Source organism: Hirundo rustica, chromosome 7 (genome assembly GCF_015227805.2).
Source record: "Hirundo rustica isolate bHirRus1 chromosome 7, bHirRus1.pri.v3, whole genome shotgun sequence".
NCBI classification, from domain to species: domain Eukaryota; kingdom Metazoa; phylum Chordata; class Aves; order Passeriformes; family Hirundinidae; genus Hirundo; species Hirundo rustica.
Genome location: NC_053456.1, coordinates 10,664,529 through 11,199,926, shown reverse-complemented (window position 1 = coordinate 11,199,926; position 535,398 = coordinate 10,664,529). Strand labels below are relative to the sequence as shown.

The following is a 535,398-nucleotide window of genomic DNA, read 5'->3' as shown; positions in this document are numbered from 1 at the left end:
AATTTGTAAAACAAACTGACTGCTAAAAGATTAGAACCCATCCCTGCCTTTGTACTTTCCATTTGACTCCCTCCTGGTGACGAAACAACAGCTACTCGCAGGTGAATAACTGAGGGCCCCAAGAGAGAAACTTGTTAAAACTTTAATAATGTGTTGCCCATATTTATTAATTCTGTAGAGCTGAGCTGAGTGAGCCAAAGAATCCACCATGTTAAATCAGAGCCTTTGATCCAAATCTGTGGAAAGAGTACATGCTCATGCTGCACAAATCGCCCTAAACTCAACAAAAATATGTGTGAGATTGTGTGTGCTGTACAGGAGAACAATTGCTGCCAGATAATTTCAGCTGCTCTTCAGTGGGAGCAGCTCTGTGATGGGAGGCTGACAAACAGCCAGTGTCCATGGGATGTGTGTGAAGGCAATCATGGACTGATCTGATGCTTCCTGGGATTTTGAGAGCAACACCCAGGCAGGCGCATTTATTGCTGGAAATGCTGAGGCTACAAACTGCTCCCTGCTGTGTGGTAGCTGTGAGTCTCTTGGGTCTTATCAGCAGCTCACACCACACAGAGACCTCCTGCCTGATAGAGATGCTCAGCTGCAAGAAGCTGCATCACAGCTGTGCTTTCTTCACCTTGTGCTTCTTTGACAAGAAGGATGGGCTGTACAGATGGTAAATTTGTTTTCCAAACGAAATGAAAACTGTAATTTCAAGCTTGCTTGCCTTGGCACTTCTTAACAGCTTTCCAGTTTACAGGGATAGTATTTCCCTCAGGGAGGGAAATAGTTTGGTCATCCCACAATAAGGTGAGGTGACTGTTCCAGGTAGTGCAGTGGCTCAGCAGCAGGGATCCTCACTGCTGGACTCTGCTCAGGTGACAGAACCACACAATTTAACCCCCAATCAGCTTGTTGTGCTACTACAGTGTTCCTGGACTGCCACAAGCGCAGTTCCAGTGAAATCAGACCACTTGGCCTCACTTGGCTTCTTTTCCACCATGCTAACATGAGCTTCCCTTCTCCCTGCTCAAGCAAGAGAGTATTTATACCACAAGTCTCTCACTTTACCTTTCATGTAGCTATTCAATATTGTTCAAGTTGATGCAAGAGTATTTGACATCATTGCTCTGTCTCTGCTGACAAAGGAATGAGGCCCAGCCTTCCTTAAAACGTGCCAGTATCGAAGCATAAAGACCATCTTAGAAGGGAGACAAGCCCTGGGAACCACAGCAGGTAGCCCTTTTCCCTCTGGGTCTGAATTAGTCACACATCCAAGCTCACAATCCTGTCAGGACATAACCCACCCAGCTGCATGGTCTCTCAGCCTCCAGCACTACTGTCCATGAGGAAAGAAAAATCATAAAGTGTAAATGTTTGAGTCACAAACAAAGGGTGGGTGAGTAGGATTAGGTGAGGCTGTGCTGACTAACCCACCCCAGCAACAGGCAAGTATTGCTCCCAATTTGTTCTGAAGGAAATGGATCTGGCTCAAGGTGGTATTGAAAGGTGCAGAAACAATTCTGATCCTGGGCCACCCTGCCAAAATGATATCCCAGGCTTGGATCTGTCTAGATTTAGACAAAGACATCACAAAATCAGTGATAAAATGCAAACCAGGAATATATCACTGTTGCTGTTGCATTTGACAGTCAAATCCCTTGAGGCAGAAACAATTTATGTGTGGCCCAAAATGACTCATTAGGAGCTGTTTCAAACAATTGGTGTCTTCGTATTGAAAAGGCAAGTCCTGATGAAACTGGCAAGGACAAAATTTCAGATTACTTTATACTCTGCTTTGTAAAGCTGTATGCAGGGTTAATGACAGTTTAGTACTAATTGTGTATCTCAGGCAATTTGCAGAGAGACATTTGTCTGACTAAAACCTTGTTCCCGCTTTTAACATTTCTAGTTCTTGAACAACAAAACATCTGGAAATTAGAGCACTGCTTTCTCAAGACTTTATCTGGGCTTTCAGGGTATGATACAATTAAGTATTTAATTGTGAGGCCGTGTATGGACAGTGTAAAATGCATGTATCCCCAATCACGTTGTAGCCTCCCCAAGACTAGAGTGTGATGGCTGTTTGCTAGCAACCAGCAGTGCCAAAATAACTCCTCGGAGTAGCAGGCTGACACGGGGCCGGGAGGAAATGAGATGGTCAGGGCACCTTTAGCAGTAAAGCAGCTTACCTGTTCAGTCACGCTAACAAACAGATGCAGAAATACAAAACTGTAGCTTCTTATCACGAGCAACACGTGTGAGTGGGGTCTGAGACCTGGCGGCTTTGAATTTCCAGGAATTAGCTGGTAATGCATTAGCTGTGTTAAGATAAACTCCTGTGTTGGCAAGGCCTGCTGTTAATTCTGCTTTGTGTGTGCATGTGTGTGCTGAGATACAGATAACTCTGAAGAAAGAGCATTTGGTGCTGGAGGTTCTGGTCTCAGCTTCAGCAAGATAAAGACAACTCTTATGCAGCAGTTGTTCAGTGAAGGCCACTTGTTCAGTGCCAGGAAGAAATGGTTGATAAATTGCATTTTTCATTTACAATGACTTTCAATGCCCTTGAGTAGGAACATGGATTTTAAATTCTGACTATTATTTAAATTATTTGTAAAATTCCAACTGACTTCCATCTGATTAAAATGACAGCTTGAATTTACAAATATCCTAGTGGCTTTCTTCAGGGCAGGGAAAAGTAATTTCCAGGAGAATTCAATAAATGCACAATGACATCAGCAGTCCCTGTTCTCTGCTTATTTTTAATGACTGGTGTGTTTTGGTCCTTCTGCATTTCACTCTTCTACTGATTACCAGCAGGACCATTCATCCCTATGCACAGTTGGACTGTCAGTGGGAAGAGAGTAAAGACCCTGGGAGCATGCCTTCTCCTGGAGGTTTTGGTGCCCAGACATGGGTTGAGCTAGAGCTACTCCTCAGATTTTAATTTCTTTTTTTTTTTAATTAGCAATTAGAGGACACCCAGTTGGTAAATGTGCTTGTATTTCATATGCTTGTAGGTTTCCAAAAGCCTTAACTTGGCATGCTGAATAGTTCAACCTATTTGACCAGACTGACCCCAACTTTTGTTCGTACCCTCTCTGGAAAAACCTTCGCTTAAACTTCAGTTCTTCCAGATACAGAGTTTTCCAGGAGCTTGTATTTTCCCAAAGAGGTATAGTCAATACCGGTGACATGCATTTATAACTTTCCTTAAAACTGGTGTTTCAGCATATGGCACTGGGGGAGCAGTTTGTGGCATTTGTGTGCAAGACAAGAGATGGTGTTGTGTTTGGGAATAGTTTGACTCTCTGGAATCGTAGTTTGCAAGGAAATCTGAAGCTATCTGGCTTGGGGCCTCTTCCCACAATTTTCTCAAATCTGTTATTTTTACATGCTGCATGCTTTTCTTTTTGTGCAGCCACAGCTTGCCAAGGAAGGCAGACTGTTTTTCCACAGCCTCAGACTGAGAGTGGACAGAACCTCCGGGGTTTGGGATGGGAAGCAACCCCATGAGAGCTGGTACTGGTATTGATTAGAACTCAGAGAGTTCAGAGGGTTTCCTGCAGTTAGTCCATGGAGCAGTCCAGAGCAAGACCTTTTACTAATGGATTTCTTAATGATTTCCTGGGTGCCACCAGATCCTCTAACCAAGACACTGAGAACTGGGCACCTAGAAGAGGACTGCTAGCAGTGACAGAAAAAAGAAAGACAAATAAGAGTGGAGGTTTTGGAAGCATGTTTTCCCTGGGGGAACTCTGGCAACAGTTGTACACTCAGACGGCAGCTGCATCTGAGTGGTGGGCTCGATTCCCTGCCAGGTTACATGATGTAAGCTTTGCTACCCTGCTTCTCCCCAATTCCTACTCAAGGACCTTCCCCTGCCTTGCTTCTCCAGTGGGGATAACAAGCCTTGGCACGCAGGGCCAGGCGCCAGACTCGGGAATTGCCCAAAGTTTTGTTGTATTTGAAGAATGCCATATTTGGGATCTCCAACTCCTTTTTTAAAAGCACTCTTGATGTTTCAGTTCATCTTGTGGTATTGTTTGACGCTGCTGAAAAATTAGACCTTGCTGTTGATTTACACATGTATGTCTACATATGGGTGAGATAAGAGTAAATCCTGAAGGGAACTATTTCCTTGCTCAGTTCCACCAGAGATTGCCATGGGTCCCAAGGACCGCCTTTCCAACAGAAGCCTTGAAAGAAAAACATCTTCAAAAGAAACAGACATGTAAAAACCCTTAACTTAAGACTGGAGAGAAAGAGGCTTCCGGGGGACCTTTCTGCTCTCTGCAAACAACCTGAAGGGAGGTTGTAACCAGGTGGAGGTTGGTTTCTTCTCTCAAGTAAGAAGTGACAGGACGAGAAGAAATCGCCCTGTGTTGTGCCGGGGGAGGTTGAGGTTGGATACTGGGGACAATTTCTTCACTGAAAGGGTGGTCAGGCATTGGAACAGGCTGCTCAGGAAAGTGGTGAAATCACCATCCCTGGAAGTGTTCAAAAGGCGCATGAATGTGGCATTTTGGGATGTGATTCAGTGGTGCCGGTTTAACAGCTGCACTTGGTGACCTTAGAAGTCTTTTCCAACCTCAATAGTTCTATGATTTTACTCTGCATTTTTGTTGCTTTTAAGAGGAAAATTTCTCCTGCAATTCCCAAGATCTGCTGCAAGCACCTCCAAAGTCACCCTCACAGAACTCCTGACACAGCCTGAGAGCACCAGGTAGGCATTGAAGCTGTTTTGCAGTGGCTCAGCAGCCGTTTAAAGATTTGAAGGTAGCGAGGACTGATCAGAGCGGCAGGAAAAGTGCTGAGAGCCCGGCCCAGAGCAAAGATAAACACGCTCCTGGCCGCAGGTCCTGGCACCCGCGGGGGCCCTGGGCTGCTCCCTGCCGGTGCTCCAAAACGTCGGCAGCAGATGTCCGGGTCTCCTGAGCCCTCTGCTAAACCCTGCCCGCTGCAGGCTGCCCTGACAAACCCTGATGTTTCTCTGCCGGGATGACCCCATTCACTCCCGTTCCCGAGCCCCGTGTTCCCGTGGCAGGGGAGCCCTGCTCTGGACGTTCCCGTCCCCCGGAGGCAGGGGACAGGCCGGGGACAGGCCGGGGACAGGGCGGGTTTCCCCTGTGCCGTAGCTCCGTGCCCCGCAGGTGCGGCGGCAGGCCGGCCATCACCGAGGGCCCGGCGCCATCTCCTGGGCACGGCTGAGGGGGCACAGCCCGGCTGGGAAACACCCGCATCGCACTGCCGAGGGCACGGCCGAGGGCAGCCGGTGGTCGAAGAACAACCAGATTGCCTCAGCCTGGGAGCCTCGCCGGCCTGCCAGCAGCTTGGAGGAAAGGCGGGCACTCAGAAAAGCCCTCAGTGTTGTTCTGCGTTTTATATTTGTGCTCCCTTCCCCTTCCTCACTTGGTAATGTGGGCTTTTTTCCCTTCCAGACTGGTGTTTCTCAAGCCGCTCAGCTCGGGGCAGAGAGCCAGCGTGTCCCAGGTGCTTTGCCAGCTACGGAAGAAGGCGCTGAGGGCTGAGCGCCGGCTCTGGCGTGGGAGGGCTGCGCACGGGGCAGCGTGTGCCATGCAGGCCTCGTGGCCTCGGCAGTCCTTGGACTTGTTCTGCCCAGCAGAATGCTAACTACGAGAACACGGGAAAGAAGATGTAGCAATCTCATAGGTGTCGGGAAGCCGCGGGAAGGGCGCTTTTCCTGGGCGAAGGCGGAGGGATGTGCTGTCCCGTCAGACACGCGTTCTGCGGGATGGGTAAGTTCCCGGAGCCTGCCCCGAGCGGGAGCCGGAGCAGGCGGTGCTGCGCTCCCCCTGCTCCCTGTTTGCAGGCAGGATTGGGCTTGCGCCAGGCAGGTCACAGCTTGGGACTGGTGGGACCTGCGCCTGGGTGTGCAGTCATGCCCACAGAGGCTGTGGAGGTGCTCAGTAGGGATATCCTTATTTGCACTTAAGAGCCTTCCGAATTCAGTGGCTCTCAAGGAGGAGGGCGTAACGCTCAGTCATTGCTAAGCATTGACTGAAGGTGGGGTTCAGGGGACCGGGATTTAGCAATCATGCTGCGATTTCACAGGGCTGTAGGAGTTATGAAGAGGCACGGGGCACTGCATCCTTATTCCCTCTGTTTAGTCAGGGTCAGCCTCAAGAGGTTTTCATGGTTGTTATCTGATGGATGAAAAGGAAACTTCATCAGTGCGTTCTTGCCCTGATAACTGCTACTCTGCATGGAAGGAGACGGTCTTCAATGAGTGAGGCAAGCAAATAACCAGTGAGAAATGGGAGATTTACACAAGTGAATTGCATTTCTTGGCTAATATACATTGGCAAAGAAAGTTGGGCCTAGATATGCTTTGGGTATGCTACTGTGGGAATGCATGATGGAGTCGCTGCCTCTGTGCCTTTGGAAGGGACCAGCACTTCCCATCCCACCCCTCTGCTCCAATGCCTGTCTCTCACTAGGTGTGGGGATGACATCTTGCACAATGCAGTTGTTGTATCTGATGCTTTTAGGCACCAGAGAGCATTTCTGCTGGTGGCCATTCCTTGCAGGAACCCCTGTGGTGGTGCCTCTGTTGAAAAACAGGAAACTGTAGAAATAAATCTCTTCCTCTCTGGGGTGTTTTGTGGTTTAAGCAGAGTTGCAATGCAAGGGACCACTTTTGCCTTGCCATTGGCTTGGTGTGACTGTAGGCAAGTAATTTCTTCTCTCTGGAGTAACTTTACGTCTCTGAAAGTCTCAGAGGCTTGGTTCTGTAGTGAAAAATTGTGTGTGCTACTTGTGTAGCAGTAAAGGAGTGTTTTGTTCTTGTTCAATTGTCTTTTATTATTTACCACATCAAATAATAAAGTGGTGGAGGTGATTAGCATAGGGGAATATGCCTTTTGAGGAATATGAATTCACAGAAAAATACAGTTTTGCAGAATAAAATTATTTGTGAATCTGGGTTGAGTTCAGTGAATTGTTTTGGGCAAAAATGAAGACAGAGAACTTTTTCAAGGAAGGGTTTTTCTGACAGCCTCAGAGTAAAATAACACATTTCGTGGAAAGTGATGTTTGTTTAAATCACTACAATTTCTGGGAAGGAAAATGGGACTTATAGTGTGGCCTGGTAGAGGGAAGGGCTCAGAGTTGACTGAAAAAGCCTGAAAAAAAGCCTTGAACTGTCTGAGGTCAGACTAATTTATGAGTTATGATAATTTCTTTCCTCAGCCATCATTCAAAGCTCCATGTCCTCATCCTGATAAACCTGGACTGATGAAAGGACTCCCTGACACTTTTCATATCTTAGAGTTACAGTTTGCTGCTGCTCCCACCTGCAGGAAGAATTTGGCTTGCGCCTCAGTGAAGAACACAGTGGAGTGATCGCAATTTCCAGAGAACAATTTGAAACTGATGAGTGTATCCTGCAGATGGGCTTTAGGATATGGAGCGAGCCCCCAGAATGGGCTGCCTTCCTTTCCTCGTTGAGGAGGGGGTGCTCAGCATCATCCTCTACATACCTCTGACACACAGCTTCCTGTAACTCCAGGACACTGGGAGGGAGCCCTGCTTGCTGAGATGAACAGTGCCAGACTCAAGCTGTTTTCTGTTGTGTTGTGTCCCTGCTGTGTTCTAATCTGTTTGAACTGCAGATAGATTGTCTTATGGGAAAAAGCTCCTAACAGACAAACCCTATCTATCTGTTAGTTTGGTAACGAGCCCTAAAGCCCTGGGGGACGAGTCAGAAAAAGCTGCAGCTATGCCCCAAGTTTTGGTGGTGACTGTGAGGTCTTTATGTTGGGAAGCACTGGTTTTGTGTGGGCTTTTGGTTTGGGTTTTTGTTGTTTTGGTTTTTTTTCCCCTTGAAACCGAGGTTCTGGACTTGGTGACTATAGATGTTTATGTTTCAATGTGCTGATGGGGAAATTGAGGAGTCCTTCTGTAAGGACTTGATTAGTAAGGGTCAGGAGCGATAAAGTATCTGCAAGACATGTATAACATCATCATCTTAAAAGCCTGGCTTATCCATCAAATGTGGATGTCAATGAAAAGGCATTCTCTCGAACGTGCTGGATGGCATCCCGTGTGTCCCTGATGCAGCAGTGACTCGGGATGAGCCCTGCAAGTAGGACACCCGTGAGTGACACCGCTGCTGCAGCGGGCGGGCGCGGGGCACACGCCAGTCCCCGGGCTGGCCAGGCAGCGGCACTGAAAGCAAAGCAAAGCTACAGCCCAGCCCTCAGCCCCGGCAAGGTGTGCGCTGGTGCTCGGGAGGTGCAGAGCAGGCTCTCCCGTGCCGGGAGGGTGGAGCGGGGCTATGGACGGAGCGGCAGCTGCAGTGTGCCCGGCACACGAAACGTTCTCCGTCCCTTGCCGTTTGGCAGTTTGCTCCGTTAGCCCGAGTGGTCGCGGTGTGCTCCTGCACTCCCAGCTGGTTTCCTGGGGCTGTGGTTCACCGGGGCTGTCACCAGAGGAAAGCGAAGGTCTTTGGTGCTTGCTCAGTTTGCCCTGCAGAATGACAGAGACCTCAGCTTTCACTTCTGCAAGAGAGGTGTATTTTCAGCCTTCTTTTTATTCTGCTACATCTGTCCCATGAATGAGATGCTGACTTGGCTCTTGAGTGTATCTGCAGAGTGCCTGGGTGCAAAGAGAAGCCGGAGGCAGAAGTGTTAAAAGCACATGAAAAGAAGGGAGTGTCTGCATGGCAAAGGTTCTTACTGTAGCTAGTGACAAAGCAAAGATTTCCCATTGATTTTCTAAATTGCAGAGTAGGCACAATGCAATACATGGTTTTGAGCTGTTGTACTTGAAATGGCTGAAAATATTTTGATGAAATAATTTTGTTCAGAAAATACTTCTCAAAAGGGGGTGGTTTTGATTAAATTCTACTTGGATCAAAGCGATAGAGACAAATGATTGCATGTTCTATTGCAGTGCAGAGCATGGGAGTTAACAGGACAGCAGGAGCTGAGTGTGAATGCTGAATGTTAGTTTGGATGAATGTATCCCAACTTTGTGTACCAAGCTGGGTTTTTTGGGTCAAGTTTTTATCAATTCATCAATTGAAACAGTTCCACTTTGTAGAAGAGAAATATTCACTAGCCCTGAGGAAGCTGGGTTCAAGTCAGTTTGGTTAAAGTAGTGATGTTTATGCAGTGTGAAGAAGCTCCAGCAGCAAAGATGGTGGCATGCCCAGTAGCCTGCTTGAAGGATACCTGCTGAAAAATCAACCTGGACTTGAAGAGTCTCACCCTCTCCCAGCTGATAGGCCCTCACCACTGGGGTACACATGTATTTCCTTCAGAAAGGATTTGAGAGTCTTTGTTTTTATTTTAAAATGGGATTTTTTGAAGGTGCAAAAATCACTTTGGTAACCCATTTTCTACCCAATACTTGTTTCAGCAGAGCAGCCACAGAAGTGAAATGCAGGATTTACTGTGCAGTGTGTTCATATTCTAAATTAGGAACATTGCCCAGAAGGCCTGCTAGAAATCTTTGAAATCTTCCTTTCAAACTGTATTAGGTATTATCAGTGATATAACCAGATGAGCACAGAGCCAGCTGAACCCCTGACCTCCTCAAATTAAAAAGTCTCTCTGGGTGAATCTGAGTTAAGATAACCCCACCGGATGGGCAGGCTCCCTTTCTGCTTTGGCTTTGCAGATCAAACACAATGAAAACAAACAATCTCTCCAATCTTTGTGCCCTGTTTCAAAGCACCATCTGCCTTGTTCTTGTACAATATCTCTCTCCCTGGTATTACAGCTATCCCCCTCCCATGTATAGGGACAGAAAGGGTGATGGGCCAGTGCAGATGTACTGTGGGTTGCCAGCTGACTCCACTGGTAGATCACTTATTCCCCCACACTGTCTGAATGCATGTGCAGTGTTGTTCAGGTTGTTCTCACTGCAATGTGGGATTACCCATCTGCTCGCCCACCTTTGGTTGTCTTAAAGTTCTGTTCTTACCTCAAGGTGTCTTTAAGGAGTGCAGTTACTGCAACTTGACTTCCTTTGTATTTCCAATCTCTGAACAAGAAATCGATTTTACCTGTTGTGTTTGGCCTGTAAATGAGCAGAGGAGTCACAGGGGTTTCAGTTAGCAGTGGTCTGCACTCTGCATCTACCACGTCTGCAGCAGTGAGGGACTGTGGTGTACAAACAGACCTCAAAGAAGCCTCTTCTTTGGCCTGTGAGGTCCTGTGGCTTTCTGTAAGCAGCATGTAGAAAGCCCCTGAGACAGGAAGGGATGTAACCAAAGGGACTCCGTCTGTCCTAAAATACAAGGCAAACCTGCTTGCGATGTGGAATGCAATTTTTCTTTCACTGCTAGCTCCACATCTCTTGTGGGGGGGAAGGTTCAGGCAAAAACCTCAGCTCCTGGCAGTCCCAGCCTGGCTGCCTGTGCCTTACATCAGCATTCCCCTCACCTAACAGGTATATTGCTTTCCTTCTCTGCCGTCTGTCTCTGATTGATGCTGTCATTTGTGTATTGAGACAACCAGAGCTTATAAATCCTCCCAAATACCCTCTTATTAAAAAGGGATCTCACCTTCAGCTTCAGGGTGGTGAGAAGGGCTTATTATGCTTTTGTTTGTTGGCAGTGCTTGTGCAGGCAGTGTCTCTTGAAGCTGGAGATAGTGCTTGGGTGTGTGGTGTAACGCAGTCAGCGAGTAGTTGCGTGTGTCAAAAGGCACCTCGAGGGCAGGCAGAGGTTTCAAAGGCAGCAGCCTTCAGAAATTGAGATACTTGCACCTGTACTGTCAGGGCTGGCAGTGTGGAGACAGGCATTTGTGACTTCTGAGTGACTGCTCATTCCAGAGCAGTTCAGAGTGATGGCACCAGCCCAAGGTTCCTTTGTTGTTGTTCCTCTCCTGTGGCTGAGGGTGAAGATGGGTGCAAAACCAGATGTCCAACTTAGCAAGTGCTGAGTCTGCCTCACAGAGCCTGTTTGCAGGGCCAGAAACAGCCAGGATGAGCAAGGCAGGTGCTGTTATGAACCACTGAGAAGCTCCTCATCCTGCTCCCTCCTGTGTCCTACGGGCTCTGCTTCCTTAGGGGAGGGCAGGTGTGGACCAGCCATACACCAAACCTCATTTACAGGCTGGAACACAAAGATATTTATGAGAGGAATCATCAACGTACACATTTTAGCAGTATCGACTGTCTACTTCATGTCACCTCCAAAAAACCCATAAAGCTGAAGCAGATGTCTATCTCTGTGCCCAGGTGGATTGAGTTTTCCTGCATTCTGAAGGTTTCTTCCCCATTTTTTATTATTTTGCCTCAGGCAGAAGGGTCTGTTTTAGGGCCAGTGCAATAGCTGTCATAACTTTCTCAGGCTGACACATCAGTATGGTGCCAATCATGGTTATAGAGACCCTGGGACCACTTCATCACAGCAGCTTCACTCCAAGGCTCCTTTTAATCTTTACTAATAAAATTTAAATGACAGTAGCTGTTCCAGTCATGAACCAAGAAAAATCTCTTGTATTATTTCCTCCTCCTTTTTTTTTTTTTTTTTTTCCCCTAGTGTTGGGTTCTCTGTTTTATAGTGAGTTATTTCTATGAGAGCTAGTATCTTCCAGAGATGGCTATGTGAGTCTGAAACAAGTGACATGTCTTTTTAGTGACTCTCTTCTCAAGGAATTTTCCAGAAAAATGTGGAAAATTGTATACTTGGGCCTTTGCCATCTTCATCATAATCCAGGCTGAGGTTCCTGAGGCTTATGGGTGGTTTTGACCAGGAGCTGTTATTAAGCTTGGATAGATATATGCTGCAGGTTTTTCTAATCAGCCATGAGAGATCCGACCCACTGGTGATGCTGAGGTACCTGTTAGTCCCACATTAAATGAGGTGAGCCAATTCTCATGTGCTTCCACTTTTCTCCTCTCTCAGGTGGAAGATGGTAGGATAAGTTTAACAAAACTGCACAACCTTTTCTTTTTAAGCATGAGTGCAATTACATGGCCTGCCCCACTGGGAAATGGGCCTGGCACTTGGAAGGAGAGGTAGAGTGTTTTTTAGCAGATTTTTGGATCCTGCAGGCTGTACAGTCTGCAGACTTGGACCAGTCCCTGAGAGAAAAAAAAAAAAAGGCACTAAAAGTCAAGCCACAGAAGACAGTCTCAGCCTTCCTAAAGTGCAAGGGGTCAGGGAACTGTTTGGAAATCCTGTGGCTTGAACCTCTGTTTGAGTTGTTTCTAGCACTGAACACAGCGGGATTGGAGCAATAATTTGGATTATGCTCATGTCTTTTGCTTATTTTTCATTTAACCTGCTGGTGGCCTGTCTCTTGTATTGCTTTTCAGATCCATTGAGAGTAACTGCTCACGACTGCATTAGTGGGAAGGGATGTTTATGACTGATCCCTTGGTGGTTGCAAAACCCATCATGCTTCATCAAAACATAACACTCGATGTGGTTCAAGTAAGTGCTTTTTTTCTGGTCTGTTCCTCAATCTGTTTCTAGCAGAAAGCTGGAGAATGAGCAGAATCACTGAAGATCTCAGAGTCTTGGTGGGAAGGATGCTGATGTGTGTGGGGTCGTCGGTCTGGTGGGGTGGATGCTGCCCCAGTCCAAACACCACCCCATGAGTGATGAGCTCATGTGCTGGGGTTGTGTGCTCTGGGAGGGGAAGTGCAGGGTTGCTGGGCCAGGTTCCAAGCATTGCTGTGTTCCCTCCGTGTCATTCATGGGTCATGAAGCTGGAGGGGAGGCAGGAGACTGCACTGGTAATGTGAAATCTGAGTGCTGTGACAAAGAGGTGGGAGATGGGAACTGATGTCACTACTCATTTCTCTTAACCTCTTATCCAGTGAATTTTCACTGGTCTAGTATGAGAAAGACCTGCTCCGGGTCCTGCACCACCACAGACCTCCTCTTTGACATCAAGAGTTTTTCTTCCTTTCTTAGCAGTTGGCCTAGTCTCACATGTAAAGAAAATGTCAGTGAATTTAATCAAGGTATCTTCCATCTCCTTTCTGTGTGCACATCACAGGGAAGGTGACATCTGGTGCCTTATTAATACTGCAGCGATGCAATGTCACTGACTCTGTGGCACAAGCAGGCCTTGATTTACTTGAGTATAATAGAGATCAGACTTGGATCCTCACACTGGGATCCTCAGTGTCAAAGGCCTGCAGAATTGGATTACAGTTTCCTTCCTGGTGATGGAAATGAATTCCTGGGGGGAATGAGTTGTTTGGTCTCATCTGAATTCTTTCTGAAGTAGTGTTGACTTCAGAAACTCTAACTGGCAGCCAATGCCTCTCTCCTTGGCAGACTTAGCGGGAAAAACAAGGAATTAGTGATCTGGGAACAACATTTTTTGGCATTTCTCAGCCATCCGTGTTATCTCATTTAGCTACAAGAGGGATTGCTACCAGGAACATCTGCAGTGTCTGGGTGGAGGATGAGCGCGCTTAGGAGACACACTGTGTATCCCAGCCTCTGTCACCTTCTGGAGTCAATCCTCAACAGACTGTCTTTGAAGGAGATGATATTTTTTGTTTGTTTGCTATATTTTCTCAATATCCATGTCCTTCCACCAGCTTACACCTTCCTGCTTGACTGTTTGGCCCATACCCACTGGCGTCACTGTCCTCTTGCCAGCACGCCTTGCTTGAGATCTGGCCCTTTAGCAACGCTGCGTGTTCTGGCAGACTTGACCTTCAAAGCCTTCTGGCCAAACTGTATCTGTCTCAAGAGCTTGGATGTTACAAGGCATCATCAGCTCTTTTTCTCCTAAGTTTCTTCCAGTTGGCTCATTCAGAAAATGCTGCCTATACTGGTATTCGCTTTTCTGACTGTTTTCAGTACTGAGTGCTTCTCAAGTTTCAGAAGTTGTGGGGGAAAGTGAACCAAGCTCATATATCTAAGGGATCCTAACGTGAAGGTAGGTATCCTGATCCTTTGGCCTGTAGAGATTGTTTTTGTAGTAAGATGGGGGTTCTGCCTGCTACTTTTGCAGGAGGTGACTGTAAAGACCATGTACATGGGTGGCTGGACAGGCCTTGGCTGCTTGTTCCCTTGTATGTGGTTCTCACCTATTTCTTATGACAATGGTGTTCCTGGGTACTGTTTATCATCCCTTCCCTTCTGTAAGATTTTTTTTTGTTTTAAATTACAGCAGAAACTAAGAAATTATGGGAAAGTTGGCATAGTTTCTATTTTTCCTCCTTTGGTTATATGTTCTCCAATGGCATATGTACCTGCCCCATTCTAAACTGAAAATACTCCCCAAAGGGTTGTCTCTCCAGGGACCACCTTGTTCCCATTGAGGCAGAACCAAAGTCACACATGTCGTATGGATTCTGGCAGCAGCCTGAGTAGTTCAGGGGCTATTTTCAGGGTAGATGGGGACCTTGCTTCTCGTTTTCAAGAGACCAAGTCCTTTTGAGCTGAGTCTAACCCATATAAAGATTTTACAAGATGTCTTGAGTTTGCTACAGACTAAAGTCATGCAGAGACACTTTCTTGAGTCTATTGCTTTTGGTGGGTCTTTAAAGAATATCATAAATGGTCAGTTTTGGAGCCTAACAGACCCCTAGGGGGTAACTGAGGCTCAAAGAGATACAATAACTCAGGCAACACCTTTTAAACCCCCCCTTTTTTTTCTCTTCCATTTTAAATCTTGTACCCCTGTCCTTTTTTTTTTTTTTTTTTTATACCATGTGCAGTTTCTAGCAGAGAGCACACACAATTCTGTTTATAGGGGACTTGGGTGTAAGTTATTATCTGTGAAGCTTGCAGTCAAGGTAGTGGGTTATAATACTAATTAAGGCAAATGTCACAGCAAGAGCATGCTGACGTTGTCAGAATTAATGGTCCAGAGCATTACTACTTAGCACACCTTTTGAAGTTAATGGAATTGTATTAATTGGGATCTTGGAGGGACTGAGGGACACAGAGTACATCACTCCTGAGCAGCACCTCTGTTATTACATTACAGCTGAAATAACATCCAAGTTCCTCCTGCCTTTTGGGCCCCTTTTGCACAACCATCTCACAAGTGGGTGGCTCTGATAAGGCTCAGGGGAAGGTTGTTTGGTTCTAGGGTAAGAGGTAAAAAAGTCTGTTCTTGCTGTGGTTGCAGAGAATCGCTCTGCCTCCAGAAACCAGTGCTGAGGACTGCCAAAATGCCTCTGGCACAATTCTGAAGGGACAGGGAGATGTGTTCAAAAATACTGTGTAAATACTGTGTACCCTTGTCCCTGAGTCTGATTCTGCAAATTCATCTCCCCTCCACAGTGCTTGTTCCAATGAACATAACCCAGGATAGTGGTGCAAGACACAGTGTCAGAGTGTTACAACAAAAGTGTCTGTCAGCAACTCTGAGTTCTTTTGGATATTAGCCAGCTGTGGTAGCACTGAGACCAGCTCAAGGCATGATTAGACCTAATGCCAACCAAATTCTAGTTTTGAAATAGAAATCAGCAAATCATGAAGGGCATTTGCTTTCTTTGGGGGAGGAAAAAAAAAAAACAAAACCCACACCTGAGGAGCTGATACTTACAGAAAACCAAAACGCAAAACTTTTAATGCAGTGCTGTGAGCAGATGAGGAAAAGGTTGGGGCAGGAAGGAGTTTTCTACTGAGGATTTTGATTCTAAAGCAGAATGTTCTCATTTTCATCCAAGTTTTCCACATGGGGGAAATAATTTTTAAACATCTCTCATATGAAGTAATTAACCATAGATGAGAAATGGATGATTTCAGAAGAAAAGGAACACATGCTATCTTTAGATAATGGTATTAAATCCATTGTGCACTGGAATGGAAGTTTTTATGATACTGTAGATTTTCTGTGCTATTTTATCCTTCTTGAGTTTAGATTTTAAAGAAATTACTTTAAAGCTATGATAAAACCTTTTCCTGTATTAACAGGAGTACAATTATTAATTGTCCTTTGCAATGTTACTGGTATGTAGGTTTGTGATTACTATTGACTAAATTTGCAGGGTCTCACATTCTCTCTTGGGTTAGCATAGGGGAAACATTCATATTTGCTAGAAACGGTAATGATTTGATGTCAGCTCAGTCACCCACTGCGTGGAGGTAGAAACAACAGCATGGTTGAGCCAGTGCTGCCCAGATGGGAAGATCCCTCTCAGCTCCAACCTTGGAGGCTTTACTGCAATATCTGTCCAGAGCTCATCCCATAAGGTGCTGGTCAGCTGAGCAGGAGCTGGAGTATGTGAGCCCTAAATCTGCTGCAGGCTTCCCGCAGGATGTTGGACACACCTCAGCCTCGCTGCTGGATCGGCTGTGCAGCCTGTAACTGGCTGTAAGGGAGGGGAGGCTTTGCCAGCAAAAGCTCTTCTGCTTAGGGCAGTTCCTCTCAGGGCTTGTTACCCTGACCTGAGGCTGCAGAGCTGCTTTGCTCCCAAGCAGGCACAAAGCACTCCTGGCTGTTTAAATCTGTCGCAGTTCTGTTTGAACTGAAAGATTCCTCTGTTCCTCAGCGGAGTGTGTTGTAAAACAGTGACATTTGTTAAATGGAGAACACGCAGGGCAAGGACTCCATCAGCTCTGAGGAGACAGTGAGTAATGATCTCTTAATTTCTGAGAGCTTTAAAGCTGCTATAATATTCTTCAAAGTCAGGGTAGTGTGGTGAGGCCCCACACAGCTATCCTGTGTTCAGGGGCAGGTCGCCTCTGAGCAGACAGCCAGACACTGTTCTTCAGCATCATCTCTGCAGAGGGAAGAGATGTGCTGTGCAATGTGCATCACAGCCCAGACAGATTTATTATTTACTTGTGAGCGTTCCTGTAGCACCCATCACTCAGCTGGTTACCTGCGCCCGCCAGACACTGCTTTGCACTTGGAGTGGTGTCTGCTCTGCCCTTTTCCTGACACAAATCAATGTGCTAAGCCTCAGTGCATTTGGGAAGGAGGCAAAAGTTGCACAGCTGTCACCACAAAAGGAGGAATGGAGGGGAAGGTCATGTCTGTGATCGAATAGGAGCCTGTGGTACAGTTGGACATGGGTCTTGATGTTTTGGATCCCTCGGACTTGTGATGCCAGTGCTGTCTATCTGGTGCCATGGCTTTGTCTTACCCCTTGGACAAGGTCCTGGCTCTGCAGAGCTCAGAAGAAACGACAGGGCAATAACTTCATTTAGGCTGTCTCTTCCCCTCTTGTGTCGATCTCTTGAGCTGTCCTGGGCACATGCAGAGCTTGCAAAGGCTCCCTTTCAGCCACCATGACCTCTGCTGCCGCACACAGCACAAGGCTGAACGAATCCTCGTCTGTCACTTGAAGATGCACATTTGTGCTATTTGAAACTTGGCCAAATAACAACTAACTGGTAATGAACTGTGTGGTTTTGGCTTCAGAGTCTCTGGGACAGAGGGATGGAAGCAGAGAGACGATTTATATCCTCAAGCCTGTTATTTACAAGCAGTCATGCTCCTCATCTTTCTGTAGACAAATGGAAGGAGTTCTAAATTTGCCATATACAGTCCCTTGAGCTAATACTTATGGGAAATATAATTTGAAACATTCATTTGTCCTGGAAAACTGAGCCTGAACAGCACTGCCCTGGGAATAGGTACAATGCCCAGAAATAGGTGGAAGCACTCCATACCATCCTTAGTATAAAGAATTTCCTATCCATACAGACACAACAGAAGAAGCAGGAGGGAAATTAGTTCTCCTGAGTGGCAATTCACCTTATTAATCACTGTAACAGGTGACTAGTTAAGAACTAATTAAGGGCTAACTGTAGGTCGGGAGAAGTGAAGCAGCTACCAAATAGGCATGAAGCATTGGGCATTCATTCTTTAACAGATCACATAAACCTGAAAGTGTACTCCCTACTTTTAGTAAGCATGGGACTACTCACATTTTACAATTAATCTGAAAAACAGTTATGCCTTGTTTCTAAGGAAAAATTTTGTGTGTATGTCTGGGAATACAAACGTTATGTGAGATAACTACAAAGTGTGTGTGTCAGGATCAGGCCTTAGAATTTTTGCACTTCTTCCTTTCTGGACACTTTTATGAGGACAGTGTTTTGTAGAATTCACCTCACACAGAAGCATTTGTTACAGCAGGGGTGGTGAGTTTGTTTGCAAATAGTCTGGTGTTTTAATATCATCACTCTCCCATGCCTGTGCTTACCACCCCCATCAGGAGTTTAAGGAAGAGGTGAAATACAGCTATTTTGTGTACTTTGTTGTTCTTGCAAATCTTCTTTCCATCTGAAATGGGGTTTTTGAGGACTAACGTAAAAGTCAATAGATCCAGTTAAATGGATTGGATTCCCTTTTAATTCTAGTAATTTTACTGGCTTGACTGGAGTTGTTACTGATTTATAAGGAATTGCCATTTGTGCCATGAACTTCTCCTGTGAAGGCAGAAGCCAAGCCCCTGTAATACTTTATGTCTCAGTTTTTCCTCTTCCACCTTCACAGTCTTGTTCCTTGCTGTGAGTGGAAAGAACCAAGTATGGTGAATGCCTAGTGTCTGCTCTGGCTCATGGGCAGAGCTAGTGGCTAGTGGTCCTCAGAGTCCCAGCTAAAGGCTATGGCAGGAGCCTTCTGGCTGTCCTGCTTAAGGCTTCCACTCATATCTGAAGCACATAATTTTTTTCCTACCTGAATATTACAACAAAGTATGGGGAGAAGACTTTTCCTATTTATCTGGGACTACATCAAAGTAATGTTACAAGCAGATTGCCAAATTCCTTTGTGCTCTGGATCTGCCATTCTTCCAGTGTGTACATGAATCAGCCATGCCTTGGAGCTCTGCAGGACAGGATGAGGTGTGGCTTCACAGGGTATCTGCAGCAGACCCATAGTCCTGGGATGTCAGGGTTCTGCTGGCCTGCTGGTTCCCCTGGTCCTGCTTGGGTATCTCTGTGCTGTGCCAATACACTGTGTTCCTTCCCTAGCACTATTACCTTCCTTAGATCTGATGCTCTCTGGATGTTATCTCCATTTCCTGCACAGCCGTTAAGTGCATTTTCTCTTTTAACTGTGTGTTTCATGTATCTGGCAATGGTGAATGCCCTATATTTTCCAGCACCACTTTTGTGGCTTATTTGTTTCTCTCCCTCCTAGATATATTGTTTCTGTCATGGTATTGGGTCCTCCGTCACTGTAAAGAGACAGAAAGAAAAAAAAAATCACTTCATAAATTCCCCCATTTCATCACCTGCTGACTCCAGTTCACCCCTAACATTTTTACTGGAGTAATCCTCTTGTTCACTCTCTGTCTGATACAGGCTTGTCCACAGTGCATTATGCTTCCTGGGAGCCTCTCTGTAAGTCTGGTACTCAATATCTCTTTCTGGTTCCTTAATAATCCTCCTAACTCACTTTGCCTTGTTTTTATAGGTCTTCTAGTCCCCTTGCAGGTAGTTCATATCTTTAATACAATTCTCTTTATTGCTTGTACTCCTCTTTACCTTCTGGCCTAAAAACATTGGCCTCTAATGCCTTGGGTTTTGCTCCTAGTCTAGACTCCTGTAATTAGCACTGAGCTCAGAAAAGGTGAAATAGTAATTTCACAGAGCTGCTCATGAACCTGTGCATGTCAGAGAGCATCCAGGGGCAGAGCCTGGGTTTCTGTGCTACCCAAGCTCTCTGCCCTCCAAACTGTCTGCCCTGGATACTCCAAAGGCCCTGCTGTTCTTTTCCTTTTCTGTGGTCTATTGTTATTTCAAGTACTAACTTTGACTCTTATTAGACCTGTTTGGCATTTACCACAGTGGAGCTTGGCCTGTAGGTGTCTCCTGCTTGCTGATAAGAAAGATGCTGCTCTGGTAGTACTGGGAGGCTGTTATCTCTCATTTTTAGGCTTATATCTGCAGAAAGTTCAGTGCCAGGTCAGTGGATGCAGAGGCATGGATTTGACTGGGTGCTCTAAGGCATGTGGAAATTAACATTGGTCTCTCTACCTACATGGACCATTTTCAAAACTTAAGTGTCTAAGTTAGAAAAAAGTCTAAGGTTATTCCAGTATTGCCCTAAAGCTGGGAAGAACTCAGGAAATTCATGACTGAAGGAAATGGATACCAGGGTGTTCTGTCGATCAGGGTCTCTCAAAGCAAGCATAATCCTCCTGTTAGTTTGTTCTGCTTTCACGGGTCCCTTTTATATTTGATGTCATTATGTGTGCAATTTCAGATGGACTTGGGACTGCTAACAGAAAGGGAACATCTCTACAGGCACCATGTTAACCATGTGAAAATAAAATCCTTTCTCCTTCACGTTGCCAAGACAAAATGGAGTTCTCTCCATGTCCCTGACCTGTCACCCAAATTCCCATCTTGCTTTTTTGTCTGTGGCAGTTACAATGATGAGTGACCCAGCAGGATGACTTTCCATTGAAGGAAGGGCCTGATAGCTGAAATTCTGTGAGGTTATTCAGAGCAGCAAAGATCCTGAGGAACAATTACATCTTTTCCTTAATGGCAAAAAATCTCTGTCAGTATGACCTCATCTTCCCGGTGTGCAAAAGCTACAGATGTGCTTTTAAGGCCCTACAGGAGCTGGCATCTGCATAGCATGTCCTGTGCATAGTATTGCTCTGCTTTGGCACTGGAACTTTGAAACACAAAAGCTTGCATTAAAGTGAGGGAGACCACAACCAAATAATACATAAGTGCAGTACAGTGGAGTATGTATGATTCTGGCATAACAAGAGGCAGGGAGACTCTTAAGAGGAGAATGGTGCTGAAATCTCTGGGTTTCTTTTGTTCACAGAACCAAAGTATGCCATGGAAACATGTTTGCCTTTTTCCCTGGGTACCATTACAAAAATTGACATAGGTAAGAACACAGTGTGTCAAATAAAGTATTAGAGACACTGTTTCCTAAGAAGTTCCAAGCAAAATTAATTTCAGTTATCTGAGAAGGTAATGATACCCCAAGGCTACAGGGATGCATTTTGGATGGTTAGAATATGAAATGCATGCTCCTGTCTCAGAGAGGGTGTATGTGTGTGATTTTCTATTCTTGATTATTAATGTGTATCTTTTTTTGCCTTGCTGGAAGAGACAAAAACAGAAATGAGGAGTGTTCTGAGTTGTTCCCCATGCCTGTATTTGTGCAGGACTTAGCACGTAGTCTCCTGAATCCTCAGGGGCAGAGGTTCTTTCCTCTCCCTGCAAATCATCTAATGATAGGCTGAGAAGAATTCATCTCTTCCCAAGGAAGGGGTTGGAGATGAGCAGGTAAATTGCCTGCCAGAAGAGTTAGTCTCCCTCCAGTGATTAGAAGAACTGTCTCCGTGAGAGTGGATCTCATTGGGTCAGACTAAAGTTGTCACTTTTGTTTAGCTACAGGTGTATGAGAGGTGTCCCACACCTGTGGTCACACTTGCAGAGATATGTAGTGGGAGTTACCTGACTGCCTCTATGCTTAAAGACTCTGTGAATTCTTTTATTCTGTGGAAAACAACATAGTACTTAAGGAAAAAAAGTACTTCCCAGCCTGAGCAGTTGAGGAATTAAGTGATAAGATAAAATCCCATCGTTCTGATCTCCCTGTTAGCTTCCATCTTCTGACATCAAGCATGTTCTGACATTAGTCATGAGAACAACTGTCTGTGGAGTTATTGCTGTGCTATGCCTTGGAGCAGGGCACAGTGCCCTTTCTGTGCTGTCTTTGTTTTGAGGATTCATAGGAATCTTGGACCTGAGATGCAGTCTGGGAGTAAAAGCAAGACAGGCATCACAAGGAGATTATCCTTTTGAAGGGATTTTTTTTTTTAAAATTTTTTTTTTTTTTGTTCTCATTTTCAAAATAATCCATATTGTCTTCCATTCCCAATTCCTGATCAGTTTCAGAACATTTAATTAAAAAGTCACATCCATCTATGCCTGGTGCCCTAGATAGCTTCTTCCTCCACTTTTAAGAGAAGCTAAATTTCCCTAGTGAGGATAAATGGGGAAAATATTCGGCCAAAGTGGGTAGATACCATTTGTATGGAACACGTGGAGAAGGAAAGCATATGTAGAAATCACATCTCCTGACAAGACTGCTCAGGCAAGACATTAGTCACAGGCTGGGAGTCAAATGGCTTCCTGAGTAACACCAGGAAACAGCAGTTTTCATCAAATGATGCATCGCAATATGATAGTTTGGGGCAAATTGCTTAATGCATATGCATTTCAGCTTAACTCACTGTGAAATAAGGACAACACAGTGTTCACTCATCCCAAAAAGTAAATATGTAGGGTAATAAGTTTGCCAGATAGTCATGTCATGGAATGATTCATCAGAGTGTACTTGCACTGAAGCTTATGCACTGCTGCTTGATCTTGACAAACATATCATTTCATATGGAGATATCTGGAAACATCTACTTAATCATCCTGGATTGGACAGGTTTCACCAGTGTCCTGAGTGGGAGGTTCCATCCTGTTCATGAGGAGTGCTCCTGCCCTCTGATGCATGACAATGAAATTTCCGTACTTGAACACTCCAAAAACCAGATGCATGTTTTTGATGTGTGCCCTTGTGCCCATACATGGGGAAGACAAAAGAGGCTCCATTCTTGTACCCCTTAAGCAGGAGGTTATTAAAGTGTGAAGTCCACAGTTAAAGCTGTAAAGCCAGTTTCAAAACTCATGTAGTAATGTTCCCTCTCTTTAATAAGGCTATTCGATGATCTGCAGCAGCAGATGATACTTTTGGAGCATTTAAGTAATACTTCCACTTGGCTTCCAGTTTATGAAGCAGTCTAGTATTTCCCTGGGCTCACTAGTGCTGACTGTACACAACTTCTGGTGTTGGGCATTTAGTCAGCATAGAAGCTTGAATAGAGTTATTGCTATTTTGTGCACAATATGGAAGCGTTTGCTTTTAGATATTTCCCCTTTGCCCAGCTACATCCAATACCATTGGAGCATATCCAATTCTAACAAACAAATCCAAAAGGAATGGATTAATCCAAGTGAGTTACATAGGCAGCCAGCATCAGGAACACCTGGCCTAAAGAGGACATGGTGTTAGATTTCTAATGCTGGCCTGACCTGGTCACTATCTCTACAAAAGCACCAAAGGACCTGGTGTCTCCCCTGGATAATGGGGTGAATTTGAACAGAAGAATCAGTTGCCTTAAAGAAAACTGTTTCAGAAGGATCCATTGAACAAGAACCGGTGGTATTTTTGCTTAGTCTAAAATGAATTGAAGACTTTTTTTTATGATCCTAAAGTTGTTTTGGTTTTCTTTTTAGGTCAGCTCATGTAATGAGAGCTATTGCTCCCATATACAAACCTCTCATCTGTGGCGTTTGACCATGGCCATCAGGATGGTCACAACTGGAGTCCGCTGTGGACAGCCAAAGTTCCCTGACCCCATCCACTTGCTATTATCATTGTTAAAAATCTGCCAGCACTCTCCAGCTGATTCCATGAGACAAAAATACCCTGCTTGTAATAGTCCTTTTCCCAAATAGATCCTTCTTCAGCTAAAAGCCCACTCTAGCCTGCATTATTTCAAAATATTTCAGAACATGTTTTTTCTAGGATATTTCAGAACATTTTTGAGGCATTTCCTTTAGGTGGCAGCAGGAGTACAAGAATATTCAGCCTTCACGGTACCCTGCTCTACTGCGATGGCATGGCTTTGTGCTGAAGAACGTAAACCCGGTTTTACCACCCTTTCATAGCCTAACACACACAAAAGTTTATTATTTTTATTATTAGAGCAACTTGCTGATGAGCTGAAATCATGAGTCAAGACCCTGTCACCTGTCTGGGCAGTTCTTTGGTCTCTGCATGTAACTGGACACTTAACAATAAGGAAATGATGCAGGCCCTGCTTACGAGATCTATCTGGACTTGGTATTGCCTACACATAACATTGTGATGGAGTGTGAAAGGCAAGGAGATGGGGAGGAGAATGCTCAAGGTTGTGTTGCATGTTTCACCTGTTTTAGGAGTTGAAGCAAAACTGTCAATATAAACACAGTTGCTGTAGAGCTGCTAAAGTGCAGAATTCCCCATTTCTGGGATAGCCCTACTTTTGGCTTATCTGCTGGTAGGCCAAAAGATATTTCTCTATACTGCCCCTCATTTTCAGACTCTTTTCCTTCATGTTTGCTTTGGAAGGAAATTCCCAGCTGATGTGTCCACTACATTTCCTGGGAAATGCTTTGAAGTTTATAGTCTGCTTGTGAGACAAGCAAACCTGCAACATCATTTTTCTTTGAACACCAGTATGCTATGGGGTCCCTCGTGATGGAAAACTGGGATCTGTCAACTGTGAACTCCATAGACTGTCATTCAGGCATTTCCATCCAGCTGGAAATGAGCCAGTAACACTCAGCTCTGAGTGGGCCCTGTCTCAGGCCAGTCCAGCTTTGGGCTCACAGGGAACGAGGCAGAGGCTGAGCTTTGGCTGTTGTCTCTCCCACACCTGAAGTGACTGGTGTGGGATCTAGCTGGACATTCATGGCTGAGGGCCTCAAGCGATTGCTTGCATGCTGCTGTGTAAGAGCCTGCTCTGGTTCAGACCCTTGTACCTTCTGAATGTTTTAGCCTCAGATCTCATTTCTCAGTGCTGCTCCAGAGGAGAAATTATGTTTCTCCTGTACATTGGTCCCCTGCCTTCTCATGAGGGCCTTGAAGTAGCCTCACCTTTTTCAGGAACAAGCAGTTACCCCTGTTGCAGTGACTTGTGAAAGCTGTTGGTATAGTTCCCACTATCCTGATGTTCTCTGTCACGCTCAAACCTCCTTCCATTCATCTGTCGATGAACAACTGCTGTTGCCTCACGCCCTCCTGGAGCCTGGCCATTTATCTGGCTTTTATAGTGAGTAAATAATATGCTCAGTTATATGTCTGGAAATAGTGTTCTGTACAAATTCCTGGGGCAATCAATATACAGAGTCATTTTATGTTAGAAATAGCTTGTTCCAAATGGCCATATATATCTTTATTATACTGTAAATTCTCACACTGTCACTGGAAGCCACATATGCCTTATTGCACAGCTTTGGTTGCAGAGCAAGCTCCTTCCCTCCTTCCATTTCCAAGCCTCTTTTCCCTCCCATCCACCTGGATCAAGGCTTAGGAATTGACTGAACTCTCCAATGCACCCCCAAATCTCCTTCTCTTTCTAATGCAAATATCCTATTATGAATTTTTTCTCCCCATGAAGGCTCCACTGAAAGTCTCTTCCAAAAAAACCAAAACCAGATCAGTCTTTGAATGTCCATGCCCTATAGCCTTACTGTTTTGGCCATGTTCCTTCTTGTCAAAATTAATTCTATGGCAAAAGCCTTGAGACCTCCAAGCCAGCATTGAATCCTGCTCTCCCAGGTGCTGTACACAGAGCACAACATAGAGTTGTGCTTGAGTCATCTTGAACCAACAAATCTACCAGAGGGAATCTGCATCCTCTGGTTATGGTCTCGCCATATCTGAAAGGTCTAGTCTGAAAGGCTTGTGAAAGATAAAAAGGTGGGAGCTGGGCAGTCAGATACAGTGAGGACAGTTCCGCCACATCATGGAATATAAAATGCGTTCACACTATGGGCAGGGATTAGGAGATTGGTGCTTACTGCCCCTCAGCAGCTGGGGGGCTGCTTCACAAACATGTCTATTAGCTAGAAAATATCTGGCAGTGGTATAAGAGGGGATTTTGGTAACTGTGAGTCTTCTCTGTAGGAAAAATGTAAAAAAATCATGTGAGAGGCAGAATGTGGTGATACAGATAGGGAATGAGTGTCTTCACACACAGGCACAGATGTTGTTCCCCTAGAAGCACTCTCATTCTCCTTCCTGTGATGGGGAAATGAAAGTTATTTGCAGGGTTAAAATTATGGGCATTGGAGACAGCAAAATAAACAATAATGGCTTGGAGAGAAGACAGGAAGATGAAGCATGGCTGTGCCCTGGGGACAGTCACTGCTTGCACAGCATGTCTTGCTGCTGTACACCATCTCAGAGTGAGTCCCACCTTCTGAATTTGAATTACTTTAGGGGAGATATTTCTTTTTTTACAGTTTTTAGCCCTGTTGTGCCCAGAGAGAGTGAGCAGGGCTTGTCCTGCTCTGGCACAGCTGTAGCAAAGCTAAATGAGAGCCAGAAACCACCATAAAACAGAGGAATGATACTCATGGGGCTGAGAAACATGGGCTGTAGTTTACTGTGGGTCTCAGCTAAGCTCAGAAGAAGTAAGTTTCTTTGCAAGTCTAGCAGATTTGAGCAAGTTCTGAGGAGGCACTAAAATGTCTTGCTGGGAAACAGTTTTTGATTTTCAGAATGAGTGTGGATCAGGTACATCCACTTTGCAGGGCTGGGCCTGGGTGGAGGGGCTGAATCATGGCCCACAGATCTGGGGCTGAGAAGTTTCTTTCCAACCAGTAAGAAGTCCCCTTAGAGTAAGGGTATTTCTGTATGCCAGGAGCTGGTGCTCCGCTTTGCTCAGAGGCACCACATCTTCAGCTGTGGAGATAGTAGTTGTGACTGAGTCATGACCTTGCAGTGCTGCTCTCAGGGAAGATGTGCAGCCATCTCCATGGCCTGACAGAGAGGGGACCAGTGAAACTCCTCAGCATGGTTTTGTGACATGTTTGGGAAGGCTGTCTGTAAAGCCCCCTCCCCTGGGACACGGTCCACATCTCTGTGAGAGTCACCTCCCTAACCTGGACAAGGTGTGAAACACCACCACAGCTCCCTGAAGGCCAGCGCTGCTTGTGTGGGGAGGCAGAGCTTTGCTGGAAAAGCCAATGTAATCCTGCAACATGAAGTCACAGCTGGAGGCAACAGGCACATCCTTTGCTAGTGTAAATTACTGTGACCTGATTGATTTCAGGGCCAGCCTTGGTATTGAAGATGTTGCAAAAAGTTCTTTCCAAGGAGTCTTTAGAGAAATGTTTCCCCCTTGGTCTTCTGTTAACTTGCTTGTGATAATACATCTGCAGTTGCTATCACTCTAGAGCTTGCTCAGAAGAAGAAGAAAGAAAAAGAAAGAAGAAGAGAGGCTGCTGTTCATCTTATTGACTGCTTATTCACTTCTTTAAAAGTAATTAGGAGTTTAATCAGAGTTTCTATGGATTTTTTGGGGGAATCTGTAATTAAAATCTGCACAGTCAACTTGCATTATATACTTAACTTTCCTCCAGAGCTGCTCAAATATCTTTAATATTCTCACGTCCACTAATGGAAACTGTCAAGTACCTCAACATAAAAACGAGCAGCAAATCCCTTGCAACAGGCTGCCAAACTGCAGCCCCCAACAGTTTTTGTTGTTGTTGTCAGGGAAGGTCTGCTCTGTGATCATAGTCCAGGCTGTAGGCTAACAGGCCTGATCGAGTCCAAGCTGAATTTTCTCTAATGAATAGAGATGTTTCTTTTCATCAGCATATAGTACAGTGTATGGAGAGGGGGAAGGGAAACAGAAGATAAAAAAAAAAAGCTGTCTGACTGTGTAGGGATGGAGCCAGTCTCTTGATAAGCTTTCAATTAAGAGCAGATTAAAATTAGGTTTATCTTCTCCTGAAAATGGCAATGACGTTAATATAATAATACAATGTAATAACTTAATAACCCAGTTGGAGGTGACTCATCCACATTGGAAAGATCACATTTTTGCTACCTAGTTCTGGGAAGGTTAAGTGTGTCCATCCCTCATTCCTGCAGGTGTGCAGGCACCCATGGGGAGAAGGAAAGCTGGACAGTAATTCACAGCCTGGGAGGTTTGGTGTGACTGACAAGGGAGATTTATGGTGCAGCAGCGTATGATGGGTTCATTTGCAGAAACAAGTGTTGAGGCTCAGCAGAGTCCTCCACTGCCTGGTTCTCACTGCTTGTGCACTCCCATTGCTCCACCAGGGACAGGACAAAGACCCAGAGGTTTGAGGTGTAGCAGCTGGTGTCTGGCATTGCTAGGAAAAGATCCAGAATCAAACACCCCCAGCTGACTGTTCCTTACTTCTCAGTCCAGCCCATGGCAGGTATTAAGGACTATGAAATCTGCTGGCCATAGTGGGGGTTTATTCCTTCTGTTAGGGTAAAGGAAATAAATTTCCTCTGCCACAGAAGACTGTGTGTGTAAGCTGCCTTGTGCAGTGTTTGCTGCCCCGAGCTCAGGTGTTGACCCCTGAAATTAACCCAGCTTTTCACCTGAGAAGAGCCTGACTGAGCCTGTGTCAGGGGAGAGTGCAGCCGCTCATTCTGCTCAGGTTGGATGATCTCAGATGTGCTGCAAGGCCAAAGCTGGTCAATCCATTCCTGCAATCAGGAGATCTGGTTTGGCTGAGGGTGGTTTGCTCATCTTGTTTCATGGGACAATCCACACTGGCCTGTAACTTGTGTCTGTGCCCTGTGAGGTGTTTTATGGAGGAGGGTATAAAACACTTCTACTCTGTTGTCATCATTATCTTGGTCCAGAGCCTGAGCTTTACCCAGAGAAGTGATCAGATTAAATCAGTTGTGTTACTAGAGCGCTCAAGTCCTCTAAATAATAAAGTGTAATGATATAGTTATTTTCAGCTGACAATGTCTAAGCACTTAAATTAGTTATTGTGATTTTGTGTGCTGGCGATTTCTTGCACTTCAGCATGTCCATGGCTTGCTTGTGTTCTGTAGTTTATTTAGCTGATAACAATGAATTAAATCAGCTTCCCAATAAGACAAACACTTACCTGTGTCTAAATACAAAACCCTCTGGGCTGTATTTACTCATTCCTGACCTCCAATGTGGGTTTAACCATTTACCTTTTGAATTTGTGGTTGACTGCAGGGACAGGTCTGCTCAGTCTAGTCCAGGTGCAGGGCAGGCAAGTTCATTGGTAAAGAAAGTGAAAAACAGTGGAAAGCAACTGAAGTAACAAGGAAATGCCTGGAGAAAGAAGACTAGATTTCTTTCCCTTGGCATTATGGCCTGGGATTTTTTTCATCAATGAAATGCAGTGCGTAGAAGTCTTTGGTGTTGAAAGTCTAGCTTTAATTCAGAAATGTCTCTAATGTACTGAAAAGTCATCCCATGGAGAGTGACAGCCAACAGTAATGTGGCCATGACTCACCCACTTCCTTGTGGTCTTTTCCCTTTCCCACTTCTGACCATGCATCTGGGGATGTTAGAGTGAGAAAAGAAAATTTTGCAGCCTGTCCAGTACTGCCTGAATGCTCCTCTTCCTCAATTATTTGAGGATAATGAAGGTAGAAGTTTCTTCTTTGGATTTATGCTGCTTTAGAATGTTAAGCCTTGGGCTGCTTTTGGGTACTTCTGTGTCCCATCAGCCATGTCCCATGTCCATGTAGGACAACTGCATAAATTTTTTAACACTGTCAAGGGAAAATTAAAAACATGGAGTATTTTGCTATACAAGTCTAATTTTTATTGTAGCAATGACATACGCTATTTTCTTGGGCCTGTATTATTTTTGCCTGAATTTGAAGCAGTTTTTTTTTAATAGTTTTCCATTGACTGACACAGGAGGCTACTTGTAAAATTATAATAGAGAAATTCAAATGTCACACTTTATAGAAAAATAAGACATTCATGCTGAATATCATAAATATGGAAATTTAGCCTTTGACAGCAAGAACAAGCTCAGCTGATTGTGGATGTTTCTGAGGATGCTTTTTAGCTTTGTACCCTTTCAACAGCATAGTCAGGACTGGACCTCCTACTTGTGTGTGTGAAATCTCCTTGTCTTTATTCCTGAGCAGCCAAGGCTACCCAACATTGATAACTGTATTCAGTATTCAATAAATAGTGTTTATTGTTGTTGGGAAAAAGTAATTCCCCTTCTGGCAGTGAAGAAGGTGTGACTTGTAAATAGAGGTCTGGGAGCAGTGCTGTGCCTGCAGATACAGCAAAGGTTTGACAAAAAGGCAGCAGAGCTGGATTAGGCACATGTCGGTGTGCAGGAGCAGAACAAGCCCATCAAAATGCAGGCTCTGCTTGCTGGAGCCACTGCCCTGGATGAGACCCTGCAGAAAGGAGGTACTGTGCAAAGGGACTCAAGTGCCAGATTTCCCAGCCAGGCTTACTAAGAGGGAATTCCCCAAATTATATGGGATGGGAAAAGCATGCTGTCTAAAGCTTTGATATAGTTTCAAATGTGAAATGTCTTTAAGAAAAATGTTGTACGCTGGCTGTGTTGTAGAGACTGAGATGCCCACTAAGGCTTGTCACACAGGTCACAGCTGTTTTCCTTTGAAAATTGCTTGTACTCAGAGATCAGTGTTCTTCCCAAGCATCACCACCCACCTGGCACACTTTTGCAGGTTCTCAGCTCTCGGTAGACTTTGCTCTCATCTCCCACCTGGGGTTCTCTTCGTCATTAATTTCCTCTGGAACAGAAGCACCTGAGCTGCAAACTCAGAAGCTGGAAGAGCTGGAGGAATGTTTGGGATTGTGGTATTTGCCATGTTGCTGCATTTTTCCCTCAGCATCTTTGGCTACAATTGGAGGCAGGCTGTTGATCAAAGTAAGACAATGTTTATCCTGGTAATGCTGGGGTATTTTTTAGTTATTCTTGTTTTTCTAACCCACCACTTTACTACCTGCTCTTTGTGCTGAGAAGCTGATTGAGGACATATCTTGGTCTCTTCCCTAATTTGAACTTGGCAGTGCCTACAGGCAGGGTGTGGAGAGGGCAAGTGAGCATTTCAGGTCCTGGTCCTTGGCTGCCAGTTTATGCAGCAACTCCACTGGAGAAGCCTCCATTTCTTAAATATAGGATTCTCACAGTAACTGCAGATACTGTGGATATTTCCTTGTAGCATTTATCTCCTTGATGTGTGCAGCCAGCTCCCTGCCTGAAGCCTGGCAGGCCCACTACTTAGTTGGGATATAGATGTTTAGTCTGTTTTAATCTGATCCTCACAAATCAGTCTCAGAAGCCATTTCTGCTGCCTTCCTCCCAGTGTCGTGCAGTTTGTCAATACTCTGCCTGCTGCTGGGAATTTAAAAAACATATATGTGTATTTTTAACCAAGCAGTCTCTGCTCTGAGGTCTTGGAGAGCAGAAACTGAAGGCTGTGTACAGGGAGGTGAAGCTGGAAAAGGGAGGAATATCCACCAGGATGCTTGCTGTCTCTGACTGACCCCATTGAGGACCTGCTCAGAGCCCCTGCCTTGTTTGGAGCCCATCACCTCAGTCATTGGGGAGCTGCTGGAACAGGCTGAGAACAGGCTGTGCTAGTGCCAATGGCGCTACACAAAAAGGCATTCACAAATAACGAAGCTCTGAAACACCCTGAAAATAAGTGTCAGCAGCTTGAATTGGGGTCAGCTGTGCTGTGCTGAGAAACAGGCTGGGCTGGGGAGCAGGGAAAAATCTCCCCTTCTTCTGCCTGCCTGGGAGAAGGGCCTTCCAAGGCAATGGGGAACACACCTGTTCCTGCTGACTGTCCCTGGGAAAGCCAGGCACTGACAGGGTCCTTAACCCTGCTGCAGATCAGGGTCTGGTCATCCTGATATTCCTCAGACCTCATGCAGATACCCAAAAAAGCATTCTCCCATCTGTGGAGTTTCGTTTCCTGAGGCTGTGGCAGGCAAACAGATGCTGCCCACAGACCAGCAGTTCATGTAGCCTCCTGACTGTCTGCAGTGCCCTGAACAGCCATGGACAAGTTACCACCTTGCTCTCTGCCTCAGTTTCCCTTTTTTATATCAGGATAATAACACCGCAGGGAGAGAGGAGGTGATAAGGGGTTTTGTGTCATTACGGCCATCACTGCTGAGGGGCTGCTGCTGCCAGAGAGAAGGGAGGTTGGTTTTGAGATTAAGGCAGAAGGATATTTACTTTTGCCATTCAACTAATGGTTGTCTCTGGCCATGTGACAATGCCTCTTAATGCTGTTCCCTTAAAACAGGAAGAAGGATCCCCACGAGGTCCAAACGGCACCGGGGCTCTTTAAGCTTACCTCTGTACCAGCCGGTCTTTGGTCCCCCTTGGAAGATGTCATGTCTCTGGCTAAAGGACATTCTTCAAGTCGAGCCCTAAGGACCCACCACAGCAGGCTATGTAAAACATTGGCTTTCCACAGACTACACTTGCTGCATGAGTCAACTTTGAGGAAAGTAGATTAGATTTTTAATACTGAACTGAGTGGGAGCAAAGCTTGCTCCTGTCTCCCAGGTATTGAATAGCAATTCAGCTGCTAAAGGACTTTGCCAGCAAAATTGCTCTGAAGTGCTGTGTGTAGGGTTGAGCCACCAGTGCTATCGGCTATAAGACATGAGGTGCAGACTGGAGAACATATGGGATGCAGTGTTGCTGTTCCCCACACTGGAGTGGTTAGTAAGTGTGCAGATACCAGCTGGACAAGTGTTCAGGATTCTTACAAGTGTCATCACCAAATGCTGTCTCCTGAAACCCTGGGGCTGCTTGGCAGCAAATAAAAGAGAGCAGATGCCCGTATGTTATTTCACTGGTCAAAGTGGGGAGAACAAATTAAAGTGCTTATTTTAGCACACTGAGACAGCTGTGCTCTTCTCAAGCCAGTTCCTGAGGACTCACCTATCCATGCATGATGGAAGGGAAAGAATCTGGTGTAGCAACAGCCAGTTAGCCAGAAGTGGAGGAGCTGGCAAAGGCTTCCTGCTGTGGAAGTCTTTGGATGACACCCTGGCAAAGACCCAGGCACAGATGGGAGCCCCAAACACTTCCTCCTAAGCAGTGTCAGTTGCCTTTCATGGGACTGTCAAGTGCCAAATGAGACGGGCTGCGACCTACACAATGGGGCATTTTAGGGCTCAGCTGCAGTGGGTGTCAAGTGCTGAGTAGGAGTTGTTCGCTGTTGTTTACGACTCTGAGTTACCATCAGCAGAGTGAACCTGGCTGCAAGAACAATCTTCAGCTGCTTCCCTGCAAAGGTAGTCAGTTACTTAGCCTGTAGAGGTTTTTAAACAGTACAGATGCATTAAGTATATCATGTTACTGTTAAGCCTTGGTGCACTCTGGAAATGTCTGGCATTGTTATTCTTCTGTTAGCAAAATGAGGCTTAGGAAGTTTAAGTGACCAGAATCCCAATAGATTCTGGAATGAAGAGAAAGTGGAAAGGTAGAGGTGTTGTCATGCTGTACCACAGGCATTAGAAGTGATGGTAGGATGTTCTTAACTGTGCTGCTTTATTTCTATCATAGCTCTCGTAATAGAAAGGAATTTGGAAACTGGAGAAAATGACACTTCAGCCTTAATAGATTCCAATAACCAAACTGATCAGAGGATGCAATCCCTCCCCTATATCTACATAGATGCTGAGCATATTTCCCTGTTTCAGCATCCAAAATACTGTATAGTGATTCTCAGTGTTTTCTTTTACCCCTTGCCTAGAGTAGTTTATATTTCACAGGCCATTACTTAATTAAATTAAACCACACCAAATCTAAGCTGAAGTTTCCCTTATTTGATGTTCAGGAGCTTACACTGGAATAAATTCAGCCTGTGATATGTGTTTTTGGGTGCTCCTGCACTTATTCCTCTGTGTTCCAGAGCTGGGAAAAGTCAGTCTATTAATGGATTTTAGTTTCCCAAGCAGTGTGTAACCATCTCCTGAAAAAGTTCTTATGGATCCACGGTCAATAAAAGGTTGCATGTGATTTTTACAAAGTGCTGACTGCTTTAAGACAAAAGAATAATTTCTTTTCTTCTCCAGGTGAAAACAGGTCCCACAGATGAAGTCCTTTGCTAACGGTCTCTCAGAAAATGTAAAGCAGACTCAGGAGATGAGCCCAAGTCACCTGACATCCCACCTTTGCCAAATTGCCTGCTTGCATTATGGGAAGGTTGGCAAGAAATAAGGGTAATGAAGCTGCCCAGCTGCCTGGAAGAATATCTCTGCTGCCATACAACAGGTAATCCTTTAGATTTAAGAAATGGCTTAACTTTTAAGGAGGAAATTTACAAAATATGTCATCTGAAGACATTGCCATGTTTAATGCATTTGCTGCCAGTGATTTTCTTTCCCTTGCTATACTGTTTACAGAGCAGCTGGTGCAGAGCTGTTGAGCTTGCTATTGAAGATGAAAGGCTGGTTGTTTTTCAAAGTCTTTGTGCCTGTTTGCTCCTAACTGGAGCTGTCAGTGTAGACGTTTTTTTATTTCCTTTATCACTGTAGGTCTGAAGTCCCTTCTTTAAAGGATTTCCTCAATCCAAAGAAAGATTTCTTTTGCTCTAAGTCCCAAAAGACCAGAAGGGTCTTTGCTCTTTTGTTTGGGCTGAAGACTCCACAGGCAATGCCAGTGCCTTCAAAGGGTTGCTGAAAACCTTTAACCTGCAGACAGCCAATGTCCCAGCTGAAGTCCTTTGATGAAGGCATGAGGAATTCAGTCTCATTTCTGTGGCCTGGGAATGAAAATGCCCCTCTTGAACTATATAGATGCAATGGAAAACTTCCAGTGACTATTAATTAGTGGTGTTTTCAATAGTACATAAAGATGGAGCTTTTCCCCTCAAAACAGCTACAAAGAGCATGTGTTAGGTACTGTACAAACCCTCACAGAGATGCTCCCTCAAGTTACTTAGAAGCCAAGTAATCAAGGCTACAGAATCTTCCCCATTCCAAAACCGAGGCACTAAAATTATGGGAGGTCAAGTCATTTGCCCAAGATCATGACAGGAAGATGAGACAAAGCTGAGAACCAAGATTCCTTAACAGCCTGATTTTCCTTTTGTGTGCCACCTCTCATGCACTGAAATGGGCTGACTTACAGGATTTTCTCTTACGTATAGTCTATCTGCCTGTAGTTCTGTTACTTTGTTGAGGGAGTTATCTTAGAAATCTTTCTCATCAGTCATTGAGTCCTCATGATTTCACTTTTTTGAAATGCTTTAGTCAATGAGTTTGTCTCAGAGAAGATCTGGTCTACAATGGCAGACTTAAAGGCAGTCCCTGTGATGCTCAGTTCAAGCATTCAGCCTTCCCACCCAGCCTGCACCACCAGGGTTATCAGTCACTCAAACAAATGCTTCTACCCAGCAACATCACCCAACTGGAAAGCAAGTCTACCCAGATCTCGTAATGAAGCTGTACTGAAAAGAACTGGATCCTGAGGGCTCTCCAAATGTTCCTCATCTGTGTACTCAAGTGACTTTCTCACTGATGAAATGTTCTTCAGCTAAATGTGCTTTTCATTTTTAAATGTGTTCTCTGTAAATGATCCACAAAAGTGGTTCCAACTGGTATTTTTCATGTTGCCCTCTAGTCCCACTGCCAACTCCCTCTCCTTGCTGACCAGAGTTTAGCCCTGGGGAGGAGCTGCAGCTGAGCTGATTGTGAGCTGTGTAGGGCTGAAAAGCCCATCGTCCAGCCGCTCTGATTTTAGCTGAATGAGAAACAGTCGCACAGGCACAGTGCTCACACTGGCCAGAGCAGATCTTGCTGTTCCTGTAGGGCAGTTGAAACACTGAGCCAGGACTGAATCGATACTGTGTGTGCTGAAACCAAAGGAAGACTAGCTCTAGGTGCATTTCCAGTGTTAATGGTCTCCACTTAGCAGAAATTGATGGCACCTGGCTACTAGGAGATCCAAGCAACTCTCTGCTTGCTCATATAAAATATTTTCTTCCTGGGTTATTTCTTAGGATAGTGTACACAGCAAAGCCCATGCATAATGCACACAAACTTCTTCCTTCTTTGCTGTTTGTGATTCACTAGAGAATTGAGATTAGGCATGCATGAATGTGAGGAGGGTGACATTGCTGCCAAAGAAAATTTGTGTTCTACATCTCGAGTTTCAGGTCACCAGAGAGCTGTGTAAAGAGTAACCAAAATGCATATAGTTATCACTGAAGGTGACTGACTCTTAGTAGGGCATGTAGTTCATGCACTCACTGTTATATTTAGAAAAATTGCACAATATCAGTGCAAAAAACATTCACCAAACCCAAAAGATAGCTGCAGTCACATGGTAAGTCTGTTCAGAACTGGAAAGTTAATGTGAATCTTACATTCTAGAGCACTGCCCTCACTTGGCTTTGTCAAACAGCCTGATCTAAGAATGGCATGAATTCTATATCTGATTCTGTTACCAGCTTTGCTGATTTCTATTCTAAAAAAAGGTTGTTGAATTTTATTTTGTAAATTTTAGCTTCTTCAAAAAATATCCCATGTGCACTAAATATATCATCTTTTGCCACAGAACCCTTTTTGGATTGATAATTAAGAGATTGATCACCCCCAGCAACAGACATAAACATTTAAACAGTACATAACTGTTCTCTGTACTAACGCAATAAAAGTGGGTTTACTTTTACAGTGGTAATTTTAGCAGGAGTCTAAATCAACATCCTGTTGATAATCAGACAAATCTTCCTTTAAAGAGAAATGCAGTGCAAGTGAGCTTGTTAGTATTATGGGCACATTATTGTCTCCACTTTCCTCAATCAGCTTTTATTCATGCTTTTACAATAGGTGTAAATTTTTATATTTCCTTAGGCAAGCAGAAGGATGAACTGAACATCTAGAAGATTACTTAAAATAGGTTATGGTGATAAGAAATAGTCAATCCTGTACAGTGTTGAAAAGGTCAGTGGATTAGAGTGCTGATTTCTGCAAATGAGCAGCCCTGCTCTGCTGTGGCTGGCAGGCCGCTGAAAAAGAAAAAAAAATTACAGGGCGGGGGTGGTGTGTTCAAAAACTGGTGGGGTGTTTTCTGTATGGACATGCTAGGGAATTTGGGAAGGAGAATGGTGGGGAAACATTTCTGCAGTATGGGGCACAACCAGTGGGTGAATGGGGTCTGAAAGAGGAATTGTGTTGTGTGAGGTTGAGGACTTGCTCCTGTGTCAGACCCAGGCTCCCTCAGCCATGCCTTGTCTTCATCCCTCAGCCCTGTTCTGCCTTGTAGCTATAGGAGAAGTAAGGAAACCCAGGGAATGGGTTTGTACCTTGGTGTGTGATACAGTAACAAAAGCTGCTCTGGGTCGGATGCTATCAAGCAGCACCAAAAATGTAGGACAGCCAGTTTTATTTTTCCATTCTCTTGACATTGTGCTTTAAAAAGTTGAAAGAAATCAGTCACATATTTCTGGGCTAAAATTTCATGAGTGCTCCTGTCAAGGACATGCTTGTTGCTCCACATGACTATTTCCAAGCTGCACTGGCTTGTAACATGGTGGCTACTCTCATTTGCATTGCTTCCAAGGTGGAGCTTTTGTTTTTCCTGTTTTCTAAGTCCAGCTAAAGGAGTGTGGATCAGCCACATGATGCCCGTCAAGCCTCTCTGTAGAAACTCTAGATGGATTTGTCCTTGTGGTTGATGTGAGAATCATCCCTTTCCTTATTTAATGACTGTAATTCCTGTTGGTGCCAGGGAGCCAATCTATTCACTTGACTATCTAGACAGACTTGTTAATTATGATCCTTTCTGCTCTTTTAAAATAGTACCTTGCTATCCTCTTCTGAACCAAGACACTCCTAACTCAGTTTGGATGCTCCATGCAATGTGTTGGTCATGCCTGACTGTTCTGTGTGAATGGCTGCACAGCAGAAAATGCTGTGGTCCTGAGGGTGGCCCATCTCAGACAGGAGTCACTGCCCTGTATTTTCCTTTCAAGCCACCCTGCCATCTGACTGCTGTTTTTGTAAACTCATGAAATTTGGTTGCAAAGTGCTATCATTCCAATTTTCAAGCAAAAGGAGAGAAATGGTGGCGCCAGATCCAGCGCAACATTAACCAAAGGTGATGACGTGCATTACCTTATTGTTGGCCTTTTTATCTCTGGTCCTTTTTTTTTTTTTTTTATGACTGGCAAGATGACAATAAGTCAGCTAAGGTTGACTGCTCCTTGCCTGAAGGGCCGTGAGAGTGTTTCAAGAGATGGCTTTGCAATGGCTTCTCTTTTAACATTTTAAATGCTAAGCCTTGTATATTTGCCAGAATGCAAGATTCCTCATAAATCAGTTCTTAACAGAGCAAGTTCAGATCCTATGGTAGAAACAGCCTCCTTTTCAACCAACAGAGATGGATTCAGCCATGATCTGGCTTCTCAGGCCTGATAAAACTTGCAGGAATACCTGTTCCTTGAGCAGAGCCTGCACCTTCTTTATTTGTTTGGTCAAATGGTTCTCCTAGCAATGATGGAATGGGTATAGCAGCCTGGTTTGCTTTGTCCTGGAGAGCTGTGTCTTCAGACACTCTTACCTCATATTTTCTGCACTCAATGACAGATGGGCGTGGCTTTGGTATCTGCTTGCTTTTTTCTTGGGAAGTCAAATGGAATCAATAGCTCATTTTAGGTGGGCTGCTGGATTGCTGCTGAAATGCGGTGCAACTGTACTTTGTTATGAGCGCAGAAATGCAGGGCTGATTAGCTTACCCATTAGGGCTAGAATGAGCATGGAGACTTCCACAGCTTTCAGGGAGGAAAAAGACCAGGGAAGAAGAATCTGTGGATCAGTGGCCTTTCACATACTGAAGAACAGAGAGGCAAATCTGTCTCAGCTGATAGCCCATCACCATGGTCTTGGAGTGACTAGTAGGACAAGCACTCTCCAGCTACATGCTGGGAGCAAAAGCTTCATTGAGCTTCTGTTGTGTGCCCTGAAGCCAAAGAATATTTATTTCATGGAGAACTCAGTGCTAGGAATGACCTTTCGTATCATATCCTTTGGGGCAGGTGCTTGGCTCTGGTGCTTTGTGTAAGCCCATCCTTTGTCTTGGTTTTGGCTTTCTTCCTGTTTCTGGCTCACCTTGGTTCATCACATGTCAAATTACTTTCATCCTTGCTGCCTGCCAGGGTGGGGCAGGGGCCAAAAATACAGTAGAGCAGAAGGAGCTGCACACACAGCTTTTACTGACAGATAGAGCTGTGCAGTCCAAGGGAGCCTGGTGCCTTCAATGACTCCTGCCTAAGAAAGCCCTTTGTGACTTGTCCTACAGAAAGGTGTTAAGTGATGCAGCCTTGCCTCTCTCCAGGCCATCCATCCAGCCTCAGATGGAGAAGTGAAGCTGCTTACTGTGCCATTTAAGCTATATTTGGCCATCCTGCCAATTGGGCAAACCTGCTTCCCCTCTCTGGCTTGCACGTGAAAAACAACTGCCTCAGGCACTCACCCAATGCATCTGCCACAGCTTTCACTGGCATGGGCAGAGTCATCTGTTCTGCATGAATGGGGCTGACCAGCATCTGGCAAATCTCTGCACCACTAGGATCTGTTGTAAAGGGCAAGTGACCAAGTACTCCAACTGCACAGCTATAGAGCGGAATTTAGTAAGCAATGGCTCTGCCCTGGCATGGTTACTTTTGAGCTTTCAGCTCGAATGAGTTGGGCTCCTTCCCCATTTAAAACCACCTGAATCCACAGTGTCCAGCAGAGTCACGGTATCTGTCACACAGGCAGGTTTTTGGGTGCCTGTGGCTTCAGATTCAGTGGCTCTGGCAGCCAGCACACAGCTGAGGTATCTGAGAGTCTGCTCCAGTGAGGCAGGGCTGGATGGGGTGCACAGGTGGGGCAGATTTGGCCTATGCAGGTAGCAAACAGCCACTCTTTTTGCCCTGCCCTTCCTTAAAGCAAACATAACTCTAGAGCTTGACCTTGGCTGACTGGAAAATGAACTGTGTTCACTGAAGAGGCAGCTGAGGCAGTGTAAAACGGTGTTGTCACTCACTGCATGCGGTTTGTCTGGGCCAGCCCTCCATTAGTGAGATGCAGAAGTGGAAGGAGTGTACACTGGCAATGCAGTTGTCTGTCTCTAGAAGATCTGGAAATTTAACAGTCTCTGAGCCTTAAAGATGCTCATTTTCACCTCACCAGAATGTCTGAGATTTAGAAGATCTTCCTATCCTGAGGCAGAACAAACTGCCTGTGTTTTGAGAAGAATGAAAACATGAAAAATATAGCTTTAGTCAGTCAAAATGTTTTTGACATGTTTTGTTTCAATTGTAAGCTTTTATGATGTGTTTGCAGATTTTTTTTATCTGCAACAACTAAAATCTTTGAAATGACGTATTTGATTGATGCTGAAATTTCATTCTCTCTCTGATTTCATATATAAAGATAATCTTCTCAATTCCTTTCCCTACAAACCCATATTTTTCACAGGTTTAAGTGAATGCCTACTTCCTGCTTAAAAAAAAATCAGTTGGTGTAATGTAAATCTGCTTAATTCAATTAGAAAGAGCTTGTGAGGAGCAAAGTCAGGGAATTTTATCTCCTGTATGATAAATGGTGTCAAAGGGGTTACCACTGGATATAAAGTTAACCCGGGAACTAGTTTTTCCTGCCTTCTAGCTCTGTTTTAAAAGCTGGTAATTCTATCTTTGGTTAGAGTCAGGAAATCACTGTAAGAAGCCTCACAAAGCGCTTAGAGATCATTCGATCGTGAGGCAGCAAGCAGACATGAACATCCCAAGGTTTTACAGTCCTAACTGCAAGCAAAGACATTAGCTTCTCATCCAGTGGCAGTTGATTCCAAATCCCTCTAAAGGGCTGCAAGAAAATGTAGGTTATTGAGCTTTATCCTCAGCTAAGTCTCTCCTCATACTAGGTATTGTAGCTACTTGACTACAGCATCATCGTGGTGCACAACCTGCTGCTGGGCAGGACAATCCCTGCTCTGCTGCTGGCACATTAAACTGTCTGGATGTACACATATCCATGTGCATTTTGATGGTATGTGACACCTGTAATCGTTTGAACAGTTCACCCTGAGGAGGGTTGAACTGAGGTGCAAGGGAAGCAACCCTGCCTGGCCAAGATGCAGCAGAGGAAATCTCTGCTGTAACCAAGAGTAACAAACCACAGCAATTACCCAATTAAAGCTAAGCCCCTCTTTAATCAAGACAGTCAAGTTAAGAGGCCCTTGGGATTTTTGTAAGAAGGAGGAAGTCCTAATCATTGCAAAGGGAATTGCTTCGTTTTCTACCAGGTTTGAAGTTGCCTCTGAACTTGTAGATGCTAATGTAGAAAAAGAGAATCATTAGTTTTTAATGAAGAATTTGCTCCTTGGGAGGTGTGGGGATGGACTGAAAGCATTCCGCTGTACAGTTTAGAGTTCATTAGTGCACCCATCAGGGAAAATGTGCGAGAAAAGTGAAATCAGATGAATATTCCTTATTTAACCTCCAAACCAGTAATTTGGGAAAAAAAAAAAAAAGGCAGTTTCTTCTAAATCTGAGTTCCAGGTGACTGCTTTTTATCTGAGCTCCATTCAATTATTCCCCTGCTAAATTTTCATGAAATAGGCTTTTTGCTCCAGCAGACACTGACTCCCTGAGATCATTTCAAAAGCAAAACATTCTGGTTTTATTAGTAATGATCCATCTTCCACCCTGGTGCTATGAGAGGCTTGAGGAAGGTGTTTGTGACTAGGTGTCAATTTTCTGCACTGAATCCCTGTTTTTTCACTGGTACGGGGGTGGGCAGGATGAACTGGTTCCTGCTTGTCTCCATGGCTGTGGTTACAACAGGGTACAACAGAAAGTCATGAGAGCAGTGATTCTGCCTCCAGACAGGTCAGGAGGCAGTGTCCCTGGCCTCACACTCACTGCTCAGGCTTCTAGCTGGATTCCTCTCACCCTCATTCCCACTGCAGAGAGGAAACTCTCTTTGGGCTCAGTTATGGTAATTTCTTCCTTCCTTGGTTGTCCCATGTGATTCATTCCCAGCTTTTATTTCTATGTGGCAACCACCAGACACAATTTTTCTACAGGCTCCTGTTTATTCTGGACTTACACATGGCAAGTTTCCTGCACAACTCTTTTTAAAAACACAGATTTATTTGCTTTTACTGACTGGCTAAAACAGCTATTCTGAAAACCCATAGGGATAGAGCATTAGGGGCAGACAAATGTGATGAGCTGGAGCTGCTCCACATACCAAGTGCAGCTGGTTGAAAATAGCCTTGACCTTTTTATAAACTGGAGTGTTGTTCGGCCCTGTTTTCACTGACCTGACTTATTAATGTGCTGAGGGGACTGGGCAGAACTGCCTCAAACATTTCCCAGGTGACTTTTCTTGGGGCATGTTTGCCTTGACAGATTTCTTCCTGTGCATGAACTCCGAGGCAGAAGGAATCTTTTACAAAGATTTTGTATTACTGTCTATGATTTTCATGAAAAATTGAGCCCCCTTCATGTTACTTTGCTTCCCTTTTTTCCTCTCCTGGGTGACCTCACAGCCATTAGTGCCTGAGTTCCAGCCTTTATGTACCTTATTTCCTCTCTCTGCTGTCTCTGGGGAAGGCTCTGTATCCCTGAGCCAGCCACAAGAGGTTGGGATGCTTGTACTGCAGTCTGAAGGGCTGTTCACATGGCATCATCTGACTGGGACCTATCTAGGTCTGTAGAAGACCCCAGAAATCTGGGATTCCCTGCCAGAAGCAGCAATGGAAACAGCAAGCTTGTTTTGGGACTTCCAGGCTTCCCAGCACAGAGGCAGGAGCCTGGAAGCCCGCAGGAGCCTGGAAGCCCGCAGGAGCCTGGAAGCCCCCATAATCCAAGGATTTGCAGGGTACTCACTGTGGGAATGAGTTGGGTTCCCTAGGCAGCCAGAGGCTACTGAGGTCTGTGACCCAGATATCCTAACTCCAGTGCAGTCCTGCCAACATCCAAGGAGGAAATTCTTCCTATCAAGCCATTTTAATACAGGTTTGGCTTCACAGGCAATGCAGAGAGGAGAATCAGGCCTTTAATTTCAAGGGATGCAATGGCATTTTATCATGTCCTCTGAATTATTCTGCCACAAGCATCTTGAATGTCTGGTTTATCTCCTCTAAAATGATCCATGCACTGCTCATCAATCATCCTTATTTCACAACTAACATGCCACAGGTGGTTCAGCAACCTGAGCATTTGGATGAAATGACAGTATTTTCTGGAGCTCTGTGCCTGAACCAGGGAGAAGCTGCTAGTGCATTTGAGATGTTTGGGTGCTGTGGAGATGGAGCATGGAGTGCTTGGGTCGATGGCCGGTCAGCCACCTAAGTCAGGCTCTGTCCTTCTGCATGCCAGCTCTCAGGAGCAGCAAATTTCAGCTTTGCAGTAGATTATGAAGGCAAGACTGAAGCAAGTGAAAACTTGCTTTCCTTCTCAGTTAAAACAACTCAAGGTTACTTTGCCTTAGGAACACAGGTCTACCTGCCTGGCTTGCTCCTATTTCACTGCAACCTGGACTTGAACAGCAAAGTGATCCTTGCATGAGTAGAAACTGGGGGTGCCTGAGAAATGTTCACCACTCACAGGAGGACTGGCTTTTTTGAGAAATTGCTTGCCAATCACCAAAGCCTAAATCTAATTTTAGGCATGAGGCTGAATATGAACTCTTGGAAAACATATGGCATCAATTCTGCTTACTGATCAGTTTTGATAAGTTGGCTTGATATAGTCAAATCATTTGAATTGCTTTCCATTTCCCAACAGGGAATGTGAAAAAAGGAGGAAACTCCAGGGCTGAGAGACCAGGTCTGGCCAAGCTAGGTCCAATGTACCTGTTTTAGCTGTCTATCCTCCCTGTATGACCAGCTGTTTATTCTGGAGCCCTGCTCTGGAACACGTGCAAGTTGGGAAGGGACCTCACCAATAACTCTGCACTTACAAAGCTGCTGAGTGGTACAGAAAATAGAAAAGACTATGCTGAAATAGATGAATTGATGAAGTAAAGAGTTAATGAATCCTCAAGAAGCTTTAAGTTTGTATAGAGAAATCAGAGAGGGGAGGTTCACCAGTACATTTCTCTGGCCAAGCCCACAGATGAAGATTAACTGGAAGCCTCCAGGGACAACAAACAGAACAATGTTCTTGTGAGGCCAAGAGTTTGTTTTGCCATTTGTTCTCTGTACGTTACTATGGAATACAAGTGCTGCTGTGGGTACAAGAAGAAATAACCTCACACCCTGCATTTATCTCGGACACATCCTGGAGTTTAAACAGGTCATAGTGCTCTTCTTTTGCACTGGAGAATTTCACTGCTTTCTCCATGGAAATCCCTCCATCTGGGGACTCTCTGCCGACACCTTTGTTTGAGACTCTGCACAGAGATTTCCGTAAGTAACGTGCTTGGATTGTGCTCCTGTTCTTTCCGTGTTCCCTGGCTGGGAGTGCTCGAGCAGACAGACATCGCATGCTGAACGTTGGTGGGAGTGGGCTTTTTGGAGGCAATTGTCCAAAATATCCATGCAAGAGCTTCAGAATGAGAGTTGTGCAAATCTGCACTGCGAACCTGTTTCTAAGATGTATACTCATCCAGGTGGAAATCTGGGAAGCATACAGTGTAACCTACGTGTCCTGTTGTGCCTGTATTGCAGGTCACTAATGCTGTTAAGTACCTGACATGGTTTGCAGAAACTACTTGACAAATTGTTCTGAAAAACATATAAGCCTAAGGAAAAAAAATGCCTCTATTCATAGGGGGGAAATGAGCAAGGTGCTATTAATTTTTATGAATTAATCACCCATCTTCAGATCTGACAAAATACTCAGAGGAAGTTGGAGTCTCTTTTTGCTCTATTTTCAGCTGGTGCTTGAAGCAAAAGTGTCAGAAATCTCTCTGCAAAGCCTGTTCTAATGAGATTTCCAGCCAGTTTCATGAATGAAGTTGGTTTGGATTAACTGTGAATAAGTTCTTGTGCAGAGAACTAGCAAAGCATGGGTTCATTGATCACAGACACTTCTGTGTATGGTGTCTGACCCAACACTCAATAAAGGCAATGAGAAACCCACTGAGGCAGCTTATCCAATACCTGTGGAGCCTCTTTGCAGTTCCAAAGCAGCTGGAGTCAGCTATTCCTAGACACTGGAAACTGGATGGGAGGGAAATTTGCTTATGGTCTATTCACCTGATTTATGTGGGTTTGCATCAGGCCCAAGGAAAAGTTCTCTACACCATACACTGCTCATTTACAAAATTGATATAGCAGATGAGACCCAGTAAGAGTCAAGCTCTCATCTTTTCCTCCTCCTGCTCTGATGCCTTATTTCCCATCAGTAATTTACAGGAATGGATGCCTACTCCTTCTGGGATTGTTTAACTGTGGGGACAGTTCCAGGGCTGTCCCCTGGGCTTGTCTCCACAAGTAACAGGTTTTTAAGTTATGCCTCTCTATTGATCCCCCGTCTGAACAATTAGCAGTGGTGCTGACTCTGAGTCCAAAGGCGTCTGCAATCAACCCCACAATGATATTCAAGGAGAGCACTGTTTTAGAAGGCTGCCTCTCCCGAAGTGTGCTGTTTGTTTTAAATGTGACAGGCTACATGACAGGACCTGAAACAGAGACATTTGAGGAACTTTGGGAATTTCTGATTCTTGAGCCTGAGGCAAAGCCATACTTCCAGACTTTTTGGCTTGGGAGTCTCTGATTCAAACACACCATTTTCACCTCCTATCCATAGCTTTATCATTCCTGCAGAATAATCACAGTTTTTAAGATGCCTGCCTTGATATAACAATGCAATTCTCTGCATGACAAAACCTTAAAAATCTGGTGGCTGTTAAGTAAAAATTATTGAGAAGGTTTGTTTCATTTGAGGTATCATTAACTTCCGCGGTGCTGTAAGAAGAACAGCTCAGCTTCCCTAAAATTTGCAAAGGAATTTTTTTTTTTTTTGTTATGAAGCTCACTTTGCCTGCTCTGCAAACTCCAGCTAAGGCTCCTGGGAGGTCATATTTTCCGGAAGTGAAAATCCAATACTGACTGTCTGATGGGGCATCAGGGCTACCAATTCTGCTTGTGAGGCTGTGTGAGAAGCTAAAATGTGCATTGAGAAGTAAAAGCACTGACTGAATGATCTTTCAGGAGCACTGGACTCTGTTCTTGTTCCTGTGTAAGAATTCAATGTGTTCTGTGTGTTTTCTGCACAGCCTTGAGGTGGTTGCTCTTCTCCTTGTCCTCACATTGGGCTCGGTTGCTAGACCACTCTTGCCTAGGTGGAAGAGAGTAGGAGAGGTCAGGCCTCCCACTGCTTCTTCAAGCAGCCTGGACAGCCCCAGGGCTGGCAGGACTTCTGCCTGGAGTGATGGGGGTCAGCAAAGAGCCAAGGCAGCAGGGCACTGTGATCTTTATCTCCACGCGTGCTGTCACTGCGCCCCCATGAAGCTGTACCACCAAACTGCCCGTGGAGCCAAATGCCAACAGGATGTGGGACCTACAGGGAGCATCCTTCAGGCACTGGTTTTCTGTCAGAGCTTTTCTTTTAGAAAGTGGATAGTCCTCTGTCATTTCTCAGCCTAGTGGCAAAGTTACTGGGGCTGGCAGCCCTCAAATTGGGGGCCGATGCAGGAAGACAGGTTGGAGTGATTAGGGTCAGATGGTATTGCCATAGGGGCAGTTAATTGAGGGGGTATCAATAGACAGCAGGCCACCTCTCTAATTTTCCTTCCCTGCCTGTTGTTTAACAAAATTATTGAGAGAAAGGCTCTATTAACTATACTTTTGTCTTTAATTCTGCAATGGCAGTAAAAGCCAGTTTAGGAGAACCCTTGAATACAGGACAGAATTGGTTCTGTAATAATAATAATAACTTGCTTTCCCTCTTTGAAAATAAATATGGTTCTTCGTAGAGAGATTTACCTCTTTCTGACAGTCAATCAGGCAGGAAAATTTGGGCTCTGAGTACTTGATTAGAGTAACTTTAAGGAAAATTGCCTTCCTGAATCAAGTAAAGATCCATTAACCTGATGAAACAGGGTTTGCTTATCTGAGAGGTAAAGACTCATAACACAGCTTGGACTGCATTAGATGAGGCCTCTTTTAGAACAGAAAGTAATAAAAACACCATCTGTCATGTCTAGTCAATCAGACCTAGTATAAGAGAGGAATTATTCCTCTGACTTTACCATTATAAGATCATCTGTTTGTTAACAATGGAAAGTGTCAGGAATGCTGAAAACTGGTTTTATGCCTTCAAATTATTTCTATCTGCCTTTATCTTGGAGGGAATTAATATTAATCTGAAAGAAATATTTCTAGATGAATAGAATGCCAAGCCATTCCATGTTGAGTCTCTTCTGATTTATTATTAGAGGTAAAACTGACTGCGAGATAGAAGAAAAAGTGCCATGTACACTTTTCTTCTGAAAGTGATTATTTCTATAAACAAATTGCTTGCAAGTTGCTGAGCACTCAAAGGTTCTTTGAAGCCAATTGAATGTATTCAATTCACTCAAGTGGCTGTCTGCATCTTAAAGGACTGGCATGGCTAGATCTCATGTAGCATAGGTGTAGCTGGAGGTTGTGGAAGAGGTGTGGATTTTTTGGTGTGGATTTATCCAAGTTATTAAATGTTGTCACTAATGGATTTCTCTGACAGTGTGGTCTCCTCTGTTTACTAAGGAGCACTTGGAGACATGAAAAGGCTGAATGCCAGACAGCAAAGACAGCTGTGGGCACCGGAGGTGGAAAGTGTGGTGGAAAGCCCGTACCAGTGTATCCCCAGCACCACTGTGCACCAGCTGGGGTGGAAACACAATCCCCACTTGTGATACAGCACAGATAACACTGAGTGGATGTATTAATATACACAATTGCCTTCTGCTTGGGTATATGCCTTGCTGCTGCCCAGGGCATTCAGCACTGCTCTATGGCTTCTGGGTGGCCACAAGCTGGGGAACACCAGAGTGGGTTTTGTGTGCCCAAGGTAAAAACCATTTCTTTGTTCAGGGTTGTTGTTTGCATGAGAGAAACACACAGAGTTTTTGCAGGTATGTGATGCAGAACTCAGCTGTTGTGTGGTGGGCACAACCCCATGCAAAAGGAAGGAGACAGGCTGGGGATAGAGGAGGATTAAAGCAAATGCCTCATTCAGTTATCAATCACAGCCAGAAGATGTGCTCCAGTTAAGGTAATGAGACTGGAGATCTTGGGGGAAAGTTGGCTGAGCCGAAGGAAGATAACATGTGCTCTGGGGTGACATCAAGGGAAGGCTGAGCACTCCTCATCCCACTGATATCAGGTGGATCAGTGGTGCCACTCATCTCCTAGGATAAAAGGACCTTTTTTTGGGAGTTAGCATAAGGATGAAGAGTCACAGATGAATTCTTCCTCCTGTGAGAGTATAACCCTTATCCCTGCCAAACTCTGAGGGGCTTTGTCATGAATGCCAGTGGAGAACAGACTGCCCTGGGCACAGGATGGCCAGAACAAAAAGAATTATGCTACAAAGTGTTAGGGTCCCTGGAGACCCAAACTCTGTATGGTTTGATCAACATTAAAAAAAGCAAAAATTTCTCTAATTGTGTGCCAGTTCCTCTGAGACCTGATGCAGGGAAAACCCACATGACTGCACTTCCCCCTGGAGCTGGTGAGAGCTGCCCCCACTCACTGTGTTAGCAAATTGATCCCCATGGTCACCGCAGGGGGAGGCTGAAAAGAATGGATGGCACTGCAAGCTCGTTATGAAAGTGCAGGGAACCAGAGTTAATGAATCTTGGACGAGCCTCTAATCTGCCTGGCCCTTGGTGTGGTGGTAGAGGAAGCTGGGTGGGGAGGATCTGATTAACATCTCAGTGGAAATGACAGACCGTAGAATGCAGAAGGTCGTATCATATCTGTCGGTGCTTGCATCTGGGAGGCGCCACTGTCAGAGAGCTGAGATCTCTGTGGATTAGATCTGGAAGGTTTTTTTCATCAGAGCAGAGGTATTTTTGGGATTTACATGTTCTTTGTCCCTGGCAGCTTGCCTTGATGAAATACTGATTACACAATTGCAATCTGACTTAAACCATAGTCAAAGAATCAGCTGTGTGCTGGGTTATGGTGAGCACACCCTCTCTGTGATGGCAAAGATGTGAAATTGTTCAGTGCATTATGTCTCCTGATGCAGGAAAACTTGCAGAGAACAACAAACAGGCTGTTTACTGTGGTCGTATGGAAAAAAAGAAAAAAGTTGGAAAAACTGTAAATCATACCTTCTTAGATTTTCTTAGTCCAGCAGCCAGATTAACGAATTAAACCACTTGCTCCAGATGTACAGGAGATTATGCTGCTTGGTGCTTTTTTTATGGGTAGTGCAGTTAAGGTTGGGGAACTTGAAATAAGTGCTCAAGGGCCTGACAAGCAACGTAGTCAGAACCAAATCCCAGGGTCCTGCTGTCACATCCTGTAGCCCCTCCTTCACTGCCCAACAGACCCCCCCGCCCATGTTCCAGGCATCGCTGTGAGCTGGCTGTGGGGAATACAGCAGCTGTAGGATTTCTGGTTTTTCAGTACCAACTGCCTCACTGAAGCCAGTTAAAACAGCATTTTACTCAGGAGCAGGGTGGGAGAGGGAATAGGACACACCACCAGAAGAGAGCTACTGGTCAGCTGAGACATCAGTACAGAAAGAGAAATTTCCAAGGCAGCATCTGTCCCAGAGGCTGGAAGTGAGCACGGAGAGTAGGGCAATGCACCCACGGGGTGGCTGAGACACTGCTGACATGCAGACAGCAGCAGACTGTGATGTCTTCAGTGGCTGAGCTGTCCCTCAGAGCCTGTGGCACAAGAGATCAGTAGCTGTTTCTCACTTGCTCTGATAATACTGCAGGGGGGCAGCTTAACGGAGAGTGCTGGGCTGGCATGCAAGAGGTTTCAGCGGAGTCTACCTTCATCAAGATGTTTCTTCCTTCTTTTGCTGCTTTTCGAAATGGAGGTGCTGATACCTGCTCAGCGAGATGCCCTGAGACCTGCTGCTGAAAGGCACTATGTGAGATCCTGCTTCTGAAACCACCAGGGAGAAAATGTTCTTGGGACGCCAGATGGTCCTCAAGTGTTTTTCCAAAGTTCTGCCTCACCACATACACCTTTCTTCCAGCTGTAGGGAAGCACCTCCCACCTTCTCACACCAGGAAGGGGATGACCCAGCCTCAGCTCCAGGCAAGTGGACTGGGTAAATGTTTAGACTTTTCTGTTTCCAGGCTCTCTCTGATAGTCAGAAGTCTTGAACAGAGAGCTTGAGTTGAGCCTGAGCCAGACAGGTATCTCAGTACCAACAGGTACCTGAGGGACAAACACACCTTGTGACAGGCAGAATTGGTTGCTTACACCTGAGAGAGACAAACAGCACTGAGTTAGAAACTGAGCTCACATGCACTCGCACACCTATCTTGGCTCTCCTTTTCTACATTTGTTTTTTTTTTCAAAACAGTCTCTCTGTTGCTGACTTCGCATACCTGTGTGACAGGTAAAAATAGCTATTGTTTCAACTAGGAACTGTCTCTAAGCAGTGAGCAGCATTCCTCAAATGCCTTAAATAAAGGGGGAACAAAGGACTATAATGTAGGGCAGAACATAGAAACATCCCTGGAACTGGACATGTTCCCATTGCCTGGAGCACCTCTATGTACATTCTCTATGTCTTGAACTTAATGAAACCAGTGCTACCAGTCAGTACACGGTGCCTTGTACCATAGCAACAAGTACATCTTAGAAGTGGAGGGGAAAGTAGCTAGAAAATAATTCAAGAGGTCCCTTAGCCCATCTCCTGAACAGTTAAATTATTCCTATTTTCTGTGCAATATATAGCTTTCCTTGGTATTCACTTGCTGTTAATCAGTGGTCTGTCCTGAAAGATCACAAGTTTTATTCTAGGACCAGCTTCCATTTTTTTTTTTTTCCCAGTGGTTTTGTGATACTCTCATCTTGAGAGCCTAGAATGTAATTTAAATTCATGGTTGTGTCTTGTTTGTGCTGCGTTTTCTTCATTTCCTGCCTCAGCTCTCTCATGCCCTGTGTTTTGCTTGAACATTCCCTTCAATGAAGAGAAAAATCCTAATTTTTCCTTGCTATGATGGCCTCTTAAATAATTGTTGAGAAAGAAAAGCCTTTCCTCTTGTGTTCTCCCTCTCTCCCTGCTCCAATCTTCTAATATAAGTCACAAGCATTACCAAGTGAAGCTTTTTATTTTTCCCAACCACTATTCTCCCTCCAGCTTTTCTTCTCTGTTGCATTGTCTGGCCTGTAGTGCTCATATGTCTTTTCTGCTTGTTTTTCACAGTGCTTGCCCAGATTCTCACGCTGCTGGCTTTGCCATGCTGTGCTTTGTACTTATCTATGCTATATCTTATAATATGAATAACACTGCCTGGATCCTAGCCATACTTCCTACATTATAGATTTAAATTCTTCTTACCATCTATCTTTTCTTTAATATCTCTTCTGTGCACAGCCTGCTCTTTTGTAGCCATTATTAAAGTTTTGCTTCAATCCTCCTTTCACAAGCCCTTCACGATTTGCCATCGTCTTTTTATGAGTTGTTCATGCTATTCTTTGTCTTTCACCTCAGGTTTTGCATTCCTTGTTGCTCTATCAAATGAATCATCATATGTAGGAATTTAATCCTCATTTCATTTTGGAGTTTGATTGTGATCAGCTTAGGCTTCTCACTCCTGCACATTGTGGCTATTGTTGTATGCTTCTGTTCAGTCTTAAATTCAGCCTAGTGCATCTTTCTCATCCTCCTGCCCAATTCCACTGGATCATCCTATGTCCAGCTAATAGCAGAGTTTGTCAGGAACTGACTGCCTGTTTGTAACCTTGACTTTATCTTGAGGTGATGATGGGGCATTGAAGCAGGTAGGACTTGAGTGCAATAAAAAGGTGAAGGGTGCAGATGGCTTCAGGGCCATGATGTTGGATGATGGAGACCCCATTTTACTTTACTTTACTCGAAACTATTTCTGTGACTGCAGAAAATATTTTGCGTTTTCCTCTGCAGAAGGGTTTCCCTAAAGCCTTTCTGAAAGAAAGCCACAGCCGTCATGGGGGAAAGCAGAAAGGAGTCAACAGTGGATGTGCAGTAGAAGAATTTCAGATTCTCCTTCAGGCAGTTCATGCCTTGAAGGTAAAAAAGGGTCTGGTGGAACAACTTGGCAATGTCATATCTGCTTTCCCGTGTGATATGTGAAGAAATGGGAGCTGAAGCCAGTCTGTCAAAGATTGGTGAAACCCTGTGTCTTCTCCCAACCTTAAACACAAGGTGCCCTATTCCTGTAAAACATTCACAGTCAGGTTTGACAGGGCTCTGAGCAACCTGATCTAGTTGAAGATGTCCCAGTTTATTGCAGAGGAGTTGGAATGGATGGACTTTGAGGGTCCCCTCCAGCCCAAACTGTTCTGTGATTCTATCATAATGAAATACATGTATAGTTAGGACCAGCTCTGTAGCTGGTATACAGTGTCAAGAGTTTGGATTTATGGCCAGCTGCAGATCCTGTCTACTCACAGTGCAAGTCCCTATCTTCAACCAGAAGTAGTAATTTTATTGAAAGATAATGCAGCTGCAGTGTGAAGTGATTGATCGTGAACATCCATGAAAGGTTGCCATGCAGCCTCGTATTCAAGAGAGGCAGATTCCCTACAACATTTGAGAGCTGAGTAGAGATGACTTCACATCAGAAATAAATGGAAGTTTAACTATTTTGTTGGTGGCCAAAGGACTGCTGTTGAGAAGTGAAACATTAACAGCAGGGTGAAAGAGAGCTGGGATTGCTCAACGAGGTTCATCTTCAGGCACAACAGAGCTGGGGTCGTCCAAGGCACGGGAAGCAGCCAGAATGGCAGAGGGGGACAGCGCACCACAGCCTGCTAAGGAAGCCCAAGCTGGTGAGGAAGTTTTTAAAGATTTCTTCTTGCTGATAGCAGGAGAAACTGAAGGTAAAAAGGCATGAGGAGGGATGAGAAGTTTCTCTGATTGTTACAGGTTGACTTGAGGTGAGATGACAGGCTCTTAAATACAGATTAGGTATTTGATATTATTAGTGGTATTAATCTAAATACTTTCACAATTTTGGGTCTGTAATGGCTGGTGAATAGAGGAGAGCTGTGGGTTTGAAGGCTTCTGGCATATTTTCCCGGCTGTTCAAATGATTTGATACATCATTTTCTTAAATTACTTTGAAGTTTGGGAGAAGTCTGCAGGCAATGGAAACCACTCTTGATCTGTATAAATCAGTTAAGCCCTGCTCTTTCTTGTGATCAAAGAATTGGAGAAAATAAGCCAGAAGAGACCTCCAGAGGTTATCATGTCCTTCCAGAGTCTGGTCATTAAGCCCAAAGTGGTGCTGCCACACATTCATCTAGTTTCTTAAAAACTTATCTCAGAAACAGAGAAAGAGGAGAGAAATACATATAAGGTAAAAGGACTATAAAACTATGGCCAGTGTATATGAATTAAAAATAAAGCTCGTTATTAAAAGACAAGCGTGGCTGAACTGAAAATTAGGAAGAGATTGTACCACAAGATGAATGCAGGTAAACATGAAGAGATTAGTTGGTTATAAACAGATTAAGGTGCACAGTGCTGCAGCATGGTGTGGTGAGAATGTAAGGATTGTAAAATCAACATGAAAATGCAGATTCTCTTTCTGAGGATTTGGGAACCAGAAAAAAAATGAAGTTATGAACTGAAAGTCATATCAAAATGTATTCACAGGGACTTCTGGCTATACAAGGCATCTGGTAGCTGAATATAACATTTAGACATGAATCATCCTACAGACTCCCCAGTTGCATAAAAGATAATTAAGAAAAGAGGAAATCTTACAGAAAGCTGTCCTTGCTTTCATGCTTACCAAGTGAAGTTGTCTGGCACAAGATTTTCACAGAAACTCAGGAGGGCACCTCATCCATATGCCTGCTCTGGGACAGGACCTGATATTTATGTAGTCCCTAATGCATTCTTATATAACAGACATCATGTGTTGTCTGAACCCTGCAGGCTGAGCCACACCATCTCTGTTCCAGTGCTCATCTGTCCTCACTGAAAGGGAAATTGGAAAAAGGAGCCCCAAATATTCTTTACTGAGAAAAGTCAGTTATTTCTCTCATCCTATCCTCAAGAAAAATGGATTATGTTTCATCTCTCTCTGGCTGTTTTTCCTGTCAATGCAAAGGAGTTGCGTTTGGTATTCTTTTCCAGATTTCATCATTTTTATTCCAGAATCGTAAAATGGTTTCTCCCATTTTGCAATACCATTTTGGATTCATACCCAGTTGTCCCCGAGGCTTCTTCACCCTGGTTTTGAGCAAACAAACAAGAGCAACATGCTGGCTGTGCTGAAGTTTTCTTTGCTCATGGAAAAGCTGAGGAGCTGCATGTTCCATGCTTTCCTAATCTGATGAAAAATCATTGATACTCTTAGAGGGATTTCCCAGTTCTCCACTATTATGGGCATTTCATGTGGTCCCTGTTTCCTTGTGAAAGATCAGAGATACTCAAGTTAGGATATATCACATACAGAACTGCTCTAGCTGTTACTCCACTTATCAAAGAATAAAACAGTCTGGTTTGAGAGCATTTTTTCCAATCTGAAATGGCTGGTTTGTAATCCTTATTCTCCTTTTAGTGCTTAGAAGGAATTATCTGATCAAGTATCTCACTATGGAGGAACACTCCTGGAGGAACAATCTGCTTTTTTAAAGGCAGTGGTGATGCTTGTTCTACTTTTGCCCTTCACAAGGGAAGTGGCTCAATACGGTATTCAGCACTTGAAGGTGAATTTCATCAAGCTCTGATGATCTGAGCATATTTGAGATATCCAAATATTATTTAAGCAGTTTTTGTCTCATTTCACATACTCCTGCTGGTTCATTTCAAAGGTGTTGCATACCTTGTCGCAATTTATTTTTTTAGGGAAAATAACAAAAAGGACACAAGTTTCCTGGCTTCTCTGGATGAGCTTTTGTTTGCTTGTTTTCTGGTTTAAATAACAGCTTTTCATTTTCCTTTCTCTTTCTCCAATATTGACAGCATTTGTAACACCTTCTCTTATTGCCTTTTATGTCCCCTTGCTAGCTGTAGTTCATTTTGTGCCTTAGCTTTGCAGGCACAGCTCTACTGCTCTGTGTTTGATCTCTTTGCCTATACTTGCCTTCAGAAATGCCACCTTATTTCCATTTGTGGTACAATTGCTTCCTGATTACCAGTCCAGTCACACCAGTCTCCTTCTATCAAGTATTATTCTGTATCTTTATCTGAGGTGCTTGCAAATTTATTCTCTTAAACTTGTTTTTGCTCTTTGCTACAAGTTACCATATATTGCCAGACATTTGAATTCCTTTTCTTCCTTTTTGTCTGAGAAGACCTTCTGGCAGCTAATGGCCTAAACAGCTCTGTAGTGTATTAGACAAATAGTATGTTAATCCTACTGACTGATAGGGTTTTTCATGCTAGTATTAAAAAAAAAATAATCATTTAGCTTATGTGACACCTGGGGCTGTATACACACAGAGGAAATATAGCTGCAGGAGGCTAAAAATATTAAGGCATTACACTGCAGCTGCTTGGGAATGCTGTGCAAGGGATGGTGAAACCTTTCCTGTCTTCCTTTTGTAGTATTCCTTTAATAACTCTGCTGCTGTGTTTGCTCTGCCTGTGTGTGTTAGAATACAGCAGGTTTCTACTGGGAGCTGTATAGAAATACCTGGGGCATGAGATGCCAGCAGAGGGCTCAGAAATATTTCTGCTGCCTCTTGCACTGGGTCAGACTTGCAGAACACGAGTACGTGGCAGCCTGGTGTGTAGGGACAGGAGCCACGTGCACAAGACCTGTTCTGCCCCCAGCACTGGGTCTGCTTTTGAGCACTCGTGCCCATGAAAAGGGCTTGATGAACCTGAGCTCCCTGGAGCCTGCACCCAGGTGAAAAGCAAGGCTGTGCGTGTGTGCAGGTCACTGGGAGGGCAGAAGACAAGGAGCTGGTTTGTGGCAGTAGAGAGGAGGTACCAAACTGTTGTTTTACCACTGCTGTAGAAGAAAAAAGGAACAAGGAGGGGGTAGAACTTTCTGGCACTATCTAAAATTTGTCCTGCAAGTCATCTGCCCAACTGATCCCATGTTTTGCTGCCCAGTTATCAGGAGTGGAACAGAATCTCTTGCGATTTTCAGAGGATGCAATACCAGAGCACATTATGGAATGTGGATATTAATTATATTTCCTCTGTGCAGTCCATCACATTGGTTCCATCGTATAAGTGTTCTCCAAGTCTTGTTAGAAATAACTGAAACCCAGGAATGAACCCTGGGTCACTTCACTCCTGCAGTAGCAAAGAAATGATTTAACACAGTGCAGGCATCTGTGACATCCAGTGTCCAAGGGTTTGGTGTGATAAACATTTTAGTAGTTATGTCTTGGAATGTGTGGCTTTCCAGTGAAATGTGATCCCTGCAGAGTAAACCTGTCATTACCACACTGGGAGGGAGATGCCCACTCTGCTCCTAAATCAGCAGGCTGTAGGTGTATTGAGACCTGGGATTTTTATTCAGCTCACATCTGTGCAGCATCCAGCACCGTGCTGGGCTGGTGCACGTACAATACCTGGGGGCATGCCAAACAACAGGGAGGTCTGTGCCACGAAGTGCTGACAGCCACAACCTGTGACTGATTTAGGCTGTGTTCTCTGACTCCTCTTGAACTCTGGAGGTGTCTTTCCTGGTAGCATCTCCCTCCCCTTTCTGTCCTGGCTGCACAAATATGCTCAATTAGGGTTAACTCAAACTGAATCAAACTTCGTGCCTGAGGTTGGAAATCTTCCCAGTCAACTCACCACAGCCACATAGCATGGTGGGAGACAAGGCGAGAGGGGAGATGAACGCTTTTCAGAGAAACGAATCCAAGGAAACTTTGTTCACTTTTATTTCTGCAGGAGATGATCCCCCCAAAGGAGATTTCCCTCTTCAGAAAAAATCCCCGGTAAGTGTTACTGCTGCTTTCCTTTGCTTTGCTTTCTGCTCAGCTTGTTTTAAACATTGCAAGATCTCTCTGTTCTCTCCTCTGTTGTGCTCTGACTAGAGACAAACACCCTTTCTTGCAGAGGGTTGTAATAAGCCTTAACAACTCAAGGCAAAAATCCCTCCACTAACCTGATTAAGTTAAGAAAGTGCAGCTTAAAGGGAAAACACAAACTGTCTGAACGTTTGGGTGAAAGGGTGAGAGTTTTTACTGCCTTTTTCCCTGCTCACTACTTTCCTTGTGGGAAAGAACTTAGATCTCTGAAGTGGATGGGGTTGTTGTGCATAGGAGCGGGGGGAGCTGAACTCTGTTTAGTTTGATGAAACCCACCAGGGAAGGGTACCCAGATGCTGAAAAGCAGAAGGAAGGACAGGGACTGGGGACAGGCCACTGGTGAGTGTTACAGAGCCCAATTGTAGTGCCAGAGCTTTGGGTTTACATCTTTGGCTCTGATTTAAAGCCTGATTCAGGTGAATGTGTTGCTGCCTTGCAGCTTTGATGTTTGTGCAGGTTTTCAGGCTAATTCTTGTTGAGTGCTTGACCCCTAAAAACGGTTCACTGCATAGGATTCAGGGAGAATTTGGCTTACATTGCAGCTGCTTTGACTTGCAGGATAATATGTAATAGTTGGTCTTAAAACTCACAGTCATGTCATTAGCAAACCAACTATTTAACCCAATTTTAATTACAGTGCAGACATTAACTATTGGATATCCAGAGCTCCTGCAAAATATTAATCTTTATCCCATTTTGCCATTAGTCAGCAAGGAGAGCAAAATGGTTTGCTGAAAACAAACGTCTCCTGTAATGGGTACTTTAAATGAACTTTATATTTTCCAAAAACACAGTCTATCAACTTCCACAGTATCTTTAAGAGATCCATAATCCCACAGATCCCAGGCTTGCTGTGGTAGCTAAGCACTGCAAGACTGTCTGTGTATTCATGAATCCAGGCTTAACCTCTTTGCTTTTGCTGGGGCTCTCTGCTGAGCACAGTCCTCCTCCGCGAAAGCGAGCAAACGGCATCTGGCTCTCCGCATGGATGAAAGCTTCCCACTTTTGGATGTGCAGGCAGGCCACAGGCAGGTCAGTGATACAGTGGAGAGGATACATGAGGGTTTCTGCATGTGCTGATGCCATCTCATGACACACAAGCCAGATGGAAGTACCCTTGCTTGTAAGTCGTTGCTCTGTGTTTGTAAGCACTTACTCAGGGTCGTGGCTCAGGCACTTGGAAAGGTTTAGCTGGGAAGTCACTGCCCCCTGCTCTCCTCTCCCTCCCTGCCCCTGCTCATCTGTAGGAGGTGCCCATTCCAGAGCAGGAGTGGCTGAAATGAGTCACTGCACCTTAAACTGGTGATAAATCCATGGGGACTTGTGCACTGGGTGTGGAGGGAGCAGTGCTCCCTGATTTGGACAGTCACTCTCTGCACCTCCACCAAAGGTTAATAAATGCCATGAGTAGTGTGAGGTCTGGGAAGGAGAAGAAGGAAAAAAAATCGCTTTTGTACAGTTTTACTTCCAATTTAATAAAATACCTCCCAGCACCCACACAAAACATAATCTGCTTCTTATGAATTTTCTTATTTTATTATGAAAAATTTGTTGCAGAAAAATATTGTGTGTGTGCATATGGTTATGTGTTTGTACATTTACAGCTTATACGTGCCACCACTTTTAGGCTAGTCTAAAAGCAGGAGGCCCCAGTGCAGTTTCCAAGGGAGCTCACTCTTTCTTACAAACCGTATTGCTGAGCTTACATTTCAGAGTAAATCATAAATAAAATGTATAATTATGTATTTACTCTAGTAAAGCAAAAAGGTCAAGGGTTTCTTATAAAAAGGCAGCCCATAAATAGTGAGAAAAATATATACATATGTATTATATGTAAAATGGACAAAAAATATTTGTCTTTAGAGGATTAAGTAATGGAAAGTAGGGGGGAGGTGGGAGTTGTGGAGTTTTGATTTTTTACAATCTGTCTGTTTTGTTGCTCTTTCATAATGTTGAGGAAGACAGCGTCATTAAGCTAGACTCTTCTAAACTTGATGCCATTGCTTTGGGAATCCAAATAAGCTTAGGTCTCTTGGTGGTGAAATAAACCTGAATAAACACATCTATTTTGGTACTGTATTTGCATTTGGGACTCTGGGAAGAAATACAGAAATTCATTATTTCTGACATGAAGCACAGAAATGCATGTTCTGCGCAGAGTTCATCTCACTTACTGGCCCATACCTGTTTAAATCTGTAAGTATAGTTTTATCTGTTAATATCACGCTCCCCCCAAATTCCTCACCAAATCCATGGCCAGCCCCTTTCCTGCTAATTGGCAGAGGCTGGGCAGTGCTGTGAAAACCTGCTTTCCTGCTGTGAGGCACTGGAGCTACTAAGCAGCTGGAAGCTGAAAGCTGCTTTGCTCACACCACGGTGGGGTAGCAAGAGGGATGGAGGCCCACACAAGGTCATGCCAAGCCTCATCTGTTTAATGCCTTGTATTTCACTTGGGAACTGCTGATGTTAGCTGGAGTAAAGTCAGGCTCAGAGAGAGTGGCCACACTTAGCTGGGTTTGACAGTCCCATCCCTGGGAGTTTTTTTAAGTTCTGATTAATAAATTGAATTATCCATAGCTATGCCAGCAATCTTGGAATATGAAATGGGTGCCATGCCTGAGGGAGTGCTGGACAGAGGGCTGATGCACTGCTTCAGTGGGTGGTGGCACAGCTCAGCACAAGCGAGGAGCAGAGATTGAGAGAGGTAACACTTCACACACAGAAGCAGACAGCAGATCCCTGGGGTCTCCCAGTTTCTGAGGCAAGGTCTGGTACTAGAAGAGGGGCAGTTTTGGGGCAGGGTGGTAGCTTTATATGAGGTGCAGAAGCAAAGGCACCCAAAGGTGGTTTTTTGGTCTCAGTGACTTTTTAGCATTGCAGTTGAGAGTTGGTAGCACCCTTCCAGTGGAGTTCCTGGAGCTACAGCATGGTGGGCTGCTGACAGGAGCCCAGTAAGTCCCCATGGCAATCCTTACTGGACCCATGTCAGCCAGGCTGATTCACTGGGGAGCCTTCATCAAAGCAAGAGTAGTGGGAAGTCTCCTTTGAGTCCAGCTCACAGGCCAGTCAAGCAGCTGTGGGCACTTGGTTTTTGGACTGGACTCCTCTCCACCACCCAGACACTGTGGGAATATGTTGCTGGAGTGAAGGGTTTGATAGTTGATATGTTCTTGTCTGTCTCCCACAGAAACTCTGTGGCTCCAACTACCCCCTGAGCATTGCCTTCATTGTGGTGAATGAGTTCTGCGAGCGCTTCTCCTACTATGGCATGCGAGGTATGTGGCCCATGTCTAGGGATTGACTTTCCTGTCCTGGGGTCTTTACACAAACTGGATTGGTATTTCTGAGCTGTGCTCTGTGTAGTATCAGCTGTCTTTTGAAGTTAATTGATATTTTAGAATGCATATATGAACGGTGTACCCTAACATGGTTGCTATATCTACGATGAGAAGAAGGTGGGACTAGAGGGCTCCAAATGCACCTTCCAGTCTAAATTATTATACAATTTTCTATATCAAACCTGGGTTTCTACTGTGTGATGTCTTTCATAGTTGATGTGCAATCAGCATGTTTGGGAATTGAATCTAACAGGCACCTAATCTGCAAATAGAAAATGTGCATAAACAGAGCTACAGGTTAGGGTAAGATAAGCTAGAAAATACATATTTCAGCTAAACATAAATGTTTATGAGCAAAGGATGTCAGATACTCATATATCTCATTTTAGCTTCTCTTGTGTGAGAGATTATGAGAAGCAGGTCTGGAAGCACAAATCTCTACTCAGCACTGCTCAGTTCCTAGACGGATCAGTAGTTTTCTTGCCCCCATGATTCTGCTTATCTGAAAATATACACATTAATTATCTGATATGATTTTTTTTTGTTTCCTTTTAGCTGTCCTGACACTGTATTTCTTAAGCTTCTTTCACTGGGACGAGAATCTCTCCACTGCTGTGTACCATGCCTTCTCTGCGTTGTGTTACTTCACACCTGTCATTGGAGCCATCATGGCAGACTCATGGCTGGGGAAATACAAGTAAGTGAAGACATCTCTCTAATTCAGTCAGCATGCATTGACACTATGCAGCCTGTGCAAGGACAGTGCCGTGTGTGCTCCCAGTTTTGAGCTAGCGCAGAGTGCAGCAAAGACACGCTTGTGAAGGTCAGCTCCTCTCTGTTAACAGAGCTGATCTGTTTGTTCATGCTGTTCTGTGCTCATCTAACACCCAAAGGCCAATAGGCAACAAAGTTAGGACAAATTAAATGTTACAATAACGCTTTTCCTCCACTGTCCTTCCCTACCTGCCTTCAGGAAGCTGAGGTGTAGGGCAGTTAACCGTCAGTTTGCTAAGGTCTGCTTCTGAGAAGAATTCAAAGATAGTGAGGAAGCAATGTCATCATGTAAATCTCACAGATTCAGATGAAATATCACTAACTGTAACACACTTACTTACACTTCTCCCAGCATAGGTAATGGGTCAACACACCCACTTTTATGCCTGACAAACCTGTGTTTTCTCAAATCATCTCCAGCAGCACATAACCAGGTAAAGTCTTCCTGAGTAAGAGTCCTTAGGCAGTGTTCCCTTCTGATGATAAGTTGTGGAGAAAACATCTGCCCCAGAGTGGTGATGAACAGCTGGATATAGGAATTTATTTACTTGGCACTGTTTTTTACTGTCTGAGGAGTCTTGGCTGTGACATGAAGTGCAGCTGAACTCTTCTTTCTAGGACTAAGCCTATCTGGCAGAAGAGTCTCAGTAGGAAATAAACAGCTGCTATATGCCTATCCAGAAGAAAGTTCTTAAAGAGCTGTCAGTGTCCTTTTTTCTCTGTGCTCAGTTTTAGTCATTTTCTGGTCCCTTTGAATAAAAAATAACAGCGAGGCTTTATTAAATTCATTATTTAAGGTCACCTACCCATCTTTATTGGTATTTGAGGAAGTCTATCTTGCAGCATGATGTTGTGAGAAGATAAATTCTTATACAGATGCTTGTGTAGAGAGACTTTCCTTAGAGTAATCCTTATAATTTATTGGGAAGTGGCTTTTTGCTGTAGTAACTGGACCTTGGCCAATATAACAGATTAGACGGGCTTTTAGGAATGATCTGATGTGGTGCTAAATTAGCTGTTGCAACCAGGGTTTGAATGCATCAGGAACCTCTTCATGCTCAAAGCTCATAGGACTTCAAGTGTTTCTGTCCTTACAATTCCTTTGATTCCCTCTGTACATGTCTTCAGTACATGAATACATAGATTTCTCCTAATCTAGAAGGTGGTGAAGGAATACACTCAAGAGTCTCATCATCCTGCTCGTATTTCTTCTTCTCCCTCACCAATGCATGGGAGGCAGATAGATGAGCTCAATCTTTCAGAGATACTTGGGACCCAAACCAGACTCACAATGAGGAAACCACACTCCTGGTTCAGGTTTGTTGGTTAGGTGGGTTGAATGTGGGCAACAGTCTCTAGACATCCCTTCCAGTCAAGGGGTTCACTTATGCGCATCCTACAAAATGTCAGTTATTAGTAATGTGGAAACTGAGTTGGACCTGAACAGTGCTCTTCTCTTTGCAGTCTTCCATGCATGACAAGACTGGAACACTTTTCATTTATTCTGCTCAGTAGTGTCTACAAATAAAGCAGGGGAAATCCCTCCTTAATCGGAACCCATTTGCATATCTATTCCTTCCTTCAACTCAGTGTTGACACAAAGGAATTATAGCTGCCCACTGTACCACTGGTGGAACAAACCAATTCCTTGTGTGTCTGCCAAGTAGAGCTGCCACATCAGGGCGTATGGGCACACTCTGTTTTCACACTGTACATCACCCAGCACCTTCAGTCACTGCTATTTGCTTTCCTCACAGGACGATCATCTACCTCTCCATTGTGTATGTTGTTGGCCATCTGATAAAGTCAGTCGGTGCCATTCCATCCCTAGGCAACCAGGCAGTTCATGTGTAAGTAGCCCTTGAAGCCACCGTGCTGTAGCAGGTTGTGATGATAGTTTACCCAAGTCTGTAATTTGTTTCATCTCCATCAGGCCAGCATTTTGGGGGCTGTGCAAGCATTACTTTTATCAGGGAAGGGTTAGAAATGTCTGAGTAAGAGCAGAAGGGTGGATCTAGTGTGTGAATGTTCCAGATGGAGTTGGAAATGACCACACAGACTCTAACCCCTTTAACACAGGCACCAGAGATCACCCCTCTCTGCTATACCATGCTACTGGTTTGGTCTCCTCCATCCAGCTGCCTGCACCAGCCTCCTTCCTCCCTCATTTCATCAGCACAGCTGCCCAGCTCAGCAAGGTTCCCCCATGTGCATGGGAACACAAAACTTTTCTGTTGACAGGGGAAATGAAAATCATTTTCTGATGACAGGGGAAGGGTCTGTCTCTTCCACAGGATGCAACCTTCTAGATTCTGAACTGATCGACTTGTCAGAGTAGTGTCTCTGAAACCTCCAAGCTGGTTTTGTCTGTGTGGTCACAGCTCAAGAAATATGCACATGCAGCCTGGAGTGCACGTTGCTTACAGAAAGTTTTCTTTTGTGTCAAACCTGGCCAGTTCTGATATTCTTGTTCCCTAGAAACATAATCTGTAAGGCCAACAATGGTATTTTGAAAACCACTGGGAAGTAGAAAGCATACAGGAATGAGCCTAATTCGAACGGTTTGTCTGCTTACACCCAGGCTACAAGGCTGCAAAAAGTACACACCTTAGTTTTTTTTTTTTCTTTTTCTCAATTGATCTCTGACAGCTTTTGTTGTCATATGAGTAAAAAGAATTCCACAGATCTTTGATATCCATATGTCCATTGGTCCTCAGAACAACAAGAAACTGACAAAACCAGTTTGGTTGACTGACTGGTATGGAATGCAGAAATTAGGATAATTAATTAGTTTTTCAAATTATTAGGATATTTAATTTGTTTATTTATCTGGCTCATCATCATTATTCATGTGCAAAAGACAACATTATCAGAGGAATCATGGTTGGATGACACTAAAATGCTCTCTGGAAAGGTTTTGCAATGGTGATATCTTTGTTCTTGCATGAAGGGTCCTGTCTATGGTTGGTCTGTTTTTGATCGCCCTTGGAACAGGAGGTATCAAGCCCTGTGTCTCTGCATTTGGTGGGGACCAGTTTGAAGAGGAACATGTAAGACTTCTTTTCTTTACTAATATCTGCAGTGTCTGCTTATTTTGTGAGGATGCTTATGTGATCAAAAATCCTGTTGTACTAGAATAAGGGGCAGTTTGCTGGAAAAGACCTAGTAAGACATGAGGTGGAATGTTTTGCATAAGACTTGAGAAAATCTAGAGGCTTCAGGAAGGCAAAATAACAGCAGAACAGGATTGATACTGGAAAGGATAGGTCATAACTGCATCAAATCATCTAAATATTAATTGGACATCAAAGTAGTTGAAAAATCCTGTCTTGCATATCATGGAACTGTCTGTATCGTGGATCAGCTTTACAGGGGTGATTATAATGCACTGCAGTGGAATATGGCAAATGAAAGAAAAGACTCTATTACTAACCTATGCTTCTGTGGGATTCTTTCCTCAGATCAGTCATAGTCTGTGTCTCAGATGTTGTTCACAGAGAACTACACGAAATTCTAGTCTTTAACAAGTAATGCCAGAATGTTTTCTGGATATTCCAGAATGAAAAGTTCTGAAGAGTTGAGAAAATGTTTCTGTTTAGCTGTGTTTGTGCTGTGTATCCTGTGAATTGTAGTCCAGGTGTTTTGTGTCCTCATTCTCTGTCAGGAGTGCTTAGCTCCTCATCTGCACTAATCTCAAACTCCCATTATTCAGCACAGGGGCTCAACCAGGGATAAGGCAGTGCTTAAGGAAGCAAAGCAGGTCAGGAAGTGCTAATCCTTAGGCAAAATGCTAAATTTTTCAATTGACTTCAAATTAAATAGATTTATGTTGACCTAACACACAAATAAAAAATTCTGTTTTCTTAATGACAAATATTCTAATCAAGTTGCAAAGCAAGTTGTGTGCATGACGTAAGTCCTCAAACATGTAGAAAGCCACCGCTACAAAAAAGAAAATAAGTGTTGGGGTCTGTGGTGAGTAGGCATAAGCTCAGGGAGGATTATTTAGGACTGACAGTGTGAAATTTTTTTCCAGAAATAGGTCTAGAGAAATACTGGAAAATACTAGGGCCTTTGGGAGATGGAAATCCCCATCAATGGAGGCATTAAAGAAGGACATTAGACTAACAGTGTGTCAGGAAAAGCATTGGTAAAGTTGGATAAGACTTGGCCCCTTGAACAAGGAGCCCAATAGGGCAGTTTTCATCTTTTGCAGTGCCCCAGTATGAAGTCAACATGTAATGAAATAATATAGACTAAATTTAAAATTTTGGGAAGAATTGTGCTTTCTGCACATGAATTGAGCGATGCTGAAGTGATGAAGCTTATGATTACTACGAAGTAACAAAATATGGGATGTTCTGTGGTGACTTGTCCAAAGCAAATCCTCCTGCAGGCGTGTCTACATGCTGTCAACTGTACCTGGTGCTTTAGGGGATGCTGCAGAAGGGGGATCAGCAATGCTCTGGCAGTCATCAGCCTCCCCAGCTGGCACAACTCTGACCAAAAGCAGGCTGGCAGCACAGCACACGTGCTCTGGGATAGCTGCATGCATCCCAGTGCATAGGCATCCTGGCTTGCTGCACCAATAGTTGACCTAAAAGAACTCTAAGAGGTCCAACAGCAGCATTTACACAAGTGCTACTTCTATGAATATTAATGATTAATAGTGTTTATCCAGCATCTTTCAATTACTACCTAATTACAGTATGATAATATGTAACACTTATCTTCAGAGTGTTTTATAGACTTCAGCTAATGAATCTCGGCACCCCTCTCAGGCACATACATATTATTATTCCAAAATTACGACTACAGCTTTGTTACGGAGAGAAAACCTGAACTGCCTGTGGTTGTGTGGGCCTGTGACCATTCTCCAGCATTCAGACTACATCTCTCCAACAAATTTATCAGATACAAAGGCTCAAACATTCACCTGTGTGCTACCTTCAAGAAAAACTAATTTAGAGAAAGAAAACTGTAAAAAGCATTCTGATAAGAACGTGTTCCGCTCTATTCGTTCTTTTTCAAACATTCTTTTCAAAATAGAAAGTTTTCTATTTTACCATTTTGAAATGACTTGGCCTTTCAGAAGAAACAAATGCTATGTGATAGGAAGTTTAAGTCATCAGAATTGGAAGGAGAAGTTTTGATTTTGTAAGGAATGAAAGGTTGGAGGCCAGCCAGAATATTTCATTCCTCTGGAGTGGTGTTTGAGGGGCCGTATGTTTTATTTTCTTCCACTCCAGGTTGGCTGAAATAAGTTTCGAAAATTCCCTATGAAATGAAGCTTTTGATTCCCCCTTAATTTTCAGGACACGGATAAACTTCATCTGAGTCCTTAAGAGCACAGGCTTAATTGTTTCATCTGAAAACTTGGGATGAGGTAGTTCTGTGTATAAACACCTAAATTGCTCCTGCTATTCCTAGAGACAAGTTTTTGTTTTGAGGTAAGTATACAGCATCAATCTGATCCTCTTTTAAGTACTTCAGGAGCATAACAGTCTTGGATCTGCCATTCTGAGAATGGTACTACTACAGACAGTGATGGGGACTGATTTGGCAAGAGGGAAATAGGGAGAATAGGGAAAACAGATTTATCTGCAGGAGATTTCCAAATGCCTTTGTCTATGGGATTAGAAGTCCAAGTTAAAAATGCCGGAACAAAATGATGTTTATGATATGTTACATGAATGTGAAGCTGCTGCACATATTAATTAGGGACCAAAGCTGCTTTCAAACAGTGCACTATGGTGTTTAAGGTGCTAAAGAGCTTTCCTTTGTTTCTTTATTTTCTGGTTGCCAAGGAGATCAGGATTATCATGTACAGTACCTTTTCTCAAATTAGCTAATCCAAATCATGTTGTTAATGTATGTCTACTCTAAAGATTAAGACAATAGGGAGGAAATTCTTTATTCCAATCATTGTGATTCACAAGCTGCTGGGTCATTATTTTTGTAGTTATTTCAGCTTTTCTCTGACTGTTCTTCTTTCCATCACTAAAATCTGAAAATGTGTGAAATAAGATGCACCAAATTTTTTATGCACCACTATCCTCTTCTTTTACCACCACATTCTTTTTGGTAATTGTTGCTCTAGACTTTGTCATGTCAAGAGCTGCATTCTTGAGTTTGTCACAGCTCTCAGAAATTCTGATTTGCTCAGGTGTGAAGGGTTAGAGACATGCCATGACAATTTGGCTAGAAGAGGGCAGGACTGTGAGGGCTCTACTGCACCACCCTTGACAGGTCATGGGAGGGCTATCCAGGAATGGGGAATACTGCTGAGGCTGCTCATTTCTCTAGTTTTCTCTAAGATGACAAATAACTAATCACAAAGGTAGAATGAAAAAGAAAATATAATTTTACCAGTTTAGCAGTACAAAGTTCCGGGTTATCAAATCCACCAGCAAGGAATGGAATATAACAGATAGTAAGACCCACTGCTGTTTTCTATTAACCATGAGAACATGTCATTGAGATGATTTTTATAAGGCTTTCAAATCCTTTAGTCCAGGAGAAATAATTTATGAGGAATGTATGGGTCAGCCTTGAACACTCTAGGAAATAAAATTGTGTAAAAGCCAAAAGCTCAAGTTGATGGGGTCTTCCTAACTGTGCTGGGTCAAGGCAGAAAGCCCTTAATCCAAGTAAGCAGACCCCCAGACTCCTTGGTGGGTGGCAGTGGGAGATGATGGGGCTCTCACCCTCACCTTCTCAGTACCCACTTTACAAGGGGCCATAAAGAGAAGCCGTTCCATACTTACCCACCTCCCCCTCTTCCCAGCAGTAATCCCCTGTGATAAGAGGCTTCTTGCCATTCGAAGTAGCAATATTTCCTGTTGGCTGCACCGTCAGTTACAGGAAGTTTTGTTACATTTCTGGAGCTCAGGATTCATTACTCTGCAGCTGTCCTATTTTAGCTGCCTGCAATTCTTCACATTTTCTCCAGTTTTCCAGCCTTGTGAATATTGTTGTCTCAGGGAGCAGACGGAAGCAGGACACATTAGAAGGAAAGGAGACAGAACGACAATCCCCGAGGAGTTTTCTAGCACTCAGCTAAGTTAAAGCTTTGCATTCAAATGATGCTCAGGTCATAGAGAGGAGGCTCAAGGTGCCCTAAGAAGCTCTCTGCCAGTCACTGGCCATGTCTGACGCAATTTTCTCCACTATCTTTATCAGCTCAGGTGTCCCAGAGCTGCTGATACACAGGAACAGGGCTGGGTCAGGTAGCCTTGCTTTTGTTTCCCCTCTCTGCTGGCCCACCCAGGCACAGGGAGGAGGTTAACACTGTATACAGCACACGTGTGACTGTGCATGCATGTCCCTCCTACAAGCAAGGAGAGACTGCACACACACATTACCCCAGCACAAAGGACCAAATTCTTGATTCCTTCCAAATTAGGAATTATGCGGGAAGAAAGATGGGCAGGAATCCTTTGACTCTCTAAACTACAATATGTTACAGCTTAGGTTAAATTCAGAACTCTTTCTCTTAGAGTTCATCCCTCTACCAGGCTCTTGAATTTGCTCCCCTAGATTTGATTTACCCTACTAGTTTGAGGTTGATTGCCTCACCTTGGTGGTATCCTCTTTGATGGATACTTCTCACTTGCTGGCTCTCTTTAATCTATACTGTGATTACTAGTTTCTTAAAATATACAAGTTTCTTTTTCTATTTCTACACAGGAAAGGAGGGAAAAAAAAAAAAAAAAGAGCTCAGACGTAGAAAGAAATTATGAGCTTGTCAAACCATGCCAAATTGGATTGAATTAGGTGACAAAGGATCTGAATCATGCTACTTGTTCTGAATAAGTAAATGCTTTCCCCTCCTTCCAATCTCACAATGCTCAGAGCAGCAGCTTTTCCTCTGAAATGCCAAAAAGCCCCAAAGCACTTCTCGAGTAACATGAGCTGATTTGTGTGAGCATTTACCATCACCTGAAGACAAGCTTGTTTGCTTAACATTTTATGCACTTTTGTCAATATTTACCCAGCCTTTCTAATGAGAGAATTGATAGTGTTCAATTTGCAAGCCCAATGCTGTGCATTAGCCATGACATTGACACTGTCTTCTCTTGTTTTAGACCTCGGAGAGAAGCAAGTTTTTTTCCATCTTCTATTTATCCATTAATGCTGGAAGTTTGATCTCCACGTTTGTAACTCCTGTATTAAGAGGTCAGTGTGGATTTAGAATAAAACAATAAATTAGCTGCCCTCTAACTACTCTGCTGTGCATAGTTAGACTCATGACAACAGAATGGCAGAAATTATATTATCTGTGGAGTGGTCCGAGTATTGCATTTACACCTTATTAATCCCGCAGTAGCAGCATAACAGATTTATAATACAGGCAGACAACTCACAGAAATTACATTCCTGGTTGTATTTCAAAGCCAGCCTGAACTGCAGAATTAAAACATGAAAGGTGGAAGGACCTGTATGGTCATTTAATCCTCACTGCTAGTGAAGGACTTGCCTTCAGGTAAACTATGGATGGGAAATGAGCTCTGCTGTCCTGTGCAGTATCAGGGCTAAAAATCTTAGGGCTGGTTTTAAAGTCCTATCTTCTCCCTCCCACGGGGTGCTGCTGGCTTCTGGATGGCTCTGTCCTGGCACTCAGGCTTGTCTGCGTGGGTCTGCTTGCAAGATTGCTGCCCTGAGCAACTAGCCTTGAAGACAAAGCACAGGCCTATGCCCCATTTAAGAACTACTTTATATTCTAGCCTGCTTGCAAAACCCTTTTTAGTCCCGGAGCCTTGCTGCACTTACTTCATTGTATCGCACCGCTTCGAAGCCAAAGGGATTGGCACACTCTAAATACAGGCACAGAGGCAGAGCAGCAGGCCATAGGTGATGGGACAGGGACAAGGTAGTCTTCACATTTAGTTGCCATTTTTTTCATTCCATTCCAGGCTTCCAGAAAGCTCTGTTTGTTTGGAGTGTCACTTTAACAGGCTCTTGTCTCATGTTTATGCCATGCACAGGGACAAAGACAAATGCTGTATCTCTTACTTGTTCATTCTTTTGGGTCTCCGGGTCAGCATTCAGTTGGGAAGGGCTTTTGCTTAAAGTAGTCATGGGCAGATGAAAATCCCGTCCCTTGGAGCATCAAAACATGTGCCAGTGTAAACTAGTTGCAACATGGAACTGAACTGGAGAGGATGGGGAAAGAGTAATATTTTTGCCAAGTGTGAAGTCTTTTCTTGGAAGAGTAGGAAATGCAGTTTGCAGACATTTGGTACAAATATGAAAGATATAGTTTTAGGTAGAGAAGTCCAACTCATTTAGCATGTTAAAAAAAAGTTCAGCATGCCCAGAGACCCCATGCTCTCAGCTTTGTTGGATTTTAGCTAATTTGCTGAAAACAAGTAAATAAATGCCATGCATGCACACAGCTGTGCAGCTGTGACTGTCCAGCTACAACAAACAGGAGCAGCTGAGGGCTTAATGGATTGGTCTCCTGTTAACTCTGTTGGCTTACTTTAGCCATTTTGTCATTATCCATGTAAGAATGCAGTAATGTCTAGCCTGTGGCATTCAAACACAGAGCCCACTGCTGGCTTGCTGCTTGCTGCTGGAGCACGGTGCAAGAGCTGACTTGGTCCAAGAGGCACCAGGATTTCAGTGACAGCTCGGATTGATGCAACCCATGCTGTAACACACCTGGATTCCTAACGGGTTGCTGCAAGACCTGCCATTTGGATCATGCTGCCCCTAGTGAGAATTGTGGTGGTGAGAAAGGGAACTGGACTTCTAGGGTTTATACTGGGCTCCCACTTACACAGTGCAGGCATTGGCTTCTACTTTGTCCACTGCACGTCGCTATGAAATCAGATTCAAGTTTTTCACTCAAGACTGATGCAGCACAATACTGGTTATTTAGATCTAGTCAAATACAGAATGGTTTCAGGTTATTTTAAATGTTGTACTTTTTTCTTTCCCAATTACAGTTCCTAGTACTTCTTTATACCTATTTGTCTGCCCCCTCCCTTCTGCTATTTGCATCAATATCCCATTATCAGCTGCTTTTGCTGGCAGACACTAGCCCTGCTTCCAAATTGTGTTCATCAAGGGAGGACAACTGTTTCAAGGAGATTCAATTCACAGTGTCAAGCGCCAGCAAAGATTTAAAACCAGGCGAAGTGACTGATTTAGAGAATCAAATAAAAAACCCCAGTAACATAAGTCTAGATGTAATGAGCTGCTTTTATTTCTGACTTCTTTTTCAGGGGATGTGAAATGTTTTGGAGAGGATTGTTATGCACTGGCTTTTGGCGTCCCGGCAGCATTGATGGTGTTGGCGCTCGGTGAGTGGAAACAGTGATGCCTGAACTGGAGTTAGCATTTATGAGTCCATGGATAGATGGGGAAATGCACAAATTCACTAATTCTGGATGGATACTGTGATAGGAGATGAAAGGGATCAAGGTCACCTAACAGTTCCCTAGTTCAGAACAGCAATAAATATCAGCAGCTCATTGATGGTGGGCAGACCATGGTTTTACTGCAATCTTTTATTGTGATACTGCTAAGGTGTGGTCTAATGGATGTTTCACTTCTAAGGCAGAGGAAGGCACCAAAATAATACTCCTGATGGCTTGCAGCTTTGCCTATGAGTAGGCATGGCCTTTGAACTGCAATCTGAGCACTCCTCAGAGACCCTCATCTTACAGAAGAGAAGCTTAACATGCCACTTCTAACCTTTCCACAGGCTTCTTGCAGCTCAGAGCCGTCTTTAATGGCTCAGACTGCTGCTGCTGAATCTGTGCTGCAGAAGGAGCTAAATGAGATGTTAGTTTGTTCTGAGCTGTCTTACTTTGCTTGGCCGAAGTAATTCTCACAATTACAGCGACAACTTATTATTATGTTGCAGTAAAAAATCCTTATTAACTAAGTGTCAGGAGACAGCCACAATCCCCATGCTTCTTAGTGCTTGCATCTTAGCCCCATTAATGTTCTTGTAAAGATTTCTTCTGCAACCTTTACAAAACATTCAGCAATCTCCCTGTTTTTACTCCATGGCATGTTACTCCTTGGTTGTCAGTACAGAGGACACCCCAGTAGCTTTAGTTTCACAGCTGCAAACTGCTGAGAAGAGCAGTCCCCTTGTTACACTGGATGTGTGAGCTTTTGACACAGCGTGGGGTGACTTCTCATTCAGCTTGTTACCTTTGCTGAGAGACCAAGCAGTTGTGTGATTTCACTGCAGCATCTGGGATTTGAAAAGTTTGTCCTCCAGGAATTTGAATGTTGCTGTCTCTGCTCAAATTTCCATCAGGGAGAAGAATCAGGAAACTGAAGAAATGTCATCAGGCCACAGCTAAGGTGGCAGGAATTATTTTCGAAAAAGTGCATGGTCACAGGCCTGAGAAGATTCTATTTTCCCCTGTGGCCTGTTCTCATCAGCTTAGGGCCACACAGGCTGCTCCTCTGTGCACCATGCTGTGATGAATGTTCCTAGCAGAGCAGTAGTTGCCCAGGGGAAAATGAACGTGTAAATATTGCAGTTTCAGTGAGGGCATCAGTGGAAATGTGTTTTTAGCTAGTGTCCTGCTGCCAGATTCCAAGTCCTGCCTGGCAAAGCAGCTCTCTTTTCTTTTGTAACATGCTAAAATGCTCTGGGAAGTGATCTATTTGACTGTGTGAGCAGTGTGCAGGACTGGAGAAAATACCCTTTCAGCCCTGACTGGCCCTTTCCCTGTGTTGATGGAAAGCCAGGATAGATTTAGAGGCAGATTCAGAGTGGGATTTTCTAGGCTGCTATGGTTCCTGAAGGACAGGGTAGATTAACACCATTTAATTCCAAATGCTAAACCTAATGCACCTCCCAAAGGAGTCAATGGCATTGACTCAGCAAACCTGATGGATCATGTTTTTAAAAGCACCAACATCTTCACAGGGAGTTGCTAAAAACTAGCTAGTGCAGCTACCCACTCTGGGTGACTTTGCACAAATACAAAGTGCTACTCACCTAAACTGACTTCAGAGCTCTCTCAAGTTCTGCAAGTAGAACCTGGATGCTAAAGGTCTTCACAGTCAGATAAGAGCAAAGGTGAGTTCCCTGCAGTGTCTCAGGTCTTCTGTGTTAGGACAGAAGTACCTGCTATTCTCCACTGCCTGTGGACTGACCCAGACAACTGGGTTAGTTTTAAAAGTTCAGGTTAGTTTATAATAGAGTTTTCATTCTCAGTTTTAAGGTGCTTCTCCCTACTGATCTATTTGGAATGCCAGTGTTCAAAGACTCTCATAGAGCAGGATAAATGATACACAATCAGATAACTCCATCTCTGACAGGATTTTGGAGTCTCACTCTGATATTCTTTGTGCTTTGAGGGAGAAAATCAAGATAAAACAATATCTTAAATTATATATCCCTTTGTGGAAACCATAAATGGAGATAATTTCTGTTAAGATCTCTGTGTGATGGAGGGATCTTTGGGCAGTTTCCGTTAAAATGTGTGTGAGATGCAAATGCACAGAGCTTGTGTGGTATCTGGATTAATCCTCACAGGTTTCCAGTGGGTGAGGTTTGATTTCCAACATCAGGTGCAGCGATTCAATGTGGATTGTACTTTAAGTTTAGTATACAAAAAGCATAGACAAAGTAAATTTTCAAAGTTTTGGTTCCCAGCATGAATCAGATGTGGTGGTGCCTGTTATGCCAGAGCAGCTATTAAGACAATGGTGACTTTCTAGGGGTCACACTGCCTCTTGTAGGATATTGCATTTTCTGCCATCTGTAGGCATTAAAGGACTCCTGTGTATTTATTTAGTTAGAAGTGCAATCCTGTGTGCCCGAGGGCAGAGCATTTCTGTTGAATACAGGGGTGGAGGATCCTTCCCAGATGCCAGTGCAGGATTGAGGTTCAGCCATGTGAATCCCCATTTGGATTATAATATTTTTTCAGTTGTGTTCATTGCTGGAAGTGGACTGTACAGAAAAACACCACCACAAGGAAACGTCTTGCTGGAAGTGTGCAAATGCATCGGTGTAAGTGTGTGTAATTTTCTTCTTCATGCCTGACTCTGAGGTTGCAGGACAAAATGGTGCAGAGGGAAAGGGGAGGTGACTTTTGGAGTTCTTCTCTATGCTGCTTCGGGACGTTTTGCTGATGAGCTGTAAGGAATAAGAAACACATTCAGGTCCTAGTTTATTCTTTCAGCATTTCAGTTGTTTTCCCTTAACTCCATGAACTATTCCGTTGATGTCAGTAGAATCACAAGTGGCAGATGCTGGTGGAAACGGAACAGAAAGGAAAATTCAGAAACTCAGAGAGTTTCAGGTATATGACTATTTTTTTCAGTTGAATAATTTTTCTGAACTTTATCAGTTCAATAGACAGTAATAGCACACATTCATATTACGGACATTCAGCATGTTCACGTAAATGCAAGAGACACTTGCTGAAGTTGCATTAGAGCCTTATAAATTGTTTTTCATGGTGTGTGAGCTGAATTCAGTATGTGAAAAAAACCCTCTCTTATTATTAGGTGGATAATGATGTTTCTATTTCAGGAAGCTGTTGCTAACAGCAGATGTTTTCTTTTTATCTAGGTCAATCCTAGTGCCATATTTACCTTGGGTAAACAGGCGGGATCTTAAAGACAGGATTTCTAAGTGAGGTCTGCCACTTTTTTTGCCAGTGTGGCTCAGTGTGCTCAGTGACTGGAGCACACAGCATAAACAGACCAGGAGCTGGACTTCAATGCCCTTGTGGGCCCCTTCCAGCTCAGTACATTCTAAGATTCAATAATTCTATGATTCATTCCCTCATCATACCTTTAATCAACCAGTGTCATAGAAACTTCCCCACAGACAATTCATCATAAAGCATCTAATCTGAGATTTTAGAGGTATCCAGCAACCCACCCCCCTCCATGTTCTGGCACTACTTACGTCTGGAGATGGGGAAGGTAGCCTTGAGTTGGGAATGTGACAAGGGCAGGTATGGCATGAGTGAGTTACTCACCTGTTTTTCTCCCTAGTTTGCTATTAAAAACCGGCTGAAAAACCGCTCCCGTGAGATTCCAAAGAGAGATCACTGGTTGGACTGGGCATCAGAAAAATACTCAGTAAGTGATGCTCTACCTGCTAGGTTTGGAGTGGGAGGGGGCAGACAGGCAGGGGAGAGAGTAAGACTGGCCTGGCCACACCATTCCTCACACGCATTTTCCTGTCCCTTCCCACGTCTGTACTCTCCTGACCCTTAATGGACGGTTTAGGTGCTACACTGAAATGGAGAAATGCAAGCATATTCAATGTCACAAGAAGGTGCAAATAAAGAACTACCATGAAGAAAGAAATAGGAGTTATGCTTTGTGGTTTGAATCACCTGTTGGCTTTACACCCCTACCTTACCTTTTTGCCTGTTTTCTTTTAGAAACAGCTGATTGGGGAGGTTAAAATGGTGACTCGTGTTCTCTTCCTCTTCATACCACTGCCAATGTTCTGGGCCCTGTTTGATCAGCAGGTACAGTACAGTGTGTACAGCTCTGCGGGCCACCTCTGTCCTTTTGGGGTAATGCCAAAGCATCCTGGGGACACAGCGGGCCACACTCCTACCAAGTGTCCAGGGCCTTCCACCATCACTGCTGGTCAGCCCTTCAGAGTCCTGCCAGGTGTCTGGCACAGGAGAGGGGAGAATGTGCCCTGCCTAATGACAGGTGTTCCAGGGAAGGGAAATAAGGCCTCCATCATTACCATCTTCTCTGTCCCCATGTTTTCTAGCCCCAGAGAACATCTTGAAGGCTTCACAGCTGTCTGTTTTCTCCTTAGGGATCCAGGTGGACTTTGCAAGCCACAAAAATGAATGCTGATTTTGTAAGTACTTAATGTCACCAGGGCTGGTAAGACTAGTAGTAACATCCCTGCTCTTGCTTATTAACCGGAGTCTTGCAGTACTAAGAGCGTCTGCTTGGTGAATCTGGGTGAGTTTCACTTTTGGTGATTAGAAGCCAGAGGCTCTGTTCATGCAGCCATGTTCAGTTCATCACAGCTCATCTCATCTGGAAGTGAGGGCTGGGGAGCCATCAGCAGCCTGCAAGGTCAGGGGTGCTGACCTCCTGGCAGCCAGTGGCCCTGTGACCTAGAGCAGGTAGGAGTTTCAGCCTGCTGCCTCTGTGGAAGGCAGACAAGTCACTCAGCCCTTTTAAGGTGTGACTAGAACTGTTGTAGTTGTACATTTTTGCACTGCAGCACTTGGCGATACATTAACCAGCCTCTTAAAAGCAGCAGGAATCTTGTGTAGAGGGTAAAGATGTGATAGGGATTAATTAGCTAGTTTCCATAAAGTTCTTCAAAGGTGTGAATGGTAAATGGTGCAGGCTGCAGTAGCAGATAAATGTAGATCAGCTGTCTGCCCGAAGATGTCCCCATGCAGGGCTGTTTTTCAGTCATATATGTTTTAACAGGCCATCTAGATCTTGCCTGCAAATGCTCATATCAAAATACGGGATTGTAAGTGTCCATTTTCCAGTTTAAAATTGACTTAAAGCCACAAATTTGAGACCTTCTGTGTCACTCCTATTAAAAATTGGTCTCCCAATATGTGATACTCATTAGGCTTAATTAGTTCAAATGAGGCCTGAAGAAGACTACACCTTGGGTAATACTTATCCACCTCAGAAAGACAGAACAAAGTCCATGCAGTCTATGTGATGTATATCTAAAACATTTGTTTTCTGGTGTTTCACTTGCATGCACTTAGTGATCCATTAGCAGGAGAGCTAAGTATCACCAGGTGTCACTACTGGACTCTCCCAGGTGAGGAAAGTTAGACTCAAGGGTTTGGTTTTTTTTTTTTGCCACACCAACTTGAATAGCTCCTTGGCTTTTGTTTCAGTCTCCTCTGCTGTCCCCTTGTGAGGTGAAAATTTACTGCAACATCAGAGTGATCCCACCCTTAGGCTTGCTGGAGTTCCTGTTTGCAATACTCTGTGACTTTCTGTTCAGCGGACAAGGGCTCAGCTGGGAAGTCTGGAGTCAAACAGGGAACGATTTAGTGTCAGATGAAATATTTGCAGGCTCATTTCCTAATGGCACATTTCTATAGTGTGTGCAAAGTAGCAAGAGGGGGGATTTGCCTGGTATTTTTCCACTCTCCCAGAAGGCAGCTGTGGGCAGAGACAGGCAGCCAGTTTAGACTCAGCTCAGGACAGGACTGGCTGACAGGAGACAAGCCCCCACAGCATTTTCTTGGAAATAATTATTTCCTTCCTAATTTCTTCCCTCCTGCACCCTTCCTTACCCCTTGACCTTTCCCCCCTCTGCCCCCTTCATCTAAATTTCAAATTAAAAACATTTCATGGAGTTCAGAAAACCAGCAGTCCCTCCCTGGAGACAGGTCCATGGTTCTTTTTGGAGTCTGGGATCCCTCCATCCATCCATTCCTGTTGACCTTGCCCATTTGTGGGGCTGGGATATTGACGTGAGTGTGAGATCCCTCTTATAACCCTGAGGACTCTTGGTTCAAACTGAGCGCCTGCAGTTGTCCAAAGCCTGTTAGATACAGATGCAGGGAGGAAAGAGGTGTTTGTGCAGCACACTGGCTCAAGGATGGTCTTCTATTATCCTCTTGGGAGCTTGGGAGAAACAACAACAGAGCTCACAGGGTCCTGAGGCTTGGGAATGCTCACTTGTAGGATTGGGGCTTTTCACATTCTAGAAGCAGGGAGGGAAGGAGCTGTAAGCTCTCCTCCCAGCTTGGACACTAACACCCCCATTCTTCTCCACTCACCTAGTTCATGGCTCAGCCAGCCTGAAAGATGGGCCTCAGTACCTGTCATGAGCTGCGTCACAGCTGCCAAACATCAAAGGATTGAGTGCAGCTTCCTTCTGCAAAATGATCTTATTAAACACTGTCCTTAGACAGTAAGTGTCAAGAGCACAATATCAGCAGCTAAAGCCAACATAAAGCATTTGAGGAAACCACCTTGGCTGCAAAAGCCTCTCTGGGACCGATTACTTATTTGCCATATGCACTGATATGTTATAGTGTTTATGAATCACTTGAAATACCTTTTTTTTCCAGGGAATATATGTCCTTCAGCCTGACCAAATGCAGGTAAAAGCTATTACAGGGTAGGAAATAAGCCTTAGAATGAATCTTCTTTTCTCTCATTTATATTTTCCTCATGGGACCAGGGGCCATTCTCTGCTTCTTTTCAAGGTAATAGCAGTGCTCCTGCTGGTTGCTGTGGTGTGGCCTCTGCCTTATTGTTCACAGGCTGTTTTGCAGGCTTAGGGTTCAGAAGACCCTGAGGATGTCCTAATGCAGAAATTGACTCCCATGGAGCAGTGCAGAGGTGTGGGGTAACATACCACCATAATAGTTCTTGAACTAGTGCTGGCATGTGGAGAATACAACATGAATCTCCTTTAGCAGGCCCCAGTCCTGGGATGGATATTGTTCTTGAAACATGTTTGGTTCCTCCCTTTCTGCAGGGTAGATGAAAACATGGAAGTTCCTAGATGGTGCTGTGTTGTCACAGTTGATTACAATTCTTACAGTGAACAGCTCTGGAGAAATTCAAAGCTGTTCTGTTCCCTGAAATCTTCCTTTGGAACTGAAACAACATTTCTCTCTGCTTGTTCATCACTCTCTATTTTCTTGCTCTGCCACTGCTGGCTGGCAGACAAGCTGTGCCCCTCTCAGGAGAAATTTTTTTCCTGGGGAATTACTCGGTTGTGTTGAAGTGCAAGAAATTGCCAGTCTCACAGAATAGTGCCTGTTCCTCTGGGATTTTGCTGGAGTCTCAAGATGTTTCCATTTTTGCTGATTTGTTGTAAGGTCCCACCACAGCACCAAAGGTCAGCTGTCTCTATTGTCAGTGGGGTTTGTACTCTTTAAAAACATCATGTTTCAGTTCTCTCTCCAGGGAAACTGGGCCAGTGATGCTTGCTTGACTTGGAGGGGAGGATATGAACAAAATGTATTCATGCCTGTGAAAACTAAATAGCAGAAGCTGTTAAGTACAGACTATGATTATATTTTAAAAGGAGGTTATAAGTGTTTATCCATATCCCTTCTGTAATGGAATTATTTCTGGAGGACAGTGCTTTATAGTTTTAATTACTGAAAGTTGCTTTCTAGCCACTGAACTCCCATTCTTTTGTATTGCAGTTCTTAAATCCACTTCTTATTCTTGTCTTCATCCCAATTTTTGACCTTGGGCTCTACCCCCTGATAAACATGTGCAAACTGAATTTCACGTAAGTACTTGGGGACAATGCAGATGCATCTGTGCTCTTCTTTTGCCCTAAGTGTGCCCAATAGCTTTTAGGGAAGAGAAACACAAATTTCTATTCAACTTTCCCAGTACTTGAGTATACTTCAGTCCAAAGAGGCAGCATCACCCTCTTCCACAGACCATGGAAATGCCAGAGGGTAACTCAGTGATGTTGGATGCTGCTCTGTACAGATTTTTCCAAAAGCAGATATGAATAGTCTCACTTTGAATTTGATCAACATGTTTTCCACCTTGTTTCCCATATCATGCCTAAATAATTCTCTCTCTGGAAAGTCCCTGTGGGACCAAATTCTGGTTCTGGTTAGGATCTGAACCAGTGAGTGCATGAGGGGATTTCCATATGAGCCAAGCATTTTATCTTTAGTCTATGTTAGCAAGAAGTGCAGTGTAATAGGAGCAGACCTCAGGTTGTTTATGAGACACACTTTATGCATTTTGTGTGAATTAACTTCAGAATATCTGTATTCTGCCTCTGTGGACTGATGCCCTGGAGCAGTGGAAGTACATTATGTGCACTCTTGGAGTGCTTTTGTTAGTGGAATTTCAACTGAAAGGAGCCAAGTTTCTATGCTCCAGCACCACTTCTGCATGTAAACCATGGCTTGGGAAAGGGTAATTAGTGGGTGATTGGCTTAAAAAGCATGTTTCTGATCCAAACTAAAATGCTGGATGGACAAAACCACATAAAAAGGCGGTGGCAGGTGCCTAAGAAGCTGTCCCCTTCACCCTGCTGGTCCTCTCCCACCGTGCTGAATTACTTGCACCTGAAGTCATATCAAAAACATTGTCCAGCCCTGCAATGGTGCCCCTCTTGGAGGATACACATCTGAGGCTGTTCTTCTCCCTGATACCATCGTGAGTCCATGGCCTGGACTGTGCCTTGACTTGGCAGAAAAATTCCTGCCTGATGACCAGCTCACAGAGTAGTTCACCCAGCAGCACAAACTCAAGCACCAAGCAGGACTGAATGCCAGGACTAGAGACCATTACAAGGAGTGGAGATCACTAAATCCAGAACCAGATTTGTCTCAAATCTCAACAACTCAATACTCAGTTTGAATCTGCTGTTCTGGACATGTATTATTGTGACTTATATCAGATTTTCTCATGTAACTCTGGTAAAGTTGTGCTAACTTTGCCTTGAGTTTAGAAGCAAGCTCTTTATTTTCTAGAAATGTAAATGTATTGGCATGGGAAATAACCCAGAATGATGCCCCAGATGGTCAGAAACATTGATGACACAAACTACACATTTTTCTGTTCCTCATTCCCACTGCTAAATAGAATGTTAGTTTTCTTTTGCCTTTCTCAAAAGGGACTTGAAGATACATCATTTCTGCTGTTCCTTCCAACATCATGGATTAACATAATGTAATGAACTATTCCCACCAGAAGAGCTGGGAAGAAGATAATATGAAACTTGCAAGGAAAGAACTTCTTTTCACAGCATATCAGTTTTAATTTGCCTCAGTGCTGGCCTCATATAGAATAATAGAATAGTTTTAAGTTAAGAGATCAGCAGTTTAAACAGCCTGTCATCCTGAGTGCCACCTGTTGGACAGTTTATTACACGGTTTTGACACATCTTTGGCTCTGAGGAATGGTATTCTATAGTTTAAATTACTTTTTTCCCTTAACGGCACCTCTTTCATTTGCTCCACAGACCTATTAGGAAAATGGCAACAGGTATGATCCTTGCAGGGCTGGCATTTGGACTTGCAGCTGTAATAGAAGTCAAAATAAATGTAAGTAAAACACAAGGTGTTCCTCAGAAATACTTTCTTTCTGTGGGGTGTTTTTATTGATGTCTGGTAGATAATCCTTTAAGCCATTGTGCTCCTTGATCAAAATTTGCAATGTTTTCTTTACAACTGAGCATACTGATCCAGTTGCTAATGATCTTTCTTACCTTGCCTACTTTTCCCTCTCTTTGTCTCTATGTCTTTCTTTCTAGTCTTTGCAGTTTTGCTGTGCTGGTCATCTGTATTGGTCTATATTCTAGATTTCCATCGTCAAAGTGCTTGACAGACATCTAGTTAATGCTAGTGATTAATTTCCAAAAGGTAGTCTGTTCTCTCTCCTATTTCTTGCTGTAGCTTGCCTATACTTTTCTGTTTGGGGTCTTTTGTGTGTGTGTGGTGGTTTCGGGGGTTTTTAAAATTTAATTGCTTTAAACGTTTTAAATTTAATTACTTTCCTGCTTTAGGGTGGGAATGGCTTCTTTTTACAAGCCAAATTGTTTCTCTGGGGAGGCAGGTGAATGCTGTCACAGGCATCAGAAACTGCCAGGCATCCCCAGAGAGGATGGCAGCACATCTCTTATAAATTCCATGTTAGCTGCTGCAGATTTGTACTGCTTGTTTCTGGCTCATGACCAGCATTGTGTAGACTTTGGCTGACCTTTGTCTCACAAAAGTTACTATAGGATTAATTTTTAAAGCTTCTATGTATACTTAAAACATTCTGTTGGAGTGGCTGGCTCACAGCCCTGCATTAACATCTGCTGGTTCCTCAGGTGAATCCCCTAACAAGCCTCCCACTGAAATGAGACTGTGTGGGTTCTGGTCTTTTTTCTGATCTCTTTATGTGAGCAAAGAAATGCTCTCATTGCCACCACCAGAATCTCTGGCCAAGCACCAAAGTTTGCTCTGGCTTGAGGGACTCCTCTGGGCAGAGGCAAGGTGAGTTAGAGGTTCCCTCCTGACTGCATGAAAATTTTACCCTAAAGGCCATTTTAAGATGTAGCAAAGAGGAGGTCCACCTTCACTTGACTATGGGTAACAGATGTGAAAAGCTACAGTAAAGGAATTTTTGGGATAATATTAGCAGGCCTGTTGGTCCAGAGCAGCACATGGATACAGGGAAATCAGCTCATTCTGTCTTCTGTAGCAGTGTGTCTCCCCACTAAGTTAGGTTCAAAATGCCCTGCTTGCAATAGCCAAATTACCAGACAAGATAGAAGAAAAACAAATAGCTCTGCAGTATTGCTGGCAGCTACTTGAAAATAAAATGAGAGAAAAAAAAAAGAGAAGTTAAAAAAAAATTAGCTCTGCAGGTAGTACAAGGCTGACATTGATTGATGTACTCTTTCTAGGAAATGTTCCTGACAGAAGGAGATACCTCAATGCTGGAGGCATCAGCTTACCTCTCCCAGAAAACAAGGAATAATATCTATAGTGGGCTGTATAGATACCAAGGTGTCCAGTAATACAAAAGCACTGATTACAGACATGAAGCTGTACTGGGATTTTCAAGACTACTTAACTTCTGGTCTGATTCTTTTCCTAGTCACTGACTGCAGTGGGAAATAATTATTCTGCTCACTGCTTTTGAAAGCTAAGCACAAATTTTTCCATTCTGATGTGGCAGTTGGTTAAATCCAGGCACAAGGGAGCTTTGTAGTGAAAGCTGTGACATTGTTCTACCTCCTCAGTAGCTGTGGAGTCTGTACACTTAGTGGTGTGAAGAGCAATTTTTGGGAGGAATGATGGGTTGGCCATTGAGCTACTATGAGGAAACCTCCCTAAAAAAGATTTATGTTCAGTTTTCTCTGAGTGCAACTTCTGTTGAGGAAGGGATGGAAAACTGTCATTACAGAGAGGAAGACCATTATGGCTAAAAATGGAGATATTAAAGTGCTAATAAAGCATACAGATGGCACTTAAAGCCTTTTACTTTAATTAGGAAACCGATATGCCTCGACTTGTCCCAAAAGAAAGTTTAATTCGAGTCCTGAATTTGGCAAAGAACCCTGTTCAAGTGACAATCCAAGACAAGGACCTATTTCAGCAGCCTGTGGAGTCTTTTCAGGTAAGCATATACTTGGGACTGAAAGGTCTGACTTGCTTGTCATTGAAGAAATGATGGGCTTTTTTTCCCAGGCATTTTCTAATAAAGCCCACAAATGCAAAACTTGTTCTGCTCCATTGCCTTAGAAGTGCAAGGGAATAGCATTACAAATGAAGCATAATATCTCTGTTATATGAAACAGAAATTGAACATTTGGAGAAAAATTTCCCCTGCAAAGGATACACCTTACATTCACCTGTAATTAGGAATAAAGGATAACAGGATTACAGTCTCCCTTAAAGAGGGGATACAGTTGCACTTGGTAGGAAAAGACAGATCCTTTCTTATCTGAGGAAAGTGTAACCAAGTTTATTTCCTTCCACAGAACCCAGCTGATTACTCAAAATTAATATTGAATGGAGAGCAACAGAGCCTTCACTTCATGCTGCAACATCAAGGATTGACTCTTGCTTTTAACAACACCGTGAAGGAAAAATCAGTATACAGCTTAATTGTTTTTGAGGCAGAAGGAAGCCTATCAAGCCACTTAGTGAGTGTGGGAGTGAAGTGTAAATACAGTATTAATTCAATGGCTGTGATGTTACAATGGGGTAATAGGCTCATTAATTCGTTTGCTCAGTTGCAATGTCTGTCTGATTGCTCTCAGATGCTCTAAACCTCACTTCTTAGCTAGAGGCACTGGATCTGTGTACATTTCTGCTGGTTGATTAATAGAGGCATTGTGGCATCTGAGAGTTTCTGGGCACACTTTAATCCACTGAATGCTGCAGTGGGAGAGCAGAGTCGTGCCTGCTAGGCAGCAGAGCTGGGGAAACAGAGCCAGAGATTTTCCCCCAAAGATGGTTCTATAAAGCAAAGATGTTAAAGAGGCTCTAGGGCTGGCCATGGAATAAAAGCATCAGAGGAATGATTCTGGGATTAGTTATTGCAAGTGTTTAGTGAAAAAGCACAGAAGGCCCATTTGTTTTGCTGAACAGAATAAATGATTAAGCTCATTTCAGGCTCTGCAGCAGAGCTGGCTGTGTTTGGACTTCTGTATATTTCTGCAGCAATCACAGAGGGACATATAGAGTATGTAGGGCAGATTCTGATATCTTTTATGCATAACTGTATCTGAAGAAGCTCTCTTGAAATTCATGGTGTTACTGTACACTGTGGTAGGTGTGTAAATGCCATCAGAATCTGTCCTTCTAAAATATCCATTCTCTTTGCAGTTCCTGAGCCTTCTGACTTGCAGGGTAGCCACACCAAGCATTCAATATAATATAGCAGAAATCATATAACTGTTTTCTGAAATTAACTTAAAGATTTTATTTTGTCATAGCATCAAGGTTTTTTGCTGATGATCAAACTTTATGGTTTGGATTCAGGCTCAGTACCACACACGGTTAAGTTTCCTTGTGACCCTGAAAGCTGTGTGCTGTTTCCTTAAGAAATGGATGCTTGTGATTTTCATACAGTCCTTAAGAAGAAAAAGCCTGCAACAGGCTTGGAGCATAACAATCTCAGAGCTCCAGCACATCTATGCTGCCCCAGCTGTCTAGACTGTGCTTAAATTTAATGCCCACCCTGGCACAGGCAGGCTCTCCTGTGCTGGGAAACAGCTGTGCTGTTGGGTGATGCTATTGACCTGTCATTCACAGCTGTAGATAAGGAAGATGTGGAAGGCAGTGTGGCAGAAGATACTCTTCCAGCATTACAACACAAGGAAAGCAATGCCATCATCACTGCTGTGTTGCAGGGCTCACCCTCGAGTAACCTCCCTCACTGCTGGGTTTGGCCCACTCACTCAGGTGGGAGTGCTTTCCTGGAAGGATCCTATCTGAAATGAGTTTCTTCTCCTCTGTGGGCTGTTGAGTAGGCAGGAAATGAATTTGAGAGCTCTGGGGATCCTCAGTGAAAAAGAGCAGTAATTTGGCTGGTCTGTCTGCAACGAACTAGAGTATTCGTCCCCATGTGTCTCCCATGGGAAAAAAAAAATTACGTTGACCATTTATTATTTATTGCCCTGATATTTATTATTCACTACGGCTTTTTATTATTTAGGGCATATATTATTTGTGGGTAGCATATTACTCTGAAGTACAATAGACATTTTATAGATATAATGAAATTCTGGATCCTTGGTCCTAGAAACTCAGGGTTTTGCATCAGGAATAAAAGTGTGGAGAAAGGGCCAGAAAAATTTGAGAGAGAGCCAGTTTATGAAAGTCCCTTTTGGCTTGCCTGGGTTCTATCTGTGGGCAGTGCAAATTGAAATTGCCCTGCCATCTTCAGTGGACATGGCACAGCTCTGGATTTCTACCAGCCAAGAGCTTTACTTTGTGTTCTTTTATTTGTGACATACAACCTCCAGGGCAGGGCTGTGTCTTAACTGTGTTTTTTCAGCTTTGTACACCACATAGGTTTCTCCAAATGAATGTTAATTAACTATCTAGCTGCTGCTCTAGCTGTGGTCTCCAGGAGAGACAGACTCTCACTCTCCAGTGTGCCCATCCAGATGGCCATTTCAGGGATCTGTCTGCAGGTATCTGTGAGCACAAACAAGCTCAGTGCACCATGGTTTCTCCTGCTCTCTGCCTTCAGATTACAACAGTTTAATCTCTTGAGTATCAAGAATCAGGGAAAGCTTGAGTGATGCATGATGATCAGTATAGTACCCCAGCAGTTCCTCTCAGCTTTAGACTTCTGTGAAGTCTATGAATATAACAAGAATCAGGGTCTGAAAGTTAGGCATTTGCAGATTTTTTAGGACTAAGGCACTCAAGTTTAATTGTAACTTCTCACTGAAAGATGCTAATGTGGATAATGCTCTCTTGCTATCTCAAGATCAAGAAAAATACTTTCTTTGGAGGGTGTTACATGCCTCAGTAGAAGGGTGACTGGCTGAAACTCAGTAGTCGTTGTTACAGAAGAGATGAGGAGAAAAGATATGATCTCATCTTAAGCCCTTGGAGGAGATGAAATTTTGCCATTGGCTTCATTGTACCAGGGCTCCCCAGCTGTGGCCTGATGTAAAGCTTATGTGAGAGTCCAGTTGATTTCCACAGGCTTTGCAGCACATGTGTAACTCTACAGACACCACTGTTGTCTGCCACATGTTGTAAGGCAGCATTAATAAACATGTTTGATTTTTTTTTTTTTCCTTCTCCTCTTTAGATTACAGACTTGGAAGCAAAGCCAGAAAATGGTTTGGCAGCTGTTAGGTAGGAATGGCTTTTTTTTAGGATTTGGCAGTGGTTGGGTGAGGGAAAGTGCTTTTGTGTAATGCATCTGTATGTAACATAGCCCAGATGTTCTTGGGTTGGAATCTACTCCACACTTCTCATGGAAGACCTGGGTGTCAGCTGTGAAGGCTTGACAGAGTGTCACCTCCCACAGATGCCATGCAGAACTGAGAATTGTTGCTGCTCGCTGCCTAGGATAGTCTGGGCTGAGATGGCAACATAAAAGAGCTCCTTCCTTGGAAAAGTGGCAAATTCATCTCAATGATGAAAGGGAAACAGCAATTTGGATATGAGCTGTTGCTATGTCCTTTGCAACTTGGCCAACCCATGATGTTCACCCAAACACATGCACGATTGTCTACTGAATTGGATACAGCAACAATTTTACATCCTCATAAACAATTCAGCTGGGCTCCTCTTAGTCCACTCTTCCTAATTTGCAGACTCCATTTAGTCCATGAACACTCCTGTGCTGGTTTGTGCTGGCTGCTGAGGTGCAGAAGATGCAAATTGTGCTGGATGCTGAGGTGTAAAAGATTGCAAAAAAACCCAAACCAAAATAAAAAACACCAGCAAAAAAATCAACACAACCAAAACCAAACAACCCCCACTCCCCCCCAAAAAAATTAAAAAAAAAAAACAAACACCCCCCCCCAAAAAAAAAAAAAAAAAAAAAAAAAAAAAAACCCAAACAAAAAAACCCCACTCAACAAAAAAGGATTCCAGCTGGACTTTCTAGAGGATTTGGGCAAGGGTGAAATTAAAAAAAACCCGACATAACAACAACAACAACAAATCCAAAAAGAACCCCCAAAAAACAAGAAAATGAACCCACCACAAAAGCAAAACCAAAAAAACAGCCAAACTAAACAAACCTTAAAAACAATGTTCAACCCCTTTATCTGAAAGCCTTTATAGACAAAGTAGGAGAGCGTTATCTCTTCGTAGCCCTGTGTTTGTGAGGGTTTCTACTGACTAAACACCTTGAAAACTTGATTCAGTCAGATTTTTTTAATATTTCCTTGTGGAGATTTTTGACAAAATCCCCAGACCTTCCCTTTAACAATTTGTTAAGAAATTTCACTAGGAAGAAATTTTTTTTTTCACTAAAAATTTACTTCTGTTAAGCAATTGACTAACTTCAGGGATTTCGCCCACATTTAAAAGAACTGAAAACCAAAATATCTTAAAGCATAGATCAAATGAAAAGCGTTTGGTTTTACTAACAAATTTGTTGTACCAACACTCCTGCCATGGACAGGGGCGCCTCCCACTAGACCAGGTTCCTCAAAGCCCGATCCAACCTGGCCTTGAACATTCCCAGGGATGAGGCATCCACAACTTGGTTAGGCAACCTGTTCCAGTGTCTTGCCACCTTCATAATGAAGAGATTCTTCCTAAAATCTAATGTAATCTAACCCTATCCTCTTCCAGTTTAAAGCCATTGCCCCTTGTCCTATAACACCATACCCTTGTAAGAAGATCCCTCTCCAGCTCCCTTGTAGGACCTCTTCAGTTATTGGAAGGTGCTCTAAAACCTCCCCGGAGCTTTCTCTTCTCCAGGCTAAACAGCCCCAACTCTCTCACCTCACAGGAGAGGTGCCCCAGCCCTCTGATCATCTTCGTGGCCTCCTCAAAATTTGCTGCAATCTTTGCTGGTCTCTGAGAATGGATTGCCTGGAGGTTCTAGACCACAAAAAAGTGAGGGTCTCTTTTCATAGAAAAGAGAGTAAAGAGGGTTAAATTATGCAACAGGAAAACTTATCTTGTATTGAAAATTAGGTAATGAATCAGACAAATATTTTGGTAACTTGCAGAAGAGACTATCAAAACCTTATGGAACTACAGAATGCTTTGGGAGAGTATGAAGACTTCTAAAGCATCTGCTATTATGCTTCTTCTGCCCTGTCTCACAGGTCAATGAACTATGGTTTCTTTGCAGATTCATTAATGGTTTGAGCCAAGATGTCAACCTCACCATCGACAGCAAAAGATTCATTGCTGTTCAGAGAAACTACAGTGCTTCTGAGTACTCAGTGCTGGAGAGGGACGTGTAAGTCTCCCTTCCTAAGCTGAAGGTCATTGCTGAGGCATTTCCTTGGGTACAAAGAGACTTTTCTCAGCCTAATAGCAAAACCTGCATTGCTATTGTCTTGGCATGTGGTTGTGGGGGCAGATGTTTGTAAAAAGCGGAATTACCAGCTCAGTGCAGAGCAGGTGCTCCAGGCCACTCGTGTGTGTGCAGAAGTTTTTATTCACATTATGTGGGGGCCTGGAGGGAAGAGACTGGCCATTCCTGTGCATCTGTCAGTGGAGTAAGGTGGGACATGGTAAAGTCTCCTCTGCCATTTAGTGCCTGCTTTGTTTTGTTATTCTCTCAGGCCCAATGCCTGGTGTTAGGATGCTCTCAGGGAAAGGCCAGTTCATATTCCATGCTACAAAGTGTTAGAATGTGGGTGGGTTGGTAACATCAAGTAGCATTATGTGGCTTTGCAGGCTGGGCTTGTTAGACAGGGGCTCCATATGGCCTTGGTTTGGCAGCATTGGAGTTGGCTCTTGTAGGGTATTTCTAGCATTTCCAATGTTTCAAAACAAGCTTTGTGGCTTTTCTCTGCATCAGCTCCATCCAAAATATTTATTGCTGCAATTTAGTAGGACGCGGCAGCCATTGTGGCAATGCTGCTGAGCCTCTGTGCCATCTCACATATCCAAAATCAGAAGAACAAATAGGAAGGCTAATTTGCTCTACTGAAAGGAAACAAAGCTGCTTCTGGGTCCACATCTCTGAGTTCCTGTTGATTACTTGTCTGGCCTACATTTCCTGAAGAAATGCAGCAAAATTTGGGAGGAAAATAAACCTGAGGGGGGAAAAAATTACATCAGCACTAAGAAGAAGCAGAAACCATGTTAGCAATGGCCTGTGTCATTAGGAGAATTCCAGTCAGTGTCTAAGTGCTTCTGGAAGGATACGATAGCAAGAACTCCAGTGACTGTCAGATGTAAACGCTGCTGCATCTTTACATCTTGCATCTTCCCTGCTCCATTTCAGGGGCATGTTTGATAGCTCTGCTCCATGTTCTTTGCTTGTGGAACTAACTGGGAAATACTGTCCTTCATCCTTTTATCTAGATATAATGATGGAAAATGCATAACTGAAACAGGAGAGTTCCCCCTGGAGCTGGGGCTGCTTGACTTTGGCGCCTCATACACCGTTGTGATCACTAATGTAAGTGTTCCTGTGATGGTAACACACTCCTGTTCTACTCTCTGGTAATGCTTTTGTTCCTGTTTTGGTGGCTCTCAGTTGCTGTGTCCACTGTCTGATCCCTGCCATCTGAAGGCAGTCCCTTATGAAAGGGATAGTAAAATGTTTTGATACCTACATAAGCAAGGTGGGTGTGTATTTGTTCCACCTTACACTGTGATCATGTCAGATTGCATGGGTTAAAAAGAAGTTAAATCTTTTCCTTGATAGAAATCCTCCACAGAAAATCACGTGATCTGTGGTTTGTGCTGGTCTCATGCCATCCTTGAGCAGTTAACATTGACCCAGAGCACTGCAAAGAGTTATTACCACCTGCCAAGAGCCAGCTCTGCTTGTGGTATTTAAACTACTGTCCCTGATGGTGCCTCACACCCAAAAACCCACAGAAACAGTCTGCTCTATCCTCCCATTTAGCTTACTGATCTTCCAAGGTTTTGTAGATTATGCACAGGAGGAAGAGGGACAAAGTCTTGAGGGAGGGCGTTGGTGAGGTTGTACATCTGTTTCCTCCTCTCACGGTCTGCACAGCTAATTTGGAGCCTAGTGTAAAGTCAAGGCATGGTTTTCTGAACAGCCTAGCCCTGATGGGGTCTGAGCACTGCTGAGAGAGTGGATTCCTTTCCTTGCCTGCCAACCTCTCAGGCACTGCTTCAACCCTGGTCCAGCTGGCTGGAGCCATGGAGATGAACGTGATCAGCTTAGTTCCCATTTTAACCTTTCCACCACAAAGGCACACAGACAAACTGGGTCTGACAGGACACACTGCTAAGCTGTCCTCTGAGACTTTGGCTGCTGTGTTGTGATGAGCAGAGCAAAGTGTTGTCAGCTACTCCCTGGCAGTAGCATCTCCCTGTTGGGCAATTAATGGGAGCTGTTCATGTCTGCAGAGTCCAAATACGTTGGGGGAAAAATATTGCCGTGAAGCACCTGGCGTGTTTTTTTTTTCAAATTCCAGTAGCTGAAGTGGGATGTACAGCCCTGGAGGGAACAAGCAGATGCTGCCATCTGTGAGTGCAGAGATTTATGTACATAAAACACACACACTTGAAGTGATGTTGGCCAGACCTTCCATGGCTGCAAGCCTCTTTCACCGGATGAGAAACCAGATAGAGAAGTTGCATTAAAAAATATAATGCTAAGAAAATTGCCCCAGAGCCTCTGGTAACAGGGCCAGCTGAGTAGATGTGTCCCATGTCATTGTGCCAAGGATTCCAGTTTGTGGTGCCATCTGCATAAGTCCCTGCTATAGCCCTGGCTGCTCAGGATGGCTCTGTGCCTCAGCCCTTCTGAACCCTGTGCTAGTACTTTAATATTTTTCACCCTCTGTTTTTCCATATCTCTCTCTGTGGTTTCTGCCTTCTGTAGAGAGTTAGTTTGCTTGAGGCCAAGATCACTTTTAATTATTGCAGTGATTTGTACTGAGCCCTGCTCCTCTGCCAGGAGTGCCATATAGAAGAACCAAGAATACAATATATTATTCTGCTAATGTAGCTGAACTATGAAACTTAAATCATGGGGATGTTGCCTTCTACCCAGCCTTCCTCAGTGTGCAGTTACAGCATGGTGCTTGTGACATTTCTTTATGGGCTAAAGAGCAATGCACAGCTCTCCTCTCACCCCTTTTAGCCTGCTGAAATACAGTCCCTTGATTTGCCTCCCTGGCAATGATTGGTGATTAAGAACATATCGTAAATATCCCTTGTATTTTCCCAAGTACTCTCCTTAAACACAGGGCTTTCTGCCTGAAGTCATTTCAATCTAGTGTTCTCCTGGCTTCTAGTCAAACCTCTCTTAGCCTCTGAGGCTCTGTGCATCACAGACAATATTAATTACACCTGGGAAAAGAAACAAAAATAATTATGAATACAGCTACCAGAACTATCTGAATAGATCTAGTATGGAGCAGTCTTTTCTACTCTTGGTATTCTTGAGCTGAATTTGTTTGGGTGTCAGTGGTATCATAGGGAAGTTGTACAGTGCTGATAAAATGGGAGCAGTGACCACATGGGTGCAATGAGCACTTACCCTTTTATCCCTTTTTGACCTCGGGGACAGCAGCAAGTCACAGGCTCTGCACTGGAACCTCACAGGCTTTTCCCAGCCCCACTATAGAAGACAACTTGTTGGTTTGCAGTAATTTAGGGAAGTCCTGTGGTACCTGATTGAGCTGGAATGCTTTCATCCTGCTCTCTCTGCCCTGTGCTGCAGGGGTCACACTATTCCCAACAGGCTTGGAAATGGCAGGGTTGAGAGCCATAGTTTGCTTCAAAGGCAGAGCTTTTTTCCACCTTTGCTTAAATGGTTGTTTTGGTAAATTTGCTGCTATTGTCCAGGCTAAGAAAGACATGATCTTTCAGTATCTAATCATTGTGCCTTTTTTCCTGCTAGATTTCTGGAGATGCTGTTGAGACATGGAAGTCAGAAGACATCAAAGCCAATAATGTGCATATGGCCTGGCAGTTACCACAATATTTATTGATATCTGCTGGGGAGGTGATGTTCTCCATTACGGGTCTGGCCTTCTCCTATTCTCAGGTACTCCACTTAAAAGATAAGGGCCTTACAATTAGACTTTAAGATTTATTTCTGCATCTGTCATTGACTTGTCATAACTTGGGTGACATGACACTAACAATGTTATCTATCCTTCAGCTGAAAGTGAGATTGTAACACAGCTTCCTGGGTGCCCTCAAGCTAAATTAATTCATATTCTGAAGGTACCTGTTCTCAGTGATACTTGGAAATATCCTTTTCTGGTAAAACTGGAAGCACAGAAGAGAACTGGATAGTTAACGGGAAAAACAAATATTTTAATATTGGGGTTTTCTCCTAGGGAAATATTTTGTTCTATGTATTTTTCAGTGATATAAAGGGGCTACAGGGTGGCATGAGGGCTTGGCACCTGCTTTAAACTGAAAGACTGAAGAAGTCTAAACTTGCAAGGTTGTAGCAGGGGAGCAAGGGGTAATGAATGGGCAAGGGATGATTTGATTGTTGTCTGGGGAGGTTGATGAGAAGAGAGGACTGAGACATTACATGGTCAAACAGCTACTGAAGCTAGTCAAATTTATCCCTGGAGTAAGGTGCAGATGTTTATTAATGAGGATAATTAATACAGTGGGATGATCTGTAATGGGATGTGAAAAATTTGTCCTCAGCAGGAAATTTAACATCAAGATCCAGTTTCTTTTCCAAAGGTGTACAGCCACATGGCACCAGACTCCGAGCTGCAGGGCTTGTGTGGCTCCTTGGACGTCCTGATCATACCATTTCAGATGATGCAGGTTGGGGATGACCCGGATTCAGCTCTGCAACAGCAGCATCTCCTGCCTCTACATGTTTTGAAAGCTCCTTGTATGCAGCTGTTGAGATTAACCACAGATTAGCCACTCCACACAGAGGAATTTCCACCATCTCCTCCTGGGGCGAGCCCAGTGACACCTCCGCTGGGCAGGACTCCAGAGGGTGCAGCAGGCCGAAGGGCACAGCATGATTCCCACTGATCAGGCCCTTCTCCTCTTTTCAGTCTCCAGCCAGCATGAAGTCGGTGCTGCAGGCAGGCTGGCTGCTCACGGTGGCCGTGGGGAATACCTTTGTGCTCATTGTTGCCGAGGCTGCACCAATGGCACAGGTACGGTGTGGCTCTTCAAACAGAGGTCGTGCTTTACAACAGGCTTCCGGATGGCCATGTCCTGGTGCACAGCTTCTCTGCTCAGCCCCAGGCTCCTGCACCTGAGTGACAGCAGCCCACTCTGAGCTGTTCCCCAGCCCCTGCTCTGTGGGGCTCTCGGTGATGCTCCCCTGGGGAGCACTGGCCCTCCCTGACCCTCCCAGTGGCAGCAAGTAACTGACCTGCACTGGGAATGCTGCTGGAGCTCAGCTCTAGGCAAGCTGGCTGTGTCTGGGCCTGGAGCCTGGGCTCGGTGGCAGCCACACGTTGAGTTACTGACCAGAAATGAGACCAGAGGGCACTCAGCTCTTCCTCAAGGGTCTCACCTGGGGAGTTCTGCCAGGCCAGCTGCCTGTGGCATCCCTGAGATGTCAGGCTTACAGGGGGAGGTCATGGTGCAGAGGTAGTTTAATTCAGGCTGTGAAACCTTAAAGGTGTGAATTGGGGCTTATTTCTGGCCAGCATGAATCTGCCTCTCCCAAAAGGATCTTGTAGGCAAAAAGCCCAGGTAGATACGTTCCGGTCAAATTTATAAGAAAAGCTTTAATGAAACCAACTCAATCTAACTGTTTTGTTTCAAGAGGTATCACACATTGTAATGACATTATGTGAACAAGCATTTACCAGAAAACACGATGAGAAAGTTTCTGTCTTGTGAGCCATTTTGGAAACAAAAAAGTAATTTTCACCCAGCTCTTTAAAAAGCACTTGAAAGTTCAGAGATATCCTCCGGACTGAGAGTCTGGGGTCCCCTGACCTGCTCTTATTTTTTCTTTCCTAGTGGGCTGAATTTGTCTTGTTCACTGTTCTCCTCTTTGCTGTGTGCATTATTTTCTCCATCATGGGATATTTCTATGTCAGTGTGGATCCAGAGGACCTAGAAGAAAAGGAAGAGAAGAGAGAGACCTCAAGCAGAGGAAACATGATTGGTCTTGTTACTCAGAAAACAAAGCTCTAACACATCATGGGTTGGGATTTTGGTTTTTTTAAACTTAGTTTTGAGAAGGTAAAAGAAGGGTGGGGACTGTGTTATTTTATTTTAGAGCACTGCAGTCTCTATTACTCAAAATGTAGCCACCTTATAAATGGGACCAAATAGCCCTCTATAAAAACAATGGGGGTCCTGAAATCAGAGCAAAACTCCCTGGGAAAGCTCCTCAGGTATTAAAAACCCTTATTAGTAATTACGGTGTAATTTACAACCTGCCCATCTTCTTAAGCATGGAATCCTTTCCTATGATTTTGCCTTAAACATATATTTAGGGCAGCAGGAAGGGAGGGTGGAAGTTATGCCATATGACACAAAAATCTGGAGATGTTACGAGACAAGAAAGAGGGAAAACTAGTATAGGAATGAGGGAAGAATAGATGTTAGTGACAGAAGGATTTTTATTGCTGTCATCAAGGACTGTAAGGGTTACACACAGTCCCAAAGGATTTCATCATGTAACTCTCCTTATGAGTATTTCATCCCATTATTGCATGTTATGAATGGTTCTGATTTATGATTTTCACCTTCAGATTCAGAAGTAATAACAGGGAATTAAATTCTGTAGGCTAAAATATTCCCAAAACACTGCTGACGAAGACAAGCATGCTACCACTTCTCTGATACGCATTTTTTTTCCCCCTAGAAGTTTTTAGCAACTGATGGTGTTCTTTGATTAGACATGATTAGAGAATTGGTTTATGCTTTCTTATTTCAGAATTCCAGACAGTTATTAGCCATCTTCCTATACATTAAGCCTTTATTGGGCATTTTCTTTTACAGCACCTGTCACTGCAAGTTAGGATATGGCTGATTTCTTATCTCATGCCTCAGTTATTCCCCACTGGGAGACAAGTTGCAGTAGTTTCTATAAAATTCCAGGCATCCTGCAGTGAGTTATTTACAAGGATGCACTTTATAATTTTTTCAGTCTACAAGAGGAGACCATGGCATATGAGATTTTCCTCCTTGTTTTTCTATCTCTACCAAACTTTGGATATAGCAATTTTATTGGAATTGTGATGTAATTGTCTGATTTTCCTCAACTGTGTGAAGCTGTGATTTCATGTTCTGCATAGGAGTAATTCAACCACTGCTGATCTAGTAAAACTCCTGAGACCCTGCCTTTCTCTGTCACTTCAAGGCCACAGCTGTAACAGGTATGGCCTAATTTAAAACATGGCTGTCAATAGGATCTTCAGGTTCACAGAGAAGAGATTTTAAATTACGCTTTCCTCTTCCATCTTGACATTGGCCATAGGTAGTTGCTGATTCTTGCAGATCAGAAAATACATGTTTAATTTAATTCCTGTTCGGGCCAGTGCTAGGAAATACACTTAGTTTGACACCTCAGTTCCTTTGTGGTGCTGCCAGTGTGTGTGTATTTTCTTGAGTAACACTAGAAAAACACAGCTTTTTGGTTTCTAACTCACAGCCTAAGACTGCTCCCTCTGCTTCCTGTCCTAAATGGGCATGGACTTCCACCACTAGTTCTGCATGAGCTCCTGCCTGCTGTGAAGTAGCATCTGGGGTTGTGCCAGAGGGGGACCATGGTCTCATCAGATAAATGAGAAGAAGCTGCAGATGTGCACGCAGGAACACTTGGGGTGGTTCAGTCCATGCAGAGACATTTATTAAGCTGTGGTGGCTGGATCGGGGCAGCTGAACCCTGCAACTCCATGGGGAATGAAGGGCATTGAAAGCCACCTATTAGGTCATCCAACCTGCTTCTCAGAAGCCAAGTGAGGATTATTCCCCTCTGTTCTTTGTGGTATTGTTCTCCTGCTGTGATTCTTTGTGTGGGTTCTTTCTCCTCCAAGCATTGTTGTTTTCCTAATCCCATTTTATGACACACTGTGAATCGTCTCAGAGGCTGCTGAATCACTCTGCTCTGATGCTGTTTGACCAGCTTCCAGCTTGAAGCACTAATAGAAATCATTTCTTCCTCCGCCCACTGCAACCAAAACAAAAATCCCCAAACTGAAGGAATGGCCAGGCTCCAGTAACACTGAACAAACACAATTTAGAATTATTGGAGCATTTAATTTTTTATAAGCCTTGAATTTAGAAGTATGTTGGGATTCGAGGGCATATGTGGTGAAGAGACAAATGAAAATTATTGAAGCACTTTCCTTGGGAAGCACTTGGTAAGCAGTTCAAAGCAGATGAGAGAAAGCAAGGTATCCAGATCTCTAAGACTACATCTGCTTGAGAACCTCTTGATTATTTTTTGTTTTGTTTTATTTCCTCATTGGCGACACTACCAGAAGCTGTCACAGACTCTGAGCTTAATTTAAAGGAATTGTTCCAAACTCATAAAAGATACATTTCGGATGTCATCTGTATCTGCTTTTAGATTCCCGATGCCAAATTGCCCCTTTCCAAACATCTCCGTGTTCCAAACATCTCCATGTTCCAAACCATCACCATAATGCTGGGTGAAGGAATATTTGCAATTCAAGTTGGGAAGATTATGAATGGGAAGGCAATGCTATAAATAAAGTGCTAACATGAGGCTGGGGGCTTCTCCTGCAGCCCCTCCCATGAATTGCTCAGGGGACTGTAGGGCTCTGTTCACATTTCTCTCAGAGATGAACTGGTTACTTCTTTCCACCTGCTCATCATCACCTATTGAAAGCTTTTTCCTTCTCTGATCTGCCTGCTTGGTTGCTGGTATGATCTCCTTCCCCACTGCTTCAGCTGCTGTCCTAGCTTTGCTAAATTGGACCCATTTATTTGGAATGCACCAGCAGTTTGGAGGGATTTTCACTGGCATGCTCACAACCAGCCGGGAGCGGGCTGGGGGGTATAGCAATGAGCTGCCCTTTTTGTAGCTGGAGAAGGTGGAAAAATAGCAGAGTCAGCATAGCACATCTCCAATTTTAGAGCCACAACTCCATCCTTGGAAGCCTTGTATTGCTTTCAAATGGACTCAAGACTGGATCAAAGATTTGGGACTTAATTCCATGGAGTAATGAGGTCTCTGGGTTTTTCTTCCATATGGTCATCTCAGAGATGGGGCCATGCTCAGCTCTTAATACCCAATTTTAGAAAAAATATTCTTTGTTCCTCACAATTCTTTGCTTTAGGATCACAGGAAGGATCCAAAGTAGTATGTGTAAAGCTGTATGGACCTCTATAGGGAAACAGCAGTCTGCTGCCTGTCCATCTTCACCTGTCACTGAAGACTCTCAGCAGGTGGTGGAGCTTTCCCTGGCACAGATTAGGAAAAGCTCACACCAACTGACCTACAGGAATTATCCTCTCCAGCTGATGGACGGGGAAGAGGTGCTGGGGAATTGTAGATGTGTTGCTGCACAAACCTTCATGGAGATTGCAGGGGTTTGGCTTTACTCTGCAAGTATGTGTGTTTATCTGTTTCTCTGAATGCTGCTTTCTGAGAAAGATTATTTTTGTGCAGAAAATTTCCCTTCGTTTGCACTGGCTGTCGGCATTTTCCCCCTTAGCAGGTTGTAAGTGTGACCAGTGTTATTTCCAGTTTTGCATGAGATAAGCATAAAAATGAGATTTCAAACTCAGCAAAACAGCACCTTGGCTGTTGGTTCCTTAAACTTACCTCTTCTTTCTGAGGCAGTCAGCTCAAGGGGCTTGCACCTCTCTTTTCTTCCATCTTCCTTTCACCACAATCCCAGAATTCCAGAAGATGAGGCCTGGGAGGGCTGCATGGGACTGGCTTGGTTGCAGCTGGTGTGTGCTGTCACCACCGACTGGGAAACAGGAGCCTGGCCAGGTCAGGAGCTGGTTCCTCTCTGGATACCCAAATGGGGCCTGGAAAAGTAGGCTGAGACAGGGTTGTCCCTGGTGGAAGTTGTGGTTTACTGAGCAGTGACACGGATATGAGTTTTATTGTGAAAGTGAAATGTAAGTGAGTGAAAGGAAAAGTTTTCACTTTACTTGGCTTTGGCTGAGGCCTCAGGCAAAGAAAACTGCAGACTGATGGGCAGGGAAGAAACAAAGGGCTGTTTGGTCAAGGTCTTCCCAATTCCTCCACGAGCAGCTGAAATTACATTGAATTAATTGCAGAGAATATGAGATGAGAGAAGAGGAAAGCTCAGATGATTAAACAGAGGATGACTTCAGGTCTTTCAGTAGAGCACTCTCTTAGCTGGTGGTGAAGGGCCGTTGGGGGACATGGTCGCCTGTGGTTTGAAAATGGGTTTGGCATTCCAGACAACTGCAAAAACCAGCAGGAAGACCAGCACTGGTGGGTCTGCACTGACCAGAGGAGGAGGTGGCTGTACCCCAGCAATGTCCCCACCATCCATGGGAGCCACCGCTTTGGCTTAACCGTTGGGACAGAACACCTGGATGGCATTACAGATGTGATTAGCACAGGAGGGAGAGCTACACTTAGGGGTGGTTAACAAGTTTTAGCCAGGGTCATACACAGAAGGATAATCTCCTTTTTTCTCTGCACTGAATTTCTTCGCTGAGCTACAAGAACCAATTTCTAACACAAGCTGCTTAAACTTGGGAGATCAGCACCACAGCAGATACCACAGCTGCGGAATTTTGGATGGTACCACACTCTGCATTTCATTATCAATACATTTGTTATTGTGATACAATTTTAAAACAGCATTTAAGAGATGCGTCTGGTCTCAGATGTTGACAGATCTGGCAAGGGTTTTGCATGTTGATTGCTGGATTCACTAGCTGTTGATAGCTAGTCTTTCATGTTAATGCGTGTGATAAACTCCTCATGTACAAGTAGATGTGGGGCCTTTAGAATTCTCCAGCAATTTCAACAAAAAGCCCCAAAGTTCCACATGAAGCTGGCTAAACATGAACTGTGGCATTGCTTCCTCGAGGGAGCTTCCCATGTGCTTTGTAAAGCAGGGACCCTCATTCATCTCCTGCAAAGTGCTCCCCGGAGAGACAAAAATGGAGGACACAAACATTTTGCCTTGAGAAGGGCTCATGTTGCCTAATAGAAACTGCATGAAAGAAAATAATTACTTTGCTTAAAATCCCTCCTTCCTCACCATCTCAGGTGGACAACAAGGAAGGAAACTCTTACTGAGCTTTGTATCAAGGAGCTGCTGCATCTTCTCAAAGTCTTTTCATGCTGTGTTTTGCCAGCAGATCAGCATTAACCTGGCTCTAGCACCTGTAGATCAGAAGACTGTCAGGATGCAGAGCAGCCACACAGCAGGTTCCCACAGTCAGCTGATCAACTCTGATCTCTTCATTTTTAATGAATAGTTGTAGCAGTTATCCTGCAGGGCTTAGTCAGTCAGAATTGCTCTAAATTTAGGTCACAACTAAGGACCTGAGAGAACTGTAATCAACAAGATAAATAGCTAAAGTCTCAAAAACCTGCTAAAACACTGACTTAGTGTTTAATTAAAATTTTAATGTGCTTACAGAAAGTAAAAATGTAAACCTGAATTTAGCAATTCAGTCAGAGCAATGAAAAGCTGTAGCTGGAATCCACCAATGTGACAACTGGCAACCAAGATGAAGATACACAAATCGAGCAAACATCTCTTTAGATTATTTGCATACATTGCATACATTGTTCAGTCTGCTTGGCCTGTCCTGTTCGATCTATCCATGTGTGTAAGGAAAAGAAGCTGAATTGACTTGCCACATACCCTTTCCAAGCTGCAGCTTGGTTCTCCTCTTGTTGCAGACTTCCAGGTTAGCTCCAAATGACTCCCAGTCAGCCCCCTCAGTGCCACGTGCTGATCTTCCCTCCCCACAAGTCACTTCTCACTGATGCCTTTGCCAGCCCTCAGTGCCTTGCTTATTCCTCCACTCATGCAGCCTCTTTGCTGGCAGCAAGAGCGTGTTTGCTTGGGAGCTGTTCTGGGTAATGCTGCCCACTTCCCTGCATCCAGAAAAGCTACTGCCCCACTGGAGAACTGGGTCTGGGCAGAGAGCACACAGAGCCAAATGTCTGCCTGGTAACAGCATCTGCCCTGGCTGCTTTGGCTCTGGCTTTTTGTCACAGCTTCGGATGCCCTGACACAGCTTCTGCAGGCAAATCAGCTCAGAGCCCAGGGGTTATCCAGCACCTCCCTCCCACCTCTCCTGTGCCTGGTTAGCTGCCCACAGTCAGCCCTTGTGTTGTGCCAAGTCAAGCCACAGGGACTTCTGGACCGACACACTGCTGCCACCAGTCCTGGAGCATCCGTTGGTGCTGCCTGTGGCCCCAGCCTATCTACACATTATTTATGGCCCTGCCATGCCAGCCAGTTTGAGAGTCTCTCTCTTGCTCACAAGTGAGAGAAAGCCTCACAGGCTGTGTCCATCTCAGCAGTAGTGTCCATCTCCACCAGCATGGAGACAGCAGCTGGTGGAAAGGGGCAGCTCCTCTGTCACCAGTGCCAGCTGGTGTCAGTGGGCTGGCTCTGTGGCCATTCCAGGCTTGGCCTTTTAAAAGTCAGTGTCAGTGTTCTGCTGAGAACCTTGTATTATCACCATGTGTTGCCAGGCTTCAGCTTCTGAATCTTGTGGTTGAGGAGCAACAAGCTGCATCCTGGCAGGGCACTTTCTGCTCCTTCTTGGTCTGCTTGTCCATTCCTAATGACCAGGTCTTGGGAAATAACTGGCATCTCCCAGACTGGCCAGCCCATCTGTGTGCCAGTCATGGGCTGTCAGTGCCAGCTTTGCTTCCTGACATTGATACAGCCCAAATCTGCGGGGCAAAGAGAAGACAGTTCCCTCTTTCCATAGAGTGTATTCAATTTGTGTGTTCCTGCTCCTTTCTCACCACAGCCAGTGTCATCACCTGCCCTGTTATTTCAGGGGTGGCCAAGGAGCTGTGCAGTCAGTCCCCCATCTCCCCTTGGAGCAAGGGGAGGTTTGGGTTTTCTCACCCTGCCCACCCACAAGCACCTTCCTGGAGCTTCTCCTCAAATTCATGTCCTCCAACTCTCCAAAGAGCACCTCCCTCATGAGACCAAGGACTTGACATGTTTTTAACCAGTCAGTCCTTTTGTGGGGATTGGCCAGCCTGGGTAATGTTTGCAGTTTACTCTTTGCTGTCTGCTGGTTGTGGATTTACTTTTGGAGGTAGTAACACTATTTTTCTTTATATTTTCTTCCCAAAGGTTGTCCTGAACCACATGCACTCTCTGTAGAAAATAAATAAATGGCCTTGACTGTTTGCAGGCAGAGGTTTTATCCATCTTTCACCAAAACTTTGATTGTGCCATGAAGAATCCCTCTGCACTAATGGTGCCAGCACAGTCCTTTACATCCCTACTGGAGGATTTCTTTGTTCCTCCTTTGCACCATTCTTTTGAATGTGCCGCTTGTAATCAAAGGGCTTGTTCTCCATTTCCCACAGCCCACAGCACTCCTCAGGCTTCTGTAATGCAGGCTCTGAGTTCCTTCTTCCATTTGAGCTGAAAACTATTAAAGGCCATTGAGAGCTTCAGAACGAGCTGGGTTTTGTCTAGTAAAGTTCTTTTTTTTTTTTTTTTTTTTTTTTGTTTTGTTTTGTTTTGTTTTGTTTTGTTTTGTTTTGTTTTTTGTTTTTTCCCCACTGTGTTCACATCCATCACTTACAGCTTGGGAGTGAAACACTGCTCCAGTCTTCTCCTATCAGCTCTCTCAGGAGAAGGCTGGGCTTTTAGCTTTTCCATTAAACCCTTATCTGTGTTGCCTTTGGTCCTAATGTTCATTGTTCAGCATCCCTTGAATCCAGAGATTTTGATTCCTTTCTTTGGGTTTTTGCTTCAGTCTGCTCAGCATTTTTTAGCTGCTGTCACTGTATTACACCTCCTGGGGTCCACTGACCTGTTGGGCTGAAAATGAGCAGAGAAGTCATTCCAGTGGTTTTAAAAGATGCACCTAGACAGAACCTGCTCAGCTCTGAAAGTTTTGAGCTTCTTTTCGACTTGTTAGGGAAGAGCAGACACTTTTCCATGCAAAGGTGTGTTTTTCATGGCTACTGCATCCTGCTCCATCTGGGAGGGGATGCTGCCAGGTCAGAGCGGCTCCACCATCCACAACAATTTGTGTTTGCTTTCCTCTGGCTCTGCATTTCCTGGCTTGGATTTCTCTGCTCTTGGCCTCTCCTTGGTGGGTCTCTCACAGCTGTGATATTCACTCAGAGGTAGATATTGCCTCCAGCAATTTGTTTAACCAGTTTCATGTTGTTACTTGTGGTGACACCAATCATGGGATTTATTTTGCCTTTCCAGTCTCCACTGTTTTTCCAGGTTTTTGCTGAGATTTCTCTTGATTCAGACTGTCAAGTTCTTTCCAATTTTGTCTTCCTCCTCATGGCTTCCTGTTATCAATGCTGTACTTGGAGTCCAAGTGCCCTTCATGCCCCAAAGCTGCAAGATAAGTAAACTTAGAAAATCATTAGGGTGGACTTTGACCGCTTCTGTCTCCATCAAAGACTAGGATTGAATTAAGTCCCTTTGATAAACTGAGCTGATAGGCCAATTTGGAGTGCACATGTGGTATTATGAGCCTCGTGGGACTTATGATTAAAAGACATGAGTGAACACAATTATTTAGAGAGCTACCAAGAGATTGCTTGAGCTCACTAGTCACTTCTTCATCAGAACAAAATAAGATTCTCCAGGGCGACAGGCAGCTCTGGAAAGTGTCCGTGAGTCTCTAATTGCTGCGGGAGGCGGGGCTCCTGCTTTGATGTGTGTTACAACACTGCAGGAGGGTGCTGGGGAGAAAGCACTCCAACCATTTCTGTCCCCACAGCACTTGGTCCAGGAGTGAAACCTTCCACACAGGTGCCTTCTTTATCTCCTTTTACAGTTGCTTGTTTTTTTCTTTTTTTTTTTTCTTTTTTTATTTTTTTTTTTTTTTTTTTTTTCCCCCACCATAAACTGCAGTTGCTTTTGCAGCAAGATAGAGCTCAGCTGGGTTTCATTTCATTCCTGGACTGTGATCGAATCCTGGCTGGCACTGGGAGCTCAGTGCAACTACGGCTGACTCCCTGCATCAGATCTTCAAGGCTGGGCTGGATCCTGACCCAGCAGGAGAAGTCATGTTAGCTTAGGCTCTGCAGCAAGCCCTGGAGATGAGAAATGTCTGACTGGACACAAATACAATTTTGCCTGTTCTTTTATTTTCTTGGGGTCAGGATATTGAGTCAGGGCTGGATGGCATATGTAATTGTCACAAGGCTATTTTTCTCTTGGCGTTTTTTTTTTTTTTTTTTTTTGTTTTTTTTTTTTTTTTAAGGAGCACTCATGCTGCATTTTAATGACAACATTTAGAACGTGTCCAAATAGCCTGAGCTCAAATTGATCTTGTTTTTCAGCCAGGAAGCTTGTTTTTCATCTATTATTGTAATAAATGTGCTATTGATAATAGTTTAGGTGCAATACAGCAAAGCTTTGTGTTATGCATCAGCTCTGGAGGCTCAAAATTTTCTTATTATCCATTACTGACATGACAGTTTACAAATATTTAACAAACAAAGTACCAGGTTTTCCTTGTTCCCTCTTAGTTTGCAGTCTCAGTCCTTTTGACAGCTGAATTCAGGATTAATGATGATCTTGTTTAAGACGATTGTTTGCTAGCAAACAGGTTTATTCTCTAAACCTACAAGTGCAGTAGGAGAACTAACACTGACACTTCGAATTAAATCTCATCCTCAAAGCAAATTTTTTAGCTTTATTCCATCCAGTTCTCCTAAGAAGAAATTGGATTTGCCTGCCTTAGACCTCTTAATAATTTTTTAGTTTATGTAGTCATTTTAAATATAGACACTTAACATGAAGGGCTGGCAAAAGGAGTATTTTTTTTCTGCCAGCCCTGAGCTTGCTGGGTCTATTCAGGCTGTAAATGTTTTAAAGTCCTTTCTGAGCACAACCAGGGGAGCAAAGAGACCACCTTGACCCTCCATGGGAAAGAGAGATCCAGAAGGACAAGCTGGATTTGGTTCTCTGCAAAGCCCTGGAGGCTGCACCAGGAAACATTCAGCCCAGGTCCTGGGAGTGGTAAAACACATCCACGCTTTGCAGCGGCTTCTTCTCCACCTGCTCCACGTCTGAGCACGAGGTGAAGGGCATGGGAAGGGCTGATGGCCAACATCTGCCTGGAAGGTTGTTTCTGCTGTAGGTGGCTGCAGGTGAAGCAAGGAAGGCACTACATCCCCCTGGGAAAGCCTGATGCATCCCCAGGGGAATCCAGGGCATCTTCTGGGAGAAAACAGCACCGGAATAGAGACTGAGAGAATGTGTGAAGCACCCCCTTCAGAGCATGTCCTGGGCACTGGGCCATCCCTGCCCTGTGCTTTCTGATCTTGGGCTTTGCATGCACAATACAGGAATTCACTGGTGTGTGGCCCTGGCTTTGGAGATGAGAAGTGAGTTTGTTCTCAAGGAAAATCACTCTTTGTTGGCAGAAAATCTGTGAGTTGGGTTCCCCAAGGGCATAGTGTTTGAGAATCACAGATGATTAAAAGATAACACATTTGAGGGTTAGTTTTGTTTCGTGTTGGGGTTTTTGGGGTTTTTTTTGTGTGTGTTTTGCTGGTTTTTTTCCTCTTGTCTTTTTTTTTTTTTTTTTTTTTTTTTTTCTTCTTAGTTGTTGTTGTGTTCATTTGTTTTGGTTTGTTCTTGTGGTAGGTGTTTGTTTGTTTGTTTGCCTTTTGGGTATGACAAACTCAATGCCACACATTAATTTCTCCACAACTGACCTGGCCACAATTTTTTTTTTGTTTGTTTTAATGCAAGAAAATCTGAGACTCTCCTTAAAAGAGGAGGCCTCCTACCTGAGTTCTGAAATACCAAATGTCACACTAAAAATGACTAAAGTTGGCAAGCTCGAGTGTAGTTTATCACATCAATCTTAAACAAAGATAAGCCAAATTAAATCAGACTTGATGAAATGGAATAAAAACATGCTTGGCTTGAAATAATGTGTTAATAGAGAGTATTTCTTATTATATTTTATTTGATAAGCAACAAAACCACAGACTCACAGTGCATACGGTCGTTTGCAATGCAAGCACTCATTAGTGACTTCCCATGGAACCAGTGTGGCCAGCATGGAGCAGCAGGGAGCAGCAGGGACAGGGGCACAGCTGAGGATATCAGCATCTCTGCACATGTGTTTTCAACCCTGGAATAATCCCATAATATGGACGTCTTAGCCATTTAAGCCTTCCTCTGACTTCTTTTTAAGGCTTGCTTAACACTTTTCCAGTTGATTGATACAGCATCAATCACAGTAATATGCCAGCTATGATGTTCCTGTTAATAACTCCTAAGGAGATGGGTGGCTCAAGGCCCTGAGCTGAGCACAGGCGTTTTCCTTGTAAATCTCAGGGAAAATTCACTGACAACAGCAGCTTGCAAAATGTGTGCGGCAGCACGAGGAAACTGCCCATCATTCCACCCCAAGCACATCCCAGTTTGGGAATATGCTTGTCACTGGGGTTACATCTGCAGCCTTTTTCTGCCCAGGGGTTAAGTCTTTGAGGAAAGTTTGTGAAGTGCAGCTACCAGCTGGACACCCCAAGGGTAAACAACCTCCAATTACCTGCTCTGCTTAGGCCGATTGCTATGTGTTACAAATCACAAGGAACCAAACTATTAAGCTGCTTTCTCATGACTATTAATTATAAAAAATACCATCACTCATGTTTGTAAAGTATGAACTGTCCTGTGGTAGCTGATTTACTTTTTTTCAGTTCAGTGAATTGTGATGGTGAGGCTGCAAACAGTGTTGGCAAGTGATTCCCACAGGGATCTGCTCCTGCAGGTCACTGTGCTGGTGAAACCCCCCCAAAGCCAGCACAGTGAGCTCACAGGTACAGATTTACACACTCCCATCCCCCTGGCCACCCTGCAGTCTCTGGGAAAAGCTCAATCCTGCAGGAGAAGGTCAGGTAAATAGTTGATACCCTGACAGCCAATTTAAGGAGAAGCTTTCAGGCCAAAAGGATGTCATCCTAAAGACTTTCTCTGGCATGCTGAGCATCCCAAAACTTTGCTAGGATCCATCACTGTGGGTACCGATTTATCTTCTGCTTTGCCATCTCTAATGTGTTTAGGTTCGGAGTGGCAGCACAGTGAGAGGGACCCTCCCAGGGCAAAGGAAACAGTTCTGGGGAAACTCCATGTTTTTTCAGCCCTTTCCTGATTCATTCTGCTGGTTTTCAGCCTTCCTTACACACCTCTGCCCTTTCCTGCTGCTGGGTAGGGCAGCCAAATGGGTAAGAAGAGGAAAAGCCCTTCAAAGCTGCTCATCCCCCCAGGGCCACTTGCTGTCCAGGTTAGTCATGGTCTGAGAACTGAGCTTCCAGAAGGATGTGCCACCACAGCCCCTGGGACAGCCCTGCACTGTTTCCAGCCACTGCTGCTTTCTGGACAGATGTGTCCCAGCTGCTCGGTCTCCTCAGATGTGCACGAGTCCGTGCGTGTGATGGGATCACTGGTCCATGCTCCACAGCCATCTGGATCCAGGGAAGAAGTGACAAATCTCCCCAACCCCCCCCCAACAGCCATACCTTCCATGAGATTTTGATGAATGAGATCTTTATTGGCTGCTGGGCTAATTAAATAGAAGTTGCATCAGCTTCTAGCTGACAGGATTTAATTGCTCCTGAGCAGGTTTTGAGAGGACCAGATGAATACAAAAATAAGAGGAAAGACTGTGGATTGGATCCAAGGATGTCTCTGACTGCATTGTGTTTCAGCTGGAAGTTTGTTCCACCTTTCCCCGAGGAACTGGAAAGGGACAGGGGACTCCAGTGAGAGCACTGTCAGAAAAGCAAAAATTAACATAGATAACAAAAAGGAGAAAATAGTATCCTGGTTTTAGATAAGAATTTCCAAAGTCTTATCTTTACCCCAGTCTCCAGCTTTGGCCTTGAGCAGCAGGTACCCATCCACTCTGAGCTCCTGTTCCCATTTGTCACGTGGGACTAACAACACCTGCCGAGGGCTGAACTGCCTGGGCTGCTCTGACACTGTATGCATTCCTGGGACTGCTTTTCTCTTTCTATTTTTTCCCCCTCCTGTTTCTTTGAAGTCCAAACACTGCAAAAGGTGAGCCAGGCATCCATCAGCCAGTTCCAGCTGTGGAGTTCTGCTGAGAGCTCAGGAGAAGGATGCTCCCCTCCAGCACCAAGGACTTTGAGCCTGGCCATCCACTGGCACAGGTCCTTTGAATACAGGAGGTGCTGTGTGTGTGCCACAGCGTGTGCTGGCTGCCAGGCAGGGCTGTACAGCCCTCTCAGCCCCTTGCTGCATTTCCCCGTGCAGGAGCAGGCTAGGGGGCTGACTGGCATCTCCTCCAAGTGGAGTATGTGCATGGCTCAATGGGAGAGCCACTGACAGGGAGGGTTTCTGGGTACCCAAGGTTCAGATTGGTGCAGGACACAGACAGTTCTGGTACACAGTAGATTAAAAAGTTAACTGAAATTAATGACCAAGCCCTCAATGTCTTCAGTGGTGTCATGCTTTCCCCGTGGACTCTGCAGTCTATATCTGGGCACACCCAGCCTAAGAGGCTTGTTCCATGTTTAATTTATGGCATGATGGATGAGTTCTTAGCATACAATGCACTTAATTCCATTTTGGGCTGATTTATGGTGTGATGTGAAGTGCACGTGAAGTTTTAATTCAGTAGGTGGTGACTCTGATCCAGTATATGGAGTGTGACGGAAGAGATGATAAATTTGATTCCGAGGGTGATGCATCAATTTCAGTGTGAGGAGCATCAAATTTATCGCATGGCACATTGGTTTCAGTGCATGACACCCCAGCAATGGCTGTGCCAGGACAATTGAGTGGGATGCATTAACCTCATCACCAGTGGTCCCCCACATCCACCTCCTCCTCAACAGAAAATGGCCCTTGCTGTTTTTCTTTCATTTGATCTTGCAGGACTTGAAGAAAACCAGAAAAATGGCCCATTAGGTGCTGGTCAAAATATTTGTCTTCAGTTTAATACATGCGCCAGGTAAAGGCTTTTCATATCCTACCTAATTTCAGATCTCAGGAAGATGCTGCTGCTCCTGGGGGACCTCAGTACCAGCTAGCAAACTGGCTTAGTTTTAAGTTAATTTCATGACTCAGTATCTTTGGTTTTAACTCAACATCTGGCTGATCCACTGCTGAATGGGGATGTGGAGTTTGAGTCCTCTCCAGGAGATTGGGCTCTTCGACATCTGTAGCCTCTGAAAGGTGTTTTAAAACACCACCCCTGGAGAAAATCCCTCCTCCTCTCCCTCACTCCTCACTGGGGATGCTTTTGGGATAAGACTTCCAGGCTGAAATAAACCCACACCTTGATTAGGAGCTGCTAATGGCATTCAAACACCATTGGTTTGGGATTTGGTGCCCACAAACAGGACACAAACAGGGTGTGCTGGGCACTGAGGGGCTCCCAGTACCTGTGGTACCCAACTCCTTCCCCGCCCTCACACTTCTTTCCACCAGCCAGGCACTGCAGAGCATGGCAAATCACTGAGGCAGCCAAGAAAGACATGAGAGGGCTGATGAGAGGATTTGGTGACAAGCTGAGCAAGAAGTAATTACTTTTCTTCTTCTCCTTTTGCTGCCACAGCCTCTGTGGCAGTGAGGATAAATGCAGTGTATTTGCAGCAGTGAGTGGCAGATTCACTGGGCTGCAATTTATAACACTGTCCTCTCCAAAACCCCACTGGAGGGCATTATGAAATTAGCTAAACAAAGGGGGATAAAATTATGAGAGGGTCACTGTGGAAAAGTGCTTGGAAACCCTCAGAAGAGAGGCTGTTTTCTTCTCTCCGACTGTCTTGTTGGGCTCTGAGGGAGGGTAAGTGCTCATACACCAGATATTAAATTCAATCCAGTGGGAAGGAGCAGATGCTGATGTGCCAAGCCTGTCTGCCACCACGACTAATGCACAAGGACGGCTGAAAAATCTTCCATCAAAATGTTTTGATGTTTCTTGAAGCGAAAATAAACTTCTGCTGGAAAAAAAACCAAAAACTAACAACAACAAACCTTCAGGGCAGAAAACTTCTGGCTGAGAAAACTTTGTCTTCAGACCATTGATAAAGGGTTGCTGCTGTCAGAGGGGATAAAGAGGAGGATGTTTTTCATCAGTCATGTTAATCTGATCTATCCCTGCATGCAGGCTTGTGCAGACAGATAAAATAAAACAGATCCTGATACGCTGATGAGCCAAACTCTATCAGTTTCCAAGGGACTCTGAGCTGTCTGGATGGAGAAGCAGGGGATGGATTTGCTTTGAACTTACCCTCTGGTGAGGGGTGTTAAGCGCTGGGAAAGGCACTCAGGCTAATGTGCATCTGCTCTGCGTGGAGGGAGCTGCTTGCAGGCTTGGCCCGTGCTCTGTGCTCCCAACACCTCCCTAGCAAACAGGTCGTGCTGCTCCTGCTGCTCACAGCCCAGTCCCTGCAGGAAGGGGAAGCTTTTAGCTCAGTCTTCCACTCTGCAAAAGGGTTAAAAAACCCACACAAACATTTGGTTTAAACGGTTTAAAGAGTACAAGGGAGGGGAAATGCTAAAATTCACTCCTTTCAATAGCAAAAAATGCTCATGAATCTGAACCCCTATTTCAGCACTACCTTGCAAACAGCTTTGTTCATGACCAGGGCAGGAAATACTGGATTTGGGAGGCTGCTGTGCCTGCACCCTCCTGAGGGGAAGCTTGTGCCCCACTGAATCCTGGCTGAGGGGACCAGACAAGCTCAGGGCTGTTCCTGCTGCTGCTGTCCACAGAGAATCTCACTGGGCCTGGCTGGAGCTGGCACCAGGAGAAGGGCAGCAAGGAGCATCCCAGCTGAATGGCATGGATCCTGCTCCTACATCCCAGCCCACTCAGCCCCTGGCATATGAGCTCCTGCAGCACTGTAGAGGAGCCTCCTAGCTGCAGAACGTGTTTAAGCTGTGGAGATAATTTATTTCTTCATTTATTTGCTTTGCATGGGATACAAGGCTGCTGGTTTATAGTGTGGAAGAGTAATTTTAACTGACTGAAGTCAGTCCTATAAATCAATTGCCCTCTCCAGAGCATTAACCAGACCCAGGAATCAGCAGTTTTATGATACCTTTCCATGTTACTCTGGGTGAATTCTGGGCCAGAATCTCAGCTGCTGTAATTTGGTGTCACTCTCCAAATCTAGGTGATTTACATTGTCTAATGCTGCTATGAGCTTCTACAAGTCTGACAATCTCAGGTGCCCTGGTTTTTACTGAAGAGTTCATATGTTGTTTCAAGGTGTTTTAAAATACATTTGACTGAGAGAGAGCGCACAGGTCAAACTCTACATCCCAAACAAATGAGTTTGTCACTTCAAAATTAGTCCAGGCCGAAGCACTGGAAGAAAGGAGGTCCCTGTCCAGTAGTATGTACTCCAAAGGCTACTGGTCCCAGATAGCCAGGTCTCCTGGAGGCTCAATTCCCTCCTCTTTGCATGGCTGAGGCTCTCAGCAGATTTGATGGTTTTCCTCCAAACCCTTTGACTATCATCAATGAGGCTGCTGGCACTGCTGGCTGATAGGATGGCTCCTGCCTCCTCCTTGGTTCACTCCTCACTATTTCAATGCATGCATGCATCCATCCATCCATCCTTCCATCCATCCTTCCATCCATCCATCCATCCATCCATCCTTCCATCCATCCATGCATCCTTCCTTCCATCCATCTATCCATGCATCCTTCCATCCATCCATCCATCCATCCATCCATCCATCCATCCATCCATCCATCCATCCATCATCTTCTGTTTAGAGTTCAAGATCCTGGGACAGGGAGTGTCTTTCCTTTTTCTCTTTTATCCCATTCCTTGAGTGGCAGCTTTTTATTGACTCACAAATACACACAAAGGGAATTTGTGCCCATGATCAAAAGGATACGGTTGAGTTAATCTTTTTCCAAGCTGCTTAAGGGTGAGGCCTCACTTCTGATTTAAACTGCAGTCTTTAATTTCTGATGGCTAAAATGAGGGGTTTGTGCCTTGCGAGCCACACTGGGCACCCACGTGGCATCTCCACAAGAGGGTGGCCATCACCACTGGGGAATCTCTTTATCCTCCTGCAAGCAGGATCCCTCACATCTCTCTCGATCAGATGGTCACTCTGTGCTGTTGGATTTCCTGGAGGTGTTCAAGACCTGCGTGATTTGCACCATTTTTTCTCTCTCCATTTCCTCACATTGCTCTGATGTTAATTTTTTTACATAGAGAAGAGGAAAAGAAGATCTGAGGACTCTGAGGGATACTCATCCTCTGCAAACAGAGTGCAATGCACACTCAGATGGACCTGGGGCTGTCCTGGCTTTTGTCATGTTTTCTGTGCAGGTAGAGCTAAGCTTAGCTTCATCTATATAATTCACATGAGAGGTTGTTTCAGTTAACTTATAGTCCATGATGATGAGTTTTCTGTGAGCCTTAGGTCCCAGGAAGTTTGGGGAGAGTGTCTGTCTCTCCCTTTGACATGGGGCATATGGGAATGGCTGAGTTCCAGGCTTTTTTCTGTACCTCAGCTTTAAAAGAGTAGATGTTATAAAATTCGGGCAGTTCCTTATTTCTTTTGAATCAGCTTTCCCCAATTTCCACCACCAGCCTCTGGCTCTGGCACATTATTAATGTACAGCTTCAGCTTGCACACAGAATTGAAATTTTCAGCCACACGGTGCAAGTTTTGTAAGTGGTAATTGCATCAACTTAGGATCAATGGAGCAGAATAATATCTGCCCACTATTAATGGCTTAATAAAATTAATAGTGCTGGCTCTGCCATGAATTACTTTAAAACAGAGATTGTAGGATAGTAATGTAAACAATCATTGATTTTTCTTGGGAGAATACTGTGAATTAGGTATGACTCTCTTCAGTGTGTTGTTGATACCAGACAATGCAGGAAGTGGATCTGAGTTTAAGGTGGGTGGAGAGGGAAAAAGTGAAAGGGCCCCATGGCACTGGGGAGGAGATTAGATAAATGAAACTCGCCCAGACCAGGAGATGAAAGCTCAGAGCCTCCTGGCACTCGATATTGCTGCCATCCAACCCGACCCAATTAATAACACATTAGCGTAGGACAGATCTGTTCAATGGTTCAGGTCTGTTAATTGAAATAGTGTGATTAATGGCATTGGAGGGGACGAGGAATACTTAGAAAAATGACAGGAGTCTGCAACCCTGCAATGGAGCTGATGCATTACTCGAGGGTGAGGGAGGTGGGAGGTGGCTTTTATTCCCACTGAGATCCTGCCAGCACCCCGGCACTGAGCTCAGTGTCAGAGCCAGAGCTGGACAGCTGCAGCTGGAAGGGCCAAATCCACCCTCAGCCTTGCCCACGGGCAGAGGGAGCTCTGTGGGCTCAGTGGCACCCATGCCTGTGGGGTTTCCGTGCTGGTGTCCGGCTCCATCCAGATCTGGGGCAAAGGCACTCGGAGCGAAGCCTGGGCTGGGCATGGAGTCACCCATCTCATGGGGGACAGCACCCACTGCCACCCTGCCGGGGGACACGGGCCCTGGCAGCAGCATGGCTCTGTTCCCACTGCCCACACACAGCCAGCAGCCGTGTTTCTCCTCCCAGGGGCCGACTTTCCTGTCGATTCCAATTAACCCCAGCACTGACATCTCAAGGACAGCTCTCGAGGCGGCTTTGCGGAGGAGCAGCAATTTGAAAATGTGTCGAGGGGCGGAGATGGCACTTTAGAGCCCAGCCTTAATTACAGCAAATGGCCAGAAAGAGCTGTGCAGTGGTTTGAGCTATTGCCATTGGCAGAATGATTCAGTCCCGCTCTTGTCCTGATGCCTTTCCTTTACATCAGTGCCTGTGCTTGAACTCTGGGCTCAGCACAGGGGCAGGTGCGTGTGATGCACACCCTGGGTGTTTTCCTGGCAAAAACAAGCCTTCCCTTTCTTCTCCCTGTTAAATATGCACCCTGCAGCTGGTGCATGAGTGTGTGAGGGATGGGGTCAGTGAGCTTTTCTTCCAGGGAGGCAGGGCAAGCTAGCAGCTCATCCCAAACAATTGCCCCCGGCTATAAGGAATGAAGCATCATTTCTTCAAGATTTGCTCTGCTCTGGTGCTTTCTGCTGTTTCCATCAACCCCACAAAAGCTGGGGCAGAGCTCTCCCTCAATGTTTGGGTCAGCCATGCTCCCACACCTCCCTCCTGGTGCATGTGTAGCCCTGAGAATTCACACCCTGTTTGAAATACCCAAATCCACAAGTTTTTGAAGGACAGTGTGGCTGATGGGGACAGTTTGGGCACCTTCATTCCTGGCAGAGGCTGCAAGAGTAGCAGACACGCTTTGTTTGCTTTCCAGTCCTCGGAGGCAAAGGGACAGAACTTCAAGAGCAGCAGAAACACCAGGGAGAAGCAGGTTCAGAAGGACAAGCCAAAGCACAGCTTTTAACATGGGGAATAATAAATTAATAGAAAGAACCACAGCGCCACAATAAAACATCCCTTAAATCCTTTGTTTTCATTTTGGATGATAAAGGAAAATCATTAGGGCTCAGTTAGTCATGAGAGACAGGGGTCCTTCTGCACTGTACCGGCTTGAGAAGAGCACAGCCTCCCCATGCAGCGAGGGATCTTTAAATATCAAACACTTTCTCGGGGCCATTTGCATTGCTTAGCGTGCCCTTGTGCGGGATGGAGCCTCGGCGGCGATGATTGATGTCCGTGGTTTAAAGGCGCACGGATCCCTCGAAACAGGCAGGGAGATGAAGGAGGAGCTCTAAGCGGTGGCTGCTGCTTCTGCTTCAGCAGCACAGCAGGATAAAAGAGAAAAGGAAAAGGGGGGGGAGTGAGGGGTGAGTTTAGGTGACCCTGACACGAGGACATGAGGGTTTGGGTACGTTGTCCTTCACTTGGGGGTGGAGAGGAGGGGACCAGGTGGGTGACAGCCACTGCTGGACATGATGAGACACAGCTGTGCCACTGGTCCCAGTTTGTCACTGGGGTGAACTGGTGCCTCCTCCCTGCCGTGCTGGGGGGAAACTTTGCTGCAGCAGGGCATGCACATGAGCACGAGGCCTTTAGATATTTATGGTGCAACAGATGATGTCGAGATGCTGGGCAAGAGACTGAGAAGGTTCCCAAAGCCCTCTGCACTCTGGCCCCGCTGCAAACTCTCATTTAGTGGCTGCTGGAACTCTTGGCAATGTCAGCAGGGGGCTATGGCTTGCACCGAGCAGACAGAGGACACCCCAAGAGGAAATAAAGTAAATAGTCCATTAAAAAATCCTCCACATCAGAACAATCTCCCCCAGCCCCTCTCTCTTCCCAGCAGTGACCGTGCTGCACAGAGACCGTGATTTGTTGTTGCCACCATGGGAAATGTAAAGCACGGCAGCGGAGCATCACTTGCTGCTTTGTTACCCTTCCTGCTCCCTTCTTTTCTTTGCCGAGACTGCAAATAAAAGAGCAGACAAGTGGTGGCTGTGCCGCTCTCCTCGTGCTCAAAAGCAGCGTGGGCAGAGATGGCCAGAGAGGCAGAGATGGCCAGAGAGGCAGAGCCCCAGGATGTCCCGGCAGAGAGGAGCTGCTGCCAGCCCAGGGCACAGCGTGGGGACGAGCACAGAGCGCTGTGCCTTGTTTTGGCACACGAGAGCCTGTGATGGGCAGAGAGCAGCTCCAAGCAGCCACCTCAGGGACAGGTCACACACCGGGGACAGGCGCGGGCACAGGCTCACAGCAGGAGCAGCTCGGGCTGCCCTGGGGTCAGGCACTTGAAGGAAGATGCTTGTGCTGACACAGGCACATGGACAGCTCTGGAAGGAAAAGCCCGACTGAACCAGCCCAGCCTAAAGCAGGGGGGACCTGCTGTGGCTCTGGGACTCGGGGATTTAATTTTTTCCTCTCTGTGCAATTTTTTCCTCCCTGCAAGCAGAGACTGCAGCAGGCTAAACAAATAAGGGGCTCTAATGTAATCTTAGACATATGCTCTTGAATTCACATTTAGAGTGCAAACCATAATATTTTGGTTTATTATTTAATTACAGAGCTTGTAAATGAAAATGGATTTAGACCCTTAATCTAAGGAAACTCTAATTACCTTCCACTGCTTGTTTAATATTCAGGTGGAGAACTTCCACGTCTGGCTGCAGCATGTTTGGGGTGTGCAACAGAGCTGGGTGTTTTTTCACCACTCAGTCTTCTCATTTGTAGGAACTGGGCCAAATTATGTTTTACTGTAAAGTGTCTAAAATTAATTAAGTGTCAGAGTATAAGGAGTTGGTTTCAGTCCTTCTTTCCCCAGCAGCACTTTGCAAACTGTGATAACCTCTCCCTGGTGGAAACCAGGAGGAAATTGAGCCCCACACCCACTGATTTTTCTTTCGCACCTGAAAAGAAAAAGCCTGTATTTCTGGAAATGTTCCCTTATTAGGAATGGTTTGCCTAATATTAATTGTGCCAGACAAACCCCTGATGGTACAAGGCCTCCCCAGTTTGAAATGTGAGCTCTGTTCCTGCTCAGTACTGGGAGCGTGAGTCTCATTTTGAAATTCGTCAAGAGGCTTGAGCACGTGTGTGGGACAGGTGCTGGAGTGTGCCAAAGAACTGCTCCTATTCGAGGCGACTGAGGCTTCAAACCACCCAAACCTGAGTGGAAACTGCTTTTGAGACCTCGAGTCTGAGCCCCCTGCTCTTGGGGCAGGGGTCACCCCCAGAGCAGGAGGGCAGCGCCCACATGGCGAGCCCAGGGTCCTGAGCCGCGTGTCCCTGGCATTGCCTCCTGGCCGTGCCACCAGCCAGCGGGAATGGTGACCAGGGGAGCTGATTCCTTGCTCAAGCCAGGTGCCAGCAGGAGCACTGCCACCTGGGAATGAAGTGGTTACTTAGAAAACTCCATCGCTGGGTGTGTGGGGTGTGTGCATCCCCCTCCCTGCTGAGCTGTTCAGGTCGCGTATCACAAAGCCCCTGCTGTGCAGGCTCTTGCCCCAGGAGGCACAGCGTTGCTGTGAGGTTTGGGATGTGCTCCTGGAGGTCCTTCCCTGCTGCCTCCCTGGTGAGCCCCTGGTGTCCCCACGGTGGGACCAAGGCAGGTTTAGGGGTGCTTTGAAGGGGCCTGAAAGCAATGTGCATCCTTTCCTGCTATGACCAGAGGGAAAAAGTCATTAATTTTATCTTTTTGGAACTGTACTTAACTGAGGCTGCTCATCCCGTGCAATTCCCATCTCCTCAGGCTGCCTCCCGGCATCGGTGATGTGTGCAGCAGCTGGTCAGAGCTGTGAGTGGCTCCACAGAGACTCTGCACACGCACACAGCTAAACCTCTCATTTACTGGGCAGGCAGACCCCAGCCACGGCCGGGGAGGGCGGCTGCAATCCCACCCGCCCCTCATCAGGCGTGTGCCCACTCCCTGCTGGCTTTTGGGCAGCAAGGTATGGGTACTGTAACCTCCAGGTCAGCTCTTGTAGACAAAACTCCTGCTTGTTCCATGCTGAGTAAATAATTTCTCCCTGAGAAGAGTCTGTGGAGAGCCATGCCAGGATCGGTAACATATTCTCTGGATGTACACTAAGGAATGTGTGTAGCTTTTCTTCTCCCTCCTGGACATCATGTTTTAGCCAAGGCTGGTGGTGGGTTGTTTGGGGTTTTTTTGCTTTGTAATGTCATTTTAAACTGCTGCATTCAAGCAGATGTACATTTGGCACCTGGATAGACAAGACAACATAAAGTAACGATCATCTAATTCCTTTCCATCTGGATTCACCATATAAATAACCAGAGCAAAGCACCTGGAGAAGGGAGATGAGGGGGCTGAGCCCATCAGCAACAGCGTGCAATAAACAGCATAAGAAGATGTCAGACGCACATCATAGGTCACTCTTGATCCCTCACTGCAATTCAGTAACATAAAACTACCCCCATTTGAGTCTGGGCTGTTTACACAGCTGGAGCATAAATATTTAGATTTGCAAGAGAAACGCTTGCTCAGCCGAAATCGCTGCGAGATCTCCGGAGTCAGCAGCGGGGGGTGTAGAGAGGCCCGGCATTTCCTTGGAAGAAAGAAAATCGATAATAATTAAAGCAGGGAGCTCTGTTTCCACAGAGAACCCAGCACTTATGTAAAACTAACTGGGCTCACGTTCTTCGGGGCATGTGGGAATCTCCCCCCAGGGTGGGTGAATGCTGTGACAAAGCTGCACAAGGGCCACACGTGGGGACCTCATGGACACAGGGGCTTGGTACGTGGGGGGTGGTGATGGTGAGCATCCAGATGTCTCTCTGAGGACTGGAGGTGCCAGGGGAGCCACAGGCACCTCCCTGGGACAAGTCCAGCCTGTGGGACAGCAAGGAGTTTGTGCACTTTCTGCCTGTCAGGTGCTCTGTGAGCGAGGTGCCTGCCGCTGCCCAGGCCAGGAGCCATTGTATTGCTGTGAATTGCTTTCTTCCCCTTGCATTTTGCTGTCATAAAGTTGGCTGTGGACCCAAGTTCATCTTTTGCCACTCTTGCCAGGGGAAAGGCTTTCACTGCTCCTCAGTATTACAGAGAGAGGTGGAGCATCCCCCACCCCAGGGAGGGGATGGAGAACCAAGGTGGCCCGTTCCCACTGGAGGACGACAGCCTCCTTTCTAGAAAAAAAATTGTTTAAGTGGATTTTTCATCAGGTAAACCTTCACTTTAGAAAAACCATAAGGTATAGCAGTTATTAAAAAGATGATTTCTACTAATGCATCTGCTGTGTCTTCATTATGTCAGGGCACCTCCACGAAGAGATTTGCAGAGGAATCCAGCCATTCGTTTCCACACATAATTCCTCAATAGCCCATTTGCTTCAAAGACTTTTATAGACTTTTACTACTACATGAATCCTCAGATACTTATTTTTTAGGCTCCAGGGGATCCATTGAAAAGAAATTTGTTTTCTGAAGTTTTATGACAAAGGTTTCACTCTGGATAAAACCTTCCCATTATTTCCAACTTCTTTTCTCCACAAAGATGACTCTGGGAGATCTGTTTCTGTGGCTGCCACAGGGTGTGAGGCATAGGTAGAATTTTAGGTCCCAGAAATAAATAATGTATTTCTATCGGAAAAGGGTCCTTCCTTACCCTCACCGCTTTCAGTAGTGTGGACATTTTTCTGCAGACATACAAATGCACGTGAACACCTGGGAATGGGAACCTTGCTTGTTTCCGTGTTTTTCCCATCACCACCATCAACCTCATCATCTGACCCATCTGGGCAGAGGCCAGCCGCAGCAGGGTTGGCCAAAAATGCTCTTAGAGATCCCACTTGTGCCCCCAGTCCTGCTTGAGCAGTGGTGCTGGGGAAACAGCAGTGAGCAGTGGCTGGTGGAAAAGCCCAGCTGGATCCCACCTGGACAGAGAGGCCATGGAGATGGTGAAACTTAATAAGGAACAAGCAAAACTAGTAATAATAAAAACCTCTCTCCACATTTCCATGATCCTAGTGCAACTTTTAAGCCACACAAGGGCAAGGCAAACTCACAGCACTCAAGGAACATTTCATACATGGAGTGCTTTTCTTGGGAAGGAGCCAAGTCTCTTCTCATTTTGCTTTCCTAAGGATTGTGAATTTCCAAAAGAAAATCATACACCTTGAAAAATAGGCTAATGTGAATGTGGGGATGTCACACATCCACCAGCAAAACAGACAGTCAAAGGAGCCCAGCAATCCAGGTGTTCCTGGCTTGTGTAGCTCCAGGATAATGGTGATCTGTGTAAGCTGGAGCAGTCAATGTGCCTTGTTTAATAAAGATATAAACTGTTTGGTGCAATCCTGCTCCTGCTGAAGTCCGTCAAGATGACATTTCACTGCCCCAGTCTTCAATGAGACACTGAGTGAAGCGGGTGATGGAGATGAGGCCAACAGAGGGTGAGAGGGGAGGATTAGAGGAGAGCAAACATGGCCACACTAGGCAGGCTCCAGAGGAAAGACAGATGGTTACACTGCAGCAGCATTGACACAGCTGAAGGAAATATTTAGCTGGACTCATTTGCCACGAGGTGTCACTGGAATTAAGAACTAACATGTCTATCAAAGACAGGGGCGCAGCCAGCACTGGGGTTCATGGGGGACATAAGGCACCACACTGCAGGGAGCAAGCCAGCCTCGTTGGAAGGAGGGGAGGAGGGAAGATGCTGTGGGCAGACAGGCATTTCTGGTTTTCTCCAAGGAAAATGTGCTGGCAGAAGCCACGGCTGGGTTTGGTGTTAGTCTGCCCGTGCAGTGCCATGGCAATGCACCAAGGATCACCGCTGGCAACTGTCTCCTTATGGAGCTTCTGCATCAAACCAAGCTTCTTCCTCCATCCTGCTGGTCTGGTCTGTCAGGGCCGTGTCCCTGTCCCTTTCCCTGCCCTGCCCCAAGCATCCTGGCAGGAGTGGGGAGCAGCAGTGGGACCACAGTGAGTCCATGGAAAACCGGGCAGCCGTCTCACCGTCCCTGCGCCCATCCAAAGGACATCTCCAGACCTTCACAGCCCGATAGCTCTGCCTCAGAAATTGCAACTGCCAGCAAAACAGGGCAATTAGCCCTAATCACCCTGAATTATCACAAGTCCTCCTCCATCCTGGCTTTTCTGCCTCTCCCCCCCACAGAACTTTGCTCTCTCATTAATTGAAACAGAACCTTTCTGTCACCACTGATTGCATCGTCCAACATCAGCTGCCTGGAAGGATAAAAATTAAAGATGGGAAGTGTGTGCTTTTGGAACAAATAAATAGGTGCCAGAGAAGGTAATTTGATTATGCAGTGATTGAATTAGGTGGAAGAAACTGCATTATGCCCACAAAATATCTGCCCTGATGATTGATTTGAGGCATGGTCTCTGTTTGGCCAAGTGATAGTTGGGAGGGCTTGGAGCAGCTCCCATCCCAGCTGTCTGGAGCAGCATGCCGTTGGGACTGTTGTGGATGTCTCACCCACCTTCTTGGCAAATTTGGCTGCTGGCAGAGTGAGGGTGGCATTAAAATGCTCTTGTTGTTCACTACGGATTTTCTGTGCGAGGAAAAACCACTTTAGAGCGGCTGAGCCTGGTGACCGGGCTGTGTACCTCCATTACTGCTCCTTCCGTGGAATTAAATGGAACAAAATAGGGAAATTAATGGACAAAGAGGAAAAGCTTGCCATGGACGTGTGTTACTGAAAAGTAAAAGCTATGAGGAGTTTATATGGGAAGGAAAAAATGGATTTATAGCCAATAAAGGGTTTCAGGGAGGTCCCAGAGCCCAGTGCCCTCATGATGTGCCACAGCCCCGCACACCTCTAATTAGGATGAATTTCCCCTCTGCTGTAGTTAATGCATTATGTATTGAAACCATTTGTGTTCATTTGTAGCAAATAATTACTTTAAAATGTTATCATTCATTTGGATTATTTGACTTCTCTATTAATTCTATAAATAATTGTTTGAAAGATTGTGTTGAGGTTGGTGGAAAGCATTCCCGTCGTGTTGTTGATGTGGTGGAGCAGCTCCCTGTGGTAGGACCAGCTGGTGGATGATGTGTTGGCACCAGCAGAGACCCAGCCTGAGCCCTCCATCCCCAACAGCTTCCCAGTGCCTCTTGGTGACAAGGAACACACGCCAGATCAGTGCTGGAGATCACCACAGGCCTCTAACTTGGTGCCTCTCTCTTTAATTGTTAGGAAATGCTCTGATTTCCATGCAAAGCTGCACCCCTGTCCTTGCTTCCCCTTGCTGTAAATTTCCTGTCCCATGACACCTAAAAGCAAAAGCAATCTTCTTAATCACCACACTTCTGACCACAAACAGAGGCACAAGGTAAGAGGCGCAGGGCAATGAGCTCCTCTGTTGGGTGCCCTTCAATCTGGCTTGATAAATGGAGATTTTGCTGGGAGATTTTTCATGCATGAGCATTAAAAGGGGAGCAAGGCTATTTTCTCTCCTTGCAAGACGAGACAAAAGAGCTGTGCTTTCCAACTCAGCAGCATTAGTCTGTATTTCAATGGGGGAAATTAAATAAATGAATCTGAAAGCGAGAAGGAGGGAAAAGCCTTCAGAACAGGATTTAAAAGAATTATTTCTGGGCTTCTTCACGTCCTCTTGCTGTTTCAGGCAAGTCCATAAAGCACTAGGGAAACACATGGACCCTGTAGGCATCCCACCAGCAGCCCCTGGCTGGGCACTCAATGTTCCAACCCAGCAAGCTGCCAACATTTTTTTAAAAGTAACCTGTCAATTAGCAGATTCTCTCTGAAGAATTTAGTCTGGGTAACTTAAAACTTAAGTGAACATAAAAGCTCACTCTGTTTAATTTGATCAAGGCTTTAATAACCTCTGGCTGGATTAGAATGTGGGTACTCCTGTGCTCCCAGCAGCGGGGCTGGAACTGGCCTCCCAGCACCCAAGGTTGCTGTGCTTGAGTCATTTCCCCACCAAGCTGGTGTGTTTGCACTTTAAGAGGATGTGGTGTGGTTTCTGGGGCTCCTTGGGGAGCTGGGGGTCCTGGCAGCACCAATCACCCCCCACGGGAGCTGAGAGTGCGAGGGAGGTGCAGAGGCCAATCCTGACAGAACCCCGTCCTGGCCTGGGGCAGGAGGGGCTCTGTGGGGTGGCTGGGGGTCAGGGGGTGAAAGGGCAGGGGATGGGGGCTCAGCCCCTCTTGTACCTTGTGCCATCACGTTGTATTTCTGTGGTGGGGCTTCTCCTGGGAAGGCATCACACACCTTGCACCAGAGAAGGATTTCGCCTGCTTTTAAATCATGGGAAGATGATTTAAGGAACTGAAAGCTTCAAGCCAGGGCTCCTAACTGAAAAGACACATTGATTTTCTGTAGCTGATGGAATAGAAGAATTACTGTGGCACAAAAAAAAAAAAAAAAAAAAAAAAAAAAAAAAAAAAAAAAAAAAAAAAAAAAAGAGAGAAAAAAAAGGGCAAACTTTGTTCAAAAAGCCACCTTGGCACGTGCTGTGCATCAGTGGGGCTGTTGCTCCTGGGACAGGATCCTTCTGCAGCCCCAACCTGCACAGACACCCTGGCACGGTTTTGGGTGTCCTGTGGGGGGAGCAGGCAGGCCCCAATGCCCAGAGGAAAGCAGGGCAGTGATGGGGAACCCAAAAGGGCTCCTCCTTTTGGGAGTCTCTACCCCACTCTGGGGTTGGGGGACCAAACTGCATCCCTTAAAAAGGGGTTACAAAGGACTGAGGGTGGGGAACCAGTGAGCAGGGTTCTCTCTTGCTCCTGGGCCTGTCCAGCTGCTGGCAGGAGGGTGCTGGAAGGCTCTGCTCTTCCTGCCATGGAATGCCCTGCTCTCCCTGCCATGGAATGCCATGCTCTCCCTGCCATGGAATGCCCTGCTCTCTATGCCGCGGAAGGCCCTGCTGTCCCGTGGAAGGCCCTGCTCTCCCTGCCGTGGAAGGCTCTGCTTTCCCTGCCATGGAAGGCCGTGCTCTCCCTGCCATGGAATGCCCTGCTCTCTATGCCGTGGAAGGCCCTGCTCTCACATGGAAGGCCCTGCTCTCCCTGCCATGGAAAGGTTTGTTCTCCCTGCCGTGGTATTCTCTGCTCTCCCTGCCGTGGAATGCCCTGCTTTCCCTGCCATGGAAGGCCCTGCTCTCCCATGGAAGGCCCTGCTCTCCCTGAGTGTGAATAATTGCTCTCCCCTCGCCGTGCCCCGCTCTCCCCCTCACGGAGTCAATCGCTCCCTTCCCCGCTCGCTTTTCCCGATGAATATTTCATCCCTCCCACGGCACGGCTGAGCCTCCCGGGCTTTGGGGAAGCGCCAGTCCTCCTGTCCGGGGGACAGGGTGGGAAAGGGCAGCGTGACGCACAAAAATGCCCTAAAATATGTCCCCAGCGATCCCGATTCAGGGGCTGCATCTTCCAGAAGATTCTGGAAAGGCAGGAGCCTGTGGGAAAGGCAAAGGGGGGCTGCTCTGGGATCCGCAGGCACCGGATGGATTGGGATGATCCCTGCGGGAGCAGCTGCCCACAGCTCCTCACCCCGACATCCCCTGCCTGGTCCTCAGCCCTCCCACCAGCTCCCAGGAAAGCCTCGAGCAGCATCCTCCGGGATCATTCCCTCGGCCCTCCGCAAAAGCGCTTGTTAATTCTCCACTCTCCCTTAATTACACGAAAGCAATCACCGTTCTATCATCGCTTCACAACGCTTCACTTTAAACCCACTATTAAGGTAGGAGTGTTGTGGCTCAGACACTTTAATTAACATGAATGATCTCACCTTTGTCCACAGCATCTTTTTACGTGTTATTATATCAGGTAATTGTTAGACTATTCACTGGTTTGGAGAGGTCTATGCTTTCATTAAAATACCTTGCTTTTTCTGACCCGGCAGATTACCCACATTTTTTTTTACACTTTGAATTTTCAGGTGATTTGAGTTAAATCAATCTGCAAGGAACCAGATGAATTATTTAAAGCACCAGTGGTCTCACACTAGGAAATGGGATTTGGTCAATGCTTCTCCAAATTTTAGAAGTTTCAAGGTGCTCCCAGAGCTGGCTGGGAAATCAACTCCCTATTGACCAAAGCTATCAAAAGAATGAGCAAAATAGTTTAAATTCATTTGAAAACTCCCCACACTTGTGGGAAAAAAAGGCATTCATTAATTTTTAACGTCCCTTTTCTTGTTTCCTCTCTCACCAGAAAAAAAAAGGCTGGGAGAGAAACCAAGGGGCTCTTACCTCAGGAAACAAAAGCCCTTCCAACTTTTTTGAGCTTTTCAGAAATGCTGCTCATGGGGGTTTTTTTAAGTGAAATTACTTTGAAAATGTGGAACGATTAAATAAAACCCAGCCCAAACCCCCAGCTGATTAAGTCCTTTCAGGCCACACTTTGACGTGGATTAAACTTGCTTCTGACCAATTCTGACCACTTGAAAATCTCTGTTCTCTAAAATCAGAGAAAATTGAACTAATTTTTGTGCAAACAATCAGGACTGGCTAAAGTATCTTGCTTGCACCCTGTGTCAGCCCTGAAGGTGGGCAGTGATGATGCTTCTCTGCTAAAACATGGCCCAGGGGGCTGAAGGAGGCTTGGTCCTTCCCAAGAGCATCTCCACTTCCCGCTTCCAGAGTTTGGAGAATGATCAGGTGAGAGCAAGACTGGGATGCAGGCACAGGATGAGACTTTTGCCTCAACTCTTCAAGGACCAAAGCACTGGGTAAACCCTGAAATTTGGTCTGAACATCTGAACCTTCATTTCCTCCTCTTCCTCACCCTGAGTTGCTCCTTACAAACAGCAGAAAGCTGAGTTAGGGCAGCCAGGGGAGAAAATCCCATTGCCACTGGCCTTTCCCCTTGGCAGCAGGAGCATCACCTGTCCCCAGGCCATGGCAAGCACGGATATCACAGGAGCAGGAGCACCTGTGGGCCCTCATGGCCTTGCCCAGGCTCAGCTGGGACACACACCTGCCCATGGGCACTGGAGCCTCTTGCAGCTCAACCCAGCCACCAGTCCTGGCTTCAGCCTTTCTTCAGTAGGGTCCTTGCATTTTATCATCCCATTTCTGCAGCCTGGAATCCATCTGTTCCCATCTGCTGGACTGTGGTGCACCCTGGATCGTGTTGGTGTCTCTGTGTGCGTGGATGGACGCTGGTCCCAGCCCTGCAGGACTGCTCCCCGTGGGTGAGGATCACCCTGGCTCCCAGCTGCTCCTGCTGCTCCCCAACAGTGAGTTGTTGTGCTGTGGATGGTGGTGGAGGCAGAGCTGTGTGCGAGCCACATCCTTACACTGCATCAACCTGGGACAAAGGGCGGGAGGGCACCCTGCATTAAGGGACTGGTTCAATTTTGCCACGTGTTCGGCCACCGTGGGTGTGTGCCTTTCCCAGGGCTGGGGCAGGGTCACCCATCAATTTGGAGAGGTGCATCTGAATCCTGGAAACCATGTTGGGTGCCAGGGCTCCTGTGCTGCCCTGCCTCTGAGGAGAACCTCTGGCACGTCTGTGGCTCCCAAAGCCACCCCCGAGGAGAGAATGGGGAGGGGCTCTGCCCCTCAGGCCTTGGATGTGGCTGGGGACAGGGCAGGGAGGCTCCTCCAAGGGCAAGGGCAGCTTGGTGTGGCTGTGAGGAGAGTCATGGCTAACTGGGTTAATTATATTCGTGTTGCTAGGATCACGGTGAATTATGTTAATGGCAGCATCTGGGGAAATTACATCTTCATTAATTGGTCCTGATTGCTGTTTGGCAGATGGGAGATGTTTCTGACTTTAACATGCAGGACAAAATTTATTGTAATCAGTGCATGCAGTAGCTGCACAAATACTGTTACCATGCCTTGCTAATTGACTCTCTGAAGAGGAAGGGATGGCAAAAACCTGCAGGGCCATCTCATCCTTGCTGTCCTGCCCCAGCCAGGACAGGCTTGTCTTCTACTGATTCCTGCTCTAGTGCTTCCTCTCAGAGGGCTCTGAACACAGTTTTGAGTTAATATTGGTAATAATACGGTTGACAGGCACTGGAGAGCAGTCATGGGGCTGAGGATGCTTCTGTTGATGTGCTGTACCTCGAGCTGGCCTTGCTCTGCCCACAAGGCTCCTCCTCATGGATGTAACCTGGGGGCAGTCAGGTCAATTCACATGCTTGGAGTCAAACACCTCGGTGATTTGGAGACCTGTGACCCCATCAGGAAGGAGCAGGCTCACCCAGGCAAGGCTGTCCTCAGGGCACCACCCCTGGGTGGGAGATGGGGCTGCTGGTGTCTGAAGATTCCAGTCATGGCCAAAGCAGGGGTGAGCTATGTGCAGTCTGTGGCATCGATCCGTGCAGCTTTCAGCCGAGGGAGCAGCAGCAAAAAAGGAATAAACCACATTGCAGGGAGCTATCACTGGCAGAAAGTTCCATTCTTAACCGTGGCAGAGATCCTAATCCCCTTGGATAAAGCTGCAAAGCTCCAAGCAGGTAATACATTGCTCCCCTGGGGAAGCACGGGCTGAAACGCAGGCGGCGCCGAGTCCCTCCTAAGTTACGAGGCTCGTCTGGGGACAGCAATAAATTGTGTTATGGCCTTGCCTGCTCTGCCTTCTTTTTACACAACACCATCTTTCATTTTAATAGTGGGTTTTCAGCCAGCTTTGTTAGGGTTGCTGCTAATTGGGCTGGATTCATGTGTCCCACCAGGGCACAGGACAAGCCTGGCACTGCTCAGAAGGAAAGGGTTTTACTGCCTGGTGCTTTCAACGGGCATAACCCAGGCTTTGGGGAGCAGGAGGAGGGGACATGACAGGGGTGAGAGAGGAATTTGGGAACAATTTGGACTCTTTACCTGCCCTTGAAGCTCATATACCTTCCCTGGGGCAGTGATGGGACAGAGTGACTATGTGATTCAAATATCTCCCAGGGAGATGAAAACCTGTTTCACAATCAACCTTTCTGATCTGGAAAGATGTGGGACGACCTCTTTCGCTGGGAAATTGGATTTAAAAATTCTTCACTGCTGAAAGTATGAGATTCAGACCTTTACAAAGTAGTTCTCCTAGGTCATCACAAGGAATGAGAAGTCATTGCTGGGACAATTCCACCAGAGATTTGGAAGGAGCAAAATCTGCACCCTCAAAACCTAGAGCTAGATTTTCACTAAGAATCTGTAACAGGTGCTGAAGCAAGGCCATGTCTTTTCCACAACATTGCTCCTGTAAATAAATGCAAGGACCAGGAGAGATGTCATGCATGTGAGATTTGGCTGTGAAGCAATGCTTCTGGCTTGTGAGACACTTTTACCAGCTCCAGGGCTCCCTAGGTCCCTCAGCACAGGGGCACTGGGAGGTCAGAGAGCTCCAGGGTTTCTGGTTGTGTTCTCTGAGCCTCTGGGAGACTCACAAAAATCCTCTCTCCACCACTGTTGCAGAGCACTTGCCACCTCTGTCCCCACTGTCCTACTGTCCTCCCTGGAGCCCTAGGTGCTGTAGTCCTGCCAAAGTGGCTGTTCCAAGGTGACCAGAACCTCCAGCTCCCAGTCACCCTACTAAAATGGACAAACTCCACTAATTAGATGGAGAAATGAATGTTTAGTGGGAGCACCCACTTGGGATGTCTCCAGAAACACAGCTCTGAAATGTGTGGCTCTTTAATCAGAGACACCTTCATCCCACTGCCCCTTCAGCCAGCGTGGCAAAGTGTGTCCCCATCTTGCTGTGGGTCACACCTCTTGTCTGCAGGACAGAAGATTATATTGCAGGAGATTTAGGATCCTTTTCCTCCTGTACCTGGATGAACCAGATGGTAAAACCAGGCCACTTGTTTGCAGAGGTCTTTCCCCATCAGCCATATTGGAAATGTCGGGAAACTCCCGCGAGTGGAAGCCTGCTCATACCAAACACCAAAACAGTTCACAATTGTGGCCGAGAAACACAGCAAGGAGCTTACTAGTTGGCAAATAAACTGAGTTGTAGCACTACTCTTACTTTAAAGGGCAACTAGCACTGTGGAAGGATTCCCTCTGCCTCTTCAATATGCCATGGTTGTTAGTTCAAAGCTCAATTTATGGTTAATGTTATATGATAACGTATATCACAGCTCTGCAGTTGAGCTGCTCCATGGCATCAAGAAGACCGTGCCACAGCAGAAGTTTTGAGAGAGGCAAATGGGGGCAATAGCACTGTGAAACCCACAGAAATTTAGTGGGGAGGTTTTCCAGGGGAGACTGAAACTCTAGAAGATGTTACTATTTGGGGGGTTCCCTTCCTGCTCACTTGAGAGCCGAGAGTGTCAGACCTGGATGTGTTTTTTGCAGATCCCTTTTAGCGAGGCGGTGCTTAGGGCCAGCAAGTAGCAATGTCAGACAGCCCAGGAGGGACAATGCAGGTTGGCCCATGAGCCACTCTGTGAACCTGGTATTGGGGCAGGGAATACACGAGGTCTCCAGCAGCCGAGCAGAGCAGCCTGGATGTGTGTGGGGAGATGAATGCATTGGATGCCCGGGTCCATCCTGCTGCTTGGACTGGCCTGGGCTGGAGCAAAGCTTTAACTTCAATACCAGGCACTGCAGCATCCATCTCTTACTGTCACTCAGCTAAAGCAGAGATGACAAGCATGTCACCACTATGACCACCCTAGTGATGGCTCCAGGCTACGATCTCAACTCCTGCCATGCCCACTGCTGAAAGAGAGTGGGAAATACTCTTTCTTGGGGGAGAAAGTTTCTATTAGCAGTTGCAGAGGGCAAGTGCTAGATTCCTGCTCTTCTTGGAGACAGGCTGTCACCAGAGAGATCAGAAATCATTTATTTTTAAGGCTATGAATATGTAGAAACTTGTCTGAGCTTCCGCACGCAGTGGCCATGAATTTAGAAACGGCGTCAGGAATCGTGGCATTCGGCATCCTGCGAATCGGGTCAGAGCTATAAATTTCTCTTACTGGTGCACAAGCCATTTGCCATACGTGACTTGCTGAATTTGTGGTCATTTCTCTCTCTGCCCCTGTGTGCAGAGTGTATGACTGAGATTTTATATTGCACCTCTGAGACACAAAGTCCTTCTGGTGCTTTTGCCTTGCATCCTAAACAGCCTCACTCGCTCTTCTCCCCGTCCCCTTGGCTTAATGGCTTCTGGCCACAGCCTGGCCCTTAAATCATGGGCTGCACCTGGACAGGCATAACCTGTCACTGTCCCCAGACAGAGAGGGTTTGATTGGAGTGGTGAGGGATGTGGCTCTGAACACAGCTCAGCCTTGGAAGAATGCTGCTCCGACACTGAGCCCGAGGGGGGTCCTCTGGCACAGGCACCAAAGGTGACCAGGGCAGGTCCTACAGAGACCCCTGACATGTTCAGGGAGCCTTTCCAAGGACAGTCATTTGGAATGAAGAGGGATGAAAAGTTCAGTGTGGATTTTGTGGGGGTATGTTAAGATGATCTGTGCATTGGGAGGGAAGCTTAAGCTAAGCGAGTTCACACTGCGGGGTCTGGAAGATGCTGCTGCCATCCTCCTCCCCCACCTCTATCTGTTCTACACATAAAAGCTTTTTTATTGCAAGATTGTTTTTGCTCAGTGAATTAAAATGAAGCATTTGCAACCCCTCCTTCTCAGTGCAACTGCTCCCAGCAGCAGTGCTCTCTAGTTAGTCCCAGCCCCCCTGGTCAGCCTGGGAAAGGCAAGCCCAGCAGCAGGACATGAGCAGGGTCTTGCTAAACCCAGCTCTGCTGCGATGTGCCTGTGCCCCAAAATGGGTCTGCCCTATTCCAAAGAGTGCTCTATGAGCCTGGTGAATCACTAAAGGCAGCACAGGTGACAAAGATGTTTCCTAACTGAATCCCTTTGTTACAGCAGTGTCTTCACACAAAAAGGAACTGTATCAACAGGATTGTTTATTAAATTCTGGTCTGGTTGCACGGGTGCAGCCCCACTGACACTCTTTGGCATAAAGACATGAAACAAGAACAGTGGATTTTCTCATGTTGCTGAGAATTGTATCTCGCCTGCAGGTTGCTCTTGAGGATCATACACAGGTGCTATCAGGGTCTGAGCCCAAATACCAGGGCAGAGCAGGACACTGGAAACCGCACATTTGTGGGTCAGAGACAGAGCTCGTGTGGCCTCTGCTACTAACTCACAGCCACTCTTCAAAGCCAGGGTCTCCAGCAAACTACATACACAGCTCTGTTTCCATCAGGGTAAGGCTTCTGTGCTTGTTAAATGTGAACCTTTGAACCTTCTTAACTTAATCTTTTTCCAAGTGTATTAGGTTTTTGGGGAGATTTTCGAAATGGCAAGGTTTCCTGAGTTTCTGATCTATTGGTGCATATCTAAAGCCCTTACCATAATTCACCAGGGCCCTGCCAACATGCAATCTGAATGAAAGCAGAGAGAAAGCACTTTTGCTATCAGGGTTTTTCAACTATAAATTAGTGGAAGGTGATCTTTGTGAAAACAGCACTAACTTTATGTATTTGGCAGGGAACACACACCAAGCAAAGGAAATATCAGCTGGAGGGCTGGTGGTGCAAGGTGATGAATATGGGAACAGGCTGTTGATAGAAAATGGTTCCTTGGTCTCTAGCAGACACAAGCAAAGAGACATTTTAAAAGCAAAGGTTTCACAGGAGCTGTTCCTGAAGCTGTCTCTTGAAACTGCAGTTAGGGAAAATGCCTCTGTCACCACCACAAACAGAAATCAGAGGAGGATGGATGATGCCAGCAGTTTTCTTCCCAGGGTTTGTTCAAGCCTCCAATGTATAGCTTCAGAGTTAACAAACCTTCTTGCCTATATTTCGTGTTCCCTAACTTTTCAAAGAACAACCTAGCCTTCAAAAACAAATCCAAGGGCTACTACCCTTTGAAGAAAGGATGATCTTGTACAGCAACCATTTACAACCAAAGGAAAAAAAAGAATGCATTTTGATTGTTATGGTAAAGGGAAGGACAGAGGTAAAAAGTCACAGCTGTTTTACTTTGTTTCTTAGACATACGGGACTGTGCACATCTGGTTTTAAATACATAATAGCAGGAACTTCCCAACAGCCCTTAATCTCCCAGCTTCAAGAGCTTCTGAACCAGCTAAAGGTTACTTTCTTGTTAAGGGCTTCTGTCTCACTCCAACCTAGAGCTTTGTGACAAAACTGAAGTTATTTTGTGGAAGGGAGGAAGTAGATGCATTAGTGAGTGCATTGTCTCTTAGCTGAGGTTTACGTTTACCTGAATTTATTATTTCTAACGTAATCAACTGATTGTTTATTGACCATTGTACTTTAAATGTGTTCAAGGACTGCAGTCTACAGTCAGTCAATCTATCAGTCTCCCACCCTTGGTCCCCCTCTGCTATGTGACCATGTCCCAGCACTCCCTCTGTCATCTATCACCAAGCCACACTTGTTTTCCAGCTCAGAGCTGTAGAACACTGTGAAGATCCCACCTGCACACAGGTGGGAGTGTGACTGTGCGTGCTCTCTCTTGTTCATAGCATCGAGCAGCTCCCTGACTAAACACACCTTTCTCTTCCCAGCCATCACTAACCAGCTATTCTTCTTTCAGCTCAACTACAACCCGCACTTAACCATTAACTGTGTCTATCTGCACATAAAAATTATTTGAAATGGAACATTCAATTATTACAGAGCTTAAACATGCAGAACAAGGCTGCTGCTGTTTGATTTCTGTTTCAGAAATGATAAAGCATCACACTCTCATTCTCTCCAACAGCAGCTGAGCCACTAAACTGATGACACGAGGGTTAACCAGACAGTCTAACAAGTCATTGGTAGAAAGGGCTGTTTGTGAGGTGCATGGACTGCACTCTGAATCCATTTGATGTGCAGCTGTCTCACAGTCATTACTCATTAGCAATCTCTTCCTCTTGCAGTGTAACTTTCCAAAATGTTCTCCTTCATTTTCATGGAGAAGATCTCCACCACCTCTTTCAACTGCACCCATCACACTTGTTGGGTGAGACTGTGGTAAAACCTGTATAAGATGAGGCCCAAAAGGGATTTTCTGCAGCTCTTCTGCTCTGGGAGTTGGAAAGTCACATTCCTGGGTTAGTAATGTGCAGCTCTCTGCTTCACAGCTAACTTCCCTTCTCTTGCTCTCGCATGAGGCGTTTGTCCTCGGCTGCGCAGCCGTGCTGCTGGAGCGTGCCTGTCCTGACACACTTGTCTCCTGACACTGGAGGTATGCAGACACTGCTTTATTCAGGTACTGAAGATTGATCTCATGGGATGTTGCCTCAACCTAAGAAAACACCCCAAATACACTCAGTTAAAAGGAGACATGTTTCAATTCAGCCTTGCATGATTATCTTCTATGAATTACTTTTGCTACATGAAGGGATGGAACTTAAAATTCTTTTTCTCAAAGCAGCATAAAGACTCAGGGGGAGCTAAGCAAAATGTCAGTAATTCTTTGTTATTGCTGCTATAATGGGAGTAGTAGAGAGCTTACCTCTGTGGGATTTAACCAGAGATCTCCATCACTGGGATTTTCTGCTGATTTTATGGCACATACCAGCATTCGAGTTATTGCCTCTTCTACACGGGCTTCATGATCTGCATCCTGCCTCAAGAGAACAGAAGGTTTTGGGAGATAGATTAGCTCATGGGTCTCTGCAGAAAGCTGAAGGATCTTAGGAAAAGCATTGATGGCCTTAGTTTGAAAGCCACACTCATGTATGTGAAGTCAGTGGGAGGTTTCAGACTCTCTTCCTGTGTACAGCCCCCAAACAGGTGACAGCACAGGCTTTGGTGTGACTGCTCACCTGAATAAGGATTTGCAAAAAATAGTATGTGTACATAATCTTTTCCCTTATTAGCGTTTTGTTAATTGAATCTGGTGCTTGAAATTGCAATGCAATATTAGCATTTAATCAATTAATGCATTTAAACAGCTCTTTAGGACTAGAATAGCCATAGAAGTACAGAGCACATTTTTACATCTACATATTATGTCTAATTTAAGCAATTAAAACACAGGATGTTATAGCAAGGCAGCAGTTATCTAGGGGCTACACAAGCAGAAAAGTGAATCTTAAGGAAATTTAGGAAATATTTTATCATGTAACAGCAGCTTACAAACTGCAGCACTTTTGAACATCACCAGAAGGAAAAGTATGTTTGCTCTGAAATCTCTCCTGCAAAACTAAAACCAAACTTACTAACTTAATAACAGGCTCTGTTTCAGGCCTTCCCTTCCTGCATCATCCCCCTTGGACAGCTGGGATACCAGCTAGGTTAGGATAGCAGAACAAAAGTTCATAGTCTCTTAGCTTTCTTTCCCATTTGAGTTTCTTGTATCTGGAAGGAATGGTAGACTGTCCAAACAGGATGCTGGTTTGAGTATCTCAGTGGCAAATACCTAGAAGTGGATGGATAAATTTGCTTTAATTGGGATGCTTAGATGTATTAGTTTTGGAGGGAAGATGCAACATGGTCAACCCACATCCCTGATCAGTCTTAACTGTGGTTCCAGGGAACCTGTCAAGCAAACCACACATCTGGCTGTATGAGTGCTGAAGGCAGCAGTTTGTCCTGGAAACCTAAGCAGAATTTGGGATAGAAGCAGGAGGAAGTGCTCTTGGTATTTCAAGGGTTTGGATGCTTGGCTTTCTACTGGCCCTGTATAAAAACCCACCAAAATACAGAGTTTGGTATCTACATGGGGAAATTATTTAAGGTGTTGCATTCTTGGTATTCATCCTAGCCTGCTGAATAACAGGGCTGTACTGATTGCATGACAGTATGCTAGAAAGCAAGGAATACTTGTGGGTAGCTCACATCCAGCTGAAAACAAATTAAATTTCTATTCTAAACTCCTGCCAATATAATTAATAGTTTCACTGGGACTGTAATTGTTGGTGTGATTCACATCTGTCAATATGAAAGCAGCTGGTAACAGCTGCAAGCAAGAACTGCTTGGCTTGGTAATGCAAATATTCTCAGAATTGTCTTTTAGAATCCATGTCAGAATTTGTTTTATAGATGGATTGCACAACACCTAACAAACAATGCTGCATCATCATCTGCAGGGATGATTTCTGTCAGGAACTTTCACTTGGGCTGCAATAGCCCATTTGCTCTTGGCAGATACTGATATTTGGGGAGGGTGTGTGTCGTTTATTAGCAAACACTCCTCTGCTCATGATGCCACACAACCACTGACTCTTGCTGTCACCAAACAGGATCTTGGTGACTTCTGCAACACCTTTATGACAGCAAAGGACATAAAACTTAGCTCCACTTTTTTTTTTTTTTTTCTTTTTTTTTTTTTTTTTCCCTGCAACACATAACAGTTAGAAATGCTCAGGCCACACCCCGGCACCTGGGAGCTACCAGCCAAGCTGATCCCATCAGCTCCTCCAGAGGGGGACAACTTGTGAGGCCCAGCTTAGGGCACAAGTGTGTGTGGTGACATCAGGGCCTTCCCAAGCCCAGGGCACACAGCCAGTCCCTCTGAATCACCTCAAAGGCTCAAATTCAAGGCAGGCTTAAGTGGCTGCTCCACAATATATAATTGGTGCATTCTCTGGCACTGGAAACAGCCTGACTGCACTTGGGGCTATGTAAGAGCCTGGTCTGGGCTGTGGGCTGCTGTCCTTGCTAAATACACAAGTTTCATCTCGAAAATTTCTCCATGAGGGAAATACCCAAGTGAGTTCCTCTGCTCTGCTTGGTTTGACGTTGGTACGAGAAATGCATCGTGTGGTCTTGGAACAGCAGCTGAACACATGTGTTCTTTTCCCTGCAGATTTCCAGTCTAATATGGGTTTTAGAAGTAGGAAAAAAGAAAAAGGAGTGAGTATTTTAGTGAGGCAGTTTTCACAGGCCATTTCAAAAGGTCTTTTTTTAATATTAACCTAGGACTAATAATAATGTCAATCAGAAAACCTTCTGGAGTATTGAGATGATCTAGTGGAAGATGTCCCTGCTCCTTGCAGAGTGATTGGACAAGACAACCTTTAAAGGTCCCTTCCAACCCAAACTATTCCATGATTCTATGATATTCCTGGAACCATCCCATATACACTGGTTAACATGAGCAAGAAAAATCAAAGCCCAGGGAAAAGAAAATTAATTAAATACATGAGGAAATCCAACTTCAGACAAATCAAAACTATCACAAAGGAATGAAAATTTAAAAATCCTCTTCCCCTCCTTTCCTATTCATATTAATCTGATTTAAATTCTAATTTGACTTTGCACATAAGCTTGTCCTTGAGGTGAAGTTGCTGGTTTTTTGTTCTCTATTCAGCAAAATGCTGGCTGGCCCTTAAGAAACGAGGCATGAAAATTTAGCTTGTCTTTAATTGTTTATCTGATTGAAGTAAACTTGAAAGGGGATTTCTGCTGAACTGGGTCTTCTGATGTGGAAGCTTGAAAGGTTCTTCCAGAAATAAATGGATCCATAAGGGTTCTTCCCTCCCCAGCCTCTGAATACAACACACCCAACAGGACTGAACCTGGCAGGCAAGGGACAGAAATCCCTTGGAAGTGCTACATCCCCAGGACATCAAAAGGAAAATACCAGTTCAATCCAAGAGTTTATGCTGACAGTGACAGGATCAATGGATTCCACATAGTGCCACCAATGCCTTGGAACAAGCAGGACCTGGAATTGGAGACATTACATTAGGGTACAAGCAGAAGCCTGAAGAACGACACTAAAACATTAAAGTGTTTTAATTTAGGTGATGTGGCATGTAGAGACAATTGAGAGGTGATATTTATTTCTCTCTTTCAGAGTCTTTTCTCAAGACTTAAATGCCCACTCTATCAATACCATCATGTAAGAAATGGACACGATCCAGAACACCATCCAAACTCCTTCCCATATAGTGGCAAGTAGGACTAAAACCTTTAATTGCTGTAGGTAAGCAAAGACCAGCAGTACAAAGGGGGTGCATCAGGGCTTCAGAGAGAGTCTCATCCAAGCAAGAATTCTTTTGTGGACTCTCCAACTGAGCAGACTTCTCAGTTTCTTTAGGACTGCCAGCTGGTTTCCCCAAAAAGCAGGCATCCCTGTGCTCATCTGGGTGACTAGGTGAGAAAACGTAGCTTTAATTCTGGTAAACAATCACCAGTATTAAATTTGTCACTCTTAGTAGATAGGCTTTTAAAAGAAAATGTCATGATTTCTGGAACAATCTAGTTTAGATCAGAGCTTTACAACAATATCAGGATGATAGCTGTAACATAAAATTGATTCCAGCCCATGGCTTTTATGATACTACACACTGATGTTGTTTTGATGATAGAGGACAAGCTTTGCAGATTACTGAACATTAGATTAACATGGAGCTATCAAGGAAAGCATAAAAGATATTTTTTGACAAGTTATAAAAATGGTCAGAGACATATAAAAATATACACTTCACAATGGGGAAAGTGAAGCAATGATCTGTATCTGAATTGCAGACAATTCTTTCTCTGGGTAGACACAAATTACTTAGAAGAATGTTCTGCTACCCAGATAGCCCTGTGCTTCATTATATCAAAACACAGCTAATGAGAAAATGTCCGTGGAGGAAACAATGGCACCAGCCCTGCAAACACTTACAGGACTCTTGGAACACTCTCATTTTGGGATGACAAAATGTTCTCCACAGGCTTCAATTTAAGTCAAACAAAAAAAAAAAGCACTGGCTCTCCAAAGGTCAAAAACATTTGGAAATTATTCTTTAATCCGGTACAGCATACAGAACAGAAAAGGAAGTCAGTGGAGGGTCATTATTTTAAAAATATCACTAGTTAGCCCTGACATATAAGTGTATGAAACCCTACAGACTGCAGCCAAAACATGTTTTCTACCCTGAACAAGTTTCAGAGTTCTGTTTTTATCAAGGAAACATCCACTTTAAATGGACAGTGCAGTTGCATTAGCAGCAATGGGTTTATCTGTAAGGAAGTGTTTGCCAGTTTCACTGACTGCAAAATCATACACCAGCCCTCCTCCCGCCCGCAAACGCTCATCTGCCCTATGGAGATCTTACACTGAACTCTGCTAAAGAATCTGGATGTCCTCCAAGTGGCCAGGGGTAAAGATGAACCCTGGAAAACTTTGTTTTCCAGCAGAAGAAAGCAGAGCTCCCGTAAGCGGCCGTTTGCAACCACGGCATCCTTCCTGTGAGACTTGGGTGGGAACAGCGAGCTTCCAGCATGCTGGAGAAGTGGATGAAGACACTGGGGGATTGGTGCAGAGGGACTGTGTAGCAAGTGAACGTGACAAAAATTAAGGGAAGTGTATAAATGTTTCAGTAAGAGATGCTGCCTGGAAAACCAAGAAGGAAATTGGGCATGGAACGTGCTGGCTCCACATGACTCACGTGCAAAATGGAGACAGAATTGCTTTGGAGAGAGGGGGTACAGCCAGAAGGAAAATACAATTCCCCCGACTTGTCCTGTGTTTTCAAACCAAAGAGGAGGAACTCGGTCCTTTAGAGACCAATCAGATTTCCCTTGCCAGCAGGTTAAGGGTAATAACTGCAAACTTGTGTCTTTCTGCAGCTGGCACTGTTTGCTGGTGCAGTTTATAGAAGAGCTGCAGAACTGGGACTCAAACAGGCAAAAGAGGGTCCATAAAGACACTTGCTCCCCCTCTTTTATTGTTGAACAAGCTTATGCTTGTTAAAAATAAGGATTTATAGCGACGAGAAAATTGAAATTATCAAAAAGCAAAAGGACTAAAATTTAAGGGAAGATGAAGAAATGGAAAAAGGTACTTAAAACCAAAACATACCGCTGGCAGGCGAGCAGAACTAAGAAGACGAAAAAAAATAAAACCAAAAATCAAAAAACACAACAACCTTGAAAAGAAAGAGGGAGGATTCTTCTACATTTAGAAACTAGTATTATTCTAGGTTTTCAAATTAGAAGCAAATACACGCACAACAAAATGAAAACAAATAAAAAACCCACCACTGCTGTCTCTAACAATCAATTCCACGATAGAATAAAGCAGATTCTTATGTTTATGAATATGGGACACAGATTTAGCTACATTCCTATAGGAAATGTGAAAGTAAGCCACAGTGAAACAACACACAAATGCAGCAAACATTTACAGGGAAAATGGAAAGTGCAATAGCAAGAGAGAACTATTCCAAGCTAAGAGATAATCTTGTGCTAGCCTGCTTTCTACAGAACTTATCTAACTTTATTAGTGCTGGGAAGATACTGATCTAAACAGTAACCAATCAGATAATTTTAATATTTAGGCTAGTGACAGCCAAATATAGCAAATGAAGTTAAAGTAGGACAGAAATCCCAGAAAAGATAAAATGAGATGCTGTAATGGGAGGAAAGAAACCAAAGGAACAGTTGGGAGAGCAAGTGGAGCAATGCTGAAGACTTGTACAGCACAGAGAACAGAGCAGGTTTGAATTCTCAGTGGACATGATTAACTTGATAAAGTGCAAAGGTAAGGCAAAGGTGGAATTGCTTCAAAAAGAGAGCATACCCTGAAGTGAAATATTATACCAAGAAATTTCTGCTCATTAGAAAAAGATATTTAGGTAAATGCACACAAAAAAGGAAGCCATTGTGATGGGAAGATAAAGACATCGAGCCCCTGGGGGACCCAAGGAAAATCCAGAAGTGTTTGTAACCGTGGCAATGAAAAATAAAATGAAGTAAGTGCAGGCATAGTCAATTCTATGGGAACACCACCTGAGGACTCTGTGAGTGCTGCTGCCCCAGCCTATGCCTCATCCCAGCTGGTGCCTGGCTGTCCTGGTGCTTGGAAGGTGCTTCTCATCCCTCCTCCCTCCTGGGGTCTTCCCATCCACTGAAACGGAGCTCCAAGGGCGACTGGAGTCAGGAACACAGGCACTGCCATGGGGAAAGGCACAGTGGAGAGGGAGAGAGTGGGGCTGCATCAGGCCATGTCCATAGTGACCCAGGCGAGAAATGAGGGAAACTCAGGGAAGAGGTGGAGAAGTAGAGTCAGGAAGTTGCAGTTTTGACCTTTGGTTAGCCAGGCTTTTGAGACATTCATGGGGTTCTCCACATGTGTTGCAAGTTGAGCAGTGTTTTTAATCACCAATCCTAGCATAAATTCAGCTCTTGGATTCTTCTGCTGCTTCTGTGATGGAGATGACAGTTCTGGTGTCTTGAGGTTGGGTTGCGTTGTCTGCCTTCTCTATAGGGTGACTTGCGGCTAGCCCTGCAGTCTCTCATGTGAAAACTCTTTATTCCTTCCCCAGAACAGAATTATCAGCCATCTACTATGCATAATGCTGTGGCCAACTCTGAGTTCTCTTTTAGTAAAATCACTTGAATTTATCTCCAACAAAAGTAGGTTTTTTTACAGTAACCCCTTTTAAAAAGTCTTTTGTATACTTTGAGCTGGAACATTACACTGACTTTGAATTACTGCATTTCTTGACTTACTAAAACAATTTTCTTTGGTATCAATTCTATTTTCCTTGGCTATCTGGACTGTGTGTTCCGCTGTTCCACACTTTACGTCCAATCTGACGTTACACCCTTTCCTTAAAGGCAGCACACAGGGAAATCCCTGCCTGACTTCATGAAGATTTCTTGCTCAGGGTGAGTTAGAAGTCAGAGGTTTGCCTGTGCTGTTGGGAGCTCTGCTGCTGAGCAGGATCCCATGGTGTGTTAGATTCTGCAGCAGAAGCACAGAAAATCCAGCAGCTAAACACAGGAACTGAGTGACAACTGTATTTGTGGCCACACAAATGTGTTTCTTTAGACTTTGAGAAAGCAGGTAAGCAGAAGCAGGGGAGGGGAGCTTCTGAGCAGCAAACCATGGTGAGAACCAGCAAGCAGTAATGTTCATCTTTTTCTGAAATCGTTTTTTCCCATCTGCTGACAATATTTTTCAAGGCCAGAGGGAGAGCATCCTTCTCAGCCTCAATGTGCCTTCGTAGACTACCTCAGTTAGGCTTTTCCTTGCACTTCTGCACTGCAGCTCCTCTGGCTCCAGGCTGCACTGGGGCACAGGGCCAGGCCACAGGGTGGGCAAGCACTGCCTCTAACAGCTACCCCAACCTGTCTGGGGTAGCAAGAGGGGGAATGGGATTGCTCATGGGAGCCAGAGTGGCTGCTGCTTGCTCTCCATACCTTCAGATAAACTCAGATGCACTCGGTAGTCTCTCTACCATTGTCTACTTATGTGGATATGGATTAACAAGGAGATGGATTAAGAGCAATTACATTAGTGAGCAGGAAGGAAGCCAGAATTCAGTAAGAAGTGGGGCAGAGGAAAGAATGATCAATGATTTTATCCTTGTACAGCATCTCAGTTTTTGTAGCCTTTTTAGGTGTTATTCATCTCTCCTATTTTTAATCATCAAAAAAGTTAAGCATCTATATGCGTAGGCTCCTTCTATGGCCTGTGCTGAAGGACAAGGTGGGAAGAATGTTCCTGCAGGACTGTAATTGTGTAAGACAGGAAGGATGAACCACCTTACTGAGGTGCCAGGTGCCACTGATGGCAGATAGGACACCTGTCCTGAACAGGATTTAAGCTGAGGGTGACAGATCCCTAAATCTCTTAACACTTGTCCCAGAGCATGGGTAGAAGGTACTAGAACAGATATGTTTTGTCCCATTTCTGGTCTTTTACAGAGTGTTTGTATATTTGAGAAAAGAATCAAGGTGTTACTAGAAATGCTGCTCCATACTTAGTTCTCAGCTTTGCAACCATCACGTAGGTGGTCAGGTCCAAACATTTATGAAGAACCCCTACATTTGTGTGACACAACTTGTGCTTGTAAGTTCGTGGATATAGTGGATATAGTCATGTACTGCTGCAAGCCCTTCAGCTACTCAGCTGCCTATTTGAGTAAGCTTGACATCTAAATGTTTTCATAATTTGTTTCAGAACAAATGTATAATGTATAATAACTAAGGTATAACCAGAAGTTATGTCTGTTGAAATGCAGCTGCCAGCCAGTGGTCAGGTACAGGACGAAACCTTATAAAACCTTAAGTCTCAGTCAGCTACCAAAATTCACAACAGAGGTTCACCTCTGAACAATACAGTGGAAGGGCACAAATTATCTAACTGAAGTACACTCTGTTCACTTGTTACACAAGGAACAATGTTACATGAAGGAATTCTGCTTTGAGGCAGAAAGGGTGTAGAAAAATGGCTAGTAGCAAACATTGACCAGAAGGTGGCATTAGACACATTAAGTTTTTGATATTCAAAACTGCACTCACCCTACATGCAGCCGCTCTCCTGAATACCTAAGTACACCTTTGTCTTCATTTTTCCAGCCTTTTATTGTTACAGTAATCCAAAATGTTCTTCATACCTTCTGGGAATGAGTGGAGATACTACATATTATCTCAAAATAAAGATGCCTACAAATTCTGCAGTAATTGGGCTAATTCTATGTGAAAACTACTGTTAAGCACATATCAAGACATTATTTAGAAATCCTCTCCCTGGTTAATAAAGGAGTTCTTCTAGGTCATTCCTTTCCTCTCCATCAAATGGCAGCAGTTCCCAGCCACCTGCCCCAAAAGCTTCTGGATGAAATGCTGGCAGGCACCGCACAGAAGGCACTGATAAAAATGGATGAAGGCAATACCTCACTGCTCCATCATTGCTTCTACATTACCTTCCCCCCCAAAAAAATCTAAACAGTATCTTGTTCATGGCAATGCAGACAAATTGTATTACTGAGCTGGCTCGAGATCTTTATTCCTAGCAAGATTAATTTGTAATTGCTTTAAGCCTAATTAAAATTAAGATCATATTAAAAGGTTCACTAGTACACTTGATCATTGCAAAGGAGATTATAAATTCAAATAGTATTGGGGATCAGGGATAACACAGTGCTGAATGGATGTGGCATTTTTATCAATAGTAAAAATTTGTTCTTTGTGCCTTAAATTACTGACTCCTGCAACCTTACAAAGTGCTGAATGTGAAACTAATGATTTGCTTTAGGAGTATGAGCATGATCTAATGTAGTGCAAACAGTAAAGGCTGATCATAGATTCCCCATTAGCATCTGTACCAACTGCAGAGCATACACTTCCAGTTGATGAGTATAATCCTTTTGTTGGAAGCTGCTATTCTTCCCCACTCTGCCTCCTCATAATTAACTTAATCAGCAAAAATCCATTCTTTAAATGTTGAAGGCAGCTGGTTTTGCCAGTTAGGGACAGAGGAACGCTCATACAAGTTGTTGAGCTGGTAGGTCAAAAGAGGTGACAATATCTGGTAGGAGAATGGTGAAAGGGCTCCAGAAACAGCAACTCCACTGTCTGAGCAATGACCATTGCAAAATTCCTTTGGAAGGGCCTGACAGTTTGAGACGCGCAGCAGTGCGTTACAAGGACATGCACGGCTGAACAAATGAAAAAGCGTAATTCACACTCCAAATACAGACCTTGTTGATTAAATAAAGACGGACACTATTTACAGCAGGAGACTGGGAATCAAGAGTCCTGAGCCCTACTCTCACACTGCTGCCTGCCTGTGTGACTGTAAGGCAGGCACTTACAGCTGAACCTCAGTAAAGCAGGATTAAAAACATCCTCACAGCCCTGTAAAGCACCATGAAACTGGTGTTCTCTCTAAATGCAAGTGTCATCATTGAAGTATTTATTAAAGCTATTGAAGGCTATTCACTACCAAAATATGAGTTACTTTGCTAGCTCTATACACTCATTAACCTGATGCATTTTATGGAGCATACTGCTGTCAGAGTAGGCAGGTCAGAGCTCAAGAAAGTTCTGAAGCAGACAGATCTGAGGTGCTTGCAAGAAAGGTGGTTGTATGGAATCAGGCAGCTGATTGAACCAGCTCTCCAAATGTCTGTAGTTTTTGTACAAAACAGTCTAGGCAAGTAACTGTCAGCAAAGAAAGTTCCTGTGCTGAGAGAAATCTATAAAGTCTGAATGCGAAGTGAAGGAAGAGGGAAGTCCCACAGTCAGTTTATTAAGATTTCCTAGCCCTTAATTAGCCAGTTAAATAGAATATTAAGTAATGTAAAGCTCATTTGAAGTGGTACCTGTCCTGGACTGAGTGTAACAACGTGGGCTGTTGAGTTCCTAAACTTGGGAAAGCGTTTCAGATCAGGGTTGGCAATGTTGACTTTGCTGAATATGCTGGATTCCTCATAAGGGATCCTGGTAGGATAAAGGAAACTCGTGTCACCAGGTGGGAAGAGGTGCCATCTCTTCCTGAAAATAGAGAGAAGATAAAAATGTATTCAGTGCATGTCACTTGCAGCAAAGAACTAAAGGCAGTAGCAAGGTTTTCAATAAAACATAAATCTGCCTCGCTGTGTGAATCTCCTACGCAGTGAGAACACAGCCAGTGCTTACAGGCTGTCTCCTGAAAGTGTTTTTAAAATATTCCACTTTTTAATTTTTTAACTGAAAAGATTTACAGCTTCTCACCAATCATTTTTACAGGCAGATAAAACAAAATTTAAAAAACCTCTCCCATCTGGTTTCTTCTTCCTTCTTTTTACATGCAGCATTTACAGATGCTCAGAGCATTAAAAATTGCTCTATAAACTAGAGGAAATAGTTTTGTTACAGACAATGTATTTTTGTTCACTGAATGAAAAGCTCTCAAAATCTGTATTTGTTTTGAAAGGAGGGCATTGTGTGTTTAGGATGCCTACAGTAAAAGGATATAGACATTATCCTCTGTTTCCTGCAGTTCTTACATGGCTGTTAGTCATGAACCCCCGTTAGTAAAAATCACCTTGATGTTCCCATGCCAAAGTGGCGTAAATAAAAAACAGATACATCCATAGACATAACCACCCTTAAACATCTGCATTTTTTTTGTGTTATCAGTACCACATGATGAAAATGTGGCTGGTTGTGCATTTAAGAACTTATTGGTGTGACTGAATGCCAGATGGAGCAGGACAGGGTTGTTCTGCTCATGAGGGCACTTGTGCCACACTGCTCTCTACATGCCCAAAGAAGAACATGAGTGCACCGCAGTGCAAGGCCAAGCAGAGCTGAGACCACCCTTTGTCTTCAGGAGCTAAAGTCCCTATTTCACTTACACAGACCAGATCAAAGAGAAAAAAAGAGTATACCAGAACTGGTGGTGCCAGTTTTATGGGTATTATAAATGAAATATCTTAGTGGGTACATGCGGTATTTAGAAATAGAAGTTTTATATGGCAGTACTTTAGGTGATAGAAATAACCAGGAGGAATACACAAAGAGAGGAATACCCATTTATTACATTTAAGAGGTGCCAGACAAACAGTGGAACATGACCAATGCACTAAGCAATGGAAAAGTAAAGGCAGCACTTTACAGCACAGCTGGAGAGCTTGTGTAGCTCTTTTCTTTGTTTTGGACTCCAGCAAGGGCTTTTCTTTGTGTCCTTTCCCTTGGCACTCACTTCTTGAATTTTATCTACTGCTTTTGATTGTCAGTTCTAAGTCACAGATCTGAAAATGGGAGCAAAGCAACCAAACGGCACAAAACCAGAAGGGACAGGAACAGAAGAGATAGGAATAGCAGGATAGTCAGAACTACAGAAACCAGAATAGATGCAAGTGCCATAGGCTGCTGATATTTCTTGGTAATTACTAAAGCAACTGCTGGATGCAAGCATAAAACTACTTCTCCTGAAACTCAAGCCTTATTGCAACTTTATTTTGCCCTCCAAGCTAGATGATCCTCTGAGGGGGCAGAGAAGGACTAGGTTAGGAGGCTCAGGGTTAATCCTGCAGGCTCACGACAAAGCAATATCATAAAGCAAAAAATTAAGAAGCCTGAGGGATGCAAGGAGGAAATTCAAGATAGCAACAAAGGGCTAAGGAGTTGTCCCTGGCTTTCCTGCAAAGGCAAATCTATTTAAGTTTAGCATAAGCTTATATTCTGTTACAAAGCCTGTCTTGTTTGTGAGTCTCAAAAGGGAATCTTTCTGCTCTGAAGAAGCACAGGATTCACAAGCTTATGGAAGTTTGCAATCTATTTAAAGACTTTGTTCTGAAGAGGAAAACAACTTTGTCTTTTCAAGCTGTGCAAAGGCTTTGGATTTCTTTCCCTGAGAGGAACAAGGATTTTGGTCTGCTTGAGAGGAAGGAAGTGCCTTGGGAAGGTGGACAAAATTGCTCCATGACGCTGGAACTCTGGCTCGAGTTCAGCATCTGAAGGTAGAGATAAAAGAGGCCTGGCAGGTATTGTGTCTGCTACATCACTGTACTTATTTAGTACACCCACTATTTAAGTGGATCTTACAAGATTATGGAATTTAAGTCATGGTTTTCATGATATTTCTGGCTCCTGAATACACTGAAGTGTCTGGACTTCAACAGACAGTGCTTACTGATGTGATCTGAAGTCTACAGGACTGGCTGCAGCTCAGCAGTGCTTGAGGGAGACTTCTTGAGTGTCTCTGCTGCACATCCACCCAAGGACCTCAAGGATATTTACAAACATGAATGAAAACCCTACACAGTTACCCTTCTTAGGGATAAGATAATGGCAAATACATTTACCTCAGGCCTTAAAGACAATCACTGGCACTGCCCAGCTAGTAGGCAACGTGCCTGACTTCCAATCCTGCACCTTAATCACACCACCACCACCACCGTGATCTTACTGTTCTATAAAATGGCAGATTAATTAGTCCCATTGAAAACCCCCGAGCAAATTACCTTGAAAACCTAAAAAGCGTGTGCAACTTGTTCTGTTTCTCTAGCACTACTCTAGCAATAATAGATAACAACCCAAAACCAAAAAAACCCCAACAAGAACAACAAAAAAACCCCCCACCAACCCTGAGGCCAATATGCAAGGAAAGGAGGAAAAAAAAAAAATAAATAAAGACAGCATGCAAACAGGCAGAAAGATACAGCAACAGCCACATGCTCCCAAATGAGTTTGGAGCCTCAAATGTCCCTTTCAACTTTGCTCACAGCTGGCTGCTCCCATCCTGATGGTCCCCTTTTAAATTAATTCTAGCAGGCTATTAGAGGCTCTTGCACAGACAATATTGTAAAAGTCTAAAGTAGTTTATTTCTATTTTGTTTGGAGGCTTTTTATTTTTAACTCTTTTATCTCCTAATTCCAAATTCCTGAATTTATAACTACTAGGAAGATTAAAGATTTGTAACTGGACCATATGACACACAGACTAGAAAATAAAATTGTGCTAACTCCACGATCCAGTCAAAAGAATGCCCTGAAGTTATGCCATTTCCTGTAGAACAGTTAGGGTGCTCTTCAATCATCGAGAACTCAGAAAACTAAAACAATCAGGACCTAGAATCAATACTAAAGGAGTCCAAAACTATGCACAGTATAATTCTCTCCTATATTTGCTGTATGTATGTGCACTTTTTACCTTCCTTGTACTTGCAACACTAAATTGCAGCCATAGGAGTCCAAATGGCAGGGGGTGTTTGCTCCTTCAGAACCAATCCACAGCGTGCTCTCTTTTCCACTTCTTCCAGGAAAACCAAAGTCAGACCACCTTACATCCTACAGCAACAAAAAGTTTATTTATGTAAGATGTTGAACTGATTCACACCGTAGACTTAGTTCTGAGAGTCTCCTGTCTCCTCCTTCCACTGCTCATCACCCTTTATCCACTGCAGCTGTTTTTCCATGGTTGGGTTCTGGAGCACACATAGTCTGTTCCCCTTGCTCCAAAATTCTCACCTCCTCCTTTCATATCACTCAAGTTACTCCTTTGTTCTACAGAAGGTCTGCCCAAATTCTCACGGCTACATGGGGCTTCTTTGCCTTTTCAAACACTCTTTTTTATCCTTCTCCACCCTTAACCATCCAAGCTCAAGATTGCTTTTAGAAAAATTCTTATTTATGGAATTTAAAAAGATAATGAAAGGAAAGAAAGCAAGCAAAATCCCTATTCCCTTTTCAAACAATTGACAATGTATGTGGCATTTTTGCTCTCTCTTTGCTCCTATTTCAGCTTTCTCCATGTCTGGGAACACAGACTTTACCCCATCTGTGATCCAGTGTTATGCCAGGTTAAGTTTCTTGTTATTTAATGGACACATTTGCAATTGCTGAGGCAGTGAACTCAAACCAACTTGGTGACAGGGTGGGAAAGGGCAGAACAGGGGGGTGTGTGTGTGTGTGTATCATGGACACAGTCCTGGATCTTTCCATTCCGTTGATCCTCCCACAAGCAATCCCTTGGGGCTGACAGCTGGAAAGAGGCACAGTGAGGAATTTTTCAGATAATCCAAGAGTTTTGCAAAATGGTTCTGTGTAGCTTGGATAAAGCTTTCCCATGTATCTACAGCTCTCCCTGCCACCTGCAGGGCCTGATGATTTGTTTATTGGAAAGCACTTAAGGAATACTGGCCAGAGAAACTGGCACCTTTTGGCTGGAGCCCCAGACTGAGCCTTAGGAAACAGAGATTAAATTTCTGGCTTCCTGATATTCTTGGGCAAATTGCTTCATCTCTGAGTTTTATTTTTCCCATCTTGAAAAGGAAGATAACAGTATTTGCTCCATTTCAGTAAAGCACTTTGGGGTCATTCACATCACCTGACTTTAGGAAGCAAATTTAAGCTTGGCTCCTGCTCTAGTCAAAGCACTCTCAATCAAACCTTGGAAAAGCCTCTCTTATTTCTGCTGCCTATAAAGAGAAAATAGGAATCTAAGAGTCCTAATTTAAGTATGTAAGCTTGCTGCTTGCAGACAGGTGGATGACTATCCTTTTTTAAGATCTATGGACGAGGAAAACTACAGCTAGACATTATAAGGATGACTTCACCGTGACTCTGTATCAGGAAACCCTCAAAATGAGCAATAGCCTTCCCAAAAATTAGGTGTTGCTAAAGATTCTGAATTTCAGAGTTATCGATTTTAAAGACATCATTTGAAAAAAATGCAGAAGTGTAATATAAACATTTGTCAAAGACAGCAAAAGATCAAAAAAAAAAAAGTTGCTCCCATAGATTTCAGCAGACATAAAATTTGAAATTCAATACAACTATTTCAGTGAAAAAGTTAAGCGTAACACCATTTCTACACTTTAATCTCACACCTAAATAGTTTTTATATTTTGTTACAATTTAAGTGAAAAGAAAGCACACATAATCAATAATAGATTTAAAAGAACTTTTTGAAAATGCTGCTGCTGTAGTAAATAGTTGAAGCGATTATGGGTAAAATAGTTTTTAACCAATGAACTGAAAAGGAACTGGTAGTATTACTGAAATCCTGTCACACTGGGTTCCTTTTCTACAATAAAAAGCCACAGTAAGAAGAAATGCACTAAAAGGTGTTCCAACCATAACAGATGGCACATTACTTGTGATATATATTTATTTAATTTGCTGCTTATAATGAAGTTAATCTGTACCCGTATGTCACTTTAAAAGGTCTCATTTCTATTTAAACTTCATGCATGTATCTTGCTCCTGATTTATATCTCAAATTCTGTAATGAAGTATCAACTGAACAAAAAATGTAAGATGCTAGATATTGCTCATAGATTAGAATAATGGAATCATTACCTTAGCCCACACAACTGTAAATGATAAACAGTGCAATCTAAATTTCAAACAACTTCTAAATGGCCCTATTAATCACTATAAATAACAGTGCAGTTGGCCTTCTTTTCCCCTTCAAATAACCTTACGTAAATCTAAATAAAATCAAGAAAGAAAAAAAGGAGTTATCATCAAATTCACACAAGAATGGAAGAGAATTTCTACAAAGAACTCTTCTGGCTGGTATAAATCGTGTAGCAGTGTTTCAAAAGCCATGTGAGTGTGGAACTGATGGCTGCATTTCTCTCCCATGCCTGTGAAAATGGCAGATGACACACACCATATTTGCTTGCATAACACCACCAATTTTTTCCTTCCCAGATTCTGCTTTTCAAAAAAATCCATGGCATAACCACTACGAGTGTCTATTCTAAAACTGCAGTACAATCTGTTGTGTGTTAGGTCAGGTGATCAGGCTGTGGCATGACACCTGCACAGAAACGCAACTCCTGCAGCCTCAACTTTGTTCTTGAATGGGGGCAAGGGAAAGAAAGAAGTAGAAAAATGGTTGTTTCCTTCAAGTGTGAAGGAAGCAGCAGAATTTTCAGGGCTTCTGAGCTGCTATTAGCTTGTGCTGGAAGACACATGGAAATGCTGCCTGTGGAGGCAGAAAAAGAGAAGACCAACTCAGGACCACAGACAGAGAAAGTTACGCAAAGATTTGGGGAAGCCTGAAACATCCTTGGCACACCCAATTTAGTTCAGACAACACGAACCAGCCCAAGGTTATGTGATCCTGGTTACGTTTCAGTGTGCTCAGGAAGGAAAGGGAAAGAAAGGTAAGATGCTCTCTGTGTCCAATCCTTACCTTACGACCCAACGGAAAGTCTGAAAAGTCTGAAAGTCTGAAAAAAGACTCATTACTGAAAACCACCAATTTTACTGTCACAAAAGAATAAAATACATATAAGGAGCATGGGAAATGCTTTCTGAGGAAATAATTAATTTGAGGGGGCTTATCAGTTCATACTCATCATCCCAGTGATACAGTGATTTTACAGGGAATTATGATTCCATTTTCACCTTTCAAAGTATAGAAATGAGTAAGGCTTTACTTAATCTTTCTTTAAATCTTTTGAAGAACTACACCTTTTGTATAGCTATCCTTAATTTCGCCTTCTTACAATTTTCAAGGAGAAGTAGCAGGAATGTAGATGAAGCAAGACATTTAAATAGGAGATAGGCACAGAGAAAAAAAAAAAAAAAAAAGGAAATACCTTGGGTAGTTGTCCTACTACGTATGGTTATCACCAGAGATTATGTACTTCCACGGGCAGGTTACTTCCTGTATTTTACTGTCTCCACAGAACCTCTTCACAAACAGTTAATCCAATCATATTAAGGGAAGGAGCTAAGCTACTTAAGAAAATGAGCCACAAGGCAAAACATGGACCAAAGCCATGTTACAGCCTTGTTACTACAAGGAAATACATGCCATCAATCTTCCCTCCTGAGTTAATTTGGGCACCATTTGGGTGCAAGGTGGATCTGGCCTAAATGGGAAAGGAGAGTGATGCCAACCTGGTAGTTCTTTTTTTGTCACTTGGGGTGGTGTTTCTACATTTATAAGGAGACCCAGAATTTTGATGGCTGCCACTTGGCAGATTTCAATTAGCCTGAGAGTCAATAGCTTTTATTTCAGAATTTTAAAATAAGTGGCTGAAGGAGCAGAGAGGGATAGCAGTAGAGGTTTCAGAAGCTACATTAGATAATTTGCAATGGTTCAGCTAGGAAGAGATAATATGTTTTACCTGGAAAATTTCTGGCTTGTCTTCAAATATTCTGGCAATATACTTGTAGTCAGCGTAAGCCCAGTATTTGGAGTAATCGTAACAACTGAATGGTCCAGAGAGACAAGAAGGCTGCCCACAACTCCAAGCCAAAAACTCTTTAAGTGTAGCTTCCACATAGCTACAACTGGTTTCAAACTGGGGAACTAGAGCAACAAAAGAAAAATCAAATATTACATGAGCACAGAACCAGTAAAAATAACACACAGTTTCTCTCAGCTCTGGTTAAACGCAACATGAGATACAAATCTGACTAGGCAGCTTGACTCCGGTCAATAAAATGGTTCTCATGACCTAACGCATAAGTAAAGTCTGAGACTATTGCTTTTTCATTAAGGTTTAATTGAATGGCTATTACCTTGAACTTGCATGAGACAAAAGCAGACCAATAGTTAGTGTTGTTCTTCAGCACAGTAACTCAGTAACACAACCAAGTTGGCTAAACAACTTCGCTTCATCTCCCTTCCTATGCGTGAGCTGCAAATGTGCACAGCAAGTATTTCTGTATCCTTTGTCTCCACAGATTTATGCAGATGGACATTGCATCTTAGTCTTTCCCTAACGCAATAACCAAACCAGTGTGGTCATGCATAGAAAGTGGGGTATGTAACCACATTCATGCTGCCAATGATCCATCTAAAATGCTGTGTGCCCTTATTTTTCATTTGGGACTGACAAAAACATATTGCAGGGTTCCTTGGCAGACACAAAAAGTGTTTACCAGCAGGGTTTTGCTCCCAGCATGCTTTGGTCAGGCTGACTGATACAGCCTTTCAGCTCAAGGTCAGCTCACTCGGAAGGTCTGTAAGATAACCTGCATCACATTATACTTTAATTGCAGTTAATCAGAGATCTTCATTTCCCGCTGCCACTAATTGTGCCATGTTCAAAGAGACTTATCCAGTGTTAAAGAAAATATTACTTTACTGTAACTACTACTGGGGAAAAATTACTGCAGCCTGCATGAATGACAATGACAGAGCTGCAATTTAATCTTGTGTAACTTGCACAGAGCTGCACAGAAATGGGATCCTTTCACTGTTGTGCAGCAGCAGCTCTTCGTTCTTTACCACTTTCATTTTGTTACTGCAGCAATTCTCCCAGAGTCTCATACAGCTTTTACAAAACTTTATCACTATTATTTTTCTATTTTCCATTGTAGTAGCATAGGTAGTGGTTTCCTTCCCACTACTATCAAATCATTAACTAAAAATGTCAGATAAGCCTTGTTATTCAGCAGTCTGTAACCTGGGTCTGTGCAGTGGATGGGCTCCCTACCTAAGGACTGCATACAAGACATATAAATCACTTGCAATTCACAAAATCACAACCAAAACCCTCTGTATTGGATCCCATATCTGTGTTGCAGTCCCTCTCCTGATACCCAGTTTTTAATGCAATGTATATCATTTTACTAAAAGGTGATCTGACAGAAAAATTAGACAAAAGATACAGGCACTACTGAGGGTGCCTCAGTATCTCTATTACTTTCATGACAACAAAGAGTGCTTAGGACACTGCCTATTTTCCAAGATAACTCAGTAGCAAATGTTTTAAAGACAAGAAATATGCTTTCTACCTCTCAGCATATTCACTCTGAATTTCATTTAAAAGAAATCCAACTATGAAAGGCAAGACTATCTTGTAGAATACAATCTCCTCAGGGCAGGGTTCCTGGTTTGATTTATACCTTGTTCAGTACCAAGGTGTGGATGCCTATGGAAAAATAAATAGTAATAAAAAACATATTTGGGCAATCCAGACAGTTTGCTTGGATGAGTTTGTAGGCTGCAACAAGGGAGAAAATGTTAGCAATGAGGAACTGAAAACAAGAACATTATAAAACAGTTTGCTAATACTTAATGACTTAAAGCTGAGGGTGTTTTGTAATTGACAAATTGCAGATTAAGCCATGCAAGTCTAAAGTAGGCTGCCAGTTCTATCTGATGACATGGTACCTCAAGGTGTAACAGTCCTCCTCTTTCCCCTAATACCACAGATTGAAATTGGAGGGAAGGAGAGAGGGAAAAAGTGGGTTTTGGAGAAGCAGCTCTCCTCCTTAGTTGAGGTCTGGTTCTGACAGTTGCCAAAATCTGTGCTTCTCAGAATGTTTATAATGTGTACTAAGGAAAATGTAGAAAAAAAGGGGTAATAGCCTTAGAAAATCCCTAAAGCTCCATTAAGAATGCAAGTGAAATGTCTTCTCCATTTCTTTTAAGAAAACCAAACCCCTATTCACAGCTGTTGGGGAATTAAACAAATAATAATCCAAGCAAGGAATAGCCATTTCATACTATAGCAATCACAGGCATTCTCACAAACAAAAAAAAAACCGGCCATGCACATCCAACTCCAATAACCATTTCAGATCTCAGTTTTATGCAACATTTAATCACTGTACACTATTTGTACTGTATTTTCAGCCTCCTATTCAGCCACTGACTCTACAGCCACCTTTGCAGTTTCCCTCCATATCAAACCTCAGAGTTCTGAATTCTTTTGCCATCCTTAGTGGTAAAACCTCCTGGCAAGATGGTCAAGTTACAGCCCTTTCCAACCCAACTGTGCATTCTGAGAGCATCAGCTCTATCCAGCATCAGTAAGAGAAACATCCTCCAGAGATCTTGTGACTCAGAAACTGATCAGCATAACAGCTTCTTGTTCTCTCCAGCTTCTTCACAGTAAACTCACTGTTGATTCATTTCACTATGCAACCACAAAAAATGGTCAAAACAAGAAATGGCCGCATACAGAAGTCAGTTCTGTGTAAGTGCTTCTTACTTTGTGCTGGTGTGTTCCAGGTAGCCATCTGAAGGAGTGGCTATAATGCTGCATTTCCTCTGTTAGAAACAAGACTTTTGTAGCTTTAGCCTATCCTTTATCCTACTAAATCCCCTTTATTTATTATCAGAAAAATAAATATTTTAGTGTGGCTGGGACCAGATGGGTAGGATTTCCTAATTAATAGCACCTTCACTGTTCCTGTAATGAATTCTGGTACCCTCTTTGAAGGTATCTTTTGTCAATGATTGTATTTTTTCCCCCTTCTTATGGACACAAACTATTTTAACTTGTGTAATCAGACAGAATACTATCAGACAGAATACTATCAAACACACACTTAGGTATAAATAATATACAGAAATAGTACGGCTAGATCTCATATTTTTCCATGTTTCAAATGTGCCATCCACATCGATAAGCCTCAGGAAGTTACAAACTAGTAAGAAAAGCAAATACAAAATTCATGCAACTCCCATCAAGTTGCTCTATCTGCAATTCTCACTTTGGTACATTAAGGAATCTTCAGCTTGGGAAACCCATCCAGGCTGCAGATGTGGCACTGAAGAAAAATGAGGAGGTGCTGTAGTAAGAGGTCTCCATTCATTTTGAGTCTTCCAGCTGAACCTCACGGCTTAAATAACCTCAGAAACTCCGAAGCTGCCATTTCAGAATGTCACCAAAATGTGCCTTTAAGCAGGAGAGTGGATTTTTTCTTCTACATTTCAAGCTCCATAGCAGGAGTGGTCCCACCTAGTCTTAAGGCAATAAACCTCTTGTGAACATGGAAGGAATATTCAGAGAGAGATCAGTGCAATTCTAGTTGTATTCTAACATACAAATTCTGTTCTCACTCTAACCACATGACTGGCTCCATTTCACCTAGGAAAGTTAGCAGGAACAATAAGAAAGGGAGGCTCTCATTAAAAGTAGTTTTAAGCATGCAAGAATGAGATCAACCACCTCCCAAATGACAGTGGCACATGGAATGTATTACATTATTTCAGACTCTGAAGTGACTTGGATAGTGGTTTCACTAATATATTCTTACAATGAAATTTTTTAATGGCATCACAGGTCTCATTCAGTTACAATACGACCCCTGAAGGCTGTACCCTTCTCCTTGAAGACAATTTGAACCAACATTACCACATAATGGAGGTTCCTGGAGACAAACTGATTGCTGCACAGGGATAAATGCCTTTAGGAAAAAGCAAAATGCAGATAGATGCTTCAAGATATAAATTCCAATTTAAATCCACTCTGTATTTCTAGTGACTACAAGTTATTGTTAAGTGATGACTCTTAGCTACTCAGTTGGTAGCATCAATCTGTGACTTAGCTACATAACACTCCATCAGTCCTATCAGAAACTCTGCTAGCTGGAGCATCCATCTGGCTCCCAAAAAGTGCCTACTAATTAATGGAGAGTAGGACCAAAACTACTTTTTTACCTAGTAGGCTTTGTGTGTTACAATTCAGATATATTAACAAGGTATGAAGGAAAGTGTCATATATATATATATATACATATATATAAAAATGTATACTCTACACCTTCTCTATTGGCAATGGGATGCATTTCACACTTACTGCAAGATTTAGGCAGTACCTCACTGAACTACAGAGACATTTCTATGAAGATGTGTACCAAGGTTTTAATTCTACACCTCAGTTTTCCCACCTGTAGATAGTGAGTAAATAATATTTGTTCCCCTGAGGAATGGCATAGGAATCATTGCTGGTAAAATGTTTTGAAATCCTAACACTCCAAGCATTTTCCCTCTAACACTTCTTCTTCATCACTTCTCCTTCATCACTTCTCCTGCAAAAATTGAGCATGAAATAACATGGTCATGATGCCATGAAAAAAGCAAATTTCACAGTGTTAAGTAAGATAGTATGATGTAATCCTACCACTTTCACTGGAACTGGCAGGCCCTCATCTGGAGTCTTTGTGCAGACTCTACGTTCCAAGAAACAGGAAGTCCAACTGAAAAAGGTAAGAAGACTACAGAAAGAATAGTTGGGTGGGGTCTAAAAGACCATGACATATTTCAAAGTGGATTTTTCTGGCCTAAGGGTTAAAAAAAATCTTAAAGGTGGTCAAGATACTTTACAGGCAAAAGAGAGAAAGTGCATGGCAAAATGTATTTTGGTATGTCACTGGGAGGACAAACGATGTAAAGGGCAGGAATAAAGCAGTGCATAACCTTTCAATTGGATAGCGGATTGCCACCTTGGAACATGTTTCTTCTATGTTCCCTCCATGGTATGAAACTCAGTCTGTTCACAGATACATCAATGTGTGGCTACAGACAGAGATGAAGTTGTAGTATTTAAAATCAAGTTGGAAAACTGTCTTTCTCCCATGGCATGTTCCAAGGTGTATGAGTGAATCGGGAGGGTGAACAGTGAAATTATTGCACTGGTGTCAAATGATTTACTTAATGCTTTATACTTCCATCATGTCTTTCATCACAGGACCTTAAAGTACTGAAAATCACCTAAGTCTTAAAAACCTCTGGAGGAAGGTGAGACTTAACCGTTACAGATAAAAACCCCAAGTCAGGCTAATTATTTAGCTGATTTCTTAACGCAGTCAGGCTTATAGATATGGAAGCTCAGCTCACGTGAACAATCTACTCATGTAACACCAGGACCAAACACACACACACTACAAAGCAAAGAAGGGAAACTGAGAGGTTTGGTTCTTAAATGCTGGTGTTACCCACCAGAGCTCCTACTAAGAATAAACACATGAGAAAGAGAAGGGCGAGTTCCATTGGTGGACAAATGCCATTCCTAAAAACAAAGCCTGCAAGGAAAAGCAATACATTAGAGAAAGAACAGTAATAATGCAAAAGCAGATAAGCAGGACCTAAAAAAGAGACTTGTGACATTAATGCCTGTACACCTCATTCTCACCTAAATCCACCGTCTTCAGGCCTAGCCTAAACTGGATTGTCTTTCCCTCCAACACGGCAGAAAGGTATTTCACATTCCAGCGCAGGGCTGGCCAGTCGCCAACCATGTTACAGAAGACTGCAGGTTGCTGCAGAGACATCACAATTTCCTTGGTTTTCTCAGGAGTAAATGGTTTGACATTTTCACCTAGGTAAAGAAAAAAAAACCAGATGATTTATCATAGATGAAGTGTTACCTACCATCTTCCATGGGACAGAAAACATTAAGAACTAAGACCCTTTTGTTTATGACTGATTGTTTTATTACATTTGTAGATTTTTTAAAAAATCAAAGTTGTACTGCAAACACTGGAAGAACTAAAAGTTTAAAGCAGTGTATTAGCACATAAAATGTAAAGCAAAAACTAAAAATATGCATATGCTTAGAATTTTCACTTGTATCTTAGGCAATAAAGCGCTGTAGCCAAACTGCTTAGAAATAGGCTAAGAATAAAATAAACTTGCAAATAACATCCAGGTTAGAGAACATAAATATCATGAGTAAGCCTTTCCACATGGGATTTTGGAAACAAAATTGTAGTGTATTGTCAGAGATAGCAAACCAGATAGCTCCCCATGCATTCACTTTAAACAAAGGAACAGTGGCATAATCAACCAGCAGGTATTTTTAAGGTGTTTTAAAGTTTCATCAACAGAATTTTAGAAAAAGGAAATTGTGTCGATACAAGAACTAAACTAAGCCAAGATTTCAATTTATTTGCTGTTTAGAGATTTATTTGTCCCACTAAAACTGTCAAGCTGAAATGCTGGCAATCTTGAATTAACACTTTCAGAACAATTTTTCTTTAGGGAGATATTCAGAAGAAAAATCTGGGGTGTTTGTAAAAGAAATAACATCTTCATAGAGCTGAAGAGGTGGACTACAGCTTCAGATCATAAAAAAATCCAGTCATTATTTTAACCTCTACTGAAGTTAACTCATGCAGAATTTGTATCTGTATAATGGCTAAGATTTAACATACTGAATTGATACACGATTCCCTGTGACTTCCAACAGTTTATTTTAAACAAACCAATTCAATTCAATCACTTATTTAGGGGTCAAATGATGGTCTGGCATGCATGATGAATTAAATAAATAAGGACCAAGAAAATTTCCTTCACTGCTCCCCATGTGTAGGAGATAGCAGAGAACCACCCAGTCGCACATGGGGCAACCCTGGAGCCAGCTGGGGGAAACACAGAATATGACCCACTGGGAGCAGTGTCACTGAGAAAAGTTCTTCAGGATTAATTCAAATGCAACAAACATCCAAAATAAACCTATGCATGCTGAAGTGAGAATGGCAGGAGTAAGAGGTGTCCTGTGCTTGGTGTGTGCTGTATCATGTTGGTAACTTTTGTGAGTGCCTCCTCTTTTGACAGGGTTTATACTCCCACATAGCTGTGCTTTTTGGTTTCTAAATTAAGCTGCTATCTTCACACAAACTCAGTAGGAGGTATTGGGTTTCCTAGAGTCAGTGGGTCTCTTATTCCACAGACTTCCAGGGAAACTGGATCTCTCACTTTTCACTCATGAAAACTCCATTGTGAAGCTTTAAAACTAAAGACCTCTGGTATTATATCTTCATGGAACATAAAGTTTTTAAATGGCTTCTCTTTCCTAAGGCGGATGACAGGAGGGAGCTCGGATTTTGGTTTGTTTTCCACATTCCCTCTCATACGCAGAGCAACACTTGACAGGATGGTGTTGCTGTGACACAGAGATGTCTCTGACACTTGGCCTTCAGTCTCACACTCCAGCAACTTACCCAACCAGGACATAAGGAGGCCTCACGGGGACCGTATGTCTCACCATATGGTCTTCCCTACCCCTGGGAGGAGGCTCTGGGGCTTTCCAAGGACTAGGTTAGCATACCTACAGGGAGCGGGGCCAGAGAAGGCAGAAAGGCCATCTGCAGACGCAAGGCCATGTGCTGGTGCAGCTACCAGGAGCTGCCTGGAGGCACGCCAAGAGGTTAAAGCTCAGCACATTTTTTCACAGTGACTCTGTTCGAGAGCTAACGCAAGACTTGGTCCAGATATGAACACTCCCAGGGGGTTTATAAAACTTCTGTCTTTCACCAGTGCAATTATAATATTGTACAGAGGTGGCTTTCACCATGTGGGAGCTGGCAGGCCTGACCTACCTTTCAGATTTTCCAGCTCATAAAAATGAAATTACTTCTGCTTAGGCCATGTTTATCACTGCATGGCTGTCTTTTTGACTACTCAGGAGTTTTTTCACTTTTAAGGCCACTACATTTAAGTATTTTAGAGGATGTAAACCCAAACAAATGCAAGAAACCGGTGACACTTTTTTGGAGGATTTTGTAAAGCTGACTTTTATTGCAAAAGCTTCAGATTTATCCTGTAACTTCAGTCAGCAGTTGGGATGTGTTAAAAAAGCAGAAATTTTACCGGAAGAGACAGGAAGGTTCTTTGAAGCCAACTGTTGATTCCTTGTGGCTTCCTAATGTGATTTCCACATGCACATCATGCTTTTGCAAGGTGTGGTTTTAACCACAGTGCATACACACACAGTGGGAAGCTCAGAGCTGAAGCTACTGGGAGAGTCGGCCACTGCCAAACAAAAAACCACAATTAGGCTAAATAGCCTCTCCTCTGCCGAATGACTGTCATGTCACCATGTTCAGCTATAAACATATTTCCCTATAAAATTAAGAAAAAATGAAAGAAGACAGTCTATCTTACTAAGATGCTAATAATTCCTATCTTCAAACAGTACTAAAATCCTTGTTAAGTAAGTATATATCTTCTCCTGATAATCACATACAATATATATAATGCACAATGATATTTGAAACGTTTTAGAAAATTTAAAGACTTAGATAAATATACTTTAGGGATTTTTGCAAAGACAAATGTAGATTCTTGCTAGATCTGTGTGAAGAATCTGTGTCTTGATTTGCCTTTATGTATTCCTTGGTGAGAATGGAGTCAGCTAAACTTCTTTCCCTATAACACTTGTCATGCATATCTAAGTGCCTGCTAGAGAAAAGACACATGATAAAAGGTAAATATCATATACTGCAGCAAATAGACATTATGATAATTTGGAGATCTCTCCCTGAGACCAACAGAGATTTCTGATGAAACCATATGTAGGAGTGTGAAAAAGTAATTAAAAGAGATATCTGAAGATAGAAGACCTGAAGAGAGATTAGCAGGATTATAGTTTAAAATAATCTTTTCCTCAGTTATTGTTGTCATAGCTTCACAAAGATCTTATAAACTGGGCTGTTGCTTCTTGGTATTTTACAGCCTGAGGTCGATGGCAATTGAATCCATGGCAAAACCTGAGGTTGTGTAGCATATATAAGCACATACAGTTTGGATACAGATGTGCACAAGTAAAAGGTGAATAAATAAAATGTGTAGCAAAGAAGAAAAATATCCATTGCACATCTTAGGCATTAAATATCAAATTCCTAGGGGAGATTGGGTAGCAGGAGAGAATAGAAATGCTTATTCCCTTCAAAAAGAAAAGCTCTGTGGGAGTCTTCATTTTCTCAGTTGGACTCTGATCCACAAGAGAAAAGAAATACTTCAGCTTAGTTCTTTCTCTCAGGCTCAACAAATGGTGCGACTTCACAGTACAAAAGGAAGCAGGAATAATTTGTCTCATGTTTTGACTTTACCTAAGGCAGGTACAGAATCCAACCAGGAACTGAAGAAGTGAACCAAGTTTTAGCTCAAGCTTTGTAACTGTGGCAGCCTATACAATTGGCAAAAAACATAGGTGTTGTTTAGAAAGGCAACACCTTGCAAAACAGAGATCTCCCAGTTAAAAAAAGAAAGCCCTCCAGTTGTCTTTACACAAAGTACTGTCAAACATTAAGCCTCATCCAGACTTAGCACTGAGAGCAGGTAAAAGAAAAGTAATGAATTGGCCAAGTACTCTCCAGCAGACTTCATGCTTCTGAAAGAGAAAATAATTTAATGTTTCTGATTAACATTTTTTCTGAATAACTGAGTGGGGTTTGGGAATTAAGAGTTTAGCACAGCAGGCAGTCTTACTAAAAGTGGACTTGATCAAAGTTGTTCAGAAGTTAAATGTACTGTCATTAAAAAGCTAAATGTACTGTCATTCATTTAAAATAATTTAGCAAATTATAAGAGTTCATTAGTGCGTGGCAGTTGGCTTCTGCCAAAACACCCTGCTGCTTAAATATGAGGTTTAATTGAGAGGTATTAAAATTATTTTCTAAAATAGGGAGTACAAGGAAATCCTGGTAATGTATTTGGTACATGCATCATCAAATTGTTTTCTTGCAAATCTGTAATGCTCCCTTTTCCTTACTTATTTTATTAAAAATATATATATTAAAAAAAAAGAAAAAGAAAAAAAAAATTTGAATACATAAATACAGAGCAGCCAGGTGAGTCAAGAAATCACCTGACCTCCAGAATCTTAACTATTCAACAACCAGGAGTGGGAAAAGAAAAGGTAAGGGGGAGGATGAGCAAACTCCCCAAACCAAATGTATGTGACTTGGTTTGGAGGTCAGACTTAATGGTTTTACAGTACATTAACTCAGTAAATTTAAAAAAAAAAAAACCAAAAAAACCCAACAAAACCTTTAAATAATCTGCATGTGATTACAAGACTATGCACTACAGTCAGCCTCCTCTGGGCAAACAGAACGCCTCTAAATGCACCAACATCTAGGTGTTATATCCTAGCCAGCTATTGGTGGTGCTATTCGTTTTGACTCTGGGAATGTTAATACTGTAAACACACCTAGCCAGCAGGCAGCTACCCTAGATTTGCAGATGTTTTGGTTACTGAAGGAGAGGTGCATGGAGACTCTCAGGACAGACCAGTCTGCACACACATGACCTGCAGCTCACCCTGGCAGTCTGCAGCTAACACACCCTTCTTTTCTCTCCACATCTGTTACTGCAAAAGGAGGGCAGCCAAAGAAACAAAAGAAAGAGGCTAAAAGAGGAATTTGGACTCACTTTCCAGTGCTCCTGTGGCAGGGCTGAGCATCTTATGGTTTTTCTTACAGGAAGCTGAAGAAACTTCAGACATGGAAGACGACAGGAGTGGGGGACATGCCCAAACCTCATCCTGTCCATCTGATAAAGCCAAGGGAATTGCTGCAAGACCCCTAAGGGGGGAGTAAGGGCTGAGCCCAGAACACAGCTCCAGGAAGGACTTCCCGCTGCTGCTCTAAATGACAGTGCATCATCTCAAGCATATGTTTAGGAAATTCTTCACCCAAAATCCCCTAAGGCTCCTCCTCAAAAGCTTTTCCTGAACCTCTGGCCAGCTTCTGCCTGGATGTCTCTCCTCCATCCTGCAGTGCAGGTTTAGAATGCAGTCATGCCAGTTTCCAGCAAGTGAACTCAATGTCAAATGACCTCAGCTCCTCTGGTCTCCTCCAGTAGAAAAAATGCTTGAAGGAAAAGACTATGGTCTTTGACCAAAACCTTCCACCATGATATCAAAAGATAGACTATTCTTCCTGAAGCTAGGCTGCCAGAATTCCACCTTTCTGTTAGTCTATGGTGTGTAAATTCTACACACCTGCTACTGAGTACATTCAGTAACCAAACCATGTCTTCCCAGTAGCCCACCAGCACTGATACGCATTTCTGACATTTCCAAATACACACGAAATTTAATACAAAATTCAATACTAATATAACATTATAATTGAAGGAAGGGAACTGGCATGTCAGGAAGTTAATGTGTGTATTCCAAGAAAAAAAAAATCATATTATAAGCAAAGTTTATTTGTATTTCTTTTTCTATCCCTTGTCAGTAGCAAGTATGAAAGCACTACTCTTAAACAGATGAATACACCATATAAAATTCTCTGTCAGAAACTGTAACCAATTGTGACTTTATTGTTGTTCAGTTCTGCAAACTTGACTGACAAGAACTTCAAAATGGCAACAACAAAAGAAACCAAATTTTCTCATTTACAGTATTTTCCCATAAGCTTTTGTAGTAAATAGTCAATAGTATTCTCAAAATACATGTTTTTTCTACAAGTCATTGTAATAAATAGTAATTAATACAATGGAGCCTTTTGAATTTGCTCCACAAAGTGGTTATGATGGTAGTATACATGACCTTGTTCACTATTATACTGCACAGGATACAAATTACGATTAATGACTGAGTCAATTAGAGGCATAATTAATTGTCAGAATGAAAATATACTTTCAAAGAGTAAAAGAAGTTTTTGAATTACATAAATTATCAAATTGAAAGAGACCCACCATGTGAACCTCAAGAACCATTTCTGAAATGCACAATAAGGGTATTAGATTCAGGAATTGCCATTATTATAGGAATACTAAAGAAAAAGTATGGCTATTATGCCATTGTTTATAATTCCATTTCTTTCAGCATGGGTAAAACAACCAAAAGTGCCTTTAATCTTTGCTTCAAATTGCTGTTTCTGTTTATAAAGGTTCTCATGCCGCAACATGAATTTTGTTGGTGAAAAACTGTTTACAGTTTTTCACCAACAAAACAGTGTGTTTTGAATCCTGGGGTTCATACAGACTGTAAAAATATTGCTTTGATATTATGTCAGGATTATACTTGACCAAAACAGCCTTCAAAACTGTGAACTACCAAGGTTTTCTAATTTAATTTTCAATTTTAACATCTAGTTCATGTTAGTTCTGTTTTTTAATATAACTATTAAACATAAAATAAACTCTTCTTTAGCTGAAAAAGCCCAGCCTTTTTACATAGAAGCTCATATTTCACAACTTTGTAATACAACAAACTGCTGCTAGTGTTGTCAACATACCTTTAGCATTTTCCCTCCAGAGATCCCTTTCTCTTTTCTTTTTCAAATTACAACTGCCTGAGAAGTTTCTTTCTTTCTTTCAAGACTAAATATCAGAGAAGATCAAGGAGTACAGGCCCAAGTTTCTACTCAGACCTCCATGAACTCCTGTTATAATCAGCTGCACCTGCATTTCTGGAGACTGAAGGAGACCTTTAATTATACAACAAACTATGACAGTGCTGTCGCTTTGAATTTGCAAAATCAACCAAAACTCAGTATTTTTCAACCTATCAGTAAATATGGAAAAGTCCTTTCGGTAGAAGAGTTTCAATATTTTTAGATTCTTTTTAAACATTAACATCACTCTACTATATCTGTCTGATATAATACTAGTATTAGAAGGAATGATGTCTTTTATGTCCAGACTTCAAAAGCACATAATACACAGAATTTTAAGATAACTCTCTGAACATTAGCAAAATAATAGAACTGCAAAAGATTAAAGTCGCACTTTTATACCATGACATCCAAACTACCTTACCGTTGCTCTTTTAAAAAATATTCTTACAAAACCCAAAATCTCATGCTACTCTATCTACTCCCAAGAATTTCATTGTATCTGTGATCACAAACCCTAGAATAGTTTAAACTTTATTCATATATGTCCCTGTTGACACAAAGAGACAAAGAAATAATAGATTCAGCCTCTTCCTTCTATATGGAATTACATGATAAGGTCACATTCTCAAAGAGACAACCAACATTTTGTGAGCTTTATGTCCTTCAATATGGATTTGATGCCAAACACCGACCCAGAAAATCAGGTCTTCAGACGACTCATTTGCAAAGCTCACAGCCTACCTACTGTATGACAGCAAAACGTGACCAGATCAACAAACTCCCTAATGTCTACATTGTTAATTATAGCAAAGAGGTAATTAAGTTACCCCTTGCTGCTTCGATGTAAGACAACAGGAGAACAATGGCACAGTCTGATAAGAAATGAGAAACACATGCACTAGAGACACAATGGACAAACCAGTACCAGAGCACCATGACTATCTCTCCTTGCTGGCATCAGCGGCAACAAGAGCTGCACTGAGGCAGTCCTAGCACAAGGAGACAGTGGAGATTTTCACCCTGTATTTCTCAATTCAAGCCTAACATCCTCCACCATCCCCATGACTCAGTTCATTTGTATAATTCTCAGGTTTTCAGGAAGAAAGGAAACCATCAGTCTTTGAAACTGAATTTCCTTAACATAACTTTGGGGTATAAAATACTCCATTGATGTCGTTTGCGGTCACTGCATATGGTAGCCCTGAATAAAATGAGACATCATAGGGGCAGTAGTCTCCTGAAGCTGGAGATCCAACATAAACTCTGTAAAACGTCTAAGACATGGAGCCTGAAGGCTAAGTGAGGTAGGGAAGTAGCCAACACAATTACCTTGATGAAAAGACATCATGTAGCTTCTACCTCCCCCTCAAAGAAGATACAACCATTACTTACATGTTCATCATTAAGTAGGTGATGAATGGCAGAACAAACAGAAATGGAGCACAAAATGATTTAAATGTGCTCAAAGCCCAAGTCAGATGTGTCTTTTGCATATTCCTCTTTAGAGGTGCAGTAAAGAACCTACAGTGTGGTGTACAGGGAATCGAGTGACATGTCTGTCATTAGCCAGCCACAAAGGTAGACTCCACAAGAGAAAGGAGCTATGCCACCTCTCCCGAGAGAATCTTACAAAGGGCTCACCATAAACCTGGAATCATCTACGCTACAATGGTCACTTCCCAGTGGGAATATACACACCCCGCAAGCAAAAGGCCTAAACAAATTTCCCACTGGAAAACACTGAAGTTTGAATTTAAGAATTGTTCAGCTTTCATAAGCTGAAAATGTGTCTGGTCTGTATTTTTGCCTCTTGTTGGTACTAGAAGGAAGGAAACACTGTAAAACCTGAAGGACAAAGAAATCATTCTATGACATCAGAGCTGGAGTTTACAGACTTCTCGATGAAAAAGAAAGGCAAGAAAATATGCTGGAAGTTACTGAATACACCGATTGGAAGGTGCCCAAACCAAGCCCAAAACAGAGCAGATTTCAACCAACCTGTTCCTGAGCAACTAGAAGAAAAAGGATGTCAAAACTCGAGGAAGGAGGAATGGGATTTGCTCACACCTCACAGGCTCCCCTTCAGAGGTGTTTTTCAAGATGGGGTGTAAAGAACACACCCATTACAGCTCCCGGCTACACCAGTGTTGTTTATGGCAGCTCTGAAACTGCACTGTCACAATTCCAGCTGAAGTCTGGAAATTGAGGGAAATCCCTGGTAAAGAGAACTTTTTTTAGATGCTGGAAGGAATTTTCAGAATCTGCCAAATATCACTTTTCAATCTTTGAATTAATTTCGGGTTCTGCCCATGTTGTGCCAAAATGCTTCTAACTTTTACAAGGTCTGCAATCACTTTCTGCTTGTCACATTGCAAGGCAGGAGTTGACCCAAGAAAGGACAAGATTGTATATATGACATTAGGAGCTGTTGGGAGAGAGGCCTAAGAACCGAGGGGATTCCTGAAGTTCTTTGAATCTCTCCGAAGAATGCCACATGGAGAGCAAACCTGTCAAAACCGTGGTGACACGAAAGAGCAAAAGGCACTTCCTAATGTGCTAGGAACTGGGGGTTGCCCCTTGGGGGGATGCTCTCCCAGGCTGCTGAGCACAACCATTATATGACAGATGTGTTTTAGCTGAACTAGACTCTCCAGATACCTCAAGGTTGTAACAGACTCATCAAAGCCTCAGTTTATATTAATAAGCCAATCTTAAATCGGCACACTGCAGGTGCCAACTTGTAAGCAGATCCACTAGGCCTGCCTCAGGGATGGCAAGAGCACTTGGAAGCAAAACCAGCCTCAGCCATGTAATTTTTGTCTGTCACTAGTGTTTCAGAGCTCCAGACAACCAACTCCTCCTAAGATGAATTCCAGTATGTTTTAGGTCAGACACGGGCAGACAGGCATGAATACGGTCACACAAACACCTCAGTTGGACACACTATTGTGCTTAGGCAATTAGTACCTGCATGGGCATCTGTATCACAGTTTTGGATCTAGGTGTCATTCTGTCCCTGCAAGACCTGCTATAGACATGAAAGTTATGGGCCAGGAGAGAAAATAACCTTTCTTCTTGCCTGAATGTATGCACATTTCTTCTGATAATATTCAAAACTCTTTAGCTAGATTATTATGAGGTTAAAGCAAGAAAAATTTCCCCACCTCAAATATTACAAATGTCAGTAATGAGAACAGTAAAAATGTCACCACACGGAGGAAAGAGTGAAATTAGCATTTTCAGAGGAGTATTACACCCATGAGTGAAATAATGCAATCAGCTAGCTGCAAGATAAAGCTAATTTGGTTTCCAACAGTTTATCAACAATACACTGCTCCTTTACATTAACAAATTTAAGCGATACCATATCCTGCAAACAAGAATAATTCACACAGAATATTACACTGTGTTAATTAAATAGCTGGAACAGAAAAGGTCAGGCCGTGACTGGAAGATGCGCATATGGGTTGTGAAGCTATGAAAAGATGGAGCGATTTCAAATCAAGAAATTAAAATAAACTATTTAAATCATCATTAAATCAATAATAGATACACTCAGATATTTCTGAGCCTATTTCAACAGCCCCTTTAGTCTGTTGCTGTTTCTCAGAATTTTCTTTCTCACTGACCCATGAAAGAGTCAAAATATCGTGAAACCCGTAAGGATGAAGTGTCTTGGATAAATTATCAAAAAGCTATCCTGCTTATATTCAAGTTTTCATCTGACCATGCAGATAATACGAGGCATGAGGCAAGTTTTGCAGTTAAAAGGACATCACAAGGCCCCACTTGCCTTATTTTTGCATGGGTTTCCTGCCGCTAGAACCATGAAACCTCCACAATTACTACAGTTAATTGAAAAATGTTCAAAGAGAGAAGTACTTTTTCACATTGTTTACTTCTGCAAATAGCAGCACTTTGTCTTTGGATGAATGCCAGCAATTCACTTAAATTATAGTAGTAACATACCCTTTTTAAATTGAAAGAACATTTTGGCATGGACTAAACTATGCTGAGGTGGTAATCTATGAAAAAGACTTAGTAAAATGGGGAATTAATCTTATTTGGAGCCCCAAAACACTACCAGAATATACATCAGTCACAAGCAAGTCTGAATCTCACCCTATGTTTATACTGTACTTTTGTCATTACAGCTGTACACAGCAGCCTCAGATTTGAGTTTGCTCTATGTCCCCCTATTATTTGTATGTGAATTTTATTTTTCCTGACCTTTTGTAGACAAAATATAATTTTCTTTTGCTCATAGTTCTGCTGATCATAGTTCTGCTGATTTCCTTTTTGCACTTCAGTCTAGGAAACTGAGCTGTGTGGACTAAACAAAATGCGATGTCTGTTATGTTCTGAGAAGAACTTCATGGGAGTCTGTAGTTTTGGCTGCAAAATTGTGGGATGAGGGCCACATATGAAATTCAGCTGTGCACTGCCCAGCACATCAACAGTCATGACACTGACACTGGACCTAAAACCAGTCTGTGTGGCTCCCACTGTTCAGCTCTCCCCACTTAATTACATCGGCATTTATTGAGCCAACTTCCAATCTGTGACAGAATGCCTAATCAAACCACACTGAAATACCCAATTTTTTAGGGAAGATGAAGCACTGTGCAGCATACGAGCCATTCATTTTATGACAAGTGCAGATGGTCGATATACAGATAAATTCTCACATAGCCTAATCTAATGAATATGTACTTCAATCTATTTAAATGATAATACTAATGAGCATAGTGTTCCCCACATGATGGTATATTCACCCGAATTATTTTTAAAATGTATTTCAGTGCATGTTGTATCTGAACCCTGCTCTTTTTTTCCTCCTAATTCGGACCGCGGTTGATTTGTATCCACGAAAGCAAAGCCATTTCCTTCTCCCTTTAGAAGGATCGATACCCGAGGGATGCCCTGCTGCAGCACCTCCCTGCGCGAAGGTACCACCACACTGCGGCCAGGGCCCCGCGGCCGAGAGGGACGTGTCAAAGGAGGAGCTGATGGAGAGGCTCGGCGGGCCCGGTCACAGCCCCGCTTCAGCCGCCGCTTCGCCCTCCCATGTCCGCCCTCGGCCCGGGCCCGGAGCCGCGCTGGGGACCGGGGCGGGCCGGGGCGAGGGGCACCTACCCGGTGCGGGAGAACGGCAGCTCAGCGCCCCGGCCATGCTCCGGCGGCTCGGCTCGGCTCGGGCGGGCCTCGTTCGGCACCGCCTTCGGCAGCGGAAGGGGCAGCGCGGCCCGGGAGCCGCGGCGGGGCGGAGCCGGTGGCAGCGTGAGGGCCGGAGCGCCCCGGCCCTGCCGGTGACACCCGGGCGGCTCCGCCTGCGGGCCGCCGCGTTCCTGTCCCAGGCTCCTCCGCCCCGCTCCCCGCGGGGCGGCGGCCCGGAGCCTTCCCCGTCCCGCCCGGCCCCGCTGCCGGCCGGTGCGGCTCCCTCCCCGCGGGCGGCGGGCCCGGCTCCGCTCCGCAGCGCTGGTTCCCTCCTCCCCTCGCCGGCGGAGGAAGGAGGCGGCCGCCGGCCCTCCCCGACCGCGCATGCGGCAGTGCCGGGCCGGGGCAGCGCTGCCGCGCTCGGGGGCTGAAGTGTGGGTGTCCCTTCCCCCGGCCCCGTTCCCTCCTCCCCTGCGGACCCCGGGCAGCGCCCCCGCAGATGGGCTTGGGCTGGAGCAGCGCGGAGGAGCGGCGGCCCCTCCTGCCGCCGCCACCGCAGCAGCCGCGGCCGCAGCCGCGGGGACCGGCGGGGGGCCCGGCGGGGCGGCTGCCGCCGCTGTCGGGTCGTGTGTACGGTCGGCGATGGCTGGTGCTGCTGCTGTTCTCGCTGCTGGGCTTCGCGCAGGGCCTGGTGTGGAACACTTGGGGTCCTATCCAGAACTCGGCCCGCCTGGCCTTCGGCTTCAGCGGCTGGGACATCGCCCTACTCGTCTTCTGGGGGCCCATCGGCTTCGCGCCCTGCTTCTTCTTCATGTGGCTCATGGACAAGAAGGGTGAGCGGGGCCGGGGGCGGCGGGGCCGGGGGTTCGGGACTCCCCGACCCGCTCCTGTGTCTTCCCCCGGGCCAGGCGGGGACGCCGTGGCCGTGTCCCCCGACGCCGCTGTCCCGTGGCCAGACCGGGGACACTCCAGCCCAGTGGCCTTGGCCTTAAAAAGGGTTGGCTCATACTTAAAAGGCATCATGACTGCTGTTTTCGGTACTCTGCCCAAACGAAGGCACATCAGAGTCCATACACGAGGAAGATACTTAAGCTAAGCGGAATTAGGGCATCTGACGTCGCAGGTGAGGTGTGGGTCTGTAGGAGTGTGCTCCAGTCCGGCATTGCCATCCGGCTGTTTGACCTGGAGATGGTGATTTCTGGTTACCAGCTGTTAGACAAACACGCATTGATGTTTGGACCAAGTAATGTTATTGCTCAGGCTGGCCATTGCACCTTGAAACAGGTTCTTCATTTTTAAAAGCAGGCTGGACATGATTTCTTTTCATTGTACTATGGAGATAAAAAGACAGGGAACACCTAGAAGTTGCACTTTGGTGTTTCAAAGAGGAGTACCAGGGAGCGTTTCCTAATTTGTGTTCAGGCTGTTGCATCTCGCTACCAAACTTATGAAAATGGTGTTTGTCTCTGGAGAACTTCTCCAGGGTCTGCATGGTTCCTCTGTGGTCACCCAGGGGACCACTCCAGTGAGGTCAAGTACCTACGTTTGTGAATTTCGGCTTTTGGGCCTAAATCCACTGAACTGATTTCTTTTAACTCCTGTTTAAACAGATTTCTAAACAGGAGATTGGCGCCAGTGGACCCTTGTGGCTCCTGATCCTAAGTGCTACTTATTCCATTTATTTAGGAATTAATAGCTCATTTGTGGGAAGGGGAGGGGAGGAGGAAGGGAAAGTGAAAACAGGCAGGGAGAGAAGTTGTATTTGAGAAGGCCTATCTCAAAATTGGAGTTGCTTTTCCTAAAACTGAAGAAGCACTGGGGGAATAAAATTTACTGGGCTGAAAGTACATTCTCAAAATGGGTCCATGGTGGCTGTACATCCAGTCTTCTCTCAAGCAATTTAGACTTAAGTTGGCAATATCTGTCTCAAATGATATATAATAGTGTTGTTAATTATCTTAAATTTAAAGTAAGTTATTTTGGTTTGTACAGTGAAGACTGACTGCTCATGGCATGAAGGAAATAAAGGTAAATGTGAACCTGTGCTTGGAGAGCTGAGTCTGTATTTTTATTTCTACATTTTCTATGAAGTTGATCCTGAGCAATGCAAAATAATACTAGAAAAGTTTTGAAGTGACTCATGGGAAAAGAAACTTTAGTATTTTGTTCTTTTATAATGTGATTAGTAGTGTAGTTGTGGGATTTCTTGGTTTCACGTATAGGTTGTTTTGATGAGAGTATGTATACAGGTATTTTCTTTAACTGATTGCTTTGGAGGGTTTTGTTTGTTTGTTTGTTTGAATTCCCATGTTCATTGGAGGTGCAGACATGAACAACGCCTTTGCTCTTGGTTTGTTGCTTTCCTTATTGAGAGACTGTTGGTAGGTAACCTGAACAGAGCACCTCAGCTCACTTGGCTGTGTGTGTAAGGAGTACGTATGGGCACTGGAGCAAGTTGTTTCCTGATCAGCGGATTTTGTGAGGGCCCTGATTGTTTTCTGATGTTTGTTTCATGCTGTTTTCTGAGTCTGGGTGATTCCCACAGAGAATGTGGTGCTGTTCACTTTGGAAGTGACGGTGGAGTCCTGCTATTTGGTTCATCGTGGAGCAGAGAGGAAAGCTGCTGAGCCCCGAGTCGGCCATGGGGCACACTTCCACTGGAGGCATGCTGTGGGGAGTTACCCTGCTCTTTGGAGTACATGTGGTCCAGGAGGATCTTGACTCTACTGCTTTGAAGCTGTAAAGTTGTTTGAAACTTGATCTTGCAAGGGCAGTATTTCACTTGCTTGCTGTTACACCAGATTTACTCTGGAGAAGCTGCACCATTTACTCTTTGATTTCAATCATCTGTCACTGGAGTTGGCTAGTAAAAGAGCTGTCAGGGAAAAAATGTATTTGTGAAGTGTCAACATGTAAAACCTGGCAAGTATCAGAAGTATGACACTGTAGATGAGGCATGTCAGAATCTGAGAGGAGATTGTGCTGTTACATAGTCCTGTACTTCACAGTCAGAGGTAAATCTAACTGATAAGTAGCTTCCTGCTGTCACTTAAGTCTGATTTTCTATTACGATGTTTCAGAAGAAGTTCAGAAGTATTGGTCTTCTTGGTTTTTCCTTGTTGATAGCAGCACATAGTTCACAGCATTAATCTGTATCCATACCAGACTACTGCTGTGCATTTTGTGCACCTGCTCCTTGTTTCAGTGCTGGTTGTAAAAGTTTGGTCACTTTTTTCTTCTTTTTTCCTGCTTCTTAGCTAATTGGAAGTTGAAATGAATAGGCATGTTAATAGTTACAAGAAGCATTTCTTGGATTCTGTGATCCAGTTCCATTATAGCTTCTCAGAGAAGTGTAGGGTCCTGAGAAGAGATGACAGCAGTGTTTGTTTTTAGTGAAAGGTGTGCTAAATAAGCTCTGTTCTTCAGTTCTGTACAGAAGGAGAAGAGGAACTCCTCCCTCTTGGGAGGGAGAAATTACAGTTCTTTTTGGTTGTCTAACCTCAAAAAGTTTCTTGGCCTTGGTGACCTTTTTCCTTCTGGCCTGCTGAGGTTATCTCCTCTATTGCTTCTGAAGGCCTGGTTGCAGCCAACCCAAGCAAGGCAATTGGGGAATGGCAGGAAATGCATGAACAGGGAAAGGTGCATAGATGATGTCACTTCTCGCTCTCCAGGAATACTGCTGGCAACTGTACACCTCCCTAGAGGGTGACCCAGAAGGGGTCTTGGTGCCAGAAGCAGCATGACAAAAAGTCTTGGTTGACTTAAGCCCATGTTTCTGTGGATCTACAGGGATCATGATTTTATGAAGTCGAGGATGATTTTTCATCAGGAAGGTAGTGATGGTCTTCACGAGCCATCACAAAGAATATCTTACTTGAAGATCTGAACAGGCTCAGAGAAGACATTTTTTGAAGGGTGTTCAACCCTATTTTAAAGGGCCTTTGCGGCACTGGAGGAAGCCTGGATTTAGCCCTTATCTGTAAGCTGTGTAAATTGAAAGCTACTTTGTGGTGTTGCTGAGCTCTTGTCCTTCTCAAAAATACATTCATTTTCAGATGCATAGTGAGGTTCACATATCACAGCTGAAAGTTCTTTGGGGAATGAGCTCCGTTCCTCTTCCTGCCTCCCAACTTCCTCTGGCTGATGGAGACTTGTGCCAGCCCTCGGGCACCCTTGGGGGTGTCCATGCACCTTGGCTGGGTGCTGTGTAAGGACAGTGGTGGCATCTGTCATATTTCTTAGTCCTGCTCTGGGATGGGTGCATGTTGAAAATCAGGAATTATACTTGCATATGTCACTTTTGAGTGTGTGCCATTTTGGGTGGGTTTGAAAACTCTTTTCTATGTGTAGGATTAGAGGTGTTGGTTGGTTTCTCAGTTAAGAAAGGGAAAAAGATAGTGTGCCATGGAGCCACACCTGTCTTATTTGGTGCATTTTCTTTAGCAATAGGATTAGAGAGTCCTTGTTTAAATTGCAATTATGTATAGAGATTTAATAAGAGTGAAATTAAATGGGAAATTACTTCAGTGTGCTATTGGACCCTTGTTGTTTACATGATTAAAATTAGCTACAATTCATCACATGATGCTTGAGTGTTTATGTACATTTTGTGCCTTGAGTGTTTCATTTCCTGAGAACTGTAAATACAAGCACACAGGACTGTTAGGATGTTTATATATCTAACTTGAAATCAAAAGCTTACATAATTCCCTGCATCTGGTTCACCAAGGGGGTTTTCTTAAGCTCCTAGCTACAAGTTGAGACCTAGAAGCAATATATGTCAGTCTTCATTATGTTCCCATATAAGCAAGAAGAGGCAATGAAGAGTGAAATATTTTACAATAGTTTACATTAAACAAATTGAGTAGAATGGTGATATTTTTCATTAATTTTTGGAATACAGTAAATGGTTTTATATTGAATTTGAAGATGAGACTTACTACTTGTAAAAGTGTAATGTAATCTCTTTCTTGGTAATTTTTTATAAAATTATATGCTTATGTGGGTTGCATAGACAATCTTAGAAACTTTATTTTGCTGAAATTAAATTTACACAGCAATGTTATTCTAGTGATTGCATTATGAAGTAGAGAGAAAACTTCAATAATCAGATTCTGGTTTTAATCAAGATTGGCTTTTCCGTTGACACCATGAAAGTTTTTATTTGTAAGAGTAGTTATTCCTTTCCTGAATACCAAACTCTTTATTTTATTGCCGTCTTCTAAATCATGCATCTTGGTTTCCTTCTCTGAGACATTTGATAGTTCTTTCTCTTCCACCTGGGAATTTTGAGATTAAATCCTTTAATGCAGTCTGACAAAATTGTCATGAATATTGAGTACAAGTACTAAATTGGACCTTGCTAATATAAAAATGTCTTAATAACTGTTCTCCATAAAAAATCAACTATACATCATGTATAAACAGAATCGTGCATGGCAGCTTTCATGTTTGGAGTTCCTGGATTGTCACTTGGTACTGTGTGCATACGCTGGTTTTACTTTCAGGGGACCTTTGGATGCCTCTAGCTCACGTAGAAGGTCACTGGGACAGAAGGGACGTGACTCCAAGTGAACTTGTTTTCTCCTGAGATTTTCGTGTAGGAGGTGTTTGTGAAATGCCTTTGGGTTTATTTTGAGAGATGTAGAAGTGGGTACAGAGAGGAAGCAGGTTGTTCTAGAAGTTGGTAAAAACATGAATGGCCGAGTGAATCCAACAGGTGGAGAAGATTTTCTTCAGTGTTTCCATTGTACTTGGCATTTCAGAGTCCTTCTCTGTCATTCAGGCTTTTGGACAATATAAGTATAAATTGGAGCATGTTACTAATAACTTAGAAGAATTGCTGCAAGTGTAGTTGCTGATAGGTTCCATTGTTGATATAGATGGATCATGTGAAGTACTTTCCATGGTGGCACTCAGAAGAAAGTGCAAGTTTTGGATGGAAGTATTCATAGTTCTGTCATGTCACAGATGCTTAACAGAAGGACAAAAGAAGTGACTTGTGAACATTGAAAGTCTGAAAATTTTCACCTTTGGCAAAGAAATGCATTTTCGTCTCCTTTTTGTCGTGATCTTGAAACAGACTTTTGTTACCTCAGATTCTGCAAGACTGCAAGATGAATGCCCAATATTTCAAAATGATCAACTTGATAATTCACGTGCTAAGTTCAAGCATGAGTCTTAGCTGAAAACATCTAGGATACGACTTGGCGTAAGGCTGTAAGACTAACTCAGTGGCATCAAGCCAGAAGGATTTACACACTTCAACAGTAGAAGAAGTTTTTAGGCATTCTGACTTCGGTAGGTTAGTACAGCTTACAAGAAATACCCATGGGAAAACGTAGAGATTCAAAAAAGTGAGTAGAATGGGAGTAAGAAAGAAAGTGTGATGCAGAGATTAGGGAGTAGCCTCAGAATAAACAACTGATTCTACTTAGTATTTACGTTGTTAGGATCCAGTAATTATGATTATTAGAGAGATGCCTCTGCCCAAATTAAGGTGCAAACAAGACCATATGTCTAATCTGTAGTGCAGATTTTATTTAACAGTAAATGTGAGGTAGAGAGAGATAGAAATAAGAAAAAGAGAGGGAGAAAGGGAGTGGCAGATTTAAGTAGAAAGGTATCACCACCCACAGATCCAGACAGCATCCCCTTGGTCCTCTTCTTGTCTTCTCAGTGGTGGGGGTCCTGAGGTCACTCCAGACTTTCACCATTTATACATTTTAGCAAACAGAATCAGTGCTCATTTGGCTACACAGTTCCTTCATTCTATTGGTTAAATGAGTCTCTCTCTTCCAAAGCTAATTAGCCCCTTGCTCACTCTTTCTCTTCTTTTGAATTGGTGGGCTTCCCATCTTAAATGGGTGGGCTGTGACCTCCTCCTGCTGGACCCAGTCAGAACTGATTTTCAGCCCAGTGGCTGTGTTGGCTTTCAGTGTGCATTCTTTGTGTTTATTACCAGTACTCCCCCAGCTTGTTTTTTTTCTTCCTAGTCTGAGATAGTTGGAAAATAGTACCACCTTTATCTTATCTCAAGTTCCCATCAGGTTGCATAACTAATCACGGAATTGTATCCAAGGGGGAGGGGCAGGATGGGGAGATTGGTGGTCACAGATGAGCAGTTGCTTCTTTATACGGTTTGCCATAGGGGGCAAAGTCCTTTGGTGATCTTAAAAGTTTTTCAGGCTATTGTGACCTTAATGTCCCTTACAGAGGGTAAAGGTTTTAACTCCAACAAGAGCAGCAAGAAGCTCTTTCAGATTGAATGAAAGTTAAATGTGAACTTAGGGCTTCAGCTAAGAAAGGAGCAGGGGGGGGAATGGCTTGACTCCTGAGAAGTTAAAGGTGCATGTATTTGGTGAAAACGCAAGTGGTTGGTGCATTTGAACCAAATACAAAAGAAGTTTGAAGGAAAATACGCTTTACTATAGTCTGCCTCTCTCATCTTGTAGACATCTACTGCGTGGTATTAATGAGGTGTATTTCATTATCTTGTAAGTGATACTGATCCACACCTATCAAATCCTGTGAAAGGGATTAATTTTCCTAAGCTAACAAATCTTGGAAGAAATGAGATGAAGTGTTGCTTTTCATGTAGAGAGATGAAAGAAGCAATTAGAGAGCTGAATATAGGTAAATCCTACTAGAGCAGGTATTTGATCAGCTTGGTTTTACAAAATTTATTTTGATGAGTGCTGGTGTACATATTTGTATAGACATACTTTTCTTCTATATCATCAAAAGTTTTTTCTTTGAAAAGGAAGACTGATCCAAACTTGGCTTTTGTTGTTTAATTTTATATACTGTGGCTACATGAATGTTTGCAGAGTGTTTGTGCATGTGCTTCCAGAAGTGCAGGCTCATTAGGGAATTGATTGGCCCACCGTCCTTGGAGTCAGGCATGCTGCAGAAGTCCACTTGAAACACAGTGATTAGCAACACAGAGAGCTTTAATTACCAGCTGATGAGTTGTATTAACTTGATGCTGCTATGGTTCATCATAGTAATGCTAGCTTGATTCTTAGTAGTGCTTCCTATATCTCCTGCTGGGCCAGTTTGAGTTGAAGAGCATCGATTGTGGCTGCAGATAGATGTCCTCCGCTGGAGCTAGGTCTTTCTGTTGGGTGGGATTCCACCCCAGCTCTGATTGCTGCCATGTTTCCATGTGTTCTCTTTATGCTGCCCTCCTACACAGCTGCTGTGCCCTTTGCACTCTTCACACAGGTCTTTGCAGCTGTTTAAACACCACATAGTGAAGCATATCAGGAAGCTGAATGCTTGATTTGAAAGAACTTTTCCATGGTGGGAAGTAAAGTAATTGTATTGGCATGTAGCTCATGTGACAATGGCAATGGCCATGTTATCTGGGGATAATGCTTTTAGGCTTTGGTGCGCTGCACATACAAGCACAGTGAGCATGGGGTGATAGTCATAAGCTAAAAAACAAGAATTTCCGCCTCAACATGAGGAAGAACTTCATTTGTGGGTGGCAGAGCACTGGAACATGCTCCCCCAGGGAGGTTGTGGAGTCATGTCTCACTGGAGACATTCAGAATTCGTCTGGATGCGTTCCTGTGTAACCTGCTCTGGGTGACCCTCAGCCTTGGCAGAGGGGTTGGACTAGAGGATCTCCTGAGGCCCCTTCCAACTCCAGCAATTCTGTGATTCTGTATGTAACTTGATAGACCTTGACGTTGGGAAATTGACAAATAGGGAAATAATTTACCAGTGTAAAATACGATCCTTTGATTTCCTTATGCAGCTGCTAATACAAGCAGAGTTAAAGCACTGAAGCATCCCTGAACTGGGTCAGGACACAGGTCCAGATAGGAAGATATATTGTCAATAGTAGCTTCTAGAAGTTGACTACAGTGTACTGATACCTCCCTTGTTGTATGCTCACATGTTTTTACTGCTCCTCATAACTCTTTCTTGACCCAAGTTCTGACTGCTTCTTCTCAACTTCCTCCCTCACCTGTCTTGTGGTATGCCCATCTTGTCCTCCTGTTTTCCTCTGTTCTTCCCTCCTCTTGGTTGTTGAGGAGTAGGAGAGGTTGGATGCAGGAAGCTCAAAGGAGTGAGAAAAGCCTGTGGATAGATGAGAGAGAGAAGAGGAGAGTGTGGAGCAAGGTGGTGGGTGAAGTATGGGAGGCACAGGTGCAGAAATAAGATCTGGAGCCAGAGCGCAAGAAGTGCCGGGAATGGGAAAGGTGGAGGAACGAGTTGAGTAGGAGGCACGGGGAAATGGATATTGAGAGGGGCAGTAGGAAATGGGACTGAAGTAGCCAGCAGCAAACAGGGAGGGGGCAGATACCTGCACAGCAGTGGAGGTCAGCAGCATGGCTTTTGTGAACTGTCTTGAGAGGCACTTTTAAAACCGGGAGCTGGGAATCTCTTGGGACACAATTGACCTTCTTGCCTCTTCACAGCCAGACCTCTGAACTCTGCCTGGCACTGTCTGTTGTAGCCAGAGCGTGAATGGGCCCTTCCATCAGCCCTGCCTCCCCTGAGGTGTGGTGGGCCACAGCCGCCTGCTCCCTGCGGCTCTGGGGCGCTGCTGACGCAGAGCGGCGCGGCTGTTCCTTCTTGTGTGGCTTTCGTGGTGACGGATGTCTGGCCTCGTGATGGAGGCACCAGTGGCATGCAGAAGAGGATGTGGCCCCTCTGGCTGGTATCTCTCCCCTTCTGGAAAGCTTTGTGGAATGGGGCAAAAAGGACTAAACTACTGTTTTGTTTTGCACTGCTTTGCTGCATTTTAAAAACGTTGACATTTTGCTAGTCTTCTTTCTTCTGGGAGTTTTTAATAGTGTGGCAACCATGCTGCATAAAGGTAGCTGGTACGAACTTTTATAATGTGAATGACAACAATAATTTCTCTATTATCAAAGTCCCCTGGGCTTTCTCATAGATTTTTATTATGGATGTAGTAAAGTATTTAGGAAGGTTGTATTGCATTAATTTTGTAGCTGTATGTTTATACTGTATTTATAATTCCAAGCTATTAGTTTAGAATTCTGTTAAAGAGAAAAAGAGTAGATCAGTTGTTGTTCTGCAAAAGCTGAATCTATTTCCTTTAAAGAAAACTAAGGGTTTTCTTCAAAGAATTAACGTATTTATTTTTCCTATCGTAAGGAACTAAGTATGAACAAAGAAAGACTGTTTTCACTTGGTAATGCTGAACTAACCCCACTTTACTGATTTCTGAATCCTAGTAAAAGCATTACACAACTGCATAAACAAAATCAGTTTTATTCATTATTTTCAGCAGATGTTGTTTTCAGGAGTTAGTTTCATGTTACGTTTTAGGAGTGAAAAACAAGTCTGAAGCAAACACAAAAATGAGGTTCATTACTTGTTAATAAAGTTTGGATATTTTCTTTGTTGCTGATTTTTCACCTGTGCTTTTTTTTCTTTTCTTCTGGTAAGAAATGCCTTGCTTGTGGGAAAGGAGCCATGTAAAACAGGGGTATTTGCTTGCCTTTTCAGACTGACATAACAGTGCGTAACACACGTCCTGAAATAATTTTCCCTGTTGTGAAAATTTGTAATCTGGCATTGTCAGATAAAAATACTTGGTTTATATAAAATATTTGGTTAAAAACACCCAAATCCCCAAACCCATCGTCAGTGCTGAGAAGAGGAGAAATAAATTGAAAGGATATGATGTTTTGGCAGTTGTTTCATTATTTTAGAAATTTTCTTGGAGAGTATTTGAATTCTTCCAGCGTGGTGTGGCCTTAACTGAGATGACCAAAGACTTGAAAAAAAAAAACCTTTAAGAAGTTTTATAGTTACAATTATATTATTGTATATTATAAATAGTATACTCCCAGTGCTAGGGAAATTGTGGCTTGCCCTGCCTTTCTCCTGGTGGTGACATTCAGAGCTCTTCCATCACTTCCTGCCGTTATTTTGGTTTTTTAATGCATCTCGTGTGCATGTGCTATTGTAGCTCTGTAGCTGTGCTGTAGCTGTAATTGTGCTGCAGGAGCTTGTGATCAATGCTCCAACTTCCTCAAAAGCTGTAAATTAAGCTTTCTCATGCAGATTTTTAGTAGAGAGGGTTTTTTAGATTTTTCCTGGTTTTGGAGCTGGAGATCTGTGACTCAGCCAGAGGGAGTGACGTGTTTTGAAAGTGAGAGGTCTTCTGCTTTCTGCAAAGAATGCTGGTGTTTTTCTGGAATATAGGGCATCAAATATAGCCACTACTAGAAACTTTTTTGGTTTACTTATTGATTTGTTGATGCGAACCATCCCTTTTAAATACTTGAGAAAGGTGGTGGTGTTATAATTTTAATTAGTCACATGAACCTAAAGAATTGATCAGAACCCTTAAAAAATATAATGGGTTTAGGACTCATTAGAGTGCTGCAAAATAAGTCTTTTAGAATGAACTGTGTACCCTAAATAGTGCGTGATGCATTTTAATGTTAAAGTAACACTGAAACTGTTCACACAGAAAAAATTTGAAAGCTCACTCTAGTGACCTTTCATATAAGTCACAAGACCTGCATGGATATTACATCAGTGGAGTTCTTGCAGCTCTTTATTTCCCCCACTCTCAGCAGGGATAATAAAAAGGAGAAACCTTGCACTTAGTGTCCTGCTTAGTGGATGCACTAGGCAGTATTTAATGTAGCTGCCAATCCTTGCTGCACGGTTGCTTCTTGATACTCTGTTAAGGCAAAGCAAAATGCCTCTGTACTTCTTAAAAAGAAGCATTTCATGCACCACTGAGTGGTGTGAGCAAGTACTATCAAGGTAACAGAACTCCTTCCCTGGTAGATGTGTGTAAGAGGGGTTGGTTTTGCTCTCTGTTGCACAGGTAAGGCTCTGTAGTTAGTGGTGTGGTAATTGAGCCTGCTGTGCAATTGGGAGTCTTTGAAAGGAGTGGAAAGAGAAAAGAAAGTGCTTCCCTCCCCTTGTGTGGTGCTGTAAGTGTTTGAGTTGTTGGTGTTCATTCAGGAGAGCTAGAGTGAAGGCTTCTTGTGTACTTTCTGTTTACTTGTTAGTGACATCTTTTCTTTAGCTTCAGAATTAGTGAGGAGGCTTAGCCCCCAGCTGCATTACTGGGCATATTTGTCAATTGCTCTGCATCTCTCTTTATGTACACACTAGCACATGCCATTATGTAGATTTAATTTTATCAAATGGTAAAGATGGATTCAATGACTCACCTGAATTTTCATGTTTTATTAGATACTGGTGTTGAGAATAGAAAGCAGCTACCTGTGGTGAAAGAAGAAAGAACACTTGATACAAGTGTTGGTTAATGTCACAGATTTAGGAAGTACTTAAATAGCTGTTTTTTGTTGTATCTGCACCTCAGGTGAAGATTTAACAGACTTCAGTGCTAATGGTGAGACTGGCTCCTGTTTCCCTATGTTCATAGCCTGAATAAACAAGGCAGAGGGCAGGGGAAAAAGAAAGGGGAAGCAGAAGAGAAGTGGCCTGCCCAGTTTCATAAGGCATGTTGAGAGATGCAGGTCCTGCTGCCCCAGGCCAGTGCTCTCTTCTCTCAGAGATGCTCTGCAAGCATTAAGAGAGCTTCATTGCACTTGGATTAGTTGCAGATAAAATGGATGCTTTCTGCAGTAAAATGTATAATAACAGTATTTGGCTAAAATAATTGGTCTCCTTTGAAACCAAGAAACATGTTATTAAAGAATAGGAGATATTCTAGTGAAGAGTCTAAAACTGATTCTAAAATCATCATTTTGATCTTCAGGCAAATACCATTCAGCTCAGCACTTTGTTTATCTGTTCAGGCAAAATGTCAATTTCTGGATTGCTGAATAGAATTTACAACACTTGTATAAACTTGCAATGCAGATTTCTGATTTACATATTTTTCCATTTTTCCCCATTGTTGATGTTGAACTGTTGTGATGCTTCAAAATCCTTCACTGCCATGTGGAAGGAGGCTTCATTACTTGTAAGCTACCTTTTTGTATATCTGAAAGCTTAGATTATGCCTGTTCAATTCTTAGAAACAGGACTATATGATTTACAGTACCAGACTTTTAAATTGCTGCACAAACTCTGAAATACTTGCTTTGTATTTACAAGTGTCGTGGGTCACCAACCATGATTAAATCTGTGGTAGTGGAGCCAACTCTATAGAGTTTGGGTCATGAAGTTTGTAATAACTAAGTGTAGAGGAGTAGAGAGCAGGAGAATAAAGTGATACTTTCCTTGACTTATTTTTAGAGATTGATTATGTGCTTTCATATTATATCACAGTAATATTAAAAGAATTTTATATAAAATAACATTAAAAACAGTAATGAGATAAAAGCACCCTACAGCCTCTTGACGTGGTTGTTTTAGCTTGTTCTTTCTAACAGGTGCAGTCAAGTTCTTGTTATCTATAGTAAACAGGAAAATAAGGACTTTAATATGCTTTAATGAATGTTGGGGAGGGTTGTGTGTGGAGAAAAATAAAAATAACTTAAAAGCAGGAACAGTATTTACAATACAAACCAGAAGCAAGCCATACAATTAGAGTGTGTAGTTAAGTGTCTTTGTTTCCTTACAGTTGGGGTGCACGTAAGAAAAGATGCAGCAGCTCAGGAGTGGCAGAGTGGTTGTGCAATTGTCATAAGAACTCTCAGTTGCATTCTGTTTAGTTTTGTTTCTCACGATTATGTTCTGTCAGCTTCCATATCTGTTTTAGTGGTTATATGTGTTCAGTTATTTCCCTCAAGATGAGTGTCTTTGTGAAACACTTGACTGCCTAAATTTTGTGCTTTGAGTCTCTGAGTTATGTTGTGTTTTTTTACAATAGTCTTAACTAACCTCAGAATTTGGGAGGAATATTCTGCTTACAAGGATGCATGTGATGATATTTTTGCAGAGTGCGTGTTCTTCATCTGAGAGATACACTGGAAATAGGAAACATGTATTGGCCCTCATGCTTTCAGTTTGCACACAGCCTTGCTATGTCTGTCCAACAAGTGCTAGCAACAGAGATGACTTTCTCTTTGGGTCAGATCTGGTTGTTGGCACCCCACTGTCTTCCTGATTTGACAGGGACTCCTTGTGGGTTCCCCCTGTCAGTAGTTGGCTCTACTGAAATTCTGCCCCCGATGAGAAAGTTTGTCCAAATCACAGGAACTATTTTACTTCAGCTTGTGCTTGTATACATTTTTCTTCCTCAAATCTAAATTTTGCAAGTAAATCAATTTATATAGAAATGTCAAACTCCTGCTGATAGCCTTGCTGTTAACTGGGCAGCAATTGCTGACAGGTTCTGTTGCAAAAGCTGTAAGATACTGTAAAGAGTAATTGTCCCTCTGAAGATCATTACTTCCGATGTCTACATTTCAAGAAGTTTCTAGTACATATTTCATCTGGGCATCTCAGTCTGTCAACTGTTTATGTCAGACTGAAATTGGAGCAGTGTTAGGTGGAATCTGCCCTGCAGCCCTCCACTGAAAGGTGGAACTGGACTGTGTAGTGGATTAGTACAGGAAAAGATCTTGTGCCCTAGACAAGACTGAGGGTTGAAATGTAGCTCTGGGTTTAATTTGTTTTAGACAGGTTCTGTATGATAGAGCTTGGTTCTTACATTTTGATGCGTGAAGGATGCTGTCACCTGTCTTGCAGGATGTTGAAATTGAGTTAGCTTCATTTTCAATCAGAAAGAAAAGATACTCAGGTCCTAAATCTTTCCAGTTGAAATTGGAATGCTGTCTTGGCAGTGCCACATAGAGCCAGGGGAATGAATGGAAACACTTGGCTTCAGCTTATTTTAAAACCAGAGGTTTGAAATGGGGCAATAGCAGAAGCATCAGCATCAAGTACCCAGGGAGAAAGGGAGGTCCAGGTTGTGCCTAATAGCACCCAATGATAGAAGCAGCAATTAATACCACCAATGATATCTTGGCCATCAAACTAGGATTAGAGCGTGGTGTTACTGGTGCTGATAACACCATGGTGCTGGGCTCAATCACTGTATGGGCCATTCACTGAAGAGCTGAACTCAATCCTTGTGGATCCCTTCCACCTCAGAATTAAATGTGAATTTGTAATTTTGGATGAGTTACGTATGACCTGGTAGTTGTTCGCGCTTGCATACAGTGCTTGTATTTGGTTCCCAGTTTTTATTGATGCTTTTCTTGAGAATGTATTTATTTTCCATTGAGTTTCCAGACAGAATTTATGCTATTCTGCAATCAAGTGTCTTTGTGGAATCCAAGGCAGGCCCAATATACTGACTTCTCAAGTTTATTCCATGTGTTAGCAGAAAGACTGAGACCACATCTCAGCTATGAAGTCTATTTACATCAATGAAAAGGTTCTTTACTTTGGAAAATTGTATTGCTTGATGCAAGGATGCCTTTTCTGAAAGAGGATTGCCACTTATCCTTCTTAATGACTGTCATCAATTTGGCAGAGAGCAGGCACAATGCAAGTTTAGTAGAAAGCAAAAAAATTTTAATTTTTTTTTTTTAATCATGGCAAAGATAATTGATATTATGAGAGTAAATGTTGCAACCATTAGTATAATTTTGCTAGAATTACATTAAAAATACGAAGATTTCTAGAGGATGGTGTGTGTGTGCAGTGCTTTCAGGATTCCCTGATAAAGGGAGCTATTTAATTAAGCCTTTATAAAATTATAACTAAATGTATAAGCATATATTAGGAAGGGAGAACGAAACAGAGAATTGGTATCCAGTAAAGAAACCCATTTAAAAAATAATGCTTGAGCAATAAAGAGGTCATTTTAATAAGACATAAAAACAGTTCCATATCCAAAGAAGAAATGTAGAAGACTTAGGGCTCAATACTTTACTTACTGAACCTAACTGTAAAAGTTTTTAATAGGTAAATTTCATAGAAGGAAACATGCAGGAACTGTGATTTGTTTTGTCAAGAAGGGCAAAACAAGAACTTCTTCGAACTTGCTTTAAGTTGGGAGGAAAAGCACAATTTAACAGTGAATTGTTAAAACAGCTGTTGTAATTGGTGGGTTTTTAATTCCTGGTGTGTGTGGACCAAGACCAACTTTTATGTTCTATTTTCTCTTAGCTAGATATGTTTTAGTCAAAGTCATAGGGAAGTTAAGCAAATGCTCTCAGTTGAGCGTCAGAAGGGACCACTCGTGGTTTCAGCCTGGTCTTTCAAAACTATGAAAAAGTGCAGGAGGCTGATGTCACTTGGCTCTACTCAGAGCCTTGTTGCACTTGGTATTGGTGAGAACTGATTTTAGTATCTGCAGGGGAAGTTAGGAAATCCCTCAAGTGTTACTGCATCTAAGAGCAGGGCGTGTGAGCTGCATGAGGGAAATCACTGCTGCTGTGCCAGGGGAAGGGCTGAAACCAGCAGCCTTTCCTCTGGCCAAACTTCTGTTAAAGAAAAAGGAGAAAGGTGAAAACATGTGTGTTCTGCTCATCCAGCTGGGATTTCCCCTAGGATGAATGCTTCATTGGAAGGGGGAAACCAAACTCAACCAACCTCTGCTGTGTGTGTGATGCTCTGAGCTAGAAGAGGCTGCTTGCGGGTCTCTGTAGCAGTGTGGGGAACCAAGGGAGCTGCTGTGCTGGGCTCAGGTGGGGGATGCACAGGAATGAGTTAATCACATTCTCTTTGTGAATGACAATCTCTAATACATAAATTGCTGGAATGCGGACAACAACGTCTTTTGTTAAGTTTATTAAGAAACCGAGCATTGTAATTCACTCATTGGGTTACACACCAGTAATGTGGGGGGTGGGGGAATGCATTTTCTTTTCATATACTTTGTAAAGCATCTCAAAAGTAAGGCATGCTGGAGCTGTGAGGGATCAGCACCCACATCCTGGATGTTGCTGTGAGGGAGTTGAGCAACTGAGTGCCGCTGGCAGCTGCTTCCCCCATGTTCCAGCATTGTGGGGTTCTGCTTGTGCTTTCTGCTGGGCTGTGGATGGTGGGGGATTGTGGCTTGAGAGTGTGTTATATCTGTAGTAGTGGCCAGAGTTTGGAGACAGTTGTTTTAAAAAGAAATACGAAACAGCAAATGCAGCATTGACTGCTGAAATCATAAAGCAGATGGTGTTATGAGCCACAGGAGGGTTAAACAGTTGAACAGTATTGACTGTTACACTCATAAATGATAATTAATATGTCTTTTTTATTGCTGACTCAATTTCTGCTGCTTGCTTGGACTTTGCTGTTGCTGTCAATGAGGTTTGGCTGTTCTGAAGGAGGCCACAGTTTGCTCATGAGCCACTGTCACCTGTGGGGCCCAGAAACCTCCTGCAAGGGCAGGACGGGAAGGAGCAGCTAAGGTGTAAACAACACAAAACTTAACCACTGACAAAAAATCTTGTTTAAAGGAATTTCTTCCCCTTCCAGCCATGTGTCAGAAACCTCCGACAGAAAGGGATAGAAACTGAATGATGGATTTTGAGAAGCTGTACCCTCCTCCCTCCATCCAATTACTGCTTGCATTTACAGGGTAGAATTAATGAAGTTAATTACATCTACACAAAATCTCTTGGTTGAGTGAATTACTCAGATCTTTTAAAGTAGAGACATAATTTTCTGCAAGGTTCACAGGCTGTTTTTCAAGCTTGGTTGGTTACTTTGGATTATAGTCCCCATGATGCATGGTTGCTATCTTAACCACTCTGGGGTGCACCTTTTAGAGCAATACAAGATGTCAAATTCAGTGTAACAACATTTGCAGCATTCAAAACAAAATTACTGAAATAAATAAAAAAAGTGGCTTCCAACAAAGATTAAAAAGAGTTAAAATGTAAAGTAAAATAATAGGGTGAGGGGCTTAGGCAGGAAAACTATATTGTGTAATGAGCAAAGAAAATGTCTGCTATGAGACTGTCTTGTCTGACAGTCTTTTGTTCACTTTGGTGTCATCATTTTCAACATGCAGCATTAACAAAGGAATTTTCAGGGCTGTGTTTATGTGTTATGGTGGACACAGAAAAAAAGGACAAAAAATAATCTGGGCAATCAAAACATTTTAAAGGGATACCTTCCAGTAAATAGTATTCAAGTTTAGGACTTCAAAGAATGGAGAGATCAGGCATACACAATTGTGAAGCTCTAACAGAAAATTTTACTTTAAAATTATCTGACATGTGAGGTTAACATTAAAGATAAGCCTGAATTTGGCTGGAGGCAAACTTCAGCATCTAATTAATTTTTCACCAAATTGCATCTTGGGGTTTTTTTTTTTAAGGAAATTTTTGTGCAGATTTAATTTAAAACTTTCTTGGTTGGTATATATTTTGGCTTAGGGATTTTCTTAAAAATTAGAAATCAAATAGGAGTTTTTAATATGGAAACTCACTTTGTGTATTGTGGTGATTTGAAGTTAAATTTCTGTTTCTCATGTACAGCTGTGTTCTGGGCTTGCCCCTGGCTTACACTTCAAGCAGGCCCCATGATCAGCACCTTCCTTGTGTCTCTTGAAAGGCAAAATGTACTGTGTTTCGTTAAATGTAGTTCAAAAAGAGCCTAGTTTGCATGGAAAATAAGGTGGTGTGTACATTACTAGAGCTTTCCTGAAAAATTTTGATAGCATTTCCTAATGGAAAGCTTCAGGTTTTTCAGATAAAAGAACTGTATTTCAATTTTCCATCTACTGCATACAAATTTTCATTGTACACAAAAGCAGTGCTAACAAAGATTAATTTCCAAAAAGAAAAGGCAAAAGCATCATGTATGCAATCCAAATATGCATAATTGCCCCCAGCACAGCACAGGCAGTATGGTGATGTGGAGTTAAATGTCGCATGAAGACTCATGGTGGCCCTGCAAACAAAGGAACGTGGTTTTGAACAGCCGTATTAAATGGGCGTTCATTTAGGGCTCTCTGTACCCACTTGAAAAACCAGTTTAACAGCAACATTTGCTGGTTGAGCACAGAGTCAAGGAGCTAAGCTGGGAGAGCCATTGGGAAGTCCTACCAGGAAAGAAATATTTTGGCTGATGATATTTCTCCAGGGCGTTAGGGATGTGAGGTGTCCTTCAGAGTCACGTCACTGCAGCCGGCACTCCTTGTGTCAGTGGCTTAAAGCCAAAGGAAGTCTCACTTCCATTTCAGAAAACCTGTGACTTAACTTACTTATTTTTGTTTGGGTTGTCTTGGGCTACGCTGACTGGTAAGAGAAACGTGTCTTTGGTTTGGTTTGTGCAGTGTCCAGCACCAGGAGTTGCATAGCCATGAATGCAGTTCACTTAGAGCTCTCAAAATATGAGCAAAATGATGTCTCACCCAGAAAATCACGTTTTAGTATAATAATACGTGGAGACAAAATATTTAGAGCAACTATTGCTTGAATTGTACTGATTACAGGAGTCACTAAGAGAGGGAGCACTCCTCTGAAAATAGGCAGCTTTAGAAAGAATCAAAGTTGTTTGATAGATGACTTATCATAGGACAGGTTCTTTTACCACCTGTATTTTGGGTAATTACTAGTTTTACCTAAATGTTAGAGGTATTACACGTTTGTTAGCATTAATAGTTTTTATTATATTCTGCTAAGAACATGGAAGCCCTTTATTTTCCTATTTGTTGCTGTGAAATTGTTTCAAAATTTACAGCTTCACAGATGCAGATTCTCCCTGTGGTTTTTAATTGCCAGTATTTATGATTGTGATATTTTGCAAGATTCTGGAGCTTAAAGCCCTCAGCCGTCACTATTCTCTGCTGCTGATGGAAACACCTTAACAGCAGCAAACAAACTGCTGGCAAAAGGAATTGCAGCACAAAGATAAGGTTGTTTCTAATCTAAGCGCTTCTCAGTTGAAAATTGAATGAGGAAAAAACACATTCAAGGAATCAGTCAATTGTGGCTTTTTTCTAATGTACAATATTTACAGCCTCTGACAATTTGAGCTGAGAGCAACAAAAATCTCCCCTAATTGCAAGGACTGCAAAAAAATACTCTCACTTTTTTTCCCCCCTGAATAAATGGTTGTTTCTTTGGGATGAAATGCATATCTGCATTATGAAAGAAAACAATAACAGTGCTGTGCTCATTAAGTGGTTGGAGAAGAATGAACAAGTCCAGATTTTTCTTTGCATTTGCTTAGATTTCAGATAACACAGTAGGGCGTGTTCGCCGATGCCTTTAGTTCTGGAGGGAATATTGTACATTTTGATGATACTTCTATTACCACTTTTCACTTTCAAGAATGTCTGTAAAGATTTTAGGTACGCTCCTGTGCGTTACGATGCCAAGAGTAAGCCTTTGTAATTCTGGAGTGTAAGTGTAGAAAATAACTCAGGATTTCATAATGTATCGGGAATTTATATCAGCACCAAAGTGCTTATGATTTGAAAGAAATATGTGTTATTTCTGTGAGACTGCTTGCAAATGCACATATATATGTATATATATTTAAGCGATGTTTCTTTTGCAACATTACTGATTTAACTTGTAAAATACTGTTGTTTTTTCATCTTAGGTCTGAGGGTAACAGTGCTACTAACATCATCCCTCATGGTATTGGGAGCTGGCCTGAGGTGTGTTCCAGTTTCAGACGTAGAAATTAGGAAGAAGTAAGTGAATTAATTAATTTTAATATACATATTTTTTTCTTTCTGCTAATATAATTTTTGCTGCTGCTACTACAACAAAGAAATGTTGGTACAAATTTTCTGTATGAAGTTGATAAACCAAATGTTTGTTGTGTGGCCGTGGGTTTACATGCTTCTTTGCTTCTTAAATGGATTTTTCTTGTCTTTCTTCTGTATTGTATCTGAAGATCAGAAAGCCCTTTACAAGCTCAAGTTAATTTAATCTCACCTCATCCTGCATAATTAATATTAATCTGCTTTGCAAATAAGGAACCAGAGATTTAGCGAGGTTCAGAAACTGGCCTAAGATCACACAAGGAGCTATGCCTTAACCCCCCCCAAATAAGTAATTTGTATGCAAATGTTCAATAATTAGTTCATTTTCTCATTTTGAATGTACGTGATCATGCCGTGAGACAGATGAATTTGTGCAAAATGCCTTTTTTCATGTAGTCTCTTCCAGTCCATGTTTCAAAGTAGCCTTGTACCTTTTCTGCAGTTAGATGATTGTCTGCTGTATACATGCACTTTATGAATATGTGATAGAAACAGATTCCTTCTTAAAAATCCCACAAACCAGACAATTCAATTATTCCATCAGCATATCCTGAATCTGGGAATCCTCATTAAGTACAGGAGCAGTGTTGGTTTTGTACAGCTAGGGAATATGGATCACTTGTTCACTTAACTTTCTTTTGCCTCTTAGTGTGAAGGAGGTGGGAGTATGCAGGCATTACTACTCTTTCGTGCTACTTTAAAAAAGCAGTAGCACTGGTTCTTTGCTAGTTATGCTTGCATAATATGTAAACAATAAGAAAAGATCTTACCAAAGAAATATTTTTTGCGGATTGGGTTTTTCCACCCTTGAATTCTACCACACAGTCCTGGTATTACTTCAGCAAGTTTTTGTGTTTTTTTTTTTTTTTTTTTTTAAATTAGGAGGGGGTGTTTGTTTTGGGGGGGGGGGGGGGGAGGATTTTTTGGGGGTTTTTTTGGTTTGGTTTGGTTTGGTTTTGGTTTTGTTTTTTGGTTTTTTTTTTGTTCCCCCCCCCTAAGTATTGCTTAACCTGAAAATCAGCTTGGGAACATTTTAAGCTGAGAAGGAAAACGTTTGGTGTGATGTTAAAAGCTGATGGCTGGGTACTGTGGATAAAACAATGAAAGATGTTCAGATGTTCAGAGAGAGAACTGAGTATGTAAAAAACACATGAATTGCAAAAAGTGTCAGGTGATGGGGCGGTGCAATTTCAGTTCTTAGATGCTTGGTGAGCATATAAGAACCGAAGCACTCAAGGTGCTCCTGATGTTGGTTGCCCAGTGTTGCCCATTTTGACAGCGTGTTCAAGGGCTCTGTGAGCAGGGCAGGCTGAACTAACCATGTTGTGCTACCCTTCACAGGACCCTTTTGAGGAAAATGCACTGTTTGGGTGGCCAGAAAGAGCTGTCCTCATTTTACCCTTGATTTACATTTTCTTCAAATGTCAAGAGGTGTTTGACTTTCAGTTTGTTCATTCTCATCAGTCTTGGGTTAAATATCAATATCTTTGAAAGGGGACAGATGGCTTGAATGCAATGAAATGTGATGTTTCATGTAGCTTTTCATTTATGATGTGTGCCAGTAGATATGTGCTACCTTAGGCAAAACAAGGGTGAAGACTGTAAATACCTGAGAAGATGAAAATTCCCAAGTGAGATTTAGATGTGAGGTATCACTTGGGGAGCGGGAAGGAGAGTTTCCACAAATTCTTATCACCTTTAAACAAGGTTTTCCAATGTAGCTGCAGAAAGCAGGCCTAGGAAAACAATGAAATATATTGGAGAATACGTTCTCCTAACTAAGGAGAAACATTTAAGGAAAAAAGAAGGGCTAGAGTCTGATGAGTGAGATGTATAAAACATGATGTTAAAATTTAATGAAAACTATATAGGGGGAAAAAAAGAGTAGAGCAGAATACTGATGGAAAAGGTTAATAATTTCATATATTCATGCTGTGAAAACATATATCATCTCCAGCTGAAACTGATAAATTTGCCTACTTATCCTACTCCCAAAAAAGAAATTTTCAAGAATTGTATCTCTACATGAGGAAGTAACTTGATCTTTTACACAGTTTGATTATAAAAATCTACCAAGAATTAATTATGACAAACTGTGTGAAGCAGAAGAATGGTTTTCAGTGAAGTTTCTTGAGACTTTGTAAATAATTGTACAGACTGTGTAACTTGCATTGTTTTGTGGTTAAGGCTCAGGGCCAGTTTTCATCCATTATTTGAAGTGTGATACCAAATAAAAGAATATTTTTGAGATGAGTATTATTGCTTAATGCATTAGCCACAACTAGCTGAGCACCAAATTATGCACTTATTCTCAATGTGTATTTGCATTAATACAACAATTTGAATGTTACAGAGTCTGTCAGAGGGACAAGATCACACACAAGCTAATTGGAAGCATTTCAGAAGCCAGTGTAACTGGAATTTCTTTAAATGCTTTTGCGTGTTTTCTAGTGTGTTCCTTCAGTCTGTGAGTAATCTGTGGGAATATGCTGAAATTTCCATGGGACAATTCTGTCAGAGTTAATATACATAAAATTATAAGAATGTTCATGAGGTTTGTAAGGCTTAGATTGGAAATTTTGTACTTAGTAGCAGTCTCTGCTCCCTAAGCTCTGGTGATTAACATTAAGGAGAGCTACTAAAGCCCACCACCTATCAGAGCAGTCATAGACATAAGGAAATCACTGTTAAGACTGACATTTAATCCTGGCTGCTTTATGCTCCTTATCTCAAGCAGACCTGTAATATCCAGGTGTATTCTTAAGCCCCTTTCTAGTCTATAATTATTCTTTTGGTTGTAGTGTGTAATATTGGACTAAGACCATCTCCAGTCCTCCGAGTCATGTTTTAAACAGGGACCTTAACTTCTCCTTTCAGTACATTTGATAGGAGAGAAAACTCAAGTTGCACATATAACTGTGTCTCTTGAAGCAGCTGTGAATTTTCTATGGTGAATTTTTGTTGTCTGCCAGTGCGTGACCTAAAACTGTACTGGAGATCCATGCCAGAACTGCATAAATTCAGTGCAGGCTGAAGTGGGAGTACATGGTGAAGTGTGAATTTGTGTGTCAGGTGGAGAATCCATCCTTTACATGGACTAATGAAGCCCCTCTCATGTACACATATGCTTTTACCTGTTTTCCTCCCCAGCTCAGTAACCTATGAGGTTAATGAGTCTATCATACAGACAAGGATGTTAAAAAGAATTTTCCTTATGTACTGTGTGCTTCTGGGTTTGTCATATGTGCCAGGTATGTGACGGTAAATTTTACTTCTAAAAATAAACCACGAAAATATTATTCATTTCTAAATGTTACGAAAACTTCATTTGCCACACCTATTTTTTTAGTTCACAGTTAATGTACATTATATGGAACAAAAAAGAAAAAAAGATGTTATCAAATTTTCTTGAATCTACTTCCCTTCCTGGAGGTTACAAGAACATCACTAATGCTTTTTTGCCTGCATTTTGCCCAGTCCTTTCCTTTCTGACACCTGCTTGTTACTGAGCAAATATTTTCATTGGACTCTTTTAAGGACTTGATTATTTAATCCTAAGGATTAATGTTCCTGGGATGCCATTTTTTTACACACTAAATCAGAATAGTGTTTTTCCCTCCTCATAGCACTTCATATTTATCTCGTATTCTGTGTTTAGGAATAGATTTACTTACATCTTAGGTCTTAAATCTAGACAAAAAGCTGAAATATATAAAAAAGAAGGAAATAAAATTATAAAATCAGTCCACAGCCATAAATCTTTGGCTTTTAAGACTGATTGTGTGATGTAAGACTTCTTAAAATGTTTTGAAAGACAGGATAATTAAGGACATAGAAGTAAAGGATGTAACATAATTTGTCATTTGTATTGAACACATTAATTAAGCAATTTATTAGAACTTGTTATGCTGTGGGCTGGTAGTGTTTGTCCTTCACATAACATTTCACAACAGAGAAGCAGTTACTGAGGACCTTGAATCATGGCAGTGAGAGGATGCTCCTTGGCAGTAAGTACCATTAAAATGTTTGTTGGGAACCCAGCAAAATAGCTCAGAGGATTACAGTGGAAACAGAGTGGTTGTTTACACAGTCGTTTATAGGAGACACGCCAAGAGCTGGCATGGGTCTTTTTGTTAATATTACCAGTTCTTAGGATTTTGAATAGTTCTCTTACTCTTAGATAAATTGTTGTGACCTCTTTACTGTATTTGAAGAGTCACTCTTAGCATTTCTTTGGTACATTTTGGTTCTATTAGCTAGTTGCAACCTAGTTGGTATTTTACTCTTGTTAGACTTACCCTTTAATAATTCCACACTTTCCCCTTTTCTGTCCCTGAAAGCCTAAACAATTAATAGGATCATCTCATTATTTGTCTTTTCTGATCCTAAGACTGGCATAAGTCACCATTCTTATGCATTAAAAATGCAAAGGAGCACCTCGAAAGTGGTTATTTCAGTAAAGGAATGACATACTAAGATTCCCATATTCCCTGGTAATACCGAACACACTCTTGTGCTCAAAAAACCCCAAACAAGCCAAACTGGCGCATCTGTGGAGAAGAGAAATTAAAGTGTTCTAGGGAATGAGAAGAGCCTGTTAGGAGAGGATGGTAGACAAATCAGCCTGTAAGAAATAAAGACAGAGTGTGCTGAGTGTTTTGTGCTCCCTGCCTCACTGGGGAAGAGAAATGAAAAAAGGATTTAATCTTAAGTGATGGTCTGGGAGTAGAAAGATGAATAAACATACCTGTTGGTGTGCTGTAGCTCAGCAAGCAGAGGGGGAAAATGTAATTGAGCACTTGCCTCGTGCTGATGGTGCTGGTATGTGCTGCAGTGCTGGGGGAAGGCTGAGCTGGGTTAATCCATGGCATCAGAAGAATAGGAGAGTGGGGGAAAAAAGGAAACAGGTAATTCACAAGTAGGTTCACGGAGGGAATACTTATTTTTTTGCCCCCGTAATTCAGTAGTTTATCTTGATTTTATTACTTCCACCAGCTTCATCTTGTACACAGGGTTTATTTTTTAACCTCTGCTCCAAAGCATTTGTTTTAGATGAGAGGTCCTGTGAGTTGTTCTTAAGTGGTTATGATTTTTTTTAGCTTTCCTTATTTGTTGGTGGTAGCAGGGGGTGATTTAGTGTCCCTCTGGCTGCCCAGTGGTCCTGCCTGCCACTGCTTGAGTCATTGTGTCCTGTGATGCACCAGCAGCTCCTGATCAGCGCTGCCCCTCGGGGAGCAGCCAAATTGGCTTCTCCTTCAGCTGGATCAGCCTTAGTGGAAAAATGAGATGACTTGACAGTTCTAGTCACAAATGCTCTTTTCCTTTTGCTCCTGTCCTGGACTTTGGCCATGGCACTGTGGGTGTCATCCACCTGCAATCAGCATAGCTGCTGAATTAGCAGTTTACAGACTCTGTGTAAATTCTTGGAGTACATTAAAAGAAACTCAAAAAGGGCTTGGCATTGCAGCAGTATTTAGTGGGCAGCACTTCTGCAAGGCCTCAGTTAGTGTGAGCCTGTTCTGGAAGGGAAAAGAATTTATATATTCTCTGTGGGATATTTAGCTTCATCTCATATAATGGCAGGTGGTATCCTTAACTGTAGAACACTTATAATTTTTTAATCATACTGAGCTCTTTGCCTTAGATTGTGACTCATATTATGGTGGCTAATTTCTGTCCTTAAAGAATTCTTATTAATCAAATTTATATTGAAGTTGCTGCATCATAATCAAAACACCCTCTTGCTCTTTCACTCGCTTAAGAAAAACTATTTGGGAATACTTAAATAGGTTTTGTTTATCCCATTCCTTAATTTGCTGCATCTCCTGTACACTCCTACTCTTTTACTAAAAAATCCTACTTTGTACCTCTTTTGTACTAAGTAATCTTAATCAGCTTTCTCCCACAACAGCCCAAATAGCAGCCAGTCCTGGTGCACTTCCCTGATAATTTTTTTCAGTATGTTTTGCCTCATTAGCCCTTAATGTAATTGCCTACTTCGTGTTTACAATGTTGTGTACTTTGGGTCTGTTCATATTTGATGAGCATGTCCTCTATTAGTGTTGCTTTAAATATTTCTTCTTTTAGTAATGGGTTTGTGGAGTTGGTTAGTTTTAAAAGAAAAACAAGAAAACAGAACTTTTAATAACTGCCCCCCCTGCCCCCCAGCTTTGACTTTATGTGCCCTTATCTTTCAAACTTGCATAAAGTGAAGAACCCCACACACACAGCTGTGTGACAGGTGTGATGCCTGCGCAATAACACAGAGTGAGGATGCAAGGGAATTTGCCACCACAGTGCCAGGGGGTCTCACTGTACACCCACCTCATCCCTCTCCTCTGTCAGGGTGTCTGATGGACACCTCAGGCTCTTGGCCTGAGATTGCTTCTTCCTTTCCTTGCAAATATTTGTCTCTTTCAGCAGGCTCTCAGTAATAAGTTTTGGAGTAACTCTAGTTTTCCAGTCCTTTAAATTTAATCCCAAAACTCACTAACTTTTAGACCATTGTAAATGTGTTTGCTGTTTACTTTAAGTGTGGGACAAGAGGCAGGAGGCTGGAATGCCTGGGATGGAGATGCTGTGGTCCTTTCCAAGTCTACCCCCGTAATGGTCTGGCTGACTTTGCTGAGGCCATGGTTCATAAAGGGGTAAAACACAATCCTAATTCCTAATGAATATGGCTAAATATGCATTTCTAAGTTTTTCTCTTTTCTTTTTCATTCTGTTTCTGGAGATAATGTACCAAACAGTGACTCAGGCTTTCTGCTTTCTGTAATAATATTTCTTACTGATGGCGGAAAAGCCAGCTTTAAATTATTCCACATATCAGTGGTCGCATGCATCAAAAACAAGCTAAAAAATGCTAATGGCCTCAATCCATGAATATCCAGAAGGCAGAAATCTTTTGTAGTATAAATATATAATTTAATGAAAATATTGAAAGGAAGTGCATTTCCATGAAATTCATCTATCAGAATGTTATTTTTAATAGATGAATTCATTGCTTTACCCAGGGGTATTTTTTTCCCAGTCTTTTTCCAGACGTAGAGCCTTACTGTGCTCTCTTTAAGGTATAAACAAAACATCATTTGCATTGGTTCTCCCCATACTCTGTAGCAGTGAATTGCAGTAAAGCACGAATTTGACCTCCCTAATTCTCTTTGCCTTAAAAGTGCCTGAAAAAGTTCCACTTACTCGGAGGCTCTTTTGTTGTATTTATTTTTGTGAGTTTAAGAGAAAAGCTCTATCCGCTCCTAGTAGTTTGATTGTCAAAAAGTGGTTCTTGACAAAACCAATGTTGGTTCCCTCTGTGGTATAATCAGTCTCCTAATATATAATGTGGGTAAGTCCATGGCTTTTCACGTGCCTTTTTCTGGGCAAGCAGTTTGCATCACACATCAGTGTAGATGCTCTAGAGTAGGAGGTATTTGCTTGCTTTGTTGCCATGGAGTGACATTAAATTCAATAGCACTTCAAAAGTTCTCTGAAGTCCTCCAGTGGAAGGGTCTCTTTCACTTGCTTCCAGGAGTTCCCACAATGAGCTAATCACTACATAAACCTGTTTGTCTTCCAAATTAGCAGGAGTTGAACAATCTACTTGTTTCAGTGAATGGAATTGTCAGGCATGTGGAAGAAACAGCCATCCATTTCTGTAAAACATCAACTTCTTTATCCAGAATTGCTTTTTGCTTTGTTAGGATCAGCAGTTCCTGTAGTGAATTTTTCTGTAGTAAGTGGCACACTGTAGTGCTGTCTTCTGCAGAATAAGCACTCTGAGTGGCTTCGTTGCTCCTCACACTTTGCCCAACACTGGCAAAACTGAATTGCAGTTTATTTTTTGTTGTGTTTGCATAGCAGTTTGAAAAGTGATTAAGTGGTCAATTCTCACGGCAGCGAGTGGGAAAAGCATGGTAGAAGTTTCACAAAAAACCTGCACCAGAATTTACGTCTTCTCAAGGCTCTTGAAATGAGCACTCCTTCCTCCTAGGATGCAAAGGAATTGAATTTTCCAGTCAGGTGGGTCATTGTGTTTAGAGAGTCAGAGCAACACCCTGGGGTTGACACCCCTGCTCTTCACTGCCAAAGAAAAGGTGAAAATGCTTTTTCCACACTATGAATCAGTTTAAATACTGATCCAACTGCTCTAGTCTTAGCCTTTCAAAAAAAGTTCACTTAACAGTTAGAACTGAGCTTTGGATACATATTTTAGTGTGGGTTTTAAATCCATTGTATCAAAAGTAATTTTTTGAGTAAGTAGTTCTCTCTCCAGTGTTGCCTTTTTTCTCTCATCTGAATACAGAAACTAATGAGATTTTCTTTCTTTTTAAATTCTCGTAAGTCCAGGCATTAGACACACAGTGGTAGGAGCACTAAATGTCTGGATTTTTTACGTAGAAAAAGCACTTATGTAACACACAGCTTTTAAATAGCTTAACAAATCCAGTACCTGATGTGACTGTGACCATGCATGCAAAATTTCAACTTGTACAAGGAGAAAAAGTAAAATAAAGCCGACTGTAAATGGAAGCGTTTTCCCATCTTAACTGTATGGTATTATCATTAGTCACTAGAACCTTCTTCCTGTGTAATCTCACTTTTTTTTCATACCCAGTTTGCTCAGTGATATTGTAATTCCAGCATTTATAGCCTTACATGGTTTTCTTTGTTGCTGCCTGTTAGGATATTGCCACAGAGACTGTAAGAAGTGAATAAGGCAGGTATAACCAGGTCAGTGCCTGATATAGTATCAAGTCTTCTCAGGGAAGTGATGAAAGCTGCATAATTGAAGTTATTTATAGCACGACTTGATAAAAAAATTGGGAAAGAGGTTACAGTATAGTACAATAAGAGTTTTTCTTCTCTAATTTCTATTGCTGTATTTAAACTGTCCCTTGTAGTTCAGAAGCTAGTTTAGGAACAAAAGTAATCTTTGTTTTGTGCAGGTGTATGTGTGTACCTATGTGTGTTTTCTTACATCGATAGATACATAATGTAAATGTCTAAGTTACACATTATTGTGATGCTCTGGCATGTGCTATTTCACACTACCATTTTCTATCAGTCCTCAAATATTTTTTTTTTTATTTCTTTAAAAGGGCTTATAAAGGGCTTTATTTAATTGCAAGTTACAAGTTTGGCAGAGCACATTAATTCATTAGCAGGGAGGTCAGGTGTGCAAAACCCTTGGCTTATCAAAATGAGTCCTGACCTCCTAACTGAGACAATTAGAAACAAAATATTTTAGATAGGTGTTTACTTCCCCAATTTTGCTTTAAGCTACAGTCATCAATTATTTTGTAAGTTGAGAATGAATTTCTCATATAACTTTTTCCCAATTTTCTCTTTCATGATTGTGATTAAAAGCCTTCTGCCCGTGTTATTTTCTGTCATTTGACCTCAATAGCTTTCTACTTTTGCTACATGAAAATAATTAAATGATGATTGGATAAATAACGTATCTGAAAATGGCACTGGGTAAATAACAGATGAACATTACACTTGATAGTGTAATGAGACTGAAAAATGTTTTTCCATCTGGGCAAGATCCATCATCCCTTTCCTCAGGAAAGAGAAAAGTTGTTGTGCAGAATGAAATTGGAATAGTGATGGGGAAAATATAGTTCCTCTTTGCACCTTTTCAGTAACAGGAACAAGAACAAAATCAGGGGATAGCAGAAACAAACCTCTCTTGGTCTTGGAGCAATTTTTAGCACTGATGGTGTATGAGAGGACACTCATGGGCTGTGAGACCAAAATCTAGTGCAGTGCTGATAAGATGTTGTAACAAACAGCAAAAAGCCACCAATACTGTTGTGTTCATATTTCTCTGTCAGGTGGAGCAGCTGCTGCATACATCTCCCAGAGCAGCAGCTTAGTAAATGCTCTGAATTGCATTTTGAATCTCTCGTCCCTGCTTCTCTGGGGAAATGAGTTAAGGATGCGCAGAAGAACCATGCAAATAATCTTTTTCTCAGGAAAAAGCAGCTTAATTCAAGCCAGTATCGAAAAAGATAAAATAGGGTTTAAGCTGTTATCATATGCAGAGATATTTGAGATAGTAGTCTGTATGTTGATGGCAATTTAGTATGTAAATGGTATTTATTAACTCAAATATGTTGGACTTGAGAAATTAAACAATATGCAGATAAGAGATTCTCTACCCTGGATGAAAATGTCAGGCTTGGTAAATGCCAGAAATGCAAATCTGTGTGAACAGATCATACCAGCCAGGAAAACATCAACCAAAGACACCTTGAGAGAGGCAAAATTGGCTCACCCTTTGGAAAAAAAACCAAACCAGCAAACCCAAAACAACAAAGACAAAAAGCTAATATAGAATTAAAATTCTGGAGTAAGTTGCTATTGTCTCCCTTAGGATCTGCAAAGTAAAATTAACATTTGTTGCTCCCTTTGAGTATACAGATTGGATATGGAACTTTATTCAGATGATGGAGTTTGATAGACATAATCTAAATGTGAAGTACATGATAAGAATATGTGTGTATAATTTTCACAGTATATAAATTGGGGGCTTTTGTTTGATGGTTTGTTTAAGGGTTTTTTTTACAAAACTTTTCTTCTTCTATCAGACGAAGTGCCTACATGACCACAGATTCTGCAGAAATATTGTACTTTTTTCTGATTTTACTGAGTTTTATTTCCCTTTAGGATGATTACAGAGGAGGCATATTTGAATTAAAACAATAATACCAGAGTGGTGTCAGTGAACAGAAGTGGTAGTATGGCACCCAAAGATCCAAAGGTTATTTTGTGGTGACACAGTTTTCCAAACATACAGTAACAAGAATACAATTTAAACGTTAAATTCACTTTGGAGCAGGAGGAAATACTAAAATAAAATTGTTATATGTTGCAGTAGTTACTTCACTTGCTACTGAAATGCAGTTGTTTCTGGGGATGTGCTGTAGCTCTGCAAATTTCCTGGAACATTTTAGAAGTTTGAGAATAACTTACTGTAGTGAGATAAGTAGAATGAACATACCAAAGTGCACAAGGATACCTTGGTTTGTCCTGAGTACACTGGAGAGTAACCATAGGAGATTGATGCAGTGTGTCCTCCAGAAAAATACCAGAGCATTATTTATATAGTACTTTTTCTTTAGTTAAAATGATTTCATTTTTGGTTTAGCTTGTGTGATGGTTTAACAAGCACTGACAAGGCCTGACCATGCCTTGGTTATGTCCATCTGAAGCACATCATCGACACCAGTAATGAAATCTGTCATTTCTGTGTGAGAATAAAAGGAAACCTCCAAAAACATTGAATTGCTTATAAATAAGAGTGGATATTATTTCTGTCCAAGCTCAGAAAGAGTTTCCTTCAGATGCTATATAATAGCGCTTCTTTTTCTGTATATTTTTCATAAATTTTGTTTAAAAATTTAATTCCCAATCCACTGAGAATCAGTAGTATCTATTTCTTTCTATTGCAATCTATCTTGTTAATTTGATAGAGTCTGTAGGCATTTCTTTTGCATATTGTGTTCCTTTGTGTGCTTTAAAAAACTCCTGCTACACTATACATTATTCAGCCATTTGTGGCTTGAAACGCTGCCTAAATGCTGGCTTATGTTTCCCCATTTTCAGGCCGTAGCTTTTTATGTCTCACAACTCAAGTCTTGCAACAATAACACTGAGTTCCTGCTATGGTTAGAAAAACACCACCCATTTGAAAATATCATCTGCCACCACTTTATTGCACAATGAGTAGATTTGCTTTGGAGGGTTGCAATTTCTTATGTGACTCCCTAGCTGTTTTTTAGATATGAAGTTTTTATATAAATTCCAAAACAGTTTTGCCTTCCATGGCTGGTTACGTTTTGGAAAAGTCATAGGGCACTGACTGAATTCCACATATAGGAGAGCCTTAAAAAAGTCTTTCTGTATTTTTTCATTGTACTAATATTAAGCCAAACTTTGCAGAGACTTCACTGCTTGGAAGTACTGTCTCTGTTCTGTCACCAGCCTTATCTGTTAAATCCCAATGAGTGTGAAAAACGAGAAAAATCTGGGTTTACTTGGCTGTTTCAGCAGTATGTTGAGAATGGCCAGATTGCTGGAGAAGACGACTCTCTTGGAAACCCTAACAGCCCGGCCTTCTCATCTGTAGGCACATAGAGCTCATCTGAGTGTGTAAATAAAAATAAAGAATGCTGTGAAAAAATATGCAGAGTATTTTGCTGAAGTGTTTCAATTTTGGATCTGCCATAACTAATTTAAATCTTCGGTTGGGATTTATACAGGCAGGAGAGTTAGGTTTACAATGTTTGTAATTTTAAGCTTTTCTGCTACTACACCTTTTCTACTTTTATATCCTGTCATGATACCTTTTTGCTGCAAAGAAAGTGCCTTTTATTCCCTTTTCCTTTTCTGCTTTGAAGCGAACATTTGCTTCTCCATTTATATGAGGTAATGAGATCAGAGTAGCTCCGGATTCTTTAAATCAATCTAATTTGGCTTCTTTTAGCATATAGAATATCCTTCTTTCGCACGGGACTTTCATTTCGCTGTGCAGCAGCTCCGTCTCCAGCACTCGGTACCCCACGTACCTTTTTAATTGAAACAACCCAGCAGGCAATTGCCATCCATCGGGCCGTGCTCTGTTCTCTCTTTCAGGCTGATTCACGGAGGGCAGCTGTTGAACGGCTTGGCGGGGCCCACGGTGATGAACGCGGCTCCCTTCCTTTCCACGACGTGGTTTTCTCCGGACGAGCGCGCCACGGCCACGGCCATCGCCGCGCTGCTCAACTCCCTGGGCTCTGCTGCCGCCTTCCTGGTGGGACCGCTGGTGGTGCCCCCTCCCAACGGCACGGCTCACCTGGTGTCACACAGCAACACCCAGCACATCAAGGACCGCATCGAGGCCATGCTCTACGCAGGTGTGCGCCAACCACCGCGCCGAGAAACGTCGAAAACGTTCCCGCTTTCGTGTGTGCTTGGTGCTTGAGAACCACTACCCTCTAGTGGTTTGTTTGCACAGGATCGAGTCTCTGGCTGGAGGGGAAATAATGGAGTCACGAGGCTTACTTTTTTTTCCTTTTGTGTAGGAAAGGTTTTAAAATAGCTCTTTGTACAGACTGACTCGAAAAGAAGTGATTCAGTTGTTTGTATTGGCTGATCTTGGGAGAAGTGTGTTCTTAGAGTTTCCCTGAGCTTCGGAACTGGTTTTTGCTTATTGAATTTTCATTAAAAATGACGAGTTGGGCTTCTTCTGCTGTTTCTGGAAGGATGGAAATTCAATAGTCTTTTAGCATTAAATTGTTTTTTGCATTAAATGAGCCGTAATTTATTACCTGCACGTGCCTTTCAAGTGTGATTAGATTATTAGTATTTCAGGATCTACAGAATTAGAAACGTTGACATTAAACCACGGTAGATTTTCTTCTTAGCTAATTCCACGGAATTCTTACTGGTGAGCAATTTCAATGAAGTGACAACAGTTTAGTGGAAAAAATTACTAGATTTAAAATTCACCTGATAAAACTTGGATTTTATGACCTTGCTCTTTTTATTGCAATGGCTTCTATGCCTCTTCCTGTCACTTAGAAAAATTAGCAGCAAACTTTAAGGAAACAGAATTGCTTAAGTGGTTTAAGTGTCTACATTATGATTTTTAGTGGTTATAAATTGGTGCAGCATTAAGAGTTGCACATCTGATAGGGGCTTTCCCCTCTTATAATTGCATCCTCTGAAATTCAGCCAGGAGTTAGTTCTAAGTGTTTCAGAAGTCCTAACGTATGTATACTGTGTAGTTTATATGGAGATTTAGGGGATTGAGTTGGCTGGTTGTGATCATTTATTCCTGGCCGTTACTCTTATGGAAATTTGTCAAGTTAATATTCCTGTTGGGTGAGGGCCACTTTAATGTTTGTTTTAAAGAAAGTGTAATAGAATTTGGATCATGACTTCAGCAAGTATTTTTGAGTGACCTACTTTTTACTGGACTCAGATGGAACAACAAGGAAGTTCAGGTTTGGCTAAGCCTTTTTCACAAGTAAATATGGTGTTAGGCTCTGAAAATCTCATGGCAAATGAAAATGGCTAGTATGAAAGATGGAAAAATGAAAGTAGATCAGGTTTTGTCCTGAGGAGCAGTAGATGAGGGGAGGGAAACCCTAGGAATCAGAGAAGTGATTTAGCTCTCCCTCTGCAGATTTTCTGTGGAGAAGGAGGAATTCTTCTGCCTAAGGAAATACCATGTTGTGCTTGAAAGCACGGTTTTGAGTCTGGTAGCACTAGAAATGTTGCCTTCAGCAGTGCATTAGATTCACATTCTCTTCTGTTCTCTTTTGGGAGGTTTTTCTAAGCATTTTCCTCAGAAACAGGGATGGGTATTGCCACCAAGGTTCAGGTCTTGCCTGCCTCACATCTCAGCATGGCTCTTCCTACCTTTCTGAGCTGGCAAGGGTGTGGGAACACCTTGTAGACCTGTTTGGGATCACTGGTCCCAGCAAGCAATCATCCTACAGCAGCTCTTCAGCTTCCTAGGAATTGTGTTTTGTGGGGCATCTGCGTTTCTCACTTAGTATTTGAAAGGGCTTTGAGCAGAGATGGACTCTTTGTGCTGGTGTTTGTGTCCTATGGGATGTGTATTTTCAGGAGCTGCAAACCCTGTGGCTGCTCAGACAATGACAGAGAGCTGCCTTGTGGGCTTTGCTGGCCTGCAGTGAATCACAGTAATGATGGAAAACCTCCATGTGGTTTAAAATTGCAAAGAATTGTCGAGGAGGAGTTTGCTTTGGATCCCTCATGGGATATTTGTTCTGTCTCAGCTTAGCCCTGTTTCCCTGAAGAGCTGAAGGCACAAGGTTCCTGCTGACTGCTTCCCAGTGCTCTCTTGTGCCCCAAGGGCTCCAGAGGTGGAAGGACAGCTGCTTCATGGTGGGTGATAGGGAACAGACAGCTCTGTTCACTTGTGGGACAAAAAATACCTGGTAGGTGTGCAGGGTGCTATTTGTCCCCTTAAGCAGCTGTGCAGAAAACTAGGCTCAAACTAGCTTCACAGATAAGTAGTAAAGGTTTTGCAGAATGTAGAAGAATGAGAAGCTGAACCCAAATGTCCTACTTCCCCACTTCTTCAGTGAGTGTGGGCAGGTTTGGTATGAGTTGTCCTTTCAGATACTACGGGAAAGCCAGTTTCACAGGGTAAGCACTCTGCATTTCTAATGAGCTTGTTGTTTTTTGGGAGCTAGCTTTAAATAAGCAGCCTCCAAAAGTTAGATGATGTCTTTTAAAAGACAGTAATGATGTGACTTGTTAACTTGGGATCAGTAGTGCGCCAAGAGTTTTTTCCAAGGACTTAAGCTCAAATATGATTACAAAGCAATTGCTTACAAAACCATTCTGAAATTGCTCTGTTAACTCCGGTCTCTTCTGTATTTTAATAAATTGCTGTTCCTTTATCTCAAACACAGACTAAGAGCTCAGCTGAATTGCCACAGCCTCTTTCTGTGTCATCTGTGTCGCTGCACATTCTGGTTCACAGCTCTAGTAGTACAGATGTAACAAATCAGGATTGAATTGTATTACCTGAGTTGCATAAGGAAGGAAGCATGAATGATTCTGGACTGCAGCCAGAGCTTTTAGCCTTGTGCTTTCCTAAATATCAATGTAAAATCATTATTTGTTTAAAAAAAGTGTGTGTGTGTGTGTGTGTGTAAGGGACCCTCATGCCCCCTGGAATGTTCTTACAGAACAAGGTGGGGAGGAGGGTTTCTGGGGTTGAGCAGGTTTTTTGCTATGAGTAACCTGTCTGAAGGAAAAATACTTTGTTATCAAGGAGGCTTCTGGCTCTGTAAACAATTTTTTTCCTCCCCTTTTTTTTTTTTTTTTCCTTTTCTTTTCTTTTCTTTCCTTTTTTTTTTTTTTTTTTTTTTTTTTTTTTTTTTTTTTTTTTTTTTTTTTTTTTTTTTTTTTGTCTCTTTGGGGTTTACACAAGCATCGGGGTGCCTGCTTCCTAGGCTGATGCAGGCATCTCTCAGGTCACAAGTCACTTTGGTATGGTGCCCAGCTCTTGTGAAGCATTCCAGTTTCACTCCTCAACAAGTACACAGATCGGTATATGTCTGTATCTCTGCACACCAATTTACAAGTTGCCCCATTCCATGTGCTTTGCTCTGTTTGAGAGCATCCATTGTACATTTGGGAAACTGGCAGCTTCTAAAGAAGAGCCTCTCTCTTGTGACTGCAGCTCCCTTGCTCTCAGCATTGACCTATTTCTTAACTTCTCGATTTTACTTACTTTTACTCACTGCTTACCTGCCCAGGAAAAGTTTTCAATTCTATTCCTCTTCCTCTAGTCTGCTAACATAAACCATGGAGTAAAGGGTGTGGCTTTCCTACTGAGGAAGGATTTCAATATGAAAGAAATCAGATGTATTTGGCACTACCTGGACTTTTGATAGAGGTGTTAGTATTGTATACAAAGCTAAGATGGCACTAAAAACCCATATTCTTCAACAGAGGGAGATGCTTTTGTTTCCACAGTGAATTTGTCCCTTTTCATTTGTGCATGAGAGCAGAGCTATCTAGGCAAATTAGTTAGCCTGCAAAGTATAACACTGGGAAACATTAGAGAGTTGCAAGAAAGTACTACAAAGACAGCATGCTGAACTTAGTAATTAAAAGAAAAAAAAAAAAAAATAAAAGAGGGTTACTCTACTGCTCCTGCTAGAGCAGTTTGACTGGTAGAAATCTTGAGGCAGTGCACAGATTAGGCCCCATATGGGCACCTGTTATGAAATATTTCTATCACTTAAAAAAATGATCAATGTGGTTTACATTCTTCAGAAAGAAACCTGGCCTTTCCCCTTACAGCGCTGCAGTATAACAAAGTTAAATAATGAGTACCTTGGACAAAATTTACGGGATTGTGTGATCACATTCTTGATTGCCTATACCTGTCTGCTATCTTAAATCTTCCTTTAATATGTAATTAAAATGTGTGTAAGCAAGTGCATTTGTATGCCTGTAAGCCTATATGTAGACTAGAGACAGGAGGGGGGATAAACAGCTTTTACTAATGAGCTGCATAGAATCATCCTGTAGTGATAGAGCATCTCGTCCCTTTCTTAGGTCTGGGGTGATCAGTTACAGCCAGTTCTTTATTCACTGCTCATGTTCTCCAAAACAATGTGCACAAAGATAGAAATTAATCTATTTTCTGAAGGGCAGAGGAGTGAGAAGGTCTAGTTAAAGTGCCCTTGGCCCTCGAAACATGTAGTTACACCACAGCAGGAAAAGAGGCACCACGTAATTCAAAATGAGTCCTTTAGTATTTGATCATGAAAAATGGCATTGTCACACTCCCCATATGCCTTTTTTCCCATATGCCGAATAGAGGCATTCATTTCCCTTCTCCATCTCCAGCTGATCCATTTAGACTCTGAGTGTTATTTACTTTTCAGTTTCCTGAATTTATTTTCTTCTACTTTAGCAGAAGACCTGGCAAAGTGCCACATTCATATTGATTTATTAAAAAAGAGAAGAAAAAAAAAAAGAAAATTAAGGCAATTGAGTATCCAGCTCTGCTGGAATTTATTTGTGGTGTCAGTGAACACTTTGTTATAAGATCACAAGTTCTTTTAAGATAACCCACTTCAGCTATACATTTTTCTCTCTATCAGTAAAGAATCTTGTTTTCAAAGGGGATAGAAGAAATAACCGGGATTGAGGACTGTGGAGAACACGATATACTTTGTAAAAGGCCTGTAAAACAAATTAATTAGACTGACTCAGGGTAGAGTTGTTCCTCTTCAGAATGTCTGCTCATGGGACTTACTGTTTTCTGTGAAGTGCTTATCACTTTTCAAGCTCAGGTCCAAACTTCTGCTATGAAATTTTTCAAAGGTTTGGAATACCTGCTGCTAAACAAGCAGAGCATCCACAAACAGCTGTATTCTTTCTTTTTTCCCCCCTTACCTGTACTTTTCATGAGCCATGGCTGCTTCTGCACTTGCGCTTCATATTCTGTTGCCATGTTGTACTGTTTGTGTCAGAGCTGTTGCCTTGCTTGACCTTTTGTTTGCCTTCATCATCTTGTGCAATGAATAATTGTTATTCCATGCCCTGGGGCTTCCCTAGTCCCATCTGTTTAAAGTCTCTAGCATGCTGTTACCTGCACTCAGTTACTTCCATCTCAAGGAAACGTGGCCAAGTCTTCATATTGCAGTTCTCTCTGAAGAGAAACAGCGAAAGCTTTCCTTTTGCTTCGCTGCGTTCCCTGTGTGTGAGCCTGGTTCTCTGCAGCACCTATCACTGGAATGGACTTCCAGTCTCATTGATTCTCCATCTCAATTTGAAATCTTGTTTGAAGAAGGAGAAAGAAATTTCTCCTCCAAGTTAGGGAATTCTGTTGTCAGGAGCAGTCAAGCACTTGTGGTGGGATTTATGTCTCAGAGGCTGGCTGATAACAGCCCTGCAGTGAAATAAGTCTTTCAATGCTAACATCTGTTCTTGGTTTTGTTTTTCTTTGCCCTCTTGTTTAGAATTTGGAATGGTTTCCCTGATATTTTCTGCAGCGTTGGCCTACTTCCCCTCGCGCCCTCCATTCCCCCCCAGCGTGGCTGCAGCGAGCCAGCGGCTCAGCTACAGGAGAAGTTTTTGCAGACTCTTAAGGTAGGACCTCATTGGGTTTCCACTTCAAAGCAGATCAGTGCCTAAGTAAATAAAAACAAGTGTGCTTTAATCTTCTCATTGAACAAACAAGTTGGTTCGTAGTGCTTTTAACCAAAATAAAATTAAATATTAATGTCAAGACATAAAAGGATGCTAACTGCTAAAGAGCAGACATTAAATTTTAAACCACTGTGTATATCTCCAGTCTTCATGTCAGTCCTTCAGCACCAGCAGTGCTTTAGTCATCTGTTAGCATGGCTTTTCTTACGCAGTGCTGCTGTTACATCAAGTTATACAAGATTGTTAAAAGTGAGCAGTGAGAAGACAGTGAACAATGCTGGGCAAAACTAACTTCTAAGTTGGTTTCTTCTATGCTTATTATATTGGAATGAATTTCGGGTTTGCTTGCCTTTTGAAGGATTATTCAGCTGCTTTCATTCAGCTGTGGAAGCAAGGAATGAACTATTATATGATCTATTAAATCTCAAATTAATTGTACAGATTAATTGTACGTTAAAATACGAAGTGAGAATAGGAAAAATGTCTCTAGATGTGTTTCTGGATAGGCTCCAAGGTGAGCTAGCTCCCTTTTAATTTTCAGGTTTAAAAAAAAGAGAGGTTGTAAAGAAAGTGACAGTATTGCAGCTTCTCCTTCTTGGGTTGTTTTGGCAAGACACAAAGATCTTATCCCCCCAATGTTTGTACAGTGTCTTTTGTAATGGAAATATGATCTCAGAGGAGCAGCTAAAGCAACTGTAATATTAATGGTGAATAATTGTGAAGGCCCATGCCCTGTAGATGATGCTGCACAGAGGAACTTTCTGTGGCAAAAAAGAGCTGCTCCCCTGGTACGGAATATGACTGGCTTCACTGGGAAGCTTCCAACTCTTGCTGTAATTGTTGAGTGATGTAGGCGTTGGATCTGCATATAAAGGGCTGCTTGAAGCTTGATAATTGTGCAGCATTAGACATTTAGTTACTACAGACCTACTGTGGGCTGTTTCAATAATTGTATTTAGAGGCAGGAAAAACAACTCATCCCTTGTCACTGGGTTTTCTTTTCTTCTGTTTTTTGAGGCTTTTTTTGTTGTTGTTTGGAGGAGTAAGTAGTTGGCAAGATGCTTAATCCTGTGTGTTCATCCTGGAGCAGGCTGGCACTCAGGAGGTGTGAGTACAGCTGGGTGGTTAGTCTGCAAAGTGACCTATGCAGGGTATTAAAAAATAGCAGTTCCCTTAAGGACACTTGACATACACAGTACCGCTGTGCTGCACCCAAGCTGATGTGCCGTTAGACCCTGCCTGGGGGCTGTGTCGTAAAAATGTTGCTGTTGAGCAGAAATCCAAACAGCAACTGGCTCCGCAGGTGAAATATAAAATTTCAGTTGACAGTGCTCCATTTGGGAGTTTTGTAACAATTAGATTCTGTGTTCAAACTGTTGTAAACAGTGGGCCTGAGATACTGGTAAGGTCAGGATGTACAGCAAAGCTGGCTTACTGTTACCAATAACCAGTGAGACTTAAGAAAACAAACTGGACTCTTAAATAATGAGAATTCTTTAGTGTCTCTAAGAACCAAGAGGGCTTTTTGAAAAGTGGACAGGTAGATAATTATATCTCTTTTCCCTCTGGTCTTGCATTCTTCCATGCTACCCTTTTATCAAAGGCTTCTTCATTCCTCTGCACATGAAACAATCAACAGTTCATCATTAAACTCACTTATCTTGGAGAGCTGTTCAGTAACAATCTGTCATGCAAGGGAGTTTTATAAAAGAAAATGGTATCTGCCATGCTCCAAGAGAAATCTATCATCTAGTTCATTAGGCTACTAAGCTCTGTTGCCTGCCTAATCTAGACTTCATCTTGGCTCAGGGAGCCTTTCTTTAGTCTTGGTAGTGTAGACTGAAGGTAACCAGCAGGTGGGTACCGGGAAATCATTACTTCCTTTTATTGTAGACTTACCCTTTTGTGTAAGAACTGTGTGTAAGGCAGTTAGGATATGTGTGAGCTGGTGGGCTGACCCAGCTATGGAGCACATAGACTCATGAGAACTGAGGTGTTCATCATTTCCCTGTCTTCTCCTCTGCCAGGCTGTAGTTTTATTACTTCAAAATAAAACAACATAGCATAACTTTAACATTGAAGTCACTGACCTTTTTTCCTTGGACACCAAGGAGATCTATTACATCCTTGCAAGTCCCACACTCCTTTGTGTCTTCAGGTCCTTGGGCAGTCATCTACATGAGCTGCTTCTTGCAGAGTAATTACACCATCAACAAAAGTCAGCCATCCCCTGGGGGCCCTTTTTGGGGGGCTTCCTTAGGAACTTGATTCTTCCTTCTGATTTGGAGGGTTCCTCCGTCTGACAGATTGTAACAATTAGTTGGTGTCTGATTATCTCCGAATACCAACTCTCTCAGCCTGCAGTGGGAGACAACAGATTGGTCATGGTTTGGGAGCTAAGCCCAAATCTTTTAACAGTCTATCACACACTGTGAGAAGTGTAGTTTGAATTTCTGTTAGAAAATGTGCGGGGCCCTTTCTTGGGTGAAGCAAATATGACTTGTTTTTATTTTCCCAGTTCAGGATATTCCACAAACCTCAATGGAAAAAAAGTCCTAATACAAGTAAACAGTTGATAAGTCTTAAAACCTGTATTAAAAAACACGTTGTGACTTTTGTTTTGAAGCAGTAAGATACTTTTAACCAGTTACATGGCTTTTATATTTTCTAGGGACTAAGTAAGCAATTTTGAAATTTTGTATCAGGGGTTTTATGCATCATTATGGCTTTAATGACACTTTCATCAACGTCACCATCCAGTAATGGAAGTTGCTCAGAATGTGCCTGATGTTAATAGGCACTGTCAAAGTTACTTTGAAAATGACGACTGACTTTGATGGGGCTCCCCTCTGAACCAGCCTGTCTTACAGATTCTAGTGGTGTTAGGTTTCTGAAAAAAACCCAAGAAAATGGTTTAACAGAGAGGCTAATGCTGATATCCTGTCATTGCTGATAGGATGGAAAACAGTGTGGGTTCAACAGCTGATGGTGTGACAGACAGCACATTTTTCTACTTTCAGTAGAGCAATTGCAAAATTGCAAAAGCTGGGACTGGAGCCATGAAAAGTGGAGCTGCTGCTGAAGGTGTGTGTTTCGAATGGCTTTAGCCAGTACGAGGTATTGCTGGGCAATGACACCTGGGGAGCAGTGTCTCTGTCACTGCCAGGGTCCCTTTCTCCTGGTCACCTTCCCTGTGGATACTAGGCAGGGGAGCAGGCTCTCTCCCTGGAGAGCTGTTACTGGGATTGGTACTAGAGGCTGGATGTGGCACAGAGCAGCTATCCTATTACAGTCTGTCTTGTTGCTTGAGTTACAGAAAACAAATACACCACAGAAAATGCTGATCAAGTAAAGGATAAGGTTCTTCCTCAAAAGTACCTCTTTATTGAAGTTGAGGTCCAGGTAGCCAAAGATTTTGAATATTCAGCAAATGTTATTTCAGAACACTGCATTCAGACTTGTTTCCTCTTAGCAATCTACAATGTGGCTCTATAACGTCCATGGAAAATTCCCTTTTATTTTATTCTACAGATGTTGCAGTGGCATTCACATGGATAGTATTAAATAGCATCAAATGCCAAGGTGATGCAAGATAGACCAGGATAAGACTATGGCATTCTCAAAAAAGAAAAGAAAGTTGTTGGGAAGACAGTAGCATTCAGAGAAATACAACTAGTCATAGAAGAGCTTGAGAGTTGTTTTTCTTTGCATTAAAAGATAAACCTGACACGAATGATATTGAAAGTGGAGGATATGTTCATGGGATGAACAGATATCTTCGCTTACTCAAGAAGAGGATGTGTGAAAAAGAACAGTGCAAAAAGCACTGGCTGCTGTGTTGTGTGTGGAGCATCTAGGGGAGTAAAAGAGCACAAGCTGCAAACTTAGGAATGTTTTGGAGAGTAATTGAATCTCTTTCTCCCTCTTGGCTTTTGTAACTGTGTGCTATCAAATTCCCACTGCTTGCCAAGGAACTGGTACTGATCAGGATCAATTTTAAGTAAATTGTTTGGGAATGGAGGGAGCCACGTTTGGGGTAACACAGATATCCCATGGGATAACTGACCTTGGAATCGCCGTAAAATCCCTTCAGTTTAAAATATCGCTGTTTCAGATTCCAAAGTATATTTTCTTTGCCATTTGAAACATTTTTGAGGAAAACTTGGATGTCTCTTAGCAAGGATTTAACATTTGCTTTCAGTTATGGTGAGTGCGGGAAATTGTTGGTTAAATTCCCATTTAGCTCTATACATTGTAGATGGTGGTACGACTTTGACTGTTTCACCTTCACTGAATCCTAAAGGTTGAATAACTGGGGGGAAAATCAAGCATGTTGATTATTTAGAGTATTATATCTGTCTCTGTTTTTTTCTCTGTTCAAATTGCCAAAATTTCCCATTCTTGCAACTGTGTCTGCCTCATTTCCAGAGCTTTCCTTGCCTTTCACCAAAATAAGGAGAATTGAAACAGGTTTGGTTTTTTTTTTTTTTTTTAATTTTTTTAAGCACAGTTCAAGAGGGATGAAGCTCTGATTTTATTTTTGAAATTAGCTTTTAATCTTTTAAATTAGTGCTTATTTTTCCTAACATACACTTAGGCTAAGTAGGTTGCCCATGCCAATGCATGGAAGAATGGCTTGCAGAAATAAGAAACATATGAGCCCAGCATGTTGCAGAAATCTTTGAACTATGTAGAGAGACTGGCTTTTTCTATTATCACAGTGCCAAGGTAGTAACATATCAGCCACTAGAAATTCATACCTTTCTTGTTTGCCCTGGCTCACTCCTCCTCCAGACCTTTGCTGTTTTTCTTGATGGGCGGAATATAGATTCTAGGGTGTGATTTACTCTCCTGGCTAATCTTGGTGCAGCTTTTAATATAAGCTGAGGCTAATGGCAATGTTTTATCTTCACAGCAATTTCCGATTCTTGATGATTGCTTTAGCCTATGCGATACCACTGGGTGTTTTCTCTGGCTGGTCTGGTGTTCTGGATTTGATATTAACACCCATTCATGTAAGCCAGGTAAGTATCTCCTGACTGATCAGCAGCAGCTATTTTGTCAGTGGGATGTTTTTATTTTGCACTAGCATGCGGTTTTATTAGGTTTTTATGTTTGACATGCTATTGATACAAATGGACCACTTTACTCCCTGAAATTTTAAACAAAATGAACTGTGGCTTTGGCATCCCGAACTGTCACAATTCTCCCTGCTGAGTTTCCATCAGTGGTGAATGTTTTCAGAACTGTACACACCTTTTGACAAGGAGGAAGTAGGTAAACAAATGGGAGTATTGTTGGCTGCTGCATCTCTAGTGCAAGAAAATAATGTATGCCTGATGGAAAAGATGAAGTGGGGAGAAGATGATTTCTAAGCTTTTGATAGAGTATTATAAAAAAACAGAGGACATTACTCAGATTCCATAAAGAGAGGTCACATTTAGGGCATAGACTACTTAGTCATACTTTCTTGTGGTGAATTTATTTCCTTTCCTAGAAAAAGACTTGCACTTCAGATTATTGTAGAGAGCTGTTGCTAGCAGTTTGGAGTTCCTGCACATTTGTTTTGAAAGTAACATCAACTTATTTTCTCAGCTTTAACATATTTTTCTGTGTTTTGTTTTGTTTGTTTTTCCCTGCCAGGTGGATGCAGGCTGGATTGGATTTTGGTCTATAGTTGGAGGTTGTGTTGTTGGCATAGCAATGGCAAGGTAAGAATAATTACAGGTCCTTCTCCATTTCTTCAACTGTGATTGCCATTTAGTTTATCCTCTTAAGAACAGAACTTGTTTTCTCTCATCTTCCAGAAACTAGAAATGGAAAATTCCTTTTTGGGTTATAATGTGTTTCTAGTAAAGCAGTAATTTATACCATGTTAGTGGTTGCTGGGGATTGAGAACTCCACATGCATATACCTGGATTTGGAAATCAGATTCTTGTTCCTGACAACCGTTTCCCATATCCTGCTTTTAAAGACATCTCTGGTGATTTCAGTTGCCTGTTATGAGGGAGAACCTCATTGTAGCACATTTGGAAAGCACTGAAGAAGTTACTGTCTGTCTCCTTCCATTAACACTTTTGCGCATATTGATTCCCAGAGGGATATAGGGAATGTAGCACAGGCAGCCTACGCACAATAACATTGTGTTCCTCCACAGAGAAATGAGTCTGGGCCCATTTTGGGCAGGTTGCTGGGTTCCTGCATAGCCTAACTATTTTCTGCAGTATTCTATGGGCTACAGTATGGGTGTATGTATGCTGTTTATAAATCCAGACACAGCTCTCTCTGTCCATCGTGAGTGCTGATGACACAGGGATTGGAACAGCAAGAAATGGACTGCCCTTCCAAAAGGCGGCTGCTGCTTCTTCATTGAGGTCCTCTTTAGGGAAAGGGATGGTGAGAAGTCCTTTAGGAGGTACCTGAGCAGTGAGTTTATTATGTGATTGAAACCAGTCACACGTTCCCCTTGCTTTGGGATATCTGAGCATTGCCCTGGCTTCTCTGTGTCCACTCTTTTGACTCCAGTTCTGCAGTGAGTTTAGCACATATGCAGATATCTGCAATCATTGCAGTGTCATGGTGTTGAGGATGGAGAGAGTGATCTTTTTAGGACTCTCTTTTTTTTCTTTTTGAAACTCTCTTTTTTTCACTTGCTGTGCTTCATCAGAGTACACGATGCATAAAGAAGTGGTGAGGTTTCACATCCTGACATTTTGCAGGCTGCCTAGCAACTGCAACAGGGAGAGGAAAAAACTCCTGACCTAGGGAGAAGAAACAAGAGCTTCTCTCCCATCAACTCCAGATGCAGGCCAGAGGACTTCATCTAGCCAAACAAAGTTCATGCCCTGATTTCCTCTAAAAAGAGTTGCTTTTCATTAGCCAAGCTCAGATACAATGTTTTCTCTGTAAGAGAGTAGAGGTTTAAGAGCAATTGCTGTAAATGACACAGATGCCATAGGTTGCATGTTGAAGCAGGTAGAGTGCCAGTTTAATCTTTTTCATTATGAATTAATATCTAGTATATTTGCAACTTTTCAATAGTAGAGCTTAGAAGCTCGCTTTATTAGGAGAGAATCTGCAGACTCTATGCCAACATGCAAATCTCAGTCTTTATGGTAGATTAATTTATTTAATATATTGCCTGGGTTAAGTTTCAGGAAATGCTGGCAGTGCCTTTAACTGCTTCAAAATTGATTTCAAACCTTGCTGAATACCTGTATTTTGTAGCATTTAGTAAATTTAAGAAATACCAACAGTCTGTCTCCAAATACGTTTTTCTAACTTAGGTGATGCACAGTTCAGATGGGAGGGTTTGCATACAGAAAGGGAGGGAGGAGGTGATTTGTCACTTCTGATGGATGACTCTCCCTCCTAGGCCTATTCAGCATTTATCTGTGTAGGGTTGAATCAATGATGAGTCTGACTGTAATCTGCTGAAAGTTGTAATTAGGAAAATTAAGTAATGATTCTTGTCAAAGCTGACAAGTTGATATATTTCAGTGTCAGAACTGTGATTTGCCAAGCAAGCAGCTCTCTCCCTTAACCACCTCTCAAGAAGCTGTTAGTTTTGGGGTGGGTTTTTTTTTCCTTTTTTTTCTTCTGCTGATTTGTCAAAGCAAAATCGGTGCATTTTAGGAATTTGCTCCTTTCATTTTTGTCAATGCAGATTCTATAATTTAGAATTTTTAAAAACCTGAGCCTTGCCATACAGCATTAGGTCCTGTACATCACAGTAGGTGTTAAATCATCTATTTAAAGTATTGCCCATCATGTATTTAAAGTAATGCACAGTTTGGAAGTTTGTTTATCTATCTCATTTTCAAAATGGTGCAAGTTTTCCTCAGCATTATACGTAAATCCTTCTGCTCTCCACCCACTGCTGTCCTGATAGCCATAAACTTACATGTTTAGCTAATGTGTTTGATGCATTTTTATGATTGAAAAGCCTGTCCTATTTTGGGCAGCTGGTAGGTGCTGTACCCTTTGCTGGCAGCTTTCAAATGCTACTAGCTTGAAGAAAAGCAGTGTCAAAGAGCAGCATTCATATAATTGCATGGAAACATAAATCTACTACATTTTCTCAGATTTTTAAAATTTTTTGTTTCCTCACATTTGCCAAGGTTCATAGATATTTCTGAGGTTTTGTCCTCTGCGGCTCAGTTTCAGTTCCTGCTTCTAACCTGCAGTGTAGTCAAAATGCTGAAACTTCATGGCATGGTGATAATTTCCTTAGCAACAGACAGTGTTGTCAGCAGTGCAGGTTTGTGATTTTAACTGTAGGATACAGCCCAGGGCTGCATCTGCTGGGAGGCTGGAGACTGTTGCCAGCAGTAGGCTCAGAGGTCTGTGTCTGGCAGAGTACACACCTTCTCTCCTGTTGTGCTTTTTTAGCAGCTGCAGGCAATCCCTTACATGCTAGATGATGAAAAAGGATTTATAGAGAATGAAGGTTTGAAATCAGGTACAGGGTCTGAGGATAAAAGTAATTTCTCAGATTTTTTGATGGAAGAAAGTATTATGAAGAGTAGACTAGATTTACAGTCTGCTCTATTCTCGTGTAACCGGACAAGAAACAAAAATCCTTCAATTACCAAGTTTAGGCTAGGTTATTATGTAGGTTTTTTTCTATTATTTCTATTGCTGGCTGAATCCAGTAGTTGAATGAACCTTTACTTTGGGGTACATTTGACTCTTTTGGAGCTCTGTGACATCTGAGAGCTCTTTGGAGCACACTGCTACCCAAACTGGGATCTTTGTGTCAGGAAGAGTTGCAGCTGCTTGGTAAAGGTAGATATTTTCACCACTTAGCTGTTATGAATGGATTAGATGTATATCAACCTCCCATCCCCACATATCCCTGGTGGTGGGATAGAGACCAAGGATCCCCTAGAGATCACCCCCAGTCCTGTTGTCTATGAATGTTCCTCCCACAAGGCTGATATTTCTCACATAGTTTCATTAGACAGGATCTGTGTCACTGCCCTTGCCTGTAAGGACAGTGATGTTGTCTGCCAGCAGGCAAAGTGGTAGTCTCCGTGGAATAAGCTGGAAGTTTACACCTTGAGATGGTTCTGCAAAGTTTTTGAAATTGCTGATTTTGACCCTAGTGATCCCAAAGAATAATTAAAGAAACTGGCAAACCAGTGAGGTGATCCTGACTCCTCGATTGGATGGTCAGAAAAAAATCCACCAGTAGCAGCCGACCTCTGGCTATTGGAGATGAATGCATAAGCCACTTGAACACTGCAGTCATAAACTTCTCAGATGATATGCAGCATTGATCTCCCGCTACTGCTTATTGAATTACTCACTGCTAAATTCAGTGTGGAATTCAAGAATGGGGAGAATCAAAATAACAAGGAAGGAAGTTGGTTTGGGGGAGCAGAGAGTGTTTGACTGCATTAGTTCTACATCTTTTATGGCATATTTGGAAGTTCTCAAAATGTTGGTAGCATTGCCTGTTTTATCAAGTAAACTATAAGGTATTTGCTTAGAGAGTGATCTTTGTCAGGGCAGAGAAGGCAGTTAGCTGATGGACAGACAAATTTCATCATGGACCAAAATAGGTGCATTATGCTGCCATTAGCCTAATCAAGGTAGGAGCTTGTAGAGGTAGAAGATATGCTTTAGAAATACATGCCTAACCTGTCCATCCCAAAATCACATCTCCTAAGCAGGATATTATAGAAAATTACTCATGAATAAATGACATTGCCTTTTCCAATATATCTTCCCCAGTACTTAGGTTGACATCCCTTTTGAAAAGAGCAGTTGCACCGATAATTACGCCATATGAGTACTGCTCAAAAGCATTCTGTCTCCTTGAGAGAAAAAGGAAAAAAAAAAGATGAAAAAACAATGTACCATCAGGTGGTATAAAGGTCATAATTCCCTCCATGTAAGAGCCAGACTGCCCAAGGACTTGTGGGGCTGTCCTCCCCAGTCTGTCAGCAGGATCTGTGTAGAAGAGCAGTAGCACCAAGCTTGTGGTTTCTGGAACTTTTCAACCCAAAACAGCCACTGGCAGAGTGACCCCCTATGTAAAGAGTTCCTTCCTTGCCTAAGCCACCATGAGCTTCATCACCAGTGCATGCAACAGTTCAGAAGCTGTTCCTTGTCATCTCCAACTAGGGATTCTTCAGAATTTTTTGGAGTTTTTCCATTTCCCACAGGAATGAATCTTGACACTTAACTATGTCTTGAATGAAATGCGGCAGCCTCCTCATATGCTAATGGAGCTCTGTGTCTGCCAGGGGAGACTGGCAAATGCTGACAAAACAGCAATGGAAGTAGTGGTGAGATACTGTGTCCAACAAATGCAGAAGGGAAAAAAACCCTTTCCTCCAGTGTTTTCATTTGATGCCTTGAGAATTGCTTGAGAATTGTTCTGGTTTGGTTGTTACTTCGTGACAGCTAAAAAATCCATGGCTCTTCAGCTTGACAGCTAGAAATATCACCATTCTATAAAAATAACTTTTTTCTATTTCTGAAAATGAGAAATGACTTTAAAATTGTTTTTATAGTCTCCAAAATGTTTAATGAGAATATACTGAATTAATTGTCAAGCATCGCATTTAAATAATACGAAAATCGGCATTTATATTGCTCTGATGTGTGCTTTTGTTTTAGATTTGCAGATTTTATCAGGGGCATGCTGAAGTTCATACTGCTGCTGCTTTTGTCTGGAGCAACATTAGCATCAACCTGGTTCACTCTCACCTGTCTAACTACTGTCACTCATCTGCCTTTAACCACAGGTATCGACAACGATTTTAATTCCTATTTGTTATAATTGATATTGCAGGCAAGTATTTGCAGTCTTCGCTATGTTATAACCTGGTTTGATATCTTTAGTAATACAGTAGTTTGAGTAAGACAAAATAAAATGTTTAGAAAGTCTTTTGACCCTGAAATATCTTCACTGGCTTTGAATAACTTCATAAAAAGATAAAAAATTTAACCCAAAGCAAGAACATTGAATACACATTCAAATTTGATTCAGAGACAAAGTGTTTTCCTATTTTGAGTCCTTTGCAATAACCAAAGTGAGAAATCAAGAAAAATCAGGTGAATGAGAGTAGTGTTGCCTCTAAGAAACAGTGACATGTCTGGGAATTTAGGGGGTTCGAAACTTGCATTAGTTATTGGAAACACATGGTGCATTTCAAACCAAGGTGACCCATAGTGTTTTCAGCCATCTAAATCTGTCCCTGCACAGTGCTGTCCTCTTTTTCTGCACCTGCACGCAGGTTCAGGGAACTCTTCCAGCCCAAAATTAACTCAGCCTGTGCCTCAAAAAGACAGGAAAAAAGCTGTTGGCAGGAGCAGGGGAAAAGCTCAGAGGTCTGGTCAGGCTGCAAGAGAGCTGTACCAGTAGTTGAAAGCTAGCACTGCTTAGTTTTTAAAAATCTGCACCAATGGACTGATCCACCTGTGATTCCATGACCTTCAACAGAGTAGCAAGTTACGGTAAAACCTAAGCCATCAAGATTCAAAATTATATTTATTTAGTAAAGAATTCTATAAATCTGTTTTAAATAAAGTGCCATCTTTGTTACAAGCAATTTGTGCATTCTAGGGAAATGAAAACTTTTTTTGCCCTTATTTAATAAAAGAGTTTGGTGGGGAGAGTAGTATATAAAGTAATGTTTTACTCAAATTAAGTTTGGGTTTCAGTAAGTGTCCTTGGTGCCGTGCAAATGTCACAACTATAAACTAAAGTGGGTACAGCAAATTGAAATACATGATCAATTCAGGAGCAGCACCATCTGGATGGATAGGTCAAATTTGTGCTTTATCTTGAAATTTCAATGCTTTCAAAAATTCTGCTTAAATGAAACATAATTTAATCAATAAACAAAACAAATTTCATGATGGCTGTGGTCATACTAAATGACTTCCACCCTTTTCCATCAAATCTAAAATAAAAGCAATAAAAGCTTTTTTCTCGTGCTTGCCTGCTTCACTTCATCACTACAAGCCTGCAGTAATGTAAATTTTTACAGTAACTCTATCCTCTGAATTGATGCAACAAGCCAAACACATAAATGACCCTTCAAGTCTATGCATAAGAATGAAGCAAAGACGTTTCAAGAGGGGAAAGTCATTACGTACTCGCCAGTGTTCCAAAACAAAACTGATGGAGCTCTCTCTGATTTTATTTTATTGGGTTTTTTTGTAAAGAATTCGGCATGCAACATAGGTTCTGTAAGAATTCTTATTTGTTTATAGAATGTAGGTGCATTGCGCTGCTTTTTTTGGAAAGGCAATCCACTGTCCCGACATAAAAGTAGGTAGGGTATTTGAGGTTTGATAAATAGTATCCTAAACTGTCATCCCTTGATTCAAGTACAGGGATTGGGTTGTACTTCTCATGCAATTACCATTTCTCTTAAAATGGATGATTCCTTAGGTTAAGTTGTAATTATATATGAGAGTTTTCTGTCAGTGCTTTTCTTATATATGTCGCTGTAAGTACTGAACCTTTTTCTTTAAAACACAAGCTTGTTTTGAATGGAAGTGCCAGGAATGTGGTGCATTCCTCAAAAAAAAAAAAAAAAAAAAAAGGCAATCTAAAGCATCAGAGTCTAATGTGCAGCCAGAAAATAAGATCTCTTTCTTCTTCTGTTTAAATGTCATAGATATGTGGTGGGGGAAGGTTCGGATCAGGCTTTTCTCATTAAAGTTCTTATAGAATAGATGTAATGTGCCTGTTCAATTTAGTTCCTTGTACACAGAAAAGCAGCGCTGTATCTTTATGAAATATGCTGTTATGGATGAAAACACACAAGCTAGTTAAGCTAATTTATAGGACTTCATGCTAGATTATTCCTCAAAGTAATGATGCAACATGATGATGACCTCTGCATTCACAGTAATTGGGAGAAACGGTACATTTGAATTGATTTGGATGAACTTCTTTTTTTTTTCTTCTCCTTTTAATTAAAAGTTTGAGATGTAGAGTGTATCAGAGTACAAATCTAGGAGGTCAAATGCAGGCTGTGGCGTGGCAGCTTTTGGAAGTGATTAGTGGTAGCTAAAGGTAAAAGTGGAAGTCACTCTGCATATCAGTGGACAGGTGTTGAGAGTGGACTGCCAAGTAGTTATTCTCTGTGTGTGTTTTGTAGAGCTGGAAGATGTGCAAAACAAAAGCAGACATCATTGTGGGGCTTTTCCCTCATTCAGTGGTTTGGTTTTTTTTTAATTTTTGGTTTCTTTCCTTTTTTTTTTTTTTTTCTCTTTTCCCAGAAAAGGTCCATAAAATACTTTGTATTCCAGAGCCACTTTGCAGGCAGCGCTGGACACCTGCTGCAAAGTGCAAAGCAGGGATTGGCGTGTTACTGAAGGCAGATTTTGATGTTGCCAGAAGGTTCATAGGCTCCTCCACTTCCTCCTGCCCTGTGGCAAAGAACACAAGTGTGGGGCTTGGCAGTGCTACAGAGCCAGTGATGGATCTCGGTCCACACTTTCAGCCTTATTCAGGTGCTGAGGCGGAGCAAGCAGGGTTCAAAACTGACATGGAAATTTGTGGGGGTGTGCATTTGATCTTCCAAAGAGGTTTTCCCTTCCAACTGTGTAGTTCCCATTTTGGGAGGGACTTCCCCCTCCTCTCTTGGCCTGCCTCCAGTGTTGTTCTCTTGAACAAGTCAGGCTTTGCCCTACAGAGCCACAGGTGTTGCATCATCAGCAATACCAGGGAACTGCTGAAATATCCACATGGTCTGAAGGATTGCTGGTACAGTTGAAGGCAGCTCTTCCACAGGACAGGAAGCTCATTCTGGGGAGGAGACAAGACACCTTTGTACTGGCCCAGGTGTTAAGGCAGGCTTCACAGAGATGAAGGCTGGTTAGATGACACCACCATCATCAGCTGCTGTATCTCACCTGACAGCTGCTTGATCCATGGATGAAGTTTGCATCTGTAGGAGACCCTGATAGTGGTTTCCCCAGGCCCAAACCCAGTCTTTTCCTTCAGTGTGTGGATACTGGGTGACAAAAGCTCATCCCTCTCTTCTGAAAACCCTCTGCCTGTCTCCCACCTGGGCTCAGAGCAAGCAGTAGGTGGATGTGTTTTTATGGAGGCATAAAAAAGATGAGAGAGTTTGGCCAGTTATTCACCCTAAAAGAAAAGGAAAAAAAAATCTCTAAATATTTGTTAATAAAATAGTAGCAGATCAGCCTCCTATTTTAATTGGAGTTCTTTGCAGTAGTTTTAGTAATGTCTGGTTTATGTCTGGTTTAAATCTTGGGGGAGGGAAGGGTTTTGAAAAAATGGTCACAGCAAAATATATTTTCCTCACCTTGTTTGTATAATATTCTCCTAATTCCTTTTAAATAGGCACAACATCATTTAAAGATATTTCCTACAAAATGTAATTACTTAGAATGGAGACCTTTAATGCAAATATTAAAAATCAGTAACTGCATTTGTGGTTTTAAATCATACCATTTAACATTGTTTGTGTTGAGTAATGCCTTGCTTTGTATTTGCATAATACACTCCATTTTCCCTCCTCCCATGGAAGAAGACAGGTTTTGTGTCATTTGCTGACTTCTTAATGAAACTCTAAGAGACTTTATAACAAGTGTGTTCGAAAGTTGTATATATGAACTATAACAGCCGGTCTGGGGAAAAAAGAAAGCAAGGCAATAAAGATACAGTACCAGCTACTATATGATCTGTCTAAAACACCTCTCATCAGCTAATCATAGGTTTCCAAAAACCTTGATTCTGGAACTGGTTTATATTTTAAGCAAGCCTGATTTTTATTTTAAGAAATTTTAATTTTAATGTATATTATTTGCATTTCAGTTTCAAAGACAATTTTATGTACACATTGAACATTAAAATAGTTTTCTCCATTGAATTCCCAGTGCAGCTGCTGATCTGTTTCTCTTTGCCAAGTTCATTGTTAGTTTGCTTTGTACTGAACTTCATTATGTGAATTTATGTACAATGGGATACTTCGACCCAAAATAATTACGTAAGGCATTGTATTGCCAGTTTCAGTATCTTGCCACTTTGTATTGCTGGTAGGATTTCTGGATACAAATACTAGCATTTTCCAAAAATTGATATGCAACACTAGTTGCTCTCAGCTCTGATTGAGTGTTTTCAGTGTAGCATATCAAGAATATTCTAATATTTATGAGCACATTCAGCGGAAGTTTGCTTTACAAAATCTTTTCTAGTGCTGCATGGCAGACAGTGAATACAGTGGCAACTCCATAAGTTGATGACTATATTTAGGTTAAGCAGTCCACCCTTTTATTTTCAGGTTCAACACATTGAACATTATAAACACATCTGTCTCTCTGTCCTCATCTACAAAGCACAGAAAAAGAGAGGTATTAATAATATAATACGGATTCATTTATTATTTCCGTTTAATTTCTTTACTATAAACAAGATGTGCTGGGTAAGTGTGAGGCAGAGGATAAAATAGTGGCCTGAAAACATTGACCTGCTTAGGGCTGTGGACAAATCATTACCCTGACTCCTGCTGTGCTTTTCCACTCATAAGATGGGAATAATGACCTTTGTTTTGCTGACATCTTCTTTAACTTCACAGATAGAAGTGTGTTTAAAGAAGAACTAAATTAGGGGGTTCTTCTCTTTTAAAAAACAGTGCCTGAAATCTGGGAAGAGCATTTCAGGGATAAGTATCTATGAATCTGGGCACTTTAAATATCCACTGATAGCAAACATCAAATATTGTGGAATTTCTAGCCTTCTCCTCTTTCAGTTCTTGAGGCTTACGCAGTAATTTTTTCACTTCTTAGTTCTCCAGACTGAATGCTCTGCTTTCAAAGCAAGTTCCACTTGCTTTTCTCATGAGAAGAATGTAGAACAAATCAAATTTGATCAGATTTTTGGTTACTTTCAAAACTATATCATGAGATAACAATTTGATCAGTGCGTGCTGGAATGGAAATCCAGGCAATGAAACATTGATGATATAAATGTGCACTACAGAGACATTTTCTTCCATTGTGTTGTTTCATTCCCATAAGTGAATTACAGTAAAATTTACTGTCTTACCTTAAGGGAGTCTCATTTCTCATGGAAAAACTAAGGGTTACTTCTTCCATGACTTTTCTTACCATGGCCAGTAGCAAGACTCTAGATTATAGGGAGGTTTCATTCTACTTAAATAGACTTTAGATTTTGGCAGGAAATAACTTGAATTGTTCAAATTGGTCATGGGGATACTGAAGCACTAAAGTCAACAAAGCCTGCATCCACATGAGGCATTATCCTTTCACTTTGATGTTTGGGATGCACTTGTAATGGGCAGTAACAAAGTGCCCTAGATCCTACTTTAAATTGTGTGCTGCTCCCAAGAGAATATATTCTATTGTATTTACTCTCCTGCTTATCTGTATAAAAATTGTGTGAGTTTTGGCTGAGTGTGTCTCAGGAGAGAACTGTTACAAAGTGTACAGAGTTCAAGAGATTTTGGCAGAGGAGTTTGGAAGGAGAAACTGTACCACTTGCTTGCACTCGATACAGCATTTCCTGTGTAAATTTATCTGAAAACTAGGGGTTTTTTTTAAAATAAATGGTAATATTTCATATTCTTTGTTAAAAATCAGCCAAGATACATGTGCCAGTGGTTGATAAGAAGTAGTCACATCAGTGTAGGTCCTTCCATCAATTTCATTTGGGTTTGGATTGGGCTCTGTAGTTATGCATTTAGTGATGGTATAATTTAAAAGTAAATTGCTAAACATGTTGCAGAACGTCCTGGAAAATTCTGGGAACTTGTTTATATGTCAGAGATATTGAGTCTCCTTCTGCTGCATTGCCAGCTCATCTGAGGACATCAAGTGAAGGCTGTCACTTAAATCACTTCACTGTTTGAATTCCTAACTTTTGCCTGCCCCCCCAACCCCCCACCCCTTTTTTTTTTTTTTTTAATTGGTAGAAAGCTTTTGCCACAGCTTATGGCCAGGAGAAGAGAGTCTTTTTCTGGCATATGGGCATGTATTTGCCATCCAGTAGCTGAAGGCCTGTAGGAGATAAGCCAGTCAGGAACCTTCCTTCTTGGCATTTTTTCTCCTCTTTCTGCTAAGCCACTGTATCACCATCAGTCCCAAATCATCTAACTGGTAACATCTCTAGTGATATTATCAAGGCATGTTTTATTCCTTGCTCCCTTCCTGGCCAGCAGAATGAGTGCTGAGGGAATAGCCAGGGTTACCTCATACCTCAAGCATGAACACAACATGATGAAACATGGCTTGAGCCTCCTGCTGCAGCAGCTCCTGGCCAGTTCTCTGAAACAGCTGTGCTTTGGATGGGTTTTTTTTGCCTTTCTTTGCTGATCTTTTTGCAGTGGTCGACCTGAGAAATAGCTGCTCAATGCACACAAACATCTTTTAAGCTATTTCAATTTAATGTCATGTTTTAAGAAACCTAGCCCAGTTCCATTGTTGATGTTCATAGCTGCCATTTTCTTGGATACACAACTTTGCACATAACTTCATAGGCGATTAATTAATTCCTTTTCCTAAGAAAAAGTGATTTTTTTTTTTATCGCTGTAGCATGACACACTTCTCCAGCGTATGCCTATCCAAGTTAGTTGCTATTCTTTAGGACATAATGTTAGCTTCTTGGTGAATCATCTCTTTTTTTCTTTTTGTCAGTGCTTTCAGATCCTTATATTCATTTCCAATGACTGTCATTAAGATTGTCTTAATTGAAAGAACATTTGCTGTAACTTCAGCAGCTGTTCTTCTACAGTATAAAATCATGGTAATTGTTTGTGTTCGTTCAGCACAAGGTCTCTGTGATGGAAAGCAAATGGTCCCTGTTAATAGGTGGTATCTCCCTGCTATCCTGTCACCCACGAGCTGGAATATGAGATATGTTATTTAGTGTGTGAAATGAAAAACAAAAACCACTACTGAACTCTGATTTTACTTGTTTCTGTGGCTTATTTTTCTAAAACTGCATATCTTATCTTCGAGTTCCTGTCTAGTTGACTGGTTGGGTTTGTGGCTCTGTTGCCAAGTCACTGGAATAAGGTTATTTGTATAGCACTCAGGATAACCCTGGGTGATTTACAGATGCATGAAATAAAAAGCGGTTTCCCATCACTACAATATGTACCATTTAAAGAAGGCTTCCAGACGTGCACATCTCCCTCATTTTCAGAGCTTCTTTTTGTGGTTTCCCAATTAAAGGCTATAATTTCCATTAGAGGTTAGAACTTAAATTGGCATCTACTGGATGCTATATTCTGTCTGTCCTTTTGCTGTGCCATTTCTGCTTATTAATTCCAAAGATGTGTGTACCTGTACCTCTACACAGAGCTTGTTTTATCAGTTCTGCCTGTGATCTCAGCTGAGGTGCTGTCACTGGTGTTCAGCTGGCAGTTCTGGGTGTGCACACACAAGACAAGCAATACTTTGGGGCAGCCAAAGGAGGATGCTAAAGCTGCTTTGCTCCTCTCAGTGTGGAAGTGTGAGGTGTGTGCCAGTGGGGATGTGTGTGTGTCAGTGTCGCGACAATGATGTAATTCAACGGCAAAATAGCAAATCTAGTTTTGAAGGCTTCTGCTCATTTTATGGAAACCCTGGCACCTACTGTATTAAACAAAATCTGAAGTCTTTAAATGGCTGCTAATTTTTGCCTTCATTGCAGTGACTCTAAGTTGCTGGAAATCATATGTCTGGACATTGTCTCTGTTCAGAGGCATGATTTCCCTTTCCTGGCTGTTGCTCCTTATGGAATATGTTTCAGCCCTCTTGCAGAGGTGTTGCTTCTCCCATTCTGTTCACTGCTCCGCTTTCAGTGGTGCTGTTGTGGCTTTCAGCAGCTTCTCAGCTATTTCTACTGTTTGAGTTCTGATACAGAATTACAGCAGGGTGCCACCTTCTCTTCTCTGGGGAACGTTCTGAAATGTTCTCTAGAAGTTACAAGTTTATCTGTAGATGTCTTCAACTGAATGTAATAAAGGACAAATGTTCATTTGTCTTATAATATTCTTCTATTTCATTTATGTGTTGGTCTCTCAAGCCAATACAAAATACCAATGCACTGAGTGTGATTGGATATTCTGGCTGCACCCCAGAGCAGTTAGAGAGAGTTAGAGCAATATGCAGCAGAGTTTGAGGTAAATGGGAGTTCAAAGAGTGGCTCATGAAACTTTAAATACTGGTGAGGACTTGCAGCAAAAATCTATGGATCTTTTAACTAGGAAATCAGATCTTCAGTGTTAGCTAGAGGAGCGCATTAGGAAGAACATCCTAATACTGTATGGGGTTTTTTCTTTCCTCTCTGAAAACTCCTGGACATACCTTGCATCAATTTCTTTGATTTATTCTGCAGTTTGTGACAGCAGAATTCAAGAGTAGGAAAAGCTACCGTGGTTTTTTTGAGGGGATTGGTTTTGTTTGTTTTTGTGTGTATTTGTTTTTCCTAACAGCTCAGAGTATTGTGGTATATTCAAAAAAGCAGGGCCAGCTCTCCTTCCTTTTTCCTGTCCAGACAAGTCCTCTGTTGCCTTTATTTCTTTTCCATGAATTTTTATATTTTAAAAAGCTGATTTTTATTTTTTGTTTAAGCTGAAGTTTCTCAGTTGAAAGCTTGAGCAGTGCTTAACAAAAGGTGACGCAGAGCTGTTTCCCCCCTTTCTAAGACAAAAGGGTGTAAATTAAACTGAAATACGTACACATACATATATTTATATGAAAAAAATCTTCTAAGAATTTTGTACCATATAATCCTTTCACTGCAGCAAAAAGACACTATAAATAATTCACCTGTGACTTCATAACACTTTTGTATCTGAATTTTTTTTCTTTAGGTTTTCTTAGTATTTTGGTGGGAACCTCAGAAATTACTCCAGAGTCTTCTGGTTATTTAAAGCCTTTTGATAATTTCCTTCTTCTTTTCACTTGGTTAGTAACCTTGAGTTATTGAGGTTGCAAGTCAGGAAATTTTCTCTGTCCAAGACAGCACTAAGAAAAAACTTACCTAAATTTCTAAATAGATACTAAATTTTTGTGGTTGGTTTTTTTTTTGTTTTTTTTTTTCTTTGTTTTGGTGTGTTGTTGGTTTTTTGTTTGTTTTTGTTTGCTTGTTTGTTTGGTTTTTGTTTGTTTTTTGTTTGTTTTGTTTTTGGGGTTTTTTTGGTTTGGTTTGGTTTGGTTTTTTGGTGTTTTTTTTTTTTTGGTTTTTTTGTTTTTTTTTTTAATTTATTTTTTTATATTATTTTTTTGGTTTTTTTTCCAGAAAGAGCTATAATATATTTATTAAACGATAATATAGGTATGTTAAGCTTCTGTATTAAGTACTGTGAAATATTTGGCAGAAATTGTAGAACAAAGGAGCTGAGGCTGCTGAAGAAATGTCACATTCTTCTATTGGTTTGTCCAAGAAAAACAATTTGTTGTACAGCAGCAAATAATCTGCGTTATCAAATCTGTCCCGTTCCTGTCAGGAGCTGGGTGCCCTTCATTTCCTTTTGAAGCCAGAAGGGATTCAACATGTTGCAGCTCAGGCTGTGCTGAATACTAATGTCTTGATAGCTGCTAGATCATTAGTATTTATTTGTAAAATGGAAGCAAAATTAGTTTTGACCTTTAGAGCTAAGTCAAAAGGTTAATCCATGTCCATTTCCAATTTGGTGCATTAATTGCTCCCTGTCCTAATTGTGTGTAGGACAATATTTTTTGTTTGTTTCAGAGGTAAGTCAAACTGTAGGCAATGCTTTGCATTCATAATTTCGTTGTTTGTTTACTTACAAGCGAAGTCCAAATCACTGAATGTATCTTCATGGATTCTGTTTAAATAAATAGATAAATAAATCAATCAGTATTTCTGATATTTTTTCACAAATCAATGCATTTATTCTTCCTAAAGCTAGTGAGATGTGATATCCTTTTTGATACAGAGGATAAAAATAAGATTATGCATTTTTCGGTTGTTCAGATATCAGTATTCTTGGCAGCTCTGAATATGGGGGAAATACACCAGCATGAAATTAATAACTGTTTTTGTTTCTGTCCTAGCTACACTGTACACATCCTGCATTTTGCTGGGTATTTTCCTCAACAGCAGTGTACCAATATTCTTTGAGCTCTTTGTGGAGACAGTCTATCCTGTTCCAGAAGGAATAAGCTGTGGAGTCGTCACCTTTTTGAGTAATGTGTTCATGGGAGTCCTTTTGTTTTTCCTGACATTTTACCATACAGGTAAGAAATATAAGCCATTTGGAAAATGTAATTCTCCTTAAGGACATGCCTTTGTCAGTAAAAGGAAGGGTTTGCACATACAATTTAATAGTCAAATGTTCTAATCTAAGCAAGGGCAGCAAGGAAGGAGAATTTTAATTATTCTTTTCTATATGCATGCTTACAAAAATGAAATTACTTAGATGCAAGATAATTCTTCTTGAATTTGCTGTAGCCAGAAACCACCAAGGTACACACTGTCCTCGTATTTTATAAAGGCGTGGGTAACGTGACCGTTAATGATGTTTGTACCTGTGGGTGTTCAGAGCCACAGCAAAGTTCACCCAATCTCCTGCTCTTGGGTAGAACTGTATTGCCCAGGAGGGGCAGAGCAGAGGTGCCCCAGATAACGTTCAGTGGGTCAGAGGTGCCACTGCTCGAGGACAGAACAGGCATTCCTCTGGGTAATCCCGTGGCTCAACAGGATTTCACTTCGTGCTTTTGTCAATCTCTTCAGACTTTCTTGTCTCTCAAGTATTATTTGCTTCCTCCTAATTCATAATCATAACTTACAACTTGTTGTTTAGCAGACTCTAATACATAGTATTACTCTAAGCTGTAAAATAAGAACCCAGCTTGCTTTCAAAGGGGAGTGGTCTTTATTAATGGTTTTCAAAGAAGCAGATTTTTTCTTTGTATTCTGTCATTGGGTTAAACATTTGCTTCGTGGTGTAGCATTTGTAAATCATTAGAAAATGTGAACTTTTGTGTATTATTACTTCTTAAGATGTTGTATTTTATAACTAAGAGGAGAGTGACAAATTTCAGATTGAATTCTGCTAGAAATTACCAAGGTTTCAACCTGGGGTGATTTTTCAGCCTGGTTTGTCTTTCTGCCAGGAAATTGTAAGCAAGATGACAGCCCTGTTCCGAACTGTGGTCTGTGAACACAAACGGAGAAAAATGATTTCATTTTTTTAGTACTGATGCTAAACTGTATCATTGTAACACCTGAATGCCATCTGGGCTAGCTTTGGGTGGTGTGAGAGCTAGTCTTTACATTTTAGGGTACACTTTTGCTGTTAATTGGTGTGAACTCTGTTCACACATACTATTGTTTCTGACATCTGTACCTGAGCTGGAAAGATGACACAGAATATTCGGAGAATTTTTTCAGTGTTTGGCATTACATAATAAATGAGGATGGGGATATGGTGTCTCACTTCTGATGAAAGAATTATAATAAAGAGGACTCATTCCCCCATAAATAGGGTATTTGGAACCATTTTTTGTCTCTCATGTTTCTTTCCCTATCAGTAAATGCAGGTTAGGATAAACCTGAAATTGGTATACCCATACACTTTAAATATTTTCCCTATTTCTTCAAAAGGAAAGAAAATTAAGTAATTGTGCTTAGGAAAATCCATTCTTTAATAGAAAGTATGAGAGAGTGTGTGGTCACTGGAGGGGATCAGTGCCAGGGGTGCTATTGGCTCCTCTGATTAAAAAAATCTCTTAGAAGGTAGATAAAGATCTTAATCATTTGCTTTCATTTGATTCAAATACATCCTCTAATGGCATTTAAGAAGCTTACAGATAAATCAGAACTCAGTCAAATTCATCTTGTTCCCTTGGTCTTTCCTTTTAGACCAAATAGTCTTTCAGTAGTTTTCATTCCAATTTCTCTTTTTCTCCTTGTACTGATATTGCAAATGCTGTGAAGGAGCCAAACCCTGGAAGCTTTCCAGTGCACTGAAGATTTTGGTTCAGCAGACAGAGTGGGGATGTAAACCTTCCTAAAGCTCAGCCTTTCTGCTAGTGCTCTGTCCCAAAGCTGCAGCCTCTGGATGAGGTTTCCTTTGCTTTTTCTGCTGGGACTTCCACGGGAAAAACAAAAAGAAGCTGACCTTTGGCTTCACACGATTGATGCATTCCCTGCATCACCTGTGCTGTCACAGATTCTGGATCAAAAAAGACATGAAGGATTCCCAAGTTAAATTTTGTCTTTTAGGATATTTGAGTTAAAGTCTGTTTAATCCAATTAAGGAAGAATGTTATAAGGAAAATAATAGCGAAGCATTTGCCTGTTGACTTCTGGTATCGTGTAACAGCCTTCTCCAAGCCTAGGAAAATTTTACTGTGGTTTTAGTAATATTACAACCTAAAAAAATCCATTAGGGGTTTTGGTGGATCAGGGAGAGTGTTGTTGAAAGTCACTGGTTTTGGAAGGTTGATTTTTCAGGCTTTCTGACTGTTTTCCTTCCTGTTGTTTAAAATAAATCATGCTTTTTCTTTCAGCAATATAAATAACAGATTTAAGAAAGTAGCAGTGATGAAGCCTTGATTTCTATTAACTCAGACCTGGAGGGAGAGTCTAGATTCTGTAAAATTAAATAAATAAGATAACTAATAATAATAATAGTAATAATGGAAAAATAAAAAAATAAGTACAACACTATCCAGTGAAATGAATGTTTCTTTTGTACATTGACACATTTTAAAAGTGTTGTACTTGTTTGAAAAAAAACATGCATCAAACTGCTAATTATTAGTCAAATATCAGATGATAGGATTTCTTGAGTACAGAACACAGGCTTTTAAGAGCAGTATGTTACGTTGAACAGCTGAAAAGAGGCTTCTGGGGACTTGTTTTTGGAATGACTTAAATTGAATTGATCATATTATGCACTAGTTACTTCTGAGGAATTGGTTTTTCCTCCTTATACGATGTAGCAGGTTTGATTCAAAATCAGAGCCAGTTTCTTCCTATGCTTTTAATTTTAGTTCTCAATCCATAGAAATCAAGGGACTAATGAGCAGAGTCTTTGGAATTGGTTTATTCTCCATTAGCAATAATAGATTTTATTTTTTCCCCCCCGTTCTCTTCATTGGCAGGTTGAATAAGGAGGATTTCCATTAGCTGGAGGCATTGGTTATAAATACATCTAACTTCAGGTGTCCATGGAGAGGGCTCACAGACCACGCTAACCATCGATCGATGGGGAGCTGTCAGGATTTTGTCAGAACACAGCGATTTCCTTCAGACCTGCCATCAGTGCAAGTTTTGGTCCCTTTAAACACAGGACATGTTTGATAACCGAGGCTGGGTCTCTGTTCTGCTTTACAGAGTTTTCCTGGTTCAACTGGTGCCTGCCGGGGTCGTGTCTGCTCAGCCTGCTCCTCATCCTGTGCTTCCGCGAGTCCTACGACAGACTCTATCTCGACGTCGTCGTCTCCGTGTGATGACAGCGGACTGGTGAGGGCATGGAAGAGACTGGAAGTCGGCTTTGCAGTCTGCACATCTGCCTGGATTTGCACAGCTGAACAGCAGAAAAACAAAGAAATTTCAAGACTTAATCATGGCTTTATTTAGAGAGGGTGAGGGCCGGGTCGTTCTTGCGTTCAGGACCATCTTGATTTGCCATAAATATGGAACTGGAGCGGTGACGGTGACGCTGAAATGCACAAAGAGAATCTCTCTGCTGTCCAGGTCCCTGTGCCAGGGCTGGGGCTCTCTGTTGAAGAGGCTGTTGATGTAGCAGTGAGGTGTATGTTGTGTGTGTGCGTGTGTGCTGACTCACGGTTAGACACACCAGGGTACCAGTAATCTTCAGAGTCTTCTATCAGAATAAAGATAGGGAATAATCTTAACAAAAGGAAAAAAATAAGAAAAGAAAAATCTTTTCTTCAAGATCTCTTTAAAATCGCTAGTCATTTATATATTGAATGTTCATTAAACAGTTAAGCTAAAATGATTTGGTGCTTCTACACTACATTTACATTCTAATAAAGTGAGTTCTGATATAAGACACTGGTACCAGGGTTTTTAGCCATACTAAATATCCCAAATAATCCTTGCAGTGTTATTAGAGGTGTTTGTTACCACCCTGGAGCACAAGTAAACAATAGCTTTAGGTACCACTGAATCCCAGCCTGCACCCACAGTCATCTCTGAAATGCCACTGTGGTTCCATATGGTTCTGAATATGGAGCATCTGTGGTGTACTGGAGTGTCACTCTAGGTAAATGTTGCTGTTCGAAAGGCCACCACTGTGTCACCTTTCCATCCTCCATCTCCAGTACTGCTTTTTTTACTGTTTGTGCCACTGAATACTGTGGGTGTGGATGTCTGAGTCCTGCTAGTTCTCTCCTGATACTCTAAGGTGTGTTTGGTTTTTAGGATTAGTTTATGACTGAGGGTGCCTAAACAATATTGCTTGTAACCCAAGTCTTGAGAAATCACTGTTTCCTAAAAAAGAACCTTTCTAGTATAGGAGGTGCATTGATGGCAAAATGACAACGAGTTTGACAATGGGGAGTAACTCACGAGTTCTGGCATAATATGGGAAATTAATGCCAGCTCTTTTTATCAGTACTAATCTGTGGTCATTCTGGCCCTTACTTGAACATAAGTATTAAAGACACTTTGAATAGTTTTTTAACTCAATTTTTAAACCTGCTAATGATTTCTTAATTACATTCTTAGATTTCAGTTCAGCATCATTTAAAATACTTCTCTGTGTGTGTGTGTGTTCTGTGCTTTGTGTTATGGGGGTGTGTTTGTGTGTATGGGGTGCATATTTATATCAATGTATACACAAATAAAACTTATATATATAAAAGATACATCTATATATATAAGTTGTGCAAGGGTATGTGTTTCCCTAGGTTTTCTCCAGGTGATCCTGTCTGGGGAAGGTGATGTGCCCTTGTTTGTAACCAAGCAGTCACTGCCGTGAGTGGGAACGCGTCGTGCGGTTTGCCACAGGGATTCTTTTCAGGGCCTGAATGATTCCCTGTCATGGCAGTTCTGTGGCAGGGGGTGGGGGCACGTGTGGGAGGAGGCTCTGCATCTCTACAAGTTGAATCAAGCACCCTCTGCTCCTGTGTGGGGCTCTTCTTTGCCTCTGGGGTGACACCAGCATGGTAAGCTCACTCAAATAAACCCAGAACTACCTTTGAGACACAGATCTGTTCCTTCTGCTTGCTCTCCTTTTGCAGAGAGAATACAACTCTAAGACTTAACTCAGGAGTGTGTCTGTGCAGTAAAATCAAACAACCTGTTCTCTGCTTTTATGTTTCCAGAGCAATTGATGTACTTACTGTAGTAACTGAAAATGGATTTAGCTCATTGCCTGTATCAGCTCTAAATGATCTTTCCTGTCTTGAAACAGGCTCTTTGTGGAAGTGGAGCTAACCTGCACAGGGAAAACAAAATCAGTCCAAACACAAGCACATTCTGATCCACTGGCATCATCCCTTACTTTTCAGATGACTGGTGTTAACTGTCCAACTTCTTTTTACTATGTTTAGGGCCTGGATTAGTTTCAATATCCAGTAGCTGCTGCTACCTATTGTCTTCTGAAAGCAAGGATCGCTTGCCAGGAGTCTGGAGTTGCATTGTCATGGCAGAACTGTAAGCTCAGATGGCTCTTCAGAGCTCTGTTTCTGCAATTTACTGTAGCTATATAAAGATTAAAATTGCTCAGCTCGGGCACTGTCCTGAGTGACAGAGATTTCTAATCCTTTCACTGTCCTGACTATTTTAAGATGGAGAAGCATTTTACATATAACCTATTCTTCCTCTGTTCCAGAAGGCATCAAACAATTCAAAATATTTGTCAGTGCTTCCAGATGCTGGCTCTCTGTAGTCAGGGGAGAAGAGCGAACCTCTTGTTTTAAACCCTGTTGATTGTTTTTCTGAGTCAGTGTGAATGGCTCACTGTGGCTCTGATGCTTTGGTAGCTGTTTCTCTGCGTGGTGGGTTGACTGTGGGTGGACACCACGTGCCCACCGAAGCTGCTGTGCCATTGCCCTCCTCAGCTGGGCAGGGTAGAGAAAATAAAATGGAAAGCTCATGAGCTGGGATAAGAACAGGGAGAGATCACTCACCAGTTACCATCCTGGGCAGGACAGACTCAACCTGGGGGAAGCTAGTTTAATTTACTAGCAATCATATCACAGTAAGATAATGAGAAATAAAACCTTACCTTGAAAACACCTTCCCCCCATCCCTCCCTTCTTTCCAGGCTTAACTTTACTTGTGGTTGTCTCTCCCTCCTCCCCTCAGCAGCACAAGGGGACAGGGAATGGGGACTGTGGTCAGACTATCACACATCTCATCCTCAGGATTCCCTCACATTCTTCCCCTGCTCCAGCATGGGGCCCCTCCCAGGGGAGACAATCCTCCAGGAATTTCACCAGTGTGAGCACAGACCTTCGGGAACAATGCTGCCAGCAAAGCTGCTCCAGCCTGGGCTCCTCTCCATTGTGCCACAGGTCCTGCCAGGAGTCTGCTCCAGCAGGTTCCACACAGCCCCATGGCCTCCTTTGGGCGTCCAGCTGTGCAGCACGGGGCTCTCCACAGGCTGCAGGGAATCTCTGCTCCCCACGGGCTGCAGGGACACAGCTGCCTCAGCATGGTCTGCATCACAGCCTGCAGGGAATCTCTGCTCCCCACGGGCTGCAGGGACACAGCTGCCTCACCATGGTCTGCATCACGGGCTGCAGGGAATCTCTGCTCGGGTGCCTGGAGCAGCTCCTGCCCCTCCCTCCGCACTGACCTGGGTACCTGCAGAGCTTCTCTTCTCCAGGTGCACTGGCTGCTGTGCAGTAACTTCCTTTCCCTTTTTAATCTGTTATCCCAGAGGTGTTATCACCGTGGCTGATGGGTTCAGCCTCGGCCAGTGCCAGTGCTCCGTTTGGAGCTGCTGTTGGCTCTGTCACTCGTGGGGAAGCTCCCAGCTGCTTCCCACGGACACCACCCCTGCAGCCCCTTGCTGCCGAAGCCTGGCACTGCAGCGTGGTCAGAATTGCAGCCATCAGTGCCTCTGCACCAAAGCAGGGACCTTCTCCAGGGCTGGGCAGCGCAGCCGGGCCCCGCTGGAAACCTGCGCCGGGTTCACAGGCGCCGCTCCGCAGTCAGGGCTCAGCTCCCAGCAACTCCAGTGGGAATCTGCCCAAGTGAAAGGCAAAGGATTGCTCCCAAAGTGCTTGAAGTTGTGCAGGACATGGCTGCATTCTACACACACGGTGTTCAAATTTAGGATTTTATTAGATTAGCAAATCTGGCTCAGAATGGAGGGGAGGATTTTAAATGTGCTTGCTGAGATCTCTGAAAAATATTTTATCCCCATCTCTGCCCCACAGCAGCGTCCTTCTGTGGAGGATCAGTCCATTTCATGTCAGTAACATAACCCATAGAAATATTTTTTGGATAAGCATTGTCGCTTGGTCCTCCCTTGTTTGGATTTAGCAAGAGTCCAAGCTGCCAGGCTTCCTGCACTTGGTTGGAAGTTTGAGTTTGAAGCGCTGGGAGAGCCCTTAGCAGTGCAGATGCAGTTAGCAGTAGTGCAGAATAAGCTCAAAACAGTTAATGTTTTTCTGTATAACGAAAGCTCGAAGTCTCTCCAACTTGAACCAGTCACAGCACTGGCCGCTGCGTGGCCTGTGACTCGCCAGCAGAGGAAGGCGCCCGGAATTTCCTTCTCTCTGTGTCCTGTAAGTTCACAGCCCTGAAGATCCTCTTCCCCAGCAGTGCTCAGCCCCTTACACAGGTAATTGTGTTGTGGGTTGTATTGGGAATGCTGGGAAGGATGCTCCATAGTGACCCCTCTCTCCTAGTGGTTCATTTTAAACACTCCTCAGGTTTGTTTGGCTCAGTGACGCCCTCGGTTCAGCTTCCAGTGCTGCTGGCTCTCCTTCTCCCGAGCTCTGCAAGCTCCCTTGCTGCTCATGGGGAGGCTCAGGGCTAGAAAATGCAGGCTCCACTTACAGCACACTGCTGTTACCCATTAACTTCCTCTGCAATCCTTTGTCCCTGCCTGCTCCCCTGAGCTGGAGGTGTGGAGAAGAGCTTCCTTGCTTCCGGAGCAATTTCACAGGGAAGGCTTGGCTGACCATGTACTTAATGTACATAAAAATAGAGACTTGTTAGAAAATCATGCCAGTTGGAAGAAAGTGCAGACCGAAAGGATTCTGCACATGTTGTGAGCAGATAATCTGTTAGCAGCAGACTGTAATTTACCTGAAACCTATGATTTTAGCTGCCACACCTAGAGAGGCCTAGCAGATGGGCACTGTGTGTGTCAGGTATTCAGGCTCACAGCATCACAGTTATTCCCAACCACCTGACAGAGCTGAAAGGAGTGGGAATGGGACGACTTGAATCTTGGAGGAGGTTGGAAAACCCTGGACTGTTGTGTTTGTAGTGGTAACTTGGGGAGGGAAACAGGCTGGACTGAGTAACAAGAAGTACCCAGCTCCAGGGGGCATTTCAGTGCCAAGATACAGCATTGGACTGATCAAGTGCATATAACATTTGAAATTTTGTGGTGATGCTGGGCTTGTTCTACAGTAAACTGAGCAAGTGACTGTGTGGCCTTTCACTGCAACATAAACAAGCTGCATTGATTGATGTGCATGTACTGGCTGTTACAAGAAAGGGAAATGTGATTTAGTTGTCAGGAGTGACTGAAATATGGATGGGAATCACAGTTTGCACAGTGGATATAACTGCTCCGTAATGGTGTGACAGCAGGGCTCTAATTGTTTATTTCTTCTGTTGGGTCACTTTAAAATTATAAAGTATCTCTGACAAAGGCATTTTTATGTTTCATTAGTTCTGAGGAGGTTCCTTTTATACTAAGTACGGACATTACAATAACTTGGCAAGACAACTGCTACAGTGGTGTGGAAACCTACACCAATTCTGGGTACTGATTTGGTGTTTGATATTGGTGCTGCCATTCTCAGGGCTCTTAAAGCACCACACGGGCAGAGCAGGGATGTGGGGTGTTCAAGGAGGTTGCTGTGTGTGTGAATGCATGGTTGTGCAAGGGCGGATGACAACCCTACAAAACACACAAGAGCTTTGTCACCTTCTGAGAGTCCCAGCATTCCAGCTGTGGGGAGGGAAGAGGGAAATGCTGCCTTGCTGCTGCCTCCTTTCCAACAGAGAGGCAGCCAGGCAGCCTCCAGGCTTGCTGTTTCACAGGAGGGGATCATAACCATCAAAGCAGACTCCATTCACTTCCCTGCAGCCGTGACTGCTGCGAGGTGGGTTGTGAGTGGCACAGGAATAGCTGCCTTGCTTCCCCCAGGAGGCAGAGCCTTGCCCCAGAACAGGCACAGCCCCACTGAAATCAGAGGAAGATGTCAATCTGCTTACAATTTTTGCCGTTTGTGTTTCAAGACAGATGAAGCTAATAAATAAAGGAAGAAATGTAACTCTGTCCAAAGTTTTGACAAGCAAAAGCAAATGTTTGCACAGATGTGCTGGCTCCTGCCAATTACTTGGGACTGCAATGTTTTTGGATCAATTCGTGCCCCTCTCAGCCCCAGCACTGTCTCTTCACTGCTCAGGCGCAGCAGCACCCTGGGAAGCTCCAAGCCCTGGCAGAGGGCAGGGACTGCAGCACAGAGGGAGAAGGGGAGCGCTCAGCCAGGACGCCCAGGAGGGGGGATGTTGGGCACATGGGTTATTTGCACAGGAGGGGTGTCTGCTTCAGCCCAGTTGTTTCAGAGCCTAATTTTTTCCTTCCTCAAGGATGGGGTTTTGACCTTAATTTTCTGTTTGTGATGGGGTTTGTGCCACAGGGAGAGGCACAGCTATCCCTGCTATGGTGGTGGCACACGATGTAGAGGTGCTGGTTTTCCAAGGTGCAGCAGAGAAGGCAGGTGGGACTTGCTCTCTGCAGTAACAGCTTTTCTCTGCACAGTCTCTCTCCCCAGGGGCTTCTTCCCTGTGATTTATCCTCTTGTTGCATCTGGATGGACTCATTGCACTCATTTCGTGTTGCTACATGAAGACAGTACCACCAGCAAAACCTTTTTTCTTTATGGGAAGATCTTTCCTCCAGGCTGAGGCCACTTCTCCAACCTTAGTCCATGTGTTTGTCAAAGCCACAACAACCCCAAGCCCATGTTTTCCTTCACAGGGTGAAGGGATGTGCTGGTTTGTGTGGGGCAAGTCAAGGGCCTTGGGTAAGGGCTGCTTGGGGTGCCCACCCATGCTGGGGGAGGAGGGTGCTCCATGTCCCTCCCCAGCAGGGACACCCTGAACGTGCAATATGAGCTAGAGTTGTGTTCCCTGCCCACAGCTCTCCTGTGTGCTCTGTCCTTTCTGCCATCACCTGGGCTGAGCCAGCCCAGCAGAGCTGCAGGGTGTCCCCATGGGCAGCCTGGATCAGCTCCTGCTCCCGTGGGACAATGATGTGTTTTCCAGACGTATTTCTTTTCTCTGCCTATGATACTTGTTAGATTAAAATCTCTTTTTCCCCTACCATGTTTAATGTCTTACTGTGCATTTTAGAACAAAGCACTTGTTAAGGTCATAAAAACAGCGTTTAATTATGGGACACACCTAACAGTTGGGGTTTTTTGAACTGCATGAACATATGGAGAAAGAAGAGGGTTTTATGTGTTGGAGAACATCTTTGTAAACTATCCTTGACTTGTAAGACTGCTCAGTTTTACTGGAGTTTGTATGCGTTTTACTTTTGTAATTTTTTAAGTGATTTGATAGTATTTTAGGGCGAGGTCTACATTTTCTATGCGATATTCCGACGTGGTGTATTTTTATTTTTGAGAAAATAATGTTGAAACAACTAAATACTTGTCAATGTAACATATCCACTGTGTAATTTCTATTTAAAACTGGACTCTGACCATGAAGTGCGTGTTATTTTACGTACTGGTTGTTGCACATTAAAGAGGTTACTCAGTTTGCTGCCATCACTGTTCATCACTTCCAAGAATGCACAAGGGAGTAGTTTATTTCTGCCATAATGCTGCCAAAACCCGCTGCAGATACTGCTATGAGATGGGAGTTGTTTGGTCTAAATGAATGTAGCCTCATCCAGTCTCCCAACCCAGCCAATGAAAGATTTCCATGGCTCTTAGTGAGGTTTTGGGGTGAGGGTCTGCTGGTGTGCCCCTCGGTCTCCTCCAGCAGGGAGGGAGGGGAAGGGCCTGGCAGTGGTGGCAGCCTCTGCAGCCCCACCTCATCCTCCCAGCTCTGATTCACACCCTGATTTCTCCAGGCTGGTTGGTTTTGCCGGCTCCCACCATCACTGTCTCTGCTGGGGCTTTTAGAACAGAGACACTTTGTCATAACCTCCCTCGTGTTTATCCTGCACTCGGCTGTAGTGCACCCTACCCGGCATCTCTTGATCCGTGTTTATTTTCTAGGACCAGCCTCTTCAAGAATGCCCTGACTACTTACCAGGGCAAGTTTAAAATAGCCTCACGTCCTATTAGTGCTGGGAAGAAATCTGTCAACCCTCATGTCGTGGAATATCTGGGCCCCACTATTCTTAGCAACAGTCTCTTTCCAGGCTATATATGGGAGCTGAAAGTGCCTCTAATGATACAGTTCCCAGTTGTATTTATCTTTGCAGTGTTACAGAAATCTCCATCTTCAGGGGGATGAGAACTGAGGGTCTGTCTCAGAGCCCTGATGTAGTTTTGTGTGATGGTGAAGCCCCTGTGTTCTTTCTCAGGTCTTTTTCCCTGTTTTCTGTTTTATCTTTGCTGTTGTTGAAGTCTGCTGTTTTCCTGGCACATAAATGGCATTTATTCTGTCTTTCCTGAGAGAGTGCTGGGTGCTGGCATCTCCCTCTTCAGCTGTGCTGCAGTTGCACATGGGGGAGCAGCTGGGCTGGGGCCAGCTGGTTGAAAGCTCTTGATGCTGTGCCCAGATGTGCCCAGATGAGGGTGAGCTCTCACAGATACCTCATGGTCCCGGCCATGGGACCAACAGAGGCTGGGGAAAAGGTTGGGGCCACTTGTAAATGCTGGGTCTGTGTGTTTTGGCCTCTTTGGGCTGCAGCCCAGCATCAAGGATGCTGATGCTGGGAAATATGAGCAGGAGCCCCCCCAAGGCAGGTGGAGCTGCCTTCACACTCCAGCTGTGGGTCAGGAGAGCTGGGCAGCTGCAGGGCTTTACCTGCTCCAGAAGCATCATCTTGGCTCCTTGGCTCACATCAGGGCCTTGGGACCCAAAGCATTCACCTTGACCTGGCACAAGCCACTGATGTTACCACCGCGTGAACACAAATTTCCAACCAGGGATTTTTTTTTTTTATTATTATTATTTTTTTTTTTGCCACGACTTGTGTTTGCACCAAGAGAGGGGAAGGTCCCGAGTGTGCACCATGCCAGGACTCCTCACTCCAGCTGCCAGGAGCAGCACACTCTCCCAGGGCAGGCCAGCCACCCACTGAAGTCATCCTTGGCTAAGGGTGCAAAATCCACCTTAACTCTTCAGGAGTCAAACGGGAGCAGGGCCCCAGAGCCCTGGGAGGCTTTGCAGGTCCCGTGGCCACAGCGAGGTTTCTCTTTGGGAGCTTTCTTTGCTCTGTATCTGCAGCAGGTCCCAGGGCTGGGGAAGCTCTGCCAGTGGCACCAGGATGGGCTGGACCCCATCCATCCATCCCTCTGTCCATCCTGCCCAGGCACTAGAGGAGTGGGCAGGGGACACAGCCTGGGCATGGGCAGCACAGGGGGATGGGGCCGGGTGAGCATGGGCAGAGGAAATCCAGCAGCTGAGGAACTGACCCTGCTCTGAACCTGAAAGTCCTCCTGGGGCTCCCCTAGACCTGCCTTTGGCTGCAGGGCTGAGGGTCAGGATCGTGGCTGTAGCTTTATGGCTGAGTTTTGGTGCTGGAAGAGCAAAGGGTGATGGTGGGCAAGGAAAACCTCTGAAGGGTTTGTGGTGAGTGGGTGAGCAGCAGGAGTGTGAACTAGATCAGCACAGCTCACACAGAAATGCCTTCTGATGTGCAGAGAAAACGTTTGGAGAGAGGTTTTCAGCACAGGCCTGAGCCCATGGCAAGCACTGCAGCCCATCCCTTGTACTCAGTGTATTAGAGATGATTTTACCTTGGCTGGCTGGGATGTAGGGCTCAGGCCTGGTGTGCAGGAGTGATGCTCAGAGTGATGCTCAGAGTACAGGTTTGTACCTGCTCACTCCAGACCTTCCCTGGCTCCAGCAGCTCCTGGCACAGTGGGGCCTGCCAGGGACTGAGCTGCTCCCCAGGACAGGCAGCTCTGCCAGGCAGGGAGTTTCACCTCCTCCAGAGCCAAAGGAGTGATGGATCAGCAGAGACAGCAGCAATTGCCAGGAGGCTTTCAGGCAGAAAGCACGGCTCTCGCTCGAGGACAGGCTGATGTAAGTGAGCACGTAAATTGGGGACAACATAAAAATAATTCCAGCCAAGCTCATAGGAAGAAACCTACGAACAAAAAAATGTTGTAGCTAAGAAATGTGAAAACAGAAAACAATAATGTGGCTCCTGGCAGGGTAATAAAAGTGTATCAGCGTTGTGCCTGCTCTCTGGTACAGATCGCTTGCTCGTGACAGTAAATTAAGTACTGCCAAAATGGGAACAGTTTTCTCTGTGGCCATTGATGCTTCACATCATGGAAATATCAAATGTTTCTGATAGCTGTTCATTACCCTGTTCTTGAGAGGGGAGCAATCCTTTGCTGGCTCCATTATTTCCATGACAGCAGGGAAATGACTATGGGAGGTTTAAAAATGAAGGAGTACAGCAAGGTTAGACGGATGGAACCTCAACAGCCTGTTGCTGTTCACTGTGGTCAATGCTAACTCTGAGTCTTGAAGACACCTCACTGTGTCCAGAGTGATGGAAAGCCAGGACTACTTTTTGCTTCCAGCTAATTGCCAGTTCACAAACTGTGAAGTTTGACTTTGAAAATCTCCAGGGATGTTATTTTGAAGGGTGACAATGCTGCAGCACAACTGCTCAGCCAGAAAACATTTTCCACAGCTCCCCCACAGCCAGGAGGAGCTTTTGGTGGTTGCTGGATTCCAGATGTGCCTCAGCTGGTGTGAGGACCCAAAAAGTTGCACCTTCCATATTCTGTACAGATCCACACCATGGAGATGACAGATGGGTGTGGCTGGTGTGCAGCACAACAACATTCCCTTGTCATCTCAGTAGTTTTAAAATGAAAACCAGCTGACCTTACACACGATTCAGTTGCTGTGAGGTGTCAACATAAGGCCAGTCAGAACAAAAAAAGAGTGATAAAACTCGGGGTCACAAAATAAACCTGGGCTGTGATCACATGGGGGCAAGCAGGAAAAGGTGAGTCTGCCCAGCTGCCAAGAGCCAGCTTCACATTTCTGTCACAACACCAAAATCACCTTCAGCCGGTTCAGTCCTTACCCCAGAGGACAATGGTTTGGTTTGGAGATACCATCAGCAGAAGGGCTGAAATCCCACCAAAGACAGGGGATGTGTCCATGTGGTTGGGTTTTTTCCTTTGGGCACAGCTGAACTCTGTCACCTTCTAGATTAATTTGAACCTCAGGTTTTTTAAGCAGAAAGTGCAATGACAACTCTGTCAGGTTTGTTTACAAATGAACAAAACAAACCAGGTCAAAATGCATTTCGACTGTTAGCAAAACCCTTTGTAATGAGTCTCCAAAGCTTTTGGTGGCTGAGTGGGTGGTCCCTCGGCTGTACCCTCGAGGGGGAAGCTCACATGAGGTACCATGGGGAGCAGAGCTCTTGAAGTTGAAGGTTGACTCTGGCACACACTGAGGAGGTGCTTGCTCTGTGCTGATCTCAGGATGGCTGCATTGGGCTGATTTAGGCCAGCACGGGGAGTGTTGCTGAGCTTGGGGACTGTCCCACAGCAGCACGAGCACCTGGGCTCTCACAGAGGAGTGAAATGGCTGCGTGGGCAGAGGGAAATTCAGGAGTCACAGCCAGGCTGTGTGATCACGTTGTGGTGGAGGACTGGGGGCACTGCTGGGGAGCTGGGCACCTGTAACAGTGCTGGCCGTGGCAGTGCGGATTCACCTGAGGCTTTTTAATTGCTGCAGCCTGATTGCTTTCCAAGGAGTGTCTGCACAGTGCTCTGCCTGGCCACTGCTCCTGGCAGCACGAGGCTCGTGTATGAGAGAGTCAACAGCCTTGCTAAAGTCAGGCTGCAGGATATTTCTCATTTCCATGCTATCTGCAGATGTGGTGCACGTTCAGAGGAGGAAATTAGCTCGCTCCGACATGACTGGCTCTGGATAACGCCCGGGTGCCCAAACACATCTGCTCAGCTGCTCTGTGGTGGTTACAACTCGTTCATCTGAGTCCCCGCTCCAGCGTTTTCGTGAGCACCTGGGCTGGGCTGCAGCTCTCTGCCCCTCCTCACCTCCACAGCACCGAGTGCTGGCAGTGCCCCACCAACCATGGGTATTTCCATCCCTTAACAGAGAAGAAAACACCAGCAAATGGGCTTCCTATGGAGGGACAGGGCTGGGCCAGGTTTGTCGCTGCAGGTCTGTCATCCGGGCCAGCATGTCCCCAAAGCCCCTCTTGCAGGGATCTGGGAGGAGACCAGACACGAGTCATGAGGAAACTTCTGCTTTTTCCTTTTCCTGCATTTTTTATCCTGAACCTCAGAGCACTACCAAAGGCAGCTTGGAGGGGCCTGTGGGGCTGCAGCTGCTGCTGTGGATCCCCCAGACAGCTCCACAGCCTGGCCTGGGTCCCTGCTTTGCCCATGCTGCTGGGGATGCTCCCACACCTCATGGGGAACCCACAAGATAATGAAACTTTCTCCGTTTTCCGTACAATTAAAAATTTAAGAGAGAAAAGGGTACGGTTGGGATGCACAGTGTGAAGGTGAGAGAACCAAATTTACTGAGGCTAAAAGTGAAACTGCTATGTTAATGAATCAAATTAGCAACTAGAAAAAAAATGTGGTGGTAGACATTTAAGGGAAATTGGAAATTGGTTCCAATGTAATACTTCGCTCTAATTGCATGCAGAGGTGTCTTGATGCAAAACAAAACTGTTCAAAAATGACCTCCCTGTGTTACCGTGCAAACTAACTGGGGAAAAAAAAATCTATCTTATTCACAGCAAGTTTGTTTTTACTGATCTTGTGCCTCTCAATTACTTTTTAATGGCCTGCATTGAAAAGAAATTCCTGTATGCACACTTGAGAATATGAAAACACCCAAATGATAGCTTATGATTTAGTAGGATTAAAGTATTATGTATGCAGGTGTAGCACGTTTCAGGTTATTAGCAACCCAATCTATTTTTTACGACATTATGTTGTAATTTTCTGTATGGAACTTCAATATAAGTCTTGAGCTGTATCGGAACATAAACTAAAATGTTCCTGACTCTGTCACTTTTCATGGTCTTTACTTTGATTAATAAATGCAACAAGAGCTATAACGTTCTTCAATACGAGGCTACGATCACCCTTCAATCAAAATGTGTCCCTCAGCTTTTTGTAACTTTTTGCATCAATATGTAGGGCTTGAGCAGCAGCAGCAGCAGTGGCAGGATTTCATCGCAGCTGAGCACATACAGCTGAAAGGCTCTGCAGAGGATGAATGTCTTTTTGCTGGCTTGGCACAGAGAGCAGCTGTGCCCTTGGGGGCTCGGTGTCACCTGCAGAGAGCTGAGGAGAAACTGCAGATCTGGATTTGGCACCCTGAATTTCATATCCGTTCTTACCTCAGTGGGCACCTCACTCAGAAGTGCCTTTTTTTGAAAGGCACCCCATGTTTGGTGTGGAGCTTGTGATGGGGGGAAGGGAGCCTTACATTCAGTAACACAATTTGGTGTCCACAGAGACTACAACTCATGATAAATATAATCCAGACCGGGGCCTCAGGATGCAGCCAAAGTGCAGACAGGGAGGAAGGATGGATGCTGCAATTCCCCATCCCCATTCAGGCAGCTGAATGGATTTTGCATGGCCATTGGTCACCAAGGTCAGGAGGAAGCTGCTCCTCATTCCTGCTGGCCCACCCTGCCAGCGCTGTCAGGAGCCCCAGCCCCGCCACGCTGGCCACAGGAGAAACGACTCACAGGCTTGTCAGGTTGGTCTGTTTTATTTCTGAATTATTCTTTACATTGTACAATATATAAAAATACAGAGTACCCAAAAAAAATTCACAGTGTCTAAAGGCAGTGATTATAGTCTAGGTCACCTTTATGCTAAAGTACCATCAAGTTCGATTGCATAGGAAAGGTGATGTGCCTTCACAACAGAGTCCAATAATACTCTCCAGGTTTGGTTGTTTTGGGGCAAGCATTCTGTGTTCACATAATTGTTTCCCATGTATCCAAGATCCAATATTGCATCTGTCACTCTCCCACCTCAACCACAAGATAAATCCTGTCATTTCCATCTCACGTACCACGCATCCTCCCTAAGGCTTCCTCTGTGGGAATGCTCCCCATTAAGCACATGGCTTTTAGGTATGGGCAGGTCTGGACGCTGTCTAAGGAGGGGTGTGGAAAGAAAGCACACTGCTGTGCAGCTGGCTGCCTTTTACATTGTTTGACATTTTGGTACTAATAGCAGTTTTGCTCCGGTTATTAATGGCCCATCCACACCGACCTCTGCTTGACTCCGTGGCCTGAGAATCAGCAGCCTCCTGCCAATGGAGGCGTCACAACCAGAGTGCAGAGTTAATACTTTTCATGATCAGATTTGTTTAAAATCAAATCGTGGCTGGGGCCTGCAGAAAGCCAAATGCTGCTCTTATAGCACTGACTCCTCTTGAATAGCAGGGGTGAGTTTGCAGCTGAGGCTGGAGGCAGAATGGAAAAAGGAACAGGTTCAAGACCCAAACTGACACTGAATGCTATTGAGCACTTACATTTGTGCCTATGTAAATAGCGCGTTGCTGGTTTTGCTCCTCCAGCCAGGATTAATGCAGACATTAATTTTTCCCAAAGGTTCTAAAGAAGGAATTTCCAGGCAGAACAGCTGGGACTGAGTAAGTCCCACAAGGACGCAGCTCCAGAGGGGTTTCTGTCCAGTTTTGAAGGCTCTGGCAACCAGACAAAACAAAGTTGGACAGAAATCTCTCTCACCTACCCCCAAACTGCTCTTGAAGCCACCTGAAACTTCCCGCTAAAAAAGCTTAAGGGAAAGATTCATCTGTTGGGAGTTCAGGCCTTGGCCATCAGGGCATTTAAGTGATTTGTTGGAGAAGAATGAATCCTTCAGGCCTGATTTACTGGGTATTTCTCTGCCGTGCCAGACCCCTTGGAGGGTGCTGTGCCCTGCCCTGTGTCAGGGCTGGCTCACAGGGGTGGCGGGGTGACACGTGGGGGCACAGCCTTGTCTCTGACACGGAAAGCTCCAGAGACACCCATGGCACCAGCTGCCTCCATGGCCTGGTGGGATTTTTTTGGACCCTTCTGAAAAACAAAAGCCACGGGTTCACAGGGCTTCTTTTCCTACATTTCAGATAAAATCTCCCGGTGTGACTGTAAGGCAAGGCTTGTAAAGCTGATCAATAACTCAGAAGGCAGTTACTGACTTCTTCAGCACGGAAGATGACATTTTCCCTGCTCTAACAGATGATGTCTCTTGCTCTAATGGTACAAGACTTGTTACTCCTACTTGCTATTTTAATTTTCTTTGCACAATTACTCCCTACTTATAATTAAAAAAACAATAGAGTGATACACATGAGAAGTTTAGGAGGCTTATTATGAAAATATAAACAGTATCAAGAATCTCTTTCTTAATAACTCTTAACCAGAATGATTCAGGGGAGAATCAGCACTTCTAACTAGAAAAATCAATTTATTTTTCAATTAAAAAATTATATTTATTTACCCCAAAAGTGGGGTTTTAAACCTAATGGAAGGGGTTTTTATAGGGTTTTTTTCTTCAGTTTGTCCCTGTGGAATTTGAATACCAGCACTGCCTTTCTTATTCTAAGTTTCCTCTGCAGGCATTTTGCTAAATATATATATTGCGTGTGTATATATTATAAATATATACTGTATCTATCCACTGATAGATGTATACACTGTTAGAAAAAGAAGAGTAAGTTGTTAGAGAAACTTTAAATTTACATTTTTATATATATATATTTTTTATATATATATATATGTCTATATATAACTCTCCCCTACTATTTGGTACAAAGAATAAATCAATCTCAATGGACAGCAGTTTTCTCTCCAGGTGGGCTGAACAGCAGATTATCACCGGAGGCATCAAATTGTCTGCATCAGACACAGGCTCCATTCCTGCTCTCTGCTGATTTCAAAGCCAACACTTCATTTTCTGAACATAAGGCAGTAGGAACGGTGGTGGTTAGACAATAAATGTTATTCTCCTATAGTATCTGTACAGGTCATACATTTAAGAGCAGCCCTGGCTCATATGCTGAACATTCAAGTGCACCTTTAGAGCAACAGTACCTCTTATAGGAGGGTTTGATCCTCAAGTGGTTTGTCTGTCAGTGAGCTGTGAGTTACTGGCAACCGCTCAAGGAAAACCCATGAGCAATGGCACAACATCCCTGGGTAACAGAACCAGGCACACCCCCTCGGCTGGGAGAAAGGCTTCCATGGAAAAAGAGAGAATGGCTAATTACAGATGTTTCCACTACATACTTGGCTGTAAGATTTCCATCATATTTCACGTCCTGTACACCTGAATCCTATCCAAAGGATTTGCAGAGACACAGTGTCTCCAGACCTACAGAGGAACCACCCAGGGTTCCTCTTCTCTGTCTTAGAAGGGGGAAAAAAAAAAATTATATATTTTTATATATATATATACACACACACCATAATGAACTTTCTGGAAAGCAATGCTCCCAAAGGACATGCATTTCCACTCCAGTTTAAGATGGTGTTAGGAACAGGAAATTTTAGCAAGTTTAACATCCAGCTACAGGAGCAACTCAAACTTCAAACAAAACAGATATTACAGACCTGATGCTCAAGGTGCCAAATTACCTGGACTGCAGGAATGTCCCTGCACATGATGTCGTTAACCTGCCACACATTAGACAGCTCATAAAAAATGCAACTCTCTCACCGCAATAACATCATCCTTAAAGAACTGCACTCTCCTGCAGACATTAATTGAGTAATACAGTGTTCTGATTTCTTTTTTTCACTCTCTCCTGGATTCTGCTTTCTGCACGAATGGAGGCTACAGCCCCTTGCTGTGATTACCAATTATATAAAAAAGGGCCAAATCCATTTGGATGGCTGATAAGAAGGAATGTCTTGATGAAACTATAACGACATGCACCACCCTCAAAGCATCTACCCTCCAATAGCCTACAAAATATCCACCTCCAGAGCACAATGGCTGTAATCATCCGTCCTGGTGACTTGAACATTTAAATAATTTCATATGGTACTCTGGGAAAAAGAAATCAGTTTACATAATTTTATTCTGTGAAGCTAAAAATGGGGGGAAAAAATAAAGGGGGAGAGGGGAAAAGAGAAAGGAAAAATAGAAAATTGGGATAATTGCAAGGTTTGACTTGCTTGCATCCCCTCAAACTCCAGCTGCAATCTTGCCACATGCACGGTAATTGCTGTGTGTTACTACAGGAAATCTTCTGACGGGGAAGCTCAGAGATCGCTTTGATTTTACAATGGCTGGAATGATCTTGGGAGCCAGTGTTTTCTCCTGGTTCACATAAATTAAAGCTGGGAAATCCCATCCTGATAGTCTAATGTAACAATTTCCAACCCTTGGGCTACATACTTGTTGGAACTACTTTAAGTCAGGATTTTAAATATTGCTGAGGGGCATGTGGAAATTCAGTGACACAGGGTGAACTCGTTATGGCACAAAGTCATCACTCTTCAAATGGGATTTAGCAGCCTGGGAAGAGCCTCCCTGAAGGCCACCTGCCACCAGTGCTATCCTGCCTCCCTGCTGATCCTGCTCTGCTCCAGCTGCTCTTGCCTGGCTGAGCTGCTGGCGGTTCAGGGCTGCTGAACCACTCTGCCAACTTGGAGAGCTGTAGCAGGTGTTTCAGACAGTCTTCTAGGCCTGCATCAACTCCTGACTCCACTGCTTAAAATCCATTTAAGGGCATCCCTCTCTCTCCCTCTGCCCCGTCTATTTCACCTGGTGAGACCAGAGCAGAAGCAGGATGAGCTGCTAAATAGGGAAAGCAGCTGCTGAAAATGATGGGCACTGCTGAGCCTAAGGTGTCCTCGTGGCAGTGCTAATAACCCCACTTTATTACAAACATCCCTACAGCTTTCAATCACTGCAAACTGAAGTCAAACAAAGTAATTTAAAAATGGGAGGCTATTTTATACTCGCCCTCTGGTCAAACTGCCGTAACACACAGGCTTGCAGAGTCACGTTGGCTCTTCCTCGCAGGAAAAGCAATATACTTGTCACAAGCAACACAGGCTTTCTTCATTTCCTACCAGCTGCCTACGTGAAAGAGCTGAGTACACGGCCCAAGGTGGGCTTCCAAATGAGCAACTGCAAAGGAACAGCACTGAGAAGCAACCAATGTGGGCTCACAGCGGAATCCGAGACCAAGCGGGGACAGACAGGACTGCTGGGAACAGACCGAGCCCCGGGGGCCGGGCGCTGCTCGGGGAAGGTGCAGACAACAAAGCCAAGCTCAGGACCACGTGGAGCTCATGCGTATTTCGGGGTGTACTTTTATCTCATGCTCAGTACTGCGACATTCTAAAATACTTAGCATCAGGAGTTCATCATAAATATTTAGAAACACTGAATGATAACAGCGGTGGACTTGTTCACGTTGCTAACACACTGGATGTAGTTGTACATTAAGCACCAGCAATAAGTTTCCTTTTTGCCAAACAATTATGTCAGACAAACATCTGGTTGTAGACAACATGGCTTCTGCATCAGACTAATACAGTTCTTATAGACACAGTCACACACATACACAAAATTACATTTCAAGGCTGGATATACTGTTTAATAATGCTACCGCTCCAATTTACTTCAATAGCTGCAGCAGCATTTGTTTGTTGGGTTGTTTTTCCTCAAAAAAATTAAAGAAATATTGGCAAACAGTGCACATTACTCAGTTGTGTCACTATTTCTTAGAGTACTGACTGCAAGATGCTGTAAGAATGTGCAGCAGACTTTCTGGGTCATGTCAGACTATGGAAACATTCCTTAAAAAAATACTTTCCCTCTCCAAAGTCAGAATCACTCATTTTTTGAAAGTATATGAACTAAAACCCAATAATAAAACAAGAGGAAATATTAGCTCAAAGCATGGTGATTTCCCTCAAGAAGAGCATGGCCTCTAAAGTTGCCTCTCCTGGCAGACACAATCAGGATCAAAGCTAGAACAAAAAGAGTTAACACTTTCTTGGAAAAAAAGAAAAAGGAAGAAAGAAAAAAAGCCCATGGCTCTTGTGCGGCAATCATCACATCTCTTTTTCCAGTGATATAAACATCTTTGTTTGTTAGGCACTCCAAGTTCATGTCTCCAATGTTACTCCAACATTTACTTTTCTCAGTGTTTCACTGCCTGTGTAATTTTCTTTTAATTAAGACTGAAAACATTCTGGAAAGCTTCTTTGGACAATGCACTTCGTTTAAGTGTAGTTTCTCATCAGCTGAACTGCATATTACCAAAGAAGGCTGCAGAGAGTATTTCCTGTAATATGAAAAGATTCTATTGAAGTTACAGGGAACACTGCCCTAGAAAGTTACTACTTTTTTTTTTTTTTCCTCAGAAACATAAAAAATCAAAATAAAAATTGAAAAAAAAATAAAAGAAGGAAAAAGAAAATGTTCTTCAAGTTGTAGGCATGATGGAGTCCTGTTCGGCCTGTCCCATGAGCTGTGTGTCATCCAGCGCACCATCGTTGTCCTGGCTCAGGAAGGATGCATCCAGTCCTGCTCCAGAAGGCCACCTCTTGCTGTGCTTGGAGTGCTCCCATGTGTTGTGTGTGGCCCCTCGATGGTCACCAAGCCCAGCACACAGCCTCCTCCTCGAAAACCTCAGCCTTGGACAGCACGCTGACCTTCCAGCCATAAACAGTTGCAGTAGAAGAGCCATCTCCAGACAAATATCCACAAAAGCTCCGCAGAATGGTCCATTTGAATTTTTGTCCTTGTAAGGAGATGTGCCGTTTACAAGAAATGCAATTAACCAAAGGGAAAAACAAAAACAAAAAGATCCTACTGTACAATATTTACATCTAGAAGCTGGGTCGGTATTTGGTCCATAAAATCAATTTAAAAAAATCATAAGAAGTTATCCAGTCTCATAGGATCTGTCCATCATCAGCTGTTGGTAAAGGTCCTTCCAGGGGAGGCCTCGGGCCTGTAATCATATTTATTCAGTGTACTGGGATAATAGGTTGTTGTGTACACATTGGTTTGCTGCAGCGGGTAGAAGTTGGTCCTGTCATCTGGTATCAAGTTGTTCTTGTTAAGTGTCTGTAAAAGAGAAGAGGAGATGACAGGCACGGCCACAGCGCCACACGATTACTCTTTTCTACCTGCAGGCACCTCCCTCTCGCCTGCCTTCTCCAGCACGGACTCTGCTGCGGCCACCACCACCTTCCCCCCGGCTGGGAGAGCAAGCGGGCACCTCGCGCTCGCTACGGGGCCGGGCTCGGGGCCCACAGCTCCTGCCAGGCCTCCCTCAGCGGCCCTGAGCGCAGCTACTGCTGGGGATGGACCCCGAGCCTTCTCCAGGGACACGGAGTCTCCCGGTGGACGGCGTGCTGTCGGAACACCGTCGTCACACAAAGCCATGCTGGGCCTACACCAAGGCTGGCCATTAATGGCAGCGCTCGGTTCTAACCTCGTCCAAAATGCTCCTGGAACAGCCTGTGGCTCCCTCTCAAACCAGGTGCCAAGCGGCGGCTTTTCCTCTTTGGAAGAGCAGGTGTGCATTTACCTGATCTCCATCTCCATTGGTAGATATCCAGGTTTGGACCCCCCGATATTAAGTGTGTCACTTCTGTAAGCTACAGTATAAGTAACAAATCATGGTCACTTTTGGAAAATCTAAAATTACGTAAAAAATTTAACAACCACGTAACAATTGTCGGAAACAATAACACAAAAAATGAGAACAACAAACGCCCGTTTCACCAGAAAAAATTAGAAATGATTTTTTTCTCCCTCCCCTCTTCCCACTGACAAGCAGATGTCCCCCTCTCCCCAGATTAAAGCCCATTGCTATGCCAGCTGTTACCTATGTACAAGGATAAAATCACACTTTGCGTGTATGTGTGCAATAATTCTACGGAACTTTCTCCTACCTCACAGTCATCCGATTTCTGTGGATTTATCTGAGATACTTCTATCAGTTTTTTCACCTAACCCCTGGCTTTAATTTCTTATGCCTGTCTCTGGTCTCTGTCAGTCCAAAGTGCACCTTTAATGGCTGTTGTGCAGGGAACTCACTCCTTAGATCTGGGAGTCAACACCAGGCGTGCTGCTACAGCACCCTTATCTTCAGGGAACATTTAATTAACTGCACATTTAAAGAGAGTATGAGCATCTCTCCTGTCAGGAGCAGAGATGGAGAGGTCTAATGAGCCAGCTAGCCCTGAGCCCTAATGGCTGTTCTGGGCCCTAATGGGTGTTCTGGCGTGATCTGATGCTTCTTTACTGGTGAACCGCTTCACCTCAGTTCCCCCTTGAGACAAACACCTCATGCCTGACCCAGCTCAGGGCAAGATGAGAACTAATTAACTAATGCTCAAGTACATGCACTACCCAGCTCCCTCAGCTTTACTCGACCCATTGAACTTCAGGAGAAGTGTCTCTGCCAGCAAGGTGAGAAATCTCTGTTCTGCCCCAGGGCAGGTGGAGATGGAAATTTCTGGGGAAGGCTCTGTCCCCCCCAGCCCCAGCAGCAGTGGGGTGACCTGACAGCAGCGGACTCCCTACAGATGGGGAGCACGGTCTCACCCTGTGCATGTGCCCGCTGCACAGTCAGGGTTTATCCACATCCCAGCTGTGACCACGGAAAGGATCAGCTACCCTGGGCTCAAAGACCACAGGCAGAACATTCATCTACCTGTTTCTTTGTAATCAAAGCATTTTACTGCATGGGGAGGGGGAGAGGAGGAGGAAGAAAAGAAAATGTTTTCTTCTAATCAGCAGACTGACAGCTACAGCTACGCTGGGAGCTTACAACTCCCGATTTCATAGAAGACATTAGGAGGAAAAGCTTTCCTGTGACAAAGCTACCCTGGCAAAGAAATTTCCTGATTGCTGAACCACCGAATAAGTTTTTCAGAAACGAGCACTGCTTGAACCGTGTCATACATGAAAACTGGGGGAGACCCAGCCCCCTCCTGGTCTGACTGTGATCTCCCTCTGCCTGGAGTCCCTAAATTGATCCCACAGCATAACACTTGTAGGAACCAAGGAGAGAATTTGTATAGGCATGCTCTAAGTGACAAATATTTTCAAGAAATGAGAACTTTTGCCCTTCAATATGAAAGTAAAGAAGGAAATGTCATGCTCTGCTCCCAGTCACCCAAAGAAATATTAAAGTACCGTGGCCAACAGTCTGCTGCTTTGTGCTGGAGGCTGGGAAACAAGGAAGCAGCTTCAGTCCTCCAGTGCTTGCTATTTTTCCTTGGGAAATCCAATTAACTGCTCTGCACTTCCATGTTTTCTGACCCAGCTTGAGAAAAACAAAGTTTGAGGTCCCCTGTAAAAAGGCTCTTTACTGAGTACTACCACTGAGTATTTGGGGGGGTTGCTGTCTGGTGTTCACACTGGCTGTACACGATGGCTGCTGTTTCCTACTGGTGTTCCTAGCCCAGGATACCCACTGCCAGCACCGTAACTCCATGGCCACGGCAGGAAGGAAGATGGAGAGGCTGAGCCCCACTGCCAAAGTTTCTCTGGACTCTCCTGAAGCTGATCCAGCCTCCAGGCCTTGTCTGGGTTGGTTAAAATTCACGACATGACAGGATTGCCATCTCTGAAACTTAGTGAGATGAAAATCCTGACCTGCAATAGCTCAGGACCATTTTGATCAGAGGACAAAGACCTCAGGACTCAAGTTCTTTGGATGTGAGGCGGAAAATCTGTATGAGTTTTAACGTGTTCCATGCTATTTAAAACTCTCCCAATTACAACAGATTTAGCAATTAATTAACATGATTTGCATTTTTCCTTCTCTCTCTTCTTATGTTCATATAATACTTAGGAAAAACTCCACAACTGGTTATTTGCTCATTTTGGTTTTCTTTTTGATGGCGGGCTTATATCTTAGGGAAATACCTCATAAAATGGTTTAGTGGAATTTATAATGCAATTAGCTGCAAAGAATTTGTATCTGGAAATGCTGTGATGGCAGTACTGTCCTAAATCAGCATGATCAATGTGCACTGCCTCAACATCCCCCCCCAAACTTATTGTCTGTCTCACTTTCTCACTTTAATAAACAGATGATTAGGTTCCTTGGCACTAGAGATTGGTTGATATGTTGTAGAAGTGAAATTAGGCAGCAGTGAAATTTAGAGATGTACACAGACACACTCATGCATTCACTGCAGGAGAAGAGGTTGCAGTTAAATCTCTCTGGGTCTGTTCCTGTGCTCCTTTACTCAGAGTTTTAACCCCTGCTCTCATCCCACAGCTCTTCACAGTGACAGTACAGAGATGGCCAACAACTTTCCTTTCGGAAAGCATTTCCCCACAGCTGTGTGGGTTATGCCATCTAGGTCAGAGCCTCCTGACAGCCTGAACTCCCTGGAGCTCCTGTGGCATGGGATCAGCCTGCTGCACCCATGGATGACCCCAGCAATACTGATCGGTCCCAACAGGAAAGGTGAGAGTTGTCACCAAAGCACAAGCACAGCCTGTCACAAAAACCAACACAGATCAGACCCTGGCTCCCAGCCCAACTCATGCCAGTGCCTCATCCCCTCAGCCCCCCTGAGCCAGGCCCCCAGTATTTCCAGGGCAAAGAAGTGCTTCCTGAAGACAAAGCCCAGCAAGTCCTCTTAGAAGGGACGGTCCTTTGGTGCTTTTGCAGGGACTCGGCAGTGGCTGCAGCAGCTAAGCTGAATGAAGCAGCCCAGCCAGCACTAGAGCTCAGGCTGCCCTCACCAGAGGTTTCAGGGAACGAAAGGACACTTGCCTTTGCAACATGAGCCCTTCTGCACCACTGTCCTGCACTCTCCAGATGTGTCAGTCATCTGAGCACCTCCAGACTCTACTGATGATACTGTGTCTTCCTCTTACTGTCTGCTTCCTCCCATATCAAACACTACTGACTGCCCTTGCCAGCAACTACAACCTTTTACAACTGTCTGCTCAATGAGCAGAAAGAACCAAAAGCCTGATCAATGCTTGCTGCTGCAAATTACTTGTGGCAAAATCCCCATGCCATATACACGAGGTATTCCAAACACCAAGGAAAATGCATTTCAGGCCCTCATTTTGATCCTACACTGCCTTGAGAAGAATGAAGCTTCTGGTATTTGTGCAAGCATAACATTCCACATAAAAAGTGAGGCCAGACTGAGCTAATATGAAAACCTGTGGAATGGGCTTAGGAAAATACTCCGTTCAACTAACAATTGGTTCTTTTACCTGCTTCCTCCCTTACAGTATGAGCCATGCCATCCTGGCACAGCTGATATAATTTGTTTCTTTTGGTCTGCTCACCACTAACCTCAATTCAAGGGCCTGTAAGCAGGAGGAAAGCCACCAGCACACTCTAACCCAGTCAAGTGGATCACTCAAAAGCTGGCCCAACTTTGACTGCTTTCTTTAAATGGCACTTTACTAGGCTGCATTGGCATATGACTAATATAACTTAAAGAATCTCTGCCCCAGGAACTCTGCTTTGTCAAGCAGGGATGTTTTCAGATGGACTAAGATGGTTATGGCTTTAACAGACTGTAAAAGAGTGGCAGCTTGCTCCATTATATGTGATCTGTCAACTAACCAAGAGGTCCAGTTTTGTTGTTGATGAATTGCGTGTCCACGCCAAGCACAAGAGAATCCTGAGTATTTCAATATTTATGGAATTCTATGAACAATCTATCACTCATGCTGGTGTGTTTGCAGTTAGAAGTGGAGGAGTCTGAGGGATGGGTCACAGATCCCTCCTTTGTGCAGAGCTCTGCCCCCGAGCTCACAGCAGAGGCAGAGCACTCACAAGCACTCACAGGCTGCTTCTCCCAGTTACAGTCGAGTGCTGGGTGTGTTAAACATAACTTTATCGTACCATATGCGTGCATTTAACTTTGTTCAGCTTTCTCTATTGATATTTTTAGCCTAAGTCATCATTCAGATTTTCCATTTGTTCCTTTTTCTCCAGTAAGGCCTTGCCACTACTTCCCCAAATTCTGCCTCTGCTCCAAATCATTAAGTCATTATCCACTGACCTACTTGCTTACATTCTCCCAGATGTATCAAAACATCTTTACACGTAGCAGTACGGGACTTCCAGTACTACTCCCAGCTCCCATCCTAGAGCTGCAAGTATAAGCTGTGTAAACATTCCTTACACACATAAACAGATCAAATGTTTCCATTTCCAATCTACAGTCATGAAAATTTCAAAACTTGATTGAAAAAGGAGATGGGCATCTCCCCACTCCCAATTAAAAGGTGTTCCATATATTTTTCAGACGCTAAAATGAAAATGATACTTATAAAAGCATCTGATACTTGTACAACTAATACCAAAATTAGGGCCATAATGTAGTTCCCACAGGGTAACATATGATGGCAAGATTTCCTTAATCTGCTCATGTAGAAAGCACTCAGCTTTTCAGAGCTCGGCACTCTCGCTGAGCTCCAGATCTTCTTTTCTATTTTGGGGGTAGTGGAGGAAGAGTCAGCAAGTTTCCCAGGAGTTTTGTAGGTTAATCCTCACCAGCTATGCAGCACCACAATCCCAGTGAAGTCAGTGAGCAAGGACAATTTCCCCCAACCCCACACTTTCTCCACTATTTCTCTGTGAACAGGTATCATTTCACTTCTTCTACCTCTCACCCATGACACTTTCCTCTTTAAAAGGGTAAAAAAGAAAAAAAGTTGGGTGACCTTCCCTGGGCAGCTTCAAACCATTTTTTTCAGTGTTTTTTGTTACCACCACTTCAGCCTCTGAAGAGGCAGAACAATGCAGAGCCCACCTTTCCATGGCTCATCAGAGCTGTGCTGCATGTGCCAGGGCTGCACAGGTTTAAGTTTCCACCTTGGAAGTTTTTTGTAATGTTGAACATCCCAGCGTACTACAGAGAAAAACTTCCACTTTCCTTCACCACAGGGTGAGTGCAGGCATGAAGGAGCCAGGGGCAACAACTCCAATCACTGCTGACCCTGGAGAAGGTCTAAAATCAGAGTCCAGGGAGCAGACAGCGACTTTGTAGCCAACCTGTTCCTCTTAGAAAATCCAAATGAAGCCCATGTGCATCCGTCATCCTTCCGCTGCAGAAATCAAGGACAACACTCCTGCTGAACTCAGTCACACAATTATCCCTAAAAGAATTGAGGCAGTCTTTCCAACTTTCCTTGCAACAGCATCCAACAGACCTCCTGTAGCAACAGTGGGATGGCCATTACGCCCCCTCATTCCCCAGGAAAACGGAGGGATAAGGGAATTGTGCAATGATGTAATGAAACCGAGATCCAACATTTCGTTTCTTTTGTGCTCTTTTCAAGCTGTTTGCTTCTTGCAGTGAAATCAGATGTCTTTTTGATGCAGATCAGCTGTTTCACTGAGCTAGCCATGCCTTCTTGTTAAAAGATGTTACTTTTTGCATTGTAGGAACATTACCCAAATGACTCAGGGTTGTGGAAATATATTAATATTATGAAACATTTCCCAAAGCTTGTACATCTCTGGAAGTACCAGGGCAGAGATCTTGGAATTATAATTAACCACTAAATTTGGGAATAATTAGCATAATAATTACATTTCAACAAAATAAACCATACAACTAAAATAACTTCTTTTGGCAATAAGGTTATTGCTGACTGACACCAAGAAAATACATGACGTCTGGCCCACCCACATGGTCCCTTTCTTCTGATCCACTGGATGCCACAACACTGCTGTGCCTCTCGAGCTAAGAATTACAAATAACCCTGGAAAGATGGAAAGTTGCCAGAAAGACCTTACGAGACCCATGTATTTACTCCAAGCTAACAGTGATTTTTAAGATTTGAATGATTTCTCTTTCTGACTTTTCTTTAAAATTTGCTTAGTGTCTTACGCCAAGCATACTATCTCACCTGATGCTTTTACAAAACCTCTTAAGCTCTGCCTACATGAAGTCAAAGGAAGCAGTGGCCAGGGTTTATGTATTGAGTTTTTTCCTGATGAATTCAATAAGGCTGTTTGCAGGATTTACAGTGAAGTGTAGATGTACAGATGAGGAACTTATTTTCTATATAAGAAGGTTATTCATCTCAAAAAAAATCCCACTGGGACTACTAAACTTATGATTGCGTGTTCTTTTTGGATGGAAGCTTACCATATTTTTAGACTGGAGATTCTTTGTTCACTGTTATTGGTAAATAAATTAAACAACCCCCAAATGACGGCAGCATCTGTAGATGTGCTCAGATTGACAATAGATCTAACATCCAATTATCAGAAAATGAATAGCTAAACTTATCTATAGCTGTTTGAAAATAGCTATTTTATCCTTGCACTTAGGAGGGAGTGAAATTATATTACTGCCATTGTAAACCTATAAAACCCTTTGGAGCTGGCAACATAAAGGACCATTGTCAGAAGGATGCTTTGGCACATCTCTGACTTCAAGCACATGACTAAGATGGCAAAACAAACTGCATGTAATAGTAAGGCAAACTGAAGTATTTTTCACAACTGGAAACCGAAGTCTGAGGAGGTCATGGAAATCTTCCCGCTGGCAAGTCCAGGTGTCTAGCCTAAAGCTTGCAATTTAGCCCTGGCTTGCCTATGATTTGCTGGTGGCAACACCCATGACGTGGTGTCCAGACACAAAAGAGGAATTCAAGGCTGCCCCAACTGCTTCCCAATATAGCTGGTGCACAGGATATAGCAGACATGATCTCAGCTGTGTGGGAAGGTGTAAACTGTCTCCTCACTGCACTCCTGTGTCTTGGTGAATGCCCTTCCTGGGTGTCCCACGCACACAAGAGTGTTACTAGAGAGGCTCAGCACCTCAGCTACAGCACCTGCCCCTGCACACGCTCCAGTGCTCAGACAAATCCACCAGAGGCACAATCATGGCCCCTTAGGACTGACATTAATGGTCACCCTGGATGGTTTGGAGCACTGGGCTCTGCTGGGCTTCATCTGCTGGTAACCAGTCTGATGGTAACCACTGCCTCGCTGCACCCATACTGGAGCAAGCAGCCTCGAGGTTTGCTGCTTGTTCTGGTGAATTTCCAGCAGAAGTTGTTCAGCCTGGTGCCAGCCCACGGTGCTGCATTTAGACTGAGAATTGCAAAGGTGTAACTGCAGTGGTGAAAAAAGAAGTAGTAAAAATAAAAATAAAAACTGGGCCCAATTTGCCATCTGTTAGCTCCATTCAGTCTCTTATAGTCTTACTGCTTTCCAAATTCTCCCACCCTCTAAATAGCTGCTTTTTGATTATTTTCCTCAGGACTGCTTTGTTTTCTCCCCATGTTGCCTCTCACCTTGTTATTTCCTCTCTACATTTGTAACCTCCTCAGGTCATTTTCCATTATTTCTATACCAGTGGCTGTTTTTTTGACACACCTCCCAGTTTAATATCTTCTGCTCATTTAATTAACACACTGACTGCACTCTCTCCAAGCTCGTTAATGAAGATATTAAATAAAGCCAAACCTTGCATTACTGCTTGCAGTGCCCCAAACAACTCCTCCCCATAGCCCTGCTTGTTCCCATCAACAACTGCCCAATGTTCACAGTCCATTAGCCAGCTTTCAATCTCTACAGCAGCCTTCCTGCCCAAGCCAATTTCTATTTACACATCACAAGATTATTTAAGACACCAATATCACCCTCTTTTCTTTAGATGCATGGACAAGTAAAGCTGCATTTTTAACCAGATGAGAATCTGCAGCTCAAACTCTGTGTAAAAAGTGATTATGTTTGATTTCTCCCTGCTCAGCATTAGGTCTTGGCTCAGCTGTCAGCTCAGCTGAACCACCTTTCATTTCATCAGGGTATGTGATATGTTGCCTCTCAAATATTAATTCAGATCTTCCTGCATATTAATACTGACACAGATTTGTTTCAATGAGTTTCCACTGCTGTAACTGAAAGCACAGTCGAGTCAATCCCATTTGTTTCTCCTGGTTTCACTCTCTAGTATGGCCCTGACTGCCAAATTTTACAGAGGGGGTGGGATTTAACACCCCATTGATGCGCTTGGTGAATGGGGAAGGTCCAGGCGTTCTCTAGCGATTGTGGGCTGCATGCTCACAGATGTTTTGTCTTATGCCCAAATCCAACTGACGTTTCCCACACAGACTTACTGGAGCTCCTTGTGTGACTTTAGTGCATTGGACTTCTGTAGCTTAACAGTGACTCAATTAGCAGGGCAGAAATTGGCCTGCTTTCTCACTAACACTTTTGTATTACCTTTGCAATTCATGGCACTGGGGGTTTGCCTAAGGTCCATGATACTTATAAAGGTAATTGGAGTTGTTCATTAGCTGATTCTCAGAGACTCTGGGATAGAGTCCATCTAGATTCCTCCATCCACAGAATTTCAGTTCTTTCCTTTATTCACATGCTTTGTGCCAAATCTCAGGACAATATTAGAGCTAGCTTAATGAGGATTCCCCCAGCTGTATGGGAGTGCAGGCAGAGTTACTCCTTCTTCCCCTGTGCCAAACCTCTCCTGTATAGATAAATGATGCAGCACGGAAAGTGGCAGTAGCTGTAGTGTTGTCCCAGCCGGTGCAACCAACGCTCTGGCAGCAGCCAGGGCATCCTGAGCAGCCCTGAGCTCTCAATGACTCTTTAGGGCTGGCCAGTCATCATCCAGAAAAAAAAAAAAAGGCTCAGGTATTTCATCTGTCCTCACTCAGAGCTGCCAAACACTCTGGAAACCGAGTTCTAGTCCTGAATACTGACCCAGCTATTTTTATTTTGTAGGCACGTAGCTCATTTTCTTTATAACTCTACTTAAGAATCCATCACTTGCAAGTGGAACTGTTCAAGAAGCATAGCAAGACAGCTCGTCTCCCAGTGTAGCACAAGGATTATATGTTTTCTAGTATTTATTGTTTGTCTAATATTTCCCTCTCTCTTTACATTAGCTCCCTTGCCTTTTTCATGGCTCCCTTTAAAGTCTTCTGCAAACACATAACTAATTCCTCCTGCACATCTTGGTGGCGCTGAGGATTTCCTGGTTCAGCTCATACACATAACACTTCTAGCCAGAGCTTCAAGGTGACAAAGAGAGAATCACCCCAAGCACCTGGACCAAGGGACAACCATCAACTTCTAGCAAAGGAAGAGAGGGTATATTTGAAATATCCCTCTGCTGACCAGTAGAGGGAAGTCATGTAAGCAAGCAGCAGCAAGTCTTTGTTATGCCCATTCCTGTAGTTCTTCAATTAATTATTCTTCCAGCACAGCTGGGTGGGTGCAGGCATGTACATGTCAACCTCAGAGAAATTAGGAAAGGGGAAAATTGCAAGAAAAAGGTAATATCAGTCATTAGATCAATGAGTGTAGCTGGAAAAATCAGATAAGCTTTAGAACACATCTGTCTGTCTTCAGTTCTGCAACAGCAGCTCACGTGTTCAAAAACCTGCCAGATTTTCCAGCTACACTCATTGATCTAATTAAAAACAACCCAAAACTTGTCTCCCTACAAACAGATTGTCACAGCTGCAGTAATACAACTCCAAAGAAAGGCTCAGGTGAGCATCCATGATGATCTAGCCTGTGAGAAGGCAGTGCACGGACCATATCCCTAACCTGGCTGTAGAGGAGGTGTGCCTGCTTGTAAAGAGGGAGCAGAGACAGCTGAGTCAGTTAATAAAGAGAAAAACGTGACAGGATTACTGTGAAGCATCTAACCACATCGTCAAAGCTTCTTAGCATGCCTTAAAACAAAAAGTCATCCCAAAAGCCAGACTCTCTTAAAAATGGTGGGGAAAAGGGAACAGTGAGGATTCCCACCCTATAGGGAGCAGCAACAGCCCTGTGGAACAGCAAGGGTTTGCATGAAAAGCAGATGGAGCGGAGACTCAATTCCCATCGGGGGACTGCTGTGAGCAGCTGCTTAGTATCCCAGAGGGAGCAGGAGCAAGGTAACACTCAGATCTGAATTGGCAGTCTCCCCTGCTCTTAAATACTTTATCTGTGTGAGTGCATATCTGTGACTCACACACAGCAACCCACTGAGCAACCCTGCTGCCATGGGGTGGGGACAGCTCCAGGAGAGACACATCCCTCTCTGGGCACAATCATCCCAGGACAGCCACACCTCCAGGCATGCTTGACTGCTCAATTTGACTCGAGCCAATGATATAAAGGGAGAATAGACACTAACAGACTTTGACTGAGATGCACCACTTAATCCTTTTTTCCCCATCAGTAAGCTCTCTTGCTTTCCCTTCATAGTAGGCATTATGCAAATCAAGAGTCCCCTGAAGTGATATTTGCGACTGCAGGATCATACAAAAAAGGGCACAATGCTTCTTTGCCAATTCAACCCCCTGCCCCTACTATTCTATTTCAAATAATACTATACTCATGGTAAGTACTAAAAATACGTACTCTCCCATTCAAGCACTTAATGTTCTTAAATGCCACTTTGTTCAAGGGAAATAGCCTTTGTTAAACATGAAATTCACTGGCAACAGAATTTATATTTCAATCTCATTTACTATATACATACATACATACATACATACATATATATATATATACACACATACACACACACACACACACACACATCTCTTTCCCCCCCAGCTGATTACATCAGCTAAGGCCATGCACCTAAAGCAAATACTTCAGGGAGACTGTTGATAACTTCTTGATAACGTTGGGTATCATCAACTACTGCTTTATATGTGAACTTTACAGCCACTTCCTGGGGCTTGAATGATGCACAGTGAAAGGGTCACTGGGAAGAAAAAAAGCTTATATCACAGCGCTATCAATGTATGTGCTGTGATCACCAAAAATAAATCGGTTAGCCAATTTTAGTTAAAGTAGCAACACATCAAATTAAGTGGCAGGATACTGAAACACAAAGTTTTCCAGGGAGAAGCAAACATCCTCAGAGACCAGGGCTGACTTTGACAAACATTCCTCTAGGGCAATTGACAGCAGTTTAAATAGCTTTAACTTAAACCACTGGCTGCCTCCTCTCTATAAAAAAGGTGTGATTTTCAGCAGCAATGAAAATGACCATCACCGAGAGAGAGACATTTAAAATCCATACAAAGATTCACTTTCCTGTATCCTAAGCTCTAGTTCTTTTTCACAGAATAAAATCACAGAATATTCTGAACTGGAAGGGACCCACAAGGATCAGCCAGGCCATCTCTCAAGAGAATGGCCCATACAGAATAACCTTGGCATTAAGCACCATGCTCCAACCAACTGAACTAATCTTCTTTTTGCTAATTTTTGCAAGGTTGAAAGCCACACCAAACACCCAGCTTGGAGTTTTATTCAGAAGGATTCATCTTCCAAAGACAGAATTGGTTTCTTTGTCTCAGCTCTCCATGTTAGTATTTTATTGCCATGAATTATCTGGGATTAGTAACGAAGTGTGGATCACAGGGCCCAGAGTCCTACTCAGGGGGTGTCTGCTCTGCACTCCGTCATTTGTTTCCCAACAGCATTGTTCTCACTTCATCAGAAAATATTCATTGCAGATTCTAATTTATTCAGAGTCCAAGTGATCTACTGATTATTCCCCCCCATTTTCTGGTAACTGCATCTATATTTGCTGTATAATTTTGGGCAAGTGCAGGACTCAGAGTTCTACTGAAGTTAATGTGTATTGTTCTAATGTCCTAGAAAATTCAGAAATCAAATGATACATCAAACACTCAGTTTCCCTCTTTGATTGCCATATCCTGCAATCTCACTCAGTTCTCACCTTATCTTTTCCCACAGTAAATTTAACCCTTGACATAAATGACTGTTTTGCTCCAGTGTTTGGCCCTTAGTTCCTACAACAGCAGTGCTGATGCCAGAGAAGATGCAATGCTCAGGTGCTTCCTCAGCTTATTTGAGGCATCAGTACAGAGAGTTTTACTGCGTGACTCACAACTAAAGCTGTGTTGAAGGAAGGAAGGACAGAGGGAGGTCTGTCCAGCACAATCGCAAGGAAAATCTGCAGAATCATCATCAAAACCATCCTGCAAACTTACATTTCTCACTGATCCCATCTGGCCTGATCCAAAGGCTATTGGATTTTGGATTTGGACCAACATGCAGACGCCTTTGTCCAAATCCCGCGTAGAATAAAATGTTGGCTCTCTTTATTGGCAGAGGATTTAGCAATAGGAAGAAGTTCAGTCCAAAGCCTTTCTTCATGTGTGGCTGTTCCAAGAGATCCTAATTCACAAGGGCTCAATCTTGACCCTACATCCTCCTGCTTCTACTGCAGGATCATTTGGCTTTCTATCAGCACAGCTCTGGTAAGTAACTCACACAAGGCATGGAGCAGCTGAAGCGAGATGTTAAAAAGAAAATCTCCTCGCTGCTTTGATAGTCAGTTATTATCTAATCGGCGTGGCACTACTGGGAAGGTTGTAAGTGGCTCTGTAACCCATCATGCCAAAACGTGAAGAGCAGATAATTTTTATTTCATTATGCTTTTGTTCTGCACAGTCTTCAATATTGTCAGAGTGTTGTTTGAACTTCAACCAATTAATGAAACATAAACTGCTTATTAGGTGACCCAAAAGGTCTCTCCCCTGCAATCTGTGAATACCAAATCAAAATCAACGTGTTGCTGGTAGATGCATATGCATGAAATCTTTCAAGACATCATGGCTAAAATAGCTAACAATAAATGCCACATCATTATTGAGAAAGCAGAACAGGAAGGGAAAAGGAGCCAAAAAAAATAAAACACGCTTCTGCAAAACACTGCCTATGCAAGTTAGCATCAGCTACATGATCAATAGGTCACCGTTATGTATGTATGGTATTTACATCTGATCTGCATTACTGCACTGCTGTGCTGAAATGGCCAACGAGGCTCATATCAGCTAGCACTTGCTTCATTAAAATCTGCCTTCATATAAAATTTACCTTGGTTTATGAGTTTGCATTCAGTGCTGTACATTTGAATGTAACACTGCCGAACTTTCTACAGTGTTCACCTGCTGGTTGTAGAGCAGAGATATTTCAAGATGAAAACAAACTAAAGATGGTTGCAGAAGGCTTATTATTATCAAAGAATAGAAAATAATAGACTTGTGCATATGGCCAGCCTTCTGCTACCATCAAGTCACTGTGCATTATCATTTTCTGTTACTGAAAAGTAGTCTACACACCCTCTCTTTCCTTAATCCTGGATTTATTAACTCTTTTACACAGACACACATACATACAAACCTACAATTATTCTTTTGGTTTCATTAAAAATTGTTGAGGGTGGTTTTCGTGGTATCTGCTGAGTAGAAACTTTTTTGGGTTTAGAATCTGGAATCTCAGGTGTTTCCACTTTCTTTCACACGTACACATTTTGAATTCAGCTAGGCCCATATCCAAATTCAGCCCAACCCTCCTTTTCAGGTAGGTGAATTTTAGTTTCTCCATCATTTTCATATTTATTTTGTGGCATCACAATAAAATCACACATGTTCCTTGAAGGCATGAAAAACTCCCTCCTGACCCTTAAAAAATTCTGTCAGTTATTCCTAAATATAAACCTGGCTAATAACAAGCTCCATAAGTAATTACACAGCACAGAGCACGCAGAGCCTTTCCTTTTACTTCATTAATGCTATATGCTTCAAGGGAACACTGAGGAGTGGCAGATTTGTAATATGAAATGAGAAATTTTCAGCCAAGAGCTTAGGAAAGGAGGGGCAATAGAGAAGGTGAGCAGAAGGAAATACTCAACAGGAATGGAGAAAAGGAGGCTTCACTTGACAAACAGATTTTACCCTATCTGTAAATCTCTGCCTCATTCACCACTCTGAAGTGTATGACTTTGAGCTCTTCTCAGCAAGTAGCCCCTTGCTCCTAAACATTTAGCTTTGGTCTGTCCAATGACTGCAGATTTATGCACTTGAACTCTTTCACTTCCTAACATTCTGTAAATAAGCCCCATCTGGTCTATCTCTCCTTGTGTCCAAGTCCCTTCTCCCCCCAGCGTAAGTCATACAGCCTCAGTTAGCTAATGCCTTCCTTTAAATAAACCAGACTTTTCAAAACTTGATCTAATGCCTAAGTTCTTTATGTCCCTCGAAAGAAGACTCTAACAGCTGCTCACTGTTACTATACACTAGATCAAGTATTCAGAGATGGATCTATCAAAGAGGTCAACTCCCTCCTGACACTACATTAACTAATCTGCTGCTATTTTAAACTTTGCTTAGCTTTGTTATTACTTCTACTTCACTGCACCACTTGACATAGACATCGTGCATTTCATAACCCATTTACCCAATTGATCAAGATCATTCTGTGAACAACCTTATCCTTCTAAATTTTAACCATTCTGCCTATTTTAGCATCATCCGCTAACACACGATAGCCCAGTATAAATCATGAAGAAAATGTTAACACAAATCCAACCCTCTAACTACCTGCTTTTGGCCACAAAAATACATTTGTCTTTTTTCTTTATAGTTTGCTATATAAGAAACAAGGGAATACTCTTGCTCACTTCTTTTATTCTTGAAAGCCTTTTTAATCTGGGTCTTCCTACTGACTTTGCCACAGCGGCTCTCATAACTGAAAGGATTACTTGGAAGTTTGATGCTTCAAGTCCCTGCTCTTTACTTGTCTTAATAATTTATTGCTGAACCTGTATATGCAGAGTGTGTAGAATAATACATCCCATGAAACTTTGCTAAAAGTCTCTGAAAATCCCAATATGTCTGCTGCATTCCTCCTATCTAGATCAATATTTATTCAATTTTAAAAAGAAATCCAATTTGCTTGACATGATTTGCTTTCCACAAATCTATGCTGACTTGCATTATGATGCTGGACTCTTATTAAACTCTGTGCAACTGTAGTCTTAAGCTTGCTAGCAAATGTGTTTTTGAGACTGCATTTATAGGCAGCAGGATCTTCTGAGAGGCTGCAGTGCCCAGTAAGGATTTCACTACATTATTATTACACTGGTCAGTTATTTTCCAGCTCAATCAGTTTCCCTTTAAAACAGCAAAACAACATTGACCCTTCTCAAATTATTAGATGCAAGCTCTTATTTCTGATGTGCATTCACACTGCAAATCCTAGCCATGTATCAGGAGTTGTCCTGTGCCCAGCATTACGCAATTCCTACGTAGAAACAGTCCTCGACACCCAAGGAGTTTAGACTGTGGCAACGGTCCCATCACTGATCTTATTTCTGGGTCTCAGTGAGAAGCTGGGCCAGACCAGCAAAGGCAGACAATCAAAATGTCAACAGCACATAGCTGTATGGAGGAACAAGCAGCTGCAGGGCTTCCTTCTGGCTTGTGTTCATGTCCCAAATAATGTTCCACACTGTTCAAGTGACCCTAGGCAGGCTGCTCCTCCTGTGGTGACGTGAAGCCTCTCCACCCATGCCACTGCCCATCATCAGACTGATGCTCAAATCCAATGAAGTGCTGCTGTCTCAGGGTATTGTCTGCAACACCCTGGGTGCTGTCTGCTCTGATAATGGGCACTGCTCACTTTAGCAAGCCAACATGCCAACAACACATGCCACTTCAGCACTCATCTCCTAAGGCTTCAGCTCCCTACTCTGCTACTGTCACTGAATTCAGCACAGCTGCCCGGGGTAAGTTCTGTCCAGTACTGATAGAGGGGGGAAGAACCCTCTCTCTGCTTTCTCATTCTCTCCAGTTTGGCAGTTACCAAAGAATTTCCAAAATCTCATCCTACCAATGCACATTTTCCCAGCTATTTGTGCAACGAAGTTTCCATTTTTATTCTTCCTCCCCTCCATTTCCTCTTACCACGCACTAACAATGCGCTGAGCTGAGCTCTTACTGATTTTTTTAGAGGACAATTTGTATACATTCAATAGTCAGAATGGGCTGGAGTATCTTGGTATGTACTTGCCAGACTGGCATTCATCAGGACTGTGAAACAGAACAAAGTCCTACTGCAGTAATGAGGCTTTTTAACCCCTTTGTGACAGCACAGCTAAATGCCCTTTCAACCCCGTGCACAATGCCATCAGCTGGGCACAGAAACACAGACCTACCCAGTTCCAACCATGACATGAATACAGAATTTATTTAGGCAGTATCGAGCTGTTTGTGGTATTTCTCTTCAAGTACCCTACCTTGAACTCCATAGGGGTGTACTTCTCATTCTTGGGGGTCGTGTTGCCCTTATAATGGAGATGGTTGGGAGTGGTTGGGTGGATAACAGTGGACTCCTGGGACTGCCTCTGGCAGCGCTGGCAGTACACGTAAATCACAAACGTTAACAGGCTGGAGCCGAAGAAACACGAGACCCCAGTGGCAATCAGGTGGATGAGACTAAAACCTGTGAGGGAAATGACAAGAGATGCTATTTTTAAAGAAAAGCCCCTTTCCCTCCCCTGACAAGACCACAGGTGCAAATCAGAGCAGTGACATCTCGGGATCAACATTAATAAGCTGCTGAAGCCAGAGTCTTACGTTCTAACATAAACTGACATAATCTCCCAGCAAATCGCTCTCCCCACTGCAGCTCTGCCTTGTGCAGTTTAACAGGTTCATGCATTGTTTTCTCAAAGCTCCCTCCCTGTCTCTCCTCTCTCCCCTCTATTGATATTGAAACTAAACATTATGTTAAGCTGACAGCTAAAGAAATGAGCCATACAAACAATGCACATTAATGGATTCCAAAGCATGCGCATGTCATGGAAATAAGGGGATAAAAATGCTCAGCGTTTCTCTGAAGGGGAAGGAAGGGAGGGAAAAGCCCTTTCTGTTGGCTGCCCAAAATGCCTATGGGTCTGTGCGTGGGGTGGGGGAGACACACATTCGTCCCCCTTGTAATCCAAGTGCGCTCAGCATTCTTGCTTATTCATGGCATGGCATTGCTTTGGTGGTGGCTGCACTACGTCTGAGGTGTATTTGTACTGCTAACAGTGAGCTAGGGGTCCTCTGGAGAGCGGGAAAGATAAAGTGGACAAAGGAAAGGGGGGCAGTGCTTGACAAACACCTCTTTGTTGGCTTTCTCCGCAAATTGCAGAGATAGGAAGTCAGTAGCAGGCAGGTGCTGGCAGGTTAGCTACAGAGCAAATACTTCAAACAGAAAAGCTGTTGGACTATAAAAGCCTCCTGCAGAGATCTCTCCAACGTGGGATCGCCACAGCACCCTTCAAGGCTGGCACTGACCCCTGGAAGGAGCTGTAGCTGGGCACCCCACACACTGGGAAGTACCTAACTCACAGCAGGTGAGGGAAGACAAAGCCAAATCGCGCGCCTCATTCCTCCCTCACCTCACTGAGTCTCACACCCATGGCAAAACCCACCACCACCAGATCTCCACTGACAACAGAACCAACAGTAGGGACCATTAGAGCCACCAAGTTATCAAAGCAACCAGAGGCATTATGGGATGGCAAAACTTTATGACCCTGTCGTATTTTGCTATGTGCAGGGGGGACTACACAGAAAAGAATCGGCTATTTGACTCCAAATCTCCTGCCTTTCCTCTGCCTTTGTTCTGTCATCTTTCAAACAGGAATGGCAGAGGCCCTAGAGCCCGAGGGGACCCCCCGACTGCTGGCCCCCGGACAGCTGTCCCAGGGGTCAGTCACATCGCCTCAGCGGCGACTGCAGCGGTAAATTTCCTGTAATACTTAAAAAGCCAATTCATTTGGACAGACTGCTGCGTTGACTTGACTGTGTGCAGAGAAATGGGGCTACTCAGACAGTGGTTTTAAAGGAGGCTCATTCTTAGTCAGATCACGGTGTGCAGTTTTTTGGTGCCATCTTACATTTTAAGTGATATGCTTTTCAAATAGCAGGTTCTGCCCATCAGTCAATGGCACTCGTCTAATCTTTAGCTAAAAAATATCCTCCTGGTTTTAAAAAGAACAAAACCAATAGAGTTCTACAGGAGAGTAATGCACTTCAATCATAATTACTGTACGGAACATACAGAATTTATTAGATCGATGAGCTACATTTATTTTTCAAACCACATTATAAAATTCCATTGCAAGATTACAAATTTCTATTGTTTTGGATCATGGTCCAAAAAAAAAAACCCAGCGGTAATATTATAATTTCCTACTAAATGTTGCAAGACTTTTTCAAAAATAAATTTCCTTTCTAAAAACCTCTGCCTGTTTTGCATCACTCATGAGACCTAAAACATAGAATATGCAACTGTGTTCAGTAAAGCCACGACACACTGCCACATTCTCTTCCTGCCCAGCTTTGCTTATATTGTAGTGAATGTTTCATTTCACTGCCACATTTGCAAGTCACAACATAAAGCTCTCTTCTCTTTCACTCTCACCTTTGAAACACCCATCTGATTTTTCAAATGAGCTTTGGCTGTATCTTAGGGGGGAAAAAATAATATTATTTTGTTTGCAGCATGTGAGTCCCTAGGGGGGAAGCTTTCTGGTTCACCACTTTGAAAATATAGATTTTCTGAAATGCATCAACAGAATTTCTATTGATTGGCTTCCTTGCCAAATATTGTAAAATACTAGATTAATAAATAATATTAGCTATGGCAAAATGTAGATAGCAACAGCAAATACAGTGGTGGTGGAAAAAGAAGGAAATGTGGGTACAGTGGATGACAGTAGAGTGCAAGGGGTCCTGGAATCAAAGCAGAACCACTGCACCCTCTGAGGGAGAAGCAGTGACGCAGGAAGCCAAATGTTACATTGCAGGGGCTGAAATCTGAATTCCACTGATTGCCCTCAGTTGCAAACTGAGAATCCACATTTCCCTGCCACAGGTGGCGTGCTGGTTTTTGCCATGATCTCTACAGGGAGAAGAGATTTTGGCAGCCTGGAGATCATCTAGATTTCAGGAAAGCAGGGATGTGACGCTAGCAGGAATTGGCACGGCCATTAGTGTGAAACTAGCATTTTAAAACGTTAAAGGAGCCTGCTATTTTCTTCAGTCTGCATTTTTACCATAGGGGCTCCCAGGGCAGGGCAAAAGTGACACTAATGACCGGATCTTTCCAAGTTACATGCAGAAAGGAGACACAGTTTCTGTGAGAGGTAGGAACTTGAATGAAAGGAAATGCTTGGAGGACAAGTATAAACCTCTAATCCTATATTAGCAAAGGATCTGTCTGAGAGCCCCTGTTCCCTGAAATCTTTATAGGTTGTTTAAAAACACCTGCCTCCAAACAGCTGGAGGCTTACAGTGGTGAATGGGGAATAACCCTTTCTTCCACCTAAACCATTCACCCTGGAGGTAGAGAGACACAAGCAATTGCTCTCTGGTAATTAATGACCCTCAGTGGCCAACCCAAACTTCCAAATAAATAAGAATCTTGGAACTGACAAGTGGACATGCGATACATTCCTCCAGTCTGACTCAGACAGCAAGACTCCAGTGGAATTAAGGCTATCAGTAGGATATGAGCTGTATAGATTAATGGTTTGGTTGATACTGCACAGGGAGAAAAGAAGTCAGGTTAAGATAAAAATAAGATAGTTAGTGGTAACCTACCTCCACAGTTCGTGCTCTCATCGATGCTGGAGGCTGGCAGGATCACTAAACAAAAACAGAAGATTGGAGAAAGCGGTCATTTTGCCATCCTTTTACTTCTTCAAGTAATTAAACCCTCTGTGCTACAGACACGAGAAGGTGCTTATATGCTCTGTAGCAAGCTGAGAGTCTCTCCAAATTGAATTATAAGCTCATGGTTTGAAACACATGCAACGAAACATCTCCAAAGATCTTATAATTCCAGTACTGTTACCTGATCACTCTTTAGCTTCTTCAATTTAGGGAAAGGATTGTAGCTGAGAAAACCATGAAAAAGAATACCACTGCCTAGAGATCTCAGATTTTTAAGTCAGTGCACTGTAATCCGAAAAAAGAATATGTGGAAAGGCATTATTCAGTCTAGACCCATATCAGATATTTGCCTGGGAGATTCAATTTCCAGAAAGCACAGGGTGGAATATGCTGATGACCATCTGTCCATCAACAGTGCTGCTCTCTTAGACCCCAGATTAATCTCCACCTTCACACCCCAATTTTCTGCACCTGCCTCAACTTAATTCTTTGCTCTTTTGGGATGCTTTTTGGATACCTGAAAACAACAACCTTCTGTTGCCCGTATGCATACTAAGAACAGAGACATTTTTTATAACCCAGCCTAAGACAAACTATACAAGCTTAAAAGCTTCAATTCAGGTGAAGCAATACGAGTTATTTGTTATGGATCAAGGTAATTCTGTTTAAAAGAAACGTTAAGCTGCTTAAGGGAAAGCCATTTACCCTGTGCCTGCCACAAGGGAATTTATAATGTGTGTCTATTTCCATGTTCTTCTAGAAGCATCCAAGCCCAATTTATAATAAAGGAAATCTCTGCCTAGTTTGACAGTCCAAGCACAAGCTGCTCTCCCGAACCGGCCCACCCTGTGTTCCTGGATGACGAGGTACATACCAGGAATTTCATTGTACAGGCAATCCTGGTACTGAGTGCTGTTTCCAACGCACTGGGAGGAGTCCGGGCTGTGCACCTCGCAGTAGCGGCTGCGGTACTGGATGCCCTCTTCATTGCACAGGCTCCACTCTGACCACTCTGACCAGCCACCTGAAATCCGGGGTCAGGAAAACACACACAGGGTTACCAAGGAGGAAAAGGGTGCTTTGTAGATATCAGACTTCTCCCAAGCTGAAGAATCCTGGATCCTGGCCTGGGCCTCTCTCACACAGCTGTTCCATGGTCCTCAATGGATTTAATTTTCTCAGTGCAAGCATTACACCCTACTTGTCAGGTTGTAGTTTTCTTAATATGGACTAAACCAGCCCTTGGTGGAGCACTGCACAGAACAAAGTCCTCTTAAAAGCTTCTATATCAGCTCTCTGGTTAAAGACATGCAAGGAGCGGGGTGGAGCAACATTGCACCAGGACCTCCAAGCTTTTGACATGGCCTCCCAGGGATGCCTCAGCCAGCACAAATTAGAGCACTCAAAGAGTTTTGCTGAGGTTCCTAAGGGCAGGAGTCAGCCTGCACTGGATCAGAAATACACAAAGGTAGTTCAAAACCGCAAAAAAACCCCCACAGGGTTTACATCTAAACCCTATCCTCTGAGATGTAGCACATGCTGGTCTGTTGTCTGTGAAACAAAAAGTAAGGACTGTCCCTTCAGCAACTATACAGATTGCTGCCTCATGACTCCTTTTGTTTGTCAGGTCAACTGCTACACTGAAGAACCAAGCTCCCACTTTTTCAGTTACTTTTTCAGTTACTTTTTCAGTTACTTGAAAGGGATCAACCATTAGCAAAACTTCGCTTGACCGGCGCCAGACTGCCAGAGCAAGGGCCAGTGAACAGGCAAAGAGAAAGGGGCTGCACTGCAGTTAAGGCTGGGATGTCTCCTTATCCCCTGGTTCAACAGACAGTGAATAAATGACCAAAAGACTCGTAACTGGTGGTGTTTCTGATTTGTTTCTTAAACATTCTGCAGCTGTGCCTTGCTCCCAGCAGCACAGAAGCCAGCTGGAGCAGGGAGGAGGAGCGGCTACCTTGGCAGGGGTGCGTGTTGCAGAGGGCCTCCTCGGTGTGCAGCCCGATGCAGATGTCCTCCCCGCTGGACGGAGCTGGGTTGGTGCAGGTCCGCGTGCGCTGGTAGTGCCCGCCCCCACAGGTGGCTGAGCAGTGAGACCAGGGAGTCCAGCAAGACCACGAGCCTTTCACTGGAGGACATTGAAAAGCAAGCACAGACAGGTAGAGGCCGTTGGTTACTCCCCTCACTGTGACAAAGCCGGTGTCTCGCCTTGCACATCCACCCTGCCCACACTAGCAAGCAGTTTCCTGCACCCCAGGACATTTGGGCCTGACAACAAGAACTTCAAGACAGGGTACAAATCCACTTCACTCTGTGGATGCAGAATGAAATCTATTCAGAAAAAGACTCTGCATCGTAAAGTGCCAAAACCAGAAAATATTCTTTGTTGCAGTCATTAATATTCACTGAAATATTCTGCTCCATTCTATTCCTTTCCTTTTTACGAAACAGCATTGCTGCTATTATTATTAATATTATTATTATTACTACTACTACCACTACAACAACGACTACTGTGTTGTCTCCTGGAATTTCATAGCAACAGCAGATTTACTTGGGAAAAAAGCGCTGTAGCACCAAAGTGGAGCTTATATGGCACCTTTCTGTGGGAGGCCCAAGTCCTCTAGTTCCAGCCTTCAGGAAACAGAAACTCAGAGGCTTTATTTATTGACCCTGCTCATTGCAGGGGCATTGGACTAGGTGACCTTTAAAGCTCCCTTCCAACCCAAACCACTCTATGATCTAAGCATAATAATAAAACTAGGGAGGGACTTAAGATCCCTGAATCCCCCAACCCCCACCCACTAAACTGCCTGGTTTGCAGGTCCACATGCCATTAATTCAGAAGGTAATAACCTGATGACTTAGAGCAAAATAAACCCAGGATTCGTGTATACACATTGAGTGAGGCAGGGAAGGAGGGAGACACAGAGAAATAGTAATCATGCACTCAGAACAGATTGTAAAACATCAGAGTGTCCGAGGGAAGAAAACAGCACAAAAAAAGGGCACAGACATTAGTGAAAAGCCACTGAGAGCTTCCAAAATAGTACTAATAGCTGCCTTATAGTGCTAGAGTTATTTCCTTTTTATAGGCCATAGAGTGCAATATTTGACACTCCTGCTATGCTCTCGCTGCACATCTGATCATATCTGCATGTGAATTTTATCTTTGTATTGAATTTTAGAATCATAATAGTACTGCTATAATAGAGCATTTTCAAGTGTAGGCCACAAACTGTATTACTAGAGGTAGATAATTGCTGGAACTGCAAGGAGGCAAGGTAATTTGTGTAAGATCACTTAAATTTACTTTAGACAGTTATTACAGAGCAAGGAGAAGGATAAGTGAGAGAGAATACAGTAGTCATTGGTCTATTACTACTATTCTGGACCAGGAGTGCAACATAAACATGAGGACAAACTCGAAAACCAGGAAACCAGGCAAGAATACTCCCTGCTGGCTGTGCAGGAAATGGTAACTGATGTCAAGAGTAGATGCCCATCGCAAGAACAATACGTAAGCAGGAGAGGGGGAAGAAACAAGTGTTCACAAGAAGAACCACCACATCAAGCATCTCTATACAGTATTAAGCCACATTTATTAAGCCTGCCTCCTCATCACGGAGCAGATGCATTGTGATGCCCTCCAGTGGATGGAGCATCAAACCTTCCTGAAGCAAAGGATTGCTACAAGCCACCATTCTACTTCCTCTAGAGGATGTGGCCAGGGATGTTACCCTCTGAGCCGAGGTGAAACCTAAGTCAGCACTAAAGATAACATACGTGGGTCATTACAATAGCTTTAAAAAAAATAAGGAAAAAGCCCCCAAATTAAAAAAAAAAAAAAAAAAAAAAAAGCAGCTTAAGAATACTGATTTTTGTGGTTGTTGTTGTTGCTGCTCTACCATTAAGATTTGGGAAAATGCCTCTGAATTTCATGCAGGAAGATGATCATGGTTACCTGGGCAGGGGTGAGGATTGCAGTCTTGGTACTCCGTCGCTGATCCCACACAGGGCAAGCCACCATTTTTAGGTTCAGGGTTTGTGCATGTTCTCTTCCTGATCCTAAAGCCCAGCTCACAGTCCCTGGAGCAGGAAGACCAGGCCCCCCAAAAGGACCAGCCCCCATTGATAATCCGTGCAGAGGTCTTACCAGTCTTGAGGAGGTCATCAACAAGAGCTTCAAGGAAAACAAACAAGACACCATAAAATCACAAATTAATCATTTGTTAGGGTTTTTAAAACAGGGGTTCAGCTTACGAATAAAATCAGGATCTATGTACCCTGCAGAATAGTTTCTGTTGAAAGCCTTTGGCAAGAGCTTTTTTTCCCCAGAGCTACAGCTAAGCTGTACAGCTAAGCTAGACAGAAAAATAAATTTGTACCCATACAAATTGTGTCTGTCGGTAACCTTGATAAATGACCTCCCTGGGCAGCAAATTGTGGCAGTCCAGGCTGTGCCCTCAAGATGCTGCCTTGCATCACAGCAGTCCTGTAGGGAACAACCTGGGAGACAGCGCACAAGGAGAGCTCCACGGAGAAAGACAAGACACCGTCCTGAGAATAGCTCTTCTCTTCTTTACACCCTCATTACTCGCCTGCTGTCTTTCGGGCAGCCCAGCAGGAGCAAGAACAAACCTATACGCTGCCACAAGCACCGAGCTCATGACCGCGTATCTGCGCCACAGGGCTCTCCCCATCCCTGCCACTCTGCAGTGATGCCAGCTGCACATCGACCCTGCTGCAGGCACAGTCAGGGCTCGTCCCTAGAGCATCCCCCTTCCACCACCACAGCCAGGCCTGCCCCGGGCCCCTGAGAGCTGGCAGCACGTACAGTCAGTGTCACACACTGCGGAGCCGTCGTTGGGGCAGAAGCGACTCTCGGTTTTCTTCCTCCCGAACTGCAGCTCGTGGGGGTCCGACAGCTGCGCCCGGCACGTGTAGCGGAAGCGTTGCTCCTGCCGGGCGCCGTTCTGGGTGATGTTGACAGGCATCCACGGTGTCCAGGGCGTGTTCCTGCGCACCTCCGGGCAGCTCTCCGGGTTGCAGGTCTTATATTCCTGCCAAGAAGGAAAACCACTCCCTCCTTACTTATTAAACAGCAGCAGCCTAACTGGCAGAGGCTTCTTCAGAAATTAAGGGGGTACTCTCTGGATCTCAAACAATCCCCATCCACCTTATCGGACCTCAGCGGAACACTTCAGTGCTGGGCACGGCACAAAATGTGGTGACTATGGAGGCAGTGGTGCATAGGTGGACCTCAAGGGCAAGCTGCGCTTTCTATTTTTATGTCTCCCTCAGATTTGTGTTTCTTTGCTGACTCAAAGTCCTATGGGGCTTCGACAGCTTGGTTCATTATGGGCAGAAGAATAATTCAGGCAATAGATAGTGATAACAGCAAACAGGTTTTCTGGTCTGACCCTGAGATGCTGTTTTCAGGTCAGCCTAGAGAAGCCTCAAGAGGACGAAATGTCAGTAAGGTTTATTCCTTGAAAGTTTATTATTTTATTTTTAATATGGGCTTAGAGTAGATCTTTTTACAGCTATTTTTGTTTGGTTGGCTTTTCAAACTCTCTAGTGGAGGTTATGAACCATTTGTCATCCCTGGTCTAGAGCGGCAATTGAGCACAGACAATATTCTTACTGGCTGAGAATGAGGGGATTTGAGGGTTCTACAATTCTTATCACTAATAAGATGACTTCCAGTGACAAACACTTGTATCCTTAATTCAAAATAACTAAATAAACAACTCTTTTCTGGCAGAGGGGAAGAAATGTATTGCTTCAGGACTTCATGATTCTAGTGTAAATGCTAAGCAGCTTGTGAAGAAGAAATGGGAGGTTCCAGATAAAGTCTGCTTACACTGAAATGAAACCCCACAAAACCAATTAAAATGGCTGCATAAAACAGCTGTCAGAACAGGAAAGGGAAAGTAAAGAGAGCACATGGGGTATTGGATCTCTTGTTCACTCAAGGATGAGAGCACAATTCATTTCTGATGTGTGTATGACCTCCCTGACTCAACAGGATCATCCTTGGGAGTGGGACAGAAGAAAAGAAGATGTATAGAGCTTTCAGGTAAAGGACTTGATATGGGCCTACGGGAGCCTAACGAAGAACTCTGAAAACCAGTCTGTCCCTCAATCTGCCACCCCTCTGTTTCCAAGTTCATTTCAGCATCCTCTGCAGCAAAAACTGAGGACACCAATAAAACCACAATGGAGGGAGAAGTTAAATACCCCATTCCTCAATGCTAGTGTCAATAGGTGTCCCTCAGGTAATGTCAGGAAATAATACATACCACAGCACAGCCTGGGCATGTGTTTCCATTTTCACAGGACCTCTGCCTTGAATGAATCCCTCCACCACAATTCACGCTACATTTATTCCAAGGTCCCCATGAAGACCAAAAAATTGGTAATGGACATGGACTGTTTTCATTACAGAACCTGAAAGAAGAAAGTGCATTGCTCAAACAGCTCCACGTCAGCACATCCGAGGGACAAAACTGTGCGGGACGCGAGACTGCACACTGCATTTGGGTGCAACTGATGCATGCACAGAGAGCCAGCGGAGGCTGACACAACATCAGATTAGCAATATTCCTGTCCATGGAGAGAAATTTACCAAATGGGAGTGGTTAATCAGGCTGAGCTCAGTGAGGGTGACATGGTTGTGGTAAATGGTGGAGATCAGGCTTTCTGAAGTGCTTTCTCAAAACTTTTCCACAAACACTGAGTCCACAAAAGAGGTCATAAACAGAAACCAAAGTGTCACAAAAAGATAGTGGATAGTAAATATTCTAAATGGGATAACTGGTTGGAGGACAACTCAACAGTGATCTATCACTAATGGCAGGTGCTAAACACCTGACAGTCTTCTCTTCACACAGTCCTGCTTTTACTGCTGCCTTGACCCTAAAAAGCTAGAGTTTGCAACTGGATCCTGTATGCAACTAAAAGCAGGCCCTAAGTGAATGCTATTTCATGTTCTCTGTCAAAAGCAACTGTAATTTTGTTCAGCTTTTTAATCAATATTGCTCTCAAATTTAATCACACAGAACTGCAACTGACTCAGAGGTAGTCCTTAAACCCAACAAGGACCGTTGTAAATGGACACAAGTCAAACCAAACATTAAAATGTCTTGAAACATGGAAGTTAAATGAATTGCTCTTTTTATTCTGACAAACGCAGAGACATATGTCTTAGTGACCACTCAAGGGACAAGCCGATTGCCATGTAGAGGTGGCCTTTAAAGAAATGTCAGGCCTGGAAAGAAGTTGGAATGCCTTGAAGCAGGCATTTCATGAGGGGCCAAGCTTGTAGAAGCGTTCTAGTGCAGATGGCTCTGTTGGTTCAGAAAGTATTGGGGTTTAGTAATTTTGTGCGAAATTTTCACAGTTTAGAGGGGGAAAAAGATGTTTTTCTGATACCATGCCCTGCAAAAACTCAAGCCTGAATCTGTGAGTTAAGCTGTATTTTGCCTTGAACTACTTTTGGAGCATCAGCACAAGTAATAGAGACTTGGGAATGGTGCAACTGGCAGTGAAAGCTGCTCACACTCAGCTGCTACCCCAGGGACAGATCAGAATGGAGTGACTGTCTATAAACTCTACAGTGCCAACAGCAGGCACAGCTTCTCCCTTCGGGGAGGAGGCCAGCCCTCTGTGTGGGACAGGAATTCTTGAGAAGGTCTGAAGGGTCCTGCTTGGGAGTGAGGACAGCTCTGAAGTGTCTGGTGTTCACAGGCTCACTGAAAGAGAGTGTCCATGCACATGAACAGCCGCATCCCTCCTGGGCTCTGGGACTGCCTGCGCTCTGTGCGTTGAGCCCAACAGCCTCCATCCATCTGCCTTCCCAGCCACCAACGTTACAACCACAGAAATGAACGCACACCATCGTGGACAAGCTTTACCTTTCCTCCCTGCTCTGTCCAACGCAGACCCTGCCCCCATAGCGTGGAGCGGGATTGCTGCAGGACCGCTGCCGGACCTGGAAGCCGATCCCACAGGAGGTGCTGCATGGGGCCCAGGAGGACCACGGAGTCCAAGCGCCATTTCTAGCAAAAAGGGTGAGACAGAACAGAGTATGGGAGAAGTGTTGAACTCGTGGGAGAATAGATTATTCATTTCAACCACACTTTGTATCAGGGGAGTTTTTTAAAAGGGAGTTTCAAAAGGGCTTAGCAGTGGCCTAACTTTCCTCCCTTTGAAGTCTCTAAGAATTGGAAAGGAAGACAACTAAGCCAACGCTGAATGATTTTGAAAATGTCTCCTAGGATTTACTGAGTAAGAGTGCGGTTAGTGTAATTTTCATTGACTATTCCCCCATCCTCTTCCCCACATATCATAACCCTGCTCTTCTGACCCAATGGCTGTTCCCAAAGTTGTATGTCCTGAACTCTTCTGCACAAAGACTTTGGGTTCTGAGGATCATGAATGCCAGTTGTACTGAAGGATGTAAAAACCCTACCCTCTGCTAATTCAGTAGGTACTGGTGCTTTAAATCTTTTACAGCTATACCACTGCCAGCTCCCATGTTTTTATCACAAACCTCATAATATTTTGTGTTTTCCTAAAGCCTTCAGCATTGAATCCTATTAAGTGGAAATCTCAAATTTCATTAAAAATAACAATAATCGCTTCTAGCTTTCATGGCCGCCTGCAGACGTCACTGTAGTGTGACCTTAAATCTGTAGCAACCAGAGGCAATTAAGAGCTCAGAGGCAGCACCGAGTTTCACGGTTTAATGAGTGATCACATCTCTGCTGAACAAGTGGTAACACAGCCTGAAGGCAGTGTGATGTAAAACCCCCTAGTTCACACCTCAGCGCTGGAGACATTGGCAAAGCTCCTACGAGAGGCTGAGCACGTGCAGGTGCCTCAAACGTGTGCTTACACAGAAGCCAACATTTTCATCTTTAAAATCTTGCATTTATTAAAGCTCACCTTCCTCTGATTTGGCAGCACTGGGCCTTGAAGCAGGAGAGGAGGAACCATATCTCATCTATTCTGTGCTGCAGGTTTCATTTCATATGGAGCCAGTGGTAATGCTCTGTCTTATAAAACTCCCTAATCTTGACACTTCAGTGCCTTAAGCCAAAAAATATCTTTTCTGGGGTGTGTTTTTTTATAAAGAAAAACCTTTCTAAAAAGTCTAGTCAAAAAACAACTCAGGTGCTCTCTGACTCCTGAAAGCTAAGCTTGAAAACAGATGTTAATTTTCAAAGCATTTACTGAACTAATAACACTGCTGGCAAGAAATATTTTCTGGCATAGCACCAATCAGGGCAGAGGATGAAAGTTAAAACCCACATTGCCCTTCACAGTTTTTGTATTTTTTATCAACTCTTGCCTGTTCTTGGCAGCTTTATTTCAGACCCTGTTGGATCTTTCCCCCTCCTCTTGTTCTCTCATCCCTCTTCCTCTCTCCCTTCCCCTCTCACACCCCAAACAAGGCCAAAGAACAAGAAATCCACTCATATAAAAATCCTACTGTTCCATGTTATTCTGCTATGTTTTAAACCACCTATTACCTCGCCATTCTTTAATCCAAAAGAATGATTATATGTAAAATCATGAAAAGAAAAAAAAACAAATGGAAGGTTGCTGTTACTGCTGCAAAAACGGCAAGTAATTTCTACTAAAGAAATTACTCAAAATTTCTCAAAACCCCAGCAATTCTCAGCATCTATTTGTGTTTCAGGATTTTTAATAGAAATAAAAACACCTTCCACTTTCAGATCTCCAGATTTTTAATAGAACTCATCTTTAAACATCCTACTCCCTCTTTGCAGAAAGAAATCTCAATGCCATATGAAGTCAATTAAAGGAAATTTGAGGGCTGAAGCGGATGTAGGATGACCAGATGTCCCTATTTTTCAAACCATGCTGTTTTCGTATGTCTTAAGATTGAATAATCTGTTTTTCATCCCCTTCTAAGAAGCTGTTCCTGTCTCTTTTGCCATCAGAGCAGTGCTGAGAAATCCATCCCACTGGCATGTTTTCCATTTGCCACTGATGGAAAAAGCCTGCCTGGAGAAGGCTTCACTCAGCCCGCAGTGGCAACACAGGGGCAGGAATGACTGCACACCTTTAGGGCAACACAGCCCACAACTAGGAGGAGAGATGCCAATTAAAACATGAGTATTGCTGAATTTTTGGTGCCAAGACCAGCACTGATCTCCAGGGATGAGTCAAGAGGCAGCTGTCCTTAATGGAACGAATGTTTATGGAGAAGATAAAGTAGATAAAAACCAAATTGACCCAGTATTTACCAAAATCCTGGCTGCCCCCACCCTGATTAAACAGTGCTTACACTACTGCATCGTCTTCCCTTGAGTCATGACATGACATGATGTAGTCTGAGGGTGGTGGGGTACCAGGGACACAAACATGGCTATGTTTGGGCACCGTGCAGGAGGACATTTAGCTTCCATGCTGCCAAAGCTGGGCTTCAGGCTCCCATGGGCAGGCAGCGCTTGGGCACAAGCTGAGCTGCCTGTGCTGTTCCAGCGCCCGCTGGCTGCCAGAGGGCGACGTGCTGCTCTCACCTGCCCAGCAGACAGGCTGTGCTGCAGACAGGTCACAGACTGGCAGAACAAGGCAAACAAGCCTTGCCTGGAGCTAGGCTCAGCCCTGCCCTTACAAGCGTTGCTCTGAAGGAGCTCTGCTTGGTTTTGGCGATGTGGCCCTGGAACCCAAACTCTGAAAAATTATGAGCTTATTGAGTTTTTTAGTCTGCTGTTTGGCTGGCTGACAACTACCTCTGCCTTACTCACCTCCCCTGATGGGTCACTACTCACTGTACAGTTGAGGGAAACCAAGGCCCAGGGTAGTGTACAGTAATTTGGGGTGCTTGTCTTCCAAGAGCCTTGGCTGAGGGCCCTTCGCTCAGAGCCCTTGGGTTTCTTCATTTCACACTGACTTCAAGCTGGACCTCACACCCCTCACTTTGGCTGAGATACAATGACACGGTCACAAGGAAGGAGCTAAGCTGTGGACAGACACAACTCTTGTTCTCTTAAGAAGCACAAAGATGTGAGGTACCTTGAACAATTTGCGACCTCAATCCTGGCGCCTTCACAGCTGCGACCTCCACAGCGAGGACGAGGGCTGTCACATGAACGTGACCTACACATACAGGAGCCTGTGCTGTCCCCATCTGAATGCTCACACAGTTGCCATGGGGACCAAGGCCCCAGTCTTCCATTTGTTGTCAGGTTTTTCACCTAATTTTAAGAGAGGAAAAAAAAAAGTCATTAATAGCAAGTTTACATTTCTGGAGACAGGCCCACAATGGAAATGCCAAACAGAGCTGCCAGGGGGATTAGGATGCATCCTAGATGGGAGCTGTCTGTGCTTGTGAGCAGGATTCAAAACAGAGGGTTGTTTTCAGACAATGCCACATCAATATTTACCCTCCAAATTCCATCCTGCATACCTAACATGTGCACACAGGCACTGAGCCGACCCAGCCAGCATCACACCAGGAGCAAGCATCCATCTGCCACACCACACCACCACCACGCTCCCTGCTCCACACTGCACAGCTTCAGCCTTTCACGAACACCATGGCCAGTACTGACTGACCCCACTCCATCATATTCCAGCCTCTGCAGGGCCTCCTGCAGAGGGCTTTCCAAGTTAGTGTTCATACAACCACAGTGACCAGCTGAGGCTGTGGCTTTACTGAGTTTGGCCCTGTCCAAACCTGCAGCAAGAACTGTCCCCCTTTCTAAACTGAGCTGTAGCCTAAATGGCCGCATGGATGAAGAACAAGAAGTGAAGGAGATGATGGTGACTAGCATTAATGCTGAGGATCACATAGTCACCTAAAGGGCAAGAATTCATCTCAAGACAATTTATAGACCAGACCATGCTGCTTTCTGTTCCCTCTGCCCTTTGTTTCATGCCTGCACAGCCCTGAACAGGCTGGGACTTGACAGCTTCCTGCACACTGCAATGAAGGAAAAATACAGTAGTACTGGCAGACCAAGAACATGAGAAACAGAACTATTTCAGGACTGGTGACAACCCCCCAGTAGACAGGGTGTCAGAACTTGCTCTCCTGTGCCCTGTTTCAACCAGTGCTTCTAGGGGAGCCCTAAGCTGAGGGCTGGGGGACCAGATTGCTGAGGCCCTTGCCCCCAAGGCTCTCTGGAGAGGATGTGTACTACCTGCTTCTCCTGGAATCACTCCTGGCCACTACTGCTTTCTTGTGCCCACTCCACCACTACTGCAAAATCCTGCAGCCCAAGACCATGTCTTGAAAGCTGCCCTGAACATCCCTGTCCTGGCATCCCCTCTGCTACTGACTCGAGAAACACGATGCAGAAAGGGATCGGTGCTGGCCCTGCCTGCGTACAGCTGCTCCCTTGTAACAGCACATGGTGCACATGATGCACTTCTGCCCTGGTGGCTCCCTCCATGCTCCCCACCTCATGCCCCGTCCCTAAGTGCCAGGCCTTGCAGGCAGATGGTGGCTGCCCATGCCTGTGGGGTGACCCACGTGGTGGTGGGGTGCTCAGCAGCTTTGGTAAAGCCGCTGGCAAAGGCAGCACTGGATTTGGCCTCGGTGTTGCACACAATGAAGGGTGAAGGAAGGAAGAGGCTGGGCCCCTGGCAAGCAGCCCTGGCCCCAAATCTGAGCCAGCTACCCTGACAATTCTCACTGTGCCATGTTCACTGAGCTCTGCTGCCAGCAAGATCAGTCCCCTGGGCTGCCCCAAAGGGGAAATGATTGTCCCTGCTTTACAAGTAAACCGAGGCACGAGTGGCTGTGAGCCCGCTCAGGAGTCATGCAGGGAGCCAACCACAGCCATGGGAAGTGTGCCTTCCAGCACTCATCCTCCAAAACATGCTGCTCTGTGCTTGTTCTCCAAGACTGGCACAACGTTAAACACTGAGATTGTACCTCTGGTGAGTTATCATCTTCCCCTCTCACCCATCTACAGCAGCATCAAAAAGATGCAGCAGTGGCATGGAAGCAATTTAGATCTGATACTGCACTCATCAGGCTGCAGCTGGGGGTTTCAGGCATCTGCTGTAAGCCTTTGTTTGCAATAGATTATCATGTAGTTGTAAAAATTTGCTCTGGGCTGCAGGTTACAAGGCAAGATGCCCACAGAGGAGATCACTGAGTTTTGTTGTTGTTGAATTTGCTCTTTTAAACGTTGTTTAAAAATCAATACAGTTGGGTTTCTAGAAGTTGGAGGGGGAGAGTCAAAATAAGTACTTCGAGATATTTAATACTAGATTTTTATCTCCTTTTTCCTCCTGCCTTACAAAAGTCATAATCCAAGTTGGATCATTTCTATTCATTTTTGAGCCAGAAAGCCTTGCTGATTCCAGCAGGGAGTTCTGTTCAGAAATCAATGGTATGATATGGCCCGTGGCATCAATTAAAAAAAAAAAAAAAAAAAAAGCTAACAAATAATTATTGGCTCATAAGTGATACTGGGAAACAACCCAAAATTAAACAAATAAGCAACCATAACCAAAATGCTGAGATTTATAAACATGTCACACTGTGAGTGTGGGAAGTTTTTATGCTTAAGAAATTACATATGGATTATTATTCCATCTTTAAATTCACAAAAATATCTTCAAAAGAGCAAACTTGGAAAGTGGGATAAAACCCCATATGCACTGATCTTTTTCAGGAATACCTTTACAAGACAAATCCTTTGAAGCCTACACAGTGCCCATCAGACAGAGAGGACATCTTTAAAAACACATCTGATCAGATGCCCTTCTCTCAGCTGACAATATTGCCAATTCTGGAATTCTTGTCTTTTATAAACTACCATACTCACAATAAAGACCTCATCTTTTTCTTTCTTCCTTGTAGAATCTACAAGCTCAAGCGCAGTATCTAAAAATTCAGACTGACCACTCCTAATCCCTGCTACAAGGATATTTTCCATGTTTGTTCTGATATTACAGGTAAAACTGGAAACATTCCTTGTTCTTTCAATTCACTTATTCTTTATCTTAGGATTCTGATATAAATTGCTTATAATTTTGCCAAGCTTTAATTACTTAATCTGGAAATTTCCATGCTAGCTGTTTAATGAAAGCTGAAAACTCCTGCAAAGTTTTAGTCAAACTACTTAAAACCATTTATAAAATCAAATCTAGAGGAAAAGACTGTCCATAAGTAGCAGTATTTTCCTTGAAACAAACTAGTGTTCAGAACAAAGAACTGAACTTTATGTCCTTGTAACACCTTTTTGCAATTCCCATGAAAAGCCATTCAAAACTATCCAGGGTATAAAATCCTTGGGACATGGGAAAAATTTCTGTTTCCAGCAATTCACAGATTTAAATCCCAGCACCCAAAGACTCTTCTTTGCACTGGAGATGCTTCAGTGTGAGCAGGATCACCCTGGGCACTGCAGCTCTGAGCAGCTGAGTCCACATGAATTGACAGCAGGGTACAGACACCCAAAAACAGAGAGGGGAAACTGCCACTGATTAGCAAGAATATGAGGTAGCATGGAACAGATGCAATATGACTAAGATAGGGGTTTGCTGGAAACACAGGGAGAGACTGGGATGAAAACCTGGAAGGAAAATTGTTTGGCTCAGGATAAGGAGGACAGCACACTTTACTGGGAATACTCAATTCCTGACTTGCCAAACACCCTCAACAGTGACACCATGAGTTTTGCTAGTAGTTTATTAGTTCAAGTTCCTTTCCTGCTGGTGGCTCATGTTGGCATCAGTATGATATCACAAAACAGGATTTGTGTCTGTTTTTCTGAAATCAAAGTGCGCCTCCCTCCCTTCTCCCAAGCCTTACACTCCCTTCTCCCAGGAAAGCTCTTACAATCCTGTATCAGGACTCCCTGATAAAGCATGGGCATATGGAAGAGCAGTCCAGTTTGTGGAACTTGTGTGCTACCCTTTCTTAATGTTAAAATGGTTGAGATTGCAGCCTCTAGTAATGAACCCTCAGGAGACTCTGGATGTTATCTAGTAATAACATACAGTAACCATTACCCAGTGTATTATGTTAACACTGCACAATTAATCCTCTGTCTAAAGTCCCCTTAATATTAAAGCTGGAGAGTGGGAATCTGTGGCACAGTGTAGTGCTGTGCACAGATGTTCAGGCTAGCTCTGAACAAGCCTGTTTGCTCAAGAGAAGCAGTCAAGTTGTGCTAGTGTTGCGGTTGACTCATACAAATGCCTGGCCCATGTAGGATATAATTCAATAATATGCCAGTTCTGGCTTTAAAAGATGCTGAATGCCAGTCTCTCAGCTGTGCCAGGACATCTGTTTGTGGGCTAGGCTGCAGAAGAACTCACTGACATTAGCTGGGTTAGGAAGAGTTTATTTGGGAGGGGTTCTTTTAATCTACACCATTTCACACTTGACTGTGATCTCACATACAGCTGTACCAGCACAGCTGAGTGCCTGGTGCTCAGCCCAGGAAAGTAGGGTGGGAAAAGCCAGGACTTCTTATGGTAGTAACTCATCCAACTAAACTCACAGACAGGTCTTTTGCAGGAATGAAATTTGGCATTCGGTCATTACATTTCCCCTCCTTTCCAGCGCTCATCTGCACACGCTGTCCTAGACCCTTGCTTCTGTTGACCATGACCTTTGTCCTGCACTGAATACAAGGAAATACTTGGATATTGCTGATGCAGGTGCTTAAATGAGCCATCCCCCTCCACGACAGTGTGGATTTGTTCCAGCGAGTGTCAGGGGTTAAAGAAAAAGAAGGCACTTGCATGTGGATTTTAAACAGCTTGGCAGCCTGTCAGTCAAAGAGCACAAGGTTGACACATGTAACAGAATAGGAGCATCTACACAGAAAATAATCTACAATGGAATGTTAAAACAAATGTAAAACTAGCACCCCAAGAACAGCCAAAGCTCCTGAATATTCTGCGCTGGATTTTTATGACCTTGAAACAATGATCTGGAGTAGTTTATTCCCCAGTGTGCACCACAGCAGACATGTTCAAACTAGAGGATTAACACCTCACACACCTATCAACAGACACAGGCATTAAGCAGGACAAGATAACAGCATGGGCAATCAAGAAGCACTGCATCCCAGTTCAACACAGGAGGGTTATAAACACACAAGCCTCTGAATCCAGCAGTGAAAAACTTAAGCCTGCCAAGCTGAGGATGGATTGAAGTAATGACTAATATTTCCTGGGAAAATATCTGAGGAGTAAGGAAGATAAGGGGAATAAACATCCCAGCACCTCCAGACAGAAACTGAAGATATAACCCATCCAGTCCTCTCTCCCTATCTACTGGACTTAGCAGTATTAACACGCTAATTGACGTTAGATAATAGCCATGAACATTATTAAAATTTCTCCTCCACCCTCAATTTATTTAACAAGACTGGTTTTTCGTCCCCAGCCATCTTGGAGGTACAGTTCAAGCAGCAGGGATTATACTCTGTCAAACAGCTTCTGGGGATCACAGCCAGGCACTGGATATTGTCATCAGAGAAGGGTGGGTGGCTGGGAAGGGAGATGGAGAGTCAACTCCAGCTGATTCAAGAAGACACACTTCTTTTCTATACATGCATCTCTTGGAGACCAGGGCCAGGGAAAAAGGCCATCACTTTGCAATATCACATAGATTTGGTCTCAGGTCTGCTGGAGTCAGATTAGAACAGTCAGACCTCTTCAGGCTGCCACACACTCACCTTCCTTTCTCCCTTCTACACATACACACATCAGTATATATAAAATATTTCCACTCTCTCCACTTACTGGGCACTCAGTAATATTTTGGGTCCAGAGGCTCATGTCGGAGCTGTCCTCAATGGTGGTGCATCGCTTCTGCTTGTTATCCCAGCCACAATAAGGGTCTCTGGCTCCCAGGCATTCCCTGCATGTGCAAAGACAAAAAAATTAAAGCCCTTTAAGACTGTCTAGCTCTAAAGACATCTATTCAAGTATAGTCCCTGTACATGACAGCTGTCAAGCGCACCAAGGCCAATCAGAAGAAACAATTTCTTTAAACAGAGGTTTACCTGCTTGGAAAGAGGAAAAATAAATAGAAAGGCGATAGGACACAAAGCAAATATCACCTCATAGAAGCTGTAGATTAAAAATCAGTTCATTCCTCTCCAAGGCCTAGGGAAAGAAAATGACTTTACAAATTTTAGTCAAAGAACACTTGTCATTGAGATATCTTTGTGCCCCCATGTAATCACACAGCAGGCCAAATCTCACACAAAGCAACCTCTGTGACTATGTTTTCTGACACTGTGTCCATCCAAAGGGGTTAGACAAGCAGAATTAGCCAATGGACCAGTAATAAAGGCTTTCTATTAGTCTTGGCCTTTGCTGGAACAATGGTTTCATTTATAATCCCAACATCAATATGTCAGTTTGGAAAAGTCACAGCAGAACATTATTTCTAAGCTTTTGGCTGCTTTGAACACTGCCGTATTCATTTTCCTCCTGAATCCATATTTACAGGCTAAGTGTGTGTTCCCAACATGTGAGCTGCTGAAGAAAAATATCTAGGGCTATTACTGCCACTGAACAGAGAAGATCAGTCACAGAAGTAGTCTGCACCAATAAAATTCAGCTGTATTGGTCGTTCCCATGAGTTGCTTCCAAATTGTTAATTTTCATTAAGAAAACATAAAGGTAGAAGCCACATGATGCATGTATTAGTGAAAGACAAGGAGAGGACTAAACCTAAAAAAATCCACAACACTATTTTTAATCCCTATGATCCATTTTCTTCTATCACATAAAAGGCTGATAACATCTTTTTAAAAATCCCAAATGACTTGAAAACTGCCAATTAGACAGGAGCAAGGGAGTGAGGGGAAGATTCGGTTCAAGAATCTAAACAGGAGAGTAATAAAATGTATTCTAAGGCAAGGTATCAGTATGATTAACGGAACATAAAAAAAAAAAAACAAAAAACCCAAAAAAACCCAAAAAACCTCAAATGCAATGAAATGTTATTAACTGTACCCTCCCAGAAATCTTTGAAATCCTATTAGCCTGTAATCAGCTGCAAATGAAAAAGCAAGTCCCTCAAGCTGAGGGACACAAGTGAGAACACTCTATTAGTCTGTACTGACTCCACTGTGATTTGTCCCAAAGCAAACCCCAGATTGTTTTGATGTCTGGTACCCATTGCTTTATATATATCTATACACACACACATTTATATTTTAATTACGAGTTTCCAGTTTGCTCCACTCCTACATTTCCACCGCTAAAGATTTCACACACAGAGTTGTAAGGAACATAACTTCTTTTCCATGCTTTGGGAAGTTACAATGACTATCTCTACCGCATTTTTGCTTCAGCTGCTTCAGCACGCCCAAGGAAAAAGGCAAAGATGATTTTACTCCAGCCTCAGGCAACAGAACATCAAATATTGACCTAGAAAATGACTTGGGGATCCTCAGTCCAAGGATACAGAAGGGACATGTGCTGCTTTGCTGTTACTCTGGCTAAAGACCCCTGTCCTGCTGTTCTGTCAACCCACACCACCCTCACCCACAAAGTGGGGCTGCTGGCACACCCAGAGCTGCCTTTGCTGTCCAGCACTCCCCAGCAAGGGCAGCACCCAGTTCAGTACAGAGCAGACCCGGGGGCATCTGCTCACACTCTCAACAACTTGGCACCTCGGGAGGAAACTGGGCAGTTTCTAAAATGCAGAGAAAGTGAAGCAGTGGAGGGGTGAGGAGAGGGGGAAAGGCCCTGTTTTTTGTCAGAGAGCCTTTTGGTCAGGCTTTCAGACCCTGATACCACATACACTATTGTTTCCAATTGCATGAAGCCATTTCACTGGGCACACGGCGAGTTGAGAGAGGTCATTGTAATTCATAACAGGGAAGGCTGCTGCGAGCATCACCCTATTATGATACACATTTTCTCTGAATTTAATTTATAGGAAAACATGTGCTGCATAAATTCAGGAAATAATCTCCATATGTTCCACGCTGCAGCCCTCAGCCACTCCGTAGGCTGCAGCACACCCCAGTTAGGCAGTGACCACGTTGCTGGCACTACCAGAATGGATGTCATGGAGCTAATGTGCCACTCCTGGCCGGGAGAGGCGGCTCCAGATCCCTAACAGAGCACTCACTGAACCACAGCCGGCGCTCCCCTGCCACTGCCGGGACCCCCAGCTGCCAGACCATCAGGAACCGAGCTGCATAGCCCGTGGGCTCTGGGAAACGCCTGGCACAGCCAGCCCTGGTGATGGGCTCTGGGAACGCCTGGAACAGCCAGCCCTGGTGATGGGCTCTGGGAAACGCCTGGCACAGCCAGCCCTGGTGATGGGCTCTGGGAATGCCTGGCACAGCCAGCCCTGGTGATGGGCTCTGGGAACGCCTGGCACAGCCAGCCCTGGTGATGGGCTCTGGGAAACGCCTGGCACAGCCAGCCCTGGTGATGGGCTCTGGGAAACGCCTGGCACAGCCAGCCCTGGTGATGGGCTCTGGGAAACGCCTGGCACAGCCAGCCCTGGTGATGGGCTCTGGGAAACGCCTGGCACAGCCAGCCCTGGTGATGGGCTCTGGGAAACGCCTGGCACAGCCAGCCCTGGTGATGGGCTCTGGGAAACGCCTGGAACAGCCAGCCCTGGTGATGGGCTCTGGGAAACGCCTGGCACAGCCAGCCCTGGTGATGGGCTCTGGGAAACGCCTGGCACAGCCAGCATTGGTGATGGGCTCTGGGAAACGCCTGGCACAGCCAGCCCTGGTGATGGGCTCTGGGAATGCCTGGCACAGCCAGCCCTGGTGATGGGCTCTGGGAATGCCTGGTACAGCCAGCCCTGGTGATGGGCTCTGGGAACGCCTGGCACAGCCAGCCCTGGTGATGGGCTCTGGGAAACGCCTGAACAGCCAGCCCTGGTGATGGGCTCTGGGAAATGCCTGAACAGCCAGCCCTGGTGACGGGCTCTGGGAAACGCCTGGCACAGCCAACCCTGGTGATGGGCTCTGGGAATGCCTGGCACAGCCAGCCCTGGTGATGGGCTCTGGGAAACGCCTGGCACAGCCAGCCCTGGTGATGGGCTCTGGGAAACACCTGGCACAGCCAGCCCTGGTGATGGGCTCTGGGAATGCCTGGCACAGCCAGCCCTGGTGATGGGCTCTGGGAAATGCCTGAACAGCCAGCCCTGGTGATGGGCTCTGGGAAACGCCTGGCACAGCCAGCCCTGGTGATGGGCTCTGGGAAACGCCTGGCACAGCCAGCCCTGGTGATGGGCTCTGGGAATGCCTGGCACAGCCAGCCCTGGTGATGGGCTCTGGGAATGCCTGGCACAGCCAGCCCTGGTGCTGGGGTCTGGGAGTGCCTGGCACAGCCAGCCCTGGTGATGGGCTCTGGGAATGCCTGGCACAGCCAGCCCTGGTGCTGGGGTCTGGGAATGCCTGGCACAGCCAGCCCTGGTGCTGAGCTCTGGGAAATGCCTGGCACAGCACCTCTTGGCTGAGAGCTGCAGCCAGCCCCGTGCTCTCCATCCAGGGTGGAGCGAGTTCCTGCCCAGCCCAGGCTCTGCTGGGCTGTCAAAACACGCGTTCTGTAATTTAACAACCATCACAGCCCGAGACTTCTCATCTCATGGCAGGCCCTCAAAACCATTTGAAATCTAAAAACAAAATAGTTATGCTGTCTGCCTCCCTTCAGGACTCAGAGCACACACATCTGCCTCAGCTCTGATGAGAAACCTATTATATCAGCTGACAGCAATACACTTAGGGGTGAGGAGGAAAGTATTTACTTACACAAAATTTAGCCCATTTTTTCCCTTTTTAAGCAAGAAAAGCATTACAATGTACATAATGCAAGGAAATGACATTTCTGGCAAATACTTCCAGTGAACAATTCAAAAACCACCACAATTTATATCTTTACAGTATCTTTAGACTATATGTATATATCCCTATTTACACCGTTAAAAGATAAACCACATCAGCAAACACATACTAAAAGAAAAATAGATGCAAGCAGACATGCACACCCAAATCGAAATGCTTCAGAAGTACTGTCATTCTTAGTAGATCAGGCACCATGGTGTGGAAAATGCAGATATCACAGCATTTCCCTGTGCTCATAACACAAAATAAATTGAAATGTTTACATGTAAATACCATTTTGTATTATGATACTACTGAAAAATCTCACAGAGACCACAGTCTTGCAGGGCAGTATGTAAATTCTGTGAAATAAGATAGAAAGGAGTTTGTATACAACAATGAAATTCTGATGTTGCAAAGGCAATGAGACTTCTGCCACTGGCTCAGTTGCCCAGATTTTATATTGTACATAACGAGAACACTTCACTTAAGTCTCCTCTGTAGCAGGCTGGGAATGCCTCAAGGAACCAATGAGACAATATCCTGTTGTCTCCCAGCACAATTCCCAGGGGTAGAGGGAACCCATTATCCCAGAAGACTATATGAGCATAGCAGGTTAACCGTGACTCTCTTACTGCTAATGAATTAGTTAATGAAATCCTACGAAGTGGGACGCTTGTGAAAAATGATGATGTTGATGATACAACACGGTCCCATGCCCTCAGCTTCCCCCTGGCCATCTAGTAACCTCACATTCAGTGAGGACTTGGAGCCTCCTGACAGATATCTAAGAGGCTGGATTTATTTTGATAGGGCATTAGTATCAATGGTGATTCATTTTAATTCATTGCCTCACAATAAATGTCTTGTGTGAGGCATAAAGGCATACACTGAAAAGTTCAATTGAAAAACAATTCCATTTGTGTCTCCTATTCAAGGTGGTTTTTTTTCTCCAGTTCCTCATTCTCACTTACTAAGGTCATTTGCATGAAAATAAGATCTTGCTCATAAGAGCTCACCTGCTGCCTGCTGTTTGGGAGCTGTAAGCCTCCCTGTTGTTGGCTGTTGCAATCATTTCTACAGCAGTGATCTGGGATAACACAAAGGATTAAGACTCTGCGAGAGGGACACTATCTGCAGCGCACTAAAGTCAATGGAAACTCTTACCTATGACTCAAAAGAGTTTTTATGGGGTCTTTAACACCTGGTGTGCTGAACCTTCACTTATCTTATGTGCTGTAAAAAGGCTTCTGTTTCCAGTATATTGATGCTGCCCAAGATCCCTTTTTTGTAATGTCCTGAATGACATCTTCTTTCAGAATCTTCATTAAAGTTTAAACATCTGTATTTCAAAAGTTTTTCATTCCCGCTTTAATTTGCTCTGGGTCTAGACAACCTCATCTTCTGGTCATTTTTCCCTGAGAGTTGAAATTTTAGACTGTATAATAAATGAATCATCAAATCAATGGAACCAGACCTAAGAGGTTAGGCTTTGACAGACCAAAGAAAAGGATTACTATAGCCTCTTCCCATTCTTACTACCAGACAGAAGACACATAAAAATGCCATTTTGTACGAAGAGCCACAAAACTCATTGGAAATATTCACAACTGAGAACTCTGCTCCTTTCATCTGTCAGGTTGTGCTTACTCTCCCAGTTTTCATTTCCTCTCTTTCATTTAACTTTTTATCACTCCTTTTTAATGACTAACAGCAAATAGGAATGGAATGGCAGGGCATGATGATGTGCAGAGGCTTGCCTCTAGTCCCAAAGGCTGAGAAGTTCCTTCCCAAACCATGTTTGTTCCCAAAAGCCCGTCACTGCACCAGGAGACAGCTCTACGTTTTTGCCCATGAGTCTGGCACCTGCAGTGAAGGTCCCGTTTGTCAGGGAGACACAAGAACTGTCTCTGTACCTGGTCCTTCAGACCCCATGGGCATCACCAGTCAGTCCATCAGAGGCACATCCACTGGTGCAGTGCTAACATTTATAACCCTGATCCTGCAAGGCACTGAACAAGCCTCATCCATGCTCAGCATCTCAGGAGCATGGGCAGCACAGGAGTGCCTCTCCCTCTTTTGGGGAATAAGATCTCAGAATTCCAATTCCACCTCTGAGAGAACAGCCCTTTGCAGGCAATAAAGGAGTTTTAACTGTTTTAGTTGTAAGCATGAGGCTGTGTTTGGCAGACAGGCATATCCTGACAAGGTTAGCTTACTGTCCCATTGCTAGCAACCTGCAGAGGGGATGAACTAAACAAATAATCATATCAGCTTCCAGCCAACCATATCATAATTACTGACACCCTCAACAGCCCGTGCGAGGAGGAGCAGACCTCTGTCTTCCCTAAAGCCAGGTGGCATGAAAAGAGAAGAACAAGAATCAAAAGGATTGTGGTTTAAGAAAATAAGATTATAAAGGGAAAAAAAGATCCAGACATTCTAACAATCTCTCTAATTTTGATACCTTTCAAAATTCAAACTGCAGAAATTAATTAGTGATCTGTATAAATGCATTATCTTTCCCCATGAGAAGAGAAGCCAAGTGGAATTGAGCTGCTTTAGTCAGACTCTGGTCCAGTAGCAGCTTCATTTCTCAGCTGGTGAGAATAACATATTACATTGCAGATATTAGTGCCCTTTCCTCAAAACCACGAGCCGCATTCTCTGTAAGGAATTCACAGGGCTATTTGTGGATCAGGGCCCTGCTTGGGAAGAGCATACCAGCGTTCACAGGTACCACCACTGCGAGGGGTGCAGTCGATGTTAATCTGGACAGACAAGGTTTGGTATTTTGGCATGTGATATTGGATGCAGAGGAAGAGAAGCTGAAGTGGGCATGTGTCATTTATCACCCACACATGCATAGCATCAGCGATCGCCGCTCTGCACATGATTTGCTTTGAATGCATAAATTAAAGCCATGGTGTAAAACAACCTACAAAACTGAAGTCCATTTATGAGTCAAACACATGTTACTTATTAAAAAAAAAAAAGCAGTGCACAGGCAGAGAATTTTCACAGGCAGTTTCATCTAGTTTTCTTTTCCACATCAGGAACCTGGGCTTGCTAGAGTTCACCTTCTGGCCTACCATTTTCAATATCACTTTAATCGATTGAGGTTTATAGATTATGGCCTCGCACAAGCTACACAACTATTCAATTTCTTACTTTCTGACATCCCATTCCATCATCTTCTAGCAACAGTGACTTCTTTATTGGATAGGAATTTATTTTTATTTTTAAAGCTGTGAAATAAAACAACATTCCATTTATTCAAACATGAAGAATAATGCCATCTCTGATTAAATCTGGATTTATGTTTACATCAGTAAAACAGATTAATAATAATAAAAAAAAAAGAGTGTTCCTTCACGAACACTTTTAGAAACTCTTGTCACTGTGCCAAACAAAACTGACCTCTAATAAAAACAAAAGTACAGAGGGTCTCTGACTACCAGTGACAGGATCATTCATCCACAAGAAAACTCAGATACTATTGAAGTCCTAATGAAAGCAATAGCCAGAAGGAATTCCTGAATGTGGGGCACGTTTGTCTGGGTTGCGAAGCGCCGTTTCCAAGCCTCGGCAGGTTTTTGAGCCTTAAGAAAACACGCTCCCCAGGGCTGCCATATGGGAAGAGCAGAGGGGACCAGGCATCCTTTTGGAAAGGCAGCCTGGGCAGATCAGTGCACTCAAGTGTTACTCCCTGTCCCAGCCCTGTGTCAGTCAGTGTCTGGAGGCAGCTGTCAGATTAAGTGCTCTGCTCCTTTGCTTCTGCTCTGTGGTTGCAGATCTGAGACCTCCCTGTGAACAGGGCAAATTGCTGTAGTTTGGTGGTGTGGGTGGAGACAGGCCAAGGGTGGCTTCGGCAAGAGCAAATCCACTGCAAGGGATGCAAAGAGGTGCTTTATGCAAGATGCATCTCTGCAAGATGCTGACGATTTAAGAGCAGGAGTTACACTAAAATGGGAACTCGGGATGGGAAAGAAAATTGCAAAGGCAGAAAACTAAGAAAGCAGTGTGAACGATGATAAAGAAACCTGAAAATAGCCTACAGTTGTCACCTAGGCTGCACAAAGTAATCCATATTCAAGCAGCTCCTTTGTGAAAGTTGGATTTTGTTAAGATCTGGGTAATTATTTTCTGCTCAACATGATGCAGATTAAACTAGATAGAGCCTTTGTATATTAAGGTATCTTGGAAAAGGCAAATAAATATTAGACCATCCATTACAGCCTGAGGATCAAACACATCTCCCTTCTAATGCAGGGATATTTTAATGCTGTAAAAGGGGCAAAAGGTTCTGCCACATATTCTCCAGTGCTTCTTCCCATGTAATTATAAAAACACCATCAACTCTTTTCAACAAGAGAACATCACTTAAGTAAATGGATATTCTTGAAATCCAGCTTTACTTCCTGTAGACTGGAGTGTTCCCATAGTTCTAAAATACTTGGGTATTTTGACAGAAGAATACCAGATAGAAGAATACCAGAATAATAACAATATTATATTTTACTATAACCCATACATATTTTATATATTTATATGTACTTAAATTTTAAACTTGAACCAGCAAAACCAAATTTGCTCTGACTCCAGATACTTCCTCTTCCCCAAACAGGTAAAACAGCACATCTCCTGATAAAAAGTTAATGATGCATCTGTAGCAATACATTAGCTCAGTATTAACATTGGATACACTTGTGTTTTACCCTGCAAATTCTGCCTGAAGCTTGAGACATGAAGAAAACCAGCCACAGCAGCAGTAAGACTGCAGACCCTTTCACGTTACTGAACGTGACCATTGCCTAGAATGCAAATCTCATGACATAATAGTAGCAAATGGCAAGAATTGACAGATGCGATGGATATCTGCCCTGGGGCTTGCTGGTAGCTTTAGTTATTAATCTTGTTTGTATAACAATAGCATCGATGTCATTCTAACATAACATATTCCAAGAAAACTACATGCTTTCCTGTCAGTTGCCACTGTGCTGAAAGTAATTTCACACAGCCCACCTAGCAGGCATCAGATGGTAATGACTTTTAGCATTGATCTGAGCTGGCCTAAAGCCAACCTCTTCAAGGTAAAAGGATCCATACACTAAACTGTTCCTAAGCCATGTTGGCAGGAAGCTTTAAAAATAGGGAGCCAACAAAAGACCTGGCATGTTTAACCTGTGTGCTCCCTCCTGGCAAATCCAAAATGAATTGGCAACCTAGTCATGATATGAAGGAGACAAAAGGAAGTGAGTCCTGAAATCAGCTGATTTTGTTTGGCTTCTTCTGAAGTGACCTTCATCTGTTTCAGCAATTATATAACTCTGGACTCCAGCTACTGCTAAATTCCCCTTCTGTTCACTCAGGGTCATTTCCAGACTTCAGAACCAAAAGTGGGAGCCTAAAAGTGTCCAGGCAGCTTAAAATTAATATAATACATATTGTTGGTTTGCACACTTTGTAGAAACGAGAAAAATTGTGATAATTCATTTGGTTGAGAGCAGAGCCCCTTCTTATTTTTGTATCCTCTCTATTTTTCAGCAACACAAGCACCAGAAATCTCAGCACAGGCTTATTCCTCAAACTCAGCCTCTAGCTGCTTTCCCTGCTGGCCCTGCACTGCATTTCTCTCCTCACTGTTATTTGTGATTCCTTCATACTTAAATGCCATCTACAAAGTATGCTATTTTCTTTCTTCCATGCCATTAAAGATAATGTCAAATAAGATGAAACTGAAAACCAATCACTCTGGCATCTTACAGGAAGCACGCCCCAGCTCACTACCTCACTGTTTACCCTTGTCTGCTTTTTATTTCCAATTTCAGACACGTCCCTTTCCCAGACCATTCAAGTGAAGCTCTTTGACTGCTATTCTGAAAGCCACGTTCCTCAGACCTTACCATCCCCTCAAACCATAGAGGTCCATATCCTGCAAATAGTATGGATGCACTTAACTTTACATATACAAACAGCTACATTAAAGAAAATGGGAGTAATTGCCTGCTACAGCAGATGCAAATGTGTTGTCAGGATAGAGAAAATGGTATAATTTTGTACTTCTATTTAAAGAACACAGATCCATTTCATCTACAAACTTCATTCTTTCCAAGAGCTTTAGTGATCATGGTTCTGTTTGATGTCTTCATTCTCTGTCAGTGGGAGTCTCGCTATTTTCTTAAATGCAAGCAGAATGTCAAACCAGATGTGTAGTGATTTATCCTGATATATTATTGGGTACTGTGGATGACAAAACACTGGGCTGAGCACTCTCCTTTCTGCCTATGAAGTCTTCCGAAGCTTTTCAACATTATTGGTGATACAATAATTAGCTAATTCCCTTAATTGTGGAGAGGCCATATCAGCCAGAACAGATGGAAATTAATGATTAAGCTTTATCACAACATTTTTGTAGTCTGTTACCTTCCCTTTTGCCTCTATTTTTAAACGGATATTCAACGTGCTGATATTTTTTTTAACTCTCAGGGAGGAGATCTTCAAAACAAAATCTGGGCCAGATTTTCAACAGCCTCAGCTAAGAAAAAGGTGTTGGATTTTCAAGATCTTTGATGAACAATCTGGCCATCAGTGTCACCTCAGCGGTCTGCTGGATGCTGGTCTCCACTGAACAAGCGTCTCTGCTGTTCCTTCCCCTACCTTTTTAAACATTTTTCTTTTTACCCAACAATAGCTGATTGTTTGTCCTTCAAGGAACTATCATCATTCTGATGAAGGAGTCAGAGGACTTCCAACCCATATTCAATTAAATCCTTCCCCAAAACTGGAAGATTTTTAGACCGCTTCCCAGACTATGTTATTTCTCCAAACAAATTCCCCAATAGTTTCACTCCTGAAATATGGTAATCCTGTAATTCAGGTTTTAGAATCCTACATTCAAGTGCTTCACTCCTTTGTTACAGAGGATTTAGCATCATATAAGGCTTAAAAAAAAAAAAAAAAAATAACATTAAACTCCAAAGCCATCCTCTATGTGGTATCTCAACCCCCTCAAAGGTGGACATGGTACAAGGATCCTTCTTGGAGCTATAGTTCACTCTGGGGAGAGACAAAGACAGACGGAAACTCTGCTTCTTTAGTGTAGCTGCTGACCCTTTTCTTCCAAAAAGTCCCAGCCATTTCAGGAGTTACTCACCTATATGTACTTATTTTGTCTGATCACTGGCCCAGAGCTATTTAGAGGTGAGCTGTGCTTCTCTCACAGATATCAAGTCAGCAAATAAGAGTTCTTGTCAGCTGAGTCATTTCTGCCAGCTTTGCATTAAGTACCATGGCTGGAGGGGATGTTCAGCAGAATTTAGGCCAAGCAAAAGGGCAAAACCTCGGCATCACTCAACGGCAAATCCCCTGCAATCGGGTCAAAAAGCAGGCAAGGGTTCAGGTAAGAGCATGTCATAGCTGTGTGCAAGAGGACCTGGCTCTGGAAGCAGGAGGATCCACACTGGCATGAAGGTACCCTGAGGTGGCACTGACCCAGGCTGGGAGATACCCACAGCACGGCAGGGAGAACACAGGCAAGCCAAACCATCCGCAGAACCACGCCATACATCCAAACCTGCAACTTGCATCATGTTCACTGCAAGTTTTATGCATAAAAAAAATCATGGAAGGAACTAATATCAAGATAAAGTGCATTAAAATAAATTGCTCAGGATAGGGAGAGGAAAAGGGCTGGGTATTCAAGAGACCGTCTGGTCTTATTTCCAAACATTTTCTTTTCCTCATTTAAATGTGCAATCAAAATCCTTGGCCCACCTCAGGATTTCTGTCTGCTCAGAGGCCCAAGCTTCTGATGCTGCAAAGAGTCAACAGAAAGAGATCATAAACTATTCCTTGTAACAACCAGCTGCATTTTCCTGTCTGTCCGATTGCAATTCCAAAAATGAATAACTGCACCCCAGCATTTGCAAAAATTACTAAACTATGCCTTACAGATACATCCCACCTGAAAATAACGCTGCAGATCTGAGGTCCTCAGCTCTCTGAAATTCAGATTTGGGATTTTGCTCAGGCACATTCTAAAGATACAGTGATGTCAGAGATAAGGCTGCAGTACTGGTTCTTCAAATATTCCCCACCAAAGCTTAGGGGCAACTTGAGGTAAAAAAAAAAAAAAATCGAAGCTCATTTGAAAATTGCAGTGAAGTTACAAAGATTTCAAAGCCATGCAAAATTCAGCAGCAAGCACAGCCAAACTACCGCCCAGCAAAGCAACCTTCAAAACATTTTGCATATTCAAAGGGCTTGCAGGTTTTGCTCATGCTGGACATCTTCCTAAGAGCGAGCGGAGAAAGGCAGCGCTCAAGAGAGCAGGAAAGACAAACACCAGGAACAAGGCGAGGTCCCTGCAGCCAAGTCCAGCCAAGTCCAGCCTGTAAATTCGGGCAGCTGACATTACAGATGTCTCCCCATTGCCCCGTTGCTAAGAGCGGCTGCTCTGAAAAGACAGACTGAGACAGGTCAGCGGGCACGCACAAAACACCGCTCAGACACCCACCGCATCGAGACACGGGCCTGAGCTGCCGGTCACCGTTCAAGAGATTCAATTGGTGCCGTGTCAATGAACAAACAGTAAAGGAGATGGCAGAAATCCTTATCCCTTTCCATCTCTTCCGTTTGCTGCTGGTTTTCCCTCTGTCCCAATTCTGAGCTTTGGTACCAAGCCCCGAGGTTTTAAAGCGGCCGAGCGGCAAAGATCGCTGCTCAGGATCAGTGCTGGGGTCAATTTTGTTTCCATACGTGATTGCCTGTTGCAGGGAGCAGGGGAAGGCAGCTCTGTATCAGCAATCGCAAACCCACATCAGCCCCCAGGGTCTAAAAGGCTGAGAAGTTTCCTCATAACAGAAGGCAGAGCCCACAACGATGCGGTATTCCTGCCTGGGAGGCACAAATTCTCTCCATCACCTCCAAGCTTCCCCAGCCGCCCCACCAAAACAATTACATTATAAAAACTGCTGAAAGCAGAGCTTTTCAAGCAGGCGGGTCACGAAGTCACAGCACAACAAAACAGTAAGCAGGGAGTGTTGTAGGGGTGGGAGCCCTTCTTCCCATAGTGGCTGAATATTGGCGTGTATTAAATATAGACACAACAATAAGCAATAAATCACAGCCCAGGAGAAGTGCCAGGTGGAATGCACTGGAGGAAATTAAAATATCCTTCTTGATACTGTTCAGGATTGAAAGAAATACAAAGGAGGTCAAATTGACTTATCACCTACTTAGCCAGGATGCTAAGTGGAGAAAGTGTTCCAACACTTGCAGCTAAAAAAATTACAGCTGAATTATTTCCTAGACAAAAACAAACAAACAAACAAACAAACAAGCAAACAAAAAACCCACACCCCACAACCGAAACAACAAAACCCAAAAAAACTTAGCCTAAAGTGTAATAATAATATCATAAACAATCTCTCAAACAAATAAATAAACAAATGATGAAATTTCCTGGTTTTCCTACACTTTCGGGTTTTTTCCTTCCTTTTTCCAAATGCGCAGTCCCTCCATGAGACTCACCTTTGCAACAAGTGCTGTAGACAAGAACACGAAATGCTCAGCACCCAAATTTAGTAAATTCTGACCTCCCTCATCACATCCCACCAGGCCATCAGGAGGCCCTATCTCTTGTACCTCACTATTGCCCTGTGGCTGGGTGTTGCTGATTTCTATCACGAAACTAGTCAATGGAGGCAAAATTTGAGTCTTCCAGCCCTGAAGAACTGGGCTGTTTTAATATTTCACTCAAAATTGCCTCCAGAAAGTTTTAGAAAAAAACAGCACTGGTACACAAACTTCCCAGTAAGTTCAGCCAGGATTCAGCGCCATACAGAGCATAAAACTGAGGCTGCTTTTGGTCACCAGCAGGCACGGGAACCTTTGTGAGGTTAGGTTTTCGTTTTGCTGGGGTAAGCTTACAAAGGCTGATCTGCAGCCTCCAGGACCTAAATAGAGTGCTCCTGTGAGATACCCCACTCTTCTGCTCTCCAGTCACTGTTTTTTTCTTGCTTGCCCCATTTTAAGGCAATTCAGCAAACCTCCAACATCTGAATTTTAATGGAAGTGTCATACAAAGTACTTGGGCAGGTTGAAAATAGGACAGCATCTATAAATTACTGGAAAGGTTAACTCAGGATTAGGAAAGGAAAGGAAGAACTCATTTCTCTTGAAACTGGATCATATATATGTATACACACATAAATATTCTCAGACTGAGACTATATAGGACAGCCTGACAAGAACAGCTGTTATGTTCTACCTTTTAAAATCTCTGCTTTTAAGGGCTGAGGACAGGATGGCATTTTCCAGCTGTGGTTTTCTCTCACTAAACACTTCTGTGTCCGTGTGTTTCAGACATACGTGGATTTAGTACAAGCTGATAGATAACCTCAACGTGTTGAAAATAAAATTATAGTGACTTTTTCTATATCAATTTTTTTGGCAAGAGAATAGGGAGATCTTTCGGTAGGCCATGGAAGAGGGAACCCGTTTAAACGTTGCTAACAAAATCCTTCCTCTTGTCTAGCGCAGAGGACATCAGTACCCTCACAGAGGAAAGCAAGGCAAAAGCATGAGAGGAGAAGTATTTTCAAGAGATGTAAACAAGTAAATGCCTGCAGCACCCAATGAGATTACTTGAGCATCTGTCTCAAACAGTTGCTATCACACTCTTTCACCTGCTTAAATGGAGAGGCACCAGTTGGATGCAAAAACCTTCTACAGTTCTGTGTGAAAGACTGGACCCAAGGCCGACAATTAGAAAAAGTCATTTCTCCTACTCTCTTTATGAGGTACAATCAAGGCACAGAATCTATATTCAGGTATAAGAGGTGTCACACATAGTTGAGATGAACTATTGATTTCCAAAAGCAGTACCAAATTGCCACCCAGCCCAGCCCTGCCTCATCATGTGTTTGAGAGGTGATCACTCAGATAAGCAAGGAAATGCTGGCTGTAACCCAAATTCAGAAATCTTCAGCCATGGTGCCAATAAGAACCACCAGGAAAACACATGGGCTTAATAAAAGCAACACTATAATGTGAAGTTAAAAAAAAAAAAAAAAAGTAAATATTGTAAGCCCTTCCTTGGTAAACATGATTAATTTCTGAGGAGTATTAATTAACATTTACCAAAAAAAAAAAAAAGCTTATCCTCATTGCTCCTGTCATGCATGTATCTACCAGGAGATGCACTTCAGCAGTGATTCTTGTCTCTCATCAATAAAACAAAAAGCCTTCTAAACCGAGTCAGACTGAAACATGTTACCCTGGTGCTTTTTTCTTTAACCAGAAGTGGGATATATTAGAGCTGTAAATTTACTTACCCTTCTGTTCTGTACATGGAGCATCTCTCCAAAGGAATTTTTAGCACTCCATTATTTAGACCCACAAAGAGTGACCTGTCGCTGTGTAGGATTTGGAGACTCTTGATTGCTTCCTGCTGTCCATCAGGGAGGATCTGCATTTCCTCTAAATAACAACTCCTCAGACTCCTGTTAGTGGTAGAAAGGGCCTTCAAGATGGTGCCATACTCTAATAGAACAAGAAACAAGGCACAAGTAAATCTTGGAGGCAATGACTTCATTTCACACCTGCCTAAAGAGTGAAATATTAATGTCATCTTTACAGAGCTGGTTTGACCTAGTTCTGGGTCACCTGCTGCCCATGGTAGAGAGCTCCAGCTACATGGTTACAATCCTCAGCAGAAACCACCTGAGAATGCACTTAAATGGGAATTCAGATGGATGTGAACCATCTGGACACTGAGTACCTGGCAGTTTTTCCCAGTTGGAGCACTGAGGCAGAGTAGTCTGGTCCTGTTATCAGAGACTTACAGAGCAAGGTGACCTGGGATGGCAAGAATAATTTCTGGTGCCTTGAGTCTGTATTTCTATTGGTTTATGGAGCAGATCAGTGTGATCTGATGTCATGACAAATGACAACAGATGCAGCAGCCCTGCTGGAAATCTCTGAGGCCTCCATAATGACTGCATGGGTCACAGACCTAATTGATCCTCTTCCTGGAAGAAGCCAGCTTGACAAGGGGGTGTTATGGCATGAGGAGTGCATACACAGAAACATATATGTTTATGCTCTCACTGCTCTTATGTAAACAATTTAAAGATCTGCTAAGCCGTGGGAGATTAATGCACACCACTTTTCACTGAAATCCCCAAGAGGTCTGTCAGCCCAATTGTTCCTGAAACTTAATCTTTCTCTTCCAGTAACTTCTGCATTGGTGCCAAAGCTCAGCAATTTAAAGTGGTGGGGTTGGCCGCCATGTGAAATTTCCCTTTCACTTACACAGAGAACAAGACTGAAGTTTGGGCTCAGTTAGTCTCAAGACTAGCTTTGCGTTCAGGGCTGTCTCTGCTGAAGCATTCACAGGTTTAAACATTTCCAGCAGATCTTACTCTTCAGCCACCACTAACCAAGGCCATAAGGCAAACATGAGTAAGTAGTTAAGGTTATGGCACTGGACCTTTCTACACTAGTGATACAAAGCAGGAAGAATCCCAGCTTTCTGTAAGGCTTTGTAGCTTCGATTCCTCACTTTGAATATCAAGATATTGTATTGGCAGAACCATGTTACATTTCCATTTAAGTACAATCTTCTCACCATAATCAATGTTCATGGAGTTCCCATACTGGGAGTGTTGCTAGAACATAAAAAAAAAAAAAAAACAAAAAAAACCAAAACCAAAAACAACAAAAAAAACACCAACAAACAAACAAAAAAAAAAACAAAAAACCAAAACAAAACAACAACAAAAAAAAAACAAACAAAAAAAACTAAGATGATCACTTTTGAAATAAGTGGTGGTAAAAGTTGGATAAATTATGATGCAGTCCTGAAGGTCCATACTACTAAACGTGAGAATGAGGCAATGACTCTGCATTCAGATGTGAGATTAAATTAACACTTATGGAAGCAATCCATCTTATTCTAAAGTCAAAACTTCTGCAATAGAGGATAACAACATTATACCCATGAGGCTGGCCATATGCTCTGATTAATCAAACTATTTAATTTAACCTCTATCATTAGTATGAATATGGGCTAAGACAACAATTTATAACACTTTGTCCTTATTCAGCATCTTCACTTATCCAAGACACCTGTGCTTTTCAAAAGAGGCAACATGTCCTGCTAATCAGAGGATGGAAGTCAAAATCAAGAGACTAAATCATACACTTAATTCTACCACTGACTTGCTATGCTGCCACAAAAAAGCACTTGCTTCAGCTTCCCTATCTGCCTTAAACTTCAGTGCATGCTCATTCCTGAAAGCACTGGGAGTCACACACCAGTAGGGATGTGGAAGTGCAAAGAAAGACATAATTAAATCCCTGGGCAAGCCTGGAGGTTATGGATTATTATTGCTCGTTCAGAGATGGGTCTGTCATAGCACTGAGCGGCAACTGACATGCATGAAACCACAGAGCATTCCAGCAACCTCTGCTCCTCCCCACTGTTATTTATTAGTCTGATTAGTTGAAACATGTTTTTATAAGAGGGAGAAAAATGTTATTGTTCTTTTTAAACACAATGGAGATTTATAGCCTGATCCCTTGGGACTCTGCCTCAAGTCCTCCATCCTGTTTTTAATTTACTCAGGCAAACAACTTCCATGAGGACTTGTACCAAAATAGTAGTGAATGACAACTGTGTAAGGACTTCACAACTGGGCTTCCAGGGCTGCTAGGTCTGTGAGCAAGCAGGAGGAACTGTTTGAAGCGCTCATGCTCTTACCTGTTCCAATATACATGACGTGGTAGAGAGTATCCTTCCCCTGAACAATATCGACCACAAGTTTGGAAAATCGGATGCTGTCCTGAGTCACGTAGGGATCCACAGTCACTGGCTGCACCACATCATTCATCAGGAACAAGCGCTGTGCGTCCTGCAGGACTCTCTCTGTCAGGTTCTCATTAGGGCTGTCATCGTTCAGTGTCCCACACTAAAATACGGAAGACTGAATTTCAGAAAGTGCATCTTCTCCCCAGCACAGCATGGAAACTCGTGTCCTGTTGATTTCCTGGGGAGGTGGGTCTGTGTGAGGGTCACAGGATTAAGTACATAGCCTGATCACAGGTCCCTAGCCTAGATTTGGCCACTCTTTGAAAACTTTTGTCCTACGTGGTCCACTGACCAGCAATGTGGAGCTTCATTCCCTTGTGATACCCTCAACCAGCACAGCAGAAGGGCAAAAGGCTTTAACAAACCATGGAGAAAAAGAAAGAGTTAAAACTAGCTGTAGAAATATTTAAAGGTACCAGTGGAGAAAAAGTTTTGTGGTGATAAATCCTTGACACATTTCAGACAATGTTCAGACTCTACCTAGCATCTCAGTCTGTATAACCTGGATTTTAAAAAAACCTGAAAATGGAGTGGTTTTGCATCAAAGACCAAACGTGCCACACTGCTTTTCTTTGATGTGCTCCCTTCTGGACAGGCCCCATCAGCTGCATCTGCAGCAAGGCAGTTTAACCCCAAGCTCCCCCCACCCCACACTCTTCTGTCCTGACATCAAATGGCAGATCAAGCCATGAATACCCATCCTCCAGCAACAAGGGAGGTACTGAAACAGCACTCAATTCCCTTGTACAGCAAGGACAGGGGAGAAAAAGAGCTCATCTTGTGTCTTTTAAACAGCCTAAGTCCCACCAGGTGGATAATCCATTTTAAGGCCTGAGTTTCCATCTTAGATTAATCTCTAGAACTCTAGTATTTTCAAAAGCCAGTGCTAGTTTTTTATGTCCATGTCAGTAGCTGGGGCCAGATCTCCCTCTTCCCCACAATATCATGCATGGAGGGTAGAAAATTTATTGCTCCAAAAGGCAGCAGGGTGACTGGTTATTTATCTTCCCAAGATCATGGGAGACACCGGTACAACTCAGTCCTACTGAGTCCCATACTCAGTCTGTGAATAACTTCACTACTCACTAAATGGAACTCACAGCTGGGCAACTTCACTAGAAATAAAATCCCACACATTTCTTTTTGTTCATTTTGGGTCCAGGTGTTTGGGCTTTCCTTGAAGAGAAGTCAGAATACTGAGACTTAGGATGCTGGTTTACAGCACTTGAGCTGCAGTGTACAAATTTCCCATGTGCACGCTCTCGATGCGCATCACGGCAGCTCTTGGCGGCATCGCTGCCTTTCGCGCATGCATCACGCAGCCCTTCCCCTACCATGTGCTAAAATGAGCTGTCAGGGGGTTAACACACAACCACACAGTAAATATGGATTCCAGTGGCTGGTGTACTAAGCCTTACAACATTCTAGAGGTTGTGTGAACTAGCAGAACACAGGTAGGTTAATTCTCACAACCTACGAATATGGTAATTTTTTAATCAATTTAAGCATCTTCCTGAATAGCCAGACTAAGAAAACATCAGTGGGTTTTTTACGTGTCCTCCGGTGGGTTTTAATGCTTTTTTCTATTGCAATGGTCTTTTTTTAGTTCATAGCTCATCCAATATTCTAAAGAGTTCTCAGATCTCTCTCTTTTGTTGTATCCTATACTGCTTCTGGTTCACACCACTGTCTTCCTCTGGATGCTTTTCTCCCCATTCACTTTCCCTTCTAGAGCATCACCTAAAAGGAGTTCCAGTGGCAGGAATGTCATTGTTGGTTTTGTTTTCTGTTCTCAGCAAGTCACAGATAATTCTTCTGGTCTATTGGCAGCTCATGTGCTGACACAGCATCCCTCTGGTTTGGTTTAATGTTGTTTTGTTCTAATTTCCTGATTATCTGTACTGTCCTGGTCCCCTGCATCCTTCAGTATTTCTCCATCCCCTCTGCAAGAAAAAAAAAATTCTGGCATGCTTCCCTCATCCTTCTTTGTGAACACTGAGGCAAAAAAATTAATTTAATGTTTTTGCAATATCTGCCTCTTCTGTCACTAAATTACCCTTGTCATCTCCCTAAGGCTCCTCACTGACCTCTTGTTCCTTCTGTACCTGAAAAACATCTTAATCTCTTCTTGCAATCTTCCTTTTGTCTACCACATACCTCTTTTTTCTTTCCTTATTTTCCTCTGACCCTTTTCTTTCATCTTGCTGCTGAAATCTTTACACTCCACAATTTATCTGATACTTTTCACTGCATGAAAATGCCTTCCAAAGTCCTTTCCTATTCCTTCTGGATTAGCCTAGCAAGGGACTCAAAGTCCTTGATTCTCAGTTTGCCTTAATATTCCCTTAAATTAAAATAACACCCCAAGAACAACAGCAACAAAAACCTGGCTATGTTTGGCATGGCTGGACCTTCAGCAAGGCTTTGTTTCTTGGTTTTGAGTTCACCAAGCTGAGAGGGCGAACAAGAAGCCAAGCCTGTCCCACCTTGTATGGGCAGGAGCTCTCAGTCGGGTGCCAAGAGGGAATTCAGGAGGAGAAATCAGGTACCTCAGCAGGAAGATTGTGCTGTCCCTGCCTGCAGCAGAGACCTGCCTCCCATCTGCTCTTGCTGTGATTTCAGGCGACTGTAGAGTTCTTTTTGGAAGGTCCTTGACATCGCCAGTTTGAAGGCAGATGGCATTTGCAGGCAGCCTCAGCACATTTGCCATCATAAAGGAGAGCCAGACTCAGACAATTGGGCTGAAAGGATTTGCTATGGGGAAGCAAGGACATGAAGACAAGTTCATCCTCCCCAGGACTGCCCTGCTAGGAAGGGGCTGAGCTGTAAAATGGGCTCATGCTTCGGAAGACTGAGGTTTGTTGTGGCTGTCTCACACATACTCTGCCCCACACTGACTGGATCTGCTGATAAAGCAACTGAAGCTGTTTTATAATTTTCAAGATTGCTTTAACTGGTAATCCTGCAAAGTTGCTCGTTCATAAACTCAAAGATTTTTTAAAGGAGAAGGAACCCCTGTGCCAATCCTCATGTGTCCCCTTCCACCAGTTACCGTGGCAGCATGTCCACGGCTTCTGGCTGAGCTACCATGTGTTACAAAGTCATCCATCTTCCACTGAAGCACTGGTAGCCTTAGGGGCCCTATCAAGTGATGGGAAATTCATCACTTCTTTACAGATCACAGTGGTTAATTACCCTTCTTGTTTAAAAAAATATAGATTGTCTCCATTCTCATTTGACTTTGTCCAGCTTCAGCTTCCAGTCCTTCCCAATTCTAGCAGGCTCATGTCCTCTTGTGAGAATCACATCCTCAGAGTACACGTGTCAGTGATAAGTGCAGCAGAGTTTTAAATCAATCATTATTATAAAAAAATCCAGAACATTCTTATTATTCCTTAAACCATTACATTTTTGCCATGAATTCTGTGGCAAGGAGTTCCACAGATTAAAACACTCATAAATGTGGAGAAATACAATTTCTCTGTGCTATGGGTCTGCCTGGAAAAATGAGCCCTACACAAATCAACGCACTGAAGTGACAGAACATCAAAGGGACTGCAGCAAACTGAAGGGCAACAGCAGTACCTGGAAATTAGGGATGGGGTTTAACGTTGGCAGCCAGGCTGATCTCGGGTTTTCCTGGTAGCGGAAGGGGCCATTAAATGCCTGAGTAATGGCACTCAGATTGAAGGCACACACTGCTGAGGCAGCTATGCTGTTTCTGGAAAAGGGGAGGGGAAAAAAAAATCAATTTAATCCTTAGCACATTGACATTTTCATCATAACAGACATCTAACTCCATGCAAATAAAATACATGTAAATTTCTCAGTAAACGTACAGTGATACCAATCTCACAGGGAGTTTAAAAAAAAATAAATAAACTGTAAAATGCAGATGATTTGCATGACAATTTTGAGAAGGAATTTTTAGTTTGGTTTTAAAATGTCAGAGATTTAAGGGCCACGGAAGCAGTTTTGACAAGAAAGGAATACAGTTTAATTTGCATGGATTATTTGTGTCTGGTTTTATTTTCATTTTTTTAACAACCCATCTACCTTTATTGATTACAAACAAGCTGATTTTTAATCTCTTGCTGTTTCTCAAGGTGAAATTCTGTTTCTACAGGTTCCTGAAATCTTCAGCTATAAAATATATCACCTAATATTGTATTTATATACATGCAGAGGAAGGGAAAAGGCGACAGTGACAATCCAGCTGGTTCTGACAGCAGCTCAGTGTGCAAAAGGTCTTGCTAATCCGTGAAAACCTCTGTTTTCAATGACCACAGTTCACTTCTGTGTGTTCCCAGGTGCGAACAGGATCTGTCTGGGGCAGACTGCTCACCAAGCACACTCAGCCAGGGGAGGCACAGCACGGCGGGGGAAAGGCTGCTGTGGGAAGGACTCTTGGGAAAGGAAGGTGTTTTAAGGATGCTGGGCTGCCCAGTCACACTGCACACAGATCAGCTGGCCTTTGCTGCTCCATTTCAGCCCTGGAGGACCCATTTCTGCAGGGTCATGAGCCAGCTCATCTTCTCCTGCCTCAAGAGGCTTGGAGGGCACTTCCTATATGGTGACCTCAACAAAACTAACCCAGAGGGACTTTTGATAAGTGATGACCTGAAATTCAAACCTGCTCCCAGTTCTTCCCTCCCCTCTGGCATTTTTTTTTTTTTTTTTCTTTTTTTTTTTTTTAAGGAAAACCACAGAGTTTAGAGAAAAAGATATCAAAATAAAACTAAAAATAGGGCCAGCATGAGAGACTGATTCGTCATGGTGCCTTTTAAATAACCCAAGCCCTGCTGTATGTATCTTTCTGCTAATTAAGGCAATTTGAATTCCCTGAAAAGAACACTTTTTTTTTTCTTTCTTTTTTTTCTTAACTAAACCAATAATTACACTCTCTTGCACACACAAAAAAAGCCTTTCTTCACCATTCCAGGCTGGAAAGCAGAAGAACAGATTCTTTCAGAGCATATTTCTTCCTAGCAATACAACATCAGGAAGAACTTCCTGCTTTGCCTTTCCATTCCCTGTTCCCCCCTGCCCCTTGCATCCCCAGAATGATGGAGTAGCTCACTTTGAACATGTCAAAGCAACGCCAGGCAAACCTTTCTCCACTTTTGTCTGAACACCGCTGATGCAGTGCATGCTCACAGACAGCAGCTTTTAAGACAAACCTAATGATGGATGACAAGCAAATGCCTTGAGGCACACACAGGAAAAAAAAAGACAATGAGGGAGAAAATGAAAAAGGAAAAGAAAGAATAAAATTCCACTAGTCTAATGAAAATACTTAGAAGAAAAAAAAAAAGATATTTTTAGGGCCCTGCTAAGGACTTCATAGTTTAGCCTTTTCTCTTTGCTGGAAAGGAGAAAGGAAAGAGGTTTTCCATTAAATCTGTGGACCATTTTCTTTTCCATCTGTGGGCTGGCATATTTCCCATCCCTCCTTATGAAAAGTTTGATCCCAGTCTCAAGCCAGTGACATCAACTGGTGCAGCTGGCCCCTGTGTTTTGATGTGAAGTGTAACTTCCTTTGTTCCCACCTCCTACCTCCTGTGACTAACTAGCTGGTTTAAAGTTCAAAAAAGTTTTAACATTGTCTCTATTACCTCCCAGAAAATTCTAATAAAAACATATTAAATATTTCATCAGCAGCTTCCCCTAAAAGCTCTCTTCCCCACTGATTCAGCTGGGTATAAGATAACATGAAGCAATAAATCTACATGTGGGTGTTACCACTACCACTAATTCCCCTTTGTTATAAGATGACCCTAAATTCATTAAATATGAACCTTCCAAAGTAAGAAGTACCTGTAAAAAACAGCAACAAAAAAATCATAGTTTTGTGTTGCATTGGCATTTTCTCACAAAGAAACTCAGGCTGGTGCATAAATTAACCCTCTTTGGTATGCAGAGCTCATGCAGCATGATATAAGTCCCAGTGAAAGTTAAAAGAATAATTACCATTATTTCTCTAGTCGGATGACAAATTGGAACATTTTCTCTTTGAACTTTTAAAAGAACACCACGTTGTAGACCCAAAATTCTATTTGATCTAACTTCAGCTGTTATCAATTACTAACTTCTTCAATTACACAAATGTTGCATATTATATTGTCTTCAGATGATGTAAGCGAGATCCTGTATCCCTGATGTACAAAGAATGCTCAAGTGTTCCCAGAGGAGGTAGATAACACTCCTCACATCTCATGTTAAACTTGGGAGATGGACACAGCAGAAGAGAACTGTCCAGCCTGAGCAAGTCTATGCCTCCCCCTTGATCATCCAAAAATGTCACTAAGTTGATAAATTAAATACAGTTATTAACAGTTTTCTCATTTCCAACTTCCATTCTTGGCTGGATAAATGGACAAATGGATAGATAAAACATTACCACTATGGGCACAGAAAAACTGGGGGAAAAAAAAAAAAAAAAAAAAAAAGGGTCAGCTCAAATGCCCAAAGCAATAGCCAGATTTCCTTTTAATGTTCAGGAAGTTTGGCTAATATCCTCTAAATGTTTTTAAAGAATGACTCATGTGCCTTTCAATCTGAGGACCTAGTCCACAGTCAAGGTGCAGTGCTCAATCATGTTTATTTTCTCTAGGTGCTTCTCTGCTGGCTCTCTTTTGACTGACATTGGCAATGATGGAACAGAAACAAAACATGGGAGAGGGATGAGGGTGGCCAAACACTTAGCTATTTCTCGGAATTTACGGACAGGGAAGAGCATTCAGGCTCTGTTGACTCACGCTGAGGCTCCCCAACAGCAGTTTAGCTCAAGAAGTTGGGGCTGATGCTTTGTGACTTCAAGGGCTGAAGTTCAAGCCCAGTCACACCAGCAGGTGACACATTAAAACAGGAGGGTTTGTACTTCAGTGGGGCTTCCCTCTGGTTTTCTGTGGGCTCCCTGGGAACAGGCCCTTATTCATACTGGGCAATACAGCACTGCACACAAAATGCCCTAAGATAGCTGCCCAGCACGAGGAAGGCACTTGGAGCATTTGCCATATGGAGTAACTACTCAGATTTTCATTCCCTAGTTTACATGTCAGGCTAACACCCCCCTGGAGAATATGTATTATTGAAACTCAATACCATGCAGACTGGTTAGAGCTTGAAACTTATCATCCTAGCCTTAGGCATCAGAGAAAAAGTTATTTGAGTTTTTCTGACTTAAAAATATACATTATGAGTTTTTTAATATATTTTTTAATTAACTCCTCTTCTCCTTTCTGCTTTCACAGCTACACTAAATCATTCCAATTACAAGTTTTTTCAATATCAAGCCAAGAAGAGGTGATTATGAAGTATCAGAAATCATACCTTCCCCTCAGAGTTCCAACATTGCTTTTGATTTGTGGACCTCAAGCAGTCTGTGGCAGAGGTAAAACACCTCCTCCTTGGAAATGCTAAATGGCTTGTGGCCCTCATGACCTTGCTCTTACAGTGTTGTTCAACTGCAATAGATGTTATTTTCAGTCTAGGCTGTTGTGATCCCATCTGCCTCATTCTTCTCCTTCCAGCCCTTCTCTCCCAAGTGTGTTCATCTCATGGGCCAGCTCCAGTGTTCACAAAATTGTGTCAGATTGTGCAGAAATTAATGTGTTTCTCTTGGGTCATTTTTAGATCATCTCTCAAAACTACACAAGTTGCACTGTTCCTACAAAAAGTCTGAAGTCTGTCAACGCTCAGGTTTGTATCAAATTAAGTTACCCTAAAACTGCACAGTCATCTTTTATGGACTCCAGGAATCTGTGAACCATGGATTAAAAACACTTTCCTAGAGGCTCCGTTGTCATGATGGATAACACAGACCTATCTATTCTTTCACATTTACCAAACGATCTTTTAAAAATGATTGCTCAGACTGTCTAAGAAATCGATACATTGTCAGTCTCAGACTGCTGGGGATAGAGGAAGGGCAGTAAAGCCAGTGTAACTTACACATTAGTAGTGAAGACACCGTAGATCAGATCTTGCTCAGGAAGGTAGAAGGTGCTTTGCAATTCATTGTAATAGAAAGGGATTTCTCCAGCACGGGAGCAGTTCAGTCTGGCCTTCATGAAAGTTGTCCACGTGTCCTCCAGCAAAAATCTCCCTCCAATATCATTTTTGCAAACCCTTGCCACACGAGAATACACTGTTTTCCCACAGTCATGTTCCACCGCGTTCTCACGGAAGAAGAAGTAGGTGAACAAGCCGATGTCATAGGCAGCAATAAAGTTAGGCTCTGAAAAATAAACATTTGAAGAGATTTATATAGGTCAGAAATCAATCCATGCTCACTGACTTGCTCAATGCACTGCACTGCCAGCTCCATTTATGCAGTCTGTCAAAGCTGGGACCAGTGGGAGTTTGGAGTCAGCAAAGGACATAAAAACAGTAGATGGGAGTAATGATATATGAGGATATAGCTCTAGTACCTTTTTTTCAGATCTTGGAAAGGCCCCGTTGTTTCTCCACTTTATTGGCAAAGCTGCTACTGATTTCAGTGAAAGCAGAATTCAACACTTTGCATATGCATGACTATTCTCTGTACCTATACTCATCTTAGAAGAAAAATCCTTCCCATTGGGCTGCTTCACCTATTCACTTTTGAAGTGGACCTTATGATGTGTTAAATATGCTGTGTGCATCCGCCCGATTCCCCAGACAGCTGCAGTGAAACGTTCAAGCTACTCTCCCAGCACTGTCACATCTGGCTTTTATCATGAAACCTTTCCAGTTTCTAGGCACAAAAGATTATCTTATGTCCATAAAACAAAACCATGCCAGACACTGACGGTAGTGAAACGTGCTCTCCTTAACGCTTCCTCTCCAAAAATTTTCGGTATTATTTTCACAATAATAGAAAAGAACCTTGAATTTACTAGGTTTAGTAATAAATATTTTAACTGTGGATATAACAAAGCTTCAAGGTGTATAGTCTTTTATCCTAAAAATTTCTTTGGTAAAATGAAAGGTTTGGCCAATGAATAATATTTGATCAAACAAACAAACTAACAAACAACCTTCCCCAAACCTGTTGGTTTTATAGGGTGTTTTTACAATGTTCATTTCTGAGTAGTGATCGAAGGAAGAAATAAAAAAGGACATACAGAATTCCTCTAAAGCTGCAGCCCAGGACTGAAAGGAGAACAGAGAAAGGCAGGTCACTGCTGCTGCAAGGCAAGTTTGGGAAGCAGATGATGGTACAGTGGGGAGGGCATTGCAAATCATCTCCTGTCAAACTTTCTCCTTCAAACTAACCACGACCTGTAGAGGGACCATTGTGATCCCCAATCTGACTTTCTGCCTAACATGAGCCAGAGAATTTCACCCTGTAGTTCCACCATCAGGTCCTGTAACTAACAGGAGAATTAGACTACATTTTCGGAAGGAGATCAGGTCTTACTGGACAACGTCACCTGGCTTTACATCCATCATTTTCCTCAGTGACTTGCTCAAATGACTAAAGACTGACCCAGCTGCAACCTGTACTTTTCCCATTTGACATTATCTGGTTTCAGCTTCCAATCACAGGTTCTTGTCATGGCTTGTCTGCTAGATTAAAGAACTTTATCCTTTCCAAAATCTTCTCTTGATGTAAGTACTTCCATATCATGAACAAAACACCTTTTATCTCCTTTTCAGAAAGATAAATAAATTGAGCTCCTTAAGTCTCTCACTGTGAGGCAGGCTTTCCAAGTTTCAAATCACTGAATAGCTCTTCTCTGAATCACCTTCAGGTTTTCTGTTTCTCATTGAAAAGTGGCCAGAACAGGACAAAATTACTCCGATGTCACCAATGCTGCACAAGGTTATAAATCCAAGAGTCACATTAGTTTTTCCAGTCACGTACGAGAACTTCAGTTACTGTTTGTCATCCTTAAACTCCCCTGTTCCAATGTGGCTTCCTTCTGAATCTTGTATTCATGCACAGACAAGAGGAATGTGTTTTCAATGAGTGTATATGGACTATGATGCTTCTTGGTCCTAATTTGCAGTCTTTTCTGACAACAACCTTTTCCTTACACTCCAGATCTCCATACTGACTTCAGTATGCCTGCAGAAGCCTAGTTCAGTCTTATTGAGCTCCACAGAGTGCACAGTCCCACTGCTCTTATCTTTAATTGAAAGGTCCTGAAATCTAATAGAAAGATTTCAAATATCTGGTCAGTTTACCTGGGTAAAAGGAGATAGGGGGAATATTGGGGTCTCCATCACTACAGTCTGCTCAGACTAGAAGTGCTTTGCCCCACTTGGAAGGTGTGAACTCAGTGCAGGGATTACTGGCTGAAATTCTATAGCTTGCTTGAAGCAGGGTATTATCACATTGGGGTAAGAGTTGCTTTTAATAACTATAAATCCACATCAGCACGGACTCACATGGAACATAATGTGCTGTGAAATTTCTCATTTTTGGAGTGATCTTGCACTGAAACCAGGCATCTTCAGCTGAGTCGGTGGAAGTAAAGAGTGCCTATCACTCTGCAGAACTGGGTCAACAATATGATGCTTTAAGTTGATTTTGATCTTCAAATCTTTGAGTGGTTTTCTTGTTAAAATGATGTATTTGGTCATCTCACAAGACAGAGACCCATATATATGTTAAGTAGCCTGCAAGACCCACTTTCTATATTCAAAGTCAACTTTTCTGAAATAATTCCAGGCTCTTTTTAAATGCCTTCTAAGCTGCATTGATTATTGCTCCAGAAGCCTTTCCCCATCATAACTCTGGATCTCGATACGAAAAGAGAGAGAAAGATTTACAAGCCTGTCAAGCTGACTTTAATACATCTCTTCCTCAGATGTGACCCACATGACTTTACCATTGAGCCATTTGGAGTTGTATTGTGCTGTCCTAAGTGGGGGAACATTTCCAAGGCTGCGGTAAATAGCAGGATCCCGTCCAGAAAAATCAATCACAGTTGCAGCATAGAGCTCTCCTCGTGATGTAATCACAGCTGTCGAGTTATGCCGAGGGTCGTACGGGCACCGAGCCACTCCATTAATTCTGTCAATGATTTTGCTGAGATTTCCTACCTAAAAGGAGAGAGAAGAAAATTTAAAAAGCATCTGACTTTTTTAATGGTGTAAAGAATTTGGTTTGCCCATGAGTACCCACGAGGAAATCCCTGATTTTTAAAAATCAGGGAGCTATGAGAATGGAATCTTAGTGATGACTGAAAATTGACCTTTACAGCCATCATTTGCCAATGTAAGAAGCTGTGTCTGAGCCTCGCTGATCCTATTGCTTTGTACAAAGGGTGATTCTCCAGCCAATAAAGCCCAAACCCACGCGGTGTAATCAGGTGCTCCTGGCGCAAGCAGAGGCTTTTAATCTTCTGTAGACACCTCCTGAATACATACTGGCCTTAAAAAACCATACAAATAAACATTTCTCTGGGCCTGCTCCTGTCTGCCTTGAATCCAAGGGAGTTTTGCCACTTATTTTAGAGAAATTTTAAAGTATTCAGCTCAGGAGGTACTCACAGCTAAACTTGTCTATATTCCCCTTTCTCGGTGCTGTTCCCAAGGTTTACATGAGCAGCACTTTGTCTAGACCAAACTCATCCATAACATGAACTTTTTGCTCCCCAATTGCAGACACACTCATTGCCCCAAAGCAGCCCAAAGAAGAAAACCAACATAATTTCAGTCAGCTACATTTAGAACATATTTTGTGCAGCCATGATAGCCTGCCAAACAACTGTTCCTCCCCAGAGCATGCATCCAACCCTCTCCATCAGTGTAAAAGAGGCAAACCAGACCTGTCGACTGGAACACACTGGTGAAAAGGCATTGGTGCCACAGGTAAAAACCTTCTTGCCATAAACAATCAGCACTCGGACATAGTTCTGGCACTCTTCCTACAGGGACACAAGACAGAGACAAAGGATTTTTAAAAATTTTATTACATTAAAAACATACCTGTGTTGCAGCAGGAATGCACCTTCCTTAGCTCTAACCTGAGCTGAGGTTTGCTGCCTCAAGAAGCACACAGCTGTAGGGAGCCAGCAGTCTAAGTGAGCAAGTCCAGTTAGCTGGTTATTTCTCTAACCATGGCCCTGCACAGTCCTAGGGTAGGATGTTATCCATCAGGTCAATTTTGTCATAGGTACAAGTGCCTTTTTCTGTGCTCTGCTTAGATTGGAGGAGAAATTCTCCCTCTTTCCATGATAATACTTCTGACCTATTTTCCCAGTAATGCTGCAGCTTTGAAAACATTACCCAGCCACCAGCTACAGTGAAGGACAGCAGGTCTGTCTGCTATATATTCAAACCAGTGCCAGCCGGAAAACAGCAGGAACTTCTCTTTAACAGACCAGGCTGGTCAGAGAACCTCATGCTTGAGCAGGCTGCTACTTTCTGCCTCCCAGAAGATTGTGTGCTCAGGATTTTCTATGGTACAAGGAGTTTCTCTTTCAGGCCAGGCCAGTGAGAAATAGCAAGTTCCCAGTCTCAGCTGCTTGAACACTTGCTGGTACCAGTAGGCAACTCCCTCCACATGCCCCTTCCCAAAGGTGTGGGGGTCCTGCTGTCCCACGCTGTGCTGGGGTGGCAGCACAAGGCTGCAGTTGCCTTTTTGTTCAGAAAATCACCTTCACGTTGTCAGAGAGAGCCATGGTCTCTCTTTCTCCCCACAGACTCATATCCAGAGACCTGTGGAGTGCAGATCAGGCTAACTGAGCATCTCCTGGAGTTAAGCAGTGGGGGTAAAGGAGGCCACATAAGGCAGGAACTTTCTAACAGTACACACAGGAAGAGGGAGGTGAGAGACTAGTGTGCAATTCCCAGAGGCAGTGCTAGAGGCTGCAGAGCCACCTGCCCCAAGGATCACCCAAAGAGCCCCAATGAGCCACGTGCACCAGCCTGCCTGCCCTGGGCCCTGGGCCACCTCAGAGAAGGGGATATTAGCAATGACTGGGCTGCAAGGGAAGAAAGTCTATTATGTTACACCATAAACAGAAAAGGAAGCTTGGTAAAAAATAGCAACCTCAACTGGGTTAGCCAGGCTGCTTTGCTTTCTTCCCTCCAATAGATCATCATTTGCCACTAAGCTGAGCCTACAGCTGCAGACACCGCTTCTCCCTCCTGGAAGCAGCAATCATTCAGCAAGCTCCTGTCTCACAGTGCACCATGCTGTTGATCATTTCCCTGAAGACTTCATTTGCAACACTCAGCAGTGTAAAAACACCCCCTGTCATCTGGAAAGGAAGAGGCTTGCTCAGCTGGATTACACGCTATCTTATTTCAGTTGCTGTACGGAAAGGATTCAACATAGAAACCTGCCAGGGTTAGCCACAGATGGCAACTGCATGGACATGAGATGTGATCCTTGCTTTTGAATGGCACACACTGCACTCCAGAGCCAGCCCAGGAGCACTTGCCCAGCCTGGAAAGAGGCTACTGAGTGCCACAGAGCACATGCTGCCAGTCTTGAGGGGCAGCAGGAATCAGATATCAGTGCCCAGCACCCAAAAATGAGGTGGGAGCTTAGATTCACAGCTGGGTCAACTCTTTTTATTTCAGAAGCAGATCAGTCATGGAGACTGTGCATCAGTCTATCAAACAGGAGCTTGAGAAGCACTGTCCCACCTGCTGTGTGTTGAGAGCAGTGGTCTCATTGCTTGCTTTAACAAGACAAAGGGCTTGCCAGCCTCTCTGCCCTCTCCTGTCACAGCTGCATGGTGCTGGGAGCCCTGACAGTTCCTTCCTGCCCTAGAGATGTCTGTGTTTCATGACTGGGTTAGGTATTTCCTCTTTCTGTAGAGTACAGTTATTCAATCCCACATAATTTTAGGACCACTATATATTTGACTGCAAAGTACTAAAAATTCTTGAACAAATGCTGTTAAAAAAGAGTATTGGGTCGTCTCCCAAAAGAGTGTTGTTTCAGAATATGATTGATTTGCCATCTCACCTGGAATGCAGTTCTGTACTCAAATTTCACCCAATAAGAGAGTACCCAACTGCTCCCCTTCCACTGCCACTATTCTCTGCTTTGTGCAAGGTCTGAGCACAGGTTCTGACCTAAAATAGCTAAGACCAGTTATGTTGCTGGACCCTTTGCTGCCCAGCTACTACAATGTATTCCTAACTAAAGTCCTGTCCAGCAAAAAATCTAAAATCCTAATTTGGAGAATTCCCTTTATTTGCACAGAGCTGTATTACAGATTAACAAACTCCTATTTCTATAAAAATCTTCCCAGCTGAGAAGATAGCACACCAAAATAATTTCTGTGGAAGGTCATGTGCTACAGTCTACTGGCATTGATGAACCTGTTGCAGACTTTTACTCCATTTTTACTGCTTAAATATAATGCTGCCAGGTGTGTGCCATGTCCACCTGTAGCTGTTCCTATGAGTTAACTGAGCAGGCATTTTCCCTAGACCTGCCTTACTGATGGTGGTAGCAGCACTCTGTGCTCCTGGAGAAAGAGCAATGATAATATGCTCATTTCATGCACTGGCCTCAAAGCAATTTAGACACTTTAAGTAATGTTCTGAAACAGATGCACATTGTCTGCCCTGCTCTCTCAGCTGGGGGGAATGGAAACCATGCAGGTGCTGAACTTACTGCGGTGACACTCTGGGTTAGAGGACGCACACAAAGGTCTAAATACCAAACCCCATCTCTCCAACATGCCTGGCCCAAAGTGGAATACAGGGCTCACCTCGTGTTTCTTATTGCTGTACCCATGGCCAGTCACATCAGTCTATGAAGCCTCCAACAAAAGCAAAGAAACAAACCCACTCAAATGCTCCAGCTTGAAGGATTTTTCTCAAGACTGTGTCTGGGAGATTTAATTAGATCCTCTTACTACCCCATTCTCAAAATAAATAGCAAGGAACAGCCTCCTCTCTGTGTTCTTTAAACCAGCCCGGATTTGCTCTGAAAAGTCATTCAATACGGCGCTCTCTGCAACAAGTCATAGCTGAGGCAAATGGTTAGTAAAATGATCTCACAAACCCCTACAGAAAATAGGAACTATTTAATGCACTTTCTTCCGTGTGTCTGGAAAACTCTAGGCACACAGGAAGCAAAAAATCAGATGGGCTGTAATGTAAGCAGAAAATTTGGCAAGTTTGAACCCACCTCTGTCCAGACAAGACAATATTTGGATCCTGCTCGCACATTATGGAGCAGACAGTTAAATCTGTGTATGATCAGTCTGCAAATCTCATCACCAGAAGATATTACAGGGATCAAGAGATTAAGGTTTTAAATAAAGGGGGAAGACTGCATATTTATATGGTTAATAAGAATAACTCAGTTATATTAGTTAGGATTATTATTAAATATATGACAGAGCAGATAAAAACCTGTGGCTCACCACCAAAGAATTAAGTACATTTCTGATTTTCTTATGAATTGCATGTTGCACACTTAGAGGTTCTTGCTCCCTCTCCAAAATCACCTGGTACTCATCCCTTTATTGAGATAGGGCCAAAAATTTAGAAGGTATCACTCTTCTCCAGTCTAATGACCTTGTTTTCCTAGAAAGGAAGAGTACATGACTTCTAATGCTCACCACTACAGGTCACAGGATCTCACAGTCAGAACAAACTGCACTGAAGCCCCTTCCTGCCACCACTTCAGTTTAAGCCTATTCTCATTTACTTAATTTTTGTGGCATTTAGAATTACGGTTCACACTCTGTCTGTGATTGCTGTATGTCCATGACTGTGGACAGGACCAGGTTCTCCTTCTAGCTCACAGAGACATTAGGTTGCTTTGAGAGCACAATTCAAACCTGAGAAGCAAGTGGTGTCCTGTTAGTGCCTTCATTCATGTGAGCAGATCAGTAAATGGAGGGACTGACCTTCTGCAGCTTCCATTTGAGGTAAAATTCAAAAAGTTTCAGGTTGCTGCAAATAATCCAGCTGAGGGTGCTTCTTAGTTGTTTATTCTGTCATCTCTAAACCCCAGAGTTCTAAAATGTTATAAACCCTTAATCTCATTGTACAGATGCATTTTTCTTTGAAAGCATAGCTATATATAGGCACTACTTTAATGGCTTTCTACTTTAAATAAACTCCCCAAGCCCTGTTGTCAGAGATCTCCTTTTTAATTACTGGTTAACGCTATTTCATCACATACTGATATATTTTATAGTTATGCACTGTACAGAAAAATAGCTGTTGCAGACAGTCAGCCATGCTCAGTAGAGAAACATGGACTCCAAGAGCACAACCTGGAGTTCAGAGAATCAGCCAGCAGAACTCCAAGTTACCCTTCTGTGACATTTTAGAGTGCAGCAAACATTTAGTTTACCTGCTGCAGTTTACCTCAATTTATTAAAAAATAAGCCAGACCCAACTTGGTTCTTGAGCACTGCTATTGATACACTCTCAGATATCTGTATTTACTTCTTTGGACAAGCAATTCTGTTACTCATTTTAAACCAAGGTCCCAACCAAACTACCCTTCTCCTCTGAGTGGAACAGATAGCAGAGAGAATTGCTAATGATTTTTCCAGCCAAATGATCTTTAATAGACTTCTAATCAAATTTATTTGGGGGCTGATTCTGCATTGCTAGTTTAGCAGAAGCAACAGGAAAGTAGGTTCAGGTCTCTAGGAAGAGTTACACAGGGAATAAAAGCAGCTGATGGCCTCCCAGTTTCTCCAGGGATTTCTATGGTGCCTCTCCTACCTGGATTGCTAGTATTCTCAAGTGGTGTGGAGTTTCCCAGTTCCACCAGATCAGCAGATAAGCATCCTCTGTGTGACATAACCACTGGAAGGCCTGAAATAGCTCATTCCTCCTTTAGCTCAGCAATTTCTATGCACCAATCCCATTCCACTGGGCTGAAGCCTTGGGCTGGGATTTCCCTGTAACCTTGTGCATCCGCAGCAACCAGACACCATTAAAAAAAGAGGAAGAAGCTACACTGGAAATGCAGTGGGACAACCCAGCTGGATGTTCATCAGATATTACTCTCACTTTTTTCCTGCTCCAGAAGTGTTATTAGTGCATCATCTTCCTCCTGGCTACACAAAGCTCTGAGGGCAGAACGTAAGAGCTGCCATTTTTCACTGTCGTTTTCACAAATGGTTTCTTTACACCATTTAAAATGATAGTGTGCTTCCTTTGGAACATTGACAAATAATTCGGTGCTTAGACAAAAGAAAGACCAAAGTTCTAATGTTTAAAAAGCCACAATTTTCTATGTTAGGCAAAATTCCTTAGATGTGGTGGATGGGGACATTTATACAGAGACAAACCAATTACAAACTAGGAACTGAGCAACTCCTAATGAAATTAAATACAGCTCTTCCCCTTCTGCTCTATCCATCATTCATTTTAACTACAACCTCTGGATGATTTCATTTGGAAGACACAAAGAAAGGCAACAAAACACTGACTTTGTTCTCTGCACTGTCTCAGTAATGTGGATGTTTTCCAGGGGCCAGTTTAAAGATATTGATCATGCTACACTCTATAAATGCTGCAAAAATAAGAATGATTACTGGCGGAAGCCAGCATGGCTCTCCAGAGACATGGCAAGCAAAGCATTCACATTTCTTTGGGGAAACCACAAGTTTTAGTTGATAAAAATAACATCAATGGAAGAGACTTTTCTGAGGTGTTTGTTTTAATACTGCATGATATATGGCAGAGAGTTAATTTTAGTATCAGGTTCAGGGACTTATACATTAAGTGATTAAAATCTGAAAAATTACTGTGATGGAAAAAAAAATCCTCAAAGTGAAATCACTCATAAACTTGCTGTTCTAGTGGAGCCCCAGCTGAGGTGGCACTAGCCCAATATCAACATTTTTCTTAACAGACATTTAACCTAAAGATGGCAAAAGTTGCAACTATCAGTGAGGCCAATGTAAGTGTACATATATATATAGTGATATGTGCCAGGATGGTTGGTCAGATGGACCTAACAAAAAAATACATTTTTTAAAGATATTATTCATTAAAGAAAGAGCAACAAAAAGGCTTTACGTATAAGCATGGAGGTTACATCCCAAGAGTAGTAACTGTGAAAAAGATTTAGTGGTCACAGTGGCCAGGCAATTCTACATGATCTCCTGTGGCAGAGGAGCCTACAAAACTTCTGAGGAGGATGGAAGGTTGTTTTAATCACACTCAGGCATTAGAGAGATTGACAAGGGAATACAGGTGAAAAATTGGAGTGTGCAGAAAACAGATAAAAAGTATTCAAGGGCAGTAGAAAAATTACTTAGAGGAAGAGGTTTGGAGAACTCATTTTTTTACTTTATCAAAAAGCCAAAGTACTGCATTGAAAAGAGCATATAAGTGCCCCTGTAAAAAATAAATATTGGTAACTAAAGGGCTCTTTAATCTAGGAGAGAAGGGCAAAATGAAATCCAGCCACTCAAAACTGAAGCCAGATCCAAATCAAAACACGTTACCAGGGAAGGTGATCTGCCATTAGAGCAACACAGCAAAGCACAGGGAGCACATTTGCTTCAGGTCTTCAGTGCAAAACTTTCCATCTTTATCAAAAAGGTACAGCAGACAAACACAGGTACTGAGCTCAGTTTAGGAATAAGCAAGTGAAATTCGTGGCCAGAGGTGTCAGAAAAAAAAAGGTACCTTTTAACTTTATACTGAGACCCAGATTTTTCATCTGCCTCTCCTCTAGACAATAGGTACTCAGATGGGAAGTAACTATTATAATAATTACACTTCTGTGATATGCATTTTGTGGCTTTTATTCTTGTGCTTCTTATTCTTAAGGTACAGCTCTGTGCATTTTAGGAAGAGAATTTCTAAGCAGCAGGAAGAATCTTATTTAGATACTCAACAGGCACAATAAAAAAGGCATTTTAATACATGAGCCAGTTTTGAAGGCTTCACCTAAAATACATACATTATTAAATGGGCAAGGAAAATTTACCAGTCATATAACTTAGGCAACCTACACTGTGAATTAATATATGATCCAAAGGTTCTCCTTATTTCTACCCTCTATCACCACATATCTAAGTGCCTGACACTGATCATCAAATCATCTGTGCTGGGCAGAAACCCACCATTGGTCAAGTTTTGACAAAGCAGAGCTGAGGCAGACAGAGCTCTGCACCTTGTACCACCATTGCACAGCAGAATTGGAAGTGCTCACAGTGGTGCTGCCCTCACCTGCTGCATTTACCCGGCCAAGGACAGAGATCCTGGGTCAGATCTGGTAGCTAAGTAGAGCACTTCAGCAGCTGCCTAACTGAACTCAGTATTTTTGAGCTGGTGCTGAGTCATTTCTCTGCAGTGTAACTAATAATGAATGTATAGAGGGACTCAGTTGTGGGGACAAAGGTTTGAGTAGGAAACTGAGAGATCAGTGCTTGCTTAGCTACTGCAGAATCCTTCTGCCTTTGTAGCTTCCTGTCTTCTTGTCAGAGTCTTAGTCAACACCTTTGTTTGCCATTAATTGTGTATCAAGAAGTGCCTAACAATCTGCTTAACTACTATACCTCCAAACTTCACTCATGGTCACTGCACTGCACCTACCAAATGATTTCAAACTCTGCATCACAATCAGCATAAACTCAGCTGTTCAGAGCATAATGCTCATGAAATTTTTTTTGCAAACTCTTCGCAGTGTGAGATGCCAGCAGTGAAGATACTCAGACCATTGCTTACTTTTGGCGTAACTGTAACAAAGATAATTGAAATTGCCCTAGAATTTGTTCAGTCACATGTATGGCTTTATTCAAGGGTTGAAAAAATATTTTTGGGTTATAAATACAAATTCTTCATGAACAATAGGATACAGCCTAAATCTCACAGACTTTACGATGGAAGAAAAGAGGACTGGTTTGTACTGAGAGCTCTTTGCAGTGTTGTTTTAAAGAAAATGGACACCTTCTCAGGTGAGGACTGAAGATTTTTAAAGAGCATGAATATCACATTTGAAAAATAAAAACATTTCCTGCTTTTAGATAGATGCTTTCATTTTAGCTTCTCAGAAGAAGGGTGGAAAGGCCCCGTAGCTGGATCAGAACTGACTGCAAACTCTGAACTTCCGGGACAGCATGAGCAAGTTCAAGCAATTCTTACTTCAAACTGAAGTTTAACGGAGTGCACCTGCCTCCAAAGCAGCTCTGTGATATTCAACCTGAACAGATTGTAGTGTGTGAGCAGATTCAATTCTCACCTTCCAGGGAATTATACAACTATGAACTCCAGCTGCAGGCAAACATTGAATCCCATGTGGCTGAATGCCAGTGGCTCCTTGCTGAGGACCTGGGCTAAGCCAACCTGCCTGGCCTCACACCCCTCTGCAGGATGCTACCCCTGGCTTGCCACCACTCCGCTCTCTGATGTGTCACAAATTGTGTCCTCTCCAGCAGTGAAGTCACCTTTCAATTTCATGCAGAGCAAGTGTAATAACTTGGACGGGGAGCCTTTGAAGTGGCTTGCTTGGTGGTGCTTATACCCATGTGTCAGTACAGCTAAACTGCTGCAAATTCGCAGGCTCGAACTGGTGTCAGACATTCTCTGTGTGGATTTCACATGTTGCAAATACATTTACCCATAACATCATTGTAACAAAGCAAAACTTACCTCTGTTTTCCCTTTACTTTGACAGGACCTCCTAGTGTCTTCATCTGAACCCCATGCTGTTGCCTGAAAAACCAAAATGCACAAGTCACACAACAATGCCACCAACCACCATGTCTGGAGACTCCCGAAACAAAAGCAAGCATCTCCAGCCAATTTATGTGGCCCAATTTAAAAGCAGCATTGTGACAGTAAACATGTATCTAACTCCCGCTGTGCTCACAGTGCACACAAATGATAAATAGATGAGAAGTTCAGAGGCAGTGGCAACTGGAGTGTTCACAGAGGACAGACTTTAATTTACATGTAAATATAACTTCTGATTGTCACTCACCTGGAATGTCCAAGACATAAGCCCCACACACCAAGTCATCGTGTTCTTTTTAAAGAGGACAGCGCTGTATAAACCCCTGGCTTTCATTGCCAAAAAGAAAAATTCCCTACAGCAAAGTCCAGCAGTTCTGCACAAATCTGTTGGTCTTCTTAAATTTACCCTCAAGATTATCACCTTCAAAGTAACCCTGCAGTGAATCAAGCTGGATCCAAACTGGGAACTGACAGGTGAAACCCAGAGAGATGGGAAGAGAGGAGAAAGGCTGATGGTGATTTGTGATGCCAGACAAGTGGGGTCAGGTCCTGAGGTAGCGTGAAACACATTAGGACTGAGGGCACTATTGACTGGAGCCTGAGAGCATGTGGGGTCCCCAGTCACCTCTGTCTGCTTCAGAATGAAGAGGCCCCTTCCTTGACAAGAAAAGTCAAGACCAGAAGAGCTGCATTAGAGAGAATTTTTAGATTTAAAATATTTTAGCAACATATCCAACTATTCAGTGCCTTCCCCAATTTTCCTCCTTTCAGCACTTTTTAAAAATAGTCCAAAAAAATTCAAGCAGGTATTGTCAGGTGGAGGTGAAAATACATATAAATATCCATATTGTACATAATACATCATTCTGAGTACCAGAAAAACAGCTCTGTTACACAGGGAATGGCCAGGCTCACAAAGTTCAGATAAAGATCCAAAGCTCCCTTAACAGAGCCAAGTTTTCTTTATTTTTATTTTCCTCAGTCCACTACCAACAAAGGAAATAGCTTCAAAGTTCGGTCCGGATCTGAACTCTTCTTGAACTTCTCACTGCAGCCAATATGCTTTTTAAACCCTAGGCTGCCATAGAAATTGTCCTCTTGACACAGGATAAATCCAGTTTTTTGCAGGAGAAAGTTGGGAAACCACTAAAAAGAGAGGATGAATTTTCCCATTCCCACCTCAGGTCCATGAAGACATTTATTCAGAACTAGAAGAGAAGAGAAGAGAAGAGAAGAGAAGAGAAGAGAAGAGAAGAGAAGAGAAGAGAAGAGAAGAGAAGAGAAGAGAAGAGAAGAGAAGAGAAGAACAGGTCTTTCCCTGGAAGCCACTTGGGAAATACCTCCCATATTCTGCAGTACAATCCAGGGTGGAGGCCAAAAGCTTGTGCCTCAGAAGCGGTGTTTTTGCGAGAGCTGGGATAAATCCTTGCTGAAAAGGACTATTCAGTGATGTCCTGAGAGGGAATGTCACTGGATGTCAGAGCTCACACTGTAAGCCATCACAGCAGAGCAAGGAATTTTGCCTGCTGACTATCAGGAGCCACTGACATCGGTAAAGCAACTGCACCATAAAATCTTGATCTGTAATCCCAGCTCTAGCCCATGCTCGTTAAAACACAATGTCTTTGTACTGTCAATCAAGTTTTGACAATTTTAATAAAAAAATAAAAAATATATATTTAGAAAAGAGATCACTTATTGTGAGATCCTTATTCCCATTTTAAAACCAGAGGCAGAGAACTTCCCATTATACAGCCCAGTTTATCTTAACAGTGCTTGACAGGAGAAAATGAAAACAAAAATTGTTGGTTGCTTCAGCAATCGATGCTGCTGCTCTGCAAATACTCTGGGTCATCTGGGATTGAAGCAGTGCAACACAGAAGAATTTGGCCTCCCAGGGGTCACCCAGCTCTTCCTGCCAGACACCTGCACCACAGAACTTCAAGGCACGCTGCAAACAGCACTAGTCAGAGCACTGCCCTCCTCCAGCAATGTTCCAATGTGCCTAAATGTTTTCTTCTACTAGGTACATTGCCCTTCAGCCTTCTGAAGCACTACCTTGATGAGTAGCGATAAAGATGATCTTGGTGATGGCTCAAATTATAGCAACATGTTGTTTGTGCCTACACCATTGGTCAGGGTGCACTTCATTAGAGCTAAGAGGATAATTAAGCAATATGGCAATCCAGAGCATGTTCTACAAGTCCCACACATGCCTTTGGCAGGACAGGGAGGAGCTAGCTTCAGGGCTGAGTGACTCCGATGACCTCTGGTGACTCAAAGAAAATATTCATGACCCTGAAAAGCAGAACATCTTGGCAGTAATAGAAATATAATTGCAAAGCCAAGCAGCTAATATGCACTTAAATATTTGTACTGCAAGGTCTGCTGACCTACAGACTAGACCAGGCCTTGTTCTGGACTGCCAGGAGCCTGCACACATCTGTAGCCATGGCCTGTGGCTTGGACCTGGCCAGGCTCAGACCCCTGAGCTTGGGGCTTTCACACGAGCTCTCCAGCATTGTTTGGTTTCTTTACTTGACTGATCAGCTGTTTTATCAGCTCAAAATGTCCCACCCTTGTCACCTCTGTTACCTTGGGCTACCCTATGCAAACTCCCTGTGGGATGCTGGCGCTCTGTGTCCTCTCACAGGCGTATCCAACCAAAGCCCCTCCTCCACAGAAGAACATATGCTCTTTGCCTTTGATCTATTTTGCCCCAGGATCAAACTACTGGGCATTTGACAGAGCAACTTTCAGAAAGATCTCCCTCTCTGGGGTGCATCTGTGCGTACCCATATATTTATCGGCGAGGCACAGATTTGCTTAACGCTCGTGTAACACCGCGGCCCTGTAAGAGATGCTTTGTACTTAGGCTTCCTTACCTGATCAAAATGCTTCTCAAAAGCCAGGTTCTTCAACAATAGCTTAAGTGCCTCTCCTCCCTTTCCTCATCTCCCTCAATAAATCAAATTATTTTTTCTCTTTTTTTACTGCTTTAACTGCCTCTGCACACTTGGATGAGGTACAAACTGTATCCACCAGATGTTTTTGGTCACTCTGCTGGGATATCATCCTGAATTTATGATTAATTTTCTCAGTTGTCTGAGACATTTCAGTTTCCCAGCCCCAGAAAACACATCTGGGATTATTTTTATACCTCCTGCTACATGTGTCCGTCAAAAGCAGTACATATCTCTGGACCCATATGCAATAAAACAATTTTCATGTCATGGGTTGTGCAAGACAGTCTGAATGAAGACGTGACAAACCTGGGAGCAGTGCTATACCCAAATACGAGATAGTATGTATTAGCCATGTGCTTAAGCAACCAAGCTAATAGCTTCTTAGGCTGTCAGGGGGTCAGCAATTCCCTCCATTATATCCTCATAGAGAGCACGCCAGCTTCTCAGGCTATCTCCTTACAAACTCTGAAGTATTTCTTCCCTCACACTTTTCAGAAGAAATGCCGTTTCTAACAGTGTTTCCAGCCACTTTGAAGACCTACTCTATAACCACATGGCCCATGTGCAGAATGGGGGGGATCCAGATTCATGTGCCATGCGAAGGGAACGGCTCAGGGCTGCAGCTGCTGTGCAAGATGAGCCATGCAAACCATGGGCAGGACTGCCCAGCCACCTGTGCAGACAGACACCAGAGGACAAGCAGCTTTGCCCCTGAACTGAAAATGCAAATAGAATTGCCTTCCTGAATTCAGCCTATTTGCAAGGACAGCTGGTCCTTCACATCTCTGTTTCTTGAATGCTGTGCAGGCAGACTTTCTCAATAATAATTAAAAAAAAAAACCAAACAAAAAAACCCCCAACAACAACAACAACAAAAACCAAACAACAAAAACCCCAACATGCTTGTGCATTATTTCTGCATTTTTACAAGTCCCATGAAGGAGACAATCACAGAGAAGCATTTGTGTGTACAATCACATGTAACCAGTGCAACACTGCCCAACTAGAAATTACAGAAGGGGACACAGTAGCTAAGCCTATTCAGTGCATATCTGAATATTCAGAGGTCACATTTGGACACAGAAAGAGTTAATGTCCCTCCCGATTAATTATAAGCATCACAATTTGCTACCAGTTCTGACTGCAGATCAACACTGCTCTAGAATTCTAGCTCATCATGTGCTGTCACATCAGTTATTCAGCATGCACTGCTGAGAGAAGCTTTCTAGATACATTTATTTAATTTTCTGCACATCCCGCTGCTGGCTTCCAAAGTACCTGCCTGTCACTAGCAAGTCCTGTTATCAATAGTTATGTGCATCCTCAGCTGTTAATGGGAAAATTTCTTAGACTTCTATGGACCAGCTTTTACACTCAGGTCGGCAATTTATACTTCAACACCACAATATGAATTTATAGATTAATACACTAATCCCTGCACTGTACTTGCACAATAGAGGTTGCAGGTTCTCATGCAAAACCAAAACATTGCTTTAAAACTGGAAAGTTAAGATTGGATGGGAATATGTTACATGCATATTTATAAATTAAACCCATTGTTAATTAGACTTATCCAAGGTGTTTTATTACAAACCTATCCCTCACTTCCACAAAAGAAGTGCTCCATGCAAACCATTTGCATGCCTGCAGACAGACCCACAACCATGTTGTTCTCTCCTATAAGGGGAAAAAATGTGTAATACCAGAATGCACATCGTATGTGTTTGAAAGAAAACAAAAATCCCTCAAGTACAAGCTTACTAGAAAAAAAAAAAAACAACAAAAACTCAACAAACAAAACCACCGCAAAACAAACAAGCAAGCACCCCCCAAACCAGGTACTGATTCTGTGAGATGCCAGCTTTTTCTAGGAGGTACTGAGCTCCTCAGGTTTCTGCTACTGTCAGCAGATGCAGAAGCAGAAGCAAAAGCAGCACCTTGTGTCCCAGGCTGGGGCGTGCAGGGATTGCTGACGCAGGAGTTTCCATTTCCATCAACCCTCCGCAGTGCCCACAGGAGACTTCTCAACCTGCCCACGGAATGCGAGGTGATTTTGGCGCTCTGCTCGTGCTGCGAGGGCATCCCGAGCAGAGCCTGCCAGTCACATCACCCTGCGCTGAGTTATGCATGAGGAAGGAGGGCAGGAGGTGCTGTGCTGCGACAGCTATTGTGCGCTAGAGACCTGAGCTGGCAGAGTTATTCCTTTCCCAGTGTATTTATCTACATCTTCCTTTCCAGTACCTGTACACGGCACTAGTATGTTCAGAAAAATATACCTCTGGGGGAAAAAAAAAAAGCAAACAAAACACAAATAAAACAAACAAACACAAAACAATCAAACAAAAACCAACAAAAACTTGCTTCTTAGATTCCATACACAGGCCAAAAATCTCTTCATCTCTTATTTTCATTTACAAAATTGTTTTGGATCAGCTCATTTCACAGCAAGATATGGAAGATTTTCTTCAAGTCTAAGGAGAGAAGAACATGGAGGGACTATGTTTCTGCCCTACATTTAGAATCTGCCAACTTCAATGTAAATAAAGCACATATTTACACATCCTACTGGACCAGTTTAGCTTAACCACATTCTTAGGGACTTTGCTAAATTTGGGGTGCAGAGTCATTCCCGCAGTGGCTGCTCAGAGGCTGGTTCATTCCCCTACAAGATGCCAGCCTCAGTCTTTTCGTATCTACTGACAAACAGATTTCAGACCTCTAAAATATCACCCATAGATTCTTGCTGATAATGGCAAATCCATCTCACAAGTGTTTCCCTATGTTTCTATATACTTTGTAGTGTATACATGACATAGCAGCAGTGTAGATCTACCCTTCTCTGGGCAAATGCTGCAGCATTTAAAAGAAATTGATAAATGCAGGGTCTTACAGCACTTAGAAGGAAAAAAAAAAAAACTTTCAAAGAAGTTCTACAGGCTGGGTGCAGAAAATCCATGAAGAGGTTCTTCTATTTCCATGATATTTACAGTGAAAACATTTCTGCAACCCTTTAGCTATTTCTTCCCTATTTAATCCTCCAGAACTTCCCCATAAATACTTGCTATTTTAGTCTAAAAGTGGAAAGTTAAATTTCCTTTTTGAAGCATTGGCTTTTGTCTCTTGAGAACAAGGAAAATTTACAGTGCTCCATAAATAACAACTTTTTGAAATCCAACTTCCTTATAATAGAGAACAGTAGCTTAACAGCCTAGAGGCCATTTTTGAAGTTCCAACACTGGTAATTTATTAAAACTCTGATAAGCATGTCTGATAAAAAGATAACTAATACAGAAAGAACAGAATGCCAACCTTCAATAATTAGTTCTGCTTCACACTGCAGTATACGAATTGCAGATCACTGCTGCGTGCAGTGACAGGTATGAGGAATGATCACAGAATTCAGTCAATTCATTGCAGGGAGAGGAAGGGCTTTGGATGAAGGGAATTGCATTGTGTGTTATCAAATTATTAATTGATTTCCTTTAAGTGATCTCAGATCCTTCAAGATGTGGTAAAACTCAAGCTGTTTACTCCATTTAAACCCGTGGTGCCTAACCATAGACCGGCCCAGACACATGGATCTTCTGGAATGGCTGGACAATAACTCAGCTGGGGAAGACTCCAAATGTAACACTTGGAAGATGGAGGTTGGCAAACAAACAAACAAGCGAAAAAATCCATCAGTGGATTTCAGTTCCTAACACCTTAATCTCTGAGTCAGACCCTCTCTACAAACAAATGTCAGCATCTCACTGTACAGGGACTGCTTTTGGCCTGGCATTTATTGGCGGCTGAACACAATTGCTCACTCTGTTCATGCCAGAGAAGAAGCGGATGCTGGATGGAATAGTCCATCAAAGAAGGACATCCTCATTTTAAGAATGGATATTTCACTCAGTTCCAAATAATACCGTCTTTGGATATTCATGATTCTCTGTCTCATGGACCGTTATCACATCCTTGCAAAGGGAAATGCAACAGTCTGAGGTACATTCCTCTGTCCTGCTTCACCTATTGCACAAAAAAATGGTGTCCATCAGCATTCAACCGAGAAACAGGGAGGAGCGTTTTTAGAAGTTCGACTTTGTTTTCTTTGGTTTCATTCTTAAGCCTTGTTGATGCAGAGTAGTCTGTCCTCTAACTTTACGTGTCCAGGCACAGAGCACCAGTCTAACACCTGGCAGAACAGGGCTCCAGACTCCAGGTAAGGGAGCTCTGCTTTTTTGATTAAGTTATCCCAGCTCCAATGAGGTCCTGTACTACAGCTGAGACATGGTAACTCACTCTGTTCATGGTCCTCCTGTATCTCAGATGCAAGGTAAAATGTTTCACAGTTTTCCTCCTGTGCACAGCTCTACAGCAAGTGGGTAAGCTCCTGTACCACAGCTGGGTGTCTGTGCCTAAAGGCACAATCTGCTCTCAACTGCAAACATTACTCTTTCAGAGAAAGTTCTTAGCTGCTGTGAATTCTTCTTTGATGGTCAATGTTACTGATTTTCTCTTTCACAGCTTCAAAATTCTTTACAATTATAAATACAACGGTATTTACTTGTATTACAGAAGCACGTCGAGGAGTGAACTGAGATTGTGACCCCATATTTCTAGGCAATATACAAACATGCTGTGGGAGAGAATTTCTGTCTGAGAGCACTTACAATCTAAACAGAAAACACAGGCACATGGGAGGAAGGAAAAACTAGATGCACAGAGAGGTCAACCGACTAGGAAAAGCCACCGAGCATGTCAGAGGCAGAGATGAGCACTGACCTTTGCTCTCTTGTGGACTAAAAACTTTCCTGCCTAGCACAAACGAGTTCTTAGACAGCATTTTTTTGCTAGTGTCACAAAATACATCCACCAAATGAGTGGCGCATGAGGGAGTGGGGTTAGGGATTAGAACAATGGCCAAGACTCCAAGCATCCTGTCCTCTTCTTTCTGACATCTTGGGGCATGGCCACAGTCACAACTACAAAAAGAAATTTGAGGTTTTACACCTTCAACTTCCATTTGTCCTGCAGGAGATTTCATTAAACAACATAAGGTCTGTAAATCTGACACTCCCCCCTCTCTGCAGTGTCAGGTAGGAATTTACAACTTCAGACTATGCATTCCCTTATCTGAAAGAAGCATTGTATGAGGCTTAACAGATCACAGTTTCTGCAGTGCACCCAAATGGAAGCACTGTACAAGTCCAAGGTCTTATTATTAAAAATTATTGTCTAAAGATTTAGTAATGAATATTTGATACTAAGTACTAAAACTAAAACGGTGTTTTCTAAGATAAACAACAGTCACGTACAGGTTACAGCTTTTTTCAGCTCTTCAGGAATTTTAGTGTACAAAGAACATGTTTCAATGGAGCAGCTGGCTCAGTCTTAGGTGCTGTCAAATTAAAATTCATATTTGAAGCAAGCAGATTGTCTTGCCACTGCTTTAAGTGTATTTTCAGTAACTCTGCTGTAAAACATTTGTAACTTGATGCTGAATCCCCTACAGAGGAGAATTTGAGCTTTTTAACATAATGGAACCTTGTCATCGAAATTTGCAGGACCTGTGAGCCTCCACTGCAGCCCAGGACTCTGTGCAAGCCTGTGTAGGTAGAGCCTTGTCAAAATGCATTATAAGCAAAGTGCAATAATAAACGGGGCGTCAGGTAGCAGCGGACGGCAGAGCACTGAGAGACAACAGAGCACAACCACACAAAAGGGAAAGGTCACAGCTCACCAGCCACATAACTCATTGTGAGCTTTTTGTAACCAGGAGTTTTATTATATCAGGGGTGGGATTCTTCTGAGACCCAAAGGGGGCACGTGGGAAAAAGCAAGAGGAGAATGCACATTAACCAGTGACAAGAGAGATGCTGGCTTAATGGGCTGATTCAGAGTGCCGTAAACCTCTCACTGACAGTGATAAGAAGGTTTGTGGAAGACCCTTAATGTTAATGCAAGCACTAATGCAATGCCACAAGGATACATCCAAAGAGAGGAGAATCAGAGTGAGGGTACAAAGATGCTGGAATGCAGAGCTGTCCATAATGATAAAGAAAGGAGTGCACACTCTGCTCTGCCTGTATGCTGAGCTTTGACAGTTACGTATTTACACAGCAATGTTAGATGAACACGCCAACACAATGCTTTGGAAGGAAGATACATCTCTGAAGAAGAGAGATAAAGGTGGCACTGCATTTCTGTTTCCACTATCTAGTGTTTGTATTTTTATCATTCTATGTCAGTCTGTGACAATGATTTCATTTAGCTGGTGATCTACTTCCTTTTGCTTGGAAGTGCTTAACAGTGCAATGATTTAGTTGAAAGTTCTATATGGGAATGCTTATCTTTCTTTGAAAGCAATTGCTTTTAAGCATGAAAAAGCATGGATGGGGCCAAATATAAATTGACAGTCTCAGTAAACTGGGGTGATAGTGAAAAAAGACTTTGAAGCTCTCACCTATAGCCAGTTTAGAATAAATGACAACATCTAGAGCTGGAGAACAGCAGAGAGGATGCTGGGGAAAGATGACAACGTTTTTCCTATTAGTGAAGATCGAAAGCATACAGAAACTGAGATGAGACTTTCAGCACATTGGGTAATTAACTGCCACAGCAGAATTTGGTTTCTTGCCATGTCACATTCAGTTTACAGCTTAGGATAACAAACATTTACAAAATGTACTGGAGATTACAGAGGCATAAGACTATATGTTAAATCAATAAAATAACTAAATAAAGAGGTCAATATATACTGAGGGAAAAATAATTAAAGAAAAACTTCACTGCAGTCAAGCATAGGTCAGGAGTATAAATACAGCTGATTTATAGGCAGGTGCAGTTGTCACTGGCCAGGTGGGAATCACATAGCACTATTTCTCATAGCATCACACTGTTTATTCTGTAAAGAACAGGCATTGTTTTGAGGCTCTTTCCTTCAGTTGATACAAACAAGGTACAACAAGCTATTTCTAAGAAGTAAGCCAACAAATGTAGTCACAGCAATGGCTTCCCATGATATAGTGGAGGCAATTCTTCTCTCGAGGCTCCTCTACCGCCAAAAGATGTCCATCTCCACCCCTTTATGTTCTTTGGCAGAGTCGCCATTCAGAACCAAATCCCTCCTTCTTCTTAGTGGCCTCTGCTGATAGATGTGACAAGACTTCCAAGCAGCCTCCTCTTACTATTTAACACAATGATTTCTGGAGTAGGAGGTTCAAAACCCCCTCCAATGGACCAGCCCATATTCAGTACAAAATCAATTTACCATGGCTATAGTCTCCTTTGTATTTCTGCATCCAGCAAAGCGATTTTGTTCTCCTTCATTTTTCTGGTCCGGGTTTCCTTGCCATTGTAACTCTTTGAAGCTTGCTCCTTATGGAGAGATGTTAAGGATTCTTCACTATATATTTTTTGCATTCCCTCCCCCTCTGCTTATGGACAAATTCTGCACCATCAACTGAGTGCAAGTTTGTGCACCCACATTAACGGTTCAGCTATGAAATATAATCTTTCCACATATGCTTCAAACCAAAACTGTAATCACTGAAGCACATGTGAAATGTCTGTGTATTACCAGCTTTCTAAGTGGGGAAGTCTTGCATTCTTTATTCTTCTCCAGGTTACATCATTGAATATACTTGTTCAGCATTTGTTTGCCTTGAGAAGAAGCTAAAATAAGTTGGAGGAACTGTCCAATTTGGATCTGATTCTTACGACAATTAGGCTAAGATTCAGGAATCAAAATCAGCACTTCCTGTAGTATTAAAGAGACTAATGAAGAACTAAGATGACATTTTCACTGTTCTGTGCCTCCTGTTTTTCTTTAGGGAAATCACATCTATTGCATTGGGGGGTGCTAATACTCTTTCAGATGACAAACAATGCAATATATTCTCATTAAAATTGTGTAAGAGGTTGAACATGGTTTGAGTCTTGCTTTGGCTTGGAAAAAAAAAGAAGGCAGTGCAAAATTAAACAAATAAATGTGCATGTGATTTATTTTATCCTATCAAAATTCTTTTCTGGTTGTGCACTTAGGCTTGCTGTAGTACAACCAAAAAGGGGGAAAAAAAGGCACTGGAAATCTTTAATTAAGTGAAAGCTGCAGCATTGAGACCAAACGAAAGCTCTGAGACTACTTTAATGAGCCAAGGCCCATCTTGTGCAAGCCAGAGAGATTGGGAAAGTTTTGCAAGGCAGGCTGAAAACAGAGATCCTTCCTGAACCACAGGAACTTAAGTGAAACCAGACTCTCCCTTTTGCTCTTCCCCAGTTTAGAGTAATCGTTTTTGAGCTTCAATAATATGGGCAAAAAATTCTAAATGCTCAGCTAAAAAGGAGTCTTTGTACTTTGCCTATTCAGTTCAGCAGATGTATGTGAGAATTTCTATTTGTTTTCTAGCACACCTAGAAAAAAAATCCAGACCATGTTCCTACTATGATGTTGACATGTACTGCAGAAGTACATGGACTACTCAGCTGCATACTGTTAGGCATTTCTGCTGGAAATTAAAAGGCAATTCTACTCCAATGGGCCTAAATCCTAGCATGAGATGAAACCCAACACATGGCTGCAAAAAACAGGCAGAAAGAATGAGAGGGACCAGTGAGACAACTGATATTTGCAATCAGGAAGTTCACATGGTCCACAGACAATGGTGGTGTAAGCTTCCCAGGAAGGTTTGTTGGCAACACACATTGATTTTGACCTTTAGACTCTCAAGCTTCTATGGGGATTGGTGGTCAGCATCATAGACTGTCAGTAAAAGGCCATTTTTGATAAAGGGTTAATAACCAGGAATAAGTAGGACCTTCCAGAAATTACCAGGCTTGCCTGGAAGAGAAAGTCAGCAGTGAAAAGTCTTCCATGTTTCATAAAAGAGATTCCAGTATTTTTTATTGTTCTATAGCTACACTGTGCATTACATCTCTGCTTTCCTCCACCAGGTGCTTAACGCTCTTGATAAGCTAATTACAGCCTTCTGCTTATTTCATGTCAAGCTTAACTCCCAGTCTGAGCCTAGCCTGCAGTTCTGGCATGTATTTTCCTTAATCTAAGACCATCTGTGCTCTATCAGAAAGGAACACTTAAACACAGAGAAAGTTAAGAACCAAAAGTATAGAATTCCCTGTATCCTGCCTCCAACTCCTCTCCCCAGCATTTCCAATTAAGTGTGAAGCCATCATCCATCCAGTCCTAAATACTCTGGAAGGCTTACAGGAGGCTACAATTATCCACAGATGCAGCAATACTTTTCAGTGGTCACTGTGGAAATGACAAGCCAAAAAGGATCCGAATCTCTCAATTTCTTCATATCAAGAGCTTCATAATTCAAATACCACCACATCCCCAGCAACATATGCAGAGTTTGAGTCCAGCAACTGATCAGTGTATGTCAAATACTTGTCTCAGAGAATAACAAGGAGTCAGTTTGGAGAAAAAAAGCAATGGGGTTGATTTATCAAGAATCTAAATGATATTTCTCAAGTCCATTTTTTATTGGAAGTGCACTACAACTTAAACCAAAACTGGACTGCAGTGTTAGGGACGATGGCTCTCTGCCACTCCTGTCCCACCACCAAAATTTCAAGTGTTTCTAAGCCCTAATGTCCTCTGGCTGCCCAGCCCAGCTGCCCCCGCCCGCTGCCACTGCCAGTGTCCAGAACTTGACCACTGTGCACAGCATCGATCCACCCGTCTTCCTCCTGAGGCTGGGAAACAGATGCCTTCAGGCTCCCTGCTTGGTCTGTCACAGTTTGCCTTGCTTCTGCCTCCTCTTTTCCAACACCAGACGACAGCACCTGATGCTGTAGTAAGCTCTGCCAAGCTTCATCTCAACAAGAAATGTATTTGGTCCTTCTCCTGCAAAGATGGCTCTGGTGCAGTGTCTTTTATTCCTTCCTCCCAGATCCTCTGTTCTGTTCTCATCTGCACTCTCCTGCTAACCCAGGATTTATTTTTCAATTTCCTTCAGTTTGAGTCCTGCCCTTACATTCTCACTTCCACCTGGCTCCTCCCTCACGTCCCCTCCAGCATATTTGCATTTGACCTCTATGAAGGTCAAAGATTCCATAAATGAGTTATGAGAATATGCCTTATAATTAAGACAAGGGAATACAAAATGATTCTACAACAGGATTAATGCAGCATACTTCTTAGTGCTTCTTCCACCTAACTCTTTTATGGTGGTTTTCAAAGCTTTCACATTTATCTTCTATTGAAAAAAAAGTCTTTTTCTTTTTTTTCCCTTGTTCTTAAATCCTCTATAACTGATCTCTCAGCAAAAGCTACTAAATTTGTAACAATCATATTAACCACATACATTTTTTCTCCTGTCACTGTGTTTACCACTATTATATTTATGAACCATTGATCATTCCTTTCTGCCCCATGCATCAAAATTCTCTCCTCTTAGGCAACTGCAGTTTGTCTCTTAATATTCCCAGGCTAAGTTAGAATTGCTGTTTTTTTTGTTGTTGGCTTTTTTTTCACATTCTTAATAAAGCTTAAATCACTTCTCTCCGGGTGACCTTGCAGCCTATTCAAATGGCTGCAGCCCTGTTTGCCCTTTTTCCTTACTTATAAGGAACTAAAATACTCTTTTTCTAAAACCTCAAAACCTTGCTTTGTCTCTTGTGTGAAGTGAATAATTAATAATTAAAATAGTGTATAGAATTCTTGACAGAAAAGTGTTTTGGACAAAAACATATTCTTATTAACCCTCCCCCACATTCCTTCCAAGCCGTTCTCTTTTTTACATGAATTTGCTGGTTTATTCATATTCTAAGTATTTTTATCTGAAGGGATACATTTGTATAGCATTCTTCCCCTAGCAGACCCCAACTATTCTATTTTTACATTGAAAATGTGTAGAAAACAAGTAGTGAAAAAGTGGGTTTTTTTAAACACATGGACATGCTGGAATTGCCTAATTGCTTACCTAAAAAGCAGAGGTGAAGATAACAACTGCTCAGTACTGCATCTACTACAAATCAGAACACAACAATTTTGTAGGCTCATAGTTACAGCAAATTTCCTATATTTACAAGTGCGTGTAATCACATACAACGTTTAGAACTTAAACAGAAAGCCATGTATTTCAGAGCACTTCAAAAGGACAAAGTGTCATTATCTCAGCTTTACACTGGAGAAGGGGAAGTTTTCAGACTGGGGATAGCTGGAAACCACCTTACCTCTTCACAGCTGTCTGTAAGTGAAGCAGCCAGCCCATGCCACCAAACCCTCCTTACAGAGAATGGAGAAGACGACGTCATTTTTCTGAGTGTGCCCTTACCCCCACTCACCACACTTGTCTCTGCAGTCTCAGAATAGTCTCTACCTGGTCATGTTAATGATAAAAATGTAACAGATAGCTATTGCCATGGTGTGGTATCCTCTAGATGAAAGAAGCATTTCCATGACAGCAGAATAACTTAAGATCATTGTTCCTACTAACTGCTCAAGCTGCAGTGGCACCCAGCAACTCATTTATGCCCCACAGCCACATTCCTTCACTCTCCTCCAGTGGTGTAACCCACCCTTCCTTTCCCATTGCCCAGCCAGTAGCAGGCAACCCACAGCAACTATTGCCTGATCTTGCTCAGCTGAAGGTTTGCTGCTGATCCTCCTCCAGCCCTGAAGAAAGGTTTCTGAGGATGCAAACTTCCCGTCCTTCCTCAGTCAGGGTGGCTGGAGATGCCACAGGCCCAGTCGAGGTTGTGGCCACTTACCCCTCTGTCATTTTAGATGTGGGTTGGGCTCTCCTTGAGCTCAGACTGGGGAAGGCAGGTGAAACCTTGGAGGCCAAAGCTCTTTGAGGCTTTCAAAGGATTCAGGGATTCAGCTGCACCTGCCATGCTGAGACAGGATCAATATCCTGTGGGAGTGATGGGCAAACTGTTCCCATCTCAGCTCCCCAGCTCTGCGTGTCTGGTAACAGCTGCGCAGGCCACGTCTGTGACTGCTCCAGAGCTCCAATAATCCCCTCCTATTAGTCATTCAGAACGGCTGCACTTAAAAGAAGCTGTAAAACACACATCAGCTAAACGGTTACTAACAGAGAAAAGCAGGATTATTTACCTAGGGAAAAAAATACATTCAGTGATATGAAATGTATTTACTATAATTTTTTTTTTCTTATTTTTGCAAAGAGTTCAGTAGTTGGTTTTAGAGGAAATATGAGGTCATTCGTGGGCCCTTGAGAGATGCAAATCAATACATGGTGATTTTTTTTTTTTTTTTTTTAAATGCTCTCTTTATAAATGACTGGATAGTAACAGGGTCAGACTTAATCCTGCGCAGAGAGCCAGTGCAAGGGACACGAATCATTTAGAGCTCTCTTAAGCTCTGCTTTGAGAACAAAATGTAGATATTCCTCCATATCTTCAGTCTTTAAGAAGCCCCAACCCGCTGCTTTTTTTGCGCGGTAACTGGCGCCCGTACTCCACAGTTCATCTTGTAAGATGCCCAATGTGCCCCTTTGTGTTTTCAGGACCCCTCTCACTTCAGAGCTCCCAGCATGTGCGGCTCAGCTCCCGGGCCGGAGGAGCCCGCACGGGGCACGCAGCGCTGAGCAGCCCAGCCCCAGCCCCAGCCCCAGCGCGGCTCGGCAGCGTGCGGGAGCTCTGCGGGGTCCATGCCGCACAAACCCGGGCTCGCTGAGCGGGGAGACCCCGGGAGGCACCCCCGGTCCTCGGGACAGGCTGCAGCAGGAGCTGGCTGTGGAACTCAATAGGTCGCTGCTCCCGCATCGACTCCTGTCAAGGTGCGCGTTAACCCCGTGCCGTGCCGCAGCCCTCACGGCCGATCGTGTCACACGGCCTTAACCGGGACAGGAGCAATTCGGAAATGCGCCTTGCGGCACGCCAGCCTTTACCGCTAGCGAATAAAACACCGCCGTGCCTAAAGCTATCCCACAGGCCTAAAGTAAAAAAGCTTATTTTTGTACGAATCTCATTTTGTATAAATGTTGCCTTAGGTAAGGTGTTGCCTACAACAAGAGGCTGCTTTGCCTCTCAGAACATCTGCGGGGCTGCGTTAGTTGACAGCACCACGGAGGAGTGCGTTTGTCAGGGCAGGGGACAGCACACGCAGACCCCCAGGGCCTCCTGGAGCTGCCGGAGTGGGGAGCAGCCCACAGAGAAAAAAGGCTAAACATGCAAACCGAAATGTATTTTGCAATGATAAAGGAGCAACGCTGGTAACAGGAAATGAGAAATTCAAGGAATTTATTTTTCTTTTGATTTTCTTTTTTTTTCTCTTCCCTTTCTAAAGTATGTCTAATGGTCCTGACTGTAAGTTGCAAGAAATAAGAGCATTAGTCTTCATTCCCTACACATAAAATGCCTGACAGGATTTTATCAAATAAAGAGTCCAATATGCTACTGTTATCAGTAAGTGACTTCAGCAGCTAATTAAATTCTCAGTTTCTAAATCCTGCTCATAATGTCTGCTGACAAAGACCAAAACCCCTGCAGTAATTTTGGCTTTTAGGTGAGGTGAGGCTGGGAAGGAGGGAATGACAACTAGCGAATGACCCAGGGAAGCGGGCTGGCAATCCAGAGCTGGCATCCATCACGCAAACCTCACTGTACTGTGTGAGCATAACAGAGCTCCCCTCTGGATGCAGATCAGCTCCCTGGCCCTCACCGACTCCAGGAAGGCTGCCCTGCTTAAAGTACAAATCCAAGCAGGTACAGCTCCTGGAACTCCTCTACAGGGGGGCTCTATCCTGTGTATGTGATCCTCCCGTGCATGGGCACATGTATACAAAAATAGACATGTAAATATATATATATAGAAAAGAACTTCCTATACCAGGCCTAAACACTCACTTTAGAGAGCAATTAAATTGATCAAGACTAGACAGTAGACTCTGAGCCAGTTTAGCAGACCTGTGAATATGCATATTGGAACATTTTTACTCACTAAAGCATGCAGTATGTTCTTAACTCAGAGAATTCTCAAAGGAAAACTGGCATTTATTTAAAGCTAAACCTGGGCTTAAAAGCTTTTCTGGTTATAAATGGACTCATGAGCTGGGTTCTCTCAGACAGAGGGGATGTGTTCAGAAATCACTCAACACTATGGACTGTGAGAAGAGATTTGCTTTCTCTGCTCTCTGAATTTCAGCTGATGAGTAACATCAGCAGAAGTTTGGTTCCCAGCTCAGATGCTGGAGCCCATCAGAGAGCACAGTTCCCTGCAGTGAGGAGCTGAAGAAACGTGTCCTTGAAGGATGAGGTGTGGCCTTCAGACATTGTCACCTCCAGTCTGACATGCATTATCTTCATCCCTCATCTCTCACTCCACATAGAAATTACTCCCTTACATAAATCTTGGGAAAGATGACTTGCACCTGAAAGCTGCAATCTAGTTCCTGACCGGTCATTTTCAAGTAGAGAATATTCAGGGAGTAGATTTTATCTGGGGACCCGAAACCATAAGAATAAATAGCTGAATTTGCCAGAAAGTTTTTCTAGCCAATATAAGCTTTATTATGGAATAGCTTAAAACCACTAGGCTGAAAGTGAGAGGCTTTAGGTGCAGCTTTGGAAGGTGATTTATGAATAGATTTATATGTTAATCTGTTAATAAAAAATGTTTCATACTGATAAAATATGTGACAACCAGGACTCAGCTATGAGCCACATATTAAAAACTGCATCTGCTCTAGTAGAGGTCTTTTGATTATGTTTTTAAATGAGGGAACTGCATTGGCCTGAAAATAAAGAAATAAACATTTGTATCTAGAAATATGTGCTGTATAATTCAAATGCATATCTGGGAATCTGCAAGAAACAAATAATAAACTGCTTCTGGAAAGTGAAGTTTATTTCTGAACATTTTCAAAATAGAGCTCCTGTCAGGCAACTCAATGGTACATAAAGATACGCAAAGTATTCTTACTCTTTCCCAAAATTACTTCCCAAACTGGATTTTAAATTGGATGATAATCTTCACATTCTAACTGGACTGAAGAAATAAATACCTTCAGCAAAGTTGGACCAACCCAACCCTGGGCTTGCACTGCATTATCAATGCCTAATTTTCTCATGATCTTTGAAAGGATATTTTGAAAAATAGGAAGAGCTCTGGCTCAAGGATGATTCTGCAAGGAAATCTGAAATACAATAATGTTACCTCTCTTTTACTGGCAAACCCCACAGCACTCTATAAAGGAGTGCTACAGCCTTATTTCACGTCTTAAACACCAGGCAGACAAACTGGGCAGATTAACTTTACCTCAGGCATCCATGGGCAGAGCCAGAAGCACAAATTTGGGCTTCCAAGCCACTTCTGGTGCCTATCCAGCAACTCTTGGGGATGTAAGATTTATCTAAAAATTTGCAAGTTTTCTGATAAGTGCCAGGGCTTTATGAACATATTGCAAATCCTTAATATTTCTCAGTGAAGTATTTTCACCAGGAAAGATTACTTGAGTGACAATTTGTGCTGTAAACTGTATTACTCACTGTTCCCTGTTGATTTTGTTGATCATATTTTATTCAAGTATACAGAGAAAATCAGAGTTAAACTCTGCCACCTCTCCTCACACTTCTGTACATTTACAGAGCATGTTTCTCATCAGCAGACATAAGTGTGGCACTACTGAGCCCTAAATAACTAGAAAATAATGCATTTAATGCTTGGTTTGATTCAAAGCGCAAAAGACAAAACCTGTTCCGTTTGTTGCTATGTGACATCTTGAGGACAAGATAGGCAAGTTTTATTATTAACTACACTTTGGTGATATGTGCTGTTGATTTACTAGTGATTAAGCCACAGAGTTAAAGATCCCTTCAGGGAGTAGGAGGGAGGGAAGTGTGTCCTCAGGAGCAGCTGTGCACTTTAAGAGCTTCATCTCTGTAGCAGGAATGTTGCTGCTTCTTAGACCAAGGGAAGAAACCATCCTTATCAGAAATGCACTGGGTAAGTGGCTGCAGTTTATCTTCTACAGGACTATGGAAATGTTTTGTCTCTATTTCAGATTTCAAAAAATGCTTATTCCAAAACCTCAACAACATCAGCAGAAAGAAATTTATTTCAGGAAGATTCCGATCATGATTTAAGAGTTGATACTGCCTCAGCATATTGATAAATTACTTTAAGCTTGGTTTTAGGTCTTATGCCTCAGTGGGACTGAGAAGTTCATCAAGTTTTGACCTAGTGACTGGGCAGCACTATCCAAAGTGCCCCTGGGAATATAGGGGATCTTATTTAGAAATGTGAAGCCCAATTTCAGAAGCAAATGAAGTTGTGTGTTCTGTAGCATTTTTGTGGTTTGCAGTGGGATACCTGTACATCTGTAATTGTAGACCTAGGTGGTACTGGACAGTGTGGAACCCCACAGGTAATCCTTCCTAATTCAGGTTTATAAGTACTGGGGAACTCACACACTCTCTCTGCACCTAAACACTTCAAATTTTGTCCTTAGGAAAAAAATATTAAATTGTCAATTAAAGCATATTTTGATATTGCTTTTTTTTTTTTTTTTTTTGTCTTTCTTAGGTGAAATAACTTATGTCTTCCAAATAGTTTTGCAATAGGTGCACACATTTATTCTTTCACAGTCTGTCAAAATACAGTACAAACTACTAGCCTGACATATCAGCACACAAATTTCTCAGGGCTGCTTAAAAACTTTTTTATAAGAGATTAAAACAAACAGTTGCAACCAAAATATATTTTATTAAATTCTAGTATTTTCTATTACACTTACCAGATGAGAATCCAGAAGGACACCTTAGATCCAGAGAGAAGGGGAAAGGAAAGGAAATGAAGAAAGGGGAAAGGAAAGGAAAAGAAGAAAGAGGAAAGGAAAATGAAAAGGAAAGAGGAAGAGAAAGGGGGAAAAAGGATGCCCCAAACAAACAAAGACAGTTGTTTGAGATGAGAGAAATGCACATGTAAATGCTCTCTTTTGATGTTTCAGAAAATAACTTGACCCAGAATATTTGCATGCCAATTTACCACATGTCTATCTCATTCTTCGTCAGATTTTACAAAAATGTCAAAGCGGCTTGTTTTCATCTCAGTGCAAAAAGGTTGGAAATCTTAATATCTGAAAAAGGTTGGAAAAACAGTTTCCTACTCAGTTGAATTGAGAACTAAGAATCCAGGTAAAATCACAGCGAGCAGGGGGTAGGCACTGTACTGTGATTTATGAAATGCCAGCCAAATAGCCTGCTTTTAACACACACCCCAGAGCAGCATTCCTTGCTAAGAAATCCCAATCAGTATTGTGAGTTTTAAAAATTTTGCTTAAAGGCTTCTGTTTTTAAAATGACCCTTCCACCTACTCTATTAATTACCAGCTCCAGTATAAAACTGACTTTCTATGGCCTCACCATGCTGCAGATTAGGAGCTAGCCTTGTTTCAGATCCATGCATAAATTAAACAGCATGCTCTCCAAGTGCACATCATTTAAAAGAAGTGTTCTATAAAATGTCTAATAACAACAGTTTACAATACATATAAGACAATCATTTAAAGATGGGCATGAAACAGATTTTATTTAAAAGAGATGCTGAAGATTTAGGGAAGAGTATCCCTTTTAAAACTGTGCTTCTTGACTGGTGAAAGAATTTGAATGCTACATGCCAAAGTTTTCAACATTAACAGGTGCTTTTGGCTACCCCACCTCAATTACTGATACGGATTATCAGCAATTCTTTAACAAGGTGCTTCAATTTTGGCAAGAAAAAGAGGTAGACAAAATCACAAATGATCCCCAAAACACCTGGGCCATAACTTCCTTATGGATATTGAAGATCTGTCAAAAATGTTTTTCGTAGAAGTATTAACCACCACCAAAGTTCCCACACAAGTAAAACTAATTTGGTGAAAAGCTTTACAGATTCTAAATGGAATTTCTGAAACACATTTTGGAAACAAAGAGAAGAGAAGAAAAAACCTCTGAGAAGTTGGGCCATTTGGCTCTGTGGAGGAGGAAATAGGCTGTTCTGTTTCAGTTTTTGCTCCACTCACTAGTTTTCATGTAAAAGATTAGTGCCTTGGAGAAACAACCTCAGCAGAACCAACAGAAAATTCTAAGGGAGGAGGAAACATCAACACATGGTAGAGCAGATGAGAGATAATAAAGGAAAAGAATTGACCTTTTATTCTAAACAGGTCCAAGAGCTGACACATCCCAAAATCGACCTCTCTTCTTTCACTCCTCTGAAATCAAAATCCTTCTATAGAGTTATGTTGGTTTTTTTAAACAATTCCTTATCAATAACTTCCCAGTTAATACTAAATTTTGCCTTTTAGTTTACTGCAATTCCAAGACAGTAGCTTCCTATCTAAACTATGTGGCATGCCTCTTTCCCACAGGAACCACGCAGCCTCAGGATACAGCACAAGAACACTTAGGAAAAAACAGCTTTATACTTCATCGAACCATGCTTAGAGGGGTACATTCCTCTCACTGCCAGGCTTTGTCCCACAGCCAACATATCCTGATGTCCCCACAGATCGTGCTCCTCGTGTTTCTGCCCTCACCTCACGGAAGTACAAATGCAAGGGAGCAGATACCCGTCACCACAAACCTGCACCGTGAAGCAGATTTAGCACCACTGGCAGGATGACAATGAAGTTGCAGGAGCAGAAATAAATCAGAATACAATCTCAAGATGAAAAGCTGTCCCGATTCAGGCCTGGCAAGATCCAGACTGTATTTTATTTACAAGCAAAGAGGAGATACAAAATAATGCAAATTAACATTATGATTATTTCTTGAACTGCACTCTCACCCCTATAGAACTAAATGCAAGTTCCTTGCATTTCTTGTCTCACTTTCTGATCCAACCTTTAAAATGATGCACGGCAAAGGGAAGGTGGTGCCTTTAAACAGCATCATGAGCTTTATGGAGACAAGCCAAGCAGCTACTTAGGCAACCATTAGGTCGGGAAACAATCACTTCCATCATTCCCAACACGTGTGTCAACATAATTCCATGCTCTCTTTGTCATGCAAAAAGTCTTGGCAAAGTAACCGGATACACCCAGAAAGCAGGAGCGGACTAAGCTCATTATGTTAACCGGAGATCCCACAGCAACCTCCAGCGCCATAGAAGGAGACTTCCCATGTTTTGCAGCGAAGAAAAGGAAACTCACTGCACTGAAGAGGGCCAAGCCTGGCTTCAGAAGTGTATGAGGGAGATTCACAATTGGCTTTTGTGGAAGGGGATCCCTGACAAGCACCAGAGGCTGTGTCGGGCAGTGTCATAAGTGGCGTTGCAGAAGGTATGACACCTCTCATAACTACGGAGAGTTCTTTCTCCTGTGTGCTTGCTGGAAACCTTCCAGCCATGCTAATATAGCTCTGCAAAAGGGAAGGCACTGCCAAATGGGAGTAGCAGCTTCTCTAACTCTTTATTGTTGTCATTGGTAACTCTGGACTTTGTTTTCCTTTTAAAGGAAGATTCAATGCATTTTACAACCATTAAACATCTTTTCTTCTCTCCAGCTATACTTGTAACTCTTACTAACAGCAAAAGGCTTGTGCACATCAGAATGGCTGGCAATACTACTCTAATGGCTTCTTTGTGTGGTCAGGTACAGGAGCAAGGCCTCTCAGTCTGTCTGAAAAAATGCTGAATACTTCTTTGGTGATCTAGCAACTATAGGAGATGGTGAGTATCCCAGAGCATAAGTGTTAATTTATTTAAAGATAAGCAGCTGGTGTTTTCATTAACAAGTTTTGCTGCATCCTTCAATTCCAGATTCAGTGCAGTGAAGAGTAAAGTCATAATAGTGCTGGATATTTCCAAGCCCTTTTAAAGTTCAGCTGCTTTACCTTGGTAAAGGCAATAGTAACACACATTTTTCAACCCCTTATGCCTCTTGAACGCTCGCAAGTCCAGTTGTGCTTTTGGTAATGCATTCAGCAAAACACAGCCCCTCAACAATCCGTGTTCACAAAGGCCTACAAGGTCTAAAATGAGGATGGATGAGAACAGTAAAACCTTCTCCAGCATGCTGCTGACATCTCTAAAGAAAGCCAAGAATTTCTATTGATTGTTGTGTTTAAGCCTGCATCAGTCACACTACATGCTTTCTTCCTTAAGATACCATATTTTTGGCAGATGCCATTGCCACCCAAATACTCGAGAATCAAAACCCGAGAGCACCATCCAAGTGAGCAGAACCCTTTCCTCAGCATTATTGCTGGAGTGGGAATAAGCATTTGGTTCTGACTGTCTTCTCCCCGCTCCACCACTTTGGTCAAATTTACACTATACATGCTTCTGAAAATGTACATCAAATATTACAAAACTTTCATTAACAGGTCAAATAAAATAAGAAAGTAAAAAGTGAACATACCTGAATAAGAGAAACGTTGTGTAGACTAAGTCTGAAGAGGTAGTTCCTGCATGAACAAGCAGAAAAATTACAAACTATTAGGCTACCAAAGAAAGAAGGGATAAGTTATTAAAGCAAGTAATAGTTTTTGGTCATTCATGTCTACAAACAAAATGTTTTCCTGGACTCCTCTCCACAGAATATAAAAGCAATTATATGCCTGCTCATTGACTTGTTCGTCAGTATCTTAGTGAACCTGGTAGCAAAGTTCTGAACAGGTCCTAGTATTAAATATTCCAGAATCTATAACAAAGAACCACAATGAAATCCCAGCCACAAAGGAGCACTTGCAAATTCTCAGCAGGCTTTAGTTGAAGTATGGGCTGTAGTCATGTTTTTCACTGAATTCTGAGAAAACTGGGATTGGACAGAAGCCAGCTGGAGCAGAGCTGACTTCCTAGTGTGCTCCCCCAAGCCTGTTCTTGTGGGAATTCCCATTCAGGACTTTGTGGAAGAGAAGAGAGCAGATACTTCTCAGTGGAATCTCTCTGCACAGGAAATCAGCAGGGAAATCAAGGCAGTGACTGCAGATATTCCCAATCCTCCTGTCATCGTCTCTTCACAGGCAAAGCAAGGGAATTCCTGACACAAGTCACTGTAGCATGAGGTACCACATATCAGCTGAGCTCCTGTCACTCTTCTGAATGTTCATATCCCATCACAAATAGGGGGCAACACATACTTGCATAAACATCTATAGATCAGGCCTAGTTAACAGGATTTATCTCACATTTTTGCTTGCTAAGACAAAGCAGTTACCAGGAATCAGCTGACATATTAAGCCACACAGACTGGATTGTGTTTGAGGCTTTTGGCCACGCCTAACTTAATTTTTTTGCATCCTATCTGTCAGAAGGTCTAAAGAGCCGTGATCCTTTTCCATCACTGACACCACAATCTCCCAGAGAATACACATTTATATCATACAAGGTGAACTGAACTACACTTCTGGAAGTGGCTCTGTTTAAATGGTAGAAAGTGCAGCTTTGATGATATAAGTTCATCTGCTCTAGAAATGCCAGCATAGAGACATTCCCCCACTTAGTGAAAATGCAGGTTCCAGTCCTAGGTCAGTTACCCCAGAAGAAAGATCCTATAGTGATGAAAAGGTCCTAAGGACTCTTCTGAAGAGCCTCCTTTAGGGTCAGTACAGCAGCACACCCTGACCGGGCAAAGAAAGTAATTCAAACTTCAATAGTGAGAGGTTCATATTGGGTCACAATGACCATGACAAGGTTTGAGCAGTTTTTTCCTTCTTCTGTTGTGTATCACTTGTGTATCATCTAAGTCATGAGCACAGAGTTGCCTGTGTGCTTTGTCCCAGTTCTATAAATAAATCAAAAGCTCTCAAATGCTGCTGACTGTTAATAAAGAAGGATGGGGACAAGGATGATGGGGACCTTGGGAAGTTAGACTCCTGATACCAAATCTTCAGCTGATATAGCTCTGACTTGCTCTTGACTTGCACCATTGTATTCTGTACTGGGACTGGTTACCCAGAGAAGAATGAAATCCAATAGCAATATCTGGAGAAAATATATCAGTGATTATTATACCTGCTATAAGTACACAGAGAAGTATACAGACACAGAGGAAATCTCCATCCTATCTCCTAGTCCTGTCACTGAAGATCCAGCAGTTCTTTTGTACTGTCTAAAACCCTATTCTGTTGCAAAAGGCTGCATATTCCCCCCCGAAAAAAAATTGTTAATTCTTCAGCATCAGCATCAGGCTTAAATAAAGGTGCATGCAGCAGAGCAGAAGCACTAAGCTACACACAGCTAAAATTTCAAAATGGAGTTAAATTCTCATCCAGTGACAGACCTTACTGCTCTCTTAGAACACCACATAGCTACTCACACCAAAATCTTAATGCAACTCCAGGACATGAGGTATCATGGAATAAACCTTCTGCTGGGGAAGGCCTCCAATCTTACAATACCCCCAGGAAAAAATTCTCATAACTAGGGACTTGAAGTTTCTCTGCTGTTGTTAAGCATGCTATTTAAATGCATTGATTTTGGAAGACTTATAATGCAGATTTCAGCTCCTTGTTCTAGGCTTGCAAAAAGCTGGACAGTTTGACTAGGTAATAAGTTTTAATATTAGGGTTGGGTTTTTTTGTTTTTTTTCCTTGATAGCACTGCAGAGCAAATTCAACCAAAATATCTTTAATGAAAGAGACATATCCAAAGGACACAATTTTCATTGCACTCAGCCAAAATATATGCAGACAGGGATAGTGTCCATTTCAATAAAGCTAGTCTGTTCTCTCAGTGACTGCTATGTAGCACCTGGACAAAGCCACTCAGGTGGCTGAGACCTAAACCAGGCAGGAACATAGTGCTAATGTGAATAGCAAAATGATCTTCTAAAAGCTTTATACTAACCTTAGCTCTCTAAGTCTGACCTTGGGGTTTTCTTACAGAAAGGAGGGTTTCCCTGTGTTTTTTATCAGCTTGCCTCACCTGGTCTCTGTACAGGCACTGGCAGTTTCTTTGTGTTTGTTTGATCCTTCTCACGCCTTACCAGCAGCAATACAAACACCTGTAGGCAAACCAGGCTATCAGAGACACCTACTGACTCCAGTTGACCTGCCCAGCTAGAACTGACTAATCCTTAATTAATAACATGCTCTTTTGACCATACTTGTTCTGTAAAGCTGTACCAGGAGTAAAACGCCAAAGGGAAACATCTGCTGAATCAGACAGTGCCATTTTTATGAATTGCATTTTAACTGCAATTTCAGTCCAAGAATGAGCAAGGTCTCTGAATTACAGGCATGCTTTATTGTAGCTAGAATTGTCCCATTTGTGTCCTTTTTTTCTGCTTGTGTTTGAAGTTATGTCTGTTTAATACCTTGCTGAACTATAATTTAGAGCAGCTGAAGGAATATGATTAAGGAGTATATGAGAACATTGAGATCTCCGCACAAATGCATGAGGTACCTTCTTAAGTCTTTTTTTTCTGTCTTTTTCTTTCCCTCCCATCTTCTCTTGTAAGTGAATGCTGGTCAATTCCTTTCTCTCCTAAATTAAACCTACTGGACTAGGCCAGAAGAGCAATTGCCTGGTGTAGCCAGGATATTGTAATATCCTCCTTCTTCTGTATGAAAAACTGGTCACAAATTTGGAGGGATAGGACAACCTTCTTAATTGCTGTCCTGAAAGGTCACACAACTTCATGGTATTAAACCCAAGCTTTGCCTTACCCCAGATTTGGCTGCATTCCAGCCATCTCCAGAGCAAGTGACTACACTCCTCTGAGTACTCTGGGACAAATGACGTGCCTCAAACTACTAATTATTATTACAACTAACCTTATTTTTCATAAACATCAGTGCCTTTCTGAAAATGCCCAAGTTAAGCAGTAATGCCCTGAGGTCTCAGGCAAGGCTGTGGTTTTGTTGCATTAAGACACAGAGTGGGTTGATGATGGTTCCTCTGGAGACTGATTCCCAGCCAATGCCTGTTCAAACAACCGGAGGGCAGATCCTCTCTCTGTCACCTCTGATTGCAGTGGGATATTCCCCAGCTCAGATATACAAAGCTAGCTGCTCTAAAGACTATCCTGCTCTATAAAACCTAGCCTTAAATAATTTGGCATCTGAATATATCCAGGAGAGAGAAAAAGATACATCATTCTCATTTAAATTTAGAGCACAGATCGGGCAATCTAGCCAACATCACAGAACATATCTGCAGCACAACCAGGAGATGATCTCCATTCGTTTATGCCCTAGTTAGGAAAATAACTCGTACCCAAAGGTGGGGCACAGAACATAAACCTGTGCTGAAGTGTCATTTACACTCATGAGTAGGTGTTGAATTACTTTCTTAATTGGGAGCTCCATCCTGTGTGCATATGAACAAAGTCAAGCTGCAGCAGAAATCCTTTGAATGAAAGCATTTGGTAATTGGCTTTATAATTTGTATTTGGCTGCTTGTGAAATGGTTAAGTGCTCACTGTGCCTGGTACCACAAAACACACCAGAGCAGCGAGAGAGCAGCTGAGACATGATTCAGGAAAGGGTGTGGAAGAATATGCCCACTTCAATCTGTTTGCCATGGCATTTCCAAGTCAAATCTGCTTATTAAGTATTTATTTCATGTAGCCAATAGCACCTTGGGTGAACTTTGCCACATGGTGCCCATGCACTTGTTCACACATTGCCTGGCCTTGAAACAATTTACTTTGAAGGCAGAGCGCTTTGGCTATAATGCCGCTGAGTAAATTGAAGCCTTGCCATTGAGCAGCCACATAACAAGAGTGCTGAATAATATCAGAGACCCTTCGTCTTAGGAGCTTTGAAACCACAAGCATTGCAACATGCTTCAGTCACTCATTCAGGCCTCCTTCTCAGCACCTCTTCTCAGTCACCACATCTGTCAGCACTGTACTGGCTGATTAACAGGTGCTTCCTCCTAATTAAGAAAGAGCAGTTTTTCAGTTCTGCTGTGGTAGATCAAGAGGAACGTCCCTGCAGCTGATGCACTGATCATGTATAAATAAAAGGTTATCCTAGCTTCAGATTTTTTTTTGCTATTTAAATGAGAGAGGCTTGTTCACATTTCCTAACTCCTCACACACCAAGTAGGTAAGAAAACCTCTCTATATTTCAGAATAACCCCCCTGCTATCAAATTTGGAGCCATGAGAGCCCACAGGCTGACCAGAACCTCTCAGGACTTGGACATGCACACAGAAACCAACAATATGCTGCCTTAACTCGGCTGGTCTCTATCACTACATGTTACACCTGCTCAATTGTTGCTACTTCTCTGCACCTTTACAGTTGGTTCGAGAAGTCCCCCCCTCCCTCCTTACAGGGCAGGCTGTCTTAAGCTCCCTCTCTTCCTAGACAATTATTCCGCAAGTAGAAACAAAGCCAACAGAAGCTGATAATAATGTTTGATCATGCATAAAACGTTGATCATCACACGTTGAGAGAATGTTGTGGTTTAACCCCAGTCAGCAACTAAGTACCATGCAACCACTCGCTGACTCCCACCCTCCTCACTGGGATTGGGAGGAGAATTGAGAAAAGGTAAAACCTACAGGCTGAGATAAGAACTATTTAATAACTGAAACAAAGCCAATTGTTATTGTTGTTGTTGTTGTTACAATAATAATAATGAGAAAGAGGAATAAAGCACAGGAAACACAGGTGCTGCACAATAAAATTGCTCGCTCCCCCCCTGCTCAATGCCCAGCCCATCCCCCAGCAGCAATTGGCCCCTCCTGGCCAACTGCTCCCAGTTAATCTTGTCAAGCATGATGTTCCAGGGTATGGGATATCCTTCTGGCTAGTTCAGGCCAGCTATCCTGACCACCCTCCTGGCTTTTTGTGTATCTGTTCCCTGGCAGAGCATGGGAAACTGGAAAGTCCTTGACTCAGCATAAGCACTGCACAGCAAAAACTAAAACATCAGTGTCTTATCAACATTATTTTTATACTGAATCCAAACCACAGCCCTGTACCAGCTATGAAGAAGAAAATTAACTTTATTCCAACCAAAATCAGGACAGGGAAAGTTGAAGAAAACTGAGTGAAGAGTTACTGCCCCTTTTGGGAACTAGTATTGCACTGCTCCAGTCATGCAACACAGCCTGGGTGAGGTATGGGAGCCTCAGATAGGCTCACAGCGTTCTGGGAAGAGGTTCCTTGTGTAAATAAAATAAACTATTTCAGTAGAGGAATGCTTCCTAACGTCCAGTCAGAATCCTCTCTGTCACACATTTGAACCGTTCCAATGCATCCTATCACTGGATGCCTGGAAGAGAGATCTGCATTTCCCTCTCACTTCCCCTCCTCAGGGTGGGATTGCACTGCAGTCTGGGTCCAGGTTTGCAAGAGGGTCTCACAACTGTCACAGAGTAGATAATAAGAAAAGTAATTAACAGAAGGGGGTCCTTTGGGTGAAATGAAACAAGACACAGAATTATGCATATGACAACAAATGCTCCCTTCTGGCACTCCTGGAAGCCACGTGCTGGGGCTGAGCCTTGGGCTAGGAGCCAGCAACTCCTGTCAGCTCTTCCTATCTTTGCTCCTTGAGGCCTTAGATATACTTTGTACTTCCACACTACATGACAAACACAGCTTAGTCATGCTTCACACTCCCTAAGAGCTGGTTAGTATCATTTCCCCCCCCCTTGTACTAATGGAGAAAATGAGCCAGAGGAAGGTTAAATGACCTTCTCCAAAGCACACAGCAAGCCAGTGATGGAATCAAGATCAGACCCCAGGGCTCTTGGCTACCAAATCTCATGCTAGATTAATGCAAGTGCCTCTACGCAGGTCCAGCTGTGGCTGAACTTTTCAGATGGTTATCCACATTTCAGAACTAGCCAACCATACTAAGAAACCCAGCTCCTGGAGGATGATTCTGGCCTTTGCTTTCAGGAGGAGTTAATTACATGCCTGCTCCAGAGTGTGATGTGACAATTCATTTGCAAATGTTACTCCAGTGGTTCATTTGAAGCGCCGGGCAAACATTTGCTGGAGAAAAGGTGGGGGACCAGCAGCTATCCTACAAGCTGGATCCTTATTCACCAGTGATTTTGTTTTTATTGAAGAAAAACTTGTCCAGTACATCATTCTTCCTCAAAAATCAATAGATGTACAACAGAGAACCATACTAAATGGCAGACAGTAATATGATGCAGTTGCTGTATGAAGAATTGCTTTTCCCAACACAACTTTTCTTGGTTATAAATTTAGCCAGAGCTAGAGAAACAACCTCTTAGAAGAGGATCCTTATGCAGGCAGTGTATAATTCATGTTAAACAGCTTCCAAATGAAGCCAGGGCCTCAGCTACTGTTTCTGTGTTGCACTGAAGCCCAGTTGGTACTTCCCTGTGGAAACGAGGATGAAATTCCTCTATATTGCATTCAGTGGAGAACTACCATCAGCTCTAATGGCACAGGGTACATGGCACAGCTCTGCTCCTCTTGATGTTGGATATTGGGGATACTGGCCAACTCTAGGAAGAGTCAAAAGAGGCAGACACAGCTGCAGAGCAGGCAGGACAACAGCAAAGCTGAGGCACACTTGGGCCATACCAGTATGCAGAAATCTAGATGGATGGATGCTGCTGGGGAAGGGAGAAGCAGAAAGGGGATTGGCCTTTGGATTGACAGCCTTGTCCCCTCTTCTCTCAGTTTGCAAAGGGAATAGCAAGCTGGCTCTGATGTCTCTGGCCCTTCTCTTTCCCCAGGGCAGGAGAGGCAAAGCCACACTGCAGAGTGATTCCAGATCCTTGGAGGTTATAGTATTTGCTATGCTCCTGAGACACTTCAAAGAATGGGGATTTTTTTTCTGGTAATATTGTTTGAATATATTTATCAAATGAGGGTCAATTTCCTTTTTTGTTTTGTTTTGTTATATTTTCTTCCCTCTTTTTCACTAGATGAGTTTCTTTAAAACCTCAATGATGAAAACTGAGCCAAATTTTCAAAACTCATGTGTGGATTTGTTCTTATTTTCCTGGAAGAGTGACTCCATCTCTCAGACCATCACATATTATCCCACATGTCACCTTGAGTTGTTTTTGATATATGGCTGACAGCTCCTCTCTTCCTCTCATCCAGCTGCAGTCACAGAGCACTTACAGCACCTTGATATAGCCCCAAGACACACAGAGACCTTTGCTCTCCTATGTGCCCATCACTTTCAGTAAGTCACAACATAAATTTCCTCTTCTTCTGATGCACTGATTATTGTTCAAATCTTCCCTGGCAGACTCTCCACTTGCCTGCTTAACTGATAAACATCCTCAGTTCTCTGGATGTATTCAACATGACTTGTATGTAAATACTAGTAGACTTGGCTGGTGAGATTAAGTTATTGCTCAACAATCCCTTCTCTTTGCTGGGTTTTTATACCTTTACAGTGGCACAGAACAGTAAGCTGAGCACCTAAACATCTGGATATAAAGTGATATGCAAACCACTGTGGCGAGTTGTGCCATATAAAACTGACATATCACTACCTTAACCAGAGCAAGAGAAAGTATTCTCAGTAATGCAGAGGAAAATTGCTCTGCATTCTGTGATGCTGTAAAACACATTATGTCCAAGTCTCCAAGGCTTTTGCCAAAGTATCCTGACCTTGTGTTTGCACCCAGCTCACTCTCAGAAACACAATTTTCAAACTTAATTATTCTCAGTGCGTTACTAAAGCAAGTGAGCCTCTCATGGGTGGCTGCTTTTGTGATAGGGTATCACCAATTTTCATTTTATCTGGAATATGAGATATTTTTCTAGTGAGGCCTGCAATTTGCTGTGTAAAGATGCTTCCTATCAGTCTCCTGCATGAAGACTGCCTTTCACACAGCACTGGCTGTGCAGGCACTGGCTGTGGAAGTGCTCAGCCCCACAACAGTGCTGAGGTCACTTGCAGAGAGGTGGATGGTGCAAAACATTAATGTGCAAAACTGCCCCTTTGCCCTCCTACAGCTGCAGCTTATTCTGTATATTGATCCCTTCCAACAACCTGATAGTGTTGCAGTGCAGCATTTTATTTGATTTATTTATTCTGAGTTAACTAAAATTCACATTCTTTGCTTGAAAAAATGAGCAAATTTAAACTAAGGAAAAAAAATAAATTACACTTTCAACAAAATTTGGGCCAGGCTCTAAACCTCCCAGAATCCCATAATTACAAAAACTGTCCTTCATCCTTTTCACACCTTTTCCCTTCCACCCCAAGGGGTATAAGTCGGGGACAGTATAGATTTAGGGTATGCCAAATTCACACTGGTTGCAGACCAGCAGAGGAAAGCAAACCCTACAGAAAGAACAGACACCCCAGTGAGGCTTCACCCTCCACACTTTATACAAGGGCTGAGCTGACCTCACCTTGCAGAGTATCAGAGAGGAAAATCTCCCTCTGAACTATCCCAGACTCAGACAGAGAGATTAAAACCTGCACTTTAAATCACACCTTTGTTCCCTTTGTAAAGAAGCTGTGCGCCCCAACTACGGATTTAACTAGCTGCAGTGTCTAATCACAGCTTTCTCACCTTCACCACATTCTTTATGTCACAGGTCAAGAAATGTCTTTAAAAAAGATGTGGTCCTTTGAAAGTTTCTGCTAATTTGAGAGACTGATTTGGTTTTTTTTTTCCTCCTCATGTCGCCATGTTATCTGCCCCTCTCCAGTCTATGATAGAAGGATGCAACTTTAATTAGAGCATTCTTTTGTCTGATAGGAAAAATCACAGTGAGAAAGGCAGGCATTTGTTTCTCTCCATTTCTCTGCACTAGCGCTTTCAGCTGCCCACCTATGATCTGGATATAATCAAAAACATTATTATGCTCTTTGCTTGCTCACGTCCTCATTAATACCTCAACTGGCAAGGTAATTTCTCAGCCCAATGTGACTTAGCAGGGGGTAAAGCTGGCCTAAGACTGTGCGAAAATAGCACAAAGCCACCAGAAATGTCCATTTTTTTTCAGATTATTGAGGAAAATCCTGTAGTCAGATGCTAACAGGGACAAACGGCACACCACTCCTGGCTGTTCCAGGGCAAGCCTGTGGACTATATAAGTCTCTGTGCTCGTGTGGTTGTGCCCAATGTTAACTTGTTTGCATGTTAGTCTCTCTGTACTACATGAGACTTGACTTGTTTGGCCATGCTGAAGCCCCACATTCCCAGTGTGAGTGCATGGGACTCAGAGGCTTTCATGAACATTTTGCATCTTCTTTGGAGAAGCAAGGCTGAGAGCTAGTGATTAAAATACCAGGTGGGAATACAAGAGTACAGGGTCCAAATTACACCTCTGCCATGGATTTTCTGAGCCCAGGGAAGAGCTTTGGCTCTGTCCACATTAGTCAAGTGCAGACTGAGGTTTTGCAGACCTTGACTGGTATCTTCACAAAGTGTGGTCTCACTTGCTATATATTCATGAATGTTATATATTCATGTGCTTCAACATCACAGCTTTTTCACAGGGCAGGGTGGCTCTTAATCCCTCTTGGCCTTGGATTCCCAACTATAGTGTGAAATTATTAGTGCTTTCTTGCCTCACTGAAGCCCTGTGAGAATAAATGTTAGTGAGGGGCCCTGATCATTTAGCAACAGAAAGTATTGCTGACAGATTTGATACTCTGTGGATCTGTGGAACTACTCTGACCCAACTGCTGCCAATGAATTTCCTGGTTTGCAAAATGCTTTTTGCCTAGACAACATTATCTATGGAGACTTAAAGGTTTAGTGGCAGTCCAGATGTGGACAGGATTGAAGGTGCCCAAGGGTAAGAGTGATATTTTCTGACAAGCACAGGTTTTGAGCATTTTACTGCAGTGCTCTGGAGCTTTCTGCCAAACAGGCAGGAAAGAGCCTATGCTCAGCCACAAATCTGCATGTAATCTGGTGCCTGACAGACTAATCTATCATACACCAGAGACTTTCAATAAACTCAGGGTGCCAAACCTGCTGGTTGAGGGTCCTAGAATATATTCACAATTTGCCATATTTCTGGAAGCTGCAACTTGAAGGAACTCTTTTGGGATATCAGTCACTCTACTCAGCCTTCAGCTCCTAAGCCTGCTTGATCCAGACCTTTTTTTAATGCTTATACAGCCAGAAGCATAACAGTCAGAAAAGGAAGCGCCTAGGTTGCTGTGCTTCCCCTAAAACAACCCTTGAAAATAGGTACAGCACATTCCCTGCTCCCCAGAATAACCATACTGGTGTTCCATCCCTGGAAGTGTTCAAGGCCAGGTTTATCAGGGCTCTGAGAAACCTGATCTAGTGGGTGGCATATTTATCCATGGTGAGAGGGCTGGAACTAGATGATCTTTAAGGTCCCTACCAACCCAAGCTTTTCTATGATCCTATAATATCTCCTCTCTTGCACCTATCTACTTGGCAGTAACAGGCACATTCAGATGAGCTCTAAATCAAGTATGAAAATCACCTCTGTCAAGCATCAAGACTTGCATCACCAGCAGCTGAGTAGTTTTACATTTATTGCAGAGGTCTGGCAGTCCATAATGATGTGCACTTTACTTGCCAGTTCGGAGTCCCCTGATGCAGCTTTTGCTCCCTACTCTCTACCTCTGGGCTCTTGTTGGTAACAGCCAGCTGTGACAAGGGTCCCTGAGCTGCACTTCCCTGTGTGGCAGCCATGGGGGATGATCCTTTCCCATCTCCTGATGGAGCTGACAGCCCTCTTGGCAGGAAGAACTGTGAGGGCTCCTGGCCATGAAGCTTTCTGGCTCGTTTTCCCCAGCAATAGCTCTACTCACTGCGAATGGCTGACCCTCGAAGCCATGCCTCTCGCATCTGCAGCCCCATCAGGCTACGGCCCCAAGCTCACACCCCTGTAGTTTCCTTCTGGGAAAAGTCAAATATTTCCCTTAGGACTTCCCAGCCACTCTCTGTACAGTCATTTGTTTGGGTGCCATCCTCCTGTAGTCCAAGCTGTTTCCCTTCAGCTTGCTGTTGTGCCAGATTGTCACACGGTGTCCCAACCACCCTCCTTTACACCTTTCATGTCCTCGCCAGGGAGCTCTTGTGAAGCATGATTTTTGGCCTGCCTCCAAGCAGGGTCTTTCACATCATCACTTCTTTACTGGCTTCTGTCTGTGCCCAGCCAGCAATGAGACAGTCTCAAGGAGTAAGACTCCTTGAGGAGGTGGAATGTCACAGCTACACCACGTCCCTCCTCCACAAAACTCACACTCCCTGGGGCCTGGGCACCCTGCCTACAGCACAGGTGAGACAGCAGAGCGCTGCTTCTCCAACAGACAGGTGAAATCACTGTGACCATATTTTCAATTTTTTTCTCACTAACAATGAGGTCTACATTATAGTTTCTCCTCCCATTAAAATAAGCTCAAATAGCGATCGCCTGTGCTCAAGAGCTGAAAAAAGCAGCAAATATTTCAAAACAATCACTCATTCACAGAAGAAAAACAGTACATTAAAACACTAACACTACATCCAAAACAAAAACAAAACATGCGAACAGTGAGTCAAAATGAAGGTTATGAATTTTTGAAATGTGTGTTTTTATACTTAATGAAATGTGACTCACAATATGGGTAGTATAGATTTACAATGTTCTAAACTATTCATATCCTTTCTCGCAAGTGTTTGGATTTTACAAATGATGTGACAAGTAAATACGTTGCTTAGAAACCATGGTGGGCTTTTGAAACTAATTCTTTTGTTTCTGGGATTTTAACTTGGCAGGTGTTTTGGTGCAGTGGCGTTATCAAACTCCTCTGGTTTACTCTCAGACAGCACCAGGCATTTAAGGAGGGCTCGTAGATAAGGATAAAGCTTAAAAATCTGAGGCTCATGTTATTCCAGCTCCCTGTCTGCAGGGCATGCCCTCAATACCTCTTACAGTTTCAGTCACGCTGTGTCCAATTCCTGAAACCAAAAACTCTTGTGAACCCCCCGGTTTTCTAGGAAGTATTTTCTATGAAGCTTTGAAACACAGAACGAACTAAACCAAAGAGATGCTGTGGTGAGGTCATACTGCTTTTAAACAGAGACAGACAGAAGTAGTCTGAAATAATTTATAACGCTATCATCTAAGAGAATGATGTTAACCAGGAAATTGAGAAGTGGGAGTACTTATAAACGCCACCCTGATCCCAAACTCCTTCCACAACCCCAGAATAGCTGGCATTACTACTAATATGATCTACAGCAGCACATTTAGACATGGTTAACATTTAAATTTAGGTTTCATAAATTACACCCTGCAGAGATGGATAGAGACAGCTCCTATTTCTTTGAGGTATTGTTTCATTTGGAAATTCAAGCAGATGGTGCACGAGCAACTAATGACTCAAAAAATCACCCCTAAAAATAGTCCAGAACAAGGTGTGGATTTATCAGGGAAGGAGGGAACAGAAAAGGCTTTACTTCCCTTTCCCATTTCTCAGGCACAGCTCCAGGAGCTCAGCACACCCAGAGCCACGCAGCACCAAGGACCCCATCCACACCCCATTTTCAAGAGCTCTCCCTGTCACCTCCCACAGGGTGGAGCTGAGATGAGGAAATGGGCTCAGCACTCCCCACTTGCTCCACACCAAGCATGTGTATCCAACAAAAAAAAAACCAAAAAACCAAAACCACCCTGGGAAGTGACATCTTCATTAAATGTTCCCTGAACTGCTCAGTACAGTCGTGTGGCACCACTGAAACTTTCAGTCTCCCAGTCAGGTGGGTAGTGCTTCATGAAAACTGACTTTTCCAAGCAAATTCTATAAATACTTGTCACTGCTTCCTCATGAGGCAATACCCTGTGATATAGTGTACCTCCACTGGGAAGCCAGCTTGGCTGTCACTCCCCTGTTTGTGACGATGTTGTACCCCTGTCTAACCACATTCGTACAAACTCTCGGGGAGGCAGAGCGTCCCTTCAGGATGTGCTGTGGGGTTTGAGGAGGGGTGAGGGACTGCGTGGGGGAAACCTGCCGTGCAGCCCAATTATGTAAACCACAAATTCCTCAGAGCACCGTGCCTGTGCAATGCCTGGCAGAAGGCACTGTTCACAGCCATCCCCAAAGCAATGCCGTTCTGAAGTAATAAATATTAATCATTCCTGGTTAAAGATCTCAGCACAAGTAAAGCCGCAGCTTGAAAAGTAAAACGTTTCTGTATGAAAAGCAGGAGGGCCTCTGGCAATTTGAACAGCTACAGGTAGGTAAGTGTTGTTATTTACTGCACATATACAGGCAGAAAACTATATTAAATCACACTTCAGTTGTTTCTGTGAAACGTAAAACTCTCTTTCTGCTACACATCTTGCTCTTCTCTGTTGCTCGTACCATGAGTTCTTCCACCTCTGCTCCTCATGCCCCTGTCCTCTACTGCTGAATACACTGGGAAGAAAGCACTCTCCCTCCATTTTTGTTAACAGAGATTGTTACCACAATGTTATCTGATTCTAAATATTATACTTTAACTGATTTGTTAGACCATGCTTAGGGTTTTTTTTTTTTTTTTTTTTTTTTTTTTTTTGGCTCGTCTTATCTGTTTATTATGCAATAAAAAACAGTTGCTGTTGGGGCTCGTGATTTAACCACTTCTGACATATATTATTTCACAGAAGCATAGCTCTTTTCTCTATTACAAATGCAGCTCGAAATCTGTAGGACCTTGCCTGTGCTTATGTGTTTCCCCCTCCTCTTGTGACATCCTAAATAAAAACAATGTTTTTTAAAAAAAGGAAATATATGTTAATTATATTACAGTAGACCAGAAGAAAGAGTTGCACCAGAATGCATGGGGTAAGGCTCTGACTATATCAGCCAGATGAAGCAAACAGGTTCCGAAGTGGATTCAACAGAGAAGAAAGCAACCATTCACATTGGCTCTATCACTTACACAAAAAGGTGTGTAGATGAACCTGGTTCTGAGCAAAAGTCTCACCATGGCAGATAAACCATAAAGTCAAGTTGTGTGCTGGCAGAAGGATGGTGCAGAATGATTTACTGTAGCTCTTCTAACATTCACAATGCTGAGTGAGATGCCAGCATTCTGCTTCATTAACCACTCTTTTTGATTGCATCTTTCTTTTTTTTTTTCTTTTTAATTCCAGTAATTTTCTCTTCTTTGCAATTATACTAGATGTCTAAATCCCTCTACATAAATTATAGCTTTCCTTTTCAGGGGGAAACTGGCCACATAAGCTGGAAACACATTCTCTAAAGCCAGAACCTGAAGGGAAAGAGCTTGAGCAGCAACCCTAGACTAATCAAAAGATTATCTTTACCTTGCTCCCACAATGAGCTGGTTCCTGTTGGCATCCAAGGCAAGCTGAGAAAAGTCACGCACACCTGGATAGGTGAAATTCGACACCCAGGGCTTCAGATCTGCAATGAAAATGAGAAAGCAGAAAACAGTAAAGCTGCTCCAGAAGCAGTGAGTTCACCCGGACATCCAGTAATAGATTTCCTACTGAGTTATCTGTCAGGGGAAGGCTAATTAATAATCTCTTTAAAGGGTTTCTATTTATTCTGATTCTCAGCAGAATGTGCAAAAAACCCACACATAAACACAAAGCCATCTCAGCAGTTACTTTCACATGCACAATGGAGTGTCAGCATTGGTTTCAGAGACAATAGCAGCTCACTTTTACTTCTGTTAAAACTGAGGAAACATCTTCAGTGTCAGAATTAAGAGGTGTAAAGGGATGAGGCTGCCGCCCGTAACACTTCCCCAGCCTTGCCTTCTGCGCTAATCAAAGGGAAATTGCTGCCTGCCAGAAAGAGAAGGTTGTGTCAACTGATGAAGAACCAACTTAGAGTACTGGTGGTCTGCACTCAAGACTTGGTTGCTTCAATGACAGATTTTGCCTTCTCTTTCAGGTCTTAGGTTCTCTTCTAGGTTTCACTTTACCTAGCATTTCACAGCCTATCAGCTAAATCCTTCATTTTTAGATGGTGGGATGTTGGGTGTCATCGCAGCATCTTTGTGGCTGAGCAACTGCACAGGCTTGAGACTATCAACTGCCTTGGATTTGCCCATCTTGGCAACTGTCCAAAATGCAAAGCAATAGATCTGACTATGTTTTGCTCGAAGAGACAAAGCTCTTCCAGAAGTTACATCTGGTAACATCAACTGAGCAATCTAGGGCAGGAGATCCTGTTGTAATAAAAAAAATATACCTGCTTTAAAAGAAAAAAGAATTACTATTTTTAGGGTACCCTCAGGCATGATGCTAGGGCATTCACAGCATCTCATCTTTCAATACCACTACCAACTTTGACCTTGTGTATATTACAGATCAAAGAATTTCAATATCTCCCCTTACACCTTTATTCCATAAAATAACTGGGAATATATTTAAATGGATCTTTCAGAAAGTCATCCAGCTTTACTGTGAGGACTTCTCTTAAGAATTTATTCTGTTAACTACTCTGGCTGTAAAATACATGGAGAATACCAAATATCTCAGGGGGTAAGGCACAGATGGGACCAAATCAGTATGACTGTAATGCCTCTGTGACTTGTCGACAAGTAGCCCTGCCTCACTGAAGAACTGGCTGTTGAAGATCCAGGAGGCTCGGCTCGGAAGGTAATATCTTCTGGTCTCATGCCAACAGGATACCAATACATGGGCCAATGACCTGATGACTCACAACAATAATGATGTAGTTCAGACCAGTTCAAAAGAGCTCTGAAAAAACATGTTCCACTGTCATTTCATATCCCCAATGATAAATTGAGGAGTCTCGCCGAAAGCAGGTTCGAACACTTTGTTGCAGGCATTAGTTTCCCTTCCCACAGGGGCGAGAGGACAATGCTGATGAGGAATCTCACTAAGGCCTATGGCATGCTTCACAGGATTACAGATGTGCAATGGTTTAAAACCTTTGATGCAGGGATATTTGTTGTGTAATTTCAAGTCCTTTCTCCCTCCAGGGATGGATGAACCTTAATCAAGCCCTTGAGTTATCGAAACCTCAAGAAAACACATATAAAAAGTTCCTGAAGTCTACATGGCTTGCCTCTCTTTCCAAAGCAGGACCTTGTCATGGAGCTTTTGCCTCTGCCCCGAACATCACCACATTTCACAACAGCTCCTGTAGTCCCTCACCATGGAGCTGGACACCATCTGTCCTGGCCCCATGCCCTGCCTATTCGGATGCTGCCAGAGCCCCTCTGACAGTGAGACCTCCATCCTCACAATAATAAAAACTCTGCTGCTGGGAGGTGGAGGGTTTCAGCCCTTCTCAGCATTCCTGTCACACTGTGTAACCACACACAACACGTGTCCCTCCTCTGCTCTTCAATGAAAAGCCATGAGTTAAGGAATAACTCCTCTAACCTTCAAGCATCTCCACCTCCTACACTCCTCTGGGACCCTTAATGATGTACTAGCACCAGGGAGGCACTGCAGTTTCACCTCTGGCATTCTCCTAACTAATGGGGCTCTGACTTCTTTTCCTGTAGCTCTTTAGCTGCAGAGACATTTCTGAGCCAAGCGGCAGAGCCAGCAACAGTAACACCTTTTAGGCAGGTTAGCTGGCTGACACGCTGCAGATCTTCTGGCATTTCTGTTGGTGATGGGGGTAGGATTAGAGGATTGCTGTATAATGATGATACCTTTTAAGGATCCTGCTTTTAGGCCATAATTTCTCTTGTCATTTTACCTTCTCTTCTACTGACTCTTTCCTACTAACTAACCCACTATTAGAGTGCAGCGGCAGGAAGAATATTTCTTCATCTGCTGCTCTGAGCCAAAGCTCACCACTTCAGAGAGGTACACTCATCAGTGCTTCCTTTTAATGGCAAGCTCTGACAAACTACAGGTAAAAATAATTTTTTTAAAAATTAAAGGCAGTAGTTTGCCTGAATCTTTCCAAGTTGGCTCAAATGTCAATCAAGCCCCAGAAATAACAGGCAGTGTCTTGATTTCTATTAGTACTGCAGGTGGTAAAACTTATAAAGAAACCCTTCCCAGTTATTAAATTAAATGCTGAAAGGCATGCATCCTCATAGCAAAATTAAGCTTTTATAGGCATGTAGTTGGAGATTATTAAACCCAGCAGGGTCCCAGATAAGAATGTATAAATGGAAGTTGTCAGAATTAATGCCAAATGGCACATTTTCTTTCCCAAACTGCTTCCTTTTTGTTAAGAAGGAATGCAACTGCAACCAAGAATCAGGACATGGGTCTTTTTCATTCAACACATTCAAATCTACTGCTCAGACCACAGGCATCCCTAAAAGTATTTTCAGCTTCACTCTGAAGCTAAATCAGTACTTCAAGGTAAGTGCTGCCTTAGGTCCACCCCATATTAGCTGAAGTTTACACATATGGACCTAATGAACTCCAGAGATTGCTTGTATTTGACCTTCTTCTGAAGGCTGATTTTTCCAGTGCTGACTCTTTAATTTGGCTGGAAACCTTCAGTGCTGGGGTATGTTTACATTTGCAAAAGTATCTGTTTAAAAACAGTATGAAAAATTAAAACCCAAGGCTCTGGCTTTGCATGTCAGCAGCAGGAGATGGAAAACTAGGAACCACATGGCTTAGGGGCAGAATCTTCATCAAGGCCTTCTTTGTGCTTTTCGTCTCTAATCATTTCCAGGGGGTTAAAGATCCATGCTCTCACTTCCTCCACATGAAAACCAATGAACAAAAGTTTAATAGTTTCCAACACCATCCATCTCCCGATATCTGATTCAGAACCTCTAAAGCTCTGCAAGTCCCTCTACAGCTCAAGGTGGTTCGGGTATCCAGCTGCAAAGAAGACAAAGCTTTGAAGGAAATCGAAGTCTGCAGGCACAGCTGTGCTCAGCTATTATGCAAGCCTAAGACAAGGTGAAAAGAGGCCCTCTGCCATTTCAGAGGGTGGTCCCTGCAGCCTCTGGCACACTGCTCTGCTCTGACTTCCTGAGAACACAGGGCTGGGACCAGAATTACTTAGGTGCACAAAGGACAGCAAGCCAAATTGCAGGAGCTGGGTTTAAGGGCCTGATCCAGAAGCTTTTCAAATCATTGGTGGTTTTCCACTGAGTTTGATGGGTTTTAGATCAGCTTCTAAAGATGTGGTAAATCTGGTAATACTTGATTCTTCCTCTTCTCAAAAGCAACTGCTCCCCACCTCACCCTTACTCTGTGTGTTTTGGAGGAAGGAAATATGTAAACACTGGGCTGAGGCTTCCCTGTCTGTAGGACAGCATTCACTGCTTCATCTCACTTAAGCCCACTTGTCGCTCCCGTCCCTAACAGGCTGTAACAGCTTTGTGCACCCAGCACACATCACACAAAAGCAGAGAGGTTAAATGCCCGTGCCTTGAAATCACAAAGCCATTGTAGGTGCATGGAGTATGGCTACCCACAGTGCTATTCAGGAACAGCTCTTGCAAAATAATTCTCAGCAAGGATTTCCTATTTGAAGCAAAAGGAACTAAACTGAACAGGACCAAGGATTCTTTGTGTAAAATGAGGGTATACCCACAAGCACAGACTAACCATGCTACTATCCTAGGACTGCACAGAAAAGCTTCAAAGAGATCATAAAAAGACCTTTAGAGAGATAAATTCAGAGGGTCCCCATTCCAGAAAAGATAACCTGAATCCCATACCTTATATAAGGCTCTGTAAAACAGGCTGATTCAACAGTAAAAGTTTGTGCAATGAAGTAGAGCATACACAGCACTTTGGACCTGTCAGACTAAATGACAATAAAGAAGTACCTGTTCTGCAGATACTCAGACCTACTTTTGTGCAGTGTTAACTTGAGCACACATTTAATGCTTCCCTTCCTGTCTCAGCATGGTCTCTTCTAAGTTCTCTTAGCTTACTTGTCCAAGACATGCTTAATTACTGTGTGTGAGTATTAGAGCACTCCTGGCAAGGCCCAGATGACAGCCATGACTTCTGTAACTTGTACAATATCCTCTCCTTTTGGTTTGCTTCAGCCTTGGCACAGGGCAGATTATGTACAGTGATTGCAGATACTCCAGTTTGCAAGTACTCAACCACTCAGTTTTATTTCAGACCACCCACTAGGCTGGAGGGCTCTCAGTATTAGATTTGAACCATGACCAAGAGATGCAAATCATATTGTGAAACAAGGAAAGGCCTTAGGCTCTCTTCTTGGTATAGACTGATGAAATGTCCCCTTTTCAGAATCAGACCTACCATCTCAGACCATCCTCTGCTTCAATTATCCTCAATATTCAGAGATTTTCCATGAAGTAGACAGTTGTCTGCTAAAACTGAGGCCACAGTTTCCATTCTGTGTGGGCCCCTGACCAGACCCATCAGAGACAAGGCAAACAAGGCTGTAACCAAAGCTAATGATTACCCAGCCATGCTATCACCTGTCCTCTCAAATGCTACAAGTGTGGACATTTCCAAGAATGCATAGAAGTTACAGTGAAATTACAGCATTATCTTTATTGGAGGGACAATTAATCATATTTTAATAGCAGCTTCATTTTAAGTTTTAGCTCTCAGTTGTAGGTCACACCACAGGTTAGTGCAATAGACTTTGGACATTAACTTTTACTCCCACTCCATGCTGAGTTTTAAGAGTAGCCTCCACAACACAAAACCACTCCACAGTTTAGCAAATTTATGAGGGGAGGGAGAGATCTTTTGCTGCACGGGCAGAGCTGAGCAAACAAATGTGTCAGCACTCAGAGCTCAACTTTACTTATGAGGCCAAAAAACTCAATCTGGCTTTACCCCAGAAGTCCTCCTACACATACGTATCACCCTGCTGTCTTGCCTTCCCATCACCATCTCCACTTCATTACTGGTATTCTTTCTTTCTTTCTTTAAACCTGATCTGTTGAAATCTTTAATTGTAAATTAAATATGTCCTCATCCCAACTGCTGCAATTTCCAGTGTCCTTGTCTTATCAAATCTCTGATCTCCACTCGCAGCTCTGAGGACTTAGAAGGCTGTTGACAGAATACATGCTCTCCTACAAAACCGGTCAAACCAGCAGTTTCCTTCTCTCTCCCCTCAGTATCTAAACCCAACTCAGATGTTCTTCCAGATGTCTCAGTTTCATGGTTTCATTCAGTTTACTCTTCTGACCCCATATTCACCTCTCCTCCCATTCCTGCTTTCTTTCCTAGCAGTCTTCACCTTCTAGACATGTTTCTACCTCATTTCCTGCCCACTCAAACAATTTCTCCTGTCTTGACCAACTACAAAGCCCCTTCTCAGATGAAAGAACAACGAACTAACCCATGAGTGGCCTGTGAGTCACTGTGATAGCAGCTTGCAGTGAGACATTCCTTTTCCATGAGATCCAAGAAGCAAGAGGTGCTAATGTCCCTCTCCAAACAGTCCCAGAATATGTGAACAAGAGATGACTGGAAAAAGAAAGAATGAGACTTTTCTCTTGGTCTTGTAAAAGTAGGAAGAGTCCTATCCCTCAGCTACCAAGGAATAGAACAGGACAGAAGAAAAGGCTCTGGTTTTTACCATCCTGAAGGAAAAAATCCCCAAGCCAAAGACTCAGGTCTTGCCTCAACAGAGCCACAGGAATCACATTAAACATAGTGACATTTAAAGATCTGGATGATTTTGTGCCTCTTCCCTTAATATCTACAGCTCCTCTCTGAACTGATCTTGCTGAGCTTCTTCCACCCCAAGAGAGAAATGACAGCTGGAGATGTAGGCATGGTCCCAGGAGCCCAACAGCCCTGACACAGGAGTTCTCTGTCTTCAGCAAATCATAAAACTATTTATTGTCTCAGTGGATCCAATTGTTATATGGGTTTAGAGATACTGGCTTGTGCATCAAGGCATAATTATCTGTAATGCATGTGATGTACAGGAGGCACTAAGTATTGCGTATTGCATACCAAGCATTTTGACTCTTTATTTCCTAAATTTTAATTGATTCTTCAGAACAAGTGTTGCTAAATTGTTTCAATATGAAGAATAAAAAACTTAGTCCAAACCCAATTTTTGCCAAAGTACAATTATAACTGTTTGTTTATTTACTTTTTTATTATTAATATGGAGCAGCTGGCAAAACACGCCAATACATGAGGAAGAACCCAGGGATTCAATCCCAGATAAAGCAAACACTAAATAATAAGCATGAACTAGTGCACACTTCCCGTATGGGACAGTATGCTGGTAAGTTGTCCTGGGGCCACCTCAAGGAAGGATATTGAAGGACTGCAATTCACATTCCTAATCTGGCACATTTCTACAGTATGCAGCAGTCTGTTCCATCAGAGGGGTCAGTCTCATCCCTCACTGTTTCACTTGGGTTCCTAATTTGCACATGGTGGAGTGGGCAAGTGTTCCATCCGGACCTGACCCAGGGCAAAGCTGGGAGACCTCCAGGAGCCAGGAGATTTTCATTTGGTAAGACCCCATGCCTCAGGCTGGGGACTGGGAAAGAAGTCCTGTAACTTGAGAGAGGTTCTTCCCACTTCAGCATGGTTTCTATAGCTCAGGCATGCCAAGACCTCAATCCCCAACTAACATAAAATCATTTAGGTTGGAAAAGACCTCTAAGATCATCAAGGCCAGCCATTATGTTCATTAACTCAGCACTTCCAAGTCCACCACTGAACTACATCCCTAAGGGCCACATCTCCCTTTTAAAATACCTCTGGGGACTGTGACTCAAATACATCATTTCAGGCTCTCCTTGGCCATGGCAAATGAAGAACAAGAGGGGATGCCACAGTGCTGCAAGTGTGGTGGATATAGATGGGTGTCCATGAGACAAAGCATGTCTATTTGCCTTGCCTGAGATTTACAGGACCAAAAGCACATGTCTACATAGCACAGGACTTTATGGAAAGAACAGATCTGGCCTCCCTCAGCTGGCTGTCAGCTGGGACAAACACCACCCTAACACTTCTTCCCCTCCTCAGCCACCTTGCCTGCAACCCCACACAGCACTGCACAGTGTCATGTGGCCACAGCCCTGTGCCCCACCACCAGCTGGTGAAACTTGGCTAAGCAGTGCCACGCACAGCCCCACTGTGGGCAAACCCAAAGACCTCCTGTTCTCCTGAGGATGTTGCAGAGTGTTCAAGTATTGTGATCTGTTGTTTACTGAGACACGCCCCGCAGCTGTCATGCAATCTCCCTCGCTGAGGAAGATAAAGTGAGTGCTCATGCCTCACTTGCAGCATCCTATGACATTCTGATCAGTATAATCCCTCTTTTCAGACAGGAAAGCAAGCTGCATCCCAGCTCCTACAACCAAGGAGTCTGATGGGGAAAAAAACCCATCATTCAAGGATCCTTCAGCTTGCCTTCTCCACACTTGGAGACTAAATTTTTTTCACTATCCCTACAGTTACACGTCTAAATCAGCCACTTGTGCCAGCAGAGGTGGTGCAATATTCAGGACAACCGTTTTCACTAGTGAGAAGGTAGGATAAGGCAGAGAAAGCAGGGCTAAACTCTCCTTGAATTTTTCCTGCAGGTAATCAGATCTGCCACAGAAGCAGAAGTTTCTGATTGTGGTGAACGTCTGAAGCAGAAGGTGGTTCTCTTTGCTGGCTAACCAAAGACTGAACTGGAGATGCCCAGTTTAATGCACAGTTTGTGCTGTGTAGCTGCAGGCTTAGGAGGACTCCTGTCTTCTGCAGACAAAGCTCCTACCGTGAGGCAGTTACAGCAAGGAAGGAGAGAAAAGGCTGTAAGTTCCTGAAAGAGTTTTGAAATTAGGCTGTTCTCATAAGAATCAGTGTAATAAACAGTAATAATCAGTAATAAACAACACCACTGACTTAAGAAAAGTACATATTCAGAACCTGACTGAGCTGAGACTATCTGTGGGCTTTCCAGGGTGAACCCTGTATGACAAAACAAAAATATTTCTTATGAGATTGCTAGTACTAAAGGGAACTTTATCAAAGCATAATGTCATCCTTGAATGGAAGGTTTTAGGAGAATGTGATATGTTAACACACACCAGAAGTAGATGTGCTAAATAAATGAGGCCTGTTGTACCACTGCTGTATCACAAACTTGTTCAGTTAGGGAACTATATTAAGTAAGTTCTGAAACTGAAAATGAGGTCTCTCCAAGGGATGTCTTTGCTTGCACTGAACCACAGAAAAAGAAGATAAGCACTTCACTTTAGATTTCCACCCTGTTCCCTTTCTCTGATATGTGCCTGAGATCCAAAAAAGGCTGCCCATCTCTATGTCCTAGATCCAACCCCTATGCCAAAGACAGGACCGTGAACATCGTCAGCCCCAGTTACACCAGTGCTACCTCTGGAAAATATCAATCAGCTACTCTGCTGCTCACATGAGTTTTTCATGGCCTTGGTCCATGCACAATGGTGACCTGATTATCTGTTGCTCCATGCTGTGAGTCTACCTCACTCAGTCCTGCTGTTGAGGATGCCTCCCTCTCTTTAACATCACCACTCATGGTCAGAGGCTGCTCCTTCACTTGAGCTGTCAGACCTCTTTAAAGTTTTACCTTCCCTCACTCCCCTATGTAAATTACTTGATCACTTCTCCTGAAGCTTTCCTGCAAAGTCTTCCTTTTCTCTCCTGCTTGTCATGATTCATTCCATCTAAAGCATTTTGTGAATGAAGGGTATTCTTCCAACCCTCCCTTTCTTCCTGAGGTCCCAAGAAACAGCACACTGAGTAAATTTTTCAATCAAATCTCATTTGTGAAGTGCCTTGGACACCATTAATGAGGAAGTCTTAAAGAACTAGCATCATTACTGTTATAATTATTATTATGGAATAAAAAATATATTGAGAGCAGTTGGGTGTAATGTTTAGAAGTTTTGCCTGAGAGTAATTATTTCCCTAACTACTGTATATTTATGGCTTTATCAGTCATAATTTTCAAACAAGTTCTAAATCAAATCCAAAGAAGAAAATTCCAGTTTCCATTTGCCACAGTTCTGTTTTTCAAGATTAAAAGGAAAACTGTGACAAGCCTTACTTAATGGAAACAAAATCCATACTGAAATGCACTGAAGGTCAAATATTCTGAGGCATGCACAGGATGCCACCAGTTTCCAGTCAAAAATCCATCATTAGTTAGTGTTTGGCCTCTCTGTATGGAGAACCAAGGGCAGCAAGGCTATGAGCTAGGAGACAATTCTCCCAAAATGTATTGTGCCTTCCCTTAGTGCTTGCATAGATATACCTCGAATACTTCACCTCACAATTTTCATCCTGTGTTAACTAAAATTTTGGTTTGGATTGCCAAAATCTCACTTGCTCAAGAGAAGTGTAAATCTTGACATATGGGGCTTTCCCAGCTGGCCTGTGGAGTTGATGAATGCTAATGTGCTTTTTTCTCCCATCAGTATACAGTAAAGGAAATAATGTGTTAATGACCAATTCAACAATAGTGGGAGTGTTTGGTGAAATGTCAAGAACTTTCTAAACAAATAAATCATACCTTATTATCCTTTAGCCCACAAAGTTAGAATGGCTTTTGCTTTCAATACAAGAAAACGTTTAGCTGCTCCCCACAGGTTTCAGTGTTTGAAGCTGGCCACATTTCAATAAAATGTTGTTTAAAGAAATAAAATATTGAGAAAATACATAGCAAGCTACATTCAAGTCACCTGAATCACATTTATCTGGTAGGAGGTAATAATTACAGACAGTCTGAAGTAAACCCTGGGATTTAAACACTCCCAAACTAAATCACTTTGAAAACCTGAGGCAACAGACATAGCAACTTGTCTGCATCTCGGAGAGATTGAGGATTAGACAATGGATCAAATGGCACACTTGGAGAACTCACATCAGCCATAATGATACAGTCTGCAAAGCTGAGATTGGCAGTCCTGAGAAGATCTGAGATAAAAGCTATTTAACCAAGTCCACATCTGTCCTGTGCCTCAGCATGGGATCAACTGAGGTGCTTTTATGGATGAAGACAGGCTGCAATTATTAAAGCAGGGACAAATTATGTTCTTCCAGCTTACCCTAACCACCATGACCCAGGGGAAAAGGCCCTGAGTGACAGAACAGAGAAAAACCTGGGAAGTTATTGTATTTTTTCCTGAGCATACTGATTTAACGGATGAAATTAATGAGAAATAAATAATGGTAGGAACTGCAAGTGGAAACCTGTCTACAACTCATTTCCAGTGAAGCTGTGAACATCCAAATGATTCACGTAACACATATGAGTTCACAAACTTTGAAGCACTTCCTTGGTAAACAAGATGAAGCCAAACACTGCACCCATTACAAACATGAATGCCCTTCATGGCTCTGGCTCTTGAAATAACAAACCTTATATAGTCATGGCATGGAAGATGTTTCTGGTTTTCCCAAAAGACACATTACAAAAGAGCTCCAAATGTCTTTATGGAATAGCAAAGGTGCTTTATATCCATGAAGGAACAGTATCACAACGAAGTATACTGCTGGAAACCAGGACAGTACGACACAGGCACAGCCCAATTGCAAATGCAGGCACTGGTCTATTGGCAGTAAGATCCATACAGGAAAGATGAGAAATATGAATATGATTGACAAGAAGTAGAAACAAATTCTCTGGTGTTTGGCTTGCCAGAGTGGACCACAGGGCAGCTGTGCTGGGATGACAAACTGTTTTGTGAAATGGGACTTGGATGCATGTGTACATGCATGTATAAATAAAAAGGGATGCACTAAGAATACACTTGACTTGTTTCACTAAATTCTCAACTCACTGAAAAACAAACAAGCATGCAACATCCTTAATGTAGCTACTCACTAACAGTCAAGTAGGAAGTAAGACACCAGAAACAGCCTCCTGGGAAGTAGAAGATCATTTTCTTATTGATCTAACAAGGGAAATCAAACTTTAACTGGATTTCCTATAAGCACAGAGTAGAACAATCTAATTATGAAATGCCCAAACTGGGTACGTTGTTATTGCTGGTGAACTGTACAATGAGCACCATTTATAAGCCCCAGGGAAACTGGGGCACTGTTGTTAGTTCGGTACTGTGAAAACACACAGGATGGTGTTTGCAGCACAAAATTCCTGTCGTGTCCCTCGGGATCACCATGCAGGCTGTGAGGATAAACATTCAGCTCATGGCCCCTCCCCAGCCCACATCTCTCCTGGCAGAGCAAATATTATCCTTAGCATTTAAAGTATGTATATCTAGAACCTGAATTTATGTCCCTTCACTTGTCTAGAACATTTCCCCATGTCACAAGTAGTGACATAAATAATTTGGGGAATGGAATCTGTAAAGAAACAGGCATTTATTCAGGTCTGAACACAGCTAAAGTAAAAGCATTTTACATACATAGTCTCCTTTCTGCTTGAATGAGTAGGACATGTACTGGATTCTGTCTTTCTGACCCACTCTCATAGCAAGACAAAGAGATAACAATTCAAACAGATGATTGGCTAGTGGGGATGAGATGCAATAAGGACAACATAAAAAAATACAGAATTTCTCAGGAAATAAGGGAAAAATAGAACAAAGTTTTACTTGGATTTTTCTACAAGGATATTATCCAGTCAACTGGTATAATAAAAAGAGACTGAACACAAGCAAAGTGGGAACTGAAGACTAGAGAACACAGAACATGCTATGGCATCCCATTTGTCTGGTGATGGGAAGCCTGGTTAGCAAGGTTGTGAAAAAGAAGCTATTCAACCCCTTTGTAACATGAACTGTTTTGTTAACCTATTCATTCTGGCAGTAAATTAATGTACCCTTTTTGACTGAATGGTAAGAGGCCTTATTATTATTATTATTATTATGGCCCATCCACAGAAAATTGCTGGTGTAACATAATCCTTTCCCCTGGCAGCAGGAGCATCAGAAGGGCTCTGCTGGGGTCACTCTTTCAGTCATTGCACACTCCCATTGTGTACCAGGTTGTGATTCATGAGTCGATGCATCTGGAGACTCACAGAAAGCCCCTGAGCCATGCTGGTAAGCAGAGACATCCTCAGAGCAATCTGGGAGCACCACATAAAAGTTAGATTCCCCTGCCTGTCCACTATTGCAGCCTAAACCTGCATGTGCCGGCATCAGAACAGGGCACAGCTTTAGGAGAAATCAGATTATGAACTGAGGTGTGTTTTTGGACATGTGGGCCCTCTTTACCTGACCTTAAAAGCTATGTGCAGTGGATGAAAGGTGCCTCTAATTTAATTCCTGTGTATTATACAGCTGAGCTTTGTACAAAAAATACAAGATTAAAAGACATCATGAACATTCATAAGGAAGCAGGTGCTGTGAAAAAACATAACTCTGAATCTAACTTGGGTTTGAGAAACTCAAATTATAATCTGGGTAATTTTTTTTTATGCATCTGCAATTTCAACCTTTCTTTCTTTTGCACAATTGTCTGGGTCTAATTAAGTCACCAGTTTTTGCCTTCTATCATTGAAGACAGGAAAGGAACAAGAACAGCCGAAGAGGAGGACAGATTTTTTTTTCCTGTGAAATATTCATGCCTTATTAAAACAAAGCAAACTGGCAGATTATGAGTGTGTTTACACGGCCATCAATTCTGCAGAGTAGCACTCATACTGAGTGCCAAGAAATGCCCACCAATTCCTTAACTTCAGGAATTGGGGCTTTTAATATTCCCTGCAGAATGATTTACCTCAGCGCAGGATTGCACAGACACATCCTCTGTAAACTCAAAGTTTGGTGCTCCAAATACCTCTTCTCTTTTCTATACCTATAATATTCTCAATATTTTTTTTATCTACTGAAGTGAATTTCCCTTTTTTTTTTTTTTTTTAACAGCAAGGTCTTCTCCTTTTGGCCCTTCCCAGTTAAAACAGATGGTTAGATTTATTTAGCAATTAAAATCAAGGTTTACTTACCAGAGCAAGGTTAGAGCCAGTGCCGTATATGTAGGCTTAAGGATTCTGCTAATTTATTTTAATCCACTTAAACCTTTAAGGCATGGATAATGGAAAACAGACAAGAAATCTCTTAAACTTTCCAAATTAAGAGACAAGAGTTTCCTCCTCTGTGAAGAATAGTTAAGCTCTCTAGAAGAACCCTGAAAGGTCAGCAAGGAAGCCTTTGACTACTTTCTTCCTGGAAACCCTATCTCAAAGGTCACAAAATTGCCTTTAGCAAAGAACTTAACTAGAGACACATTGCAAGGTACAATTGCCTTTAGCAAAGAATGTAACTGGAGATGCATTGCAGTCTTAAATGGGAACCAAAATCGATATTCCAACATTTTGGAGGAAACCATTTCTAGCAAGGAGACTCAGCAGCTGCTGATGCCGGCACACTGAGTTTAATACACTAGTCTGGAGTGAATTTTGAAATAATAGTGGTACCAATATAAAGATCTAGCTGTTGCGTGGATAAGTGGAGAGATTATCCAGACAACAGTTGAGGAGTACACGAAATGTACGCTTATGGAAAATCTGACTGGGATAAGGACAAGAGAAATTCCACACTTCAAAAGAACAGGAAAAGAATTGGCCATGGCAACACAAAGGCCCCCTTCTCACATTCAAGCTAAATGCGCAGATGAATGACAGAAAAACTACTACCCCAGGTGACAAATGCATAACAAAACCAAATCAGGAATGCTACAAACAAAAGCTCAGCCACTCCCTGCAATTTTAAATCAACTCACTTCTCTCGCATTCAAGCGTGTCCAAATTCTCGATCATATTTCACTTATTAAGTGTCTTGGCTCCAGCAAGCCAGGTGAGGCATTACTGAAACCAGAGAGAGAAAAGGAAACTGAAACACAGTTTCAGCATGGCACAAGATTATAGGCAACCTGTAACAGAGTAGAAAATTGAGATTCGTAGACCAGTAGTCCCAAAACTGCCTGAATTAAGTGACTGTTGTGAAACCTCAGAATTAAAACACTGTAAAGCATCAAAGGGAAAATGATTCGTCAGGCCACTTCCCCTGGCCTGTGGATCACAGTTGTAAGGAAAAACAGCACAGACTAAACCTAAATGGATCATCCGATTGGAATCTGAAACAGGAACAGAAGCTCTTACCTTCAAAAGAAATTGTGGGGTGTTCTTTCCTAACACATTGCTGATGTTCAGCTTCAGTGTATTCAGGTACATTCTGTGATGATGAGAGATGAAAAGCAAGAAGAAAAAGGCTTGGCAATGACAGGGAAATGGCCTTTAATCTTGAAACAATCATGACTGAAGGGAGGCTGCAGATCTAGCTTCCAAGATAAGTCCACGGAGGATACCTGAAATACAAATAATTCCACTTTCAGAACGGTGAATGCTTATCCAGAGCATGTAACATGGGGAAGGGTGAAGTTCCCCCTTCCTACCAACCCCACTTGTGTTTAAGTACATAAGGTAATATTCCACAAAGCAAAAAACAAAGAAAAACAAAACAAAAACCAACCAAACAAAAATTTTAAAAACCCCACCCCAATTTCCAACCATAAAGAAGGGAAGTGCACAGGTCCCTAAATACCTGTCTCTGTGTATGCTTTGGGATGTGCATGTTTTAAAGCACCTGGTGTGCAATGGCTGGCACTGACAACATGAAATTTCAAATACCCCAGGTGTAGATGTTCCCCCCAGTGTGGGCACTTCCCTCCCCAATTTCACGATGTGTCCATAGTAAACTCCAGGCTAAATTCAAGAGGTTGCTAAGGAAAAGCCAGCATCAGTCACCATGAGAACACATGGGCAGTTAACGCTGTTCTAACCTGTGATTCATACATCTGACTACTGCTGCTTTAAATGTCTTAAAACAAGCCAGTATAAAGGTCTTGCCAGAAAAGTGCTAATTGAGGTAGCATAAGAACTAGAATAATTTAAAGGGGAAAATGATGAGAAGTGAGTCGATTGCCTTCATTATTATGGGATGCTATTGCTCTCAGTCAAAAGAGCTGAGGCCCAGCTAAAGAAGAGGAGCATTCACTCTCAGGAGAGGAGAGAGGAAAGTCATGCCTTTTCTACGTGAGCATTTTTAACAACAGTAGTAAAGGCACTTTAAAAGCTCTAAAAATTCCCCTGGGCCTACCAGGCCTGAGACAGAAGTTGGAGGATTAATTAGCCCATGCCACAAGCTCCCCGAGATGATGCTGCAGCTTAAGAAAATCTGCATTGCCAAATTTAGTCTTATTGATGTGCATAGTATATTTTCCTATGTACCTTTGTTCAATTATTGCAAACACGTGTTTTCAAACAAATAGAATCTCCTACCTTTAAATCTTATCTAGTGATAAAGCTGATTCCGATTAAATTAACACATAATGAGATTTTCACTTCCTGCAGATGTCATTCATAAAGTTAGTGTAACAGTCAATATCTGCAGTGTCTGATACCTCTATATTTTTGTTTGGAGTCACTAAAACACTTTCAGTGACCTGAAATGGGCAGGCTGGTGGCAGGTAGCATGAGGCACTGATGCACAATGACAGGCTCCTGACATGGAGCAAACTCCAATATAGAGGACAATATTGTGACATCAAGCAGCTGGAAGAAACTTGTAAACGTCTTCAGGCATCACAAGAGCAGTAAGGGACAGCTTAAACCAGAAATGGGAGACAGTTGGTTTGAAAAATGGATCCCATGTTTTATTCTTAACTGTATTTCTCTGGGATTTTAAAGACGCATAAAGATGATTTGCCCGTGCATCCATTCTGCATGTCCTCAGCAGCAGCTCCATACCTCCAGCTGAAAATAGCACTGGCATTCAGGGCTCGGGGTAGTTCTAGGGACTCAGTTTCCCAACCAGTGTGAGTGAGACATTACAGCATTTCACATTTTTTCCATTCCCATATACATGCAGATTTTATGCGCTGATATATAAAATCTCTTTCCAGCTCTCCAAAAGAGGTTCTACAGCACTTTACTACTGAGGGTGGCTGTTTTTAAAAACACAGCAAATATAATGTTAAATTAAAAAATGGGACTGGCAGAAGGAGGAGATGTGAAATCATTTAAAGCTAAGGCCAGCACAGCATTTAGTCATTAAGCATTAAGCAGGGTGTACACCACTGAGTACTGTGGCACCTCACATGATGGACACGTTGTATGAGCCACACTGTAATAAAAATTATTGATGATGAAGCTTCACATTATATTTTCAGCCACTGGATTAAATGATCCTTTTTTTCCAGTAAAGTTCCAGAAATGAAGTACAGCGCAGAGATGTGAAGGCCAGGGAGATGCATTTTTGTATAGCTTTTGGATACAGTTGAAGTCAAAGCCAAACTTTCCTAAGACAGGTGATGGTTGTTGTGTGAAATGCACAAAAGGCAAAAGGACTTTTTCTTTTTCACTGTCAGATATCCTTGCTGGAAACTGGGAAAGACAGTCATGGAAATCTCACTTTATGCATGCTCTACTACTCCCAGTGCAGCCATTACTGGCTAATCCTAGAAAGAGGGTGCTAAACTAGACAGACTTCTAGCCTGAGACAATATGGCTAATTTCATGTACTAATCATCCAAACAATGATCTCAGGTTAGGTGGAAAAAAAAAATTTAAAAATCTTAAAACAAAGACACGATAGGGTCCTATGCGCCTCTACAGCCCTATGTGGTGTGCAATTAGCAGATGAGTAAATTCAAGTTTCACACTCATTATGGTCATGAAATGATAAAACATTGCATACAGGAAAGCTTCATAACATCCCGCAGCCTATTCTGTGCCAAAGCAGAGTACATTTACTAGTGTTTTGTCTGGACTAGTTGTAAAATGTGCCAAGTATCTGGATTTCTGCCACTTTCCCTGGGAGATTTTACCACAGTCCAACAGAATTTAGTGTTCCTTAGAAAGCTGTAACCAGAATCTGGGGTAAAGTCCCATCTTCTTTTCCTTCTTGTCATAGGGAAATTCGAAGTGTGCATGAAAATAATGGTTTAGAACTTGAAGTGCAAAGTAATAAATTACCAAACCAAGGTGGAAAAGGAACATTATAAAAAAACTCATATCCTTCACTGTGTTCTCTACCTCCTGATAGAGGAAAATCAGCATCATGTGCAGCCCTGAGTTGGTGTCTTACTGGAGTCAGAGCCCGTGGGTAAATGCCAACTTGATCAAGGGCAACAGAAGTCAGAGCCCTAGAGCTGAACAATATTGAGACAGTGGATAACACTGAAAAATCTCAGTCCTTCAACCTGTCCCTTCCCAGGCTGCCTTGTTCACTTTTTCTCAGTATTTTAAGACTCTAACTTAGTAATTCCCAGCTGCAGTAATTTTTTTTCCAAAAAGAACCCCACACTCCCACTATGAAGCAGTGCCATGTGCAAGCGCAGGTCAGCTGTATGCCAAGAGCAAGCTCGTAACTGCCTGGGAGAGTCCGGCAGTTATGAAGTGTTTTAATGAAATGCAATGTTGAAATTTTACTGGAGGTGGCCAAATCCAAGCCTCAAATTTTGCCCAGGGTGCAGATTTTCACTATGAAGCCTGGAGTATGACCAGTGCTTAGGGCCAGTCCTCATCCAGACTGCTAAAATGGGGCATGTCCCAAGCACAGCCCAGACTAGTGCTGCTTTGCGGTGCTGGAACTTGCCCTGGCCTTAAGCCACTTAGATACAGTTAAATGCTATAAAAAGAGCTGTTCTTATTATTATGTCTGCTCAGAATGGCTTTGGGCTGAAGAAATCAGCTGTCAAGGTTTCAGTGCAGATGAGAGACAAGAGCTCAAATCCCTGGTTAAACTGAAATCTCAGACAGGAGCATATCATTTCAGTTCTTTATTTGCTCATCCTGATGCATCTTTACCACCTTAGCTATTCCTCTCCCTGGCCGAAGGCAAACACGTTAAAAAGAGATTAAAATGTCAAAAAATATTATCTGTCCAAGTTTATCTGTCTTGTTCCTCATGAAAGCCTGTCCTCTGAGTCGCTGCACAGCCCCAAGGGCCAGTGATGGGGCATCTTTCTCCCCTCTTCTACCCCACACAGTGAATCCCTACAGCCCTCTGACAGAAAAAGGTCAATAAATTCAGGTGGCACAGGATTTGGTGAAATTTGCTCCACAGACAGGTATTTTGTAGAGCAGCACTTCTGCCACCATCCTCTTGTCTCTTAAATCAGGCTTTCTCAGCCATGGGCCTCCCTGACTGTAGTGGCAATGGCAGGAGGTGGGCAAAGAGCTGCTCCATCTGGGAAAGGCAGGAGGTCTGCACACTCAGAGCATCTCCAAAGCTGAGGTTTGCAACCTCAGTGCCCGTGTCAGCACAAACCCACTGTGCCTGCCCATCTCCCAGCCAGGACACTCCATGGCAGCCCCAGAGGGACAGGGTATAATTCTGCTTTGCCTCGTGGCTTCACCCCAGCACAAGGCAGCGTTCAGGGGATCACCCCGAGTCCCTCCCTTATTTATTGTCAGGGCATGAGGCTTTTCCAACCCACTCCGTATCGTATCATTGCAACTCCACTGATTTCACAGGAACTAATCCTGATTTACAGAGGGTAACTCAGATCAGGCCCCTTTTGACTAAAGCTTTGTGTCTAAAAGAAAAATACCTTCAATCAATTTTCAGGGCTTTAAAACAAAGCACACTTTAAAAATGGCTGTACCAGGAATTCATATCCTGCTTTCCTCTGACTCCAACTATCATTTTGACTTAATAAAATGTGACAGTAAAGTTAAAGGATAAAAGAAAATGCTTCATCTTTCATTTTAAAAGAAAGAGATGCCTTTAAAAAAAGACTAAAAAAAGGAACCTCCTGCAAAAGCTTTAATTCTTCTGTTCAGGATCTTTTGTGATTGCCACAGTTATGGTTTTATTAGACTGGAATAGCAGAGAGAAGAGGAGCAATGGCAAGATGTGGACATTAAAGTATTCAAAAAAGTACTGAAAGAATAAGGGAAATAAATATAAATACTGTAAAGCAAGACAGCTCTGAAATGTGACTATGACAGGCTGGCAAAGGCAGCTCTGCCCCAGAAAACAGAGCTCCGAGGCCAACAAAACTATGGTCCTTTACTCTTCCAATGCTCCTCACCCTTCCCTCCATCTCCAGCTGGAATCCATCCCACTCAACTGGCTCCAAGGGCCATTCCACACGCTCGAAGAAAAAGCTCAGCTTTTCCCTCTGTCCCTGGCCACATCCACACACAGCCCTCTGCTGTGCACATGCTGAGGACATGGATCTGTCCTACAGCCAAAACATGGCATGCTGCACTTGCTTCTCCAGAAGTCAAATCTCATATTCACCATGAGATTGACTTGTGGATATTGAGCTTTTCTCATTTATTTTCTTGTGAGGCAAATCTATGGAACTGGTCAAACTATGGTTGAGATGAGAATCTGTGAGGAGATCTTGTTCTTTGTTAATTTAATAATCCTACAGTCTTCTGAAGAATCTGTGAGCTCACGTTGGATTTCATGGCAGTTTATATGCCACAGGTTTTGCTCTGCTTGTCACCAGGCTCATGTGTAGCCATCTTGTTCAGGGCTTCCCATGGCCTCAACTGCAACATCATCTATGAGTCTCACACTGAACTCGCTCTCACAAAACCCCAGGAAGACAAACCCACATTTTCGTACATATAATCCAAGTGTTATCTTCAATCCCCCTGTAATTCAGCAGCAGGGTGCATCTCAAGTGTGTGCACGCAATATGCTGTCTTGTGGCAGAGCAGAAGCTTGAGCTCCATGCTGACCCCTCTCACAGCTCCTGCCTCACAGCGTCTGCAGGGCACCACTTGCAGCATCATAGTAGGTTTTGTATCAAGAACAAAACAATCAAGATTTTGCAATACATGTCAATTCATTGAAACCATTCCATTATCTAGATCTGTATAAATAATTCAGGTAACTCTTTGCAAGGGAGAAATCAGTTTTTCCTAATATACTGTTCGGTTTATGGCTCGTGAAGCCTGTAGTGGAGCTGCATAGTAACAGTCTATACTTTGGTGTTCTTAGGACTGCATTCCACAAAAGAGCGACAGTGCATTTGGGGGCACTTCATTTCTAGGGCTCTTTCTGATTACTGATCAAAGCTGCCCAGGCCTGGTCAACGTCCAAAACCAAGCCCACATAATAAAATGGGATACATTCTTTCAGAACAGGTGAAGAGACAAAACCCTTAACAATGGTTTAGCACCAAATGAATTGGATATTGTCAGGCCACTTCTCTCGGGACCGAAGTAGGCCCTCAGTAAACCATCAGCCATCACTTGGTTACTTGGCCTTAGTAGTGCAGTCCACTGACACAAGGTCCTGGAAACAGAACTGCTTCCTCACCTGTAGGGGAAGCCCTCCAAAACAAGACCCTGTTAGAGAAAGCTTCCATTAAATAAAGCTCATTCAACAATAAAAGCCTGTGTAACAGGGCAAAATATACTGTACCTCTGGGTTTCTGCCAAATGCAGTGCACATAAATAAATACCTGCTCTGCTGACACTTAGACTTGCTTTTGAGTAGTGCTAACCTGACCACACATTGAGTGTGTCCCCAAGCGCTTCAAGAGGTTCCCCAGAGAGCTCTGGATCTTTTTTTTTTACTGTCTACACTCAATATAAAGACACGAGAGGCTTTGTTAGCATTTGTTTGGGGTACGAGCTTAGCACTTGTGAAAAGGAGCCTTGGAGTCTGAAGTCTTCTGTTTATTTAAAGATTGTATTTGGCAATGAAGGCTCACACTCATTTATCTCCCAGGTGGTATTCTGCCACTGTGTTCTAGGAAAGTGCCTCTACAGGGAGGATGGAAATATCTTCTATTTACTGTTCACAGAATGGCCTCTCAAAGAGATGTCAAAGTTTCATCAAAGAATTACCAGTTTTTGGTAATTCCCAGACCTGGACTGGCTATGGAATTACTTTTATGTGTTCCATCTGTGAAACACAGAGATGAAGGCAAAGCCTAACACAACAGCACAATGTAATGGATGCAATGGTACTTAGCACAACTGCAACTCAGACACGACATTTACTGGAGACAAGGTTTAGAATCAGGAGCTCCTGACTCCCAGTCAAAGTCTCTGGATGCTCAATCAAAAGAGGAAGAGTGTACACAGACCAAGAGAGGAGCCACCCCAGGGCTCACGGGCCAGCAGCAACAGCAGGAATAACTATTCCAGAGACCCTGCCTGCAGCAGGGGAGCATGCACAGGGCATCCTTGCAGCGCAGCCACCTTTCTCACTGAACATGTGATTTGGAATCCTCTGCATGGGGGCTGTAAATCCAAGGTGCCAGGCATGCTGTTTAAGTGCAGATCAGCTATTTAATGCAAATTGTAACCTGGCTGCAAGAGTTCTTTCTGGCTTGAGGTTTGGTACTCAATCCATAGACTGATGCCTTAAGCCTGTAGCTGTTACAGAAACACCAACGCAGCAGCTTTTCTTCAAGATGCTCCCCTGCACAATGTGGTTGGTTTGTAAATGTGTGAATTAGCAGAGCCACAGTCCCCAAGACCGCACTGCACAGCCACTGTCATGCCAACACACTCTTGTGCTTGGCAGTCTGGAGACAATCCTCTGTCTGTGGTGACTTCCAGACACGTGGTGCTCCTGTTCACACACCTGCCCACTGCACCTGTGATGTGACAACTGAGGACACAGATTTGTCACCCAGTCACTAGTATCTGCAGTCTTAGAGACAGAAACAGGAATTTATTCCTCCTGACTTTTCAAAATGCTTTTTGGTATGGGCTTGTCTTTTGTCTCACAATATGAAAATTGTGTTACTGAATTTTTGACTTACTAGAGTATTAACCATTGTTTTACTGACACTACTTTTTTATTCAACTCTAATTATAGGGTCTATTGCAGATTTCCCATGGGATTTTTAGTAAGGGAGTTAGTGACAATAGTTCTAAATTATATTAGACTTAAAACAGTTTGGTAACTGACAAAGTTCCTCTCTTCAACACTGTGACAGCAATCTGGGGTCGAGCGCAGTCCCCACACTGTGCTGTGCAGATAAGCAATCCTGATAAACTATGTAGCAGTCACTGTGGTGCCCCTGTGTCCACAGAGCTGGGAAAGCAATAGAAAGAAGAACTAAAAAAAAAAAAAAAAAAAAAAAAAAAAAAAAAAAAAAACCACACCACAAAAAACCCCCACCACTTAATTTTCCTCTGACCCAAAGCAATCCCACAATTCAAGTCTCCAGAAGACACACACTAAGCCATGAAATCGTCACACCAACAAACCCCCTGCCTGAGAGTCAGCCATAACATATGGGCTGGCCTTTCCCAGAGGCTTGTTTTTCCTGTTTAAAACCTCTGGCACTACCTCCAGCTTGACACCCACTCCCTTCTACTCTATCCAAAAAATCCTCTTGCATCACTGACACAGCCCCACATGCCAGGGTCAAAGGCAGTTATTGCACACTGCAAACCCAACTCAACCCTCCCAACAGCTCATTCCTCCACTGCTATATTGGAAAAACAGGATGAGAAGAATTTTTTCTTTTAATGCTTGCACATGCAGGAGACAGAAACCAGAGCTTGTTTTGTCAAAGCTTTGTGATTACCCAGTGCCACATAACACATACTCGTGGTATAATTGTAACTCTAGGAAGAGCAGCATAAAGCATCCCTTTAGCACGACTCCAAGTTTCAGCCTGTTTGGAAACAAGAATATGTTTTGCTGCATTGTCTTCTTGGCACAGCACAGCATCATTTATCATACAGAACCCTTTGGCTAGAAAGCATTCAGCCAGCCTATATATGTCCCAAATGTGAACAGACAAAACAATAATTGTCAGCCAGACTCTTTTTTTCTCCTGCCATGCTCAGCTTTTCTCATACTTCTTGCAACAGCAGGTACCTGTTGAGCTCTGTTAACTGTTCCCCTCATTGGAACAGCAGGGTTGCTTTAGTCTGCCCCAATTCTTGCACTGTACCTGGGATTCTGAAAAGTAGGGCTGCTTTTCCCAGATCCTCCTGGCTGCAGGGCAGCACTGGAGGGAAGCAGTACAGATCATACACAGCTCACAAATGACAGGTTATTACCGACTGCTGTGTATAAACAAAATGGGACTGATTCCTCATCACTTTTCCCACAAAAAATATATGGTGATCAAGAGTTTCTGAAAAGACAGAGCTGAATTTCCCCCTCCTTCCACACATGCTATGCAACTTCTCTAACACCAGGAGCATGGAACTGTGCTACCTGCTAACTGAAGCTTACCAGCCTCAGAACACAGGCTTTGCTATGCTGGGCCATGGAGACCTTTGAGAGCTTTTCTCAAAAAGAGTATTTAGGCAAAGGCAAAATCAAGCAGGACAGCTGATCTTCAAAAAGGTCTTGGCTGCATTCTTTTAATGAGCTGCAGTTGTAATTTTCTCTGTCTGCAGACTTACTTTAACTAAATAGTACAGAGTCCCCATCCTGTAGCGGGACTCCCTGAATTCCCAAAGACATCACAGTGATCCAGGATTTAATGCAAATCCAATGGTGTACAATTTAGCTAAGAAATTCCATTCTGGAATAGAAGGGAAGAATATCTAAGACTGAAAGCTGGAATCCTCCTCTGCACTTATGTTTTCGACAGTCAGATGTCCAGCCAAGATTGGGTATCTGAATATTTTCCCACTGGGCAGGAGAAGCAGCCTGCCAGAGGACACCCCAGCCCTGGGTTGTCAGCTCTTTGCCTCAGAAATGCTTTAAAATACCCAAACAATCCCTCAGACAGAAACCACGTCATCATCTCCTAGAGGCAGGGTCTGAGCAAGCATTTGGGAGCTGATATAATTTTAATACACTCTGAGGCCACCCTTCCTAGAGAAGATGAATTATTTGTAATGAATTCCAATCACATGGTGCTCCAGCCCCCACACCTTCATCCTGCATATATAACCAAATTAGTTTAGGAGATGTAAGTTATTCAGGGACTTGGCTGTTCAGTCTGGCCTTGGAGGATTTGCTCTCATTATGGCTTTTATGCAAATTCTGTCCTCCAAATCTCTTCTGAATCAATTATTACTAGATTAATTTAAACATGTCCACCTGGGGTGCCTGTATATCATGTGCCTCATGTTAAAAAGTAAAAAGGATGATAATGAATTCAGGAGGTGACTGAAACAGATTCCTGCTTTGTGGAAATGTGACCTTTTTGCATAATGTCATAAAAGAAAGAAGTTCCTTCAAGAAACATGGCAGATAGGGTCGTTCATTGGATCAGCTGGGCTTTCAATCACTCTTTGGAAATTAGCATGATACAATAAAAAATTAATAAGAAATTTAAAAAAATATCACTTTAATGCTCCAGACTATTAAAGTCTTTGATGGACTACTAATTGAAACGTAATGCTTAATTTTAAGCAATGCTATTTTATTAATGGTAAAAACTTGAATTAATGTCATTAACCAATGTTAATATTACAAATCCCCTGAGGGATAACAAAGCAATTATGTTATTCACAGAACTGAAAGGGGGAAGAAGATGTAATCTGTACATGACTGCACTAAGGCAGAAGAGACTGCTTCCATGTGCATTTCCTCTGCTGAGAAAGGGGGTTTGTTTGTTTTTTGAGCAAAGAGGAGGGAGAGGAAGAGAAGAACTTGTGCTAAGTTAATTACTGCTGATTTTCAGGCACTTAATAGCTAAGAAATTATTCTGTTACTCAAACACCATACTGTGGGGACCCTGGAAAAATAATTTGGGAATGAGAAATTGATTACAAACCCTCCTTCTTGGAGGTCTCCCCTGTGTGTGTTTGGATTCTAACACATGCGCTAACAGCCTTCACCTGGTGGAAAAACCTGATGCAAATATGCAGCCCCACACCTGGCAGCAAATGGTTTTATGAAGCTGTGCTGGTTTGTATCTGCCAGGGATCACCAAGGAGAGCACCTTCTGCACTACTGAGTGCCCTCAATTTCGTGTGAGGGCAGGTGCTTTTATTTTATACAGTTTAGCTAGTTCAGCATCTTGTCAGATCCAGTGCTCATACAGAAGGGGAGATGGGGTTAGACTTAATTAAATAACCAAACCAAATACTCTTGCTAACTGGCAGAAATCACATTGCCCAGAGGGAGTAAGAAATTTATATGATGCTGGTATAATACTGCATTTACTCCAGAATAACCATGTTTGACATAAACCCTTGATTAACTATTTTTTTGTTGTCTGGCTGATAATTCAGAGACAAGGGGGAGATTCAGCAAGCCAGAGCATGAAGAATTCCCCAAGGAGCTACAAACATTTTTATTACTAAGAATCCAAAAGGCTTTTGGTTTTTATTTACAAAAAGTGAAAGTGCCACAATGCACCCAACACACCACTGTCAAAATCCAAATGCCTCTTTCAATGTGCCTTTTTCAATGTAACCAGTCAAATGTGTCACAAATCCACAAACAGTGTTAACCCGTGGGAAGAGATACAATAATTAATTTCCTCTGTCACATGTAACATGAAAATGCTCTGGTGTAAACCAGCACTGAGGATGCTCAGGAGATTCTTCTGAGACTGTCCCGCCAAGCGCTTTTTAAAAACTGGGTTTCTTCACAAAAAAAGAAAAGCATTGACACTAATTACTACCAGACTTCCTATATATGTTGCACAGGGTGTAAAACTTCCATACCATCTCAAAATAAATCAACTGAAAAAAAAAAAAAAACCCTAAGGCTATCAGGGGAGTGAGAATCTATGCCTAAACTTGGCTGCGTGTAATAACAGGGATTCATACTTGGTGGCTGGGAACAGGGTGTCTTTCTTTGTAGCCCAAGCACACAACACCCAGGTGCCTCTTAATGTTTCTGTTCGGGACATAAATACAGCTGTAAAACACAATGAGATTTGGGGGTTTTACTTAAATTGATATATTACTTAGCAATCATATTATAAATGGCAGAATGAGCAAGGGGAAGAATTACTGCAAGCTTTCCACTCTGCTTACCAATGAGATCCTGCACATGGCAGGCTTCAGTCTGTGGAGCAGGTTATGCTCGACAGCGTGACAGCTTTTCTCCTGCAAATTTGCAAATCATTGCATTTTCCTCTTCCAGCAATGGTTCCTCTCTTACCTCTCATCTCCCCCATCTCCTCAAAGAATAACATCAAACCTCCTGTGTAGTATCTCCATTCTGTCACTCTTTCATTTTCTCTTCCAACTCCCCACTCCCGATTTGAAAGCGAGGCAGGGGAAGCCACTGAAGACACCAAGGTCAAGGCAGAGCGAGACAAAGTCAAATTCATGCAATCATTTAACACCACACGCCATCAGACCGTTACACAGACATGAGACGTTATGGATTGCAGCTTAATAGATCGCAATAGAGGATGATGCGGGAGAGGAGAGGAGAAAAATGTTCCTTCTGGGCTGAGACTTGCTGATTAAAGTGCACGAGTGGGCAGGGGACAGCATTTGTGTTCATAAAGCTGAGTCTTACCTCTCAATATTAATGGACGCACCATTGTCGCCAGACGCAATGTTTTGTTATTGCGTGATTAATTGAGAGTCACACGCAATGACATATTACAGGCAGGATAAAGCTGTCACTTGAAAGCAATTCTTCACACTAATTCCTGCCAGTCTCTACAGTCTGAAATTGCATACCTCGTTACAGGCGACCCCTCAAGCACAAATGCATTACATATCTTTATATAAATAACAGTGACTAACAACGGCAGTCTGAGGTAATCTCTGTGGGATGTGAAATACGGAAAAAGGTAAGGCAGAGAAATTGCCTTCAAATATTAGTAAGCTTGTCTGTGCTAATCCCCATCAAATGAACCATTTCTCTTTTCCTTTAAAATAAAAACTGTTCCTGCTGGAGACACAAAAAGTATGGTAAAAGGACATGTATTGACATTAATGACAACTAGAAGCCTTACTTCTTCAAAAGGCCACTAGTACTAAATCTTAAAAACTTATCTTGATCAAGACTAATTAAATTTCGACACAGTGGCTTTATCACTTACTTAGGTCAGTAAGTATCAGTAACCGGTCCAGCTCACTTTGTTAATGCCACTAGATCAAAGACTCTTTTACATTTCTTTTGGCAGCAGCAAGAAGATATCAAATCATTAATTTTCTCCATGCATTTTATTTCAGTAAGAATTACTGCATTCAAAATACAATGCAGGGAAAAAAAATCTACATTGCTCAGGGGAAAGGACACAGCCCAGAGGAATACAGGTGCCCAGGAAAAGAGCTTGCATCACTTATGCTCTGTGTATGACAAATTCCTGGCTGAACTGCCAGGAGTGGCACACAGTTGCCTAATCTCCAGTTGGCATTCTGCCTTTCCCATACCATTGGCTAATGGTCAGATCTGTTGCAGTACTCTTTTCTTCCTGCCTGATTGGAGCCAGTACCCCACAACTCGAGTGAGCAATATTTTAAAGACTCACCATCAGATAGGGTGGCATCATCCAAAACCAACAGTACCTTTTCTTTGGCAACCTCTCCATTAAAGAGTTCCATTTCACACCACCACTGACACACTGTTTTAATCCATTTCAAGCTCAACCACTTGGACTTTCCATTACCAACCTCTTGTAAACTAAGGAAAAGTCATGGAAAGGTCTTTACCTGCTTTGAAGATGTTCTCTACCTCCTCAGAAGACAGGCTCTTGCAGTGTCTCGTAAATCTGCCGCTGACAGGAGCCAAGAGAAATGGGGACAGGAAAGCACAAAGCCTGGGCTGTCCTGTGGCCTGGAGGCAAATAGCAATCTCTGTCTTCACCTAACCCAACCAGAGCCCTGCAAGAGAGTAAATCTGTGTCCACTGGCCTTTTTAACAGCCCCCTAATGACCGTTAACTTTTTTCAGCCAGCCATTGATTCTAATGGCATGTGCATTCACACACAATAATACCTCAGACGGCCTTCATTAATTTACCATGCATAATTTCTCTGAAAGCTTTTGCCAATAGAATACCCCTAAACTGACTCACTAACTCATGAAGATAAAGCACTTTCTGTGTGAAACCATTATGCAGATGCACAGCATTCTCCTCAAATAAGTTAAAAAGTAGGTATTGTTCGGTGTCTACCCATTTTTTGGACACAGCAAAGTACCAGGGCTTGAAAATGTAAAGCTGCTGCTGGAGTATCCGGTGTGACAATGAATATGTAAGATACTCCAGGCTGAAGAAAGAACAACAAGAAAAAAGGCAAATTATATGAAAAAGCCTTTCTGCTGTGAAGTTCCTGAAATCTTTTACAAATTTCAACAATGAGAAGTCCTAAAAGTGAAAGGCTGTTAAAATACCAAAGGAAAATGCAGCAATATAGATATTCACAGGCCTAGGTCTCCATTCATCCAGAGAGAGGGTGGGGGAAGATCCAGCAAAGGGAGTGTATTAGAAACAAACCATCCCAGAGAACAAGGGTTTAGAGCTGTCAGGAGCCACAGTGCTGCCATTAGCCTTGCAGTAAATTATGGAGCTGTCAGCATTTTCCCATTATAAATCTCTCAAGACTCCTCTTATGTACACTGATGTAAGATTCAGACCTCAGTCCCATGGTGGCAATGATACTGCAGACAAAAGCATCACAGACCCCCTTTGGAAGTATAAAACCCATAAATATAACTTGTGGTCTTATAAACTCTAGAATAAATAAATAGGGAATTAAAAAAGGTCATGGTTTCTTTTTTTTTTTTTTTTTTTTAATTTCAATTAGTTTGTCTTTAAACAGAGGATGAGAAGTGAAGAGCTGATTGAAAAGGTGATCAGGAATATGCTACTCTTTTGCACTACACTCAGGTCTTTTATCAGCTTGCAAGTTTCTCATCCCTTTCCGGAGGATTGATCAAAGAGCCCAAGAATGCCACAACTCCCCTTCCAAGGTTATAGGTGCTGTCCTGACTCATGTAAAAAAAAAAAAAAAAAACCAAACCAAAACCACCTTCCTTGCAATATTAAATGTGGAGGTAAAATAAAGATTAAAATAAAATTAGATCTGAAAATTTAATCTGTCTCAAATCCATGAGTCATGGGACTCAGGGTTTTGGTTCCTCATCAATGAGTAGTGAACCACTTGCTGGGAGTTCAGAAGCCACAGAGCAGGTGGATTAAGAGCAGAGCTCTTCAAAAATTCTCCATTAATAGCAAGCTTCATATTTTTAAGAAATTGGATTTTTTGTTGTTATTTCAGGATATAGACTGCAAAGGAGGCCCCATGTACTTCCATGGGAAGAAAAAAATATTAAGAGCGACAGTATATATGGGGGAATATGCTTACATGGAGATATTTTTTTAAGTGAAAACCACCAGGAGGATTTTGGCAACCTGGATTTACTACAAAGGATATAAGCCATTATCAGCATAAAGGTAATGAAAATGAAGGGAAAACACCTCTGCCTGGAGTTAGTATCATTAAAGACCATTAATATTGCCAGTAATTATGCACGCTTAACTGCAGCTCTGCCTGGAACTGTAACATCATAACATGCCAATAAACTGTCTGGGGAGTAACAACCTCCTTCAAAGGTCCCTAAGTATGTGTTTACAGATGATAAGGGTAAAAGTGACCTTTCACACCTGAAAAGGATCATCTCCCCTCTCCCCTGTTTATTTTTTTATACATTTGCCTTGCTCCAGACACCAAGCTCTTCCTCCATGCTCCTGAGGCCAGCCCAGGATGCTGAGCCTGGCCTGGCAAACCGGGCAGGCTTGGGCAGGGGCTGCAGCTCTCCAGTTACTCAGGGGCCAGCGGTAAATCTCAGCACCACATCCATGCCTGTACCAGGCATCAAGTGGTGCATATGCTGGAGGATTTGGGACTGCAAGCAGTCTGTCTGCTCCAGGATAAAGTAATGACTCAAACACAAGCAGGAGACACCGGAGGCTCCCAGTGCGTGCGACAGCCCAGCAGAGTTACAGCCGCCCCCAGCCCTCTGTTCAGCAGGAATAGCAAATCACTCCTCACGTTTTGCTAACCCTTTAGCACTGTTTCCATACAGTGCCATCCTTTGCTCTTGGCTGGTGTATTATAGGAAAAAAAGTAGGACAATGGCTCCCTTCTTAATTCCGGATTTTTACTTTTTTTTAAAAAAAAAATGTATAGGGTTTTTTACTGAAATCTTGCAGCGTATCTGCTTATAAAGTAACCAGCATAGCACTCTGCTTCAGCGAGAATATATAACAGCAGAATAAAATTCTATCCATATGTCCGAAGTACAAGAGGTTCACAGTAGAGCTGGCAAGTGGTGTAATTAATCCTGACTGCATTTCAGCAAAGACAAATCTAGAAATAATGTACAATTTCTCTCTTTGTGAATTACCACTTGAGAAAACTCCCTGCCTGTATCATATATACCCAAAGCAATTTTTGCAGATTGTTTACAATAAATCAAATTTGGGACACTGCTTGACTGATGAAATTTCAAACACCATCTCTTTATTCTTTGGGTGCTCCTTTTATAATGTCAAGTTAACAGAAAAAACAGAGCGGATACACAGACGCCAGACACATTCAAAGGTTTCCATCTGGGCTTTAATTACTATCACAGTTGCCTCACTAAATTGAATACGTTCCTCCTCCTCCTAAGGGCTTTGCCTTGTATCTGATTTAGCTTACTTTGCCTTGATGAACAAAATCTGGTATAATCATTTTCTATGATGCCCCAGAGGAGCATCATCCCATGTATAAACTTGCTGCCCCATAAGTCAGTTTTTTACATTTCTGTCTTCAGACATTATCCTGAACTGTACTGATATTTTTTTTCCTTCAGGAAATTATTTTGGAAAAGTCCTCAAGCAGATCTTTTTCCAAAAGCCGCATTTAGATTACATTAAGTCACGGCTGTTATTGTGAAATTAAAAAAGAGGCAACAACGTCCAAACCACTTCTTCCAAATGCAGAAGACAAACAACCCCCCCCCTTTCTCCTCTTCACACAGCATCACCTGTTCCTGACCCCACTGACCAGTTCATTATTGCTTTCAGATGGTAATTAGTGAGGCCAGACAGCCTGAGCTTTGCCATTTCTCCTGACCTGTTAGGCTTGGCCTCCCTCAGTTATTATCAGTGTCTTTCTCTAGGTGTTCTCAGAGAGCAGGAAAGTGTGTGCCATCTGTTTAAGCTCTCCTGATTGAACAGTTAAATAAAAACACATAACATCATCCACAAGAATGCCATTGTTAGGGTTCTGCAGCAAGCTCTGAACCCTTTTTTAATTAACTGCAGACCTACTTGTTGGTTTCCAATAAGGTCATTCTTTCAGTAATCAGAGGTGGTCCCAGGAGGTAGTACATAAATAGCCTATATTGAAGCCTAAATTAGGCTAACTCAGAACTTCCTGTACTCTTCACTGCAAATAAAGCAAATATTTATAGACTCTTGCAATCTTTGAGGTTCCTACCTAAGAATTAGCATCAGAGCAGCTCTTTTTGCTCATGGTAAATCAGAATCCTAGCAAATGTCCCAAAGCTCAGATTCCTCAGTGTATTATTTTTATTTGAAATTCCCCTCATTAGTCTTTAGATAAAATAAAATAAAATAAAATAAAATAAAATAAAATAAAATAAAATAAAATAAAATAAAATAATTAATTTAAAAGGAAGATGAAAAGAGACTTTGAAGGAAAACATCCCTCTGTTAAAATCTTGTTAAGTCATATTGCTACAGACTTTGAACATCTGGCTTCTATTCTGGGCTCTGTCACTGACTCTCTCTGTAGCCTCAGGCAAGTCCTTTCAGCTCTGGGTCTCCATTTTTTCTTTCTTTTCAAACAAGTAAGAGTTTTCCTTAATTCTCTCCTTTTCTTTTTGCCTTGACCATCCAGAGCCACGCATAATATTAAAGAAGGCAAGCAACAACCCTTCTCACTGGATGCACCAAATAAGTGGACCCTTCTCTGAAGGATGGGGGCTCTGGACTGTAAACACTTCAGGATAAAGACCATCTCCTAACATTTGTGAACTCTTCAGGTTTTTAGAGTATTTAGAGAAGGCTAATGCTATTCTGTAGGAGTTTCTGGGAGCAGCTGGCTGAGTTTCTGCTGGAATCATCACTTTAAACATTGTTGGGGTGTCACTGTTTTATTCAGAGGTGTCAGAATGCCTAGAGCTTTGGCCAACCATCTTCTCTCATTAGTAATTTTCACACAAGTCTAAATAAATGTGTTTGTACTGTGCCCAATGTAATGCAGCTCCTGTGTGCCACATTAACACAGCTAATAAATAAAAAATCCTATTCACAATATTCTTACACCAAGCCAGCAGTAGAAAATGGCCACTCATCAGGGAAGTGGGAAGCATTAGTGGCTGGGGTGGATGGTGTTAGCAAACAGGCTCCAGCTGGAAGAGCAAGCAACTTTACCGATTATTTTCAATAGCAAACTGCATTTCCTTGCCCCTCTATCCCCTCCTAGAGAAGGTCTGGTGAAAAGCATTGTACCATTTACCCTTAGCAAGCTCTTGAGCCAGCAAGCCCCTTTGTCACATTTTGGCCTGGAAACTGAGATCTGAATGATCAATGCTGTTCGGCTGCTGCCTCTACACAGTGCAGGAAGAATGATACCAGTGGGCAGTGAAGAATACTCCTTCCTCAATAGCTGCCACCAAACATGCTAGATGCTTTTCAAATACACAACACCCAGCCTAAAAGTGCTGTCAAAGAGCTCTCAGGCACCACTGGAACACAAATTTAACACACAGGGAAATGTCTCTGTGAATACATCACTGGAACTCCATGTCTTGTGTCTGGCCTGCACCCAGATGTGGTGCAGCTTCCTTACATCTCCTTATCACTGTCGATCCATCTTACCTGGAATGATAAAATTATCTCATTTCACAAGAAAGTGTTTTAAGGACAGAGACTTGATTTTAGAGACAAACATAGTTAATTATCATAGCATGTATGCAAATTTTCCCCCAGAAAAATGTAATTTCAGACTAATCAGATCATTTATTTCTTTCAGGTAGCACAATGGTTTTTCCATTTCACAGAATAAACATATTTGAACAAGTGCTCCCGAACCACAGTATCCCATTGAACTCCCCCCAGTCTGTGGGCTTACAGAGCAAAGGTTCCCATCTTTTTCAGCCAAGAAATGAGCACCTGTCCTTTTAAGACTGATTACTACCAATGCAAACAATCCTGTATCGTCTTACTCAGATGAACTGAGTCTTTGAAGCAATAGAAGCAATTTCACAAACAGTCTGCAGAAACTCCCCCTCTCTGCAGTCCCAGTTCAGAGCTCTTTATTTCCACTGCCTTTTTCTTCACCTCTCTTTTTCCTCAGATGAGCCTAGCTCCCAGGCTCAGACAATTACTCTTTTTCCAGAGCAATGGAGCTAATATTACTCCCAACAAAGTTCAAGAGTGTTACAACAATATTCATGGCCAAGAGTCCTTGCCTATGAAGACAGAGGAGAAAGATGGTGCCTTGCTAACCGCCAGGCAGGCAAAAATCCGAAACAAGAAATTGTTTGTCTGTGCTCTTAAAATAATACTTTGCTGTGGTTTTAAAAAGTGAGCTACTGAAATCAAGGAATGCTAAAGGAAAAGCAGCCTTCTATGAATCCTGGGTGGTTCACTAGGAAGATGACAGTTGCCCTAGAAACCTCATAAACTGGAGTGGCAGATAACTGAATTAGATGAGATCTGTCAGAAAAAGTTTGGCACCATCAAACCAATGCTTTGAAAGCATAAAAATGACTAATTGTCTGTGTTTTCTTTGCCACATCAGACAAAAGGCTTTCCTGGCAGTGAGGGACAGCTTTCTGAGCTGTGTTTTGCTATTCACTCATCTGCTTGAATTTTGAGTGAAGAATTTAAAGCTTGTTTTAAAAAAAAATACAAGCTTATTTTATTCAAATGAAAATCAAGTAATGGGTTTGTGTTCTTTCCCCTTCTTTTCCAAAGTTCTGAATTCAGATAACCTTCTGAAGAAGGCTGGTGTCCTGCTGGTCCTATACCTTACTCACCACCACCATAAGATGTCACCTAATTCACCCCAGGTCTTATTTTATGAACAGGAGATTATCAACGAAAAAAAAAGAAAAATGTAGGTCTGACTTGCGATGCATTGATGCACCAACCTTATTTTGAACAGATTCTGAGTTGTCATATCAAATTTACGAAATCATAGAATCATCTGGGTTGGAAAAGACCTCCGAGATCATCAAGTCCTACCATTAACTCAGCACTGTCAAGGCCACCACTAAATCATTTCCCCAAGTGCCACATCTACAGGTCTTTGAAACACCTCTAGGGATGATGACTCAACTGCTTTCTTGGGCAGCCTGTTCCAGTGCTTGACAACTCTTCCCAAAAAGAAATTTTTCCCAATATCCAATCTAAAACTCCCCTGGCACAACTTCAGGCTCTTGCCTCTTGTCCTATCACTTGCAGCTTGAGAGAAGAGACGCACCCTCACCTTACTACAGCTTTCTTTCTGGCAGTATATCGAGAGCAACAAGGTCCCCCCAAGCCTCCTTTTAGCCAGGCTAAAGAACCTGAGTTTGCTCAACCACTCCAATAAGATTCGTTCTCCAGATTAACTACTCGAGGTAGTGACTTTTGCCAAGCCCGCTAATCCTGATTTCTCATCTACAGTAAATAAACAACAACATTGAAAAAGAGAAAGTTGAGTTCAAAAAGAAAAAAACCCTTCATTATGAAGTATTTAGACTTGTGCTTCCTTATTTGGCCTCTTTGCTCCTCATTCCTTTTCCCTCCCTTTAACTGGCCAGTTGCCAACAGAGAAGAGATAAGCAACAAAAATTGATTATAAGCAATAAAAGGAATTTTAAACTTTCTTAAGGACTGAGCCAGAGCAGGAGGGAAAACTTTGGACCTGTGGATTTGCTACACTCGTCTTCATAGGTCCGAGCGATGCCAGTGTATCTGTGCAAGCAGCACACAAGCAAACAGCACAGCTGTTTGCATTCTCTCAGTGCATAGGGAAGCAATTTCCCCCTTTCATTTACTATTCACAACTTGCTGCAGCCATTCTGCAAATTCAGTAGATCTCCTTTAATGCAACAATGAGATTGAGATGCAGATTCTTTCCCTTGTTCTGTTTGTGTTTTGTTTTTGGTTTTTTTCCTTGAATACTGAGAATGCTGGATATGGGTTTTCTTTCTACTTAAATTTCTCTTTTTAATCTGGAGATGATTTATACTATGCAGAATGCAGACAGGCAACAAGTAAGGATTTCCTGCTCTGATCCATGCATTCTCTTCCAGTCGAGCCTGCAAAAATAACCCTTGAATCCTCAACATGGACACATCACTTACAATTGAGAGGAGATAGTCCCAACTCTCACAAAATGGTTTGGGAATTGAATGCCTTCAGAGAAAATGCTGTCTCCTTTTCCTCTCTACTCTAATTGTACAAACCACAGTCAACTCCTCTGCAAAAAACTGAACATTTAACACTGACGGCCATTACCATTAGTAACTCCCTGCTTTTGAAAAAAGCCCTTGACTGCAACCCCCAATATTTATTCTCACTTGATGTTAAGATGACAGATTTGCCAACCAGCTTGGGAGGTGAAATAGCATCAGTAGGCCACCTGCTCCCTTGAAGTTTAGCTTTAATAATGCAATGCAATATCATAAGACAAAGTCATCTGATGCAATTGATGCAGGAGAAAAATGTAGATTTTCTCATGCTCTCTGAACGTTTTGATTTCGGCACCCAAATAAGCTGTATTGTTGTGCTCCTACACATCCAAACCGAATAGAACAAAGTTAGATCCATCCCTGGTGTGAGCCTTGGCTTGGCATGGGGCCCAAAAAAAAAAGAGCATAGATTTCTTCCCACAGTGCAGGGTTGGCAGCCACCCCACATTTCTTCTCCAGATAAAGTGGAATATCTTTGTTTTGCTTTGAGAAGTTAATAATTTTATCATTGGGGCTTCATAGCATACTGCATAGGCGTGTCTCTGGACAACATCCATCCTGTGGCTCAGCATGCTTGGTTACCTGTTCACTACAGCATCACTGCAGGTTCTACACTGTCAGGGCTGTGTGACACAAATCAGATTTCATTTCAATATTGCATTGATGCCATACCCTGAACATGAAACCAATTTGCACGCAACATGTTAGGAGCTGGATTGCACAGCTGTAACTCAGTCCAAGACCACTGACAAGAGCAGAAGTGCATCATGCATATCAGCAGATCACCTGGTCTGATGTTTAGGGGCAGAACTGCTCAGCAAAGACTCTGGATTTGAATCTAACACAGTCTGGGCAGTTCTTCTAACCTTTGTGAACACTAGCTTCCTTTTTGATGATGTGGTGCTTAGATTGCCTGCTCACCTTACCAAAATATCTTAGTTACTTGAATTTGTGAAATGCATTGAGATTTTAGGGTGAAACTGGCTGTAGGGAGTCAGAGCACTGCTGCAGATGTGATCAAATGTGCTGTACATTGTAGGGAATGTTGTAGTTCTGCCAACACAGGAATGCTAGCAGATATGATTGGCATGATATAAAGGGCTGACTTTCAGGTGAGGATTTAGTAGTATCAGCTCTACCATCCCAACCTGGTTATCTGCATGACTTACATGGGCTATTGCAGCAGCCCACCTCCAACATTCACAGTTCTAGTGAAGATTATCACTCCTGTTTAAGAGATACCAAGTAAGTCCCTTGTTCCCACCGATGGGAAATCCTTTTAGGAAAAATTGTGAAGTTTTAGACTGCCTGCATTCTAACCCAGAAAGCAGGCGACCCTGCTAAATAAATGTGTAAGCCTGGGTTCTTCACCATCACTTAGGCTGGGATGAAAGCCTGGTCTTGACAGTGAGATCAGCTTCAGATTTAAATCAGAAAGCAGAAAATCCCTGTGTAATTTCAGTAGTGCTACTTCACTGAATAAATGCTTGTACCAAATTCAGGTCAACCCAAATGTCACCTGCACTGGCTGGTGTGACATGCAATGGGTAAGGGTTTTTCTGTCAGGAGCAGGTACCTGCAGATCTTCTTTTCTACCTTTGCAGGGGAACAGGAGCTGATCATTTACAGAGTTGCAAATACACCTGAGTGTCGTGTAAGGCAGAGCCTCTATCAGAACAGAGTGTTACCAGTTACAGGGGCTCATGTTGTTCTTTCTCCCCCACTGAACAGGCTGCTAAATGAACAAAATCAATTTGATCTCACACATCTAACTAGCATATTAGAAAAAATTTCAAGAGCAGCTGCTGCCTACCTACAACTCTCTAATTCCAGCCCAAACAATCTGTTTCCCAGTTGTGGGAGAGCAATCCACAGAAGGACCCAACAATCATAGTCAGCAGAGACACGACGTCGTGCCTCCATCTCTGGCATGCAGCTAATTACAAAGGACAATTATTATAATTAATGCCAGTGGATGTGGCCAAGTCTCCCTGCAACTGCTGTGGGGAATTTCTACCCCTACTTCAACCAAAAACCATCTGTCAGACAGGAAAAGCACAAAATAAAACCCCCTCCTTGCCAAAGATTCTCAGTAAAATGTTTATAGATGCTAACCTGGCAGTAACAGAGAAATCACATAAGTTTCAAATAGGAACCACACTGAGAAGTGAAAATCCCTGACATATTCTCTGCCCCATCATGTAAATGGCTCACTGATTTATGCAGCAAGAAGCTGTTGCTGGAGAGGTTCAGGGATGGATGAGTTACACACTCATGTTTGTCGTGAGCTGGTTTGTTTTGTAGAGAAGCAGAGATCAGCTAGAGAAAATGGACTGGAAATGCTGCAGCTGCAGATCTCTGTCAAGGCAGTGAGTTACCCAAATGCCACTTGATACTGACCATTTGCACATTTAAATTTTCTCGTCCTTGGACCTCAGTGACCACTGGAAAGGCAATAGGAATAGGGACAAATTCTGAAAGTAGATATATTGTGTTCCTGACTGATCCATACACATATTGTTAAGAGGAAAATTTGGCTAGGAAGGAAATGTGTTGACTGTGTCAGGCTTCTTTCTGTGCAACACACAAAGTCCACATAATTGTCATAGTGATCTGATTTCTTCTGAGCAGATCTCTTGCTGCAGTGCTGAAGATGATATCTCATCAAAAAATACCCACCCAGTGATCTCTTTATCATTTGCTTCAGGCAAGGTATTGGCACCTAGGCCACTGTAAGAAATTTGATGATGGTACTCAGGCATACCTGAACCAGCTGAGACTATCACAGACTCAAGCACTTGTTGTCCATTAGAGAAAAGAGAAAAATGGCCAAGAAAAAAGTGTTGCAAAGCAGGATTGTTTTCAAAAATATTACATAGTGAATAATATTGGGTTTTTTCTTCCCTAAGGGTAATTCTTACTGGCATACAAAAATAATAGCTTATAAATCTTCAATAATTACTTCTTCTGGATAGTGCAATCATGTTCTGCAGTCTCATCAGCTCAAGTGAGAAGCCTCTCACACTTTAGGGCTGATCTACCCTGTGATCCCTAAGCCAGGTGCACATACATTCACAACATCTTCAAAATGTGTACCACAGGTATCATCCACAATTTAGGCATGGCAGAATGGAGCACAGCTACACATCCTGCCTGGGAATATCTGAGTCACAGTGCTGCAGGAAAGACTCAGACTCACAGCTCACAGCAACACATTGACACTGCCTGGTAGACAGGCACCAAGGAGTTAAAAAGGCAGAACTAGAGTCTGCTGAAAAAGAGATACCTGCCAACGAACCCACAGCCATTCACTTCCACCAAGTTATTACAAGATCAAAGAGGATGTGAACCGGGGCTAATAAGCCTGGAACACCTGGTCCAGCTCCTAGCTCTGCAAGAGGTAACCTACCCAATTTAATGCAGGCAAATAGATATGGGCAACTTACTAGTATGTGCAAAGTATCTGAGGATATATTTCTGTTCATCCCTGTTACTGAAATAATTATTGAAATAGACTTCTGCTGTCTGCAGTGCTTCATGGGTCCGAGTTAAGGTGTCTTTGCAGGATATTTCTGTACAGGTGCGCTGAATTACGTACACGGATTGATCTGAGCTGAATGAAGATTTGTTCTTCTAAGTTCTTGTGTATGTACCACTAGGCAACATTCAACATAAGTTAATTAAAAACTGCTTAGTAGTCTCCACACATATGTGGAGAATGGTGAATACATCTGTAAAACCAAACCATTACACAGGACAGTTGTTTTGAGCTGGAATGTACACATGTAAGTTTGTGACATACTAGAGAAAGATGAAATATTGGTATTTAATTCAAACACTTTCAGAGTCATGACAATTCTGTATTTTTCAGCCCCTTTAAAATGTTTGCCTTATTTCTCTTCAATATTAAATTCTTCTCTTGTTAATGGTTAGCTCTAAAAGAGAATAAAAGTCTCCAAAGGAATAAGGAAAGCAATTCATAACTTTCAAGAAAAATCATCCATGGCTTCCAGCTAAGTAAACCAAGCTCTTTTATGATATAATGTGGGTAAGACAATGTTTATTCTAAGGATTTAAATGTAGAAGTGTTCCCAAAAATGTAACATGTCCTTTTATATTTGAAATAACTCTTGCTCAGACTAGTCAGAGAAAATAATCTTCTTTGCTTTAAAAAAAAAAAAAAAAAAAAAAAAGAAAAAAAAAGAACATCTGAAGCAGTTTTCTCACCGTGCAAGGGGGTTCAAATATTGGTATATGCTTTTTTAATATCTAAAATTACTTCTGTTTTCACATTGATTTCTGGAACATCAATGAGGAAACAATCTTTGTATCAGTGGTGGGAATCCCCTGAACTACCTGAGCCTGAAGAGAGGAGAAAAATAGAGATGTCCAAGTCAAGGAAGGGAGTTTAGCGTAATAACTAAGCACGTGGTGCAGCAACTGTTTTTAAACCCACCTTCCTGTCAGATAACATACTCATAAATCCATCAGCACCAGGTCACTGCTGCAGCCCTCTGGGGTGCAAATGCAATTGAAACCTCGCAGCCACTTAAGAGCTGTTGTTTTCCTGTGTTTAAGAGGTTAGAGAGGTTAGACTCAACTGCATTAATAGATCAGAACAGGATGGCATTTATACCACCACTGTCTAACTGAAAAGCTCCTTGTAAGCTTACAGGCAAATGTTTTGATTCTGATTTGCACCAACTTGCTGTACACACACCCAAAGCTCTCAGCTGTGAGAGTCAGGGGAGATGAGCCTTTGGAAGAATACATAAAGAATCCGTTAAAGGTGCTTAACATCTGTTACTTAACTACATTATGTCTCATCAGTAAGATTTGATTCTACTTCCCATTGGTGTTTTTTCTTTATCCCTCTATCCTCTTCCCATTATTTCTGTTCAAAGGAGTAAAGACAGTAGATGAAATGTTAAAATGGTTTAGGATTTTCAGCTGTAAGAAGAGCATATAAGCAACATTAAGAGTCAGATTTCAGTGTAAGATAGGATATTTGGATAAATCAGACATCCCAGAGCAATTTGGCAGCTTGGAATTGCTGATTAAAGAAAAATCTCCAATTCTCTCCCTAGAATGGTGAGACACTGTGCATGCAGCTGATCTAGGTATGTTCTTTTAATTTCTTTCTCTGCTCTTTCCTTTTTATATCATTTTTTTGAATGTTGCCTTTTTAATTTAAGTGTAATTTTGTGCCAGGTGCTGCGGACTCTAATGGAACTGCAAGACTGTTTGCAGCACAGTGTAGACAAAAGTTCTACAGGGCCAGGTCTGATTTAGCTACATCTGGAAGGGAAGGCAGCTGAGCTGAGGCACACAGACATCAGCACAGGTTAGCCACCAAATTCAGGCCCTTCAGCTCAGGCTGACTTCTGCATTGCTGCTGCCTCATTGATGCGGATTCTCTGAATGGCAAAGCTCTCAGAAGACCAGAATAAAAGAGTTCAATGTTGAGGGCAACAGGCATTGTATTGCCCCTGGGCTGATAGAGTTTTCTACAGGGGACTGTTTTGTATTCAGAAGCTGGAGATGTGCTGAAGCTTTAAAACATGAGAAAAATCCAAGCCCACAAAGGCAAGTTGATTTCTACCTGAGAAGACAAGAGCGGAATGGTGGTGCCTGCGAGCCTGCCTGGGCAGCAGGGTCTGCCTGTCCCTGAGGGCAGCAGTGGGAAATTGCCTGTTACACCAGGGGCCAATGTACTCCACAATTTTCAGTCCTATTCAGTTTCTCTCTGCTGATGGTGTTGGGTGAAAATGGATTTGCCCACACTACAATAGCTAAACCTGCTGCAATTCTGCAGCTTGTGCTGGGCCTTTCTCCAACAAATTCCTCCTTAAAATTGCAGGAGTGGAGTCTCACAACCACACTGTGTCTGTCCCTCCCACACCTCCAAATCAGCCAGCAGTGCCTGGCACCCTGACACTGCACAGCCAGAGAGCAAGAAACACACAAACCTTATTTGGATGTTCTTTTTAATAACGTTTTACAGAGCTGAGTGGAATTCTTTGGGATATTTAATCTCCCTTCCTTTACAGGGAATCACCTGCTAGAAAGATACGGCACAGCCTCCCAAGGCAGGTTGATGTCAAGGTTGGCAATGCTCAGGTCTGACTTGCAGAAAGGATATTTTGGGCTGATGTTGACATCCTGTACACTGAGATGTTATAGCCAAGTTGTCTGTATCAATTCTGTCTTAATTCTCTCTTCGATAGGTAGGAATTAAGAAACTACAGGAAGTCAAATGGCCCCAATCTCCTACACAGTTATTATATCAAAACTGAGTGATCACTCTGCTGACTCAAATACATGAGGAAAGAGCAAAATCACAGTCACTCAAATATAAAAAAGCAGCTAAAAGTGAAAGCAGATTGTGGTTAATTAAGTAATGAGGAAAAAAGCACACCTATTCTTCATTTGAGTTCTATGTAATTCAGATGCTCACAGGTCTTCACTGCTTCATGGCAGACCATAAGAACTCATTAGCAAAGGTTATTTTAATTCTGAGAAAATTATTGTAATATTTGCCTATGGACTTGCATAAGTGATTTACTTAACTTATCCAGTTGAAAGAAGGGACTAAACTGTATTGACTGTAAGTGATAAGTGTAATGAAAATTGAGCGTTTCCACTGCATTATTCAAATTTATCCTAACCTTTCCTGGTTCCACACTTGGCCAAGTCATACTGGTCCAGCTACCCTTGCTTCCATCACTGCCCTGCTCTGTAACATCAGCATCTCCCTCCTTACATCCCTGTATGCACAACATCAACATGTTTCAGGACACCAACCAGCTCTGGTGGCTGTGAGTCAGGGGAAACTCCTTTATGGCACCATGTAACTTCTCCTATCCTCCCTAAAGCATGTGACATTGGATACTGCCACTGGCAGCACACGGAGAGAGAATGACTGCCAGTTTTATCTGCATCTGTCAAAAAGCACTGCTTAAAATATGCACCCTTAATTGTTGAGCCAGTACCTTCTGGAGTCCTGTAGGAATGTACCACCCACAGGAACGATATGTTGTGTCAAATAACCAACATCCTGCTGAATGAAAGTTATCTTCAGGATGGTATTAAAAAATAATGCTGGATACCAGACACAGCTACGTTCACTTTTTCATCTCCTCGTTATTTGCATCATTGACAAACAAGGGCCTGGTGCTACACAGCCAGAGTAATTCTGGAGAGCAGACTTTGTCCTATTATGCCCTGTGTATAATACACAAAATTACCAGCCAGCTTCCTAACCCAGCCTCTCAGTGCTACTGCATCCCTTTAAAAAGAAGGAGGAAAAATTGTTTTCTCCTCTACATAAAAGGAAGAGTTTGCAGTGGTCAGAAACAAAAATGTTCTAACCTGGAAAGTGGCTGGGTTTAGTGTGTGAACACTAATCAGAAATAAATAAGAAATATGAAGGTATGTATGGCACTGTTGGCTTGGACCATGCTCTGATGTTCATTACTGCCAAACCTACTCACTAAAGTAGGGAAAGCCCCAAAGAGGGGGATCTCAGTGCCAGAACAAGAAGTCAAGGCAACAAGGGAAAAAATAAGCATAAAAAAACCGCAAGAGTTTTAAAAAACTGGTTATTTACCCCTGGGAATACGGGAGAATGAAGCAGACCACGCTCAGGGCCTGTGAAGAAAGAGCTTTGGTGACTTCCCCTTCCTTTCCAGTCATTCAGTCCTGACAGACAGGGACAAATTGAATAAAAATCAAAACCACCAAAGGAAAAGGGGAAACAACACTTTTCATTAGCTTTCATATCTGACAATGTGGTGGAAATCCCTGGAGAAGTGGTGCAGCGTGCGATAGCCTGGACACAGAGCTGCAGTCCGTGCCCACAGACTGCGTGAAAGTCGTTTAGAGGCAGGACAGAGCAGGCAACCTGTTAAATGCAAAACCAAAAGATCAAACAAACAGGCAAGTCCTAGAATCTTAAAAATCAACCAGCTGCTTTATTGGGAATCAATCTTGCTCCCTTAGGAAAGAAATAAGATAATGGAAAGACTTAGATACAGTAAAGAGTCCTTCAGCTGAATTCTGTACAGAAGGGCAGCTGAGACTCAGAATAAAAATGGCCAAACCCAGGCTGAGACAGAATAAAAGCAGACAGCACATTTCTGTAGTAGCACCAAAATGAATAGTCTTATTTCATGTGATCATGTCTGCCTCTCAAACACAGAATTTCTGTTTATATCACCCTCTGTTTCAAATCAGATAATTTTCCTTCTTTCTTTGCAAAAATCCAGGTTCTACCGTTCTACTCCTCTGACCAAGCCTTGCCCCATCACTTTTCTAGGTCAATTCCTCCATATCACCACTCATCCGGATCTTCTCACAGATTTCCACCCAACAGTAATACTGAACCAATGCTCCTTTGGAATTCACCATAAAACAACACAGCAAGCAAAACAGTGACTTCCAGTTCCATCCTTCCTCTTTCCCTCTTCCTTGCCTGCTTCCACACTCTCTCCTGTCTGCTGGATCTCTACCACATGTCCATTTGGTCCATCTCTTTTTCAGGTTGCAGAGTCCTGGTCTGTTTTACTCATTTACAGACAGACCTGGTGATAAACTTCACTTGTTTTCTTCCAATTAAGGTCAGTTATTTCCCTCCTCAAGATCAAGACTGAAATGCAGCTGAAGGCTGAAACAACACTCCTGAGCCTCCACGATTAGGATTCATCCATGAGTAGCCAAGACCTCACTGTACATGATGCCCTACAAACAGCCCCAGCCCAGCTCAGCTCCAGGAGCAACAGCATCCATCAGAAATATGTCAAAACTACCGGTACATCCTGAAAGGGTCAAAGCAAAGATGATAAAGGGTTTATGCTCAAGATTCTCATGTATTATTGTGGCTCTCCTTGCAGCAGGCACAAGTCAGGAGACTCTTTCCAAGGCTTGATATCATTAAACTGCAACAGAATTTCACTGAACATTCACTCCGGTTTCTGTGCTTTTTGCCCTTTTTGGCAGGAAAAGGTGCATTTGATAGCTCGCCTGTTTAATAAGGAAATTCCTCAGAGGGTCTTTGCTGAGAACATACAAAAATCCACTGACAGCTGCTGTGATGGTTGCGCGTTTTTGGGTTAACACACAGTATTTATACGGGAAGCAGTTGAGGAAAGGTACAATTTATTAAAAACAGGCTCGGTTCCAAAACTCACATTATAGTACAACACATGGCACAGAGACAACACACTCCCACTGCAGCTACCTGCACGGACAGGCAACCCCAGATTCCCATGTTTGTGTGAGCCTGGTGCAGGAGCTGCAGTTACACCCAGGGAGAATAGGACCCACACCACTTGCAGTCCTTCAGAACTAGAACACTGCTGTAAATTCCTTTCTTGAAAGACACATCCTGCTTTTCTACACGGTGCAAAGTGAAGCCTAATTTTTGCATTTCTTTTTACACCTTTAAAGCAGCTGTCAGATAGAAAGCTCTCTCTCTGAAGCACTCACATGGTCCCTCACACCACAGCATCAGTGTGTCCCTAATTATCTTCACTGCATCTTTGTGAAAGATCTCCTCCAACTTACAGGAGGGGAAACTGAGTCAGAAAGCCACTCAGTGATTTTGTTTGGTGCTCCCTGCTGTAGAGCAGGGTGATGGTCATTCTGACTCTTGCAGAATCCCCCCAGCAGTTATCTCACTGAAAAACACTGAGATAAGTGCCCATTGTCTCATTCACTCCAGCACTGAGGCGGATGTAGGGTTTTGTCTCCCTCCCCACCCTACAAGCCCTCTTCACCAACAGCCTCTCTCCTTCTGCTCTTCTTCTACCCCCAGGGAGGCTGCATGACTTTGGTGGGACAATTTCAGTATCAATCCATGAACCCCATGGGGATTCACACTGAGAGTGCTGGAAAATGCACATCTCCCCTTCTGGTAGAGGAATGACCCTGGTGTGCCCTGCCAGGCACCAGCTCACACCAGCACAAGGTTTGTGCTCCAGACACACAGACTCCCATTCTCCTCAAGTGCCCAGCAAAGAAAATTGAAGCGGGTTCACAAAGCACCTGATGTCGGCCTACACAAAATATCAACAAAATGGTCACTTCCAGAAAATAGTTGCTATAAAAAAAGATGAGATTTTGCCATCCGCTTCAGAAATTCCCACTACCAGGTGGTGACTATTTTACTCTCTTTACAAAAGCACAGAAACTCCCACCTCCCCCACTCCCTGCCTGTGTCAGCAGGCTTGCTGGGATGTTTTCATGTACACCCACATTTGTCTTTCCTCACATGGTATTACAGAAACATTTCGGTTTGCTCTTTTCATATGCTGCATTCCAAAGCATTTCTGTCAACAGGGAGCTGCATCCCCACCATAAGCTCATGTGTGTAGTCAACTGGTAGGCAGCCATTAAAGCCCACGTGCAGCCAAAGCTGTAAAGATGAGGATCAGCACAAAGCAATGACACACTGCAAAGACACAGACACATGAGTGCCTCTCCTGCCCTCACTGCAAAGGCTTTTTGCCCACTTGAAGCCCCACATAAGCCCCTGATGTGTAAAATAAAGTATCAATGAAATTTCATGAAGGCTCATGCACAGATTTCCCTCCCAGCAGCTTGGTGGTGCAGATCTTGGAGTAGCTGGCTGCTGTACCAGCAGCACCATGGGCACTGGTAATTTAATGTGTAGATGGAGGATCTGGGCACGGCTGACATGAAAGTCAGAGTTTCTGGGCATTTAGGAACTGAGTCCTGGCTGCTGCACTGAATGCAAGAACTTCAGCAGTGGCACTGAACCATGTGTAGGGGGAAAAGAAGCAGTGTTTGCCTGGAAGAGGTGGTACTTTGCATTTTTTCACAATTAGAAAATTCAGCAGTGGCTGAATGGATTTATATCTGAAGTATCAAAAAGAATATTTTTTCTGCCTCTAGAGAAAATAGCATCCCAAGCTCTAATTTTTATTAAAGCAACTGTAGAGAGCAGTCTAGAATGAAATTGCCATCTGAATCTTAATTATACCTTCACATTGAAACACTGTAGTGAATTACATGTAAGATTAAAAAAAAAAAAAAAAGGAGTGCTATTAACACATAATGAGCCTCATCAATTACTATGGATCAGGAAAAGTACCCCTCATATTATTGAAATGGTTTAATTTGCATGACTGGATGATTCAGATTCTTCTTGGTCATTCATTCAAATCTCCCCAGAAGACATAGCCACAGAGAAATGTCCCGTAGCAGTACTGGCCCCAAATAACTAAATTAAATACCCTGATAGTTACCCTCTCATTTTGCAGCAGGGAAATTGAAGAGATCTCCTATGGTAAGTCCAGGGAGGGACACAGATCTTTAGCCATTACTGAGCTAACTGTATGTGTATATAAAATTAACATGATTTTTATAGTGCAGCAGTATGCACAATGACTTGCATATTTGAGTTCAACTTCTCATGGACAGAGGCTCAGTCCCATGCTGGAAACATGGGAGACATATTTGAACAGTAAAGCAAGGGATGGATACAGATCTGTGTTTCCACCATTTGATAACTAATAAACCATAACAACCAATAACTAATAAAACACCCAGTCAACAAATAAACTATACTCAGACCCAAGGTAGTGTGTGCACTTGGGTTTAGTCCCAACTTAGCAACTGGAGACAAGTAATTGACAGATCTGGGAATACAATAGCACAGACAGAGGAACCACATTGAGATGTTTCCTTCAGTTTTGTCAGTCTTGGATTTTCTTGGCTATCCTTTGGAGTTTTCTACAGCTATTACTGCACTGGTTTATGACAATAAACAGCTGGATGATAAGGCACAAAGATACAAGTCAGGAGCTGCTTGGCAATGTTTTGGACACCACATTCATCCTCTCTACTTTAATATTCCTGCTCAAGAGTTACATTATTTCCCTGCTTTGCAAGGACATTGGGGCAATCCATTTAATACTGTTGAGCAGATTAAGATGCTGAATGAATATCGATCACTAAGCTCATTCTGACTTTAGTACCATATACATATATAGGCCAATCTTCAAGACACTTCTGATGATCAGCACTGACTGATTATATTTAATGAAAACTAGTTTAGAAACACATTTGAATCAGGTATCATTCATTCATTTCCAGATTCAATCAGCAAAGGAGAGGGGGAAAGTTTGTTTCCTTTTCTGCAGATTAAAGGCTGCGTCTGCTTTGAAAATTAATCACTTTCTGCTGTCATAAAGTCCTCCAAGAAGCAAACTGATTGATTGGCGTCAAGTTACTCACTATAAACAGATATCCACATGCCTGCAAGCTTGTAAAGATTAAGGATGGAAAAGGATTTTTTGAGGTATACAGAGATACTATCGTGAGTAATGACTTGAGGAAAACAAAGGCAAAATCTTAATTTGAAAATGCACTGTGGAGTGTTTATTAGAGAATTGAGCAGAGATAAACTTCCAAAGGGAGTTCTGAAAATTTCATCACTTGCAACTTGATAGAAATGAACCAGACAAAGTACCTGGGAACATACTATCAGGCGCACTCATGTTTTGGCAGGCAGATCATTTAGGTAATTTTAAAAGCTCCTTTTCTATCTGATGTTCCAGGAAAGCCCATGGATTTTATTACAAACCCCTGGTCCACCGAGGCCCTCAGTGAGCCTGGACTGTTATCAGGGAAAGGAGGAGAGGAAGGACTAACATGTCCTTGAGACACCGACATTTTTCAGGAGCATAACCCAGCCATGCACCGTGTCTCTCTCTTCTCCCAACCCTCCGCCTCAGTCGCCATACACAGAAAAGAGCCTGCAGGCGTTTATTGCCTTTAAAACTATCTATTTGACAAGTGACTGCCCGGCCGTGTCCTGGCTTTAAATCAGAGAGATGGCAGGTCATTCAAAACATCCCTTGTGGTCCACAGGTATCCTTCCGTCCCCACCAAGTCACTGGTGTTCCAGCCATGCCCTTGTTGTGGGCAGCACGATAACAAAGAACAGATAATGACTCCAATTAGGAGGTGTGAATGTCATTCCACTCCCCCTGCTCTCTTCCAGGTCACTATGAATGTGTTTGAAAACTACTGGCACAGCAATTTAACGATAATTCAGATTTAATTTGCACTCTGTCATCTCTGTTTTTTCTATAGGCTTTAATAGTTTAATTTAACAGTCTTAAACACTGTCTGTATTACCGAGACATAATGTGTATTTGAGATTTGAGCAGCTGCATGGCACAAAATAATATTTCACATTTATATTGTGCCTTTCATGCTGAAGATGCTGAAAAATGCCTTGATTACTATATCCACAGAAGAATCAACTCATCTATCACTGAAATGCAGTCACTTCTAGGGTGGAAACCTCATCAGTCTTTAATAATTTAGGCAAAATAGAGCAGAATATTCCACTCGATGAGGAGGCAAGTAGAGGAGGTAAAATTAAGTTATCCAAAACTGCAGTTGGGTAGGGCTGTCTCATACGCTCACCCTCATGACAGGAAGTTTTTTATGACTCTCAGATATCTAATCAAAAGGCAGTACCTGCAGGAACAGTCTCCCTTACACCAGCATGGTTTATTAACGGTCAAGGGAAGGAAGGCTCTATTGTCTGCTGCCTGCCTCGGCTCTGCCTCCCCCTCTGCCACCTCCCCTCCATGTCAGCAAGTCCCAATCTGATGCCAGTCAGAACAGACCCCTGAAAACATAAAGAAGCAGTGAAATGATTGCCAAAGTTCCTCACTCCAGCGCTGTCGAGGCCGGAACCTTCAAGCCAGTACAAAAGCACCCACTGATGTTACTGTGCTTTGAATCAGGCCCTAATGAAACCCAGCCCTGCTCTGCCCTTCAGCCCTATGCCTGCTCCCATCACCATCAACCAAATTGCCAACTGAAAAGGTGCCTGGGGAGAGCAACTTTCATGTCTTGGTGAGTGCTCTGCTCAGTCTTTCAACAACAGCAGAGAGATCTCTTACACACATAGACGGAAACCCTCTGGTGACGAATTTAGCTCCCATCTCCTTCAGCTGCCCCATGACCCCTCCTGTGACCAGAGCAAATCCATGGTGTTGCAGCCTCTTCCCAAGAAGTCATGTTCTTCAGGCCCTGGCAGTCATGGACAGCGGTGCTTTCCCATCTAGTATCCCAACTCAAGCTCTGTCCCACTGCCACATTTTTGTGACAGTGATCCAGGGACCACGTAGTGTAACAGGGAAGTGGATGGGTGGAAAACAAATGTGCCAAGCTTAATAAAGATTCTCTCTATTTCCAAGAGCATTATCATCCATGTTCATCACTTATTAAAAGGCTTTCATTTATGAAGCCTTTAAAGCCCAGTTTAATAACCTGCAATCATTACTTGAATCACAAAATTTGCCGTTTATTATATTGTGTAAATGAAGCACTGTAGCGTTTAATGCAATTTATTTTTTCCTTTCACTCTTTTCTCAATGTTTTTAAAACCATTATGATCAGGTGTTTTTCTCAACCTCCCCTAAAAATGCACTGCACAATATCTGTGGGCCCAAAGTAACACTGTTCCTGGGATTTGAGTACAGCAGTGAAAGAGCAAAGATAATAAACCAGCCTTTCCTGTGTGCTTGCCGCCTCTGAGGTTTCTAACTAGATTGTTCAGATCATTCACTCTCCCTAGGGAGAGGCTTTAGGTCCCCTTATATCCAGGAGACATAAAAAAGAATTTGTTCATTATTAATACACTGTCTCCAGCAGGCTATATATTTTTTTTTAATCAGAGTATAAATTCACAATTGAATTTATTTATATGCAGACTGAGAACACAGCACTGTCGATGGAGTGGTCTGGAGCTATGGGTGAAGGTGTGGTAACAAACCACCTGGGGACTTGCCAAGAGTCGTGGCCATTTCGGGCCAGTGACAAAGACATTTACCCAGGGACTGTGCCTTACAGAGCTGCCAGGATGGCAGCAGAGGCAGCCACCTGCCTGCTGAGATGGCACAGAAATGCTTCTCAGCCCCAAGTCTAGTGAGAGCTCTCCCAGAGTGTACAGGCACAACCTCAAACCAAATTATGCCTCTGCAGCCCCAGTGGGGCTTATGGCAGCGCGTCTCACATCCTTCATGAGGCCAGTCTTTCACAGAGACGAAATGAAAACATTAAAACACCTGGAGTAAAACCAGAAGGAAAAATAAAACGGGAAGAAAATTTAACACTGGAAACTGGTCAAAACTGCAAAGCTGAGAGACGTGGATCCAAAATTTGGAGCAATTCTAATCAGGGGTTTGGTTCTGGCTCATCTGTAATTGAAATGAAGTAAAAATCTGCCTGAGACAGTCAACAATCTCAGCTGTTTCCGAGATCTAGCTTTCATTAATTTCATTAACATCTAAAATGCATTCTTATTGCTTGTTCATATGCTGAAGAGTAAGCGAAAGAACAACACACCAGGAACAAGTTTATCTTTGTCTTTGCAGATGAGCAGATGCAGTATCAGTCTCAGGGGCACACAGACCCCTTGCATGGAAAATGACAGCAAAGAGTTGTGCAAGTGTGGGAATCTCTAGCCTGAAAAATAAATAAATTGGAACTAGTACTTCGATCAGCGCCTCATGCACTTTGGGGAGCTGTACCAATATTATCAGCATTAATCAGCGTGACAATCTCAAGCTATGCTTTGCCAGCCTTTTTCCAGAGAAACAGTCAAAAATCAGAACTCGTGTGGAGCCCTCCCCAAAACCTGTGCTTTGTGAAGCCAGATCTGGGGATCCTGCAAAAGGCTCACGCCCTTCCAGATTCTCATGGAAGGATAAATATCACAAACCAAGTTTCTGGGCAGAGGGCTGGATTAAACATGCTCTAGTTGGGTGCGTGTAAATGGCATTTACAGGATAAAATGGCATTCCCACCCTTCTGTTCAGATAATTCAGACATTTAAGAACAGGGTGAAAATGGGAACTGGGAGGTTGGTTCCTCACGCCTCTGAAACAAAGCTGCAGCAGCTGATGAGATGAATTTCCCACGTGCTCCCCAGTGCCGTGTAGGGTTAAAAGCCCAGCCCTCGGCGGAAGGGGCAGTGTGTGCCCGCAGCCTCAGCAGCCGCAGTGAGGGCTGTGCCCAGCCACCAGCCCCGCCAGAAACCCGGCACTCACCAAAGCCAAATCCAGCAGCGCTCCGGGACACACACCACTGCTTGAGAGGGGCAAGGAAGCCACTTTCAACCTGTCTAGGATATCAGGGCACAGAAACCCTGGACAAACCTTTAGTCAAATTTCCCTTGATCTAAACCATTTTGCCAGACTCCATCTGTCCTCTAGCATGAGGCAAGTCACCAACAGGGCGACTAGAGGGTGCTACAACATACATGGACCTCGAATTCCATCCCCTGGCATTTAGAAATTGATGGCATAAATTAACTGTTCAGCTCTGTGATGATGCTGATTTGCTTCACTTGGCATAAGCAGATATTTTGCTACAAGAGAGATGATACTTTCTGAGACCTGTCATCCTTGGGTTTTCAAATCCACTGGCATGTTTAATAGCAAAGAACATGAAAGGCAAAAATAATCTTGTACAGATAGAGACCTCCGTGTCACAAATGACAATTTGGTTTAATTAAGCCAAGTCACATATATTATATTCCACCCATAAAACTTAATACCAGCTAAAAATTCCCATCAAATGCAAATTTTCTTTAGTGATTTATTTATGCAATTGTGAGACAGAGAAAGCACACAAAGCAGTGGGAGCTGCAGGCTGAAGTAAACAGTGCTGTCAGAATATGCAAAACAAGAGAAAAACACACACACACAAAAAAAAAAAAAAAAAAAAAAAAAAAAAAAAAAAAGAGAGGGAGAAGGAAGGGACAAACATTCTCTGGCTGGAAAGTTATTGAGTGTTTGGAGCCAAAGGGGAGTGGAAAGCTTGGAAAGGAATTTCTTCATGTAAACTACAGACTCTACCCTATTTCCACGCCCAGCATCTCTCCCACTTAGCTAACAAATGAAAAATCTTTTGGGGGGTAGACACAGGGTTAGATTTGTGGTTTTAAAGGTCATTGCCTAAAACCAGCACCGCGGCAGGCAGAAAGGAGCTTTGCAGTTGGTCGGCTTCGGCGTATCCCACACTTTGAGGAGCGCTGGCAGTGAGGTAATCCCTTAGGAATGTGTGTGCGGTTGGATGGCTGTGAAAAGAGAGCGGTCAGCTACCAAAGCTCGGTGCTGAATATTCACGTCACACACACACAATCATTTTTCTTGTTAAGTATTGAGAAGAATGGGAACATTATAAATGCAGTATCTTCTCTGGCTACAAGTTTAGCTGCTTTAAAAAGATCTCCCTCTCCGCTCCTCCACTCCACCAGCTGTGCTCTACTTCCATCCCCAGACCAAATCTGCACACACTGAACTTCATAAGACATTAAAAAAAACCTCAAAAACAAAACCGAGAAAAATTAAATACAACTGAACTAAAGCTAAAGAGCAGGAAGTTTAAAAGGTGATGATGCAGAAAACTGTAAAAAGCATTTCAAGGTCACTTGTCTATCTAAAAATGACTCTTTATTGAACACATAATCCCATGCCACATGATTGGGTCATATCCATAGTCAAAGGAAGTGCTTTCCTCTCTACATGTTCAGAAGTCCTTTTGCCAACAACAGATGAGTTTGCTCTGCCAGTGCCAAGCAGTATTGACAGTGCTCGTTGTTGACAATATTTTTATTTGCTTGAGGCACTTAGCAATTTGTTGCAGGGAGACAGAGAAAGAGTAAGTGTTGCTCAGGCCTCCCAGCCCAAAATCAAGAACATCATGGAAAGTTTCCCACTTATTTTAGTGAGTTTTTTAAATCAAATCCCAAGCAGGAAAAAATGCAACATAGTATTTTCAGTCATTTTTCTGATCATTTGCCAATAGGGCTAGACAGATAATCTTCACTTTTTTTTCTTATTTTTTTTCTTTCCCTTCCTTTCTTCCTGTTTCAAATGTGTCTACATTGGCATTTATCTGTCCATTTCCATATGTACTTGGTCACCCTCTGCTTAGTTCAGGGGGTTAGGGCTCACAGTTTGCCTGAACAGAAGCAAGATAACAGCATTTCACAGAAGTCATTTTCAAATTAATAGTATCTACAAAATAAGACAGAATTAGACCAATCACATGCCTCATTTGAAATAATATTTTTTCTGTTTTCTAAAAAAAAGTTCCAGATACTTGAACTCACAGAACTAGATTAAGTTTCTAGGTCAGTAAACTCCTATTATGAGATGAGTAGCTTGAATGGCATATTTAAATGCCAATCTCTTTTCTTGCAGGAAACCAACAGTTTAAACATGCAATTCTTGACCTACTCTAGTACCTTTAAACTTACTATTTAACACAAGGAAAGAAAGAAGGGTGGTGAAAAGTTGCCAATCCACTTCAAAGCTTCCTCTATATTTGTGAGTAAGCAAAGCCCAAAAAGGATTAGTGAATGTACTCAGAGATGAAAACTCACTGGGAACAAACTTCCTAGAACTAAGCAGCAAAAGACTCAAACAGATGCTCTCTACCAGGGGCCAGAATGTAAATTTACTTCAAATGTATTACAAATTTTTGCCTTCAACTTCTAAGCATGCATATAGAAATGTCTTTACAGCTGTAACTAATTTCAGCACAGAGGTCTTCAACAACGTGGCACTGGGGAAGGTCTTGGATGGTGTCTGGTACTGTTTATTTCCAGCTGAGGATTGTCCCACGGTGTAACTTCTCTCCCTCAGGAGACATTAACCCTCCACATATACTAATGGACCAATCCTTAAAATCCAGCTGTTCCCTCTAGCTCGATGCCCTCAGCTTTACCAGTGGGAAAAGTGAGATACAGAGCCCCCAAGGGACCCTAAGGTACATTGCCCTTGTCTGTGGGGGAATTGAAGTCCCCTGTGAGACCACATCTCAGCACTATCCCCAAGTATTTCACAACAGGATGTGAAATGCCCACCTCAGAGGACCGCTTTTTCACTCTCCATTAATGAAGCTCATTAACTCACACAGACAAAAGGTGCTTTCTGGGTTTCTATTTCTACCACCACGACTACAGCAAAGTCTGCTCATGCTTCACTTACAGAATGGTTGCCCCCACTAGAATTTCTGCAAACAGTGCATCTCCCACACAACATATCCAGGAAGCTGATTGTCTGCATGAAATAATTTCCATAATTTTGAATCTGTCCCAATTCCACATGTTTGGAAGGAGAGAACCAGAGGTAATGGTTAAAAAAATTACGCTACTAAAAAGTTATTTCCCTTTCAACTATTGTATCAAGTTCATTAATACCTTCAGCTGGTGGTGAAATGATCCCCCATTAACATTTCAATTTATTATTGCTGCTCCATTAATGAGACCACAAAAAATGGAAATGAGGCCTATAAATATGCTAAGAGTTAAAGTCACGAATCGTAACAGCGTGCGCACTTTATGAGTAATGTTTCGGTACCACTGGCATTCAAAACAGCATGGAAGGATGGCTCTGCTGCATAAGCATCTGGTTTAAAAAACAACACCACAAAAGGTCCAAACAGAACACCACAATTCTTGAAATGACAGGTTAAAATATCAAATCAGTCTTAACCCCAGCGGCTGAGTTCCATGTGGTTCATTGTTAAAATGCTTTTGGAGAAGGACTTTCTCAGTGAAGGTCACCTGGGACTGTTAAAGTTCAACAAGCAAATCCTGCAGGAGGAAGGACTTGTCTCCATGTCCTTTGCTTAGAAAAACCCTTTATTCCATGTTAAATATCTGCTTACTGGCACCACATCCAGTACTGGGGGATATTGATCTCTTGATAGTGCATCACATCTTCCAGGAAAAAGGGTAGGCTGCAAATAGAGAATTCCAGTCTTGGGAACCAAATTAGGATTCATCAGAGAAATAAATTTATTACCAGGTAGCCTTTTAGATCTATCAGGCTCCCACAGTTCTGCTGATATTTTCTCCAACAAACAGGGAATATCTTCCATGGGTCAAGAAACATCCTTATGCAAATGGTATTACTGCAACTCGCATCTTTCAATTATTAATATTCCACATCCCATCTAACAAATGTTTTCAGAAAAGGAGCAAAGCAGAAGCTTGTTCCCCCAGGAACAAAACCACAAAATGTGATACCTCACTGAGTTAGGAAAGGAACGGTCCTTTCAGCACAGGGATGTCATATCATGCTAGCAACATTTTTGTTTCTGCATTTCATTTCTCTCTACTGGTTAAAAATGATTAATTCTACCCCATTTTTTGAGCATAGCTGACAGCACTAGGTTTATGCTAAATGAAATGTGTAGCACTAGCACTATCATCTTGCAAGGAACAAACTTACAATTATTCCATTATTTTTTTCTGATTTATTTTCCAGGAATCTCAGGTTTCCTGACAGGGACTGGCTTTGCTCTGAAGTCCTGCAATGTCAGTGAGAAGAGAACACTGTAGGCCATGCTGCTTTTAAGCATTAATGGAAGAAATGGTCTAAATTAGCCAGTTTGCCACAGCAGCAATAGTAGGTTTGGAAAGAAAAAAAACAGACACCTTCAGTAAGGTGAAATAAAACAAAAACATGAAAAGCAAACTATTTAATGAGAGCACAGGATATTTCAATAAATCTAGTTATTTGATAAGCAGACTGCCACTGTCAGCCTTTCATCATCTGTGAAAATGCATGATGGATCTTCTCCGTTTGCTTACAATTTCAGACCCTCTCCTTCTGATCAACATCAGCATTTTGCTCCGGTGCCTCTAAGGACATGGATTGCTAGCAACCAGCCAGATTCCACCTTTCAGGAAGACTCTAAAGTCTGACAACATAGGCATGGCTCAGTGCTGGGTACATATGGCACACAGACTGGATAGTTCAAGGCTGTTAAATGTTCAACCTCTTCTGAGTTTGCCTAAAGGGCATGAAAATGGCTCCTGTGGAGAACATATTCACATAAAGCTATAACAAACATTTAATTTTAGCTTCTCTGAAACAGAATTAGTATGCGCTTTCTTCTTTAGTGCTGCTGCTCAGACAAGGTGGCTTTGGAGGGTTATTAATTCCCTTATTAATGGTCAGCCTCCTCCACAATGCTGAAATATAGGCTCCTGGGTGTGTTTCAGTCTTACTTTCCCACATTTCTTTCAATTCTTCCATAATAAGCAGATAAAGTCATTATTTGGATGAAAAGGATTTCAGTCCAACACAGGCTCAAAATACTTTCTCTAGCTTTGTGATTCAACTACACATTTTACCTTCTATTTAAAAAACAAAACAAAACAAAACAAACAAACAAACAAACAAAAAAACCACGTAGAAAATAGTTTTAAATGTACAGCAACTTCCAGGGAAACTGCTGAAACAGCTACATCCTGTGTGCACTGTTTGTTTGTGCTGAACCAGTTAGCAGGAGAGAAAGGCTTAGATATGATTTTTAAACTAGGCTGGTGAAAAATGTTTCACTCTCCAACAGAGTTGATTTGAAAGGATTATTTCTCTGCTACACTCTGAGAGAGCAATGTTGCCAGATGTCATGAATCTAAAATGCTTTATCTGAATCATAATGTATCTCCTGAAATCATGTGTACTTTACATACCATGCAGCCTCTTTCTGTCCTTTTGCAGAATTTTAGCTATAAAGCTTAGAGGTACTACTGAAATGACCCCAGAAAACTCTGTGGAGATTGAAACTGCTTGACCTGGAGCAAAGCAGAAGTTACTCCATCAAAGTCAGTGCTTTAGTACTGAAGTTTATCTCATTTATGCTGGCTAAGGATCTAACTCTACTATCTACAGATTGAAAGATGCTAAAAAAAGGACTATTTTTATATGCTCTACCAAATATAAAACGTGAGTGAAATGTAGGCAGAGATTCATCTCACCCTACTTTATTCACCTGAGCTAAGCTTAGGCTGCAAGGCCTTGGCACGTCAGCAGGAGATCAGCAGTCCCAAAGGTCAGCTCCTGTCACCCATGGGAAGGCCCTTCTGGTGAGTCACCCTCTGGAGACTCTCATCTCCGCCCTCCACAACTCTACAAAACTGGATTATGACAGACTGTCCCAATCATTTGTAACAAAACAACTGATATGGGACATGCTCTGGTATGTGCCCTGATAGCTATGTGCAATACTGATCCTCCCCTTTTTCTCCCCCACTATTTTTGTGTCAGCAGGAATCCACTGACTTCTGCAAGGTTATTCACATTCAAATCCACCTAGTTATAATACTCTCCACAAAGCCATGTTCACCTGGACTGAAAGCTGCTGAGGATGTTGATTTCAGTTGTCCTAACTTCTCTTGAAAAGGTGCCCAAAATGCAAGAGACTCTCAGATCATGCTTTACATAAGGCCTTTCATTCTTTTCATCCAGGTTCTACCTCAACAAGAAAGATTGGTGTGACACCAGACACTACCAGAAAACCCCTGAGAAATAAATATAAAATACTGTAACAGCCCCTTACCATGGGATGAATTGTCCTGGACGTGAAGCAAAAGTAGATATTGTTCACACTTCACTGCATCACTTTACAGTGAATTTTGCTGAAGTTTTTGAGAGTTAATAAGCTGCCTGCCTCTCTTTCAGTGTTCAGCAGTGTCAAGTCTGTATAGAGAGAGGTACAGAAACAGTATCTGATCTAAAGCTAGAAACTAAAGAGCTTATTTCCCCTCATCTGGTGAAGAATCCAGTAAGCCTCTTAGGCATGTAGTTGAAACCACAGTAAGGACAGTGTAACCCTTCCTAGAATTGAAGGATCAGGAAGAAAATAAGAAACAAGAGGCAAACGAGTTGCTAAATAGAGTGTGCTTGGGGAGAGCTTTAATCAAAGGCATTGGGTAGGTCCTTCAGCAGACACAGTAGCACTCACTTCATACAGGGAACTGGGACGGTGCCTAGTCTTGACTCAGGGCCGATTCCACCTCTGAGCACCTCTCTCTTCCCCATCTGTGAAATGGTGATAACTCCTTATGAATAAAAATCAGTGTATGGGAACTAAGCCTTATCCTTCATGTCTTCAGGCAGGCAACACGCTGGGGAAATCAGTGTGGGATTTCCCAGGCAAAAGGTTAGAGGATAGAGCCCAAAGCTGTGGGACAAAGCCTGGATAAGGAGGAAGGAGTGACCCAAGTACCATGCCCTTCGCATATCTCCTGAGTGGTGCAAAGTATTTCCCGAATTTGTTGTTGCAAAACAAAGCTGAGAGATATTGCTCCTCTACAAACACAGACATTTCATCAGAGGACATCAAAACGAGTTTTGCCTTTGTTTTGCCCTTCATAACTTAAAAAGGCATCTCTCGAATAAACAAATTCCCTTCTAGTTTCATTGTCTCCAAACATGCTGCTCCCACCTGGAGCCAGACTCTGCAGGAGCTATCATTTTGCTCCAATATGGTAAACGTCCTTTCTTCCCTTCTCCCTCCTCTCCCCTTTCCTACCTGGGGAATTCAGCTGCTTGAAGAAAAACTTGAAAAGAAAAAAACTGAATAAAATGTTGGCTTCTATGACCCAGAAATAAGAACTGGGAAAAAAAAGTGAAACCTTATGCCTCATCCCCTGTGGCTCAGGGACTTGGAGCCAAATCAAGGCCATGAAAACAGAATATTGCTCTTTGTTTACAACAAATAAATAAATAAAGGACTACTCACTCCTGCCCTTTGGGATATGTTTTCTAAGGAGGAAGAAATTCCCTGTGGAGTTTATTATGTGTAGAAGGGATGTGTACCTCCTAGGAAAAGCAGTGGGGGTAGTTTTTCCCTTGGTGATTTCTTCCCCACCTTAATATCACTTTTTTATTAATTTCTGCAAGTCTCACTCCCCTCCCTTCTGCAATCAGTGAAGCTACACAAAGGAACATGCAGGTAATTCAGCTGCTCAAAACTACACAGCATCTCCTCTCCTATATAAACGATCAGTGTGTGGCCTGGGTTTCGTTAGTAACTGTAAATGAAACAGGCCTACAACTGTGTTCATAATCCTCCTTAATTGAATTTCTGTGACAAAACCCAGACAAAATTATTACCCTCAAGTTAACAGTTTGCACAAAGTAGCCAAGGGTTCCTGGGAAGCTTTAAAACAAATGCAGGACAAAACTGGATACCACAAAGCAGCTATTTGGTGTTGGTACCATTTGTTTGAAGGGGGGGGAGGTTTCCCTGGAGGAACAAAGTCATTTTAATATGAAGGACAGTCCAGGAATTCAACACAGGCCAAAAAAAGTGAGAATTAAATAAGCAGTGGACAAGCTTGGATGTAAACCAGCACACACTGCTCACACCACAGCTACTGGAAGGATATCTTGGGCTGTCCTGGCTGTTTGGAGGGCAGCATCACTCACAACTTGGTGTGGCTCATGGGACAGTTTTTCAAATCCAGAAGGACTTTAGGCAACTGTTAGGTTTGTGTTGAAGCTCACACCCCATTGAAAGGGTTATCTCCTTTAAAGTTCTCATGAAATAATTTCCTTCAACTAGATCATCAGTTCTATGGTAAACACACACAGCCTTAGTAATGATGTCAGGCTGCTGGTAAAATATCTAAACTTACTTTTAAAATGTGAGAACCACTGCTAAATGAAAGCAGTGATGCAAAAAGGGCACTGTCCTGCAGGGCACTCCCACAGTTTGCAGAAGAAAAGAATTAAAGCCTTTCCTGTTACCCAAATTGAGTGTTTGTTTTTCTTTTAGACGATACAGATGTTTTTTCGACAAATTAGGCAAAGTTGATGTGAACAGAGATGTCGATTTGCAACAGCTAATTTTGTGTGTCATGGCCATGTACTTGGACAAACATTCTGTATTTTACCCCAAAGTACCATGTTTAAGTCATCTCTGTATCAACTGGTAACTAAAGCAAACAAGCAAAGTTATTAGGGATCAAAGCAGGCTCTTTATGCTTCAGTTTACAGAGTTGATCAGAGCAGGGAAAATCATGTCATCCCAAGGCAGTGCCTGCCTGGGTTACCGCCCCACATGCTCACAGAAGTTAATATCCTTCGCATTTGAAGCAGAAGGCAAGACTACAAGGGAATGGGGAAGGCTGAGGTAATGGAAACAGAAATCTTACAGTTCCTCAGTATGCGCCCATGTCTTGTGTGTTACCCAGCCCTCCTTGCAGGCAGAGCTAATGGAAATTTAGGGGTAGAGGAGGCTGGCAGGGCCTCATGTTAAAATTTCCTCCAAGTAAAATATTGCTATAGATGATTAAATGGGCATTCCTGTTCAGAGACAGGCAGTCAGAGACCAGAACTCATTTCCACAGACCTCTGTGCCACTGCAGGATAGTGGGTCTCTGTCCCTACCCTCACTTGCAAGGCACAGCTGACATAATGAGGGACCTCAGAAGAGGACCCAGGAGACATCTCCCAGAGATCCCAGAGGGGGAGCAATCAGGTGGTACGGCTTTCTTCAGTGTTTCTGCTGTGCCAAACATTTCAGCAGTTGCATTAATACCTGACTTTGAGAGATTGCTCATTAGCCCTTGGGTCCTACGCCACTTAAAGCAACCTTTTCAGAACAACTTTTTTATAGTTTGTGTGCTCTGTTTTTCTTCAGGCCATGAGTCAAACACACTGAACAACACCGGAGAAAGAAATGAACACTGAGTCAGAAATAAATAGATGCATATGCACATGCCTAATACCACCCCCCACACACATACACAGTCAGGGGCAGAGATCAATATTTTCAGGAAAAGGCATGAGGAAGCAAATTATCACAGTGCTTTGTCAGTGGTAGCAAAGGAAAGAAACAGGAACACTCAAAAGGGTGATGAAATGTTTCAAGAAAAAGCAATATATTTTTATGTACTTGTAAAATCCATTGGCAATGACTTTTCTGGTTAATTGGTTTCATCTTATTAAACTGAAAACATATTTGTAAAATCCAGACATATTCAAGCACAAATCCAAGTTCTTCACCAAAAGCCAATACACCATTTCAAAAAAGAAAATTCAGCAATACAAACCATTTTCCATTAGCCTGAAATCACAGCATTCTTATTGGGAAGAGAAATGGATAAGAGTGCTTGACTTCTCTAAAATGCACTTTGAAAAGTCATGTAAAACTGCTGTCCTCTTTCTCCCTGGCCCTGTGAAAATGGATGAATATTTTTGGCCCAATTATCCAGTGATTTATAAACCAACATTCTGCTATCTTTCCTTGCACTTGTCATGTTCAACTTCTTCCCCTTTATTAGACCACTCTTCTTCCCATTAAATAGTCCCTCTGTCTCACTTGCCAAAGAACTGCCAATGAGCCCCTGATTTTACAGAAGAATAGACCCAGCTTTACCAATGGAAAAGGGCCTCTAATGTACCATGGACACAGCACAGTGAAGCATGGTAATTTGCCTGTGTTAATGATGCTGCTTCACAATGATCAGGAAAACAAAAATCTCTAATAGCTAAATGACATCCAGTCCTTCTGCTGCCTGTTGAATTCAAAATCAGTGGGAGCAAAACCCAACATCCTTTAGGAGATGAGCTAAAAGTGGTTGCAATGTTTCTTTTCTTTTCCCCTAAATTCCTGATCAGTATTGAATCACTAAAATGGCTGATTTGGTGTTGAGAGCAGGACAAAAAACCCCAAACCAAGGGCTTCAATATGTTTTAGCAGCTCAAAAGCAAGTGGAGAAAAAGTAATGAACATATATGTAAATATTTTTGGACATACTTGACACTGGCATGATGTTGTGTAAAATACCACTATAAAGCAGCACTAAAGTATAATTCATTGTTTTCTCTTTTTTAGGTGAAAAGAGGAAGTCAATACTGTGGGAAGGACAGAGCAGCAATCTGCATGTGCCACTGCTTACTTCTGAAGATGCTCCAGTTCCACAAAGCTCTGAGCTCTTGAGTGCTAAATCAACCCCGAGAAATGTCTTCAGCCACAGTTCTCATCAGAAAGTTCCTTAGAGCTGGGATCCCTAGGCTGCCTGGCTGGGCTAAGCACAGATTGCTTTGGCCAGTCAAAGAGTCATTGCTCCAAAAGTCAATCTTCAAATACAACCCATTAAGCTACTCCGTGGGAGAAACTCTGCTCTCATATTTGGCCAAACACAACTGGCAGAACAGCACCGGCTTTGATGACATTATTTGGAGTGCACAAGAACGGACCAGGGATCATAAACAATCATATGGTGCATGTTTGGTAATCCTTTGGCACTACTGAAAGGTTGGAGAAGAGACTCAAACACAGGTTTATGAAAAAAAGATGAACAATATTTACAATATTGCTCATATAAGAAAAGGCTTCTATGATATTTTCCAAGGGCAGAGGGAGCGATTTGTCATCCAGTTGCAGTGCTGTGGATTTTGTAGCAGTCTGATTGGCACACTCCACACGTTCCTTGTCCAAAACTTTCTGGTACAGCTGTGCAAAACAGAAGCAGGACTTGAATTCAAGAGTGCCTGAGAATATAGGACCAAGCCATTTCAGTTTCATCTCCATTTCATTTCACAGACTCACACAGAATCACAGAATAGTCTAGGTTGAAAAAGACCTCTGAGATAATCGAGTCCAACCTTTGACTGACTTCCAACTTGTCAACCAGACTATGGCACTGAGGGCCACATCCAGTCACTTCTTGAACACCCTCAGGGATGGTGACTCCACCACCTCCATGGGCAGCCCCTCCCAATGCAATCCTTGTCCAGGCATTTTTCAACCCATGATGTTCATTACTTAATAAACCCTGAGGTAAGACCCATCCCTATCAAGAGACAGCTTTTACTGTAGAGTGCTTAGGGTGTTGTTGGGGATGGAAGGTGGAGGGGAAGTAAGATTATTTACTGTAGAGCTCTACACTTGATTCTCCTGTGCTTAGCGCAGGAAAAGTTTGTCAATGACGGTTGAAAATAAGCACCTGAAGACTCTCTAAATACCTGTTTATTCGATCTGGAGTAGTACTTAAGGAGAGTATTAAAATCTTCAAGAAAAATGCCACACAGCACTTACTAAAAATTCTCCAAAATGTTGCATTATTAAGTTTTTTTACTAATGTGCCTGCTTCAACTAAAAGACATGTTCTAAAAATCCCACAAGATGGGTGTTTCAATTGCTGGGTCAATGTTTGAATTGCAGAAAATATGTCTATAGCACTAGCAACCAGGCCTTGGGAGAGACATAAACAAAGGTGCAGTGACGTGCCTTAAACACCAAACGATTTACTGTAATGTTAAAATATTAACATTTTCTGAATGAAGAGTTTTGATATCTTTCATCTTGTGTTTTGCAGACTTTGCCAAGTTGAGACCAGAATACCTATAAGCAATTTATCAGCAAAACCATGGCTGACTCTACAGAAGCCTGATATTTGAGACCTGCCTAGGCAATCTCACTGTGAAGTCAAGGAGCCAAGTGAAGAGTCCCTGGTGTTGCTCAGCAGAAGTGCTTCTGCAGTGGGCCATTCAATCTCCCAACCTTGCCTTGCTGAAAGCTGCTTGGCAGTGTGCAAAAGAGCATGTTGTCTTCCAGGGGCTGAATGCAAAACAAACTTCACCCCTGGAGCAAAATTCACACCACCGGCAGAACTAGCAGAGGTGCTCTTTCAGGTGGGCCAGGGCAGGAAACCAGAACAGCTCTCACTGCTAGCAATGAACAGCCATCCCCTCATCCTGCCAGCAGAGCACAGCACCACCCCCACCTTTGGGGCAGCAGAAGCCCTGCAAGCAAAGCCAGAGGCAGGGACAGAGCAGGTTCACAGGCCACAGCCAATTTTACTGTGGGCACGGACATCCCTGTGCTGCAATGCCTTGGTCCCCTCAGTGATCACATCAAGGGATGCTGCACATCATCCCTCCTCTGCCCTTATCTAAAGCAAGAGTAACACAATAAAAAGCCACGTGAGCAGAAAGGCTGGAGGAGCTCACACAGCCGAGTTCCTTTCTTGGTGTCTCTCTTGATATCAAACTTCTCATGTGAACAGTTCTGCCCATCTACAGGGTTGCCAACACCTGGAGATGGTGCAAGGTTCTTGTCACAGCAACTTAAGTATTATCCATGATTGTCCTTCTAGATTTTGCAATATGAGTGCACAGGCAAAATCATTACACCCATTAATTTTAAAGTAGTGGTATCTCTTTTGCTTGCTACTTGCCAGACAAGTATAGCCATCAAGGTGTGCAGCTATTAAATGCCAACCACAGTTCCTATCACCCTTTTCTGTTATTCACCTTCCTTTCACTGTGCATTTTCCTCAAGATCTTTCTTCCTTGATTTTCTTGAGAAAAATGGCCTCCTTTATTGATTAAATTACAAATTCCAGTGCTGGATGATTGAGTTATATGATAACACCTGACGAAAGACAATTGAAATAAATGGAAAAATTAGCACTCTCTTTATTACAAAAGGTTTGGATGTAGAGTAGCTGACTGAATTAAATGGAGATTGAGCAGATCTGAGGGAATTGATTAGGAAAAACAATGCAGAATTCAGAAAAGAGATACCAAAATTAGCACCTTACTAATTCACCTTCGAAAAAGATGGAAAATGTCAAGAAGGAGAAGGAAACTGTATCCTTTTTGTGCATTCCGAATCAGAAATTGCCCAAAAACTTACCTCTCTGATAAGACTCCTAAGATACTGAACTCGACATTGTTGCCAAAGGCCAACAAATACATGACCAGGTCAGCAGCCTCTAGGGTTCATTTGTTCAGCTTCCAGTAGGTCTTTTTAATTAGTATCACAAGCAAAAGGAGGTTCTTGGCCTTTGTTCTGCGCCTGGGCACCAATCGCATGCCAGCTTTTGATAGTGTATCATTGCATTTTATTCACTGCTCATAGATGCTAATGTTTAATTTTGTCTGCTTGTAACATTTTCTGCAATACTGACAGACGTCTTGGGCTTTCTTCCTGCAGATTAGGCAACCATCATTGGAGATCTTAGCTTAAACAAGCAGCTGATAAAGCAAAGTATCTAAAATGGCACAATCGAATTTGAAACCATGTTTTCTCTCAGTGACTTCCCTGCAAGCTTGTTGTGAGGTAGACAAAGTCTAGCAAAGATGAGTTCTAGCAAAGCTCTGGAAAGAGTGTAAACACAGCTCTTAAGCAAGAGCTACAAACATGGTATTATCTACTTACAGCTTCTGCATTACTGAAGTGTCATATTCAAAGTCACGCTCCAGGGAAAACCTTAAGTGACCTGTGGAAACATCAGAAAACGAGCCTTCAGTGGATTTTTCTAACTACATCTTCTACCAGACAGGGAAGAATTTTTACATTATTTGGAAATCAAATGTAACAAAAATATTATTTAAGTTTAACCACAAAGCAGTGTAAAAATGTTAATTTTTAATGCTCACCTGAAGGTTGCTTCCAAACTAGCTTCAGCTGCAATTATTTGCTTTCTGCAAAAAATCCTAGCCCAAACTGGGTAGCAGAAAATGTTTGTGGAAACAATAAATATTTTAACACAATCAATCTGACTGAGAAATTTTGCAGCCCTGTCTGAACTTTTCATAATCCTAAATGCTTCATCCTCACAGAAGAGACAAGGAATCACTCGTGTCCCAGTTTCCAAGTGGGAGATTTGCACCACTGAGAAATGTAGGCTGTGAACACATATCTTACTCCTCATTGCAATGCTCTCTTTGGGAGCACTCTTGTCCCCACCATCCATCACCCTGCCGCATCATTCACTCCTCCTGAAGTTCATTGCACCTTCCATTCTTCCAGTTGAACTACAGATGCACTCAGGTTAGCCAGGAATTATTTGAACTGCTCAAATCAATGCAGGAGCTGCAGCCAGGTGAAAATGTGTGAGTGCAGCCTCCACGATTTGCCCCCAGCCTCACAGCAGGCGTGGCAGAGCAGAGAGCCTGCACACTGGCCATAAGCCATAAACCCCCCCTTTGAAACACCAAAAGCAAAGCTCAGAATGAATAACTTTGCTCAAGAAATCCACATCTGAAAGGTTATTCTCACTGTTTTCACCCTTATGTCTCATCCGATCCCCACAACAGTCCCACGGAAGCAAAAGGGAAAAAATTATGACAAATTCTAACAAATTGTAGATTACTTCTCTCTCATTTATCCTTTAGTTATGGCAGCACCAGAAAGCCTACCCTGTGCCTGAACTCTTTGCATTGAGCACAGTGCAGACACTGGCCATGGTAGTCTCTGCTCCCTGGAGCTCACCAGAAAGAGATCAAAGAGCTAAAAGTGTAGGCAGGGAAAAGACAGAGGAAAAAATTGGAGGACACTTCTGTACAATGGCTTGTGAGCACAAATCCCACTCAGACAGTAAGAAATGAATCACTGTGAAGAGATTATGACTCTGCTACCTATTATGCTTGACAGACAAACTTGGTGAAATAACTTATCTAGTTATTTACATGTCTTCCATTAGAGCAATGTCTGAGCATCCACAAACCAGATGGGTTTTTCCTCACTGTGCTCCTGAGAAGGAGCACATCCTGCTAATGCTACATCATAGACAAGGAATAGAGACACTAAAAAAAAACCAAAATGCTTTTTCCAGGGAAACTAGCATCTGATCTGACAAAATTCTGTATAATGCCAGAGGGCTTTTGTAAGTTAGGGGACGGGCCATCAGGCTTTAGCCATAGGCAGACTTTTTACCACCCTGGCAATTCTTTTTTGAACAATGGCTTCTATACAGTAGGAATCAGGAAAAGTGAAAGGGAAAAAGGGAAAGGGAGGGGAAAAAAGCATAAATAGGAAAAAAAATATATAAAGGAAAGTCATGATAAATGTAGCACTATCTGAAAAAAAAAAACAACCCCAAACTGCAGAAACAGAGGAACCAGTCACGCAGTTCACTGAGAGGACTGAAGCAATTGTTTCCTTCAAGAAACCTCATTCATCACATTTCCATAACCCAGAAAAGGCTCTCACAGTCCCCTCTTTCAAAATACTAAGACTAACACGCATACAGACTCTCACATACCCTTTTTTCTCCATCAGTCTTTCCTCATGGAAGAAATCATAGGAAAGGGATAAAGATGTGAACATTTCTCCAACTGTTCTGCCAGGGCTGAATCCTGAAGGTGGGAGACCCAAAGGAACCCAGGAGTGACAGAGCACCCACCAAAAGGACTCAGTCTTCACTGTCAGATAACTCCTGCTTCTTTAAAATGGTGACACTGGAAATGCTTCTTTGATGATATCCCAGGAAGCAGATCAGAGCTCAGCACATCAGCTTTTGAGAAAACAAGATCCATCTGTTAGCTCAGATCTCCAGGATGGGCAAGTAGTCTTTTCTACACAGTAAGCCACTGGACAGCACAAACTCTAGGCTTCATCAGCAGAAGAATTCTAGTCTGCACACTGCCTCTCTAAACATAATAGAGCTCCCCTTTGGCTAGAGAACAGAGGACTCCCTAAATGAACCCTTTGATCTGCAAGACACTGAGCCTTCTCCTGAAATTTCTTCTCAGACGTTTGAATTCCCTGCTGGTTTACAGCACGAAACTTTTCTCATCTCTCTATTAAAGCAGCAGATAGACAGATGGGATAGTCTTCATCTTTCAGAACTCTTGAAGTTCATTTGCCATCAATTTTAACAGGAATGCTCAGAGCTCCTGATAAGTTTAAGAGAACCAAACCTACAGATTATACTCAGTCAAAGCCAGGAGAATCCCTAGCCTGGTAGTCCCTCCATAGGGCTGTCATCAATTAAAAAGAAGCAGCATAATATAAATAACAGTATAATGGCCAAACTTCCCCTTCCACACACACCTTTCCAGATCATTTCTGGAAACTCATCAAGCATTGCAGATAAAAAGCCCAATGAGTACTGTTGGTGAAAGTGGAACTGTATCAGAACCACCACTGGGCCTAAATATCTTCATTAATGGGTTTTATTCTCTTTTCATCGCCAGTCAAAGGCAACAAGGCGTTATTGCCCTTTTGCAAGCTATAAAAAATCCAACACAGCAGATGGATTGCACACCTCACATAGGGTCCCTTGGGACACCCACACTTGCACAGAGAACTGACCCCAAAATGCCACATTCCAAATGCCCTGCCCTTCCCTCCAGCCCAGCCTAATTCTCTGAATTTCATGATGGTTTAAAAGTCTATTTAAAGCTCCTACACCTATGGGTGTGTGCGAGGAATACAGGCTGAGCCAAAAAAAAAGTTTTAATTGAGCAGCTCTAGTTGAGATTCTTGGTAAGAATGAAACACAGAGCTGGGAGGGTTTAACCCAGCATGGCAAAAGGTGGCAGGCATGTCAACTGGGTTGTGATGTGACCCCCCCAACAAGAAGATGCAGTAGCAATGCCAGTGTCCTCTCTTCCCCGTCAATCTGCCTGGTAAACACTCCAGTGGTACCCACACAGCCTAGCACAGCTTTCCCAAGCCTGCTCCTTGTTTGCATAGCAAATGCTGCTATGAAACAGGAAAAAAACAGATACAGAGGAAGAGCTCCTAATACCTCTTGCAGTTTTCCAGTGTAAATGGAGTGGCCAGGTACAGTTCCACACTGAAATGAAGGCAGCCAGGAGAGCTGACAACGTTCATAGACACACAGCCATGGTTTACTACTCAAACCACGCTAAGCTCTTTAGGTAAGCTTTGTTACTACAGATGGCATTGCCTGCCCTAGATTTGATGTCCAAAATGGGGTTGCTCTCTGTAATCCTTCAGAGCCTGCTTATAAATCAGAGAATGCTTCACCTCTTGACACATGGCACCGATAGATGATAATGTAAATGGTGCAGTGTTTTAACCTTAACAGGCATTTGCTTAGGTTATTGTAGACAAAAATGAGGTCAGGAACTGTGGTCACGAGCCTTAATCTCGAAGGCCCTCAGTCTGGAGTCATCTGGAGCCCTCTGGCTTGTACAGTGCCGTGTCCATGGCTGACTTGTACAGTGAGAAAAAAGCCAAGGGTGCCAAAGGGAGCTCTCCTGTCCCACCTCTGCACAGCTGCACCCCACAGTGCCCCCTGCGCTTCCCAGGAGCCTTCCAAGCCACTTTGCATAGTGAGAAAAAGCAACTGCAGTAACAGAATTGCTGTGGAAATGATTTTGAAGGCATCAACCCCTGAACACAAAGAGTAAACAAAATCTGCTTCTGTACAAGCTCTTCCACTTTTCTCAGGCATCTAAGGGATGTCCTTTATAAACCATAAGAGCAGACTCGCTGTTCAGATTGCATATCTGCCTGGTTCCTTAGATACCAACGAAAGCCCAAAGGCATGGCTTGGCATCTCATCCCCTTCTTATAAACTCTTCCAGAAAGTTACAGCTGATTTTGACACAAAGATGATGAGAAATGGGGAGCTATTTGTGCCATTCTGGGGAACATGCCAAACCCTGTATTAATACCCCCAACCTGTTAAAAACAAAATAAAGCAAAAAAAAAAACCCCAACAACCAAACCAGCAAAAAACAACCCTCCTGTTTGCAACTGATTAGGCAGCTGAATTAAAACTGATGAAGTGATTGGACAGGATCCAAAGCTGTTTATCTGCACATAAATCACAGACATGCTTTACTCAGCCAGTATGGATTTATTGAGCTAGAGGAAAGACCTCGTACTCAGAATGCTGATTATTACAGCAATTAAAATATCAGCGAAGCAAACATTTTGGGTAGAAAGCTGTTAGGGGCTACTGGAGAAATCAGTCCATTAAATATGAATTCAATCAGGTTTCAATTTTTTTAAAAAGGGAGTTTTAATAGAGGGTTTCTTTTTTCTCATTAAGTATATGTTGTTAGAAAAATCAAATTCAAAGGAGGAAAGACACAAAATAACTAGCTGGACATGCCAAAGGAGATTAGAAAGGAAGGCTGATACATATTTTATGATCACAAGGGAATAAAAAAAATAAATTAAGAGATGTACTGTCAAACCAGACACAGTGTTAATAGCTAAAGTATATGGCAATAAGAACTGCTGTTCCCACAGCTATTAATGTAAAACTGAAAATTTGGAGCAGGCTGCAGCAAAGGAAAATAAATCACACTTTTTTTTCAATTTGCAAATATATATAAAATAAATCCCTACCCCCATCATTCACTCTCTGCATCTCAACCCCCCGGCACCAAAACTGTCATTTTGCCAAGCTACAACTTCCAGGCAAGTGAGACAAGTGACAATTCTTTCCAATTAATCGTTGCTAATTTATTTATGCAATTTTTTTACTTATGAGAATCATTGGCCTGGAGATTATTTCCTCTTTCCCCTTTGAGTCCTGAGAAACTATTTAACATGGGAAGTAAAGGGGGGTAAAGAGGGGAGAGTGTCATGGAGCCAAGTTACGCATCCCAGCTGGAATTTGGGATGATGTCTTGCAGTTCTGACTCCTTCAGCCAAGTTTCGTACAGGAAGCACGAACGCGCCAAGGGCGCAGTGAAATCCACTGGAGCCAATAAATAGCACTTGACTCCATTAACACGCTCCTGCTATGGATCCCCTCACGAAACTCAGTCACCTTGCATCCAGTTTGCTCATGAGGTAGCCAACAACTTGCACAGGGGAAAGGCTCAGGAGCCAAGAGGATCCTCTGATGAAGCCTCACAGATTCAGAGTGTGTGCACGCGGGATTTGTATCCAGAGCCCCTCCAGAAGAGGCTAACACTGCTGATACATAAGGCTTATATGGAATAGTGGCCATGGAAAGTCATGGTGTCACTGGTGAGGTAAAGGGCAAATTGCTGTGAGGAACTTCACGAGGCCCCTGGAAGACAACTCACTCCTTGTCCAGAGGCTCCACTCCGAGCCTGAGATGGGTCCAGAGGTACCACAGAGGAGAAGGCACCCCCATCAGTTCATGCAGGTTTTGCCCAAACACAACAACCTGTTTCAGCTAGGAAAAGGGACTAGGGAAGCATTTCTAAAATTTGTAGATTAAAATTTTGTAATGCATACATTACAAGTCTGATTCTATTTCAAAGCTATTAGTAGCAAGAATAATTTCACCTAACATAGAAATACCTCTACGATAACTTTCTGGAGTAAGAGATAACTTTTGAAGAAAGTAGCTGACAAATTACTTGACAAATTTGTCAACTACTTTGGAGCCATCAAGATAAAAGGCTTTATATGTTGTATGATTTTTTTATGTATATATATAAAACACTTTTATTAGACTGTTGATAAAAGCCTGAGCTACAAAGGAACTTTTTCCCCCAGCTGAGAAAAGGCAAGCTGCTAGACAAATCAGTTCAATCTCTGCCTTTCAAACAATATAAAGCAGTATAACTTTCAGGAGTAACACCTCATCTGTTTTTTTTTCCAGACTGCCTATCAGGAATCAAGTAGTAAGTAAACATTTGAAAAGTGTTCCTCTGAGAACAAAGGTTTAGATTTGAGTCACAGGATCCACTGAAAAGAAAAATTGCTTCTGTGCATTGGGACGGTGCCTTCCCTTCTGAAAAGTTTCTAAAAAGAGCAAATGGAGATAATCTTTTTACAAGGTATAACCCATATGGAAATTCATTATTGTTTCCCTTTAAAAAAAGCCAAGATAGTTCAGAAAGTGAGAATGGAATCACTATTTTTAAAAGGTTAAAAATATGCAGAAGATTTCCTAACTACTATAGCCAGTAAAGGCATGGTTGAAGTGCTTTATCATGGTCTAAAGTGAAGCTCCGATTGACGAGAACATGAGATAAACAAAAGAGGTAAAGACATAATAGAGCCCTAAATCACTGAGAGTATTTAATTCAGAAGTGTGGGTATATATACCCAGCGATTGTTGTTTAAATATTTTAAGGATCTATTCTTCTCCCAGCACAAAACACTCGCTAGAGTGGCTTCAGCACTGCAGCTCCCTAAAGGCTGCATTACTGCTTGTTAGCACCGTGCAATCACCACTGTGGATGCAGAGCTGAAAGGAATCATTGCTCCTACTGTACAAAAGCTAAACTGAACCTCCAGAGAAGGTGAATGATTTGCAAAGGATTTTACAGCAAACCACTGGCACAGGTGGGGGAAGGGGGGAACCCCAACTTACGAGCCGGTGCCTCCCAGACCCCATTCCTCATTGCTTCCAAGAGCACCCTGGAGCTAGGCATTACTTTCAGTCTTGTCTTTTCCACATGCAACCATGACTATTAACTTAAGATTGTCACCAGAAGCACGTACATATGCTTGGAAGGTCACAGAGTCAGGGCCCGGGATAGTGCTCGAAGACAATACTTAGCTCTAGGTTCTACTTTCAAGAGATGCGAAAGATAAACTTTTTCCTTCAGTAGATTTTAAACTGGAGATGAAAGTTTCATCCTAAAAGGCCTAAAGTAGACCTACAGCTGCTTGGAAATAGTTTTATGTCATAGCAAACGTTTGTCCTGAATCCAGTCTTATTACACAGCATTAAGTATGGCAGGCAGCTGAGTACAGAGCATAATCCCACACCAGAGCACACTGGATACACAGGCAAGGCAGGGTAAGTCATGGAGCCAGACAGAGTGTCCTGGCTGGTAACACCAAGCTGCACACTTTCCTTTAACACTGATTAATTTAGATGATTAGATGAATCAAAAATTCAGAGGGAGATATTTTAAGGGACAGATGATCTTTTAACCATATAGTTATGGTTCTCATTAGCATTAAATCCATTAATATGAACAAGAAAAGAATTCAAAGAGAGACAAGAAATTACTGCAAACATCTTTAGTTAAAGAAAATTTGTATTTTTCCTCCAAAGAGTACAGCTGCACCATTCTGGGCAAGGCAGCTCAAAGAAATAAAAGCCACTGAGCCAAGTTCACCTTTCTCATTGTTTCTTAGCCAGACCCAGGATATAGAGAGCAGCTCTGCCCAACATGACTCTTCTGATTAAAGCTTGATCTGCTGACATTGACATATCCAGACTTTTGTTTTGCTGGATCTTTCAAAAAAGGGATGTGAGAGGACCGAGTCTGTGTTGCCAGTCCTGTCGGCTGCTCGGCTTCCTGCCAGCTCGTGCTGCAGGACACGGGCGAAACAACCAACAGAGCCAGTGCTTTTACAGGCCAGTGACCCCCAGCTTGCAGCAGCCATGCCACCAACCAAAGCACTGCAAGTCCAAGCAAATTTTAAGATCAAACTCAAAGGGCTTTTAGGATCCCTGATATGCAGTCAAACAGTTCTCAATAAAATAACATTCCTCTGCCCCTAGACTGCGCAGGGTATGGGAGGGACTTGCTTGAGCAAGCCTCTGGAGCATAGGGAGCACACGACTATCCCTTTTTTCTCTAGGCACTGTGGCACTCGGTCCCTCAGGATGTGTATTTTTGTCCAGCAGCAGAATTAGGCCATATGATCCATCTCCATCCATTCTCCCTTGTGAGATGACTGAGTCTATGATCAGTATAGCAATCTGCAAAGAAACACTGTATCTGGGATTTCTGGGGTTTCTGAACACGTCTCTGAAGACTGTTGCCTGTAATGGCACCACTTGATTGATTCCTGCAGCCTCCTTCACATCTCCTCTCTTTCAGAGGACTCCCAGCCTGGGAGCTGTCGGCAGGACTGAAACTGACACTTGCCCTGGAGAAATATTTTCTGGACCCATATGTCTTTGCCAGACAGACCAAAGGGAAATTAATCAACACGATCAGACCAGACTGGTTGTTCAGGAAAACTCTGTGTTGGATCCATCATGCTCAGAGAAAATATCAGAGAGAAACACTTTATATTTCTGTCAAAATAAAAATTAAATTTCAATAAGGAATTTAAAAATGCCCTTCCATTTTCCAAACTGAAACTACAACCTTTCCAAAGTGGAAACTCTTCTGAGTTTCAGACAGCACAAAATGAGCACAAACTATAAACAGTACCTTCTTGTAGTTCTCCTGTGGAAAATCTGTGGAAAATCAAATCCTGTTGAGTTTTGGTGGGAGATATTCTAGGACCAAACTAATCAATTTCCACTCAGCATTCCCCTGCTAATACTACATCACATCTATCTGTCCTGAGTAACTGAGAAGTAGTAGGTTCTTGTGTAACAATGAAATCTGGCAAAACACAACAACATTATTTTGGATTTGAAACAGTATATAACCAGAACTGCAGCAGTGACCCAACTTTTTAGTTAACTGAGATTTCCCTGCCCATTATACAGAACCTAAAAAGTTGCATCAATACCCTACACAGCAGCAGGCACACATTTTTTTTATAACCAAATGATTAGAGGAACCTACATGCTTTATAGACAGTCTGAAATATAAGGTTTGCAACAAAGTCAAGAGAGAAAGTAGCATTGAGTGTAATGACAGCAGAATTAAGTCATTGAGCCAGTGGAAAATGCTACATCTGATGTCTGTCATTCTCTGCCTTTTCCAAAATCACAAATAGGCTGTGGCAGCCACAGGAACAGTGGCCAAGTCTTCCAGCTCCCAGATTTGTGCTTTAACTACTTGACATATCCTCTCATCACTGGAGCAGGAGACAGAATGATCTGAGACCAAAACCCCTCACACTGAGCAATCTGAAAATATCATGTTACAGCCCAACAGAGATGTGTGTCATTCTACCACTAACTCACCAGCCCAGAGGACAAGTCCAAGACAAACGTCCCGGCAGCAGTCCAAGATCAGAGTCCCAGAAGGTAAACCCGTCACAAATGGGTGATGTAAATGCTTCCTCTCACAGACAGTCCCACTGCAGCCTTCTCTGAATCCCTCGGACTCCGCAAACTTCCTTCTCTGGCATGCCTCTCTGGACTTCTTCCTTCTAATTTTCACATCAGCTTGTTTGTTGATGATTTATCTATTAAAAAAAAAAAGACACATTTTTCCTTCATTAAAAAAGAAGTGTCTGCATCAGTCTGCATTTGGCTGATAAAAATAATGGTGTTATAAAGTCCTCCTTGAGGAAGGATCTCTCTACTTCATGTCCTTCCTCTTTCCTGAGTTATGTGACAAAGATCCTGGGAAAACAGCTCATAAACTTCACGGTAAGCACCACCTCCCCTCCTCCCTTTTCCCTCATCACATTTTTTGATTTAAATGGGATAATTTAAATTATCCCATTCTGGGCCTGAGCATTGAGTCTGATATGTCATCATTTCTGAAGGGTCTACTTTTCATCCATCACTGATCAGGACACAGAATCCCTATTCAGTGTAAACATGACTCTGCTTAATTTTTCCAGAGACCATTTGGTTTTGCTTTCTGGTATACACAAGTGAATAAATATTACTTGGTAGGCTAGAATTTCATGAAGCCCAACTAAAATGAGGGCACTATATCACTAGATGCAGCATAAACATATGGTGAAAACTTTGTAATCGTCCCCAAGACTACAGAGACATCCTGTGAGGCAGCCAGGAAAGAAACTGAAGTCAGTTTTCTGAGTCCCTGTGTAGAGCCTTAAACATCTTTCCTCCATATCTATGTTCTCAGAAACACATATTTTCTCTGTTTCTGCCTAGCTAGCAAATATCAAAAGCTAGCAGTTTTCCGTCTCCAGTATCAACTCCGTTACAACCATTTTAATTGCAATTGGTTTCCTAAGTCATTATCTCCTCTCACAGTAATTTTTGCTGAAAATGTACCTCCTGTCATTGCATGGGCTCCATTCTCATCATGCTACACTGTTCTCTCCACACTTTTGGCACTGCATTTAAAAATCAAAGTGCCAAATCCCTCAGTGAACTACTCAGATGCAGCACTTATATATGCCTATCAAATTCAGAGAGAAGTCAAACTTTGACCCTAAGTAACTTGATATATGAAAACATGACAGTGCTTCTTTGGCTAGAGGAAAAAAGAGATTACTTACAAAGCCTCTACTAAATTCTTTGTGTCTGTATTACAAACCAAGCAATCATAAATCTCCTCAGATTGTTCTAAGCAGTACAAGTAAACCTATCAAAAGGAGATGCACATGCCAGCATCATAAACACTTTTCCAAACAGAAATGTTAAGCACAGTTGCAGCATTGCTTCAGGTCAGTCCTGTAGTAATTCCAAGTGCTAAGAACAGAGCAAAGACCAGATTCAGAGCAGAACTCATCCATTTTCACCTATGAAGAAAACAAATTTCAAGGAGAACCCAAGAAAGAGTGAAGGAAACTTCAGAAAATGAAATCCCCAAGCCTGCCACTATATGCAGAGCTAATGATGGCTCTCTTAGTGAACTGAAGACGAATGGCACAAAGGATAGAGAATCTGCCAAGCTGAGACAAAATAAAGACCTGTTTTCCCCTGGAGATGAACAACTCCGTTCAACTACAAACTCAGGGCAGACACAGGATTTAGTCTATGGTATCTAACAAAAAACAACAACAACAACAACAACAACAACAAAAAACCAAAAAACAACAACAAAAAAAAACCCAAAGTGACTAACACATACTTAAAGGAAGGAAGATATTTTAAGTAAGTCCTTAGTTTAACAAGACAGGGAAAGACTTCCCTCATCCCACAAAGCATTGCCCATTTCACATAGGAATAAAGATGAGACCTTCTAGGGGAAGACCACCTGGCATTTGCACTCTAAGGAGCAACTCAATGTCACAGCATAAAAGACTAAAACTTGAATCAGTTACGTAGCTGCGTCGAGCACATACTGCATATTAGTTGATAAACACTAGCCATGTGCTCTATAGGTCCAAAAAATATTTTGACAAAACACCGTGGAAGTGTTACCTTTCCTATGGTCCTGGAACACTGCTAGTATAACTTTCATGGGTTACTGTTCACCTGCTTCAATGCTTCATATGAGAGGTGGATTAAATCTGTGACTATCCCCAGCCAAAAAGATTGAGTTACTGCCCCCAAAATCTCTAGTGCTGACTCCTGATAATTTGTATTTACTTTCCTCAGCCTTTTCAGCTTCTTTCTTTGACCTTTACTGCCAGTGCAACTGCTGCCATTGCGTCCACAGAACATCACAAAAAATTTGTTACTAATTTTCACCAAAGAGCAGAGAAGATCTGAGAGCAACTGGGATGGCAAGTCCTTTAAGCAACATACAAACTTTTGATTGTAACAGAAACCTAGGAGCAAAAACTTGCAATCTCACAACTGGACTGAGGAATTTGCAGCTAAAGTCACTTATACATCCAGTAAGGGTATGCTGCAGAACCAAGAGACAGGACAGATTGAAAAAATGGACTCATGTGCACTGCAGAGGAAATAATGTCCACAGCAGTACGGATGATTTCCTGCAAGGGTTTATGTGTTTGCACTGGGGAAAGAAACTTGACTAGCAACCAGGTTTCCATCTGAAACTTTCTGGTAGCTGGAAACTGCTAATTTTCCACTTCTCCAATGAAAATCTCAAAGCTCAAAGCAGATCTCTATAAAGCAATGCTTTTACAGGAGTAAATTAATCTTCTAGCAAGCTCTCTAACACACACATCCATAGTAGCATGTAACAACCAGTGCTAGTATTTAGGCTGACCTATTTTCCTTGCTAAAAGCAACACTACTCTACTTCTCTTTAGGACACCTCCTATTTTCATTTCAGATAACTACAGAATAAAATCTACTGTCTTCTCCACTTCCATTGCTGTTGACAGAGACCAATGCCTAAAGACTTATTTTCCAGCGTACAGTTAGATCCCTAGCAAGCTCTGCCCATCAGATTATTCCATTAATTTTCCAAATGACATGAGATCACAGTTTTACATTCATTTCCTGATGATTATCAAGGTCCTGGAAAAATTGCATTTAATTTTGAGCAGCTCAAATCCTTATGAGAATTCTGTTTCTTAAACACAGTAATCGTCAGCTGTTCTGGACAATAGGAGCCACTTCCATCCACTGAATATTACCCTTTCATTTTCAGACATTGCAAAACTCATCAGCTGGCAATAATTAACTGTTAGCTGGGATCCCTATGCAACCTCATCAATTAGGTGCATTGTGCCTATCGTTATATTTAAAATAAAGCGAGAATTATCAGCTGTATATCTGTGCTACAAAGACAGAAATAGTTTTTTTTTAAATCACTCATCTTCATTGTATCAGAATCATTGATTTAAATATCAGTATCAATTCTTGCATTGTTCACCAATTCCAGTAAATTTGGGTATACTCAAAACATATTTGGTTCAGTCTTACTCAGATGTGAGGTTCTGGCAGTATACATTTGTAGTCTCTTTTTCATAAAGCTTTCCTGGCAACACAGACACAAGGCTGGTTTCAGACCAGACCGCTCCTAAAAAGAGCTGTAAGCAGGCAGGAGCCCAGGAGCCCATTTGAAGCAGCAAGCCCTGCAGGTAGGGAATTAAGATCACCCATTGCATAACAACAGCCATGGGGTCAGCTCTGCTTCAAGGGAACAGTAGGAGCAGAATACAAGAGTAAGATTTCCAACAGGTACCTCTGAGGTGTCCATTGTCCTCAAAACAGTGAAGAGTGAAGCACCCAAGCCCCCCATAACCTGAAGAAGAGTCTCTCCCAGCCTTACTATGACACAGTTCTGACCAGGCATAAAAGTCACGAGGCATAAGTTTTTGTTTCATAATATGATGATATAAAATATCCAATTTCTTTCTTCAGTGTTAGAGAAACAAGCAGAATTCTACAATGCTAAATGCCTTTATTCAAACATGGATTATTAATGCAACTGATGGTCATGATGGACAAGGCTGACAAAACACCACTGGACTCCGCCTTTGAACCCACTGTATCAGGCAGGAAAGACTGAACACCACACTCGCTGATTTTGGAAAACAGAGTATCTCTACCTAGTTTGTCATAACTACCTCATTAAGCAAACAATTTCCCTGTCTGCCTGCCCCTAGCCATCTGAAAGTTTAGCCTCATTTCCAATTTGAATTTGCCCTTTATTAAATTGAATTCACTGTTCTTTGTGTTACTACTTGTGTTACGTATCATTTCCTTTTCCTGGTATTAAATGACCCTTAAGATGATCATCCTGCCATTAAACATTTCTCTAGACAAAACTGGCTAAATTCATTCCTATTCCTGTATCTCCTTTAATGGTGCAGTCTTTCCTTGGAGTCTGGTTTCTGACATTAAGAGCACGATCTTGGTGCATGATGCTACAGGTGTGACATTAGCAAATAATGACACACTTGTAAATTCTCTTATCCCAACAAAGCTGTTTTTCAACCTTCACTAAAATGAGTGGTGTTTTGATAACTTCCATCAATAAATATTTCTTTTCCTGACTGCTTTCATTTTCTGTCACTCATCTCAGGATAGATTTGCTGATTCAGACCAGATACTTCCCTTGTGGCACCACCAACATCTATACATGGAATTAAAAACCCATTAGGCCTGAGCACTACCCTAGCCTTTTGAAAGCTGGCAATCAATTTCACAGTGATGTGAGAGGCACTGGCTCATGCTGTCAAGCAGGAATGAATTCAAGAACTCTTACATTTTCCTAAATCTTGAGAGGTTGGATAAAGGATTCATCGTGGAGTTAGGCATCCAACACCAGTAAGGTTAATGCAGTTGTGACCTTCAACTGAACTGCCTGTCCCCACGTTTACACATTATTTTAACTCAGCTGTTTTTCATATGCATCCTACCTTCTCACTGTTCAAGTGAAATTTGACACTGTCATTTCCTCACTCATAACCCTTTCCTGTATGTCCTTCTCTGGACCTGGACCAAACCTCATTTTGGAAAGACATTTCTGAGCTACCTTAATAGGCTCAGCCTTCCCTATTTCAAAACAGCATCAATGGACAGAAGTAGTCAAACTTGTCTGGTCAGTTTAAGTACAGACATCCCTCACAGATGCTTACTGCATGTGTGCACGTGCAGCCACGCAGTCACACGTGCTTCTTCACCTGTAGGATCAAATCTCTTGAAATCCTTCCATTATTAACTTGCAAATAACTTATAACCCAACCAGAGACCCACCTAGAAGACTGCTAACAATGCCTTTGTTCTGCCTGCCAAAGCTGTTTGCTTTTATGGCGCTTTTTTTTTTTTTTTTTAAACAAATATGGATATGGACATAGATATAATCTGAGCACATATATGTGTCTATATCTATATATGTATGTTTATGTCTTTATGGATGTGTGTATATATGTATATGTCTGTATATTTATGTAAGTATAAATGTATATGTATATGTATATGTATATGTATATGTATATGTATATGTATATGTATATGTATATGTATAGTTACACAGAAACCTATTTGTAATTTTGGCCTCATATGCCCCCGAAGAGAAAAACACTTGAAAATTATTCTTCCAGTAGGGCTATGGCAGCATGGTGGAAATCTCTCTGCTCTTAACTATTCAAAGGGTCTTAAACTCATATAGTTATAAACTGCCAGAAGTAGAAATCTACTGAATGTAAGAAATGTGCTTTAGGTAAGCAGCAGAGAATAAAGTACAAGATGGCCCAGTGTTATTTGCCTTGACAAAGTTTTACTTTCCCTGGATCAGCAGCAGAGCTTTTAGTGTTCCTTCTTTACTTCTAATGAAACTATACCACAGAATCTCCCCTGTACCATGACCTGGGATTCATAAAAACAATGCAACAGCCTATATATTTTTCTGATTCTATTTTCCAGAGCCAATTTCACACAGACTGTTTATAAGTCACTCACTAGAACACATAAAAGAACAAAAGAACGTTTTCCATCTCTTTACTGAAAAGCAAAAAGCCTCAAACCAAACAAAATTGTACACAGCTGTGTGACACCCGCAGCAACTTTTATGATACCATATGCCCCGCTGAATGGTGTTTCACTTAGCTGATGTAGCTTTACTGAAAGGTTAATAAAGAGGCATGATCTTTGGCTAATAAAGGCAGAGTCTGCTAGAAAGGAGATAGATTTCAATTTGCAAGGAGAAAGAGGGGAAGAAAAGAGACAGGCAAGAGAAATCTCTGCTGAGGGCACTCTTGGCATGCCATGATTTGAAATGCAAGGACAAGGGACCTTTTATGGGGTTCCACTATGACAGCACATGGGCCAAGTGGAGCCAGGACCAGCTCCAAAGCCCCCTGCAGGGTTCTTTCCCCAGAGCCACATGGCAAACACAGGGCTTGTTTTCCAGCTTAAGAATGAGAGAAACCAACATCTCCGTTCTCATCTGCTTCTGTATTTGACACTATTTATCACTCAGATGGACTGTGGAACAATTAAAAAGATATGAGGTGTTGCCAGCCTGGGGAGCTTTTTTCATCCAGGATGCAAAAGGAAGTCTGAGGTGCAAACCACACACCTGGCATTGTGAGATGCACCGTCCCTGAGAGATGGGGCTGGGCCACCCACAGGCACCAAAGAGCCCTCAGAGAAAAGACAGATCCTCACCTGCTATTTCTACCACTGCCCAGAAAGTGGGAAGCAAAGGTGATTTTTACTGAAGCAAGCCTTCCTTTCACATATGCAGACATTTCTGCAGAGCCTGGCAGGCTTCTTCCAGCCTTCCAGGAAAGCATTTCCAGCACACTCTGTCCCAAGACCCTCTGTTCCCCCCACACACACTCAAATCCCATCAAGGTAAACAAATGATAAGACTTTGGGATTAGGTCTACTGACCTCAGAAGGAATTTTGCTCAAACAAGCATTAAGCCTGGAAGGATTTTGTCCTTACTGAGAGGCTTTTAAAGGTTTCCCACATAAGAGTTTCAGGAAAATGACTTGTGGAATTTACATCCCGCTTTGCTCCCTCAGACATTTTGGCAGCTTATCCTGGAGGACACCGGCGCTGGCACTCAGACAAGACATCAGCTCACAGCCTAACAAATTATTGATTTACTTCTCACTTTGAAGCAAGGCAACAACAAACTCCTAAATGCACTGCATCCTTCAATATCTCCCTCCAGAAAAATACCCATCTGTAACATGGGCAGTAAGGGGCTATTTCCATCTCAGGCCATCTCAGGTGGACAGAGATCTGTGCTTATGTATTTTGTTCTCAATGACCAGGTGAGATTTCTGCACAGAGCAACTTTCAAATCTACACTGAGAAACAGCGAGACATATATACAAATGTTTGAGTGCACATATATGAAATAGATTGAATTTGGAGTGTGGTAGGTGTCCAACAGAAAACGGGGTTAAAAGCTTGTTTTCCCCAGTATTACATTATTAAGAGATAAACAGAATTTTCCATGCGTCATACACTTAATGAGCTCCAGACTGAAGAAACAAAAAGATCTTGACATTGGATTGAGGAAACAAAATGTTCAAAATCTTGACAAATTGAGGCACTCTATCAAAAAAGGCACATCACCACATGAGCATCAGTTTTTTGAAATTCCTGTTATTTCTCTGCAACTAATAGCAACGTGCCCCATGCTTTCTTGTTTTTCTCCAGCTCTCTTCACTGCCCACTCACTAGGGATGTAGGTCCTCCCTTGACCCACTGCTCTGCAAGGGCTGTGCCTTCTCCTGCTGCTGGTAGCCCAACTCTGCAGCCCCCAAATCCGAAAACCATCATGCAGCCACCAAAAAAGTGATGCTAACTCAACACTAGACTCACGTCAAAGCCGACAGAAGAGTAACATCTACTTCTACCTCTCTGAGTGTAGTTGTGGGAGCAGCTTTCCCTTGTGTCAAGGGCTAGAAATGAGGCCATTTGATGGAATCCATCACAGAATGCCTTGTTGGGATGTGCAGGAGAGGCCAGGAGCCAAACCCAAGAGCTGCAGCTTGCAGTCATTCGTTACATCTCATATGCAATGCCTCCCACTGCCTTGCACCAGCTCACACTAAGACTAGAAGGGGTCCCTTGGGCAAATTCTGCATTCTCAAAACTTAGAATACAGATAAATCCAGCAGCTCATCTATTCTGCATTGAAATGCTTCCCCTGCACCTGAAATCAATATAGTCTTCATGCAAATTTTTACTACATGTGCTGCATGGATTCTAAACATTCATTCAGTCGACACACCTAAATAGCTCAGAAAATGATATTACAGCTTAGCAAGTCAATGATCTACAATTTTATATCTCCCTAACCACATATTTATAAACAACACTATCAACATTGTTAAGGCTACTGTGTGAAACTCTTATACCATTTCTATATTTATTTTTTTGCAAATGCTATTTTTATCAGAAATATTAAACAGGTGGGGTTTTTTTGTTTTTTTTTTTTTTTTGCTCCAGGCACTCTTTTCTGATTAAGACTGATACAACAGTTTTCAAACGTGCAAAATACTCTGTACCACAAATACATTTTATTGTCCCTGTGAATTGCAGTATGTCCCAATTTCAAGAGTCTGCTTTGCTTTAGATAACGTTGCCAAGTTACTAAAAAAACCCCATCAGCGGTGGACTGTTTGCATCCAAGAGTCATAATAATGTATCCTGGTGATACTGAAACATCAAGATGAAAACAATAAAGAGACAGAAGGATGTTGACCCAAGTGGCCAAGTCTAAAAAAACTGCATTTCCAAAGCAAAGCAGGATTTTGACCATGGGATAGTACTGGTATAGGTTCCTGCTGAATTAGGTGCCAATTTTAGCATTTCTCAGATCAGTTTGCAAACTAAGATCATATGTTGGGCTCACAGCAGAACAGAGACCTCAACAGATGCAGATTCTTGTACACTGAAGAGGCTGGAGTGATCACTCCTAGCCCCAAGGCAGAGAAATAGGAGAAGATTTGTTTCCAATATTTAAATCAACTAATGCCGCAGGATATCTCGTCATTAATACAAACATACATAATAAGAGGCAGAGGATAGCACAGACAGACACCTATCCTGCTACATGGGTTTGCAGCTTTAAAGTACCCTGGACAGAAATCAAATGATCCACATCAGCTGCAGCAACATTTTTTAGGAGATGGACTGATAGCAAAACAAGGCAGATCATGAATCTTTTATTGGGCTAATATATAAACTGTAATACATGAGTCTTCAGGCCAAAGAAGTCTTCAGGGGGCTGGCAGCATAAAGAACATTTCTGGCTTGAAAACATCTCAATGTTTCGAGCCAACACAAAGTCTCCACCTCTGCCCATTTTATCTCAAGCAGCTGAAAATATTTTTTGCAGCCTGCTTGTGGCAGTGACAATGACAACCTGCACAAACACAGCAGGCCCAACAGAAAAGTCCTTACTGCTTAAGTGCTCTGTTTGGTCTCTGGCCATCCAGGTTATTTATAGAGCAGGCACAGGGACACTCACAGCCCAATCACGGTGACAGGGCAAGTTTTGCAAGAAGTACAGTCACAAAATTAACAATTCTCTGTAAAACCACACAAATACTTTCCCCTGTCACTAGTACTTGGTGTCTCTGGATATGACCATCGCAAATCTCTTGCAACTACAGTAAAACTTAAGGGAGGAAAAATACAGTTGTCAAGGTGTTTCTCAGCAATGAAGGGATGTGGCCAGGAGTGACTTCCATCTCTTTTGATAAGGTTTCCATGCAAACATAAGGGCCACTTAGCAGAGATTGGAACAAAGTGTTTCCAAACTAAAAGACTGAGGGGGTGTTGGTTGAGTTAAAAAGCTGGGCTTTGAAATTTGGCACTGCAGTACGTCAGACCCTGCAGAGACAATCACAGAAGCCAAGAAGAAAAATAACTTTATTGTTGTTCACATAATATCACAAAATTTATGAAGCACAGAGAGTTTAAGCCACCTGGCCACCAGGATCAAAAACTTAACTGTGATCTCTTGCATCTGCAAAACACCTTTTGCAGCAGTCAATGGGGATGGATTTTTCAAGTCTCTAGGAAGCACATGAGTAGTGAAATAGGGTTTCCAGCAGCAATAAGGTTGAAGTGGTCAGAAAATCTTTGGAAACTTTTTCCTTGAGCCAAAACAATTTGTGGTACTATACCAGTTCTACTAAAATTGTCTGAAAGGCAAAAAAGGGAAGAAAACTGGGAAGGTTATGAAAAGGGGAAAATCAGACATAGAAAAGATTTGAGAAGCATAAAACATTCTGAAATAAGGTTTTGCTTCTGTATATTCAGTGTTATGGATCTGATGATAAACATTGCTTAAAACAAAACATTTCTGTGAACCCTAAGGCTTTCTCCCTTCCTCACCTCAGAATTTTCTTTCCAGTTTTGAAAATTTCTGTGTTTGATCCTATTCAGAATAATTGCAAACATTAAATTCTACATAAAACATAGCTTTTGTCCATACCATAACTTACACCTAAAATTCCATTTTTCTTTGTAAGGACAATGTACCTGAGCAGCTCACAAAATCTGTGCCTCTTTTTAGGCATTGATTTTTTTTTTTTTTTTTTTTTTTTTTTTTTTTTTTTTTTTTTTTTTTTTTTAATATAAACTCAGCTGCTTAGGAAGACATGAAGCCAGGTAACCCTAAGCATACACCAGACTGCATTTTCAGACAAGTCAGTTAGAAGCATAAGGTTATAAATAATCTGATCCCAACTATCCCAACAAACAGGAAAAATAATGAAGGAAAAGAGGAGAGGGAAGGAATCCAAACAAGCAGTGTATGAATGATAACAACAGTGCTGGGGCATCACTGTAGTGTAGCCAGGCTGTGGCAGGCGATAACATTCACTCCCCAGAGAAACCTTTAGGCTTATGACAAATCAAGGATGATGCTCAACAGCCATTTGATGAGCTGTGCAACAGCTGCTGAGGTCTGTGTGCCGCTGCAACACAGCTGGAAATGCACAGTGCCATGGCATTAACTGGATAATAGCTCAGGGCCTGCCAAGCACTGAGTATCACTAACTTTTTCTGATGAGTTATTTGTGTCCATAATCAGCTGTGAAACTCTTCAGGAAAGATTTTCTCTGAAAAGAAGAATTTATCTGCAAAGCAAGCCACTGTTTGTTGATAAAGTTGTCTACCCCCAAAGCCCCAACAAACCAGACTCAAAACCATTTTGCAGGTTTAGGGCAATTAAATGCTTTCCCAGTGACGGAAATTCAAGGAGTGTTTAAAAGACAGAAAACAAGGTAAGTGAATGAATTGGTGGACCTTTGTCTATGAAATGGAAGATGTGCTTGGGGAGCAGGAGAACTACAATGTACCCATCACAGTAGGATCAAGGATAAAAAATTTTGTATCATTGGAGGGCCATTTTTGACTTGGAAAAAGATCCTAATAGTGCACTTACATCTTGATTATAAGACATCATGTGCTCTGCTAGAGGCTGGCACCAGCTTTCCCAGTGAGCAGAATCCAGGGAACAAATTGTGGCACAGGCAGTTCTAGTTCCCTCAGTCTTGCCAGAGAAAAGCTGTATCCACTTCACTACAAGACACATTAAACATCAGGCTGTGTGCAGCCACCCTACAGGGAAAACAAGGGGCAGAACCAAGTTTGTTGCTTCCCTTCACTCCATCATGGTGAAATGAGCCAGTGTAGGAAGAAATACTGTGGACAACACAGTGGGGGATTAGACTCCACTCCCCTGTGCACAGGGACAGGTCCGGCTAACCCAACTCTTCTAGTTTGGCTTTTGTTGTGCATAATACAAGAAAATCCCTGGCACAGCTCTCAGCCATAGGATCTCGCCTTTCATTGAGTGATTGCTCTGGCCAGTTACGGGAGAGTCTCCCCGCTGGTGGTGGAACAGCGCTGCAGCTGTCATCGCCATCCCTGGAACTGGAATCAGCAGCAGCTGCCATGTTCTGGGTGAGCCCATGAGTCACTGCCCACAAAGAGGCGACAAGGGAGCGTATGGCAGGTGAGGGTGATACGCAGGAGGAAGGCAGGGGGTACATTCCTGTCTTTGCCTAAATACATGAAAAATCAGCCTCAGTCGGGACTTTAGACATTCACACTGATCAGTCTTTTCCCATCCCTCACGGGTCAAAGGCATATGCCTTAAAGAATGTAAATTAATTAACAATCATTGCCTTCTCCTTTGTTATACTAATGCCTACAGCATGAAAAGGGGGGCAGGGGGAACCTAGCAGAACCTTACTCTGATTTACATCAAATTCCATTTGTACTTTTCATTGGCTGCCTGAGGGGGAGGAAATTCACAGAATGAATATGGGGGGGTCTTCATCACCAGCAAAAGAAGAGGAGCACAAGAAAAGAGCAGATGGGAGAGGATGAAAAGAGAAAAAGGAAGTATTTCATAGAAGTGAGTTTATAGCTGTTGTTTCTTCAGCATTTCACAGGTTCAGACTGAGCACATATGCTGAGGAAGGAGAGGAGGTTTCTGCAGCCAGCAGCAAAGGCTGTGGTACTTTTCCAGAGGTTCCTACTACTCAGAAGCTGAGTCCTAGGAACTGTTCCATAAGAGACTTTTATGGATGACAGTGATGAGAGCACTGGTTTTGCAAGCATTAGAGGAAAAGGACTCATTTTAATGGATCTCAGCATGTTTGACAAGCCTAGTAGGGACAGAGCCCACACAGACCACAAAGACAGAGCATTTGCTATGCATGCCTGTCCATGTAGCTGTACCAGTGAGAAACTGAAAGAGCCTGTTGGGGCAGAAGGTTCCCCAACAGGAGCTACAATGCTGAGAAAAGCTGTATTCCCCATATGTTCCTTGGACAACCTAGTAATGACTGCACAGAGCACAAACTCCTCTTACTCTCCTCAGGTGACAACCGAGGCTTGTCACGCTGAGCTCTCACGGAGGACGTGGCAATCAAGCAGAACAAAACATCCAGCCTGGCTGACTGTCTCCTCAAGCAGTCTCAGTGGTAATCATGCCTTTTATTCCCTTGTGCATGATGACCCATCAAGAGAAATCATCATTGTCAATGCTCAATTTTATACCAAATCTTGCACTGGCTGGTCATTTCTTTAAATGGTTTCTATAGTTACGCAAAAATGAGTGTTGTTCCTGGTTCCTAAGGAAATGAGGCCAAACGTGCAGTATGACTTTCTCTTTTTCCTACCAACTTGAGAACTCACGGACCAGCTCTTATCTAGAGCAGAGTGGAGGCTTCCAGGAGAAGTAAGTTCTCACAAATTTCATTTGCACAAGCACAATGAACGAACACAAGCTCTGGAGAGGATATAGCTCCAGGAAAGGCTGAAATGTGAACTGAGGCTGAGGAAGCCACAGCTCTGCCTGGCTACAGAAGCAAAACAAACAAACAAAATTCAGCCACATTAATTTCAGAGAAATTACCTTTCCTGAACATAAGGTATAAAACCATTTGTTTCTAAGGATCACTGAATTAATAATCGTGAAAAGCAATGATTTTTCCAGAAGTTATTTCATTTCCCATCATTAATTCAGCTTCTTTGAACTGCTAAAGATATGTGCACATGAATGGCAAACTGAATGTGTCTTACAAGTGCCACATCAAGATGATGCTATCGAAAGGCACCATCGATAGCACCATACCCTTTGTTTCCTCACTAAATCTGCCCTGGGGATAAGTTCAACCCATACCGATGGGATTTAGGCAAAACCCACTGCAGACCACAGCAGAGATAAAACTGGCATTTCTGGTATTGCCTTAACTAAGGTGGCTTAAAATGCCAGTATTTCAGGCTCTTGAGCAGGTCTACCACACATCTTTCATTTACATTGTCACTGATGGAGGGGGCACCCACAGAGAATTAGAACTCTGAAAATATCTCCACACAGACAGGGCCAAAGAGGCCTCCTCCTCATGGTGATTTACTTCACTGCAGCAATGAAAATTCCTGTCTGGAACCAAGTGCCTGACTGCAAACTTACCACAGCTCCAGGGCTAGCAGAGTCAAAAGGTCACACTATTTATTTGTTGCTCTTCCAAGATCACTTTCCCATGAACTAGATGGATTCTCAAATGCCTTCTATTGCACAGAAGACTGTGATTAATCTAAGTCTTGGTTCAATTTGGGACTAGCAGTGTTTTCTTCAAAAAACTCTGTCTTAAATTCACTCCTTGGATTCTTCTTTTAAAACTGGACAATTAGTTTCAAACTAGAATATATAAAGGTGTTCTTTTGCTAAGCAAGTGTAATGACTGCAGAAAATAAATTGCTCTAATTCTTAATGTAATTCTCTGCCAGCAGAGGAAGAATTCCACGTTCAGGATCTTCAGCTGATCTCTTTTTCCACTCTCTGTGTTAAGACATGGAAGAGGTCTGTTCTGCTCCCAGTCCTGCTACCCACCCTGTGTGCTGTTGCATGTAAAACTCAAATTTCGTGTGTGTTTTCTCAGCTAATAAAAGTTCTTCTCTGTCTCTAAAGTATGGTATTATTTAAATTTGATATAGTATAATTGAACATGATTTTATATGATCTCTCATCACTTTCTCTTCTTCATAAGACTGTAGTTCCTGAAGCCATGTTGTTACACAGAATTCTCATTACACTAAAAATTTGGGGAAGGGGGAAAAAAAGGGAAAAAACAAAAACAAAAAACAAAACAAAAACAACAACAAAAAAACCCACTCAAACAAAACCAGCTTTTAGTGCTCAGGGTAAGAAAGAGTAGATTACAAAGGTCAAAATACCATAGGTTCAAAAACCAGACCAGCCCTAGCAAATCATGTTATAGCAGTTTAAGACATCACTATCCCCAGAAGGCTGCCTCAGCCATTTGCTAGAGGTTTCCATTGCTTGAGGCAATGGGCAGAGCAGAACATGTGTCTGCACTTAAGCAGGACAGTTTAGAGCCGGAGGTCTCAGTGGGTCCGGCCATCAGCCTCAGGTTTGAGCTAAACGAGAGGCTTTGCACAGAGCTGGAGGCAACACAGGCTTATCTGCCCTTCTGCCTATTCTGCTGTGAAATATGGGCCCTGACAGACAGGGCTGGCCAGACAGTGGGGCCACGTCTCTGGCCCCAGGCTCACCCGCCCTCATTTTGTACCCCAGTGTTTCACAGAAGCCGTTTTGGAAGCAGCAATGCTAACACTGCCATGGGATCCAGGTCAGGCTGGCTTCCATGCTCAGTCACCCCGTAACCCCTGCTCTTCAATGTCCTCTGTAATCCCACCCTGGCCTTGCAGCATCCCTCTTCCAAATCTCCTGACATTCCCCTCATGACAGACTGCCCCACAGCCCCAGCCAGGACATGGCCTTCTCCCCATACAGCCTGGCATGCGGAGCTGAATGCTGCCCAACACAGAGCTCAGAGCTAACAGCCCAGCCCAATCAGCCACTGAGGCACTGAGGCAACTGCTTCTCCATGGAGGCATTGATTCGACTCCCTGTCCCCCACCCAACTACAGCATTTTAATTTGCCAGTCACAGGAATGCTTCTTGTCCCTTTCCAGGGGAATACCTGTGCATCAGGAACCATCAACAGCAGTGATCCAGTGATCCAACCGCTCTGCAAAAGGAGCTTGGGGATACAGATGTTGGCTACACATAACCTAGCCATGGTTTAGACTTGTGACCTTGGGGGTTTGCTCCCCCCAAATATAACACTTAATTCTGAGATTGCCTTTCCACCCCAAACACTCATCAAAACATTAGTAAGGCATGAGATCTTATCTGCTAAAATGGGCACATTCCCACTGGGAAAACAGCCGTTCCACAAGTCTCGGGCCTGGCAGGCAAGAGCCTGGAGTTATGTGGGACAAGCTAAATGATGCTACTCAGCAACTGTTTCCCAGGGAAATACAGCAAGGGCCATGACAAGGCCAGCAAAGACTAAAAATATCCCAGAGTTTAGCTCATGCCCTACATATTGTTCCATTTAACGTGCCGTAATTAAGGCTTTCTGTGCACATAGAGAGATGTATGAAGTGCAACACAGTCACACAACTGGCAACAGCAATGCCTAAGAGACTCAAAGGCAAGGGGATAGCGCTGCTGTTCAGCACAGAAGACACCAGAGTCTCAGGGATAACACCAAACCGAGGGGAATGCCTCAGAAAGAAAAGATCTTCCACAGGGTAATGGGAAGCTGGAGTAAAAATTCAGCACTTTAGGTGGATCCCAGCAATTTGGTGAGTGGAGCTACCTTCAACATTTAAATTTCTCTGAGTTACGTCTACAAATTGCAGTTATCTGAGACTGCAAAGCATCTGTTTAAAGCAGGCTCTAATTTGAGACATTTTTCCCTCTGATAATATGACTGCATCAAATTCCAAACTGCTAAAAACCAGACAAAATTGAGGAGCTGAGATGCTGCAAGATGTGACATTTTTCATGTAACAGCAAGCCAGTCTGACACTCTCATGGATCCCAGCATGCTGTTACTACGTGAAGCTCTAATGCCATTGATAATAGTTAAAGGATGGCAGTTATATTCCAGAAGCCAAAAATAATTTAAAAACCTTGAAGTGCCTTTAAACAAATGATACTGAAATCTCTCCTTGTGGTCCTTGAATTCCCATTAGGTAGACACTATACCCTTCATATAACCCCTGGCTGCTGATTAATGAAACTTGGCAAAGGGTAGCAAAGCCATGCCAAAGGCAGCACGAAATCCCAAGTTTCTTGAAACCCCAGGGGTGAAAATGCACAGACAACTACAGCACCCCCCCCAATCATTTCCTGACTTCACTCTAGCCAGAAGTTTGAGATAAGAGTGCTCAAATAGGCAGTGCTTTTCCCTCTGCGTTCCTGACAATGGCTCCACATTCAAAGCAATCACAGCCATCTCCTGTGTACAATTACAGCCTTTTACAGTCTCACCTTGTCTAACTCCCCACCACGGACCACAGGTCTAGTCAGACACTACGTGCATTTGCAGTAAGTTCTCAAGTAGTTGCCTGGATCTCCGGCTCCTGTAGGAACTCTGCTGTCTGCAAAGTTAACAGGCATGAAAAAGCTGCATACGATTCTCACGTAAGCTAAAACTGAGCTTTTTGGATCATTAGCTCATAGCACCTAATCATGCTACTGCAAGAATAACTAACCCTTTATGTTCTGCAGGTACTGGCCTGAGCTGCAAAGGCTGTGTGTTCATGTTCTACATCACTTCTCTGTTGTTCTGCTTCATTTTATTTATGACTAAAAAGCAATAATCCACATGCCATGTGATCAGATAACCTATACTCAGGTTTGCTCGCTCTGCAGCAAGATTCAAAAGACTATTGAGCAAGCAGCAGCACGCCAGCTTCTTGTGTACAAACCAGCAGCTTGGGACCCCTGGTGCACAGATAGGTCAGAGCAACACACCACAGTAATGATCAGATATAGCCAAAGAGCTAAAGACCTAAAGCAGAATAGCCCAAGTGCCAGGTCTGGTGTGGAACAAGAAGGAATGCCTGTTCAGGCAGATCACTGCAGCACTCGAAATACCCCCAACATACCCTGTGCAGCACTCAAAATACCCCCAACATACCCTGTGCAGCACAGAAGGGAGAAGAGCCTCGTTGGGAAGGGAATGTAACTTGCTGCCTGCAGCCAAGGGCAGAGCCAATCCTGGTCTTCTGCTGCACTGTGGCAGCATTGACAGAGATGCAAAGCTCAGGAAAACCCATTGAGACAAGTTTACACACAGCCTGACAAGTCAGTGCTAAAAAAGACCCATACAGATTTCCCATTCTGTGCAAAGCCACTATTCTTCAGATCAACAATGGGATGGGGCAAATGGCTTGCTACATTAGAGCAATTAACTTTTATGCTGTTTGGCCATTTGTAGACAGAAATCCTTTCAAGCAGGGATCTTGGATGCAAGTAATTATTTTTTTAGTCAGCTAAGGGATATTTCACAAAATGTATCCTATGTGTTATATATCATGATATGTACCATGTGTCATCATAAATCCATGCTTCTCCCAAAGCTGCACCTCAGTCCTACCACTCAAATTTGTCAGCTGTCCATGCCTGGTGGCAGTTTCCACTGCATATGGTCGAGGGTAGGTGCTGTGCATGCACTAAGGCAGCAGAAAACTTGTTGAAGACATTCCAACAACATGTCTGGAGGCAGCAGTGCAAAAATACCAATCCCAGTTCTGCTTTTGATTTCTTCCTGTGATCCTGGTTAAGAATCTGTGTGCCAGATTTCCTACCTGTGGAAGACCCCAGTTCCTGAGGTTCTTGTGAAGATTACCTTCTGTAAGGCTCTTAGGAGAATTAAAATAAAGTATTTCCCTTGTGGTTGCACAGATGTCCATGTGGAAGAATCCTGGGCTTCTAAACATAAATGCAACCAAGAGCTTCGGCAGCACTGCAACCATATTCTACAGAAAGGATCAAAACCTGTATTTAAAGAGGAGAATGAAAGGCTTCTGGGAGTAATTTTTAGCCAGCACCTAGGACACTCCTTCTGAGACCTTGTGCTCTGCAGAACTTTACAGGATGATTTAAGAATACTCGACTCCATTTTCCTATATAAAAGAGTGAGACTGGGAAAGCTAAAAAAGAAGACCAGGATGACAAAATGCAGAGAGAAAATATCAGACAGGGACTATAAAAGAAATGCAAAGTGTTAAATGTCTAGGGAAGGCAGGGCAAGATAGGAAACGAAAACCAGAAAAAGCCAGGCTATAAGAAATCCTTATATATCAGTGAGTGAGCAGTGGCTCCTCTGGGAAGAGGTCTAAAAGAATTAATTCAACAGTGGAGTGGGAAAAGGTAATGAAGAAAGCACTGGTGTGACACTTACAGATTGCTTGGAAATGTCATGGTGAAAGTGCTAATGAAGTGCACATTGTTGATTGCCACTGAGCAAGCCCCCACCCTGCCAAGGTGCATGATCACAGAGCCTGAGAGGATGGGTTTGCTGACCATCCCATCACCAGCCATGGTTGAACACCAGAGAATTTACAGGGGCTCATAGAGCAGGTGATGACAAAAAGTTGGAGCTGGGTGATGGGAAGAGAAAGAGGGATCTGTACATCCCCTTTTCTCCCCATGGAGCTAAACACTGCCCTTGTCACAGCAGCTCCATGGCTACCAATGCACCAGGCTAAAAATCAGCAGCACAGAGCCAAGTGCCACACCCAGACCCACCTTTTCTTGGTTGTCACACACTCAGCACCTGAGCACAGCAGGAAGCTGGTCATGCAGTACCACACAGACACAGCTCCGTGTGGCCAGATGTCAGGGAGCACTGCTCATTCAGATGGCTGTATAACAATACATGGCACTGACAGAATATCTGTGATTACCAAAGCACTTTGTGAGTATGAATGCAACCTCTGTCACTAGGAGACAAATTAATATTTGTCCTCATTATACGGGAAGGAACTGAGACACAGAAAGGTTATGTGATTGTTCTACACAGCAAAAGTGAACAGCAGAGCAAAGAAGATGATGACTGACTGACAGCCACCAAATTTCCTCCACACTCCTGGTTTTCCTCTGCTGCTGGCTGTGACAGACTGCAATACATTTGTACTGGCAGCTATGGGGAGAAAGTACAAAACACAGAGCTGGGACAGGGCATTCATACTGGTAACAAGTCTATTTAGTTTTGTGATGGCAAGCTGTAGATAAGGAGAGGCAAAAGCTTTTGCAAAACGCTACCCATTTCAGAGCCAATCCCTGGATATTAGGAGTGGGAGAAGACATTCACAAAGAACCATTTATTGCATGCACACACTCCACAAGGCAGCCAATTTTTACCCGTGTCAGACCCAGCACATGCACAACTCAAACAGGAATCCAAATCCGGGCAGATTCTCACCAAAATCAGAAAAAAAAGACAGAAGCAAGGAGTGGACTTGTTACTAGCTGATACATATGAAGAGGGAACTTGAAACAATTCAGTTCCTGGCTGACATACCCTGCTTAGGGGCTATTTTCAAACCAGCAAGAAAAAGAGAAAAAAAATATTTCCTCCATGGATCTGGACTTCTCTCCCTTCCTGTAATACTTTTACTGTGTTTGCCAGATTGGAAACGGCTTCTGGCCAAAATGTCCCCACCAGGAACAGAACAGAAACTGGGGTGTCTGCTAATAGATATCACCTAATAACAGAGAAAAGTTATTTCACTTGCAGTCCATGCTGGTATCTCTGAAGAAGAGCCATGCATTCAGAAGGTGAATTCATAAACCCTGGTTTGAACTTCTGTCATCTCCTTCACTGCTGAGCATCAGTTTCACTGTGGGCTAGCTCTGGGCGCCTCATTCACCTTGGCCTTGTACCCTGTGAATTCACTAAGCCTGTGCTGAATGTGGAACTATTTCAAACCCAGCCCTCAGGCTGAGCCAGTTACACTGCCAGCAGTGCAGCAGGCATAAGTCACTGCTGCAGGTCAAGTGAGCTGATCGCCACTCATTTCTCACCCTGAAACCCCTTTGCATGCCCAGTCCAGCCTCGTCCTGCAGTGGAATGGTCACACCTTTGCAGTTTTTGTCTCTTCTCCCATCTCTAAATTAGGCTCAGCTCCCCCTCCAGCTCCTCAAGGCATGCTGTATGTATTTCATGGCCTTCAGCCACACAGAGAATTTAGACTGCCCAGAACTTGTAGGGTCAGGAATCTTGGCCATCTCTACATTCAGCTAATGAAAAGGAAAGGAGCAACGCTAGGTCTGGAGACAGCTGCACTGCTCTGGAAGGGAACCACTCAGAAGCACAGCTGCTCCTTTCCCACATGACAGTGGCAGCAGGCAGGGACCTGCAGCCCCCTCAGGCTGCCCATTTTGATCTGCTCACACTCCAGACCATTTTTTAATTAGTATAGCTTACTGCAGAAAACAAGCAGCAAAAGAAGATCCCACCCGAAGAGATAATATAAAGATTTCAATGAAAGAAGGTTGCAAATGTCAGGGTGCATATTAGGGGACAGAGAAGCACACACAGGTGGCTACTAAATTAAAAGTCAGCATTTGAAAACTCAGGGTGGCTGAGTTTACTTTCTTGTTGTCTCTCCTCTTCCCCTCCCACTCTTGATGAGCCTGACAAACTATAAAATCTAAATGCCAAGAAACAGCAGTTTTGTAATCATTTGTGCAAGTCAGGCTTATAGTGCTGGACAGGAGGAACTCCCAGAGCACCTAGGAAGCAAAAATGTCTCAACCCTCACATCTAGAGTAAATTCCGGAAAATTCACAGGAATTTCCCCTACTAAAAACCAGACCTCAGTACCAGGATCCCACAGGGCAGCTGCTCCAGCCTTCAGCCCTCCTTGTGGTCCCCCACAAAATGGAAAGAAATCTCAAGGAAATACCAGCGGGCCAGCTCAGTGTGGAGGCAGTCCTGTGAAAATCAGCAGGGAAGGAGCTCTGCAGCTGCTGGTGGGGTTTTGATCACCACGGTCCCCAGGGCAGAGGGAGAGGCTGTGGGAAGGACAACCCCAAGGGCCGGCTGGGAAGGGAAGTTCCCTGATCGTTAATGTGCCTCTAAGCAAGACAAAATCCACCCCCTTCCACGGAGTAAAGGTGAAATGTGGGGTCCATGAAGCCTCACACAGCAGTGGGAATGCTGCCTCAGCATGGACACTTTGACCTCTCTTCCAAGCATACGAAAACTATTGCGCCTTATCGGCTCTCCTATGCTGGAAACCTCCCGCAGTCCCATGCTGGGGACTTAGAAAGAGGTCAGGGAGAGAGAAATTTACATGCTGAATCATTCCCAGACAAATCGTTTCCTTATTATACATGGCAGCCTCCCACGGACAGACTGCCAGAGGGCTCTCTGAAATCGTATTAGGTGCCTTTCCCTTGCTTCTCTTTATCCCCCCGTCATCCTTCTCTCACTTGAAACGTTATAGCTTGCAGTCCCACTGGAGAGGGTCTGGGGTCACGAGCACACAAACAGTCCAAGGGGCCCAAGGAAGGGAACAGCACAAGGGCCTGCTGTAAACTGCTCCAGGCTCAGCCACTCGCGCTCCCGGCCTTTTGCGGGACTCGCAGGCAGGTGTGAGGGTGCAGCGAGCCTGGCGGCAGAGCTGCCCTTCAGGCCCGCCAGGCCTTTCCTCTGGCACGCTGCTGATCGCGCCTGCAGGTCAGGTGTGCGCGCTCTTACCGCGTCTTCTCGCACCCTGGGCTCTCTGGATGCAGACCAGGAACCACAGAACTGCATTTCAGAGAGCATCAAAGGCGGGTTTGTTAATAAGTCCCGAGGAGGCACTTAGCTCTGTGCCATGCCAAGGCTCCCGTTGCAGCCTCTGGGCTGGAGCTGACTTACACCCAGCCAGCAGCAGTGGAGAGATGGGGGTGATTCCCCCAACCGAACCGCAGCAGTGCGGGGGATGGCTTGTGCTGGGAGGCGCAGGGCTCCACGCTGCGAGGCCTGCGTGCCCGTGCCTCCCGTGCTGCGGCTGCCTGCGAGGGGAGGACGGGCAGCAGAGGAGCACAGCTGCGGCTCCAGGCCCCTCCGTGAAGCCTGGGGAGAAAACCCAAACTTCACATGGGCGGTTTCTGAAGTCAGCACAGTATCTTGACGGCATTACAGCAGCATTATTGTGCACAGCTGGGGGGTAAATTGCTCCTTATGTAACTTTTATTTAACATAGCAACTTCCCTTGTAAATCACCCTGCTCGGTCCCCAGTCGCTGCAGGGACGTTGCCAATCGAGGCTGTGACAGAAGTCATGCCAGATCTGAATCAAACACACAAACCCTTCTGAGGTTATTCAAAACGTGCTCAAGAGCTTTTCAGCAGGGCTGGGTCTGCAGGCTCTCAACATGTGCTTGGGCCACTTCTGGTTTGTTGTTCAGATTTCTCTGCTAAAGAGGGCTGGGGCTGCCCCACAGCACTCCAAGGTTTCCATTTATTCCCACAGAACTGAATAGAGGTTCTCATGCTGCCTCTCCACTCAAATGCTTTGGAGCTATAAGAATCATTAACACATCAGGGAAAGCAGAAATCTTCTCTAGACACTCACAATTTCTTAAAAATTGTATTATCAACCTGGCCTGTAGCCATCTCTCTCTGTTGTGTGTTTCCTCCTACCCTCTGTGCGCTGCTTCATCTTGGGGACCATCTCCCTGCAGAGCTCTCTTCTGTTTCAGGAGGCTTCAGCAGTGAGTTACTGACAGCCCCACAATGTACCTGTTGTAACAGGTCCAACATGTAAGAGTGACCTACTGCCACGAGGCCATTTAAAATGCAGCCAGAGGGATTTGTGGCAAACTGTTTCAGGTTCCAGCTTGGAAGTGACTTGTCACCATGAGAACTCTGTTCTCGGTGTTGTTTCCAGTATGAGGCTGAACTGAAATGGTGTCTGTCTTACAGAGTTACAAATCCCATTTTAGCCTCTAGGTTCCTCTGAACCTTAACAGATGTGCTGTGAACCCCAGGTAAGTAAAGCAAGTCCCAGCCCTGGGAAATGAAACAAAAACTGCAAGTAGAATTTTATTGCTCAGAACCTGCTCTGGAATCTGGACCCAAAGGAATTTGCCCAGCACACACACAGTTTCTCTTATCAGCAGAGCACCTCATTATCCCTTGTGGCTGACGTAGCACTGCAGCGTCACGGAGTCCAGCACACTCAACACAGAGACATCCAGCACAACTGTGAGAGTTCTCCCCAGAGGCATTCCTGCAGGCACCCATGAGGCACAGTTCTCCCAAGTCTGGCAAGCACCATCTGCCCACCCTCTGATTCCATCTGTTCAAGGCCAGAATCAGCTCAGGGTGGCCTGGGTTTTTGTTCTATTTTCCCTGCAGCCCATGGAGCCCTACTGTCCCATTATTGCATTAGGCAAAAGAAACGGAGACCACAATTGCCCAAGAGGCTCATACACAAAATAAGAAAGGAAAAGGCTGGGGGAGGATTATCCCTACAACTGCAGTACTGAAAGGACATGGGGGATTAACCACCTTGCTTGGGGTTACACAAGCAGTCTGTGGCAAAGGCAAGAATTAAACCTCCAAGAATCCTCCAAGTCCTGTGCTAGTGCCCTTACCACAGGCCTTTACTCTCTACCTCTAATGGAGTGTCTTCACCTTTCAAGGGCAAAGCAGGGAAAAAAAGTGGCTGTGCTGCTTTGTTCCCGTCCTGCAGCACAAGCAGAAAATGAGGGTTAGAGCACAGCCAGGTGGGACTGAGAACAGAGCATTTGGAGCAGCAGCGTCAAGTAGGTAATTTTTTTGACAATTAATGAAGATGTGCTACAGCCAGAGACCTCCTTTCCCTTAGCTGCAAGCTGATTCCAGCTCCTGAAGTGTTTGGATCACTTCCCCATTCCCTCTCTGTAGCATATCTGGCAGAGTTATGGAGATGTGGACGTTTAAGCAAGCAGAGCTGATTTACCTTCAGTTGCTTTGCTTTTCACCAGTGTCTGCATCCCCTCAAAACATCTGCTTTGTGTTTCATAGCAGTTTTAATTTGGAGCAATGCTGAATGCTTAGTAACTGGCCCACTCTTTCAGTTCCACAGTCAGCCTCCAACACTATTTTTTATTTCTAACTGGACAACTCTGCCAGGGCAAACCTGAAAGCACAACTGAGGCAAGTAACTACTGACACTGAGTGTTTTGAGAGAGAGTACCCATATGATCCTTTTCCCCTTGGTTTCCTCCTTGAGCAGTGGGACAGAAAGATGAAGATGCCTTTGATCTTCCTCAGTTGTGAGGCCATCATGATTTGTGACTACATCTTTTCTTCAGCAGAATGGGCCAACCATATTTTTAAAATCAGTCTTGAAACATCAAATTAAGAAAATCAAGTCATATAATCAGAACAGAGACTGACCTATGCATCCCTAAGTAATTTTTGTCAGGGCCAGATATTTCAGATGACCACTATTCACTCTCTCTGCTGACAGAATTAAGCTGCCATATCTGGATATTTCTCAGATGCAAACCTCACATTAAAATGACATGAACAAGTTAGCTTTAATAGTCTGGAAATGAAAAAAAGTTTCTATGATTTTTGATTTGATTTCCATCCTGAAATACAGATAAAGGTGACTGATAGACCAGTGCAGGCTTGATGCAAGGAAATCATAATGTTCATTTTCAGATCCTGAAAGTCCTGATAATAAAAATAAATAAGCCAATTTCTCTGTGAAGTGGTAAAGAAACAAAGCAATTGGCATTCGGCATTCTCCACCCAGCCTCGGACTGCCTTTCTACAGAAAATAAATTGTTTCCAAACAAAAATACTTTCCAAGCCTGCCACAACAGCCCTGCTTCATGCCTTAAAAAGATTCTACATGCATTCAAGCCTCCTTATGCACTTTGGTGGAAATCCTATACTCTCCATGATATAGACTGAACTTGAAGCCAATCAGGTTCTCAAACCTTGTTTTGAGATCCCAGCTTCATTCAATACCAAGGCTCCAGGCAAGAACCCCCCTGAGTGTAAGCCAGCCAGATCTAAGGCTGGTTAGCACCCTTTATACAAGCCCAAGCACAGCAGGAACAATGAGCATTGATATAAAAACAGGGAAACAATCATGACAGTGAACATCTGAAATGCCATCAGAGTCATCAGTACAGTTTTTCATAGGTCACTGTGTCACTACATCATGGTTTGGTGGACAGAAGATGGGTCAATGACCAAGACTAATTCCAGTCCTAACTTTGTCTCTTTGGACTGAATTCAGTCTTCATTTAATGAGCTGCAGTTTTAATGATTTGCTTCCAAGCACGCCAAGTCTCTATTGGGTTTGTTATGTGGCTTGAGGCATATGTTAAATAGGATCATAATATTTACTTACCTCACCAAAGTGGTGGGAGATTTAATGCACCAGCTTTAACGCAATACAAAAAGATAATGTCTGAAGCAGTTTCAGGCACTATCCTGAAAAGCCCCATTCTGTTTTTAAGGCTCAAAAAATCATATACTTTTGTGATGCTCTTTCTATTTTGTTCTGCACAAAAAGGTAATGAACTAAAGGTAAAAGCATTAGAATCCAAACAGCCCCAATTTCCAATACTGCAAACTCACAGCAAAAGGAGGCTGGAGGGAATGTAGCTAATTTCTTTTTCTTATTGTTTTGTGATTTGAGCTAGTTAATAAAGAAAAAAATGAATTAAAACTTTATCAATCACCACTTTGACCAGAAAAAGAAGACAAAAAGAAATCCCTGGAATTTTCCTTTCCTTGTTCTATGAGCAGCATTTATTACAGTAGTCAGGTAGGGTTTTTAAAAAAGTAAGTTGAAAATCAAAAAGGCAAAAATGATTTCATGGTTGACAACAACTCTTCCATTATGTTTGCAACACATTTTGAAGATGTAATTGATTACTGTAAGTGTTAAAACATTATTCCTGACTTTACTGGGAAAGAACTTCAGCACAGGTGAACCACTGGAGAGAAACAAAACAAACAGGGTGGCTGCTCTGAAAAACTGTAACCCAAGAAGTGCCCATGATGATGTGCTCTGACCCTGCACACAGGTGGATCTTTTATGGAGATTGCATGACCTCAAGCAGTAAACTTAAGGCACAGCTATGAGACGAAGACTTAACTCTTACATAGCCATTTTCATCCTCATACTTAAAAGCAGTATTTACCCAGAACTCTGCATTACTATATCTGTTTTCCATGATGGGACTTGGATGGGGAACACACAAGTCCCACTGCAATACTGTGGGCACATCGCTGCGCTGCCCATCCTGGTCACACCAGGGTGTGCAAGCATGCAGGAAGATCTGGCCAAATCACTTAATGAGACTGAGCTCTACAGGAAAAACCAAGGAACTGCCATCTGCTCAACAAGGAAACATGACTAGGAGAACCATGCCCCATTTACCACTTTGACTTGGATGGGAAAGAAATGTCTTATTCTGCCTGTTTATCTGAGCGTTTATGAATCCTTTCACCTATATCCACCCATCTCAGCTGTTTGCCTATTCCTTAATATCTCCAGTAAAACATTAACATAGGAGCACTCGGAACAGAAGTCAATCAAACAGGAAGCATTCACTCACCTCCATGCCTTCCCAAATACAAAGTTTTTTCCCAGTGCTCAATAGACATCCCAAACACTCCTCCCTTTCTTTAGGAAACACCTGAGCAAACAGGTGTATCTAACAGATTGCTAACAGATCTAACAGTCCAGCAAATCTTCTGGGAAGTAGCTCATGGATAAGCTGTCCTGTCTAATAGTTGATCCCTTTTTCCACCCTTGGGCGAAGACAGGACTCATTGGAAACCCATCAGGCAGTGTTGTGTAGACCAGAAGCTCTGTTTTCATTTTCAGATCTGGGCTGTTGACTTGTGGTGCACTGGCACAGGTCTGTCAGACTCTGCCTCCCAAAGTGCATTCACTATTTAAACAGCAAGCCCTTGGGAGAGATATCGCTGCTGTCTAAATGAGGAAGGACAGGATGTGTCTGTATCAGGAAATTTAGGAGCAGTGTTAAAGTGCAGGAAGGCTGGGAGAGCTACCAATGCTTTTTTAGCTTTTCCCTCTCCCCTGGAATATCTGCAACCATCTGAAGCCTTCTCCCAGGACATGTTTGTAGCTGCCTCTTGTAACAGATCCCTGGTTTCTGCCAGACCTTCCCGGGTATTAACCAAAACAGCATAAATACTAGAAGGCTGAGAGCTGTCTAACAAGACCAAATAATTTCCATCTGTAACTCAGCAGAGTATTTGAACCCAAGGCCATTGAAATGAATGGCTGATATCAGACATCCGCTACACAACCCGCATCACCCTCCCACACTGCTCTGACCTCAGCTGAAACCATTTGCAATTTTACTTCTTCCGCAGTGGCAGGGATTAATGATTGATCATGGACCTTCACCATGAATCTCCAGGCTTCTGTCAGCCAGTGTCACAAACTAAACATTATCTAATTGTAAGTTTTCCCATTTAATTGCAATATACACCTGCTCAATGTCCCTCTGTGTGTGAAAAAGCATCATACTTCATTTAAAAAGCTCTCATTTAAATTCAACAGCTAGCTGCACAGATTTAACCATTAAACTGATTTATGTTGCATAAAAGATCAAACCAGATCGCACCTTGTGGCCAAATAACCATAAAAGGTTTCTGTAAAGATCATTAATTCACCTCCCTGGGCAGTTAGTTTAGCAGTAAATATGACTTAGATGACTTTATCCAGTTAACCTTAATCAATTTGTTATTATGATTAGTCACTCTAAATAATAGAAATGTGAGAGGGGAAGGTGCTACAGTTCAGACCCTGGTAATGAACAGGCTGCTGGTGTGCTGACCCCAGATCCCCACACTCCTGGGACACAGGAATCCATCCTCTGCCTGCACCTCACGGGACCTCAGCCAACCTGTGCTGGGGAGAGCATCTCAGAGGCTGGGCTTTGCCTGATCCTTTTCAGTGGCTGGCAGGCAGCTCCCTCCATTGCAACTCAAGAAAGAGAAGAAGGGGCAAGAGTGGGACAGAAGGCAAGAACAGCCCATTCACCCCATGCGACGAGGAAAGCTGGCCCAGTCGTCCACATGCCGGCTTGAAACCTGGCAAGGTTTGATTTGGCAGACCTTGCTCTGTCACAGATTTCCACAGTGACCTTGGCCAAGGTATTTCATCTTACTGTATCTCAGCTCCCCAGCTGTTAGGCAGAGATGACAGTGCTTCCATCTCTCACAGGAGTGGTCTTTAAGTTTGTGAGGCGTTCAAACATCACAGCTCTGGGAGCCATAAAAACTCCTTAAGTAGGTAGGTCTATCACTCTGGAATGCTCCATTCTCCTCTCACCCTCCATGGCTCCATTGACTTCAACCCACTTAATCTGTCACAGAGGACGTGAAATCAGATTCAGGCCCTTGATCTGGTAAAGGGACTGCTTCTTCCTCAGAGTTGCTGTAATAACCAGCAGAATGGGACCCAGTGGTGTTTACAGCAACATAAGTGGTCATCAGTTCTAAAGGAAAAAGACCCATATCTTAGCCACCAAAGTTATTCACACCTGAGCAAAGCACATTATAGTGACAGCCCAGCACTCCCTGTGCAAACTGCCAGTATCAACTAACTGCCTTTTACATCAGTTTGGAAATAGAGGGAAGAGAAGATGAGAAGGGGCTTAACTTGTAACACTCATACTGCTATAGGTCAGCAGTAAATTCACGCAGTCTGTGGAACAATACTGGTGTAAGGAAGAAAACAGGACTTGAGGTGTTTGGGTGTCTGCCCCCAGTTTCCCACAGGGCAGAGCCTTGCCCCTGTCACAGCTGCAGTTGGTATGCAGTCAGCACACCAGTAAATCATCACTCCCCACATGAAAGGGCTCATTCTGTCTGTGTGCATTTCTCTGTCTGTGTGTTCGCTCTCATCAGTGCAAGGAAAGCACTTCATCCTTCATTTTTATGCTCAGCCACATGCTTCTGCAGCCTTCCCATGTTGTGTACACAGGTAAGAACATAGAAGACTTCTCTTTGCAAAATCCAAAGACCTCCACCTCCCATGGAAAGGACTCCAATCTCACACCTGTATTCAGCATGAAGTGCTGGACGCTTTCTCATAAACTCTGTTCCTACTTCAGTGTTTGGTCTGAGCAGAAAACAAGAGTATCATCAAAACCAGCCAGTAAGGACCTTTTCACTGACCCTAGCAGGCCTTAGTTGAGATTCTCTGTGTTCAATTATTTCAGTCACGCCCACTAAACAAGAGGCTCAAGCATACCTGCAACCTTCAAAGCTGCTAATGTGCAACACAGGACATGAGAACAGACAATGCAATTCACTGGGGAAATGCAACATGCTAATAGAGATCCCTTCTTCCAATGTCAATGATTTTTTCCATTAACTTGGTCATCTTCCCATGATCATCTATTCTTGGATGTAAGTTTAGCTTGCTACCAGTAAAGAAGGGGGATTATAGATTTGCACAGCATACAAGAAATCACTGTCCCTATGAAATAGTTTGCACTCTTTGGATGTGGCTGCAGGATGGTGGCCAAAGCAGTACTGTGGAAACTATATAGTCTATCCCCATTTTTAGAGACATTTCCAAATCCACAGAAATTAGAGCACCAATAAAGCCTTAAAAAAAAAAAAGAAAAAAAAAAGAAAAAAAAAAAAGCCACCCTCACTTTTAAGCATTTAAGAAGCATTTACTTAAAATTCAGCATATGTCTAGGGGTCATCAAGTTCAGTGGCACTTATTCGTGGGTCCAAGTTCTGTCTTCATCTGGGATCTGAAAGCTTCAACATTAGAAAGAAAATGCCCACTTTTCATTTTTATGACTAAAGGCACATCGCATCACTCATATCAACAAGGAGTCTTTATTTATGGAATATGATATTAAACCGGGATTCCTCTCAAATGCTGGGAGTTTTTTGTTACACTATGCATCCAGGTGCTACATGTGATTTTGACAGGCTCATCTGAGAGGTGCCAATTAACACTCTCAGAAGCAGAGCATGACAAAAGTCACAACATCATCAGAGAAGGAATGTGTTTTCTCTCACAGGAGGAGATATCAGTGAGGAGAAAGTTCACTCATCTCCTCCACCAATATATGAATGGTTTCCCTCAATTACCCCATTACTCCTCTACTACTATAAAGAGACATCATGAAGAAATGAATATCTATTACATTTCTATTTTATATAATACATTACTAACGAGTCAGAGAGAGTTAAAACTCGATGAAAAGGTTGTTGATTTTTTATCATCATGTTTGCTTTTAAACTCGCTGGAGAGCTTAAGCAAGCCCATGAGTTCCACATTTGTTCCTAATTTGCTCTGAAGGCAGGGGGCCAGCGGCAGGGCAAAACAGGCAGAGTCTGGCACTTCTGCTTATTTTCAGATAGAGTTTAACGCAGGAATCCAGACCTGGAGGGTGTTTTAAAATACTGATCTTGAATTTCTACAGTACTTTCCTTGGGAGGATATATTGGTGTCTTATACATTATGGCTACAATTCTACACTGAATTAATTCAGGCTTCATGTAAGAAAAAGAGAATGAATTGGAGGAGGATTGGAGCTAGAGATCACTGTGGCCACTGCTTAATGCACATTTGCTCTTAAATGGTACAGAGAAGAAAATCCTACATGAATTCTTATTCTATTATATCTGCCAAGAAATAACCTTACAAAATGGAATAAGGACCTCCTTCACTTCTGAAAAATGCTAAGTGATAATGAATGATTTCGAATGTCAGAAACTTTATTTAATATCTTTTATGCGGGACTAGTGACACTATGCCTGACCAGTTCATCAGGAACAACTCTCTCATCCATGTCATCATCTGCCGACACCTTGAAAGAGTCTTTGTTTAGGACCAGACCTGTTCAAATATAATTTCCTATACAAGATCTGGCAAGGGCACAACATGCCCGAGGCTGTGACTACACATTGCTGAGAGGTGGGGCTTTCTGTCCTGCTGGTAACTGAAAATGGCCCAACTCACCCCCTGCAGTCATGTCTTTTAGACAAAACCTGTTGCTGACTCACATCCTGCCAAAGAAATAACAATTTCACACAAGAACCATCTCAGACCCTCAATTGCTTCCCACTGGGTGTGTTCAACCCAAGCCTCACCTGCAGCATGAAGCAGAGAGATGCTTGTTTATGCTGTTAAACTCACTAAGCAAGAAGCTTGGCAGTGCAAGCTTGTTTTTACATATTTCGTCTATACCTTCATGTAATGGAAAGATAAGATATTTAACAATAAAGCCATCAATGTGTTTCAAGTTACTTGGTGAAAGGCCTTGAATGCTTAGCTTTTCTTGTGATATCAAGTGAATTGCCTTTAAAACTTTCCGATTTCTGAGATAAAGATCCTATTTTGCTGGGCAACAATTTTAACTCCTTGTTTTGCCAATCTCAGACAAGGGTAGCAGCTCAGTTGCTGTTTTTATTGGTATAATGAATGACAATTATAAGGTGTGTGTTAAATTCTTATGTTTCAGCTATATGTAAAAAACAGATCATATATACACTCTACATGCAGCTACCCAAAGAAGTTGGAATATCCCAGGTAACAGAAACAACAACAACAAGGTAATGAAAATCATAGACACCTCACTACTGTCACTCAGCATGGATCCTGCATGGCCAGCTCTGAGACAGAGCTGAAAAGCTTTGCCTGATCTGCACCAGCTCCCCAGATCTTATTAGGCTGAGCTTACATGCTCAGTCTCCACAGAGGTGCTTTCCAAGCAAATCCTATGTGTAAGCAAATCCTTCTGGACCTGAGGGCCATGGGGGCTGCAGCCACAGAGCTCCCTGAGTGCTCTGCTGGTTTGGACCCAGCCCCAGCCATGGTTTCTAGTTCCAGCTGTGCCAGAACCATTCCTGACCCCCTGTTCAGTGTGGCGGTTACAGCACAGGTTTTTCCCTCTCCCATGGGAAATGTAAGTGTCATTTGGGCCACCCTGAGCACACCTGTAACATGATTATGGCCTCACAGAGCTACCTGCTAGTTTAAGAAGCTTACTAATGGACTTGGCAGGCAAGAAAAGTGTAGGATTTAACATTTTTCTTCTTTTTTTAAATGTGGAAACACTTTGCAGATGCAATTAATCTTGTGTGGTCATCTCTTTCCACCCTTCAGGCAGCTACGTAACATTCTCATTCAAATTGTTCCTTTGGTGTAACATTTCTCTTCAGAGGTTTTTTCCAATCTTCCCTCCCTCTTCAAGTGGTCTTAAAGAAAGGACTTGGTCAGCTGGACTTCAAATGACCCTTGAATGCCGTGCTTACTTTCACAGCAGGATGCTTCAACTGCTTCATCAAATAAGTTTCAAGCTGACAGGTTTGTTGATTGGGAAAGCAAAGTCTCAAACTGAGGGTAAAGGGTATGTCACAAATATTAGTGTAAGTATGGTGAAGACCCTATATCCTTGCAGAGAACAGTGTTTGCCCTAGGCTAAAGTCTGTGCTAATATTTTGAATTTATATCACATCTTCTCAGCTGATCTTACGGGAAAAAGGCCAATTGGATTTTCTAGCTGAACAGCTAATAGGATTCTACAGGATTTGATAAAGAAAGAAACTGCCGTTATAGGTTTAACTATCCTGTAACAAGGAATATAGAGCTGTGCTAAATTTCAATATTTTATAAAATATTTGCACTGAAACTAGAGCTGCAAATCCATGTTAGGTGTTAATAGTTTAAAATTAAATACCTGGATGCGTAGCTGCTGCTGAACCACATACTGAGAAAAATAAGTTATCCTATAACTTTATAGCCAGAATCTCTGACATCTGCAGTATCTCCCACTCCAGGTGTTCCCTTTGCTTTGGAAATTTGGATTCAGAGAAAGAAAATTGGGACTCTGCAAAAGCTTAATCCAGAACCAAGGTAGATCAAAATTAATTCAGGCACTACTGCTCACAGAAATATCCACTGTGGTATATGGCACACAGACCCTGGGCTGATAGCACCAGTTATTCCCTCTCCTGAGGGAGAGCAACATCTGGGCTCTCCCCTACATGTGTGAACCTCCTTTTTTTAGTACCACTGGTGCCTTCAGACAGGGATATGGCAGCCTGAGCTTCTCCTCCAACACAGCTTCCAGGGGCAGTGAGTGCTGCAGCTGCCCAGAGGCAAGTGCTAACACCAAAAGATACCAAGAGCTTATTGTTTTTACCAGACTGGTTTTGAGGAGAACTGAACTAACTAGCAGAGAAGAAAAGAATCATTAAAAATTTGTATGCAGGCTCAAGGGTGGAACTGACTAAGAAGGAAACAAAATATTGAAGGAAGTATGTGAGAGACCTCTAAGTCCCAGGTGGACAGTGAAGCATGGATTAAGCCCAGCTGATATTGACAGCTCTCTACAAACACGACCCATAAGAAGGTAGGTCCCTCCTGATGAGGTGATTGGGACAAAAAGAGCTGCCCTGCAAACTGGACTTTGCCAGAGAAGAGCCAAATAAGTGTGTGACAAAGACCATACCTGATCCTAGGGAGACCTGAGAAGTCAGACTCGGGAGCCAGAAGCCATTTTACAGTGGCAACAAAAAAATAAACTCTCAACTATAACCTTGGAAGCAACAGGCTTGCTGAGCCAAGCATCATCTCCTAGATAACAATCTAATGAGAAATCTCTCCCCAGCTCCCTTTCTCCCTCCCTCATCTGTGTGTACATGCCTTTGATGTACAGCTGCAAGGGCTGGCCAGGTGCAACCTGTTTTAGCGAGTAATATGCATATAGCTTGGTAAAGTATTTTAAAGACTTCAGGTGAACCTGAGTTCAATGTTTTATGTCTGCAAGTATCAGCTCCAGATAGGAAAGTTCAGCAGCTGCTGGCTGAGTACATCTCCTCACTTGGAAGGCACTGTACCTCCCCTCTCCTGCTTGCAGGCACCTACCTGAGTGAAGAGACAGAGGTGCAGGACAACCCTGCACCTTCCTGCAAGAAAAGGCTGAGCAGGAAGCTGCCTCTTGGGGAGGGAAAGGTAGTTGAATGTCAGTTTGTAAGGGATTCAATCATTTGAAGTCTCTCTGAACCTGCAGGGTTCTGCCTGTGGACTGAGGACTGAAGAGAGGGATGGGGCTGGGGATTTTTCATGCCTTGGCTTCTATAAACTGGGCCACCAGGCACATAAGTACTTCTCCATTACTCAGCTTCCAAAGTGAGGCCAAATTGTTCATCCTAGCTGTGACTCCCTTGCACGAGTCCAGCCACACACTGTGAAGCTGGTTTGGATGATTCCCTTCTCTTCACCGTGCAAAGATGAGTATGTTTAAACTTGCCTCCATCCCCAAGAGTAGGTGTCTGGAGTGTGCTGCTGGGCAGACACCCAAGACAGCTCTCAACAAGCTACGCTGAGCCTTGAGAGAAACATAATCACTTTCTGTTTGGCACCTGGGAGCAATGGAACCACAATGCCAAGCTGATGCAACCTGCTTCCAAGAAAGACTAATTAACCTAAAAGGGCATCACCCCGGTGTCATCACCTGGCTCTGGATTGCCAAACAGGCACTTCCCGGGCTCACCTGGGCATTTCCGAGCAATGCTGCTCTGCCAGAGGTGAGCTGTGTTCCGTGGCAAACCATCTGCTGCTGCCCACAGCCGGAACTCCTGCCTGACAGAGGGAGGTGCTGCCCCACCTGCTCCCAGGCACACACCCAGCAAGGAGAGAGGCTGCATCCACAGACACTGAGTGCAGCACGGACATAGCAGAAAGGTCACAGTAAGACAGGTGTCACGGGACGTCATTTTAACACACCCAGTTGCTCAGTGCTCATAACTGTCCTGTTCTCACTGGAGCTATTCTGTATCAACACATGCCACTCCCTTGACCCTCAGTAAGAGCAGACAAAAGTGTCTGAGCTCAAAGCCAAGTGCCAGCCCCCCACGGCATGTACAAAGATTCAAGAAAAATCCATTCCCTTCTTCCTCTGCCAGGGAGTCAGTGGATGCTGGATTCCATCTACAGGTTTTTGCCTCTCACCACACAGACGAGGAGCAATTTCCAATACACACGCTCATTACGCTCCAGCGGAGCAGACAATAAAGGAAAGGTAAGCGGCAGCCAGAGGACTGTCTGCACACAGCAGCCAATGAGGGGGAAGCTGTCCTCATCGTGCAAAATTGACTCAGACACTTCCAGAAATTCACATCAGATATCCAGCCTCTCTGAACAGATAATAAATACGTCTGACCCAATAATCCAAGTGTTATCTGTGTTTCAACTACCAAATCAAACAATACAGCTACACACCTGATGTAATTTTAATAACATAACACCACAAAGAGCAACGGAGCGCAATAGCGAAAGCAGACAAGGGAACATTGATTTTCAGATTGCATTCCACTATAAACATCAAGCTGCTGGTGGTTTATCTGAAATATAAGCAGACCTAAGCAGAGCAAAAGAGGCTGGAGTTCATGCATTTAGGCTGAAGAGTGCTTAATGTGCCAACCCCAGTGGATCCTGCAGGCAAGCTGCCTCTGCCAGCCATAAACAGGAATTCTTCATTCAGGATCAATGCAACTTCAGCTACGGTTGTACTAATTGTAGTAGCTGGATATCGACAGTGTTCATGTACATGTTATGCATTACAGCTTCCTGCCTACAGGGGAAGAATTTAAACTTCTTTGAGCACAGATGATTACACCTTATCTTAAAGCCTTGACCAAACTCCTTATGCTCACGGTACGTACGTTTTAACACCCTGAACATATTCAGCTCTCACCCTCTGCTTGTAGTCCCAGGAAGTTTTTCAAGCACAGCCTCTGGGGAACCTGTCCATAGGAGAAGGAAGCTCACTGCTAGCTTTTGCTGTCATTTACTTGGTTATCAACCAGGTATAACTTCCCCAACATCAGATGAATTATTCCTTTGTACAACTAGGAAATAAAAAAAAAATATAATATATTGGATTAAATTCCAGAATTAGCACAAGAAATTCTATGTTCTGAAGTTTTACAAAAAATCAGGCTAACTCAGAGGTTATTCTGCTTTAAAAAGAAAAAGAAATACACAATAGAGTTATGGAAATTATATGAAATTAAGTTACAAAAACATGCAATGTAGTAACAACACTATCAGACTACTTTTTTACATTTAGAATATATTTAAAAAAAAAAAAAAAAAAAAAAAGCTGTGTTGATTATGAAACAGCAGGTAAAGCATTTTTCCAATTATTTGTAAGGAAGTTGGGTTCCGTGCTTCGAAAACTCATGAAATTTATTTTGAGGTAAAGTGAGGGGGTTTGGGCATTGTTTGGGTGGATTTTTTGTTAATTTCTCCCCTATAAAATTAATATCGAGGCATCTTCACAATTCCCACACATGGAAAATGCACATTCATAACCATAAAGATCATCAGTTTTCAGCCTGGAATGCAGCTGACCTTTCCTTTTTCAGCCATTTCAGTTTCTTAGCTTCGACAAATGGATATTTACTCTTTTTCCTTTATTTCCTTTTTTTTTTTTTTTTCTTTTTTCTTTTTTGGAAATGTTCCATTCACAGTGTGCTAGGGGATTTCACTCAAAGTAACACATGCTCCACAGATTAGCAGGCTCTTAAAAATATGCTTGTTTCTCTTTATGGGCTTGGTCTGTTAAAAAGAATTTAAAGGAAAGACACCCATTACTTCTGCGGGTATTGGATTGGGGCCTAAATTATTGCTAGTGCTGAACATGCACAGTCAGAAAGCATTTCAGAAAACATGTGCTTTTGAGTATAAAGCGGATTTCCCTGAGATCCTTTCCAAACTCCAGTGACTAGCTCTGGAGAAGACATCTGCTCTCCCACGGAGCTTCTCCCTCTAATGAGGGGCAGGATCAGGAAATCCCTGACTACTCACAGTGGGGTTTCATGTCACTTATCTCAGGCTTTTTTGTCCTCCACACACTCACACAGCTCTTTTATACACCGGGTTCTCCACTTCCCATCCTACCCTGGCAGCTTCTCCTCTAGTCCATCCACGGGAATAATGCTGGCAGCTCACAAAACCCGAATTGTTAGTGAAGCACCCATTTCGATGTGGTCACATTCTCCTGTGGTTGCACCGTGCCCCATGTGTACACACCATGTGTATATCTGCATTAAATGCATCTTGTGAGCTGAGGAGAAATGTCTCAATGGACCCAGCTATTGCATGTGATGTACAAAGGACATTTTGCAGAGTCCTAAACATTTCCCTGGCAAGACTATCAGTGGGTTCACCAGTTCATTACAGAATGCTAATTACATCCCATCAAGTGACCTGAAACTACTCAGCAGTACTGGGTTAAGTATGCTTCCATGGGAAACACCAGAAAGCTAAACCTCTCTACAGCTGGCTTAGAAAAGATTAGTTTACAGAGACGTCTGCTCCTTGTCAAAAAATTCCTTCCATTTCTTTCTTTCATGTTATACACAGACAGATCATTATTGGCTTGAAATTGCAGAATCCATTTCTTCCCCTTAAGAAAATCCATGGTAAGTCTTTCTGGGTTAAACTAGTAATTTAAAGAACTAAATGAAAACAGGCAGAAATGGGTTTCTGAAAATAAACATAGGTTTAAAAGATAGTTTTAGTTTTAAATGGAAGCAGAAGCGCATGCATAGAGAGCTGATTTTTTTCCTAAGTGAAACCGGAATTGGAAATCCAGTTGTGAGCACTCTGGACTGCTCAGCCACTCCCACTTATTCCAGTTACCTCTCCATTTCCCTGCTACGGCAACGCTCGCTTACATCTTCTTGTCTTTAATTAGGCATCCATCCCACAAACTGTTTATGGCAGCAGTCCCCCATTAACTGCAACAGGGCCTGGGGTCTGTCAAGCTGCACAGAACACTTGCCCCTCTGTACAGGGCTCAGTCTGACTTACATTGGCTGGTTTTGAAAAGCATCCCATATGCTGAAGACCAATTCCTAAGAGATCAGGCAAGAAAGAACAGGAGCCTGCTTAGATACTAGTACAAAAATTTCAAATTCCAGATTGTTTTCTAGCACCAAGCCATCTCTTTATTATTACAGCTCTCCCATGACTTTTCTTAACTGGTTTTAAAGCTCTCCAGGAGGAGGTAAGTTTATTTACAAGCAGGGAAACTGCACGGGAAAAACTGATAGCAGAGTCAGAAACAGAACTTCAGCTCCCCAGTCCTAGGCCAGCATAAAATACGCTAAGCTACACTTACTTTTCAGGAAGCTGCTACAATCAACTCCTTTAACTGTTGCATTAGCACTTGTGAGTGTGCTGGGATAATTTTAAATCCCTCCTACCGAGGGAGACAGAGCGGGTTAGCTTGTGCATAAAATACGCTCATATGCATTTCTGATTTGATGTCTACAGTACCCTGCGTGTTTTATGCTAAAGCAGAAGAAAAAGCTTCAGGAGACTGTTTCCACCACACTGCTGAAATGGCAGAATATAAAGACATGCATGGGGAAGTCAGGAATTGATTCACACATATGTCCTATCTGTTCCAGTTCTGGCTGCATTAACAGCAAGGCTCCTGTGACTTCTCTCTGCCAGTTATGCTCAATGTCAGTTTAGGGAAGGGAAAACTATTCATGTCCAGCTCCTAAAGAAGCTCCTGCCTTACCAACAGTATTGTGGCACTGCTGAAAATGCCAGACTCAGTGGAGATACAGAGTTTAAAGCTAAACTCATCAATATGGAAAGGGGAGGCTGACATCGCTCAAATCTGCACACTCACCAGGTCTCTTCTTCCCTGACAGTTTTGCTTCAGCCCATCTCAAAGGTGCACTCTTGAGCACTGCAGCATTTGAGCTCTGCTCTCCTCACAGCATGAGAGCTGTCTGACCCCAATGGTCCTGAGGTGACAGGGGTGACAAGTGACAGCTGACAAAGAGTGACAAGAGAGAACATTTGCAGAGCTAAGATATGCCAAAGAGAACCCTGGAACATGGAGCTGGGCTCTTAGCTGGAGTAGTAACCTTTGGGTCCACAGGTATTAACTGTTTGAATTTGATCATACCCTCAGTTCTTGAGGAACGGATTGTGACCAAAGCCAAAAAAGGGATCTGGCTAAGGAATGCAAAGAAAGTAGGAGCTGCCTTTAATAAGGGATGTATTTGGTTGGTCCTTCACAGTTCAGCTGTGCACAATGTGCTCCAGACTTCTTTATATTCTGGTTCTACTCAAAAAAAATACAGTTAATTTAGTCAAATGTTGGGGGGAGAATCATTCATCTAGAGAAAATAATGCATCCGAAAAAGCTAAAGAACTTCTTACAGAGCTACTGCTTTCCAGGAAAGGAGCATGAGAGTCAGAACAAACAAGGAACTCAACATGCAGTGGGATCAGCAAAGCCATACATCAACAAAAAATGGAGAGCTGAAGCAGAAAGGTCATTTAACTTGAGTTGGAACAGTATATACTCCACCCCAGCTCATCTGCACAAAACAGTGGGTGCATTCGCACCCCTAATGAGCAGCTGACCTAAGAGGGCAGTAACACCAACACACATGGAGCCTGAAGAGAATATAGGAACACAGATTTGACATTTAAAAGCTGGAGAAAACAGAGTGAAAATGGTGAAGACAGCTCTGTATTTTCTGAACTGTCTCAGGAGGGTACAAGATGGGAAGCAGCAGTACCATTGGAACGCCCTCTACATTTCTGAACAATCTGAGAGAATGTGCTTCTAACTTTTGCGCTTGCAGATTCCTTGTTTCCTGTCCTCCAGCAATTAACACAGAGGATATGCCTGACACACAGGATGACACAATAGGAAACAGCTCTGGAGACCTTTGGGAAGCGCACACCCCTGCTGGGGTGTAATGCTGTGCTGGCCCTGTTCTCCAGGCACAGGGCCTTGGTGAGCTGAAGCATGCACTGACAAACTGCACCTTCAACAGGAGCTCACCAAATGGGACAGAGGTCCCAGCACTCCCCAGCAAATGGATGGCAGGTGGCTCTCAGGGATTAAGAGAGCTCTCCACAGATGTAGCCAGTACAGGTGTGACCAGTACGTGACCATGCTCCTCACTGCTTGAAGTATTTTCTCACACAACACTGAAAATTTTTATGTCTCTGACTCAGCAATGGTTAAACACATACAACCAAGTACCTGATCTAAAGCAGAAAGACTATCAGCTTTCCTTCAACCATGGAGGCATCCCTCTGTGGCCTGGAAAACGCACAGTGATGGTACAAAACAAAAAACTGCCAGAATGGCTGGATGTAAGCACGTGCAAATGCATCCAGGATCCATACACATTCCATGTGGGGAGGGCAGGCTAAGCCACCCTCGCAGTGTGTGCATACCAAGTGGAGGCTTTGCATGCTACCAAAGAGAATACATGAGGTGTCTTTTTGCCCAGACAAACACAATTCAAGTATTCTCTGTGGATGGCTCAGAAGCAAAATGCTAACACACTAAACAGCATTCTAATGAGACGGTCCCATCCCTGAAGATCTGACAGCTCCATTTATATGGGACAATCTTGTCTGGGTAATTGGAAAGAAGGATGGCATATAGCTTAAATGTTCAGAATTGCCATATGATTTAATTTGCCATGTGATTTTCCATGTCCTTCTCCTTTGCTTGGCTTTGGTCTGTTGTCTGATAATACAGAAGGTAAAAGAAGAAGTTCTGTTGGAAGCCTCCAACATGCCACATTCTAAAACATTCAGGGTTAATGAGAGGAAACAAGGCTTTTCTTAAAAGTGTTGTTTTCTCCACACTCAGAAGACATGGGAGCCCATTGAGACTAGTGGAAGCTATAAATTTAAAATGCAGCTCAGTGACATAAATGGTGGTATCTAGAATTAAATATTGCAACACAGACAATCCAGGGTCAGTACTGGTTCTGCCACTGACCCCTGCTCAGTCTCCCAGTCAGCTGCAGCCCTGGTTAACCTGGTTATCATCTAGAAAATGGAATTCAAAAATGGAGTCCTAAGTAGGCAATGTGATTTGTGCCTGTGCTAGTTAAAAAGGTACCAATAATTTTGGACAACTAAAAATCTGTGGATTTCACTTCAAATTCAAGGTGGTTTTTGCTAGACTAAAAGAATAAGTTAAGACAGCCACTCCCATGGTAGTGTCAACTAAAAACCTGTCCCAGAGTCATAGGTTTGGGACCCAACATTTCAGCTTGGACTTGTCTGTAGTTTTAATCACCAAGAGAAGAAAATTCCTCATTTGATTGAAACCACTCATCAACAGAGCTCTCCTTACTGATCGAAGAAAAGTGATTATGTGCTTTTTTTTTGAGAAGGAAAATGACTGTTCCTGAAAAAGAGCTCACAAACGCCAATGTCCATTTTCTATAGAGTTCTGAATTACATTTCACAGTTCCAGATAAAAATTAATGATCTCTGCAGTGTGGAGAATGCTCCAGCTGGGATCTCTTTTTCTTTTATTCTTAATGCCTTACAGCACAAACACTGAGCAGAATGTCCTCACAGATATAATTGTGTTCTATCACGATACTAGACAGACACAGTGCTGAGACCAGACAGTAATTTACTCACTGAGGCTCTGATCCAGTTTCATTGAAATCAATGTAAAGGTTTCCTCCAACTTGAATGGCTATTGACTGGATCAATCTTTTTCTCTTCATAGCTGAACACAGCAATTTCCCATTATTGTTCTGTGACCTTGCTTTCTCATTAAACTTCACTCAAGGGATTCATGAGATACAGAGTACTGCATATGGAAGACAACTCAAGAGATTTATTTTACCCAATCATGTCTAAATAAAGTAGTGACAAGCAGGAGAACATACTTGTTTTCCTATCATGCAGTCTGCTGGCCATCATGAGAATGTCAAGTTTTACTTTAAAGGTAAGGTAAAATCTTACATATAATACCCAGACCTCACCTTCTACAAAACCATGGCAATGTGTGCAGTGGGGTAAGCTAAGGACGAGTGGAACTGCAGTGTGGCTGGGGTTTGTTTGAATCAGACACTTCAATGCCTATAACAAAAGTTTGGCTGTTCGTGCTCCTTCATTGAACTCTGCTGGGTCATCCAGTCTGTCGCTCTCGCACACAACCACACTATTGATCCTCTTCATAAACAACCACGATCCCCACTAAACACACTCTCCCTTTCAGAAGCAGTGACAGAAAACTGCCTCTCACTTCTCTAGTGGCCAGAACATTACAGTTCCCAGTCTGAACTCACAATCAGTGGACACATACCTAATCCTGTGCCAGCCTAGTACTTTAGATTAAATCGTTCTTTCCTTCCCTGGTACTAACACTCGTGATATATTTATGAACACTTATACCCTCTTTCCACCTCAGCTCTGCTGGGCCAAGCAAGCCAGGCTGTTTTCATTTCCTCTCTAATGATGGTTCTTCACTCTGTTTAGAATACTTTGTACCTTGCAGTACTTAAAAATACTTGCGTAAATTTAGACAAATTATTATATTTTACGGACAGATTAAGCTATGATGACCTTCTGAATTACTCAGAGTACAGAATACCACCTGTAATTCCTGCATTTTGGACATAATTTCAGGTTGAACTAGGCCATATATTTAATAAGCAAAGAAACAAGTTCATAATACTCAAATGCATCAGGTACTGTAATGTGCTCAGGTATCAAAATGGTCCCAAACTCAGTGAAGGGCATTCAGAGAGCGGAGCAGTAAAAACCAGCAGCCATGAAAAATGCTGCATTGTTTTAACAAATACATGTTCTATGATATGCTGAGCATCACAAAGTGCTTTCAAAGTTAAACTCGTTATTTATCCTATATTTATAACAATACCAAGCTTTTTTTTTTACAAGGGGGAATCTCAGAAACAGTTCCACTTGTTTTTATTTCTGTGCAAATATTTTAAATCATTCCAGGAGTACAGAGGGAAGACAGTACCAAAGAAAACACAGAACTGGAAAGGGAAATTTCTAAAGATAAAAGTCAAACTAGCTTTGAGGTTTTTATCCAAACCAAAAAACATACAGAAAACATAATGGCAATATTGGGTCTTACATTCTATTTTGAAAACAATAATGTAATGCAAGAATAGGTCCTCATGCAGCAGAGTATGTTCATCCCTTGGCCACAGATCTTCAGCCTGTGCGGGTGCGCAGCATGCAGAAATATCCTATCAGGATCCGAGACATCCGTGGACTGACCCTTCCAAGATGAGCTGAGGCACCCCTGGGCATCTCACCCTCCATTATTTCAGTGACTCCAGTCAGCTGGCCCTAGGGCTCACTCCTACAGCAAAGCCCTCCTTCATTTGAGATTGCTTTGAAGCAAGTGGAACTATTTGCATGGTACTAATTTTGCATGAGCAAATACAGTGCAACCTGGGGCCTAGCTTTAAGAGGTCCTGAGCCCCCACAACTTCCATTGGCTGCCTCTAAAGCTCAGAGTCTTCAAGAGCAGAGCCAGCATATCCTCAGAGCCTGATATTTCCACAACCTCAGAAGCACTGAAAACTGAAGCACAAGGGTTATCAAAGGAGTGTGTGAAAACGTACCAGATTGTATACTGTACATTAATACTAAATGTGTATCTGTCTAGTGCTCCCTGCAGCTGGTCTGCCAGTGAGACACCAACCAGGACAGTTCCACAATTGGAAAAGCAGATGGGCTGTGATATTTCCATTACAAAGAACCAAACAAGGCCTTGCTGCCCACAGGTCCATGTACATATGCTTCCCCAGGACTGATGATTTATGAGCTAAAAAATGGCAAGGCACTGCATACATCTGTGAAGGTGTTCTAGTCTAAAAAAGATCTGTGAACACTGGGGTTTTTCCATCACTGGCCATGTAAACACTGCTGCAATAAGGAATATGAGTATTGTTAAGTCTGAATCTACAGTTTTCCTGTAATGTCTGGATTTAATTTCCAGTAAGTCTGCACTTTACAAGAACATTTTTTCCCCCCCAGTTTTCTTTGGCTCAATTTTCCAGGACCTTGTATTTGGTTACAAGGGAAAGAAAGCAATCCATAAAATGTTTTTAAAACAGTATATCCTATGGATATGGGGCAAGACACGTCTTTAAAAATACAAGCCAAACCATCACTTCTTCCTCTGCCCCTTCAAAGGCTTTTGCAAGTGTTGCAGTTATTGCCCTATCTTTATTTCTGAAAACAATTGTGCTTCAAGATCTGGCCATCCCTTCAGGCTATCGGCTTCATTAAAAGCTTCATTAAACAAACTGCTTCACTTTGTACTGAAACAAATTAGGAATACTTACACGATCAGTCAGCTGAGCAGCAGATAATGAACAGCTGAGAGACAGTAACAATCTAAATCAGTACAGCTGTTTAAAACACATGGACATGACTATCCTTCAAAATCTGCCATATCCTGGTAAAATAAATACTCTAATAGACACACTCCTTCCACACCTAGATTTCTTAAGTACCCTTGTGTAGTTTGCTGTAACCATATGGGATCCAGGACAGAACTAAGGGCAGAAATCAGTTTACCCTTGCTGCATCCACTTCTCAGCTGATCTCACCCCTGGGTATTGGCAGTAGCACCGGACAGGTTCCCTTTTTATCTGAACTTCTTCCAGCAAATTCCTCTTAACCAGCACTGCAAACGCATTTTAGTCTACAAACAGCTCTAAGGCTGATTTTATTGTAGTCCAGAAAGCATTTGCATTTGCACAAAAAAAAAACCAAAAAAACCCAAAAACTTAGACAAAGAACTATCACTGAGGAAATCCTGGCAGATTCATGAATGCTCTAGTAAATATGTTTTGGCGTGAACATCTCCAAAATGGACTCATTTAAGCCCCCTGATTTTAGTGAACACATCTCCCATTCATTCAGACTGATGACAGATTCACATGTGGCTTGCGTACATTGCACCAGCGGCCACCAACAAATGAGAGCCATGCAAAACCACAATGGGCTACTCTGAGGCAACTCTAAAACTGAGATTTGTCTCCATAAAAGCCTATATGAACACTTACTTTAAGTAACAAACAAATTTATCAAGTCATAAGTCCCTGTGAGAAGACAAAAACCAGAGCTATGCTTGCTGAAAGCAGTTGCTGTGATTTAGATAAGGGATCTTGAATCACAAAGAAGCTCCCTGTTTAGCACAAGCCACTGATTTACTGATGCAGTGGCCTAAGCAACACATTGCGTTTTCTAAAAGGGCCATGGCACCCCGACTACCAAAACAGGCGATACAAGCTCTCATCACGCACAAAAGCAGATTCTCTGTATGTATGCACAGATTCATATGATAATCTTTTACACAAATCCACCCCAGAGACACAGGTGAATATGAAACAGTCTGAAAGAAACTCCTACTTATTTCTAATCCAGGAAATCAGACTAAAATTCCTCAATGGGGTTTGGGTATTCTGTTTGTTTTATTTTGTTTTGCAGAAGGAGAAAATCCATACTCTGTACTCCCAGGATGAGGAGATGCTGTATGCCAAATATCAGCATGGAGCACATTTTTACAGCCAGCTTCTAAACCCATGAATAAAGAAAAGGGCTTAGCGGAAATACTGACAGAAGTTTAACCACAGTGGGCCAAAGTTAGCCCTGCGTAGGTGCAGGCAACTCCACTGATGTTAATGGACTTATACCAAGGCTGGAGCTGGCCCAGTGCCTCCAGCTGGCACAGCTAAAATCTGCAGGCGTGATACAGAAAGACAGCAGCCTGGAGGGACTGGACACTTCCCTCTGAACCTGGCGGGATTCACGTTCATCAGAATGGATTGCATCAATTCCTCCATGAATGAGCACCTGCAGATTCACCCACAATCAGCTCTAAGGAAATTCAATGATGCCAGTTTTTCATGGGGCAGTGATTATGGATTACAGTGCTCCCAGTAAACTGTAAAGCCTGAGGGATGATAATGTGCCCCTCACTGGCAGAAACCTCCATCAGGCTTCCTTTTGCACACAGTCCCGCGCTTTGTTTTTTCCCTAAGAGAAAGACCACACAGGGATTTTGACATCCTGTAAATGGAAAGCTGTAGTTGGTTTCTAAACATGATGAATCTGATCCTGAGGGCCTTAGCTTCAGCAGGGAATGAATGAGCAAGCTCAGGAAAAACAATGGTGCATTATCAAATTAATTTCACAGCACAGACCACGTGAGATTCCCCAGAGTCCCTCCAATGCCAAAACACAATCCAATTGTGTGGATCAGCGGCACAACTGCTGTCATCAACGGTAAATTAACTGGCCAGACTCATCCCCTGGTGCAACCTCACTTGAATTACTGAATAGGACAGTGGGATCCTGCAATAGACAATTTTAATACCAAATTTGACCAGTTTCAGGTTTTGCCATTAAGCCGAATTTCCAGTCTTTGTCTAGATTAGCAGATATAGTAATATTGCATAAAATCCTGCTTTATTGAAGAGATCCATATAGGCATAAATTTTGTCCATATGGAGCTCCACCACTTTGAAGTAAATCATGCTTGCTCCAGTTTCATTAATGGAATGACAGTGGGTCACAGCAGGTGACCTCCAAATCCTACACACACAGGGAAGCATAAATACCCTCACACAGCCTGACACAGACTGTATCTGTATCACAATCAAACTGAAAGTGATTTAGGCTACAGTCCTGCAAAGAATTCTGCATGGGCACATCTAGAAATGTACATTGCTGAAAAGCTGCCCTGAGCAAAGCAGCTTTGTGTTAACATATGCTGAGTACCTTGAAGCGTGCACACACTGAAACAGTGCAGCACAGCACAAGATCTTGCAACACTGTGGAAACCAACATGACGGGTGTGTTGGGGATTTAACTGGAGACATTCAGGGTTAAGTTATCTGCTACCATGAGCTGAAAGATGAAAACTTTCTGACTGCAACTCCTGGAGGTTCATTACAGACTAAGCCCCTGCAGATGAGGCAGACACTTGTCAAGTGCTACAGCGTAACTTGCAGCCGCAGTTCTACGTCTCACATGCTCTTAATTCAGCAGTGTGCTCTAAAGAAAGGTGATGCTGATTCACAGTAAAAAAAATGTAGTGATATAGCAGAGAGCAGTGATATCATACATGACATAAGAGGTATGAATCAAGAAGTTTAAATAAAGCAAAGGGCAAGATTGGGTACTTAAAAACCAGCAAGAATATTGTGGATATAACAGGCTAGAAAGAAAAAGACCTGGGCCTATAACTGCATTCACAAGTCTCTTGAGCCATTATCAGGGCATAGTTGTTAAAAAGAAAAATCAAGCTACATCACTGTATTAAAAAACATTTTTCTAGCAGAGGTGAAAAAGTATTAATAGAACTGTTCAATACAGTTCTATCTCATACCCAAAACAAAGGAATTCAAACTTGAGTAGGTCCAGAGAAAAGCTACTCATGCTGTGAGACACTTTATGGATCTCATGAGCTTAGATTGGTTTAGGAAAACAAAAGCTGAGAGGGGATACGATTACTAACTATAAATATATCAGTATAAAATAGCTATTTAGGGTAAAAGAAAGTGTTCATACAAGAAATGAAATTATATGAGCTGTCCCTGAATAGTATCAGCTTACACCTTCAAAAATATTTCTGGCTATCAAAGGGCTGAGTTTCTTCAATAATGTTCCAGTGAGAATAGTGGGAACAAGATAACTATTAAAAGTGGGTCTTGCTGGGACTGAACAACCTACCACCTATCAAGAGCAGGGAGCAGGGTCAATAGAAAGAAAGAAATAGAGATATCATCCCAATCTTGCATCTCTGTGGGGTACTCTCTGGGACTCCCCAGCCTTGGTGAGGAACCAAAGTCCCACCATACATGGGCTTATCACAAAATGGTGGACTCTCACTGTACTGTAGCTTTCCTATGTCTTTTTTCACCTGATAGATTCAAAAGGCATCCTTCTTAAAAAATACTAAAACAATCTGGCCAAAATTTAAGGGAAGATTACAAGATTTGAGAGCAGAATGATTGGAGGGGAGTAGCAGCTGAGGAAGAAAATACTTCAACAACAGGACTGTTAATAAAAAGATAAATAAAAACATACAACAACTTCAATCTAAGCAATAGCTATGCCTATAAAGAAAGTAACAACAGTAAATCTTGTGGCAGCATGTTACCACTTGTCAGATGAACATAAAAAATTGACTCCATGAGTGCTCCTAGCCCATAGCAAATGAACGAAGCATGTTAACCAAAACAAATAACTTCTAGCAAGATTTTGGAGATGAGCAGCTGGAGTGATAACATCTTACTCTAGGTCGACTCCAACTACAACATATTTGATGGCAGCCTCCACTGTGCAGAGAATCAGCCATCAAAGAGTAGCTCATTACACTGTGGCTATGATGTAAGTAGTCACACCAGTGTACTGCAGGCAGCTGCAGCAATAAGCCTTCCCTTACACTTATAAATTCTATATGATTTATGTATTTGGGGGTGTAAAGCATAATTTGCATGACGTATTTAGAAAGCTTTAATTAATTTAGCGATTGATGCTCTAAAACTACTGAGTGAAGTTAAGACTTTTTAAAATTGTTAAATTATATTTGGGAATTAACACAAGCAGGGCTGAGTAATCACCACTTCATGTTCATGTATAGTTCATTCAGTTCAATTAGGTTCTGGTATATAATGAAGAAGAAAAAGCAGCCAAACAAAATGCTATTGCAAGAATCTGAGTGACAACTAGTACAGTTCACAGAATAGTAAGAAAAATAGTAGATTTTCTTTAATCCATTAAAAGATAACAAGTCTGAGAATAATTAAGAAGGCAGGATATATACTCTTCATGGTAGAGTTATCTCATGCTCAGAGTGATGAAGTATTTCATGAACTATGTTTAGAAGACATTCCATCCTGCCCAGCAATACAGTGACAGGTACCTGTTTAACTGTATATTATACAGATGTACAAATATTTTAGGAGAGAAGAGAAAGAATACCATAACCAGTTGAAATGCTATGGAGAATTACAAGCAGACTCAAATACAGGATATCTTGAACATTCCTTGTTGTAGGGAACACCTGGAATGCTTCCTCTTGGAGAAGAGGATAAAAGTATTCCTTGAATTCTCTTCTGGTTTTACCTTACTAACTACCAGTATGGTAGGAGAGAAGCAGTGAAAAAAAAAAAAAAACAACCAAAAACAGCAACAAAAAAACCACCAATATCACTGGCATCAAGGATTAAAAGAGATCAACTGAATTTTTAGAGAAAAATACATATTTTTTTTACTGTGTCTCACAAGGTGGTTGGTGAGCTTACTTGTAAGAAGTCTGAGGAGGGTAATTTAAAAGAGAGGAGTTGGTTGATACACCAGCAGTGAATATGAATCCAGATTATCCAAACTCATCAATCCTAATTCTCTGTATGGAGAAATTTCTCCACAGCCCCTTTCTCTTGGTGTAGAAGCTCAAGAAAATCAATCAATATATTTTACTTTTGTTACTAGCCACATACATTCCCTCCAGCTGCCTACCCTGTCCCCTTGGTGACGTTGCTTAGTGCCTACTCACACACAAGACCAACACACATTTCTCTGGAGATTTATTCTCCTCTGTGTCTCACTGTGGCACCAAGAATACAAATTGATCCAATTTGCCACCTGTCAGGACTCAGGGACTCAAAAGCAAAGAGCGCTGCGGTATGAAATGGATGGATACTGACCGTGATAAAACAGTTCAGATTATCAGAATTACTTCATCCCTTAAAGATAAGGACTCCAGCAACATCCTACCCTTTGGCAGAGGAACGCAACACATGAATATTAATTATCACCCTCAGTTCTGCACTGAAGATCTGGTTGTTTGTGACTCTTCTCAACTTGTGAGAACCCAGACAACCCCAGCCCAGGTAGGGATCTGCAGGATGCCAGTCACATCCTCTTCATGCCGTGTCAGAACACGCCACTGGCCGGTATGCCCAGCTATCAGCAGAGGTGCTGGTACCACGAATCTCGAACGCCTCTGGTTTCCATGTACCCGTGCTGACAGACGCAACTGCTGTCGATCTATCAGTGAGCTCTCCACAATCAAGAAGTCCACATCAGAAAGACAAAACCTCTTACACATCCATCTTTCTCAATTTGCCAGGCACACCAAGAGGAGAGCATGAAGCGGTGCTAACTGACTGGAGAGCAGATGAACGCTGTAACATTGTGCTGCGCAGGCAGCACAGTCAACTCCTGCAGCAGACGCTCATTTGATCAAAAGTGGCTCTGCTGGCAATCTACGTTTCTTTATCCCACGGAAAAGGAGCTTTAATCTCTGTTTTAAACTTGACTTCTACTTGCTGCCCTGAGGAAAATCAAGGCCAGATAAACGATTTTCAAAGACAAGACAGTTTCTTTTCTTCCAGATTCAGAAAATGATTTTGTCTTGATGAATAATACAGGCTTTAGTCATTTAACTCAACTCTGAGCTACAAAGAACCTCTGCTCTCTCCAGGTAACCTAGGACACATGCATTTTTAACACACCTGTCTCAAAATGAGTTTTCAGGGCGGGCAGGTAATCAAAAATCTACCCTGTAATCTGGATAATGAGATATAGAGCCATTTGAAACCACTCAACATGCAGCCCCACACTGTCACTTCTCAGATTCATTTTATTAAGGATGGCTACATTGTAAAGCATTTTTCTATTGCTGGGAGAAGAAAAGAAGTTTGGCAAAACTAGTATTTTTTGTAGCTAAGTGTACTTCCAGAGCTTCACAGAAACCTGAAACCTCACCAGAAAGTAGAGAAAAAGACCACCAGTTATTCCACAACATCAAAGTACAGATAATTTAAACAGAGAAAAGAGTTTCCTCTGAAATTGCCGGATCTAACATCAATATTGTCTTGACATGTCCTTTTCTTTCTCATTTCTAATTCTTTCCTTGCATCCACACACCAAACTTCTCTCCACATTCAAACCACTTGCGCTTTTGACACCACAGCTTGTTTCTGTATCATTCAACATCTCCACCACTTGGTTCCTGAGCAAGGCAAATAATCCAGCCCCACATCAAAACAACAGGTAGGAGCAATCTGAAAACTTCACAGGTTTCTGTAATGGAAGACAGCAAGGAACAAGCAAGGTCTTATTGCCAAACAGCAAGGAAATTAATGAAGCTTTCAGATGCCCAACTGGCAGCAATAGTGCGTTAAAAGAATGTAAAAGAGGGGAGAAGACCATCTGCCTGCCAACTATGAGCACTCTCTGGCTGGTGCTAAAACCTCCACTGACTGCTGGGCTTGAAATTCAGGTATTAAAATTTAAGAGATGTGTTCAAGACTTTTATGAAATGAATGTGATTTACACCAAAAGACACAGCCAGTGATGCTTCTTACCCTCTCTTACTTTTACTAGTCTTTTTCCTCTAAATGGATTTTCTGGATCTTTGACCACCAGTAAGATTTCAGGCTTCCAATAAAGGATTCTTTTTAAATTACAATGACTCACAAAATAGATGCAATTCCAGATTGCTTGCTCATTAAGCTGAAAAAAAGAAAATGGTGGTCTAATCATCAGGCTAAAGGATGGCAAAGATAGCCTAAAAAGAAGTGTTTCCTCTGAAACCTTTCAGATTCAGATCTGGTAAAAACAAAAGGAAAGGCTCTAGGATTTGGCAGTAGCTGAGCCTATTTTGAAGATAAGGCACTATTTGACAGAACAGGGATTAGTATTTGGTCAAATATGAAGTTTCACAATTGATATTGCCCCTAACTCAGAGCTGGGAACACCAAAGTATCTCAGTTACATTTGTACCCATATATCACACACCTAGACACAGTTTGGGGACAGCAATCTGTACAAATCACGCACAAGCCTCCATTGAGAAGCTGTCCTGACTTATCAAGCAAAATCACTTTCCTAGGGCAATGAAATAATCAGGTGTTCACATATCAGAAAAGGGGGTCAGTGGCTTTCCGCTGCATGGACTCATCCTGTTCCAAGCCTACGTTTGTAGTAGTAGTGTAGTAGCACCACATTTTCAAAGGTATCCGAAGCAACAGATTTATGCAGAGCCCATAAGATGCACATGTTAGTTTAACAAAGGACATGCTGTTGTTTGAGCTGAGCATAAACTGGTGGCACAGGAAGATGTACATCTCCATAGTGAAACTTGCAGTAGTATTACACTGCGATTTGTACGAATGAAGCTTATTGATCACTCACATAAAGTATGGTAGCAACAGAGCCATCTACAAATACTGGAAAAGTGTAAAAAACTAGAAGGGGTTAACTGGGTGAATGGGCAAAAAATTAAGGAAAGTTTAGACTGATTGTTAGACAGAGTTCACTACTGGACAATGATATGCCTTCCTCAGGGAAGCAATAGGTGTTTAGTTATTTAAAGCCAACAGGAGAGAATGCATTGGAGGGAATAGTTCCACATTAGTAAGAGAAAGTGGATAGGCTGTCAGCCTTTTCCAGTTCTAGTTAGCTTATAATTTACTAATAATTCTTCTTTGGGTTAAAAGGTTAAGGCTTCCACTATTCTTGCTGGTCTCCATAAATGCACGTTACCCAACAGACAGAGAGTAAAAGTCCTCCCTGTACAATGTGTTGTGCTGTCACCTTGCAATTACTGAAATATCATGCAGTGAAGCCTTTTCACCACAGAGCTTTTACTTGCCAAATGATGGTGAGGATCACTTTAACTAGACCTCCTTGCACTTTGCAAAACAACAGAGTAGTTGCACCCAGTCTCTCTGAGACTGAGTGTGCCTGAAGTTACACCTGGATGAAGAAAACAGGTTGTGATTAAGATCTGCTGAGATACCTGGAGCAATTCCGGGCTTTGGCTACGAACACCCGTTTGCATTCCTAGCAGCTGTAATGCACTTTCAGCTCAGGCTCCAAACTTCAACACACGTTGTATCAGCCCTAGACTAGGTGAACTAAGAGCCCATGCACATCTCACACTGCCCCTGGAAGATGACATGACACAAACAAAAGACAAAGTGAGCAACTTTATGTACAGACAGGACAAAAGATGTGCTAAGAGCTGGAAGCGTTGGAGAAGCCATTTATTTCAGGTAAGCAGCAAGGAGAGACAATTAGAAAAGGAAGTTACCCCATCTGTGGAAACAAATTGTAGTCACTCTAGAATTAAAAGCCTGTGTGGGTTACCAGAGATGAAGGAAACAATGTAAGGGGAAAGAAACAAAAGGAGGAGGTTTTGCAATTATTCAATGATTCAATAAACATTGCCATGTTCAAAGGGTGACTGGGATTTAGAAGAGAAGCCAAGCATGGGAAGGAAAGGAGATTATACTGTATAGAGACATTTTTTATTCTCCCTAGTTTTCTGATGCCTATTCTGCATGAAAGGACAGAGATAGTAGCTTAGGAATTCTCTGAAAATCCTATTTCTCTGATCTATCACACACACCTAGAGAAACAAATTGTTGTCCAGAATGAGCTGGGATCTAGAAATACAAGGATACAGAACTGAAAAAGAGCACATGAGAAACCACGTTTTAGTCCCTGCTCATGTATGATGGTGGTTAAAAGCATAAAATTAAAATGCCTGTGGTAACACATTCCTGGCTGAGCCAGGCCGAGGTGAGGCCTCCCGACTAGGAAGAGCTGCAGGGCACACAAAAGCACCAGATGTTTGCCTGCTGAATGACTAATCGTGCCCTCACCCTCAGTGAAGTGTTCGAGTGGCATGACGAGACACATTCTTGGCTTCATAAACAGCTAATGTTAACATTCAGGAGAAAATGTCATTAGGAGTCTGTACTTCAGCCCAAAGTTGGAGTAGCTGAAAACTCGTTCCCCTACCACCCCAACCAGCCCCCAGACAGATGGGGAGGCTTTCTGGTGAAACACAAACAGCTGTATTCACTTGATTAGGTACAGTTCTGAGGATGAAAGCAAAGGACAACATCCAAGCACTGCAGCCTGCAGGGAGGGCAGAGGGAGGGAAGAGCCTTGCCCTGCCGGAAGGGCAGCAATCCTGTCGGCAGCAGCCCATCGGCAGCGGACAGGAGCTTGCCCATTTCTGACAATGCAGATGGGAACTGGGAAAGGAACAGAGGTTACAGGGCAAACAGCATGAGAAAGGCTGGAGCTCAGCCCATTTCCATCCAAAAAAGCTACATAATTTAAAGAGCCTGTAAGAGAGGCAATTCAACTGCAGTTTGCTCTTGCTCTCTGGGGGGTTTTCTGACAGAAGAACTACAGAGACGTGCCCTCCCGCATTCAGCAGGACAGATCTACAACCTCTGAGGAGAAGATAATACAGCAACACTTCCACGCATCAGGAACTCTAGACTGAGAAACACTGTCCTCAAACCCCTGACCAAAGAGGGCAGCCATAGCCAAAAGGCTCTTTCTGAGAAGCAGTGACTGTGATTATCCTTCTCAGACTGGTTTCAACAAAGAGCAACATCCTAGAAGTCCTTCTTTCTCTTGCAGGTATAACACCCCTAGCAGAAGAGGACAAGTACAGGGATCTCTTGTTACATAAGTCCTTCCTGATGGGAACAGGATGCCAACCAAGCATGCTTTAGATTTTTTACTAAAACTACCTGTCAGACTGCCAAAGGTATTAAATAACAAATCTGCTTATTTTCAACCATGACCACAGTTCAGTGCAGCCAAGTGAAAACAGTCCCTCGCAGGTGGACAGCATATAAAGTGCTACACCCAGGCCCTGGAGAGGACACCCTGCCCTTAATGATGTGTATTCCAGATGTACAGCACAGATGTACAGTCCTTGTTCCAAGTTAAAAAAATACTGACTTGGGTAGACTCACTAGTTTAAAGGTAAAATATGCTATTGGCTCTAACTTCAATTGTACAACACTGATCTATTCTACCTTCTATTAAAATACAATCATGGTAGCCATCCATGTCGGATACAGTAATGAAAACCAACCTGCTTCTACAGACCACAAGCCATTCTAAATGAGAGGAACTGTTAACTGGGCACACATGAAGGTGTGAAATGAAAAAACTCTGAAACAGCAAAGACATGCACAGTCCTCAAGAACATTTGCTTCAGATTAGAAGACAAGTATCTTCAAAACACAGCCTCATCCAAAAACAGTGGAAGGAATTTTAAGACACTCTCTCGCTTTTATGTCATTGGTCTTTGGATCAGGTCCATAGCTGGAAGTCCATAGCCAATCTACAGGTTTCAAATTCAGGAGGAACAAATACAGTAATTTCTTGAGTAACTTCTAGAGGGGTAGTCTATAAAGACAACTTGCTCTCAGCATTTCAGAACACATCAGAGCTGGTGCCAACTAATCAAGCTGATGGAAAATTCAGTGGCCATTGGATGTACATTTGGAGAGGAGAGAATGGGGAGCACCTTCATTTGCAGCCCACTTCAAAGTGAAGTTATCTAGGGAATCATTGGAACATGGAATACAGACGAGAGCTTTGGCAACTCCTTTGTAATCTCTTAGTCCTGAAAGGAGGCTCAACAATTAAAGCTAGCTGTGCAAGCCTTAATGCACCGGAGAGGTCTGGCTTTTAATTTGCATGCTGAGGTTTGGAGGCTCATTGCCAACAGCAGCCACAGAGTCAGCAGCTTGTTTCCAGTTCGTGAACTCCATACGCAAGCTGGATTTCCACTTCAAGAAGAGGTGAAGGGAAATAATTCAAGTTATCATGCCTTTAGGGTCTATGTTTTTTTCTCTTTTTTTTCCACCCAGGCTGGCACATATCACGAGGAGCAAAGCCAACACTAGACACTCAATGTGTAGAAGTGACTCACCGCTGATCACTGCTTGTTACTGGGAGCACAGATGTGGAGGAATCTAAGAACTGGAAATGCAAACTTCTTGCATCAAAGGAAGTAAGGGCAGCTAATACCAGCTGTTCTGCAAATAATTTGGGCAATTACTGAAAGGTTAGCAGCAGCTAGCTGGTGGGAATCTACTTTTCCTGAAAGCACTGCTCCAGCAGGGCAAGTTTCAGAGATGCTGCTGTTTGAACTAGAACATCTTGTTTTTAATAGCACATATCTGCCCTTCCTGCTGTTTTGATGAAAGAAAGGGTCATTTCAAATGGAAATCACCAAATGAGAGCTGTGCTTCAGATTGATTATTTCCTATGCATGTAACTAATATACAGGGATTAGAAACTATTTAAAATACCTAGCACTTTTCAGGTAATCCTCTAAAACAATCTTTGATTAATTCTTACAGCTCTAGAAAATGCTGTCTGTCTTCTTTTTTTTCCCTTAAGCATTACTTGAACAGAGAAACCTGATACTGACTCCCCAGTGTTTGCCCAAGGCATTGAGTGAGCTGCTGGTAGAGATGAGTTTAGAAGTTAAAACTCACCAGTTCCCAGGTTTGTATTTAAGGAATCACAGCACATGTCTCTCTTCCTCAGTCAACTCATGTCCCTTTCTAACTATTACCATAGACCAAAGCAAGTGACATTTTTACAGAATTACTTGAATGCAACCAATATCAATACTTGCAATTCTATAGCTGGCCCAGATTAAATGTTCCCAGAGCTTTACAAATCCCAAATACCGAAGCCTTACAGCACCCCTGTGAAGTACTATTTGCTTTGTAGGGGGGCTGAGTAACGAGCCATGGAGTGTTCATGGGACATGTTCATATTCACAGAGTAAGCATGTGACAGGACATGATGCTAGCCTTGAAATCCAGGTCATTCCCAGGTGTTTCAAGTGTTCTCTGAATCTTCAACCAATGTTCAGCTCAACAGTCCATTTTGCCCTTCCTTCAGTTTTGTTTTCAGCCAGAAATGTTCTCCAAAAGAGGCACAGAGAAGATGTAAGAAGACCGTGTGTTCTCAAACAACCTCATTAAGGACTGACATCCACTTACAGAAATTTTGTAGGGTTCAGTCACAAGAGACTATTGTTTGGTTCTCTAAACAGATTTTGGGGCTGTGTGCAGTGGAACGTACATACCATTTAACCTTTTAACACTGTTAGCTGTAGGTGCCAATAAACTCAACAAGGGAACATTTGGAATCAGTCTCACCTAACTGTAAAATCAATGCTACCTGTCACAGCACAGTAAAATGCTACAGCTCCAGCTGTACTGTATGGTCGCACCGCCCCACTGCATGAAAGCACACACAATGTTCTCTGTAATGCTGCAGTCCTGTTAAAACAATTTTCATTAAATGCCTCAAAGAGCTAAAGAGAATGCTATCTGAAAACACAGAGAAAGCATTTAAACCACAAGGAGCTTGGATTTCAGATGGATTCCCACAGCTATCTGAGTTAGAGTCAGGCAGAGGTTCCACATGAGTGGCACTGCACAAGTTGCTATCCCCGGAGTAACTTCTCATCCCCAAAGAACTTTTGATCTCAACAAACAAAACAGACTACATGTACTCTAGTGCTCATTCACGGTGGAAAGTTGAGGCAGAGAGCACTCATCAGACATCCTCCTGGAGCTGGTCTAAACTTCCTGTCCAAGGAAGTCCAGGTCATCTGACCTGTTCATCAATTAGAACTTCCTGCAAAGAGGAAATTATTGCCCAATAATCCAGGATGTAAATCTTAAATTGCAATAGGTAATTCCTATTAACTCCCTGAGTGGATACTGTATTGCACAGTCAGAGCATCTTCCTGTGGTTGAGAGGATTGCAGTAAACCACATAAAGGCACTTTTTTGTTACCATTCCACCTCAGGCAGGAGATGCAACCACTGCACAGGTAGGCACGCCTGAGACAGCTGACAAGGCACAGGCTGTATCAGCACTACCAATATCCAGGCACTTACTTAGGCATTTGACACCTTTGCTGTTAAATTAGAGCCCTCAGGGGCCATGAAGGAACAGAGAGCTTCCAGAGCTAAAGTGCACAGAGAAATAAAACCCTAAACCTAAAGATGCTAAAGAAGTTTTTATTTAAGTGACATATTTGTTCCTTTACAGTCCATCATCTGACTAGGTTCAGCTACATCTAAAAGCTCCAGTGAGGAAAACAGAAAACAGCAACTGTCAGAAGACAGACTTTTTTTTAAGTGCATGTGTGAGTGATGATGGTTTTATGAATTTAACCCAGCCAAAGACAAGTAGGTGCCAAGAACTCGTCCCAATAACATGGTATCATGCAGCATCCCATTGCCCCTCTCAGCTCTGGTATTCCAAAGTCTCCTCCAAATGTCTACTCCATTCCCTGCAATCCTGAAGAAAAGCCAGGAAGAGGCTCAGCTCGTGACATACTGCACTTTAACAGCAGAAAGGGTGTTTTGGCTGCTGACTCCACAGTAAACCCTTTCTTTTCATTAAGGGTATATCCAAACAGTTTTTTACTGGCAGACACGGTCTTCTGCTCAGACTCAAGACAGTCATTTACAAGCCTTGTTCACCTGCATCCTTAATTGGGGATCTCACTTGGCTATGGCCTCTTACCTCTCTTTTCCACATAAGAAACTCCAGCTCAGGAGAGGAAGTGCTTTGAACTCTGGATAATTAACTCAACAAGAGAAAGTCTGAGCTCAAAATCTACCCTCCCCTATCAGAAACTCCTTACTCTGCAGTTAAGAAACATGAAGATGCTGACAACTCTTAAACACTCCTCCCACAGGAAATACATTTCTCTCGTAACTTCTGGGGAATTACTCCTATACAATCTCAACATAAAAAAATCCTGGGAAACAGTAACACCCACACATACACACACCTTCCCAGAGGTAAGCACAGAGGCACTGAGGACAGGCACATGGCTTTGCTGTGGTACTATTCACACAGAGTTTCCAACCTGCTAGATGAGTTGTGCAGAGAAGACAAGGATATGCATTTGGAACTAAATTGTCCTGTTCTGGCACAGAATGTCCAGGAAACAGGACACCTGCACTTCTCTCTCAGCTCTGCGCATCCCAGTCATAAGCCATTGAACCCTAGCAGCCAAATCTGACAATGTGGTGCCCTGCTGGAGAGGCTTGGTTCTGAGACCCCTGTGTCTCAAACTCTCCATGACTTCCATCTGCTTTGAGCTTTTAGGACCCCTGAGACCAGAAATGCACTACCAGACATCCAAAAATAGAGGCTGTACCTCATTAGCCTCTAGGAAAAGCCATGTCCTCTGCTGTTCTACACAAGTAGCATACAACTACATACATTTTAGTACAGCTATCTCTATATTAATACAACATGGAGATGTTGCATATGGGCCCTAGTCTCTCTCTCTCTCCCTTTCACTCTATCCTTGCTTAAAAAGGGAAATAAATAATACCCACAAAGCATGGCAAAGCACTTTTTAATCCCCAAATGAAGGGCTCTGTAGGTGTGAAGTACTCATAAGACGTATTTATTTTCAAACTGCAAAAAAGCTGGTTGCTGTGTTTCCTGGCTGTGTTTAGCAGACCTCTCTGCTGTGCACATCTGAAGCACACATCAGGGAAAGAAATGCTGTGATAATCGACTCTAAATCCCACAATCTATTTGTTCTAGTAATTAAAGAAATATTTGCTCAGGAAGCAGGTTTACACAGGACGAATAGTTTCTAAGAACAAATATGATTTAATTATGTGTAAGTGCAAGAAGCATGCTACATATTAAGTAGATTAATTTATACTCACTAAAAATACACACAAAATTGGTGCTTGGCTATTAATTTTCTGTGTTGGAGAAAAGAAATGGTAAGGAAGTGTTCACAGAGTTGTCTGCTTTAGAATCTTATTTGAGTGAGATCTGTACTTTTTCAGAAAGAACAAGAATAAGTCCTCTGCATAAGATAACTTCATTTATTCACCATATTTTATAAATAAATTGTATTTTGAATTGTCAGAATTGCTCATTTAATGACACATTTAGTGAGGATAAAAAAACAAACCTTTTTTTAACATTTACCATAAGTATTCATAATGTATTCTTCAACAGCATTTGGCCTTGCTTTATAGGAAAAAATAATTTCCCAGAATGTACAGGGACTATTTCAAGGCCCTTCTTTAGCATAAAGAATCCATCATCCTTCTGCTGTCAAACAAGAAAAAATGTTTGTGGCTGCAGGACTGTCTTTCACTGCCGCCCTCTATGAGCTTAGACAAGAGACTTAACTTCTCTTTGTCTCTTCTTCTTCCCTGGTAAAAAATCAATTTGTTCACTTAAGACTTGTAAAGGACAATGCAATGAGTGTGTTATATTACAGCTGGATAAGGCACAAAAAAACAGTGATGACTGGTTTTGTAAATTCTTCTTCCTGTCCTCTGCATGTGCTACTAAATATAGTGGAGCAAGACAGATCTAATTGATTCTTGTCTTTGTTCTTACGGCTGCCTTTCATGTTCTGCACGAGCTTCCTCTCTTTTTAACATCCTTGGAAACCAAGAAGAATTACTGGCATCCCACCACAGTTCAATGTGCTGTTACTACCTGGTTTTATCCCAACCAGAAAGATGGCTTTTCACATTTGCTCCTGTGTTTGCTAGTAAGCAGAAGATTTCAATTCTCAAAGCCTGCAAGTAAAATTTTCAGCAGTCTTGATGAAATGGATAATCAGTAGCCTCATGTGTGAAAATTCAGAAGTTAATACATTTCAAAGGCATTTCCAGTTCCTATCATGGTTTAGCTACTGCTGAGTTCAGCTGAGCATGTGTTCAGCTGAATGGTTGAGGTTTGGTTGATGCTGTTTGAGCTGGGGGAATGAACTAGACAATGCGTTACAGTCAGTTCTATGAAAGTCTGGCCACCAGTATATTAAATTAGTGTCTGCCTTTATCAGATGCAGCTCAGTATTTCATTATAATCTTTAAATCTTAGCCTTTGAAAAATACCAAACAGAAATTTAGAAGGATATGGGAGAAAGGAAACATAACCTTTGAACTCCACTGTGAAATGGAGGGGCCAGCAAAAAAAAAAAAGAGCTTTGTAGTACTTTGGAAATTAAGAGCAGGCCATTTCTATCAAATAAACACTGCTGTAGCTGAAACAACACAGATTGCAGACATATTTGTAGATTTCTGTTTTACAGAGAAGCTGAAGTTTTTGGTGAAAGATCTTCCTACATCAATCTGCTTTGAAGTGTTTCCGACAATCATGATAATCTGTTCCAGAAACTGGTCATAATAGAAAACACTATTTCAATGCAGTCTACAAAGCACATTTCTGGAAAAGCTTTCAGTTACACCTTAATTGTAAACGTGCCACTGAGCCACTCCCTTCTTCACTGGGGAGAGTTGGCTGGGGTAAGCACACATTTCCTGATCTCCTGTCTTCTAATCGTGTCTATCAAGTCTTTGTGACTGACAGATATTTTAGCTCTGCTATTCAAAACAAATAAGAGATGCTTAAATTATACTGCTGCATTTTCAACAGGCACTGTCAGGTTGAAAACATGGGGCCATCTCCTGCAGCTCTGACTCAGGTAGTATGCCAATTTCAAACCCAAATATTCATTGGAGAAGAATGGCATAATGTGAAGTTTTGGAGCTTTTTTTAAGATGAAGAATCCAATTTTAACTTTGAAAAATTGAACTCTTCCTACTGATGTCCCTTGTTGCAGGGTCAGGCTCTTGTCTCTTCAACAAATATCTTAGACCATTAGAATTACATGTATCAGATTATTTCAAATTCTTTAAACTATTAATTCAAACCCCTGCTTCTATCAGATAGGAGTCTGCCATGGAAATAATCCCGCTAGCTCAAGGCTGTTGTGGTAATTTCACTGAGGCACTTCAGTAGTTCATTTGGTCTATTTGTGAAAAAAAGTCTTACTCATCTCAAGTCAAATCCTTAGAAGTTTTATTTTTTTTCCTTCCTCAGTTGAATCACTTCAGGAAAGGAAAAAAAAAGCAAGCCTCATTATTTTACTTCTGTTTCTAATCAATTACTTCTGCATCTTATGCTCAAACATGTGGAAGCCTAAAAATTCAGCAGAAATAGAGATCATGTTGTTTCAAGTTTTTGTTTTAATTAAAACTAAAAATGCTCCTCTTGGTGCTGGGTTTTGCAACAGCATAATCTGGCAGACCTCATCTCGGAGAGTGCCTCCAGACCAGTATCATGCCTATGCAACCTGGTTCCATAGGTACAAACTTGTCTTTGATATTTTGGGCTCGCATTACAGTGCTCAGCCAAGCACAACCACAGCTCTTCACTGAGGCTGCACTCATCTATTTGTGAGTAGAATTGGGCTCTTGAACTTTTCATGGACGTCCGAGCCCTCTGAGAGCTTTGTAAATGGATAGTAGAGTAGGCTGCCAGAAAACAAAGGGTTTTCATTAAATGATAACATCTTTCCAAACTAAAAACAGAAATTGTACTACTTATGGGAAGATTCTAGTCCTCTCAAACCACAAGTATCACAGTTAAGGTTAGCACAACCCAACCCGATACTACTATGACTTTTGCAAATAATTTAACAGTTTGTCTTGTGCCAGCAACCAAAAACTCAGGCCAGTAAGCTCTCCTCCACAGGTCATTTTACTGAAATTAGTAACACCTTGAATTTGTACAGATTGCAAAAGTGAGTTTGATTCTACAGGCTCAGATCTTACACTTGCAAGAATGGAATGTCTCACCAGAAATTCTGCCTGAACTCTGGTGTCAGTTAGTTTAAAGTGTTTCTTTTCACCTTGCCAGCATCGCAGCGCTCCTGAATGAGAGTCTGATTATGCCCAGGCAAAGTGCAGACAGATGTTTTGACATTTCCCTGCAGAGAGTTCCCCTGACACAACACCGCTCTGATTTACAAGCAGTGCTGCTGCGGCTATCCCCACCCAGCTCCAAGCTGTGCTCCTCTGCCAGCAAAAATCTGCTCTTGCCTTTAACCACTGCAGCCACTCCACTTCTTCAAGAGGTGTGTAACACACCGGGCTCCTCATGCCAAGAGCTTCCTACACTATTCTTTTTTCCTGTGTTCCAGCTTTACAGTCCTTATCTCCTGCTGTCAATCTGCTCAGTTCTGCTCTACAACCTCTGCTGTTTTAGTTCTCCCAAACCTTTGTAGCTGTCAGTTCTACTGCATTCTTCAGCCAGTAGCATCCTTAGAAAGTTCAGGGAAGAGCCATCAAGCAATAAGGATTGAAAAAAATATTGGAAAATCCAGTATGCTACTGAAATATCACAGAAAAATTAAGAGATTACTTGACTGCAGATCAAAGTACTTCCACAGCAAGAAAATGTGATGCACTCCTCTTTGGATAAGAACATAACAGGACCAAGAACTGAGCAACTAAGGGGCAACATAAGCACAAGAGTTGCTAAATTTTAAACACTTAACCAAGAATTGCAGGATGTTCTCTCCCTTCATAAATATTTAAATCAAAATTGGATGTTTGTTTAGAGCAATTGACCAGCTTGAACATGAATCAGCTCAGCTCCAGCTCGGGGAAGTTCTTTGCCTTCAGGGAAAGCAGAAAAAATGTCTGGAAGCATCTTCTTGGCATCCATCACTGTGGGAGGAGGGACCAGATGGGGAAGAATCCCAGGAATCAAAAGTAAAATGCAAACTAAAAGGTAAAATGCTCAAAAACCCTATTCACATGTGTCCTCTCACAGGTCAATGAATTCCATTTGAATAAAGGCCAAATGACCAAAGTCTGCTTGCCCAAAGCACACCATCCTAAAATCTACCCATGAGTTTTGAATGCAAAATTAAATTTAGACTTGTCAGCTTTGATGTGCTTTGTTTCGATGAAACCAGGAATGAAATATAGCACCAGCAGTAATCTTATTGAGTTATCTTAACTAATTTAGCATTTTGGATGCCTTAGCTTATGAACTTTGCAGAGAAATTTTTTGCAAAAAAGGATGGCATTTTAACTTCAGCCTTCTTAAAATTAACTCACACTGGCTATTCTCAGTAGTACTATCTTGATCTGTGAAACTGTGCTCAAATGAAGAATCAATAAATAAATATGAAGAAGAAATTTAGGGGGGAAATGAAGTGCTATTAGCGTTACAGGCGTATAATAAACTCATAATTCTCTGAGGTAAAACAGTGAAGCCTGGATTTGCAAAGCTACCATAGACAAGGAGGTGTGCAAAATCCATTCCAAATATAAGCTGGTTTAATAGTTCAAAGACTCATTTGAGGGAACACATAGCATTAGTAAAATCATGGTTTGTATTCCTGATGTACAGTCCTAGACAAATACAGAATGCATCCAGTAAATTACTCTCTTGGGAACAATTTCTGTTGGTTAAGGGGAGGAAATGTTAAATTTTAAAGATGTTAATCACTTGTTTTTTGTTTTATTTCAACCTGTATAGATGCATGTCTGGTTTGCATATGAAAATGCAAAATACAGGAATAATCCCTAGTTCATCTTGGAAATGTTGGGACCGATAGTGCACATGCATGCAGGGCACTTATTTTCTCAACCCATAGTCACTAACTTACATTGAACTGTTTAGATGAGTATAGGATTTGCACAATCAAGTTACATACTGGCAGTGTTGTGCACAGATAAATGCATAGTGCTCTGAGGCATGAGTTTAGGGCTTTGATGCAGGAAAGCAATGAAGTGAAACATTTCATTCACAGGATTTAACTACACTTACAGAATTAAGTAATTGAGTAAGTGTTTTCAGGGCTTGTAAGCTTGCCTCTGCCACTAACATACTCTATGAGCCTGAGCAAGTCACATCAGACCAGATTTTCAGAGACCTCAAAGTTTAAATTGTACAGATTTCAGTCACTGGCAACCCTACCTGGCACCCATCTGCATCATTATTCATGATATCTTTAGCAGATGAGCACAAAATTCTCCAGGCCACAGTCCTTTTATGCCTCACTTTCTGTCCCTGATGATTATTACTTTTGACTGCTGAGCATGCATGTTAAAATGGAAATAAGGCTGAGTTGTACTATTATATCATTTGATTAGCCTCACAAGGCAGGAACTGTGAAATTTTTTATATTATGTGTTACCTCACCTCATCCTTTGTCAGTATTGGAACAGCACACAGTTACAGTGCATATTCCTATTTTACTCATGTTGAGCAAGTATGTATCTTTATCCTACCATAAGCCACTAATGATATTCTTCCCCCTGTTGTCTTTTATTTTAAGTAGGTGGTTACAAGCTGCAATTACAACTAAAAGCTAAGCTCTCTTAGACTGGAGGGGTACATTGGACTCAGGCAGAAACTGAGTCTTAGCTTTGTGTTTCTAATGAAAATGCCCTTCATATGTGGAATGGACCCCAAAAAGGTCAGAGTGAAATATTAAGTGTTTTATAAATACAGACTGATTGCACAGTCCAAATCATGTGTTTGAAAATCTCCTCCTGGCAGAAAATCATCTTCAATCAGGAAGCAAGAGCAGAGAAAGGAAGATGAGGCAGGGCAGGGGGATCTGTAATCACTCTAACAAACTTCTGAGACCTAGCCAATTTTTCCTTCCATGTGTTATATATATATAAAGGCTCCAAATACATCTCCTTCTGCATTCTTGAATTTACAATATTATCCTGTTGAACTGAGTTATCCAGAGTGAACTACCTACCCTGCCCTTTCTTGTCTTATTTTTCCCCCTATCTTTGATGTGCTGTAAATCAGCACCATAGGAGATAAATAAGCAACCTTTAGCTGAAACAGCAGGCTAAACAACTTCCACGTGGCCAAGCAACACAGCAAAGCAATTAAACCTGCCCAACAGGCCATCCATAGTCAAACTCCTCTTCCCTTAAGAGGCTGGTCCCAAAGTGTTCCCAGATTTTAGTTCCTAATCCTACCTCTGAGTTGTGCAGATGGTTCTACAGCACCCATTCAAAACCCCTTTGAAGTTACTATGAATCTACACATCTGGATAAGCTTGTTGTCCCCAATTCTGCTGCAAGAATGAGGATGTGGCCAAGGTCTCTTGGAAGTTTGTTTCCTGCCCTTCAAGAAGACAGGCATGATCTGCTTCTTTCCCACAAAACTAGTCATAACTGTCACAGCCATATTTTGGAACCACCAGTTTGATCTCTGAGTCAGGGCACTTTCATATAACATAAGAAATTTTCATTCTGTTATCCTTTCAAATAAAATTGAAGCTATTTTTTCATTTTCACTCTACATCAGTAACCTGCACAGGGCTTGCACAAGGTTTGCACTTGAAATGAAAAATACTGCTTTTAAAATGACAAACACTGAACACAGGACATTTGTTACCACTAAAAAAATAGCTTGCTCTGTCTGTGGAGAAGCATAATTCATTCACTGATACATGCACCCACATTTTCTCCAGGGAGCTTCACAAATTCACATGCACTCCCAGCACTAAATTTTGCATTTCAATCTAGGCATTAGCTATAAAAGATGTGTAAAATCTTATGTAGTCAGACAGAAGCTGTTCCCTATTGGCTATATAATAAGCACCTTAGGTGGCTCCAGGGTGTAAAATTATTCCAAAAGGGGTGTGGAAAAAAATTACACTGCATAAATTGATTCCAGATCCACCTGTTCCAGGTGCCAGCAAATATATTTTGTTAAAGCCATCTGGTTGTCTTAAAAGCTAACAGTTTTTGAAGACTATGGCACAAACAATCTGCAAAATACACAAACTTCCGAGGACACAAACCCTTAAACTGAAAATGGCTTATAGATCCTCTATGCAGGACTTAGCTGGGCTGTTCTGCAGGACTGCAGATGGCATCCCTGCCTAACATCTGAGACTATCTGGCATCAGGGCATGTCCTCCATAGCACAGAGGGTTCAAGGCTACTTGAGGATCCATTTGGCATCACCAGATCCTCATGTGATATTCCCAGTTATGGAATGGGTTTGCCTCACGAGTCTGAAGTTATGATGAAGCTCTTGAGTGCAGCAAAATATCTGGCAGAAATGAAATTGATCACTGTGGTTCTTCTCTGCAGGTGGCTACGTCCTGGCTAGTCAGGTGTTGCTGCATTATGGATAAAGTCGAACCTTTGAAACTGGCACTCTGCAATTTACTTAACTTGCAGCAACAGCCTATTAGGGAGCATGTTATGTAGACTAACAAGCCCATAAGCATTTCACCTGCTCAACAAAGCCACAGAGGTCAGACACTGCTACAGTTTGTGTTTATCAGGGTCTGGTTGTGCTGGGTGCTGTTTCCCAGAAACGCGTTAACAACAATGAAGAACATGCAGCACCTTGTAAGATCAAACTCCTTCACAACAGCTTCTGGGAAGAAAATATTCTGTGCTCTCTCCACAAATGACCCCTTTCTGAACACCAAAGAAATTACACATATGATTCATAAACTCTTGAGGTGTTCACAATGGATTTGGGGATTAAAACTAGTAATCAGCATGCTTACTTATTGTCTTATTTAGAGCTCCCTAAGAAGTAAATAAAGACACACCAGTCCTTAACCAGCACAGTACTTTGGTACATGTTTAATTATAAGCACATGAATAGCCCTGCCACCAATTCAGAGTCATACTTTGTAACTTGGTAACATTCTTCACATGCAAATTACCTCCCCGAGTTATTACATTCAAATACAAAACAAACCCACTGAGTTTGTAGATACATTTTTGATAACAGCAATACTTCTGGACTATTACTACTGATACTCATCTTCAGAAAATCACCTTGAGAGATTTTTTGTGGACCTTAAAAAATCGTGCTTTGTATGAGTTCTGAATCAGAGGTAACTCTGGGAGTCGCAGCGCTGTAGTCAAGGAGACCCTGCGTGCTGAAAGTCACAGTTGTGCTGTCAGAGCTCTGCTGCACTTTACTCACATGGTTTGAGCCTGGGGTAAGAAATAACGGCTGTCATGCAGTAAATTTTTTTTTTTTTTTTTTTTTTTTGGACAACAGTGAGAACAGCAGGGAAATAAATACTGAGGTTAACTGTGCTTGAAGAATAATCTCCAGCAAATAAAGCACTGTCCACACAAGCTGCAGGCTCAAAGAGCTGTCAAAGTCTCACACTCAGCTCCCACTGAAACTAATGAAAATTGCCACCACGGACAGAGATGGGATGAGTCCTGATACTGGGCACACTGGACAAGTCAGCAGTCTAAAAGCAAGAGAAAAAAACCCTACAATAAAACTATCTGACACAGTGCTTCAATGAGTTGATTTTTGTTTCCTTAAGTAACAGAACAATAACAAAGACCTCTTGACTTGATCCTCAGAAGCAACAACACTCAGACACAGCCCATTTCAAGGCCCAGCAGGGATAGTGCAATATGCCACGGTTTGTCTCCTGGACTAAACCACAAGGATCCAACCCCAAACTGTGGCAGTTCACCTTCACAGCATTCAGTCTGTGAAAGGTAACTCCATCACTTAAGAATGACTTTGTGATTTCAGTGTGATTTGGTACTTACACAGCCGCTACGTAATGAACACCGATGAATTTCACCCCTAGAGAACCACTCTGAATTGTCTCCACCACTCTCTGCAGGTAATTTAATTTCCCTTTTTCAGTTTTATACCAGAAATGATCTCATGAGCATGATCTGCAGCAAGGCAAATCCAGTTGAAGACTTCACACTGGGCTGCACCTAAACTCTGAATCTCGGCACTATCCCAGCAGTGGAACATCTTCGCATTACAATGACTGACTCCCTACTCCTCAGCACGTCCCCTGTCGTGGGGCTGGTCTGCCCCTGCTGCTGCAGCTCTTGTCAGGAGGGCAGTAAGCAACACTTAGGAGACCTAACAAATCTGGAGTCCACTGCATGGCTTTCCAATGACAGACCCTCAGTAAAATTGCCCATGGCTCCCAGTAAAAAATGAACAAAGAAATGTTAATATAATAATCCAGGCATGTAGATAAATGAAAGGTGAAAAGGCTTTAAAATGCATTCTATAACCAATATTTTATGAGATGGATCAATATATTTCTCTAGGCTGGAAACAAATGAGTTCTCAAAGAAAGTTAAATTTAGAAAAGAAATTGTTTGGTTTCCTTACTATGGAGAACAGTGATGACAGTTCCTTGGAGGGCATTTATACCAACAGCACCCCAAAGCTAGGGCTTCGCCATGCTTTCCCTAAAGCCAGTACAGTAAAAACAGGGTAAGGTTACTGCTGTCAGCCTACTAAACGTGAACAAAACTAGCTTTGCAATCATACAGCATTGTCCATAATTTCCAATCGTTCTCCAGCACATGGAAGCGATGCAATCACAAACTAAAACAATTACAGCCTTGATCTTGCTTTGGACAGTCAATTAACCTCTCTGATGTCTGTAGAAGGAATCACCTGAGTACGGGCTACCGTACAACAGCCTAAATTCCCAGATGCCAGCTGATGGAGCACGCAGCAGCCGGCGCTGGAGACGGGGAGGCGGCAGCGGCAGATCGCTCCCTGGCACTGTTGGATACTGCCCCCTTTTGCCGAACAGCAAGGCAACAGCCCCGGCCGCACGCTGAAACTTTGCCCGGCATCTATTTGTTTTCGGGAAGATATATTCGTGCAGATGGTCTTATTTAACCCTAGTATGTCTGTTCGCACGATTATTCCTCCTGACTAAAAGAGAAGTCTATTGTTCGAGCCGTGTTTAATATCACAGGGTGAGCCTGCTCCTCAGGAACTTTCCCTCTAACAGGGCCCTATCATGTCTCAGCCCGAGTCAAGCAGAACTTTTACAACTGACTACAAGGTAAGAAGAAAAGAATTTATGGTTTTGGGGGTATGTTCCCCCAGGTCAGCTGTCAGCCTGGAGAGTAAAGGGCAATCACAGTGGATGACCAAAGCCATTTTGTCTGGGTACTTCTTTTTCATCTTACTGCAAAGCAACTAAAATTCCAAGGCACCACTTGTCGAGCTTTTCTTGGGCTACCCACATTCCTACTGAACCCATCCCTGTGCCATCGTTTCCAGTCAGTGTGAACTGATCAAGGCCAGTTTGCTAAAAGTAGTTTTCTATGCAGAGCCTCATCCCACACATCTTTCTGTTCAAGCCTTTTGTCCTCTGGGGTTGTGCTTTTTCACTTGCTGGAGTTTGCACATTTTCTCCTCCCTGGTTGCCCCAGCTTTTTGCAGGAAGGGAGGGAGGTCACGGAGGGCAGTCACTGCCAATTCCATCAGCCTAACAGGATGGGGGGATGAACAAAGCAAATATCTATATTCTGAAGGGTGGGATCTCTCTCTCTCCCCCACCATGACTTCAGGATTAGCGTGTCCCTGGCAGGGGAGGACAAAAATTCGGCCTCTTTAATGAAAGAAAACAAGACAGAGAGAAAAACAGAACAACTTGCATAGACTTCACTGAACATGCAAGAATTATAACATAAAACACAGAAATTCCCTGCTATTGCCTAGTGCCAAGTCTACTTATCATCCAATCCAATCAGAAAAGTTTTACTGCAAAAGGAGAAAAAATGAAATATATGGATGATTCAAGTGTCTGTTTAAAAATTAAATCTCTGTTAAAAATCTGGTTAAATATCAGCAGGATTTTTCTTAACCACTGCCACTTTGTCTGCAGTTATGACCAGTTTTCTACCTCGGGTGCTTACAAATCAGATGTATAATCACGAGAGTACTTTTCTGTATGAGTAGCTTGTTCCAGCTACCCTCACTCCTCCTCCTTGCCTTTGCTCACCTGGGATCTCTACACATCTCAAGCAGCAGTAAGAATCAAAGCCCATTATAACTTCTAGCTTTGATGGTTTCTATTTTATTCACAGTACACTCAGTCTGGGGTCTTAGCCTACCCCTGAACCCATCCAGAGGCAAAGACATCAAACCTCTTGCAGCTCAGACTATAATTTAGGAAAAAAGTATTTTCTGTAATGAGAGGGAACACTTGCACAACAGAAAAAGGAACTTTACTGTGATTCCTAACTGATATATCCACATATAAATAGTTTGAAGAGAAATGGAAAAACAAAATAAATGTAAACCCCAACCAAAACCAGATAAATAATTTAGGAAAACAAACAAACAAACAAACAAACAAAAAACCCAAAACCCAACAAAACAGAACCTGGCATCTACCATGTTTGGAGACCTTCTTTAAGGACAGGAAAATATCTAAGAGTCTAACCTGAGCCAGCAGAGGACAGTGAACCTTTAGGACACATACTCCTCTATACTCAATGCTCCACCTAAAAGCCCATGAAGAGACAGGTTCAGGACCGACTTGGTAAGCACACCTTTTGTTTGTTTCCTCTGAGGCGTAACAGTAAGCGTGCTCCTGGGCAGCACCAGGAGCAGATGGTAGTGCCGGAAAATACAGCTCTCCAACTTTGGTGTGGATACTGGAGCTGGATGGACAAAGGTTGTTTCTGGAAATCCTACCTCCCCCCATACACCCCCCGTAAGTTTCTAACAATGCGCGGAGCTAAGGAGCAGCACAAGGCTCTCTGCTTCCCTCTCCCTCTCCCCTTCGCTTTTGATCTCCATCAGGACGTGAGCTGAAATTTAATGGGCCACCCCTACCACAAAGACAAATTACCATCTGAAAAACAAAAATAATTAATATCCCTTCGTCTAGGCTATCCGGCTTCCCAACACTGCACACCTTCGCTCCCGCCACGGCCCCCCTCAGCGGGTTTAAGAAGAGCTGGGAAGGTGGCGGGTAGAGGAGGAAGAAAAAACACCTCCACTGCCACCTCCGAGCTAGCGTGCTCTCCAGCGCTGCCGGACTGCGAACACAGCGAAAAGGGGAAAAAAAAAAAAAGCCAAACCAAACAACAACCAAAAAAACCCTTTGGCTCCCCGGCGGGCAGGGGGACGGCGCGCCGGGCACAAACACACCCCCACGCCCCGCAGGTCGCCCCCGGGCCCCCATCAGCGGGCGCTGCGCCGGAGACGCGGAGCAGCCCGGGGTTCCCACCTACCCGGATCCCCTTCCCAGCGCCGCCCGCTCGCCTCGACCCCGCCAAGTTGGGAAGTTTGCGCGCCCCCCGGCCCGTCCCGCCGCCCGCCCCCCGGGCCGCTGCTGCGCTTACGGGGTGGCCGCCGGGCTCCCGGTGCGGGGCTCACCGGCACATCGCGCTCCGGCTGCCGCAGGAGCGGGGGCAGCCGCGGCGCGGCTGGGCTGGGCTGGGCTCGGCGCGGCTGGGCTCGGCTCGGGGCGAGCAGGGGAGCGGAGCGGCGGCTCTGCCCGGCCCGGCGCTCAGGGAGTGCCGCCTCGGGCCATGCGAGCGGCGGCGGGCAGCGTCCCCGCGGTACGGCCGGAGTTGGGACCGAAGTCCTCCCGGGCGCTCCGCTGTCTCTTCCAGGCGGCTCCTATCAGCGCGGCTTCAACTCTTTCCATCGGAGACCGAGGGGAGGAGGAGAAGGAGGCGGAGGAGGAGGAGGTAGGGAAGAAGGAGGAGGGAGCTAGGGGCTGGCAGCCCCAACTCGCACTGATGTCAACTAATATATTCAAAGTTCAACAGGGCATTTCTCTAGCGAGCGAATCGCCCTCGCCGCCCTCCTCGCTGGTCGCAGTCGGTCTCCCCGGGCCGGTGGGGGGTCCTGCGGAGCGCGGCGGCTCACCCCGGCCGGACCCTGAGGAGGGGGGCCGGCTGGGCTGGCCCGGAGACGAGGTGGTCGAGGATGGGGGATGGCACAATTTTCAGGCGGGCAGGTTCAAGTGCCGCCGGTGTGGGGAGGGCAGAGGGTGGAGGTGAGACACCAGGCAAGAGCGAAAATAATCCTCCGAGCGGCGGAGCGATGTTTGTGTTCAAATCCAGCCTCTTCCCTCCCCGCTGGAAGGGGCAGGGCTGGCTGCGTTGCTGTGGTTGTGATGGGAGAGGGGCTCGGGGAAGCGGCTGCGCTGAGGCTCGGAGTGGCGCCGCGGGGCTCCGCGCTCCTTTGCAGTCCCCGCAGCGCGGACACGCCGCCCGGCCGGGGTTTGCACCGAGCCCGGAGAGAAGCGCCGTCCGCTGCCCCTGACCGAGACCCTCACTCGGGCCCGGGGCTGCGGCCGCGTCGCCCCGTCGGGATGTCCCCTTGTTTGCCGGAGGGTAGCGGGGTTGAACCCCGAGATGAACCCGGGGAGGAAAGCGGCGGTTTTCTCACGCCAAAGCGCAGACAGCGGCGGAAAATCCACGACAAGGAGCGTACGCGGCGAGGAGCGCACAGGAGAAGCAGCTGTCCCTCCGCGGCCCCGCCGCTGCCCGGGGGCCTCCCGCGGGGAATCGCTGCGAGGCCGGAGGAGGCTGCATCGAGCGTGCTTTGGGGAAGGCTGATGTGCCGCGCTGTCCCCGCGGTGATGCACAGCGCCTGAACGCCGTTATCGGCAACCGCATAAAGCCATAGGATGGACCTTGCTGATGGACAAACAGCCCGGCAGTCGAAGGATGAAAACACATCTGGGCTGGTCTAGTGACATTTAAGAACCGCCAGAGAAGAGCCTCAGTTATTTATCAGCCGAATCCCCAGACAGAACGGCCTGCACCGATGCCGTTGCATATGTATGTGTGCATACATAATGAGGCTGGGTTTTTTTCCTCCTGTAAACTGATCCTGTCATTCATGTTGACAGTATGTTATAGCTGTATAAAAACAGTGTAATTGTATGATGGCTCATCAGTGCTATGGCAGCCAATTGTGGTGGCAGTGGGTGTGCTCCCCATACTCATCTCGGAGAAGTAACTGCATAGATCTGCTGAGATGATCATTATACAACATGTAATTGTTTGCCTTTTCATAATTTCCTAGTTCTTCCTTAATCAAGGAACTATATCACTACATCTGCTCGTGCAGTAATGCGTTTTTTTGATACCTTGAGTGAAGCAGTCAATATATTATTTATATGCATAACATTTTTTATCTGCTTTCCATTTAAAAACTCATCCTGGAAAGCATAGAACACGTAAAGGATATGAAACAACTGCAATTTAGCTATGTATTCTGCTCAAAACAAACTCCCGTAGAAGACTTGAGTCAGGCATAGTCTGGAAAGCACTGAGCAAACTGCCCCATTCACAGTAGTGTCACATTTCTGCCTTTTTTCTTCCCCATTTTTCCTAAAACTGAAAAAAACCACCCTACCTCTCTAGCTGATTTTTTGTTTTTTTGTAATAGTATCTTCTTAGAATATTGTCTTAATTTACATGTGAATAGTAACAGTCCCTCCACTTCTTTAATATACAGGATGATATCTTTCCATTTAGTGAACTGAATTTTAAATAATGATGTACAACAGCCTGGACAGACAGAGCAGAACAGTGAAGACTGGACTCTGTGCTGGGACACTATTTGTCTTCTTTTTCAGTTTTAGTGCAGAGCGAGTCACTTGGTTATCTAAGCCTCAGGGACAGATCACCTCACCAAATGCCACAACTACACATGTAATTGCCAGAAGACAGCTCAACCTTTGCTCCTCCTAAGACTTCCAGATGCAGCACTGAGCGAATAATACATAGCTAAAGACCACACAAATTTCTGCCAACATTTAAAGATATAATGGGTAGTACTTTTCTATTAAAGAACAGATTGTTTGTCCTAAAATCTTCTAGCATTTCCCTGCCACTATTTTGCCATTTCCCTGCCACTATTTTGCCGTTTCCCCCACAAGGCTGGGAGTAGTTCTGTTGGTCATGTGTGTGTATGCATTGCTCAAAGACTTACTAATTAAATGTGCAAGTAAATAAAAGTTTTGTAATGTTTCCACAGACAGTCAGCTCCTGACACCTTAATGCCTTTACACAGCACGGTATCTGGGAAATCGCTGGCCAGATAGGGAAACTACTCAAATCCTTTTAGTAAAGGGCTTGTGACGCAAAGCGGTACAATTACAGTTCTATGAAGAGAGAAATGTCATGGGAAAAGTCAGGGTATCGCATGTGAAGCGATCTGTATCAAACAATTTGTTTCCAGTCTCCAAAGCAGAGGATGTACCGGGTTCCTATTCTGGGTTTGGCGGAGGTCTAGGTCATGGCAAGACTCATCAGAGTTGCTCGCAGAGGTGTTGAACTGTAACCCTGTCCAGAGCCGCCGCAGCTGGAGGAACGCCCTTTCCGCAGGGGGAAGAGACACGGCCGGTGTGGCTGCGGCGGAGCGGGCGCTCGGCGCGGCTCTCACCGCTAGGGGCCGCTGGTGCCCCCCGGAGCGCCGGCCCCGCGCACGCCGCTCCCGGCGCCGAGCCGCCGGACCGCGGGGCACCTGTGAGCGGGGACCAGCACCCCGTGAGCGGGGACCTGCACCCTGTGAGCGGGGACCTGCACCCTGTGAGCCAGAGAACTGCACCCTATGAGCCGGGGAACTGCACCCTGTGAGCGGGGACCAGCACCCCGTGAGCGGGGACCTGCACCCTGTGAGCGGGGACCTGCACCCTGTGAGCCAGAGAACTGCACCCCGTGAGCCAGGGAACTGCACCCCGTGAGCGGGGACCAGCACCCCGTGAGCGGGGACCTGCACCCTGTGAGCCAGGGAACTGCACCCTGTGAGCGGGGACCAGCACCCTGTGAGCGGGGACCTGCACCCTGTGAGCCAGAGAACTGCACCCTATGAGCCGGGGAACTGCACCCTGTGAGCGGGGACCAGCACCCTGTGAGCCGGGACACGCACCCTGTGAGCCAGGGAACTGCACCCTGTGAGCCAGGGAACTGCACCCTGTGAGCCAGGGAACTGCACCCTGTGAGGGGGGACCTGCACCCTGTGAGCGGGGACCTGCACCCTGTGAGCGGGGACCTGCACCCTGTGAGCCGGGGACCTGCACCCTGTGAGCGGGGACCAGCACCCTGTGAGCGGGGACACGCACCCTGTGAGCCAGGGAACTGCACCCTGTGAGCCAGGGAACTGCACCCTGTGAGCCAGGGAACTGCACCCTGTGAGGGGGGACCTGCACCCTGTGAGCGGGGACCTGCACCCTGTGAGCGGGGACCTGCACCCTGTGAGCCGGGGACCTGCACCCTGTGAGCGGGGACCAGCACCCTGTGAGCGGGGACCTGCACCCTGTGAGCGGGGACCTGCACCCTGTGAGCGGGGACCCGCACTCCGTGAGCCGGTCGCCTGCACCCCGTGCGCGTTCTATAGCACTCGTGCGAGCTGCCTGCCTGGGCACCCAGGCGTCCCGCGAACACTGTAGGGAGAAGGGGTCTCACTGCTTGCAGGGAAGAGGCCGCCTTTGCTGCCTTCAAACTCAACGGTGCAGAGCACGGAGAGGGACGGGGAAGAGTTCAACAGAATGGAAACGCTGAAGGCAAGAGGAACAGGACTCGGATGGGAGCGCTTTGGGCTACAGGGCAGAAGGAGGCAGGGTAACAGGTACAGCTGGGCTCTGCTGGCGAAGAGGACATGCAAGTGTAGAACAGAGCTCTTGTGTCGAAAGAAGGGACCAAACCCAGCATTTTTGTGAGTCGGGTCATTCAAAGACAGTTTGCCAAACTGCAGACAAAAGGGTATTTTTGCAGCCTAACCACAGCAGTCTGTTGGCCTGCATTTGCACACAGGTCAGTCTGTTTATGACTGAACTGACTGCACAGACCTGCCTGAGCTTAAGCTGTTTTGGGCATTCAGATAAGCTTTCCCGGCCGATGTTTTAGAGGGTGATCCAGAGGGATATCAACCCCGGCCTCATTGCCTGGAGGCTAGGCAACAACATTGACCCACACTTGATATCTGGAACATGACTCCACACTAGTAGGAGTCTCATTAGAAGATTCTTTCTGCTGTAGATACCCAGACCATTTCACACAGACTGACAGTGCATATATCAATGGCAAAAATTTTAAATTATGCTGGAACTTAGAGCCGGACACAGATGTTCAGACAATCACTACGCTGGCCTACTACAAGTTTTTATTTCCCCATAGCACTGTAAGGGAAGAAACAGAGTTGACATTTTAAAACAACAACAACAAAAAAAAAACCAAAACAAACAAACAAACAAACAAACAAACAAACAAAAAAAACCCCACAACCACAAAAACACCCCACAACACCACCTCCTCCCCCCCCCCCCAAAAAAAAACCCCACAAAAACCCAAAACAGTCAAAATACATGCAGCAGACTATCTCTAGGCTGATTCAAATGCCTGACCCCAAGTGGAGCCCAAATGCCCTTCTAGTGCACTTTCCTCAAAAGAGAAAAAATACATTTCTAAACACAGTATCATCAAATACTCAGAAGCAATGGCATGCAGCAATAACAATAGTAAGCATTATCTTGAATACTGAGATCTAGAGGTGAAGCCAAATGGCAATTAGTCATAAAATATTTAGGTGTATGGCTTTTTTCCTGAATTTAAAATAGATTGCAAAATAGCCACAGTTGTGGTTTCCGGGCTCAGTCTAGTGGTGACAATAACATTTGAATTTTTACTAAAGATAAGTCGAATTTAAATCCATGACACTAACTAACATGACCTTAACACAAGGAAATACAAATGAGCTCCCTAGAGAAAAGACACTGTGATGAAACAAATAGAATAACACATAGGGATGACTTGACATTGTAACCAGAGTAAGGGTATTTAACTTCTTTGGAAAGAAACTAAATGAGTTTAAATTGGGACAACTGCTTTTCTTTCAGAGAATTGCTTCTGAAGCCTGCAGACAAGTGCTATACAGTTGTTTCCCCCCTGAAGCCAGGGGCCAATCCTCATATGTCACTCGACATGACAAAGTCAGCAAATGTCATCACACTTCATAAAGGCAGGCCTGAGTATTCCCACTGAGTTTTACAAAAGTAGAAAGTTTCCTCTTTGCAGACAAAGCCTTATGAAACATAAAAGTTGTGTTAACACAATGATACACTAGGAGGAAGGGGAATGTTAAAGTGAGACACTTCTTGTTACCCAGTAAGCATCCACACTAAGGTGAGATATACAGCACCTTGCAGTCACCTATTTGTTGGCAAATAAAAAGAGCAGTGAAAAATTAGTTTTTTAACAACACCATTAGGAGGTTTAACACTACATCAAAACTTGTTTTCCCCCTCCTCTAACTCAAGCTCTAAGCCTAGGGACTGTGTTTATTGTATATTACTTTTGCCTTGAGACTGGAAGTGTAAAACCTAGCACTGAACACCTTTATGGTACGCCTAGACACATATTATCTGAGGGACTGAAAACTTCCTTGGTAAAACACGTGGGATTTTTGCTTTTTTCCCTGGAAAGTAGAGGTACCTATACAATTAACCTTAACCTTTATTTAAAGACATACTGTTTAGCACATCAGACATCTCCTAAACACTCTCCAGAAAAACCACATTTTAATGGAAAGTGAATTCAGGACTGTTGACAGCTTATCTGCTGATTTCATATCCCACCTTAGGCAATTCAGCTGAAAGATGAGCTCAACGCTGCAAGTTTCCATTACAGCCTTTGCAGCATCTTGTCCTATTTTAATTTTCCTTTAAAAAGCTAAATTAAAAAGCTTTACAAGGACACTCTTATACAACAAACTGTTATGTCCAGCAAGCTAAAAGTCTGAGTCTAAATGTGAGTAGGTTTTGAAAGCATTAATATTCCTTCCTCTATTTGCTTATATGATGGCCAATGTCTTGATAATGCAACTTGCAGTGTTTGGTTTGGAAAATGCAATTCTCAGTATAGTGAGAATGTGAACATGCTGACAAAACAGAGCATCTGTTCTGCAGATTGTAGTTCAGTTGTAGTATTTCAAACTCATGACCTGCAAAGCCATTCTGAGGATTTAAGAAGTTCACAGTGCTCAGTTAATACAGTGACCTTCCATACTTGCACATTTTTAATGAACTTAACTAAAAAAACATACTGTACCTACTCAGTCTGTGATATTCAGATGCTTATAATTCAAATCAAAACAAATCAACTCTCAAATCTCACCCACTTTGAACACAAGTCTGTTTAAACTAAAATATCTAGAGAAAAATATTATTAAAGTAAAACTTTTTTAGTCTTCTCAATCAAAATATAAAGTGCTTTCAAACACATACTTTTATCCTTCAAGTAAAACTAGTTTAGATTTCAGCCTTCCATTTTGCATGTTTTCATATGAGCATTGAAAATAAGGGCTTAGAGCAGAAACTGTATTGTAGCTTCACCTCCAGTGGTTGTGATGAAGTCATCAAGTCTTTCATCTCTTAAGAAAGAGGCCCATTGGAACTGATGCAGACAGATCAATGATTTTTGGGAAAATGTGGTTCCAAACTCATCGGCAGGTTAGCTACAATTTCACAAGATGAGACGTTTCCCAACAACAAACCTGCAATATCACAAAAAGCTCTTTCGGCTTCTTTAGGGAAATGTAGCATATTGTAGCCATGTTCCCTCTTGAACTGCAGCGTCCCCCTTTGTGACTTGGCAATGCAATGGAAGGCTCTGCATTAGGGAAGAGTTGGAGATCTCCCACAGAAAGCCCTCTCTGCCCTTTTCTCTGTTTCAGTGAGGCAAGGTGGCTTCTCACCCACATGAAGAGAAGTGTGATGGAAGAACTTCTGTGATGAAGGAGAATGTTTGGCTTAGGTTGAGAAGTAATATGTTAAACATGAATATTCCTTGTTATTTTGTTTTTGGTAAACCTAATCACCAGGAGTCTTCATTAGAGAAAAAAGTTGGAAGAGTCAGACAACTTTTTTTCTTGGTACCTCAGCAAAGAGATGGTGGCATACTGCAAACCTTGCAGTAACAGAAAGCCAAGCACGTTGTCACATTAGACTGCACTTCCTAATGGAGTGTGCCTGCTTCTCTTCATTAGGAGTGTCAATAAAGGAAAATGATTGCACCACAGTGGGTCAGTGCACTGAGACAAGTTTTCTGGTTTATATTTGTAATAATTAAAAACACTGTAACTTCTTCTCCAAAATATCACAGCCCTCCTTCATCTTGGCCATCAGAACGTATAGTGGTGGCATCTCAATTTTAAGGTACAACACATGAGCAAGCAAGAGCTTCATAGTGCCTTTGAAGGTATGTGGTGCAGCCACACTGATCAGGGTAGCCGGAACAGGCAGGGTCACGTATTGAGTCAGGTATTGAGTCCCAGGTATCAAGCACTGCACTGTTATTCTACTCAGATAATCCCAACCACCTCCTTTCTGTGTCTATAATGATATATTACTGATTATCTATTTTCCATTTCTTTTCTGTGCAAAGTTGTTCATCAGAAACACCTTTACTATATTAAAACACATTTGGATATGTATAATCAAAATACAATCTCTCTCTCTCTCTATTTTAATTAGCGTAACATATACTGCAAAAGCATATTGTAGACTCGGTCTAGTCTAGTGGCCAAAAATATTCCATGAATTCTGGTCAACAATTATCAAGAATTCTATTCCTGCCAGATAAGCTGAAGATTATCACTCGCTGACTAAGTCAATATGTTACCCTGCTGCTCTGCCATATGGCCCTGGATGCTGAGACACAACACAACCTCATCAAGTGACACCCAAACTGGAGGAGTGCAACACTGGGAAGAACAGGGATTCCATTTGAAATGACCTCAACAAACCAGAGGAGCAAGCTAACAGGAACATCATGAGGTTCAACAAAGCCAAATGAAGTTGTGCACTGGGGTCAGAATGTCCCCTGTGCCAGGCCAGGCTGAGGGCTGAGCAAACAGCCCCACAGCTGGAGTTTGGGGCTCACACAACGACAGCTGCTCACAACCTGGAGAGACTCCAGGGAAGGGCTGCTGAGGCAATAAGGGAACCGCAGCACCTGAGGTACAAAGAGAGGCAGAGGCCACTGCCTTGCTTAGGCTGGAGACAAGAAGCCCAAGACAGCACGTAGCTGGAGTCTTCCACTACCTTAATCCATGGGAGAAGACAGACATAGACATTTCTCAGGGCTGCGCAGTGAAAAAACAAAAGGCAACAGTCACAAGCTGCAACAAGGGAAATACTAATTGGGAAGGAAAAAAAACATCATCTCAGTGGGACTAGGGCATCACTGAAACAGGGGCCCAAAGGGGCTGTTCAGTCACCACCCTTGCAGACTCCCAAAACATCTCAAGTCTTGGAATAATTTGATCTGATTTTGAAGCTAGTCCTGCTTCGAGTAGAAGCTCCAGATACGACTTCCAACCTAAAGTTTTCTATGAATGCATCTCACAAAATGCAGTTCCATAACATGCTAAATATCCTCTCCACCAGCCATAAAAGGTGCTCAAGTCTTGTCAGGGGTCAACAGAAATGGTCAGTTCTGATTTGATTTGATTAATCATGCTAAGTGCAATCAATTATTAGATTGCCTATATATTATATTCAGATTATCGTAACACGATGAAATATACAAACTTTGACTCTGCTCTCCTTTTCTTCAAAAATGTGAGATTCGACAGTGATAATGAAGGAAGAAAAGACAAAAGACAGAAACAGCTCTGCCCTGAGCAATGAGTGGAACTGCTATATTTCATGTAAATATTATCACGGATCTATGATACAATCATTTCTACAGTCAACAGGCTCATAATATTCCTTCCTCATCAAAACACATAGGGTTACTCATACATGTAAAGGGTTGTAGGCATGCAAATTAATTTGTAATAAGATGGTTAAAATTCTAAATCATGTATTAAATTACTTCTATAGTACAAGTTTAACTTCATTTTCTGAGCTAGTCACATGCAACAGAGATGCAGTAATGTAGGTATTCCAGCTGCAGAGTGATTAGCTGCCGGTGCCTTCTAAAACTAGATTTGTAAGTCAGATCATTGGAAAGATCAGTGGTTTGTTTCCTGGATATCATGAGACCAGAGAGGTGGAATATTAACAGAGGATTAGGTTTATTTTGTGTATGTGTTTGAAATATTTAAACAGACTAGGACAGAAATCAACTTACAGGGTTATAAACCCTGATCCAGCAAAGCAAAAAAGTAATATGCAGCCCGTCTCAGGCGTACAAGGAGCACAAATACAGATTTATCCTTGAACAGAGGCCTGAAGTCCCATTAAAGTTCAGGGAAGGACAGTGGTATTCAAACACTTACTTAAAGATAGGCATGTGCTTAAATGCATAATGATCTGGGATATTTTTTACTTGTGTATCCCTGATTATAAAACAGGGAGCTTCCACCATCTTTGTTAACATTGCAGGCATTTCTGCATCTCCTTGTTTCTACACAGAAATATACTGCTGGCACTTTTGATTTTGCCCCAGAGGAAAAGTAGCATTCCAATATGAGCTGTCAGCCTGGGTCTGATTAAATCAGAGAAGTTAGCCACCAGTTTCTGTAGGGGTCAGATTTGGCTATAAATATTTATTCTAATGAATAAATATATTTGGACCCTTAAGATGCTTTGTTTGAGAGGTAACAATTTCTAAACAGTCTGACTGGGACCAATATATACAGTTAGACTGAGATGCCAGTCAGTATCTTTGCCTCCCTCAGGATCTTTTTCCTTTATTCTTTGTTGGCTTACCTGTGAATGCTCATTGCAGTTACAGGCTCTGACTCAAGAGCTGTCATTAATCACTGCCTAAGAATGCTGCATCAGGTAAGCAAACACATCAGATGCTGAGCTGAAGCAGCAGTACTCAAAACTGTCATCTGCTCCTGACATAACAAAGCAAAAGATTATCCAGCCTAAGTACCAATAATTTTTCACTGCACGGTTTGAAAAAAGCTTTTGAGACTGGTGCCACATTGCTACAAATGATGGCGCTGAGGTTTCATGAGGTTCAGTGCCTGGCACTGAAACACCATCCTGTACCTCACTGCATGTCCTGCCTTATACCCACTTGTACTTACTCAGAGGTAATCGGTTGATGAGCCTGAAAAACAGTGTTAGAATTTAGGTTCTCTCAGCTCCCAAGTTTGAAAGCTAGTTATGAATAATCACATCTTTTGACAGAGCCAGACACATTTTATGAGAGTTGAGATTCAATTTATTCCAGATTGTCACCTGTGTTCCAACCCTAATTCCTCCTCTGAACAGCAAGAGGAAGCAATGCAAGATCTTTGCCTAGGTGTTCAAGTATTTAGTGGTTCAGTTTCCAGGCAATCACCAAAAGCAGCAGTTCTCAAACTCCAGTCTAAGACCACTGCTGCCTACGTCGTAAAGCGTCTGTCAGTCTCAGGGCTCTGATGTTTTGCTGCTGCTTGGACCTCAGGTCAAGATTCATTTAAGATTTCCAAAAGCTTTTTCAGGTTTTTTGGGGTTGTTGTTTTTGTTTGGCTTGGTTTTTTTCCCTTTGTCCTGGAGCTTGGTGGTTTTGTTTTGTTTGGGGTTTGGTTTTTTTTTTTTTTTTGTTTGGGGGTTTGGGGTTTTGGTTTGTTTGTTTATTTTTGGACCAGTTCTGAAATAAGTGAATTTCTTCGAGCTGTTTCTGTATCAGGTATCTCTAGCAAAAATCCAGGTATGAGCAAACTTTCAGCCACTGCTGAAAACAAGAGGGCAACAAACAAGAGGAGAGAACCAACACACTGAGTGACCTGGAGAGAAAATTATATGGCTGCATGCAGCAGAAAATAAGTACCCAGTAACAAGTATAAATTCCTAACCCTTCTGCCAAGAGAATGCTGAATGACAGCAGATGCAGGGTGCAGCAAGGCAGATACACACCTCCTGTTGAAGGAAGCTCAGTTTCATATTGTTGCCAACAGTCACTCTAATTTTGCGTATGGTAATGCCAGTGTATGTTAGAAAGTATTGAGGAAAAGGCTGTGACACCGGAAGGAAAAACAGAATCCATGAAAGATCTGAGGTGCAGATTGTGGTGATACAGTATTTGAAGATCAGTACATTCATGCATTACTGTTCATATTTGCCATGTGGTTTCAGCAAGAGATAATATTCTTCCCACACAATGTTCAAACTGTTCATTAGTGGATCTTGCAGCAGCTGCTGTTTTGCAGCCAAGGAATGACTGCACTTTAGTGGCAGGCAAAGGATCCCAATAGCTCCCAGAGTGCTGGGGCATTTTGCTATGTGGAGTTAAAAGCATATAAAGAAATATGTTTCTAATTTATTACCTTTTACACAGACGGGTGCTTTATGGGAAAAGCTTGATACAACTAATGCAAATTTCACTTTAAGACTCACCCAGAAATTCTTTAAGGTCAACTTGTAGTCTGTATATTTTGAGGAACCCCATGCTACTGCCAAACTGGGAATGGCAGCAGGACAGCTGGTACGAATGGCACCCTTCTTCCCACGTTCCCATATTATAACTTTTCTAAACTGGTATGTGAGCTGCCACAGGATTCCATGTCAGGCTTGTTGTTTGCTGTGCTGATACACTGGCACATGCAGAGGTGATTTTTCATGTGTCATCAGAAATGTTACAGGACAGGATTGGTTTCATAAATACAAGAGATTACCTAAGTGATGGAGGATTCCTGTCTCCTATGCATACAAGAATAAAAAAGGGGGGCAGGAGAGAGAGAACAAAGCACTGTGTACCAGATAAAAGAACTAGAAACCTGAATTCATTTGTGGAAGTAATAACAGTTTTGTCAGTTATTCCTCCTTCCTGAAGGATGGAACCTCACTGATTGAAAGATGCTCAGGTCAGATATGCTTTCAATTGTCAGCAGGTAAGTTGGCATAGCCCTTGCAAAATTCAAAATCACATCCCTTTCACATCCCCTGTTGTTTTTCAGGGCTGCACTCAACCTAGAGTATAGGAATTGTCATATGTTATTAACTTGGCAATCTGTTCAGATTAGTATCCTCTCTAATTGTAGTCTAAGAGGGCAGTGCCATAATCTGGTTTTTTTTTTGTTTTGTTTTTTTTTTTTTTTTTTTTTTTTTTGGTTTTTTTTTTTTTTTTTTTTTGTTTTTTTTTTTTTTTTTTTTTCCTGCTTTAAATCTCAAGTTAATCTCTTGAGAGACTCTGGAGCACATGCTTTAAAATGTCTCTGAAATCTGACATAAATTATGCCAAAGCTGGGCAATCTTGCTATAACATAACTGACCAAACCCTCTTCAATCTTTTTAAGGTCTTGGCCTCAGTGGCTTCCCGTGACAGTATGTTCCATGCTCAGCAAAAGTGTTCATTTTTATCAGATGCTTCCTTTTGCGGGATTCTCTGCTGTTTAATTTAATTTCTCGCCCAGTTGTGCAGTAGCTTCCAGCCCATTGCCAGGGCCCTGAGTGCGCTTTTAGACCTGAATGCCCTGATCGGCCCTGGAGCCCTCAGTTCCTGCCCGTGATGATGCAGCAGCACCAGTCTCCAGCTCCCCACAGCCCTATCCGTGGGTCCTACGGAGCTGATCCCTGTGCCCAGGGAGCTGCTCGATGCCTGGAGCTGGAGCTGCCCCGCATTCCCCACTGCTCTGATCCCTGGAAAGGGACATCCTGCCACCTCCAGAACCCAGGGAGCTGCCAGTTCTTATGTCTCCCTGACACATGTTTCCGGTGAGGCAGCACAACCAAGTCTGTCTTTTCCTTCCCCTCTCCAAATATTTGTTACGAATTCACAGAGAAACGTACTATGAGTGGCAGCCCCCGCACCCCCGCAGCGGGCAGCGCTGACTGCTGCCCTGAGTGGGACATTCCCAGGGGCTGCTCTACCAAGCAGGACCTGTGCCCTCAGGACCTCTGGACTCCAGGGGCTCCCTTCAGACATTCCAGCGGCGCCTTCCCCGAAACCATTCTGTCCCTTCACATGAAATCACCTCTGGGTCAGGCAAGCAGTGACAGGGACCCGATGGCCACCCGGAGACCTCCTGCCACACTCAGGAGAGACAGTCTGAAGTTTCCCCCGAATAAAACCAGGAAATCCTTTCACGGGTTCTACAAATGAGCTATAAATGAGAATGCGGAGCTCTCAACAGCGTGATCTGCCGTCACCCCAAAGATGACAGACGCCGTGCCTCCAGCCGTACCTCCTCCTGGATGACAGCCACCGGAGAGCTCCCGAGATGGCAGCAGGACCCGGCTCCGCCTCCTGCACGCCCGGCATCGCCGGGGCCACCGCAGCTCCGAGGGAAGCGGGATGTCGGCACGGCTGTGGGGGAACAGCCATTGCCCAGGGAGCCATCAGCTCCGGCCGGACAGGGCTGCCCCTCAGGAAAATCCTCCAGAGGGACATGTCCTCCTGAGGGACATCTCCTCCTGAGGGGTGACTCCCCCTGAGGGACATCTCCCCCTGAGGGACATCCCCTCCTGAGGGACATCTCCTGAGGGACAACTCCTCCTGAGGGACATCTCCCCCTGAGGGGTGACTCCCCCTGAGGGACATCCCTTCCTGAGGGGCAACTCCTCCTGAGGGACATCTCCTCCTGAGGGACATCCCCTCCTGAGGGACATCTCCTGAGGGACAACTCCTGAGGGACATCTCCTCCTGAGGGGTGACTCCCCCTGAGGGACATCTCCCCCTGAGGGACATCTCCTCCTGAGGGAGATCTCCTGAGGGACAACTCCTCCTGAGGGACATCCCCTCCTGAGGGACATCCCCTCCTGAGGGACATCCCTTCCTGAGGGGCGACTCCCCCTGAGGGACATCTCCCCCTGAGGGACATCTCCTCCTGAGGGACATCCCTTCCTGAGGGGCAACGCCCCCTGAGGGACATCTCCTCCTGAGGGACATCTCATCCTGTGGGACATCTCTGGCCAGGTCTGCTCATCCCGTCTGTGGGCCAGCACAGACAACAATGTCTCTGTGTCTGTCCCTTCAAAATTTAGCCGTGTTTTGGCTGAGATGCCTGAGAACCTGGGGGAATTGACCTTCACGCAGAAGAGGTGCATGGCTTTAGCTCTCCAAAGCCCAGGTGTGGTCTCAAATGGTGGCACATCACGTCCTCACGAAAGGTTCTTGTGGTGCAGAATGGTAAAAATTGATTTATTTTACTCAGGGAACAGACCCACAGAGAGGGGGAGATTTTCACACGACAAGATGTGAATTCAGCCCTTCCCAGTCATGCACTAAAGCCACAGCTACAAGCTCATCCTTACTTTTTGGTGACAGCTCTCTAATGAAATGTGTTTTCTCTCGTCTAATCCACTACATTGTGCTCTGAGCCGAGATTGTCAGCTCATTGTAAGAGCTCCAGTTCAGGCTTTGTTCTCTTTTTAAATAACAGTGAAACAAATTCATCTGCAAGCTATGGATTAATAGCTGGCATGGATTTGGGCCAAAGTACTTGAATGCATTCATAAAATTTCACTTCATCCCTGGTGTCTCAAGAATAATTTAAATTTTCAATTCTTTCTTTTATCTTTGTTGTGTTTCACTTGCTTGTAAATACACATAATACATCCTGATTTTGTTTGCATGTTGTTTGTCTTTCTCAGGAAAATAGATAAATAATTAATTGGTGAATAAAAGGCAAACTGGTGTTGGAGTTATGCCAGATCTAACCTTGGGTCTTCTCTGTTTTTTTATTGTCATTGAGGGAAAAAGAAATGAAACAAAGAAACAAGAACATTTAAGCATGTGATAAATCGTTAGCTGTAAAGAAGAGCATTAAGGAAAACTTCCATTCCAAGAGCATCGTTGGCTTATTTGATACAGTACTGTTGTCAGGTGTATTTGGGTAGTTTTGGATGGAGAGTGATAAACAAATGTTGTTCGTATGATAATTAAATACGGCTGTCTACATCTACCAGTAAGGATCAAATTCAGAAATCTCGGCAGCAGAAGCACAAATTCCTAAACTGAAGGAGGAACAACTCCTTCATCTAGAAATGAGTAACAGTCTCTGCAGCCAGCTGTAAAAGGAAACATTCAGTACACTGCAATTATGCCATGCATCATAACCTCTACAGTTATGTGCAGAGTAAATGTAGACTGATCATTATTATCTTCCAATTTTTCTGAAGAATCAACCTAAGTACCTCACATAAAAGAAAATAAACTCATTAGAAGACGATGAAATATCAAAAAAGTCTAGGTTTCTTTTTTTCCCCTTAAGTAGGTCTCCTCAGTTGTGTCGTTTTGGATCCTTGGCTAGCCCGGCCTGGAAAATGGGCAGTTAAGGAGACCTTGTTTTATACAGAATAGCCTGAAATGGCAGGGAAAAAGAAAAATATTTTGATTCCTAAACATAGCTGCTCTGCCTCCTGAGAACTGTAGTCCAGGTATGGCAAAATTATATTCTTCATTGTAAGTCGGGTTCCCTATAATAAAGAAGTAGATCAACACGAATTCCTCTTCCACTTTATTTGTACAGGGAAATGGTGCATCACAGCAGTCCACAACACACCAAAGGGTTAACACAGCCTAAAAACAACAGTATAAGGCAATCAAAATAAATATATGAAAGATATACTCAGTAATGCTACAAAATTGTAACAGTAGGATTATTATCACTGCTTCAGCTGCATTTTTCCACAGAGAACAAGCACCATTGACCAGAAGCATTTTTAATTAAAATAGTTCTATAAAAAGCTCAGCTCTTCACCTAAACCAGATCAGAACTTTTGGTCAGATTTCCTGTTGACAAATTGAGCAGACACAGCTTCTGCCTGCTTCTTTCTCAGACCCCTGTGAATCAGATTAAATGACAGGGGCTGCTCCCTCCAATTCTCATACATGAATTGCAGTGCTGAGATGCCTTTATGGTTATGATCATGCCTTCTAGCAGAGATTGCTTCTCCAAAAGCTTGATGGAAACAACCCTCTTAGAGAGAAAGGAAGCAATTTTTTTCCTCAGAAAAATCTATAGGAGAAAACAGCCTTCTCTCGATTCTGGCACAGTAGGTTAAGTATCTTTTAGTAGGCATACAGAAAAAGGCATGCCTGACTGTTTTCTGATACACAAATCCCATCTCAAATAGGTATTCTGAAGGGGGTGGGGCTTTGTGGAGGGCTGTTGTTTCCAGAGAAGTCAAAGGAACCCAGTATATTGTGTTGGGTGTTCCAGACACTGGAATAACACTGAAAATGAAGCAACAATAATGAATCGAATCTACTGGAAATGGCAATGTGCTAGGAGAAAGAAATGTAATCCAGTAACAATAATGCTAGCCTGTAGTTTTACAGACTTCAGTCCTGATATGCCACAGATTTCCTACATCTATCTTTTAAACCTCTAACTTCCAAGGGATTAACACCTTCTGATGTTGGTTTTATCAATAACAGAAGCACTTTCAAATAGTTCTGGGTCCAAAATTAGAATGTACAATAGTACTTTTTAAAGTTTAGATTAGTGCAATGCTCCTAGATTGTAGATTCCTGCATCACTGTTGTTTTAAATTTGATAGGATGAGTGAATCTAAAGTGTGTTCACATCCAGTTTTAAAATTTTAAATACAATTCAGGATTTGCAATGCAGGGATCTCAGCCTACTTAATATCCCAGCAACAAGACCTGAGATCCTGGCCAACTAATCAAAACCCTTACTTAAAAAAAGCTAAAAAGAGAAAGAGACAGAAGAAATAGATAGGAGACGAAAAAGTTCTAGTAAAAAGAGCAACAGGACAGACACTGATCTCTCCTCTCTGGTGATTAGTGACAGGAACTGAGGGAACAGCATGAAACTGCGTCCGGGAAGGTTTAGGTTGGATATTAGAAAAAAGTTCCTCACCCAGAGGGTGGTTGGGCACTGGAACAGGCTCCCCAGGGCAGTGGTGACAGCACCAATCCTGTCAGAGCTCAAGGAGTGTTTGAACAATGTTCTCAGGAACATGGTGTGACTCTTGGGGTGTCCTGTGTAGAGCCAGAAGTTGGACTTTGATGATTCTTGTGGGTCCCTTCCAACTCAGGATATTCTATGATTCAATGAACAGGAACTCAGTGCTCATTCAGGTTTAAGACAAAGCTAGCAAAAGTAATGAGTCACCAAAGTTTTCCTTTAGAGCCCGATCTGCTCCAGCAGTGCACTGGTGTAACACAGGTGATGCAGGAATTAGCCATTAAAAATGTCTCACTTTCCTTTCATGACCATCTTAAATCTTCTTCAGTCTGTTTTTTTAATGGCCCTTCTGAAGATTGGAATAGCTGATCCCTCTATTAAAAGTAAACAGATGTGAGGTTAATGCAGCACATTCTTTTCTAGTTATATTTTCCTTTTCCTTACTGCTGAAATGATTTTAGCAGTACAATTAGGCTTTTTTGTTTGGATTAATCCAAGCCTTTTCCTGCTTTTTATAGACAAATCATTGTTACCTTAAGCAACTTAGCATATTGGGCATATGGAATAGTCACAGTCATCTTTTTCATCTATATTTGTATAGCAGCTAACAAAATAGAGCCATGCTCCATGCTGGTGACTCTGCACAACTATCACAATGTAAATAATTAATAATAACAGTTGTTCAACACTTGAATAGGAGTCTGTTGTTAGTAAACAAAGAACATTTCTTTTCTCTGCATTTCTTATTACATAAAACATAAAATTATTCCAAAGGAAGGAAGCTGTCTCCCTCATACACTTGGTGAAATTTCTCAAAACTCCACAACACATCAAAAGTGAAAGGTCAAATGAATGGATTTTAAAAATTATTTTAAATAATTTTTACGAGTAATTTGGGCAGATAAATGTGATGTTTATGTTAACAAATTTGTCTGCCAAAATGCAATTATAAATCAAATAGGCCTTGTGGTAGTATTGTCAACATTGTAAGTGAAAAACAATGAACAGATTTGAAGGAAATTTAAAAGGGCATCTTACTACAGTATGTAAATCCAATTACAAAACAAAAGTGTATCAGAAGTCAGCTGTTCTTTTTCCACACAACATGTCTTAAAAAAGAAACATGAGTTGACATTGCAGAAAAGTGAACTTATTTTGCTGAGTCTCAATATGTAATCTCTCTTGCATGTATTGTAATATTTAAGTATTAACAGGAAAAATGCCAAAGATTTTGATTAAAGCTGTGGGTTTGTAATTCCAGAAGAATTGAGAGTCATGATTTTCCATTGCACACGGCATATCATCCCTCTTGTGGTACAAACACTGAGTGTTTTGATTTATGTCATCTAAATATATCCACGTTCCTTATCACAGAATTACATTATATCTATATGCCAATTAAATAAAACGTCCTTGCCCTGAAAATCTTCCTGTAAGTACATAATATTAAAAACAAGTTCATCCCTACTTAAAAGTTTGGCATTTATGCATACATAACCAATCAGATACTAATGTGACAGGGAAAAACATAAACTCAAGCTGAACAAATAGTTAAACATTTCCATTTCTGTCTTTTTCAGACCACCTCAGGACCGAATCAAGAGGAAAAGAAAAATATTTCTGTAATTACTTGCAACACACCAGTGGGAAGGTCTTCTAATCAGATCAGAACACGATGGTACAAGATGTTATCTAGAGAAAAGGGGATTCCTCTTCCAAGGAGATGACAGCAGAAAAAAAAAGTGCTTATACCTTAGAACTCTTGTCTTGAGGTTTGCTAGAACACAAGTGTTTGTTAATTCTTTATTTAGGCAAATTCACTGAATCCCACATTGCTCATGTTCTCCTCAGAGCAGGCTTTAAGCATAACCTACGGAAGAAAATACCTGGTGTTCCTTTACTTCTGGAGTCTCTGCACACCCAGTCCATCAAACCCTCACCTACAGAGAAGAGCTGCAGCTCAGCTGCAGTGACAGTAACTCCCTGTTACTTACAGCACTAATGTACACGCAGCCCTTTTCCGTGGGACTCAGAGAAACCATATGCAAAGTGAGATAAAAAGTTACACATGGGAATTCACAGAGGAATAGGTCTTCTGCCAGTGACAGGCAGGAGCTTTTGGCTACTTGGCCTCTTAAGGAGTATTTTGACAGCACTGAGGACAGTGTGTCCAGTTGGGGCTGCAAATCTGGCAACAGGATTGGCCCAGGAATTTGACAAAAATGGGTAATGTGGTTCTCTTTTCTTCACTAGAGTGGCAATTGTAAATGATGTAAATCATTGTAAATGATGCTTAGTTCCTTGCACTTTCTGTCTTTTCACGGTAACATCATGGACATGTGCCCTCTCATTGTCTCCAGTGTGAGCTGCCCAGATGTACTGCTTTCATAAACTTGGAGAACTATGGCACACTCCAAATCTGCAGCATTTTTCACTGTCGGCCCGTATTTCTCAGGTCACATTTACTGCATTGCCTTGCACTTTTAGTGCTACCATTTGCTACTTGTCATTGACAAGCGCCTTCAGCTGGATAACTGAGAAAAGTGAAAAAACCTGTCCCTTTCAGCTAAGTTCCTTCTGCAGCATGTGTGGGAATATGAGCTTGAGGTGACCCTGGCAGCATCAGCTGAGCCTTGTTCTATTGTTTTATACTAGTTCAATTGGACAATGCCTTTGTGGAGACTCAGCGCTGTCCCCCTCATATATTTCACAGACTTCACTGGCTGTTTTATGATCATTCTATCCTTTCTCTTTTTTTAATGCATATTGCTTTTTTCTGGGTTGCAGCCAAGACACGACTTGTTTAAAAAATAAACCAAACCCAGATCCTGGCTTATGTCACCCTAATAACCTCAACTGCGTGATTTTGTCTCTAGGGTGTACAATTCATGACATCAAGCCACTTCATAAAATTGAACTGGGTTTGATGGCTCATGGATTTTGCTCCAAAACCCCTGAAATTAACTAACTTCCCCCTGACTAAAATTGTCTTCAGATTCATCCTTTGAGTTGTCCTGGAGTCACTTGATAAGATCTTATAGTTCCTGTGAAAAGAAAAATGCATTAAATCTTCTAGCAGATTTCACCAGCAGTTCTCCAAGCACTTTGGTTGCAAGGAAAAGTATCATTATCTCAGTTTTAGAGGTCCTTAACACATTTTTGCATAGGCTTGACAGGATGTTTTTGGGCACATTCTTGTCTTGTCACTGTTCGTTTCCTCTAAAACTGTTTTCCTAGATGAGCAGGCATCTGTTAATATTTGACCATACTTTTTTCCCACAATCCCCTTCCTTTTTTAGTGTGCAGGGTAGAGGGTGCTCAGTAGGTGCAAAGCTTTCATATTTTAACTTCCGTGATCGGTGTGTGTCCCTTGCCTCCCTCCTTGTATGCTCCTCAGACTTCCCTTTGATGTGAGGTATACCTCTGCATGTTGTTTATAATTTAAGAGCTCCAGTGCTTCATACCTGTGATAAGCTTGTCTATTACATAGTAGAACAAAACAGGATGTCTTTCTACTTCATAGGTAGGGAATATATGGTTGAGTTTCCTATTCTGAGTGTAGAGTTTAGCAGTCAAAGATCTCCTATTTCAGAACAGTCAGCTGTACAGAGTGTTAAGTACTCACTGGGCTGCTCCTATTCAATTCAGTTTCTCTTGTGAGTGCTCAGCATTTCTACAAATCTGTTTGGCTACCAAGTTGGATACGCAGAAACAGAGATATGAATATTTAGAGATAATGTGGGGAAATTTTCATTTAAGCAATTTGCCCAGTGTTACAGAGGTCACATTGCATTAACAATAAGAACATCTTTTTCCTTTCAGTTATCTCCTGCCTTTAATTATACATCTCCCAACTATTGCAACAAACAGCTTAGGCAATCTGTAAGGAAAAAATAATTGTGTCATTAAAAACCCCATTCCACAAACTCCGTTCAAGGGAGGCTACTAAAATTTTTCAAGCATTCTTAATCTAGCATCTCCTGACTTTTTTGAGTGACTTTCTTCCCTCAGAACAGAGTTTTGTGTGCATGTATGCAAATTTCCTACATTAAAAAAAAAAAAAAAAAGGCAGTCCAGACAAAAAAAGATTTCCATTTTGAAGGTGATGTTCTATCTTTGACATCAATAAAATTCCACATCACCATCCTTGTTGAGACACCAGAATTAACTGATAGAAATAGCAAACTGCCATCTGTAGATAAGAGTGTGTTGAGGCATATACTGGCTGAGAGCAGAAATCTGGGAATCTAATGGCTCGGGGTGGGGGGGGGGCATGCCTACAGCTTCTGCTGTCCTGCTACCTGCTACCTGCTCCTGTCTTGTTACCTTAAGTTTCATCCACCAATTTTGAAAATTCAGTTGCATTCTCCTCACTCAATCCATCATTCAGTCCTAGACTCTGTTCCCAATGTCCTCATGCAATCACAGACTCCTCAGCCACCCATGAGTTTTGTCCACCATCCCTACAGTCTCTCTTAGAGCTGCCCTTCTCGCTGGTTCCTGATCATGTTTCCTTGCTCATCCTGATCTCCAACAGATTGATGTGAGTTCTGGTCTGATACTGTAGGTACTTTTCAGCCTGTGAACTCACAAGAGGCCAAAACCAAAGTCAAATCAGGTGTATGCATATTTCAACAGAAGAAAATGAGAAAAAAAAATAAATTACAGATTTACTAACATTTGCCAGTGCTTTGTGACAGACAACAGTCCACGTTCTTTGAAACAGAATTCAGGTCTCCTAACTTCTGCTTGTGGCCTGCAAAACAATCTTGTGCTTATAAGATCTATGTTAAATGATTTATTCATTGCTGCAGTGGAAGCAAGAGGCAAGATTGTGTATTACTTTGACACTGAGCTCCATCCATTCCCACTGAATTCTGCAGGAGCTTACCCCAACACCCAAGGGGAGACCCAGGTGCACACCAGGCTGCTCCATGTACAGGAAAACTCGAGGCAGAGAACACTTGGGAGCCATGGTGCTCTCTACCAAGCACTGGCCTGGTGCTCAGAGAAGCTGGGACACAGCATGACAGGAGCACATCAACAGCCAAATACAGTGACAGCTTCTGTCATGGTGACGAGGTTGTGTTATGTGCAACCAGCTTAAAATCCAGGAGGAAATCAGCTTCCTGTACAGTCCATTTCACAGATTGTTCACTTTTTTTTTTTTCTCACTCCTCTCTGCTTCTCTTTTCATGGCATCCACTGTTACTCTCCTCTGCCTCTTTTCCCTTGGAACTCTACCTTTTACCCTTTCTGGGTTTTTTCCTTTTCTCTTCAGTACTTTTTCTTTCTGCTTCTTTTGTTTCCCTGTTGATTCTCAGCTGTTTTCCTCCTTTTTTAACCAACTTTCCTCCCTGACTGCTAGGGATTGAGCCAAAGCCTGCTGAAGTCAATCCATTACATTCAAAGAGTTTAGGATCAAGGTCTTATTCCTGCTTGCTTCTCTGCTTCTTCTACAATCTCTTTTCCTACACAGCATTCTCTGTAGTGTTTTCCTTCTAAAAGATGGGTTACTGCAGTATGCAGGGAAGGAAGAAGGTTTATAGAGAAAATCCTAAGGACCTAGTAAATTCCTTATGGGATTGCTAAATTGCTACTCTGAGTGCACAGCTGCAGAAAGCCAAGGGATTTGATCATAAGATTAAGGGAGTTTTTCATGCTTGCTTCATCACAGCACAGATTCTTTCATATGGCTCTGAGTAGTGGTCTTTGCAAAGACAAGGTCTTCCAGGAAGAAAATCCCTTATTAAACTTCACCATATTGCATGTTGTAGCTGCTGACTGCATAATGATACACTTAATTTCGTCTGCTGATCTTAAGCTCAAATAGGCAGTGTTTAATCACACCA

The 535,398-nt window shown here is 43.0% G+C and overlaps 4 protein-coding genes across 19 annotated transcripts; 2 read left to right on the top strand and 2 right to left on the bottom strand.

Moving 5' to 3' along the window:
* Positions 1-11,873: 11,873 nt before the first annotated feature.
* SLC15A2 (solute carrier family 15 member 2) lies at positions 11,874-94,943 on the top strand. 8 transcript variants are annotated; one of them, XM_058421410.1, is made up of 27 exons: positions 11,874-11,991; positions 12,292-12,409; positions 31,776-32,778; positions 33,562-33,760; positions 56,463-56,509; positions 57,545-57,634; positions 59,790-59,877; positions 60,496-60,637; positions 62,472-62,564; positions 63,665-63,764; positions 68,802-68,892; positions 70,947-71,024; positions 73,626-73,708; positions 74,704-74,790; positions 75,099-75,188; positions 75,494-75,538; positions 77,748-77,780; positions 78,840-78,928; positions 80,630-80,711; positions 82,651-82,776; positions 83,141-83,305; positions 85,936-85,982; positions 87,946-88,056; positions 89,133-89,229; positions 91,657-91,803; positions 92,795-92,899; positions 93,720-94,943. In XM_058421410.1, the coding sequence occupies exons 4-27, from the start codon at positions 33,712-33,714 to the stop codon at positions 93,894-93,896; spliced, it is 2,262 nt and encodes a 753-aa protein (XP_058277393.1). In that variant the 5' UTR covers positions 11,874-11,991; positions 12,292-12,409; positions 31,776-32,778; positions 33,562-33,711; the 3' UTR covers positions 93,897-94,943. The 8 variants fall into 8 exon arrangements, 7 of the variants coding, with proteins under 7 accessions (XP_058277393.1, XP_039926393.1, XP_039926395.1 ...); XM_040070459.1 differs by lacking the exon at positions 57,545-57,634; XM_040070461.1 differs by lacking the exons at positions 11,874-11,991; positions 12,292-12,409; positions 31,776-32,778; positions 33,562-33,760 and adding an exon at positions 56,107-56,160.
* Positions 94,944-129,098: 34,155 nt separating this feature from the next.
* HSPBAP1 (HSPB1 associated protein 1) lies at positions 129,099-167,400 on the bottom strand. Of its 5 annotated transcripts, none has more exons than XM_040070211.2 (8): positions 167,303-167,400; positions 155,227-155,412; positions 149,479-149,663; positions 145,542-145,678; positions 142,225-142,396; positions 134,760-134,843; positions 131,685-131,795; positions 129,099-131,474 (listed from the first exon to the last, which is right to left on the bottom strand). In XM_040070211.2, exons 1-8 carry the CDS (start codon positions 167,337-167,339, stop codon positions 130,923-130,925), a joined length of 1,464 nt encoding a protein of 487 aa, XP_039926145.1. In that variant the 5' UTR covers positions 167,340-167,400; the 3' UTR covers positions 129,099-130,922. The 5 variants fall into 5 exon arrangements, with proteins under 5 accessions (XP_039926145.1, XP_058277384.1, XP_039926147.1 ...); XM_058421401.1 differs by having other exon boundaries at positions 142,225-142,342; XM_040070213.1 differs by lacking the exon at positions 167,303-167,400 and adding an exon at positions 160,251-160,284.
* Positions 167,401-167,807: 407 nt separating this feature from the next.
* SLC49A4 (solute carrier family 49 member 4) lies at positions 167,808-238,531 on the top strand. Its single transcript, XM_040069539.2, has 9 exons — positions 167,808-168,156; positions 187,748-187,841; positions 200,553-200,815; positions 206,423-206,552; positions 211,528-211,636; positions 212,256-212,323; positions 217,243-217,370; positions 227,636-227,818; positions 230,925-238,531. Exons 1-9 carry the CDS (start codon positions 167,823-167,825, stop codon positions 231,038-231,040), a joined length of 1,425 nt encoding a protein of 474 aa, XP_039925473.1. The 5' UTR covers positions 167,808-167,822; the 3' UTR covers positions 231,041-238,531.
* A 6,146-nt stretch (positions 238,532-244,677) lies between these two features.
* SEMA5B (semaphorin 5B) lies at positions 244,678-512,209 on the bottom strand. Of its 5 annotated transcripts, none has more exons than XM_040069356.2 (24): positions 512,113-512,209; positions 440,063-440,286; positions 430,702-430,762; positions 379,486-379,691; positions 364,815-364,914; positions 350,031-350,076; positions 326,660-326,722; positions 317,884-317,982; positions 316,942-317,155; positions 314,075-314,360; positions 309,707-309,842; positions 306,014-306,221; positions 303,585-303,792; positions 288,182-288,299; positions 282,479-282,660; positions 279,346-279,489; positions 277,732-277,879; positions 276,264-276,489; positions 275,391-275,609; positions 273,384-273,554; positions 272,298-272,447; positions 271,352-271,396; positions 267,994-268,199; positions 244,678-251,017 (listed from the first exon to the last, which is right to left on the bottom strand). In XM_040069356.2, exons 4-24 carry the CDS (start codon positions 379,637-379,639, stop codon positions 250,862-250,864), a joined length of 3,279 nt encoding a protein of 1,092 aa, XP_039925290.1. In that variant the 5' UTR covers positions 379,640-379,691; positions 430,702-430,762; positions 440,063-440,286; positions 512,113-512,209; the 3' UTR covers positions 244,678-250,861. The 5 variants fall into 5 exon arrangements, with proteins under 5 accessions (XP_039925290.1, XP_039925291.1, XP_039925292.1 ...); XM_040069357.2 differs by lacking the exon at positions 512,113-512,209 and adding an exon at positions 476,202-476,275; XM_040069358.2 differs by lacking the exons at positions 430,702-430,762; positions 440,063-440,286; positions 512,113-512,209 and adding an exon at positions 430,177-430,295.
* Positions 512,210-535,398: the final 23,189 nt, after the last annotated feature.

Bases quoted from the DNA above. Each gene is read 5' to 3' on its own strand.
- HSPBAP1 (XM_040070211.2), bottom strand. From the start codon at position 167,339: ATGGCCGGGGCGCTGAGCTGCCGTTCTCCCGCACCGG. The intron at 134,844-142,224 runs GTACCACTTCAA...CTCCAATTCCAG, and splicing joins TTACACTCAGTCCAGGACAG to GTCCTGCTTGTTCCAAGGCA. The intron at 131,475-131,684 runs GTAAGCTCTCTA...GTGTTTTCTTAG, and splicing joins TCTGGTTAAATCCCACAGAG to GTTGAGGCAACATCCCATGA.
- SLC49A4 (XM_040069539.2), top strand. From the start codon at position 167,823: ATGGGCTTGGGCTGGAGCAGCGCGGAGGAGCGGCGGCCCCTCCTGCCG. The intron at 217,371-227,635 runs GTATCGACAACG...TTTCTGTCCTAG, and splicing joins TCATCTGCCTTTAACCACAG to CTACACTGTACACATCCTGC. The intron at 227,819-230,924 runs GTAAGAAATATA...TCTGCTTTACAG, and splicing joins CCTGACATTTTACCATACAG to AGTTTTCCTGGTTCAACTGG.
- SLC15A2 (XM_040070454.1), top strand. From the start codon at position 56,378: ATGGTGGGAGACAAGGCGAGAGGGGAGATGAACGCTTTTCAGAGAAAC. The intron at 68,893-70,946 runs GTCAGTGTGGAT...CTTCTTTTTCAG, and splicing joins TGTAACTCCTGTATTAAGAG to GGGATGTGAAATGTTTTGGA. The intron at 83,306-85,935 runs GTGAGTGTGGGA...TCTCCTCTTTAG, and splicing joins GAAGCCTATCAAGCCACTTA to ATTACAGACTTGGAAGCAAA.
- SEMA5B (XM_040069356.2), bottom strand. From the start codon at position 379,639: ATGATTGTTTCAAGATTAAAGGCCATTTCCCTGTCATTGCCAAGCCTT. The intron at 309,843-314,074 runs GTAAGTTACACT...CCCCTTTTCCAG, and splicing joins GGTGTCTTCACTACTAATGT to AAACAGCATAGCTGCCTCAG. The intron at 268,200-271,351 runs GTAGGTTACCAC...TTTCCCTCACAG, and splicing joins TGAGAGCACGAACTGTGGAG to GTTTTAGTCTCATCCACCTG.